Source organism: Lagopus leucura, unplaced genomic scaffold, assembly GCF_019238085.1.
Source record: "Lagopus leucura isolate 7727_CA_CO unplaced genomic scaffold, USGS_WTPT01 Super-Scaffold_100004, whole genome shotgun sequence".
NCBI lineage: Eukaryota > Metazoa > Chordata > Aves > Galliformes > Phasianidae > Lagopus > Lagopus leucura.
The window spans coordinates 26,548,672-26,983,285 of NW_024962264.1; the positions used below are offsets into that span (position 1 = coordinate 26,548,672).

Below are 434,614 nucleotides of genomic sequence, written 5' to 3' on the forward strand. Positions count from 1 at the left end.
TTTTTTTGTTTCTGCCCCCCCCCTCCCGCCCCTCCCCCCTTTTTTTTTTTTTTTTTCCTTTTCCTTTTTTTTCCCCCCCCCCCCCCCCCCCCCCCCCATTTCCTTCGTTCTTTACGTTCTGTTTCTTTTTTTCTTTCCCTTTTTCCTTCTGCTCCTCTTCTCCTTTTTGCTTTATCTTTCCATTTCTCGGTTTCTCTTTCCTTTTTTTTACCCTCCTTTTTTTTCTATTTTCTTTTGCCTTTTTTCTTTTCCTTCTTTTTCTCTTTTCCTTTTTCTTTTTTTTTCTCTTTTTCTTTATTTCTTTTTTTGTTTTTCATTTTCCTATTTTTTTCTTTTTCCGATTTTTTTTTCTTTTTCCGTCTTTGTTTGTTTGTTTGTTGTTTCCTTTTCTCTCTCTCCCTCTCTCTCTCTTTTCTGCCTTCTACTTTCCGCGTTCCCCGTTCATCCCCTTTCTCGTTTCTCCTCCTCCCGTCCCAACCTCTCCCTGCTCCGATCGAAGCCGCGGCGCTGCCCCGGGTCCGGCCCTTCCTACCGCCGCCGTCCCCGGGCAGCCCCGGCCAGGAGGGAACAGCCTCGGCCCGGCCCGACCCGTTCGGGTCTGCGGGGCCGCGGGGCCGGGAGGCGAAGGGAGAGGCGGGCGGGAGCGGCGCGGCCGGGAGCGACCCGCGGGGCTTTGCTGCCGCGTTTGGCACTTAGTACGGGGACGCGGGAAGAAAAGGAACAGAGCGGCACCTCCGTGCCACGGCCCGTTAGAACGGGGTCCCCGGGTGCCGCCCGCGGTTCGCTTCGTTTTGCGGTCTGTTTACGGGCGCACGCCGAGCGCGGCTCTTCGGGAACCGCCGCGGCTGCCGGGAGCGGAGAGCTCGGGGCCCGGGGGAACCTCAGAGGAGCGGCCGCTTTGTTCGGCGCGCGCAGCGCTCCGCCGTCACCGCCTGCTCTTCGCCAGCGGCCTCCTGAGAGTGCCGGGCGGCATTCGGGCACTGTGCGGGCACCGGGTGGTTCGTGGTCCTCCTCGTGCCGGGGAAAGGGCCGAGCCGGGATCTGCCAGTGCTTTGCCGTGTGCTAATTCCAACAAGTCTTCAAGGTCTGATTACTGAAACGGAGCACAGAGCGTACAAACGCCGTCGAGATTTTATTTTTTTTAATTTTTACTTTCGCCCGTAATTCACGTTGCAAATTTGCCCTTTATGACAAAATAGTGATGATACCGCAGGGCTGCCTGCAGCGGGGCCAACGCTGAGGGATTGTGCGTGGCCTCTCCCTCTCCTTCTGCTTCCTCCCAAATGCGGAGCGGCCAAGAAGCAGAGCGAGCTCATTAAAAGTAGTTAATAGGTTAATAGGCACCCGGACTTATATTTCTCTAATGCAGAACGCCGCTGCTTCAGTGATGTGGCTGTGAGGCGTTACAGGGAGCCAAGAGAATGAATCAGACGTTTAATGGAGATGTGGAAACGGAAATCTCTGCTAGGGCTACAAAAATGAGAGCCAACAATACACTAAAATATAATAAAATTAGAATTAAAATTCTGCACACGAAGTGCCAACGTGTCTCCACTCTCGCTGGGCACAAACTGAAGCAAAGCCCCAACGAATGGCCGGAGCCGGGACTTCAGCTGCGGTCCCCCTGCTCCATGTCCCCATCCCCCGGCTCCGGGGGGCTCAGCCGGGACAGTGCCCTACGCGGGGCTTTGGGGAGCCCCTTCCTTAGCGACTCTCCCCCCCCCCCCGTCCCCCGTCCCCCGTCCCCCCCGGCCCGGACGGCGCTCGGGAGCTGCAGCAGAAATCCTTTTCCCTTCTGTTGGTCCGGACTGACCCCTACTGGGGGAGAGCCGCGGAGCAGAGCGGGAAGGCCCCACACTGAGAGGGGAGCAAAGACTTTCTATAGCTTTTGTACGTTTATTGTGAGAAACTGTTACGGACTAACAAAAAAAAAAAAAAAATCGGAAACAAACAAACAGACGAACCAGCGTGGCTCCACTTTGGTTTCACGCGGACAGCAAAAATGTGTGGAAATGTGACTGGCAGTGCTGTTGCGCTTCTGTAGTCTCTTTGGCTCGATGGGAAAAACGCACGCACGGCGGGGGCACCTCGGGGCATCGGGCCCTGTGGAAATGGGACCGCAGAGCTTTGCTCAGAAGCTGCTGGCACACGGTGCTCCCGGGGCGTCGGGGAACCGGAGATCGTTACATCGATGGTGCAAATGGGGACGGGAGGGAGGAAGTGGCGGCAGCTCTCGTTATGTGCATGTTTTTATGGCTTTTAGAAAACCACATTGCAGCATTTTCCGTCGCGTCCGAGGCTGACAGGGCTGCATTGATTAAAACATCCGATTTAGGTCATAAAGAAAATTCACTCGCAGCAGCACAGTCCGTAACGCCACGCTTTCTTAAGACGTCTCGCTGCCGTCGCTGCGGCGCGGAGCGCAACACGGAGCCCTCCGCTCCCTGCGCGTCCCCGACGCCGAGCGCGCCCGGTGCCGCCAGGGGCTGCTGTGCTGCCGGGAAGGGCGCAGCGCTCCGCTGGTACCGAGCGCTCCGCGGGTACCGAGCGCTCCGCGGGTGCCGATCCCGCCGCGGCTCTGGGAGGCGGTCACGGCCCTCGGCCTCGCACCGGAGGCACCGCCCGGCCCCCCGAGCGCAGGGCTTCACGCAGCGTGGCTGTAGCTTTTGCCTTCCGTGCTTCCTGCCGGCTGCCCGCCGCTTACAGCGCGTACCCCTGGTGAGGCTCTGTCTGTCCCGTGAGATGAGACTGCTGGATGGCAGAAGTGAGTTATATTCCAGAAACGGCCAAAAATCAGGCTGCACATAGCCTGGGTGGAAAGGCATAGCCTGTCACTCAGTGTTCCACGCAGACGTTTGCGGTAAAACACCGGCTCTGCATGGTTATACAGCCTGCAGTGCATGGGAATGTATGTGGGAAGGATGTGTTGCAAATGCATGGCGTGTTCAGGCAGCTGCAACAAGTTCCAGAGTGAACTTTGGAGGAAAACAGCAGTGGTTTGCCAAGCAGCCATCATGTCTGAAACATCTTTTGGGAAAAGAAATGACATCCTGGGAATCGTGGCATGGAAGGAAGATCTGTGCGCTGCTCCGCACCTGGACCAAGGAGTGGCAGGTGGGACGCAGCTTCCTGCAGCCACGTCTTCCTGGTGATTACCTATATTCCTCACTCTTCTGTACTTAGTTTGGAGGCATCACAGCCACTTTGCTTCCCTGGATTTTTGATTGTTGGTTTGGGTTTTTTTTTGTGTGTGTGGTTTGGCATACAGCTGTCCCTACTTCATAAAGTTTGAGCGTGCAAGCTCCAAGCACGTAATTCTCAGGCACAAATACTACGGACTGTGACGTTTCACTGCCAGACTAGCGAATGCAAACAGCTTACTTGGCATGTTAGCTCAACACAGAACAATTCAGCGCTGTCAGTGGACTTAAATTAGTAAAATATGGATGCTTATATTCCATTCAGGATGCCTTGGCAAAGCACTGCTGTCTGTCAGCACATGTTAACACCAACAAGACAAGAGTTAGAGTTCATATTATATCCATTTAGAGGGAGAAAAGAGACTCCATTCTGTTTTGCTTTGTGCTGTTTGAGAGGAGGACTCACCTGGGAGCACTCAGGTTGTGCGACACCGAGCTCCTGGCCTGGAATCCAGCTGTGTGCACTCCCCAGGCAGCACCAAGTGCAGGCGCTGCACTTCCCCATGCGGTCCCAGTGCTGCTCGGTGCAGTCCCTGTGGTGCGGGAGCACCTGTGCTCAAGGGCTCCTGCCATGCTCTATGCAGCTCAAACTCTGGGGGTGTTGTGTGACTGCTCTCTGCTTTCCTCTCTATATTTCTCTGTAAGGAAAAGATTGCAAATTGATTACATGCAACATTTTACAGTGCTGTTTATAATTGCTACAACCTGTGGGACACAGTGCTGTTGCTGACGTCGTGTGACATTGCCATTGATGCTGAGCAGTGGGTACCGACATTTTCCACGTCTCCACTGTTCTGTGTATAAGTAGGAATCAATTTCAACAAGACAAAAACTGTGAACAATTTCTGCTTCCAAGAGTTCCAGCAGTTGGGCTCCCCTGTGTGAAGGAGGTGTAAATCTCAAAGCAACATTCCAGGCCTGGTCGGTTCTGTTCCTCAGCCTCACAGCTGCCAGGGGCCGGTTCCTTCAGGCTGCTCTTGCTGTGGAAGGAAGGGGGCTGATCTGCTCCGCTGCCCTCTGCAGAAGGGGCTCGGTGGTAGTCACCAGAGGCTGCAGCAGCCCCTCGCAGACTGCCTTCCCAGCAGGGCTCTGCACGCAGCTCATGCACGCGTTTTCACACAGGGATTATGTAACTCTGGCAGTGTAGGGACTTCATTGTGTGTCTGCCTGCAGAGCGCTCCCCCTTCTGTACACAGAGCATAGAGACAGCGCGGAGCCGCTTGCTGCTCGGCGCAGCGTGGCTGTGGTGCGCTCTGCACCTTACCCGATACACGGGCTGAGCGTGGGGACACGCCGGGTGCCACTGTTGTGAAAGCACTGGGCCCAAGCACCCGGCTTTGGTTTGTTCGCCAGCAGCTTTTGGTCACTGAATGGATGTGAGAGGCAAAGGCCCGGCAGCAGGAACTTCTGAGGACTCTAGTTGAGAATTCTTCATTGATACTTCACTTGTACATGAGATCCACGATAATATTGGTATATCAGAAGGGCTGTTGGCAGGTATGCTGATGTCTCTATGTGTGAAGAATGTGGCAGTTCCTACCACACATTGTGAAAACACTCCAGAGAAGTAATGTTACATTCCAGGCAAAGCGGCTCATTGCCCCACAGGATCCTGAGCAGCAGAGAGGAGGATTCCTACCCGACCAGTCCAACCAGCTGAGACTCAGGGCACTGCAAGCTGAGGGTGTGTACTGGGCTTCCAGGAGCAGCCAGACTGTTCTGCTGCCAGCCCCGACCATTCAACTGCCAGTCCCACTGCTCTGCCTGCAGCCCTGGCCCTCGCTCATCTTGTGTCATCTCTGTGCCTTGCTGTCACAGCTCAGAGACAAGAAAAAAGGAAGACTAGACTCATGTGCCCATCTAATCCTTCTGGCACCTGGTTCTTGTTTTTAATTCTCTCTCTTTACGGTCCTGCCCATAGGATTGTTCACGCTGTCACCCCACTGTCACCAGTTGCTCAGGTGCTCCCTCTCTTCCTTATCCCCAAATGCAGTGACTCATGCTCTTGCACTCACTTGCTCTCCATTCATTAATAACTTTGGCTTTCTATCTGCTGGTTAGCCTTTGCTGTTATCATTGCATTAGTCCATTTGCTAAAGAAATATTTTCTCCTCTGAGTTTTTCTAGGTGAATCTTTTCCCTTTCACAGTTTAGGAGGTGGCTGCTCATCTTGGATGGGATGTAAGCATTTGCTTTATGGGTCTGGTCTTGTTCAACATCTTCATCAATGACCTGGATGAAGGGATAGAGTGCACCCTCAGCAAGTTTGCTGATGATACAAAGCTGGAAGGAGTGGTTGACACATCAGAAGGCTGTGCTGCCATTCAGAGAGACCTGAACAGGCTGAGAGTTGAGCAGAGAGGAACACGATGAGGTTCAGTAGGGGCATGTCCTGCACCTGGTGAGGAATACCTGCACACATCGGTGCCAACAGATGGGGGGCTGACCTGCTAGAGAGGAGCTCTGTGGAGAAGGACCTGGGTGTCCTGGTGGACAGCAGGTTGGCCATGAGCCAGCAGTGTGCCCTTGTGGCCAAGAAGGGCAGTGGGATCCTGGGGTGTGTTGCAGAGTGCAGCCAGCAGGGTGAGGGAGGTGATCCTCCTCCTCTGCTCTACCATGGTGAGGCCACATCTGGAGCCCTGTGCCCAGTTCTGGGCTCCCCAGCTCAAGAAGGACGGGGAACTTCTGGACAGAGTCCAGTGGAGGGCGACAGAGATGATCGGGGCCTGGAGAACCTCTTGCATGGGGAAAGGCTGAGGGAGCTGGGGCTGTACAGCCTGCAGAAGGGAGGCTGAGAGCAGATCGGATCAGTGCTTATCAATATCTAATGGGTGGGAATCATGCGGGTGGGGCCAGGCTCTGTTCTGTGCTGTGCAGCAACAGGACAAGGGCAGCGGGCACAGATTGGAACGCAGGAATTCCATACGGACATGAGGAAGAAGTTTCCTGTGAGGGTGACAGAGCACTGAACAGCTGCCCAGTGCGGTCATGGAGTCTGCCTCTCTGGAGATACTCAGAACCCACCTGGAGGCTTTCCTGTGCGACCTGCTGCAGAGATCTGCTCCAGCAGGGGATTGGGCTGGGGATCTGCGGAGGTCCCTTCCAACCCCTGTGATTCTGTGATTTTGTGCAGGCAGCAAAGCATCACTTGTGTCTGCCGAACGTGGGAAGATCCTTTCTGTGGCTTTACTGCTAGGCCAGCTTTGCCGGGAGGTGTGCAGCAAGGCTGTGCCGGCAGGGCCACGGGGAGCAAGCGGGCTGCTCTGTGCTTCCGTGTGCGCCTCGAGACAGCGAGTCCCAGCGCGGGGAGCAGCGGGGTCCTCACGCTGGAGAGGAGGAGCACTGATGGAGAAACACATTTACAGCCGTGTTTATGAGGCGTCGGCAACCAGGCAACCTTTGTCCGAGGGCGGGAGCCACACCTCAGCGCGCTGCCCGCCCTGTGCTCGGGACCGGCCTCCCGCAGGAGCGGCCCTTCTCTGAGGCAACAGAGCCATTACCGAAAGACGCCCTCGCGTCAGCCCGACCCGCAGGCCGGGAGCGCGGCTCCACGGGCAGTGCAGGTGCCTTGGGGGCGGGCGGCGCCGGCCCCGCTCCGCCCAGCGACAGAGAGGAGGGCCGGCCCGGCGGCGGGCGCACCTGGACACCGCGGCGGCGGGGACGCGGCCGGCTCCGCGCCCCCTGACGGGGCTGCCAGCGCCGCGCCCGGCCACAGCGCGCTCCCGCCGCCATGTCGGCCCGGCGGCGGCGACGAGCGGCCGCCGATGAGGAGGAGGAGAAGAAGGAGGTGGAGGAGGAGGATGGCAGCGACAGAGTGAGGAGCGGTGGGGCCGTGGGGCTGGGCAGGCCGCGGGCGGGCGCCGGGAGGCTGCGGGGGGCGGCGTGGCGGCTCCGGTCACCGCGGGGAAAGGAGGGCTGTGGGCGGAGGGCCGCCCGGAGCCGCGCGCTGCCGGAGCTGCGGGGCTGTGCGGAGTGAGAAAGCGAAAGTCTGCCGGCAGCCCTCGTCCTGCACTTTGGTTGGGAGGGCACGGAGCCACCGAGCTCTGCAGTGAGCCGGAGTGTGCCGCGTTCAGGGCCCCGTTCTGTACGGCAGCGCTTAGGCCACAGCTGCGTGTCTCTCCCTACGTGAGAACTTATTTTAGCTATGACTTTTCATAGCGGTCTGCTCAAAATACTGCTTTCCTACAGAAGCATTTGGCTTTGCTCAGCTCTGGACGCGGACACCTGCCCCCAACCCCCGTCCCACCTCAGCTCCCCCAGCCACAAAAGGGCTTGTCAGGCTGCTGGGAAGCCCAGGATCTAGAGATGAGTTTTCTATCAGCCACAGTTGGGTCCTGATTTAGTGGTGGGCACAGTGGTTGTGCACGCCATAGGGGATCTGATGGGGAGTATGAGGCCGTTGGGATTCACAGGTGCCACCACACTCTGTGTCCCCATAGATGGGAACGTGCGTGCTCTGCCTCTTGCCTCGCCTTTGCAACATGCAAACAGCACATTCTCCTTCAGATGTTTGCACATTGCCTGTTCTGCCTTGGGGGCTGCACACTTGGAAACTTGTTCCCTCCTCCATGACTGCTCCAGATGGCTGTGAAGCAATGGGTTTCCGCTGCTCCCCACTGCGCAGCTGGGAAACATCACCCTCTTCCACACTTAAAATGAGAATGTGGATGTATGGAAACTGCTGGCTTCTGATGCAACTGCTGCTGACCCAATTCATTCAGTTTCCAGATGGGTAAAAGGGACATGCTTTAAAGCACCGTGCATGTCAATGCAGAGGAATGCTCTGAGTTTGCTCAAGACCTGCAAGAACTCTTGAGTATATCTGAAGGCTTTTATCTGTTAGACCCTTCATTAGCATTTTCAGTATGTTTGCTGATACTTACAATGCTCGCTAAGTCCAGAAATGCTCATTTCCTAGTGAATTTAAGTCAAGCTGTTTGGTTGGTTGTTTTTTTTTTTTTTTTTTTCCCCTTTTCTGCTCTTCTTCTTAGTAATGCACAGAAACAATCAGTATCTGTTTCTACTTCCTTGTTTTCGAATAGAAGGTAACTTCGGTTTAGAACAAATGCCGTATGCCCTTTGTATAGCTTGTTCCTGAGCACTGCATAGTTTAGTGTCCCCAGCTGCCTGCAACCTTATCAAGCTGATGACTGCAAAATTCCTGTCAGAGTGCCTTTGCCCCATGGGCCTCTGCAATTTCACAAGTTTTTTCTTTCCTCACATTGTCCTGTGATGTGCAGGAGTGATCTTTAAGTCTTCCCTGTCCCATCTGTTGCTGTGTGCCTTGTGTGCTTTTCCCATAAATGTCTTAAATGTTTCCATGAATACTCCACTGCCCTCCATAGCAAGTGGAATGATTTAGCGTTAAAATACTCAGTATGAAAAAGTCAGTTACAGTTTTGCAGATTGCTATTCACACTACTCTCAAAATTCCAACTGTTGCATTTGTTACCATGAAGGTTGTGATGCTGCTTTCAAATGCTTGAAAGACATCAGTGTATCCTGAAGGTAGGGAGATGGTTACTTCTCGTGGTGTCACACAGAGTTCAGGAAGCGGTGTTTTGTTGCCGTGTAGCCACCAAACGAGTGACTGTGTGCCCAGGCTAAGTGTTAATTATTTCTAAGTAAAACAGACCTGGAATCATTGACTGGTGTTTCTTCAGTAACAGCACAAAAGGTGTTTCTGTTCAGTGAAACAGCCCTTCTGGGAGTCAGCTGCTGGAGAAATGACTTGGGCTCAGACTCTCACCTGCAAGGCTGGCCCCAAATTTTGTCCAGAGTCATGGTGTGTGTCCTGAACCCGGAGACATTTGAGGTCAGGCTGGATGGGGCTCAGAGCAACTGCTGAAGCAGCAGGTGTCCTTGCTTGATGCAGTGAACTTGGACTAGATGACCTTTAAAGGCCCCGTCCAACTCAAATGATTCAGTGATTCTTTAAATGTTCTAAACTCACTTGGAGTTAAATGAAATCCTAATGACAGTGTCGGTTAGTGTGCAATGTCAGACTCTGTCACAAATCACTTCTTCCAGTTTGCTTAGTAATGTTGGAATAACCGGAAAATAGACCTGGTTAGTTTGACGGGTAACAAGAGGGCTAACTATTTTCAAAACTCACATCTTGAAAGTGTGTGAGTTGGGATGTGGAGGTTTCAGTTGGTGATTTGGTGTGTGCAGTTTTCATGGAATTGTGGTTTTGCTTATGTTGGGCTTCAACAGCTTGGAAAAAAAAGGTTTTACTATTCAAGATCTTCTGATGCTTTGATGGCTTGGCTTCAGAGGAAGGTATCGAAGTACATTGATTTAAATACGCCACAAGGTGTTCTCACTGAACTATTAGCTTCAGTGTAACACTTGTGGGAGAGGCTGTAGAAAGATCAGTGCTGGAGAAGAAAACTGAACAATTACACTGGTAAAATGGCAATCAATTATTTGCTTTGTATGTGTGTATATATATGTGAAAATAGAAGTACATATATATACATATAAGTTGTTGGAAAATGTCTGTCTTCCTTTTCTCTTAACATAGGTGATGCTCCGTTCTCTGAGGAAAGCATATTTACAGTGTCTACCTGAGTTTCTTACTGTGTTATGGAAATAGTCCAGTACTAACAGAACATTGCAAGTGCCTTAGTAATGGGTAATTCCTGTGCATGTTTCACTCGGCGTCTGTTAATTGTAGTGCAGAAATGTCTTACATGGGATGGCAATTAAGATGAGTATGGCCTTTTAGAAGGTGAGAGGTTGACAGGTCTGTTCTTATTTTTATGCGTGACACATGGATGTATTTTGGTGGCTGCTGGAAAGCAGAAAGCAAGCAGAATTCCATATGGAAGCTTGATTTTTGTGCAGGTGTCACAATACCTCCTGCTAGGTAGGCACAGCGTCCTTCCTTGAGTTCCTCCTACGGAACGGTATTTGTAATATTGCTCAGTTTAGCTTGAGGATGGAAGTCTTGTCACTTTTTAGGAAAGCCAACGTTAAAACAAACCAAACCTCTACAACTACATACACCTTTCTCTTGGATTAGTTCACAAATGCTGAAAACTGATGAACATTGCAGCTTCAGACAGAAACATCTGTTGGGCACTGAGCTCCTAGGAGCGGCTGAATAACAGTTTGTGTTTGCCTTCTTCCTGTTCTTATCAGGCCTACATCATTCAGCCCTGTTGGACTTAGCCTTAATGAGCTGGTTAGATGGGTTCTCTTGCAGGAACATGAGCCTTCAGATGAGGAGAGGCAAGGCAACAGCCTCCTTGTAGTGTCTGTCTGTCACAGGCACTTGGGGCCTGAACCAATGAGATGAGTGCGTGTGAAAGGCTCTGTCACCTGCTGTGTGAGAACTGTGGGGAGACGTGGCAATACCTCATATCAAACATTTAACTTGGAGCTGAGGTTAAAAGGTGTCATTTTGGACACTACAACTTCTGGTGTTTTCACTTTACGTTTGAAAAACTTGTCAATCAGAGCCCACAGCCTCAAGCTGTAGCTTTTCACGCGTTGCCCCTCGCACATCCTCACTGTTGCTGTGTGTTCAGCTTGGTTAGGTCCCAGACCAGGAGAACAGGAGAAGGAAGGGCTGCTGGGTTTTATATTCGTTCTAAAACTGTTCTGCAAAGTCAAACTGAAATAGCAAGACTCCTGATCTGATCTTTTTTTTTTGAGGGCTTTTGTAGTGATCACACCACTGGTTACTGCAGTGATGATTGTTGTTATTCCTAGCTCTTAACTGGAATGTTTATAGTCAATTATGTAACTAAGAAAAAAAATTAACAAGAAAAGTATGTCCCCAAGTGATTGGGTTCTTAAAGCATTTCATGCTGGAGATGACAATTAACTGACTGTTAGTGAGCAACTTCCTCTTTGGCTTCGGACTTGGCAAATTAAATACTTTACTCAGGAAATGTTTTGTGGCCATTATAGCATGAAATGGAAGATGAAGTAAGTGCTCAAGGTCATTGCTGAGATAAGGTTCAAAGGGAAATAGAAGATAGTTCATGGTTTATTCCCCACAAGTTGTTCTAGCAATTTAAAGCTAAAAAATGGCAGAATATGTGCAGCTTGAAGACTGCACCAGCCCACCTTCTGATAGCAGCAGCAGCATCAAACTGCTGAAGATGCATTGGATAAGCACAGGAGGACTCCATGGTGTTCACATGCTCTGAAAAATGCCACAGATTTCAGATGCTGGAAATATCAAATTGAAAACATTGCTTCAAGTTAGGTGCATGAGTAAAGATTGTGTTAAAATATCAGAGGTGTAAAAATAGGCATGATTTTATTTCTTGCTGTTTAAGCAGCAGTTGAGCATGGAACCACTTAGAGCTGTGCTGAAAGCCCTGAAATGGAACAAAAATCTTGGAGGTATTTTTAGTTCTCAGTACGTAAAGGAGAGAACTTCTCTGCTGTGCACAAACAAGGATTAATATTAAATACTCTAAGTCGTTGTCTTAGGGCCAGGATTACTGCCCTTCATCTGCAGTGCAGTGCTATCTTCTAGCACTGTGCAAACAGCTTTTTGTACTTGGATGCAGACTGTAAGAGGTGGAACAGTGGTTTGGAGAAAGGCTTGTGATTATTTTTTATTTTTTTACCTTTTTCTTGTGCGTTATGATACCTATAGTTGATTTCCTAATCTGTAGTAATACAAAACTGGAAAAAGCCATCTCTGAATAACAAGGCTTGCATGCCCATTAATTTGTTTGTTTGCTTGCTTTTCAGGCCTTCAACAAACTTCCTGAGATCTAGATCACGCTTCAAATATTTACTCTTCTAATGCCTATTAATTATAGTCAGTGTCTGCCTGATGATTACTCAGCCATGGGATCAGAGGGGAGGGCCCAGCCTCCCTGCTCACCTCCTGCAGGCCAGCGCTGGGAGCCCAAACAGCCCCAAACCAGGCCTCCATGCTTCCCCATTTCAGCCCGGTTTGGTTTGTGTTTCTGAATGCGGGCTCCATCAGCAGCTTCAGGCAGTGAGGTTTGGCACGCCTTACCTTCTCCACTTGTGTTGTTGACACAGGTTGTTGGTTACTGAGGCTGAGATTATGGTTATTGAGGCTTTGATTATGTTCAAGCACAGCTTCCTGTAGGCCAAGAGGTTACGGGGAAAAGGCTACAGACTATAGAGGAACCGAGCAATGCCTGGGACTGTAGACCTTAGCTCCACAGTGGTTTTTTGGAGGCAAGGGGAAATGTACTCTGCTGGCTTCTAAAATAGCAAAAATATTCAGAAGAAGGGAGCAGCTGCGCCAGGGCCAAGCGCGGCCTTCCACCTGCGCAGAGTTAGGGGTTTGTAACAAAAGAATGAAGTAAATCAGCTCCTTGGGTATTGACTGCTGCTGAGGAAAAAGAAATCTCAATGATCTGCTCTCACTGTTGGTGACAGTTTGCACGTTAGATTGCATATGTTGCTTTTGGATAAGGTGAAAGATCGGTCTATCTCATATCTTCTGAGTAGTCAGTGAACAATGATGATCCAGGTGCTTTGCTGGGGTTGTACCAAGAGGTTATTCTGAATAATACTGTCACTGATCCCTTCATAATTTGTTCTTGGGTGTCATGTATTTTCAAGCTGGAGGGTTCAAGTCCCCTCATAGGTGCGTGTGAGACTGTGAAAGCAATCTCTCATTGTGGAGAGGTTGGTCTGGTGCTCCATTTTCTTTCTTATTTGTGTGACGCCACCAGAAGACCCTTTGCTGCCTTAGATTAGCTTGAAATTAAGGTGAGGAAGTTTGTTAGAGACTAAGGGATTTTTGTTAAACCTCTGTTTTATTCACCTTTAGTTCTTTTGGAAACAAATATCCGTGTGCTTTTGTAGGTGGGTAGAGAGAGTGCCCAGAATATGAAGTTCCCTGAGAGTAGCAGGTCGTGTCACAACACTAGAGTACTGCCCTTCTCATAAACGTGTATTAATGCACACTTGCTTTCTACAGCATCAACCACTTGACTAGCACATCATTGCTTTCTCGGTTTAGGGAACTGATAATTCCTACGTCACTTTCCAAGATGTGTTTGTGACTGAATACTGTGTTGTGGCATAATTAATATTCCTGTATGTCGAATTGAGGTGATTGAGCTATATATTTTTTTTCCTCTGGTCATAGGAAGTGGATTTGGATGAAGGACTCGTTGATTTGGATCTCAGAAATGATTCGGATACCCCCGATGTTCCACCACCAACAGACAGCACTCCAGAAATCCTCAAAAGGGCTTTGTCGGGCTTGTCTGCCAGGTATTGTAAAACAAACGAGCTCTCTAATTGGAGAGCTGCCAACTAAAATTATTGCAGACTGTATTGTAGTTTTAATTTTCACTTGGTACATACAAAAATTCAAGGATAATTTTTTATTTGTTGTCACAATTGATATTTATGCTTCAGAAGCCCATTTAATGTAATGTTGTTTCACAGCAGCTGAAGGTTGCCCACAGTTCACTGAAACTTTTGCAGTTGTTCTGTCTAAGCGTTGCAATAAAATATGTGAGAGAGCAGTGTTTGGGTTTGATCTCTGGAGTCAGAATTTCTAGGGGTTATAAACGCTTATTTCCTACATTCAAGCTTTATGAGGGGGCCGTTTGTGTTTAAGTGAAAGTGTTGATTCTCTGGATGAACTTCTGTAAGTTTTTTGGGCAGCATTTTCACTTCTGATAAGTAGGCCATGAAGAACAAGCTGTTTCTCCGTAACTCATACTGAAGGGGAACTTAAAGCCTTATTGTAATGAATTCCTCTCCAACTTTGTTCTGACAATTTCGGCAGTTCCACTTAGTGGCTTTAGCTGCCATTAGCTGGCAGATGAACATCAAATGAAGGTAGTTCAACTCTACATTAAATGCAAAATATGAAGCAAAACTGAGTGCCTCTTGAAGCAAGTGTGTCTACTGGGGCAGCAGTGACACGTAAAACTGGTATTAAAGGAGGACACTGCGAAGACCTTTTCTTCAAGATCTAGTGGGCTTTCTTTTGTGCTTAGCAGTAAGTTGTGATTTCTTGGTTGATTGTACATGTATGGGCAAGACTTTTGAAGGGAGCAAGGCAGAGGAGAAGAACTTACTGAAAAGGAAGTACGGTACACACTATTAATAATTAAAAACATTTCCATGGCAGAGAGGAGCATGCAGTGAGTTTATTCCCAGATATTTATTTATTTATTTATTTTTGTCTGTCTGTCTTCAGAGACCTGTATGCTGCTTTCCTGGCAGCCTTTCTTTTTACATGTAAGTCTTTGTACGGCTGCTTTCCCCATGTCTCCTGCTGTGAAAAGCTCCCAGAGGATCCTGATGTATTTTCACAGCCGCCTTCAAGGAGGGGCTGATCCATAACATCTGAAATAAGAGGGAGGAGAGGCTATGAGGAAAGAGGGAAGATTGCTACCTTTGCTTTCTTTTACCATGTGTTCTGTTGAGCTGGCAGCTAGTAAACTAGATTCCGTGTTTCTTGCTGTGTGTTCTATTAAGCAAGATGTATCTGGGCTTCCTGCTGCTTCTCATCAACTCAAGTATTCGCACAGTGTAGGAGTGGCCTTTGTTTTCATTTGTAACTGGTTGCTTTTTATACTGTTTCTCTTTACAGATGGAAAAATTGGTGGATTCGTGGGATTCTAACGCTAGCTATGATTTCTGTGTTTTTTCTGATCATATACATGGGATCTTTCATGCTGATGCTTCTGGTGAGTTTCTTTAAATACTCTGTATTGTGCAAGAGTTACTTAATCTCTTCGTCCAGCATAAGGAATAGCTGGAAGCAAAGTGCAGACATTACAGAAAGCAATTTCTCTTCTGTAAATGTAGGTGTCTTTGAACTACTGAAAAGGTTCTTAATTGGGTGCTTTTGGATGAAGACCTCCTCGGTAACTTTATTTGGGAAGAAATTAAACAAGTCAAATGGATTTTTGCCTTGAAGCTAATGAAATCAATCTATTTCCTTGTCTGATTCCCATTACCTTCTCATACCCTCCTTTGATTTTGTTTGAAATACACAAAGGGAGCTTCATTTTTCAGGCTGAGAAAAGCAGGCAGTTCAAGTCAGCTGGCAGTGCCTGGCGCTGGAGGACTTTCCTCAGTCACGCTCCATTAATTCCCTGCTTCTCTCCAGAGCTGCCTTGGCAGAGTGGAGCTAGGTGCCTGTCTGTGACACAGAGACAAAATGCATTTTTAGGTCACAAAGCAAACAAACGTAGTGGATTAGCATCCACTGCATGCTGCTTCTTTCCATTGCTTTTATTTCTGGTGTTCTTAGTGAATGAGGGTTTAATTATTTTTTTCAGTTGTGGCAAACAACAAAAAGAAACATGTTTCCTAAAATTCTGGAGTTTAGTACTTCTGGTTAGCTGCTTTGATTTCTCCCTCAGAATTGTCAAATTGTCAAAACCTTTATTTTTTCCATGTCTACTCCAAAACACCTCTTGAGATGCTGGAATGCTGTTTCACCAGTGTTATGGTCTGTATTACAGTCCCTACATCTGAATGAGTCTGGTTTGTATTTCCTGTCTTTAGAAGAATGACACAACAAGCTTGTGATTTCAGTGGCAGATGATTTTACTGAGTGTATGAAGAAACAACAAAAAAGCTCTGTTAAGTTGTAGCTTGTTGGAGAGACATTTCTTGCTATGTCAGTAGTCTATAACACTTTCAGAATAACTGGAGCAAAAAGAAACTGCTGGCTTTGCATTATTATTTGCTATATTCATGGTATGCTGCAAAGTTTCAGGCATGGCTAAGCTAACAGGATATTAACTAAAAAGCAATTGGGGTTAGTATAGAATTAATAGAGAATTCTTCCTCTGTACTGTAAAGCAAAAAAGACAGTTGCCTAATACAGTTAACTGTGTCTAAATTTGATATTTGTTACAGTGTTCAAAAAGTGAAGTAATAAAAAGTTTTGCTTGTGTATGATTTAGTTTCACTGCAGTCACATAGCTTAAATTTTCTCAGGAGTTGTCATGCTAAAACCAAATCTTAGTACTGGCCTGGAGGATGCCTGGAGAGCTGTAGGAAGGGTAATCCAGATAAGTTTGGAGGACAAGTCCTCAAACTGCTCCCAAAAACTGGGGGAATGTATATTGTGTTTGTTTGCTGTTGAGGCAGAAACTTCCACACCTTCACCCCCAAATGTCCTTTTCCTCTTAAGGACCAACCTTTAAATACTACGGGCAATCGTGACGTTAGAGTTTATGATGAAGGCAAAGCAGAATTGAGGGCATGAGCAGGGCAGGTGTCAGAATTAACTCGCTGAGGTGATGTAATACTGTTCAAACTGTTTTGAACAAGGTGAAGTGCATTCATGAGTGCAGGTGCTCAGAGAAATCCTGCAAAGCCTACGGTGATGGCATGCACAGTCAATGTGGGTAGGTTCCTCCTCCAGTGTCTGCACAAGATTACTTCTTAGCACTGTTTGAAAGCACTGGATATCAGGGCGAGATGGTCTGCTTGGTGACTAAAAGTTAAGCAAACCTGGCTGAGTCCCTCAGGGCCCGTGGCCTGCAGAGTGCGCCTCCAGACGTGCATAGGCAAGCACAGCCATGGTGAGATCGTGAAACAGCAGCAAGGCTGTGTGGGGTGTGATACTTATACCTGCACTGGGTGACCTGTGCTTCTAATCAGCACCGATAATTATCAGTGTAGACTTACCTGTAATGAAGTACTTGCAAATGGAAGGCTTGCTATGTTGCGTTGCACGACTTTTTTTTTTTTCTTTTTTTTTTTTTTCTTTCTACCTTGAACGTATCTCTTGAATTTAAATAAAACTTAACCAAAAGAGCTTTCTCTTTATGGAAATGCTTTTGACTTGCTGCTATCCAAGTATTTTAATGAGGAGCAGTCAGGAATTCTCGCTTATTTCTTGAGGGGATTCTTGCAGCTAGCCCAGAGTGCCTTTTTTTGACAAGCTCAGTGTGTCTTTTTTACAAACCTAATGGCTGTGAGTTAAGGGGGCAGGGACAGTTAAGCAGAGCTTGACTTTCTCCTTGTTCTTGTTTGGAAGCTGTCTCCTTTCTGCATGGAATTTAAATTTGGAGTAATTTTTTCCCACCTTAATGTAGGCTGCAGTGCTCCACACAGCCTTTAAGAAACAAGCAGTGGTCAATGTACATTGTTCCTTCTTCTTCTTAATTTTAGGTCTTGGGGATCCAAGTGAAATGTTTCCACGAAATCATTACTATAGGTTACAGAGTGTATCACTCGTATGATTTACCGTGGTTCAGATCCCTCAGCTGGTAAGTAGCAAGCAAGATGGTCAATAAGTAGAGATGGGAAATTTAAGTCTTAGCACTGTTTGTATCCTGGCATGATGGAAGGATAGCTTTGTAAGTCATGTGCAGATGTAAAACCTGGCATCTGTCTCTACTACATGACTCTGTAATTGCCTTCCTTTTGTGAACTTGAACAAATAAGTTGGCTTTTTACTACTTTTTTTCCTGTTATAAATATGTATGCATGTACACATTTGTGTGCATGCATATATGCTTGAAGTCACAATTAAGCATTTGGAAGCTGCCTGAAAATGTGCATAGCCAAAGAATCACCTGACCTATATTATCTGAAAAGCTTTGACTTTTGCAAGTAATTCTGTGCACTTTTAAAGGATTCTTTTCACAAGCAAGTAACTGAAATCATGATGTACAAGTTCTAAATCCTTTCCTGTTTTGAGTTTAATCGCAGGACTGGGTAGATAGAAGTGGTAGGGGATATTTTGAAAGCCACAGGACAGGATTAATGTTTCTGACAAATCCGGGGTATTTGTGTCAATGTCCTGCTTCTTAGAGGGTGTACAGCGTACCACTTGGTCTACTTTGGCAGCTAACTACAGTCTACCTATGTATGCTAAGTTCAAAATCAGCATTTCAGTGCCACCCAAAGTCTTGCCACTGAGACTGCATATTGAGACCTATCAGCTGGGTGGGAGGGTACTGCTAGTGATTGGAACGTGAGCTGTGAGGCATAGTTTGAGGGGCAAAGCCTTGCAAAGTGGACTTTAGGATTGGCTTGGAGGAGAAGACAAGTACTGATCTCCATAAACATCCAGATATCCAGCCCATCTTGAATTATGAGTTTTTGGCTTTTCTGACTCCATTAAAAAGCTGAAGAACATGCTGCTCGAGAAACGTGCATCTTTTAGTGGTTTTGAATTTGATATTTTTTCTTTTTTTTATTTGCATGTTAGCTGGTTTGGCTGACATGAAGCTTTTTTTTCTTTTGAAAAATCCTTCAGAAGGAGATGTGTGAAGGTGACATCTCACTTCATTCAGACTTTGTGTTTGGATGTACTTCCAGTTTATTTTGGAAGAAGTTGTGGTTGGAGCTGTGTCACTGATTTGTGAATGGACTTTAACTCCATAAGATTGTTGTTAGGTGAAGGAAGCTAGAAGTGAAAGACACAGGAGAAGATGCAGCTGTAACTCTTTCACACAAGAATCTTCAGTCCAGATGGCAAAAGTAAAGTTCTGATCAGATCCTCAAACACATCGACAGAGGTTTGAACTCAGAGGTTTTGTTCTGCAAGTATCTTATTATTTTCTGTGGCAGATATCATGAGCTTTTCATGTTAGAATTGAGTACAAGTATGTACCCAGTTGTATTACTGAGTATAGAAGGTATCTGATACTTATTCTGTACTGTGAGAATATCTGAAAAGGGCTTTTGTAGGTGTGAATTATTCAGTACAGTACGTGAAATGATTTTTGTGACATTTATTTTTGTAATCGGATTTCATTATAAGAAATAAATTGCAAAATTTGCTTGTTGGAGAAGGCTTCAAACCAGAGGTATAGTGAAAATCTGAATTTATTCTTGCATTTGTATTCCATCATGAGCTCTTGCCACTTAGTTGTTTTTCTTATTGTGTATGTTTGGGAGCGATGTTAACTGAATGACACAACCCTGTATTACCGTGTTAAAATAATAGCTACCTTTATTTGTTTTAGGTATTTCTTGCTGTGTGTCAATTACTTTTTTTATGGGGAGACTGTGGCTGATTACTTTGGTACGTTTGTTCAGAGAAGAGAACAGCTTCAGTTCTTAATTCGTTACCACAGGTTCATCTCTTTTGCACTCTACTTGGCAGGTAAGTGTGGGGAATGATAGAAATTAAAGATCTTTGTGCTGCATTTCTTCCTGTGTCAATTTGTGTATGTTTTCATGGTGGGTTTTGTTTTTTTTTTTTTTGTTTGTTTGTTTTTGTTGTTCTATTTTGTTCTTGCTTTTTTTTTTTTTTTTTAAAGCTTTCTGCTGTTATCCTCTCTATTAATTTTTCTGGTGCTGTTTAAGGAGATTCCCAATTCTATTCTCATCATGAAAATGAGTGTAATTTTTGCATTTACTCAGGGAGTAACCTAAGAAAAAGCAGATTATCTTAGGAAAGCTGAGCTTATGGTGCTCATTAGGAATCATCTTGGACTGGTTTTATGATGATTGATGATCCTGAATATGTGCAGGGTGTTTTGGCAGTCTGTGAAATAGCTTATATTCACCATTTCTGTGATGGGTTAATGCTGTATTGTGTAAGTGTTCTGCCAGGTCAGCAGCCAGGAGCTTGGTACTATATTTTCAAGCTATTTTTCCAAAGACCTGAGAGTTTGTTTTATCTGCAAGATGCACTTTTGCTTGCCTCATGGATAAATTTTCCTCCCAGTCCAGCTTTGTGAGATATGGCTTTGTAAACCACTGAATACAGTCTGCTCTGCTTTCAGGAATGCAACATTAATATTACTATTATTTACTATATTAATATTATCATTAGCTTAGAAAGTAATCAATTGAAGACTCGGGTTGTTCTAAGGAGCAGGAGACTGCCATGCTGAAGTATTCATAACATAGATGAAGAAACCTGCTGTTAATAAAGAGCTTTGTCTACTGTTACTGTTTTTTAAGCCAGATGAAAGTTTTTCTCCATGCTTAGATTTCCATGATGGGACCTTGGAAGGAACAAAACAGAAGCTTCTTACTAAGGATAGCTAAGTCTGCTCTAATGAGAATAATTCTGTGCCTGTGGTTACTGAGCAGAAGCAAATACTCTGACCAGAGGAACTGGGAAGAGCTTCAAGGGAAGAGAATGACTGGCATATCATGGTTCAGTGTCATTGAATATACAGTGGTACAAACTACACTTACTTTATTTTACAGGCTTCTGCATGTTTGTTCTGAGTTTAGTGAAGAAACACTATCGTCTGCAGTTTTACATGGTGTGTATTACCCACTTTGCTGTGGTCAGTCATGTTATGAATGTCACAAGAAAGAATCATGTCATTATGTTCATAAAGTAGCTTGGGAGTGCTTCAGCTGGCAGCTACGTGATACAGAGTAATGTCAGTCTGAGTGTTTACACCATGGGGCTGCCTCTGTCAGAAAGTGCAGTCTCTCAGTGAATCCAAGCTGTGATTAATGAGGCCCTGCACATACCCAGGGTGATGCATCTCTTAGTGACAGATGGGTAAAGGAGAGGCTCCTGGTGAGAGGCACGTGCCTTTCGTGCAGGCCAAAAACCAGACACGTTCAGCACAAAGCTGGACATGACTCTGGTGACCACAGGCCCCGCTGCAATGCTAGGAGGGAGCCTGACCTGAACACCTGTGTGGGGAATTGGTTTTGTGCCAGCAGCACAAAACCAGCACTTAGCAGCACTTCTTCTGTTGTATAAACATGTGCTTCTGTCTCTCATCTTTGGTCTTCTAGTACAGTGTGTGGTGGATAGTCAAGAGCATTAACTTACAGTTTTCTCGTGTAATTTTTGTAATGTGCCTTTTTTATATCTAAATTGAAGGTGTAACATCGCATCTATTAAAAAAGATAGAAATGACCAGAAAACAGTAAAACAGTAAGGCAGCACAGCCTTTTTATTAAAAAACAAACCAACAAACAGAACAGTTTTTGAATGTCTTGTGCAACCTGAAGATTTCTTAAGGACCTGTTTCTGCTGTTATCTCCTGTTTCTGCAGGTGCCTTAGATGGCACTTTAGCCTTGCAGATTGCTCATTTTGGACTAGGAATTGCATGATATTTAAAATCAATAAATAAAAGATTTACCATGTTTGTGGGATAAGTTGCTTGATGGAGGGGAAACGCAGCTTTTCTGGGAGAGGTGGTCTTTGGTAATTAGCAAAGCACAGGTCTTTGATTTGGCACAAGGTAAATACACTGCTTTCCCTTCTGGAAAAAGGAGGGGCAGAGGAATGTGCTTGGTCATTCGACATTGTGATTTTCAGAAGGCACTAAGGTGTGACTATGTAAGAATTTCAGAAGAACAGAAGGAGCAGCATATCCTCTGGATGGGAGAACACTGTTTGGATAGACAAGAACAGCCATCTGGTTTGAGTTGATATTACAGCACCTTTGTATGAATCACTGAAGTTTTGCTTCAGAGTTCCTTTACTAACCAGCGAATAATATGTTCAGAAAGTTTAGGTCAGTTCTTGCACTCCCTTTCAACTTTCTTCAGTTTTCTTAACTATAAGTAGTTGTGGACTGCTATAGGAAAATACATGTGATAAGAAAACTTAAGGAAGTACCACGTTGTACGTGTCAAATAGTCCAGACATGGAGTGCTTAAATCCAGAGTTCCATGGAAAAATGACCAGGTCTTGATCTAAGAGTTTTTGGAAAGTGGGATGTAGAAGCATTACCTGTAGACTGTTTGGAAGCCACCTGATGGGTAGAGTATTGGTGAACTTGACGGTTTAAATGTTCATGCCCATAAAAATTAACACTTCCTTTTCTCTCATCCTGAGAAATCTCATGTTTCCTGAGAGAGTTGGTGTTAAGTCATGATGTCCACATCTGTGTGACATGACTCTTTCATGAGTTCTTCATTGCCATTTTATTGTTACAGTTCTAACTTGTCTGTTACATGTATATACACAGAATATCACATTGCTTACCTTTCTTCACTGCTTTCGTGCTGAAAGTTCACGTATGTCTCACTAAATTGGATGTTCAACTGCACATTAAAAATTCTGGGTGATGGAAGAGGATGAGGAAAGCTTTTAAAGTTTCAGTCCTTTCTTCAGAAAGCCGGCTAACTTGTGATATACTGTATGCATGCACTCTGCATTATCGCTAGAGCTGGTGTACGTGAGAGCCCCTAAGGGCTCTTCTAGCTGACATGCCAGTATTGATGATGTACTGATCCGTGTTCTCACTAACTGTTGTGTTGTTGCATTGTTAACAGTTCGCATGGACTCATGTCACTTTGCTGATCACTGTAACTCAATCTCATCTAGTCATCCAAAATCTCTTTGAAGGCATGATCTGGTAAGGGGACAGCAATAAACTAATTTGTAACTCTATTGCATTGAAAGGCCGGCTCTGCTATGTAGTGGGTGTGGCTAGGGAATAACTACAGTGGAAGTAGCACAAGATAAGAGCACCTGTGCTTAGTTGGACGGGGAGTTGGAGGAAGTGGGAGCAATGAGGTGAAGGTACAGGACAGTGGGCAGAGAGCTCTCCAGCCAGATGGCAGCCACAAGGATGGTGGTTTCAAGTAACCACTTCGTTTGTCTGCCAGGTTTGGGATTAATTGCAAATGTTGTGAATATGGCATTTTGCTGAGTGCAGGAACACAGCTGCTCAGGAGCTTTAGGTACCTCAATGCTACTGAGGTTGGACCACTTAATTTGGAAGACCAAATCTGGCTTTAGGAGTCCCACTTGAGACCTTTCCAAAAGGTTTGAAGGCCATAAAATCCTCAGAGATAAGAAACAACATTGTGGGAATTTTTACAAGGTAACTAAAAATGTTCTCACCTATTTTTAGCAGGCAAAACAAAATAGTTCTGGCAAGTGATGTAGCATGGATCAGTAGTCTGAAACCACACGTCTTGTCTGTATGGAGGTTCAGGTGAAACGACAGTAAAGACTCCCTTTTCTTACTGACTGATGGCAGTCTCCAAGAGCAAGGTGTCTATTAGAAGAAAAACGCTTCTCCCTTCCTGCCTTTAGTTTGTATGCTAAAGTTCAAATCAATTTGTTTGAAATTCTCTATGAGTTTAAATCTTGAATGTTGTCCAGTCATCCCAAGTCTTGTTTCCAGCTACATATTCAATTCTGATGATGCAGTTAAATTTGATGACTTCAAAACTTCTCCCCCCAAAAGAAGTAATGCTTTCCCACCCCACACCTCTGCAGGTGGTAAATTACAAGTTGAGAAAGAAAGCAGCAGTGCATGGCAAGCAGTGTGTTCTTCCAAGAACTTAATACTGCATGTTCTCCTTTTCCTTTCCTGATGGAAGGACAATGGGAGATTATTGCAGAGAGGACATGTTCACAGCTAGAAAGAAGAAACAAAGCCTTTGACAGAGTTTGTTTAACTGAATTCTTTTCATAGTGATTTAGTTCATGTGAAAAGCTGAACCAAGTTTCCTTGTTAGCTACCTACCGATTTGGCACATAATTATAACATCCAACTTCTAGTTTATTAATACATCTCTGCCTTGAAATGGGGGGAAATGCAAGTTAACAGGATCGAGTAGCAAATTCAGATGCTATCTGCATGCAGAGAACACTTTAAAAAGCTAACACAGGCTGCTGCAAACTGATGAGAAGAAAAAAAAAAGCTGGCTTTCTTTTTTAAAATTTAAGTATCATTGAACTTATAAGGACTTTGCTTGCTTTGATGTTAACAATAATATTAACGTGTTTCTTTCTGTTGATTTCTTCTTAACGGTGGTATCAGTCAGCAGGTCTGATAGAAAAACCCAGCCTGTTGTCATTTTAAGCTCGTGTGCTAAAATTAAATTTTAACTTGAATTAGCATGGATCTCTAACAGTCTTGATTAGCTGAACATTAACATCAGTATGGCTAACTGTGTTACTTAGGGAGGAACAAGGTGAAGACATTTTGAAGCATAACAGTTTCTAAGTATTTCAGAACATTTCCCAACAAAAATGCTGCTGTGTGAATTATAAATTATTTGTACTGAAGCTCAGGCAGTTTTCCCCTTTCTCTATGTGAATCTTTCGGTGCATCTTTCTCTAGGTTTCTGGTGCCAATTTCGAGTGTTATCTGCAATGATATTGCTGCTTACATTTTTGGATTCTTTTTTGGCAGAACTCCATTAATTAAGGTATGTATGTAAGTATTCTTTGAGTTTTGACAGTTTACAACATTTTTGATACTTGCTAAAAAATAATATTTATAGAATAAACACTTTCATCTGTTCTGCAGGTTACCTATTTGCTAAAAGCCACATTATTTATCTGATTTCTAGAGATTTGTAAGTGGCAACTGAAATTATGGTGAATGTAGTATTAACATCATAGTATAATACAGTTGCAGCCTATTTCATTGTTAGCGTATTTCATCCTTTTTCTTTCAGTTTCCCATGCAGGTTAAACTGCGTGCTTCCTTCACAGTGTTTAGTGACTAACTTAGCTGGTGACATTCAGTATTCCATGTGTACATGTGCTCACAAGCAGGTGTTGATGTTTGCAAGTGAGGTACTAAAATGGAGGTGGGGATGAAAGAAGGTTTAGTGATGCAATTGTTGCAGCTAACTCTGTCTTGCACCTAGCTGTCTCCCAAAAAGACCTGGGAAGGGTTCATTGGAGGTGGCTTCTCCACAGTTCTATTTGGATTTGTTGTAAGTAACCACAGGACTTTCCTTCTATAGATTCCGCCTTTAATGTTCTGTTTTCAGGGGAAATAAAATTACTGACAAATTAGGTCATCTCAAACTGCAGAAAGTCTAAGAGTTGGGGATTTGTGGTTGATTATCTTTTTAGCTACAGAATTCTGCTTAATCATAACTGGTTTTAAAAGTTAAGGACAAGGTTTGTACTTCAACTGAATTACTTAACTGACTGTTTTGCCATTACTGTTACAGACTATATCCGGAGTTCTTTTATCTAATAATTACATCTCTATTTTAAAATTTGAGTTTATTGAAAGCATTGCTTTTGCTTTGTGAAGAAGTAGCTTTGTATTGTATGCTTCATGTTGTTATTTTTCCTGACTGAAATGCCTCTGGGTTTGGATGGGTACTTTATTCTGATGGTATGTCTAGGATAAAAGAGCAACATAACTGATTTTACATGTAATTTATCACCAAGGTCAGAATTTGTAGGTACCAGACCTTGTAGAAGTAGTAGTTCAAGTTTTAATAGAAAAGTAAATTGGAAAGAAATAATGAGTTGTAGCTGTATGGGGATATTATAATGCAGAAATACACTGCATATGCTTCTGAGAGACAGAAAAATAAACTGGGAAATTATCATGAAGGGTATTGAAATTCCACATCTGCCTGCCTTGGTGAGGCATTCTCCACCCTAAAACGAGGGCTCCGTTGTGGTCTCTTTATTACCAAAAATTTTCATATCCTGAGCTTGCGATAACAAAGTCATTTATTAGAGTAGGTTTTTGACTGTAACAACTAATGCATATTTCAAGAGTTCTTGTTCTGCTTTCCAGTTTTCCTATTTCTTGGCTCAACATCAATACTTTGTCTGCCCAGTGGAATATAACAGTGAAACCAACAGATTTGTGACAGAGTGTGAACCTTCAGAGCTTTTCCAGCTGAAGAAATACTCTGTGCCACTATTGCTTCAGGCTGTGTTGGGATGGGTAAGGAAAAAATAAGGCTTTAATTAAGATAGAAACTACAAAGCCGAGCTTTAAAGTTTTCCTAAACCTTTTAGAAGGATGTTCCAGCACAGGTAGGTCTTCAGGGTTAGAAACTGAATTGTTACTCTCAGCTTCTCTTACTCACATGAGGAGGTGGTCACTCAAGCAGAAGTGTTGCTGAAGGAAATGTCTATGTCCTTATTGCCTGTATTTGTGCAGGAAGTGGATGGTACTGCTCACTGTGCTGTATGTCATGTTCAACCACTGCTGAAAAGCTGATACAGTCTTAAGCTGTTACAGTCTGTGGAAAATAGGCCGAGGCTTGTTACAGCCAGAGTTAGCAGTAAGGGTGAATACTTTTGTTAGTAGAAAAGCAGTCCATTTTTGAGTTAGTGTGCAGCTGCATCTAGACTAGAACTTGCACTGTTTCTGTGAAGTGGATCTTGTGTAATTAAGGCCATTCCTTCTATTGTACACGGAGAAAAACAGACTAAGTTACAATTTCACCCAATGGAGTCATTGCAGCATGTCCTCATATGCAGCCTGTGCCTCCTGTCAGGAGGAGTGCTGTGTCTTTAGCTGGCAGGAAGTAGGTCGTTGCTCCTCCTGCCATATCAGTTTTGCTGCCTTCATCACAGGAAAAGATTAAGTAAAACTAGAGTCTGTATGCATTTCATATATATATATATATATGAATTCTGTGTAAATACGTGAATAACTACATGCACACACACCCCACAGCCAACCCTGCATGGACAGAGGTGTGCATGCACATGTGTATACAGACACACAGATACATCCACCCACACACAGCCAGATGCATACCCACATGCATACGAGTGTGCACATAAGTACATCCACATCCCCCAAACATCTCTACCCACCCCCCTCACCTCCATGTGCAGATCCACACCGTGCATGTATGTGTGTACACATACACCCATGCACGTGTGTGCCCTTATTTATATACATTTGTAAACATGTACACATGTGCAAAATATATGCAGAGAGAGACCTAACCCCCACACATCTACACTCTTGTGTATGTAACATACCCATAGCTGCACACAGAACTCACATGTATACTTACCGTGCATGGATATATGCATCCACATGTATAAGTGCGTGTGTGGGTATGTACACCCATGCACATTCATGTACCTGCATGCATATACACCCTCACACATACACGAGCATACATACGTATGCATATGTGCATGCAGACACACTTTTAGACACATGTATATGTAGACACGTATACATCCCACTCCATGTGTATGTATGCATACACCCATATGTCCCATGCACATACAGATGTGTGTATATACATCCATGCTTACAGACACACATGTATGCTTGCACAGCTACATATACACAAGTGTGCACACATGTAGATGTGCAGATATACATTGCATAGCCAATTCTGACACAGGGATGTATATATATGCATACATACACTGTGCATGTGTGCATGCACACATTTGTGTACACTCTAATGTGTACGTATGTTCACTTCTGCATACATACACAAACATGCAGACACTTATCTGTATGCAGACTGTGTGTACATGCCCACAGACATGTATATGTGCACATGTGGTACAAACATTGATATGCATGCCTACTCAAGTGCAGACATGCATGCTTATGCACATATATTCACATGCACATATGTGCCTGTATGTATACATTTACACACGAGTGCACTCAGGCACACTTATGTAGGTAGATGCACACAGATGCATACACATATGGACAGGCCCACATGTGTGCACGCGAATGTTAACATGCATGTAAACATGTGTATTCATATACAGGCACATGTACATCCATGCATACACGTGTGCCCCTGTGCATATATACATCCCTGTGCATATACACATGCAAATATACATGTGTAGACAGGTGTGCATGCATATATACACAGGCACATATACACACAGACTTATGTGTATATGCACTCACACATACACGTGCGTGCACTTAGGCACATATACACACACACCCCACACGGGCACACACATATGCCCTAATCTTCCCGGTGAGACACAAAGGAGGTGCCTGTGACAAATGTATGATACAAGTGGGTTCTGCATCACCTTCTGCTCTATTCATTGCCTCAACACTGAGAACAAGCAGACAGTGCTAAGAAAGATGGTGTGGTTTAAGTGCTTTTACGTGAGCATAGCATTTAATGAGAAAAGCTCACAATTGTAACAAAAAGGTGTAAGTGGAAATTGTTGCTGATGTTTGCAAAAAACTGAGGATTATAAATAATAGCCGCAGCTGGTAGTTCAAAACAAAACAAAAAGAAGACTGCATCTAGAAGCAGATCCAGTATTTTCCTGAATGAACACACCATTGCTTCAGAGGCTGTGAAGTTGACAGCAAATTTAAAAATTATTTTTAAGTAGTTAATTAGTGTGTAAGCTGGGCTAAGTCTTGTGTTGTCCTGCTGCGTTATGACTTTTGTTAAAGGACAGGGTGATGGGAACAGCCAGCTCTGTCATGGTCCAGTTGAGACGTGTCCACCCCAAAAAGAGGTGGTGGTTGCACACACACCTCAGGAGTAGTATTGAAAAACTCTGTGTCCATTGAGGAGATAATTACTTAGAGTAGTATTTATAGAAAATGACCATCGGTTTAGGAAACAGTTGGTGTTGGCCACGATGCAGATCAGAAATGTAAGGTACCGGAGTTTCAATTGCAGGTGGAGTGTGTTGAGAATTGCCAGGGAAGGTGTGCTCTGCATGCAGCAGCACTGCTAGGCTGGAGCTTGTGCCATTGACTTGGGTGAGCTCAAAGATGCAAAATAAAACTTATCATCATTAATGTATTATTTGGCAATAGGTACGTGTTCTCCTTCCTGACAATCAAGTCTCTCTTATCCCTAAGAAATGTAATGGGCCAGAAGAAATGTTAAGTCTTTGAACAAGATGAGGGGGATGTTATATGGTCAAATGTAAAATCAGATATTAATGGAGTAAACCTTTCATATCCCAGTGCTGCACTGTGTATGTGTAGGGGACGGCATGGCAGACTTGTGTAGAAATTCCTGTCTGTCTCATGGGAGCACTTCAGAGCAGCAACTGTGACAGTGAACTGCGTGACAGCAGCCAGTTTCTGGGGACACTGAGTCACCTAATCTGCAGAAATCCTATTGGCTCTGTGGAAAGCTCCATTCTCTACAGGATACAGAGCTGGAAAAGCAGGGCAGGGGAAACTTTATTTCTTCTGATTGTTTGGCTGAAAAGTATTACTCTCTATTGGGAAAACTGAAGCTTTGTGGAAATGTGCCCAATTTTAAAATATTTAAGCTGACACATGCCTAGAATCAAAGGTACTGAAATATCCTGTTAATTATTTTTCTTGTAGGAAACGGTGAATATGTACCCATTCCAGATGCACAGCATTGCACTGTCAACGTTTGCCTCACTAATTGGGCCATTTGGAGGATTCTTTGCCAGTGGATTTAAACGAGCGTTCAAAATCAAGGTGTGTCATCATTCCCATATGCTGTCTTTGTTCTGATTGTCTTCTGTATGAGATTGGTTGCTTTGAGGTTTTTTTTCATGTGTGGATTCCATTACCTAATCTTTTTCAGACGATGTATGAGCTGTGCTTCAGTAGCAGTACCAGCTCTTTGTTTTATTGGATATATATGTGTGTTATTCCTAAATTATTACTATTATTTTTTTGCATTTTGGTTGATACTATTCCTAGCTGTGCTTCTAAGGTGAGCAAGATGCAAGATAATTATATTCCACACCACTCAGTAGATACTTATCAATCTGCAGATACCTGACCACTGCTCATGGTGGTTTGCCCCAATCTTTACAGCATTAAAGCTGTACTTTACAGACCCAGCCTGTGCTGCATGCAGATGCTGACACTTCTGTTCAGCAAGGCACGAGTGACTGACTGCCTATGGCAGTGCAGCACTGCATTGTAGCAAGAGCGTGTGCTGACACACGATGCGATGTGTTGGCCTCTTTATCGCAAGTGTGGCTGGAATTCAGTGACACTGGACTGTGGGAGGAGAGTAGCCACACATTTTCTTCTGACCTCCTTATGTCTTGGCAGGACTACTGTAATTCTTAACCTGTTCCTTCAGCCTGCTAGTTGTGGCACGTGCTTTGCACCAAAGCATATAAGTAAACCTCTCTGGTCTGAACTCCCGCCCATGCGCTTGTGCTTATTCCCTTTCCTCACACTGGTCCAACCACTTATCTGATGGCTGGCTACTTACAGCCTAGTGCACTGTTATGCCTGTGTCTGCTCTGTAAGACAAACATGGGTAACACAGAAGGTGGCATATTTGTTTGCATCTGAGTCTTTTTTTTCTTTTCCATTCCTTTTTTTTTTTTAAAGGGATTGTTTGATGACAGGGCTTTGTGATGCTGCTGAATGTACTAATGTTGCATGTACATGCTATGGCTTTTAGTTACTCTTCTGAGAAGCCAGTGATAAAACTGGTAGGTGAATGAGCATATGACTTGTTAAGTCGCTGGGAGTCAGCAGAAAGGGATTTCAGTTTTTGCTTTTCCCTTGGTGTAAGTGCATCAGTGTCAGCTAGCAGTAGTTGCTAAGGCAAGAAAAGTGTTGAAGAGGAGAATGAGATCCTTCGGGGCAAGAAACTGCAGCCATTGGTTCAAGAAGCTTTCTTTTCTTTCTACAAAAAGCAGTGAAGTACATGCATACACAGAGATGTACTTGGTGGTGGTGGATGTGCACTTGACCTGCCTTCTAGTATGTGACTCTGGGGAAGTTGCTACATCTCTTTCTTTTTCACTTTTTCTTACCTCTTGCCTCATTGTTTTGGCTAGAAAGTTCTGTAGCAAAAAGGCACTTGCTAAGTTTTGTCTCAGTGCATTGAAACCATAGCTTAATAGCATAAAATGTTGCTGTCAGGTGAGCCTTGGTGTGTTTCATCTGAATCGCTTACCGTAATGCTTTTTCCTTCTGTCCTTCACACCCTGAAGGATTTTGCAGACACAATCCCTGGGCACGGTGGTATAATGGATCGCTTTGATTGTCAGTACTTGATGGCTACTTTTGTTCATGTCTACATCACCAGTTTCATAAGGTATGGGTTTTTTGAAATTCAAGGTACTCAAATACGAGTAGGAGCTGTGCCACATGTACCACAGTGTTTTGGTCTGAGCTGTGCTCTGCATAATTAGCGCAGTGAAGGTTGTTTCTATGTTTGTTGTATGCAATGACTTCAAATACAGAGTCATGAAGAGCGCAGAGATCGCATAAGATTTGTGCAACATTAAAGCTATGCCCAGGGTATCAGCGGTAACCCACGTAACGTCAAATATGAGGCTTTTTGCTGCAGCCTCATAGAAGGCTTCACAAAGAGCCTGCATGTTGTGACTGTGGTTCTTCCCGTGAGCTTAAGTATTCTCAGTGGCAGGACTTGAAGCTTTCTGTTGGAGAGTAAAACGCTGCCATTAAAGAGAGTAGAGGACTTCTTAAAAATGCTGCTTGTCATCCCACACCAACTTTCACAAAGGTGAGATCATGGGAATGGAAATGCTATTGCAGGCAGTCATTTTAGTTCCGGGGTGGGGGAAATCGAGGTAAGGAACATGAGATGGCCAAACTGATACACGCCCTTCGTTTTGTAAATGCATTTGAGTAAATAATAATGAGAAAATGAAGAAGTTACAGATTTTTTGCTTCATATTGAGTTAATTGTACAGGTACACAGTAAGTGACTGACTGGATTCCTGTTATTTAGGGATGCACAGTTTAATTTAAGAATTTATTATTATTATTATTATTTTACTCTGACAACTTTCCATTTAGTTGGTATTTACACAGCTTATCCAGCAACTGGTATTAAAATGAAAAAGATCTTTTGATGAAGACTGTGATTATGGTAATTATGAACAAATCTGTGAATCTTTTTTGTTATAACCTTTCTTAATATTCCCATTTGATAGTAAATACAGGCACCATTTTTTCTTCCTGTTTACATTCAGCAAATGAGAGTGCTGGCCCAGTGATGCTTGCCCATGCACCCTGTGGCAAAGGTTAGACTGGGTGAAATCCATACTTTGGTGCTGCCAGACAAAAGGGAGGCACTGTTTCTGCAGCAGAGCAGGGTGAGAATGGAAAGCTATCTGAAAGCTTCTTTAGAACCGCTGTTCATCAAAAAAACTTATTTCATTGACAGGGGCCCAAATCCCAGCAAAGTACTGAAGCAGCTGTTGGTCCTTCAGCCCGAGCAACAACTCAATGTGTACAGAACCCTGAAATCTCATCTTGTCGAAAAAGGGATCCTGCAGCCATCTCTGCGAGGATAGTTTGCCAAAACAGAGGAATGGTGAGAAAAAGACATGCAGACGTTGTCTGTGGAAAAGCACTGTAAGTGTGCACAAAGGTAATGGCTGAAGGAAGGCTACATCATGATCTGGACGAGGTGAATGTTTCTTTCCTTAAAGGAATGCGAATGCTGTGACTTTCCAGTAGGATACAGGAGAAGAGTTATTCCTAAAATAATTAAAATGCTTACAGAGTAACAGTACTGTGCTATGTATTTTATTTCCCGCAGTGAATGGTAGCAGGCCTTCTTCAGCACTCAGCCTGACAACGTTTGTATTTTAAAAAGTCCTTTTTAAGATGTCTTGGATTAGAACAGTAAGCCTGAACTCCCCATGAGTTATACGTCCAGCAAACTTTAGTGAAATTTCTCAGTTCACTGGTGGCTTTTAATGAGTTCTCCATTACTGTATGTCATAGCAATACTTTTTTGGTGTAAAGTGGTTACTGTAGTAAAAATACAGAAGAGGCAGGCAGCTGCTCATTTAACCAGCAGGGCGATGAAGACAGAGTTGGCCAGAAAATCCATGTTTGCTTGGTCAAAGCAGTGCTGGTGGACTGCTGTCAGACCTCCTATATTTACTGAGTCACTGTGAAGGTGAACCTTTGCTGTGTTTTTAACTAATCAGCTTTCTTATGAAACTACTTCATCCTTTCAAGAGGGAGATATCTGTACTGGAGCATACTGAGCTGACTGCGCTGTGGAGCTGCTGTTTTTTAAAATTAATGTTATGCACTGTAAAGAAGCACATACGTCTGGGAGCAGTAATTACCTGAAGGTGGGATTCTCCAACCCTGTAACCAGATTGGAAAGAATTCGGAGTTTAAGAACTTGGTTTCCCCAGGATGATCAGTGTCTGAAGACATTATTTCAAGCCTTATTCCTTGTGCCTACTTACTACTGTGTAGAAGGGGATTTTTTTCTCCCTTTTAAAAGCACCTTGAGGTCATGTTATATTCGTGTCTTACTGAGTGAAGGCAGAAACTTTTATCTCGTGAATGTGCGTGATGCAAGACGATGCATGGCTCTGCTGTTGCGTGGTACTGTTTTACTAAGAGGATCTTCAAGCAAGCCTGGGCAACAACATAGGGATTCAGATGAATTTCTGAAGGAAGCAATTGCAGTGTAGGATTAATGGGACACAGGAGAAAAGCTGATGCTCTGCATTTCTCAGTCCTGGCCGCTTTTGAACTTCTTAATGCAAATTAAATTAAAAATTAAATTAAAAGAAAAACTTTTTGAGATGATAAAAATGGTTCATTTACAGACAGAAAGCACAAATGCCAATTCTAACTAAATTCAATATAGTTTTTCCAACCGATTGTGAATAAGTTTCTCCTGCAGTGAGCATACTGACACACGTGTGTGTGTGTTTGTGTATATGTACGTGTATAGATGTATGTGTATATATATAGCATCAGTAGATGTATGTATGTATGTATATACACACACATGCATATAAAAGTTTTAGAAGGGTGCTACCTGAGAACAAAACTATGGCAAAGACTCTAGGGTGGATGATGGGCTATATCCATAACATTGAGACTGGTTCTTTTGGATACAGTGCAGCTCTTTTTGCTTTGTTTTGCACTTGTGCCACGACACCTTGTGCACTGTGATACTGGAGAAGCATTGCTGTGTGTGGCTCTGAGATGGAAATCCGGCCCTAAAGTAATCCCTATTGATGTCAGGTAGCTGGAAGAATTAAATTCTTTGTGATACTCCCTACAGTTTGAACGCTGCAGGACTATGTGGCATAGCTAGAGGTTGGAAGATGGCATGGCCAGAGAATATATGGCTTAGAGAAAGGAGTTTGAGAGAGAAGGGAAATAGGGGTGTGTGCATCAGGGAAGATGACCCCAGTAGCATACCTCAAAAACGAATATGTCAGTGAGGCTTTGGTTGTGTACAGGGCTTTTGGGTTTGCTTATGGAAAAACACAGCTTTCCTGGAGCCAGCATATCTTCATCCTGTGTTTAAAAATTAAAAAATATATATACAGAATACACATGGAAAGGTAATTGTTGCTTCTGAAACTTGAACTTTCTAGTGTAGTTTTATAGCATGTACAATAAGGAAGTTAAGCTTATTTTAGCACTTAATGCAACAGAGCATTTGAAATCTGTTGTCATCTGTTTGCACAGTAGAAGTTATGACACTGCAATTCTGCTGTTCAAAGTTAAAATGAAGAAGGGATCACTTCTGAACTCACTAATCGCTCTTTCTAGAAAGAATAATGGCATTCTGCTGGCTTAGGCTTTGTAAATACAGCTTGGCAGGGCCTGTCACTGTCAAGTGACAATGACGTTTGCTCACTATGAAATGCATTTATCCCAGTTGTCACTTCAGCTCGTTCAAGCACTACAATGTGATCAACAGGACAGGGTAACTTTTGCACCAGTGATTCTTTTCACTTGCACTTTTGTTAAAAGTTGCTGTAATTACTTATTGAGCAAAAAAAAAAAAAGTTATCTGTAAATACTGTAAATGTTTTGAACATATATTATCTGTTATAGTTCAATCTTTCATTGGGGCAGGCATTGTAAAAATAAAAATGGGATGTAAATCCTCTTCTGTTTTATGTTTATCTTCATTTTATTATGACCAATGCATGAACATTGCTTAATTAAAATATATTCTTCTTCCTTGGAAGTTGCGTTCTCAAGAGAGACAGCAGCAATTAATTTCCCATTTTGCCTTCAAGACTCCAGACCATTCAAGATTGTAACCACAGGCTCACAGTGATGGCTGAGCTGCTCAGTACAGGATTTGGAATACCCTGAGTTGGAAGGGACCATGAGGATTGCTGGTCCAGCTCCTGGAACAGAGGAATTGAATTTGCATCCCCTGCCTGAGGCACTGTGTATGTTCTACCAAAGCACTTGCAGTGTGTTCTGCACCTCTGGTACAAAGGCCATGTTGCTGGATGGGCATTTAAGGTTGTGCTATGCTAATGCTGAGAGAATTGCTTGCAGGGATAGTGACATAGCAGTAAAGCATTCAGACAGCACAAATTGTCCTTTATTTTTTTTGTGCAGTTCTGTCAGGAGGAGTTAGTTGTTTCGTTATTTGTTTTCATTTCAACATAAGTTGCCCTACATAACAATAAGCCTCACTGAGTGGAGTCTCTTTGTCGAGTTGCACTAAAAAGTGTGTAAAGCTAAGGTACAACTGTCCTTTCTCTTGCACATAGCTTCTCAGTTATAAAACGGACATTCACACGTGTGTTGTGGCCATTTCAAACTGTACAGACTCAAATGCAGCCCTGTATGGGATGGGATCACAGAAGCAGGCTGTGATGTTGTTGATACCTACGGACTCATACTGCTGAAAACTACAGAATTGCACCCTGTCACCCAGATTGCACTGTGAGTGCTGACCACCAGTGCTGGTTGTGGAAATTTAGCAAAACAGCTTGATCTCTAAAGCAGCAGGTGAGAAGGACTCCTGTTATCAGAACAGAAGAATTTAGGACTTTGACAAGCACCAACACACCCCTTGCAAGGATGGATGACAGGGCAACATATTCTCACTGGGAGGTAAAGCTATAAAACTACTGTTAGGACTCTGCTCTTTGATCACAGGAAATTAAACACTTGGGCTATCTGGCAAGAGTTGTGCACACCTTCAAAGAAAACACAGTGAGAGGTCCTATTGCTCAATCGTGGCTGTTACTGATTCCCTACCTGTGGCCAGTCTATAGGGGTTGTGTGCACTTGAAGGGTGTGTGTGGTACTGTGCACTTCCACCTTGTTTCTGCTGTAAAAAACTGTTGCCCAGCAAATATAGAGCAGCCTGAGGCGGAAGGGGATATTGGGATCTTTGAGTCTAAAATGGACGAGAGACAGCATCCTGAGAAGCAATGACTATATTGTGCTGTCCAGCCTCACAGAAACATGTTTCAGAGCCTCATGTCATAAAGTCAGAAGGAATTTCTGTTAAAAAAACAACACTTCATTGTGCTTTCTATTGAGTATTCAACATCCTCCCTTCAGAAGCAGTGTGTTATCACCTTGCTGCTCGTTCAGCTGATACTGTTACTTTCATTCCCAGAACTGATACAGAACATTTGCAGCATAGCAAAGTGAGCCCAAAACAGATTTCTATTTTATGTTCGAAGTCTTGAACCCAGATGCCTGAGCATCAGTAGGTGGGGAAAAAAAGCTCAAAACCATGGAGTGGGGTGTGTGCTTTTGTGTCACTGGGTCTTCTCTCCTCCTGTGAAACACTGTGTACAGTTTTTCCCTAACCTCTTGTTTTCTTTTTTTTTTTTTTTTTCCCCTACCCAGGAGCACCTGGCAGCTGATGCACAGCAATCACATTCAGGAAATCAGAGCAGATAAGATGGGTCTGCACAGGGTTACCTCCCACAACAGCTCTGCAGGCAGTGGGGCCTGTCATACCCAGCCCAGCAGCTTTGCAGGGTGCGGCATCTCCTCTGAGCTGTTCCAGAAGCGCTGCTCCTGCAGGGTGTGCTCTGCTCCCAGGAAGAAGCAACTCACAGTGCAAATGCAGTGATAGGCAGAGTGGAGCTTCTGCGTGGTAAAAGTGCCCCTCCTCAGTGGGCTCTTAGTTTCATCAAGGAAAGTCCCTTGCTGAAATGCTGAATATTCAGGTGTCTTCAGGGACCTTGGGATCACCTCGCCATCAGGTATTTTTGGAAATATAGGGGAGAACTGGGTGCCTGGGGAAGCAGGGTTGGCTATGGCAACTGCAGAAAGATGCTTTCACCTGAGAGGTGCCTGTATTTGTGAACTCCTTCTTTGAGGACAGAACACAGTGGCATCTGTTACTCTGATTTCAGTGGTACCCCTGCTGATAAGAGAGAAACCTCACGATCAATCCACAAGCCATGGCTTTCCCCTCCAAAGGTGCAGTTCTTGGTCTTGCCAAGAACTTTGGATTTTGGATTATCCTTAGGCCACCCTCCTTCACCTTTTTGCTTATCTGAGCGAAAGCAATTTGGAAGGTGCTTTAAGGATATGACTTCCCTAACTTGCAGCAGGGGGTTGCTCACTCAGACTTTCATGTGAGCTGGAATAGGTTTAACCAAAAATACTGTGTAACTCTCCAAGCCTCTGATGCATCTTGGTGGCTCTTCAGAGGGCTTCTGTTACTCTAATAGCTGATGGTTGTACAGCTCTTCTTAAGGGTGATCAACCCTTCTCTCTTTTGCAGAGATGCATCTCTGAAGCAGTTCTGAGCAAGCTCAGTTTGACAACAAATGACAGCTGTGAGGCAGTTTAGGGAAGAGGAGGGAGATGGAGGAAGCTTTCCTTCAGCCTGCATCTATTCTGACCTCTTCTAAAGCCAAATATACCCTAAAAGGCAGGTAGTAAATTTGACCTTCCCCTGTTCTGCTGTAAACTAATACATGATTGTCATTATGCAGCTGGTGCAACTTGAAGTTACCAAAAGAACTCCTTACAAACAGTTCCTATCCCAATACAAACAGAACTCGTTACTTTAAGAGAAGCTGGGAATCTGAAGTGGGAGCTGTCAAGCCCAAGGATGGAGCTGACTGGGATGTGTGCCCCTGCTACTCTCACACCAGTTCTGGTCTCATAGATCATGGTAGATACCTCTGCTGGTGTGGCACAGGCAGTATTGTGCTGTTAGTGCTGGCGCGTTTGACTCTACTTTACACTGGGGACAATGCCCTCCTTTGGCTAGGAATGAAAGTGTAATTGGGCTTTTATGTTCTTTTAAATACCTGGTGTATGTCTAATCACCTGGTTAGGATGAATGTAATGGCACCCCCTCATGGATTTCAAGCAGAGATAGACAAAAAAAGAGTGTGTAGTACTGTGCTGCCTGTGGGAGTTGTTGTGCAGAGACTAAGTACAGCTGCCCAACAGAACTGCCACTAATGCTGATAGAATTGCCTCGTGCAGCTGGATTGAAAACTGTAAATCTCTGGGGTAAAGCTGCAAATGCTTTTGTATTGATGGTCTGTGGAAACTCATAACATAAAAGAGCAGAGCATTTGTCAACCTCAGATGAGGTACCGTTATGTACCGCATGGTTGCTTTTGGATTACTATAGAAAAAAGGCATGTCTTTAACACGGGCATGATGTTGTTAACAGTGGCACAATGGTACTGGCTTGGTTTTGGAGCTGCAGCACCCGTGTACTGCTGGCATGTGGAAAAAGTCCCAGCTGCCTGATCATTTGAATACTCCTTAGCTACAAAGTTTGAAAACTTGCCTGTAACAGAGATTGAACTCAGAATAATTTTACCCATTCTTCACCTCCTCTGTCCTCTCCAGATCTGAAAGGCTCGCTTACAAGCTAACAAAAGAAATACTGGCCTAGAAATGCAAGGGTTTTCCTTACTTGCCTCACTAATGCATTATCTGTCTGTAACCATGCTGTAGCCAGAAGTTACTTCCCATTTGTACACTTACTCCTGTGTCTGAAAACTTCCCCAGGCAGGAGATTATGCTCTGCTGTGGTTTAATGCCCTGGTATGGCTGCTTTATGCAGACCTACTTTGCTGTGGTTTCCACTGAGACACTGAAGAAAACAAACTGCCCCCTCTTGCTGATGTTGCACAATGTTTGAGGACTTGAGGTCACTGAGAACATGAGTGTAACAAACCAGGGGATAGCTGCAGTGATTTGTTTTTTCTTCACTTGCCAGAAAAAGGTGCCTGGAGCGCAAGAGGCCTAAGGCCTTCCTGGAGAATGCTCTAAAGAATAGAAGCGCTGTAACTGAGTGATATTTCAACCATCTGCTCCTTCCACACTGACACACGGGCAGGCCAGTTCCATGTGAGTGCAGTGATAGGTGAGCCTTGATGGAAGATGCAAAAAGTTTTAATTTTCTCGTTCGTTGTCAGACAGTGATCTTCACATCACTACACCAAAAGAAATAATTTTAACATAATTAACTTGAGCTAACGCTGAAACTCCTGGGAGCAGCATGGTGTTAACTGTTCAGAGATTTTTAACTTGCTTTTTATCACGGATATAATAACACTGTTTGAATTAAGACTTCTTAATTAAATGTGACCTGGGTGGCACTGTGTTCTTAATTAAACATGACCTAGGTGACTGTACAGTTATTAACACCATGTTCGTTTGCGCTGTGGCTCTGATACGCTCTTAGACTCTTCACCCATCATTTCACTGGAAGCCAACACAGCAGCTTATATTTAAATGCTCTGCAACTTTTCTATTGCTTGAATTTGTTCATTTTTTTAATGCATTATAAATCAAGAATATCAATAGTGACTTTTGTTCTGGATCTAACAACTGGTAGAAGTTTTTATTCTTAAATACTTTTTTTCAGACAGATTGTAAAGATTGTGCTTTTTTCGCATTGAATTTAAAAACCAATGCCAATGGAAAAATCCTTGTAGTGAGACTTCTGAGAGACAAGATAGAGACATGTGCACTTGCCAGATCTTTGCAGAAACCTCTTTAGAAAACACTGCTTTTCCTACTGTAAGACCTATGGAAGAAAGAAATTAGTCCCAGGAAGGAAAGGAGCAAATCTGGGCTGCAGGCCTGGCATTTCTCTGCTATGCTGGTCAAGATTCAGCCTGGACTTTGAAGCGACTCCATGGTGGGGCATAAGGTCCACAGAGTCTGTTGGCAGAAAAATGCCTGATCACTTGGTGTTGAACCAACCAATGCCTTCTGAGGAAGCCACCTAACGTTCTGTCCAAGAGATCAGTGTGCATTCACAGACCAAAAAAAGGAAACGTGAGAGAAAGATGATATGTTGCCAGAATTAGTCATTGCTACACCAAGTATGCATTGGATGCAGGACTTGCCTCGGTTCAACAACCTGAAATGCAAGTTCCCTATTCCAATTTCACATGCTTTTAATGATAGTGTGTTAATGTCTCCTTCAGTTTTGGGCATGACCTTTCTGAAGTGTCTGTTTCTGTTTCTCACCTGTTCATTGAGCCAAAAAACAGCTGTTTGTGAATTTTAGGAGGGGCTGCAAGGGACAGAGCAGATGAAAGATTTTCTGTATTAATTGATATGACCCTGAATGAATGCAGTTGAGTGATCTGCACTATTTTGTACTGCTCATATTTACCAGTTGCTGTGCCTGGTTCAAGGAACAAGCCTACAACCCTACCATGGTGAAGCTGGCCAGCCTACTTTAACCCACTCAGACACACCCATCTAAACAAAACACTCCCTCTCCAAAAACCTCATGCTCCTCTCTGCACCAAGCCCTCTCGCTGCAATCCTTCCCTGTGCAATCTATCTCAACAAATCCCTTTTGCTGCCTTTGAGGTTTCTTGCTCCAAATCAGTACTTCTGTGCGTGAAAGATCCCCAAACTGGAGTGGTAGGGCAGCAGCAGGACAACCCCCCAACCTATGTCACCTGCTGCAGATTGCTCTCCAGGTGTGGTGCATTAGATCCTGCTGTTGCCATCCACTTGGGCAGGCTGCTCTGAAAGCGCCTGGGGGTTACAAGCTGAGGTCAAAGAGGTGAAATGGGCTGGGAGAAGGCAGTTCTGACAGTAAGTTAAAGCCTAAGTGGGTTGGGCCTGCATTTACCCTTCAGGATGATGAGGAGAGGGTGCTGAGGTGCTGCCAGGGCAGAATGGGGTATTTTGGTGTGCAGAGGGCCATGTTGGCACCATCCTGAAAACAGTGAGAAAGCCCTGCTCTGAGGCTGCTTTACAAATGGCTGCTGGTGGCTGTAAGACATTTGGGAACCATGTGAAAACTGCAGATGGTGGAAATATGGCATGTGGGAACACTGTCAATTGCTCAGTCAGCCTTTAGGAACAAAGATATAAAACTTCTACAGTTAGAGATCCTCCCTTGGTGTCTTGGGAAAGAGTTTGTCATCAGTGCACACCAGAGCTAAGCTCTTTAAAAAAATATCATTGTTATTTCTGGAAGGGGAGGTTGGGTCACCTTCCAGTGTTAGGGAAATCTGGTCACAGGTTTGTGCACCAGAGAAAAGAAGTGGCACGGTGTTGGCAGGTCACATAGTCCAGTTCTATCCATCAGGTACAACAATACCATGAAGTATGATTTTGACACAGGATTCTCTCCTTGAATTTATATTCTGTTTTACTACTGGAAAATGAGCCATGACTGTTAATTAAGGACTGTTTCCAGTTTAGGGTTGCACTGTTTATAAATGTTCAGATCCTCCATGTTTAATTCGGTATTGTCATTCTACCACAGATTTGGTCTTTACTATGAGTTATGATGTTCATGATGTGCTGCTATGTTTTAGCCCTGGTGTTAGTTTAAATGTCTTTCAGTTTTCCTTTGTGCTGGTTCTTTTAACAGAACCTGGAGCAAGGGCCATCTTTATGAGAATCTTATACTTCAACCTGTAATCAGGTATAGTTGAGAAGGAGCTGTGATGCCAAGTGCTGCTGCTTTCCTCTAGCAAATGGAGATGGTCATTGTTACATATTTGAAGTAGCGTATGTTCATGTACAGATGCAGTGTTGCTGACAGATCATTATCAGTCAGCATAAATAAATAAGAAGTTAAATGGTACAAGGAAAGCACAGTGCAAATTGTCATCAAATCTGTTCCCCGGCTCTGCAGTGGAGGTTGTGTGGGTATGCTGAGTGACGATTGTAGGCTGCTAGCTACATTGCTCTGGAAAGTGATTTGGGGTCACAGTGAAATCACACTGAATTGTTGAAGTTGGGCCCAGAGGATAACACACACAGCCATTCAAAAAGCACCAAGAAACTTCTGGTTACAGATGGCAGGAACGATGTTTTGTTATGCTTGAGATAATGCAAACATACCTGTGGCTGTTACTTACATCTATGACAATTTCACATTTCTAGACACTCACTGGATGCTGCCCATACTTTAACTGTTATTTTTCTACTTTTCTTAATATGCAAACTCCTTAAGAGTGTTCTAGGAAAGGTGTGGATACTGTACCTTTAATTTACCTTCTGACAAGCCTTGGATGCTCCCCCCTTGCCTCTCATGGATTCCTCACAGGCAGCCCATAGTCATCTAGCAATCTACAGTGTAAAATTATCACCATCTACTTCTCCAATAGCCAAAGGCCGAGGTAATATGAATACTTTGGCCTACTCACCCAAAGTGCTCTCTTTTTTTTTTTCCTACTTGGAGACTGAGGGTTTGTAGAAAATAATTTTCTATTTGAAAGGAAGTGCTCCTTCAATTCTGCAGCTTGAAGGGAGATTGACAACTTAGCTTGCGGTTAACAAAGTAGCCACAGGCACTGACAAGATTTGTCATTGTTTCTGAAAACTATCCTTATATGACATGGCTAATAATATTAGAAAAGCTTCAAGTTATGTCGTTTGTTCATGGGCAGGGGACTGTCAAAGACATTACAACTTCTCCACAGGAAGCCATGCATGCGTCTAAAAGCTCCAGACTTGCACTGTGTATCCACAAGCAATTCTGGTGATGTTGAAGAGGAAGCAACTCCAAGTTCTTGCAGTGCAACATCAGTAGTAAAAGGATTGAGTTCCACAGTAACTTAGTTTTATAAGATCAAGTGTATATAGCATGGCAGTAAACTAAGGCTAGGAATTAAGTTGAAGAAGGATCTTAGCATGTAAACCACACGCTTTTGGAACAGCTTTTAGAGTGACACAACCTTCTCATAACTCTTCAAGTTACTGTATAAAAAATTATATATATTTATGAAGAGTTTAAATAATTAAGCTGCCCCAAATGGTAGACAGGGGTGTGTACGTGCCTGGCCAGTGGTTTTCAGTCATGATCTGCAGTTATGCATAATTAAATCTGTGATGGCAAAATATCTGTTTGCTTATACCTGTAGCTCCTGTGAAGAGAAGGTGAGTTCTGAGTTTGTACCCTGATTGATCAGGTGCTATAGGTGTAGGGGGAGAGTACATATTATGGCAGGTGCTGTAAGAAAGGCCCTTTTAGTTATAGCTTCAGAAATCCCGTTTCTTAGGTTGTAAACATGTTCCTTTTCCTGAATGCTATGCAGAAGTGCACAAGAAATGGTTTGGAGGAGTTTGGTGTGCTATAGGTTACTTGGTGAACTTGAAGGCATTCCAGGAGTAATAGAGAATTTCTCTATTCTCTGGAAAATAGAGAGCAGTGTGGGAGCTTGCTTTTTGGAGGAGTGTGTGGCATGCCTGAGGTTTTGTAACTGCTGTGTTCCAAAAATGGTGCTTTTATAAATAAATAACATACCCTGTTTCACATGGTTTTCTTTCAGTGGGAAGCTGCCCTGCAGTCCTCAGGATTTTCCTATCCCTGCTCAAGGGAGGAACAAATGTAAGTTCACAGAAAGAGCATCTTTATTTCCTCTGTGTCTAGAATTGAGAAGTATATGGGTTTTTTTATTCTTTGATCAGTCACTTCAGTCTCCCTAAGCAGCCGTCATGGCTTTCTGTGAAAGCCTGTGAAAATAAAAATGTAGCAGACAGAAATAACATTCCCTCGTTCTAAGTGTGGAGTGTCTCAGTGCATATTTGGCACATCCTCGGAGGCTGTATCAACAACAAGGAGAAACAAGCTGCTGTAAAGAGCAAATCAGAGAAAGAAATAGCACTTGGTGTCTTGTTCTGTATCTGCTAGGATTTCTGACATGAGTCACAGAATTGTTAAGGTTGGAAGAGACCACTTAAGATCATCTAGTCCAACCACCAACCCATCCCCACCATGACCACAAACCATCCCTCAGTGCTGCACCTGCTCTTTTCTGAGATATATTCCAAGGGCTCAGAAGTTACAACAGTTTCACTTCTGAGCAGACCGCCACACAGCACACCTTTCAGGCTGTGTGCTTTGGTGTGTGGCTTCACAAGAGCCTTCCATAAGCTGTGCGGAGCAGTGACGCCTTTAACCAACACAAAGACAGCCTGAACTCTGTGGGACGGAACCAGCAGCATTTAGATGGCTGCAAGTGATGCACGACAAACATTTCCTTCCCTGAGGCACCAGATGGCAGCATTTTTCCTCTCTCAAAGTGTGATCTCCTCTTGGATTCTGGGACCACCACATAGGGCTGTGTGGCTGTGGAGGCCACAAAGGCCTCAGCTGAACTAGACTTTCTCTGTTATCGCCTGCTTTGTGGGAACCCATCAGTCACACAACCCTACGCCCTCCTTTTTCCCCTCACTCTTATGTCCTTGCTCATAAATGCAGAGCTGCTTGACCATTGCTTTTTGTTACAGAAAAAAAAAAAAATAATCATCCATGTCAGCTGCAGCAAGCTCTGTTTCCAGGTCACTCACCTTTGGCCTGCAGCACTATGGGACAAATGTGTTTGCACAGGTTGTACAACTTTGCAGCTTCGTTGGACAGCAGAAGAAAGGGGTTGGCCCCAGGGGCTGAGGGAGGAGCAGCTCTGGCTTGCTTTTTTTTTTTGTTTGTTTTTGTCTGTGTTACTCTGTGGGGCTGTGGTTAGTTCCTCTGTCACTGCTTTACAGATGCTATGAGCTCACCAGTGGACAATTTGTGGGTTCTTTAACTTCTGACGAGCAGCCAGAAGTTGTTTTTCTAAAGAGTGTGTAACAAGGGATTTTCTAATTTTTCAGCTTTCAGCCAAATTCAGTCAGAGTGCCATAGGACAGGGAAGTGGTGGTGGAGCCTTCTCTACTCCACCCTTCTTACTTACTACCAAAAAATTGTCTATAAACAGGCAAGAGGGAGGGAAGAGCGTTCCTCAAAGTGAGCCATAAGAATCCTGTACAATGATAATGCTAAACTAGGAGTTTTGGAAAACAGTGCTATTTTATTTGGTTAAAAATATTCTAATAAAAAAAAAAAAAAAGCCCTCTGTGTTTTTTTCACTTTCTCATGCCAGTTTCTTTCCAGTTTTGGATTTGTCTGCCCATTGGTTTCAGCTAATTCATGCGAACAAGACGGACTCAGCTTTACTGCCCAAGATAGGCAAAATACGTGCAAAAGAAATATACTGTAAATTCACCCGAAAGCTGAGTAGAATTTCATCACTTCAAGTCAATTGTACAGGTATCATCTTCCTTTTAAATAAAGAAGAAAAATATTTTAAAATATATATCTCCACAGCTTATAATGATCAATGCGATTCTTTATGTGTACTTGCTGTGAAAAAAAAAACCAACCATTTTTTTTGTCTACTTATAGCTCTGTAGTTACTAACTAGCACCTTCTGTGAGAAACAGTTGCCTGTGATGATCTTTGCAAGAAAGAGAGATGCTGGGATGGTTAAAAAAAAAAAAAAAAAAGCATCTGATATCTATCAGTATGGATTATTACAGCTTGCCATTATTTATTTTGGAACTGTGACAACTGACCAAAACATAGGGACTATGAATAGGAATGCAAAGAGCAATTAAGTGCACGAAAGAAAGGGAAAATAAAAAAAGCAATATAATTTGGCACGCAGCAAATGTGAGATCTGGTGTACAGCTGTCTGTGCAATTCTCACTGCTCTCTTGGAGGGTTTCTGTGATTTCCCACTAAGGTATCTCTGCTGATAGAGACTTAGAAACAGCTCCATCTCTGTAAGCTTTGATTCTTAGTACAGCTGGTAAGATAGATGTGTTAATCCTTTACATATGAAAGATGCAAGTATCCTCCTACACATACATTACAGAGAGAAGTTTTGTTTGTTTTATGATAGGTAACTGCTATGTACTGTTCGCTGTAAGTGGAATTACTGTTGAAACAAGCTGATTAAATCTGAAATCCCTCTTGCTGCAGTCCAGAATGAAAATATACCCAAGGGGGGGCAAATTCTGCCTGGTAGTACATAGAGCTGGAGGAGAAGGTACTCCTAAAAAGTAAAAAAAAATCTGGTTTGCAGGGAAACATGCATATACAATTCCTATGGAATGAGATGTGGTTCTTGGTGGCTTTGTAGCGCCAACAGCCGCTCTACCAACTTTCATCTTGGCTTTCCCTCAAGGGGGGAGAATTGGTTCAGCCAATTGGTGCAGACACAGGGATGTTTTCCTTGTGTGTATCCGTTATTCCGTGATGTATACAATATATGGGGAGTGTTGTCAAAAGGAAGACACTGCAAACAAATCGGTAGTGTCGTATTCTGATCCTCCTCATTTTCTATTCAGTAGCATTTCTCATCAGTCAACCCTATTTCTCCCAGAAGACAGCGACTGTTATTACTGTTTGCATACAATGTGGGATGAGGAGGCCGGGAAGAATAGTTGTGCTGAGAGAAACTGGTTGGGAAAGAGGTTAAAAAGCCCAAAAAGTGGTGAAAGTAGGCAAAAGTAGACAAGGCATTATACATATGACATAAAGTCCCCTTTTTTGCAGGTACAGAATGCTGGGTGTTTAAGAGCTGGTACTGATTGTACTACAGTTGTTGTACGAGGGCTGTAACTGGTATACCATGCATAATTTCTCTCGTGGTGCTTATTGTTCATTGGTTATCCTGCACAGAAACAATACAGGCACTGTAACGGACCCATGGGCTGCATTCCAACACAAGTCATTAGCTCAGGCAGGTCTCCTGAATTGGTCTAAATTTTGCTCCTGTTGATGCAGTGAGTGTAGTGATATACTTTTAATGAGTAAAGGTGGGATTACGTTGTGTAAGCAAGAAGTTTATTAGCTTATCTTTGCTTTTATTTTTCTTTATATTTCTTTGTTTGGGTGGTATTTTCACCTTCCGTTAGCACATGTTTCATCTCCTTAAGAATCACAGAATAGAATTGTAGAACCATAGAATGGTTTAGGTTGGAGGTAGGTAACCTACCCCAACCCCCTGCCGTGGTCTGGTTGCCCCCCACATCAGGCTGCCCAGGGCCCCATCCAGCTTGACCTTGAGTGCCTCCAGGGATGGAATGGATGGGGCATCCACAGCTTCTCTGGGCAGCCTGCACCAAGGCCTTACAGCTCTCAGGAGTTGAATTAGAGTTGGGCCCATCTCAGACATCCATGAGTCCTAGATAGAAATACCCTCTACATAAACAAGAATGGGGTGAAAAGTTGTATCGCAGCGATTGCAAATCATAGATTCATAGCATCCGTAAGGTTGGAACCGAGCTCTGAGGTCATGTAGTCCAGCTGCTGACCTATGACATTATTAAAAATAATAGATAGACCTGTATTTTTTATATTAATGTCCAGCATTGGAAGATGGGGTAAATCGCATGGACTCCCTTTGTCCTCAGGTGCCCAGCTTCGCTTAATAAGATGTGATACCAAAGGCAAGAGGCAATTTTATTGTGATCATTTACCCATGAAACACACAGGCCCTTCATGCTGTACGTGTTAGTTCTCGTTGCATTTACCCCTGCAGCCATTCTCCAAACTGCTCAGTTCCTTCAGTGAGGGCTTTGGAAAGAGATCTTGTAAATGAAAAAGCAAACTGCTGGAAGGCAAACTGTTGTTAACAGCTGATGTCTTGAAGGAAATGAGTTTGCACTTGATGGAAAAAGGCAGAAGGGCTAATGGACACAAGCATGGATGTACCTTTGTACCCTTTCCATAAGGTGTGGGTGGGTGAAGGTTGCCCCATGGTGGCAGTGACCCTGTACTTGCTGTGTCTAGCTGATGTTTACGTGGGTAATGTGTCTCACTGGCACAAAGGAATCCTTTAGCTGTAGGGGATGCATTAGGAAACTATTTCTACATTCCAGCATCAGAACCGTGTGGATGACAGCACAAATAATGGAATCATCAAAGCTGGAAAAGACCGCTGAGATCACCAAGTCCAATCCCATCCCCATCCCCACCACGACCACAGACCTTGGTGCTACATCTGCACAGTTTGTGAACACCTCCACGATCAGTGGCTGCACTACCTCCCTGGGCAGCCCGTGCCAACGCCTCACCACTGTATCAAAGACACGTTTCCCAACGCTCGACCTGAACCTCCCCTGCCGCAATTCGATGCCATTCGCTGACGCGCCGTGCCTTTCGTGCACCACAGCAGGGACGCTCGGTGGGCTTCCACTCAGCGCCCAAAGGCAGCGGGAAAGCCTCAGGCCCCGCGAGGATCCCTTCCGGCCGTCCCGTGCTGGCAGCGCTCCGTTCTCCTCAGTACGGCACTTTGAGCTGCGGCGGGTGCGTGCCGGGGGATCTTTGTCCGAGGGAAGGGAGGCACAGAACCTTCCGCGCGACTCCGAGGGAAAGCCAAACTACTAAAACCCAACATAACCGTAAATAATTTTTATTAATTGTTTTTAATAAACCACCACAGACGGACCAGAGGCGAGCGCGCAGTGCCCGCGCTCCCTGAGGGCCCGCTCCCTCCTCCCGCCATTCCCCACCCGCTCTCCTCAGGTGGCCGCGTCGGGCCGGGCCGGGCCGCGGGAGCCAGCCGGGAGGAGGAGGAGGAGGAGCGGAGGGAGGAGGCAGCCGGGCGGGGAGGGGGCACTCTGCGCCGCGGAGGAGGAGGACTAAGATGGCCACCAGCCGCCAAGGGGAGCGGCCCCGCTCCCCCCGCCCCGCCTCGCGCGGCCCCCCCGGTGCGGCCCGGCCTTGATGGGGCCGGAACGACCCCGCGGCCAGGACGCTGCAGCGGCGGCGGCGCCTCCCGCCGGAGCCCTCCCGGGCCTCAGCGGGGGAGCCGCCCTCCCGGCCCGGCCCACACCGCCCCGTCGCGGCCACCCGCTCGCCTGACCGCCGCGCCCGCGGAGCGAAGAGAAGCGGAGAGGGGCCGCCCGCCGCCCTCTCCCCGGCCCCGGCGGCCCCACGAGAGCTCGCCGCCTACCCGGTGAGTGCCCACCGCCCTCTGCCGGGCCCCGCCGCTTTGTCGCCCCGCCGCGGGCCCTGCCGTGCCGGAGGGGTGCCGTGCGGGCTTGGAGCGGGGGCGGCCCGGCAGGTGCCTTTGGCGGTCCGTTACGGCCGTCACGTTCTCTATTTTGTATGGGTTTCCTTTTCGCCGCGCGGGCCCCGCTGGAGCCCGGCCTGGCGGAGCCCTGAGGGAGCCCGGCGGCCTTTGTTGTTCCCGGGGAGGCGAGGGCCGGGCCGGGCGGCCTTCCCGCAGGCACCTGACGTGGGGGGCGGCCGGGTTCCGTCGTCGTCTCCCTCACGGGGTAGTTTATTTCTCGTCCGTGGTCTCCGACCCAGCCGCAGTGCTCACCTTGAGGGATGAGGGCCGTGGCTCCCAGCTGGAGCTGGAGATGCCGGTGTGGAGAGAGAGGGAGGCAGGCGGCGGTGCAGAATTTTCTGCCTATTTTCTGCTGGGGTTTCGTGAATGGCCTACCTGGTTTTTTGTGTGTTTTACAAGAGTAACTGCCAGAAGGATTCCTCTGAGGACCAGTGAGCCCTGGGCTTATTTTTCTGGCTGGGTTTTGGTTAGTTGTCACCGTAGGTCTATGTATACAAAAGCATTATATTTCACCATGGAATATGGTAGGTTTCCTGTTAGGAAAGGTAGATGTTGCGCGTTGTATTAGTAGCACAATTAGCTGGTGCGTTAGCTCAGCCTGAGCCATGTGGCTGCTCTCTGCCCATGTGTGCCTTGGGTGCAGGTGAGTGACACCTCCCTCGGGACCATTCCACACAGAGGTGGCCTCAGAGGGCTTTTGTCGTGTTGGGTTTCAGCATCACAGACTCCCCCAAACCTGGGCTGCAGGGAGCTGTCCTGATAGCATCATGACACGTTTTAGTGCATCTGTGGCACGTTTTAGTGCCATGGCAAATGTAACTCAAGCAGCGGCACGGTGGGGTTGGCTGTGTGCACAGTGTGTATGAGCTGGCATTTGTGCGGTATTTCATGTGTCCTACAGCATGCCAATACACTTGTAGTGTTCACAAGCATGGAGCGCATTATTGCTTTGTGAGTTGGTCAACCACTATGAGATAAGCACCTCTTTCCCGATATCGTTAGGCTATAGACAGGCATGTTTATAAAGCAAAATACTTTGTAGAGTTCCCAGCTTTGATACTGGAAATGTGAAGCCCTGTTAACATTGCATCTGCACAGTGACCCTGGTAATGAAGTGTTGTCAGTCCAGCTTCAGATACAAGTTTGGGTCACAGATGGTATTTCTGTGCCGTTTGCTATGGATCTGTGTAGTTCAGCTGGAGCCAGCTCTGCAATACTGAATGCTGGGGACAGCAAAATATTTTGAGTAGAAGAATGCCTGAAATATCTGTGGTGTTAGAACAGACTCTTAGTGAACGGTGTTCTTCAGTTTGGTATGTATTTGCTGGGAAATAGACCTGTTTGTTTTTCCAATTTGCCCAACAGCTTGGAGTACGGGTGTTGTATGGCTGGAGTTATACTGCAGTTCTCAGCGAGCTGGTCATCTATTCAATTCAGAGTGAAGCAAGTTAGGCACAGTGCTGCTGTGATATTTAATAACTTCAGTGCCCATTTAGAAATGCATTGCAGCATTTCCATCTCAAGGTTTATGTGAGTTAGTCCTTCTAGTACATTGTTTTCTCATTTGCAGTTCTGTGCCCTGAGATCAGCTACCTCATAGTAGCTGAGGGCAAACTTGCCTTCAGAACAGTAATTGGAAGATGCTAAGTAAAAAGAAAACTATTTCTTGTTATTTTCAAGTTGGAAATAACAACTGTAATCAGAAACCTGTGTTGTTTCATCTTGTAACCTGGATCAGCTGAGAAGGTACCTCAGCAGTCTCCCTACATAGCTCTGGGTCACTGGAGCGTGACTGTCAGCAGTAGTGTATGTATGTGGCACCAAGTCTTTGGGATGTGCAGACATTTCTTGCTGTTAGAAGACTTCAGCAATGTATTTCACACCTGCAAGCCTTACTTCATCTATTTCACAGTTTTATTCCAGTGCTCAGTTGGATTTCTTAAAGTGTGGAAGACTTCTGGGCTGAGTACTGTGTGGAGATAATGGAGAGTATGGATGGATGTTGGTTTCCTGTTGGAAATACTCAAGGCTGTCATGAGATTGTTTAAAAACTGCAGAGTTTGAGCAGTGTTTTGCCTCCCAAATGCTGCTGTTGGATGCTTTGTACTGTTGGGTCGTGGGCATTCACCTCAGTTTCTGAAAGTCTGCTGAGCAGAACTGTGCAAAGGAAAGCACATGGTTGGTCCCTCATTGTTAAAGTGCTGCAGGGCAAACCTGCAGATGCCGACTGGCCATTCTGTTCGTGTTTGTAAGGGATTTGAAGTTCCTATTGCAAAATACTGGAAATATTGGCTCAGCAGTGGCCGCTGACTTGCAGGACTTCCTGCTCTAAGGAAGTCTTATATCATCTGTCCAAAATAAATAGATTTTGGGGGAGGAGGAGCTGGACTACGGTACATTTTAATGTGAGAAACCACATATCTTGCTTCTAATTTACCCCCCAGTGCATCATAATTGTGGAAGTCTCTTTCTGAAAAATCTTACTATAATAAAACCTGCATTTTGAAGTGGTAAATTGAATCTGTCATTGGGCCATAATACATGTATGCGTATGGGGAAATAAAACAGTTGATTTTTGCATGGTTTTGTATTGGAGCTTTTAGTTCACCGTGGTTTTCTTTTGTTGCTGTTGGTAGGTGCGTTGCTAACTGCAATTGAAATGTCCAGCTCACAATAAATACTTGCGTTGGTACTTTCTTTGAATTGCTGGCAATGCCGATTTATTTTCAGAAAACGCTTGCTTTGTTTTGTAGGCATCCTGAAGGAACTGCAACAGGATGTCTCTTTAACTCAGTATTTTGTTTTCAAGTTTTCATCTTGGGATAAGCAGGCTCACTCATGTACCTGCTGTTGCCTTCTGCTGGAGGCTTCATCTCCTGATGCCAGGCCTCTCTCACTTGCCCTGGCTGGGTGGCAGGATGTAGTTAGGAGGCTCCTATGCGCGCTGGGGTTGGCCGGTTGTCCCTCAGGCAGTGCTGTTGTTTTCTCTGTTCCTGTCTCTCTCGCACAGTTTCTCATTTCTCTTCTGCGCAGAAATGCCTGATTGATGTGGCTCCTAAAATGATGCTGGAGTTTTGGGACTCCTGAATAATGGCAGGGGACTCTTTTGTCTTGTACGTAGATATGTTTTTTCACCCTTCTCATTGAGCAAAATTGAGGCTGTGGTGGTAGGACTGACCGTGTTGAAACTGGGAGAAATATTGTTTGCCATTTAGGTGGAATTAGGTTTGCTATTTAGGTGAGAACCACCACCCCATAGGTTCTATTTCATTTAAGGGAAAATGGTGTTGGTTGGTTTGTTCTTTCTGGTTTTCTGTTGGTGTCCTGTACGGGATTCAGCCTATCTGCAGCATGTAGCTGCTAGTGCCCTTGTATCGCAGAATGGTAACAGATTTGCAGCATTGTCTGTAGCATGTCTAACAAGTATCTTCTGAAGTGTCCAAAGCAACTGAGCGCTGTTGTGCTAGGGAAGAGTGAGCTACGTGAAGTGGACAAGGTCATACTGAGAGGTATGAAAGCACATGGCTTTACATTTTTGGGTGGCCATTAAGGGATATAAGAGAGAGATGATGTGGATGCATCTCAATTATAACAATGAGACGTGCATTAAGAGAATGTTTAATCTTAGACTTCTGCAAACACTGTTATTATTTACATGTGATGCATTGTGTTACAATGCATTTATTACAAGGAAGGAGCATTGAGCAGGTTGGCCAACTCGCTGTGTGGGCCATAATAAATTTGAGAAGAAGTCAAAGAAGTGGATTTTCCAGATATTCTTACTTCATCTCTTTTTTATGTACTCCAGAGGAATTGCATATTACTCTAAAGTATGTAAGGGTTAAACTCAGACTTCTTCAGGGTAGGTAGGTATATGGCAGTTACACACCTATCTTAGCAAAGTCAGATGCTTTATAGCTTGGTTTTGCCCCCTGTATCTCCCCGACACATTATTCTAATATCTTGGTAGCTGGTGAAAGAAGTTGTTCCCTTTCTTGAACCATCCATTTCCTTCCTAATGGCCATGCACGTGTGTCTGAGGCTCTGTGGTGAGCTGTTTCAGAGTACAGGGTGAATTTCAGTGCTTACCTCAAAGGAGCAAATTAGCAAATACATAAGCATAGAACTTTGAGCACTGCCAGTAACCAGGAGTTCCATAAAGTCTAGCAGTGAAATACAGCCCTGTGTTTTCTTTTGGTGTTCTCTGCGGTCTCCTGCTTTTGAAGCAGTGTGACTGCAGTCAGAAGGTGGATGGGAGCTCTTGAGCAAAGTGTACTCCTGGTTTTGGCTTCCAGTGCTGAATTTTATAGGGGTATCATGGTGCATTACAGAGCACAGCTTGGTTCTTAGTCCTGAGTAGCTCAACCCGTGTTGTCTTACCATTGCTTCAGTATCACTCTGCCAGGTGGAGTGTGCTTTTTGTTCTTATGTTTCCATATGTGCTTGTTATTTTTAAATGAAGATATATTAAAGATCTCATAGTAGTTGGAAGCAATGTGACTTGATATTTGTGAAGTAGCAGCTGATGGTGTGTTTCTTCAATGAGCACACTGAGCTTGAGTACTGTTTTGAGAATTAGATGTCACTTGCTGCCCCCAGCTCTGACTGAGAACCAAAACATAAACTGAACTACATTAGCAAGGGAGGGAGTGCATGCACCGTGGGCTTTCTGAAGTTTGATTTTGGCTGTGTGGTACTGTGAGCATATCCCTTACTTGTATAATTGTATAATTTGATATTGTGGGAATAGAGAGAGAAATTCAGGGCTGAGAAAATCCCTGGGGTGCCCAGAAAGCATGTGGTATTTAAAAAGGAAAAAATGCATATCAGGGGACTGCTTGTGCTTTTCAGTGAAAAAGATGACAAAATATCACCTTTGCTTGCAAATAGAACTCTTAAATGAGAGGTTTCTAGTGCTTGGATGATGGAAAATCCCAGAAGGAAGAGGGGTACAGGGCTACCTGAGGGAGGGTAAAGGTAGTCAAGAAGATGAATCAGATGGAAGTGTGCTTGTTGTGATCAGCGGCAGTCCCTGCCTGAGGTGCATCAGACTGCGTGCTGTTGTGAGGCTGCAGTGGTTTGCAGTAGGTGTGTTGCTGGTGGGCGCTCCGTTGGCCTTTGGCTCCATGTCACAGAGGCCTCTGTGGCAATGGGAATGTATGCTGTGCCTGGACCCAGCGTGCAGAGAACTGGGGAGGACGGGTGTTGTGTGGAATTACTGCGTGGTGCTCAGAAATTATCTGCCTCCCCCCACCATGTCTGTTTTAATGGCAGAAGCTTTTGAAGCTTTGTGAGTGGCAGAGGATGAGCTTTAGTGGTCTGATCCGGGAACAGGAAAGAATGCTTTCGTTGCAGGCGGACAATAATATAACAGCTGTCTGCTGCTCTCATGCCAAGCCTCACCTCCATACCATTCAGAATGCCATTTGTGGTCCTCGGCCTCCTCTCTGCAATTGCTCTCTTGCCCAGATCGACTACCTACTAATGGCATTTTGTGGAGGTCCTCGTAGCTTCACTTGAGAGCCGGCGCTGAGATGGAGGCCTGGCTTTCTATTTGCATGAGTGCTCGCAGAACAGAATGTACTGCATGGAAGGATGACAAACAAAGCAAATGGAAGTGTGTTTCTTAATGTAAAACTTGGATGTTCTTGGGCTTGCCAGCCTAAGAGTTCTATTGTCAGCATGCTGACCCTCAGTTGTGGTGGGCTGAAAGCTATTGCATAAATATATTTTACAGGTGTGGAGTAAATTCATTTCCTTTTTGGCTTCTGAGCCTTGTGCATGCAGTTTGTGTTTGGTAAAACACGCAGACTGCGTTTTCAACACAAGCTGAGAGTTGAAACAGATTTGAAATATCCACGTGGCAAAATGCTAGGAGTTGGGTGTCACAACTATAAGGAGATTGAGAAGGATATGATCAGAGCTGGCAATAGCCTTGTTATTGCCGATTTCCTCTCTGACAAAGTAAATTCATTGTATGTGTGAGTTTCATTAGGTTTACAGAAGAACGGAAGCATCTCTGAACAGCCAGAAGTAAGCAGTAAACAGGATATGAAATAGCATAGGAGTAGGGTAGGTACTGCACCACCATCGGCACACTGATGCTTGAGTCTGGGGCCATGCAGCAGTGAGGTACAGCAGAAATGTAACAATGAAATCTCCATGGATACAATTGAAAAGGATACCCATTTCCTTGTTAATTAGGTTTGTTCTGAGCATTTAGCATAAGTAGTTAGGATCACAGAATCACAGAATTGTAGGGGTTGGAAGGGACCTCCAGAGATCATCGAGTCCAACCCCCCTGCCAAAGCAGGTTCCCTACACCAGGTCGCACAGGTAGGCATCCAGGCAGGTCTTGAACATCTCCAGAGAAGGAGACTCCACCACCTCCCTGGGCAGCCTGTTCCAGTGCTCCGTCACCTCACTGTAAAGAAGTTCTTGCGCATGTTTGTGCAGAACTTCCTATGCTGCAGTTCCCAGCCGTTTCCCCTTGTCCTGTCTCCACTCACCACTGAAAAGAGTCCGGCCTCGCCATTCTGCCCCCCACACCTTAGATATTTATAGACCTGGATCAGGTCCCCTCTCAGTCTCCTTTTCTCAAGGCTGAACAGACCCAGTTCACTCAGCCTTTCCTCACAGGGGAGATGCTCCAGGCCCTTCACCATCTTCGTGGCCCTCCGCTGGACTCTTTCCAAGAGATCCCTGTCTTTTTTGTACTGGGGAGCCCAGAACTGGACGCAGTACTCCAGATGAGGTCTTACCAGGGCAGAGTAGAGGGGGAGGATCAGTGAGGGAAATAGTGAGGAAAGAGGGAGGATAGTGAGGAAAGTTGAATTCAGATTTTGAGTGGGTCCTGAGGTGATGAGGGAGTTCCTCCTTGAGCTTCTCAGTACCCTGGAGTTGGAAGGTGCAGCAGCACATCCAGCTGACCATAGCAGTTTTTGGAGACAGAAGTACTTCACTTTGATTCTTGTTGGGAACATGATCATAGATCCAGCAGTGTTGGAAAAATGAGGGGAAAGAATGGATTCCTTGCTGCCTCTGGAAATTCTTTGCAGTTTCTCTGGTGGTAGTTGGCATAGCCCAATGACCAGTTATATATGTAAAGCTATCATTATATATATAACACTATAATCTGGTTATATTTCAGTAAAACACGTACATATGTGCTTCAGATGCACACGTGGATCTGAACAATTTATGTTTATTTTAATAAAGGGAAGCAGAGGAAGTGTTTATTTACAAATCGTGTCCTCGGAAGAATGTTTTCCACCAAACTATGCGCGTCTTTAAATACGTATATATATTTTTAGATGAGATGTGGAATGCATTCCTTCCATATAGTTGCTGTTGCTCTGAAGCACAGAGTGTAGCAAGGTGAGGCCTGAGCTTCCTTTGGCACAGGCAGAATACGTTTGGAAGACAGACTTCCCTCATCCTTCCTGCTCATGCTCTTTGACATCATTGTTTAGAAAAGAGGAGGAGCGGGGCTGTTCTCACAGCCTGTTTATAGAGGGCTGTCTGCAAAAGCTTTAACTGGAAAGATACGAGGAGCACAACATGCGAGACGAGGCTTATCTCAATTGCTTCAAAGAATGAGGTGATAATATTGTTAGAAGCCGTTGCTCTTGAGCAGAGTTCAGGCCTGTGCTGTAGTGTTATGTTGAGGGTTGTGGTGGAGAAGAAGAGACCCTGATGAGCTGTGCTCGTTTTGCCTTTGGTAGTGGTCCTTCTCTGAACTCTGCTTTGGAGTGGGAAGGTGGGGAAGTGCCTACGCCTCACGCACTTCAGAGTCATTGTCTGCTGGAATACATTTTGGTTTTGGTTCACTTCCCAGTAGCTCCACGGTAATGATAATGAAGACAGTGAGCTGCTTTGTTATGTGATGGATGTTGGAAATAGTGGATATTGTAACGCAGCTGTGTGTCACAGTGGGGCCTGTACCTGATCCAAAGCTCTCCTTTGTGTGTTGGGAATGAGTGGCTCTGGGCTGCCTCTGTGCCTTCCCAGCAGGGACTAATAGAAGCTCTCTGAAAGTCGGCACATTTGAAGGGCTTCTGCCTTTGTCCAGGGGACAGTCGGTTGCTTTTGTGAACTTAAGCAAATTAGCTGTAAGCAGTGTATGTCCTTTGACCCTTTGACTTTGCTTATGGTATATGTTCGAGGGGATGAGCCCGTAGTTAATCAGTAAGGGGTGAAGGGGAAAGGAGCTCTGTTGGAAATACTCCAACTCAACTGGAAGTTGGGTATTAACTTGAAAAATGAAACCAAGAACGTTGGCTTTGCAAGGCATTCGGTAGAGTCCTGATTTTAAAAAGCCTCTGAATAATCCATGTTTATAGAAGAACTGTATTGCTCAGGATTTATGGATGGTTTTGATACTTGAGAAGGGAAAATAAAAAGCACGGTATGTGCACAGTGATGTTTTCATGTTAATGTATGGAAATACTTCAGCAGCTTCTGTAGACAAATAGCTTGTGCACATGAATGGAAGGTAGAGGCTAGATAAAAACCTTAATTCTTTCTGTTATTTTCTCAATACTGCAAGTATTGCTACCATTTACATACACTGGACAAAAGGGATTTGTCTGCAGATACCTTGAAGAATCTTGTAAGAGTGTTTTGCCAAGACTTCTTGTCCTTTTTCTTTCTCTCTTGTGTTAGTGACTATTTACATGGCTGTGGCCAGTTTGCCAGTTAACAAGTAAAATCCAGCAATAAAAAGTAAAACTAGCAGAATAAATCTCTTTCCTACCCTCCCCCCTGCCCCCAGTTTCTTTGGTAATGACAGTGAAGTATTTTTGTAGGAGCTGAGCAGAAAAGCAGTCTGGCAAACATGTTGTAGGACTTTATTCTTTTGAAGTCCGTCAGTTGACTACAGCACCAAGTGCTGGGTTAAAAAGTAAGCCTGCTGTTCCCCTCCAACTCTCATCAGCTGCTGTTAGAGTAAAGCTTACATGCACTGAACTGTGTCCAGAGAGAAGAATGGCATTTGCTTGCTTTAGTGTTCAGAAATACTCGTCTCCAGGCTTTGTGCATGGAGGAAATAATACGGCATTGGCTACCAGCGCTCTGACGGCAGCCACCAGCGAGAGGTTTGGAGGGTGGAGGAAGAAGAGCTTTCATGGCTGGTGCATGCAATTGCTTGTCCGCAGGGAAGGCTGCTGCCTAAGCAACCCATCTCCCCAGCCCGCGAGGATTTATAGTCATGTTTTTAAAGCTGTTGATCGGAGGTATGGCAGCGTTTGTTGCACCTGCTGGAAGAATAATGCTTTTCTTTAATTACAGCAAACTCTGCAAGGGTGGTACTGAGTTTTGTTATGCGTTTCTTCTGATTTATCTTTCCTAATTTCCATTTTCACTGTCTCCCTCTGCTATTTATGAACTGACAGTCAGAAGCAAGATGCATCTCTGTGTGATTTTGTGCGCTACCTTAATGCTGTTTCTTTCTTCTTCAGGGATATCCTGGTTGTCTCCTCTTCCCTTTCTTTTATTTCTATGCTTAAGTATTCTGACATCAGTGAACTTCTCACTCTATTCTATCCTGCTTTATTATGAGTGTTGCTGTGATGTGATTCCAAGAACATAACTGTATTTTGAGCAGCGCTGGGAAGAAGATGGCTACAAATGCACTGTGGGCTGGAGGCTTGTGCTGAAAATGCAGTGCCATCTCCAAACATGTTCCTCTTGGTAGTTTACTTTCTGCTATTTGTTGTGCAAGGTCTCAGTCTGTATCTTGAAGTGCTTGGTGTACATCTTGAAGAATAAGTAGCCCAGTGTAAGTTACAGCCTTTTCAATAAAAGGTGTGGAAGAGGGAGAGGGGTGAAACAGAGGACCAAAAGCATCTAAGTTTCACAAATGGGTCTGCAAATTCGACATCTTGTCACTCTCTGCAGTGTCCCTTCCTTGCTGAAAACAACTGCCTTGTGAAGGATCTGGCACTTGAATGGATCTTGGATGATTTTAGTAGTTCTTACAGAAATGTAAGTGGCTGTTTTTCCACGTAAACATTAAAATATCACTGCACTGCTCCTGACATTTTTTGGTGGAATGGAAACGTCTTCTTTAGACATGCTGTGTGAGTGCCTCTGTGCTGGGAGAGCCCCTCGTGGCTGGTGATCTGTCTCATTGGCTCGCTGTCGCGCTCCTGAGTCTGACTGATGAAGTGAAAGAAGGTTTGCTTCCCTTCCTGGGCATGATGTGATACCATTGCCTGCTCATTCCGGAGACCTGTGCTGTATGGATAGCTGTTTGCATACAAAGAAGGCCACCCAATTACTTCTGAACTCTCTCTTGACCTTCAGTAATGAACTTGCCTCTCAGTGTTTAAAAAAAAAAAAAAAACCAAGAAAAGAAACTGAGACCACTCATTAAAGTGGTTGATAGTCATTATTTGTATTCAAAGTGCCTTCTTCAGCTTTACATCCTGCAAGAATGTCAGTGTGGTATGTGGAGTAACTACTTGTCTGCTTAGGACCTCCCCCTTTGAGTGCTGTTTGCAACCCGACCGCCTTCTTCCCATGCATTTGGCTGTATGGAAATGGATGATGTTAGAAGGTTGCCCCGTTCCTGAAGAGATCCAAAGAGCTTGTTCCGTTAGAAGCCAGATGTGTTATCTGTCTTGTGTGTTCACCCAGGTAGGCTAGTGGAACGCATGAATGGCTGGCTTCTGTTAGTTATTGTTTGTACTGGCTTATTGACCTGGTGTTCTCTTAATGTGATTAAAGGAAAGTTGCTGAGCTGATGATACCAGCATAATGATGCTGAGCAGGATGCGCTTGCCTGGGTGGGCAGTGGCTGTACCTGCGTTAAGAGAGTGTGTTCATCTCAAGCCAAACAATTAAATGAAGTGGATGAGATAGTAAGTAGAAATATCTTTTAGAAAGGAGTCTGTAAAATCTGAACTACAGTAGCTTGAATACGACATCACTGTTCAGACACCTACAGCTTGGTCTTGAGTTTCTTTTTGGTTTCTACTCTGCTGGCTGCATTGTCAGTGAGGAATACTGTGCTGGAGAGAAGCAGTGTGTGCTGAAGTGGCTTTTGGGAGGCTGATTCCCTTCTGAGCCTCTGCAGATCCTGTGCTGGCAGACTTGCAAGCTGAGGAAAGTGGTGTTGCGGTTCCATGAAATTCACTTTCTCTCACTGTCTTTCAGTCAGGAAAGAGCAGTAGCTGGCTTGCTTGGGCTTGCACTGAGCTTTTGGGCCCTTCTCTTTCATCAGAGGAAAATGTTTTGGGATTTGGGAAAGGAGTATTTGCTTTCTGCCTTTGATGATGTTTGGTCTTCTGCCATCCAGAGCTGTTATTCCTACTTCAATTTCCTTCATCTCAAAGGTCACTGATGTCCTGCCCCTTGTTTGCAGCCCCTCTTTGTCACATCTGGTCGCACTGTTGAGTAATTGCTCTCTCTGGTAGAGGAGGAGGTGCTGTCTGAACATACGCCCTACTTACAGCAACATGGTTAGAAGTTTTTCAGCTGCTTCCGTGTGGTATGTGGGTGCGTCTGGACAGGCAGGGTGAAGGGTTCTGCCAGCTTGCCACTATTAAGGGAATCCCGTCTCTGCTCCACAGTTGGTGTTTCTCTTGCAGTGCCAGCTCCTTACATCTGCCGTGGGCTCCTGGGAGCATTTTAAATGAAACAAATGTATTATTTTGCCTTCCTTTTTTTTTAGTTTTGTTTTGGTCTGCTGTTCTGCTCTTGCAAACAGCTTTGCTTGTGATGGAGAAAGCAAGCAAAGGAGAGAGTGTGTTTGTGTGCTTGGATGCAGCTTTCCCAGAATGCTCATTTGTCCCTTATGCTGTTCTTTTGATCATAATCTCAATTATCTGCCCTTCAAAGAAAACTCTTTTAAAAACTTCAGTGGATTTTCAAGAGACTGTGACACAGTCTACTGGTCTTCAGTTTTAAAACACATACTCTGGACTAACACCAAAATGGAAAAAGATTGCTACAGAGAATTCCTTCAGTGCCCTCCTAGAAGTGCTGTGGAGCAGGCAAGGAGCTCCAGCACAGGGATGATGGACTGTGGCCCTGCCAAACACTTCTTCCCCTTCTACCCTTCACCCTTTATTTTAATGTTTAAATATGGAAATCTTACTCATTATCCCTAGACATCAAAGGGAAAATACAGCAAGCAATTAGATGTTATTTGTTTGTTTTCTGAATTGCTTCAGCTGATTTGAGCTTATTTAACTCTGGGTTAGCATTGACATTCCAAACCATGTATATATTTGTTTTGTAAGACTTAACTCTTTTGCTGTTACTTATCTTTCTGGGTATTCAAGGGCAGGTGAATTGTCATCAGTGCAGCAGTGGCAGAATTGGAGAATCTGGAGCCATTCCCTTTGGCCCACAGGACTGGCAGTTGCTAAGTTAAGGAAGTTCCATTTTATACAGGATGCAGAAGACTTGGTTTTATTTCTGTGCGTTACTTCCCTAAATCATCTAGATATGGGGATGAGATGAGAATGAAAGTTTTACGCTTATTTATTTTGCTGTGCAGAGAAGCAGTAGCTGAAACTTGACGCGTTTAGGTAACAGCATGCTCATATTTGTGTTCTTGTTAGATCAACACAGCAAGTTGGGATTTCCTACAGCGTGCCGCTGACAAAAGCCATCAGTGGTTTAAGGGGGAAAGCCAACAATTTTTCTTATTGCTATTACTGATCTGTGCTATTGCTTTTTGTTTGTTTGCTTGTTTGAGAGGGTGGTATTCCGAAAGTTTTAGGATTATAATTTTGGGATTATAGAACAGAAATAGTCGGGATCAAGTGTGTGCGTTTGAGCTTCTAGTGAATTAAGAGAATTGATTTTTAGGAGCTTTATGTCCGCAGATGTGTAGTCTGACTCCTCCTCCTTGTCTGCTGGATGGATCTCCACTTATCTTTCTGGATGCCAAGCTTGCCATCTCTGTTTTCTTTCTGCATCATTTATAATTACTTTGCTTACAATTTATCTGCTTTTTCAGTTTCTTCTTCTGGTCTGCTCCTTTCTTTCCATCTCCCTTTGCAGAAAGAGGTATTTTTAATTTAGCTGGGAAGATTTATTGGGACACAGGCTCTTCTGACGTGGAGCACTTGGCTGACTGTAATTGGAAGAGATATTTAGGATACCCAGACAGCCTTGAAAAGAAGTAATTGCCTTCCAAGCATCCTTGATTCCCGTTACCTTAGACTCTGGTTTCATGATCATACTTCTAGAGAGCTGTTTAATTGGAAAATATCGGCTACAGAGCAACCCTTGACACCTAAATAGTGAGTCTTTAAAGCTGGTGATCTTTCAGATGTACACACTTATCAGCACATTGCATCTTCTTATGTAAACCACTTTCCTGTGGGTTAGGAAGTGGGTAACATAGCGGCATCAGAAGCTTAGCGCTGAGATTTCTGACTTGCTTGTTCTTTAATGTTCGGGTATCTGTCCTGTAACTAAATATACACACAGTGCCAGCTTTGGAATGATGGAGTCCTGGAGCAGGGCTGCTCCTGGCTTCCTGGGGATAGTGTCCTGCAGTGATAGGTGTGGGCTGGAGTTGCTTTTGTCTTTGAATGAATGAAGCGGGAGTCCTTGAAAGTGAGAAACGTTATCACTGTTTATCAAAGAGCTGTGAAGGGGTCTCTAACCAAGAGTCTGAGTTGCTGCGGAAGCATTAGGGAAGGTAAGTGGCTTATTTAATTCTGAGCTGCGACATTAGGTATGAAGCTGTGCTGCCTTGTAGCATGTTCACAATAAGGAATTTTGAGGGTTGGATTGTTGCTCTCTGCAGCAACCCATTATACCAAAGAAAGCAAAGTTTTAAATGAACTGCAGATGGTTGTGGTGGTTGCTGATGAATTGCCGCTGACGTGGTCACTGCCTCTGAAGTTGTAGCTAGCCAAGACACAGCTGTAGTGACTGCAATAGACTGTTGTGGCAGAGAGGTGGTATGTTTTTGCTGTGATGTCCATTGCATGCAGGTAGGAGATGTTCTGGGATCAGATTTTAAAGAAATGGAATTATTTTGGTAGTCATGCTTGACTTCAACTTGCAAGCTGTTGGGTTTCAGAAGGAGCTGCTAAGCCACCTCCTGGAAGGGGCAGTGACCGTCTTTTCCACTTCACGTTTTGGGTTGCTGCGGAAAGTCAGGCATGAGGTGTGAGAGCATCGCAGAGAACTCCTGTGGCTGGGAAGGAGCCCCTTCTGCTGTGAGCAGTGCGTGGGCTGGCAGGAGAGGGAAGGGAGCCCTTCCCTGAGCACTGAGCTGAAGCAAAACGATGGCAGTTGAGCCAAACATACTGTCATAGTACAGCACAGTGACTCACCTCAAGTGAACAATTTTAAGTTGACACGTGTTTGGAACTGCAGGAGAGGAAGATTTACAAGCATGACTTGTAGGAGCCAGCTGTATATTTAAAGAGACCGTAGCTTAGCTTCCATTTGCACTTGCTGAAATGATGAGGTGGATGTTGTGGGGAGGTGGAGATGATGTGGCTGCAATTGGGGTGTTCTCAGCATGGTCTCAGTGCAGTGAGTATTTCAGCAGTCCTTTCTTCTTTAATGTCAGTTGTGCTGTGTTCATGTCTCCTCTTGTAAGGTGAACTCAAGTAACATCTGTGTCATTTCCCTGAGGCCCCTTCGGAATTCAAGAGTTCAGTGGAGAAGAGCAGGCCTTCATGTAGTTTCCCATCTCTGAATATCTTGTGTGTGCAAAGGCATTGGGACTAGAAACTTCTCTGTTTCCCTTTGCTAGAGATGGGTCTGTTTTCATCTGTTTATTTATTCAGAAGCCGACAGTCCGAAGTGGCTTGTGGGCAACGTGTTAAGCGTCTCGTTTTCTTCTCCAGTTCATCTGTGATGCCACTGGAACAGATCATGGTATTCCCACCCCAAGGGGAACCACAGATTCCTGCCACTGCTGCTGGTAGTCGTCCTTGCTGAGCAAAGGCTGCTTTTTGGGGTTGTAGCAATGAGCAGGCAAGCAAATGGTTGTGCTGTACTTGTGCTTTCAGAGAATTCTGCAATATTCAGAGCACTAATAGGACTTAAAATAGCCAGGACGACCATCTTGGCATCACTGCTGTGGGTTTTCGTTTTTTCTGAAGTGCCTTGGGGTCTCTGGATGGCTTTCAATGTCTGTCAGCAATGGCATCTATTTTCATATCCAAAGAAATTCAAGAATATTGCTGCATCATGTGTTTGCTGACTCTGCAATGCAGCAGCATTGGGCCGTGAGCCCAAATCACAGTGGGAAGATGTAAACCTCCTGACCCAGAGGTTAGAAGAACCAAAGGGATGAGACTGAGAGACAATAGGAGAAATGCAGATTTTTGCAAGAGGAGGTAAAACTTCCATTCTTGTGGTCCAAGAACTGAATGAGAGGACTGTAATTAGGCTAGAGTTATCTGTATTGATTCAGAGCTGGCAAGCTGCAAGTCAACTGCTCTTCAGTCAGCATGCAGTGTGTTCTTGGTCTGTCACACTTGAGTCAAACCTCCCTTTCCTGCTCTGTGCCATAGCACAGCACACAGGTCCATGCGATGCACAGCTCAGGGAAAAGCTTCTCTGCCCATCTTAAGCAGTGTGAAGTTCTTCTGTGGTTCTTTCATCTCCGTTTCTGTTAGAAATAAGTTGTGTCTTCTGCAGTAGGTATCTGCAAAATAGCCAACTACAGGCATTAGTACTTGAGGTTTCTTGGTCTCCAATGTTCCAGAAGCCTCAGAATTCATGAAGTTCTGCAGCGACAGCAGAGCTCTTGATTCCGGCAGCTTGGCCTTATGTGCAGCTTCCTGCAGCATGGATGTGTCGTGCAAGAGCAGGGCTGGAAAGACCAGGTGGTAAATTCCTGTGGCTTGGCAGTGGTAACAGGACATGTTTTTAGGGAAAGCAAGATGTTTTTAGTGAGGAGTAAGGTAGGAATTAATGTTTTGTGTTCAAGTAAGCTAAAAAGTAGCATTGGAAACTAGAGGCTCCTGTCTGTAGTAGCATTTAACATGTGGCAGTTCACTTACTTGCACTGTGGGCTGAAAGGATGTTTTTTGTTGCTGATTTGTTTCCCTGATGAGGATAGGGGCGGACATTGTATAAGCTCTCAGGCAGCAGTGATTATGCAACTGACGCTGTTGTTGTGGAGCCCAAGTCCTTCCCAGTCCCTGGGCACCAGCTGCTGCTGTGCTGCTTGGTGTTTTTTAAATCATCTTCTCCCCCTTGCACCCAACCCCTCCAGCCTGTTTCTCTTGCAAACTTATTTTCTTTCTCATGCTGTTCTTTCCTACTCTCCCCAGCGTCTGTCAGTCAGTGTCCCATTTGTTGTTTTTTTCCTTCAGTTCAGTGTGCTGCAAAATAAAGCTGCCCTTGTATATCATTGGAAATGCAAAATGGATAGAGAAAGGTTAGTTTTTCATGAGAATTGCTTTGTACTTTTTAGATGTCATTAGAAAGAAAACAAAAACAAAGCCAGGCATTTGCTTAGATCCGAGTGAAATTTTGCTGCAAACGGCCTTTGCCTAAGCTGAGGTCAAAAGTTATGATTTCCTGTTGTCATGATATTAGAATAAAGTAAATATCTGGTGTTTTTTCATCCTTCAGAAGATGGGCCTGGGATACATTTCTTTCTACTCCTCTTCCCACCCTTCCCCTCCATGTGCACATACACTTTGGATCCCCAAATAACATACAGTTCTCCCATCTATAAAACGAGTCAGTTGTAAATCTTTTCCAGCCGAGTGATCGCGCTGCAATAATAAAGGCAATAGAATAATCATGTACAATAATACAATGAGTGCTTTGCAAAACTACTGTAAGTCTTGCCCTATTTGTGCTTCATTTTCAGGTGGCAGTTTGATGTTGTGCTGTCACTGAGGTGGTGTGTAGTTTCAGTGACTCCAGGTGGGTCATTCTGATCTGTTCAGGCTTTCAGATATGTGTGTGGCACAGGACGGTGGGACGGGAGCCCTTGGGAACCTGTCCTGCAGGTTTTTGCTTACAGATAAACTGAGCATACTCTGTGTGGTCCCAGTAGATGAGAAGTGGTGGATCTGTCATAGCATGTTGGTTGCTGAATATCTTGTGTTTCTATAGCAAATGTGATCTATATCAGTCATAAATAGGCTCTAGCAATTAATGTCCAACGCCAGGAAGCAATTTGGGTATCAAATGTTTAAAATCTGTATTGAGTCAGTAAGTGTTATGCTAAAAAAGCAATGCAAAAAGATACATTTTCTTGCTTAGTGTCTGTCTGCACTGGGGACTGGACATTTGGGTAGAGATCTGTGTGAGTGCTGTCTATCGTAGCAAACTCTCCCCTTGGTGCGAGCTGGTTTTGTTGGAGTTTGGAAGCATGCTTCAGTCTGCTTTAGAGATACCGTATATGCAGAAGGTGTTCTCTTTGCGGCTGAAAGAGTGGATGTGTGACATGTATTCCAGTCTCTTCTGTTCGTACCCCTACTCCCCAGATTTTTCATGGGAGGAACATTCATTTTTGGTTTCTAAATTTTGGTTTCTCAAGTACAGCCTCGCACTGCTGTGCATATTCAATCAATTTCTGGTGGTCACACTTGTCACTGGGTTAATGCATTGCTTCTGTAGCTGTTGAAGACCATTGGAGCTCAGACCTCGTCCCTATAGTTCTAGCAACTGCATAAGTGCAGTTGTGTTTTTTGTTTATTTAACGGAAGGGATTTGGAAATCAATTTCTGACTGACTAGCTAGCACCTACAGACCTGCCACAAAGCGCTTTGGATAATGTGTTGTCACCCTGAACAGAGCATATTTGTGGCAAATGTCTTTGCATGGTATTTCCAGCTCACCAAAACAAATGCCTGAAGCACAGTGCAATGGAAGCTGGTACACAAGAGTTTGTTTGGTTTTGAGATGTGCGTCAGATCCATTTTTATCTCAGAATCTGCTTAGTTGAGGATCTTGCCTCAGAGCTTCACCAAAATCCAAACTAATGGCTATTCTTTAAGAACTTGAAGGTGAGCATCTTGCTAGGAGTCTCTCTCTGCCTTGTTCACTGCAAGAGAGAAGATTATTTGAATCAGGATGTTCTTAAGAGGTTTTGTTTTGCCTCCTGATGCCTGTCTTGACATGTGGTCCTTGGGGTTGGTTTGTTTGGTGATAGGAAGTAATACCCCCCCAAGAAAGTTTTAATTGCTTCCTAGCAGTTTTGATAATTAAAGCAAAATATACATAACTTCTGGAGTGCAACTCTTAGGTCGTGGCGGCACATTAATTGGGATCTAATAAAGAATAATAACTTTAAAGGCTCTTTTTCTTTAGTAGGTTTCAAAGTAGTCAGCAGTTGAGCTAGAAACCTCCGAAATTTAGCAATTTAGGAGGAAGTGGTTTCTTGGCCGCTTTAGAAAGTGGTTGTTTTTTTTCTTTCTTTAAATCTGGTGGTTTCTTTTCCAAGCTGCTGTTGTCTACATCTCAGTTTTCCTTCTCGATTCAGTGCACTCTTGAGATGATTACTGGAGGTTTTATTTTCTGTCACAGGCAATGGAAAGGGACATTTCTACACGAGTTTCAAGTTGCAGATAGGGGTTAGCTTGCGGAGGTGTGAGCGTGGTGCTGCATACGAGGAGCAGGTTACTTTACAGTCAGTACAGCTCTTGGAGGCGTCACAGACTGAGCTGTGAATTCTCCTCTGTGGATTGCTGCTGGAGTTTCATATATGACCACGTACAAAAAACATACCCATAAAATGCCCATCTTCTTAAAGACTATTTCAAACCTCCTGTCCATTGCACCTTCACTCTGTAAATCTACCCTGTGTTTACATTAAATCTAACCTGTATTACCATTAAGTAGACATGAAAATAATTTCTATCAGAGTGGTATTTGTTCACACTGTTTAAAACTGCTTTCTGTTTCATATTTGATCAGGAACAAAACCAAAGATCACCTAGTTTCAACCCCCCTGCTATGTGCAGGGTCGCCAACCAGGCTGCCCAGAGCCACGTGCAGCCTGTCCTTGAATGCCTCCAGGGATGGGGCATCCACAACATCCTTGGGCAACCTGTCCCAGTGTGTCACCACTCTCTGTGTGAAAAACTTCCTCCTACATACAAGCTCAATTACTTCTGTGGTGTTTCTTGAGTTCTGATGAAATCTACCTCATTTTGCAAATGTGGTTATTCTGTTAATTTGTGGTGTTCGGCAGTTAGTTTCTGTATCATGAGCTGAAAGAGTCTTGATGGTGCTCTGAAAAGCCCAATTCCTTCAAAACAGCCCCGCCTGGGCTAGTTTTAATGGCATGGGCAGCAGGCCAAGTGTGCCATTTCTGTATGGCATCTGTTGGAGGCTGCAGGCATTGCACCATGATTAGCCTGTGTCTGAATGGCACTAATCCATCCAACCTAACCCAGAGCTCCTGCTGCTGCCAGTTGTGCACTGGCATTCTGTTTCTGTTGTACTTTCTTTCCCCTGAAAAAAATATCAGAACACAAATAAGCGAGAGTTTAAATAGCTTTAACAGGCAGGATTTATATCTTGACAGCTTTTATCTTTTTTCTTCACGTTCAGTTATTTCTTAGGCAATAGAATTATAATGAAATGTTAGATTTTAGGTCCTTTTTTTTCCCCTTTATGGATGTATTTTTTTTATTGCTTTGGTTTTGCCAAAAATCACTTCAGCCATTACTGTGAGTTTTAAAAATTATTATTTTTGAGTTTTAACTTTACAATAGGAGAAACGACTGTGACCAACTTGGATTCCATTTGGTGGACTTGTAGGACTTTTGTATGCTTATGTTTCAGAGGAGTAGTAGAGAATGAAATTGTAGAAGAGCAGTGCTGAGGCTGTCATAAAGGAGGAACAGATCCTTCAAAATACATCTTGAGGAAGTTGAGTAAGAGCATGCTGAGGGGAAGGAGGGTTCAGGCTGTACCATGGGTCAGCTGCTGCGTCCTTCTCCCTGTGAGTCACCCCCCCATCTTCCATCAGCAAATGGGAAGAAAAAAAAAAAAGATGAAAAGGGAAAAAAAAGGCAGAGAGGATCCTCCATGCCTCCCCACAGTGAGCGCAGCACAACTGCAGATCCACACTTGGAATTTGCACATTTGCAAACCCATTAACTACAAACTCTTGGAAATGATTGCTGATTAAGGTGTGATCCTGTGCCTGTGGTAACAGGGAGAACTGGATGACCGTGGAAAGTAAGTTAAAATTTTGATCTGTCAGCGTTCCTCTCTTAACGTTTCTCTTTGTGACTGAGCACATGGACCACTCTAGTAGTGAGGTTACTGCGTGTGTGAAGAGAGATCACAACTCCACGTTGGAGAATGATGTTTCCTTGGTTTAGATCATTCCATCTTGTTAACTTTTTTTCCCATGTCTGTCAAAATGTGCCCATTCTGTAATGATTTGGGTCTGAAGCTTACTTCCCGCTGGATCTTTGTTGTGGCCTTGTGCTTTGAGGCAAGGCTCTCATTCACTCATGTTCTTTACACAGTGCATGTCTGAACTCTCAGCAGAATGGGTTTCCTTGGTGCAGGATACTTGCTTTGACAGAAATGGAACTTTGGGAACTAAATGTTAACTGCATCCTTCTCTTTTGTGCTTTTTAGGACTTCTAGGCAATGTATGAAGCTACACAGTGAAGTAGAGAATAAAAATGGGTGTTATTTTCTGATCTGAATGTGATCCACACTAATTACGGTCAGAAATGTGCCTAGTGAGATGGCTTTGGCCAGGAATCTCTCTCATCTGCTATCTCCGAGGAGAGGAGAAAGCGGTGAATGAAATGATGAACAGAGGAGTTGTCAGGGGAGACGTGGAGGAAAGTTGGGTTGAACTTTGAATGTGAATTTAGCAGCATGAGGTCTGCTGTGTGGAGGCTCTTTTAGAGAAGCACAAAATTAAAATTTAGTTACAGTTCTTGAGCGAATGAGAGCCCATCATCTGAACATTCCTTTGAACTGTTGCTGTTGCAAAATGAAGCCTTTCTCAGAAGCTTGGGCTGCTGAGTTAAAACTGAAGAGTGCTACTTTGAGAAAAATGAGGAAGGATCGCACCAGCAGAAGTGCTGTGCATAACTTTTGGAGCGACTGTGTGCATATCCTTCTTGTATTTATTTTAGAGCCAGGCGTGTGGTCCTTTGTGTTCTCTTTGGTTAAAGGAGAAATAAATTTCCTCAGTCTGAGTGCCAGTGCTGAGCAGCGTGGGCTGTGGGATTCCTCTTTTCAGGTTTGAGATCTGTGAATGGGACAGTGGTCTTTGACTTTGGGTGCTCCTCTCTGATTTTGCACTGCAGGCCCACGTGGCTATTGGGACGTTTAGTTCTGTTTAGTTCGTAGGTGGGTGCTGGGAAACTGAAACCTCTGGTAGCTGCACCATTGAAGATGTGTGATGTAGCCTATGATGAAACAAAGAAGCGAGGCTTTATTTTTAGGATTTATATATACCATCACCCTCAACTTGCTCAGTTGCTGCCATTTCCACTCTGAGTAGTGAACAGCATTGAACAGTATACAGCAAAAAGAGGTACAGCCTTCCCTGAACAGTGACACGTTATTTAGAGGGAAAGCCATCTCTTGCAGTACATGCCCTTAAAGCCTAAGGCTGCTGACCAGGAAGGCTGTTGTTCAGACCAGAAATAGTGAGCTCACAGTCCGGAAATCAAAGCTGCCCTGCAAGCAATTCCTTCCCGGCCCCAGAGAAGCCCAGAAGTGGTGTGAGCAGTGTGCTGAGCCCAGAGCAGGAGCACTGATGGGAGCTGCGTGTGGCCTGGCCGGCCCTTCGTCCAAACTGCTCCTTCCTTAGCACTAATTCCTTGCATGACTGTCCTCAGGAAGAACGCTACTCCTTTACAAGCAGTTGTAGCCTCTGTTGTTTCAAGTTATGCCTATTGTCTCATTTTCCCACTGTGCATTGGTTGTTGTGAAGAGCCTGGCTTCATCTTTGTTCTGCCGATAGCCTGTGGCTTTTTAATATAGGTCAGCCTTCAGTCCCTGTTAGGAGATTGTATTTTTGTGATTAATTAAAGAGTAAATAACTAATATGAGCTTCAAATTAGCAGCTAATTTATACCGTTATATCGATTACATTATGTAATACAGCACCACTGAGTTGGGCTGTATTGAGCAAAGTGGCACGTTGACACTAATTAAGAGGGAAAAATCTTTACTTATTTTTGTGTGTATTATTTGGAACAACTTAAACGCTTCTTACTGAAACAGAGAAATAGCATCCTGCTGTGACCCCAAGATGTTATAAAATAGCACCTAAAATTGTTTTGCAACTCTTCAAAATATCATCAAAGCTGCCTGAGTTTCTGTCCTCAGGGAGATAGCTGACCTCCAGGTTTCAGAAATTTAGGTAATCAGGGCTTGTCTCTGTGTCCAAAGGGTTTATATATGTATTTATTTCTGTGGAGAGCTAAAGGATTAGCAGGGCATTAACTTTCTGAAATGAACAGAATCCCTCTCTATTTTACTGGATTCTGATTTGATGAAGCTGAATGTTATGTTTGTTCAGGAAGATTTTTTTTTTTAAATTCTTTCATACACGATATTAAGGGTTGTTTAAGTAACAGAGTTGTTGTTTGAATGTGTATTTGATTGGTCTAATTTATGTCTTCTCTGGGTATTTGATCAACTTCAAGTATGTACATCACTGCTAACCTTGATTTCAGAAGGGATGACCACTGTAGAAAGCTTGCCTGTCCAACCTCTTGGGTGCACCTCTTGCACAGAGATGAGGGGCACTTGGCAAGGTAAATAACACAACAAAAATTTCCACCTCCACTGTGATAGCAGCCAAGCAGCTCATTTCTCAGAGAAGCAGTGCGATTTCCTTGGAGATGCTTGGAGTTCAGCGTGGCTCCAAGCAACCTGAGCTGAGCTGACCCTGTGCCGAGCCAAGGTTGGAGCATTTCACCTTCGTGGATGACTTCCAACTTGTGTTGTTCTGTTCTTAAATACAAAGAATAGCCAGCATTTCCATGATAGGAGTCAGTACTGTAATAAGACCTAATTACTGAATTTGAAAACCTCTACTTAAAAGCTTAATGCTCGCTTTCAAGCAGTGTAATTAATTTAAGTTTAATGCTGCAAGTGATGTTCAAGTCAATTTAATGTATCTATATGGAGAGCATCTTGAGGTGAGTTTCTTAATCCTGACAGGTTCTGATTTCTCTGTTCAAAAAGCACATTTTTTGCTCATAAGAGCAGAAGGCAGCCTGAGTGATAGTGGATTAATGTCTCCTTGGCAGGGAGTTTTGTAAATTAGGGATTGAATGCAGTACGTGAGAATATTCTGAAGACAACTTGAAATGAATTTTCCTAATTTATTTAAATGTACAAGTTTTTGATGGTTCATTTTGAGAGGGAATTAGCATTTATTTCCATTTGGAGCATCAGCTTATAGAAATGTAGATATTATCAAAGCTTGCAAATTTAATTAGGAAGTAATTAAAGAGCAAAATAACATTGAGCGAGCGCTAAAATTTTCTTATTCCTTTTTCCAGTGTAGTTTTGGCCTTGGCTTAATGTAAGTGCTCAACTGGTGGAGCATTTCTTCTTCCTTGCAGTGGCATAGAGATCAGGGGTTGCATTACATCTTTGTGACTCTTTCAGTGACTGCATCAACACTGAGGCAAGACCTAGGCTGTCCCATGGAACTTGCCCAAACTGAATGAGACCTGCTTTGTTTCCTTGACTTCCATGTTCCTTTTTAAAAGTCTGAGTTGATAGTGTTTAACTTTCATTGCTCGTGAAGCCTAATGTGCCAAAGCGTGGAAGTTGTGTGTTGTTGTTTTGCCTCTGCATATGGGCTGCTTCTGGGGGAGACATGAATGCAGCTCTGTAAGGTTATGGCTCCTTTTGTTTTACCTCATCAATGCCTTGCGTTTATCTTCTCCATGCTTTACAGTGTCGAGATGAATCTGGCTGAAGTAAAACCCATGCAAGATTGGGATCTTTCTGGAATACGTGAGAATTGCTTGAAAGGCATAGGAGGACGTGGGGCCTATCTGGTGAATGCAGCATCATTTGAGGAGGGTTTGGCTGTTTTGTGTTTGGTTTTTTTTTTGTCACTCATGAGTGAGTTCAGTGACAGGGAGCAATGCTTAGCAGTTGTATCTGGGAAGCTGGCTGTAATACTTGGCCATTATGACCCCTTTTGTTGTCATCCTCCCTTCTGCAGTTGAATTTGGAAGTGTTTTGAGGTTGCCTCTGGATTTGGAATAGCTTGCTTCCCATCTCCCTACCCCCCTTCCCCAAATACTGTTGTAGGGAATACCAGCTGAGGCATTTGCGTTATCTTTAGTTCAGTTATAACTGGCATCAGGCAGTGTATTTGCAACTGTGTATGAAAAGCAGAGGCTTAACATGGCTACAGTGCTTATCAGTGCTTATGTATACGTTTGGAGCTCAGAGAGAGCACAGAATTGTCGCACAGTCATATGGCAGTGATGTCTGAGATTGAGACCAGAGCATGCAAGATCCCCTCCTCTGTGCTGGTAACGTTGTGTTTCAGGCAGTGGTGGCGTTTGGCTGTGGGGTGTGTGGGATGTTCCTTGCCCTATCTGGTACAATCCTTCTTGTGTTCCCTGCTTTCTGAGCTGCGTTACTCCAGCTCTTGGTAAGAGGGACAACACTGAGTTACGGATTGCCACGTTCTGTGCTAAGTTGAAGGTGGATGAGGTAATATTTGGTAAGAAATGTTTAAGAGACTATGATGATAAATGTCAGTAGGCTCCTCTGTCGTTTTTGGTGTTTTCTGCTGTAAACCTCTGGGCTCTGTCTATGAGAAGGTGAACTGTGTGCTGGGATGCATTTTCCTCCTTCATCTTCCCGGTTCATGAGGTCAGTGGAGCCTGTTTGGCAGTATGACTGGAATGCAAACCACGAGAATTCAGACACTGGCTCCTACTGGCAGCATGTGGTCCTGACCTCCTGAGCCTGGCCTGTCCGAATAGTGTGCTGTACATTCATGTCCCTTGTACTGCCCATGGTCTGGGACATGTGTTCTAGGTGTGCGTTTCTGCTGGAACAGGCAGAAGTTGGACCTGCATTGCATATAATGCTGCAATGCCTTTGCTTTCAGTTAGAAGCAGTGTTTTAATCCCCATTATGTGGGCTACCAGCACTCGAGTGCTGTATTTAATTTCCAGCAGCTCAGGCTTCAGTATCAGGACGAGAGGGAATGGCCTCAAGTTGCACTAGGGGAGATTCAGGTTGGATGTTAGGAAATGCTTCTTCTCTAGAGAGTGGTCAGGTGATGGAATGGGCTGCCCAGAGAGGTGGTGGAATCACCGACCGGGAGGTGTTCAGGAAACGTTCACTGAGGGACACGGTTTAGTGGGGAATATCAGTGATAGGTGGATGGTTGGACTGGGTGATCTTGGAGGTCTTTTCCAACTTCAGAGATTCCACGATTCTATGATCAATGCTTTGCTTTTCTTGCACTGACAAGTCTTACTACAGAAAACCAAAACATTCCTCTGGCATAACACGCACATGGCTTTTTGTAACTTGGCAGAACGTGCCAGTGGGTAGTGAAAAGGCTGCTGAGGTCTGAATAGGTTTCTGTTGAACACCTGTGGTACGTAACAAAATACGTGATGCTTTTTTAGGGCTCTCATTTTTATATGGTGATGGCACCAATACAGTATGTTACAACTTGGTAAGCCTCCTTTGTCTGCCAAGTGGTAAAGTGAGGGGAATGTAGCTGAACTGGATAGTGCTTGTGCTTCTTTTATGGATTTCAGACGTGAGGGGAAAAATGAGTGGATTTTATGGCAGTTCTTTTTCTTTTTGCTTCTTCCTTAGAACAGAGTGATTTGAGATCCAGCATTTTTTGTGGAGTGTCTGGTGAGGGAAGCAGCAGTTGTGTTGATTTTTGGACTTTCATAAGCGAGTGTCTAGAAAGTAGGGAGATATTGATCCTCTGCAAAATTAGAACTGAAATCTGTGCTTGGGAGGTCACTGCAGTGCTGCCAATGTTCTGTGTCAAAGCAAGCAAAGTACTGAAATGGACAGGGAGGAAGAAGTAGTGACAGCTCATAGGCACTATCCAAGCCAGAAATCACTTCTGCATCGTTGGACATGAATTTATACTTATCACTACCAGTTCTAAAGAAAAATGTTTGGAAATGCCATAGTCAAAGTTCAATTGGCCTTTGTTTCTGTTGTTTTTAAAGTAACAAAAAGTGCTTTAAATTTAATACGTACTGACCAATGCATTGTGTGGTTTAAATAACACCAGAAGAAAAATCGTATTCATCTGCTGGAAAAGCATTTTTGATAGGAGAAGGAATAACTGTACATAATCATTCAAACTGTGCAAGTAAGCTCCTCAAGGAGTGCCTGTCAGCCTGAACTCTTCTGAAAATTACTGTGAAGTATCAGTTAGGGTTTTATCGGTCCTGTTCAAGCAGACCACCCCAATTCTATGCTTTGGGAAAGTGATTGGAAATGATACGTTATCACTCCTTGAACTCAGAGGTCACACTACAGTGCAGCAGGAGCTTTATGCAGGGCTTGCATGGGAGCAGAGGTGTTTTAGACACTGAAGCTTTTTTTTCCTGAACGACACCTGATTTCTGGAAAATAGAAGATGTGCTCACTGCCAGAGGTCAGTGGTGAGCCATGGAAATAAAGTCAGGAGATACGATGTTGGATTCTCCATGGTGCTGGCACCTGCTCTGCTGAACCGTGCCCTGCATGTGCACGCATAGGTGAGGATGTGCTCTGGTGGGTGAGGGATCACAGAGGTAGTGTTGTGTTCAGCAGACAGAAACCTGGTGACATCCTGTAATAGTGTTGCACGCCATTTCCTTTTTCAGAACATAATTCCTACTTACACATTTCCAAAATGGTTATGAGAAGACTTCTATTGCTGAATGGCCAGTTGGAGTCTTTGTGTGCTCCTCTTCAGTATTGGGTGTCAGAGCCCTGTGGGACATTTGAGGTTGCCAAGGAGAGAGCTGTCAGCAGCAAGTGAGATGCCACGTCTCTGCTCCTCGTATACCTGGAACAGTGCAGCCCTATTCAGTATTGCCTTGCTTCTCTGCTTGGCACTCAGTCAGTGGCTGAGGCTGCCTCAGAAGGTCCATATGTAGAATGGCTGCAGAATCCCTTAGGTGCCTGCTGTTAGACTAGGGGAACTCTGTTGTGCCCACAAGGGGCGGGCGTAGATGGATAGGGCTGTTTGCTGTGTGCCCAAATGATCCTTTAAGATGGATGAATGTGAGTCTGGATTGTTGGGAGAACACAGATCCTTGCCTCAACGATGAAGAGGAAGGGTTTTGTTTTCTGCACTTGCTGTACCATTGCATTTCCCAGACATGTTGATCCTTTACAGAGGAGACATGGGAGGAACCAAGGAAGCAGGCCAGGCCATGCTGTGGCGATTGGTCAGAAGTGGTTCTGCTTTCTCAGAATGTGTGGCGCTGTTTTTGTCCATGTCTGGCATGCTGGGAAGACAGTGCTGCTGTCTGTCCCTGCTCTCTGTGTGCTCGGATATGTGTGGGCCACCTCACTTCCCTGGAGGGGGAATGTGGAGAGGCCGATAGAGCCTGAGCTGTGCCGGCTGCTCACAGAGCATTGCTGTTGTGGCCAGGATGCTGGAAACTGAGCTGTAGTGTTGTTTGATTTAGTTACGCTTCTGATGATGTCAAACTTCTGGCATACTCAAAATTCATATTTTTCTGAGCTGCCTTCTTCTTTTTCTCTGCTTGTTGTTGTGGAATAAATAGGGCGTGCCATTGGCTTTGCAGCCACTGTTGGTGATTCTGCCGATGACAACAGAGAGCATTTGAGTTTGTCTGATGCTAAAGATTAGTTGACATAAAGTGGGAGTGGTTTATTTTTGGCACTGAGAGCTGTTCAGCTCCTGTGGGATATGTTCATACAGCTCCTTCTGTCCCATGTGCCTTTTGGTTTTGGGACTGTGGTCCCATTCTGTGACCAAGTATTTCTTAGGTCAGCGTGGCCCTGATGCACTTCTAATACAGAAGTAGGGCAGTATAAGGGATCAAGACTTTAGGAGACAAGGTGCTTCATGCATGCTGTGGAAAGTGTTCATAGAACAGGCAGCTTGGTGTGTGCAGACCCAAATAGGTGCTCCCACAGGATTCTGTTTCTTATTTCACGCTGAGTAAGTAATGCTTGTGGAAGGGGGGTCAGAAGCTGTCTATGTGGTTTCACTTCCTAACAGCGATTTGTTGTTTTATGTTTTATGCCGGAGGAACTGCTGATGCTGCACTCTGATTTCTGCTCAAGCAAGCTCACAGAGTTTGGGTGCTTGCAGTACAACAACTGGTCAGTTGAGCTTTGGCAATATAGGCAGTGCTAATTAAGCCTGGTCTAAATGCAGTTTGTTCTAATCTGCAGCCCATACGTAAGATTTCCATTGACTGTATTTAAAAATAAAAAATAATAGATCCTAACCAAAGAACTTGTTCATGATATGCAAAGGTGTGGCTGTTACTGCTGAGCTCATGAACTTGCCAACAAGTTGAGTTCTATTTTCAATGCTTGCGGTGAGGTTGGATCAAAACACTGTATAGTTATTAAGCACCACATCCTTTTGAGCCAAGAGCTGTGTGAATGCTGCCTCTCTGGCAAAGTCTTCTGAAGGCATAGTGATCATATACTGCTGTTTTTCACTTCTGTGTTGTTTTTTTTTTTTCCTCCTAAAATCTTTGTTATTTTTACTGTACAAAATAAAATTCACTAAGTGTATGTTTGTGTTGCTACGAGGTTTTCCTTGTTGATGTGGGATATGTCTGTATATGGCATAGGTACCTACACTGACGGTGCTGAACATGGCAGGTTGGGAATCAGAGCTGAAATCATGGCTCTCACAGGTATCCTAGGAGCAACAGCTCTTTGCAGCATAGCAAAGCTCTGCTATTATTGGCATGTTTGTGTTCTAACCTCTGTTCTTTCCTTACCTTCCCCAGTGAATGGACAGCATTGCTATTGAAGAGGAACCTCAGAAAGGAATGGGCTCTGTTTTCCTGAGGCTGTTAGCCCCGATCCCAGGAATGCTATAGAGGTCAGTGCTGTGAGTACCAGAGAGTGTCTGCAGAAACAACCTTTTGGTTTGTAACTGCCACACTCCTCCCCAGGTCCTGTGTGAGGCACTTGGTTTGCTGTCTTAGAAACAGGGTTAGCATGGGCACCATTGGAACGCTGTCAATTTAAAATTGCTTTGCTCAAACCAAACTTAGTTTTTTATGTATTTGTGTAAAGGCAAATGGAAATACATCTGCAAAGTACATGTGTGTAATTGGGAGGAGCTGACAGGAAGAGCAGGAGAGATCTCGCCATCCTTACACAGTGAATTCCCAGTGCTGGTGCCCAGAATGCAACGTGTGCTGACCTGGCCCACTGCAAACCTTGCACTGCTAAAGGTTGCCTTCACCTCTGCAAATGGATTTCAAGTGTTTTGGGAGTGTGTGGCATCCGTCATCTCTGCTGCTCTGTGCAGTGTCTGTGAATGGAGTTGGCACAGGAAAGTACGACCTGGGTGGGCTCAGTTTGTTCTTCTGATCAAGCCTTCCTGAAGTACTGCTTACGGAGCCCCAGTGCATTGTTGGATTTGGCTTCCAAATGCTTCCCACTGATGGCCTTTGGGTATCAGCACTATGACAGTGTGGGGTGATGCAGGAGATGCAGGGTGGTGTAGACTTTGGCTGTGCAACATTCATCAATTTCTACGTGCTTTGAGTAAGCAGATGCAAACAGGGGCTGTGGCTATTACTGCAAATTCTAGAATAGTTTATGACATAAAGGAGAATATCAGCCTTAGAGCTGAATCCAAGTCATGTGTGGTGCTGGCTGGAAGAAGATGGTGCAGATGTTTTCAGGTGGTACAATAGGGAGTGCCTTTGTTCTGGACGCTCTGTTGGCAGTGAAAGGTTGAGGTGTACTGCTTTCTGTTGGTGGTCATAAGACAAAACAAGCAACTCCAGTCAAAATGTTTGTGTGGGGTATAATCCCAACCAGTGCTTGTTCTTACACTCAGCAAACAGCTGTACTCCTTCCCAGTGCAGTATTTCTTGTGCACCATTTCTCCCAGTATTTAAAAAAAAAATTTTAGATGAGCTTAAACATCTCAATGTTGAAATAGGATAAATAAGTACTGTTATTCAGATCCACAGTAAGGAAGCTTTACCTTCTGTGAATAATGAATTGTCCTTCTCATATATCTTGAGACCTAATTCAGGTTATCTTCCTGTATTTCCACAATAATAAAAATAGACTATATTTGGAGTGAAAAAAAAATGAAATTTGAAAGAATGCCTCAGATATATATTCACTTCTCAGTGATGCTGTTGCATAGAGCCCCTGCTCACCTGTTTTCTGACAGAAATACAATGGGACTTGTTTCCAGTATAATTCCAAGAGTAGTACATACAGCACACACCATTAAGTTGGACTTCTTGGACAATGCTAGTATAGCCAATTCTTGAAGTACAGTTGTGTGGCTGAAGTAGTGCAAACTGCCATCCTCAGTGTGTGCTTAGGCTAAATGAAGTCACAGGATATTGCTGATTTAATAGAAGAACTGGCAGAACTAGCAAAAGTCAACAGCAGTGGTGGGTGGAATGACAACGTCTTCTGTGTATTGTATATGGAGTTATCAGTATTGTGTGAGTCACTAAAAGAAATTTCAAGATCATCTATGAAGGAGTTTAGTAACACTAAAATAGAGCTTCCTTCCCTCCCCCACCACTGCTCAGGCAGCAAAGTTTTGTCTCAGGTGCAGTATTCCATATTTCATTTAGATCAATTATCCTGCTGTCATAACGTGAGAAGAACTCCCAATCTGAACAGTTTGGGAAAGAGTTTGGGGTTCCTCCAGGAACTGTGCTGTTTCATAGGATCATACAAGTTGGAAAAGACCACTAAGGTAATCTACTCCAACCCCAACCCATCCCCACCATGCCCACTGACCACATCCTCCCTCAGTGCCACATCTCCACAGTTCCTAAGAGCACCTCCGGGGGCAGTGACGGCGTCACCTCCCTGGGCAGCCTGTGCCAATGCCTCACTGCTCTTTTTGAGAAGAAGTATCTCCTAATATCCAACCTGAACCTCCCCTAGTGCAGCTTAAGCCTGTTACCTCTTATCCTGTCCTATTTATTTCATCTTATATTGCATGTATCTTCCTGACCTGAAGTCTGTAACCTGTTATATCTTGAGGATAGCATGGTAAAAGACCACAGCCACTTTTGTATCATTTCTCTTGAAATGTGAAAGGTCAGTGCAGATTTCCAGCTTAGGCTGGCTACAGTTGCTGGGATGTATGTTAGAAAAGCTTAGATGTTTTTTTAGTGGCTTCTTGATTCGTTTTTTGGGGTTTTTTTTTGGTGTATTTTTTATACCACAGTATTCGTAGCCGGTTTTATGCCACTGTATTCAATCTTTTTTTTTTTTTTTAATTTTTTTTTTTAACCTGAGATTAAAATACAGTTTTACCGATACATTCCAGAAGGGTATTTCATCTTGGTTTAGGCCGAAGATGTAGTTATTCTTGTTAAATTTCTCCTACCAGCAGTTGGTTAATTATCTTCAGTATTAGAAACTTCATTCTAGTTTGTAATGAGGTGTTCCTCCCCTCTCTTTTTTTTTTTTTTTTTTTTTTTTTTTCCCAGCTGCTCTCTGATGACTTTGTCTCTGGATTTAATGGTTCCTCAGTAACTGGTATTTCCCTCTGTTATTCCAGTCACAGCACCTTTGGTATAATCACTTCTCCTTTTCATAATTGACCCTTCATGATGACCTCTTTTTTTGGTAATTTAACTAGATCAACTTCTTGACATTTCTTGCTGTAAGGCATTTTCTATCCTTGAATAATTTTTATCGCTTTTACTGACCTTCTTCAGTTTTTCAACAGTCTTTAAGCACTGAGAAGTGGACGCTGTAATTCCATTGACTCTTTCATTTTTGGTCTCCATAAATTCACCTGTAGAAATCATTTTCTGTTCCCCTTCACTCCTTCCCATACCTGAAGGTGAGCAGGGCAACGGTCCCTTTTGCAGTAGCGTACAACAGGCTACATCTGAGTGATTTATCTACTCTGAGCCACTCAATTCCCTTCTGAGATCCTTGTTCAGACTTCAGTCTCAGGTACAGAAGAGATTGGCCCACGTTGCTTTGCAGAATAGTGCAGGGCTGCGCACAGGTGCTAACTGGTATCAGTGAGAACTGTTACAGTGAGCTACTTGTGCTCCAGGAGGGAGATGGTGAGAGGAGCTTTCCTGTGCATTGGACAGCTATGGTGTGAGGTCAGCAATAAGTCTGTAGGAAGGCAGTGTCTGCTTGCCCTACGGAAGTCAAGGGGAAAAAAAAAAACCTACGTGTGCCTTTGTATTGATGAAGTCGATGTCCAAGGTGTTTAGGCCTTGTTTGGGTACAGTGTAACGTATAGAACTGGTACTAATTGTATTCTAGAATTATTTTGAGAATGCTTTGCAACATGTCAATTGTATTTCTCTAACTGCTCTGAGATGAGCATTGAAGAATCACAAAACCATCTCAGAAACTGCACCGAAGTGTTTTGCTGTGCAGCTGTGATTGGTGCTGGAGGGTGTTGGGTGTTGCCCTGTTGCAAGCTGTTTGCTTCAAACCCTGCAGGCACGTGCTCATCAATTCCTGGCACGTACAGTTACCTAACAGTGCTAACTGTGGCATGGAACTTTGCTGCAAGAGGGGCTGCTGTGCATTTACAAGCTGCTATGGGATGGCTCCTGACTTTCTTGGACTCAATGGTTTGTGTTTGTTTCTGCACAGGACGCAGGGGAGCTCCAGAAGCCAGTCAGGATGAATATGGTGAAGAGGATCATGGGCCGGCCCCGGCAGGAGGAGTGCAGCCCCCAGGACAATGCGCTGGGGCTGATGCACCTGCGGCGCCTCTTCACAGAGCTCTGCCACCCTCCCCGGCATATGACCCAGAAAGAACAGGAGGAAAAACTGTACATGATGCTGCCGGTATTTAACAGGGTAAGCCAGAGAGTCTGTGAGAGACTTTTGCTTTATTGTAACCAGCTGCTCTTATTGTGTTTCCTCAGGACCTCTGGTTCTAGCAGAATGGAACTTGCTCTTTCGTTGGCATCCTGTGTTTTTTTTCCATCTTTTCCTCATGTATTGTTGTGTAAGTGGATGAACCCATCGTTGGAGATTTTCTTCTGTCAGGACTGTTTCTGAGATGCAGCCCATGGTGGGATGTAGATTCAGACAGCTTTCCTGCACACCTTACTGTCTTTGTAGGCACCTTTATCTTCTGGGAAACAGTACCTTATGAGATGTTCTCCAGGGTGAAGTTGTCTGCTGCTGCAGTCTTTATTCTCTTTTAGAGGTGATTCTAACTTAAGCTTAGTTGTGGCAAATTTGTAGCCATTTGTTTGTGTGTCAGCACTGTTCCTGAGCCTAAATCACGCTTCTCCCTTCTTGACCCTCACTGTATTAATGCATATTTAGAGAAAACAGTCATGCTCTCTCTTGTCAGGTATGATTTTGCAACACTGTGTAAGCTGAATGTTTTTTATTTTCTCTTATGTGATAAATTCTCTATTCCCATTGCCCTCGCAGCCTTTTTCCAATGTGAATCTGTTTTACTCTTCTTGGGCAAGTTGGATTTCAGCGAGGATCCAATAGCTGCATGTGCAGTGACATTCCTGTTTTACTGCCTCCTGTGCTCAGGCACTGAGATGGCTTGGAGCAGGGCTGTGACTGCTGCCACTGGCACTGATAGGAGCTAAATCCTCTCCATGCCTTGTATGCCTTTTAGTTCCTTTGCCGCTTCATTGAGCCTAATAACTTCGATAGTAGCTTTAGGCTCTTGATTGAGCAGTACAGAGATACAGAGATCTACATTTATCTTTTTCCTGCTGTGACCTGAGCTCTTATTACTGAATCTCTTCTTGAATGAAGGATTTCTGGTTGTGTGTGCTGCTGTGGAGAAGTAGAATCATTGATTAAGCTATACAAGGGAAAAACTTGATTGGAAAACCAATTCTTTTTCTAGATAGATGTTTTGCTGAACATATGGCTTTTGATGGTGTTACACATTGGACTGCTTGCATGTTGTGTAGAAAAAGCAATCCTTGTCTAGATGTAGTGGTAATAGGATTTTCAGGCTTCAGTAGATAAGCCCCCCCAAGTGTCGTTCTGTTGCCCCGGGTCTTATTCCCAGTGCTGCAGGTAACCTGTTGTGTGAGTCTTGGAGAAAAAAATTCGGCTCACCCACTTCCTCCTTAATTTATCTGCCTGGATTGTATGCCCTCTAGCCATGAACTTTCTTAATTTTTTGTTTTGTTTTGCTTTTTTTTTTTTTTTTTTTTTACAAATGTGCACAGTGGAATCGGCTTGAGCCTGTGAATAACATTTTGTTGCAGTTACACCTGGAATTCTCCCTCTGGTGGTTTCAGGTGGCTGATACTTCTGAGAGGGGAGGATATCCCCCGTACTCACTTCAGCACTGCATTGTAATCTGCAGGCAAAGAAACTGTTTGTTCCTGGGCCCTGGTAGTGCTTAGTTGTAGCACTGTACTTACAGAACCCCCCAGTTGGTGATACAGCTGAGTTTGCAGGAATATGGTACAGCAATCAGTGTCCTGCTTATGTAGAGAAGTCTTTAATTAGGCTTGATAAAAAGGAAGTTTAAAATTTCTCTTAATTACTCCACTTTCTTCCAACTCTCCTGCCTTTCCACCTCATAGATCTTTGTCCCTTCTTAATCCTGCTACATCTCAATTTTAGTTGTCCCATGTCTTTGCATCATTTGTTCTCACTCACCTATTCTTGTTCAACTTATGTTGAACAAGTGTCCTGAAAAAAAAAAAAACAAAAAACAACAAACCACTAACTGTAAATTTCTTTCTAGTCACAATCAGCTCTTGCCTACCTGTTCTCAGACACCAAATCTAAAGATTTCAAGATGGTATGCATGTCTTCTGCTGTTTCCGTTTGTAGGAAGGCATTTTGGCTAGTCTTTTCCCTGTTTTTTCAGGTTTTCCTTCCCTAAATCATGCATGTCTCTCCTCCACTGTACGTCACTGAACTTTGGTAGGATCTTAGTTTTCTAAATCCTGAAGAACCTTTAGTTTCCTTTCCTTGGTGAACTTTATACTGAAGTTATCCTTCTAGCCTCAAATGGAGGCCTTTGTCAGATGTGGTCCCTTTGTTTTCCAACCTCTGTAAATTCAGAACCTTTGTGTGGTGCAGTGTTGAAAGCACGTAGTATTTGTGCTCTTTTTCTTCCTAATTGTGTAGGCACTGATAACCATTATGAGTTGTCAACAAACTGTTAGTGTAGCACAAACAAAACTGATTTCACTCAAATCTCATCTACTGCAGGTTTTTTTCCCCTTGCCTTTTGCACAAATTCATTCTTGTCGTCTTGTGTGCAAGAGGTTGAAGAATTGCAATGTCATCTGTTTATTTTGACTTCTGTAGTTTCTCTTTTCTAGGCTGCTGGTTAATGCTGCCTTCTTTTGAGGATTACTCCTAAAGTCTGCAGGTGGCTTTCTTGGCTTATCTAACCTTGTGTTTTTTGGAGTATCAGCTGCGTATGTTGGGAAAATCCCACTAGCTTAGCAAGACAGACAAAGGCAAAGTCAGAAGCTGATTGAAATAAAAAAAAATAATAGAAGGGGTGAAATATTTCTTTTAATTACAAGCCTTACACAGAATGTTCAGTGGAAGAACTGGTAAATGTTGATTCTGAGATGGCTTGATGGACGCTAAATTTGGAGGTGGCTTTCCTGTGAGACCTGCTTCTGTTGAAAGGAAACATCAAAACATTTTTAAAGAATCTTGTTTCTGAAAGATAATAGCTGCAAACATTTCATGGTATCAGTTAATAGCTTGGTTGAATCAGATCCCGAATCCTTCAGTTACTTTGTATAAGGTAGATTGGGTACTTCTAGTACTGCTGCCATAAGCCAAGCACACAATGGTGATTTCTACTGGATGCAGTGATCTAAGGTGAGGCGTTAGCCTGCATCACGTGGGCCTGCATGTGGCCAGCATCAGCCAGCTAATGGATCAGGTGCTTATTTGCTTAACCACCTAGGACTGATTGATTTGGCAGAGATAACTGAAGTGTTGTGTGGAATGAGGTTTGATCTGATTATTTTGAGGATTATTAATCAGTACATCCAGAGGCGCAAGAGCAGCCTTCTGTTTATGTGGATGTGGATGTCTGAAGCTTGCTGCAGCCTAAACTGTCTTACTTTTGCTAATGAATGGGTGCTTGGAACATTTGTTTTCTCATTGTTCAGGGAGGCTTGTGAAATATCGAATCATGACTTAACAAAAAGCTAAATCAGTACATAATCATGAAATTTTTGTCCTCTGGAAAAGTTTTCAAAAGCCTCCTTTCAGAGATCTGCATCCATATGAGCTCAGTTCTCAGAAACGGTGTGGTGCAGCACCTTGTGCTGCTATGTGCTACTAAAGCTCCTGAGGTATATGAAAGAAGTGAATGGATGGATGGAGAGGCTAATATATTGAATAAGTGATGTTTGAATACAATAAATTGCTTAAATTTTCTGGGAAGAAGCGCACCTTTTGTATTAAAGACGACTCGCTGTTAAAATGCTTTGTGTCCTGTTCCATGTATGTTACTGCCTTTAGTCAAGGAGTATGCCAACATGCTTATTTTAGTGCAACCTCGGTTGTGAGGCAAAACATTCCAACCTAGATCTCCTCAGTCAGCCTTGTGTTGCAGCTGTGAACACTCTGCCTTTCCTATCATCTGCTGGCAATTAGCCATCTTAAGTCAGACAGTGTGCCCATCCATTTTCTTCTTTCCTTGGTCTGAGCTTTAAGTGGTAAGCGATAGTAAGGTACTCTGCCAGTGTGTGTTCTAGTCCGACTGGTCTTGAGTAGGTCATGGCAGGGAACATGGGTGCGTTGGGGCCCTCCTCACCTTTTGTAGCCTTTCAGTTTTGTGAAAGATGCTGGAATGCTCCCTGCTTTGCAATCCCAGTTTGCAGGTGTTTCTTAGTTGACCTCAAAAGTCACCTCCAGTGACTGGACTTCTGGCTGCTTTCTTCATTGGTAATGGCAGCTGAAATTTCCTATGTGACAAACACCTAAGTTTCTGGTGAAAACTATTTTTATAGTGCGGAAATAGTGTTCAATTTTAATTTTGTATTTCTGGCTCTGTTTCAGCATGTCTTTGAAATGCAAGTAGGCAGGAGAAATATTTTTGGCTGTTCTCTAACATGCCAGAGCTATTGACACTGAGTGAAGGGGTAAGAAGTAAAACTTTACACACAGAATTGAATCACAGAATTGCAGCAGTTGGAAGAGAGAGATCATCAAATCCAACCTCCTGCTAATGCACTGGGAGGGGGAGGATTGGAGAAAATAACCTTAAGAAAGGTCATTTAATCTTCTAGCTTATTAGACTTTTTTTGAGTAACTTGTCAGTTGCAGAGCTACTCAGTGCCACAATTGCCTTGCATCCCTGTTCACTGTGGTTTTGTGGGTGTCATTGGAGGAAGCCAGACTTCTGAGTGACCTCAGATATGTCAACAGCTCACCTGCAGCAGTAGCACCGATAAAGGAGAAGGGGAGAAAAGGCTGAAGAGCGTTTGAGTCCAGATGTGCTGTTAATGATTTCATTCCCTTGTTGAGAAGTGAATATGACAGATTGATCTAAAATGTTACTTAAAAAAAAAAAAAAGAAAAAAAAAGCTTTTAAAAAAAATGTTATCCAAATACCCTGGCTTGTTAGCGATGCTCTTACAGGATATGCAATTAGCCATGAGAGGGGGAAAAAAAGAGTCTACAGAGAAGTACCAAGATGCTCAGATATTCAGAAAGCTATTGCATTTTTTCAGCACTGACACAAGTGATAGTACCAGAATGTGGAAGGGATGTTTCTTTCAATAATTAATATCTAATACTATATATATATATATATATATACACCAGTATATATATATATATATCAGTATCTATCAATACTTAATCATGAAGAGTAAGTTAGTAGAATTAAGCAACAATTAATTTTTAAAAATTGTTGATGACTACTGATGTTATGTGTTACGCAGGACAAGGGAAATGGTTTTAAGTTGAGGGAGGGAAGATTTAGGTTGGATGTCAGAGAGAAATTCTTTAGGGAGAATGGTGAAGTGCTGGAACAGGCTGCTCAGAGAGGTTGTGGATGCTCCGTCCCTGGAGGTGTTCAAGGCCAGGTTGATGGGGCCCTGGTCTAGTATTAAATGTGGAGGTTGGTGGCCCTGCATGTGGCAGGGGGGTTGAAGATTCATGATCCTTGAGCTCCCTTCCAACCCCAGCCATTCTGTGAGTCTATGTTAAGGAGGATCTCAAGAAAGGAGAATGAGGTGTTGGGAACTGTGGGACCTGTGGGGCTTGCTGGGATAGTCACTTCTAGTTTGTGTCTTCTGGAATATTTCATGCTTATCATTCTGTACTTGGAGTTCACCCCATGGGATGTGTTCGTCCAGTAAACAGTTGCTCTTAAAACGGAAGTTCTGTGGGAGCGCTTAGTGTGCAATCTGGTCTTTCCCACTCTGGGAGTTTTTTGTTGTGCAAGAAAATTCATGGTTCTCTTTTTCCCCCTTTATTTGTCAGATCTTTCTTCCCTATGATGACGTAATTTCATGTATACTTATATCTTACAATGTGCATTGTGAAAAAACAGTATAAGGATGAATAATGCAGCAGACAAAAAGGTGATCTCAATAGCGGTACCTCCTGTTTGCAATGAAGAAGTGGCAGTTTATAATGATCCATATAAGGAGGGCGATTTTTAAAATCTATTTATTTTTCTTTTATTTTAGGTGTTTGGAAATGCTCCTCCAAGTACAATGACAGAAAAATTTTCTGATCTCTTACAATTCACTACTCAAGTGTCACGATTGATGGTGACTGAAATTCGACGGAGAGCATCAAATAAATCCACAGGTACTGCACGGGGCACAAAGTTGAGCTTTTGTACATGATGAAAGTGTGGGCATTGAAGTCTTAACAGGGAGAACATGTTCTGTTTCTTAGGGCTGAGAGAATGAGGCAAACTGAGTCCTCCTGCCTAGAGTATAAAGACAATTAAGTTCCACAAACTTGATAACTTGTTGAAGATGGGAGTACACTGAGATGCCTCATCTAGTAGGAGGACACAAAAGATCATGGAGATGGCTGCTGTAGCTTGCTCAGTGTGTTTGTTGGTGGTGTTTTGTCCCTCAGATATGTTTGTGTTTAAATTGTACCTTTAAATTATCTGTTGGCCTGAAAGCTAATAGGAAGATGTGGAATTATGGTGAGCAGAACATTAGGACCAGCATCCCCAGCACTGAGAAGATATGTCTTGGCCCATCTTTAAGGTCTGTTGAATGCCTGAGGGAGACTTCGTTCTATGCTGAACCATTGGTGTGTCAGACCCTGACTTCTTTCTGGAAGTTGCATTTTGGAAGATGATGTGCTGGGAAGGCGTGTTGCCTTAACCTTCCCCTTTGACTTCCTTGTCTGAGCATTGTTTCCTGGCAAGAGGGGAGTTTTTCTGAGCAATATCAAGTTTTTTGCCTTCCAGATGGTTTTAAGTTCTCTCCTGGCTTCTCAGTTTGGATTTGGTGGCAAATGAGGAAATAGCGAGCTAAAAAAGGCTCTGCAAAGTATTACACGTGATGTCAGCAGTCACAGATTGTGCCAATTGTAATTTCTTTCCATTTTAAGTAGAGTGAATACCAGGAAAGTATCCTGGATGGAAAAACAGCTACGGCAGATAGAACCTGTACTCTGCGGGGAGAGCAGGAGCACAGTGTCCATGTGTGTACAAGAGACATGAATGTCCAGCCAGCAGAAGGGTGGTGTTGGCTTGAATGTTCTTTTTGTTGGGGAGCACCTGTCACTCCTCCCTGCTGGATCTTACTAAGAACAGCCATCTATTTACTCAGTTCTTTACCCGTTATCTCTGCCTTGGCTGCTCCAAGATGGCCCGGTTTCTATCCTTGCAGCCCCAGAGTAGATTTTTTTTTTGTTGAACTTCGGGGCTTTTCTTCTTTTGTTCTTTTCTTTGCTAGGAAACTTAATTACAGTGACTTAAAAACACAAGTTAGTACTCTTGTAAGCTTTAATATGATGAATAGCAATAGTTTTATTAGGAGGAAAACAGTACTGTATTTTTTTGGTACAGTTAAGACCGCCATAACTTCTGTTGACATAACTTTTTTAGATTGAGTGTGGGAAGCCCTTGTAGCTAGCTCCATGCACTGCAATTACTTTGTGATTCTTGGCCAGGCCACAGAGTTGCATTTTGCTCTCTGTCAATGTCCAGTTAACAAACTGTTAAAATTCATGGGTTTTGTGCTGCTGTGCTGAACTATTTAGAGCTAGGTGAATGTTCCCTGTAACATTGAAAAGAGCTAGGCTTTTTAAAAGTACTTTCTTTTTCAGAGACAAAATAATTATGCTTAAATATTGTAAAGGTCCTTTTTCTACCAAACAAAATAACACAGTGTATCCTAATAGCTATTAGTAGGTAGAGTACGCTTTTAGAGTAAGAGCTCTGTGTGGGAAATATCTCTGAGAGTATCCAAATGCAGGTTCTTCATAGCATGAAGTGCTCAGTTTAAATGGACAAAATTGCTGAGCTTGTTTTTAGAAACAAAATTTCCTCACAAAGATTATTAAAAGTGAACTTCCCTTTTAGTTAACAAAAGGGAAAGAATTTTCAAAGAACTTGCTTTTTCTCTTTAAAGATGTAAATGCAGTTGGCAGTGTTTTCTAGTTGGAACTGTGGGATGATAAATGTTACCTGTTTTTTTTCTGTCTTGTGATGGAGCACAATGCAGTTTTTTCATCGGATCTTTTAATATTTAAGTAGTAGCTGTGTGCATAATGCCTGCCATCACAGACACGTCTCAGTTATTCTTGGCAAACTGCAGTTGTTTTCTCGGAACAGCATTTCATGATTCAGTAGTAACTATGCCAGCATTCTATCTTACGTAGTCTCTTAACACTGCCATTGTAGTGTTGAACTACAGTTTCAGCTCTACTGTTTCTCCAGTATGAATGTAGCCATGGAGTAATAAAGATGAAGACATTAGAACTGTTAGATTTTCTTCCACACTGAGGTCTGTCCTGTGGAGCAGTCGTAGTTTGCAGGTGACTGCAGTCACCATCTCTATGAGGACTGATGTCTGGTTTCCCTTGCCTCAACTTATTTTATTTGGGAAGGTGTTGGGTTACGGTTAAGACAGCTACCTCTGAATTCTTGAGCTGTCAGATTTTCAACAAATGCATCCCATTTCATGTCAGAATTGATTGAAAGATCATGATAGTGCTGTACTAAAATGGATGTCTAATCTCCTCTGTTTCTTGCATAGCCTGTTCTGAAATAAACCTTTTGGGAGCATCTGGCTCTGAGTTGGAAAAGATAGATTGCTGAAACGAGGTGCAGAGACAGTTGGAATGTGGATAAAATGAATGTGGTTGCTAACAGTCAGTTTGGCTACAGATGATGGGGAGCAAGTAGCACTTCATCTTCTGTATTTTGCAAAACACGTACCTTGGAGGCAAGCTCTTCCTGTTATATCACCACTGCTGCAAGATAAAATAAATATATAGCCTGGGTATTTCAACAACATGCCCTCATACGTTTGGCCCATCATTATAATTTGTGCCAGGGGCAAAAATGGCAGCAAAAATGAGTTCAGGCATCAGGTCTTACGTGTATGTTGAAGGATTGCAGCTGGGTCAGTGCAGGACAGGGTGCTCCCCCAGGCCTACTGTGCTGAGCTGGCTGCTGTGCAATGGGATGGGAGAGCTGCTCCTTGGGGCACAGCTGCCACGAGCCAAAGACCTTTTGGGTCATCTTTCCACTGAGTGCTGTACCTTCTGCCCAAGTCCCAGAGTGAGAAAACAAAAAGATTCATCATAGGGCTGGAATATTTTAACCCCTTTTAAGGTGAATTTCAAGCGTTGTTGTTTTATTTTTTTTCTTTTTGTTTAAATTATTCAGTGTAGGTGCTACTCTGCGTACATCACTGTTTTAGGTAGCTTTTAAATTCTCTTCTGTTGTGTCTCACCTTATTAATTTTATGCAGTGTATCATTGCATATTTGCAACGCTCTCTGTGAATCTGTCACAGTATTTACAAGTTCATACTAAATTCTCTATAGACTGTTAAGCTAATCCCTCCTTCCCTTCAGAAACAGCTTTTTCATTTATTATTTACACCCTATTGTTTTTGGTTGTTTTCCCCCCTTTTTTAATCAAACTTTGACCAGTAAAAGAAAAATATTTTAATTTCTGCATTTCTGTAATTTACAAGTTTAAAGACAACCATTATCTTACTTTAAAACCATGTTGGGAGACCAAATTGGTAACATTCCTCATTATAATGTTTAGCTGTAGCAGAAAACCACGTCAATGGTTTATATTCAGCCTTTGACAATATCTGCCTTTATTTTTCCCTTTTAAATTCTATTGATCTGCAAACTCTGCCTGTATTTTGCATTTTTACTACAGTTGACATCTGCCATTGTCAGCAGAACTGAGTGTTCAGTTTAAATTGCTAAGCGCTAAATGATATTTTGTGTTGTCCAAGTGCATCTTGTTTTTGTTAGGTGTTGTAGATGGCAGTTTACGAATGCGTATCTTTACGTACTCTTAATCAAGTGCGTACCTTCAGGCTCCTTCCACGTTGAGGTCTGAAGTTTTTCTGATAGTGCTGTTTGTAGCATCTGCACCTCTTGGAAGCACTGGGGCTGTATCGTGCTAACAGAGGAGTTAGGGGCTACACAGAGATATGCTGGTTAGCTGTTTGTCTGTTGAGCACAGAGTGGTAGGCTGGGGGTGAGCTGACCTGCTGTGAGTACACAATCACGTTTTCTTCCTTGTGCTTTTCCCCTTGACCTGTAGGTGACTTAGCTTTACTTGGCAATTGTATTTTGGGTTTACAGAAGCAGCTCCAAAGGGGAAGCAGAGCCCTATCTGTTAGCCATGAGGAATCAGTCTTGGTCAGGGACGGCTGCATCTTATTTCTTTCTGTTAACCTTTTAATTAATCTTAGATGCTATTTGTCAGATCTTCTGTGAGGTAAGTGATGTGTGACATCCTGGAAAGCTCATTCTTTTATCAGCTGGGCTGGTGAAGTGCTGGCACCGTTGAATTGTTTATCTTTTGCTGAGCAAACCTCTCATTCTTCAACGGGGCAAAAGGATCATCCTCTTCATATCTCCTGCTTGTGATGACAACACTGCACTATTCCTGATGGAATAAGGGTTTCTTGCCTCTTTAGTTTAAGGTGGTGCTTCTCTTACTTGTTGGCCCACTGAAACTATATGCTTCCTTGGGCATCTGAGTGTATTTCCAGGTATTCTCCTTGTAGAGCAGTGGGGGCTTGCTTAGAAGAGGGGTCCATGAAAAGCCTTACTGCCAACACACACTCTGGTGTGCATATGGACACTTTCCTTACCTACCCACCTAGTCTTTTGCCACTAGTACTATACTGAAGATAGCAGTACAATATGAAATAGCACAGTGATATTGGTCTGTTTACTAGAATATGTACGTAAATGCTGAAGTAACTCTTACTGCTGTTGCTATAGACAGGAACGTTTCCTTTAATGAAACGTTGCTTTTGTTAGCAATCTGAATAGAGCTTATCCTGTAGGTTTCTATTTGCTGCTCTTCTGAAGTCAGAGACACAAAGCATCCCTGCTGCCTCTTCTGTATGAAATTTCTTTGGTCATTGTATTCCATTTGGTTGTTGTATACCAAGCCTCCTTCCTGTATTTAGCAGCTCAGTGTTGAAAAATCTGACTACTGTACTCACTGTGGTTATAGCTGTGATCATAGTTATCTACTCATGCCTATAGAATGGTCAAGGTATTTATGTATGGATGTTACCTTATAGTTCTTCATCTCTTTGCTTCCTTGCTGTTCTTGCACGTCCAAATTCTAGATGTTGTGGCTTCTTGTGCAGAAGTTAAAAGCCTGAGGGTGTTGGGTCAGGCACAGAGAGCGTGGTATCAAAAGGATTTCTTGAGCACTGCAAAACAAGGAAAAATTACAAGCAATAAAGTAGGGCTACTGCTGACGATAGAAGTGAATCCTGGATAGTGTGCTGTCAAACCTGCTCAGAGCAGATGACAAAAGAACGTATTCCTGCACTTTAAATCCTGTCTGTGTTTTAGGTACTGCTCAATTAAGACTGACAGTTTTGAAGCAACTATTTATAGTGCTTGACTGCTCTGCTGTTTAGAATGCCAGCAGTGTGGCAGCTTTCTCAGAAGCACATACCTAACCTCTCAGTCTCTCACTTTCAAAGATACCAAGAGAGCCTGTGTTCCACAGGTGGCTTTTGAAAGCCGTGTCCAAAGGAGGCTGTTGGTACCCTGTTTGTTCTGTACTGCTCTGTTTATGGTCAATTTTTAGGACCAATTATTTCAGAAAACAAACTGCCCACCCAGAATTGGTAAGTTGACAAGTAAGTGGCTGTTTGCTGCATGTCTACCGTTTGGAACCTGCAATACCAAAGTGAGGGGAAATGCTGTCTGATTTTATTTTGGTCAGTCCCATTCAGGGATTTGGTGAATGCCTCCCCTTACTTCAGTCCCAGACTTGGAAAACCCGATGGTTTGTTCAGAAAAATTGTAGGGCAAAATAAGGCTGCAAAAACAAAATCTTTGGAAAAAAAACAGCCTTTACAAAACCAAAACAAGTGTTAATTTTTACCTGCAGTCTTTCTTTCTGTCTATTTTTCTTTAGGATTATGACTTCAAAAGTTGGTTGTTGGTTTTGTTTGTTTTTTTTTTTTCCTGGACATAAGTGAAAACCACATTTTCTTTGCAAGGCCTCTTAGGCCTTGAAAATTTCCAAGGCTGGAGCCAGCACAATCTTGCAGGGCCTGTCCCAGTGTCTGGCTGCCCGCAGAGCGGGAAGGTCTCCTTACACACAGTCTGGTCTCTTTTGTTTCAGTTTAAGCCACATGTCTCTTGCCTTGGGTCTCTGTGAAAAGCCAGGCTCCGACTCTTTGTAGCATCCCTGCTGTCAGCACTGGGGTGCTCTCCTTGTGCTGAGTGGGTCGTGGTTTTTCAGCCTCTCCTCACAGGGCAGTGCTCTGTTGTCTTGGTTGTCCTCTGCTGAGCTCCTTTTCATCATCATCTTTCCTGTACTGGGGTGGGACCAAAGCTGGGCGTAATGCTCAAGGTATTCTCCAGCAAGTTTCAAGTAGAGGGGTGCATTTACCTTAGAAGAAGCTCATGTACAGGTATACTGTGGGGAATCTGACAGAAGATGGAGCAGACAAAACAAGATTGAAGATGGATTCAACTGTAGACTTCTTTCTTGTTTTGTAATTTCATTGTAATTCCTCTCTTCATCAATATTACTTCTTTTTCAGTTCTAGCTGACATTGAAAGCATTGAAGATGATTGATGTGCAGTATTAACGCAAAACGATTTTAGGTTTTCCTTAAGTATTATGGGCACTTCCCATTATTGGCGTGACAGATGTCTTAACACGCATATATGTAGACAGCAATGAATTAGGACTTCATTTTTAGTTCATTTATATTCTTGTTTGTGTTGTATTTTGCTCATATTTATTAAGGATGACTTATTTCCCAGGCTGAATATTTAACTTATGCTCTCGTTGGTATAGAATCACTTCTGATTTCAAAAGTGGTCCCTTCCTCATGCTAAGTAACCATAAGTTGTTAGCATTTTCATCTTACAAAAAAAACCCAAACAAACAGTAGAATGGTGCTGAGGTAATTGTTGGTCTTTTTTACCTTTATTTTCCTGTTTTTATTCCTTCTGGCTTTTTGCATCTCTTTTCCTTTAGTCCTGTCTGTTTATTGTCCATACTGTTGTTTCAGTGCAGTTCCTCACCCTCTCCCCCCAGCCCCAGGCCATGAATATCAGCTTTTCCTACAGAAATTCCTAAGTGATAGGGAATTAATACACCTGAAAAAGAGTAAGTTGTGTTTGGTAAACCTAAAATGCTTAAAGAACAGTTGCTGCTTGCAACTGCACAACCTGACTTCTGGTTGAAAACACGATACTTAAAATATACTTTTTACAGCCTAGATTAGTGTCAGAGCCAAGTGCATGTGGAAGGCAAGAATGTGTATTGGGAGAGAATAGGCCTGAACCTAGTCCTTTTCTTGCCTTTTTCAATTATTACTTTTTTTTCCTGCAAGCATTACTTTAGAGCTGGATTCTTGCTTAGCGCACAGACTGTTGAGAGGAAGTTTTCCATGCTGCAGACTTTAAAACTAAATTTATATTTCTCTTCCCTTCTTTTCACCCGGTCCCCCTTACAGAGGCTGCAAGTCGTGCCATCGTCCAGTTTCTGGAAATCAATCAAAGTGAAGAAGCAAGTAGAGGTTGGATGTTGCTCACTACAATTAATTTACTAGCTTCGTCAGGACAGGTTAGTCTTAAACAGCAATGCTTAATGAAAGTTGGGGGCTTGGAGACGCGCAAGAATCACAATAACGAACTGTGAGAACACACTGAATGATGCTCTGGGCTACTTTCTGCTTTCTGTGTTAAGGTCTCTTTTTGCTGAGGTGCCACAGAATTTCTGCTTCAGCTCCTGGTGGTTTCAACTGCCTAAAAATCGTTCTTTTGGAACTTGAAGTTAGAATTATTGCAGGCAATTGTTATTGTTCCCCAAAGGCTTCTTGAACGTGCTGCTGCGTAGCCTCCATAGAGATTCATGTCACATGCACTGCCTAAATCACTCAGTCTCAATACCTGCCCCCCAGTTTATGTAGGATGCATTACTAGAAGGGGAAGCCAAAAGCAATGATGAACAAATGGTATCACAAACATTACTGCTTCTGCCTTTGGTTCCGCTGCTTGCTCACATTAGAGAACCAATCTGTGGCAACGTACAGGCTGCTGTGTGTTTTGCCCTTTCTGCTCTAATTTGCCATTAGAACTCAGCATGTCGTCTGCCATACATTTAGTATGTCACCAGCCTCCGCCCAATTTGGCTTTCCTTACCAATAATGCTTTCTTGTTTTCTTTTGCTTTGCTCCCTATTCCTACTTCTAATTTCTTGCCATCCAAATGCAAGAATTGACTAATTGTGTGCTCATTTGTGCTGTTAAATAGATGGTTAATGAGGGCTTGGCTGAACTGTTGTAATCGACTTGCAAGCTCCTGTTGGCAGAGGCTGTTGGTTTTGGTTTCTGTAGTGCAGGGACTGCTTCTGACTGTGGCTGTTAGGTGCTACTGTAGTGTAAATAAATTAGGATGCTGTTTTTAAGGTTACTACTTAGGTAGGAGTTTGCAAATAGATGGTAAGTCTGTACTGCCATCTGGACAGCTCGGAAGGGTTAGAAGGAAGAACCAGTGTCTGCGTCAACTGTATTACAGGAGCATAACATTTTGAGTATAATAATCTGCTCAGCTGTGGTTTTGCTCTATTTTCTTTCTCCCCAGAAAACCGTGGACTGCATGACTACAATGTCAGTGCCTTCCACACTCGTTAAATGTCTGTATCTGTTTTTTGACCTTCCACATGTGCCTGAGGTAGTTGGAGGAGCACAGAATGAGCTACCTCTCGCAGAGCGCCGAGCGCTACTACAGAAAGTCTTTGTACAGGTAAGAAAGGTAAAATAGGTCATAGATCTTACAAAAAGAGGGGAAATGCTTTTTGAGAATTCTCCAGAAACTGTTCTCACTTGATTCTTTGCAAACTGCAGTCTTAGAGTTTCTGGAAGCACAGATGAGTTTTAAGTCTTGTCCTGTTTGTCCTGTGATTTCTGTCCTCAGCAAGTGTTTCTTCAAAAAAAATCACTGCACCTCTTCCACACAGCTATCTAAAGGGAGCAAAGCATTTGCTGTTGTTCTGCTTTAATCTGATGTTTGGTATCTTTGGCCATTGTTGATTGAAATAGACACAGTAAAAAATATGAGTATTGTTAATAATCTGTGAGTTAATTTCACATATCCTGATTTCCTTTTACTTACAGAAGTAAACAATGCATTTGGAAGTAATTTAAATATGAGGGTAAACCATCTTAGCTTGCATTTACTGTTAGAGTTATCCCTCATGTTTTTCCAGATGCTTTTCTCCAGATTTGCCAGGGAGACCAGGGAACCTGCTCCTGCTTTCCAAGTTCCAAATGGAGTTTTTGTGAAGGAATTCCCATATGTTCTCGTGGCTAAACTGTTAGAACAAGCAGACTCAATGGTCATACTGTCAGTTCCCATGTACACATTGGAATGAACTACATAACCACACACACAAAACTGTAGGAGCCTGTTGGTAATCATCGCCTTCAGTGATATGAAGGCAGTGCTGAGATTTGTAAGTGTAAATTTGTACAGCGTTTTGATGCCTGTGCTACAAAAATAAAGATCAGACTTATTCTCACAATTACTAGCTACACTGTCTGCCCGGTGACAGTCACTATATTGGAATGTAGCCATTTTCTTCTTTTGGCTTTTTTTGTCTTAGTACAGCACTTTTTCTTCCGAAGCAGAAATCATGATGTGCTGTGAGCTACCTTTCAGAAGTTGCATTGCTGTATTTCAGTTAGCAGAGTTAAAAAACGGTGGAAGTTACCCAGATGTTTCCCTAATATGCTACTTCTCTGCTCTTTTCTATCCCTCATCAAGGGCCATCAAGTAGCGCTCTGAAATGAGTTAGCTGGAGTGGGTGAGGCTTCAGGTAGCCCCCATGCTCTGCTTTTTGTTTTAATTTCTGTGTCTCCTTGGGGTGCAGGTAGCTTTCTAAAATCTTCCTTATGTTTTCTGGGAAAGAGGCTCAGCTTCCTGCAGAAGACAGAAAGTGAACAACAAATGTCCTTAGAAAATGCACAAAAGAGAACACATAATGTACTGACAGGCTGCACTGCTGCATATTATGTGTGTGTGTATGTATATATATATATATATATATATATATATATATATATATATATATAATCTGCCTTTGCTCAGGGGCATGATTTAGTGGAGGGTTGCTAGTTAGGGTAGTAAGGTTAGGTCATGGTTGGACTTGATGATCTTTAAGAACTTTTCTAACCTGAGCAATTCTATGATTCTGTGATTCTGTATTGTCTTGTTTAAGGTAATGTGGTAATTCGGATCCAGGATACAGGCTTTCAGATAGGAAAGGCTACAGCAACACTACAGCCCTATCAAGCTTCCTGGGCTGTTTTTGTTGATTGAGAAGGTACAGATGTTGCTCTGCCAGCAGCTTTTCAGTGAACTTCCCTGCATTAGGAAGGAACGTAATGATTTGCCTCTCAGAGCCTTTAGACCACTGCAGGATTCAAACTTGTGAATCAGTGAACGACTGATTATAGAAGTAAGGAATATACTGGTACCCAAAACAAGCATGCTGTTTTACCTGAGAGATTTATTTAAGTTCTGCTGCTGGTGTTTTGCTAATAATCTTCACCTGAATTGAGTCCTGAAGTAGCCACGTGTTAAATAGCCTTGTCTTTGTTTTTCTATTTTAAATTAATAAGCTAAGGGAGAAAAGCACATAGCTTCTTCTAACGTGCACACTACATGGAAGGAAGTTTTAACTTTTCCTAAGTCTAGGCAGAAATGGCAATACCAATAGCAAGATAATAATGCTGGACGTTTACTGACTTCCTGTTTCAGATCTTAGTAAAACTGTGCAGTTTTGTGTCTCCTGCGGAAGAACTGGCTCAAAAGGATGATTTGCAGCTTTTATTCAGTGCAATAACGTCATGGTGCCCTCCCTATAATCTGCCTTGGAGGAAGAGTGCAGGGGAAGTACTGATGACCATATCGCGTCACGGCCTTAGTGTCAATGTAGTGAAATACATTCACGGTATGTGTCTTTCTCCAGTATTAGTTATTTATTTATCTTTGATTGCTTTACTAATAGTGAAATAGGCATGAAAACTGTAGATTGAAGAAAACTTGTGGGCTTTTTGTTCGGACCTAGGTCTTGATGTACATGTGACATTCATTCCAGGGTGTTTGTTTTTCAATTCATTTTGTTTCACACAATCTAAAACAAAATAGCAGTGTTTTCCTATTGCTTTGCTGCAGAGCCTCTGATAACTAGGAAGACAGATTCTGTCTCACTGTTGCTACTGTTTGGGTAACTTCAGTAACTGCTTCTATTGAAAAATGCTCATTGTGCAGATGAATAGGTTTGTCATTTTTGTTGCTAGAATTAATTCTTAAGGGAATTTTGTTGCTTGCTGCCCAGTGTTTGAATTAGCAGCAGCCACGTTGCCTAGGTGCTGCTCTAGCTGGCAACTCAAGTGTAGGGACATCTGAGGAAACTGCAGGAAGAGGAACCAGCTCAGAGTGTTCTGCTGACGCATTTTGTGCTATTAGAAGCCTAGAAAAGCATCTGCCCTGTAGTAAATACTGGTGCATTATGAAAATCAGGGAGAGCTAATTTGGATATGCTGAAAGAATGTTCTTTGTCTGACATTTCACTTCTGCGGGAAGTGCTGGGTCAGACTGATATAGCCACCAGTAATTTGCTGTTTACTCTGTTATGCAGGGCATCAAGGGGCTGTTATACTCTGAACACAGAGAAAACTGAGTAACAGAGAGACACTGGGAAATGCTTGAGGGAGTCTGGTGCGAATGTGGAGCCCCAAGTACTTATTAAGGGTGTGTTGGAACAGCTAGCTTGTATCCAGCCAGCCCTGCCAGTTCCCCAAGCTCAAAAACATTATCCACCTAGCCCAGGGCTCTCCAGCCTTTGCTTGGCTGTCGCCCACACCTCTTACAGGGGCACAGTTCTCAGTTCCTGTGCCACTAGTGTGACAGCCACCAACAGAACGAAGCAGCCAGAACCATTCAGTTTTACCTCCTGGTCTTATTTTGAGGGAAATAGTGTCCTGTTTTTGGTATGGAAACTAGTATATACAGGGGGAGATGGTGAGAAATTTTGGAAGCTAAACCTACCAAATACTTTACCCTCAATGCATCTATAAAGGAATTGCTCAGTGTTTGCTTCAGAAGGGCTGCTGCCACACTAGTTAGTGGCTAAGGACTTGTGAGAGCAAAGTGAAATGACAACTGGTGTCAGAGATGATAGTATGCATGGGGAGAGCCTTGAGAACAAATTCCTGAATGAAAATAGTGGTGTGGCATTAATTTAAAGTATGAGTGTTGAGTTATTTAATGTTTGAGATATGAAATTTGGTAAAACGTATTTACGACATTGTATTTAGGGCTTTCAAGACAGTGGCACCATCTAAGTGCATATTTATTTTTTTTTTCAGTTGAAACACTTGTTTCAGTGAGCCAACATTCTTACCACAAATTATAGTAGTCTGTGGTTACTGTTTCCCCACGCTGTGGCAAGCAAATTTTTACAAGGTGCTGCAAAACCTTTTTGGCAGTTTATGAAAGATGTCACCCTGTCTCTGCATACTTCACAGTAAATGTTAATCTGTTTTTTCTTGCACTAGCAGCATCTTTTCAATTCCAGTGAGAAAATAGTGAGTGGACAGCATCTCTTAGAAGCACAAATCAGACATCAGTTAAATGTTTTCAGATTAGATTTTAAAGCTGATAATTACTTTGCATGCAACTGTAGCAAGCTTCTGATGGATTTATGATGATACATTAAAGTGAACCTGACTTAAGAGATAATGTGTCAGGAGACTAATATTAGAGAAAAGTTAAGGCTTTTCTTCACACACAAAGAAACATCTGCTTGCTTATTGGGTTTTGATATGAACTTTTGGGAAGCTCTCTAATCTGTCTAGCTAGAAATACTTGCACTTTCGTGTAAATACTGGAAAGTTTGAGTAGGGAGTCACTGAAGAGGCTTATCTTTGAAACCTGAAATCTGAGTACAGATTTGGGAAAGGGTTTTGGAATGTGCCAGTGGAACATGAGAGAGATGTAGAATGAGACAAGCTGTCTGCTTTGCCTCAGGATTCTTAGACCTGCATGTAATGCCAGCCAAGGTATTCCTGACCAGGGGAGCCATGCAGTGAATGTTCTGTGTCAGGTTTTACCTAACACCATAGTATACGTATTATAGTTCAGGGCTTTCTATAACTGTTTTTAAATACAGAATAGGATCTTTTAGAATTATTAAAACAGTTCATATTTTTTTCTTGTTTGACTGATTTTCCCAGGTGAACTTTTCAAATAAAAGTTGGTATTTATCTGCTCAGTCGTCGTCTTCAAGAGGTAAAGATTATCCAAGGGAGGACAGGGCTGGCAGAAAAAGGATAGGAATTGAATCTGAAACTACTCATCTCTAGGAATTCTGTCAGGCTAAATGTTGCATGATAAGAGATAATGAAGTAACCATTACCTTTTTGCTATGTTTCATTTAAAAACTGTTTTCATTTCAGTGATTAATGTCAGTAAAATCCTACATTTCTTACAATTCTTTGCAGAAAAAGAATGTTTGTCCACGTGTGTTCAGAACATGCAGCAGTCTGATGACCTTTCTCCCCTTGAAATCGTTGAGATGTTTGCTGGGCTTTCTTGTTTTCTCAAAGATTCCAGTGATGTATCACAAACACTACTGGATGATTTTAGGATATGGCAAGGATACAACTTCCTCTGTGATCTCCTCCTCAGGTATGTAAAAAGAATGCAGACAGATGGCTGTGAGCTCTTTAAAAAAAAAAAAAAAAGATTTCCTATTAAAGAATAGTTCAATGGATTTAAATGGAAAATAATGGTTGTAAGTTGCTATGAAATGAAGACTGTAGGACCAGAACATCAAGTTACATGCTTCTCTCCTGCTATGAAACTACGTTGTTTAGGTTATTATTCCTTGGTGCTGTTTTGTTTTGTTTTGTTTTGTTTTTTTACTAAATCATCTTTTATGATAAAAGAAGCGAGTACTGTACTGTTGGTGCTGATGTTTGTTATTCAAACACGAGCTGCTAACGCAGAAATGGAATCTGTATGTACATGTTATCATGTGTATGGGAGTCAGAGATGGTGGGAAACAGCACTGTAATAGCCATTAATGAGAAAAGTTAATGTGAAGAGCTAACTCTGTTTTTTGTTTTGGATTCTGAGTTGTTAGTTTTTGTACCCAAATATTAGAACTTAATTTCCTATACTGTGCTACGTTTTTATGTTTGTTTGTTTGTTTTTTAAAGAATATCAGACTTTATTGTGGCATAAGAAATCCTTAGTGACAGTTAGAATCATGCATAAATTGCCATCTGTGCCGAAATTGCTACAATACATGTTATGTTATTGTTCTTTCAGTATAAATTGTGGTTCTGAGTATGAATTAAATTATTTGAATGAATGCTTTGTTAGATATCAAAAACTTGTTGTTTTCTAGAAACTGTCAGTTGGAGGTTAGGCAGAATTTGAGGAATGTGCTGTCATGAGCAATTTCATTTTCAAGCATAAAAGCGATCTGTACATCAAGTGTTTTAAACTGAGTTTCTCCTGAGCTTGCTCATTTTCTCAGCCAAAGAGTGGAGATTCCCTGGCAGGTGTATGAGAAGAGGCAGAGGAGTGTGTGTTTGTGTGTCTGAAAAAGGAGAGCACAGTCACACAGCGCACCAGTTTGTCATTTGACACGACAGAGTTAAAATACAGCAATGTGTTATCCTTACTTCTTTGTGAACTGTCTCCAGAAAAACTGCTGAAGACCTTGCAAGAAATTCTTGGAAGAAGGTCTTCCAGTATGCGGTACTGTCATGAGGATGACTGTCATGTAGGAGTATGAAATGTGGGCACTGGGAGTCCAGTCACAAAGAAGGAAGGCTTTGGAGCTGATAAGGCAAAATAGGACGTGAAAATATTGACTTAATAAGATATTTCCAGAAGACACTGTCTGTGAAGAACAAAGGGCAGGGTGTGTGGAGGATTCTCATAATAGTGATGGATGGGCTAAGTCCTTCTGTAATGGTGGTGTGAATGAGGTTCAGCCATTGTTCTCACTGTGGAGAAGATGCAGGATGCAGAATGAGTTTATCAGCATGAAGCAAAATACTGCTTACACTGCATAAGCAAATAAGGGATTGTGGTTCCTGTCTTTCTCCTCAGGTCTGTACAGACTTAGAATGCAATGAAACATTTGATGACTTTCAAGTGCCTTCCCAGCTACAAGACAATTGCATAGCAATTCAGTTGTTCAGTTGGTTTCCTGCTGATTTATGCAGACAGAGGTGATGTTGGGAGCAAGCTGGCCTGTTGGTGCTGCTGGTTCCAACTACCCCTTTGCTGCCTTCCTCTGCCCTGTCACTGCAGCCCCATGGTCTTTAACTGGGCAATTTTCATGGGATTAAGAGAAAGCTGTTTGCTCATGCTGTCTTCCTTAGTTTTGTCCTCCTGAAACAGTAATATGTGAATAACAAGATTTGAATGTGTAAGCAGTTGATTGGAACTGAGAAGAATAATCTGGGTTTTAATGGTTTGTGTTTTTTTTTCTTCTTTTTTTTTTTTTTTTAATTTTCTCTGACTGAATTACTATCAGTAAGTGGTGACTAGAATTAGATGTGACAATTTCTACCCTCTAGGATTTCTGTATAAGAGTCTGTAGTTCTAAAAAAGATACTTGACTGTGCACTTCTAGGTATTCTGTTTCTAGTAAGACTATTTCTTTAACACAAATTATCAGCTATAAGTGTGCCACAGTAGATTAAGTGCAGGTTTATTTACTGACAGACTATCTAGGTATTTGCCTATCAGCTTCCTATTCATAAGAGGATTTGTCATGGAATGGTTTGGGTTGGAAGGGACCTTAAAACCCCTCCAGTTACAGTGCCCCTGCTGTGGATTAGTTGCCATCCACCAGCTCCCTTCAAGTACTGGAAAGCCACAGTGAGGTTTCTCCCCAGAGCCTTTTCTCCTCCGGGCTGAACAAGCCCATCTCTATCAAGCTGTCTCTATAGGAGAGGTGCTCCAGCCCTCTGATCATTTTTGTGACCTTCCTCTGGACCCATTTCAACAGCTCTGCATTATTCCTGTAGTGGGGGCCCCAGGCTTGAATACAGTACTCCAGGTGGGACCTCACTAGAGCAGAGCAGAGAGAGAAAATCCATCTCCTCACCTCTCTTGCCCTGCTGCCACTCCTCTTTTTATGCAGGATACAACTGGCCTTCTGGGTAATTTAGAAATAAATGTTAATATCTGTGCAGCTTTCTAGCAGGCTGTTGAGTTCACGGCAAGATTTATGAAGTGAATTTCTAAGTGAAATAAATGTATGCTGTCATAAATCCGTTAATGTTTGACTGACTGAATGGTTAGAAATGTGAATGGAGAACGTGTGAAGTAGCGTACAGGGTACTTGAGGTTATTCTCTAAGTTAACAGGGAAAAATGAAAGAAGTCATTGATGACGGTGATTTGAGTTGAAATGGACTTGTGCTAACACAGTCTTCTGTCATTTTTGTATCCTTTAGATTAGAACAGGCAAAAGAGGCTGAATCAAAGGATGCTTTGAAGGACCTGGTTAATTTGATTACTTCCTTAACAACATATGGTGTAAATGAATTGAAACCAGCTGGTGTTACCACCGGGGTACCTTTCCTACTACCTGGATTTGCAGTGCCACAGCCTGCAGGCAAAGGTGAGAGTTTTTTCCCTCTTTCACTCTGTTTTAAAATGTAAACAATAAAATGCAGAGAAGCTGTGTACTATGCAAACTGCTTGCTATTGAGTATAAATTCTTTTACTAAAATTGCTTATTGAAACCCTTGGTTACATTGTCCTAGAGGTCCTTTTTCTTTGGGTTTAATACTTAAAAAAAAGTGAATGTACACTTTTGTGGCTTTTTTTTTTGTTTTTTGGGGGTTTTTTTGAGAACTATAGGGCAAATGAAACATCTGCACGAAGCTCATGACATCTGTTTGGATGTTTTAAGGGATTATCAATATGGGAAGATGCACGGATTTGATTTACAGTGTTTTAATCTGACCTCACAAAAGTTACAACTTACTGAAGGGTTATGTGCTGCTTTGGTGGTGGTTTTGTTTTGTTTTGTTTTGTTTTAATTGTGGAGATTTGCTTTCTGTTACACTTGCTAAAACTGACAAAAGCTTTTTTGTGAGCTGTTGTTTCATTGCCAGTGAGTATTCAGAGTGGTGGGAGTGGTGAAACCTGTTGTGTGCTTGCAGCCACAGTGAATTATGATATGGATCTAAGGCTGAGAAAGTTTGCAGGGGAAATATTTTTATAAAAACAGAATTTTGATTCTACACACTAAAAATACAGTTTGAATTTGTATGTAAGGAAAGGACTGTGGAGTTTAGCAGGTGACTGTGGAGCTGGCTTGCTTATTGGACTTCTCTCTGGTTTTAGTAACATTAGAGATATTTGCGAAGGTTTGTGATATGATAGGGTGATCTTTATAGCTTGGTATGCTTATGGATTTACTCAGACTATTTCTCTTGTATATCTACTCTCTTTGGACAATCACTTTTCTGGCGTTGAGAAAGTTCATTATTTGTGGAATCTGTTTTCCCTTTGCGCTAAACAGGAAAAGATGATATAAGCAGAGTTAAGTTTGTTCATGTTCGGGTAATAACACTGATTTTTTTTGCCTGAGCTAATCAGCATTGATGATATGGTAACATAAGAACCCATCGTCTCTTACGTTCTCAAAAAAAAACCCCACCTCATATTTCATTTTATCATGTTTGTCATGACATCTGTCTGTTCCTTTTATTTCTCAGTTCTGTTGATGAGTTATCTGTGGAGAACGTATTCACACATTGCCTTAATTGCTTTTATTTAAATCTTTTTAGGTTTTGAACTCTGTAGAGCTGCTGAAGATTTGGTTTCTTCAGGGGTCCTTGTAACAATCAAAGATAATGCATTAGTCTGCTTGATTGCCTGAAACAACTGTTTATACTCAATTAGAACATAACCAGTTGTGTCTGTCACTGCCTATGTTTCTTTCATGTTTATTGAACTCCATCCACTTTCCAACATTTTTCATTTTAAAGAAAGCATGCAGAACACCTTTTAGAAATGAATGAATATGACTTGCAATTTACTGTGAATATTCTTCCAATAAGTGAAACTTGCATGTAACTTTTCAAGGAAGTTTCTTGTTCCTTTCTGGAGGAATACAGCAGGGAAAGTTGTAAGGTTAGACACTGAGATAATTTAATTTTCTTCTAAATTGGACAGCTGAGTTTGTAAAAGATGGAGACAGTAGTATTCCATAGAGCATACACAAGAAATCGAGATTCTTCTTTTACAAAAGGTTTGGAAATCATGTTAATGGTTTACTTTTAGCTTGTTTGAAGGTAAGGTTTTATTGTTAGATTATCCCGATTTTCTTTTACACTTGTATTTTTTTTCCAAAGGATATTTATTATGAGGTGGTTCTTACACAGTGGGATTGGACCACTATGAGTTGTACCATCCTTATAAAAGTTACTACATTGAGCTTTGAGGAGACTTTCTAGTAGGGTAATGTTTACACTGTCCATTGAAAGTTATTGATGCCACAGGAACACATGTAAGTGAAGTGGTCTTTGGCTAAATGTATGAGATCTGATTGAAATTTATGGCACTTAAAAGAAGTTTGGTGTAGCTTTTAGAGATGGAAAGTCTCTGTGGCAGTAGTACTAGCACAGATTCTTCCATTTGTTCTAATTCCCTGATTATTGATAGTAATAGACCTTGCCAAAGCTTTCTTATTCACAGGCTGATTCCCAAAAGCCACCCCAGTGCCATCATCTGATACTGATATGACTATTGGTGTAAAATTCTAATGCAGAACTGAGCAAGAGCATGCTCTCTGTTGAAGTCTTCTGCAGCCCTCTGGAGTTTCTCTGTACTTAGCTCTCTTTTATGACACAGAATTTCAAAGAGTGAACAGAATGTGATAACTCAGAGGCCATGCGTGCTGTTCAGCTTTGAACTCAACTGATAAGGCTTTGTCATTGCTTATTGGTCTGTTAAGTGAAGGTGATCAGGTGCACGTTCTTCTGAACTTAGCCAACCTAAAACTTGTGAAGGATGTAGTGGTCTTCTGTATTACAGAATGCAGAACACTTTACTGCTTCCGTAATGTGTTTTCTTGCACACCAGATAGATGATACGCAGGCTTTATTTTTTTTCTCCAGAACTGTATCTCCTTGCAAATTTTAAAAATAGGTCACCTTACTTCCCTATTTGGAAGAAACTGTCATTCACTTAGCTGCATGTGTAAACACTTGCTTTCAAAGACAAAGACGTCATCTGAAAGAGTAGTAAATCATAGGATTTGCAATATAATCGGTATGCAAAGGCTTCTTCGAAGAGCCCATTTTAATTAAAAAAGTAACATGACTTAGTAGAATGCATGGAATGTTATTAGTAAGTGTGCTCATTGAGACAATCAAGAACTTTCACTTTTTTCTTCCTATCCCACTTTGTTTTCTAATTTAGGTCACAGCGTGAGGAACATTCAAGCGTTTTCCGTCCTTCAGAATGCATTCTTGAAAGCAAAAACTAGCTATCTAGCACAAATTATCCTTGATGCCATCACAAATATTTATATGGCGGACAATGCCAATTACTTCGTTTTGGAATCGCAGCACACGTTGTCTCAGTTTGCAGAGAAAATTTCTAAACTTCCAGAAGTGCAGACCAAATACTTTGAGATGCTGGAATTTGTTGTCTTCAGCTTGAATTACATACCCTGTAAAGAACTGATCAGTGTGAGCATCCTTTTAAAATCCAGCACTTCTTATCACTGTAGCATCATTGCCATGAAGACGCTCCTGAAATTCACCCGTCACGACTACATCTTTAAGGATGTCTTCAGGGAGGTGGGGCTTTTGGAGGTGATGGTAAATCTTCTTCATAAATATGCAGCCCTTCTGAAAGATCCCACTCAGGCTTTGAATGATCAAGGTAGCGTGTGGTCTTCCATTTTACTAATGCATGTATTTTTGGCTGGGAATGCTGGAGGATAATGGATATGAGGAAAACAAAGAAAGATGGAATGCGTATCTTAAGGGCAGAGTTCTGGCAGGTATTTCTGTGTCATCCCATAAACACACTGGGGTTCCCTCTCCCTTTCTGTCCTTCACAAGGCAATCTCAGAATATCAAAGTAATTTACTTTTTCAAAGACTTTCAGTGTATTGTTTTTAATGTTATTTTCTGTATATCAAAAGAAAGAGTGAAGAAACAATAGGTAGCCTGCCAATTTCTCCCCCACTTCACCCTAGTTCTCTTGACTGGCCCCCTGGGAGTGCTAATAAAACTCTTCATGGGGTTATGTATTTAAGTTTACTGACTTCTTTTTAAAAGACATTAGGCCTATATTCTAATAAGAATATTACAAAAAGAAATTATATCTGTTTTCATGTCCAAAATTGGAAATCTCAGAGTTAAGCCACTAATTGCTTGGCAAGTACAAACCATATTTGCATGCTTCTTAATATATTTTTTACTCCAACAGCAACAGAGTTAGCATGTGTCTGTAGCACTTCTATATATAATTGTTGACTGATTTACCTGGGTTTATAGTATGAAGCTTTGCTGGTGAATCAGTTGATTATATGTAAAAGCCTACATTGCCAGAAACTTATGTTGGAAAGTAATTTCTCAAGTGCTTCTCTATAAATGAATGAAGATGACATCTGATTAGAGGGCTGCCTTTTGGATGTTGCCCTCATGTTCCACCTTGCAGCTTATTAATCATTCTTTTTTTCTGGAGTGTTATCCTGTGCTTAAAATACCACGTGCAGTGTAGGTTCATCTGTTACACCTGTCGAATCATCAACACATTTGTTTTACTTAGGTAGATGTAGTTTTGTGCTTTTGTGTGGAATTTCTCTTTGTGAGTATTCAGAGAACAAAGCAGATCCTGTTGGTCTTCATCAATGATGTGGCATTGTGACTTGAAGAAACAATATTTGGAGATATGAAACAACACATACAGCTGCGTTGTCAGGAACTGAGCTCACAGAGCTCAAAAGCTTCTGTTAAAATTCTTGGTTTTATAAATGGCGTTTTCACACATTTCATAATTTAGCTTTCCTGTGGATGCTCATGCAGAATAAATCTTACTAGCTGTGAAATTGGCTTTGAAAACAAACTAATGTTTGTTTTCTCTGGGGAGATGAAGAAATGGAAAGCGCTGCTGGAAAAAATCAAGAAGCATCTTAGCAAAGAGTGATGTTTTTAAAATTTTATTTTTATTTTTTTACAATGTCTCTACTTCTGCAATTATTTTTAGGGGATTCAAGAAACAGTTCACTTGAGGACCAAAAGCAGTTGGCTTTGTTGGTTATGGAGACCCTGACGGTTCTTCTACAAGGCTCAAACACAAATGCAGGTAAGTAGAAAGACCATTGGCGAAGCACTTTAAAAACAAAGCACTTATAAAAATGCAATTGTGATATTTGCCTAAAGACAAAGTAGTCCTGATTTTCTATCTTCAGGCAATTAAACACAGTGAAATATCCTTTTTCTTTCTTGCCAAGTTTTCTTCCATAAGAGAAAATCAGTAGCATGACCTGGAGTACATAAAGTAAAGGAATTTAGTTTTGGGTTTTTGGCTTGTTTTTAGTTGATATGCTTGGCAATTTTTTGCTTAAAAAGAACCACATGCATCCATTTCTCCTCAAACATTACTGCGGTCATCTGTAGTAGGGCTTGTAGCACTAGTTTCCTTAAACAAATGTAAGCACATAATTGCACACTTAATTTTGACAATGTTGTGCCTACTGAAATTTGATTTAGAACTGTGTGCCATCTGTAGTGTAAGATGTTTCCTTTTTTTGAAGGTATATTCCTAATCAGTACCTACAAGTAGGCCTAAGTTACGAGTATCTATTTTTCTGAATGAGGCAGATGATGCTGTACGTTATTTCTTTATCTTACGAAGAGCAACATCAAAAAAGATGTTTCTTCACATTAGTACAAATTGTTTCTGAGAACTTAAAATAAAGCAACTGAAAAAGTGATAGGTGTTCTTACAGCCTTTTGCTTTGCTTTATGAGAGGAAGAAGACGAGGGGAGGACACCACCTTAGAGAAACAAAGTTTCTGGCCACAGAGGCCTTTTTCTCCCATTTCTTCTTTATTTTTCTCTATTCTGACTGCTGCTTACTCCCTTCTGGTTTGGTTCCTGTTTTCAGTTCAATGTGAGAGGTTAGAATCTGTGACAAATGTCTAAGAATGGAATCCTACAACTGTCCAGCTCAACTGGCTGCTCATTGTTTAAGCATAGCTCCTGGCCTAATGGCAGAAAGCTTTTAACTTCTGTATTTTCTGTTGTCGATTAAGCAAAATGTTTTCTCTAAATACAATTCAATGTTCAATAACTTTTGGACAAATTGGAGTACTTTGCTGAACAAACTTCTGTTTAAAAAAAAAATTTGCTGTTTTAAAATTTTTCTTCTGCAGTGGTCTTCCTTATATAGATGAGTTCATTCATATTTCTGTGTAGTTTTTCTCCATAAAAGCAAATCTGAAAGCAGTATAATTGGCCCTAAAAGAGAATTGAAATGTGTATATCTGTTTCAGGGGTAAGGTGATATTTACAAAAGTGAGTTGCTTCTAAATGAAATATAATTGAAAAAAGGTAATCGACAGGGAATGAGTCTGACTGTGGAGTACATCTTCAAGTTTATGCCTTTCACATTTTGCAAGATTATACTACCTCGAGCTTTCTAAAACAATTTTGTCCTTTTGCCTTTGGCAATTAATGTACTTTCTATCTGCCCCTCTGCTTTATTTCTTAGATTCAACAAGGTGGTCATGGAAATCAGAGTGGCTTGCTGAAAAAATGTCCATTGAGTTGATGGCTGTCTCTTTATTAACTCAAGGGAATAGTGGACCAAAAAAGTGTTCTTAAGTGCATCAGAGCTGGTTAAAGTGATAGCTTTCTGCTGTAATCCACAGATGGGAGTAATTTTAAGGGATTGACAAGAGCCATCATATGGATGAGTCTACTGCCACTAGGTATAAGGTCACTGGAGGATTCTGCAGCTCTAGTTAGGAGTTTAGGGCTTCCCTCCAGGTTAAGGAAGATATAATGGGGAGAAGTGTTCTCTTTTAAGAAAAAGCAAGGGAAAATTGACTGTATCTCTTCTCCTTTCCTACAGAAGAGTGGAGAAGGTAACTTGTTCTCATCTGAAACCCATGCTCTTTTCCAGCAATAAAATGAAAAAACAAGTTCATGTGCTTATGTACTAATAGCATGCAAAAACATATCACAACTTGGAAAACTGATTTCTTTATATCACTTGCAAGTTCTGCTAGAGGCTGAATCAGAACATAGAGTTTGTTATTTGTGACCTACAGGAAAAAAGAAGTTTCATTTGTTTTTTGCTTCGTTTTTTAATTTTTCTTGTTTTATGGGAGTGTACTCATTCATACTCATTCATACTCATTCAAAAGAGCTTTTGACTAATGCAATTCTGGTAGATAGTGTTTCTTTGCCTCATGGGTAAAAATGCTTTAGTACGTTAATTCTGTGTTGTCATTCAAATCCTTCAGAGGAGTTTAAATCTTGCCTGAGTAGGGCAAAAATGTCTGTTATCAGTGAAAGCAAGTGGAAGACAACTTCTCTTCCTGCTGGAGGCTGAGAACTGGGTGCCAACATGTCTCATTCACTAGCAGCAAGGAATTACAGCACTGCTGATTCTGAAAGACTGTAACTAAAGTTATAGTTGGGATTAACAGCTGAGATTCAGGGTAGAGAAGTAACTGCATCTTAGTGCACTCTGGAGGAAAGAAAGATACTAATTAGGTATTTTCTGAATGAGTTATCAAAATTGAACAAACGTAGTGGTACTTTAGAAAGGGTATGAGGTTATGTAGTCTGGCTCTGTGTGCTGAACCTATGTATAGGTCATTCTGAGTGGATGTTCTGTGTAGCTACTGAAAAGCGCCAGGTTTCTGTATAGCTTTCCTCCCTTTATGGTCTTAATGACTTCTGTTTTTCCTCATATACAGTGTGTTCTCTGCTGTGAGTTAAGCTACATTCTTCTTGTCATCTGTCCCATTGCCAGCACTCTTGGAAGTCAACAGCAGATAGCTATTATTTTTAAAACAACTATGTGTATGCTGGATGACTTCTATCTTTGCCTCGTGTCTTAGGTGCATCATTGCTAGTGCATCATTGTTAGGGTCCTATGGTATTAATTTGCATTTTTTTTCCCCATGTACTATTTAAACATAGTTGCCTCATGGTAAATTTCTAATCCCCTGAAACCTCCACTGTTGTCTATGCCATTTCACGGCTATGCTGCTTTTTTTATTTTAACAGCTGGCTCTTGAATTTTGTCCACAACACTGGATTTTTACATCTGCCAACTCAACTTTATCCACATACTTACTAAATATGCTCATTCTTATATTAGTAAAGGCATTATTCACAACACTTAAGCTGGGTGGCATGTCCTTTGTCAAGTCAGAAGGGCACAGTCGAGAAGACATTACTCTGAATTGCAATTTCAATTAGTTCTGTATTTATCTATTGTTGCAGAGATGAATCTTGGCGAAAGAAAGCTTGTGTATTACCTCGCAGTTCTTGTGGAGAGAGCAGATCCATGCTCATAGCTGGCTGCTCTTCTCCAGCAGCTCAGTTATGTTTTTGTCAATGAAACAAATTACTCTAAAGTAATAAATGCAGTTCTTAATGAAAACATCTGATAGTCTTCATTAAAGGTGCAGCTTTTGTTACATCTTTTAGTTTAGTAGACTCTTTCACCTGTATCACAAGAAGAATAACATTCGTTGAAGTAGCTGAATTATTAAGGAGGCTTTTAGAACTGCCTCCTTATATTCAACACCTTTGATGGAAAACATTTGAAGAGGAGTTCTGTTTTGTTTGTTGTGAGAGGCAAATACTAGTACAAGTCATTAAGCATCCATGCACCTAAAACCCTGTCATCCAATCTTCAGAAGTGAATCAAAATGTCTTTGGTGTTTTCTTTGTTGTTATTTGTTACTGATTATATATTATTTTTCTTTATTACCCGTGCTGCTACCCTTACAACCTTCCCATCCCTACCCCCAATCTGAATAGGTATTTTCAGAGAGTTTGGTGGTGCAAGATGTGTGCACAACATTGTGAAGTATCCACAGTGCCGACAGCATGCTCTGATGATCATCCAGCAGTTGGTGTTGTCACCTAGCGGGGAAGATGACATGGGCACTTTGCTGGGACTGATGCACTCTGCTCCACCTACAGAACTGCAGCTGAAAACAGACATCTTAAGGGTAAATGAAGTACTGCTTAGGACTCCCTCTTAAGACATTCATCTATAGGTTTCTTTTTTTTTTTTTTTTTTTTTTAAAGAATACTCTGAGTAAGGGATTTCATGTACGTTGTCCATATACAGGAGCTGAAATTGGTATATTTGATGCTCTTTTTTCTTTTTTTTCTGTCCATCCACGACAGGTTTCAGAATCACAGAGATGAAAACTAGTGAGTGATTTTGCTTTTAGTACCATCAGCCTTAGGGATGAGATTATACAGCTATGATAACCTTTCCTGCAGGGTATTATTCAGGTAAATGTTTTGGGAGTACATAGGGAAAAAATCAAGCGTGTAACACACAAGTGTATTTTCAGCACTGGCTTGTGTTGTCTTGGGACACACTTGCTTTAATATAACACAGTATGTTAGTTCTGAAAGTTGAATGTGTCACTGTAAATGTGAATGGTAGTATCCACAGAATAGAAGTCTATATAAGGGGAACAAAAACAACAAACAAACCCAAACAACAACAAAAAAAAAACGCAAAAAAAAAAACCCAACAAAAATTGCTTCCTTAAGCAAAACTAGAAATATTGCAAAAGAAGCCTGGCAGTGGAGGAAGAAGACTGTTAACTGTTATTTCTTACAAGCTTTTTGGCTGCTAATCTAAACCCACAATTTCTTTTCAGAATAGCTAATATTTTGAAAATAGACATAATACTGTTACGTTAGGCTAGAAAAGCTAGGCAAGTAGTATTGGGTAAACATGAGTGTTACTCGAGAGAATTGGCAGACATTTAGGTTCATCCTTGTTAGAAGGATCTGTAGTATTCCTCTGACAGATGAGCAGCCATATGTTATTCTAAAAGAGAAAGAGGAAAGCTAATAACAAAATGATTCATTTAGCATATTTTGTCTGTCAGCGTCTTCTAGTTTTAAGTGTATCTAATTCATGACACTCAAAGGCAGAGAAAAGTTACCACAATAGGTAGTACTATGGTAAGTCAAGGTTCTTGTCCTCTTTGACCTCTTGTATTTGCCTCCATTTGTGCTGTTTTGGTGGTGCAATTGACAGTCGAGATTGTTGCAGTGGTACGTCCCATAAATTTGATCCAGGTTTGGCAGGAAATGAGATATTGCCCTTGAAAGAGTAAAACACTCTGTTTCACTGTCCATCCTCGGAGTGCGTCAAAACAGTGTGATTATGAAGAAATGACTACTCAGTGATGGAAGATTTACTTTATTTTTGTGCTCTATTTTTTTCTGGAACAGTGACAGTTTTCTGCTGCCTGTCACACTAGATATGGAGATTTTTTTTTCCCCCTCTATTCTGTTTATTCATGAGTGGGTCAAAGTTCCTGTGACAGCTGCTTTTTTTAGGTAGTGTGGGAGTTGCATCATCACTGAGTCCCCATTTTCACAGAAGTTTGGATGTTATTCTGTGATATTGAGATCCACATTGTTTCCACTGTTTGTGCTGTATTTTTGTATTTCTTTTCATCAGTAATATTTTCTGCATAATTGTTTCTCTCTCAGGTTTGTTTTGGGGCAATTTTTTTAAAGCCATGTTTCATTCAGCTCAAATATTTATGGGTTTCTATGGGAAAGATTAAATCTATTACTTTTCTTACTATGTACTTACTATTGCTATTCAGGTTTGAATGCTGACAGTGCTTTGTCCAGAAGCTTATGCACTGTGGATTACTGCAGCCTATATTAATGTGCTTTGAGATTTTAAGTATTTTGATTTCTCATAGCTACCTACAGTTGTTTGCCTGCTCTTTTTCCAAATTGTCTGTGAAGTATGATGGCACAGTAGATTCTTCTCTAGCAGCTGTATTCTCTGCCTTATCACTAAGAGAATTATGTGATAATTTAGGGCTCTGTTCTAGACTCGTTCAAATCTTTTCTCTTGGCCACTTCATTCCTCAACGTATAATTTCTAAGTTAGGGATGATGGTTTATCTCCTTCCCTTTGTCTTTTTATTTTGTAAGTTCTTGAGGATGTGGTCTTTCAAAATACAGAGATCTTTGGAGACTTGATGCGTTACCCAGTTCTGACAAAAGACAATAGTTTTGCTTGCATATCAAACAGAAATGCTCCTATTTATTTTTTTTTCCAAGGAATCAGTAATGCTGTTCCATTTTTTCTTCATTTTGATTGTTTGTTTTGTCGGTAGGCCCTCCTGTCAGTGCTGAGAGAAAGCCATCGTACCAGAACTGTTTTTAGAAAAGTTGGTGGATTTGTGTATGTCACATCTTTGCTCGTTGCTATGGAAAGATCTTTGTGCTCACCACCGAAGAATGGCTGGGAGAAAGTAAACCAGAATCAAGTGTTTGAACTGCTTCACACGGTGTTCTGCACACTGACTGCGGCAATGCGCTATGAGCCAGCCAACTCTCATTTCTTCAAAACAGAGATCCAGTATGAAAAACTGGCAGATGCTGTTCGATTGCTTGGCTGCTTCTCAGACTCAAGAAAAATAAGTCCATTGAATGTCTTTCCTTCAAATACACAATTATTTCAAAGACTGTTGGAGGATGACCTAATCGCTCTGGATTCTGTGTCACCTACGCTAAGACATTGCAGCAAACTTTTTATATACCTCTACAAGGTAGCAACAGATTCTTTTGACAGGTATGAACTCTGTTCTTTTTTCCCTGGTGTTTCTCAAAGTAATTTCAGATGTACTCATGGCAAGCTTTTGTATATCTGTTTAAATCTATTTCTTTGTTTCTTCATTTATTGAGAGAAGTGGTTACGGTTGGACTAGATGATCTTACAGGTCATTTCCAACCTTGTGATTCTATGTGAAGTAAGATGTCTCCGACTCAACAAATATTGACATAGCTTACTGGTATCGTCAGGTGCATGAGACACTCCCTCTGATGTTGAACATTCTTGTCACAGCAGTAATTAAAACTGAGGTATTGCTAGTGATTGTATTGATGAGTTTAAGCAGCTTGCTGGTAGATAGACAGACCTCCTGATTGCTTTATCTTACGGAATGACCAGAACTTTATGCATTTATTAAGTCAAATGAGAAATTGGCTTTTCAGTGTTACACCTTAACTTCTTTCCATGGAAACATGGGATTTTAAAATAAGTCAGTGGAGAATATGACAAATTTATTTTATTTTAGACAGACAGGCATGTCCTTCAAGTTCTATCTAACCTGTCAGTAATAGTAATTATCTGGACGATGTCAGAGTTAAACAGGTAGAATTTAAATGACACCTGATAGGAGGAATGAAAAATAACGTGTCTTTTGAGATTGTTCGATGACAGTAAAGCATATTGAAATACGTATTTAAGATTTGCTTTATCTGAAGGTAGTTCTCATGTATCGTTCGAGGTCCAAGAGCATCAGATAAAGCAGAGGGTCTGTATAAATGGGTCTTGAAGCCTGTGTACCCCAGGTACTTAATGTATATAGCCCTGTTATTCAAAGATGGGCCATCTGATTTACAGACAAAGTAAGAGTCTGGTTTTTCCAAGTGTTACAGGTGTGATCTTATGTGTTGAGATATTAATAGAGTTGGAGGTAGGTCAGGTTCTTGAAGTAGGCGACTGGTGAAGCACCGGACTTCATGGTTTGCGAAAGATTTTCCTCCAAAGCAGCAAATAATCTCTTCTGGGTTTTTAAAACAGCAAACAAACAGATACCTCACGAACCAAGTACAGAAATTAATTTCTTAATCTCATTTTAAAAGATTATTAAAATATCCTGGTTGTGAGAGCAAAATGTGTGTTAAGAAAGTGCTGCGCATGCTGTAGAAAGTTATAGCACTAACTAGTGATGAGGGATCAGTGGGGTAAGTAAATTCCTTAATGCTGCAGCATGAGCTACCTCAAGTTTCTTTTTTCGTTATCGTTTTCAGTGACAGCTTTTTCCGTTCCTGAATTTTCTGACCATCAGTCCTTGTGAAGTTTATGTTGATTTTGTCTTAACCACATTGATCACATTTAACTTACCTCAGGCTTTACTTTTCCTTCTCAATTTCTGCTGTCTAATATTGAAAGGTGCTCTGTTTTGCCAATGTGATCATATTGATAAACTCTATCAAGTAATGAATGAGTACTACAGGCACGTCCACACGTTTACCTGATGAGTGCCACTCAGCAACGTTCTTTGTCATCTGTGTTCTGAAGAATGAGTCCAAGTAAAGACTTCACTGGTGATGGCTGTGTAAAACTAACAAGCTTTCGACCTCCGGTTTCTTCTCTAACCTCTCTGTCCTACCCCTGTCTGTTTTGTCTGTAGTCGTGCAGAACAGATCCCTCCTTGCCTGACAAATGAGACCTCTCTCCCCTCTCCCTGGGGTACGCCAGCTTTGTCGAGGAAAAGGTACCGATCCTTTTAAGAGAAATTCATCTTGTTTCTGGTTTCTCACTGTTGTTTCTTCATTCTCATTTTTCTCTCAGGTGCTACTGTTTGTGAGGTGTTCATTTTTGCTTGTATGCTTACTGGATGAAATAAATGTCAGGGTGTATTTCATAAAGAGTTGTATGTAGTTCTGCTAATGTATGAGAGCAAAAATTCTCCAGAGTCTCAAATTACTTTGAGTTATGTTAATGGTTGCAAATCAAAAGGTCTAGAGTAGCATGTGATCTAAGAAACGTAAAAACAATCAGGAGCAGTTCAGAGAAATTCAGACTCTGCTAGTCTGTGATGTAATGCAGCAGGATTTGTTTTTCCTCAATTGTTTTACTCAATTAATTTTTCAGGAAGAGGTACTTTTAGTCAGAAGGTCAGTGGCTTGTTAGAGTGCTCATTTGTAACAGTTAGACTTGGTCAGAGTGGCTTCTTACATTGCCTGCTTCTTCCTTTCCCTCCTTAGGGGGACAATGTGAATAATGTATAAGCATGAGTAAATTAATTTTTTGCAGAGTGTGCACTGACTTGCTGATGTATAACATTTGATCGATAGTTTGGCAGGATTTTATTAGACCTATGGTCTTTTCCCTGCCTAGGGGAAGTGTTTTTGAACGGATTCTTTGTTGCTTTTATGTAAATACTTCCATATGGGAAACTGCATGGGGAAGTTAAGGTGTTTTCAAGAGGCGTGCAAAGCACTGCTTACTAATGTTTGCTTTTAGGTTATGGCCTTTTGCTATGTTGTTGACAGAAAAGCCAACTGCCTGCTCTCCACTGTTTCCCCTGATCAGTTTGTTGCGTGCAGTGTCAAAGGGCAGGCAGATTGAGGCAAGGGCCATCTGCTTGTTAGTTCATCATTCTGAGTATTGACTGGGAGTTTAATTAGGCTTTTCCTGTATTACTGTATTACAGCTTTGAAGTTGACTTAATAAGGTGGACACGATTGTGCTGATTAGGACACTTAGAAGTAAAATTTGTGCTTAAAATAGGATGGAAGTTTTCTCTTAGAGTGCTTTGAAGAGAGGAATTTCATTAGACTGAAAAGCATTGCTAAGTGCAATCAGATTTCTAAATTGTGTCTTCTAAAACTGACGTGGAGGTTATCAGGATTATGTTGCAAGGAGATGGCAGTTCTCCTCTTCAGGTGTTGGGAGGAAGACTTTTGCAAGAAAAGAAATGCATATATTTAAATTTCTGTCTTAAGAAAGAGAGAAGGTTAAGAGACTTTTTCTGTACTATACTGTTTCAAGTTGTTCTGCTAACCTTAATTATATTTAATTTCCAAAGAAACAAGCAAGACTGCTTCTATCTACCAAGTATTTCAAGCATTAAGTCTGCTGGAGAAAGTTTGTGTGGAAATTTGGTGGTTAAAGAGTTGGTAAAAAAATATTTGGGAAAATTGATTTGGACAGATTTTTTTTCTTAGATTCATTGTACTATTCTGTGTGAGGTTTAAGTATTAGCTACAGGAATTAAGCATCAGAAATTTCATCTTTTAAAAAAGAATGTTGTATGTAAAAAGTGCCCTAGGATTCTTTCAGATGCCAAATTTCTGTTGAGCTGACTCTAATATTTCTGATGGGCATGCTTTTGTTGAAGCTCTCTTTATACAGCCTGTTTTCTGTCCAGTACAGAAAGATTGTGCTGTGTTTTATAATGTCCTGTCTTTGGCTAAAATAAGTAGTGCCTCCAGCTTTCACTACAAATGATCTTGCTTTTTGTTGGTGGTTTGTATGTTCAAGATGCAACCGCTGAAATATTTAGGACAGAACTGTACTTGCAGCCATTGTCACCTTCACTGTGTGTCCTGTTCCAGCAGGGAAAAAAGGCTTCCTGATGAAAAGTGTCTAATGGCTGAGACAGTGAAAGTCTGTGAGCGTTATTTCTGTTGAAGGCACATCTTCCTCACTGGGAGCAGGAGGGGCAAAATGATTGCCTTGACTGATGAAATAGAAGGGGAGATCCTGCACAGAAAGCTCTCACTTTCTGTAAAATGGCAAGCAGCACTAGATTCTCAATAAAACTTTTATCTAGGAGTACGTTTTCTTTCTTCTCACAAGTAGGTGTATACCTTAAACACTTTGTATGTATGTACATACAGACACTAAAGATTCACTTAAAATGAGATTGCTTCAATAGTCACTGTAAGATTGAGAGCATATGGGCTGCTGGCAAGGGTGCGCACCAAGACAAACGTTGTTCCTGCCGGTTGGTTGGAAGTTGCCCACAGTTGTTTGATAGCAAATTGCATAAGTATTTGTTAAAGAAACTGGGGAGAAATGGGTTCTCTGGAACAAATACAGCTTTCAACAGGAGTACTGGTTGCCTGTGCATGCTGCTGCTGCAACTAGGATGAGAACAGGGATGAGAAAGACAACTTTTGTGTTCTTTAAGTTGTGCATCACCTGGGGAACAGATTCCCCAGTGTTAAAGTGCCCTCAAGAAATGTAGACCCTTCTGGGTTGTCTGTAGGGAAAATGCATCGATTGGCTTGAGAAAAGTGCTTGGTATTTTGACCTGAGGAAGGGAAAGGAGTACTGGAAACATTCATGTACAGTTGGACTTTACAGCAGCTGTTAAAAAAACAACAAAACAAAAAACCCAAACAAGCAAAAAAAACCCCTCCAAAACTCAACAAGGATTGTAACAGCTGGGGGCTGTAATGGTGTGTTGTTTTTTTCCCTGCAGGCATGCATATCATTCTGTTTCAACACCTCCTGTTTGCCCTCAGAAAAACATACCTGACATGAAACTGCAAGTGGGATCTACATCCATGCAAAGCTCTGACGCGGTTGTTATTCACCCTGGTGCTATGCTTGCGATGCTGGATCTTCTGGCCTCTGTTGGATCAACTACGCACCCAGAGGTGGGCAACACATCCCTGCTGTCTTCCGCTTTGGGAGTGACTGGGTGTACTCTTACTTCCTGCCAGGAAACTCATGCTTCACAGAACTATCAAGTTAAATAGTTATGTAGGAAAGGTCTGATAGAAATCATTTTGCGTTAGCTTGACTTCATTTGTTTCTCTCAAACGCCTACCTTTTATTTTCAAAAAAGAAGGTGATGCAGGTGTTCACTGTCCCTGCAAGGTGCACACACAACTTAGTACAGTACTTTTTGTGTGTTGATTGCCAAGGGTGGTTTCCCTTTGATTATTTTGCATAAGGGTTTTCTCAGTTTGTCTCTTCTGAAGTTACAGGTTGTTTTTCTTTCATTTCAGCATGCGCTGGACCTCCAGCTGGCAGTGGCCAACATCCTGCAGTCCCTTGTGCATACGGAGAGGAACCAGCAGGTCATGTGTGAAGCTGGGCTCCACGCACGCCTTCTCCAGAGGTGCAGTGCTGCTCTGGCTGATGAGGACCATTCGCTGCATCCCCCGCTCCAGAGGATGTTTGAAAGGCTGGCCTCCCAGGCACTGCAGCCCATGGTGCTCAGGTCAGAACAACACCATTGAGTCCTGCAGAGCCAGGCCCTTGTGCCTGTGCTGAGGCTGGCTGACTGTAAATAGCCTGGATTGTTAGAGAGCATAAATGGCCTTGTGTGGCAGTGGATGGCACAGAATCCTGCTTTATTTCTCCTTAAATAGCCTGTCTTGCTTCTGCTAATCAGCATGTAGCCCTGGAGCTGTGAGGATTCAGGGGGAAGGAGTATGATGGAAGGAAATGTGTTTTTTCCCCACAGAGATTGCACTAAAGTTGCTTACTTCCTTCCTTCCTGTAAGTACTGAGAGGTTATCCATAGTGCAGTCCCTGGCTAGGCTGTCAGCAAGAGGAAACGCTAAGATTGTAAAAGTGATGGTGCTACAGAAGGGAGTCAATTGCTAGATGTTTCTTTGTAGCTTTAAATACCCCAGACTGGAAAAGCTTCAGGGCAGCTGTTTGATTTGTCCCTTCAGCGTATGTGAAGGAAACACTGGGATGTGATGAAAGAAACGTCTGGAGAAATGGAGCCTTTATAGAAAGAGTGGGGCTGATTGCCCTCTTCTTCAACTTTGGTAGCATTGCCTGGCCTTGTTCTGGACCAATTCTGCAGTAACTCATTCTGAGAACAGATAGAAAGGATAAATAAAGGAAGTGACTTTCTGTTGAGAATTTACTAAATTTTTGTGAAGCATAACTTCAAAAAGTTCAGCTTCCTGTACGTTAGTGCATGAATATTTGCGTATATTTCTGTGCTGATGCTAGAAAAGGAAGGTTGAAAAGTTTATTGTGTGCATGTTTGGAACCATTTGTTGATACCCACACAGCTGTGTCATGCTTTTGAGTTTCTTGCTGGATCTCACCTATGTGAGGAATTTGATGTTATAATCCTCTTAGGGTAGGTAAGTGGCTGAGATACAAGCAGGACAGTTTGCTGCTTCCCTTTGATGGCATCTGGAATTACTGGAAATCACTGCAGTGTGCACACTTGTCATCACAGGGACTTGAGCATCCCCAAGCCATAGATATTGATAACGTAGCTGTAGCTACAGATACAGTCGATATCTATAAGCACAGATGTTAGTAGCTCTGAAGCTGTCCTATTATAACTGAACAGATGGATGAAACAATGCAGAGATGGCTTTCTCATGTGAGCCTGTGGTTTCTAGGTGAGCACAGTTTTTTGAGTATGCAGCATGGATACCGATCCTCTCCCCCAAGAATGTAGTGGCCTTATTGCCAAGAAGTTGTCTGCTTTATTAAAGCCTTTTTGATTAGTTGAAATAACATTGACTTTTGATAGTGTGTCTTTAAAGTTTGAAGTTTCAAATCAATCACGTGTAATCATTCTGTATTTTGTTCAGTATTTTTGTTAAAAATATACTTAAGTTGCTTAGAGATGAGAAGGCTCCAGGGAGACCTCGTTTGTGGCCTTCCAGTACTTGAGGAGAGCATACAAACAGGAGGGGTATGACTGTTTACGTGGGTGGTTACTGATAGGACAAGGGGGAATGGATTTAAACCGAGACAGGCAAGGTTTAGTTATGTATTAGGAAGAAGTTTTTTGCTCAGGGGGTGGTGACACACTGGAGCAGGCTGCCCAGTGAGGTTGTGGATACCCCATCCCTGGAGGCATTCAAGGCCAGGTTGGATGTGGCTTTGAGCAGACTCTGCACCTTCCTGAAATTGGGGTTGAAACAGATGATTTTGTGGTCCTTTTCAACCCAAGCCTTTCTATGTATCTATGAAGTAATTGACTTTAATGGTATTGTGTTTGGTGCCATTCTGGGATAAAAACTTGAATATGATCCTCAAATTCTTTTTTGTCATCTTTCCTAGGGAATTTTTACGCTTGGGAAATCCTCTGAATTGCGGAGCTTGGGACAAAAAGCTGTTGAAGCAGTACCGCGTGCACAAACCCAGCTCGTTGAGTTTTGAACCAGAAATGAGAAGTAAGTGCTGAGGTACCAGAAGTTTGTGTAAAGATCACTTTACTTCATATCCTTCGACTGCATATTTATGTAAATATTTGTACATAAACATGCAGAAAGAAATAACTTTGCCCCAGCATTGTATGAATGTGGAATCATCAGGACAATTTAACTGGAAAAAAGAGGGAACACGGTATTTAATTACATCGTCATGAAATAATCATTTCTAAACTTACAAATAGTAGCAATTAAATACAAAACATCTTTATTGTCTGGGTGATGGAGCCCTGGTACAGGTTGCTCAGAGTCTCTTGAAAGTCTTGAAAACCACACGGACGTCAGCCTGGGTACCCTTGCTGTGAATGTCCCTTGCTAGAGCAAATGACCTTCAGAGGGATGTTCCAACCTTAACCATTCTGTGATTCTTTAATACTAGCTCGCTTTCAGGTTTTTAGTGGATGCTAAGGTTGTAGCTGATTAACAGTAAAAGGAAAAATATTATTCTCATATATGAGGGCTGCTCTGAAAGTAATGCCTTCTATTTTATTATGTTAGCCCATAATGTCAGAGGCAGATGTTGGTGTAATGGCAGTAGAGGTTGAACCTTCCTGCCAATATTGTTACATTTTGTTGCCATGAGACAGATGGCAGCAGCAGAGGGGCAATCTGATCAAATGGCATCTGACATAGAAGGGTGTATGAAGCAAAGGTGTGGAACTGAATTCCTCTGTACGGTAGAAATTGTACCTGTTGACATTCATCTGTGCTTGTGGAACATTTGTGGACATTAACACGGTGGAAGTTGGACTGTGTGGGCAACACTTTCCTAGCAACAATGCCACCATAGCAGCAGTGAAACGGTAAGCTACCTTTACTGCTGCAGGTGTGATGAGTGCAGCATACAGGTTCTTGTTTGTCACTAGCAAAAGTGTGTGGCTAATGGTAATAACTGTGTTAAAAAATTGTGTTCTGTACCTGAGAATTTGCTTTATCACTTAGAGTTATTGTGCTCCTTATATCTGCTGTATTTTCTGTGGAAGTAAATAAGAGGTGTTACTATCAGAGCAACCTACATATTTCAAGGTTCACATCATGTTGTTACATCTGTGTAGTCTCTCCCATGGATTCAGGAAGATGGCAGATGAAATTGCTGTACCTAAGTCAGAATGCTTACTTGATATTGTTAGGTTGTAGATATACATACATACAGGCTCTGTGAAAACATTCATTATTGCTTTGTGTTCTATCTGTCTGAGAGAATGCCTCATACAGCAATAGCCCATCAGCTATAATTTTCACACTAGAACACTTGCATATGTTTTCCAGCTATTTAATAAATCAGCCTGGTAAACTGTGCTGAATGTCTGTAATGGTTGTTTGAATTTAATATCGGAGGATTTCTCCAGCTGATCTGAGCCTTTCTTCCACACGTGCCCCTCTCTCTCTCGTATTATTCAACAGTTGTAGAGCCTAGGAACAGCCAAACATGTAGTACAGGGAAGTCTCAGTGGGTGGTAGTAGAAACCTGTTGTTGGTGAGTTTCCAAAGCCTGTGATATTTATTTCTGGATGTTGATTCGGTCATCAAACAGGGCGTTGTAAAGCATTGTTCACATCTTAATGCTTGAGTTATTTAAAAGGAACTAAAAAGTATCCTGGATGGTGTTAAGTTACAAGCGTTAAATACCTTCTCTCCAGTGTCTACAAAACTCTCATCTTTCATTTTTATTTCAGAGATACGAGATTAAGTAATTGCATTCTATTCTATTTGTGTTATGTCATCAGACTATGTGCACTGGGAAAGAGTAACCATTTCTCTTGGCCAGCATTGAGTTCTTTTATTTATGTATGTTTAATAGGGTATAATTAAAGGATGGGGTAAGAATAAACAGTGAAAACTGAAAAGATGAATTTGAGAAATTACTAAACTAAGAAAGAGAAGGTAAAACTACCTTGTGGGTATGCTGCAGGTTGCTACATTCAATCTCTGAGCAAATCTGAGCTTCTCTGCTTATTTTGAGTTCTGAGGCTTTTAGTTTAGAGCATCTTACTAGCATCTTATTTATTGCTAATCTGAGCATTTATTGCATCTGAATAAGATCGAGCAGTTTCTTTCCTGTCTGCTAAGCCATATAATAGGAATGTTCCTGAGTTATGTGAAAGGAGCATTTGCTGGTGTGAGATAATGAGATGGGTTGTTCACTCAGTTTCTGATAGCACTGCCAAATCTCTGTGCTATCTTGCGAAGATGTTAGTCAATTTGCCTCAGCTGAATTATATAAGCTGAATGCTTATATAATTTGGCTGGATGTTAGACAACAGTGGTTAGGCTTTGGAACAGGTGGCCCAGGGAGGTGGTGGAGTCACTGTTTCTGGAGGTGTTCAAGAACTGTGGAGATACGTCACTGAGGGATGTGGTTAGTGGGCACGGTAGAGATGGGTTGGGATTGGACTGGATGATCCTAGAGGTCTTTTCCAACCTCAATGATTCTATGATTCTAATGAGAGAGCAGTGCTTTCCAACTCTTGATCTTCTAATAGAGAGGCTGAATTTGTGGGCAGTCGTTGGTCATTCAGCTGTTGCTCTGGAAAGACCCAATAAAAAGCCCGAAAATGCCTTCTTTTTGCAATACTGTATTTTGTATTGATTTCTTAATGCAGATAGCATGGTTACCTCAATGGAAGGTCTGGGTTCAGACAGCGTCTTCAGTTTGCATGAAGATAGCCACTACCGGATCAGTCGGAGCCTCCTCAAACCAGCTGAAGGAAGCACAGTCCCCCTGACGCGAGTCAAGTGCTTGGTGTCCATGACAACACCCCATGATATCAGGCTTCACGGCTCATCAGTCACTCCTGCCTTCATCGAATTTGACACATCTCTTGAAGGGTTTGGGTAAGGTACCATAGTGCTCTCAAACAGCGTAGGGCACAATGCTTTCTGTGTTCTGTTACTTTCTTCTTTCAAAGGAATTATTGAAATTTCCAATGGACTATTTGCAGCCTGGAAATGAATGGATGAATCCTTTAAAGAAAAGAAAGTAATGCTTTATGCCGCAGATGTCCATTCTGTCATTGACTTGAAGCTAATGCTTGCCATGTGTAAAAGCGCAAGCCCACATGTATCACAGTGTTAATAGTACTCTGTTGGATCTGGATTTCATGGGCCTTCTATAACAAAGGGATGCTGTCATATTCCTGCAGAAAAACAGCTGTTGCTAGAATTCCTTGTGACTTTTGAACCACCCAAATACTCTGAAACCTGCTTAAAGTTGCTGAAGAACTTGAAAGTGAGGAAATAGGCAAGGCAGAAACATAAGTAAAGTAGGAAACTGTGTGTAGTCCAAATAACTGGAAAAGGTTGATAATTAACTGGAGATGGAGCCTAAATACAGCAATTAATTCCTTCAGTTTTTTGGAACATAGTGCCATCATCTCCTGCTTTTTTTTTTTCTTAACTAACATTTAATACTGCTAAGTAAAGATCATCTACTGTGATCTAGTGTGGCTGTTTGGAGGATTAAAATGTGACGCCCTTCTCAGCATGTATTTAATACCAATATTTGCCACAATGGAAAAATTAATGGAAATTAATGGAAAAAATGGAAAAGAAAAAAATGAAAATACTTGTTTTGTACTGTGTTAAGGGTTAAATATCTAAAATTGCTGTCATAATGCAGGCCAGGAGTATAAAAAAGGTATCCCTTAACTGCCTGTAGACCATAGATGGACTGAAAATGGGCTGAAATGCCCAAAGAGCACAGTGTTGGAAGGTATGTTTAAATCAGTTGATTATGGGAAGCCTTAACTGATAAGTGGTTGTTCAGAATTGCCTAGAAGCTTGGTTAAAAGCTCCAATATGTTGACTAGAAAAAAGATTTTATTTGAAAGATTTTCAGTGACACAAACAAGTAACACTGACAACTGCTGTGAAGCTGAAAGATGTGAGAAATATTCATGAGATCTGTAGCTCTTCAACTTCCTTAGTTAAGTCTGGTTTCAAAGTAATTTAGGGAAAAGATAAAAATGATCTGTATGCCAGGACTTTTCCACAATTTTATGAAGGCAAAAGCAGTACAACCTAACAAGAATTGTTTCGTTTGTCATTTTCTTTCCAAACAAAATATTTACATTTACTGTGCTTAGGTCTTTTTCTTGACATTGTGGCATTGGAGAGAGACACTTTCATATGAGCACTGAAGTTCTAGTTTGTTTGGGATGACTGGTGGGAGAGTGCAGCCCAGCCTGTGTTTCAGATCTCCCATTGCTTTGTGTTCCTTTTAGAGCTTTGTGAAGCAGAGATGTATCTGTTTGACATCTAACCTTTATATCTAGGTTAGTTAGGGACTCATTTGTCTTAGAAAACAAATGTTGCTCAAAGCCCTCTTCTGTGTCCCCCCTGAAGAGGAAAACATTTTCTGCTAAGAACAAATGAAAATAGGCTAGCAAAATGAGTTGCCATTGTGATTAGTCCAGGAGATTGGAGGCGCTGCTAACACAGTCAGAAGTAAACCACATAACAGGCCCTTGTAATTTCATTGGGTCACCTATAGGACTGCCATACAATTAAAAGATGTAAACGTATTTTGGTCTGTTTCGAAGTGCCCATGGTGGTTCATGAACACAGTGGATTTAATAGTCAGTTTGTGGACACCTGCAATGCTTCTAACACCATTAACAATAGGGGATTTCCCTGCAAATAACATTTTCAGAATGAAGGAAGAAGTAAATAATAAGCACTGTAACCAAGGGGAAGATAGCTGTGACTACATAAATTGAGGGTAAATAGCAAGAAAGTGGTGACTTTTTGTCTTAATAATAGAGGCGAAGTGTCTTGCCCATCAGTGTACACTGGCAGCTGAAATCCTATGGGATTCCCTTTACCATGGGTAGGCCGAGCAGCAAAGTTGTCTGAGTTCTTAAAATGTTGTGGTACCTGGAACTGTGCTCCTGATTCCTGTTCCCATTGTGTTCATAGCATCTTGTAAAGACCATCTGTATCCAGTTCTGTGAGATATGACCTCACTGCCAGGTGTGCATACTTAGAAAAAGAACACCATACCAGGTGTTTACCAGATCCTTGGAATGTTTAGCTAATAAGTTTGTCAGAGAGTGCAGAGTATCTCAAAGGGTGTGAAGAGAGGTATGGTCATCCTTAAGGGAACAGATTATGCTGTGGAGCAACATGAGCATAAGTCTCTGTGTCTTTGCACCAAAAATGTAGAGTACCAAAGGTCTCTGTGCTAAAGATAGTTTAACCTCTCAAGGAGAAATCTTAATTTCCACCTTTCAGAAATACATGCATTAATAGAGAGTGATGATACACTTGTGATGTATTTTTCTAGGTTGTATGTACTGTATATTGAACTCTGATTATCCTGGATTTCATATACTCTAGTGTGATGCTGATTTTCTGTTTAACAGCTGTCTGTTCTTGCCAAGTTTGGCTCCCCACAATGCACCCACCAATAATGCTGTCACGACAGGACTTATTGATGGTGCAGTTGTCAGTGGAATTGGAACTGGTAAGTACCTGGGTATTATTGTTAACAGTATTTTTTACCTGATGATGTTCAGGTATGGAGTAATGTTATGGTGTTGGATATTGCACGTTCACTATTGAGAACTTTGTGTCTTTTATGTTGCTGTTACTTTTTGCTCCTAAGGCAATGAAAAGCTATACAAAATGCAAATGTGCAATTGCTTCAAAATACAAGGCTTTCAAGAGAACATAAAATTATGTGTTAAAAACAAATGTAGGTATCAGTGTTAAGTGGCCAGAGGATAGGAACCATGGGATGGATTGTAGGGCCATCCTTGTTGCTTACTTCAGCTGAATTGTTCCCTGAATGTATTACTGATGTAGTTACCAAATATAGTTTTAAAAGTCCCATCGAAATTGCTTTCCATCCCATGTATTTGCTCACTGCAAGCTATTCAGCCTACAGTGACCTGATATGCTGTGGGGCTAACTGAACGTGGTCTGTTGATCAAAATAAGTCTTAAGTATTAATTAAAAAAAGAAAAAAAAAGAAAGAAAAGAAAAAGCACAAGTTTTGCTGCAGTAAGATGAGATTAGTGTCAGCAATTGAACTCTGTGAGCTTTTTGTTGTTCTGTGGGAGAACCTGTGGGTAGCAGGGAGGGGGGGAAGCGTTGAGTGTATCTGGCAGAGAGATCTTTGGCAAGGAACACTGGATGGATCTAACTCAGTCATACCTGTGGAAAATGTATCTTAGTGATATTAACTCCCTCTTAGATCCCCTCTTTTGTCTGGGGAACTGAAGCTCGAGCATTCTGAACAAGCGCATCTTTAAAGTTAATTTTTGTCTCTAGGGTAAGAATAGAGTGCAATTGTTGCTTTGCCTGATTATGAAAGAAGTCCCTCTGAGCTAGCTTGATGTGACTTTTCTGCAGGCTTCTGTCGGAAGTGGGAATAGCAGCATCAAAGTTCACAAAGGCATAACTAGTATCAGCTGAAGAACTGAGCATTTGGGGAAAAAAAATGGGATAGGAACATGTAAATGTACTAAGTAGATGCTATTCCAACTATATAATGAGTTTTCCTTTTTGTTCTTAGGTGAACGATTTTTCCCACCACCATCCGGTTTAAGCTACTCAACTTGGTTTTGCATTGAACATTTTAGTACTCCTCCTAATAACCATCCTGTCAGACTTCTTACGGTAGTGCGGCGCGCAAACTCCTCGGAGCAGCACTATGTGTGCCTTGCCATCGTCCTCTCAGCAAAAGACCGGTCACTAATTGTTTCAACTAAAGAAGAATTACTTCAAAATTATGGTAAGAGTTGTGTTGTCTGATAATCCTGACAACGTTATGATTGTCTGGATCTAGACTAGACAAATGTCTTATATGTAGGAATTGCATGTGACTGAACTTGGAGCTTCACCAGCTTTGCTGTCTGGCTAGTTGAAGGCAGTCAGTCATTTCCTTTATGTTTTAATGATGAGATCAGTTTGCAGAAAGAGTTTGTTGGTGCATTTGGCATCTGAGATCAAGAGAGGAATTACAGTAAGTGCTATAAAAAACAAAGTAAAGCTGATGAGGCTGCTGAATTTGCTTGGGAGAGCTGTCACTGTGGTTGGAAGCCTCAGGTTCAGCCATTTCCTGTCTCCTGCTTTATCCTTCTTTAAAGCTTCCAAGACAACTGTTCAGTTCAGGCCAATGATTGAAGATGAGCAGAGGGCAGAGGAGCAGCCTTCTGTGCATTTCAGGCTTAGTACTTTACCAAACCAGCACAGTCTGGTGTCTTCTGTCTTCTGTCCCATTCTGTTCTATTTTGAATAAGAAGCACTAATATTTTTTTTTCTTCACAATCGTAATTATTTCCAAAAACATAAGCAGACCATCATAGAATATTCTTTACCTTCATGATAAATAAACATTTGCATAGTTTCCTATTTTCTCAAAGTAGAAGCTCAAAGAAAAAGATGTTAAAACCTAACTTGAGAGCTGGAGACTCGTTGTACAGGGCTAGAACTAAAGCTCTTAAATTAGAAAGATAGTAGCAGCTTTTTATAACCTGGAAAGCTGAATTCTTATAGTCAAGGAATGGTTGGAAGGGACTTTAAAGCCCATCTGTGTCCAACCCCCTGCTGTGGGCAGGGTTGCCATCCGCCAGATCAGGCTGCCCAAGGCCCATCCAGTCTGGCCTTGAACACCTCCAGGGATGGGGCATCCACAACCTCTATGGGCAACCTCTTCTGGTGCCTCTGAGTAAAGAATTACCACCTAACATTTAATCTAAATATCTCCTCTTTGAGCTTAAAACAGTTCCCCATTGTCCTGTCGCTATCTGCCTGTGTAAAATGTCTACCTCCCTCTTGTTTTTAGTCTCTCTTTTAATTACTGGAAGGCCTGGCACCTCCTTAGAACCTTCTCTTCTCCAGACTGAAAAAGCCTGAGCTTATGTTCATAGTAATTGCTTTAGCCTGCATTTGAGCAGTAAATTATACATTTTTAGTTTGTAAGCTCTTATCTAACTCTTTAGAAGATATTGGGTTTGAAGAGGCTTTGACAGAGAGGATTTGGTTGTCTCTGCCTACAAAGATTCCTTTTTAAGTGAATGGGATACTTTCCTTTGGTGATCTGCTGCCTTATGATGGCTTATAGTAGTTGATGGTGTGCAGTCAAGTCCTGAGCAGGTCTGAAGAACAGAGATAGCTGGCCTGCCAGTGTGTGGGATTGATCATTTGTTGTGAGAATAAATTGAGTGCTTTAGGGATTCTTTTTGTGGTTGAGAGATGCACTTTGAGGTGTTTGGCTGGAGAAAAAGAAGTTGAGGAAAGATTACTTTTGTATCTGGAAGTTAGTTCTAAGAACTCTGCTTTTATCCTTTTCCTTGTGCTGTTTCTAAAAACAGTAGTGTTCTCTCTGCATACGCTGATATTGAAGTGAGAGGATTAGTTTCTTTTCCTTCAACGCTGGAAGAATGACGAGAGATCTGAAACACTCCTGCTTTCAGTTGAAATGCTCTCTAGTGTAGAATTTTCAAACTTTGTCTTTTTTTCTTTTTTGGGCTTTCAAGTAGAGAGTGGGAGATTTTGGTGATTCAGATGGAGAAACTAATGGACCTGAGTACTGCAAACTGTTCATGCTTTCTAGTGTGAAATCAAAGGATGCGTTTTAGAAAAAGTAAAATTATCAATAATAAAAAATTATGTAGAACTGAAGGCAGAATATTTATTGAGAACTGAAGGCAGCAGCACACGTTGAAGACAGATACCTAAGAAAGGGAGAAGGCTTGTGTGGAGTAAAGAGTAAGAAAAAATGGTTGTGAGAAAGAGCCCTTTGGAAACGAAGATTGGAGCAGGAGGAGAGAGATGCTCCAGGCCTCAGAGTACAGGTTCCCTTATGTCCTCTGAGGAGGACCATGCTGCAGCACAGTCACACTGTAGACCTTAGAAAAGGGAGGAAGTATGAGAGGTGTGGATATCTTTCTAAGGTGTGTGTTAGATTAAAAAGTAGCTTTGAAGTTTTAGAGAGAAACCTGAGAAAGTTAGTAATGGGAAGAGAGAAGGAGAGAAGTGAAATGTAATTTTCAACATTCTAAAATTATCCTGAGAATTTTCTTAGGGGATTTTTAGGGCCAGAAGAACATATACACATTATTGATAGCAACAAAACTTCTCATTGGCTTATATGCAAGTGCTTGTAGAAGTTCAGTCTGTTCAACTGTGAAATGTGCTTTGAGTACTTCAAAAATTAATTAATTCATTTAGTTCTTGTACTTGGAATTTTGAAAGAAATATTTAAAACATTTTGATCTTGTTAATTGTATTACTTAACCAAAAATACAACTAACATTGTATGAGTTACTCTATGTTTTCTGAAATTCTGGCTTTAACGTGTCACTATAGATCTTTGCGTTTTCTGATGACATAAAAACCAAGCTAATAACGTTATTCCTGTTGCCCTCTAATTGGTACTTTCCTTTTAGTTGATGATTTTAGTGAAGAGTCATCGTTTTATGAAATTCTTCCTTGTTGTGCCCGTTTTCGCTGCGGTGAGCTCATTGCAGAAGGCCAGTGGCATCACCTGGTTCTGGTCATGAGTAAAGGCATGCTGAAGAATAGTACAGCAGCACTGTACCTTGATGGACAGCTTGTTAACACTGTTAAGGTAAAATCTTGAAATAATCACTTTTATTGGGTGGAGTGATTTCTTCCTCTCTGTTTATGTATATGCATAAAAAATAAGAGGAGCCTTTGCCTTCTCTCCAAAGAGGAGATCTTTGCTCTGTGTGTAGCTTCCAGCCTCAGTTCTGTTAAGGGGAAGATAATGAGTGTTTTCTTATGGACGAGCAATAGCAGTACTGAAGAGAAGCAGGCGTGGTGCACTGCGTGTAAGGCAAGTGTGACTAAATTAGAAGAACTACAAAATGATGAAGATGACTTATTCCAGGACCATTTAGTAGAATCTGATTTTTGAACATTGCCAATATTACAGAAAAAGCCAGATTTTCACATTTGTCCAGGTTTCTCTTTTTCCAGCCATCTTGCCACCCCAAGAAGTAGCCCTTGTCAAGTGTTTGCTAAACGTTACCAGTTGACCGTGGATGACATACATGTAGTTGTCAGTGTTTTCTTAACAGCTAGAACAAACTAGTAGACCAAATCCAGAGAACATGGAAGAATGCTTGGGACCCTGTCCTCACCTATAACTGATAATGAAAGATAATGAAAGAGTATTTGGCACCTGGCAGGCATGGTTGTTAAAGAGGGAGTAAGCTAATTGCACTGTGAGGTACAAATCAGTTAGCTTAGTGTACTGCTATAGGTAGAAGGATATTCTAGCTTTTAAATTTTGTGTTTACTGCTTCTGCAAAGAGCATTGTATTTTCTTATGCTGGTTGCCTTGATGTGCTGATTATATTTGACCATACATGACTACATTCAATAGCTGGTCTTAGAATTTTTACACTGTAGGAGGAAAATGCCTGCAAGATTGTTACTACTGTTATATATGTGCCAGCATGATATCCATACGTTTGTTTACTGTTGTCTGACAAACTTATCAATTTGAGTTGATTATGCATCCACTTCAGCATAAAATGGTGTGAGTATCAGAGGCTTATTTTAATAAATTGAAGAAGGACACAAGATTATGAGGTAGTCTTACTGATTTTGGAAAAAAAAAAAAAAAAAAGCCAGTGACAGTCATGAAGCACTATGTTTTTAGAGGCAAGATACAACCTCACTCTTTTGCATTTTTAACTACAGAACTCAATGTGTTTTCATCCTGTATTTCTCTGAACACCCTGGTCATTTGAAAACCACTAGACTTCTGATCTTTGCATTTACCTTCTGGGTAATGCTTTTCACTTTCACCATATAGTGTCAGAATACGGCATGTTACATATGTATCAATTGCTGTGTCCCTCATTTTGCAGAATGCTTCCCTAAATTTCTAAAGTATCCATTTTCTTTTCACGGTACCTGGATGTTCTCAGTAACTTCACTGTACCTTTCTCCCTTACAGCTTCACTATATTCATAGCAGTCCCAGTGGCTCTGGTTCTGCCAATCCTCCTGTAGTCAGCACTGTCTATGCCTATATCGGCACACCACCTGCGCAGCGCCAGCTCTCATCCTTGGTGTGGCGCTTGGGCCCTACGCACTTCTTGGAGGAAGTTCTGCCTGCCCCAGGAGTTAGCACCATTTATGAGCTGGGACCAAATTATGTTGGAAGCTTTCAAGCAGTATATGTACCGTGTAAGTAATTCAAATGGTAGTCAGTAAGATGTCTGAGTTAGTTGAATCCAGTGGCAGAAAATGTGTGAAAAAGAAAATAGGCAGTAGCAAAGAGGAGAAGCTGTTCATAGGAATATCCTTCTTTGAAGGCACTGTAAACACAAGTGTCAGCTATTGTGTTGATAGCTTTTAAACATACCTATCTTGAAATGGAATTGTTATAAACATTAATAGATCAACCAAGGGGCAGCAGGGGGAGGTCAGACAGGAGGGATTGTGATGCAGCAGATAGTCTGAAAACATGTACAGGGAAAAAAACCTGAGTAATTCTATTACAATTTTTAAGTTCCAAGAATTGAATTTTTTTCTGCCTTTATGCTAAGTCCGTATTCACCTGGAATCCTACAGTGGTTTAAGAAAGAGAGTTCATTTCTTAACATGTTGGCTTTGTCCAGCATGGCAACATATTTCTCCTACATAAGCTTTTCTCCATTCATTGTGCTGTAGAACAGAGGATGTGTTTCTGTTTGGGGCAAAGCTGTTTGCAATACATGCACTGTGCCAAACTCTGAAGAGTCTGATATAGGGTACGTTATGGAGCTCCTTACTGAAGGCTTTTATCTTGGCCTCTCTACCCAAAAAGATTGCTTTTCCTTAATGCAATGGTTACTTGTGAGACTCCTGGAGAAGGGATGAGTTCTTGCAATCTTCTACTGTTGTTCTTTCAGAGGAAATTCTATCTGACCTGCCATTTAACTGTGCCATGCTTACATCAGAAGTTCTGTCTCTCATTTTGGTAATCAGGGTTGCCGTCTTCTGAGAATTTGTCCTGCGTTTAAGCGAGAAAGATCTGATACTCTTCAGGCCTTGGGAGGAGCTCTCAAATAGCAATTTGTTCAGTAGAATAGATTCCTTTCTTTGTGGGAGTGGAGGAATGTTCTCAGGGCATCTGTGTGAGCAGACAATTTCACAAGTAATTTCATTTATGCGGAAACTGAGACATCTGAAATTCTCTCAAGTGAGACTCAATAGAGATGTGATTCTTATTGAAAAATTATGTTGATGCCAAGCTTGTCATTTATTTCAGTGTTAGGTAAACAAAATACACGATTTTTCAATTACATCAAATATTTCATTGTTGCTAGATTCACCTTTTGACTTGGATTGATGATGTACAAGAAAATTTCTGCAAAGCTTTCAGGTGCTATGTTCTGCACAATTCCTCTGAGTGCTGTAGACAGCTGTCACTCCTGTTTGCAGTGCCTTCCAAGAAGCCTCCAATATGGGAGCAAAGGTTAAAAAAAAGTGAAAGGTTGGAATAGATCTTCTCTTCAGTGCCTGAGCCTTTTGCTTCTTAATTAGTCGTGCATCTCTTGTACCATGTTCTAAAGTAGTTATCTTAGCAAAATGTTGTTTAAAGCCTGTTGCCACACATAAAGATGGATCAAACACATTTTTCTTTAAATTGAAATGAAAGTGAACAGCTCTTAGGCTGGGTACAAACTGAGAACAGGAGTAATGTTACTTTTCAGAAATTGAGAATAAGAAGAACTGCATCTTTTATTACAGGTCCAGGCCATGGGCTACCTGTTGTCATTAAGTAGATGTTGAAAGAAAATGTTTGTTATATTTTGTCCTTTGTTAAATAGCAGATTTTTATGCCATCAGTAGACTTATAGGCCATCAATCTAGTTTTGACTGTGTTGTGAAAAATATGTAAAAGCAATATCAAATCTCATGTGTCTGTAGAAGCTCTCTTCCAATGCATATCCTCTAGTGTGATTTCAATATTTTACTGTTAATACCGAAGAGAAAACCAATGCTTTTTTCATTCTGTTTTTAGGCAAAGATTCCAAGTGTGAAGGAAATAACCCATGTCCAGTATCATTAGTACCAGAAGAGAAGGTCTCCTTCGGTCTCTATGCACTCTCAGTTTCTTCTTTTACAGTGGCAAAAATAAGAAAGGTTTACAACAAACTGGATAGTAAAGCAATTGCCAAGCAGGTACATTGGAAGATGAGTTTATTTGTATGACTTTTCAAGATAGTTTGTTCATAGGAACTGGGAACAATAAGTTATCAGAAGAGTTGCCTGTAATTACTTCAGTCTTTTAAAAAAAAGGGAGGGGGGGGGGCGGGGAACTATAGATTTTATTCCTGTTCTTGAAATTACCAATAGCTATGTAGGTTGCCTTCATGTGGAGGTATTTTTCCTTTTTAATGTAGATAGTAGTTGTAATCATGTAGAAAAACAATTATGATATAGTTGAGAAATACTTAGGCTGTTGCAGATGAACAACTCTGGTAGCATAGTTATCTGACTGTGCATTTGAACATCTGAATACTGGTTTATGTTTTTTACTTTAAGAAAATTCCTTATACAGAGAACCATATATTGGGATCTTGTTTTTAAGTTAGATTAATCGCCCCTAAATTCTGGAGACTACAGTAGTGGATGTCCTAATGACTGTGGTGTAGTTTAATTTTGTTTTGTATTACTCTATCACAGGAGAAAAATATACAGGTTATGTTCAGACTCTTGTAGAAAGGGTTAAAACCTTCTGAGCCTCTTTTTTTTTTTCCCTTCCCTCATTTTCTAAAGCTTGCAATTTCTTCTCATGAAAATGCCACACCTGTGAAGCTGCTACATAACTCAGCAGGGCACTTGAATGGACCTGCACGCTCCATTGGAGCAGCTTTGATAGGATATTTGGGTGAGTTGAGTAATTGGGAATTATGATGTTTAAATATCATTAATGAATTGTTGATAAGAACTTAGTGCCAGAATATGAATCACATATTGATCAGTGTGATGTTTATGGTGCATGATTAAATTTATTTTACATTTTTATATTGTATTGACATCTTTTTTGTTTTAGTGGTATGGAATGCTTTTTTCACATTCACATGGTAATACTTATTTGTGTTTAGTTCATTAACTATTTTCCAATCCAAAACTTCCATCACTTCCTCTTCTGAGGTGTCAAAATACTCCTGGTGATATTCTTTTAGTAAATCAAGCAGTGCTAAATTGCAGATTACTTACATGATTTCCCAGTGGTTTCCTATAAGACTTGATTTTAATTAATTTATTTTCACTGCCTTTGCTCAGGAGTAAGAACATTTGTCCCCAAGCCTGTTGCCACTACTCTGCAGTACATTGGTGGAGCTGCTGCTATTCTAGGACTTGTGGCCATGGCATCAGATGTAGAGGGACTGTATGCAGCTGTGAAGGCTTTAGTCTGTGTGGTAAAAAGCAATCCACTAGCCAGCAAAGAAATGGAAAGAATCAGAGGTTACCAGGTATGTAAGAAATACCTTAAAACAGACTGGATGTTTTCAATTTCAGTGTCTCTGCTAGCAATTCCCATGGGAATTCCTTGTTGTGTTGCAGTGGCCTTAGTCTGTGCTCTTGGGTTTACCAAGCTCTTGGCTGTTTAACAGGGACTGGTTAGTTGGATAGCTTCTAAAGGGCAAAGTAGAAAATTTTTCTAAGCAGATCTGCTAATTGAATTGTTCTGCTGAAACATCTTCCTTAATAAAGCAAGGAAGAGCACAACTTATGTCACTTAACCCTGTTAACATAAGCCTGTTGCTGCAAACATAAATGGCACTTAATGCTGTTAACATGAGCCCATTGCTACAGACATAGCAGCTTCTATATCAGTGGTCTACCAGCAAGAGATGACTTGAACATGATGGGAACCAAAAAAGCAGGCTCCTAGAATTATTATTTTGAGATGATTGCATAGACTTCATAATTGGTGATATTGGTCATTTTCAAGCTCAAAACTTTTTAATTCTCCGCTGGGATAGAATAAGCAGAATCACTTACGCAAAAGAATCATTTGACTTTAAAAAGCAAACAAACAAACAAAAGCTATATATTTATCTTCATGTGACCAATTAATTTTCTGATTCTGATGAAGATTATTTTATTGAAACTGAAAATGTGCCACTGGTTTGGGCTGCATATTTACAAACTCTTTAATGCCAGAGATCAGTATAGTTATTTTGAAACATTTGATTCCATTTAGCCTGATGTAGACTGTGACTGACTTACTACTTACTACCCTCTACCATTTAGAACAGAAGTTGAAGGGCATGCTAGGTACACTCTTGTTTGTTTTTTTCTTTCGGTTTTTGTTTTTAATCAACAGTAATGCCTTTTTCAAGCTTGTTCATCAAAACTCTCAAGTACTAGAGGTACTTTATGCGCCTTCTTAAAAGGCATGAAGGCTTTGTTATTCTTAGATGGCATGCCTGCATTGTCATAGGGTTCCTTATCTGTTTATTCATTCTAGTTGCTGGCGATGCTGTTAAAGAAGAAACGATCCCTTCTGAACAGTCACATACTCCATCTGACTTTTTCCTTGGTGGGAACTGTTGACAGCGGGCATGAGACCTCCATTATTCCAAATTCCACTGCCTTCCAGGATCTGCTCTGTGATTTTGAGGTATGTAAAGCTATGTGAAAAGTGATGATGATACTGGTTAACGAGTGGTTCGCCGAACTGATGGCGTGCTTTTAGTACTGAACAGCACAGATTAGGTTAGTCTCCTCCAAACATACTGTTTATGTACCATACAATAGTATGGTAAAATAACTCAGGTGCAAAATTATTGGCAGCTTTTTGCACTTGAATCACTCTTGAAACAATTCACAGGCACCAAGGGTGGTTTATGCTTTTTGTTGTACTAGAAGATTACAGAATCATAGAATCACAGAACATCCCAAGCTTGGAATGGACCCATAAGGATCACTGAGCCCAACTCCTGTATGTTTGTAGTTTTCTATTCTACAGTAATTTTATTTTAGTCTGTATTCTACTGCAGTAAATATATTCAGGCATGAAATATGCAATGAAAGTAATAGTAGGAGGTAGGTTTTCAACAATGGACGTTGGAATCACTTCATCATGTCTTCTACAAATATAATAGTAAAGTAGTTAAAGTAGTTAAAATTCTGCTTGCACAACCTATGAAGTATTCAAGTTCTCTTGTTTTAAAGTGAGGACAATAGACAAGTTCAGAATGAAATGCAAATGTAATAGACATGATTTGTGGTAGAGGCTGATTGACGATGTTAGGCATTGCATAGAACTCTTTGCCATTTGTTCCTTTTGTATTATCTGTATCTGATGCAGTGATCTGAGAGAAACTGTTGTGATTCTCACCTAATTCAAAAAAATAAAACAAAAACCATGGAATTACTCAGTTTACTGATTTAGATATGCATTTCAGCATTTAAATGCACTCCTGGAATCTTTATTTAAGAGTTCTGTCTGGGAAATACTCCTGTTGCCTTCATGTTAACAGAACTGGACTTTAATGTAAGCAGAAAATACTGTTGCCAAGATCAGTAATACACTGTAATGACAGAATGAAAAACAAGAAGTGAAAATCACTGAAATTTCTTCTTTGTTTTTTTTTTTTTTGGATGAGGATGTTAAAACTAGAAATAAGTTTATGCTGTTTAAATAATAATTCTTTTTGTATTTTTTTTTTAACAAACCATTTGAATTACAGCAATGATTCCTTTGTGCTCACAAAATTAAAAATAAGCCTAATAGAGCTTACTGCATCTACCTCAGATAATATTTGTGGTAGACTCTTAAGCTGGATGAACTGGTTAGCAGAGAGAAGGCTGTTAATCACAGCCCAACTCCTTTTACACAGAGCAAGATCTTTGTGTAGTCGTGAATTCTGCTGAATATTCTTGGCTTATTTTGTTTTGATTTTTTTTTTATGTTAAAAGGAACCAGCTGAGAAATTTCATCAATTTTGTAGTCATTCAGAAACTATTATTGGAATTATCCAATTTCATACTTCTAAGTTCAGTGTCACGTTTTTTCACATAAGGCCAAGAACAACAGCAGGAAGAGTAAGCATGTAGTATTAATTTAAAAAAAAAAAAAAAGAAAAAAAGAAAAAAAGCACATAGTAAGTCTGTGAGTCACTCTGAAGAAAATTTCAAGAACTCTGAAGAGGTCACTTTTCCTGACTTGTGATTTTTTTTTATTCCTATTTTTTTTTTATTTCTGTATTTAGAAATCAGTGATCTTATTATTTCATGAAAATCTGATCAATTTGGTGTTCTTGTGCTAAGCAGAATAAGGGAAAGACGGTTCTGATCATTTCAAATAAGATTTGAAGAAAAGGAAATTATGTTTTATTCAATAGGAGATCAGTTGTATGATCTGAAGCTGTAACGTTGGCTTTATATATATTTTCTTACTTTTGAATAATTGGGATTTTTATTTATTTATTTATTTATTTTTTTGCTAGGAGATCGAAATCATTTAAAATACTATGCAGAAAATGCTGGGTAAAGACTGGGTAAAGAGGAAGGCAAAACAAAAGAAAGGGAAGGCCCATGAGTTCAGTGCAGACAGAAGATAAGAAGTCAGTTGCACAAACAGACAGTCTTCACTTTACTCAAATAAACACAGCAGTACCGTCCAACATTTCACATTAGCATTGTAAACCACTGTAAGCTTTGGGTCTGTTTACTGTCTGTTTAAGGAAAAAAATTGCAGATAGCGTTTAAATTTTTTTGTCTGTAACTCTGAATTTCAAGCATGATACATTTACAGAGACTGTCTTTGGTACCAATGCGTGTTACTTTAATCTGCACTAGAGTATTTAACATTTAAATGAATTTGAGGAGAAAATGATTGAGAACCTTGCAGTCAGCTTGTGAGTGTAGTGGCCAGGTAGAAGTTTTTGTCTCTTCAAGACTTTCATAACCTGTGGTATATTAAGCTTGATTGTCAGTTTAGAGTCTTCAGTTGGATGCGAGTACAAACCTTAACCATTGTTTGTTCTGTATTTCAGGTCTGGCTTCATGCACCCTATGAACTTCACCTGTCATTATTTGAACACTTCATCGAACTTCTCACAGAGTCCAGGTATGAGCTGATGCTGGCCTACTAATGAAGCTTGCAAGATTAGATAATGTGTAGAGGATGCTCCGATTTTAATTTGACACTTCCTTTCCTTCCTTCTTTCAGTGAAGCTGCAAAGAATGCGAAGTTAATGAGGGAATTCCAACTTATCCCAAGGCTGCTCTTGACTCTTCGAGATATGTCTCTCTCCCAGCCTACTATTGCTGCAATTAGCAATGTGCTGAGCTTCTTGCTTCAAGGCTTCCCCAGCAGTTATGACTTACTCAGGTAGCCCATGCCCATGTTCAGTCTGGCTTAGGTGTTTTCCTTATGCTGCTGATGTTGATCAAAATACAGTTAAACCATTGTGGAGTAACAAATGTAGAAAGTTCCTGCACTGAATTTTGTCCTTCAAGAAGTGACGGAGGGCATAGGCATAATCCTTTTTTTTAACTTGATTTAAATACTAAATTCAGTTTATATTTAAAGAGGTGTGTCTGAATGATAGAACTTGCTCGGCATTTTGCAGGGAAGTGACAATGGTGCCTATTCTTGCTTCATTTTTCATGTGAAATGCTGAGCACTTTTAAATTCAACTGACTGTTACTCAAGGTTGAGCATGAGGATGCTTCTGGTTAAAATCCAGCTTTGATGACTCTCTCACAACAGGTTAATTTCAAGATTTTTTCTGATTATCACTACAGAAAAATATTTAAGGTTGTTAGGTATAATGATAGTAATTATGTATAATTGTATTATTTTGCATAATTAAGACTGGTGAAAGTTGCATTAATAGTTGCAACTCATCCATTCAAGACTGGGTGAAATGTTTTTAAATTAGTTGAACTCCTTAACTGAGTTTTTTCATCTCCTATTTGATTATTATGGAAATTGATAAAGTATTACCAGACTTGGATTTTTTTTTTTCTTATGAGCAGTTTTATTTTCAGCTTCTTATGTCAAGTACAGTCAAAGGTATCAGAAATGTCAGAAAGCAATTCAAGAATAGACAGCGTAGGTGTAATTCTTAAATTCTTGTGGAATTCCAGTGCAAATTGGAGTGTTCCAGCATCACATTTTCTGTTTCCTGGAAGTAAAGATAAACATATCCAACAGCTTAGAATAAATAGCTGTGGACCTTTCAAGGTTAATTCCAGGGTGAAGAGGAATATTCTATCTCCTTTCTTAGAGCAGTTCATCATCATCTTGTTCTTGAAAACTGTGACCTTGTGTTGTATCACCTCAATCTGTAGACATAAATGTTATGCTATATGAACGGTTTTTTGATGTAATACTAGCTCAGCTGTAATTGTTGGTGAATGTTTTGTTCTCTTTTCTTTAACTTGTGAAATTCCTTTTACCAGAACTCAGAGGTATCTTCACACTTTTTCTTGAATGTTCAAGTTTTCTGAGTCCTGTAGCTCCAAACTTGTCTGCCAAGATTCCAGTTAGTAATATACATGACTTTGGTTTTTGGCTAGCAACTTCAGATTTAGGCTGTTTTATCAACCTCTAAATATGAGAAAGTTTTTGTAGATTGCCCTTTCACTAGTGTTCTGATTTTATGTTAGGTGTAAATTATTGATAGGTGAGGATTCATATGTCATATCAATGCATGATGTTCTTTTTGTGTATATCAAGGTTTGGACAGTTCATCTCTTCCACTTTACCTACGTTTGCAGTCTGTGAGAAGTTTGTAGTCATGGAAATAAATAATGAAGAAAAGCTTGACAGTGGTAAGTTATTGCATGACTTAGAAATAGTAGAAGAGTAACAGTTTCTCTTTTGTAGTTAAATACTTATAATGTACAGCAGTATCATTTTGTTATAATGTGGCTGACAGCTGTGAAACTTCGCTTCTTAGTATTGCACGCAAAGCAGTGCGTAAAACAACACACTCTAATTTTGTTTTTCTTCACTTAATGTTGCACTTTGTCCTTCTGTTTCTCCAACATTCTTCTTAAATTGTGTATCTCTGTTTTATTATGTGAATGGGAGAGGGAAGTGCAATGTACATCTGCCTTCCAGCTTTTTTTATTAAAAAAAAAAATATATATATATATGCACACATATATATTTAGCCTTCGATAATACTTATGTTTAATTGTTTTGAGAACATTTCTACCCCTTTTCTTAAAGAAAAGATACTTACACTGTCATAGTTTTGCTCGGAGTCCCCTGGGAGAAATGACCTTGGCAAATGGTGGATTTGAACCAGTATCTGAAGGGGATGCCCAAAGATTCTGTTGTTTCTGTATCCCTTGAGAATACAGTGGTAGTCAGGAACAAGTAGCAGGGATGGATTTCTACTTCCCAGTGAGCTTTATTTGTCTGTTTTTCCCAAAGATCAATGTTAGGTAGTCTGCAAATTTATCACTGCGTGTCACATCTCTCCTTACTGAATGCTTTCTCTCTTTGCAGTCTCAAAGATGAAGACATTTCAGCTTTTATCAGTAAAAAACAATGACTTGGCTATAGGAGAGAGATCCCTATCTGTGTTTCCACTGTGGGCTGGCCCAGGTTATCCAGAGCTTATGTTGCTTTTTCCCTGCCTGGAGCGGTGGAGAAACATGGGGTAGAATGGCTCTGGGACAGGAGTGAAGGGGGAAGTGTGAGGTGGAGGGCATCAGATTTCATATTTTTAGGATACTGGTCTTCCACAGTTAAGCTGTACTGTGGCCTCAAAGATGCTTTGATTTCTTGTCTGTGGCTTATACACAAAACTAGGGCACAGAATGTGTCCAGAATGTCTTGTTCTTGGCGTGTCTCCCCTCGAGTATTCCTTTTTGTAATACTGTGAAAAGTGTTCCTCCTTTGACATAGTAAGGTACAATAAGAAGGATTCAACAAATAGCAGTAAAGTTGATCTTGAGCTGTTTGTACATTTTGTGGTAAGCTTGTTTTTCAACTGAAGAGGAGTTCAGAGATCTGACTTGAAAGAAAAGGAGATTAATCATTCTTTCCGTGTCTTACATTTTGAGGGAATGTAATGAGGGAAACTATTCTTTTTTTAACTTTTATTATTTTTTTATGTTTTATCCCACAGGAACATAATGTTTATCCAACTGTTCTGAGTTTTTAATAATTTCTTTTTTTCTTTTTTTCTTTTTTTTTTTTTAATTTTTGCATGTCAGGTACCAGTTAGCTAATGAAGTTTAGATAATTGTCTGAAAAGATGCAGTATCCTTCTATCCATCCTTCGAAGCTCAAAAAATGCTTTGTGAAAAGATAATGGAAGCACCAAGCATTACTTAGCAGTGTGTACCACATCAAGTGTAGCAGGCTGTTTGTGCTTTAGTACAGCTTTCTCTTGATCCCAGTAGGAACAGATTGAGTTTACTTGTGTATGGAGGTTATGGGAAGTCTTTAAAATGTCCATGTTCCAGAAGTCTAATTTTGCTTAATTTGGTTTGTACTTACTTTCTAGGAACTGAGGATGATTTTGGAGGGCTTGTTTCAGCTAATCTTATTCTACTGCGGAACAGACTTTTAGATATCCTCCTGAAACTTCTGTATACTTCCAAAGAAAAGACAGCTGTTAATTTGCAGTAAGTACCAAGGTCTTAATAGAGCAAGAATAATATTTTCTAATTTGAAGGGATAGAATTATACAGACCCCCACTCCATTCATTGCTTAAATGGTATAATTTTATAGGAACTACTGAATGATTTACACAGCTGTTGCTGAATAAACTGTGCGTAGGCTGGAAGAAACAGAGTTCATGATTCTTGAGTTTTATGTTCCCAGTTGTGCTACGATAATAATAGTAGTAAACAGATGGAATTTACATGTCAGTATTTTCTTAAAATATACCCAAACAACTATTTTCTTAGTAAAACAAAGTATTATTTTATAAAACCAAAACAGTTTATTAAAAAGTATACCTGTGAAAACTTCATGTCTCTGTATAGCTCAGCAAGTTGAAATTAGAAAGAACGGTTGGTTGACAAATGTTTTCAGGTCAGCATTCCAGAAACAGCAATTGAAGAAATCCTATCCCAGTCAGAATTGTCTGAGTTAGCTATATTCTGTCGTGCCTTTTACCTAAACAAAAACTGACGTTGCTCTCTGGATTCTCTTTAGTGAGAGTTGCAGAGTAACATTCCTTGTTCAGAGGTAGGCTAACTTAAGTATGCAGGAAATGCTTGGGTAGATCTGAATTTTCTTCAGTCTTGAAGTTTGCTGTGTAGTGGAGGATGCTGACTTATGCTGTCTAGTAGGATGCTTTAATGTGTGATCCTTTTCTCTTTTGTTAGGGCTTGTGAAGAACTGGTGAAGACCCTGGGGTTTGATTGGATTATGATGTTCATGGAAGAACATCTGCATTCCACCACGGTCACAGCTGCCATGCGAATTCTTGTGGTCCTACTGAGTAATCAGTCCATCCTTATTAAATTCAAGGAAGGTCTCAGTGGTGGAGGCTGGCTTGATCAGACGGATTCTGTCTTGACCAATAAGATTGGTACTGTGCTAGGTATGGTATGAAAACTCTCTTATGGGTGCACCCTTCTTATTACTGTTTGCTCTGCTTTGGTCAGATGCCGTTGCCCTTTATTTTTCTGAGATACAGTAGATTTCCTAAGCAAAAGGGAGCAGTTCTACACAGTTGACATTGCACAGATGTTGTTATAGTTCAGTATTGCATGAAGCCTGAACTGCAATCAGTTTTTTATCACTGTCAAGGTATGGCTAATTATGTCCTGTGGGTAAGCTCATCTGAGCTAAATGGAAAGGCATCACACAAGATGCTACGCTCAAGCAGTTCAGAAAAAAATATTGTACTAGTTACAGCATCATGCAGCGTTAAACCTGTGCTGTTTTTTTAATTGAGTTCTATGCAAATTGGAGTTACCAGTTTGGATTTGTGCTACCTGGGAAATTTCTGTGTGTACAACTTCATCTCAGCCCTTCTTTTCCTCTGCTTAGTTTGCTGTAATACCTTCTTTGGGCACATGTATGCCACCTGGCTGCTACTAAAGGTTATTTTGGGGGGTTCTTAAAGCCTTGTTTACCCAGTCTTACCAGAGTTTTCCATTATCCTGCAGGACCTAGAATGGACAGTATAAGGTGCCAGTGCTACATTCTAAGCTATCTCTAAGCTGTCGGAAACAAAGTTAGTTTCTGGTAAATGGGCAGTGCAGGTGTTCTTTTGCCCTTCTGATTCCCTGAAATTTATTACAGTTTGTAGCTGGTTTGCCCCAGCTCCACTGACAGAAGTCTGTATGGGCTGTTCTAAAGGGGTGCAACATGAGACAGGAGGGCTCCCAGAGCTCATTTCTGTGTGAATGTGTCTTTTTTATATCATCTTCATTTGACACCAATATTTAAAAAGGGAGAAAAATAAAAGCATAGGCTGCATCACGGCTTGCTGAAGGCATTTAGTTATTTGCTGTGAAGTTTAATTATGGAGATTCTAGTTTAAATCTGAACAGAAGGTGCAACTTGTCATAAACACCCACTTGCCACAACAGTACAGGACCACCAAGAAAGCAGTATTTAATGTTTTTTTTTGTTGTTGTTGTTGTTGTTGTTGTTTTTTTTGAGTACTTCAGTATTCCTTTTCTTTTTCATCCCTTAACTACTGGATTTTAAGTAGCTATGCATTTACTATAGAGTTTCTCAAGAAAAACAAGACATGGCACCTGATATTAAAGTCAGTATTATTTTAGCGGCTTGGTAAGTTGCCACAAAGAATAACTTCTCCCCTTTTCTGTTACCACCGTGACAGTGGCTCTCTTTGGAGAGAAGTAATGTATGTTATACAAGTTTGTGCATGTTTTTAACTTTATTTCCTCTTTTATATTTTTTGTAGGCTGTTTTTTTTTTTTTTTTTTTTTTTTTTTGTAACCTTGATCAGGATATAGCCTGTTTTCAGTGTTCTGTTTTAGACCCTTGTTCAAATGTAGTAAAATGAAGTGGCAATCTTCCCATGAGCTGGGGCTGGCCTTGGATCAGGGCAGTTGTAATTACTGTTAATACAGCTTAGTTATCGTTTCTAAGGTGGTTGTGCAACTAATGACTACTCTGTGTTAAAGCAGTAAATACTCTGTTTCTTCACTAAAGACTTCTCCAAACTGGTTTATTGTATGAAAATAGATGTTAAAATTTGAACTGTTCTTAATTTTGGAGGAGGACTTTTCCTGTAATGTATACTTGAGTATTCTACAGTGAAATATTAAGTCCACATTGTTGTACTTTTCCCTTTGAATTCTGCCAGAGTGCCTTGTGCAACCTCATTCTTCACACAGATCATCTGTCTGGGAATTCAGTCTCTTTATGGTGGCTTCCCATAATGTATCTCATGGTATTATGATCATTCTTTGCATCAGGAGTGAACTAGGAAACCTTTGGCAATTGGTCTTTAAAAAAACATATTACATATGCAAAGATTTGTTGTGAACATACTGCAGCATCTGTTGTTTGGCTGACTCAGATCTGTACTCTGTGTAATAATTTCTTCATGTTTGCATGGACGTGCCTTAAAATTTGAAACCCATTGACAGTTTAGGCTGTGGACTGTTTCTGATTCAGGGTTTTTTAAAATGTCCGGTAATTTCTTCAGTCACATAATCTTTCTAAAATAGAAGTGTATTTACAGTCATATTGGAAGAGCATATGTGGAGTTGTCTTTTTTTTTTTTTTTTTTTTTTTCATATTTTGGTATGTATCATTTGAATTGATGCCAAGCTACACTGTAGCCAAAGAGGTATTTTAAAAATTGCTTCTAATCAAATGACAGTAACCTATACAACTGCCTTAATTTTCATACTCAGTAGTATTTAAAATACATTACAGGACATTGACTCCAAGATTTCTGCTGCAACCTGCTGAGATTGATTTTTGTTTAATCTTGCTGATAGAATTTATGCAGGTTTGTGGCAAGGGTTTAATTAGTTGGATTCCTCATTTATATCTTTATGGATCTGAGTGTGTATGTATATATTCAAGTGTTTGTTTTTATAGCATGGAATTTCTGGGGAGGTACCCTCCTGAGTTCAACACTTCAGTGTGGGTGAGCTTCGCAGGCATTTCCCTGTTATCATTGTTGGCTTTTGTGTTTTCCTTTCTCTCAGGGTTCAATGTTGGCAGGAGTGCTGGTGGAAGATCAACAGTCCGGGAGATTAACCGTGATGCATGTCACTTCCCAGGCTTCCCTGTCCTGCAGTCCCTTCTCCCCAAGCACACAAATGTACCTGCTCTCTATTTCCTCCTCATGGCCCTTTTCTTGCAGCAGCCGGTCACTGAGCTGCCCGAAAACCTGCAGGTCAGTGCGCCCATCGCCAGCGGCCGATGTAAGCAGGGCTCACAGGTAGGGATTACCTAGTAAGATGTAAGTGTTTCTCTGTCTGTCGTCAAAGAAAATAATGGATTAACACCCCAATCCCCTGCAGCTGATACAAAAGACAGCGCATCCTGTTTTATGCTGTGTTGGGAGTGGGAGGATGAGATGCGGTGGGAGCGTGTGGAAGACAGGTTGCTGTAGCAGAGCTGCAGCTGTTTTCTGTTTTGGATGATCTGGGGTCGAATTGACATGGAATGGGGTATGACTTTTTTTGAAGAGTAGGAGTGATTGTGGTAAGGAGAGGTCACAAGGTGGCAAACAAAACAAGACAGTTATTTAAAAACAAGATTATATTTTCAGGGAAACATCACAGTTCTTAAGGGAAAAATGTATTATCATTCTCAGCAGGTTGATTTTTAACCTGTTTTAATTGCATGTAAACGAATAGGAAGCCTTAGTGTAGTCTTTTGTGGAGAAGAGCCTGCTGTTGACAAGGTATACATTTAGAACAGATACCAGGAGTGCCAACATGCACTTCTCAATGGGAAATTGAAGGTAAAAATTACAGATCAGAAGGTATTCTGCCCATGTTTTCTCAAGAGGAATACTTGATGGCACATGTAGCACTATAGTGTTGCAGAGTTTGAAGCTCATCTTCTGCTTACAGTGTTGAAATACAGTGATGCTAAACTGAAATGCAGCTATCTGAAATGTCTGGCAGTGGAGCTCTTAATGCTAGGTTGGGCAGTTTGTCATTTTTCTATTTATTTTTAAATGCTTTTTTAAAATTCATTACTGGAAAATACATCTTGGTATATTTGCTCTGTTCATGTTTTGTTTCTTCTGTGGGACACTTAGTTTTGCTGCTAGATATCCTGAAGTAAAATGAGTGAATGTGCATCATTTGTGCTGGCATGTCTCGTTTCAGAAGATGTTAATGTATAGAGAAGGAGGGAGCTGCAATTATGTTGCTCTGTGATTGGAAAGAATTTTCTTCAGTGTCTCATGACGTGATCTCCCTACGAATTTCTGGGGGATTTATCTTTTTATATTCTGTAACCTTTATTATTTAGATATTGTCAAATGAATGTCATATATATAATAAAAAGTAGTATCGAATTGCACTGCAGAAAGGGTTTATTTTATGTCTTCTTTTACCTCTTCTAGTTTGACTTAGATTCTATCTGGACATTCATATTTGGAGTTCCTGCCTCTTGTGGCACTGTTACCTCTTCAGTACATAGTGTTTGCACAGAAGCTGCCTTCTTGCTGTTGGGAATGCTGAGGAGCATGCTGAATTCAGTAAGCATAAGTCTTTCACATTTATTTGAGCATACAAAATTGCTTGAGTCCACCATATGGTCAAAAAACAAATTGGAAAGGTGAAGTTTTAGTGTCATGACAAACCAGCCAGCATTTAAGCTCATAATGCTTGCATAAAATCCATCACTGTCATTGGGTTATTCTGTTTTGTTTTGTTTCTTGTTACCTGTAGCAATATTAGTGGCTGTAAAATCAGCATTGCTTTTTCACAAAAAGGCTAAGCTTTGCATTTTGCTGCAAATAAAGCAAAACCAGGAAGCAGAAGGATAAAATGCCCTTGGCAGAGATAACGAATTTTTTTTCCTGCTTAGCATCATGGCAGTATGTTTGAGACTCTCCAGTCCATCTGTTCAGAGCTCTGATAGTTGCTGATTTTGTGTGTAAAGCTTCCATATGCAGAGAAGTCCCCTGACTATTAATAGCCACATACTAGAGGAAGTGAACTTATTGCCAGAAAAATGTGTTCTTTTCATTTCTGAATCTAATGTCAATAGTAGCGAAAGTTGGTTTCTTAGTGGGAAACTTTTGTTTGAAACTGGGACCTAAAGCATTTATTTGCTGAAAAGGATCTTGTGAAATACATGTAAAGCAGGTGTAATGACCAAGCAGGGGACATGTTTGTAATATGCACTGGGAAGTGTTGGCTGCATGTTTCACATGTGTTGGCTTGTCCAGATATGACCAGCACACATATCCAGAAAACATGGCCTGGCGACCTGCTAGAGCACACATTCCTGTTATGAGTTGGTGTGTTAGGCTTGTGTGTTCATATGCTTGGTCACATGTTGGGGTCAGGTGTTCACCATTCTGTGCCCTGCTCAGCAGCCAAGTGTTTTGTCACATGTGGTGCCTCATTCCTCACAGTTTAGTGAGGTTCTCAGGCACCTGTTCTGTCTCATATTTGATCAGACATTGATTCATGTGTCTGGACACTGTGTCTTCAGTCATGTCCTCTGGACCCCTGTTTGGTTGTCTGTTCTGACACATGCTCTAACACATCTGACATGGTCTAGATCTGTTTTCTGACAGTCGTGTTTGGTCACACATTTCTGCTCTATTTAAACAAGTCTTTGACCACTTTTGATGCATTTCACACCATCTCTGGCCACACTATTCCTCCTTCCACTGCTCTTCTCTGAAGGGAGTATTCCGCAAATAGCTTCATCTGCATTAACGTACTGTTTGTTTTTCAACCCAGCCCTGGCAGTCTGAGGAGGAAGGCTCCTGGCTTCGAGAATATCCCGTCACCTTGATGCAATTCTTTCGCTATTTGTATCACAATGTGCCAGACCTTGTTTCCTTGTGGATGAGCCCAGAGTTCCTGTGTGCGCTGGCAGCAACCGTATTTCCTTTCAACATACGACCTTACTCTGAGATGGTAGGAAATTCAGTGAGTTGGATTTTCTGTTCTTTTTCCCACAAATGCACTTTTTGAGGTTTTATCGATTAGAAATCTCATGAAGATAAAGCTCTGCTTGCCGTGCAGAAATTGATGGTTTTAAAGACTGGACTGGAAAATTTGTGTCTACATTTTGAAAATGAGAGGGATGTATGCTGAACCAAAAGGCAGGTACTGAAGCTTCATTTCTGGGGTAATAACATACACTACTTATTTGTTTTCTAGTGGGCTGGTTCTCTCACATACAAGAATCAAGTTAACTCAGATTTACAATAGGAAAAAGGCTGACTCAGCTTCTCTTTCTCCTTTCCATTCTGGAGGATGTGCTAGAATCTTAAACTGCTTCTTCCCCCCACTTTTTCTGTGGCTAAACCACAAAACAATATTCTAGTCTTACCTGGAACTGCTGAGCTCTAGCTAGGATAGTGTGTGAATCCAGCTTTTATTGCATAGCTACCTGAAGCAGAAAATATTACAAGGTATTAATTTATGTATTCACTGAGCTAGTTGTTATTTATAAATTGTGTTATTGTTAGCTGACATTCAAAAGTAATTGCACTACGTACATGGAAGGGTAATTAGGTTACATGTTGGCAAATGCAATAACTAGAATATGGCAAAATATTTACATGTATATGTTGCTGAACCTAATAATGATATACAGATTATTTATTTTTCCTTTAACTTGAAGTAGGTACTAGGAGTTCTGGTAATGCTGACTTGGCATTCACCTGTATAGAACAGCTTTGCATCTCTCATTTTTAAGTACTTTCAGTGCAAAGTGCCTTTAATTCTTTAGTTACTAACTTTTTCAAAACCTTTAGGCCTTTTTTTTCTTTTTTTTTTTTCAGTGAGAATATACATTTTTGCAAAGTATTTAGAAGTTAGCCAAGGAATTCTTGTTCATGGATATTTTTTTCATATGAATTGTGGCCTCTAGCTCAGCTAATTCATGCCTTTTTTTTCTCCATGGCAATCAGAATCTAGAATTTGGATCCTTGCCTGTTGGACCTGATCCTGAACACAATAATCTTGGAGGGAAAAAAAAAAAAAAAAAAGAGTTGTTAGGAAACTAGATTTGAAGTGTATAGCCTTGAAATGGCAAGTGGAGGATAGAGGAGTGGAATGACTGCTGTTAATTTGCTCAGCTCAGGAGCTTTGACGTGCTGCTTTTCACAGGTCACTGATCTTGATGATGAGGTTGGCTCCCCAGCTGAAGAGTTCAAAGCCTTTGCAGCTGATTCTGGCATGAACAGGAGCCAGTCAGAATACTGCAATGTTGGCACCAAGACATACCTAACGAATCATCCTGCCAAGAAGTTTGTGTTTGACTTCATGCGTGTGCTGATAATTGACAATTTGTGTCTCACACCAGCCAGCAAACAGACTCCACTGGTGGATCTTCTGCTAGAGGTAAAGTTAATTTTGACTTACTGTAATGTTTTTTTTTCCCTCAGTGTTTCTCTTTACCTTTGTCTGGCATTCAGTAGAATCTTGAAGATTGCCATTAAATAAGAGATGCAGCAAAAGAATATTACTGTCTCAAAAATTGTTTAACACCTTGGAAAACCTAAGAAAGCAAGAATTAGAGAATTCTTACAGCCTCTCCCTTTCAATGTCTTCTTGGTTTTATTTCCTTACCCTAGCATTTACATATGTTAGAGACACACTTAAATGCCTCAGCAAAAAATCCTCGTGCTATTTATGGAATCTTTTCTTGCTATGTTCACTTCTCCCCTACTATCAGTTTTGTTTGTGGACTCCTTAGCTTTAATTTGGCCAGTCAAATGGCTCTGTTAGCTTCCACACATGTAACTGAGCACACTGTGTCAAGGTTTTGTTCCTATTTTGTGCTCTCCTTAGACCTCATTTTGTCATCTGAGCCAGTAACTCCTTTTATCTGGTGATGCAGGAATTGGCTTGCAGCAGTAGATACTTAGCAGTGCAGCATGAGTTGCATAGCTTTTCTTTAATTCTATTCTTACAGAGTATGATTAATTTGTTATACATCTGTTAGCCTGTGACCACTGTATTGCTATTGCTCAAGATATAAAATCCTTACAAATCCCTCAAGAAATATTAAGTACTATATTTTATTCATATTAGATAAAAGGGAAAAAAAGTGGCAGGACATCTGGTGCCATATGCTATAAAAATTCAGAGTAACTGTGTTATCTTCTTTCAGAATTCTCTGTTCAGGTTTGTGACAGCTGTGCAAAGCAGCCTTCTGTTAATGGTTAGGCAGGCAATGAGGAGTTTAACTGCTCTGATGTATCCATGTCATCTTCACACAGTGTATTTTGAAACATTTAGTTCCCATTGATTCACATTCTCCCTCAGTCCCTAACTACTTGTTACCCTCATCCTGTGCTGCTGCGTCCCTGATTGCTTCAGCAGTTGCTGGAATTTTGGGTTGTGCTTACGTGATCCCCTAACACATTTCCTGAAATAGCTGGTCATCTCTTTGCTGTTACAAAGCAAAAAATAAATTGTCAAGTGGTGCAGCTTTACATAAATATCAGGAAGAGTACTTGAGGTCATGTCAATCCGTTCTGATTACTTTGCTGCTGTTTTAATCTGTTACAACTTGTCCGTGTTTGTTCCTAGTCCCTCATAAAGAGAGAGTGCAGGATATGCACACACTGCTAAGCTTCTAGAGTGCAAAATGAAGCAGGCTCAATTAAAAAGCACTAAAAAACAGTGGAATTCTGAGTGAAGCATTTAGTAGATATGATGATATGTTCTGGAGCACCGTGAGGTGATGGTATTTTTTCCTTTGAGTCATAGAATCCTAGAATGGCCTGGGTTAAAAAGGACCACAATGGTCATCTAGTTTCCACCCCCTGCTATGTGCAGGGTCACCAGTCACTAGACCAGGCTGCCCAGAGCCACATCCAACCAGGCCTTGAGTGCCTCCAGCCTCCTTGAGCAACCTGTTCCATTGTGTCACCGCCCTCTGTGTGAAAAACTTCCTCCTAATATCTAACCTAAGCCTCCCCTGTCTCAGTTTAAAACCATTCCCCCTTGTCCTATCACTGTCCACCTCGTAAACAGCCATTCCCCCTCCTGTTTATACGCTCCCTTCAAGTACTGGAAGGCCACAATGAGGTCTCCCTGGAGCCTTCTCTTCTCCAGGCTAAACAAGCCCAGTTCCCTCAACCTTTCCTCGTAGGAGAGCTGTTCCAGCCCTCTGATCACCTTAATGGCTGTCCTCTGGACCTGCTCCATGAGCTTCATGAAGTGCAAAGGAAATAAACATTTGGTGCATCCATCTATTCTGTGACTATATCAAGGCTGATGTTGTGGTACGCAAAAGCCCACATAGAAGTGATGGTGAATTTAGACGTTTGATCTGTCTTTGTGTTCAGAATGGAGTCACTATGTGAACGGAGGAGATCCCAGCTGAACCATATGTTTGGTTACAAATTGGTGCGTGTTTTAGGAGTGTGCTCTTTTCCATTTCCTATTATGGAAGAAATAGAAGATGCATTGGCGTATTGGCAGAAGATGTGTTTAATGGATTTAAATTGGAGCACTGCTCACTCCGTAAAATTGCATACAGTTGTTGTGTATTTGATGTCCATTCCTAAGTTTTTAGATAAAGCTTATGAGATAGGGAAAGCAAAAATTCACCTAGAACACCCTTTCTCCCTTTTGGTTCCCTCAGAGATATTCATTATGTTTTCATTGCATTTCTTGAATCAGGCTTCCCCTGAAAGATCGACACGAACGCAACAGAAGGAGTTTCAGACCTATGTTTTGGATAGCGTGATGGACCACTTACTTGCAGCCGATGTTTTACTAGGTAATATAACTATGTTTAATTCTCAAGCTGAGTCAATTAAGGGAAAGTTCACAATTTTTTAAAAATTATTATTTTTTATTAATGTTCTCATCTGTTACAAATTGAATGCCTTCATCTCCCTTTTAGAATCATAGAAAAATCCTGAGTTCGATATTCTTCTTCTGCCCTTTTCTTTCCTTTGATGTGTAAATGGTATTGCTGAACTTTTACATTCTCTTGATCTTGATTGTGCTAAAGCTGTAAAACTGAAGTTATACAAAGAAGCTATGGAGAATGAATCTTTTGGGTATGTAAGCCAGCCAAATTGCAGTCCTGTCAAAACGATATAAACCAAGTCCTTGCTATCCCAGCATCATCTATCTTGTTCTTCTTGCCTTGGCAGATATTCTGGAACTTTTGTTAGCTTATTATTATTATTTTTATTTTTTAATATATTTTTTTCCTCCTATTATAGCAGCACCCCCAGAAATCCTGCTAGGGATTGAATCATCCCCCCAAAAAATGCAAAGGAAGAGTTTGCAAAGCTTGTAACGTGTGTCTGTAGGTTGGACTGTCCTAGCAGAGCGTGTGTATAGAAAATCAAGTCTGTAGGAATATCACTGGTCAAGTGTGCAGCTGGATTTCAAGGACTTGCCAGGAGCTACTGATCTGCTCTGCTTTAATCCCAGATGTCATGGGACAGCGTACTTTTTTTTTATTAGATAAACTTGTAAAGCCTTTCCCTTTCTTTTGCTACAGCAAGTTTTTCTTTATCTGAGTGTGGTATATCAAATAATTCCAGAATCATTTACATGATGCTCTGAGTCAGGTTATCCAAAGAGTCTTCTGCCCTTCTAGGCACTTTATGTAGACCAGGAGCAAAACTTTGGTTTCCTAGATGTTCTTTCTTCAGAGTTATGGCCAACTTCTTCCACGTGAGATGCGATCAGTTGCTGTGTGTGCAGTTGGGGCAACAAATTAATAAATGTAAGCGAATTGCCAGCAAAATTGGCACTTGCTGATGGTTTTTTGGGAGTATTTGTACTGTGTTTTTCACTGTAGCTGGGCAGACATATGCAACTGATTCCCATCAACTCCCAGCTTTCTTTAGCAAAGTGCAGTGAGGGAGCAGTGATGCCAGCTGGTATCACTTATTATCTCATGTTTTTTTAAGTTACTTTTATTTCTAAAAAAGCAAATGATTTTTAAAAAGCTATAGGCATTTCTGCACACATGCAAATCAAATGAAAGGGAGCACCGTGCTTTAATGTGGTGCCTCAGAATCACAGGAGTATCATTTCTTCTGGACTCTGGAATATATGTATGCCTTTGGGTATATTCGTTTGTCTCTGAATTAGATTATTTATGAGAAACCGTGTCAGGAGATTCTGGACGTGTGTCCTGCTGAGATCATTGAATCAGCTTAGGCTGTAGCAATCTTTTACAAGGAATTTCTATTTCTGTCCCAGACAGAGAACCTACATAAGCATTTGTTTTTGAAACCTGTATTCTCTGAAAGATTTTTTTTCAATAAGTGTCGTGGTCTTGATGTTGAAATAAACTAAGCAACTTGGCAGAAGAATTCACATCTTGTTAGTTGTTCAGGTATACTTTCAGTTATGTATTTTTTTGTGCCAGTGTGGTATGTGAGATTATTTGCTGGAATATATTAGGTAGCTCAGGGTCATTGCACCATTTGTTCTGTGGAATTGGAATGCATCATTTTGTGAAAGTGGTGATCCAAGTGAATATTCTCAAATTGGAGATTGAGTGTACCCACATATGAAGTATGGTTGTCCTGGTTTTATTGGTATTCCGTATCATGACCTTATGCAGCATCGGTGGTGGGTGATGGAATCAACCGATCTGCAACAGCAGACTATCTTGAATAGAGTCTTGGGTGGTGTTTTAGTCTACTGTCAGACATTGATACAGAAAGGAAACTTAGGGAATGGAGTGTTACTGGTTAACATACCTCTCCCACCTGTAAGAATGGACCACCAGCAATATCCATAGTGATTTTTGTATTTCACCCTGTTGTTTTTGTTGTTTTTGGGTTTTTTTTGGCACCATCTGGTCTGTTCCAGTAAGCATGCTGGGTTGTAATTCCATATCAGTTCTTTTCATTTTAGATAGCTGTGGTAGGACATGTAGGAAGTGTAATGCTGGATGCTGGATTTTCTAGGATTGCTGTGGGAGTTTAGTGTATGCCCTGCATTACCATTTTGGCTATCTCACTGTCTATTTCAAACAACCACTTGTGTGTTCAGTGTAGGTAAGCCACTAACTTTTAGCTTTTGTTTGACTTATCCGAGTCTCTGCTTCTCCTTTACAGAAGTCCAGAAAGCACAAACGCAAGCTAATGTCAATGTATCCATTCATATTTATTCTTTTTTAATGAAGAAAGCTTTATTGTGCTGTTGCCTAGGTGAAGATGCGTCTCTGCCCATAACAAGTGGAGGAAGCTACCAAGTCCTGGTGAACAACGTGTTTTATTTTACACAGCGTGTGGTAGATAAGCTTTGGCAGGGCATGTTCAACAAAGAATCCAAACTTCTTGTGGAATTCATAATCCAGCTAATTGCACAGGTAACAGTGTTCTCTTATTAGCTCACTTGAAAAGCCATTTTCACAATTGAAATTAAAATCCACGGAGTGACAATTCTGAGCAGACTGAATACTGTTTGGATGAGGCCTGTTGCAGGGTAATTGTGCAGCCTGGATAGATAAGACTCAAAGAAGTTTTTAATTGTTTACATGCTACTGGACTGTCTCCAGTCAGCACAGAAGTGTGTTTTTTCTTTCATTTTTCTCTGAGCTTTTCTAGTGCATCTTGTTAGTGTGCAGTACATTATTATGGAGCAATTGAGTTAAAACTACTTTCAGATGAAATTGTGTTTTTGAAATTCTCAGAAAGCTTCCTAAATTTACCTTGGAAAATATTTTGAAAGTCTCTTCCTCTTCTTTTCTTGGAAACTGTTGATTACTAATGCTTTTGGAAATCAGAGAAAATAACAGTAGTCTGATACTTGTAGGTGTTGAAATCTTAAATGTATTATCACATATTGACATCATGTTGGCTCTTGAGATCACTGGAACTGATGCTACTGATATTGGAGCAGCAGCATGAATCAATGCGTGGGAAGATTATCTACCTGTGAATTGAATTAAGTGCTCCCATCTGATGATATGTTTTTTGTTTTATTTCTTGTTTTAACATCAGTCAAAAAGAAGATCTCAGGGACTATCGCTGGATGCTATTTATCACTGCCTGAACAGAACTATCTTATATCAGTTCTCAAGAGCACACAAAACTGTTCCTCAGCAAGTGGCTCTCCTTGATTCTTTGAGGGTCCTCACTGTGAACAGAAACTTAATTTTGGGACCTGGAAATCACGATCAAGAGTTCATCAGCTGTCTAGCTCACTGCTTGATTAACCTGCACGTGGGAAGGTAAGCATCTCAGATAGAAATTCATTTGCCTTGGGAACAAGTAAGCAAAATGTTGATGACAATTTGTAACCTTAAAGCCAGTGAAATGCAGGGAAAATGAAGTAATTCATTTAAATGAAATGATATTTGAAGAGCTCAGGAATAGTCTTTTTCTTACAGAGGTATTTTAAAATAATAGATATCTAACTGTTCTGTTATTATGCTTTGACACTATTATGTGTTTTCAAGGCAGAAAGAAATGCTGGTGCTAAGTATTTGTCAGAGGGATCTGTCACTAGATTTACTGTCTAAAAAGTCATTTAATATGTATTTTTTGTCTTATTAATTTGGATGTTTGAATAAGTCTACTCAGGAATAAAACTAGGTGGATGTGACATGAGCTGATAACACCCGTTGTCGTCTTTACTCCAAATGCCTGACTGGCATTTCCATTTTTCTTTCCAAAAAGTTGTGGGACTTGAGTTTTATCCAAAGTCATTTGGGAAGTATCATCATCATAAACTCTAATGTTCTCCATTGATGGCCTTGGCCACACTGTGTTTCTTTAATAATTACTGCTTCCTTTAGTAATATCACTGTTCATATCATATCCTCTTTCAAAAACGTTCAGTTCTCCTTGTGACTGTATATCCTGAGAACTCAGGTGGACTCAGTGTGTTCCCGTAGCAGCACATATCTTTGCGCTTCAATCATTGGAAATCAAAGGTTTTAGTTTGTATTTTTTTCTGGTTGTTAATTCACTGTGTATTTGTAGCAATGTTGATGGGTTTGGATTGGAAGCAGAAGCCAGGATGACAACATGGCACATTATGATCCCTTCAGATATAGAACCAGACGGAGTCTACAATCAAGATGTCAGTGAAGGTAATCTCAAGTGATCAAGCCACGGATGTCTGCTAATGCTGCTTCTTTATTGTCATCAGTAGTCTTTTACTCCCGTTACTCTTTGGACAGGAGAGTGTGTATGTTTAAGAACAACAAAGAAAAACCTTGAAAACACTTTGAACACCAAGGCAGACATAATCGGGATGAGAACTATTTGGTAAAAATAGCAAGTGGTCCTCATTTTTTTGCTGGATGTGCACTAGTATTAGAGATGCCACTTTATATGCGCTAAATTGAGTGCAGTGTAAATGTCTCATTTCAAGTATGCACCGTGCTTCTCCATCAGCTGAATTTTACAAGAGCACGGCTAAGACGTAACTGATATAAGGTGTAAAATTTCATTAGGGTCATTCTCTCATGGGGGAATTTATGAACTGTCTGTGAAGAAAAAGGATTGTGGTTTTGATCTTTTTATATGTTAATATTTATGCATGTGTATTAATACAGACAAAAAAAAGTAATTTGTATATATATGAAACTTTGTGCATACAAATGTGTAATCTGTAAACTTTTTAATCTTATTTTGTTAATGTATGCATGAGTGTAGGAGAGAAATCACAAATAATTGGAGCTGAGGATTCATATTCACAGAGGAAAACTGTCAAAATCGATCTCTAGATACTATCTAACAGTATATGAATGACAAATAAGTCTAGTAAAAGGCATTTCAGAAATCAAGAAAGAAGGGAAAAACCTTGAGTGAAATTGCTTAGTTTATTCAATCTACTGTACAAGTACCAGTTCAGTAAGCACTGTAGGGAACTTGCTATTTGTGGTCTTGTACTGCTGCAGGTCGCCAGCTTCTTTTAAAAGCCATAAACAGAGTGTGGACAGAGCTGATTCACAGTAAAAAACAGATTTTAGAAGAAGTTTTTAAAGTGACGCTGCCTGTCAATGACCGTGGCCAAGTGGATATAATTGTTGCAAGACCTTTAATTGAGGAAGCAAGTTTAAAGTGTTGGCAAAATCATTTGGGTAAGTGCAGCTGAAGATCTATTCTGAGTGCTAGCTTTCCCCATAGTGAACCACATGCATTGGATGATTTGATATGGGCCTACTTTTTTGTGTTGGCAAATACTTATTATTAGTAAAGTTCAGTATCTCTGATTCAGAAACAGCACTGGGTATAAGAAAAACTTGAACAAGGTCCATACATGGGACCTATATTCAATGCTTTTGCAGATCCTAATGGCTGCTTGTTTTACTGTGCAAGCATATACCAAAGAGTACCTTATGGATTGCGGTGGTGGTGGGCTGGTTCACTTGTTTGCCTTACCATGAACACTGCTTGTGATGATCTGTTGGACCTTCCTCAGCATTGGATTTCTACAGATACTGTCTCCCTTCCTTGGAATATCCATTTGGTCTTTAACGAATGTAATTCAGCAAAACTGAAACTAGTTGGTATTTGGAGGGAGGAGTAGGTAACAGCTTACAGCTCATAGACCTTGATTTTGATAAGTGATGAAAGGAGTCACAGATCTGTTAATCAAGTTAATCCATTAATCCTTTTAAGTGCAAAAAATACCAACGTTTCACTTGAGAATCTCTTCTTTTAGAAAAACAGCAGCAATGCTACAGCAACAACAATAGCAACAACAAATCAACTTCTCCCTTTAAAAATAATAAAACAACACACTACTCAGACAAGCACACAAAGTTTTTGAGAGCAGTGGGGACTTTTACTCTATTTAGTGAAATACCAGTGACAACGACGAAAAAACCCCAACACGTAAAATCCTTGTTTTTCAGCCCACGAGAAGAAGTGCATCAGTAGAGGGGAGGCCTTGGTTCCAAGCACGCAGTCCAAGCTTTCACGAGTCAGCAGTGGGTTTGGCCTCTCTAAACTAACAGGTTCTAGGAGAAACCGGAAGGAGAGTGGACTCAACAAACACAATCTCTCTACGCAGGTAATTTTGCTTCATAAAATGCAGTCTCAAATCCAGCATTATATGTTTGTAGTATATGGTAAATACTGCAATATAAAGAGTCTTTTAGGGTGTAAGGTGATAAATTGTGCTTGGCTTTCCTGTTGCTGATTAGTGAGACTGTCCTTTCTTGCTTTTGTGTGGCTTAATCCAGCAGGTGTATCTACCTACCTGGAACAGCAAGTTGAGAGTTAAGCTCTCTGCTCAACTGCTCTGGTTAACTGGGTCTTAAATTCAGTTTATTGCAGCATTTTGTAATGGATGTCAAGGTTGTTGCTTGTCTAAAAAGCGAAGAAGACTAGTGGAGAAAACTGTACTCTCACTAGGACACAACCTGATGAAGCATTGTAAAGAGTTCGTATAAAGTATTTGGGACATAGAAAACAAAGGAAAGAGGGTTATGAAAGTTTTGGAGGATTGAGTTCGTATTGTAATAAGCACATGAAATAGTGAGAAGACATCAAATCATGGGAGGCAGATGTGTTCCTGCCATAAGGAAATGTGTAACATCTATTGACTTCATCAGGAGTTGTGCCCTGTGTGAATGGAAAAGAAGCTCGCCAGTTCACTTGCTCATCTGGGAGCTATAGACTGGCTTTGATTTAATAAGGAATGCTCAGCGTTCTCAGTCCTTTTCCTGGTAAACAGGCACACACATTAAAGTGAAAATGAAGAAATCCCCATGCTCAGCAGAGAACATCTGTTACCAGACATGCCATTACAGGGAACAGTGTGAAAGCAGGTGTTTTTCAGTACAGTATGGCAGATGCTGTTAGAGTTTCCATCAAATTTGGTCAGCATCTACAAAATATTACTAGAAAATGGAGAATAGTAGTAATATTTCTCATCTATTGCCTCTTTTAGCTATTTGGGAATGTTCTGTACCATCAGTCACGTACTTTCAATTCTTAGCAAGTGTTTGCCCTCTTCTCTTAAATGATATCCCTGTACATGAGTTTGTTGCTGTAAAAACAAAGAAAACCACGAAAACACTCATAGAAAGCAAAACCATAAAACAGCCTTGAAAATACAGTTGCATGCAGTAGTTTAAAATTAGTCCAAATCATTTTTTAAGCAGATAGTTTTTGTGAGCAAGTAATGGTTATTCATTTATAACTTTTCCATAACTTGCTTGTGTGAAGTCTAAATCTGTCCATCTCCTTATCTTTCTATTAGGAAATTTCCCAATGGATGTTTACTCACATAGCAGTGGTTCGAGACCTGGTTGATATGCAGTATAAAGAATATCAGGAGGTATGATTCAGAGAATTACTTGAAACTGGTATTTTTGACACATTAGGTTGGACAGCTCCTCTTTCTCAGTATGTGGTTTATGAAGTATTAGAAGGTTGATGGTGACACACTTCAATGTATAGACACAGTTATTTTAAGGATGCTTTCTTAATGCAGTCAAATAAATGAGGAAAATTAATTTTGATTTGATTGCAGTAGTGCTACCTAAGTTAAATCTTAAAGGTTTTGTACACTGTTTTAGAAAGCCATCATGTTTCTATCCTATTTCTTTTTTTCTAAGTACTTAAGATTCTTGGAAAAAGAAGACATAGAAAAGCTTTGTATGCAAAGATAACTTTCATAGTAGCATAAAAAAAAAATTGATACCTTTTTCTACTCATGTGGTAATAGATCGTAGCTATTCTGTGCCTCCTAGAAACAAATCATTGTATCCTGGATTTTATTCCAAGCGTCCCTAAAGTCTTTTGGTTCAATGTAGCTTATTCTGCAGGGATAAGTTATTAAAGCAAAATTCCACCAGATGAGCTTTGCTTCATTTAATTTCTCTCTTCTCTCTTGTGTTGTAGGAAAACCATCCAAAATTCCTAAAATCCCTTTTCAAAATCAATGTATTAATGTTGCATGTGCTCATATTTGCCATTTACAAATACGTTCAGTTACAGATTAAAATCAAAAGCAGTTTGTTTATCCTCTTTTTCCTCTTCTGCTTAGAGGATTACAGTATGAACCTTGATTCTGTGGTGGCTGAGACTGGAGATCTCATTAGAGTGTATTACTCTAATGAGTATTTCTTTAACGCTCTTACAAATTTCAGTTACAAGACTTTTTGTAGTATAAGGAAAACATCTGCTCATATCGGATACGGGCTTAAAGACGTAGCTTTTAATGCTTTATATAAACATGTTTGTATCCAGCGTCAGCAGAACGCATTAAAATATGTGACAGAAGAATGGTCTCAAATTGAATATGAGTTACTACGAGAGCGAGGTTTGTGGGGTCCGCCCATTGGTTCCCATCTTGACAAGTGGATGCTGGAGATGACTGAGGGGCCCTGCCGAATGAGGAAGAAAATGGTGCGAAATGACATGTTTTACACTCAGTATCCCTACATGCCTGAAGCTGAGCAGGAAACAAACTTGTTGGTAAGTAATTCAAGATTTGTTGAGAGAAATTTTATGCCGTGTTACGAACTTTTTTTTTAAGTGGATCTTAAGATGCATATTTTACTCTATTGGTTTATCAGCATACCTGTAAGTCCTAAATGATTGGTAAGATCTGGTTGTTCTTTCACAGTATGTTTAGGGAATGGACTAGACCTCTCACACCTCAAAATGGAGTGAAATTGAGACCTCTGCCTGTTCCAAAATATGATGTGGTGTGCTCATGCTAGTGAGCAGCAGAGGCATCTTCACTAGCAACAAGAAGCCATAAAATGCCATACTTACGGATGGGAGATTTGTTTCAATTCTTGGCCTAGTGCTAAAGAACGCTTAAACGTATCCAAAGAAAATTGCAAAAACCAAGCAGGCTATGGGCATTGGTTTGGGTGTGCTTTCACTGAAAATCTGTGACCATGAACATGGACCACTTAGCCAGAAATGCACATAACCTTTGAAAGCTTGGCAATTAGTTCCTGTTTGCTTTTAAAGAATGGAGCACGCAGGATATTTTTTTCTCAAATCAAGAAATCAAGTGTTAAGGTACTTAAGATGTGTGAACAAAAAACATTGTATAGCCAACATTACACTATTAGTGTATTTGTCTACTTCCAATCTGACTCAAACTAGCTCTAGTGATGGTTAAGTTCGCACACAATGGAGAACATCATGCCTTCTCAAAAGTGTTCTTTTTCTGATGCATATACTTAATGCCCTGTTTTCAGTCTGACCTCTCAAGTAGACTTCCTGAGACAGCTGATGATACCGTTCCTCAAAAGGTAAAGAAACAAATACACTGACTGAAAGAATGTCAAATAAATACAACTTCTTTTGTTTCTCCTGCATGTTGGGCAATCTTAACAAGGCTTCTACATTTGGCTTTCAACTTGCTCTTTCAGTATGTATTTCCAGGCCTAAAGATGTTGTTTTCAGTATTCACATTAAAGGACTTCACTGTGCTCTCCTCAGCCTTCACCTAAATACAACTTTCTGTAGCTCTTCCCTTCTTTGCTGCACACTAACAGGCTGTGTTGGGCTGTGCTGTCACTGTTCTCACTGTGTACAGAGTTGTGGCTTGGGGTCTGAACTAATGGTCTATAAAAAATGTTTAGTAATGGGCAATAGGATTGGTGGGAAGCACCTGCTAGGAAAATGAATGTTTATTTTGAAGAGGGTCTGCTGAGCAGGTTTTTCTTTCCCCTTTTTGATCATGGGCTGAAAGATCCATTTTTTGTTGGCACCGCAGTCAATTTTCTTTCCTTCAAGTCTTAATTTTTATTAATGATGTTTATGCTTTGTTTCAAAATATTAATTCCAGCTTAAAAACAACAGAATTGTTTAGAACTGGCTGTTCTGCGGGCTTTTCCATGTTACATACTTGTCTATTAAGAGACATTCACAGCCTTGCCCATCACTAAGTATAGCGTGCAATGTGTACTCACTTCTTTTAAAATACGTTCAGCAATAAACTAACACAAATAAATGAAATCTGTTATTGTGTAGAATATGAAGTAAAATTGTTGCTGTTTCCCTTTCCTTATGTTAATAGGGCTAGTTTGGATTTTTCATTCTAGTGTACACATCAGTTGTTACCACTGAAGTGTTAAAGGAGCAAAAGCTTAGTTGAGCATAAGTCTGCAAATTAAATCGCAGTACCTTGCATCTTTGAGTTTTGAGGCAGCCAGTTTGACCTGAAGTAATGAATCTCCGTGTTGCCAATCTTAATCACTTAGTTGTTCCAAGCACATACTTGTAATACAGCTAATTTATTTTTAAGGGTCCTTTAGTTTTCCACTGCATAATTGTCCAGATAAACAACAACAAAAAAAGAAAATCATGTTTTATGTATTTCCAGATACTGCTGCAGAAGTGAACAAGTTAAAATCATAGTTGAAATGGCAATTGATATTCTGCAATAGCACATAATTTAAAGCACTGAGTGTACTTATATTTTGTAATAATGCCATTATAATTTCAGAAATAATGGGAAATTATGCTACAAAGTTAAAACTTTTATCTGTGAAGAACTGAATGTGTTCAGACTGAGCATTCTAGAGGTGTTGGGTTAAACAGTTCCTGTAGAAGAAAACTTTCAACTGAAGTATAAAATCAATGGCTTTTCTCCCATCCAGTTTCAACAGTTTGTTATAATTTGAGAGAAGTTCTTGGCTCTGTAATAGCTCTTATCCCTGCTTGCCTCTGCAGTGATGTTTCTGACAATGTCCTCATTTAGATGCTACTTTGATTTTCTAGTATTACCTCTGTAATTAAAGAACCTAAGAATTAACATGCTAAACAAAAGACCAACACCATGCCACTACCATAATGAAATGCAACATAATCCATTGTGGTTACTGATGATTCTTGATGAATTCTAAGTGGATCCTTTTTATGCCAGTTTCATGTGGACCTTCAAAATATGTATTAATGAAAGAAAAAACTGAAGTAGTTAATTTTTGATCCTTAAATTCAAGTTCCCATCTCTTTCAGTCGATACCAGCTTCACTTATTTTAATCTTTTGTTGAGTTTATTCAGACCACTGTCTAGTTTTGCAGCTGGCTGTCTAACGAATGAGCTGCACGCGCTGCAGGGAGCGCTGAGAGGGTAGAAAATATCCATTTGATCTATCAGGCTTCAGCAAAACCATCCAGCCTGTCTTTTGTGACATCTGTTGTTTGTTACCTGATAGCCATGCTCTGTACTTCCTGTGCTGTAGGTTTAGCAGCAGGTTTTTCCACAAACCCCATTGTTAATTCAGTGGCTGAATAGCTCTCCTTAGGTTGGGTCCAGGGTGGAGTCCCTGTTCTCACATTTTGGTGTACCGCTGCACATGCACAGAGCACATTGTAGGCATGCTCCATGCTGCACACCATGTCCCTGAAATGTGTGAGAAGACTTGACTGACCAAATGATTGTGTTCAATTATTTCTAAGAAACCTGCTCGCTACCGAAGGGCTATAAGTTATGACAGTAAGGAGTACTACATGCGCCTGGCATCTGGAAACCCTGCCATCTTCCAGGACACCATAGAGGAAAACACAGTGGGTGAAACCACTCAGCAGGAGCCAGAACATGGGGAGGACACAATTGCGAGAGTCAAAGGTTAGATCACTTCTTCTATCCTGCTCCAGTTTCTTTAAATTTGTCTGCCTTTACATATTCCATTACATTTGCACTGAGATAAACATGTTGGGCTCTGTTTTCTGCCACAGCAGAAATTTTAAACTTGAAAAGTTTTTTCACAATGATCATTTAATTTTTATTTTTTAAAATTTTATCTTCATTCTCCTTTTCAAGGCCTAGTGAAGCCTCCCCTGAAACGGTCTCGGTCTGCTCCTGATGGAGGAGATGATGAGAACCAGGAACAGTCACAAGATCAAATTGTTGAGGGCAGTTCGATTGATGAAGAAGAGAAGACTGACAATACAACTTTGCTTCGACTTCTTGAAGAAGGAGAGAAGGTACTGTGTACTGCAAACAGTGTTTACTGTATTGGAATTTCTGCATTGCATGTAGAGAGCAGAAATAAACATCCTTATATGCCTTTCCTGATTTACAGCTGCATCTGCTTAATATTCCATCAGGTGCTTCTTGTAATATCTTTGATAAGAAATGTGTGCTTCAATTCAAACACTGTACTGGAAACTTTTTTTTTTTTTTTTTAACCTCCTACCTGCTAAGGAAAACCAAACCTGTCCTAGAACTGAGTCATAGAATCATAGAATCGTCAAGGTTTGAAAAGATCTCCAGTATCATCCAGTCCACCTGTCCACCGACACCTCCCCACTTAACCATGTCCTTTGGTACAATATCCAAACATTTCTTGAACACCTCTCTGTGCAGCTCATTCAGCACCTGGCTACCCTTTGAGAGATAAGTTTTTCCTAACATCCAAACTGAATCTCCCCTGTTGCAACTTGAGGCCACTCTCTCTAGTCCTGTCACTAGCTATGTGGGAGAAGAGACCGACTCCCATCTAACCACAGCCCCCTCTCAAGTAGTAGTAGAGAGCTATAATGTCTTGACTGAGCTTCCTCTTCCCCAGATGAAACAGTCCCTGTTCCCTCAGCCGCTCCTCATAACACATGTCCTACAGCTGTCCTCTGCTTACCTGGTTGGCATAATGAGCTGAAAGAGGAAATGCGTGTTGAAAATATAAATACTCTACAAACTGATCAATTGTTCTTATCATTAGAATGAAAGTTATGGACAGTGAATATTTTATCCCTAAGAACAGCATTGAAAGGCTGCTCTGGTTATTTCATCATTCCGTCTTGTCTGAAGTATGTCAGTAGATTTGTGATCAGTCAAGTTGGTTACAGCTTGTAGAATATGCCCAAGTAGCCATACATGTATGAGTAAGTTAGTAAACTTACCAATCTATATCACAGAGAGGAAACTTCCTTTAAACTACCTTCTCAGTTGCTGATTGCCAAGGTTATGTTTTTCTCAATGAGTAGGAAAAATAGCAAAATTTTTACTGCATCTGTGCATAACAAAGCAGTGTCTGGGATTGGTTCTAACAGAGCAATGGTCTGAGTCTCAGCTCGTTGACCTACTTTTGCTAAGTGCCTGTTTTTCATTTCAGATTCAGCACATGTACCGCTGTGCTCGGGTTCAGGGCCTTGACACCAGTGAAGGGCTGCTCCTGTTTGGCAAAGAGCATTTCTACGTAATCGATGGATTCACCATGACGGCCACCAGAGAAATACGCGACATTGAGACATTGCCTCCAAAGTGAGTGAATGAATAAAGAGTTTAATCAGTCTTTAGTAGGCAAACAGCAGATATTTAATGAAATTTTTTCAGGGGGCAACTACAAAATAATGTCAGAATTGCTGACAATCTCAGGAGCAGTTGCCTCTTGCGTTCACAAAATACTAAGCTGGTTTATTGTGAAAAAAGTTCTTTCTATGCCTGCGCTCTCATATGAATGGAAAGAATGATTCTTACAATGCATCTCTTTTAATCACTTTCCTGTTTATGCTCGTTTACAGGATGCACGAGCCAATCATACCAAGGGGCGCAAGGCAAGGTCCAAGTCAACTCAAAAGAACGTGCAGCATTTTTGCATATGAAGATATTAAGGAAGTACATAAAAGGAGATATCTTTTGCAGGTAACTTGGGCGCAGATCATAATTTGGCAAGTGAAAGCTATTCATCGTGATGAAATACAAGTCTAAATATCTGATCTTGAACTTTTTGGTCTACTGTGACTTAGTTAAATGGGTGAATTAGTGGATTTTAGTGTTCTGAAAATAGAGCAGCTGGCCACACTAGACAAAGCGTGCGTTGTAATAATTTTGTGTCATGTGTAGCTCAGCATAGCCAAACTGGTTTATTTCTGACCTTTGAAAGTGACAAGCAGATGTGTTAGTGGTGACCTGTTTGTCTTGTTTGTTTTCAGCCAATTGCAATTGAAGTTTTCTCAGGAGACGGACGAAACTATCTTCTGGCCTTCCAAAAAGGGGTCAGAAATAAAGTTTATCAGAGGTATTGTAAAGTAACTTAAGTTAGGATATTTAATGTGATTATTTGCAAGTGTCTGTCTTGAGTCATATTTGAGCCTACAATGATTGGCTAACAAGATTGCAAGTGATTGGTGTGAGACAGTTCATAACTCTGTAGCAAATACAGCATGGCACCAAAGAGCCACTAGGAAGCGCTAATACCTGTATGCTGAACTTGCTGCATGTGGTCTGTATGAGAGCTGTGACAGTGTGTGGATGTAGGGAGAGAAGGGATGTTCTGGTTTTGTTAAAGATGTTACACAGCTGCTCAGAACAAAATAATTGTACCAGACGTGTTCATTTCTAAGAAGAAGAGATGCCTACATCAGACACTAATGGTAATCTTCTACCTATCGGTGCAGGTTTTTGGCTGTGGTGCCATCTCTAACTGACAGTTCGGAGTCAGTGTCTGGACAGAGGCCAAACACCAGCGTAGAACAAGGGTAAGCTTTGCCGTTCCTCATAACTTCTTTATCTCCTTGGTTTCAAATCAGTGATGCTTACCTTAACGTCCAGATGTACTCGGGAGTTCCTGTATAAACCTCTGTTTATAACTGGGTAATGCCAAATAAATACTAATTTTATGCTCCAACTTCTTTAAATGTTCTTGCATCATTGACAATTTTGGTATGTATTCCTACAAATAAATACATGTTTTACATAAATTCATATTTACATATAAATACATAGATTAAAGTTATTGGTACATTTTGAAAGAATTGAAGTTGCAAAACTATTTGGCTTCTCTGGGTTGTTAGATATTTTCCTCAGTAGCAACCTGTCAGGTATGTTTGAATGTGCACTGAATTGCATGCATAAAGGGCATTATTTCAACTGTCTGTGCTCAGAAATAAAATGTGCACTGCTAAAACCAAAAGGAATGAAATCCATTTTGCCTGATTGTAAAAATTTGTAAGTTTTAATCTTGGCATTTTGAATTGTCCTATGAAGATGCAACTCAAATTCTATTGATAAGTCAGAAAATGTACTTTCTTCTCCTATCTAGGTCTGGCTTGCTTAGTACTTTAGTGGGAGAAAAATCTGTTACTCAAAGATGGGAAGTAAGTGCTATCATTTTTTTTTTTTTTTTTTTTGCACATTTTGTAATGATAAATACTTAGTACACCTGAGTTACATCCTATGAACAAATACTGCTTTAGAAAAAGTATCTCAGTACTGTAACTGGTTATATTTCGTGTTCAAATTATATTTAATTTTGGGTATATTTCATCATGAAATACTAAATGATTCTATCGTTAAAAGTATAAATAGAGTTTGGACATTGTAATACTGATGTAAGTTTCCTATGTTTGTAGAAAGCTAACGCAAGCACCTGAGAAGTTTGACAGCCCAGTTGATTGTTGTGAAGTGGGGTTTTTACAGCTCTGTTATGTCTTCCTTCAGAGAGGAGAAATCAGTAATTTCCAGTACCTGATGCACTTAAACACCCTGGCGGGCCGATCCTACAATGATCTCATGCAGTACCCTGTCTTTCCCTGGGTCCTCGCAGACTATGATTCAGAGGTAAATAAAATGTCCTATCAGTCTAATAGTAATTTGATTGAGAGGTAAATAAAATATACAATCAGTTTAATAGTCATTTTTTTATGTGTTTGAGTTGTGAGTATTACAGTTGGCTTGCACTACCTCCATAAAATTGAGGTGTATCTTTATTGCCTTTTTTTATTTTCATGTTTTGTAATGTCCAGCCCATGTGGTCAGTGGGTAGGATAGTGCAGGTGCTTGACAGTCTTGTGCAGGAAGGCCCTTGCCCATCCTGATTTTATGGGTGCTAATGGACAGGTGAAGGCCCACATGTTCACTTTGTACTGAGGCAGTTGCACCTCCTTTGTGTCAGCGTGCAAGAGTGCAGCAGTAAGTTTTTGCATTAGCTTTCTGAAGTATATCTTGAAGGATGTTGTGTCTACAGGGAAAGCATGTGTTTTTAAAATTGAATTTATGTTTGTTTTATTTTTAATATTGTTATTATTATTTAATATTTATTTTTAAAGGAGTTGGATCTTACAAATCCCAAGACATTCAGAAACCTGGCAAAGCCCATGGGAGCTCAAACAGAAGACAGACTGGCCCAGTACAAGAAACGATACAAAGACTGGGAAGATCCTAATGGTAAGAAGTGGTACATGCTGCAGGACAAGGAGACAGGCAGGAGCCTGCCACAGTTCAGGAGGATGTTGTGAATTTTAATTACATGACTCAAGACTTCTGGATATGGATATGCAGAGCCCTACTGTTGGTCTTTGAGGACCTATGAACAAATATTAAATTAGAAGCGAAGCAGTATTGTTATACTGTTGATTTTTAAATCTGACCAGCATGTGTTTATATATTAAAATGAAGACAAAACAGTTGTTTTTCAAAACAATTTAACGGTGTCTAAAGGCTAGAAATGGACAGAGTACAGAAGTAATACACATCCAGTCTCTTTAACGAGTACAGTTTGAGCACTGCTGAAAGGCAGTAAGTTGTACAGAGGAATGTGAATACCTCTGCAGTAGCAGCAGTTCAGCTTTTTCGTTTCTGAGTTTGATGTATGATTTCCTGCTCAGGAAGTACCATTTCCTTGCTACTATCCAAAAGAAATAGAGGCACTAGGAAATTCTTAAGTTCATAATGCTTCAAAGTGAACACAATCAAGTTATATATTCTCTGTTTTAGATGCTATTTTAGCTGTACGAGATCTGTAGCCAGAAATTCAGGGAATTGTTTCTTCATAAGCCTTATTTCCAGAGTAATCAAGAATAATGAAGTAAACAACGTTCTATCAGCAGAAATCACCATAGCTGTGTTGGAATGCTTCAAGCATTTTAAATTAAAAAAAAAAAAAAAAAAAAAAGACTAACCTGGTCCTGCTGGGCAGAAGCCCATTAAATTACAGGTACTGCATTGCAGCTTTAACTGAAATAGCCACAAGAAAACATATAGTTTTTGATGACTCGGGAATGAAAGTTACAAGTGCCAATTTTAAATGTGTCCATGATCACAGAGTAGATACAAGGCAGCACTAGTTAATACTGTCACCAGTAATTGCTTCACCTAACTGCTTTATTTCTTCTATGTGCATGATGTTTAATTTTCTGCAGGCGAAACTCCAGCTTATCATTATGGGACCCACTATTCATCTGCCATGATAGTGGCTTCCTATCTTGTCCGGATGGAGCCTTTTACGCAGATTTTCTTACGACTACAGGTAAAAAGAACAAGACCTCACTTCCTGTATCGCTTTCCTGCTGTGCATTTGAGGTCTACGTGAAAAAATGAGATTTATCTCCTTTGTTTTCATAAGACATGTTAGAAAAAAAAAATTCAGTTGAGCGATTGCAGGTTGGATTGGTCCAGAAATCTTTGAGGTTACTTAATAGAGGATGCAATGGAATTCACATTTCTTCATGAAGTTAGAATGTTTTGAATAAATGTATGAACAAAATAACACAAGGCAAAAGCCAAAGATGATTTTGCTGTGAAAAAAATTACATTTTTAATCAGGCTTTGTTAGTCTGCTGTTGAAAGAGTTGTATGCCAGTTCCTTAACATCTTCGCACAAAATTAAAAGGTTTTTTTTTTTTAAACCAGTACTTCTATCCCGGGAGTTTGGTACTGAGTGTTAAAGTAAACCAAAATTTGCAGAGCCTGGATTTTTTGGCAGATTGAGGAGGAGCTGGGATCTTAACAGTGGTCCTACATGGAAGTCATTAAGCAAAGAAAAATGTATTTTCTCTGGGATGATCCCCAGACTGAAATTTGAAGTAGGATTGAGTGTGTTTCTTAACATTCTGAAGATATCTCTATCTTGATACCTTGTGTATGTGTGTTCTGGTTCTCCTTCTCTCAGCCAAGGTACTCTGGTGGGCTGATCTGTTGGTTCTCCCTTTGTCCTGCAGGGCGGTCACTTTGACCTGGCAGATCGAATGTTTCACAGTGTGCGAGAGGCCTGGTACTCAGCATCAAAGCACAACATGGCAGACGTCAAAGAGCTCATCCCAGAATTTTTCTACCTCCCTGAGTTTTTGCTCAATTCCAACAATTTTGATCTCGGTAAGCAAAGCAGCTGGTAGCGTTGCTACCACTGTGAGTGTGTTGCAGGCAGTCTGACATGAGAAAAGCTCATCAAGTGGGAAGAATATGATGCACTTGACTGCATGAGGAAAGGATAGATGGTTCCATGTTTGTATACTATTTTTAAAAGTTTGAGTGATACAGAGCTCATTGATTCATCAGTAAGAATATAGCAGGAGTTACTATTTACTTTTGTGATGCTTTCTTTTCTTTCAGTTTTATCTACTTCATTTTCTCAAACAGCAAGTGTTCATTTTAAAAGTTAATAGTTTGTTCTGACAACTGCTAAGAAAGACATTTAACTACTCAAAAAGTTTTCAGCTTAAGATGGGGTGGTTTTGTTTGCTGGTTGATTTGGTGATTTTTTTAAAAATTTTTTATTTATTTTCAGTTGAACCACTTTGAAACACTCAGATCGTCACATTTTACCTGCAGTTCTCTGGTTTCCATTTTTCTATATGTAGCATGTTACTTCATTATGTTATATATTATCTTCCTTAGTGTTTTCAGACTTTACAAAATCTGTTTGACGGTTTTCACTTTTAGGACTTCTTGTTTAACTGTTTCTAAAAGGTTTGTTGAAATGTGGCTCTTAGTTTTTACAGCAATAACTATTTAAGAGTCTAATTTCACATATATTTTCTATAGGAGTTAAGTGCTCTTTGGAATGTATGTCATACATTACTGAGACATTAAGCTCTTCTCAGCTCTGTGCTGTGAGTCTAATAGCCATAAGAAAGATTGAGTGGTACATTTAAGCAGCTTCAGATCTGTTGTTCAGAAGGTATTGTGAGAGATTGGAAGTGCAACCTTACAAAAGCAATAACAAATGGGGAAAAAAGACGTGCAGAACATCTTCCAAATGTATTTCACATAAGAGGGTATGGCCATGACTGTAAAAGTATTGGTCTTGTTTGTTTAGTTCAACTTCCGATAAATTTAGGTTGTGATCATCAGGCAAAAGAAATTTTTCAACCAATATTTAGAACAGCACTAGGAATTGTTTTTTGTTCTGAATTGCTAAGGTGGGATACTTCAATTTGTGTTATTTCATACTTATCCTGCTCCCATTCTATTTCCTTGCTCCCAGATAGAGAGGAAAACATTCAAAGCCTAATGAGATTATGCAAGAAATGTAGGACACTGCTTGTACTACTTGTATGCTTGTATAAACTTGGAAGCTTGCTGGTGTTCCTCTGAGCTAGTAAGAAGTGTGGATCGTCTCTCAGCAACAGATTGCAACACAAGAATATAACTTGGAAGTCTTAACAAATAGGTTAAATAGGTTTTCAGTCGTCTAAACGTGCCAGCATTAAGTATTCAGAGAGAGAAGTGAGCTCTCTGGAGCCCAGATGACTGTGTGTGGCCAGACTGTGCCCAGGTCATCGACCAGAGTCCTTTGGTGTGTAGCTTTTGGCACACAGCTGTTAGTTCATCAGTGTCAGTACATGAATATTTAGCTGTACTGTCATATAGTTATTCTCGTGTGTGAAACAATCTTTCAGTTGTTTGACACAATCTGTTTCTATTTCAAAGAAAACAAATTTGTAGTCAAAAGCTGTTTCACCAAGGCTTGTCAGTGCAATTTGCTGATAAACCATCGAGTACCAGGATTTATTTTCTTTCAAAATACACCCAGCTGACATGTCTGCTGCAATATACATGCTAAGCAGATTTTTCTTCTTTAAAATTCAAACAGTTGCATTTATTCCTTTTTACATCACGAATAACACAGAGGTCAAGAAAAGATGAGAAACGTGCCTTGGTGCAATGATGGCTTTAGCTGCCAGCTCCACAGCTGCTTGAGTATCTGCTGTTTCAGTGCAAGCTGTATTAAAGAACTCTGAAACAGTATTGTCATCTTCAAAAACCCTAATAAGGAATATTTGAGCAATTCCTATTTTTCTACTCTTGCAAGATACCATATATGAACAACTACATAGGAAATCTTCAGGTTTTATTGCCTGACCTTTAAAAATAAGGCATTACTTAAATGAAAAGTCCGAAAAATGTTTTCTTATAAAAGAAGGACGTTAGATTTTGTTGTTGCTGACTTTAAAAACCATTGCTGTTGCTATGTGTTTTCAATGCATATCTCTGATTTTTTTAATTTGTTTTATAGGTTGCAAACAAAATGGCACTAAACTTGGAGATGTAATACTCCCTCCATGGGCAAAAGGAGACCCTCGTGAATTTATCAGAGTTCACCGGGAGGTAATCTGAGTTTTAATGGCAGTAGAAAACTTCAGTTGTGCCATTATGCTGCATATTAAACATGACTTGATTCATGCAGTCACAGCTGCTATCTGGTCCGTGAGTTCTGAGCTCATGGCTATTTGTCACAAATAGCTGCAGACTTGGCATTTCCTTCTCTTCCTTTTTGTCTAAAGAGTAAGTTGAGGCAGGAGTTGTTTAAATGAAAAAGATTAACAAAACATACTGAGAATACATCAGTGTATTCTGCTTTTTTCTTTATGGCACGTGTAGTAGACTCAACTGGTGACTGACGTGGCTAATTTCAGTGCATGTCCTTTGGATTTCAGGCTCTGGAATGTGACTTTGTGAGTGCACATCTGCATGAGTGGATTGACTTGATCTTTGGCTATAAACAACAAGGTCCTGCTGCAGTAGAAGCTGTAAATGTCTTTCACCATCTCTTCTATGAGGGGCAAGTGGATATATATAACATCAATGATCCGTTAAAAGAGACAGCTACTATAGGATTCATTAACAACTTTGGACAGATACCAAAGCAGGTACACCATCTGCAGAATTTCTATTTGCCAGATGGCACGTGGGCTGAAATGTATTGAAACAGAGGAGGAAAGTGTTTGAGGAGTTAAACTTCTTGAGAATGTTTGTTCGTATTCTTCTAGTAATGTGCAATGATCTGTTTCTGCAACGCAGAAAGAATTTGCTCACAAGAAGGGAAATGTCTTTTTTCTGTTTTGCACTCATAAAATAAAGGTTAAAAAAATTATGACATCATTGTTCAACTTAGAAAAAAAATAAGTATTGAAAAAATAAATATGTTGCTGCTAAAAATGTAACACTTGACGTGACTGAGGGCAACAGTGAAAGTGCCATTTTCCTGTGATAAGTTAATTTCTATAATAACTCTTAAAAAAAAAATAAAAATAAAAAATGATGTGCCTGTCTCACATCGTTAGACCAGCTGTGTGGTGGTGTGGGGTGGTGCAGGGAGGGCTGAGGCAAACAGTCCTGCTGTTGCCCTTCATACCCATTGACTTTGTGTGAGCGGTAGAAATGTGTGCATCCTCACAGCCCAACTACATCAGGTTTATGTATGTTCCCTGTACCTTGAATATGCTAATAGGTTAAAAAAAATAATAACTTTCAGCCTTGAAATTGCAGCTCTTCTTGTAGTGCTTTTACAACTTTGTTGTCAAAGAAGGTGAAATTTTACAAAATATGGGTAAAGATTTATATTCATAAGTTAGGTACTGTAAATACTTAACACTTGCCATCAAAAGGTTTATAATTAATTTACCATCTGATAAACCTTTGTGTGGAGGCTCCAAAAAATGGTTTGCTTATATATCGCAGTTGAATTCTGTATTATTTGCTGAAGTCGTGCTGAAGTCAAAAAGTTTGCTGTAATTTATTAGTGGATGCCCAACTGTGAATCCGTGAATGCAGAGAACAGTTAAGTAGTGCTTGCTGACTGCTGATCTGCAGCATTTTTAGAATATGAATGAAACACTGCTAATCTTTAGCTTGTGCTCCTGTAAACCTGTAATTTCTTGATGACTTTCAGCTCTTCAAAAAGCCCCACCCTCCAAAGCGTGTTAGAAGCCGACTGAATGGGGAGGCTGCAGGAACCTCTGTGCCCCCAGGTTCTACAAGTGACAAGATTTTTTTCCATCATTTGGACAACCTGCGGCCGTCTCTCACACCAGTAAAAGGTAAAACCACAGTATTTGGGGCATTTTTTCCAATTTCTCAATGCAAAAAATGCTGAGAAGGTTGGCAGGAAGGGATACTGGTAGCTGTGCTGAGGCCAAAGGAGTAGGTTCTGACATTGTTTATCTCTGACATTAGAGTGATTAAAAGTTAACTGTCAGCAAAGTAGGTAACTGCCATATGGTATTTTCTTTCTTAATTGATTAAATGAATTGAAGAGAAAAGAATGTACCGTTCCACAAAACGTAACAGGGCTATACTCAAGGATAGGAAACAAAAAAGTGTTATCAGTATTTGCAGAACTTGATTAAAAACAGCAAATAGATCACTGGTTAAGAATGCAACCTGTGGAAATGTTTGACCATGACATTGGTATCGATACCAAAAAATTACTTTTAATAGTGTTGAAAATGGCACAATCACTTTTAATGCTGAAGCATCAAAGAGATGATGTCTGTGACTTGTTTGGCTTGAAGGACATCTCCTGCAGCATTGTACATGGGACCAGAGTAATTGTTTAAACAATGCAAATATTTGTTTTTTGTGGAGCATCTGGTATTTAATAGGATTGGACAGCATCAGTCTTTTTTCTTCACTAAAAGATAACTATCTTCTTTTTTAGAACTCAAGGAGCCTGTGGGGCAGATTGTGTGTACCGATAAAGGCATTCTGGCTGTTGAACAGAATAAGGTTCTCATCCCTCCTACATGGAATAAAACTTTTGCCTGGGGCTATGCAGACCTCAGCTGTAGACTGGGTACCTACGAGTCGGACAAGGTTTGTCTTCTGAAATTCATTTCAGTGCTGAGTGTACCAAAAGAAATCACTATTTAATAGTGAAAGGAATCTAAAGATGAAAACTTAGTTTGCATGTGAATTGGTAACGTTTTTTGTGCTGTGTGTTTTCTTTCTCCCAATCCAATTTTCTTCATCAGAACATGAGCAGAATAACATAGGCCAATTCATAATAATTTTTAACAAGACTGCGAAGAAAAAAAAAGAACAAATCAATTAAATCATGTAATTAAATTTCACTTCCTGTGTTCCCTCAGGAGGCATCTTATGGCAGAGCCTGGAATTATTTACATTTGAGAAAAACATGTCAGCAAAATCTTGGTTACTTAATGGTTCAGTTTGCAGGATGGCACTTGAGCTTTTATATTTTTCACACCTAACTCTAATGTTGCAAGTAATCCTTCTCTGTTTTCTTTATTTCCAGGCAGTAATTGTTTATGAATGTTTGTCAGAGTGGGGTCAGATACTGTGTGCCATTTGTCCCAATCCCAAGCTGGTTATCACTGGGGGAACAAGCACAGCGGTGTGTGTGTGGGAAATGGGCATCTCCAAAGAAAAAGCTAAAGCCCTCACATTGAAACAGGTAAAATACAACAAAGATGTCGATTAGGGAAATGATGTTCCAAGATCAAAGGAAGTTTGTTAGCTTTGAAACTGTGAGCTGAGTAGACTTGGAAATCTGAGCAGTCCCAGTAGAGATCTACACTGAAAATAGGTAAAATGTATCATAAAAATTTCATCATTTTGAGGATTGTTGACTATGTGAAACTTGTTTTAAAGATGGAAAATAAAATAGCAATGTTTTTAAAAAATAAATTTTAATATTTTTTTATTAAAAAAAAAAATCTAAAAAAGTATGCAGATGTGTTTTCTGTGGAGTAAGCTGTATTACTGTAGAGATCTCTATAAAATGCCCCCATCTGAAGACTGACAAGGAGGGCAGCAAAAGAAGCTGTCTCTACTGTTCATTTTCCTTTTTCTACTTTTTATACTTCTTTATTTTCTTGTAGAATTATTTAAATTGTGTTTCTGGGCAAACTTTGCTTTTTCTGGCAGTAACATGTTTGTGGAGTGCAATAATACTCCTTCAGGACACCTTTACATTGCTTTTGTATTGTGAATTCAAAACATCAATCTTGAATGCAATGAAGAAAGGACCTGTGTTTTTAAGTCAGTTGCAGCTAAGCGCAGAGGAAGTCTTATGTGTGTATTTCATAAAAAAGGCCAAGAAGCAAGACAAAAACATATAAACAAAAAGCAATAAACCACACCAACAAAACACCACCAACCCACCACAAACAAACAAAATGTCTTCTTCTAAGTAGCCAGATTGTAAGTGTCACTTTTCCTGTTAGCATCTTAACAGTAGGACTTTTTTTTTTCCAGTGGAAAACTTCAACTAAAACTTAGCTGAACAAATTTAGAGAATTATTAATTAACTTTTCACCACTGGTCTGCAACATGGACTGTCTGAAGCTGTATTTCAGAATTGTTTTGCTAACAGTTACTGCAAGATAAGGCACTGTATCTTGAATTTCAGGGTGACACATTTAAGTTGCTCTGCTTTTGCCAATGAGGACAGAGTAAGTGCAAGGCCAGTTGCTGTAGCTTATCTGATGACTTTGTAACTTGGTAAATAGGAGAAATCCAGCTGTATTCCAGATTTCTATCCAATTGTTACTTCAGGCCTAAGATGTAGAAAAGAGGTCTTCTCAAAGCAGACGTTTGAAATTTTCTCCTCCTTGCTGTGAACTTTGTCTTTTTGGTTGTAATTTTTCTTTTCTTTGGCTTTTCTCAAACACCAACAGGTTTTTAAATAGGAGCCAGTTCTTATTTAAAAAGAACTTTTGTTTTCAGAAAATGACTTCTATCAATTTCAGTTATGGAATCAGTCACCAGCTAAATACTTCCAGTCCAGCTGGGCCTTCTGATAAAGTGTTTGAGTTCACATTGACTGAATCTCTTTAGGTTTAATACAACAACTTTTGTGTTCTCTCTTGATTGTAGCATATTCCTTCTGTCTTCTTTTGGCAGGCATTATTGGGTCATACTGACACTGTCACGTGCTTAACAGCATCACTGGCTTATCACATCATCGTGAGTGGCTCACGGGATCGCACCTGCATCATCTGGGATTTGAATAAGCTCTCATTTCTTACACAGCTTCGAGGTCACAGGGCTCCAGTTTCAGCACTCTGTATAAATGAATTAACGGTAAGAAGCAAACATCCATGTGTAGTGGGAGTGTTAGCAAGAATCTGTAATTGTTAAACTGAAGAAAAACAAATTAGGCTCTTCCATTGGTTTGGAGAAGCTTGCGTAATTCACGTTAAAACTTATTACCTGGTATAGGAAATAAATTGTAATGAGAAGAAGAGGGTAGTGAGAGGCACGGTTTGTTAGCTGCTCATCCAGTTGTTGTAGTGTTGCTGGTGTTTTAAACCACAGCTACTACTTCCCCTCTGCACTAGATGAAAGGACTGTTTCTTGCCCTTTTCCCAATTATGAAGGGATCATATGAACTTTAATGTAGCACATGTCAGTAAAAAAGATGGGAGGTTTGAGCTGAGTCATAAAAGAGGGAAGGGAAGGTACTTAAAATATGCTGTGGGATTGGTGAAAAATAAAGGAATTGATCTACTTATTCTATAAACTCAGCAGACAGGTTGTTACTAAGACTGTTTTTCTGTGTACAGTCCAAAAAAAAAAAAAAGTATGTAATTCTACAGTTTTATTTAGGGTCTCAGCCTGAACAGGAATTACTTAGGAATTACTTCAAAGTTGCTGCTGCAATCATAGAATGGTTTAGGTTGGGAGGGACCTTTAAGATCATCTAGTTCTAACCCTCCTCCTATAGGCAAGAACACCTTCCTTCAGATCAGGCTGCTCAGCGCCCTATTCTGCCTGGCCTTGAATGCTTCCAGAGAGGAGGCATCCACAGCCTTGGTGGGCAACCTGTTCCAGTGTCTCACCGCCCTCACAGTAAAGAATATTTCTTCCTAGTATCTAGTCTAAATTTACTGTTTTCCAGTTTAAAACCATTTCCCTTCATCCTCTTGGTACCTGCCCTTATAAAAAATCACTCCCCAGCTTTCCTGTAGGCTCCCTTCAGGTAGTAGAAGGCTGCTATAAGGACCCCCCAGAGCCTTCTGTTTTCTAGGCTGGAGCCCCAGCTTTCTCAGCCTGTCCTCGCATGGCAAGTGCTCCAGCCCTCTGATCATCTTTGTGGCCCTCCTCTGGACCTGCTTCAACAGCTCCACATCCTTCTTGTCCATTCTTGGGGGCCCTAGAATTGGATGCAGTACTCCAGGTGATCTCTCACGAGAGCAGAGTAGAAGGGCAGAAACACCTCCCTTGACCTGCTGGTTACGCTTCTCTTCATGCAACCCAGGATACAGTTGGCCTTCTGGTCTGCAAGTGCACATATTGAATCTTTCATCAGTTGATGCTCCCATATCCTTCTTCTCAGGGCTGCTCTCAAGGTTCTCCACTCAACCTTTATCTGTGCTTGGGATAACACTGACCTATGCAAATGAACCTGGCTTATGTTTTTGCTGAAACAGAATCTGAGATTTGTTTTCACATACGGAGTTGTTACTTGTATTTTCAGGGGGATATTGTGTCATGTGCTGGCACTTACATTCATGTATGGAGTATTAATGGCAGCCCCACTGCAAGTGTGAACACTTTCACTGGTCGAAGCCAGCAAATCATGTGTTGTTTTGTGTCAGAGATGAACGAGTGGGATACCCAGAATGTCATTGTGACAGGACATTCAGATGGAGTTGTACGGGTACGTACTTGGAACCACTGCTTAGAAAAATAAGTTTAAGCCTTTGTAATAGATAAGTAAATTCTGTCCAACACAGCATCCTGGCTGGTACTGAAAGCAGTCCTGCTGTTCTGGGGTACATCATTATATACATTGTATTTCAGCCACTTGTTGCTCACTGGCTTCTGTGCCTGGAGTTTGTAGCTTTTGTTCTCTGCTTTTATTCTGCACACTTTTAGGTAATTCGTTTTGCTGCCTGGAAAGAAAAGAGGAAAAAGAAGGAAAAATAGAAACAGCATCTCTGTTCACTGCCAGTCCAAACCTGGCTTTCATTATTTTGTCATGTGTGTGCCTGCATCTGTCTTAACCAGAGTCTGCTGGTCAGATTGCAGTACAGAGTGGATTTTTTATTTGAACAGCTGAAGCGTTAAATAATAGCACAAGGCTTGTTCAGCTGTCATTCAGGCATTTATGTAGTTGACCTCTTATGACCCTTGGGGGGAAAAAAAGGCAGCGACCTGCCTGTTGTACTGCTGGTGTGATTATACAGTTCTAATAATGCCTCTGAACTCTAGCAGTAGCTAGGAAGAAAGTTAAGAGTTCCATACATGCCAGTTTGCTTGTCCCCTGTCCCTCCAGTTCTGGCGGATGGAGTTTTTGCAAGTACCAGAAACACCAGCTCCAGAGCCTGCAGAGGTGCTGGAAATGCAAGAGGATTGCCAAGAAGCACAAATAGGTACGTCTCCTACCCACAGCTTGGTATTTGCCTTTTATCTGATTTCCCCTTCACATAGATTAAGTCCTGCGGTTGTGCAGGGCAGAAAATGATAGAAGTGTTTTCTCTCAGTGGAAAATAGACATCCATTGGACATAATGAAGTGTCTGAGTTCTCATTCACTACTTCATACTGTCATTTCATACTGCTGTGAGCAAGGAAAACCATGGCCATCCTTCCTTTTATTCTGAGTAAATTCCTTCCTGTGGTTGCTTCTGCTATCAGTGAACCTAATGGATGCTACCATTGTCCAAAAGCTACGTCTTTCTCTATTTTGAAATAAAATTATAGCCTAAGAGCAGAGTTAACAACCTGATGTTCCATCAGTGGAATTTTACACAAGCGGTGCTGCCCATGCCATAGTGTTTTCTGTGGTCTGAAGAATATGGTCCGTGCTTGATGGGCATTTGCTTTACTCATCTTCCTTTGTTCATCTTCATGTTGAAGATATGATCTAGACTTGGATGTGGATCCTATGATACTCATAGGATGCTTTTAATTGCACAGCTTAGCTATTCTGTAACAGAATATGAATGTGTATTGAACTACTGTGTTTTCACATCACGTTAAGCCTGTTAATAATATCTGCCTCATGTGTTTTAGTTGTCCTGAGTCTCATCACTGTTGACTGGTTACTATTTTCCTGAGTGACAGGAGGAATTTTTATTTTTTTTAATTTTTCTTGAACGCTTTTGAAAGCTGTACTCACTGTGTCTTTCCCAGTCTACCTCAGAACAACTATTGTAGGAACTACCTCTGTTGCCAAAGAGATGAAAAATGTGATGATTCCTGCTGGTGTTTACTGTGGTGGGAGCTGGATCTCTGCAAAGGCTCTGAGATTCCCACGTGTAATTTCCCTTTAGTCATGCCATGGTGGCACCTGTTGGGTTGTAGGCAGTGTAGCAGCAAGAAAGGAAGAAAGCTTAGCCTATAAGCAGTCCTGCTAACGGTGTTCTCTTTTCTGTTGCATGAATTCAGGACAGGAAGCCCATGAAGAAGACAGCAGTGACTCTGACGCAGATGATCCATGCATTGGTCAGGATGTGAAACTGCAGGAGAGCCAAAGTCAGCCAGGCAGCACCAGCCACAGACCGAGGTCAGCCTCAAACAGAGTGGCAGCAGCGTGGTCAGCAGACAGTGGCTCAGATGACTCCAGGCGTTGGTCAGACCAGCTTAGCTTGGATGAGAAAGATGGCTTTATCTTTGTGAATTATTCTGAAGGACAAGCAAAAATACATCCCCACGCTCAGGTTAACCACCTGCACCCCAGCTATGCTGAAGCACGGCACTACAGCAAGCTTAAACCAGGTAAAAGAAGAGGAGTACACTTCCTTGGTTGGATAAATTTGCTGTTAGCACTGACCCAAAAAGCAATATCTCTGCAGTTTTGAGCAGTGATGGCTGATACATTCAAAAGTCATTGGTGAGAAGTTTCTGTGTTGAGGTTGTATGTTGTTTGAGTTTTTCCTGAGAAATAGTGTTCGATTTACCTTGTCTGGCTGCTAATCTGCTCTCGCTGTTGCTTAAATGGGGTGGGGGGGGAGAATAGGGAGAGCAAAAGGGCAAAAGCACAAAAACTCAAAGGTCAAGCTAAGGATAGTCTACTAAGCAAACTAAAGAGGAAGAAAAAAAGCCATAAACAAGTGATGGAAAGGCTCTCACCACCTCCTGCAAGCAGACTGATGTGCAGCCAGTTTTGGAGTGAACAGCTTCCTTACCAAAAAGTGCCATTCCCTCAGTTTGGTTACTGACTATGATGCTGTATATGACGTGGAATATCCTTAGGCCAGTTGAGATCAGCAGTCCAGCATGTGTTACTTCTGAGCTTCTTGTACACCTTCAGCCTACTTGCTGGTAGGTGAGGAAGAGTGGGGAAAAAAGAGAAAACCTTGATGCTGTGAAAGTAGTGTTCAGCAGTACCTCAAACACTGCTATGTCCTCAACACTGTTTTAGTCACATAACCAAAACACAGCACGATAGGGGATGCTGTAAAGAAAATTAACCACAGTTGGAAATCTCAATCTTGGCTACAGACAAAATTAATAATAATACTGATGAAACACTCTCAGTCCTGCTGGTCTTCGGTGCCAGCTCCACTCTGAATGTCACTGTTCTCTACAGCTGTCAGCTGCATTTGGTGAAATGCGATACTCTGCCTTGTATTGCATTTTCTCCTTCCTTGGATGTGCAGTGGAGCAGTTAGGAGTGTATTTTCCCTGAGTGGGAAGTGAGCCTCCGGGGAGATAAAGATGTTTCCTTTCTACAAATTGATGCACGTGGATATTTTGGGGAGGGAGGAAGATATAGAAATGAGAACGAGCAGATTTGTCTTTTTCCTTTTCTCCTTCCTGCTCTCTTCTAGGATACCGGTGGGAGCGTCAGTTGGTGTTCAGGAGCAAACTAACTATGCACACGGCATTTGATCGCAAAGATAACGCACATCCAGCAGAAATCACCGCCCTCGGCATCTCCAAGTGAGTAGCTCACAGGTGATCACTCAGTGCATTTTTTCAGTGTTGTCAAAGGATGCAGATACTGTTCTTTGCATAATGCTGTTTTGCGTTTGTTTGTTTTTGTTGAGAGCACTGGTTAATTCTTGGTCATTAAAGCATCATTATATATTCTGACATCTAAAATCAGCTATCGCTGTCCTTACTGAGCCGTAATAGTCATGGAAATGCTTTTGCTTTTTTCCTCCAGGGATCACAGCAGAATTCTCATTGGGGATGGCCGTGGCCGAGTGTTCAGCTGGTCTGTGAGTGATCAGCCAGGCCGGTCAGCAGCTGACCACTGGGTGAAGGATGAAGGAGGGGACAGCTGCTCAGGCTGTGCAGTCCGGTTCTCGCTCACGGAGAGGCGTCACCACTGCAGGAACTGTGGGCAGCTCTTCTGCCAGAAGTAAGCTAGCACCAGCCTCCTTTAGATTCTTTCCCATATAGAATTTTAGGCTATTGCATATCACTGAACTCTACAAACACACTGTGCTTTCCACTCTCTTATCAAAACTGATTAAAAAAAAAAAACAAAAACACAACAAAAAACAAAAAGAAACCAAACATTAGTGCTGTCAAAATTTCCTCGGAAGAGTTAGAAAAAGCAAACGTGCTCCTTTATATAAACAGTGAAGCTGTCAGCTTAATGTAGGTGTCAACTGAGAATGAAATCAGGTAATGAATCCTAGACAAATCAAGTTAGCAAAGGAGAAAAAAAATATTTCTTTTTCAGCAGATAGTTCATCTTATCAATCTACAAACACAACACGGTGTCAAAATTTGTTCGGATGGCGTTGAGGTGTTTGAAGTCGCAATGATAATTAACACACCTGGGAAGAATATGATGAGGCTGGGAGAGGACACGTGTTCACAGTGGCGTTCTTCTTTGCAGGTGCAGTCGGTTTCAGTCTGAAATCAAGCGTCTGAAGATTTCATCACCAGTCAGAGTCTGCCAGAACTGTTTCTACAACTTGCAGCATGAGCGGGGCTTAGAGGAAGGGCCCAGGAATTGACCAGGTGGTGGTAAATGGAGACCCTGTACAGTCCTGCTGTCACCCTGAGAACTAATGTGAGCATAGTGCTGTGATCAGAAGGGAGTAGAATATTGTCTGTTTACACTTAAGTTTATACTGCATTTTAAGCACTGAAAGTATAAGGGATCATTGAATTGATTTGTGTTGATGGAAGGTGTGTGATGAGGTGAATGGCACGTTGGAAGAGCCAGGCCCAAGAAGACATGGTTAATAACCACAGATACAGTAGAACTGTCAACCTCTAACTCTGTTGACATGGCTACGAAGAAAATCCTCACTTAACCTAAACACCAGTTCTTGTCTTGTTTTTGTAGAGCTAGTCATCTGTACTGGGGTGGGGGGTGGGAGGGAAGGGAAGGCTTTTTAGAAGATAGTTGTAAATCTGCCTTCTTCGCAAGCAACTGTGTATATTGTAAATAGGTATAATGGCCTTTTTATCTAAATATGAACCTAACTGCCTGTTACATGGGACTTCAGATTAACCACTATACTTTGTGTGGCATCTTTCTCATCTATCAACTTAAATATGAATGTTTAGATAACAACAACAAAAAAAAAAAACAAAAAACAACCAGAAAACTCAAAGGCATTATGTGTTATTTCTGTTAAAAATCCAGTCTGTGCACGTTCGTTCTTCAGTTGCCCACAGTATCTTCATTTAAATAAGGCTATTCATGGAACTACATGGATTTTTTTTCAAAAGAAAACTTTTTTTGAGAATAGGACTTGGAGTATTTTATTCTAGCTGTAAGATAACCAGGAACTAAATTGTAAACTTTGGTTGCATTTTATACCAAAACTATTTACTGCCTCAGTGTTGTTCATATTTAACAAGGCCTGTTTTATACATATGTCAGAGCTGCAGTTTTGTTAATTAGTGTTCATTAGCAGCTGATTCATGCAGTGCAAGAACCAGCTTTTACCTTCTTTAAGTCAGTAGTGATTGGCTTGCGTACAGGTACAGAATGAATTTTCCTGTGCATAGAATTTTACCACTGTTGTCCCGTAGCTTATTTGGAAAAAAAAAAAAAATTAAAAAAAATAAAAATGTTTGGAATAACGTAGTCGTTCAGGAACGGGTTAGTGCTTGTTCTGCCAGAGATGCTTTTAAGAGCTGTCTCCGTGTGTCAGCAAGTGGCATGACCCTGAGGACAGTGGTAGATTTCCATGACCATTTTTAAGTTTAAAAAAAATGAATTCAATTGCAGTATTTTTTTACTACTCTGTCACTTCTTTTGCACTACATGTGGGATGACGTAGAGACATGGACATCTACTGGGATTGGAACACACTCACCACACAGGCCTGTGGACTGCTTTCCGAAGGAGGTTTTAACAGTGGGTTTGTTTGTTTTAAATGTGTGTGTATATATTTTGTAAATGTGTGACAAACTGATCTAGATCTAGGTAAGTTCACATTGGGTTCTTCAAAACAATAGTACGGATGTGACCCAAAGCAACAGAAGACAGGCAGCCCCACTTTTGCTCTGCAGAACATCAGTGTGTGTATTTGGCTGCAGACGGAGAGGTTACCCTGCACTGGCAGGCACTGGGCAGACTCCATCCCCAGGAAGAAGATGATTTAAGCTGTTGTTGGAATTGCAGTGTGGGAAGTGGGTCCCTGTACCTTGGAGACACAATTGTCTTCTCTTGGTTGGACCTTCTAGATCCATTTGTTGATCCTAACCACTTACTCTCTACCCTGGTATCACATGTTTATGCACTGAAGGTTAAATATGTATTTTGACATGATTGTTTATAAAGTATGTGCTGGTCTGTAAAATGAGAAATTCCTGTTCTGGTATGTGTACTAGATCCCCAAATGAGCAGAAAGGCTTTTCTAGAGCCCTTGCACACTGTTGAGTAAATGCAGGTTTGCTTAGGTTAGCTGACCCAAATAGATCCCTTCGGATCCAAACTGTGATAAGTAGCTGCGTTGCATGGCTCCCTTGGCAGATTTATTGTTGAAAATAGAAGGGGGGAAGCCCTCAGTAAATGTGCATGGAGTGCTGGAATATTTATATTCAGATGTTCTCTAACGTTGCCTTGACCCTTCCCAAAATGATGCGAAGCCAGCATAGTTCAGAAGATGGGCTGGTGGCCTACATGTTTACTGTTTGAAGAGAAGGCTCTTTTAACAACTGTTAAATGCTTTTAAGTCCTCAGAGATTCTCCCCTCTTGCCTCTAGTTTTCCAAACGAAACCGAATTTAAGGAAGAATTCTGTTCCGTGAATTGATTCCGATCAAACCCTAATCAAAACAGGGCTTCTGGCAGAAACTGGTATAATCTGAACATTAAAAGTAAGATCAGGCTTATATGACTAATGTGGGCTTATGAAGACTGTGCACCATCAGTGATGATGTAGTTGGCCGTTGTATGGCTATGCAGGCACATGGCACCATTGTCAATCTGTGCTTTTTACCTTTGGCAGCCTACTAAAATCAGGATCACTATTCCTTTCCAAGTCTATAGCGTAGAGGTCGGACCACATTTGCGTTTTGCAAACCAATAACCACAGCCTTCTGACTTAATCCCTCAGTTGCACTGTTCTAAAACCACATTTGTGCTGGTAGGAGGTGGAGGGGAAGTACCCTGCCTGCTCGTATTTCCTCTGGCAGCTGGTGCTGTGGGCAACTGCTTCGTTCACTTGGGAGTGGTTTTCTCATTGAAGCTTCTAATGCAAAGACTTGCTTTGTTTTCCATGTAAAAATGGGTTGCGCAAAAATATGCTCATGTACACTAACATCAGTAGACTGTATTCTCTGCAAGTACCTCACATGTCTTCTCCTGCCTTGTTCTTTGTAGTATACTTATTCATGTACTCTTAACATTCGTATGTAGTGTGCAAATGTAATGTCATGCTTACGAGAGGGGGCTGGCTGCCTCCAGCCCACAGTCATCGGTTCAATAGCAGAACACTTTAGATAAGTTATTTTGCACTTTCTTATGTATAAAATTGGTAGATACTTATATTTGCTTTGTATCATTTAAAGACTCCTTTTGTTTCGGTAAATGAACTGTGTATAAAATATTTATGCAGTTGAAACTGTTTTTAGACAGTATTTTTAATTTCAGCAAGTTTGGTTACTTGTTGCATGACTATTAACACAGCTGACTTTTTGTGTCAGTGCAATGTATATTTTTTTGTCCTGTTATTAACTTGTAAGCCCTAGTTAAATGGCCATTTATTTGTACAGCATCGGGAGTAAATTGAAGATAACTGGCTAAGACTGGAGTGTGGAATTTTGTACTATATTGCAGAATCCAATATCTGTTTTTTGGTGGTTACGTAAAAGGCCTGACGATTTACTATCTAGTGTGCAATCTGTGATATCTGAATGTTCATTGTATATTTGTCTCCAATGCAAAAAGTTAGAGTAACACAGTTACAATACATGATTAAATGCAATAGTTCAGGTACTTAAGTATTTTTTTCATTTCAAATAAATACCTGCTATTTACCACCAAAAAGCTGTTTTGCATTTGTTGGAAATAAGCAACATTTGCAGCTGAATAAACATTTTTAAAATGGGAGTAGTAGTTGATGAGTACCATGTTTTTTTATCCTCCAGACAAGTAAACTTGTTGTTTGATATCGTTTTGCTTTCTGAACCCAAGTACAGTCATCTGCAGTGATGCAATGTAAAATTGTGAATCTTTTTTTTTTTTTTTTTTAAGAGTGTCATTGTAGAGAGTGGGAAGCCAGCAGTGTTGACAGTTTTTTAGAAGAATAAGCTGTACTGATAAAGAGAAGGCAGACAGTAAAGAATAATCTAAGTCACGTTCCATAAGGACATTTCAAGAGGAGGAAGTACTGAAAACTTAAAGCATCTTTTCCAAGGAGAGAGGACAACTGCTAGAGCAGGACTTGACCTTATCTGGTGAGACACAGCTTAAGATCCCCAAATGTTGAAATATTTTACTAATGCTTAGAATCATAGAATGATTACAGTTGGAAAATACCTCTAAGAGATAATCATGTCCAACCTCAAACCCATCACCACCATGCCCCCTTCAACGCCTTTGTATAATTTTTTCTAATTTGGTAGTGCTGAAGAAGGTGGGATTTTGTTGTGATGGTTACTTGCATGGCAATGCTGGTTGCTAACTGCAGCTGGACCTGCCATGTTCCTTAGATGATTAACACCAGAACTCACTGCATTCTTAGTGCTTGTCAGAAAGTGATTTCTTTAGCTGTAAGATAAAAGTACCTTCAAGCAATGTTATTAACCATCTGTGCTTACTGCATTCAGCATAAACTCATTTCATAACAGCTTTGTGTGGCGGTAGGGGAGTTTTTAGAGTGTATTAAGTGTTCTTTGCAGTTGTAGCTAGCCCACCTACTCTGGTGCCATAGAACAGGTCACAAAGGAGCTTCAGCAGAGAGCACCTTGAGCCAGTAGAGTGCTCTGGAGTCAGGGTGCTAGGTCTGGCGTTGTCAAGTAGAAATGCCCTCTTATCTGCGGCTCCAGGCTGGTTTGTGCAGCAGAACCACTTGCTGTATGGTAATTCAGCATTTTCTTCTCATTGGCAAAAATGTGCTGGCCTTCTTCATGGATCTGTACCACATTGAAGTTAGCGGACCTGTGCTCAATTTCAAGTAGTGTTCTGAATGATGTGAAGAACCTGTAGTTTTAGTGCCATGAGTAATTTTTATAACTTTTTTCTATCTCTCCGATACATGCTCCCACTGATTCAGTCTTTATAGCTAGTGACTGTGCCTTATTTCAGGAGTAGCCTCCATTCTGTTTCTTGCTGTAGGAGATTAATTCTTTTGAAAGTTTGCCAATGGCAGCATGATAACTTGGTCAAACCTGCTCATAGGTAAAGCTTTGGTGCTGAAAAACTTCGGCTTGGAGACGACTGGCTACATGTTTCCTCCTGCTTCTCTCAGTAATGCAGCAGAACAAACAGTGATGGAGTGGACAGGTAACACACTGAAGAGGTAATTCCTATGCAGCCACAAAGCTATCCGAGTTGTAGTCTCCTTTGTGTGAATTATCACCATTTGCACTAGCTGCAGAATATGATGTTAAAATTTAAAAAAAAAAAAAAAAAAAAAAAAAAAGACAGGTTTGAGAAAGGTTCAGTGCATTATAGTGGATATTTTTTGCATGTTGCCTTTCCGGATGTGGGAAATAATATTGTGCTATATATTTTGTAAACTTTCTTAGTATAAAATTATATTGATAAGATCCATCAGATCAGCATTCCCTTGTGATGCGCCTGCAGTCAGCTGGAAGCAGTTTCTCGAAGTATTGCTAGTTCATTTCCACACTGAATTTGTTTAATTTCCTTTGGAACTGCAGCTCTTTCTGGTGAACAGGCTGCCGGCTAGCCAGGTTGTGCCATGCCAATGGGATGCAGATGGGTGTTACTGCTAGGGGTAGAGACATGGCTGTGCTAGGGGTACAGTGTGTGGCTGTGCATTGCTGGATGCCCTGTAGAAGTCTCAAGAGGATGACTGTTGGTCTGGTCTGTCAGCAGGGGCTCTTTGTGGCTGCCCAGCTTCACACAGGATGTGGCATTAATGGAAGGAAATCATGTGGCTCTGCATGATGGATTCCTCAGCTTTTTTCAAGGAAGAGGAAAGTGAAAGATGTTCAGAGTGGGTTGAGGCTTCCCATGGACAACACTTGCTGTTCTGAGAGCTGAAAGCTCTGCTTTCCTCTGGTAAAACACCAAGGTTCTGTTGAGACTGAGTCTCCAAGGGAGGGAAAGCATGTGCAGGTTGCATTTAAATTCACCTCCTCCTCAGCTTTGGTACAGCTGATGCCTCGCAATCTGCTGAGGGATCCCTCTCTTCTGATTGCAGAGTCTCCTTTCTCTTACCCAGTGAGTGCCTCCAAATGGGTAGCTGGAGGGTAGGACCTTGATGTGCTTGGTTCTGTAGCAACAAGTTCACCAGGAAATACAGTAGTAAAAACACTGCTTTCCATGCAGTGTTTGTGAAATACATTCTGGGATTGCTCTTTTTAGCTAATGGGCACAGAGAGAGCTGTGCATTGAAAAAGCAAACTAAGTTTCAGCGTGAGCCAGGTTGTGGCCACGGGCAGTTGTTACTTAAGCAAGCTTTCCAGAGCTTCCCAGACCTGTCAGAAACCACATGTTGTCAACTTTTAATAACTTCTGGATTGGCTGCTGCCTTGCAGATTCTGGGAACTGGAGACTTTGACAGATTTTATTTCCTGAAGAACAAAAGCCCAAAGGCTTACTGTAGACACTCTGCAGTCATGGGGTCTGCTAGTTATAAGTGATTTACTCATAATGTCCAAGGAGGAGTGATGTCTTTGATCTTCCCTGGAACTGGCTCACATCCCTAAGCAACACAGGTCTGTATCTTCACTAGTAGCTCATACTGGCACTTGTTTGTTCAAATAAGCAGGAAAGGGTTGGAATCATAGAAACATTAGGAGCAGGAATGGAGAGCAATTTTACGGAGGAGATGGTCTTAGTAGAAATTTGTATTGGTGCTGAATTGCAAACTTATCTAATATATTTACAGATAACTTGTGGGGTGTATGTGTTTAAAAAAAAAAAAGAAACAATATCCAGCACTGGGGAGTCTCTGTCAGATGTTCAGTTTAGGGGAGGGCTGCAGAGGTCTTAAAGCTTCTCCGAGTGCCCTGTGCCAGAGCATGCATTGGCTTCTATAATGCCTGGCTGCTCTCTGCTTGTCCTGGAGACATATGGCAGAGAACTGCCATGCTGCTGCCAGCGCTCAGCCTCTCCCCTCCTGCCAGTGTGAATTAACCAGCAGGTCACAGGGGCACTCATTATGGGACAAATGTTCTGATTACAGAGTAACCTTTGCAGAGTAACCTGGTAGCTATTTCCCAACTGCTGCCAAATGGTGAGGAAAGGGCAGCAGCTTAAAGCTTAAATGCTGCCTGAGCTCTGAAAATTCACCTACAGAAGCAGCAGGACCCTTACCACTGTGTATTCAGTACATGTGGGTATCTTAAAACTGATAAGGTCCTAAACGAGATGAGAAATGGAATGGCAATAAAGGATAATGAAAAAGGACTTGCATTAGTCCTAAATGGGAGGGAAGTGTAAGGACTTTGTTCAAGTCTCCTTCAAAGAAAGTGAAGGTGAAATGTGAGATGTATGATCAAGGTAGATTTGAGTTCAGCTGTAGGAAAAGTAAAAATCAAAAATAAGTTGTCGCATTTCCCACAGTGTTGCTTCTGCAGCAAAACTAAAACTCTCGGCCAGTCTTTGCTTCCCCACCTTTTTTTTTTTTTTTTTTTTTTTTTGCTTTTGAGTAACTGAAAAGTTCTGAATTAATAGAATAATAGAATCACTAAGGTTGGAAAAGATTAGTAAGATCATCAAGTCCAACCATCAACCCATCCCCACCATGACCGAATTGATGTAGAAGTCAAAACATCTTCTTGTGTTGACTGTGTCGCAGAGTGAAATTGCTCTCCTTGAAAGCTACTTCAAGTGCTTTCCTGGTTCACAAAATTATATTTCAAGGCAAACTTGTATTTAGAGAGATGGCATTTTGATTTCTTGGTATTGTAATATATGAAAATATACGAGTCTGAAATATCAAGTTAGAACACATGGCCCTGATGAAGCAAAGCTGTAGTGAAGGCTGACAGAGCACAGAGATGGCTACTTCGTACCACTTACTGCTGGTGAATGCCTTTGTGTCGTATCATATCATACCACAGAACTATAGAATGGTTGTGATGGAAGGGACCTTAAAGCCCGCTCAGTCCCAACCCCCTGCTGTGGGCTGGTTGCCCCCCACCAGGTCAGGCTGCCCAGTGCCCCATCAAATATGGCCTTGAGTGCTTCCAGGGATGGGGCATCCACTGTTACTCTGGGCAGCCCGTGCCTCAGCACTAATTGAAAGGCAGAGCCTTGGTGAATGTGTTTATGGCAGAGGCAGAGGCCTGAGGCTCACAGGGCAGTCATGGCAGAGCCTGAGAAACAAAGTTTTGGTGGTTGGCAGTGTGCTTGGAAAAGAAAAATACATTCAGAGTGAAAAGCCGATTATTTATTTAGAGGTCTTTATTTAAGCATTTCAGTACAGCCTTATCTGTCCCACTGTAGATTTGAGTCACAAATTTGAAGACAAACGAATGTTTAAAAAGAAAGAAAAAAACTTCAGTAAAATGAAGTAGTAGATTAATTATGGTCACTGATTACACCAAAAATAAACATTAAACATCAGGAATTATAGACTGTCCTAAGGCAAAGTATGCAGTGAATGTACACAATTGCACTTCAGTCTGTAAAAGTTATGACACACTCCGCTGCCCAAGCACTTAACATGCTGGGCAAAGGGGAATCCCCATTAGTACCTCTGCATTAAGAGCAGGAGAACAGCAGCTTCAGAACTAGGAAACTGCAGGGGAGTGCTCTGCCATATGCTCAGCTTATTGGGTAAGTGACCAATGGACCTAGAAGTTCCTACGTGATTCTATTCCACATAAATTAATATTAAACCAGAGTAACTGGTATCTGTTTTGTGCTACTGCTTTAGCTAGAAATTCTGTGCCTTTGAAAACAGCACATTGTGTGTTGAGACAGAAATGCTGATCCAGTATCTGATTCCTCCATCAGCAGAAATCTTGCAGTGAGCCCCAGATCTTCAGAATTTTCATTTCCCCAAATTGGTAAAAAGTGGTAATAATGCCAATTTCTCACTCCGCCCTTACTCTCAACCACAAACTCTGCTCCACAATTCTTCACCAACCCCGAGCTTTTCAAACCAAAAGGGGTTTTGGTTTGAAAGTAGCCACTAGTCAGAGGATGCCGCATTAAAGCTGTTCCAGCCCCTTCCTCCTGCAGCACCTCTACCATGAGAAACAGCACTGGTCCAGAAGGAGTGTCCAGGTAAGGAAATACTTTTAATAAGCTGTTTCCATTTGCCTTGGCATGGCTTTACTCCTTCGACTTCATACTTCACACAGGGAATGCTGGTGCCATACACCTACACTCATGGCTCACTCTGCCAGTGTCAGTGCCAAAACAGCCCCATGACTGAAATGCAATTCCTGTGACTTGTCCTAATGCTTCTTCATTAAGAAGTATCAAATGATGGAAAAACCAATCACACAGGAAAGTGCAGGTTTTTCCTGGTGACTTGGAGAAAAACAAGGCTTGGTACAGATAAATCTAAAGGGAGATTACTACATATGCAAGAAAAGGCGAGGCTGTTGTTCGGGAAGAGAAAGATTTTGGTAACAGAGGGTCTGCACCAAACGATGTTTCTGATGTACTCAAAGTCTGGCAGTGCACAGCATGAAGGCAGAAATTCATACAAACCAGTGAAAGCGACACTTAGCAATAGAAAGAGGAATGGGCAGACTAATGGGCCACTTGGCAAAGCAATCTGCCTTCATTAGTAGCTTGTTTACTTCAGAAACAGATGCAGAAAACTGTAGGGAACAGCCAGGGAATAAGAAATGTGTCTTTGTAGTCTCCCGTCTTATTGCTTTTTAGAAAAACCAGCTCGTATCTGTTAGATGAATGTGCTAATTTATTTGTGACATTTATTAGTAGCCATACAAAGTACCTGCAGGTTTTCACCTACTGGTAAGCTTTCACCAGAACACATTGAAGTTGGTTCTGCAGGCAGACTGCTCTCATGCCGATCTCTTTCTTCCCATCCCATTTCAGTCTATAGTCCAGTGTCAGTAGATGCACGCCCCTTTGCTGCAGCACATAATTCTGAAATGAGCCCTGCTTTGAGCAGTAGGCTGGATGGATGACATCACCATGTCCTTTCCAACCACAGCTTTTCTGTGATTGTTTAAAAGCAGTAATAGGAACTGCCAATGTATCTTTACCTAACTGCCTTCTATTTTGCAAAGCTTTGTCTTATCCCTTCCTTTCTAAAATATATGTGCATCTATAGGTGGATCCTTCCTCTGAGAGGACAGTCAGTCTGCTGGAGGAAATAGAAGCACTCAACCGCTTCCATTCTCTATGAAATTAGGCTACCATAGCATCATAGAATGGCTCAGATTGGAAAGGGGCCTCAAAGATTACCAAGTTCTAACCTCCCTGTCACAGGCAGGGTTACCACGTGTGAGATCAAGTTGCCCAGGGCTCCATCCAACTTGGCCTTGAACTGGATAGGGATAACACAAAAAATATGCTCCCAAACTCCCTCGAGTATAAAGATGACTTCTTTTTACATACTGATCAGTGCTCAGAAGATACTCCATCAGCCCAGGCCATTCCTCAGAGCACCTGCAGGTGCTATTCATTACCACCCTGCATTTGATACCACGTATTCAGGTTGGCGAGTACCCAGCACAGCTCAAAAAAATCAACGTATACTTGTTATAAACACCTCAGGGGAGGCCTGATATCTTGTCTGGCTAGCTGGATGGATGGCCAAACAGGAATGAGCAGCATTTGGCACCAAGCAGTGTTGATGAGACATGTCCAAATCCTGGCTCTGCTGCTCATGTTTGTCTGACACTTGAAACCAAAGCTGACTGTAGCCCTTCTTTGGCCCAGAATAAGGCTGTGGTGTGGTTAACCCTTAGCTAGGACCACTTGCTATTTCAGCAGGAGTCAGCTGTGCAGTGCAAACAGGTCATAATGGCATTGCTGGAACAGCTCACTGAGTCTCTGTCAGGTGCTGCCTCTCTGCAAGTGCTCAGGAGAGGATGCTTTCTGCTGCTTTTGCTACAAACAGGTTGTGCAGGGTGCAAATTGCAGGTTATCAATTAAAAGTGCCTTTTGCCTCCAGTAAGCAAGGCAGAGACCAAGACTGAAAACTTTGATCTCAAGTGAAGATAGAATTGGGGAAATCTGGAGAAGAAAGAAGGTATTATAACTGTAAACCAGTGATGGATGTGCTCATTGGCAACAGCGCCAAACACAATAGAGATTTACAAATATTGAGTCACAACCTCTTTATACTCATAAACTGAATATGCACATTATGTGCACCATATAAATACACCAAGTGATGGGACACAACCAAGGTACTGTCTATACTTAGAGCATTAATGCTGTCAGTACAATGCTGTGACCTGCAGGGTGTTCCCAAGCCTGTAGCCAGAAGAACACATGGAAATGACTGTGCTGTAACCATGGGCCTGGAAGGGGCTAGAAAAAGATGTAGATGACACACTGGAAAATGAGAATCGGACTTTTGTTCTTGTCAGTTGGCTTTTTTCTTCTTTTTAAATAATTGTGCTGTTGGAAACATGGAACAAAATCTACATGGGAAAAGCCTGACTTTTCTCTGCCCATATTTCCTCACAATGGAGCAATTTGGAGGCTACATGAGATGCACGACTGATTTTGAGTGAGGGAGAACTGGGGCCGAAAGAGGTATGTGGAAAGCTGGACCTGCTGTTGATGTGTCACCAGCAGTTTGTATCACAGCAACACCGAGCTGGCTCAGGGCTCTGGCCTTTTGTGCCCCATTGGACACAGACTCCCACCAGAAAGAGAAATGAAATCTTTAAAGCTACTATTGGTGACCAACTATTTGATGCCTGGTGGAAACAAAAATTGCCATATGTTACTAAAATATTCTCTTCTTTCTCTAGCTTTCTGGCTTTGGGCATTTTACAGCTGTCTTTATGCCAGCAGGAGACTGTAGCTAGCTGAAAAAAAAGGCAGAGGGCAGGAAAATCCTTGCATATGAAGAAATAAACTCTACTGTCTCATACATCCAAAGAATCTTGAACTGAAAGCTCTTTGAAACAGTTTCCTTTTCTTAGGAAAAAAACAAACAAAAAAAAAAAACAAATATTCAAATTGATTATGGTCTCTGAAATTATAAAGTGGGCTGCTTTTTTTTCCCTCCTCCTACGTGCTCTTTTCAGGCACCGTTATGCTGAAGGAAGCATGGTGCCAGAGGCTGCATGGTGCCAGAGGCTGCATGGTCCACTGCGACTGTAGGGGCTTTGGGCCCAATGGGTTCCCATCTGTTCAACAGCACGTGGCTCCTGCTTGCTCTGTCTCTTTGGAGCTGAAGGATCACAGGTAATACCAGAGAGACCCTAAAGCCCAGCAAAGTGCTCTATTGGGATGCCATTCGGCTACATGGAATGCCCCTGGCACCAGAACATAACCACAGGCTAATTACTTCTGATATTTCCCCCTTGTATTTCACCTGTTTCTTGTGAAACATGGGGGAGCTGTGGATGGCTACATGACAGAGGAAAACAACAGACTCCCTTTTTGTCTTTCTAAGAACACTGCGTTTGTTCCCCTGTGCATTAACGTACAAAGAAGATGGTGCGTGGCTCAGTCTCGGACTTTCACAGCTGCCAGGTAACTGAGTACTAGGTAACAAGAGTTGGGATGAAACTGATGTGTCATAACTCAAGCCCAGAGACTTAACCGTGCAAATGAAATGATGTGCAGAACTGCTGGGCCTAGAAACCCAATGCTGATCTGAATAAATAAACACAGTAAAATGTGATCAGCTGTAAGCAGCAATTACGCACCAAAGGAGCAGTTGCATCTTCCATAACTGGCAACAGAAAAGATGGACAAGACACTGAGTCAACCTATGAACAGATGGATGTGTTCTCTTATAGCACGTTGTATCCGTGTTATTGCAGGAAAAGATAGCTGTGTCAGGTCTTCACGCCCATCTCCCACTGGAGGCAAAACTGCGGCTGAAGGAAAAGTTGATCTCGCCATTTTTATACTTCCCCCACGCTCCAAATGGCACTATGACAACCGTGCTGTTATCCTCAGTGCCATACTGCATTGCCTGAAGGAAGAAACAATTTGTCAGCGTCACAGTCTTGCTCAGAAAGAGAAATAGCTCTCTGACTCCACATGGGACAGCATGCTCTGAGACTTCATTGCTTCTTCCCAGCTCCAACACTGCAGGCTCTTGCACACCTCAGAGCTTTCCATGGATATACCACTATCCAAAACCTCCAATATGAAACTGGTGGTTTCTGTCTACGCTGATTACAGCAGGTCTGCGGACCAAGAACTAAGCACATTAATTGAAATGATGTCCCTGTGTCCTTGCAAGGATCTGGCACTTTGATGCTTCAAGTAACCCTAGCATTACCTGCTCAGTAACAACGTGGGCAGCTTCAGTGGGATCGTGGCACTGGTTGATGAAGTCGCAGATCTCTTGACTGTTCACCATGAAGTTAATACCATCTGTAGTAAGGACTAGGAAGCCGTCATCTGCATGGTGCAACTGCAATAAAGGTATGAAGTATGCACAACAGTGAAGAGAGTGCTGCCAGGTAAAACTGCTGCCTTGATTTCTTTTTTTTTTTTACCCTTTGTTGCAAAGTATTTTTCTCTGGGAGTGCTGCCTGTTCTCTTGCTTTTTGTATGAGAACTATCCTCATCCATTAGGGGAAAATGTCAAAACATGTGAGTTGAGAGGAGGTACTTTTTTTTTTTCTCTTTATGAAAACATGAATGCAGTTGTGCTGAATACCTTATGAGTGGTTGATCTGTTTCCTGGACAATTGCAAAGCTATGGTAAGATGCATGCAACAGCCCTTTCCTTCCCCCTTCCTCTCAAATATGTAACCCGCCACAAATTCTGCTATCCTTGGTGACCCAGCTCTTCCAAATCCCACCTAGTTCTCAGTGGTTGCTTTGTAACAATATTAACATTGAAAGTAGGTTATACTGTGATAACAGGGATTCAGAAGTTAACCTTCTTGACTTTCCTGTCAGGACTTGATTCTCTTCTATCTTATTAGTGTCAATCTGAGATAACTTACGTAGAGCTGGTTGTGGGTTATTTCACCACAAGTGAAAACCAAAGCTTGGTCGTGTGGTTTCACCTGAGCAAACTGTGTGGGTACCACCACCTGCTTCAGATAGCTTTGTTGCCCCCTTAATCCAATTGCCGTCCTGTAAACCAGGCTTTCTTTTACCTGAACCCTTTTTGTTTCTGGCTGGGCTATCACACCACTGTTTTTAAGATCCAAATCTCCTATGCTCCGTGTCATTGCAAGTCTACCATTCACATGAGGTTGTCCCAAACTGTTCCAGGCAACGAAGCCACCGCACTTCCTAATCCTGTCCGGAGGCACAAGAGAGAAAGCGAAGATGAGTTACAGATTCAGACCATTCCCCCTGTCTGTAGCTGCAGTTTCTACCACTATCTGCTGATGTGAGATGGAGTACCATGGACCTGAGCTGAGAGGCTATGTTTGAAGGGTTCCACAGAAGGGATAGAATTTAGAGGGCTGAGTGCTGCCCTGGGAACTACAGCACATTTCTTCACATCTTGGATATCTCTTGGAACTCTTGGATGAGTCTTTGAACCATGTGGTTACAGCTCAATACCCAGTCCTAGCTCTGCTGGTTTTACTGCAATGACGGTTTATGTTCATGTAGGACTTTATAAATCCCCAGTTCTTGAAATGAAAATAAATGACTTAACTGGGGTTCTGCCACTTTTTCTAGCTTGGACTGTTATGTTCAGCTCTAGCCTTTTTCCCAGGACCAACCTGGCAGCAGGATAGCCTGACAGAGGCTGTTCCCCAGAAAGCCACAATACGAGCCAACAGGTACCTTTCCTTCTCCTCCTTCCTTTCTGGTGTATGGTCAATGGTGAGTTTCATGGCCTTTCCTTTTCGACACAGCAGGGCACGGCTGTCACCCACGCTTGCCACTACCAGCTCAATACCATCCCGCAGCAGGGCCACCGTTGCAGTGGTCCCAGAGTTCATCAGAGTTGCTACAAATGTCATATCAGAGAGAGAGGTTTTAACACTGCCTCAAAGCACAGGACCATTTATAACAGAACAACAGTGTCGACTGGTTAAGACAAAGACAACTTGTGCTCTACATTACTAGTAAGTAATTGTTTTTAAGTTTAAACTAAAGCTACAGATAAGGATTTAAAAAAAAAAAAAGCAAACAAACATGCATACAGGACTTGGGATGGGGAGACAGAGAGGGAAAAAAGTGGAGAGTGTCAGTGTTTCTGTGCAACAGCATGGCTCCATGCAAGAGGGCGAGTGGAGTTAAAGCAGGATGAGACACAGTGGCTTCTTTTCAGGTTGTAGCAAATAGCTTTTCAGTCCCACTAGTTCCTCTGAAGGTACAGGTTCTTGTCTTTATCCCTATGCACAGTGAGCTCATTGATAGCCCACCAGAATGCTGATGGTTCTCCCCTCCTGTGAGGCAGTGAAGTGGGTGGCTGAGTAATTGCAATTGGAGCTGCATGTAGTTCAGCAGAAGAAAACCTCCAGATCACTTCTTGGCCGCAGTCTGTGGGGTTCTCCTGTTGCTGTTGTTATTAATAATCTCCCTCTCATCCCCATTGGCTTGTCAAGAGACAAAGGGCTCTGTCAGCAAGTGCTGCCCTTTTTGAGAAGAGGACTCTGCTCTCTTACAGCCCTGCAGATTTGTTGGAGGTTGCAGCACTAAGGCAAAGCTGGATTCCGCCTTGCCTTGCATTGCAATGCAAAATGAGTGCAAGTCACCTGGCAGCTGTGCTTGCTTCTGGGTGATCTGCCCTTGTATGCTGGTGGGATCATTTGACATTTGCTGCCTAGAGGGCAAGCTGAAGCCCTAGCTGCTGGCTTGCTCCTCTTGCAGGGCACGGGAATGGTCTAAGCTGTCTGTTTTATGGACCTGGTTGCACTGACTACTGCAAGCAAACTTGCTTAGGGGAAATAAAACCCGTGCTTAAAAAGAGGAAAAACGAGTCTGTCTGCCTGTTTCAGAGAAGTTGTGCAGATTTATCCGCAGTGAAAGAAATGCCAGAAGAACTGCCTAGCCCTCATTTTTTGCTTGCTTACTGTTTAAAGGGAAGAACCTACTTTTGTAGGTAGCATCTCCTCCTGCAAAACATGCTGCACTGGTTAGGGAGAGCAATCTCTCTGCTGGAAAGCACTAGCTCCTGCTAACTTGAGCTTTTATAGTAAAAAGCCAAGTTGGGAACAAGTCTTGCCCAGAACTCACAGCCCATGCAAGTGCCTCTGAAAGGCCCTCTGGAGGCTTCTTGCACACTGAGGTGTTCCAGTAACAGGTTTTAAAAGCTAGCTTCCAGACAGAGGTTTGGGTCTTAGCATTGAGAATCCCTAGCTATATTGCTATTTTCACACGAGTAACAATTGAAGATCTTCCCACCACCACTTCTACAGAGCTCTGCACTACACGTGCTCCTGCCTTTGGCTCTGTGGCACTGACCTGGGATGGTGGAAGGAACTGGGGTGGGCAGCACAACGCCCTGATGGGTGCATGGAGCCTTGCTGTCAGATGAAAGCAGTGCGTTGATGAAACAAAAAAAAATACCTCACAAAGCCATCTAAACTAAGCTTGTGTTATTATTAAAACAGGTATTATTACTGCTGCGGTGACTTGGTTAACTGACTTAACTAACAAGTCCACAGTGAATGTTCACCATGGTGACACAGGATGCACCTTGGTCTATGTTACAGCTGTGATACAGACTACAAGATTCAAAACCACGTAGATGCCAGTAGTCTGTTGAGCATTCAGGTAAGCACTGACATCTTGTTTCTACTTTAAAGCAAGAACTATGGAAGTACAGGCTCGTTTTAAAGTATTTTATAAAATAAGATAATAACAGGTAGTGGTGTGATCAGAAATTTTAGTAAATTCAGTAAAATACCTGTTTTAGCCAACAGCTAAAAGAAGTAAAATGAACTTAAAACTGCCTTTTTTACTTTGTAGAAAATATATTTTACTTAAACATTAAAATTAATGCCACTAGTTTCCCATCTCATCACTTGTTTTGGAACTATGCTGACAAACACATAAGGTTTCAGAATAGGTTGATCTGAGGTCTGTAATTTATGACTGAGCGCAAACATTTGGTCATTCTGGTGAGCGTACATCTTCACAGTGCCAAACCAGAAAGCCAACAGGCCTGCTATCAGGAAGCAGAGGATGGTACTGAAGACCCATCAAAGATACAACAAAGAGCTGTGGTAATGGCTATACCAACTTCTGTCTTATAAATGTTTGCTTCTTAAATTGCACTCTGAGGAAAACAAATGCCGCTCATGCTTTCTTCTCTGAAACTGAATCACCATTCACATAGGGGTGAAAGAACATGGATCTGGTCAGACTGAAGGGATTATGTGACTTCTCTTACAGTTCCAAAACACAGCAGTGATGATGGGATAACATTTCTAATGCTTTACTATGACTGCTGCTAGGATATTTAATAACACAAAAATATATTGCATCAGCATGTGTACTCAATTTTAAAAGAGTTTATCTTGTTTACCTAACAATATCACTACAAAACTAAGATCTTTCAATAGGTTCTTAACACTCACTGGACACTTCTTACTGCAAGTCATCTCAACTAATGTGACAAAGAGGATGTGGGAACCTTCCAGTAGTCCAGGCTAGGAACCGCCGGACTCCTTCACCTGGGACAAAATTAAGCAGATCTCTCTTTCCACTGAAGCCCAGCATATAGTGTCCAGGGCCTCCAGTTCTAGAGCTGCTGACCAGGTACAGTGTCTGCCACAAATAACACGTACACAGAGGCAAATAGGAAATTGACCCAGGGACTTTGTTCAAACAAAATAAACCTGCAACACTGGAGATGAAAGGACAAGGGCTGCAAAACAGGGCACGTAGTCATTTTGGGTTTGCCCACAGGGTCTTCTACAGAGGAAGGGCCTGGATGAGCTGTGTAATGTTCCATTTGGCCATAGTAGAGACTGCATCTTCGGCCACAGATTTGTTTTGCGGGGCTGATGGCAAGTGTCCAGTTAAAAAGTCATCCAAATAAATGTACTGATGCCAGATATGACTGTCTCATATGACAGCGGTCACCTTACAGAAAATGTTCAAAACATAATGTGGCCCATTTTCCCAAGGTAGTTTATATATGTAAATATATATATATAAATGAAATAAAAATTGAGAGTTCAAACCTGTGCCAACTAAAATGAGGCCATTTTAATGAAGACACTGAATGACCCCTTCTGATCCATGGGCAAACATGCAATAACACCCCCATTATACCGTAATTAGTATCATCTAACTTGATTTGGTAATAATTGAGACCTCTGGATAAAAAAGTGGTCTTTGTGACATTGATGGCATTGTGAAATACGTAAGTAACCATTTCTGCAGCTCTCCCTTTTCCTCAGTGTTGCAGGTTAGCATATTCAAAGAAGAAGTAATCACATGTTCAAACAGTAACTTAAAAAAAATCTGAATACTACTTTGTAAATATAATTATTTTAAAAATACTTCTGCTGTTTGCTCAGCACATTAAATTTCCAGGAGGTCCCTTCAATCGTAGACACATCAGGTAACACCTGGCTGTGTTTTAACAAGATGGCTATTCCAGAAGTGAGTGGTCAACGTGATTAGAGCTAGATGCACTGAACATGGAGGCTGATGGAAACATTGCCTGCCTGTTATTTTCCCTCAGTGGTGGATGGTGCCTGCGGTGAACAGAAGCAACAGCATTTACACTTCAAGACCACCCTAGGCCAGGGCAGGGTTTGTTTTCCATTTCTCCAGAGCAATGTCCTGTTTACCTCGAGCATGATAAGTTGTTTAGATCCATCCTTACTCAAGAAAGCTATTCAGCTTTTACATTTAGATTTTCACTGCTGGTCCAATGTAACAGAAAACTGTCCATCTCTGTTAGCGTTTGTTCCCTGGATAATAATGTATTTGTTGATTGGGAACTTCCTTTACTGTGTCCTGTATGTTAATTTGGCAGTGATTCGACAGTGATTGGGTACATCTGAATGTGTGGAAGTGAATGAAAATGAGTTTCTGAAGAGATATCGAACACCATGCTTCAAGACTCAGGCATGTCTCTGACCTCTTAATGATTAGAAATTATTTCTGTGGCAGATGGCTTCAGAAAGAAAGTTTCTTATGCCTTTGTCTGAAACTGTCAGAGGGGATACAGGAACAACCTGCAGGTCAATACAGCAGTCCAACAGCACTAGTGAACGCACACACCAAGCATGTAGCAGTACTGGAACACATGCATAGACCTTTACTGTTATTGAGAACTCAAACGAGGAATTATTCTACTTGTTTTTCAAATCTAATTTCAAATATTTTTCAATTGTAAATCTTCAGTGTCCTGGAAGACAAAGCTATGTTCTCCAACAATTCATGTTCTAGTCCTGTTAAATTTTTGCCATATGTTTTTTTTTTCCCTCTAAATATCATCATAAGCATTGTGTTAGCCAAAATTTCATGGATTTTTGTTACAGGGATTTGTTACAGGGACTCCTGTATCTATGTCCTGGCAATTATGTTTCTTCAAACACCCAGGCATTCATTTTCAAAGCTGGTTGTGTGTTAGTAAAGATCTGGACACACCCTGACCATCCACCCTGTCTTTTAAAGAATACAGAGAAAGGAGCCCTGGCAGGGCTGTCTGTGGGAACAAAACTAAGTAAGTTATTTTTCTGCACTTCATCAGCTGCGGCAGGGATTCAAAAGGAGGTTGGCCTTGAGCATCCAGTGTATGACAGATAACCTGTGTTACACCACTGACCACCATCTCTGAGAAACTTTGACCATCACATCTAGAACAGCCACAATTATTCAGAATATTTGCTGGCAAACTGAATCAATTTGGAATTAGTCTTTTAACAAGGATACATGCAAAACATTGAATTTTACATAACTTTCAAAAGAGCAGCAATGACAAAAATATCCACACCAAACAGTCAATCAAGCATTTAATTTTTAATTTTTTTTTTAATCAGCAGATACGCAAAAAGCTTGCTTTGTTCAGAAAACTGCACTTGTCTGCGCACTCTGTTACTCCACTCTTTGCCTTTTAGCTTTATTTTCAGCTGGGCAACCAGACAAGAGCACTGGGCACTTTTAGATCCCACTGGCTCCTGTGGGAAGAATATGCAGGCATTCAGCCTCCCTAAGAAACACTGAGTACTTTGTAGGACATGGCCCCTGTAAATGTTCAATGATTGCTTTTCCCTTCTATTTTGTTTGTCCTCAAGCTTTTTTAATGCAGGAGGCTTGTTCAGTATCTTGATGTTACATAAATTTGCTGGCATTTGCATTACGTTTCAGTGAGCAGCCCCGATTAATCAGTTAAATGGTATGATAAAATCCTACAAGGAATTCCAAAATGCCCAGCTTGCTGTACAGCTTGTTTGTTAAATATGTTTCTTGTTCAGTTCATTATGTCTCAAGTACAGAATGCTATAATCAGAAACCACATTCAGAGTAACAGAACAGTATACCCAGTATGGTTCCCAAACATCCTTCTCAAGGAAATGCTCTGAAATTTGAACATGAGCAAAATAAAGAGCTGTCTTAACAACAAATAGACTGGGCAGGGTGCAAATAAAACAAATCACAGAAAATAAGAGGTCGTGATCTAGGGAAGCACATAAGCCTTCAGGTGCTTGTTGGTTTGTTGTTTTTTTTTTTAAATCTGGGCTTACAAGGAGACTCTTGGATCCAAAGCTCATCTGCTCTAGTGATATCCCTATCATTAGCTCAGTTAAAACTGACTTCACAGGTCAAAAATGACTTTGGATTTTTTACCCCATTATTATTCTTTTTAAACAATAGGACTGGTTTTCCATACCTAGAAATAAAATAGGTTATAATGGAAAAATGAGCTTTACAGATTAAATTCCTCCTTTTTAAAGGCTGTGTTTCAGAACTTGAGTCATTGTCTTTTCTGATACATTAGCTCTTACCATGTAAGAGGAAAGCTGTACATCCCTCACAGTGCTGCAACAGTCAGGCAACTCGTCCAGACAGGAAATACTTGAGCCTAGGTAGGTTTGGTTAGCACTTTAAGAGCAGGAAACCACTCCATTACTAGACTGTTTTCACTGATTGTTTAAAGGAAGTGGAAGTAGCCCCAAGGACACAGTGCGACTTCATTCCCTAAACGTCCTGTTGCATCGCCAGTATCTGTAGCAGCACTGGGACAGGTTGTTTGGGTTTGGTTTTCTTTGTATTTATTTAAACACTAGGTGAACTAACTCCTCTATCTCCTTCCCAAATTACACCCTATAAGCTCCAGCTGCTGTGACTGGAATTTCAGATGTGCATAGTCTCTCTCTATATATACACAAGAATTTGGTGAACAGCCAGGACTAAGGAAATCTAAAGGGGCTGGTGCCAGCTTTACCACAGCGAATCTTGTTTTCCTCTTGGCTGTTGTTTCCCCTTTCATGCTCAGCTGCTCTGGAGATTCTCTCTGTGCAGAAGTGGTACCGTTTGTATTACTTCTGGCTTATATTCCTCCTCAGCTGCAGCAGCCAAGTAAGAAAGGGGAACTTTGGACAGTGTTCCTTTCCACTCAAAGGAATAGCAACTTTTCAGAAAGAAAAGTTGGTTGGACTAGATGATCTTGTAGGTCATTTCCAACCTTATGATTCTATGATTCTATGAAAACAAAACAAAACAGAAAACAACCCAAAGAAGACAGTGTTTCTCACACAGGAAGATTTTGTTCCTTGCCAATTTAAATCGCTCCTTGCTAACTTGACAAACACCTTTCTTGACAGAATGATGTTAAGATAAATTCAGTGCGGATTATGCTGAAGCCCAGATTAATAACTCCACCAGTAAATTTGACCTAGACTTTTTAACAGCTTTTTCGTTTTTAGGGAAGTAAAGCACAATTGTTTAGTTTGCGGTAAGTGATTAGAGCAAAAACCTATATTAAGTAAAACAGTTTTCAGGCTGTTTTTGGAGTCTTAGTACAAAAATACTGAGAAATAACCAATCCCTTTTTCCCCACACACATAAGGGTAGAATATTTTTTTACCTACCATCAGCAGACAGCTGAGCATGCCTTTCGTATGCTTTGTTTATTTCTAGAAAAGCATCGTTCAAAACTTTTTCTAAGTTCTCTTCCTGAACAGCAAATTCCCTGGGTACAAATAATGAAAAAAAAATTAGACTTCTTACCAACAAGTGTTCACATTAATCAATCTCTTTCATAGACTTATTTCCTCCCTGCATGCATTGACTAATGCTAGATTACAGTAAAAAGGTAATACTGCTTTATTAATGACTTCCACTGAAAGCTTAATACTCTGATTTTGTGAACAGATAAAGTGCTTCTTCTAACACTCAGGCAAGTACTGGAGAGCTAGGGAGGAGTGTCAGCAAACTCCCAAATCTGTGTTCACATAACCCCCATCTGACAACAGGCAATTCACATGCTCTGTATTCCCTGCTCTCTCCTGCAATCACATTTTCTTTTCTTGTCTTTCCAGGCTTGCTCCCCAGGCAGGGAACATACAGAGAAGTACATCACGCCACATCTGTTGTAATGGGAATTATTCCTTTGCTGTGTTCCTGCTGACCCTGTTGGAATAGACGGCTATACAACCTGGGACGATTAGCAGCAACATATGGTGCACAGATTCCCTTTTTGTTGTAAGGAGGGAGGCTCTACTGTAAGTCATTAACCGCGCGTTCACTTGACACACACTTACTTGATATATCTTTCCATGTTCTTAGCGCAGAAGTCTGCTGCCGCCGCCCCGCCATGTCCATCGTATACTGCAAAGTACAGGACATCCTCAGTCAGCTGAGCGTAATCAAAGCGGTCTTCATTTTCCTTCCGCTTCCCAATATGACTGGCACAGCCCACTTTGCTCAGGCTGACTTTTGGAATCGGCTTTCCATACTTTATGCTAGGTGGGAGGAGAATAGGTTCATCAATGCGATTGTCCCAGATGCCAAAGGTGTCCCACGTGGCGGGCCGCCCGCTCCCGTCCGGATCAAAGCGGGATGCCCGGCGTTCGGAGGTGGAAATGTAGCACTCGACTGTCAGACGCTTGTCGTCTTGCAAGAGGCGGGATGTCAGCAGGGCTCTCCTTCGTACTTGAGAACCTCCGTTTCTTACCAAATGGATTAAAGCAGCTGTTGACATAACTTGTCTTCGCAGAGATTTGTAGGGATAAAAGAGATGCAGCAGCTGGAATGTCTTCAAGAACAAAGAGAAAACTGATCAAGAATCAGCACAGGAAGGGGGACTATCAGTTACATCATTCAGGAAACAATTTCACAGTGGGAGCCCGCTAATCGTGCATAGCACAGCACTGCCTAGAAGAGGCTACAGAGCCTCTGCATGACTCATCGAGAAACAATCCTGCACAGACCAGCCCACAGTTACAGTTCTGATGAGGAGTGCTGCAGATAAATTGAGGCAAGGCAGCTCCACTGGCCACCTCCATCGTGATACCCCTATTTTCAGAGGTTGCAATGGAGCTAATGAGAGTAATAATGACTTTGTTCTATCTCATCAAAACTAAGAAAATGTTGAAATATGAGGTAAGGTCGTTGAATGAGTTTATCATGCATACAGCTCAAGCAATTGCTAAAGCATATGTGCTGTGAATCGTGGAGAGTGGGAAAAAATGTACTTGCTTTGATTTTAAAGAGCTGAATTCCTGCACAGGAGACATGATATTCAGTTCTGTCCCATTTCATCAGAACCTGAATAAGACTTCTCAAAGCAGAACTGGAAAGGGAATTATTATATATATATATTTTATATATATTTTATAATATATTTTATATTTTATATTTTATAAATATAAAATAAAAATAATATATAAATATATATATTATTTTATAATATAATATATTATATAATATATATATAATATATTATATAATATATATATAATATATATAATAATATATATATATTATTATATATATACATATATATATATATATTTTTTTTTTTTAAGGCAAAGAGCAACCATTAAGTCTATCTGTAGGTATGCACAATTGCTCACTTTAACTTCACAAAACACTGTCCATGCAGCTTTTAGCTATTCTCCCTGGTGTTCTTCACTACCCAACCCTGAAATCCTTGAGCTATCCCTGGAAGCAAGATCTTCCGTTGACTTTTCAGATGCCTCTTCCAGCTTGGATGTATTAAACACACAAGCTGGCTCAGCACAGATACAATTCACTGACACTGATCCAACTAGCAAGCTGAAAAATGTAGAGCAATTTGCTTAGTTATTTGCAGAGTAACAGCCTAAATGATGAAACTTGAAACAGCTGGGGTGCATTTGGTAGTAAGCCCATGTTGTTGCACCAGACAGATTTGACCTAGACCTTCAGATCGCTGTAACTAACCATGGTAAGAGTTAAGTGAGGGATTGCTCTTGTTATTGCTAAATGTTTGCTTGTACTGGAGAATTGCCAAGAGCAAAACTGTAAGTGAAAAGTATTCAATACCATAATAAAGAGATTAAGAATACATAAGATGGCAGAAGGCAGATGGTCTGACATAATCCAGCAGCAAAGAGTGAGCAATATGCATACCCTAGAGATACGTAATTCTGGACTGGAGTGCCTTGCCATTGTGTTTTCCGGATTCAAATCATAACTGCATCTGTATTTTGAAATATGGCTTTACTCTAATTTCTTTAAATCACAGACAAAAACTGGGCGCTTGCAAAAACATTCATAAAGGTAACTTGGTGAGCATTTGTTTAATTAGAAAGCGGCTGTGATGTGAACATTTTGTAGGCATACAGTAAGCTTGCACAGCTCAAAGCACGTTGTTTTGGATGCTCTTGGTTTATCTTTAATGTAGTATCTTAGGTGAGGAAAGATTTGTTTATTTAGCATTTACAGACGAACAGTCCACTCAGTCAATGCCAAACACGCTGGGAATCAATATTGTTGCACTGGATGAATTTGGCCTAGACACCATGTGAATGAACTGGCACGTTTCCACTATGAGTGATTTTCCATTTTACTCCTGGACGTCTGCAACATCTCACCCTTATTACACTATACTCGCAGGTAGTTAATAGCTGATTTTCTTCCTTGAGATTTTTTTTTTGTTTGTTTCCTGTTGCCCTTGACTCGCAGCAACAGCACGTTCATTTCCTCCTGCCAAGCACAGCTCAACAAAACTGAAAGCCTGCCAATTCGCAAAACCTGCACTTCTGTCAGCTCGAGAGATGAGGAAGAAACACCAGCTATATTTAGAGCTCCCAGAATCCGTAGTGTGAATCAGAAGATACATCCAGAGCTAATTAACAGGTTTGTTTCCATCAGATATACCTCCTAAAAGCCCTTTTCCACCTTACTGGTGGTCGTGGTGGGGATGGGCTAAAAACTGGACTAGATGGTCTTAACGGTCTTTTCCATCCATAATGATTCTATGATTCTTGAACCCCAACGGTGCTTGGGCTCTTCAGCTGTCTCTGCAAGGAGGAACATGAAACCACGCGGTGGCTGCAGTGATGTAAATAGTTGTGCTTTCGGCTGGGGACAGCTTGTCCAAACCGATATGCCTGCAGACACTGAGAAAGGCCAATGTGGGAAAAAAACAGGCTGTGGGTGCTGCAGCCAAAAGGAGCCGGCTGCGGGGGGAAACCTGCTGCGGGGGGCTCCGTCTGATCCTGTCAGCCTCCGAGTATTTAACCTAAAGGAATGGTTTGTATACATAGACGAGGAAACGCAGCGCTTAGCGTTAATGATTAAGCCGTAGACCAAGCTGTAGGGTGGACCCTCTTTTCAGCGAGGCTGCCTTATGGGAGATGAAAACGTTCCATACCGAGAGGAGAAAAGAGCAGAAGCCTATTCGTGCCCCGGAGGACGCGCGGCTGCCGCCCCGCAGCGCGCAAGGCACGCTGAGCATCCAGCACAGCGCTATGGCCGCAGGACGATACCACGCCCGCCCGCCGCACCCGTTAGAGCTGCGGCCAGCGGTAGGGAAGGAGAAACGACGACCGAACCCTACTCTCTCCTCCCGCTGCGCCGAGAAGAGGCCTTACCTTCTCCTCTGTGTTCTCCTGCCGTACCCGGGAAGCCGGAGGCGAGCGGCGGAATCTCCCCAGAACCCTCCGGCCACTGCTCCCGCCCGCCACGCCTCTCCTCTCCGCGGGGCCGCCGGGCCAATGCGGCGCTGGGGGCCGTCCCGGCGCGGCCCGGCCCTTCGCGGGCCCCAATGGCGGCGGAGATGGCAGCCGAGCCCCCCCCGCCGCCCTCACCCCGCCCTGAGGGGAGCGGCCCGGGTGCGGGGCGGGAGGAGGGCGACTGTGGGATGCCGCGATGCCGTTCCCGCTGGCTTCTGCTCGTGGTTGACGCGGGTATCGGATCCTGGCACTCCGAGAAACACGGAACGTCGGGTGTTTTCCATTTCCATCCGACAGTCTCGCAGTGGAGCCAGTATTTAGACAAAACCTGCCTAGGTGTCTGGCTGTCGGGTTCTTGAACAACCAGCCTTCAGCACATTCAGGGGCCTTCTTAATCTTTCAGTTAATATTTATTCATAGAATCAAAGGATAGTTGGGCAGAAGGGCTCTTAAAGCCAGCCAGCCCCAACCCCCGCTGTGGGCTGCTTGCCCCCACCAGGTCAGCCTGCCCAGCGCCCCATCTTCTGCTCATCCAGAAACTTTAAATGGCTTTGATTATTCAAGTAGTTTATTTGGAAACATAAGTGGATTTTTGCTGTGTGCTTTGTTCTCTCACTGAAGGATCTTAGATATAGAACAAAGCGAGCTAGGACAGAACGTTCCTAGTGGCTCACGCTGTGCTGCGAGCACTCTCCATTTATAGCACGTGAGTGACGCAATCTGAATTTGCCCTTGAACTGGAATCATTGTGAAGCATTGCACATTACAAGTTGCAATACTTGAAAACATTCACTGCTGTGCTGCATGTGGCTCAGCTGTGCAGCGCCAGGCATGCGAGTAGAAATAATGCTCTGGTTGATCACAGTGCCCTGCGGGCCCAAAGATAGGAGTGAGGAGCAGGAAGGCTGCTGCCAGGCCTTCTTGCTGACACACCTCTTGCTCCTGGCAGAGCATAGGAGCCCTGATGGGTGGAGGAGCTGGCACCACTCACTGCTGGCTGTGTGCTCTCTGCAGCTGTGAGGAACAGGGTTTCCCCTTTCTTGTGCACCCACACGCTTCAGCCCAAAGGGTGGGGAAATGATTGTGGCTTTTTAGAATAATCAAGTACAGTTCTTATTCCTCTCTTGTTCTTTTCTATGTTACTTTGGGTACCACCTCCTACAAAATGTTAAGGATCAGCAGGAATATAGAACACGAACAGTGCTATCGCTGGAAAGTCATTTGCAGGCTCATAAACGTAAAGAAGCACCACTTCAGCACTCCTCCAAAGCTTTACAACTATTTACTTATTCCAGTTTGGACTGCTTTTCCTGTTTGCTAGGGGCACCTGAGATTTAAGACTCAGCAAAGAACCCGTCCTTTGCTCTGCCCTGGCTCACCAGATGCCTGGCTTTATGCATGAGGTGCACAATGCCAAGTCCTATCAATAGATGACTAAACAAAATGAAATCAGGGTGTTGCTTTGAGAATCTGGCAGCTTCTCTGTGCCTGATCTAAAACTGAGTAGCTATTCAATAAAGAAGGAATGCTAAAGCCCATGTCTCCCAGACTCTGTGCTGTTGATCTGAAATGGCTCATGTGTTGAATTTCAGAGCTGGGCTGCAGTGGTCTTGTGTGGCTTGGAAAACAGAGTAGTGAAGTGAGGCAGTCTGTGGCAAGCATCCTTATGGACTTTAGAGCATTCTGATAGTGCATGTCCATAGGTGAGCCTGCTATCAGGATAGGTAGGAGCAGCTTCTTGCTAGCCTATACTTTACTTTTTGTAAATCTCAAGATAAAGACTTAACTAGCACCTGCATGGAATAAGAGTGTGCTTTTTGACAGTAGTTACTGTTTGCCCTCACTATTCATGCTTTTAAGAAGACCTGTGCAGATACCAGTATGTTACCTGGTCATTATTGTGCCTACTAGCAAATTTTATTTCCTACTGATACTGTTTCATCTTTGCTTAGTTATTGTTAATACAAACAAAGCCTGCTGTTATGGGAAGGCTACTGCTTCATCTTAAGAGCAAATAGGAAGAAAGGATGTAACAGGCATGGAGCATTATAAACCCATGCCTCTCCTCTGAGAGAAAACCTGAGACAGTATTAAAGTTAGAATATGTCCTTAATAAAGAAATAAATACACAATTAAAAAAAAAAAATTACTGAATTCAAATGCAAAATTAGGTCTTATATCATAATTTGTAACAGATTTAATTAAATTCCACTCCCATCTGCTTACAGAATTTGATCTAAAGCACAGTGAAACTTCTATGAACCTTCATGTCAGTCCATCATAGATGAGACTTGGTCTACAGGAAGATGGAACACTTTTGTGCACCGGATGAAAGCTTCAGCAATGTGTAATCTTTGTTAATTAGAAAGTGTTTCTGTGTGATCTTTGCCGACTGTGCCATTAACATTCTGTGAGCCCACTGAAGTAACTTAGAATCTGGGGTGCAGAGTTGTTGCTGTGATTCTGCCTTTGTAGACTGTGTGCTGCTAATATCTTCTGCTATTTGTGATTGTTTTAAAACTCAGATCAATCAGTGCATTAACTAAATGCTAATTCCTGGGGACAGCGTGAATGGTAGGGATGAGAAGCTGGATGCATAAAGAGGAACAGTGCTGAGAACAATCAGGACTGAGTCTGCCAATGAGGTACAGGTAATTTAAGGAGGACTGCTCTTCTTTTTATTGAAGATGTGTGTTTTGCCAGTTCAGTTGCAATGATAAATTCTTTTTCTAAGTTATCAGACATATGCTGTATAACTTAAATTTCCTATGGTGAGGCAGAGCAGACCTGTGGCTGAGTCCTTGTTATGCTTCTTAGTCATGGCTTTATCTCTATTTTTTGTCTGTGAAGTGGGGGCTGATGGGAGCAGCCATAAAGTTGATCTTGTCTTAATGGGAAAAATACAGAAAAAGTCTGAAAAAAACACCATCAGAAGATACCCTGTCTGGTAACAGGGGAGCCTGGCTTAGCAATCAGGAGAATCCTTGATATGTGCAACTGGTATCTTTGAAATGCAGCAGGATACCTAAAAATTCCAGGTAGTGATGTCCTATGAAACCTGTAATACAGAAAGGACTTGCTTTCTACCCAGAATGAGACCTCTCTCTGAGGCCTCCCTGTGCACAGAATTTTTAGATATTTCCAAAACAAGACAGGACCCCTGTTGGGAATGCATGGTTGACTCCCAGCTTAGTGACACAGGTCACCTTTGAAATTAGTTTGTTGTTGATTGGCCCCACTCTTGGGACTGGCTTGGTGAATGCTATACCACTATTCCCTTGGCATACAGGCACGTACATATCTAGGTAGTCATATTTGTTGCTTTACTAATGGTAATTTTCAGTATAATATAGAAAGCTATATGCATTGTTACTGTGTAAATACATTTGCCTTCTAGGAGTATCTTGTAGTAACTTGTTATAGGCTGTGTGTTTAACTGTAAGCGTACTTGCTTTACTTATAGCAATTTGTAGTAATCTGTAACAAAAGAATTCAAGAATAAGAGCTCCACAGTATTATGTATTACAGACTGCTGTTAGCTCACCATGCAGCCTTATGGAAACATGAAGGAGTTTTCCTTGCTGCTGTTTTTCAAGAACAGAATAAATGCCTCTGAGGTATTATGGTATATAATTAACGAATATTAAGATGTTATAATTACAAAATAAGAGAGTTTGGCAAATCAGCTAATGATAACAAAAAGAGAATAGACAGAAAGCTTACCCCTATCCTGGGCTCACTTACAGAACTCCAGCAGAGCAGACCTCCAGAAGAGATCCTTCCCCACTGGTAGCCAGCTCTTAAATAGGTCTAGGAGGGGTGCAGCCTCTGGCAGCACAGCTGAATTGCCTTCACCTGTGCTCCTCTGGCTGACTCATTGCTCGCCTCAAGTGATCAATCAGAGGTTCAGGCCGTGACTCAGCAGTTCCCATACATACGGTAGTTGTAGTACCAAGTAAGAATGTTTGCTCGTAGGCAAATAAACCCCCCAAATTGTACTGAAGCTAGATATACTTGCTAATGGCTAGGATATCTTCTACAGAAATGTTTTGTCATTTTCAGAAATGAATATTCAACCTCAGGTCCAAATTCCCTACTGATGCAAGCACAGCTCTGCTGAAATCATCAGAACTCCACCCCCTTATCTCAGCAGTAAATTAATCCCGTTTCTGCCTTTTCACTTAATTTCTTCAGCACAAGTAAACTAAACATACTATAAGCCTTTGAAGGAAAAAAGCTGTTTAGTTTTTGTAACAACAAATAACTCAGAGAGCAAAGACAAGCTTCTCTTAGCTTTGTCCAAGGGCTGGTGGGAGTGCCACAGTTACACTGTGACATGTCATGCTGTGCTCACTCAGCTGGTGTCTATTTACCTGTGCAGGATTAAAGACCTACAGTGATACCATTTAAATATATTCAAGGTGAAGTGGCTTGTAATTCAAAAGCCAACTGTGAGGAGAGCTGGGCACATGACAGCAAAATACTGATGGAAACAAAGGCGAAGAATGTCTCATTGGTTTTTGGCTCTCCTATGCCGACAGATGACAGAGCTTGCCCGACTCTGCCTACACCCAACGGGCACGCTCATCGCAAGGACGTCAGCACATCCATTCTGCAGCCTGCCGCGTTTAAAATCTGGGCAGCCCTTGCTTGGATGCAACCCTGGTTGAACACCACGATGCGAGAGATGATGAAACCTCGTCAAACAGAAGTCCTCCCTCGTGGCTCCGCACAAGCCCCCGCAGCCTCGGTTTTCTACCCGCGGCGGGCCCTGAGCGCCCAGCTGCACTCTCCCTTCTCCTGCACGTTCTGAGAGCGCCGCGGCCCGGAAGCGGAAGGAAAAGCAGTGGCGGCGCACAGGGTGGAGCGCCGCGCCGCGCGGGATGCTGGGAGCGGTAGGCCTGGGGCAAGCCGGGTGCCAGTACGCCACGTTGGGCGGCAGGGCGTGTAGGGGAGTGCTATTTCTCAGGGTACGGCCGACACTTCTAGAGGCAGGCTGCAAAGCACAGCCTTTCCTACAGCCGCGGCAACTGTTAGAGCGGGGACGAGCGCGTTTATACGCATTTGTTGAGGTTTTCCGAGGGGCGGTCCGGTCGGAGCCTCGTGGGGCCCGCTCTTGCCGCCCGCTGGCTGAAAGGCGGTACTGCAGCTGCTGGAGGCGCGCGTGGCTCTACCAGAGTGTCCTGGGGCCCCCGGGCGTCGGCATGGTGCGCTGCACCTCAGCTCTGGGGCTGCCGCCTCTTCAGTGTGCTCCTGTTGGTTCTGCAAAGCTTCCCTTCCGTGTCGGAGCAGAACCAGCTCCAGCTGGAAAGGCTTATTTTGTCAATAGAGCAAGAGAGAGAAATAGGGCTAAATCGCGTGGAAGGGATGTAGACTTTCCACCGTTGGAGGGTTGTTCAGATTTGTGTCACAAACAGCCTAAGCAGATCTTTCTCTTCCTAACAGGAAAGGGGTGTGCTCTTTGGCATATCTTTGAGTGAAGTGAGATTCTCCATAACATCTAAGCTGTGGATCTCACTGCTGCAGGAGCCTGCAGGTAAATGAAAACTGAAGAGGGAGACAAAAAATGTGACTAACACAAGATCATATTGCAAAACCTATTTATATATGTAAAATAGTTGGGTGAGTTCATTTTTGGGTGTTTTGTATAAGAAAAAAAAAAAAAGCCTACCAGATGCTAAAAAGATCATGAAACTCATATGCATGATGGGAAGATTGAGGAATTGTGTGAAGCAGAGTAAAGCCAATGCAAAGTGGATGTAAACCCAATTGAGATATGAGTGGGTAATCTCAAGTTAGTAGACTTTGTAACACTTAGTGCTAACAAGAAAGGATGCTTCAAAGAAAAGTATTTGAGCAAAATGAAATATAAGTTAAAGCCTGAGGTCATGGAGAGCTCTCGCAAAGTTCCCAGAGTCCTCCAGCTCCTTCCAGAGCTTCAGGGCTTGAGCTCTGTGTCAGTCCAGTGTTTCTTTTCTAGGCACTGTACCAGGGACATTCCCAGCACTGTTAGTCGTACAGAGGGCAAAACAAACCCTCTCTTATACCCCAGCTCTTTCTTTTCTTCCTACCTGCTCAGTTTTGCTCCATCCACACACGAAATACAATTGAGTTACTCTGACAAAAAATAAGTTTTTAATTATTATTATTTTTTTAATGACCAGACATTTTGTTCAGGTCTTGCCTGCAGCTTTGCTAAGGTATTTACTAAGAGGCTATACCCAAGAGGTGATGACTTTACTGAAGTTGCATTCACATGTGTTTCAAAAGTCAGCAGTTTGAAGTGTTTTTGAGCCAGTTTTCAGAACCACCTTGACTATGGGGTTATGAATGAGCTTGAAATGTGGGTGATGAGATGCAAGGGCAAATAACTTTGCTCTTGAACACAATGTAGAGAACCAAATTGTATTGCTCAAAAAGTACTGTGTTCTTCTAGATGACCCACTGAGTGCCTATAAAAGTTGCTTGTTCAAACCTTCTCTTTGGTAGGAATAGTAATGTTGGGATCTAAGTTTTCCTGGAGGTGTGCTTTACTTTCTTACCTACAGGGTCCAGCTGCGTATTTCAAGCAGCATAAATATACACAGCTGGCATTTTTTGGCTCAATTTCTGGCACAACTGGAATTACTTTATTATACAAGCTTTTGCCTACAGTGCTAGTGTTATGTATTCATTAGATGCTGTTTAATTTAGAACCCATGTCCCTCTGAAAAACAATTCTCCTAAAATGGCTTTCTATTTTTTTAAAGTCTTCCCTTTAATTCATATTAATGAGACAGAGCCCTTTGGGTTGTATATTAATATTCATATGATGAACCTCGTAGCTAAAGAAGATTAAATTTAGATCTGTTAATAAAGAAGTATAGCAACTAATATAAAATCTTCAAAGATGTCATTATCCTCCCTGAGAGTGAGTACTGCTGTACATATGTTGATGCTGAGCAAGAGAACAATATCAAATGAGTAAGCACTGTCATTTAGACCATTGTATCCACAGGAGAGGTTTGAGCATGTGCATAGAGATTCTCCTTTTAGGAAGATGTCTGGTTTACAAGGTGCTTTGGTTGTTTTGTGGCATTGTCAAAGAAAGGAGGATTTGGCTGTAAGTACCATTAAGTCCATGTGTGTAGATGAGATTATTCTACTGGATAAAACACTGAGCATTTCAGCAGCTGGAGGCTATTTAAAATGATTGATCAAATGGTTACCTTTTAACCACATTTGTATTTCTGTTTTTTGCCATATAATACTTTCTTTGGGTCGAATCAGATATCCAAAAACAAATAGTGGGTGCTTCCATCCCCTTAATTACTTACATTATGAAAATTCTCTATAATAAGATGACATGGTATTTTGCATGGCAGATCCAGTCTCAGCCAGGGAACATGCTTTTGCGCCAATTCTATCTTCATTAAATTAGTGACTTCAGGTTTTACAGCCAAGACACATTTAGATTGCTGACACAAGTTTAAAGCTCTCCAGCAGCTTTTTATATTATATAAAATAATGATAGTCCCCACAGCAGCCTTGGCAGCCCTGGTTTGAAGGGGACTCTGCTGCCACTGTCTTAGCTGAGGGCTGTGGTCAGGTGATACGAGGCAGGCATTTGGGCTTTGTGCTGGAGCAGGCTGGGGGCATTCACCCTCATTCCTGGTGCTGCAGTGGTGAGGGGTCTGTTGTAGCTAGATCCAAAATAAGCTATTTGTCCTTCTGAACATTTGTACACTGCTATAACTGATGTTTTTATTGTCATTACTGGTATATCTTTGCTTTCTTTACAGAGTACATGTACTATAGTACTCCGTAGCAGAGGAGCATTACTACTGTACAGTACCAAACATGCTGTAGGGAGTTTGTTTGTGCTTGGATGATGACAGTGCATGGAGAGAGAGACTCAATGTTTTAAGTGCTTTCCCACTGTGTAGTGCTGTAGTACTGAGTTTTCTCAGTACTTAGTATGACAGCATACATTCTTAGAGATGGCTAAACTCCTCCTGAGAAAACTTTGCCATAAAAATCAGAAGGAGGTAAGCAGCAAAGCAGGCTAAATTCAACATTACAACATGACAAAGTTGTAAGCTTATCAATTTGGGATGATAAGTCAGAAAGCTGAGGCAATCTTTGCAGGCTTTTGTATTATTCCTAGGGGAACACCAAAGTCAGACAAGACATAATTACTGTATTAAAATATCCTCCAAAAGACCAAAGTGACATTTAAAGTCACTCAAGTTGCTCTTATATTTTGTCTTTCTGCTATTTCCCCTGACTCGTTAACAAATGATTAAATTAATGAAAGGTCATGATTGTAATTTCTGTTTCCATATATGCATATGGAATCTTTGGCTTACCCATAAAGCAGCTAATAAGTACCACTATCATTAACAGCAGAGAATATATATCCCCATACAGGAAACATTTTGGGAGAAGTTGAGAGGCCACATTCAGTCATTCGCCCCCTTTAATCCATCATTGCCTTCCCACTGCCTTGGCAGTCTGCCTGCTGCTCACTTCTTTCATTTTTTGAGCTCCCAGATCAAAAAGTGTTTGTCATGGGCATGCTTGGACTTTATATCACAATCCAACCATTTTTCTTCATTCTTCCTCCATTGTATCTGCCTCTGAGAGGAAACACTGATGTAGTAGTAGTTTCATTGATACTTTGTAGCTTTTAGTGGCTAATTCATATTTGTTCAGTGTCTTTCAGTTACTGTCGCTGCTTTCTACTCACTTTTTGTTCCTGCATCAATGTACAGGGCTTCCATAAGAGGGCATGCAATAACCTGTCTCAGTCACTTGAATTCGTCTCATAAGATTCTACAAGATGGTGCAAAATCTTCTGTTAGGTGATTATTCTGCAGGAAATATCTTTCGTTCCATTTCCATGGGAATATATTACATTATATATTGCCCTGATGAATTAAACCTTCTTAAGCTTCTCCCTGAAATCCATCACACTTTGCTTCTTTGTTGGTCTCTAGACAGCTTTTTCATCTGATACACCGAAGGCAGATAAGGGGAGACATAGTTTAGTAATATCAAAATATCTTTCTATCTCTTCTGTTTCTTTCCTCTGCTTCCCTTTCTGCCTGTGTGGAATGTGGTGAACTGAAAATGCTTTCTCAATACCAAACATCTTGCAACAGAATGAGGTTTTTGAAGTTGCTCAGCTTTGCAAAGGGATGGAGAGCTGTAGCTCAGCAGCCATCAACACCATATGTTCTCTTAGCTTTGTGGTGTGAGCTCTTCTGCAAAGGGTACTTTCCTCCAGCAAGATGAGGAACACTATCAAGTTCAGAGCAGGATGGACCAGAATTGCCGAGGGAATAAGGGTTGAATGCAGCTATAAAGGATGCCATTCATCCGCAGAATGCCACTAGGTGGCAGCTTGGCTTGCTGCTGTTGTTCTGCTAGATAATAGCCTGTTTGTGTAATACACAAACTGTATACCCTCAGAAACTGGGAAGCTGCTTAAAAAAATGCATGCTCTCCACCTAGAGCAACAACACAGCAAATCTCTATGTGTATACCTGTATCCAAAAGCAAACCTCTCTTATTTTGTAGTGCTGTGAAGCTCATGCTTATTATCCAGAAAACAGATTATACTGGCTAGATAATGTACTATTTATTGCCGCACCAAGATTTGAGTTATTATCTGACTATTGCTCAAAATTTCTCCTGGCTATATTTTCCTAAGCGAGGAAACACAAGCTCTGTACTTTATAGAGAGAATGTTTGCAAAATAAGATGTCTACAAAGGCAGTAGGGAGTTTAGAAGAACTGATAAAGGAATAGTCAGAAGCCCAGGTCTGTGTGGAAGTGGATTTTCTGAATGGTTTGTGCTTTCAGTATTAGTAGTCCCTCATTCAACTTCTGATGTTAGCAGAGCAGTGCAAGAGGAAATTATTTGAACATATTCTACCTAGAAATAAAAATGAGGAGCACTGATATGGAGTCATCTAAAGGTACAGAGGCACTTGTGTTGCCTTATTATAAGATACATTATTACTCAAACAGACAGAATATTGGTGGGTTTTCATGTGTTACCTTTGTAAAGGTGGAGTTCATGTCACTTGAAGGATGGGCTGGAGAGCCGAGATGACCCCTGGAAACAAAAACTAGATCATAAAAGGCACTTACCTACACCTAGAGCAGGTCTTAGGAGGAACTGAGATGGCAAAGTTCAACTTCATCATTTTAACCAAGGAATGTTCAAGGAAAATATCTAATCCTATTGGAAAAAAAAATCTTTTTTTCTTGTCAAAACCCTTGATTTTGCTCTCTTCCAACACAAAACAAAGCTAGTATTTTTAGCTAACAAACTGGTGTGTTCATCCTGATGGGCAACTGAACTCCACCACACCTCTCTTTCACTCCCCCCTCCTCAAAGGAAGAGGGGGAGAAAATATTATAGAAATGGGCTCATGGATTGAAATGAGGACAGGAAAATTATCCACTGTCCTGGGCCAAACAGATGCGATGTCGGGAGAGTAACGTTATGTATTGCCTATTGCTAACAGAGTAGAGTTGTGAGAAACTAAAAGCAAACTAGAACACCTTCTTCTCACCCACCCTCTTCTACCTCCTCTCCCCAGAAAGTGCCACAGGGGAACAGGGAATGGAGGCTGTGGTCAATCCATAACGCTTCATCTCTGCTGCTCTTTCACAGTAGCTCTCTGCCTGTGCTCCACTGTGGTCTTCTCCTGGGCTGCAGGGGACTTCTGCTCTGTGTCTAGAGCATCTCCTGCCCTTGTGCTGCAGTTTTTTCCCGTAAATCTGCTCTCCTGCAGCTTTGCTCATGGCTCAAGTCTGGCAGCGGTGGGTCCTTTATGGAGCAGCTGAACATAGGGCAGTGCTGGGCTCTGCTCACAGAGGCCACGCTGCTGCCCCCTGCCACCAAAACCTCTCCACATAAACCTAATAGAGGAACAAAGTGCTGTAATATCACGATAGTATCTCCTACTTTGAGAATTCTCTGGGGTCTAGGCTACCACCATGGGTTACATTACGCAGTATGCAACAGATTTTCAGGTTGTTGCTACTCTGTAAATGGAGAGAATAAAACTTAATTTCTTAAGCACAAGTTGTCTTTGTTTAACTCCAGCCCACTCCTCCACTTGCCAACTCCTAAGGATACTTATCAATTTCCACAGCCTCCAGACAGGAAACTTAATCAGGTTTGATATTTTGATTCCTTTGTGTCTTTCCCTGCCTTCTCTCTCCTTCTCTCTCATGCTCATCAGCAGCAGATCTCTGCTGTGTGGGAGCAGTGGGCTGACTTCCCAGTGGTCTGATGTAAGTTGTTTGGCAGGCTCTGGTGTTCGCAGGCTCCTTTAGCTTTGATAGTTCTCTGTGGTAGCTCTGCAGGTTTCCTTTGCACTGAACGTTATCCACCTTCCCTGCACTTGTCAGGGGTGTCTCCAAAGTCTCACTCACTTCCTATGGCAGTGAGCTGTTCTAACAAATCACTGACTCTATCATGAGGAGCACCAGTGCTCTGAAATCTTCCCCTGCCTTTGTATTTCAGTGGGCAAGTTAGGCCACAGTAGCTGAAAGTACAGTCTGAAAATTTTGATTCAGACACTCCAATGAATGAAGCAGGGCTTTCCTTCATTTGGCTGTGGAGACAATTACCTTGTGTAGTACTTATTGTTAACACCTCTCTGCCCTTTGCTACCCCAGGTGAAATTGCTCTCTGAATAATCTCTCCTGTCTTTCTAGTTATTTCTCTTCAAACAAATCAGATCTCTGATGCTGCTTTTCTTTGACTTTCATAAGGAGTTGGCTGAAGAAACGCTCAAGAGAAATGAGGAGAGAGAGGATGTGCTGTGTTTTCTGCTAATCACCTGTTCAGTCAAAAATCTTCATCTGCTAAGTGCCATGTATTTCAGTGAAAAATGTGGAAAGTACATTTTAAAATGGATTAGTTTTTGTTGTTTCAACAAAGTGATTGGCATCTTCTTACTTCTGACTTCACAGAGCACTTTGCTTATTGTGGGTTTCTGTTTCCACACTCCGCCTCCCCACCAATTCACAACTGCTCATGCACACATAAAATAGCCTATTAATTTTAGTATTGACATTCACACTGATGTTGTTAGGATTCTGCCAGACTTGGTTAAAAACCCATACCTGCCTCCTACTGCTATAGAGAAGTTTAGCAACAAATATGGCAAAATTAGCACATTTTTTTTTAGCAAGCATATTTGTGCACAACTGTGTTCAGGTAATGGAAAAGGGATCCTGAAAAATGAGAAAAGTTGATTTGGTAATCCCATAATTCAGCAGTGGTTTGTACTGGAGATGAGGGATTATTTATATCTGGATGAGAAAGGCATGGGGTTTTTGGCATTCAGAGAATCAGCGAGGCACCACCTCACTGTTATTTAGAAACAGTTTTTTATGGTCTGTGTTACATTTTTGTTCTGCGTAACTTGGGGCTTCACCATGAGTCTGTCTTTGTGGGGCATCTTGAAATCTTTCTGTTTTCAACAAGTCCATACAAGAACAACTGTTTTGTGCTGAAAATGACCTTGCAGTTGTCATCATTTATCCTCCCAGGGTGATGTTCTCCTTCTCTTGCCACCCTTTCTCTATTGTTCTAAGTTCTCTGTACTTTACATCAGAGACACAAAGGCCTCTTGGAGGAAAGGATGTGGAGAAAACACTGTTGTTTTTCTTGGCTTTGTATTTGGAAATGGCTGAATGACATCAGCCTAAATGAGTCACCTTCCTCCCTCGAATAAGCAGTCTCAGAAAGGCCCTGAAAACTATCCTGCCAAATACTCCAGATTTGGTAAAGATGTAAATGCTTTAAGATGGGTTTGTAATGGGAAGTTTCAAATGTCATTCTGTAATAAATGCAGTATGTATAATTGTAACATCATACAGATCTTTACAGAGGAGACTGCAATGATGCTTGGAGAGATGTGCTGTCTTCCTGTTCCTTCATGAGGAACATCTCATCTTGCTGAGGGCAATAACTGCTTTTGGTGGAAGGTGAAGCACAATGTCTTTCCTCAGCATGTTGGGCACAAATTTATGAAGAAAGACTTCATCTGCCAGGCTGATTTTCTTTTTCTTTAACTGTTCATAGAATTTTCTACTTGGATAAAAAATGGTGTATGTTGAGTGGAGCCAGAAGAAGAGATCAGGATCAGGAAAAGCCAAGGTTCACACATCAAAAGGAGTGGATGGGAATGTAGCAGATCTGAACATTTGTTTTTCTTCCTAATTTTGTGGGCACTTTAGTGTGAGTTTTCAGTCTGCGATTTAACCATAGAAGACCGAGGCTGCTTGTGCCTTAAATTTTTCCCTGCAGCCCTCTAACCAAGACCCACACATTGAAATCTTTTTTTTTTTTCATTGTAGCTTTGATTAGTCATGCCAATTTATCAAAGAAAGCAGCTTTTCAGAGAATGTATTTTAAAAATATAGATTAGATGTTCTTTTCCTAGATATTTCTTCTGTTAAAGCCGAGGATTCAATTCCATGTGCTATTGACTTTGTTTAGCATAGTTATTGTGCAGAGAGGGCTGGATAAAGGCATAAAAAATACTAAAAAAAACACCCAACTATCAGATAAACAATGATGACAACCAATAAGAATAATGACAAATTGCCAGCTCTTGCATTTTTAGCATTAACCATTGTAATCTGATTGGAAACCTTGAGGTAGTGGATACTTTTCTTGAAGTCCTGGTTACTGGAGTTATTTGAGGAGGGTCTCAGAAGTTAGATACTGGATTTTTTCAAATATACACCTGTAATAGTTAGGACTGCAGAAGGTACGATTTGCAAAGTGGTAGTCATTACTTTGGAGGAGCATGTTACTTTCTTTTTTTAATTTCTGTCATTTTAAAAAATTTTATACATTCAAAACAGGTTTATCTTCATAGAGGTCTTGATGGTACTGAGGCTTGCTTCATAAGGAGATACTCACAAATATTTAGTGGCACCAGGTAGAGAAAACATCTCAAATCCTTAGGTCCCTAATTCTTTTAACTGTTGGAAACTTTCAGCCCTTAGATGTTGAAATCAAGGTAACTATGGATAAGGTAGCTTGGAAGTAGGACTTTTATGTGGTGTGAGTCTTGCTTCTGCTTACTGAATTCTACTTTGAAGACAGCCTTTTACCTTGGTAACTAAGGTGATCAAGGTATGTATATTGAGCCAGAGGTTGAATGGCTCACCAAAATTCATATTTTGCTTCAAAGGCACACATTATTTATCCACTTTTCCAAATAAACTGCATGGAAAAATGTAAATGAAGCATAAAGCTCTTATGAATTGAGCCCTAAGCATTTTTCTTTTTAGCATATAAACTACTAGTCAGGATGTGATAGGAATGCATTGAACACTTTTTCAAACTGTAATTATGTTTCCCCAGTGAAACTCAAATACTCGATACGGTCCTGCTGCAGCTATACTAGACAGGTAATAATTGGAAAATGTAACTCAGAAGTTTTATCTCTTACATAGTAAAAGGTAAGGTTACATGCTGCATACGGAAGAGATTATGTTAAGTACAAAAAACTGTGCTATGTTAATTTTACATTTGTAGCCTGCTCCAGAGCTGTATTTTAAGCTGCTGTTCTGCTTTTTTTTCTTTCTTTGAAACTGTATGTGGTTTGGGTCCCTGCAACTGCTGAGGAGAGAAATGGGGACAAAGGAGAGACGCTGCCCAAGTGTCCTCTATGAGGAACGTAGTTCATAAAGCTTCTGTCTCCAACTGTACTGGTGTTATTTTGCACTTGGTGTCATGATGTTCCTAACAATTATGGTGCTGAAATTTAGCTAGTTCATTTTGTGCTACAACCAGGAAGAACTGTAGGCTATCTCTTCTAAACTCCAGGAGCCAAACTAAACAGGAAGGGGCCTTTTCTTTTTTTGTTGTTGTTGTTGTTATGGTGGGGCTTCGATGAGAATTGTTTGTAAGCTTTTTGCTGTACTTGGATGCTGCCATTTGGACTTCAAGTACAAATCAGTCCACAAACTTAAGCCTGGCTAAAGTAAGTTTAATTTTAATTGATGAATTTAGTGGGAAATCTTGACTTTTTGGTGAACATAAGGTCGTAATTTATTTGAGGTGCTTATTTCATTTGGTCTGCAATTGTTGGCAAATATCTGGTTAGTTGCATGTGTGCAAATATGAGAATGCTATTAGACATGAACCATTGACCAAGTCTAAGACTAAGGTTGAATCTTGCTGCACTTAGGTTCTTAAAGGAGTTTAGAAAGCAAGAGAGTCCATGCCAAGTCTTGTGACTCAACAGGAAGGTTTTCCTTACCCTTCATACCTCCAGACTCTTCCACGCTAGCCAGAAGAGTCTGACCTTGCCCAGAATGGCTAGATAAGGCAGAGGTTATTGTGATGTTAGCAGGCTTCTGTTGTGCATTGTCTCCTTCCTTGCCCCATACTCACAGCATATGCTACCTTGGCATTATTGAAAAGCAGGTGTGGCAACTCTGGGTAGGTCACTATTTTTGTGTGAGTAAAGCCTGGATCTGACTGAAACACAAGCTGGTGCCACTAGGTGGGTCACCATCTCAATGTGAGTAAATGATGTGTCTGATACCCTGGTGGGTATGCATATCCTCAAGATTAGCATTCCCTGAAACTTAACCCTGTGGTGTATGTGTGTGTCTGTGTGTGTGAAACTGGATATAGATGGGGATTGGACAGTCTAAAGTAAATAAGGCTCTCCTTAAGGGAAGCCTGGCCCAATTTATTTACAATTACTCCCATAAAACTTGCAAGCTTTTAGAAAACTGAAATTGCAAGATCCATTATGAACCCACTACAAAAATAAAATAAAACCAAAATAAATTAACACTTTCAATTTTGATTTAAAAAATGAAAGAAAGAGAAAAAACAAACCCAAGTTATTAAAGACTCAGTTGCAGGACCCTTTAGGTGTTGATACAGTGAGGCTTCTAAACAGTGCACTGACTCTTAAACTCAGGGCCTAACAGTCCCCCCCCCCCCCCAAAAAAAAAATAAAGAAGTTAAAAGTTTTGAAGGAGAAATTAAGTTATCAACAAACCAATCCACCTCAGCATTTATGTCTTTCTGTTACACATACTGCTGAACTAATAGAACTGGATATTGTGAATGACCTTACTCATTTAGGTTATTTTTTCTTGTTGATCCCTGTATCTTCTGGGTTACTTGAGTGAACAGGAGGAGGACATTGACTCTACCACTAGCCTTAAGCGTAGACCTTATCTAAACTGTCCTATTGCAGGAAAAAGTAACCTGATAGGGATTTCTTATTCTGCTTTATGTGCCTATGACTTCCCAGACATTATATAGTGTTCTGAAGTTATAAATGCTGTGGGCATTGCAGGACAAACCGTCCCATATCCTGTTACAACTCTCCTAAGTGTTTCAATTGGTCTTATATCTGATTGTCACACTTTTTTCTCAAGTCCTACTGCTTGGTCCTTCAGATGAAATGTTAATGATATGCCAGAGACATGGCAGGATGAATTTATTTCTTTCTTTCATCTCTGGGAGTTTCACCCTTCATTGACACTGATCCCTCTCTAGATTTTTAACTGTCTCTCTCAATCTGCATCATGTTCTCTTTCAGAATTTTCATTATTGTAGCACAACACACTTGGACCTGAGAAGGACTTCTGTCTCTGCAGCATTTGGCCAATTAACACTCAGATTCTTTATGGCGCTCTGGGTGTCTTCCTGGCAGCACTTCACTGTTTTACCCTAGCTTGCTCTTCTGTCACACTCCTTGGAACACACTAGCAAAGAGGGGATGATTGCTGCAATGACAGTGAGATCTTCCAAAATTTTCTATGACACACATCACTTCTGCATAACCATTTCCATTTGCCTGACCTGTAACATTGGCCATCATATATAAAGCAGCCCCACAGCAGATCCCAAAGCCTGGGGACCTTTTACTAATCTGCAGACAGATTTCATCCCAGTGCCTATGTACTTGTAATTGTTGACATGTTTGCAGAATGGGCTGAAGCTTATTCCTGCTTCAGAACTTCAGAAGAGACTTGGTATGCTGATTTGGCATTCCTCTTACATTAGGTAGTGCATGAGGCACTCATTTAACAAGACAAGTGATTGAAGATATTTGCAAAGCTTTAAATGTTAAGCAGCACCTGCATTGTGCATTGTGCCTACCATCCTCAATCCAGGAGTGCAGTAGGAAGAATACAGTCTGGACTAACAAGGAATTGTGCTAAGATGTGAAGAAACAGCACTGGAATGGACAGATGCAGTGCTGCTAGCATTGTATTATGTAGCACAGCAAATGGGAAACATCAGCTTTCTCTTCATCATATCCCTGTGAGGTGGCCTATGCTGTATGTCTTCCTCACTCACCACCAGAAGCACTGCATAAATGTGAATTTTTATTTAAAAAAGGAGTCATGTCTGACTCAGTAGTCATTCCTGCCTACTGTACTTAATTTCAGACTCCGCTATCATAGTCTGGTTTCCTATCATCATCCAAGAAAATACCAGATCTTGCTGTGCAAAACATGTTGTAAACCTTCTCAGCTGTCAAGGATGCTGGATGCTCTGTAAAGGAGAAAGAGCAAGGAGCCATAGGTGATGACTGGCAGGGAAGGGACCTCACCAGCCAGGGATCAGCCTACAGTGACCAAGCAAAGTTAGCAGGCCTACATCACAGAATCATAGAATCATGGAATGGCTTGGGCTGGGAGAGACCTCAAAGAATCATGAAGCTCCAACCCCCCTGTCGCAGGTAGGGCCACCAACCTCCATATCTAATAGTAGACCAGGCTGCCCAGGGCCCCATCCAACCTGGCCTTGAACACCTCCACGGACTGGGCATCCACAACCTCTCTGGGCAGCCTGTTCCAGCACCTCATCACTCTCTTGTAAAGAACATCCCTGATATCCAACCTCAATCTTCCCTCCTTCAACTTACAACCATTTCCCCTTGTCCTGCCATTTTCTACCCTGCCGGTATCATCTGAGCATCCAGTCTGCTGTACAACTCTGAGATAATAAGCAAGTTAGAATGCAAGTCTGTGAGTTAGGACTGGGGCCAGTGATAAGGTCAGACACAGTCCAGAGATCTTCAGACAAGCCTGCAGTGATGGGTCAAGTCCAGAAGTGCACCTGTTGTTCAGAGGCTGGATCAGTGGTGTCCATGTCTCTCCTGGGCTCAGCTGCAACATGTCTGAAGATGTGCCCTCCAACAGTGCTGCTCAAAGGAGTGTTCAGGCCTGTGGGGTTTGTAGGATTATGGACAGGAGGTGGATGGTGGCCCAGGAGGCTAATCAAGGCTTTTGGTGTCCCCCTCCCAGGTCCTAACATCAGATTGTCCATTAGGGCTCCTGCTGGCATCACCTCTTTGCAATTACAGCTGTGCCTTTCTGATGTCTGAAATACCTGACTTCATATGTTGGTGTTTAGTACCAAGATAAAGGCAGTATCCAAGAGTGAACTGAATGGGGAGTTGCCAGCAGCCTTCACTGGTAGCCTTCCCCTTCTCTGCTCGTCCTGTCTTGGCCCCATGCAACAAGTTAACACAGACAAAACCTCAAATGTGGATGAACAAATCAATATGTCTTAAAAAATGTTGCAAAGTTTGTATTTTCTTTAAAGTAGAATGAATTCCCTGATCGGACTCCCTTTACTTGAAGCTGAAGTGCTGTAGCTCAGGGAATAAGCTTTGTAATGCAGAAATGTACAGTCACACCTCAATACATATTGCTCACGAATTCTGTAAGTGAAACTTTACAAGTTATGACACTAAAGCTTCTATGTTAAAATGCACGTACTCTTTTGGAAGCAGAATAATGGCAGTACAGTCTTCTTAGGGTATTTGAAACAAAAACATGAAGTGTCTTTGAGACTTGAATTTTCAAACTTAACCAAACTGATAATGTTATTGTATTTGTTTATTTATTTTACTGGCACTGAACTACTTCTTTCTTAGAGTGGGAGGAGGATTGAGAAATTTCAGCTTGACAGTTGAAAGGTCTGGGTGAAATCCACACTGAAAATATGGCTAGAGGGGAGCTGGAAGACTGCTAATTACTTGACATCACCACCAGAGGATAATTTTGCTTTGCCGATTTATTCAATCTGAGGCAAAAACAGATGTAACAATGACAATAAAAATAGCAGCTTCTCTCCTTGACTGTAATATCAGTAGGAATTATGTTGATTTTTCTGCACGGGTGTACCTGGAAGGTTTGGTCTTTCCCCAGAGCTGCTGCAGAGGGCACTCTTTACCTTAAATTCACTTATTGCCCAAGAAAAGCACAGAACTTTAGTAATGCAGACTTAAAAGTCTGTTTGCCACTGAAGTGCAAATGTCATTTTATCACTTCACTGGTCACAAAACCCTCTCTGGCCTTTCTAAGAAAAAATATATCCCAGTGTTCCTTCTTTCCAACATATGCTCCAGAAGGAGCCAGATGTTTATTATGTTTAGTAAGATTGGCTGGAAGATTGAGATTGCTGTAGACAAAATATTTCAGAGAAAGAATTAGGTTGCATTTTAGCTGGAAAGTTGTGATAGGGTATGTCATAAAGAGGTTTTCTTGCTTATTTGTTTCCCTACCATTCAGGGCTGAGTGCTTAAGCCAGCCTTCATTCTGGCTGCGTATGGTAATAGCTTCAGCTCTATCTTATTAATAGGTGATGCCAGGAAGGGAGGACAAGGCAGAAATAAGTTGCCTGGTGCAGTGAACTTTTTTATCTGTTCTAAAGGTGCCCTGGGATAGAGGCGGTGCTCAGTTACCTGGATAGAGAAGAGAGATGAGTGTCCATAGGATGGCACTAAAACACAGTGTGTTTCTTAAATGTATGTGTTGAGCTTAAAAACGGGATCATGTGGCTGTGACACACAAGCCTGCATTCAGCTCCTGGACTGTGTGTAAGCCCACAAATAAATTCTTTATCCTGTCAGGGCTTTGCTTTTTTGTCTGTGATGTGTATGTGTGTGTGCGTGCACAGGAAGGACATCTCACTGATCATTCAAGAGTCAGTGAGGATAAATGTTGCTGATGGAGTGCAGTGGCTGGGTCTGCGTCAGGGGAGGATGTACACTGCAGCACACGGTACACCCAAACCATTTTTGCTCTCATAGGAAGTCTAACTAAACCTGTTTCCCTCTGGGAGAATTGCAAGAGTTTTATTTCTAAGGCAGTAGCAAAGGGGCAAATTCCTACTGTCTGCTTTTGACTTTGGCAAGAACGAATAAGCATGGGAGAAAGGGCATGCTATCGACTTGACAAACCTGAGTCCTGTCCACACACTCTAGCAGGAAAGTGCCTGACAAATGTGTTCTTTATTTCTTCCTCACCCCAATGTTGTGCAGCTGTTCTATTCCTCCAAGCCCAATGGCATGGTGGGAAAGAAAACAGCTCTCCTGGGGAAGGAATAAGAAACACTCTGGGGCAGGGACTGTTATTTTTCTGCATGTGTACTCACGGAGTGCTGTCCCTAGCCCATGGGGCCCAGGTGCTTACTATAACAAAGTCTGTTCAATAAACCTGCCAAAAGGCTGGAAGGAGCAGACAGAGGTATCAGGGCCATATGGGTGGTCAAGGGGACACTTAAGGGCTTGAGAGCATTACCATCCATGCTAATGTCCCTAAAACTAGGCTCTGTCTCCCGCAATCCTTTTCCCACCATCGGTGCCTTCTATCCTAACAGCTAGGAAGGCCTGCTTGGCCACTGTGTACATAGCAGTGAGCAGTCCTTGTCCCTGCCTCAGCTGGATGGAGAACACTGCCTAAATAAGAGAATACATAGGAAGAACCAGGCAAAACAAACACAGAAGTGGGATTCTGGTAAACTTTGTGGTAGAAAAAGTGAGACAAATAGAATAGTGGGACAAGGAGGAAGAAGGATGGCTGTTCTTTGGGAAACAAGAAGTTTGATGTATAGGATTCACTGCCATACCTGGAACAGCCCTGAAATAGTGAATAGTGCTCAGCCCTTTTGTGCTTAATCCTGCTCAAGACGCCAGAATTTAGGCAGCAAGGTTGCCAGTCAGGAAACTGAAGTGTTTGAATCTGTATGGTTTTCAGGGACATCAGTGTGCCATCAAAGTGGGGCTTTTGTGCTCATGCAGGTACATGCAGGGAAAGATCCGTTACCTCATCCAGAGATTGAGTCTGGCAGCCCTACCATGCCCAGGGACTGTCCCAGTGAGCTGCTCCTGAATTCATCCTAAAACTAGGAGATTCACCAGGAGAAGCTGAATATCTGTTTGAGACTTTGCATCAGGGCAAAACATCTAGCTGTTTTCAAAGACATTAAGGGGTGATTTTACAACTAAGCTGGTTGTTCATGAGCTGTTTGCTTTGATAATAGGCTATTCATAGGGCGTTTCCTAACTTGTTTTATCTACTGCCTGATTTGATAATAGTGTTTTAGAATAAGAAAATTAATGACTAGTGGCTAATACACACTCAAAGGATGATTTCTCTGGAGAGTATCTTATGAAAGAATCTACAGACTTTGTTGTTTTGCTATTCCTTGCATTTTGTCTGTGTCATGCATCTGTGCTTCCCACGTAAAGGTCTTTGGAGACAACAAAGTCATGAATTCCTTGGTATTATTTGAAAACAAGAATGCAGGGATGTGGTAGGAAAGACAGATCTTCGCTTGCAGGAAGCTGCAGAATCTGCAGGGAATGTTGATATCAGATGAGATGCAACTGACTTAGTGTGGCAAGAGTGTGCTGAACAGCAAGCTGTCTGGACTGATTGGCAGGGCTTTGAACTAGATTAGACAGGGGAAGGGGATGTACTTCTGAGCGAGAGAAAAGGAGCCAATGAGCACTGACATTTTGGGAAGCAGCAGGGAAAAATCTCTGATTTATCCCAGAGGAATTAGGGAGTATCCTCTAGAAGGGTAACATGACTCCTAGCCCAGCTGAAGTGCCTCTACACCAATGGGTAATAAGCAGGATGAGTTGGAAACCATAATGCAATTAGAAAACTTTGATTTAATTGCTATCATGGAAATGCATTGGAGTACATCAAACAACTGGAAACTGCAACTGAGGGCTACAGGCTTTTTAGAAGAGAGAACCTCCAGGGAGAGCTCACTGTGGGTTTTCAGTGCTTAAAGAGGGCTCACTGAAAAAGTGCAGACCAGCTTTTTACAAAGTCTAATAGTGACAGGACAAGGCTTAAAACTAAAAGAAGGGAGATTTAGGTTAGGAGGAAATTCTTTACTGAGAGCAATGAGGTCCTGGCACTGCTGCCCAGGGAGGCTGTAGATGCCCCATCTTTAGAGACACTCACTACCAGGTTGGATGTGGCCCTGGGCAGGCTGATCTGGTGGGGATGCAACCAGTCCATGGCAGGGATTTGGGGCTGAGTGCACTTTAGGGTCCTTTCCAATCCTATCTGTGTTTCTGTGATACTGCTAGAATTCTGTGATACTCTAGAATGCTGATCTCCAATCAGTGATCAAAGGGTAAAAGAACTGTGTTTGTTCTGTCAGAGATTTTGGAATCTATCTCCAAATTTTTCAGATAGAGTTTAAGAATAGAAAACATCAGCAAGAAAAACCTATTATCAGAAGTATGGCAATTTTGAAACATTATTTCTTTCTTAAGGGATCTTTACAAAACATTTAAAGAAGTTTTTAGTAGTCTGTTTATCAAAGCAAATACATTAGAGGATCAGAACATTGCTGCTGTCTATTAAAATCTATTAATGATAAACAACATGAAATTAAAGCATTTTTCATGAGATATATCTTTCTGAGGGATGTACTGGAGGTACTATGCATCTGAGAGATGCTGCTCCACAAGCAGGAAGCGTTTGGCAATTAGTGGATGAAACCTGGAAGGCAGTGCTACACTTTGCTCGCTGCAGCACCATTGAGAAATGTCTGCCAAGTCAATATGTTGCCAGAGTTGGGAAGCTTTGAAAACCAAGTTCTACAGCAGGCAGGAGGTTATCAGTTTGAAAGTTCTTCCTCTTCATTGGTGTTTCATTTTTGGCAGAGTCTGGTGTGCCGGTCTTGCTCTGGCAGGAGTTGGTGCTGCCTTTTCTTTCTCGTAGGTGTGTTTGGGGACTGGGATCTGCCCTACAAAGCTCTGTGTAGAGCTTTTACACTACACTTGAAAGCAAAAACCAAAGATTTTGGAAGTTGACTATTTTCAGCTGAGGGCATGAGCATTATGTTTCAGTTTTCACTCTTGGCTTGTGTTATCCTTTCGTATTCATGAATGTAAGACCTGGTGGTATGTTGCTGAATAGTCAGATCTTTATTGCCAGTGTTCGATGCGTGCTAGTGGCAGTTCAGCTCATGAAAGGAATGCATCAGTGACAGGCCATGTTTCCCACTCTATACCTGTTACCCCCTAAGAATTTGATTCTGTCAAACATTCTGTATATATGAAGAAACTCTCCTGACTTAGAAATGCTTAACAAATACCATTAGACAATGTACACACAACTTTACTGACTGCCAAAGACAGGCCTCCAATCAATTGATGGTTTGACTCTTGATATTACAAAATAGGATTTGGGGAATGAAGCTCAGAGAGATGTTTGAATTAATTGAATAATTCATTTTAGCATTAACATGATGAAAGAATAGATCTCCTGTTGGGAATTAATGTATAATGCATACATGGAACTTTCTGTATGCCTTTTATCATTCAGAGCAACTGTAGGCAAGATGGTAATGTGGAAACAATTAAAATTTAAACAAAGGAAATTTTTGTAAAGATTTTTTTTGAAGGAGAAGTAAAATTGCAAATATTTCATAGGATTTACGATAGACAGGGTTTTTTTTTTTTCATTTTTTTTTCATATTGATGCAGAATTCAGAACATATACGTAACCAATCTGTCTTCCCATGGGAGAATAAAAAACTGTGTTTCTTATACATAAGAGAATAAAATTCCAACCAGCAAGTGAAGAAGACATGTACTGGATTTTTTTATTTACATAAATTACATCGCTTATAAGACTCCTCTAATATAACTTGACATAGGTGTAATGTTGGTTCAAATTGAGTGGAAGGGTGGGAGTGAATAGCTTGCTATAAGCCAGCTTTGTGTTATCATCTTCTTCCAATTCTCGACCTTGGGTCTCCAGGAAGAAATGTGTCCACTCCATAAGAGCTGACTTCTGGAAAGCAGTAATGGAGTCCCATGCAAGCTCTTCAGCCTGACTCAGGCCATCTTTTCTGAGGGCAGTGACTCATCAGCATTGGTGGCACCTGCCAGTCTCTGGTTGGAAGTTTTCTTCACGTAACAACCAAATGAAAATGTCAGCAGTGAATCTAGGTGCCAAAACTTGGCTTTCCCTGTTCCTTGCGCGATGAGGACTAGACTCTGCTTATCTTAGAAAGGAAATCCAAAAATGGACCTTAGATCTGTGAGTTATTCTTGTTGTTAATAGAAAAGCACCAGTGCAATTTTTCTTTCTAGAGCAAACTAGTCCACAGGGCACATATGTGTAAGATTGGTTCTGTTACAGAAAAATGACTGTAATGTGAATTCAGTTAGTTAATAATGACATATTTTGATAGTGTTTTTAGTGTTTTCTGACATTTCTTGTTTGTGATTGGAACTGAGGAAGAGAGAGACTTTCCAGCCTGTAAAAATGTCTTTCCTGAATATAAAGCACATGCAAATAATGCAGAAAAATTGAGATGTAATGATTTGTGTTCTTTCACTCCCTATTCCTATCCACCAAACAGTCCTAAAAACTTTCAGTCTGGGAATAGTGATGCATTTTGATGCTTTTTAACAAAATACTTCTAGACTTCTGTGCAGAGTTATTTAAAGTGATTTTCCTGAACCATTTGACAGAACTCCATTTGACATCCCAAGATCAGTCTAATTATTAATAAAAGGAGAGCTCCAAATGCAGAAATAGAGATCTGGGGCAGCATCTGCAAAATGCTCAGTTTTGAAAACCAGGCGAGTAAATTTTAGTCTGCCCTCATAGGTCACAACATTCTGGATGTGAATTTGGCCCTGACTAGTTCTAGCTTGCCAATCCCTTTAACTGTTGCAATTGTTGTAAACTCAAGGATTGTTAAATTAGACAGCAGCTCTGTGTACCTAAAACAAGCAGTGTCCAGGGCTATTAAGATGCAATCTTGCTGCAAAACGTTTGAGGCACCTGCCTCAGAAAACCCTGTGAAAACTCCTTCTAGGTTTGCTTCCGCAAATGTTTATTAATGCCAGCTTTAATTTATGCTCCAAAGTCCCATATTGTTCAGCGTTCAGAGAAAGCAAGCCCTTTGCAATGAAATATTAGACATGCTTCCAGACTGCAGCTCCAGGAGCTGTAGTTGCATGCTGGAGAACAGATGTTCTCCTTACTCAGTCTTTGGACTATTTGCATTGTGGTGTTTGTAATTCATGGTCTAATGATGTAATGTGTTTTGAAATTATGCTATAAAAAGAGGCCTTCCCCACACAGAATTCAGCACCAAGCCAGGAGCTGTGGTGGCACCATTTTATTACCCAGAGCTAATTCCTGGTACTTGCTTTTGTACAGTGCCTGACTTGGGCCCTAAACAGTATTTTTCAGTTGGAGAAAAACCCCTCATGCACACATATATTATGAATGTTTACACTAAAAATGCATGTATATGCATGGCTTGTACTACTGGAATCTTTTGCTCTATTTCTTGATGCTAAAATAGTCACTGGTGAATTAGATAATGTACCTATTTGGGGGTTGAGTTTTATTGAGAGAACAATGATCTGATTGTGATTGTTGAGTGAAGGGCTGAATTCAGGGTCTTTTGGAGAACAGGTCAGAGCAACTTATTGTAAACTGCTTCTTTTTGGAAACTCCTCTGGCTTGGACTAGATGCTTAATCTCAGCAGCTGCTGAATTTTTTTCACAAGAATATAAAGGCAACAGAACACTGCAAATTCCCCATGAAGCTAATTCTCTTAAATTCCTCTGTTACTGTTTGCTAGAGAAGGCAGTATTTCTCTGCACTGAAGGACTGCTGTAACTTGGATATCATTATAAAGGAGGTTCCTGAAATGAAATGAAATAAAAGCAGCAGCAAGAGCACAAATCACTATTCTGTTTCAGTCTGTCTCTCTGGATTAGACTTTGCAGAGTAATAAACCTAGCGGGCTATGTCTTGATCATGGTGGGTGTTTATTAGGACGATGATTGCATCAACAAAACATGAAAAATTAAGTTCAGACTTGCTTTGGTGTGGTGTGCTGTACATATATATGGTCAGCTGATCTGGTAAAATGAAATGCAAATCTCCAAATACATGGTTACTAGAGAAAGTGTTGCAGCATTACTTTCTTGCAAGGGCTCAGAAAATGATAGATGGATTGAATGAAGAGTTTTGCTTCTGGAGGTATGCAGAAATATACGGTGAGTTCAGTGTCTCTGCTATAGACTATTATCACTGCTTCTCTTCTCAGGCTGGAATAAGAAGCTGAAGAACAAGCTGCCTGTTGAGGAGGAGATTATACACTTCACTTGTAAGAGAGAAGCATCAACTTAATATTGCTATTAAGTTGTGATTTAACAAAGCTTACATGACTTAACAAAATTTGTGATGACAAGGTCACCTGGTTATGCACTGAATAGAGAACAGAGTCACACAACTGTTAGGGAGATCCTCCCATTGAGTCATGATGTTCAGAATAAACCCCTTGTCCTGTGGTTTATGTCTAAGGGATTGTATGCGCAGTCAATCCCTTATATCACTCAACACCATATAGCAAGTTATCAAGCTATTTGCAGATAAGAAGTCTCCCAGTCTTGCAAGAAGTAAAATTTCAAGAAGCTAGCTATTAGTCCCATACCAGTTATCTGTAGCAGGTAAGGAATCTCTTGATCTCAGGGAATAACGTGGAGAGGAAAACCTTGCTCAGAGGACAGATCCCAGCTGCAGCCTAGTGCAATGCAAGCTCCACAGGCTCTGGGCTGTCTGCTCTTTATGGAGTAAGACGATTGATTACTGATCATATTTGCATACTAGCCACATTGGGTTGGTGCTATCTCCTCTGAATCTACCTTGAGCCTGGTTCAGCTATCACAACCAGACCTGAGCATCACAGCCGCCACTGCTGGTTATCACCTTGGCAGGGTTAGGGGTCAAATGTCAGTTTTGGGGTGAGCCAGAGGGAGTATGCTGCCATGCTGCTGTTTCAGTTTGTAGCATACTGTAGACAGCAACTAGAATCACAAAGTCATACAATTATGGAGCCATTTGGGTTGGAAAGGAGCTGTAAAGATCACGCAGTTTAAAACCCACTGCCATTGTCAAAGACATCTTCTACTAGATCAGCTTTTTCAAAGCCCCAGTCAACATACTCTTGAACACTTGAGCATGTAGAAGAAATGGGAGTTTACAGGTCCACCCCACAAGCTCATTCTCCTTGTGGAGAAGGCAGGGAGAGGTGTCCTTTTAGCAACAGTTACTAGAAGCTGGGGGAATTCAGAAGACCTGTTTTTTTCCAAAGTCAGTCACACCATGGTGGCATGGTGACATTTCCTCACTAGCCTGAAGCACACAATTTTAGAAGTCAGTGAACTTTATCTGTATGTTCTGGCTAATCTTATTTGGATAAATAGATTAGCTATATCATATTTTTTGAGGTACTAAACTGTGCTAAAATTTCAATAGGTAATTATCACCTTATCAAGCCTGCTATTTTACTAGAATTTTTTTGTAAACATTGTGGCTGTTGCACTATAGTAAAATAGATTTTATTGAGTTACCTATAATGACAAGTTGCTGACACACTGCACCTTTCACTTCTGGACATTTTGTGATGTGACTTTGGAACCAGTGTTTCAAAGAGAGTGCAAGATGTCTCTGATTGCCTTCTCTGAACAAGCTATGAATTACTTCACTGCCTCAAACACCTTGGAAATATTTCCCTTTTCTTATCACTCTGGAACTCTGAATAGAAGTCATGCAGTTAACAGGAAGGGGAGAGAACTCAATATCTTATAGGAATTAACCTGGCCAGCAAAACTTGTGCAAGATTTAAATGCTAAAAGAGGGAAGTCATATTTTTATCACTGTGCAGAAGAGAAGGCAGTGGTGGTGGAGTTAGTTTTTATTGAGTCTTTCTGATGAAAGATTTTAATAATACCTGGTAAAATTACAGTATTAACTACTGCACTGTAGCATTTGAAACACTAAGGCAAGCTTTACTTTTCCACTAGTTTTTCTGCACATTGCTAGGTGGCCTCTGCTTACCACTGCTGATTAGTTGCTTCAAACATGTTTGAAACTGCATTGAAAAAAAAGATAAAAACAGAAAAAAAAAAAAAAAAAAAAAAGGGTAAAATTAGCAAAAAAAAGCAGTGTCTGGTTGACATTTTTGTGTGTGAAGTATTGCACAGGTGTCAGGGTTATTTCCCCAGAAAGGACAGGACAGTTGCTTATTTGTAATTAGGTTTCATTTGAAAAGTTTGAAAGAAGGAGAAAAAAAAAAATCCCTTAGTCAAGTTGTCCTTTCTGGTAACCTGTTGGCTTCAATGGAGTTTGATATGATTAAGCAGAGATGTGCCAGCTTCCTTCTTTCTATGCTTTCACACTGCTCAGCGGAGCATGTTTGCCAGGAGCGTGATTCGTAGTGTAGCCTTTAGATAGGCACAGATGGAAACGAGCAGGTTTCCCCCTCCCCCCCAACTGATTTCAAGTTCCAGCCATTCAGCAAGGTCTTTGGGACTCAGCTGCATTTGGTTTAAGGTAGAGCCACACTGAGGCATTAAACATGCTTACAGGTGTGTTATTTCACAGCTCGTGGTGGGTGCAATAGGCTAGGATGCTAGTTTTATTGGGAACGCTCCAGTTACAGAGCCTCTTGATGGTCAGAAGACACATACAGTTGTCTGGCTTTAGAAAAACCTAGGTAACAGAGGTGACATAGTGAGCAGGTAAACAGGTGGTGGGAACAGATCACAGAGAATCATGCTGAGGTTTCACTTTAGGGTATGTTTTAACGTTGTGGTCAGGATCTGGGTCACTTACTTGGCCAGGCCTGAGCATGGTTATGGCTAAACTGGAAACAGATAAATGTACAATGTACCTCTAGTAGGAACTGAACCTAGTTAATGGCTTAGCAATTAAAACTGATTTAATTGAGCCTCTGGGTCCATGAGCAGCTGTGTGGGTGGATGCACAGGTGAAGATGATTGGGACCATTAAGGGCACCTGTTAGTGCCCTAAGTTTCAGCTTTAGTTAGCATGCAAACTGTGAACTGCGAGTAGATAAAAGGTTGTTTCTGTTCTGACCACTTCTTGTGTAATTAAGATAATTTCGTAGTCTCTTCTGCTCACTTTGCTCAACTTGAACAGTGAAAACTTCTGAAATCTGTTTTGTAGGAATTAAGGTAAGTGAAAATATTTTTTATTTGACTCTATCAGAACTGCTAAGGAGAAGCTTTTGGCTGTATGGGTGGAATGGTCAGATCCTTAAAGATGAGAAAGAGAACAGTGCCTGAGAAGGAGTTCTGTGTAGCAGGCAATGTAAAACTTTCACGTACGAATTCTTTGTGTATCTATAGGTAAAATATTTTACATTTTCCTAATGGGTTCTAGGTTTTCATTATGTGTAGAAATAGTGTTTTGAAGCATTTAATCCTTTTTCTTAACATCTAAAGATTGAATTAACTAATGCAACAAATTGCTGTTTTGAAAAAAGCTAAAAGCTCCTTGTGTGCTGTATCACAGTGACCTTGTGCTATTGCTCTTGCAAGGGCAATCTGAAGCTGCTTTTTCCTTGTGCACCAACCTCCTGTGGATATTGAAGAGTAAGAAATGTGAGCTTCCCTGTTCTGGAAGTTGAGCTAGAAATACTGCGGCATCAGGGTTTCTTGAGAGGTTTCCAGCATGTCTTGTTTTGGACTAGCTGGACATATGGTAGGAACAGACTTTCGTGTGGTGTTTGAGTTGTGTTTTTCCACTGATATTCACTGATAAAACTAGCAAGGGCAGAGGGATGTGAAAATAATTAAGGCAACAGATAAGAATAATTTGCTTTTTCAGAGCTCAAAAGTTTGCTTTGGGCTCAGCAGAAGCTTTGAAGAAATTTCAAACTAGAATTACAGCTTTAGCTGCTGGCATATTTTTTTTTTTTTAAGGTGTTGAGTACGGGTTTTAATGTCTGTCTCTGTTATTATATTAGCATTTGCTAACCTTTGTGAATAGATTCTGATTGAGTAAATAGTGAAAGAGGACTTTATGATGCTGGGAAAGTTGGTTTCAGAGTCTGAAGAGAGTGGTATTGACCAGAGACAGGAAATAAAGAAACAGAACACAGTGAGAAGATAGAGCCACTTGAGCCTTTGGCCTTCTGAACATATAAGCTTGTTTAACTTATCCATTACTTCTGTTTTGAGGGCTCGTGTCCTACTTCCCACTTTCATTTGGTACTGGGTCTTTTCTGTCTACTGTTCTCAGTAGGAAAGTGTGGGCACAATACTGATTTCCTAAGTCTAGACCAGTGTTTCTGGTTAGGGACATTAGTTACTGCCATCCTGGTTTGCAACCATTTACGCAAGACAAAGGCATTGCAGATTGAAATCTTAATCTTGCAAGCCTTTGCATGTGATATGTGTTGAAAAACTTGCATTTGAAATGAATTAACTCACCCCTCAATATAAATCTTTCCATTCCTATTGCCTTCAGCCCTTCCTATCCTAGAATCACCAGCAGTAACCAGCTTTTCATGGGCTGATGTAAACAGAGAACTGCAGAGTGTCTCTGGTCTCTAGCTTTCCACATGAGTAGTGGCACAATTAATCACTTAATAAGTTTTACAGTTAAAATTCAGTTATCAGCTGCCTTTGGGGATCCTATATTAGATGCCAAGTGCTTGTGAGAGTCTGGGTCAAGTGAGGAGTTCCTGGTGCTTAGAAGAGGCATAAAAGAAAGCAGCCAAACTTCACAGCTGGGCTGTTCTTACTGACTTAAAGGTTTGTTTGAAGGTACCAGAAAATTGCTTTAAAAAAACCCCAAACAAACATGTTTTCAAAGAAAGCAATCATATACTCCAGTTCCTTCTGCAGAAGAAAAAATTATGCACCCTCTGGGTTTCTGTTTGTTTTTCTTAGCAAACCTTGAAGCTACATTAACTTTAAACAAGTACGTGCTGCTCCCCTTCACAATTCTCTTCTTTGAAGCTATTTGAGTTAATGTTTGTTGGGGGACCTGAGGAGGAAAGAGACAGAGCTGGGTCTTAGACATTCTCTTCACATCAGAAAGGTGTATGCTTTTATACCTGTGTTCCAGGGAGAAAATTACATATTGCTATGCTATAGAGCCTGGATCTCTCATTTATTTACAGCGACATACCTATAAACTTAGCTTTAATTCTCTGGGGAGATTTTGGTGTTCTGATTATGCATTTGATTCCCTGCATTAATCTTGGGAGCAGGTGAAACCATCACCCACTGAGGGCTTTTTGTATTCATTTAGTGTTTGGGAGCTGGAATGCTTCTCTTCCAGGACAGCTCATATATTGGAGAACAGGGAGGAAGGGTGCAATGGATAAGAAAGGATGGAATATTTCTTGCTGGGGGAATTTCTCACATATCTGAGAGGAAGATGCCAGGTCAGACAAACCATACAGGTTTTCTTCAACTGTTTTTTATTTGTTTTTCATTATTAATTGATAATTATAGCTAAGCCTTGTCCAAGGATATAGGTGAGAAACCAGGAACCTAGTGGGAAGTTCTGTTAATGTTAATTTTAATAATATAAAAGCTAGTTAGGGCTGACTGGCAAGGGGTGAGTACCTCCCCAAAAGCTGTATCTGGCCTAAGTAGACAAATGGGAGCTGGGTACAGCCCAGCCATAGTCGAGGAAACCCATTCCAGGTATATGGACAAGAGCAGCCTTCAAGCCTGATTGCCCAGGCTGTGATGGAGGTGCTCAACACTGAAGGGGCAGCACAGCTGGCTCTCAGCTCCTGCTGCATGGCTTGAAGTGGTGAAGTTGTTAGGACTTCTGTACTGTTACTTCAGATCAGGTGTGATTCCAGCAAAATCAGAGTTTGAGCAAGGCCAAACCAGCCTTATTTTTGTGCACAATATCTGCAAGGTCTTCTGAGCTTTGGATCTGCACTTTCAGATCATGACAAGATCCTTGCTTGCAGGGAGGACTAGGTTGCACAAGGCAGTATGATGACCCACCTGACATTCAGAGGCCTTTTGTAACAGTAGTCAGGGAGAGGGGTAGCCCAAGTTTCAACCCCTTGCTCCAAGCGTTATGTGGTTTTTGTCATCTTCTGGGCTGATACTTTATATGTCATGCTTTGCCTATAGTGTAGTTTCTCTTTTCTACCTGAACGTGCAGTTAGGAGACACTGAGGAGATGTCATGCATATCTGCTTTGACCATTGCAGACCTTAAGGCACTTGGAGAGCTCTGCTCTCTAAGAGCTTGTGGTGAAGCAGAACTTGAAGGGCTTATTGCCTCCTGCCTTTTCTTGGCTGTAAAGTTAAGCTTGTAAAGTGATCTCAGCCTTAAGGGATGCTCTCTGCCATACTTCCAAGTCCCTTGCACTTGGTGTGCCCAAGAAGTGGAAGAGGAAGAGCATAGCTTGAGAACTCTGCTCTAGAAGAATTCTGATGTTTTAAGCATCAGACATCTGCGTATTTCTGTTTGCCTTACATTGGGCTAAATATTGCATCCGTTGGTTCATTAGGAACCTTTCTGTAGATTTGGCTATACATTGGATTAGTTGATGGTTTCTGGATTAAGCAATACTTTAAGCATGTGCTTTGCACTTGAGTTATTTTCACAGGATGAATGCACTTGGAAAGAGCCTTTTTAGGAAAGGATTTTAGCATTTGGGTATGCTGTTTGCTGGCTGAGATCTGGGGCATTAACTGTATTGCTCCTTGTGAATAAATAAGCTCATTTAGATCTGCCCCTGAGGATTCTATCCAGTCTCCTATTGCCATCTGTTTTAATAGAGGCTGGGAATTTAAATATCTATGTGGATCAGTTTGTAATTCCTGCGTGTGTCAGTATCCCTCTGTTGCTCTGTAGTGTCAGTGACCATTGTATAACCCATGTACTCTCATGTTGAGCAAACATTGCAGACATTTAAGACATAGAGGAGAGAGTGACATACAGAAGATAAAACATGGATTCCGATAATTGTAATTTTGATTCCAATGGCAATCCTAATGTTGACTAATCATCATAGATTGTTTACCTACCATTTACTGACATGTAGTATAAAATAATAGGGGGACTTTTGCTACTGCAGTATTTCTTTCCCTTCATTTCTGCTAAGCTACTGTTTTTTGGGGGAAAGGACTGTCTCTACCTACATGTCTGATTCACAGTAATAGGTCACTAAGTTCCAGTTCAGAGAAGTAATGTAACAGAACTGAAATCAGCCATGTGAGTCAGAGTATATTATTAACACTTCTTTGGTTTGAGGGGCTGTGCAGCCAATGCATTAGGCACTGGAGAGAGATAATGGGAAATGCACTGGCATTTTCAAAACAATGCAGTAAGCACTTAGAACTTGCCTAAGCCATTAGAGGACTGTGGTTGATCTTAAGTGAAACTTTTTCAAACATCTGTTCCACGTGTAAGGAAATTTAGATTTAAAATTGTTATATTCTGTTGTACTCATAATGGCACTTAGGGCATATAGCTTGGATTTCCAGAGGTATTTAGATGTTTAAAAAATGTAAGCAAGTGTCTTGAGACTACCTCAAAACTGTTGAAAATCCCACTGGGAATCTCTTGCCTATAGGAGTAGACATAGGTTTGAAAAGGTAATGCTGACGACTTGCATGCAACAGTATTGCTGTTTCTCCTGTGCTCTTAGCCCTTACCCTCTCTCTGGGTTATGAGTATTTTGCAGCATCAGGCAAGAAACGATTTTTAAGTGAAGGAATATTACTAGTCAAATGCTATCATTGTGAGGGAGATTGTTTTACCTCTGCTGCTTTTCCAAGTAGCAGTGAGTGAGATAGGAGAAGCCTCTTAATAATTTGTGATTCTTATTGCATGAAGCAGCAGTTCTTTAGGAGGTTGTTTTCCAAACCAGTGGTCATCCTTTGGGCTGAGTTTTTTTTTTTTTTAACTCTCAAGTGCCCATCTGAATGGGAAACTGCGTGTTACCATGGGAAGTTCATATGAAATTTGCACTACAGAAGCTGTGGCTTAAAGGGTGGTTGAGAAGCATATTGTATGCATCTGGTACGTTTTCTTTACCCTGACATCAGACGCTATAAATAAGATTTGTTTAGGGCAGTGTGTCTCAGTCTTGTTGAACTGAAAAGCAATGCAAGCTCTCTGAAAAAGGTTCTGTGTGCTCTTAAAAATCAGTTTTTCTTTGCAAGCAAATGTATATTGGGTCACATCGTGAGTATGTACTTAGTTCTTTCATTTCTCTACTTTTTATTTGCTCGTGTGCACTTCTAAAACTTTTGGCTGTTGTTTCATGTGCTGTTTTACATCAAGCTGTTTTAGCATGTGAGATTTAGGGCTGGGTTCAACCATGCATTTAATTTCCAGAAAGCCCTGAGTGATTCAAGCTGATTGCTGCCTACAAGTACTGACCATTATAGGTGTCCTATGATGAAATTCCCATAAAAGGGAACTTAAGGCTTAACTGCACTCTTTTCCTGAAGGTCAATCATAGTATCTAAAGAGCCAGGAGACTAGTTGATGAGGCTGCTCAGTTGAGCACTACTGTATCTGGTGCAAGCAGTGCATCAGGCACTTCTCATCAGGGCTGTACTGAGATGCCCTGCATTGGAATGAGGAAGCTACAATTGAGTTTCATAAAAACTGATTTTCTTTTGCTGTCACACAGGAATGTTGTATCAATGCTTACTGTCCAAATTGGCTGATTTTGTTGTTTTTTCCTCCTCCTGTGAATACTGTCACTCTTTCACTTATACTTCAATGTCACTTCACTTCAGATTTTGAAACCTGAAAGAGTCATTTTATATTAACTTCTGACAAGAAATGACAGGTTTCCTGTTGATTTCAAGCACTGGGATTTTGTCTATTTTTTTTATGTAGGCTATAGAGACAGAATTTAATAGCATCTTGTAATGTCCTAGAGTAAAACAAAGCAAAATATTTGTGTCAGATTTTATTGAGAGGGAGGTTTGAGAAGCTGGTTAATTAGTTGAGACTAATTCAGCAGCGAGGCTGATGTTTGGATGCAGGTGCCTGTGTGCCATAAGCTCTCTCCTAACCTCAAGGCCTCTCAGACTCTCTCTGCCTGAGTGCAGATCTTTCCTTGTCTTGGGCTGATGAGCAGTTGAAGGTAAAGGTATTTTGGATAGGGATGAGCATGGGATGAGGGGAGTGCTGCTTGGTGCCTTGGGAAGGTGAGAGATCTTTGCGGAGTCCATTCTCTTGTGCTTATATTAGGGAGAGTGGTTGACAATGGATGTGAGTTTTTATTATGAACTTGTGGTATCTCTTACTATATGGTAATTAATTAAAAAGTTATTGGTTCCATCAGTGTATTTTTTACTCACTTAGCATTTTCCTTGAAAAGCACTCTTCCCTCAAGGTTTGATTTTGTACTGCTCTTGCTGCTTTGAGTTGGAGTTAGTAACAGCATCAGACAGCTGCAGCCTCACAATTGTGAAGAGCTTGACAAAAATGACTATTTGGAAATAATTAGAGGTGAATGTGAAAAGACATAAAGATGTAAATGTGACTTGTACAAACATAAATTTGCAGGTACTTTGCTAAATTGTAACCCTATGTCATGTTCAGTAGGCTTATGGCAAAATAAACCATGGGACATGGGTTTGCATGGTACAAGTTCCACACACTAACCTAAAAAGCTTGTCTGTTCCTGGCAATGGGCTGGAAGATGATCTGTATTGGCTTTCCTTTTGTTCTGAAGCCCTGTCTACAGATGAGTGAGCCTCTCACTGAAGACTTCATTTTTACCTGGAATGCAACACTTGTTCTTGTAATAAGGGCAGGTAACATCCAGATTTTAAAACTGTGTGGAGCAAGGAGTGCTTTCCAAATCACTGTGCTTAGTTCAATTTTGGATACAGTTGGAAGGTTATGCTGGCAACATTACTAGAATTACAAACACGGCTCTAATGAGGTTATGATAATATGTGGCTAAATAGCAGCTAAAATGTGCTTAGCTTATTTAACAGAGCTGTGATTTTGTTACATTAAGGGCTTAGGTTTTTCTTTAAAAAATGATTTTGTTTCTGGTATAAAATGAGAGGGGGAAAAAAGGCAGAGAAAAGAGTTGCTCTGTTGGGATTCATAGAAATTTGATAATAACATGAAATTATTAAGTGTTTGCAGGCAGGTACGTCTGCCTACTCCATGACTAACCAGCTCAAGATGGAATAAGTCCCTCTGGCTGGCGATGCTTATCTTTCTGATCCAGTCTTATTAGCAGAAGGGAGACTCCATGGATTTTTAGTGGTTCTTTGAAAAACATGATTAGGTGCCTGTTGAAGGTGGCTTCAACTTTCTTGGCCAAAGCTATATCACTGAAAAGACTGTACTCTCAGAGGTGAAAAGATGCCCAACTGCCATTAGGATTTTACTAGCTATTCTGCTGTTATTTCCGTTGTTAGAGGGACTGTTCACACTGAAGCAATGAAGTTACCCTCTCTGGGAGGGGTCATTTCACATGGAAGTTCCTGCGCATTATAACATATGTGATCTGGAAAATCAAAAGAAGTTCTTGTGCTGAAAATACGTAAAGGTGAAATTTGGGGCAGTGTATTCAGGAATTTTAAAAGTTCCTTAGAATTTTAAAGTAATTAATTTTTGATTCATGTAGCTATTCTGCAGCTCAACACATTTAAAATCATTTATTAAGCAAATGTGAGTAACATATTCAGGAAAAAGATAAACAAGTGCTGTTAGCGATTTTACATTTTAAGTGGAAAGTTGAAAAGCAAAATGATTTTCAATCTAAAAGAAATTAATATTATCTAAGTAAATGTAAAAGTAAGGGGTGAATTTGCTTAAGATTTGATGTTAAAGGACAGATTAATGATGAAAATCCTTAATTGATTGTATGGAATTGAGTGGAAAATTACTAATGTGTCCTTTCATTAATCTTTAATGCTTAATTTATTACTTTAAATATAAAAATGTAATCAGGAGACTGTAAATAAGCTATATTGCAACCTTTTGAGTTGAAATTTGTGTTCCTGCGGTTTAGAACAGCACTTTGCTGAAGAGGGATCTGTACTGACCCCCCCAAAGTTAATTTATTCAGCAGATCATGCATCAGATGTGCTGAAGTCAGGTTGGCTACGGCCTATCCTGACACTGAATTACAGTGGCAGTGCAGCCTCTGCCTGCAGTATTAGTGCTGTGCCCACAAGATCTGAGTGTTGCCTCAATCTGTGAAGTGCCCATGCCAGCAGCTGTAGGGCAAGCACTAAGGCTGCTGCTGTCATAACCATGATGGATGACAACACTGTCTTGAATATCAAGCTGCTACTTCTTGGCCCTGAATGGGGACGTAATTGTGCCGAAGTGATGGTTTTCAGACTGCTATTCTTGCCCAGCACAGCTGCTGAACAGAAAAACCAAAGTAACTAATGCTAGATTCATAGGGAATGAAGGCATCTCTAGAAAATGAAGTCCTGAGTGGCGCATGCTGACCAGAAAATGCAGTGTGGGTAAGGCTTTGTTTTAGCATCAGCACTTTGGTTAGTGCTAGCAAGGTGTACTGTAGATAAGACATTTTATCTACATTTGAGAGGTGAGGATATAGGAAGATCTGCTTTGGGCCTCCCAGGGTCAGGCTTGGATTTTAATCAACATGTGCAATAATATTACTCAAAATCTCTAAGTATTTTTGGAGAAGATATTTTAAGTGGCTGGCAATAGTCTGGAGAACAACAGATGCTAACAGTGGTAGGACACAAATAATACTATTTGTGACAGCTCATTGATTTCTTTGTCAAATCCTCAATAGAAGAATGAGAAATGAAGCTATCTCAGTAGCATTTGGGAATGCAGTGAAGCTTTTTTTTTTTTTTTAAAAAAAAAAAAAGCAAAAGGAAGGAAAAGCTCTTGATCAGAAAAAATAGATAACCTTTTAAAGTGTAATTATGGGTTAATCCAGCTTAATTTAGAAGGAGGAAGAAGCATAAAGAGGCCAAAACTTGGGAGCAGGAGACAAATATTTAGGAATTCACATCTTGGGGAAAGGGAGAACAGTTCAGGGAAGAGCATCACTGTCTGTCTTGAGACATACAAGGAATAAGCAAGCACTGAGGTTACAGACTAATTGGTGAGTTCACAGATGAAACATCAGGAAGTACAGGGACTGCCAAGAGTCATTCTGGGTTAGACCTTGAGAAAAGATTGATGCCAGCAGTCTAAGCTTCACCCTTTTTTAAATGAAGGAGGCAGGAGATAAATTTCAGGTTGCCTGATATTCTGCCTCAGAATATTTTTTAATAAAGATGTTGAACTAAAGCAAATATTTTAAATGATAATGAATCGGCACAAAGTAAATGTTCGTGCTCGAGGAGGGGATGAGACTTTGGGATTTCAGTGTACATTGACTTGAAGATAAAGGGTGAGCTGATTTGCTCTGTAAAAACCCTGAGCATCTGGCTCATGAAACTGCCAACGCAGAATCAGAGTTTTATTTTTAACAAATTTCTCTATTTGCCTAGAGAATAGCTGAAGAGATATTTAAACTTAAGCAGAAGGAGGCTGAAGTGTTCTCAGGAGAGCCACAGACCTCTGAGTGTGACCTTAGTTAAGATTTAAGAACATATTTTGGGGGAAAACGTAATGAGAGACCTGGAAATGCAAGTTAGGGAAATAAAAACAAGGATAACTAGAATCCATGGTGAGCAAAGATCCATTATAACATTGCAGTGGGTGACACTAGATGGATGTCAGGCAGAATTGAGTTTGGACTTAGGCCCAGAAGACATCTTGCTGTATGTGTGGACACTGCATTCAAATTTTGGGGTGGCGGATTTCAAGAATAAATGCTCAATTCCGACCACTGTGTATGCAAATGGATTTTGTGGTTCTCAGCTCCTGCAGTACTTCTGCGGATGAGACTTCACAGCTGCTGTTAAAGAGGGGAAAGAGCAGGGCTGGTTGAAAGCCAAGACCCTTGCAGACTTTATTCCCTTTTAAAGCAAACTGAAGATTTTTTTGTTCTTTTTGTTTGGTTTAAGGATCCCTAGTAGGAGAGAAAGATGACTGGGAGGTGGCAGCATTTAGAGAAGTGAGAATGTTTTCATTAGGTTGTTCTTAAATGATACTGAGCTTGGGAGCGCAAGGTGATAAGTGTCCTGTATTCTTCAGCTTTTACAGACTGAAGAAGCACTAGGACCTCACTTCCCTCTGTAGCAATCCTCTTGTGAATTTCTGATGAAATATGATTCTAAAGGCAGCAGATTTTTTTTTTTCTTAAAATGTTTTCCTTAAAATTTCAAATTTTTTTTTTTTTTTTTTTTTTTTTACACCCTTGACATTCCTCAAGACTTGGATTTTGATATACTGAGTCATGAAACAGGCTTTGGCTTCAGCTCTGCCCCCACTAGGCATTGCTTGCAACTTCTGCAGGTGATTCTGGAGTTCAAGCCAGTAGGTTTTCTGTTAATTGAATGATCCTGTTCTGCTAGAACAGTCAAGGATTTGTAAGATTCTCTGTGATCAGCCCCTAAATGCATCTAACTGCTCGTATATCTCTAGCAAGGCTGGTCGTAGATAAACTTTGGCTAGAAGCTGAAAGGAAGTTCTTGAACTTCTGAGGACCAGGAACAGATGTCAGTTTTCCCGTGGGGGATATTAAGTCTTAGTTATTCAAGCAATGACATGATTTCCTTTTGCTATATCCAAGTCTTCTTATGTGATGTTCAACTCCCAGAATTTTTCCCAACGAGTAGATAACCACATGATTGATGATGTTATTCTAGAATCACAGTAACAGAATCAATATTTTTCTTGCATCCTTCAGAAAGCAGTGTTAGAAAGTAGAGTGCCTGAGGGGACCATTACCATGTGCATTCCTGGTGGCATGTGGTGGCAATATGAATTGTGATAAACTCACATCAGATTGAAGCCATCTCTGGAGACCCACCACTTTCTTCAGAAAGAGAGTGGGAATGTTTCTTCAGGAACTTCTTGATACGGATCCAAACCAGTGCCTTTGACAAAAGAAGAAACTATAGACTCTTCCCATAATAGTGTATACCACCATGTCATTGATTACTTCTCTGTTACCTCCAGCAGCTTCCCCAACTAGATGTTAATTGTTTTTTACTTGTCATAATCCTTCATTATCCATGCTGATCTAGTTAACGAAGAAAACCAAAAGCTGAATTTCTTGTATGTGCCTCTGATTCCTGAAACTGAGATATTAGATTAGGTGCACATCTGTCTTCCTCATGTCTACTCTGTAATGATAAAAGTTAGGTGTCTTTCATCTGACTACAGGTGGGTGATGCAAGCTCTGGCTATAGATTGAACTCTCATTTTTTGATCCTTCTCTGTCTTGGTCCTGAGCCAACAAAATCAAATGTGAGAATGAGATTCAACTTTGATACAGTAGTTCACATTCGAAGCTAGAATTGCTAGAGTTGTATACTGGCAATCACTTTTGATTAGAATTATTATTGTAGCATTGGGAGATGATCTGTGCAGATGCCAGGTAGCATGACTATAATCTTGATGTTCCTCCTGCTCTCTTATGTGTCTTTGCTGCACGTGGGTTTCTGAATGCAGCCTGGTTCACCAATAGAAAAGCAGCTGTCAGGTGGTGCAGAATAGTGTTTTTGCAGCATATGGTCTGCAGCAGCACCTTTTAGATCTTGCTCAGCAGTCCCAAATTGTAGAGCAAACAAGTCACACAGAGCCAGCAGTCTGGACTGGGGACGTTTAAGGTTACTGCACTATGTTACAGATGGACACCATTAAAAAGTCAATTGGAGTGTTGCTTTGCTGCCAATGTTGCAGTCAGGGTGGGAGTTTTCTACTCTTGACAGCATCACTGTCCTTGCCAGCTGAAGGCTGTGCCCTTTCATGGCAGCTTGCGGTGGTTGCTTGTGGCAATTCTGGAGCTACTGGACTCTAGAGTAGATCTGGCCAGAGGTCCAAGGAAGAGAAAGATCTGAAATAGACAAAGGAGTAAGGTCTCTTGTGAACTACATGTTCAATCATTGCTATGTATTCTTCAACTGAAAATTCTACATTCTGATAATGAGTTTCAAATGTGGCTTTTCAGAGTTGGAGATAGGAGTACTTTTTGTTCCTCTCGCCTCTCTTTTTCTTCTGTTTTTTGTAATAGACATATTTTTGCTACTATCAGACTATGATGATGTTTTAATCTATGGCCCTTTCCCAGTTGATTGCTAAAATTCCTGGTTGACTTTTAAAATGCAGAGTTTGTGTTCCTGTGACAAGCACAGTTTGAAATCTCTGTATAATAAAAGCCCAGCTCAAAGTTCTGCAAATAAATGCAAATCTGTATGAAAAAAGTAGGTACTCAGGACTATTTGATTTGTATTATCTGTATTTTCTCTTTAAATTAAAATAACACTGTGGAGATGATATTGAAAACAACTTTTGCCCACTGTAAAATATGTGAGGACTTATTTTCTTCTGTATCAGGAGTTTACTGTTAGGTGAGAATAGGCACTGTATGCATTCACTGAGAATGAAGTAAATTAATAATGGCAATTAGAATTAATGCTTCTGGTGAGAAAATGAAGCAGCTCACATCATGGTGTCTTGATTCAGCAGCTGTAAGGAGCAGCTGTATCTACCCAATTGAATGACGTTTTTGTGGAGTGTGGTGTCATGGTGCTCTGAGCATTGGTTCGTGTCTGAAGAGGGTACAAACTCTCAGATTTCCTTCCTTAGTTGGGGCTCTTCTATTGCTGTAACTTTTATGTCAAATATTAATGCTCATGGTTGCCTTAGTATTAAGCATTCGTTTAGATTTTACTCTTAATCAGCTGCCTATTGACGTGATTTAAAAGGAACTCCATTTCTTGGAACTTCAACTCATCCGTTAAATTTGCTTGAAAAGGAGGCATGAAATCTGGAGTGTCAGGCAGACTGCTTCAAAACAGAATCTGCTCTGAAAATTAGACTAAGAAATAAAGAAGCACACACGCTACTTAAAAATGTCACAATAATGTATGTGTGAGGTAACCTTTGGGGATTTCTAGTCTAATCTCTCTGTTTCAAGCCAACAACTACTTTCAAAAGTTGAAGTCATTTCCAGTGAAGTGCTGCAGAACTCCAAGAATGGAGGTGCCACCACTTTCCTGTGTCTCTGTTCCAAGGCCACGCCACTCTGTGTATTGTTTTTTTTCCTTCTTCCCAGAGGATATTCTAGCATCTTCATCTTTCCTTTATTTCTCTGCTTCCCTTGCCTCTTACATGTCCCTGTTCAGTGCTGCCACACGTTTGCTTTTTGGGCTGGGCCCAGTGGCCCTTTGTGTGAATGACAGTAAGCTGCACATGCTGGCTGGCTGAGTGGCAGCTACCTGCTAACCAGCCAACTGTAGCTTTGAGTGAGAAGAGGTTGAATCCATTCTGCTTTTCCATTAGTACTTTTTAACCTCTCTCCATCACCCAGATACTGATTTTTTTTTTCTTTTTTTCTAACCAGCTGTAGAGTATTTGTTACTTCCAAGCCTCTGTCAGTGCTGAAAGGCCAAAGTGGGAAAGAACTGAGAGTCTGGTGGGGAAAAAAGGACAGTTGGGCAGACATGCACAATGGAAATCAAGCTAAAAGTTAGGTCACATTGTCATTCTACTACTTATGGCAATGCAGTTTCTGCTAGCAGTGAAAGGGCAGGAGGTTGGTTGTCTTGCTGGTTGTTCTCTGGATAGGTGTATCACAAGAGTATGGTCTTGACCCTTCGTGTCAGCACTGTGCAGGGAGCAGGGATTCCAGCAAATGAGTGTGACATGCTTTGCAAATTAGGAAGGGAAGCCCAGCAACTGAGAGCGTTGTAGTGGCTTTGATCATCAACACCAACTCCTCTTGGTGAGTTCCTCAGCAAAACCATCTGACAGGAGGCTACCAGCCAAGGCTGGTTGTCATGGGAGTGCTCCAACTGACAGCTGGAGTCATTCTGCTCTGCTAATTGTGATTTTAAACCATACTGATAAGCTTGACAGATGGTATCTGGCTCCAGAAGGCCCCAATCCACTGCTGGCTTAGATCAGATTCAAAGAAGATCTGGTGTTTGATGATGCCAAGAATGGCAGAAGCTCAGTCCTCCAGGAGTAATCTAGGTTGTTTTTTTTTCTGAGAGGCCAGAAAGAGTGGCAGCTGGCACCATGCATTAGCAGAAGATACTGTTGGCTTGTGTGCCTAGACACAGCTTACTTACATCACATGGTGCCAGGGCTTGGTACCCTCTAAAGTGCCTTTGACAAGCTGCAGATGTGAAAAGGGGCAGCCAACAATGATTAGGTGATTAATTTGACTTCCTGGCCACTAGTCCAAGCAGTCTTGGGCTGAATAAGCATCGTGTGGTTTCCAGAGTAGTTTCATTATCCAATCTTTATAATGTAGTTAACTGCCTTCTCTGTGTTTAGTCTGCTGTGGTTGGCCTGTTCTGGAGTTATGTTAGTAGACAAAGGAGTTGGTGGGTGTTTGTTTGTTTGTTTTGAATGGAACTGTAGCATTTTTGAGGGGGAGAATGGTGTTTGGCTTGGAACAGTGCTTCTGTAGTGTGCCTGGCACAACTGTCATGCTCCTACCACTTCTGGAGGAAGAATTCATGTTTGTTACCTCTGTTTGTTCTTCACTCCAGTTTCTATCTCCTGATTGCTGTTGTGGACCTGAGCATGGCACTCCTCTGTGCTTGGGGAAAGATGGACAGTTTTCTGAGGCACATGACTGCATACTCTTTTAATAATGCAAAGGGACATCCTACTAGTGCAGAGCCATCTGCTGCCCTTCTGCTGCAGCTATCTCAGCTGGAAACCTGTCTAAGAGCATGACATTGCTTTGAGTATTATCTAAATGTTGCCCAGATTGCTACTGGTGGCTGCACATCTCTGCAGTCTACCCTTCCCTGGTTAGAAAGCCTTGTTAAGAAGCCAAAATGCACAAATCTCCTGTGCCATTGTATGCAATGCCTGTTTGCATGGCTTAACCCATATTAGGGTTCTTCGTAGGGCTATGTCCTTAGCTAGATTTCTGTAGCTTATGGTACTAGTTGAGGTGGCTCTTAGTCTGCTGCTGCTAATGGCCTCCTACCAGCGCACTTTTAACATAATTGAACAGTATCAGATTGTGACTGCGTGGATCTTTGATGCACAGTGAGAATTAAGCTGCTTGTTGGCTTTTGATTTGTTAGCTTTCATTGTAGTTATTGCCTTACAGATAGATAATTTTGTGCTAAGCTTTTATTGACTGTAGACCCTACAGAAAGGAGTCTGAAGGGTTTCCGGCCTTTATTTGCTGATCTTAGGCTAACAACACTATTAGATTTGGTAGACTAAGAGCGTCTTGTAATATAGAAATTAAAAGCTCATGGAATATAAATAAAAATAATAAAAAGCTGTGTTCCAGTTTCACTTTCCTTCCTGTAGGAATGCTATCTGTTTTATCCGAAAGTGTGCATGGATCAGAGTGCTACTGTGATCTCTGTCACCTTTAAGAAGGCACTGTGCAAAAAAAAAAAACAGGGTACAACACTGCCAACCTCCACCCAGTAGGTTTTCCACGCTGTCCTGGCTGTGATGCTTCTTGAAAAAATTTTGGAATCATTTCCCAGGAACTTTTCTTATGTTTAAAAAAAAACAAAAAACAAAAACAAACAAACAAAAAAAAGATTGTTAGAATTCTTATGTCTCTTTGTTCTCCAGTCCAATGTGCAGTCACCTAACTCCATGTGCCATTAGCAGTGGACCAATAAGGACCCTTCCCAAGGTCCCTTAGAGCCCAGAGAAGGATACTGGGAAGAACTTGATAAGAGCAGAGTCTTATGACATTTGTGACCTATTCAGTAAATGGTTGTGCGCTCTTTGTCATCTGCAGGTGATACCACACACTGCTCTATGGAACACGTTGTACTGTGGTAGATACTTCACTAAGCTGGAACTAAGAAGTACCATAAAACTATATGGGAGAGGGAACATTGTCATAGGAGGTCTTGTATTAAGGTCAATCATTAGAGCAGGGAGGGAGCTTAACACATCAGACCCCGCTGGGGGGTCTCGCAGTTTCGCAGTTGCTGACAACAGAATAAATCATATGTGTAAGAGTAGCCCACTAAAACAGCTTTTGTGCAGGAAACTAGAAACCTGGGAGATGTGCTAATGGTATCTGATGCATGCAACATTGACTGTAATAGATCAAGGTGAGAGGAGGGCACTGATCAGCGAGGATTAGTGATTGGCTAGAAGGCACTAAGCAGTGTTGTGCTTGCCAGTGATGTTTTTCCTTTTTCTGTGGTTCAGATGCATACTGAAGCTGGCTATTTAGTTTAATGTTCTGTGTTGAATTCGATGTTTCTCATCTTGCATGATATTTCAGTAGTGGTGTGTAGGCTAATAGCATCTAGAATCCCAGCCAGAACAGTGATCTTATGCAAACAGTCTCTGCCTTGAGCCAATGCTCATCTAGTTAGACAGGGCTGGAGAAGCAAATGGCAGTAGAGCACATCTGAAGCATCACGAACAGCAAAGGAATTCTACACAGGCTACTTATACTTTTTCTTGCTAAAAGCATAAGAACAAACTTATCTCTGGTAACATGTTGGACAAGGGATTCATTTGGCCCTTGTTGCACCAAGATGTCCTTGTGGAAAACAAAGAGGAGAATATCATCAATAGGCATGTGTCAGTGTGTTGCAATGTCATCAAGCACTTAAAATTCTTCCACTGAGAAAAATTCCCAAACTGGCCCTGAAACACTGGGCAGTTGGAGAGCTCTCAATGATTATGCTTTGCAACCTTCCCCTTTGAAATGTCTTTCTTTCTTTGCAATGAAAGAGAAAATTCTCAAGCTGTACTCTGGGGGCTGATACCCATGCAAACTCTACAGGGGGATTAATGTCTCCAGCTTCAGCCAATTTGAAGCATCCTGTGTAGGTCCTCTTCCCCAGGAGGGGCACAGATACTGGTTCTTCCAGGGTGGAATTAATTCCCTTAATTTATATGCTGCTTGTAATGTGGGACATTGTTCTCTGGATTGTCCTCCTTCTCAAGATTATCTCTGCACTCAGCGGGACAAATGTTTTTCCTGCATGCAGTTCATCTCACTGGTCTGAGGCAGTCAGCTGAGAACAGGATAAACTCTTCCAAACATGTCCTGCCCTAAAGACTGTGACAACAGAAATAAAACTGTGGGAATTAGCAAATCTAGAGTTCTGTACTTGAGAATTGCCCTCCTGTAAGCCTTCTCATTTTTGAAAGTAAAGTTTACTGAACTACCGGTCTTTCATAATTGATCTATAGCAGGACTTTTAAAATTACTTTTAGTAACAGTATCTCCAAGTTTTTGGGTAAAGAAACTACTGCTGTTAAATAATCTAGTTATTTTTTTCCAATGAAAAGATGCTCTCGGCTCTTCAATGATGCAATTCTGCAAAGACAAACACCTCCTTGACTTCATTTTTGAGTACAGTCTCATTAAAATCTCATTACTTGTGGGCCTTAGAGTTTCGAGAATCAGGCCATTAAAGGTGCTTGCATGTTGCTAATTAGTAGTAGCAGCCAATAATACCTTCTTAATCTAAAGCCTTGTCAGGGCTTACAAGAAAATGAAAAATCAATTATATGAAAACCATGTATAACTAATGAAGAAGTCCTTGTTCTTTCTTGTGTAAATATCACTCAGTCTGGAGGGACTACTTACAATACTGTCTGTTGCTTAATTCATCAGCATTAAAACTAAGAAAAGACTTTTTGTTTTATATTGCATTCTGCTCTCAGCCATCCAGGCACACTTTGCAGCTTGCTTCTCTAACAGGGACTCAAATAACTCATGTTCTTAAAGCAGCAGCAGAATTCCCTTGCATTTTCTGTCTCTCTAGGATTCATCAATGACAAAAAGTGCTGCTGCTTATCAACAACTGCAAAACTAAACTTTTGGGTTTTCTTTACTCACACTTCAGATATTGCCAGAAAAACGGTGGCAATACAATTATTATCTTCCTTAAGTGCCTTCAATGTTCTTCTAGTTGTTGATGCACCCCTGTTTGTTGGCACTGCCTGCCCTCTCAGAGCCAGGTTGGGCAGAGATACCAGCTGCCTCCCTGTGTTCCCACTAAGCAGACAGGGAGCAGGGCTTGTCAGCAGGGAGTAAGACCAGACGTAATTCAAAGCTTTGCAGCAGTCTAGGCAAGAATCAGCACTGTTACAGTGACTACTGGAGTGTTTCCTTCTTGTCCCTGTTTATGCATCTCCCAGGGATGCAAAAGACATGAAGATGCTCCCAGCTTTCTTCTGCGGCAGTGCAGGGCTGTATCTATTATAAACTAATTTAAGTTGGAAAAGACCTTCAAGATCACCAAGTCCAGTCATCAACCTGATCCACTGAGTCCCACTACCAAACCGTATCCCTTAGCGCCATGTAAGTGCATCTCTTATGAATGCAGATTCTATCACTGATCTGGGCAGTCTGTTCCAATGCTTGACCACCTATTCTGTGAAGGAATTCTTCCTGCCATCCAATCTGGACCTCACTTAGCCCAACTTGGGATCATTTCTTCATGTCACTTACTACTTGAGGAAAAGAGACGGACACCTTTTTGTTGGAAGGAGGCTGTGATTAACTTCTGGGACAGCCAACCTCATTTCTTTGTGCACAGAGAAGCTGTATGACACTTAAGTGCTTACACTGGCACAAATCAAACCCTTCATCTGTCAATGATGCAGCTATTGTCCACAGTGCTTTCCTATGGAGACCATGTAAACAGTGCTTCCAGTTGATCCTCTCTAACAACAATCTCAATTCTAGACAGTCCATTTCTAGATTGAGTCCAGCTTCCTAGACCTCAGAGGAAATGGCTTTCGGACTTCCCTCCAGCATATGTAACACAGTGTACTGGCTTGACCTAGTAAGTCATTTGTATGTTTGAAGTTTCCTACTCTTACTGCCTGTCTTCCTCCTTATCACCAAAGATTCATACTGTGTATCTTTACAATCTCTCCTGTCTCCCCTAGCAAATGGAGAAAAGCATTTCAACTAAACTAAGATGGTTCTGTCCTTCTCTGATGCAGTGACAGCCCTGCCACAGAAGTTGTAAGTTGTTATAGGGAGACGAGGATGCTAAGGATTGCCAAGACCAACTCTGGCAGAAGCCACAAATTCATTACAAGTTGGCTATATATGTCACTCAAGTCTATGGAGACAGGCAGGTTCTTTCTAGGGTACTGTGCCATAACAAAGACTGGCCATAGGGCTGTGCTATAATTAGAGCTCTGCAGTAATTTGTATGCCTTAAGAACGAGTGTAATTTGTTTTCCCACAATTTCTAGCAATTAGCATAACTTATTGTTACATACGTTTTTTTACTCTTTACTATAGTTTTCTTATTTTCTGGAATTCCTAGTTACTTAGCCTTCAATATTTAGAAAGGGATTATAAAAAGGAGAGGAATCAACTTTTTACTCAGGTAGATTGTTATAGGACAAGGGGAATGGTTTTAAGCTCAAGGAGGGAAGGTTTAGATTGGATTTCAGCAGGAAGCTCTTCACAGGGAGTGCTGAGGTGCTGGCACAGGCTGCCTGGGGAGGCTGTGGATGCTTCATCCCTGGAGATGTTCAAGGCCAGTTTGGACGGGGCCCCGGGCAACTTGGTCTAGTGCCTCATCTGGAGGTTGGACTTGGACTTGATGATCCTTGGGTTTCCTTCCAACCCAAGCCATTGTATGATTCTGTGATGATTCTAGACTCTTAAATCATCTGGATTTTGTGCAGATTGGGTCAAATTCTTAATGAATTCTTAATAATCAGCATGGGGTAGAATAATAAGGTACACTCTGTACAGAAAACAGCGTAAGTCACTCAGTTCTCATGAGGAAGCAATTGCAGTGGAGGTGTCCATGATGACAGAGAGACCATGGAAGTTGTCATCCGGCAACAGCTCTAATTTAAGTCCCAGAACCTGCTGCTGCTTGATTTTTATAGACAACATTTTCTGTTGTTATGCTTCCTTACACCATAACAGGTACCACTGTATCCTCTCAACCTAGCACCTGAGTTCTGATAATGCTGATGGACTTAATCACAAAGCCAGTTGGAATCATGGCTGTTAATGGGTGTCCTGCATCCTGGTGCTGGAAAAGAGAACCATCAGCCTGCTTACATGTTATGGCTCCTTGCCTTCTAATATAGCATTAGTTATGCTAACCACATTACTGGGGATTGAGAGTAGAGGATATTGGACGCATCTTGACATGTGACAGAGAGGTGGGAGCAGCAATGAGCAGGCCCTTCTATCTGTTAGAGCCATGGAAGCTCACACTGCCATCGCATTGACAAATTGATATCGCATTGGTGCGAGGGGGTTAAAACTGAGAAAATAGGCAGCCTTCAAAAAATGAAAGCAGAGCGTCAGCAGCTCTCACAAGGAGAAACGTTTTGGGAAATAAACAAAAAGCAATTAAGAAAAGCAAATTGACATATTCGCCTAGATTCACAAGAAGGAAGGGAGAGATATTACTGTGTGTTTGGACACTTTTTACAACAGCTCGTCTGTTCCCCATTTTTTCTTTTATTTTTTTTTAAAGCAGAACAGCAGTGGTGTAATCAGTTGGTCAATATTTAGGAGAAAGAGCCAGAGGGAAGAGAGGCAATCACTGGAGATTGTTCTATATTTTTTGTATTTATGCCGTGTTTTAGGGCTCCTGCTTAATGTTTTACAGCCCGGGAAGATGATGTGTCCCCTCTAGCTTCCTGTCCTTTATATGTGCTTTAGGTGCAGCCTAAAAGCAGAATATAAACATATACTGCAGCTAGTTACCTAACCTTGCTCTCTCTACCCCAGTGGTGCATCACTGTTAATAGGACACACTGTTAATTGGACACTGCCTTCATAGAGTAACTCTCAAGTTGCTTGTAAAGGCTGTCTGCTTCCTCACCTCTGGATGTAAGATGATATATTGTGCTTAATGTGAAAGATACTGAAGTGTCGCTTCTCCAGCTCTCATCAGATAGCTTAATACTCAGTGAGTCACACTGTTAACTCAGCAAGCTCAGAGAAATGAAGATGCCAGGAAGAATTACTTTACATCATTAAAGGACTTAAGTGACATTAGCTTCCCCACCGATAAAGCTGAGATCAAGTTTCCATGCCAAGTCCAGTTTTGTTCCCTGCTTCTAATTATGTCTGCATTTTTAGCTAGGAGTTGGTCTTAGTTTGAGCCTCTATACAGCAAATGCCAAAAGACACTTGGATCTCCAAAGTGTTCCTTAGCCACACCTTGCAGAGAAGGGGCAAAGTTGGCTGAAAGAGTCAGATCACAGAAATTGAAAGGCTACCTAGGAATTATTATAATTGTACATAATGAGTTGCAATTTTCATACTTGAGTTTCTTGAGATTTGTCTGCAAAAGTCTTAATGTTGACAGTTCTCATTTTGAGCTGCTTACTTTCTTTTGTAAGTCAAGAAAAGTTTTCAAGTCAGTTTTGATGAAAATAGTGGAGATGGGGTTTACTGGATGGGAAGTGGTCAGCAGAAAACAGTGTGTGGGGATAGTTAGACGGTGTCCAAACCAAGTTTTGGGTTGATTAGTGGAGCAGCATACAAAGATGAACAAATGTCCTAGGTACAGAAGACTAACCAGCATCTCAACTCATCTCTGCAGCAATGCAGAGGGAGTGCTCTGTGTTGAAGGGCATTGAATACTAAGTACCGTGAGACCAGAGATGTGCTCTGAGTTAAGTTCTAGCACACGAAGATGATTAACACACAAGCTAACTCAAGCAGCTATTATTTGCATGTACAAGTATACTATGCCTTACTTTCTCAGGGCTTTACCTATTATGTATGCTGTAGCCCTTGATCTTTGAATTTTTGATGGCAGTGGAAGTAGAACTGATTAACAGCCTCATTATTTGTATCTGTTAGGAGTTTATGTAGTGGAAACATCTTAGCCTTGATTTCATAGCCTAATTTTGCTCTTAGTGTTTAAAGCTGTTGTTTAAGATTTTGTTAATACACTAAAGTGGAATGGGTTGCTCAGGGAGAAGTGATGAGTCCCTGTCAGTGGAGGTAATTAAAAGACGTGAACTAACAGATGTGGCTTCATGATAGGACTTAGTAGGTCAGGTTGATTTTAGACTTGGTGAACTTAAAGGCATTTTCCAAGCTAAACGATTCCATGATTCTAATACAAACATTTATTTCCAGGAAGTAAATGTAGACGGCGCTAGCATACTCAGCATGTTGTGTCTGAGGAAGTTAACTGCTGAGATTACTGAAAGAAAAAGCCTGGGCGTCTACCATTTTTAATGTCTGTGGAGATGTTGCACCCAGAGAAGGATTTATTTCAAGTTAGTTGCTGTGTCCAGTCATAAATCTCACTCAGCTGTAATGTCACTGAGTCTTGTATCAAACCAGGTTGTGATATTAAACTAAGTACCCAGACAGAGGAGACAAGATGGTGCCATCCTTTTCATTGTGCAGAACGCTCGTCTGGATCCACATAAGCATGTGTCATAAATACTATCCTGACAATGCAGTCTGGGTCTCTGTAGTGTGATAATGAGCACAATTTGGAAGAGCTGCTTTATGAGGTGCAACTATGTGCTGAAAGCCACGGAGAAAAAACAGATGGATAATTTTTTTTTGGTGTGAAACTGTCTTAGTGATGCCTTACCCACCTCATTCTTTGCTTGACTTTGTTTCAAATTGTGTTTGCAAGTGATAAGACATTTCTGAAGTGATTGTCTGTATTTGCATGAATTCTGGGACTTTTAAACAGACAAAAACAAATCAGAAGTTTGAAGGGACAAGTGTCTGAAGACTTGTACCTTGAAGGGGCAGGACAAGGAGATATTGTGTATACCATATATGCCCAACTTGCTAGTTTTGTTTTTGTTGCCCCTTTTTAAAAGTAAAAATATATATATTAAAAAAAAAAAACAATAACATAAAAACAATTAAAAGAGCTTTTGTTACTTATATACTTTACTATATAATTTCTACATGACCCATGACAGTTTCTTTTCACTCAGTGTGGCTTGAACAAGCCAGAAGGTTGGACACCCACGTTACAAAGCATGCAGAAAATGGACTGCTGGAAAGGCAACATGTTTATGTATCTGTACAATGTCATATCCAACAAAACATGCAGGCAAGAAAGATCATCAGTTCAGATAAAAATATCCACTTCTTGCCTGTGTGCAAGTCTGTACCTGCTTAGCTGACAGCCTCAGCATTTATCAACTTATGGAAGTTGATGTCATTTTTTTAGGCCTTGAATATTGGTTTCGAAGTGACCTGCTGCCCAAAGTGCTTATCAAAAGTATCTGTCCCATCTTCCTCTGTGGGCAGAGCTCACAAAGACCTATTCCTATGTAGATATCATGGGCTATGCATGATAGGGGCTTTGAAAACAATAGCATGAAGTATCCTCCCTGAAGCTGGAGGAGGTAGTTACCCCTGGCAGGCTGACAAAGAGAGTTCTGATGCTTCTCCTTGTGTTTCTTGGTGTGGGGGAGAAGTTGTTTTCCCTGACGTGTCTCTGCTTGCTCCCTTTGCTGGTCTCAGCATCCCAGTTAAGCACACATCTAAAATGCCAAAACCTGCCATTCAGAAAAGCATTTGACCTCTTGCTGATAGCTGTGCACAGGACAGCATGTATGACAGTCAGATTGCTGTGTTTTTCATTGTGGTTTGTTTTTTTTTTTTTTTTTGTTAACCTTAATATACTATATTTTTATGGTGTAGATCTATGACAAGTGTATTTTCCCACTATTACCTTGGATCACATCAAAGGCAATCTAGGGTTTAGGTCCCACAAGTGTAATGTTGTATAGAACTTGCTAATGGGAAACTTGATCAGCAAATGCTCCAATTACTTGAAGTACTCGTTCAGGTTTCTAGCATATGCTTAATCTAATAGGAAGGTGTTTTGGCACTGAAGTTACTCTTCAGTGGCTTCATGTACCCAGTGGGGCTAATTGCAGAGAAAGATGACATTCAAAGCCATTGAGCCAGATGGGCCATGTCTACAAAGATGCTTGGTTGTGAGGACAGGAGCAGATTCCTTGCTGTGTTTATAAAGATTCTGTTGCAGCTTGAGCTTGGCAAGTTCTCCCTTGCTGATGTCTGTGCTGTTTTGTGGGGCTGTCCAAACCTTAGGATTTATCTGACATTGCATTACAGAAAGCGGGATATTTGGAGAAATCCTGCAGCCTTCAAGGATTGCAAGGGCAAATAGGCTACAAAGGGACTGTAACATAATAAAAATAGCAGGAGCCAGCAAGACATCAGCAGGCTGAAGAGTAGGTGAGTGTCTCAGGCTTTAACAAACCTTCAAGACCTTCCTCCACAGAGGCTTGTGCTGGCTGTCCATTCTAGTCAACTAGATGGCTGGCAGCCCTAGTCCTCCTCTCTGCTTCTTGTCTCACTTCCTTTCTCATTTCCTCTTTTAATCTGGTGCAGAGAGCTAAGATGGTGCTAGCTGGGGTTTTCCAGCAGCCTGTGCACACGTGACAGTACCTTCTTTTTCACTAGAAATCAGTGTCACAATAATTAGTGAGAAATCAAATGTGTGGTAACTAACCTGTCAGCAGGGAACCTGCTGGAAGAGGCCTACCTGTACAAAGCAAGAGAACACAGTGAAGTTCAAGTCAAATGAAAGAAAACTCAAAAAACAAACAAACAAACAAAAAAGAACAAAAAAAAAAAACCAAGAATGACCTCTCTTGTTATATTGCAAGCAAACAAGAGTGTATTCCCTGTAAAGACTACTTCAGTTTTTTTAAAGCATTTTTTAATAAGCATTAAAGTCTGAACAACATTTTGAGAGTGGTACGGCTTTCAAATGAAATCAAAGAAGAAATTTCAGCTCCCAGTGGAAATATAAATATGCACAGAATGAAAATCTAAAATTCCCACCATCAGTTCGTTTACTATAATCTTGCAATGTTTCCGTCAGTAGATCATAGAATGATAGAATCCTTGGAATTGGAAGGGACCTTTAAAGAAAGACATCTAGTCCAACTCCCCTGCATGAACTTTGACATGCACAGCTACAACAGGTCGATCCACCCTTGATCGACCCTTGCCTTGAAAGTCTCAAGGGCTGAAGCATCAACCACATCTCTGGGCAAGCTGTTCCAGTGCCTCACCACTCTCACTGTAATTACATATAGAGAAACTGAAGATGCCATGGAATTATCCATGGAAGGCTGGAGTTATGAAAGATTAATCTAGCCTTGATATTATTCCTTAATTTTCTTTCTTTCAGTAAATTAAGATATTTTTACATGTCAAATTACTTTTCAAAGTTCAGTTACTACTGACTGAACAGTCTGGATAATAAAAGGTAAATGGAAAAAAAAAAAAAGAGCTTTAATCATTCTGTGCAGTATTCTTCTTTCAAACCTGAAGCATAATTTTCCTAATGAGATGAAAGGAGTCTTTCTACAACTGACTACAGAGAAAGGCAAACAATAAAAATCCAGCAGGCAAAGGCTGAAACAAACATCCTTCAGCCTAGGGGTGAAGTTTGCATGAATAGTGAGATTTCTTCTAAACAGTTTTCTTCCTCTCCAGTCTCTCTGGCTCCTAAATTCTTTCTGTATCCTCCTCACGTGGGGATGACCACACTACCCTGGAGTGTTGGTTTCCTGGTTAGGACAGTTTGCAGCCTCTATGAGGTAAATAGTAAGATGCCTGGTCTGAGTGGTATGAATAAGCACTTGTATGTTGCTCAGACTTTCATCCATAGTTTTGGACAGAAACTATGAGATCTTACGCTTCTGGCAGGGCCTAGGCCATAGATTTTTCCCTCTGCCTTGAAGCAGTGATTCAGGAAAGTACTCTGCCTAGATTTGAAGACAGAAGAGCAGCAGGATCTACCAAATCTTATGGAACGTGAATTTCAGTGAAGTGAGTGACTGTGATAAAAATCCAGTGTATGATGTGAACTCCTAGGGGCACAGATGTTGTATGGCTTGGTTGTGCAGGTGTAGCTAGAGGATTTAACAGGAAAGGTATCACATTCTGATGATGTTTTCCTCTAGCAATCTATGGCTATGAAGCCTGGCCCTTTGCTGTAGGGCTGCATGGTAGTGGAGGGTGAGCAGGGCCAATGCTCAGCAGACCCCAAAGGGTTATTCATTTGCTACGTGACTAGGTGCATCTTCCAGGCTCTTCAAGCCCACCTATTTTCAAAGTCCTTATTGCCCTGCGCTTGTCATGTTTCTAAGCAAACATCATGCAATAGTCAGGCCTGCTGCCCTTCTTCTAGTGAATCATAGCGCTCATTTCTCTGTGATCTGGAAGAGGGCAAATGAGGTTGGCCCAGAAAAAATGTGTTAAATGGTAAGCCCAAAGCTCAGGCTCTTTTATCTGTCGTTGGTACAGCTCCTGCTCCTAAACTGGTTGCTTGTCATTTCTAATTAGGAATGAGCTGGTAGGCATATTCTAAGATCCATATGTTCACAGGTCAATTATCAGAGTGCTTCATGAACATTTTGGCAAGTGATCTGTCCTAACGAAACTGGGGTTGACAGCATTGGTTACTGTGGGTAACTGCAGAAAGTTTGTGAGTATCTATGTCACTCTGCAGTCTCCAGCTGCAGCCAGCAGTGAAATATTTACCTCAATCCTGCAAAAAATGTCAAAAGGTACCTTTGAGTCTAGTCTACTCTTCCTTGATTTTTTTCCCAGAACCCATCAATTTTTTTCAGTTATTATTTATTTTTTTCTCCAATCCTTATATGATCACTGAACAAAGAACATCACATTTGGATGTGAATTGGACCTCAAAAATTAAAGACCATACCTAAAAGACAGACTTCAGAAACAAGTTAGGAGTCCCCCAGTAAGCCATCTCTGCCTGTATTCACTCATACATTTTTCATTTTCTCATGGTTTTTAAACCTTAAATTTTTGTTAAATCACAAAGCTCTTCCAGGAGAGGCTTTAAAATGGTAGAAAAACTTAGGGTGGTAGTATAACAGTTGACAGTTCTGCTCCCTCTGATCTTTATTCTCTTTATTCTCTTTGACACTTCCTTTGCTGCAATGCATGTCCTTCTGTGATGTGATGGAGAGGGATGAGGTTTTCTTCTGGACTGGATCTCTGCCTTCTTCCAGCCAATTTCGGTCATTTAAAAGGCAAGCAATTTACTTAGCTCAGGGTGGGTTTACCTTTTTTGTTGCCAGCCACAGCCTGGTCCCCCTCTTGATTTAGGCCCTGTTACACTCTCAGTGAGTCACTGCACAGACAGATGATGGATATAGCTGCAAAACCCCTTCCTTTCCACTCTATAAATCATGTTATATTGTGTACACTTCCAAAATAGCAGCACACCAAACCAAGAGCAGCCAAGCTGTTTGGAGCATCAGATGTGTCAGCCTTGCATGCTGAGCTGATCTGTGGGGCTTTGCAAAGCTGCTTTAACTTAAAGCCAGACAACCTGCTGATGGTGCAAAGGGTCTGAATGTAGGATCTTTGTGTGTACTAAAAATGCTCTCTGTCCTCCAAAAATGAAAATGTCTTTTCTATCCCAGCCTAAGCAAGCCTGGTTTCTCCACCCTCCCGTCCACCTTCTATGCCTAAAATGTCAATAACAATTTCTGTGCAGTGCATTTGTAAGGAAAGGCAGAGTTTACAGCCATAGGTATAGGTGAAGGCCAGCAGTTCTTTGCAGGTAGCTTTAATCCTTAAGAGATGATCTGTACCTAAATCATTAGTGCTTAAATGAGGAATTTTCTCCTGGCCTTATTTGAAATGCTGCAGCAAGATGTGAATTAATACCTGAGTCAAGTCTCCGAAGAAGAATTTTTGTATGTGTAATTGTGTATGTGTGTATATACGTGTGTGTGTGTATATATGTGTATGTATTTGTTAGTTTATGCCCACCTACTTTATCCATGCTGTTGAAATAGCTCAGTTTTCTTAGTGATAAGACTAGAGAGTAGATTTCATTGTTTTCTTCTCTTCAGTATTTGGGGCAGGTTGGGGGCAGCAGTTGTTATGATAACTACCTCCTGTCTTTGTACTGCTCAAAAGTTTTCATGCTTCAGGTGCTGTCCTGATGTGCACTGGTCTGATTTTTGGGTGTTCCTTGGGTGTGAGTTAGAAGTTGAACTCAATGATCCTTTGAGTCTCTAACTTGGGATGTTCTATGATCTACTCTTTTCTCTAGATCTTACTTTTCCATTCCTGCAGCCAGTTTGACTAAAATAGTATCTAGCAGTGACAGCAGATAGGTAGAGGAGATTTAACAAACGTGTTTAAATCAAGAAGTACATTGTTAAAGTTGTTCTCTCATATTAGAAGAGAATAAATGGGTCACTGAATGAAGTTAATGGCTAATGCATTTAAAACAAATTAGAGGAGGTACTTCTCCATGTGGTGTGACGTCAGCCTATGGAATTCATTACCACAGCAGGTCAGGAAGTCAGACATTACCACCAGATTGAAAAATGTGCTGGATAATTTTATGACCTATAACAACATTTGTAGCTATGGCTGTGGGAGTAGTGAGTGACAGTGTTCTCAATATGCACTGATGGTAGCAAGAGCAGATATGCAGAGCACTTACCTCTCAGTTCTGTTGAATGAAAATGCTGCTTCTTTCTGTTGTCATCCTGAGCGGTGCAGTGCAGGAATATCTTAGAGCCATTAAGGTTGGAAAAGAGTGCTAAGATCACCACGTCCAACCACAGCCCATCCCCACCATGACTGCTAACCACGTCCCTCAGTGCCACATCTCCGTGATTCTTGAATACTTCCAGGTGTGGTGACTCCAGGCAGCCTGTTCTAAGTGCTTCATCACACTTCTTCAGAAGAAATTTTCTTTTAATATCCAGCCTGAAAGATCGACCCATGCTGCTGCTTGCTTTGGGTCTAGCAGGCTGCTTTTGCTCTTGTTTGCTTGGGGGAGTAAAGACTGAGGAAAAGCTAAAGCTGAGCCTGAAGCAGCAAAGTTTGGACCACCCAAAGAATGTGTGTGTATGCATCTTCACACTTGTTATGTAAGGACAGATGTGCTGACTGGAAGTGATGGCACAGCTCAGACCTGGGACAAGGGTAGAATTCTGCTGGAATCCTGAACCAGCTGCTGCTAAGAACAAACCAAGAAATCTTGCAGTGGTCAGGTATGTTCCCACTGGCAGAATTTCTTACTGTTCATCACTGAAAGTAAATAACCTCCTTTTCTGTTTCCTAAAGGGCAAATATAATGTCCTCGAGAGGCATCTAGAACCATGCCTGTTATGCAGGCAGTAATGTACTGGTATGTCAAGTGGAGAGGAGATTTCTTCATATATTCCTCTCCCATGTTCAGTTTTTTCTTTTTTTTTTTTTTCTTTTTCTTTTTTTCAGTTTCTCTTTGACCCACATTGCTCTGTTCTCAGGTTTCTGCTTGGTGTGTAAGTCAAGTGACAAGTTTGGGAGAAGGAAAACAAAAATGCTGCTGTCATCCAGGGACATAATCTCAGTGTGCAAAAATAGCTTCATAAACTACTGTATTTTGTGGGTTCAGTTCAGCTCTCCAGCTTTTCAGCATAGACATCTAGGGAATTTAGTAATGTATCTTCTTACCGGAGTGGGCTTGCTTTTTGTTTTCTGTGTCAGTGGGGCTGTAGAGAGACGTACCTTACATACAGTACAGCCACAGTGACAGCTACTTATCAAAGCTGAAATCTAGAGCTGTGTGCCTCTCTTAATCCGAGGTAAAGCAGCCCAGATGGAGCCCAGCAGCTGAGAATCCATAATGTAGTCAAAACAACTGAAGTAATTGGAAGATATTTAAAATATTTGGATATCTCAAATGCATAGGGATTGAAATGTCTTTCAAATCACAATTACAAGCCAATGCGTCTGTTTTTCAGTGTTCCTGGAGGTCATGATTTTCTTTCTTTTATGCTTTCTTAATATTAGAGCACTGAAGTTTTTCTTCAACAGGATGAGCTCTGCCGGGCTTATGGAGTCAGGCAAATATTTTAACTCAATCAGATTTCTGGACGGCTAGAGAATGCTTTTAATCTCTGGAATCCCACAGCTTGTGCAAATGCATATACAGCCACATCTTGCACAAACTGTTCAGTGGGAAAGGATGGAATGTCAATAAATCAGGGCAAAGCAGCTGCTTCTGTCATGGGAAATTAGGAATTTGAGGAATACTTGTTAGGGCAACTTTGTTACAATGCTAATATCTGCTCTATCACACAATAATTTCTATGTCGTTGTACGTGGAGTCAGTTCGCATCTGCATGATACCGCAACCTCATCAAAATACCTCCATGTTCTTATGAGTACCTAGAATCCAAAGAAATGTTTCTGTGATCTCTCACCTATATTTTCTCTGAAAGAGTCCTGTTTAGTACCTTCAGATAGAATTCATTCTTCTTGTTTACTTACAAGTGACCCCGATGCACTGGAAATAATTCCTCAGCTCAGTTCACCCACTTACTCCTCCCCCCATGCTTGACAGTCTATTCCCTGTCCTTCCACAATTCTTTGTGGAGTTACTGTTGGGTGACAGATAAGCTGGGATCTCAGTGCTAGTATTCTGCATGGCCTTTCTTGGTAATAGATAATAGATAAGGACCTCATGCTGATCCATAGGATCAGACCACAAAAATGCTCCCCTGACACCTTTGGAGTTGTTTCTAGACTAATGCATAATAATGACTGGGATCTGAATACTGTTATGCTACTTGAGTATAACAGTAATGAGGCAGAACTGTTGTCTCAAATGGAAGAAGGACAATTAGTGGAAGAGGTTCTGCAGCATTAACAATTGTGTCTTAGGTCAGAGCTGCGTACACTAAGCTTCATCAAGTCAAACAGAAAACTCAGAGTGCAGAAACCAACAGACAATAGATGCATTCTGCAAAAGAATGTGCTACAGGGTAGAAGGTGTGACCTGTGGGACTACATTCACTCCTAGCATTTAACATTTCTGCTTCAGGGAAGGAGTATCATGACCTTTACCTCTCCCAAGCCTTCCAAGCCCTGCTCTTTACTGTGAACTTCAAAACATTTCCATTTGGAAACTTAATATTTTTGCTGTATTTGGTTTTGTTTTCTGTCTTCCTTATTTACTTTTTAATTTATTTTTTTTTTTTTGCTTTTTTTTTTTTTTTTTTTTTCCCTGGAGTTGCTGGGCTCTTATTAGTCCAAACTGTCCACCCTTGGGAAAGCTTGAGACAGATGCTGTTTTGTTTTGTTTTCCTGCAACGGAAGCTGTTTTCAGTGTGTTAAATGCATAATAACTCCAATCACTTTCATCACCCGTTCCTTAGCATAATTTGTATGAGTTCATTTTGTAAGCAGTGAGTTACAGAGCTCTAATACTTGCATTGCTATTAGTTGTACCATCAACAAACGTTCCTGTATTTTAATGATCCCTGTATCTAGCTTGCTCTCATAGGAGTAGTGCTTACAAAGTGTCTTGAAACATTAGAATTGAAGAGCCAAATCAGAGTCAAGTTTAACAAAATCTACTTAACAGGTGAGAAATGTGTAAGAATCTGGTAATCTGGTTTCCAAATTTTTTATTTATAACTAAAAATTAGGTCCAAGTATGACACTTAATCTCTTTCACAGTTTTTCTTACTCTGAAGAATGATAATTCTGAAGGTTCAGTGTCCAGGTCTGGAGTTCCCAGTACAAGAAAGAGAGCTGTTGGAGAAGGTTCAGAGGAGACCACAAAGATGATCAGGGGACTGGAGCACCTTCCCTACAAAGACAAGCTAAGGGAGCTGGGCTTGTTCAGCCGTTAGAAAAGATGGCTGCAGGGTGACCTCATTGCAGCCTTTCAGTACATAAGGGAGCTTATAAACAGGAGGGGAATCAACTCTTTGAGAGGGTAGATAACTGCAGGACAAGGGGAAATGGTTTGAAGTTGAAGGAGGGAAGATTTAGGTTGGATGTCATGTTTACTATGAGAGCAGTGAGGTACTGGAACAGGCTGCCCAGAGAGGCTGTGGATGCCCCGTCCTTGGAGGTGTTCAAGGCCAGGTTGGATGGGGCCCTGAGCAGCTGGTCTAGAACTAAATGTGGAGGTTGGTGGCCCTGCCTGTGGCGGGGGGTTGAAGATTCACGATCCTCGAGGTCCCTTCCAACACTGGCCATTCTGTGATTCTTAGCAATGACATGAATTTTGAAAATTTTTTTAAGGCATGTGGCTTGAAGGATTTCTTCTGTTATTTCTATTGACTGCTTATGCTTTGGGACAGAAAATACTTCAATTTCTAAATTCTGAATTCTGTTTACCTAAGCTTTCAGCCACTCTTCAGGTTCCTTACTCTGTCAACTTTTTCCTGTTTCAGCAAGTTTGTACCTCTCCTTGCTAATGGGATTTATTTAAGTTCATGCAAATTGCTACTTAAGCTTAACCTTTAAAAATTCCTAAGCGTAATAACTGGCAATGACATTAATGTCTTTAAAAAAAAGTTACAAAAATCCCCACCTTCTTTTGCAGTTGTTATTTGCATTATTCCCTGAAGCATGTATAATAAGGTGTTAAAAGCTGGTAAGGTTGTCAACCAAGATTCACTCATCTGACATTTTTGTCACCTCAAATTACTTTGTTGTTTGTGCTCTAGCTCAAATTTCAACATGTTGCTGGTTAATTTCCCAGTCACTCAGATGATATCATAATGAATTTATCAACATTTTAAATAGTGCAGTGTCATGACATCAGAAAGGAGTTACAGCTATGCTCACACTTGATTGTTTTTATTAAATGTGACATACAAAAACACAGATGCAATTTCAAACCTTTTCCCCCTTCCGTAGTGAAGACATAAATAAAACTCCTTTTCAGGCACACTGATAATGTAGGCACTTGAAAGCATTGTAATGTTTATGATGTACAAGTGTATCATAAAATCAACGATAAATCAGGCAAAATGAAAGACCTATCGAGTGAAATTTATCAGTAATACGCACCAACTCATTCAAAATCCATTACATTTGCAAACCTGAAATGCTTTGGGAATAAAAGGGGTGAACTCGAGGCCCAGGAAAATGTTCTGTAACCAATGTCTGTGCCATGTTGTCTGTAGACACAAGGGTACAAAAGCATTTAAAAACTTTAGCTATTTGCTACAACTAACTTCTAACTGAAGAGAGTTTTCATCTCTCTGAACAAGAGTTTTCATCTGTTTGCTATCAGAGAGAAGCATCATTTGAATGGACAGGACTCTGAGAAACAGGGCCATGGCTACTGTGCGTGTGAAATTTTGGTCATTGGTTTGGTGCTTTTTTTTTTTTTTTTTTTTTTTAACTTCTTCAATGATTCCCAGCATGCAAACATAGCCTGTGTCCTATAAATCCAAATTTCACCTTCCTGTAACTTTATTCATGACTGTAGCAAGAGAGTTAACAATTGGTCATTTGCCAAATGACCATCCCATTGCAGAAAACTGTCCTCTTATGTGATTCTTGACAACTTGTAACCACCTGGAGATCATCCTGAAGCACCAACTCATGCACAACACGTGAGCATTCAACAGATCCAGTAGATAACAGTCTTCTGGATCCAGGAGAAAACAGTCTTCTCAGTCTTAACCCACTCTTAAAAGGGAGACATAATGTTTTGCAAGTCAGGATGTTTTGGATTCTCTCACTTGTTCATGGTTCATGATTTGTAGCTGCTGGGGTCATGCTCCCAACTGTGGCAAGGAGGAGACTTTGTGTTCTGGATGAATAAGTCACTGCTGAATCTTTTACATAGATGTGTGTGTGTATGTATATTTAGGCACAGGAAACTTTTTCTGTTTGTATTTGTTAAGATGGTTGTTAAGATAATGAGTTCTCCAGTCTCAATATGCAAATACCACTTAAAACTCAGAAATTTTCTTCTTTCATGGTCGTTAGTTTTCTGAAACAAAAAATTCATTTTGTATTTGGCTCCTGGAAGAGCTTTATGACTTTCAGTGCGTGAGAATAAGGATAAATATCTTTGCTACTTAGAGGATTGTTACTGACTCCTTGGGTTCCTGTTGCTTTTCGGACCAACTCTAGTTTTTGAAAGCTTCTATTGTTAGGAAAGTTCATGTCTTGCATGGTTGTTTACATTACGCCACAATAAGTTTACAGTTTCAGCAGTCATTATCAGTGCCAAAACCTTTCTCCAGCATGAAGGAGTAGCATCAAAACAGACTTTGGCAAACCTAGTGCCCCATGGGGAGTTGTTCCTCTGCAGAGGACAGAAAGTAGGTCATCATAGTACATCCTGTTGAAATAGCCAGGAGTAGCATTTACAATGGGCTCAAGCTTTGACAGAGGTAATGGGACTTAATACCAGAGATCTATGAGAGCAATCCTACTCTACTGGTTATGCTTGAGCAAAACCTACCCCATGGCCTTTTCTACTGAATTTTCTGTTCCAGAGAAGGGAGAGGGAGGAGGGTTGCTGTATGCTTAGGAGGAGCTACTGATCAGCAGATTTTATGAGCACGTATTTCACGTTCTTTATTTCTTCCCTTGACCCATTCTAACAGCTGAAATATTTATGTGCATCTCACCATGCACAAGAAATGAGACTAGTGGACCATGCAGATTTGTTTCGGAGTGAGTAGTAGAGGGATGGAAGAAGAAAGGTGTGGTGTGAGTAAATTATTAAGTCAAATGAAAAACCAGTGACATCTTTTATCAGATGCCATTAGTGTGTACCTCAGAGTGTCGGGGAAAAAAAGACATCTAGAACATTTGGTGTATTCTGGTGAATGATAAAACATGCTTTCTCTGGAAGTGCTGAGACGAAGGAATCACTAGTTAAATAAAATCAAGCATGAGGCATGGATTAGAGCTCAAATCAAGATTATTCACATTGCTGAGCCCATTAAGAGCCCTGCTCTTAATAACTAAGCCTGTTTGGTTTTTGAGATTATGTATAGAAATTTGATGAAGCCAAAGAAATTAAATGTACTCCTAAAATGATACTAACGATCTGTGCAGTCTTTCTGAGGTGTGCTCTGGATCAGCACAAAAGACATGTGGCTGAGTTTCACCTACTTTCTTCCTCCATGGCATCTTCATTTCCACCTTTAAGCTTCCTTTGGTTCTGCCAAATGCTCATCTTGGCTCAGGAGCCTTCTTGAGATTTGTAGGAGGCCAAAGATTCCTGAATTATTTTGCTATCAGAACATGTTTTATCAGGAACATTGCTTAGAGGGGATGCACTGTCTGCAACATATTCCTGCTTCTGGGACTCTCCAGCCTGGAGAAGAGAGGCTCCCAGGAGACCTTATAGCAGCTTTCCAGTACCTGAAGGGAGCCTACAGAAAAACTAGGGACGGACTGTTTATAAGGGCAGGTAGCAACAGGATGAGGGTAAATGGTTTTAAACTGGAAGAGAATAGATTTAAATTTGATATTAGGAATATCTATTAGGAATTAGATATTCTTTACTGTGAGGGTGATGAGACACTGGAACAGGTTGCCCAGTGAGGCTGTGGATGCTCCCTCCCCGGAAGCATTCAAGACCAGGCTGGATGGGGCTTTAAGCAACCTGGTCTAGAGGGAGGTGTCCCTGCCTATAGCAGGGGGTTGGAACTAGATGGTCTTAAAGGCCCCTTTCAATCCAAACCATTCTACGATTCTGGATAACTTTCTGAAATTGACAGAAAGACAAGACTACAGGAAGAAAAGAGCATGTCAACTAGAAGTGCTTCTCTTCAAAGGCCTCAAAGGCGTTTCACAGAAGCTCACAGCAGCACTACACATCTCGATAAATTCAGATTACTTTTCATTCTGTGTGCTTATGACTCAGACAGTGGTTTGGTCACACTAGATCTGTGTATGATACGTAAGGTCGGTGCCTTCACAGCACCTTAAAATATGAGAAGAGTAAAAGTGGCTTATCAGAGAGGATAGATGAATGCTTGAGCACCCCAAATTCATCCTCAAAGGAAGATGTTTTCTCAGACACTAGATAAAGTTGCAGCTGTTTAAACAGTTACCATGTACCAGCTTGGTTGTAGTACAACTGTGCATGCGTGCAGGCAAATATAAAGTAAAGCTAAGTGTATGTTAAGATAAACTTAGATTTGCTAGTGATTAAAGAGGATTACTTTAAATTGTTTCACGTGATGGGAGCTGAGTGTGCACATGAACAGTTGTGCTCAGATGGTACTTGGTAACTCCTAAACAGGCTAACATAATATCCTTGTCTGTGACACCAGAATAAAAGTACATCATTAGAATTAAAATCTCTTGAATTGATAATTGATAAGGGAAAACGTTTCCCAAGACAAAAAAAAAAAAAAATGAACTTGATGGATTTACTGCTGCAAGTTATCCTTGTAGTAATAAGAAGCTTAACAGGATCCAACAAAGGATTAGACATTTATTTGAATAGTACAACAGTCTGAAGTTATTCTAATGTCAAACAAAATGCTAAGTGAGATAGCTATTTTTTTTTAAACATGCAAAAACTAGAAAGGATGCTTTAGCAGAATAGTTCCCTGCAGATAATCTCCTATTTTGGAAGATTTCTGCCTGTTGGAAACCAGCATTAATTAAAGCTTAAACATCTCATGGTAATTCCTGTAGACTGATATATGTTCTGCTCCAAACAGGGCATCTGAGTCATGCACAGTTTGTGTCTTTACTCCTCTAATTTTCTTCTTCAGAACAGAAGTTACTTTAAATATCCACCTGGGCAGATAGGCACATGTCCATGCAGGGGCTATTCTTGTACTGGAAATAATCCTGTCTAGGAAGTCTCTTTTTGACTTTTATTAGTTCTGTATTGGGAAGGTAAAGACTCATGTAAAGGGAAGTGTGTTGCTGTGCAGGATCCCCTATGTCAGTAGCTCTTCTGGTTTATTCTTGATGCTCCTGCTTAACTACTAAGCATCTAGGTCCAAATGCTACCGGGATCTGTCACAGGGTGCCCTCTGCAGCACTTGAAAGAGGCCCCCTCAGCCAGTCTGTGGGAATGGCACATGTGCTGTCTATACCTCAGAGAGGACAGCTGGAGTGACGGAACATTTTCAAGGCAGAATCTTGTGAGGATTTGGTTAACTCCCAGATGTTAGTGAACATGTACAAACTGTGCTTTTGTCCAAAGCAAGGGAAAACAATTGCTTAACCAGACAGACGTCCTCATTCTTTTTTTGAAAACTGACCTCAGTTACTTAGAAATGGATGTTATTCTCATCCTTCCCTTATATGCTGGGAGGCACTTGATGTGGAAAACACATCTGTGGGATATAACATCTAGACGCAAAAGAAAATATACATCTAAAATAGAAGGGCATCTGACCAACTGCATTTCATATCTTGCAGTCTGTTCTGCTCCAGTCAGCATGTTTGTACGTGTTTCACATTAACAGGTAAAATGGGTCTAGCTCTACAGGGCCTGCTAAAGCTGAGAGCTGAGTTTGTCACAAGTGGAAGTTTTCTCCACTCAGCATGGAAGCATTCAGTAGCTGAACCTTATCTTCAGCAAAACCTCCACAGTAGGTAAAATTATTTGCCCTCTTTATGTGGGGGCATCAATTAAGACAATAGGCTTTGCTGCCAAACATATGATCCAAATTTTGTCAATTGTTGACAATAATAAAATCATTCTCTCTAGCATAAACTGGTCGTAATCCTGTGTTCTTTGTCAAGTCTGAGCAGGTTATCAGTTGCAGTGTGAATACTCTCTTTCTTAATTGCCTGGTGTATTCCCAAATCCAAAGCAGCAAAGCAAAGACAAAGCAAGATTCGTAATGTAATGTGGACTTGCAAGCAAGAGTTCTTGGGAAATTGTTGCTTCACCACTCAAAAATGCAACACTAATTAAAAGCTTATTGGGGTAGTTTCTAATGAGAGTCTGAAATATTATTTTAATTTAGAAACCCAAGTAATCTTTTACTTCCTGGTATTTGAGTATAATTTCGTTATATAACAAAAAATGTTTGAGTTACCAACTAGGCCAGAAATGTGTATAGTATTGGAAATTGTTTTTAGTAAATGGATGTTTGAATTTAACAGACTGAGATCTACTGGTTACCCTTTATTTGCGGCTAAGACGTGGATGAGTATAGCTTTCTCTGTAGTGAGGGTCTGTGACCAAAAGTCAATGAAATCTGTTGACAGGTTGAATCATTAGTTTTCTTGGCATGAATTCATCATCTTGGAGAACACAATAAAAAAGCTGTTCTCAGTTAAATGATATAGAACAAATGCAAAGAGATATGTGTGATTTCTGAAGGAGAAAATTTGATGTGAAAAGTCTCATAACTTTACAAAATATGAGTCCTAGACAGCCATTTCAGATGACACTGTGATATTCTCCTCCTGCTGAAAAATGACTAGCACTGGAGTGTTTGCTGTTCCCCAGAGTAATGAAAATGGTTCAGGAATCTCACACACACACACACTCTGCTGTCCAACTAAATGTCATAACACACATGGTGATGCAGAAAGTTGTATTTAATCAAAAAAATCTGTTTTCATGTGGCTACAAATAATTTTAAAAGAAACAACAATACAGCCAAAATCCTAAATGAAGTGTTTCCAAAATGCTCCCTTTCCTTTTTTTTTCTTTCCAGCTGATTTTCCCTTTTTTTTTTTTTCTTTCAGTGAGCACCAGCAAAGATTGCTCAGTGCTGTGCAATTCTAACACTTAACACACCTTTATCCAAAGCCAGAAGATGATCAAACTGGTAAAGCTCCTTTAGCAACAGACCATCTTCTCAGCTCATTAGCTTTATGTACAGAATGTAACTCAGATTTTCAGACTTTGGCTTCTAGAAACTTTTTTCTACCGTTTTTCACTGTTTGACAGCTCTTGGCTTAATAGTCTGAACTTAGAGTTTGTAAACCTGAGCTATTTTCTTTTGACTCTATTTTTCTTCCCAATGTAATACAGGATGGTTATTTTACAACATATAAATGTGAATCTGTCCATAATGTTTGTAGAAAACAAAATAGCTGTTAATTTATGGGAATATTCCACTAGCTCCATTGCATGCATTCTCTGAAAAAAACAGGAAGTATTTGGACCTTGCCTATAAGTTGTTCAAACAGGGCTTTAATTCACTCAAATGGTAAACATATCAATGTAAGAGACGGGGAACCTGGCAATAGAAGACAATAGAGATGGTGAGTGTGTGAGGGACTGATTAAAAATAATAATAATAAAAACACAGGAGGAGGAAATTACAGTGAAGAGAAAGTTGGGAAGGCTTGTTGTGAAATACTGGAATTTCTAGGTGAACAAACAGTCCTAATAAACTGAGACAGAAGAAGAAGGTGGCGTTATAGAAGAGACATGTCAGCACAGCAAAAGATCTAGGAGCTCAATTTATGATAATATTCAACTACACAAGCCAAAGAACAGGAGGCTCTGTATTGGAAAATAAAAACATGTCAGCCAAACCTGAAATCATATGTTTTTCTATTGAAAAAGAAAAATAACAAGTGTTCGTCAAAGAAGTAGCGTTGTAAAGAAATTCAATGACCTACTTAAAAGAACCCATTTTTTCTTGCTCAAACAAGGAAGTTCAAAAGTGTAGTTTATGAGATCGTACATTTCAGAGTCCCAACTACAGCATGTGGAATAGAGGCTTATGTACATAGCCAGAATAGCAGAAGTAAATAAAATAGACTGAGGAAGGATGGAGTGGGGGGAGAGGATGTCTGTGTGAAGTGGTGCCTGGACAAAGGTCTGAATGGGACATACATCACTGTGCAGCATCCTCTTGCTTTTTCCCACATGCTTGCAAGGAACTGTCAGGACTGAATTAGGTTTCCTGCTCTCTTGCTGGGAAATGTTTTTCTTGGCTCCTAGAAGCCACTTGTCAGATCTGTCTTGCTCAAACTGCGTAAATTCGTTTGTGAAGCTTTTATGTTATTATTTTTAAAGACTGGCCAGAGCTGCTTTCCCTTTTTTCTTCACATTATACCACTAGCTTTTCTGGGTTATACTAGTTAATTCCTGGTACCAGGCTGCTCTACTTGCTTCTAGGATATCCTTGCTTTTGAAAACACAGTCGCACAGCTTTACATTACAGTAGGAGAAATACTAATGACTTCATGCACTTTTTCAGATGGATGAGGTTCAGATTGCTAGGAGCTTTGCCAGGGATCTATGCATGGTATATAGACATGACAAGAAACTTAGGTTAGACAGTGGTATTGTGTTGATACTGCACAACTTCACTTCATAACAGGTTATGTTTAGGGGACCTGACCTGGACCAGCAGGAATATTGTGAAGTTGAACAGGGAGAAATACAGAGCCCTGCACCTGTGAGGGAGCCAGCCCCTGAGCCGAGACTGACCAGAGATTGCCTGGGCAGAATCTCTGCAGAAACTAAGTAGAGGTCCCAGAAAACAACAGAGAAAACTCTGATAGGTCAGAAAGAAATAATTCTTTCCCAGGAAAGTAACAGAACTCTCTGAAGTTCAGAATGATGGTAGCACCTTCGCCAACTGCAATTGTTAACCCTTATCTACATGTGAGCAACTCAATCTAGTTATAACAGTAGACATCGAGAGAGTCGAATAGTGATTTCCAGGGCTCCCTACCCACCTAAATCTGCCTGGGCTGTGCTTGCATGGCTTTTTTTTTTTTTTCTTCTCCCCATCTTTTTGACTTTTTGATTGCTGCTTTCTCTTCCTGATAATGTGCCTGACTCTCTTCAGATGGAAGACAGTCAGCCTCAAGCATGTAGAGATGCATCTCTCTCCTAATCCTCAAAAAGAGTTTTAACTTGGCTTTTCACTCACCTCTGCACAAGGGAGGGTGACATATATTCTTCTTACTGCCTCAGTCCAGTTTTTTCCTGTGATCACAACTAGAAAAGTCAGCTGAAAATGAGCAAGAAGCTCAAGATTGTCTTGCACGTATCAAGACTTTCAGTTATTTTTCAGTGATGATATTTGTAAGCAACTAAGATGTGGATACCTATGCTGTGCTGGTAACTCTGCTGATGACTGAGAAAACTCTTGCCAAAGCAGAACTTTTTGTAGCTTTATGTGGCAATTACATCTAAGGCCTTTAATGCAAGCTATTAAAGCCAATCTTACTTTCAAAATATTTCAGAGAATAGTATACTTTCTATTTTTGAATCTGGCATTTTAGATGGTACGTATGTAGACACTGAGTAAGAATTTTGAAAAAATGTCAGTGTGGTATGCTGTCATAGTGCTGTGAATATGAAGTTATATATCCTTCTTTTTGTTCTCATGAAGGATTGGAATACATGCTCAGCAAATTTACTGATAACACTAAACTGCAAGGTGCCGCAGACTTCCTGGAGCGATGAGACGCCTTACGAAGGGATCTAGATAGATTTGAGCATTGGGCAATTACTAACAGCATGAAATTCAACTAAGGAAAATTCCAGATTCTGCACCTAGGATGGAGTAATGCTAGACATAAGGGGATAGAACTGGAAACAAGTGGCTGGAAAGCAGCTCTGAAGGGAGGGACACTTCGTGTGTTCAGCTCATAGCACAGGAGACTGAGGGGAGGCACCATGGCAGCTTACAGCTCCTCACAGGGAGCGAAGAGGCAGCATGGATCTGTCACTGTCACCAGACAGCAGAGGACCTGAGGGGACAGCATGGAACTGTGTCAGGGATGGGTCTGGGTGGGTGTTAGCAAAAGGTTCTTCACCAGAGAGTGGTGAGCGTGGAACAGGCTCCCCAGTGCTATGAACAGTGTACCAAACTGCTGGAGTTCAAGGAGCATTTGGGCTAAGCTCTCAGACATAGGATTTGGATTTTGGGTGGTCCTTTGTGGAGCCAAGAGTTGGATTTGATGATCCTTATGAGTCCCTCCCAATTCAGGATATTCTATGTTCATTTGATTCTGTAAAGATTAATGTAATCCTTCTCTACCTGAAAATAAACCACCTACTCTGACTTTTGAGAAGAGTTCTCTCCCAATGGACTTTGTTATTCCCTGTATGGTTGGCAATACTGCTATTGAATTTCATTCTGTGGAAGAGCACTTTGTTTATGACAATTAGTGTCTGAATGCTGCAGAAGATGTACTGCCAGAAAACTTTGCAGATTTCTTTCCAAAAGGTGACATTAACACAAGGGATATTATTCACTTCAACAGCAGCAAGATTTATAAACCTCTCCAGAGCTGTGTTCCTCAGTGCTACAAATTACAATAAAATGCATGGCAAACAATCAAGAAAGCAGACAATCACAGCAATATCAGCTGCACTTATGATCACGCACACATTTTTAAATGGCTGCTTCAGAGCATGATAGGGTATTGTTCAGCTATTTCTAGAAGAGCCACCGAAAGTATTTATCGGTAAGGCAGTGAGCCATCTGTCCCACTCTTTAAGCCAGAAAAGCAATTGTACAATATTTGGATCCCTACAGTGTGTGATATCTCTGGAATCTCTATCAGGAGATCTCTATTTTGATCCCTTTAATCATTTCATCTGTATCTTGGATTGGAGAAGTCAGGCTGATTCCTGGGGGGTGGTTCTGCTTATCCTGTGAAATGAGATGTTTAAGAAATAGTTTGTCAGTCTGAAGTCTTTAAATATGTAATGGCCTGTCCGCTGGGCCGTGGTATGAGAGATGAAGACTTGGGTCAAACAAGAAGAACAAGTAAATGTTTTTTTCTTTCTGGTATGTTTCTGATGTGTTGTTCTAGTGCTGCTCCACTTCAGCATCTCAGGCCGTATGTTTAGGAGTCCAGATACAGTTAATAACCCCAAGTGTAGGTTTTCACTTTTTAGAACAGCCTTAAATATGTTGTTGACATGCCACAGAGTAATTTCTCCAGCAAGTGTTGGAGCAGATGTCCCTACTAGGGTAGAGGCTTCAAAACAGACTGCATCATATGACAGATTCAGCCCTCCAAGTCCTGGACTGCAGGAATGCCTTGGATCTCTTTCTGATGCCAGGGGAGACGGCCCTTTGTTCTGCAGGATATGTGCTGTTTTGGAGGAGCTGTAGCACCAGCTGTAGGAGTTATGGGGAACAGTGATCAGGCTACAGTATATTACAGAGGATGAAAGGGGCAAGATCTTTTCTTACAGCTTAAAGGCTCTGAGACCCCAACCTCAAGAGAGAATAGAGGGAGCAGATGCTGCTCCTTAAGGCAAACGTAGTCTGTAGAGAAGGATGGAAGCTGGCACCAAGCAGAAGGACTCTTCTTAGGCATTAATTTTAAGGTATTTACCTCCGTTGCTGTTCCTTGCTGGTGAGACAGAACAAGCAGACAGAATTAGGTGCTAAATGTTGAAGATCAAAGGTGATTTTTTTTTTTTTTTTTTTTAAACCACCTTCCTAATTGAAACTTGAACAAGGACTTTGAATTTTGGAAGTGCTTATTTGCATGTTAGACTTAAATATAGTTATGAGTGTAAGTTCTACTTTTGACAGTTTGGGTCTACAGAACTTCCAGGTTTCTTTCTGCTAAAGGTCAATCAAGTCCTCTTAAGGATTATAATGAGTCAGGATGCGGAAGGTAAATTCATCTTTCCATCAGTAAGGATCAGCACAGAAAACTGAGGGCCTTATATCCTCCCAATTCATGAATTTTAACAGCTTGAAAAGCTTTTTCCCAGCTAGATTCTGTTGCCTAATGTCCTTTTCCCAGAGTAAACAACGCAATCAAAGTCCCTGACATATACATTTTTCTCCCACCTTAAATAAATAACAATGCTTACATTTTTATTGTTGTGTCTCCATTCATTTGACTTTCCTAATGGATGGAAAGTGAGCACCTGCTTGTGGTATGATACATTGTCTGCTAAGATTCTTTAGTGAAATGATTGTGATAAATCACCTTTGTCAGTGATTTCTGAATGAGACAAATCCCAAACTAATCTGCTATCTGCAATCCAAATATAATGGACTCATGGATCATAAACCTTCTGCAGGGAAATATGCTTCCATTCTGTATTAGTCAATAGACAGAAATGTTATTCATACTTCCTTGTACAGGGGCTGTGATGGCAGCTATAATTAGAAGGTGAGTGAGAAAAAGGGGTAGGATATGAAAGAAGCCGTGTATAGCTGGATTCAAATTGATTTTGGGAACATAACTGTTATTTACATGTGGCAGAAAGCATTATGCATATTATAGGTGCTATGCAAGTTCTTCACAACAGCATAATGTGTTTGGAGTGTACTGTGGAAACGATCGGAGGTGGAAATACCAGTCCGAGCAAACTGTGATACATCAGGCCTATGTGGATCTTACCTAGAAGTACTGTCACAAGGTAGTGAGGTCAGGATGAGTGAAGAGTTTTAGCCAGTCAGGGACCAGACAAACTAAACCTCATCACTCTTCAGATAGCCTCTGAACTGCAAATAAACTGCTCATCTCTGCGTTTAAGTTCTAAGTCATAAACATCACGTGGGACACATCAAATGGCTGGGGCATTCCATGGAGGAAAGAGCTGTGGCTGTTTTCTCTGGGAGATGGTTTTGTTCCGCATTTTTCTATACAAATGTGTGTGTATGTACATATATATATATATATATATATTTTTTTTTCCTTTTCTTCCCCAAACTCAATCCCGTGTCCAAGACCATGACAGGACTATTACATCTGTGATATATTTCATACCTTCAAGCACTTACAGATGGCTTATGTTAATTTTTCTTTCACAAATTGTACTTATAGGGAGTCAAAGTAGTCAAATGTCTGCAGTGTAGCTAAAGTGGCAAGTAGGGTCTGTGGTGAAAACAAAAGCAAGGCTGCACCATTTGTATTTTCTGTGTGGGTATCAGGAAGGACGAGGGCTGTTAAAAGCTTCTGAAGGGGTCTTGGGAATGGGTAGTATGAGCTTATACTCCAGTGCCTAGAGAAAAAAAGAAAACAGACAATGGAATATTGTCAGGAAGGTTCAGCGTCTGCTGCCATACCACCAACATTGACCTCTGATGTCGTGGGCCACCTTAATAACGTAGGAGGCACTGCTTTTGGAGCAGCCCTTCAGAGCACTCCTATGAAGAGCAGTGTCAGTTGCAGAGTGCCAAATTAGATCACAGTTGGTTATATTCATTGTGGTGTGGCTTCTTTTCCAGTGACAGAAAGGTATTAAAGAGCTGAAAAAGAAAAAAAATATTTTAACTTGATTAAAGGGAATAAACATGGAGGTTTTGGAACAGCAGATGTTGAAACTAGCACAGTGGGATGTTTTATCTCTTGTTTATCTCTCTGACTTCCTGAATAAGTGCAGCAACTTCTTGTTTGTCTTTTTGTTAAACTGGAAGATATACAAGCACAGTTTGAGTTCTGGAGTCTGCTTTTCTTCTTGTTCTTGTAAGCATTACATTCAGCAGCAGATATTCTGCAGTAATACACAAGTAGCATCTTACCTTTCTTAAGCTTTGCATATAATTTAATGGGTAGAAACGTAGTTAACGTATCACAAGAGTTTTTTCACTCCTAAGCATCTATTGAGATGCACAAATACTAATGCAAGAACAATGAAGAGAGATGCTAAGTCATGTAGCTGCATCAAGTTCAGTTCACACTCATTTTTGGTAAAGATATTGGTTGTGTTTTTGGTGCTTCTCCTTTGAAACCTGAATGATTAAAGTGAACATAGAATTATGTATCAGTCTTCCCTTCCACTTGTTCAAGTAACACCTCATATAAAAGCCAGGGCAAATTTTGTTCAGTATCTCCACTTCTGTGATGAGAGAGCCAGTGTGAGCTTTCTCCATATTACTCATTTTCCTTTCTTGTTGCTCCACAACTTTGCATCTCTAAGAAACAACATCTTGATGCAGCTTTTTCTTCCCAATGTTGGGAAATACTTGGGAGCAAGGAGACACAGAATGATGCTTCTGTAGAGGTTGTCCCTCTCCTGTGCAGATCTCTTCACTGTTTCAACATATGCTTCTGCTAAATTACTGTGAGCAAAAGTGTAAAGCTAGATGCATCTAAAGCCAGAATTGCTACAAGTATTTCATGTGGCAGAGCTGACACAGCTGTGTTATTGAAATGAGTTAAGAACTTGAATATCTTTCTGGTGTAGAAATAAAACACAAACGCTTGAAAAATAGGCACGTTTCAGCTATGCCATCCAGTGATCGTATTTTAGGGAATTGTTCTTAATAACAGTTTTGATGCAGTTCATAACACCTTGGTTTTAGAAATTAGGTTACCAGTTCTTTCCTTCTACAACCGAAATAAAATTCAGTTTGGAAGGATTTTCTTAAAATGATTGTTAATCAGCATATTTCATCAGTCCTTCCACATCTATTCTCAGAAGAAAAATATTTTCCTTTCTAACAGCTTAAACGGAGGTAGACATCCCCATAAGCATCTGAAAAAGGAAAAAAAAAAAAAAGGGGGGGGGGGGTGTTATATTTTTACAGAAATAATCTATTTAACCTTCTATGGTATTTTGCCCTTTCAATGAAGCTCACAATTTCCTGAGAAGTCAATATTTTATTAGAAGAAGCAGTTCAGTCATTAAAGTGACTGTTAACTGAATCAAAATATGAAAGCAGGTGTTTGACCGCAGTGCATGTCATGAAATGAACCCCATTTTTATTTTTCAGTTTCCCGTGGCATACATTTAGATGTGTTAGAGACGTGACAACGTAATTAGTCCTGAGTTCTTTGTTGTAATTTCTGTCATGTGGAAAGTCCATGTGAGCCAAACTACTAATACTGGTTCTTCTTTTATGTGCTTTGCTTCTTCTTGTTTTTTTCTCATAGCTAGTGAAATTTGAAGTTGTATTTGGTCAGTACTTTGCCAAAGTCCTAAAATTTCTAATACCAAATAAAGAAAAAGAAGTGATCCAGGAATCAAATTTGAAACAAGTATTCTTGTTCATATTTTCTGTAAATATGCAGACTATCAGAAGGCAATGCTAGTGTTATAATCAGCAGTGTAAATAATTAAATTATTTAGATTCCTGTATACTTCTAGAATATGTGAATATTCCCCAAAGTAGTTTTATTACCATCTTGAAAATAATCAAGTAGGTAATAACTGCTTCCCCTTTTAATTGTATTATCATCCAACTTCAGGGACATCTAAATAATTCCAGAATTTGTGGTGTCACTAGCTATGAACTATAGCTGTGTCAGGTCAAGTTTTAGGAACAATTTCTTCTCAGAAAGAGTGGTGAGGCATTGGCACAGGCTGCCGAGGGAGGTGATGGAGTCACTGTTCCTGGAGGCAGTCAGGAAAAGTGGAGATGTGGCACTGAGAAGCATGGTTATAGGGCATGATGGGCATGGATTGGTGATTTCCAACCTCAGTGATTCTGTGATTCTCTGATTCTACAGACAGTTTTCATCCATATTCCTACTACTTTACAGATGTGGGCAGTGCACGTGCTTGCTATCCTGCCAATCTTTATAATCTATCTTTATAATTATGGATCTTGGATGACTGTATTAATCCAGTGTTACAATTATATGAATTATAATATTACTGTGCAATTTTTGTGGCTGTCACTTTAATACTGCTACACAGCAAAAAAAAAAAAAAAAAAAAAAAAAAAAAGCTGCAAAGCTGTTATGATTTCTGTGGTGCTGTCATTGTTTTCTCCCTTAGTAGGCAGGGGTGGTCTTTTTGTACCTCTATAGCATTGTTTGGCTGTGTACCACAAAAAGTGTGACCTGTGAAATTTTAATCTTCTGTGTAAACTGCAATAATCTTTACAGGAATACCTGCTAGTTTTATTCATTTATGTAAATTAATTCCTTCATTTGTTCTAAAAGTGTAAAGTACATTTTAGAAGACATACCTGGTCTCACTGATGGGTTTGTCTCTGCGACACTGACTGCTTTAATTGCAGCGATTCTGAAGGATGTGTAACTCAATCAAATGACCACATACAATGAAGATTCCCATGTCAGGTCACTTGCAGAGAAGTCAGTTAGTAAACAGGAAGAGCTTTCCAATTTCACCTTATATTGGAATTGCACCGATGAATGCTATTCATATCTGTGCTTCAAAGGAGCTGGAGACAGCTAACAAGTTACCCTACCTTATTGCGTACAGTGGATGGTCACGTACAAGGAGGCAGAGAACCTGAAAATTATGAAAAATGGACAGCAATATTACTTCTGTATTACGGTACCAGCCCAGCTAGATCAGTACCTTCTGTCTAATTAAATCAGCGTTCTCTGGTATATAGGGGAATAAATCTTGAGTGTGACCTGTTCGAAATGGAACTGCAGTCTCTGTACTGTGGAATTATTTTAATCTATCTTTATGCCTTTAAACTGATAAGAAAAGGTAGGGAGCCTATCAGGTGCTCTTTCCACTTTAATGACCACAGAGTTTATTTAAGCAAGGAAACATGAAATAGGAATCTTTATCAGCTGTTATTACAAGTGTTCTAGTCATTATGTATGAAGAGTGGAACTAGATGTATTTTAATTATGGTGTGAAGGATCAGACCAAGCAGGAGAGCTCACTTCTGACACAGAGCAGTGCATAGCCGCCATCTGAAGTTTGAACCAGCTGGACTGGGACAGATTAAAGGTCAGTCCAATCGGGGCTGAGTAGACACTGCTAAAAACAAGATGGTACAGGTAGTTCTGTCCTACTGCTAGCAGTCAGGCACTTAAGGACTTTCTAAGACAGGGATTCATGTAGATGTTAAATGTGCCAACAGAGAAGGAAGCAGTGGCAGACTTAGTAAAACAGAATGCTGATTTCCTCATTCATTGTTCACCGCTCGTCTTCAATGGCAAGTCAGAAATACATGGGAACAGACGGCCAGTCAGTGCTTTTAGCTCTGTTCTTTGCCAAAGCGAGCTGCCGCGTCACTTGAGAGCATTGGTACTACCAGCAGCCTTATAAGGATTTCCCAGCATACAGCTGCATCCTGTCTACCAGATAATGACTATGTGCTAACCAGGAAACCAACTTTATTAACAGAGGTTTAAGATTTTTAAGCTTCTTAGAAGGACTGTTTTCTTATATGATAACAATGACTTAGTTCATTGCAAAAATGATGAGGAGAAAGATTGAGATACTTTTCCAATTATGCTCTTCTAATGTGGTTTAGACTTCATATGAAGTATCTAAGTTTCACTGTCTTTCATCTGTTGGCCATTTATATGTCCTCTAAGAAACTATAAATTATTATAGTCATATTACTAATGGGAACCTATCCAAAAGCAATGATTTAGAAGTAATCAACCTTCAAAATATACACACCAGGACCAAGCCTAATGGAGACCCTGTGCATGTGGATGGAGGCTCTAGGTGTGGCTGGCCATGAACATTCAGGGACATCAGTGCCGTCTGAGCCCAGACACTTGTGGTTGCGCTGCCCAGAAAACACTTCAGAGGAGAATTCATTCATATTCAAGGACAAGAATTTATTTTAGTGAAACTTGTAAGCAAAACCCATTAGTGCTATAGTGTCATCTATAACCTGCAGGTAACACATAATCAATGCATGCTATTGTAATATGTTACATCAGAACGTGAGTGTTGCTATATATTAGGTCTATTTTCTGTAAATGCTTTTATCAAGGTTGTATTTACAAAGAAGAAAGGTAAATTCTCAAATGCTATGTAAGACAATCATTCTGCAGTCTACCTCCCCCAGTTCCATTAATGGTCCTTTTTAAAATAAACATGTCATTGCATCAATAGTTTTCCCTATGGGTGAAACAATTACTGGCAATTAATATTGTCTAATTTACGAGTTTTCAGTTTTCATGAAGCCATAAAGCCTTCTTTGTGCTGTGTTTCAGTGAGGGTGTGAGTTTAGTTGTTGGGCTTTTTTTTTTTTTTTTTGTGTGTTGTGGCAGTTGAAAGAGAACATACTATATATACATATGATGTGCTCCTGCAGCAGTATATAATGGAAAAGTTTGTAGGGTTTGAAGGCTGTTTCCACAGCTAAAAGAAAATAAATAGAATTCTTTATGTTCTTACTAATATTGTCTGACAGATGGTGAAATTGTGCCAACATTATGTTTTCAGGTGACTAAAGCCACTAGAAACATTGATTAATGTCCCCTGACTGCCCAACTAAGCCAGCAGTGGTAACTGTTAAGTAGATAACAGCCAAGGATGAGCAGAGCCCAGAATATCAGCCCCAAATAATTGCTGTTAGTTGAAATCCTGACATATTTTATGAGATGCAGAAAGCCCTCCTCAGAGGGCCAAGCAGAAGGGCAAAATGGAAGGTTGGCAGAAGTCTGCTCCATCAACTTCGTGTTGTTATTCCCCTGTTGGCCAGGACAAAACCCTTTTCCAGCTGGGAAATGTTGCACTGATGAACAGAGTTGTAGCAGGCTATTTCAAAGTGCTTAACAAGGCCAGTGTGCATGGCTATTTCTGAAAATCCATCTGGTGGACGATGTTCTTGGTAATATAATGCAACATGCCTCCAAGGTTTGATAACATGTGAATTAATAAGGTAATCCAATTTTAGATAATCTTAAGTTTATCTTGATAATAAGTGGGGTTGTGCCACTCTATGCATGTGTCAGTTAAACTGGTTAGGTGTATCCTTATTTGTTCAAAGGCATCGCAGCACTTCAGGTACACTGATGACCATGCTGTTATGTAAAAGGACTTGGCTGTCTACTGCTCAACATGGCAGGAGTTTGATGGGGGAAGCAGGCATCCTCAAAACTGTGGGATTCCTTTCTCTCCCTTCCTTTGTCCCTTCTTGTCTCCCGACAGAGCACCACTGAGCAAGTTTTCAGCTGCTCCAGGGAGTGGTAAGTGCTGCCAGAAGTGCTCAAAGTTCTCCTATGCTTCCCTTTCACTTTTTGATCCCTTTTTCATTTGCTTCTCTCACAAAATGTTTGTCTTTGCCTTGGAATCATGCAAGGTCAGAACCAGACTCACTTGCAGTAAAACACATGCAGTCTACACACCCAGACAGTTTTTACTGTACTAAACCTCTGTGTCTTTGTGATCTGGAATATATGCAGTAAGCTTTGAGATTAGCTAACAGCTACACCATTACATTGGGAGTGTTAGAGAAGCACTTGGGCCTGAAGATTAACTAGTACTAAATGGCCTTATCTGTGCTAGTAAAGTATCATTTCCTGAACAGAGAGAGGTTGCAGGTTGACTTCACTACCTGGGCCACAGACCATGTCCACATGGGAGACTGCTCACTGACATGCGTTGAAGGACTTCCAGGCTAATGACAGAGCAGTAGGATAAATTCAGAGCATTTCTGGTAGCAGCAGCACTTGTTAAGGAATTAATTACACAGAAAGAAGAAAAGCAGTTTCTGAAGGTGCTACTGTAATAACTAGCGCCGTCTCTGGGTGGGAAAAGGCTCCTTCCTTCTAGACTGTGCTCTTGGAGGGTTTATGTAAAGCTGACATGTTCTTATGAATCCAGGAATTAAAGCCTTAGGGTTATACGGCACCAAGGCAGGTTCTGGGGCAGATCCATGTTGAACTGCCTGGGGAGACTGACTGGACCTACCAACCATGAAAAGGCCAATATTGTCCTATTGGGCATGACAGTGGAATGGGTTTTGTCTGGAAAGCAAAATACAGCTTTTGAAGATGCAAAAGCACAAATGGGTGACATGTAATCTTCTCTTTGCCAATACTTTATGAAAGGCCAATACATGATTAATTCCCATTTTAGAGTGTGTGATGGACAGATGAGTGATATATTGTTAACTCTGGTTTTTAGCACAGTGGCAGATGGTGATGGAACTGGCTATAGGCCATAGTCATACTTAGCCAAGTGAGCTATAGGTGCTAAATAATTGATTAACCTTCTATTAGAAGATCTGTTAATTACTTATGAACCCTTTCTAATTGGCATGTGGAATAGCCCCAGTTTCAGAGGGGCAAGTGCAATTTAAATGGGCCATCCTCATCTTCCTGTCACAAGATAGAAATTCAGTGAAGGGGAAGTACAAAGTTTGAACACCTGTGAATAAAGTAAGGAAAATTGCATGCCACTTCTATCAGGAAGTGCATAGGAGCAGCCTTGTGCTCAGGTCTCTTGAAAATAGACTTGATTTTGAATGTTGGTCTCCAAGATGAAGAAACTCCAGTGTTGGTAACTACATAAGAGTCATGACTGGAATGCAGCAGGGAGGAATTCTAGGAGTGTATAAGTGTGTTGGGGTGTATATACATCTGCCAGTATGGTCAGCCCCTGTAAGAGAAACATTGCTAGGCCCTACCAAACATAGTGTTATCAAAGCCTCTCCGCTGATTTGCAAAGAGCAAAACAAATGTTAACACTTGCATTGTTTTATCTTCCTGGCAAGCACCCAGACAAAGTGCACCTCCCTCCTCCCTGCTGTGTTTTCATTCATTGCACTGGCCTTGATAGCATCCCTTGGGAAAATTAATTCCCGCTTCCCAGTCACGCTTACTCCTTTCGTGTGAATGCATTTCTTTCACTTACAGAGGTGAATAGTTTGCCTCTCTTCATAATACAAGGTCAAGGATATGAATTAAGTCTAGGGAATGACAGAGCAGGGAGCTGCTAACTTCTCATACCATTGTGCTTCTCAAATGTTCAGCAAGTAGCTGGGTTTTTGTTTGTTTGTTTTGTTTTCTTTTTGTTTTTTAGTGGTCTTTTTAAGATGCCTTCATTGGGTAGAGAACAGTGTTATTCACAGCTGATTACACATCTGACTGATAGCCAAAAGCCAATGCACTGGATTAAATTTCCATCCCAGTCTGACGTGAAATCCACTTCTCTGGACTGATAAGAGCCAGGGAGTAACCACGGGAACTCAAATATTTTCTGTCCCATGAATTCATCTCTGGGCTTCATTAAACTGCCTTTACTGGCTGTGGAGGTCCCTGGAAAGTACCCTCACCTTCTGGTATGGTATCTCAAGAGTGCTGCATCTAGTAAATCTGTGTATTTCATAGACAGAAATGATTTTAGAAGTTATGGCATTACCTGTCATTTCTCTTTCTGGAACTCTGCAACACAAAAAGCCGGAAGGATCTGGTTCTGGGCACTGCTGTCTTTCTGTGCTTAATGGAGGCTTATCCAAGCATGATGGATTTGCAGATTTAATATATTCTATGTTTTGAAGATCTGTTTCAAATCTTACCTTGCAGTAAATATTTGGAATCACTCTAGATTATTAGTAACATAGCTAAGTGGCTCTATGATCACACAGAGCTCTCATTCAGGTGTCTAGTACCTCGCTCCCAGTGAATAGCGCTGAGATTTAGGAATGAATATACCATTTGTTTTAATAGGAAAGGTGTCTGCTTTTTTCTAATTCTTGCTGTGAGCAAGTTGGAAATGTAACCCAGAATGGAAACTACTTAAGCTAAAAGCCTATGTACAAGGACTGCAATTTATTGTAGTGTGACAATAAATAGTACTAATTTTTGGATCTGAAAATCTTTATCTCCTCTACATCAATATTAGATCTGCAATTTTAAGGCTTGAAAGCAGAGCCCTTTGCTTTCCTGGAAGGGCATCCCTTGTGCTATGCATGTTTGCTTCATGAACAGCAATTCTAACTTCAGAACTAGATTTCTGAATTTCTCTGTGTTAACAGTATTGAATTAGAGTGGCTCAAATACATTCAGTATTTAAACACAGAAGAAAAAAATGCAAGTTTGACATTGTCATTGTCTTGATGGAGTTCATCGGCAATAAAGACTGCTATGCCAGAACCGTGTCTGCCAGCATCCTACAGTTAGTAGCACTGTGGTCAAACCCGTTGTCTTCCCTCATACAGGAACACAATTGGTGATATTTTCAAAGATCTCAGCTCAAGGACTAATATTTCAAAGGTTACTGAGAAGTTTTGTGGCAAGGTGAGGCTCTTAGAAAATGCCAGTTCAGAGAGCTTGAAATAACTGATGTAAACATTCTCAAGTTTTAAATATTAAGTTAGTGTTGAGATGGGCTTATGCCCTATATAACTAGTCTGCTATCAGAAGAATAACACATGCAAAAATAATAGTACAAGATAATGAAAGCCAAGTGATAATAAACTTAAATTATAATTTGAACATTCCTAGTCAAATTCTTAATAAACAATTTTAATTTTTATGTAAAAAACTTCATCAGAAATGTCCTGTTTTTCAATCAGCACTACTGAAAATGATGTTTAGAAAGAAGCAAGAATGTTCTTGCTCCAGAAAACATCCAATATTGTCTGAACATGGCTTATGCTTCTGAATGCTAAGTTGCTCCTAGAAGTTTTTAATCAACAATTTTGGAGACTGAGCTTAAATAGCAACAGTACAAAGGAAAGTTTTTTATGTGGATGATTTGAGTTCTGTGTTCTCTCCACCACATATTTTGTTTCAATCATAGTTACCTTTTTGAAGTCTTTCACATTCGTTTTCTTCATTGTTCTTCCTTGGAGTTGCAAAATATTGTCAATTCAAAAAATTTCTTCATGGGTTGTTAAGACAGCTTGTAAGAATGGGGAACCATTGCTGTGGTGCAATGCTGCAAGGACTGTATTCCCATATTTTAAGGAGGATAAGCTGTATTTGCTGTGCCTTTGTCAATCAGACAGTGAGCTGAATTAAATACTCTCAAAGCAAGAGAAAAGGCATGGAGAGAGAACAAGACCAGCAGGAATTCTCTTAAATAATTTATAACATGAAAGAGATATCTTTTTTTAAGGAAAGGGACTCCAGTCATTTGATGATAGATTCAGTTTTCTTTGACATTTTTTTTTATCATGGCCTTCAAAGTAAAGTGTCTTTGAAGTGTGTCTTTGCTGTGACATGAAAACACAAGTTGGCTTAAGCCAATAAGCTTGTTGAGGTGAGTGTACTGAGATGCAGGTGGAAATCAGGGGACTTCAAGCATAATGAAGGGTTAGGAAATAAGGCCTGCTGCTGTATCCATAACTGTTATTTTCTACTGAGATAAGTATACTGATCCTATATCTTCTGAATTGCTCATTCTTTAGCATCCCAAAGGGGGTGTTGCCATGGTGTGAAGAGCAGTAGATAGTCAAGAAGGGAAAGGATTTAAATTTAAGAGTACAAGTCTAAGTTTGAAACAGCTGATATTGAGGATCAAAATTCTCCTTCTGGCACCCATGGACAGGACACTGGATTTGCTGAAAGTGAATTGTGGGTGCAGTCTGATGCAATGGAATCATGTGACTGCCTTTATTTAAAAAGAAAATAATGTCAACTTCCCCTACTGGGAAGCTGCAAATCGTATTTACAGCAAACCGTTTGCAAAAGCAAATATTTATGAAGTAAGAGATTATGCATGTATTCACACAGATAAGTGTTTGATGATAGTGCTAGACAGATTTCTTTTGTAGATAGTAATCAAACTCTTTTCAAAGTAACTTCATTTTTTTTCTCACTTAATTCCCATCTTGAGATCCATCTTAAGGTTTGAGAATGGGCTGATCGCTGCTGAAAGAACACTTACATGTTTAAGCCAAATAATGAGCTTGGCCTGTTATCTGGAGCATGCCGTCAGCTTTCATGGCATTGCAAGTTTGACAGCTTGATTTTGTGACTGCTTTTATAGAAACTTCAGCTCTCCCAGGGAAAGCTGCAAGATCAAAGTTTGGTTCCTGCTGTCACATAGCTTCTAAATCCTGGGAAGTTTTTTCAGTGTAAAAATAGGGTAAATTAGATCAGAGACAGGCCTCAAGTGTTTCCTTGGACTCACAGTAGTTAAGAGGAACTAGGAAAATGCAGCTTGATTATTCTTCGGGAAGGAAGCAAGCTTTCAGTCAGTATTAGGGGAGGTAAGAGTCAGATCTGTTTACCAGGTGATGATGTAGTCACAGGACAGTAAGTAAATAGTCTGCAAGCTGGGACTCAAGCTGAGTAAAAGTTTTCATAAAGAAAAGCTCTCTTTGGAAATTTGGTCCATTACAAAGAGCATGTAGAAAATTCAACTTCTGAAGCTGCCCAGGAAATTGCTTAATTTCTCTTTGAATAAATACCACATAGGTTTTTAAAGACCAGAACAGCTCTTTAGCTTTCATTCTTCAGAACAGAGGATTTTGGAAGAAAAAAATTATCTGGTTTTGAGAGTGGAAACATTGCCTGAACGTGGAAATTCTGAAGATTAAGGCAACATGTTAGTCAGATGCCTTTAAGGTGCTGAAATTTCAGTTGATCTTTTTCTTCCCAATCATCTACTAATAACTGTCATATTAAAACTGCAATTGGCATGAGAAAAAATCTTTTGCAGTATTTTCAGAGTAATTCATAGGAGACAGAGAACAGAAAGGGAGACAGCTCTTAATACCTATGGATGTCTATTTAATTGCCTCTCTGAAACTCTATAGGTGTATTTAGTAGTAGTTACTCAGATCTAACCCTGCAAGAAGGTTGCTTTCATATGGACAGCTTTCAGCAACTCCAGGGTTCCCAGTTTATCTTGAGGGACACCAGCCCAGAGGAGATTCTGAGTGTTTTTGCTCTTTAAACCTCTATCATTACTGTTGATTTTCTCTTTTGAAGTATCTTCCACTGGTTTAAGTCTCAGAATTTCCTTATTGGTTAATAGCCACATTTCATGGATCAGAACACCAGAAGAGACCACTAAACTGTGCATAATACATGTTTAAAGTTGTATCCAAGGCACTGCAGTTCTACATTCCAGATGATGGCAGTTTTCACCAACTCATCTCAGTGGAGAACACTATCAATAATTTCTCTCTATATCAAGGAATAACTTTCGCAATGCCAACTTTACTGTGCCAGGACTTTACTGTGTTCCCATTGGTCCCAAACCAATTTTGGTTTTTCAAGAACTCCCTATGAATGTTATTTTCAGGTTGACTAGATTATTTCTTTCAGCTTTTTCCATCCCTGTTTTCTACAAATCTGTGAAAACTGTCATACAGCTGCATACATTTCAGTGTGTAGACAGATCTTGAAATATTTACTACCCAGCTTTGAATACTGCCCTGCTGATCTAAAGCTGAAACCGGTAAGGAAATAAACCTCTCTAACAGTGTAAGAAAATGTAGGAATTCTGTTTAAGAATTGCTTTTGGCTTCTTTATAGTTGAAAGGGGAATCTGGTTTTAATTTTTGAAAATCTATGGACTTTCAAATGATTATAAACAGTAAAGCAGTCGTAACTTCTATAAAGTGCAAGTGATATGCCTTTCTGTAATCTCAACGTTTCGAAAGCCCAGCTGTACAGAACTAGCGTGCAATTATCGTTAGTGAAAACAGGAAAGCTCAGATGAGATCAGGCCCTAGACAGCATGAAGTCTACCTGAAGTTTGTAACTTCAAAACTGCCTTTCACTTCTGTTGACAGATAGTGTAACCAGGTTTTCTGTAAAACAGGCTTGTACTCAGCAAAGCAGAAGCCACAGATGCAATAAAACTGTGGTGGGGAAAAAAAAACCCACACGCAAACATAAAACAACTTTTCCCATATTTTGGTAATTAGAACATTTTGCAAATAGCCTTTTCAGTTCTTTCTTTGGAATTGTTGGGTGAGGAAAGATCTGTGGGATGAAAATTAGCTGAAAATTCCTGGTCATTGGAGGAAAGTGGAGTCTAAGCAACAGGTGAATGAAGCTTTTAAATGTGAGTAACAGATGTTACAGTGCCTATTTGTAACCTGATAGTTTAATTATGTGAACAGTAAATACATCCATAAGATAGCCCAGAAAAACTGAGATTTCTTCTGCAAGAATCCACCTCAGACAAAAGTGACAAGGTATCTTCTATTCTACTGAAAAGTGCACAAGTGCCCAGAATCAATCTTGTAGTCTTCCTCTTGGTCATACTGAAGCAGACATAAAAATCCAGACTGAAAAACACACATGTGCACGGTCTGCATGGGTAGTTGCTCCCAAGGTCCTATTGCAATATGCAAGTCCCAAGGTTAGGTGAACATGCAGACAGTATCCTTAGCAGCACACATGTTCTAGGGAACCTTTTTCTTTCTTCAACCTTTTCAGGCCTAAGATAAAGTGAATAACTCATGAAACTCATAATCTATGGAGATAAGTTATTGTTGTTGCCGAAATAAGTTATTGTTGTTGTCAATACAGCAGATTCATGTAGAAATGATCTTTCAGCATTTCACATAACTGGATGCAATAGTCCAGGGCGTTAACATATAAAGAGGGGAAAGCCAAGGATTCTCAGAAGAGAATACAAGTTATTAACTTCCAATCCATCAACAGTGGTTTCAAAAAATCTGAGAGACTGTTTAAAATCTGGCAGTTTTAAAGATCTTATGGGACCTTATGGGATAAATCATTTAAAGAAGTTCCACTTGAGGAAGTGGCTCTTAAAACTTTACTTACCATGAAGTAATTACTTAAATGTATATCATCTCTTGCCTTTGCATGTTATTATGGCTAATGATCAGGGGGAGAATGGCTGACAATGTATACCCACTGTTCTTTTTCTTTTTCTTTTCTTTTTTTTTTTTTTTTTTTTTAAAGAATATTTCCACCAGGAAAGACAAGTATTTTTCCTTTAAAAAATGATTTGGTAACAATGGGATAAATATCACCTACTGCTTTCCACCTACCTCTTGTCCCTTTGTTTTTCTTTAACTTGTAGTGCATTTTGTTTCTGCATTTTTGAGGAAAAATGAAAGTGTTTTAACTCCTCCATGTTCATCTGTTCTGTTAGACAAGTATAAATGATTTCTTCTGCCTTTTAATCTATAATCTTTTTCCTTTAATGTCAACTTGGATTAATTATTTTTAGTCAGGTATATTCCTCTGTGAACACAAGGATAGAGAAGATGATATGCAAAACATTCATTAGGATTAGTCAATGAATCTCTTGCTCATATAGCAAAAGTATAGTCTCCTTCTTTCTAACTCATGGAGAAGCACACAAGCACGTTCTTTTACAGTGCAATTATCAATAATGAAAATAAATAACAAGGTCCTGGAAAAAAAGCAATCTGTCTATATGGTCTTCACATTCAGAGCTTGTCCAAAAACTTGAAGCCAATTGACTGTAGTTGCAGTGTTGGTTTTTAATTAGTGGGCTTTTTGTACATTCCGGAAAGGCACTGTGTGAACTTAGAGCAGCAAGACATCCCTTGTCTCTCCAAAAATCCATTTAGCATGAACCTCCATTTGTCATCTGTCTCATCAGTGCAATCTGGAAATATTCTGAACAGCTCCTCTTACTCAGGCTTCTCTCCTGACTGATCGACTCTGCTTGCCCTCTGTAAAGGTAAATGTAGATTAAAGGAATAGCTGGAATCCAATCTTTACCTTCTTCAATATTTCAAGTAGATTTACTATCTTCCAACCCATTCATTTGTCACTTTAATAAGTACCTGAAAAGTTAATTCATTAACAGGAATAGCCTGAAAATTTCAGCTTCTTCATTTATTAGCCAGAGAGCAATTGTAATTCAGGTAGCAATAAAGGGTTGGTGAAGAAAGAGTAAATGCTTGAATGGCACAGTAAATGTTATTGAACTCATTTCATCTATGGGTTTTAAAATAATTAATCTTGCATTGTTAATAGCTGGAGATGGACTGATCAAGTTTTGTGTTCTTAGGACATTTCAGCATGAGGCTATTTATGGCTTCTCACTGTGGAAGGGCAATACAAGGTTAGAATAATAAAGATTGTGAGTGAAACTAAAATGAATACATTATTTTTGATGTATTGAAAAAAATATTACTTTTCTCCTTTCTATCTCTTTTTTTTTTCTTTTCTTTTTTTTAAGGAAAAAAAAAATAATATGAGTGGGAGAAAGAATCCCCTGTCTTCTTTGCTTAGAAAAAGCACACAGAGGAAACAGAAAACTGATGTTTATTTTTTCTGTGTTCCAAGCTGCAGAAATTAAAGGCATGTTGAATTCTATCACATGAGAAGGCATGGGAAGGGAAGAGAGGAGGAAAGAAAGCATATTTGGAGGAATAGTTTGAGTTCAAAAAGTTGTGTTCTTCTTCGCAGCTTGGACTGAGCATTCCTTTTTCCCAAATCCTTAGTAGCTGAAATCTAGAGCTGTGCAAGGGTAAGTGCTGGATCCTGCACATGGATCACAAAAACCCTGTGCAGTGCTACAGGCTTGGGGCAGGGTGGCTGGAAAGCTGTCTAGCAGAAAAGTGCTTGGGGTGTTGGCTGAACAAGAGCCAGCAGTGTGCCCAGTTAGCTGAGAAAGCCAATAGGTCTGGGCTTGTATCAAAAACAGTGTGAGAGGGAATTGACTGTCACCATATTCTCAGCACTGGTTAAGCTGCACCTCAAGTACTGTGTTCAGTTTTGGGCCCATCACTACAAGAAGGATGTTAGTCTTGAGTTATAAGAAAACTTGTGAAGGGACCACATTTCATAACCCAGGCAAGCATCTGACTTTCACCAAGGACTTCTTGGTGTCTGTTTTGAGGTAGGTATTTCCTGCTCACAGCATTTTTATGCCTCTATCCTTGCTGCTACTGAAGTGGCAGCACATTCTGTGGCTGGAGGTAATTAACCTCTGTCTTACTCAGTTTCCTCACCCACAAAACAAGGGAGAGCGTGTCCTGCCAAGAATGGTTTCAAACTTTGTCCAGCCTGCCATACCACCAATAAAATGTTGTGTACGGGGCATCAAGTGCACCCTATGATGGTGCAATTTGCTGACAATGAAATGAGAAATGAAGCTGTTTCTCTAGTCCTCTGCATTTTTTTTTATTATTATTATTATTTTTTTTTTTTACTGCAGTTGGGGACTAAAATTAGCACTTGGAAATGCTTCCTATTTATTTTATTCAGGGAGTCTATTATACTGAGCACGAGGAAATGCTAATGTTAGAGTTATGGGAGGATTTGCTCATTAAAAAAAAATATTCCTCAATGAATGAAATATCTGTTCATTAGCAAATACTTTTTTAGGTGCCAAATATGACCAAAAAAAACACTGTTGAGAAACGTTGCTTGTATAGAGAAGAAATAAAACTCCATCTGATTTATAATGAAACCAGTAATGATATCAGCCATCTGAGAACCAACAAATAATTGCATTTTGTGTACAGGTAAAATACATGTTTAGTTTGACTGAGCCTTAATTATTGTTTTTGTAGATGAATATATCATTGCAAAAGGCATTAGACTTTCAACCAGAATTTGGCACCAAGAGCAGGATTTTTCAGTTTTAAAAAAAAAAAAAAAGGGCTTTTTTTTCCCTATATTCCCAGAGTTATCTCTATTTTACCCCTCTAATTTATGTCACATCTCAAGAATTTCATCAATTCCTACTTTGGCATTACTTTAATAGGAAGCCCTGGGTTCATTGTGCCTAGATGGGGTACAGAAATATCCTAAAAACACGGAGTAAATTTTCAGTGATGTCCTCAGCTGAACAGGATCAGAAACTCCAGATAGAACACATTTTTGCCTCCCCCTCTCCCCTACATTTGTGGTTACACACACATGCACACGGCACTTACTTACACACAAACATTACTTTTTGGGCACACACGAAGTATGGGCTGCACACAGAAGGTGACAGATCCAGCATAAGGAAAAGTCACTAAAAATCATTAGAGTCACTTATGAAGTTTAGCAAATATCAGAAGCATCACCGTAAGTTGAAAGCAGTGACCAGTAGACATGTGAATTTGTAAGCAATACATACTCATAGGACAAATATTGCAGTTATTCAAACACCTGAATACATCTCCTGATCCAAATCTGTGTATGCACACATAAATGTTGGGCTTCCAAGACAACGGTGTGCATTAAAGTGAAGGATGTTGTAGTACTGTCAGGCTTTCTGATAGTAATGTCAGCTCTTACTGTCATATTCAGTTTTTTTTTTTCTACTGAGATCAGTTATTTGCATGAATGAATGAATCTCAGATTTTAGTTTAAAAAAAAAAAAAAGTATGTTGCTTTTCTTTGTGGATGCAGAAAAAGGCTGAAATTGTTTATTCCAGATTTAACTAAGAGAAGCCCTAAGCTTATATTTATTTGTGTATGTTTTTCAACTGGCTTGTTTTTAAGCATGTCACATCTTAAGATCATAGTGTCATTGTATTTGGAAAAACAAAGGTAAACAGTGCTGAAGTACTTTGTAAAGGCATTTCTTCACCTTGTTTTGTCATGCTAGCATTTGTGCAGAAACCTTGTTCTGCAAAAGGCCACAAGTCTCTTGGTGAGCGCCCAAGTAGGCTATTAAATTGTACGAGCACTTGGCAGAAACAATTTGATTTCTGATAACTTCTTCAATGAGAAGCATGAAAACCTCATTGTGGTTATAGGTGATACTGAACGGATGCTCTCATATAGAAGAAAAGCTACTCTGCTTATATGCCACACAGAGGTGATCCCCGATTCAATCACAGAATTACAGAATTGCTCAGGTTGGAAAAGACCTTCAAGATCATCAAGTCCAACCACAACCTAACCATTCTACCCTAACAACTCTCCGCTAAATCATGTCCCTGGGCACCACATCCAAATAGTTTTTAAACACATCCAGGGATGGTGACTCAACCACCTTCCTGGTTGGGAGCCTATTCCAGTACTTAACGACCCTTTCTGTAAGGAAGTTTTTCCTGATATGCAACCTAAATTTTCCCCTGGTGCAACTTGAGGCCATTTCCCCTCATTCTCATCCTGTCACCTGTCAGCAGTGAGAAGAGACCGACCCCGCTCTGGCTGTAATCACCTTTCAGGTACTGGAAGAGAGCAATAAGGTCTCCCCTCAGCTTCCTCTCACCCAGACTAAACAGCCCCAGTTGCACCTCATAGAACACATTCTCCAAGCCCTTCATAAGCCTTGTTGCCCTTCTTTGGACCTGCTCCAGCACCAGTCAGCCAGTCATTTCAGGGTTGAATTGATTTCCCTCCTTGTGTTGTGAGTTGAATGAGAAAATCAGGAGAAAAAAGTTCAATCCACAGGCCTCTCTATACAACCAGGAGGCTAAAACAACACTTTTTTCCACAAGGGTAAGAAGAGCTGTGTTGTGAAAGAGCAGGGTTTCGTAGCTGTATGTTCGTCTTGGTCCAAAAGTTGCTCTACCCAAACAGGACTTGGTCAGTTCATAATTTCTACTGTCTGTGTCTCCTTCAGTAACAGCCTTCCCCTCCCCACACATCTCTCCTGATGAAAGGAGCTTACAAGAGGAGGGGAATCTACTTTTTACAGTTCTGATAGCGATAGGACAAGGGAAAGAGGCTTTAAACCATGAAGGGAGATACAGGTTAGATCTTAGGAAGAAATTTTTTAATCAGAGGGTGGTAAGGTGCTGGAACAGGCAGACAGGCTGTGGATGCCCCATCTCTGGAGGCATTCAAGGCCAGGTTGGTTGGCATCCTGGGCAGCCTGATCTAGACGTTGGCCAACCCTGCCTATTGGCAGAGGGGTTGGAGCTAGATGATTGTTAATGTCCCATCCAACCTGTGATTCAAGACCCAGAACCATGGGATCCGATGGGGCATATGCTATTTCTCTGTTTCCCACTTTCTTAAGGTATCAGGTAGTAGACGAGAGCAGCAAGCAAGCATTGGTGAGAAGGTTGCTTATCGCTCAGAGAATGTACAAATTTCAATGTCACATTAAATTAATATCTCACTTGATAATAGGGGAACAAGAGATGGTAAGTATGAATTTTGAATTGAATAATTGATTGATTTTCCAATCTTTAGTTAGCGAAACTAGTAGTTGTAAGTAACAGAATGTTCTGTGAAGTAATTACAATCTGTTATAGATACTTCAGGAAAAAAAAGAAACTGAAATGTATTTTGGATAATACAGTCGATATACGATGTTAAATAATCAATACTGTGTAAAAATTAAATTTCAATGTCATTACCATACTGCACATTGAATCAATAGCCTCTTATATAAATAATGGGATAGCTCATTGCTAAAATATACTATCTCTAATGCTTATTAAACTGTCAGAGTCAGGCTTAATAACATACGAAGGCTAGTTAAACATTCTATGTACTGTAAAATTCTCAGAGATTTAGTTTATGTGAGTTATCAGCAGGAATACAGTATCAGCAGAGTAATGTCTCCGAGGAAAATGACAAGCAGGACAGGAGTGGGTTTACCTTTCTCAGCTGAGTAGCTGCCTCTAGCACAGAGACGATGCTCACTGAGGTCAAAGTGAGACATGTCAGTCATAGATGGATTCCTTTTCTTCTGGAAATTGAGGGAAACAATAAAGACCAAGGATGTTATAACAGTTGTGATCTCTTAACAATTCTATGGTAATTATTTTCATTTCCTCCTTGTTGCATTAGTATTGGTTGGAAATGAATGGTATAAGGGACTTCTGCATTGCAAAAGCATATTTATTTTTTGAAAGTCAAAGTGTCAGGCACGAAAAGGTAAATGATAGCTACATGCTGGATTTTGAAAATCCATTTATTTTGAAACATTTCTTTTTCCCTACCTCCCTTTCGTCTTTTCCTGCTTGATGTTTTCTACTCTTTTTGCATTAAAAGGCTATAGAGTTCATCTGCTTCAGCTACTTATGCCTATAACTGAAGTCACGATACTGTATTTTCGACATCATAATTATTTCCACTGCAACCGACTGCAATTTTGTAAATTGACTTCAAGTAGCAATGTAAGCAGCAGGAGCAGATGAGTCCTTAAGAAACTATGATTCTGTCCTTGAAAATATGGAATGACGATGAACTGCAGAACAATTTGTAAGCAGAATTATTGGGGAAAAAAAGTTTCCTTTCTTTTCTATGCTGATAAACATTCAGGCTACCTCTCTGTGAGGTAAATGGACTCTTGGTTCTCGTTTAGTAGGATTGATCAGGATGCAGACCCCATAATTCGGCATTCATGCTCCCCTAAAACCTATAATAACCACTGTGAATGAATTGTGAAAACCTTTCATTCCATCAGACTTGACAATCTGAGAGGTACCTGGGCTGCACCTGTCCTTAAGCCACCAAAAAGCTTCCAACAGCAAGGCATTAATGACACTGCAAGATGCCTGAGAGGGACGTTTCAGCATTTTACTAGAGTATACATCTCAGCAATGAGATGTGTAAGGAAGGCAGGCTTTTCCGTGATAACTTGCCTTGGGTTGTGGTATAAAAAAGCAAGGTTGACTGACTTTAATAACCTTCAAAATGTAATATGCACTTAGAGATATTCTGTCTAGGCTGTGGAATTGCTCTTAGGAAATGCAACTTATAAATAAAAACAGAGAGAAGATTTACTTAGCATTCCAAAATTTAGATTGGTAAAAATGTACTCTCCTTTGTCTTAAGCTACAGTGGAACTGGGTTAATCAGTAGGAAAGCCAGTGATAATGGATTTTATCTTGGTGTTACAGGAAGATGAAAATCTGGCCTCAATTAAAATAGAGACATAAACCAGTTAATACTATTCTTTTGTGCATCATGAATTGCTTAGTTTGTTTAATAATAACACACTCAAAATACAGCTGGGAAAGTAAGCATTTCAGGTTTTTCAGGCCAGTTAGCAGTAGGCAAATGAACAATGGCTAGATGTAAAATCTAGTACATCAGTATGACACACATGCAAAGAACAGATGGTCTAAGCACCGGACCAAAGCATTTTCATTTCATAACTTGTGAGACAGTTTAAGCAACAGTTGCCTAGCTTGCAGGTTTCACCTACAGCTTCCTTCAGACATGGAAATTTAACAGAAATCACTTGTGAGCCTACCCAGGAATGCCAGAAGAATTAAACTCAGTCAGTCTGGCAGGCTGCAGAGGTGAGTTCTAAAGCAGTGCTTGGTCAATAACTAAATCCAGGAACAGTTGACCTAGAGAGCTGCTCACAACCTGTGCCTGGACACACACATTTCCTGTGCTGAACCTTCCTATTAGATTCAGACCAGACTTAGACCATGAGAGGTAAAGACCATGAGCATAAAGATATGCAAATTAGGAAATTTTGTGTCCCAGAGCCCACCAGGAAGGGTGAACATATAAAATCCATTAACATCAAGTGGAAAGGGTCTGCTTCTTTGCAATAAAGTCTATTAGAAAATTCCCAGGCAGAAAAAAAAAGTCTCTCTTACTTGCAGATGCTATAATCATATGTTTCCATGGAAACCTCCTTCTCTCCTGATATCTCCAGTGGCAGCTATGCATGGGAAGCATCACTGGCAAAAAACCATGCACAGCCTGATCTGGGATCTCAATGGAAGAAGGCTTGAGGTTTTTTTTTAATCTTTTTCTGTGGTGAATGGTGTTTGGCAGGGGGAAAGAGCAGCTTTGCATCCTGACACATCTCAGGTTGCTGACTGCTTTCTATACTGTTCTCACAGTGCATTACAGTCCTAATCTTGGTTCTTATCCCAGTTGGAACAAATGTAGTAGGTGACAGTGATAAGGGAGCAGTGAATGGGTAAATAAAATGATCATCTGCCCAAGGTACAGTTTCAGATTTTTTTTCTATCGTCTGATATTTTTATTATCTTTGAAAAGAACTTTTCTTTCCCATCTCACTCCCTTAATTCATCAGTTGGGCTTTGGGTCATTGTTGACATTCCAAAACAAAAAAAAAAAATTCAGAGGAAAGAAGCCTGACACACATAGGAATGAGAAGGGATTTTACTGTGCTTTGACCCTGGTAAAATCATGCATAATCAACAGAGTTGGGAAATTAAGTTTGATAAGCAGATGAATCAACTAAAACTGAAAATAAAGTGTCCTGTATTATTTGCAAAATTCACCCAGTAATAACATTCAGTAATAAATACATAACACCTAGGTAAATACCAACAAATCTAGCTGCATCTGAATGAGTACGAAGGAAAAATAAGTTGGTAGAGTGAGATCTAACACTTATACAGTTCACACTGCCTTTGCTGTGTGTAGAATTCAGGTAGAATAGATTCCTTCCAAGGTCATTTACAATGAAAGAAAGAAAATTGCTGATTGATTCTACTTTCTGTTTTCCAAACGAATAGACTAAATCATGCCTCAGATTTGTTTCAGATCACTTTTGGTTTAACAGTTCTTCACAGCTACAATTTCATTTTCTACATCTTTCTTGCTAAGGGAGAGATGCTATTGTCCAGGCTGTCAAGCATCGATATCTTTAGGCTTTCATTTAACATCATAAATTATCAGCATAATTTTCTTGGCTACAGTGAAAAGTTAATCTGACAGGAATTTTCTTGCTTTGTATTATTTTACCCTGAGCTCCCTTTCTGAATACGTATCTGTGATGGTGGAGAAAACAGCTTCTGCGTGAGATACAGGAAGCACACTTTGAATATTGAGGATTAAAGCTTCTATATAGGTTTTCTGTATAAGAAAGAGATCCAAATTTCAGGTATGGTTATAGCAGTCTATATTTTAAATTTGAGTTTGTACTTTTGCACGGAATACTAATTATGCACATCAAAATAAGCACAAATTGAGCCATAACCTTTCAATTTCAATATACCAGTAATATTCCAACTCAGCAAAGTACTACGATGTGTGTACTTAAGGCAAAAGACTTGTAGCATGAGAGTGGTCTGCTTTGCCCTTCATGAAATGATGTGGCTGAATTGCAGAGTAATGAACAACAGCAAGCGGTAAAATCTGGTATCTTGGCTGAGTGTCTTCCCTCCCTCCTTCCATGCAAGCTGTCACAAAAGATGGAAAATAGGATTAACTCGTGTGGCTAGAGAAGATGTCTGAGTTCAGTTTGTATCAGTCAAAATTCCTGTACTTTTCTCATATTCTTTTGATAACAGATGCTTTGGTTTCTACAGATGTACGATATCAGAAGACTTTTCTATAATGAAATATACCCCAAAACTGCTTGAAATGAGTGGTGGGCCTTGTGTTGGTGCCAGTGATCAGGGTGAGGGGATGCTGATTGGACTATTTTAAGGAATAGACTTTAGCCATTTAATGAAGTTTGGAGTTTTAGTAGTGAAAAAGCATTTGTTGTGAAGATGTGTTAGAACTCATGGATCTGTGAGCCAGATGCTGTAATGTCTTAATGGGCTCCAGAACAAGTTGCTGTCTGAGGAAAGCTTCTTATTTCCATCCAGGCACTCATTTCCATCCTCACTGATGGAATGAGATGCTTTTTGGTAGCAGGGACAGCTACTCTAGTTCAGACTTATTTGAGTCATTATGAGACACGTTGCTCTACACATTCAAACTTTTGCTTTTAAACTTTGTGTTCAGAAGTGGCAAAAGGTTGTGTTTCTTACCTACTCTGTGATTATTTTTTCATGTGAATTTCAGTTTTAACATAATTGATGCTCTGACCACTGGGGTATTTCTGGAGTTAGTTAAATGATTTTTTTTTCTGATGACTGTGGTGTTCAAGATCAAGGGATTAAGAGATCTCATCCTCTCAAATACTATGCTTATTCTAAAATTAGAGAGGAAAACAAGCTGTCCTGTAGTTATGAAATCTCAACCGGTTTTTTATCACAGAATGAATTAATCATCAGCCTAGCCTATTAAGAATAAGCTTCTGTATGAAGCTGCTTACAAAGTTGTTATGGTACTTCAGCAATCTTTGGTTCCTGTGTTTAGCAGGAACCTTTTAATGGTCTGACTGTAAAACTTATGTCAGCAAATATATGCGTTATGGCTTTAAACATTATTTTGGGGAAACAAGACTTTCTATTTAAGACTTTCCTATTTAATGGTCATTCTTTTCTCTGTGGCTACATAAAAACTGTTTTTGAGGCAACAGTTCTTTCCCTACTGCTTTCACATGGGATATTTCTACTGCCCAGCCCCTGGGGAAAGTTGTATGATGAGCTACATTAGCACTGTAGGATCTAACGCAACTTAGGTCCCCTCCTGACATAATTATAGAAAACGTGAGTTCTCCTAGCCTGAATGCAATGCAAAGACAACACAACATCCACTATCTAGGACGATCAGGACACAGAGTATATAACCCTGGAGAGAGTTCAGTAAGACACGTGGGAAGAGTGTGTTTACAAAAGGAGCAGAGGAGGGTTGTCGTACAGAAACAAGTACATTTTGGTAGGAAAAATGGTTCTCTGGCCTGCAAGGGTCAGGTTTTCTTGCCCTTTCCAATGTAGCAAAAACGTGTGCTATAGGCAGCATTCCTTGCCATACCGGTATAGCAGAAGTGAATGACAGCATGCATGAAAGATAATGACAACATATCCATTGAAATATTACTGTGACAGCCTACAGGAGATGCAACAGGGAGACAATTTGTCCGTTAATGTTACTGGTTACTTGTTTCTTCCCTCAGAGAAAAGTGAGTCATACAGCAAGGAAAACATAATCCATTTAATGAAGAAAGCCGATGCACATATCCCTAGGCGGCACAAGCTTTTCTGAGCGCAGAAATCCATAATGGTGGGCTCAGCAGTAGAGAGATGAAAGATCCATTGCCAACTCCCTGGTGCCCTTTCATATTTCTTATTTCTTGTACCACTCATCTGCAGCCCTGTTCTGGATGCAATTTAATTCTGTTTACTTTATTGAATGGCTTTGAAAAGCTAAACAGATAATGTCACCTTTGCAGCTTAGTGAGAAGTTATGCACAGAAAGTAAAACTTGAAATCTGCCTTGTCACTTGTATTGCAGTGTTTATTCCAGCCCTGCTACTCCTGTCTTTCTTTCCTACCACGAACTAGCTTGATTTTGCCGTGAGTGGAAAAACCTTCAAAAGCTCATGAAAAGCAAATGGTCTTTGCTTGATGACCTGACTGTAAAGAAAGTGCAGTGCACTCCGCAGAGCTCTTGCTTTCTGTGGGGGAGCACTGGGCAGGGTTCAACAGAGCAAAAAAAGAAAAACAGAAAATCCCAGTGTAAGACAAATCTTAAACCTACCTCAGCTTACTCTGCAGACTTCTTAAAGGCCAATGTAGTTCAGTTTAGAAGTTTTAGAACTTCACAAAGACAATTCTATTCGCTTTGTTCTAACAAGGAATGTCAGAAGAGTTTATTTGTGATTTCTAAAATACTTTTTCAGCTCTCTGTCAATCTTTGCCTAGTGAAGGAATCAATATATTACAAAATCCAGACAGTGGATTAAATTAAATCAATTCTCATCCGAAAATTGATGCTTAAAAACTTTTGTGATCTGTCTTCCAATTTCAGATAAACAGAAATTCTTGGCTCGGCAAGTCAAACTCGTATTCGCTAGATACTCTGTCCATGGCCAGGGATTCGAAGTGTTTCAGCACCATCGGTAAGTACAGCTGAAATATCTCTGCAGACGTTTTTTCAGATTTCTCACAGAAGGTACGTGGCTGTAAGGAACAGCCAAGAAACAATGAGGAAAAACTCTTTTTCTGTCTCTGCTGGACTCATGACAGCTGACGAGCTCTGGATCAAAAGAAGGAAAAAAATCCACAATTTTCCTTTTGCTTTTCATATTGAAATTGGAAACTGCTGTTCACCACAGAACTTTTTAGAGTTATTGCCAGAGTAACTTATGGTACTGTCTTAACAGTGTGGAGGACTTGCACCTATACATTCTGTCGTCTCATTACTTCATACATGTCTCCTTTCTACTCACAGTGTGGCTGGTGCTTTAGACCATGAGGTAGTTGCAGCCCTGATCTGGCAAAGATTAAGGGAGAGTTACACTGTTAGGACTTCTTCCTCTTCATTTATCAGAGGGCTGGAGCACCTCTCCATGAAGAAAGTTTTAACAAGCTGGAATTAGAGAATTCTAATTTTTCTTTTCTGGAGAAGAGACTCTTGTGAGGGAATGTAGTGCTGGGACAAGAGGGAATGACTTGAAACTAAAAGAGGGAAGATTTATGTTAGATGTTAAGAGGAAAGTCATTACTCAGAGTGTGGTGAGGCACTGGCATAGGTTCCCGAGAGAGGCTGTGGATGCCCCATTCCTGGAGGAGCTTGAGGCCAGGTTGGATGGGTCCCTGGGCAGCCTGAGCTTGTGGCAGTAAGTTGGGGCTGGGTGGGTTTTAAGGTCCCTTCCATCCTAAGCCATTCTGTTATTCTGTGGTTCTACATGTTGAATTTCACTGTGCATCACATGTGATCTTGGCACATGCAGGTTTGTCCTAGATTTCAAACATTCCTACTATATACTGGGCTGCTAGATATTTGATAAGTCCAGGCCAGTGCACTACAAAGATTGTAGGAGGATTAATATTAAAGCTGTGTAGTCTTCCATGGTAAATCTTTACTGTGCATTGTGCTTTGGTAGAGTCTGGAAGTGGCAACATTCATGCTTTGCACGCTTCTCTGTTGCACAAATAAATCCATCAGACACCTGGGGAGTCTGACTCTTTCTTTGTTTATTCACTCATGGGGAAATTGACAAGCAGATCAAACAAAGGGCTGTATGAACTTGTTCTGCTAATGCCGAGACAAGGTACTCAACTAACTATTGTGTTATGCCTTTTTCTTGTTTTTTTTTGAAAGTATTTGGGAAAGAAGAGGAAAAACAAGCTTGCCTACTGTATGAAAAGTCAGAGTTGTTGACAGATACAGGGACAGGCAAAATTGCAAAGGTGAAATTAATTTTGGCAAAAAAATTGAAGAGCTAGTCCAGGAAAAGATAAGGTGATTATTTTTTTTTTTCCCCAGTAATTTGTTGAAACAAAATAAACGCTTGAGAATTTGAAAAAATAAAATAGAATTTTAAAATATATGTATTATCTAAATAACCTTTTTTTAGTATTCTTCAATGTTTTCGCTTACTTCTATGTTCTGTAATTCATGTAGTTATTATCATTTTGACTTTTACAAATTATCAGATGTCACACAGCTTCAGATAGTTGAGTAAACTTTTGCAACTGTATGTCAGGTAGACACTGACATCCCCATGAAGAGACAGACAGACGGGGGCATAAAAATGTCAAAAGAAAGTTTGAACTGAAAAAGGGAATTTTGAGAAAGGGGACATCAATGAAGGAAGATCAGAGAGGGGTTTTTAAAAAGAGTAGAGAGAAAGAAGAGGAAAGCAGCTGCTGAGGCCCACATGGGGAAAGGCTGTTTGCAAAGGCTCACAGGTGAGGTGCTAGGCAGTAGCTGCTGTCTGTGGTTTGAGTAAGTGCTATTGGTCTGACACAAGAAAGGGAAGGAAGTGAATGTGGAAATGAATGTGAAGGAAGTGAACACTTCTCCAGTGCTGCCAGAATTTTGTATTAATATCCTATTTGACTGCTGCTGCTTGAGCATGCTGAACCCTGCTTTTGTATACCTGGCATAGTCCTGATCTCCAGGATGAAAATTGTATAAAATTGAGAGCCTGTTCACATTCAAAGAAATGAGGTCCTTAGTTTCCTAGGGTCTTTTGAAACTGGAACTTAAGTCAGCTACAGCCATCAGGCTTGATCTTTAGCATGTCAGTAGGTCTGCAACAGAGCTTTCTGTGCGATTCCTCCTTACCCCACATGCAGTATTCTTCTTTGTGTGGATGGCTTGGAGATGGTTTATTTAGCATTTTCCATATTGACTGAAATCCTGTTATGTTCTGCAAGAGCAAAAGCTTTTAAACATGCATAACTTCTTTATCAAAGAGGACCATTTCTGCAGAAGCTCTACATTAAGCACTCGTTTTGCCTGGAATTGTATCGGTGCTCTGCCATTTTATCCAAGCTGCATAGGAGATGAATACTTGCTAGTTCCATTTTAATGAAACAGAAGTAAGAGCTTAACATGACAGGCTGTTATTCCTGTAAGAATGTAGTGTTTTTAATGGACAGTTCATTGCAGTTACTATCATTCCTTCAGGTGGAAAGCAGGACTTATGTTTGCCAAGTTTTGCTGTAGTGGATGTCTGGTGTTGTCCACTATGACTCAATGAAACTCTGCATTCTTTTTTTTGCACATACTGGAAGGGAGAGCTGCATGAAACTGCTTGGTTCTCTGAATCCTAGCCCATTCTTGTGTGAGGTTTGGTAACATGATTTGCCTGAAAAGTTACCCTGAGTAAACATGCAAGACAGGTGAGCAACCTATTTTTGAAAGACATATTTTCAGTAGACTACATCAAAGCCATGGAGGGACGAAGGTGCTGCGCTGTTGAACCAGGCAGCTCTTGGGTGAACAGCACTTTTGCAAATCACTTTTATCATTGTATAGTGAAACAGTACACTCGGTTCTTCATTTACAGCATGTTTCTCTCTCTCCTTTGCTTTCAGCTCCACTTCAGGGCTATTTGAGCCTGACAGCTGGCTTTGTTTTGTTTTTGTTTTTTATTTCACTTTTTTTCCTCCCTGTGAAATTCTAACATACTAGTTTCAAAGAAAGACATCTGTTACCTTTAGCGTGGAGCAGTAGTGAAACAAACTGACTGCTATTCTGTGCCTTTGGAATAGTTTTTCTTTAGTTTATCTGCCACTTTTATGAGTCCGGATAAAAACTTTCCACATCACAGCTGCTCATGAGCTTTCTATTTCTTCTGCTGGGAGATTAATTGAAATAAAATAAACTTAAAATCTCAGCCTGACTGCAGAGTAATATATACCACAGAATTATGAGCTGCAGTGTCATGCAATGCCTGATGGCTTGCAATATCGTGTCTCATTGTGAAGATACTTAACTGGGAAGATGCTGAAATGTTGTCAGGGCTGCACAAAGTAACGTTATTAAAACATATTTGTTTTATAAAAGGAAGTTAACATACCACCAATGGCAAGATTTTCTTTCTTTAAACTGCAAGGGGAAAAAAAGGTGGAGAAAGAAATAGGAAAAAATTGTGATTTTTTTTTTTAAACTATCAAAGTTTCCTCAGGTTGAAATTTAAAATATCAGCCTACTGATCAGTTTTCCATGTGGAAACTTTTTATTTGAAACATTTTTTACTTAGATACGGAGAACTGGTAGCTGTTCTTCTGGGTTCAACTAACTGATTACCTGTTTGGGCTTGTGGCTCTGAAAGTAAATTATTTTGTGGTAAAAAATGTTGTTTGTACAGCACCTTGTGAATAGAAACTGTTCTCTATGCTTGGAATTCCTGAATGTGACAGCAAAATAAGAGTATAAATGTTAAGGTTGTTCATAGGAGATGTGTGGAGTGTAAAACCTATATTCCCAGTGGCATTCAAGGCCAGGTTGGATGGGATCCTAGGCAGCCTGATGTAGTGGTTGGCAACCCTGTTAATGGCAGGAGGGTGGAACTGGACGACCTTTAAGATCCCCTTCAACCTAAGCCATTCTGTGATTATTCCATTCTGACTCTGCTCTGTTCAGCCTTATTATCGTTTTTCAACCCATCTCCTACAGCCCCCCATCCTCACTGCAGTACAGGATTTACTATTTCTCTTCATCCTCCTTCCCCATTCTTTCAAGCTATGAATGAACTTCTGCCCCCTCCTCTGCTGCCCAGAGAAAGCCTGCAAGGAAAGTTAGTGCTTCCATGGCGTGGCTGAGGGTCTTTGTTTACAGCATGCTTCTGTCTTCAACACATTTAATCTCCCAAATCCTAGCTTGTGTATAATGGAATGGGGCATCTTTACGAGTTAGTCCGATCTCACGCAGTTCACATCTGAGTGATTAAAGCGGAGTATCTCAATTTGATTTAGCACTGTGAGCAAACACCAGTACAGAGAGGAGCAATCTATATTTTTCAATTGTTTTTTTGTGGTAAATGGAGAGGGAAGTGCTGCTCTGCCCTGCTATGAATGTCTTCCCTAGGTCTAAATCCTCTTCAGTCTTCTATTTACATGCAGGAAATCTTTTTGTTCTCCTTAGCTTATCCTTGGCCCTATTCACATTGGTAATTCTGCCTTCCAGCAAAAAATGTCTAGAAAAATTTACCTATCAACTTAACTCCTTCTTTTTGGAAGATCCTAGTATTTGAAGCTCAGAACCAGTATGAAATCACATCTGTATTGGTGGGTAAAAATCTAAACAGACAGGCAGAAGAAACTTTTTGAATTTTAGGTAGGAGAACTGTTCCTTTCTGCTGTGGAGTAAAAAGTTAGATTTTCAGGGAAGGAGTCAATTTTATCTTATTTTATTTTTACGTTTTAATTTTTTACTCCTGTTGGATAGAGAAGGAAATTAGTCTAACCTTGTTTTTCTAGTGATTAATTTTCTTTCATATTGAAATGACTTACAATAAGCAATTGTTATTTTCAGGTCAAATATTTGGATCTAAGGTTCTGGACTATTTAACTGTCAAGTTCTAATCTATTATGACTAGTACAGACAGCCTTGAACTTACATCAAGGTATAAATAAGCAAACATTTCATTAAGGATGAGACAGTTTATGACAATACCTATTCTCCCAAAATGGAACCACCTGAGCTTTTCTAATACCTGGTGACATCCATTAGCAGTTCTCTCTGAAATTGAAAACATTTTCCATCTGTTCATACGCACTCATTACAAAGAATTTAAGAGCCTATGGGATCACAAAGGCACACATTTGCAAATTACTAAATATCAAAATGAGTTATTGAAGAAGCAGGAATGACTTTGTAATAAGTAGCTAAGTCTTCAACTTTTTCTTTCCTCAGTCACTGAGGACATCCCATTAGTTGAAACCTGTCTGGCCTGTGCCTCTTTTGATTGTGATGTTTTGTAACTGATGCCTTGCATCCTCAAGAAGGCCTGAGCCTGCTCTGCAAGCCTGCTGGGTCATGCTTCTCTAACGCTGAGCAGAGATCAGCAACGCTCTTTGGCAGGAGACATCACTGAGGCTAAGTGATTGAGAGAACTTCAATGATGGAGAAGCATTTATAAAGATAATGAGATCAGCAAGTTATATGTTAATAAGAATTTTATAACTCCCTAAAATTCACGAATGATGGGGCTTGGCCTCTTCCATGCCTGAAATGATCTCTAACTGGGAAGCCTGCATTGGCTCTTCCTACAGAAAACACATTGGGTATGGACGTTTCTCATGATTTCTTCCTGTGCTCTCCTGCTAGCTGATGAGAGGTTGATGAAAACCTGCCAAGGCTTCTAACTGCTTATAAAATCACTTATTTCAATTTGGAAGAGTCTCATAGCATTAACAAACTGTAGTGCCATAGTAGTGCTATTTGCCCTGTTACTGGAAGTGTTCAAGGCCAGGTTGGATGAGGCCCTGAGCAACATGATCTGGTGCTTGATCTGCAGGCTGGCAAACCTGCTTGCAGCAGAGAAGCTGTAACTAGACGATCTTTGAGGTCTCTTCCAAACCAAGTCATTCTATGATTCTACGATTATGGTTTACTACTTGGGTAAGCATTTCCATAAGGTCTTGTACCCCAGTTTTTTATATACTGTGCATCCTCTGATCTGTTCACCCATCATGTGCTGCTCGGTGATCTCTGAGATGAGGAATGGCAGATACATAGCAATCCTGGGAACTGAACAGGAAAACTTGACCCCCTCAATGCAGCATGTAGCTGGGTTATCAGGGGCGCAGGTTTTCTTTCATTACTTTCTCAAAATTCTCACTGAGGTCTTCTTTGTTGCAGCAGAGAAAAAAGCGTAGGAAGTTAAGGGGAATTGTTTGGCCTGCTACTTCTTTCCAGCTAAAACAGTATACACTACTGTCACTAAGTTATGAGAAGCCACACAGTCTCAGTTTGAAAAGACTAATTAGCAAGTTGCTTATTCTTCTTGGTTCACTGGTTTGTTTCTCTGAAGCCTTAAAGCACATTTTCTTGGAAGCTTCCATTGCATGTGTTCAGAAACTATCTATCCAGGGAAAGCAGTGACAGCATGAGTCATAGCACAGATCAGGTGCCATGCAGCAGCACCAAGTGATCAGAAAGTCACTGCAGCTTTCTTCCACATCCAATTTTATACATCCTTTCATCATCCTCTTTCATACATTCTTTGGAGTATTTTCCCTTGTTCCTCTTGCTGTTAAGAAGGTGTCCTTCTTTTGGCTGGGATGGAGTTAGTTTTCTTCCTAGTAGCTGATATCATAGAATCATAGACCATGTTTTGGATTTAGGATGAGAATGATGAGAATGCATTGTTTTACTTTGTGCAGACCAATGCTTATGCTTAGTCAACGATCTTTGTAAGAATGAGATTCTCCAACATCTGGGCAAGACAAGAAAGATTTTATTTTGTACTAGAAAATGGGAAATTACCCTGGAGGTACTGTATTTGGTGGGAGTTGCTTAGGGAGAGAATAAGTTCAACATGATGAGAGTATAACAGATTTTCTATTTAGGGGCTAATAATGTCAGAGTGTTAAAGTAACAGGAAAAAAAAGAGAAGGCAATGGCTATTTGAATTAAAAGAGAGATGGCCACTAAGGGACCGTGAGAGAAAGTATAATCCTTCTGTTTTGCCTTATGACTCTTGTGTCAAGCTATTTCCCTCAAGCTTTTTTCCTTCAAAAGAGTCATTGGCAAAATGTAGATTGGACTGCTTAGATTTATCCAGCTGCTAGAAACTGATTTTAAAGAGGCTTCTTGTCCCTACTAATGAGCTCAGAGACTGATTTTCATTCTGAAAGAATGTGCTAACAACATGAAAACTGGGTTCTTCCTGAAGGATCTGTGGGTGTTGATTAGTTATCAGGCACCCTTAAAATCAGAAATAAATACTGTTGCAAAGCAGCAGGGTGTTTGGTGTAGCTATTTATCATTTTATAAATGGACACCTTGTTGCAGTTTGTTGAGGGGGTAGAGAGAACTGTTCCATAATGTCTGAGGCAGCCTTGAGAGAGAGGAAGACAAAGCTGTGCCCTGTGCTGATTTTGCAAGAACTTGCATTATGGTCATGCTAACAAATGGGTGGCTCACGCACAAAGTGCCTACTCAAGCACATTTGATGTTGTTCCCATCAGGCACGTAGCAGCAGGGATGATGGTATAAGGCAGCTCACCTTTCTCATCCTACAAAGTTGGTGCTGCTGAGCAGAGCACCTGCATATTTCAAATGCTCCTGGAAGGGAACGTCAGCCCCTACCTTGACCTACACTTGTACCAAGTAATACACATCCCTTGCAGAACTCATGCATAGCTCTTGGATCATATTCCTTTCCACTGATCCAACCTCAAAAATCCCAGTGTGATTGGTCACTTTTACTGACGGAAGGGACGATGCAGCTGTGCTGTTAATGGAAAATATGTCATTATTTTTGTCCTGCTCAGAGGCAGAGTTTGGATTCTTGCTCATACCTTCCTGCTCTGGGCCTCTAGGCCCTTTGTTTTTGTCTCCCATTCTGGTCCTCTCCTTGTCTTCCACAGCGGTCTGTCTGAACTTACATTTGCTTGATCAGACATGGGGTAATAGCAGTACTTTTCCAGAGGCTGGGGCCTTTCTTCTTTGGTGTAAATTCCAAATTCAATGGAAATTCAACTCACTTGACTTTTTGACTAAAGCATCTCCTCTATCGCAATCAGCATAGTTTAATCTTCTTCAAAAGTGGTATGTTACATTAACGTCAGATGAAGAAAGAGCCAAAAGAATCTTTGAGAGATCCTAGCCTGTTTCCCTACATTTCCCAGCATGCTTCTGTAGGAACCTTCACCAACGTGAAGGATCAGGAGCAGCAGAGCATGGCATGGAGCTTCTGCAAGTGGAGATATGTTGTTGTCCTTGGCTTGAGCTTCATGGTTGCAGTGCTTGAATCAGTGGAGCAAAAAGGAAATGTGGTAGAACCCTGATGGTTGTGGCTATGTGGCTGGGTGGATGAAGATGATGATCTCTGGGGAAGCTGAGAAGCCCAAGAAAACAACAATGGAAAGGAGGAGAAGGTGGAAGATATACGGTTTGTTACAAATGCTGGCAACCCTCCCCTAGTCCATCTGACTAGCTAGGCCTCCTATATTTAAAGAATGAGAATAAAGATCATGTGACAGAATTTTCTTAAACTTTAGCAGGGATGGGAAGAAGCGTTGCTTACAACTGGTCCTTTCAGCAAATCAATCCTGGCAGTTCCACACCAAATTCATGACTGGCTATGAAATGAGCAACCACTTACTCATGCATACAACTGATATAACTGAAACTGAGCCATCAAGTATAGGTCAGTCATATCTACTGCCACAGCAGCCAGAAAACTTTCTCTTTGCCAGCATCACAGGTGAGTTATAAAACTGATGCTGACAAAGGAGAAAAAAAATACTCAAATTACTTGCTAGATAATCACTACCTACAACAGCTTGATTCATTTCACAGCAGGACAAACCTCTCCTTTCTATAGATTCACTGCCTGGCTGAATGAGGAGTCAGTCCTCTTTGGTCCGTGTCATTTTTTATCATGGTTGATGTCATAAAACCATTGAATTATTCAGTTCAGAAGGGACTTGCAGGAGTAATATCAGCTGTACTTCAGCCTCCCTGGTCATTATGGACTGTGTGCAGTTAAAAGTCTGGAACAAATATGGTAGAATTTTGGCCTGAAGATTCAGGCAAGTCAACCCAAATTCTGATTGGAAGTTTTAAATTTTGCTGTACTTTCTTTTGCTTTCTAATCCTGTCTTACATAGTCCATGACATCTTCTTTTCTGGGCTACTTGGTTCACAAGCTGAGTGGGTAATGAGTCACACAGCTGTATGTTGAGTTTCCTTTTGAAGTCTGTAACCTGGTGAGTTACCACTGTGCCAAAAGAGAAATTTTGCCCCATTTATCAACCTTAGGCAAGGCAGACTGATGAGAGTAATGCAAATTATCGTGGCCTAAGTATTTCTTAGAAGACAAGATGAGCAAGGTAAGGTCTGACCTTGGCAGCAGACAGTATACTTGTATTACAGGTAGGGAACTGAATCTCCCAAGGAGAGACAGGTGAGAATGTAAGGAGAAAAGCGGGTGTCCTTTTTTGTACAGAGTTTGAAGTGTGAACTGTGGGCATGTGAGATCAAGGCATTGATCCATTTTTTTTCAAGACCCATGAAGTCCCGGTGATGTTAACAATATTGCTAGCTGCTGCTGTTGTGCCAGGAAAATGGAGAGAACATGTGCTGCGTGTAGGTCCTGGGAATGGTCAGAGGAAATGGAGAGTTTGAAAATACCTAGTATGAATATTTCTAACTGATCCTGTCTTTTGTGTGGTAAAGCCTCAGGTTTTACAGCTATTTGCTACTGTTGACATTTCTTCTTTAAAAACTTCCACATTCGGTAATCCAAACCTGGGCAAATCTGGTTTCCTTGAATTTTCAGGGAAATTGTTTATTTTACAAGATTTTGTGTTTAAAGGGAAAAAAAGAAAAAACTGTCCGCTACTTGTGGGCAAATGATGTTTTGAATTCGGTGCAACCACCCAAGTCAAGTTGATTCAGGATTATACTTTTGCTCAGCAATTACCACGTTTAAAGTAAATGTCATCTCTGTCTGCATGTTTAATAAGGTCTTAACCTTTTTAGTAGGTTTGCCATTGAATTGTTTCCTTGCATAGAAATATTGGAAGTGTGCATTACTTTTCCTTAGAAATACCTCTGCAGTTTTCCTGTGCTTCCTACCAGCTGTAAAAATAGATAACACCTGAGCTGTCTGTTACATTAGCAAAAACTATGCTTATCTGTGATGAAGCAAAATTTTGTTATGCTGCATGAAGAACAGGCCTCCTTTTACCTAAAATAGACTTGTTTTACAGGCAATGGAAAAAGCCTTGACAGAATCAGAAAGATTTGGTTGGGAAGGATGGAGGACTGTAGTTCATAGAGCTTAACTGGGCTTTGTCCCAGCAAGTGCTGAAGATATCAAAGTCTTTTTTGTTGTTTCGTTGTCAGGTGGTATTCATTATGTGATTACCATCCTACAGCTGAATCACAAACAAGCAAATGCTCAGCAGGGCAACCATTAATGAAAAGTGAAAGCAGTCTGAATGAACCCTATTTGTTGAACCTCCAAATGGTTGGATGTATGAACCTTCAAATGAAGTCAAAGGTTTGAAATTCTACTCACAGTTCACCAAAGCTTTTGCCACTTCCTTTGTGACCAGTATTGAAACTGTCCCTTCGTTGTCATGAAAGTAAAAGTACAGGGAGGACAGACAGAGCAAGAAAGAGGGCTCTTAGTCTATCAGTAGAGAGAGAACCTCACTGATACTACTAAATTCATTGGATAGCCATGAGACTAACTTCAGAGCTAGAAAACTACTTTGCAGTGAAAGATATAAGGTATTTATCTTAATATATTTTATTTTTATATATTTTTTTAAAAATGAGTTAGGATGATTATTTATGAGTTAGTTGGTTATATAATATTACAGTCCTAGCAGGAAACACAGTTGAGTGTCATGACAGCATGGTGCTAGGATACAAAACACACAAGAAGGCATTTTCAGGCTTATAAAGAACATTGAAGTATGCCATTTTGGTTGACTTTAATTCCTTGTTTTCTCTCACACTCCCCAAACCTTGGCACCCGGCAACACCCACTGCAGAAAGGGAATCAGCAGTCATGAATCCCACCTGCATCATATGCAGAGCATTTTCACATACATGCAGAAAAAACATTCCTCTTTATCTAGTGAGGATGTATCAAGCTGTAGCCCAATATGTGGTATGAATTTATAATTCATTTCTGCCACGGTGTTTCTGAAATCCTAAGATTAGCTGATCAGTTTTGTTTACATGGTATATTAAAATAAAAGCAAAAAGTTGGCTGAGCTTATATCGATACGTAATTATGTCTTTGCTTGGAAATGTTTGTTAAAGATGTACATTTTTCCTTTCCAAATGTCAGTTTCTCTTGAGCAATACATTCTGCTGTTGTAATGGCATATTAAAAATTTATATACACTGTAAGCAAGTCCAAGAACTTAGTTGATTGCATGTATTTCTTTATCTAGCATTTGTCTTTGCCCAGCAAATTTGGCTTCTGTCTAAGAGACCAAATGAACTGCAAGTGTATAATTGATTACATTGAGCCTAACATAACCTTAAAAATCGAGATATGAACTCTTTATTTGAGTTGTCAAGGAAATTGGACTTTTCAAAGTCTAAAGTCCTAAAATTAGTCTTTGTTCAATGTATACTGAAGCTGTGTGGCTTAAATGATGTCTGCATATGCTTAAAATTCACTGTGTTAGGTTGTTTTTGATGAGTGAATTTTGCGTAGTTATACTTAGCTGTCTAGTGAGTAAGGCTTTTCCTTATTTCCTACTTAGGGCACCTGAATTCATTCCCCGTCTAGTGCTTTTTCAATAAAAAACAAGGCGATGATTTTGCCATTCCATGCTTTTAATGTCATATTACTCTTAGCAAACATGGCAATTCATATGCTAGAGAAAAAAGAAAAGACCTTATGCTGTTCTGCAGATTTGGGGCCCATTTCTTAATTGCCCTTCTTATTACACAGTCAAAGTTCATTTACCACAACTGCAAAGTAATTTCATTGATGAACAGTGTCTGCCAATTCCTTTTTTCCATAGTACTACCAATAACACAATTTATTTTATCTGTTTGAGTTTCAGCTACAATTTTTATTGAGTTATATATGAAAATATTACTGATTTTAGGTTGTTACTTGCACCGTACAATGAAACGTTGCCAAGAGCCATATTAAATCCACTGAGTTAATAAAGACAAGCACTAGTTCACTTTTTAGCTTACAGATTAGGAGTGCTGAAAATGAAAGCTCATAGTCATAATGATTTCATAGTAATTTCTAATTCAACTGTCAACAGAGAAAGTGAAGAGTAAAACATTTGGTTTGTAGCTGGAATTAGTTAGCCAATGGCAGAAAGAGATTCATTCGTCACTTTACCTGCAGAAAGTTGTTACATAAGACCAGTATATGAACAAATCTGTACAGAGTCTAGCTCAGGTGTTGAGACTTAACTTGCTGGGAAATAATTGATAATGCTAGGAAGAAGGAAACTGGAAGTCCAAACTTGGACTTTGCCTTCACTGTCCCAACACTTCTCTAGTAGGTCTCAGTCCATCGTTTCCTTTCCTTCTAGTGCCAGTCCATTTTCCCAACCATTCTCAATACAGTTCTCCTTACGTTTCTCACCAGTCTATTGACCCAGAGTCATTCAGAGTGCAGGAGAGATGGCATACCAAGTGCAAGTTCTAGGATACTGCCTTGCATTCTCTAAAACCTGATGCCATGCCTAGTTGGATCCTTAGAAAGCACTATAGGGAGATAGGACTTTGTATTGCTCTTACTTTCCTTCTTGGACCTGCTTTTGGCTACTAGTGGAAAAAAGGATAGTATGGAAGATAGACCTTGAGGACATATGAAGCATATGTCTATGCTTCTGTTCTTAAGTCTTGTGCCTAGCCACTCTTTCCTAGATCAATAAGTAACAACCATCCCAGTGAATGTCCTACTTTGTCCCAGGGACTTTGGTATATGTAGCAAGTTTGCTCCCTATATGCGTGGAGGATTCTGTCTTCCTTTTGTCTTTGAAAACTGAGAAATCTCTGTTCTATATGTTTGTCCTGCAGCTGGTCCACCCTCCAAAGTTACACAGCATCAGACTGACCAAGAAATGGGGACTAAACTGCACTTAATACATCTGCTATCCAATTGTACACAGGATTAATCAAAATGCCCCTGGCTTCTGTGGGTATTTCTTCCTTGCAAAAACAGAGTCAGTATGAAAAAAGACATATTATGATTTTCATGGATAATTAGAAAATTTCATTTGAATTATGAAAAGCCACAAGCAAGCTGATGTTTTAATGAAACACTGTTTTGAAAGGGAAGAAAGGCAGGCTGAGATATTTTTGTTAGTCTAATATTTTCATTATGGTTTAACATTTTGCTACATGGAGTTAATTTCATTCACTTTAAATTAGTTGTTATCCAATAGGATTCGTATATAGAGAAATGATATGCTAGAGTTTTTTCTACTAAAAAGCATGGAATATGTGCAGAGAAACTCAGGTATCATTGTGGTGTTCAGCAGATGTGTGAGATATTGAGGACTGGAGTCTTTTGACTACAAAATGAAATGATGAGCAGGAGCAATCCTACTGATCTCCACAACATTAGCACTAAGATTAGCAAGAGCACAAACAATGGGATTCATGAGATATTAATAAAAGCAATTCAGTATGTGCATAGATTAACTGTATTACCTTTTTAAAAATTGCCAGGAGCAGAGTAACATTCATAAGACAGATTCAATTAACAACTGTGATTGTGATTAAAAGATTGTGTTTTGAGGTAAGGGGGAAGCATTCTGATTTATTTGGAGCATGCTGTGGCCAGCTCCATCTGAAAGTGATGGAAAATAAATTGCAAATAATTTCTTTTAGATAGACAAGCACTATAAAACTATAGGTGCACATTACAGTTCTTACAAAGCCATTTGTTCAGAACACTGTTTAGTCATACAGGCAAACATGGAGCTGCTCTTAAGCAAGACAAATGGATCCAAGTTGAAGGAGGGAAGATTTAGGTTGGATGTTAGGGGGAAGTTCTTTACTAGGAGAGTGGTTAAGCCCTGGAACGGGCTGCCCAGGGAGGTTGTGGATGCCCCGTCCTTGGACATGTTTAAGGCCAGGTTGGACGGGGTCCTGGGCAACCTGATCTGAATGTGTATGTTTGGTGACCCTGCTAGGCAGGGGGGTTGGAACTACATGATCCTTGGGGTCCCTTCCAACCCGGGTGATTCTGTGATTCTGTGATCTGTGAAGACAAGTTCCAGCCTAGATAAATAGAGGTGGTTATGTCCTAAGAAATAGAACAGTTATCAAACAGGAGTTGCTACTGCTGCTACCAGCAAGCCAATAGACATGCTGTACTAGAGAGGCAGTTACCTGTTCCTCTGTATCTCAATATGTGCTGTAATATTGGCACATAACATTGTCATCTCCTCTAGAACATAGGTAGTGGGACTTCTTATTCTTATTCTTATTCTTTATTCTTATTCTTTATTCTTATTCTTTATTCTTATTCTTATTTAATACCACTCTGAAGTAGCTCATGGTATGTACCACCATTCTGCCTAGATGGTTGGAGGCAGAGAACTAACTTGTCTTTCTGCAGTACTAGTGGTTTGGTTACTCTGGCCCTGGATTAGCTAGCTGTTGCATTCTAACCCAGTTTGGACAAGACTAGTACAATTTGGAGTGAGGTGTTTTAAGATATTCCACAGTTATCTTTCAGAATTGCCCATGTTGCTTTTTATAGTCAGTTCTTATTAAAGTTTTCAATAGCAGAACTATGTTACATTCAGAAAAAATGCCTTTGATAATGAGCTGTGTTCAGTGCAGTACATTAGGTGATAGTGTTGAGGAGGAGAAAAAAGAAAACAAGCTATTTATGCTTCTGACAAAGTTGTAGTCCTTTTAATTTGTGGACTTCACCAACCTTCTGAAAACAGTTAAAATCAGTTGTTTGTGTCATGCTGAGAATCTGCAGCCAATATATGTTTTTAACAGCATTAGGAACAGTGTTTAAATTATACTGTCTTTGACTTAGGCTAACTTGTAGTGGTAAGTAACTGGCTTGGGAATAATGAAATGAGGCATGTTTCAAGTATTTCACTAAAACCAACGCAAGAGAGTAAAAGATATGCAATAAGCAGAGGAGAGGTGAACCTACAGATAAATGTTTCATCCTTTTACAAAGGAGAAACCATAAATTAAATAAGACATTTTAATGTTGAAGCACAGGTTTAATTTCTGAAAAAAATACATTGATTTCAATGGTGGGATTCAACCTTTGGTTTCCACTCTATTGTCACCATGTCTAGAACTTGCTAAAATCCTTGTCTGGTTTTCCAGTCTTGGTTAAAATAGGTGAATTTAAATGACATCTCCCATTCAAATCACATTTTCCAAATAAACTGCAAAGCAAATTCCTGTAATTGCAGTCTCTTTATTCCCCACTCTGTGAATCTTCAGGAACTTCTAATTATGGATAACTTAATTTTTTCACGCTAGCTTTGAATCTCTTAGGATTGGAAATGCTACTGACAGAAGCATTCTGAACAGAATGCTGTAGAACTCAGTGCTGGGGGACACACATACACAAGCAGCAGACTGAACTCAGTATGTTGTGGATGCCAAATTTGCAAATGAAGTGAGGAAAGCAGTTGAACAAATACTTCAAAGAAATCTGTTGGGGTTATTTGAGATACTGCTGCTCACTCAGGAATTCCCTGAGCTGTACATCACTAGCAGCTGGGAATTTGTGACTAGGGAAGTACTACTACGTAATTTGCCATAGTATTTTTCCACCAACCATTCACACCAGTACACTACTGGAGGCATAATTTGAATCTAGGTGATTCAGTGTGGTCATATAAATGGAATCTAATCAGCTATGGGGTTGAGATACACATTGTATGAGTACACAGAATGGCTAGCTGTATTGTTTATGTTATTCTTCTGCTTGCATGTCAAAGCTAAGCAGACTTATTCTAATGGGTTCTAATGGAACATTCACCCAGAATAGATCCCAAATCCAGCAAGTCTGGAAAAGGTGGGATTGAAGCCAGGGCAGTAATTCGACCTTGACTGTATTCTTTACTCTGTTTCTACCACCAAAATAATTCACTCCCAAGCCTTGTACATCAGCCCTAGACCAACTGGCATGTAAGAACTCCGACTGGGCCCAAGAGGGTCACTTGGATGAACAATGATGTATTAAAATGCATTGCTTCCAGCAGCTACAATAGAATAAGAAGCAAGTTTCTGTGCTACGCACTGATGTTATTAAAATCACATTTGTAATGAAAAATAAGTATGGGAAAAGGGGAGACAGGGCAAAAAGAGTAGCATGAGATAAATAGATTATTTTTAAGTCACCTTTATCTATAATTTTAGATCTTTTGCTTTTTAAAAAATATTTCCCTTGCCTTGGACAAGGAGAAGATTAAATAACATAGATTGGAGAACCAATATCAATTTGTCATTTTGCATGCTCTCCTCTAGTATCAGTAACTAATTGTCATACTCATGCGAGGGCATACTGTAGGGACAACTGAAAGCACATTAGAGCACGTAATGTCTGTTGCATTGTTTGGAAATGACTCCTAGCAGGCTCCTTCCACTCCATATGCCGTGTTTATCTGTTTGAAAATAGTTTCCATGGGGATGAGCTGATATTAGCATTGAATCTTTTTTTTTGTGTGCGTGTGTGTATGGAGTCAAATTTTTTAACACACTGCTTGTGACAAATGAAGAAAAAAAGGGAAACTGATGCTTCTGAAAATTTCCAGCTGCTTGAATTGCTTACAAGAAAAGCCAAGTTATGTCCACACAGTATCTTATCTTCTACTTCTCTTTGATGATTAGGAAGCTTGGGCTAAATTGAGTATTTGTGTATTTGACCATAGGCTGGTTTGCATATGTCCATCTGAGCAATATTCTTAAACAGGACTGAAGCGAAAGAAAGGCAGGAAATACACTGTGTATTTGTAATACAGGCTGTAATGCAGCCTTCACACTGCTCTGAATTAAGTGAAATTTTGAAGAGGACAGACAACATCTCCTCCCACCAGTGTGGGTAGGAATTACTGAATGTTTTTCTGAGTCAGATTAGTTTGCTAGATACTTTAATATAGCTTTAGTATCCTGGTTTTCAGTGAATTTAAGCTGTAATTTTCTTGAAATTAAAAGCTCATGTAAGGATGATGTTTTTTGAGAATAATGACATTTTCAGGAGAAGGTGCATGTTTTAAAGGATGTCAAAATCACATGTAAGAAGGGCGTATGCTTTTGAATATGCATATATATGTAGAAATTCAGTGCCTGCACCTGAAGTAGTTCCCTTCAGCTCATTTTTCAGTCAGTGGAGTGCAAGTCAATACAACCAGTGGAGCCAAGGTATGGATTCCTCCCTTCTTATGAGAGAAGCTGTTTGGAGAAGTCACAATTTATTACTTGCTCCCTTGAAAACTAGCTCAGATATAAGATCCCACACTGAACTCCTGGAAACAAGAGACAGTTCCTGCCACAGCTGTTTGTATGTTTCAGTGTTTTTTGTGTCAGTAGAGCATCCTAAACCAAAGCCTCTGACACTGTTATTATTCAACTGTTATTATTCATATTCAGGAAGCGTGGGCACCAGAGATCACTGCAAAACCAAACTCCCCAGTGAATTTCTCTTCTTTTATGCAGTTCACCAAAGGGAAATGGAAGAAGAAAAGGATTTGATCTGTTTTGTTCACAATTGAGGCCATAAGTTCAGAGGGAGGGAAAATGTGACTTATCTGATTATTTAAAATTGCTTAAAGGGGTCGTTGCTTCCTCTACATGGAATAAATTCCTCACCATGTGCTTTTTCTGTGAATGGTCTCTTTTTTTCTAAAACTGCACTGGGCTTCTTCTGCATCTCTCTTCTCTTCCATAAAGTGATAATATAGTTGCATAAACAGAATAAATGAGTCCTCTTTATGTACTTCATGGGAAGGCAGCCACTTGGTAGGTAAGCTAATCTGCATCAAAAGGCTTACGTCTGTATTGCTATTGCTTCCTGCCACCTGGATGTGTTAAACCTGTGTTAAATGTACAGTCTATTAATAATGCATTTTGTGAGTGTTACCTGCCATTTTACATCTCCTCCTTCAGCTTAGGAACAGAAACACCTCTACTAACAGTTACAAATCAATCTCTTCAGCTTGTTCAGCCCTTTATTATTAGTTGCTTGACCTTACTACATCTCCTAACACCATTTCCATCTATTCCTCTCTTCCTATCACTTAGATATGTCTATTTAGCCTGTGGTGCATCTTATCTTGTTTGAGTCATAAATCTTTCCCTTTGAGTCTGAAATGGAAGGTATCTTGGTGTTCCATCTTATAGCTGTGACAGTGCTGTTAAAGAATGGACTGTAGTAAATTTTCTGCCTGAGTTTTTTGGGTGGAAAATATATCTATTTTTCCTATATCCATCCAAATATCCATTGTTAGAAAGGGACAGCATATGAATATTTGATTTATAGTCAATCCATCCATAGCACTGAAGTTGAAATTCTGCTCCTGGAGTACTTTATGTCATAGAGGATCTAACTCATTTGAATGCTGTAGCGCAGTGTACAAAAGCATGGTAAGATGAAAACAAGCTATTCGGAACTTTCAATTGTAATTTCATCTGAATGTATGCTCAGCTATCTTCCCGTTAATGCTAATTGTTTTGTTGCATGCATACATCAGGCAGTAAATTCACATCCTTACGGCTTTTGACTTGAGAGTAGCCTTGGCTTGAAGCAAGCCTTTAAAGTACATGAGAAGACTGAAAATATTTTAAAAGGGATATGAGACTGCTGGTGTATTCAGCTTATGTGCTGTCTCACCATTTTAGGTCTGACTTAGCCTTCTACCCCACTGCCACCTCTTTGCTTATCTCTTCCTTTCTTAAGAGTATCCAGGACATTGAAATTAAAGCTACATTATTTCTACCTTAAAGACAAGTTGGAATGAAATACGCACTCTTCTTTGTAACTAATTTTGAATGTACAAAGTTAGTATCATATATTTTAGCATAAACTAAGCTGAGAGTTAGTAAGAGATCTACAATCTGATTGATACCTATTCAGCGTTGTCAAAAAAAGTTAGCAGGACTTCTGCCAGATTTTATAATTTCTTTCTGGTAAATTCTGTAATTTATTATAATGGAATAAGTACTTTCAATATTTTGTGTTTAAATATATTTCTTTTTTTCTGATGTGATGACCAATACAATGAAAATGTAGCTATGCCTTATGTATGAGTGACACTTTTTCCTGCACAATCACTGGTCATAATGTCTATGATGAAAACATTGATGGAAATAGCAATACAAATATCTGAATGCCAGTGCCATCACAGAAAAATGAACGGGTGTTCAGGGACAAAGTTGAAACTGCTGACCTCTCTCACTTTTTCATCTGTGTTCAGGCTTATCCAAAGCATAATGAAATAATGGAATAAACTTCCTTTGATTTAAATGGTTTTCACACAAGGCTGTTAATATCCATGTTAGATAATGTCAAGGTTTAGAACTATCAGAATAACAAAACAAAGTGTGCACCTACAGCTTCTATAATATTCTTCCTCTGTGGGTTGCTGTGCATGTTGCAATACTAATTTTCAGCATCCTGCTGGGAAAATTACTATTATCCTCGTCTCTCCAGTGTGGAATAAACCAAAGCATGTTGAGAGCTAGCTTGGGATAGTCAGGGTTCTGCTATGGAATGGGATAAAACTGAAGCATGACAGAGGCTGGTTGGATAGCAGTATGCAGAAAAAAAAGCAATAAAAATATTCAGAGGATGCAAAGCTGTCACCTGTAGTTTATTGTGCATTGAACTTGCATGCTGGAGATATGAACAACAGATAAAAATACAACCTTGTCCTTCATTTTGACAAATGAGAACAGTGTGGAAGTTCAGCAATAAGAGAATGTGTCCTCAAATGTTTGTATAATCAATCCATTTACCTAATCCAGGATTAATTGAAAGGAAACAACTATGAAATTAATAACAGCTATATATGACCTTTCTAATCAGCTTTGTTCTGTTATTTGGACAACAATTTGTTAGCTAGGCCAGTAAAGTATTCCTAAGAAGTCCTATTTTACAGTGAGCAGAGTACAATTTGGACTGATACTGTGCTGCTCAAATATCTATCTTTATAATTCTTTTTATCTTCTGTAATATTCGTACAGACAACCTAAAATCAGGCTCCTAAATCCACACTGTTACCTTAGTAAGTGATCTGATTATCAAACTTCTTTGTGTAATGCTAGAGATATCCCCTGCTACTGATGAGTTATCTTTGCAGGAAATTTGAATATGCTGAGTATGATGGAGGAAGGAGCAGCAGAAGAGGGGAGACCAAGGACATAGAATTACAAATGTGGCTGTTTAATGGGTTTGTTTCATCATGGCAACGCAAGAGCGTTTTTAAATTTAAAGCTGTGTTTTAGTTTCTGTTGCAAGTCCAATGTTCTTTTTTGTTTTTACTAGATAAAATGTTGATAACATTGAGAATTAGATTTTAATCAAGAAAAGCTTACTCCTGGGCACTAAATCTTGACTAATGCACCAATCCAAGTAAACATCGAAGCATGTAATTTTATCACTGCTTGACAGTGTACATAAAGTCATGCTTACTGAAAAGTCCCATTGGCTGTTTAATTAAGCATGTATATAGGTGCTCTGCATGTATATACGATGCAGAAGAATGCAGTATGTGTATTCAGTAGTAAGTAAAATGAAGCCAAGTATGAAAAACAGTAAAATTACCAGTTATTCCTTCCCATTTGCCTTTCAAGTGGCAAAAGTGGCACAAAGTTCTGCAAGCATGGTATGATTTATCCAGAAGGAGCTCATTTTGTATTGACTCCTCTTGGGTCCAAGATGCTGTACAAGCACCAAGCAAGAATAATCTTGCCCCAAGCTGTCTGCAATCAATTTCTCTTTGACACTGCAGTGCCTGCCACCGTGCATGTCTCAAAGCAGCTGAATATACGAATGAGATGCCCACATGTTGGGTGCAGAGTGTCCTGCCCCTCTAGTGAAGGTGGGAGTAAGTTCACACAGCTCATTTTAAGCTGTCCTATATTTCTCTAATGTAAGGAGACTCCTTTGATACAGATAGTCCTTGCATGCAGCTGTTTGCAAAATGGGGGTTTATTGCAAATACCCTGACAGCTTCATTTTAATCCTGATGAAATCAAGGAGGGTCTTTCTTTGACCCCTTAGGTTCATTTTTTAAGGCTTTTGTCGGCCAGAGGCCGCAGTGGAGCCAAAATTATGGTGCTTATCCTAAATGCTTTTCAAAGCACTGCTGCATGTATGTTTGCTGGTTGAAAGAAATGTTTTTTTAATATAACAAGCAGAGAAGTATTCTCCAAAAAAGCAGAGCTAAGAATAAAAAAAGAGTACTGTGTATGTTCATTAGCACACATGAGAAAGTGTCCTAGAGGCTTGTCTTTGTTGCACTTCAGTATTTTTGTTAATGATACATGGTTTTGCAACAGAAGCTGAATTTAAATGCTAGGCTGTATTCTTAGCATTGCTAAAAACCCAAACATGAAGCTGAACTCACATACATTGTCTTACAAAGCTGATTAAAAAAATTAACGTGAAATTGCTAAGTACTGCCCAAATTAACACAAATCAGGGTTCATTACATGGCATTAGGAGCCAATTTATTGCAATCATTTTGCCTGCTGTTAGAGAAAACCATATGCCAACTTCAGAAATAACAAGCATTCTAAATCAGGGTCATCGCTGTCATATTTGCATATGAAATTCATTAATTGATCTCCTGTGCATATTGAAATTAAATCCACACGTTTTTTTGCTGCTGAATATTCACTCAGAAATTTTTTGTGTGAAGGGCAGTGCTGGCTAGAGAGAGATGTGATGCTTTAGAAAAATACTTATTCCAAACTGTGCTAAATTACGAAGTAATTTCACTTGCTCTGCTTGACTAACTGAGGCTTTAGCCATCTTTTGGTTCATAAAGGAGGAGATATGTGGTCATGCAAGACAGAGAGGTCAGAAACTATGTTATTAGCCATGTCTTATTTTGGTGGTCTTCCAAGACACGTGCTACAAAGGAGACTGCAGCTGTGAGAGCTAATGGGAAATCAGGGCAGTTTTTAGAAAAGTTGGCCCTTCCATAAAAGTGTGCTCCTTCATGGAAAAAAAGAAAAGAAGTGTTATTATTCAGGTACAGAGAGGAAGAGTGACAGCACCGTGCCCTTCAACTGCAGCTCCCAGTGCAAATTTAAACGGTTTGGTAATCAGTAGTAATTATTTTGATATTTCAGTTTTTTTCTAGAACTCCTGTATTTTCTGTGAATAAATAATACAAAGTCCTTGTTTCATTTAAGGAAGAAATTTTCGTGGGATAAAAACAGAAATGCCATTCCTGTTCCTCAAGTGATTTTAATTGATTCTGGACAAAGGCAGTGGGAAACCTGGTTTGAGAGCAGCAGTTCCTTCTCAGCCATGGCAAGGCTATGGGAGAGAATAAGGGTGTGAAAAAATCTTCACAGTTAGATCATGGAGGTGATGTTAGCTGACTTTCTGGCTCAGAGTCTGTCAGTGTATGGAAGGAAGAGATGAAAGTTGTTGAGAAGAACAAGGAAGTGATTAAATTAGCCAAGTTCAAGACTGGAATTGGGGACTATGGGAAACCTGATATGGGCAGAGATGATGAAAAAGTGTCTGAAAGAACCAGGGAAAGGGAGGTATGAAGAGAGGATGAAAGCAAGTGGAAAGGACCTGAGAAGGATAAAGAAGGGCAGCTGCCCTGTATTGTTTTCCTTGTAGTTGATGCTGGTCATTTGAACACAAACAATGTCTTCCCCTCTCCCCTTTATCCCTTGAAATGAAAGGGGTTCTCCTCCAGCTGGTATCTGGAACAGTCCATATGGACTTTTGGGTTGGTTGACATTCCTCCTGTCAAGTTCATGGACTGTTCTTATCTGCGCGTCCATTTGCCACATGGACAAGTGTGATTCCTACAGGGCAGCAAGAATGGTTTAAAAATGTAGAACAAATCTATATTGCTTTACTCTGTCCTGTTGCTGTGAGAGCAGATCTTCTGAAGCACATTCTCTGGGATATATAGCTCCAATATAAGCCAACCCTGGCCTGCGCCAACAAGTCACGTCTTTCTACACATTCTTCACCAAGTGAAATACTTTTGTGTAGTGTCTGTGAATTTTCAGTGGCTGTCACCCTTAGCAAGAAAGCCAGAAACAAAAGAGGAATGAAGACTTTGAACAAACAAAATCATTGCACCAGCATGACTGAGGTGGTCCAGAAAGTCACAGTTTTTTTTTCAATTAGTGTGCAAATGATTGCTGTCCTAAGAACAGGACTAACGGCTGTTGTGCTTACCTGGACAGAAGGTAACTTTTCTATAATAGTGTGAGTTGTTAAAATCTTTGGAGATGATATTATCAGAAGCAGCAACAGTACCGCAGCATTTATTATCCACCTACCCTGTTCTTGTCAGTGCAGAGAACATCAACACTCTCTGTGCAGGAAACTGGATGGGTAGAATTTGAGAACTGGGAGATATTAACCTTCAGAAATTGTGCTGATAGCAAATACACTTGAGCAAGTGCACAAGGAAAATGAGCCAGTCCTTGCTACCATATCATTCTCTACTTCTTACCAGTGAATTTATCTAGTAATCTCCACAGTGACACCAAACTCAGTACTGCACAGCCACCAAACATCCCAAGCAGCAGGTGGTGTTTTAGAGATGGTAGAGACTAATGCATTGTTATTCCTGTCAGTAGCCTAAGAGCAGCGTGCAAATAGTCCCCTTAGTTCAGCTGGAATCTAGGTCTGAGCTACTTCTTTCTTTTTCCATCCCTTCTCATGCCTACAGGGGTAGTATGACTACCAGTAAGGCGATGATGCTGTTCCCTGCTGTTTCCAGCTGTGTCCCAAAGGTGCTGGCAGGCAGGACTCTTGTAGAACATTTTCACTTCCAGACAAAGAAAAAGCTAATAAACTCAACATGCTTTTCATCTGCCTTAATTCTTGCTTAGACCGTATTACAATCCATCTTTGATATATGTATGTTGTTCATATAGCTACTAAAGATCAAGGCATGTTTTAAATAAGTCAATATCTGTTCTCATGTTTTGATAGTCTGAGGCTACTATTGCTAGAGCACTAGATAATTCCAGGATGCAGAGGCAGTCTTTGTTATGGAGAGGGGGGAAAAAAAAAAAGTAAAAGCCAAAAATACAGGAGTTGTGAGACATTCTCAGAGCAAATGTCATTGCACTTTAGAGGCATGTTGCTCTCCTAGGAGCATCAGCAGGCTGTTTGGGAAGGGATGCTCTGGTATATCTAAAAGAAGCTGTATTAGCTCTGATAGCAAAGCTAGCAGTGGACATTGTGGACTTACTATGCTGAGTTTTAAAAGGTGAATAACAAATCTTGGAGAGAAGCTGATTTTAATACTTACTGGCAAATTATATAACCCAGAAGGGGATTTGTTTTTCCTTGCTTTTACCCGCTAGATGAATGTGATGGAGTAGTCATTTTGCACCCTTTTTCATGTTCTCTCCTGGTGCTTTCACCATTATTTTCTGTCCCTTGCTTAGCGTATGGAATACAGAACTGAGTACTTACTACACCAGTATAAGCTCTGTGCTTCTTGTATCCAACCCTGGACTTAGGCCAGGAAAAAGCCTCAGAGCTTGGGTTCCTCCTTCTGTAGGTTGTTTTCTTCTATTCAGTTTCAGACAATAGCAGGTGTAATCTGCCTGGAATAGTTATTAAGATAAAGCATGAACTCTTCAGTGTATTCCCCTTTCTTGTTTCCCCAGCAGCTGTGTATGACCTTGCCTAACAGTATTTCTGAATGCTTGGTGCACAGAGAGTGCAAAATCGAGGGCTGGTGCTGGGATGTGCATACTTTCTGCATCTAGGGAAACTGATGTTTCTTTAGAAGGCCAGAGAATTGATATAACAGTGAGTAGATGGGCTCAGACCAGAAGTCTAGTGTAGTGTCTTACATCCAACAACAGTCATAAGTAGATGCCTGAGGGTAGGGTAAGGAATGGGGAATGTTTATCTTCTCTTTCTCTCAGGGAATTTGGAAAAAGAAATAATCCCCAAGCTTTTATCCTGCCATTAATGCTTTGGAAAACTGTTTAATGTCATGTTAGTGACACGATTTGGAAAAATCCCTCACAATCCTTCAAAATTCTGAACCTATCATCTGAATAATTTGCAGTTTCTCTTCACTTCACATAAATACTGTTATCTCTGTCCTATTAACAATTAAGACAATAAATAAGGCTCAGGGGTAGAGCCTTCTGAGGTCTGTCTAATCCAAGAGCAAAGGACTAAAAGACTTGTACCCTCAAAGTGATTTCAATCTCAAAGTGATTTTTCAATGATTTCTACGCCTGCCTGATAATATTTATATGTAGAGCATATTTCTTTAGCTTGCTTATGAGAATGTCATATGGGACAGAACTAAAAGCTCTACAGAAGTCTAAATAATTCGTCTCTTCTACCTTCCTCCTTATTCATGAGGCTGGTTACCTTGTCAAAGAAGAAATTTACTTTACACCATTTTAAAGGCAAAGAAGCAGCAATACCTAGTAAAATCTCTTGTTATCCTATTTATAAATTTAGAATACACACACGATTAGATAGGTGTGCATCCTATCAACCATATTCAGTTCCCTGATGTTTTTTAGCACATATAAAGGAATGTGTTTTTTATAAAGCACAAATTTCTGTCTTGAGTTTTGCTTGATGTTTTGATTTGTAGTTATTATTACAATATTTGTAGTTATTTCAGCAAATGCAGTGAGCCTTTTTTATTATTTCAGAGATTTTTTCTGTTTGCATGTACCTGTCAAACATTTTATGTGGCTTCACAAAGTATGTCTTATAAAATTGCATTATTTTAACAAATAATATTAATCTAGAGTTGGAACTTACCCTAAGGTGAGGAATAAAATGAAGTCATTGCTGTTTAACACAGCATACAGTGCAATGCCCTTCACCAAATTAATACTAAATCAGTCTTTGATGTCTTCTTATGCTGTATGGAGTACTAAAAAGACATGTTTGCTTTTAACTGAGAAACACTTCCTGCAGTTCAATATTTAATGCTATGTGTGATTCTGGAATGCACACAAAAAACAATTTCTTTATTCTTTTAGCAGTAAATATATATAATATATATCTAGAAATCACTTTGGGGCACAAGCGGTTACATACCAACAAGGGAATGAAAGCAATTTTTTTGATTTGTGTATCTCCTTAGTCTTTGTAGAATAAGGCCAAAATTTGATCAATTTTAAAATGCTTTGAAAAATAGTGTACTGAGCAAGACAGCTGTTATGTTTCATAGCTTATTCCACTGGCAAGCATTTTAGGAGGGGTCTGTAATGAGTCAGGGCACAGTTTACCAGCTCTGCATGGGTCCTTGGGGAGATAATGGAGATATGAACTTTCAGCAGTTCTGTTCAACACTGTATGGTTGACCATGGTTGTCCATTTCATAGAAACTCCAACCAGGGGAGTGAGAAGAGCACTTCTCCAACTCTTAGCAGTAGCATCTGCCTTCAGAACAGTTTTGCCTAAGTGTTGTTTGCTATGCCCTCAAACATGAGTTTGAAGCTGAATGAGATCAGGGTTCAAAGTCATGAAGACTTCCATTCAATACCGTGGAACCTCTTCTTCAACGACAAGTGTCTTTGTGTGTAAATAACTCTTGAGTCTTGATGCAGCATGTATAGATCATCAAGACAGTAAGAAAAACACTGTAGTAAAGGGCAAGAATAAATCAGCACTTTCTTGCTAAGTCATACTTCTATGGAGATCCAGGGAAAAGCTATTTTATATACGCTCGTAATGCTTTTATTGTGTGAGATGAATAAGCAAATCGCTACTCACTAGGAGATGAGGAGACTGACTCCCTAGGGCTTTCATTCTACCAGTGATGAGGAATGGCTGAAACGACAGAGGTGGTGTCTTTTCCTTGGACCTTAAAGTGTCTAGTTTACACAATGTGTTGTAAGAAGAGACTGTATCTCTGTCAGTTGTGCTTTAAAGCTGGAGTATGAAGTTTAACTGAATACCTGTATTTTCTTCTTTAAACACTTGTAACAACAAGAAGCAGGGTGTTGTATGAAGAATGCTGATAGATTTATTGTTGAGTGCATTTTGCTTAAAGTTATTTAAGATATTCCAAATACAATGTACGGTATTATGTGTGTTGCATCTTTGCACCTTTGAGGTGACTGAGAAATAGTATTGCCTATTTGCCAATATTTTGCAGAGCTCTGAAAAAAACCAACGATGGATCTTAAAAAACAAACAAGCATTTAATAACAAAGAGTTATGCTAGGATATGTTGAGAGCATAATAAACATGCATGGGATGAGAGTTATCTATGCTTGGAAGTCTTGCAAATTACTAGGTTTATTCCCTTCAGTTATTCTAGAAAATAGTTTTGATATTTGCAGTTCATGCTCTTTAGCCTGTACATTGCCAACTTTACCTTCCAGAAGTGGCAAATCACCCAGTAAATGATCAGCTGGAAAATGCCAAAGCAGACTGTGATGAGGGTAGAACAGGGATTTTAAAAGAGTAGAGCATAAACAACTGGAAAGCCTTCCTAGTGGAACTGTTCACTCTGTTGTTGAGATGTTTGTTGCCCTCCGAACAAATTATTCTGATAATCTGGTTGGTAATAGAGAGCCTGAATTCCACACATAAGTGGTGCCAGCATTTTTAGCCAATCAGCATTGGAAAAATCAGCTACTCCTGAACAGATTTTGCTGTGCTGTGGAGGCAGTTAGAGATGGCAGCAGAGCTGAGCAAGCCTAAGGAGCTCTTGGCTAAGATTCAGTGCATATTGTGTCTTCTTGTAGTTGAGATCACACCATGGAAGATCGGGTCTGTTGATGTCCCTCTGGATGACAGTGTGGCCCCGTGGTGTCTGGAGTTCGCCGTGATATAAAACAACCCTTTCTAGTGCTGCACCTATACTCTGATTGTGCTTGCAAGCCCTCTGGACCTGAAGCAGAGAGGGAATATGTCCTTGCTGCAGAAAGTCATTTTCCATCTGCTACACTGCTTAGAAGACAAGGCACCTGAACCTTCCAGACTGAGATACAGCAAGTGACAACTTTCAGTTGTGAGTGATTCATTTGATCTGATCTCCTGACTCTGAAATAGAAAGTAAAGGATGAAATTACTGGGAGTCACAAAGTTCAATTTCAGGTCATTATATCCTAACATAGTGACTGCTACATGTGTGAACATCAACCTTGTTTTACCTTGCTTTCCTTCTGCCATCTTGCAACACAGCTCCCACTTGAAGGCTCACGGGAATTATTGGTGAGATATGGCTGTTCCTAAAATACGGAACAGATATTGAAAAGCTACAACGAAGGCTAATCTCAAGCATCTGTGCTTGGCAAGGAAAAAAATATTTTGGAGTAAGTAAGCAGTAGGTATCTGTAGAAATCACACTTACAATCATTTGCCACCTTACCTGCCGTAGTAGAGTATGGGACTTGATGTTTTATTTATGGGCAGACAGGGCCAGGTACAGTCAGGGCAATGAATCCTGCATCAGTGCATTGCAGTGGCTGTGCTGTAGCTGCTCAGCCCTCATCCTGGAGTCCTGAAGCTTACAGCTGTCTTGCTGCACTGACCTGTGTGAGACAGCTGCTGTAGTTTGTTAAGACTCACTGATCTTCTGTTTGAGTGTAAGAGAGTGGGCCCCTTCCCATAAAAGACAAGGGAGAACTGGCTTCAACAGTCATGGAGAAGGCTGAGGTACTCAACAGGTTCTTTGGCAGGCTTCCTATGCCTCGTATATCTTTGAAACTCTAGGTGGGGGTCAGGGGAGCAAAATCCCTCCCTGTATACATGTACAGCATGTATTGTCCTCCACAGACTTGTACAGTCATGATGAATGTCTCTAAAGCATGACACTTCTATTTAAAGCTGTTAAATGAAGCCTAGGAGATTTTCTTCTTCTAGCCTGTGTAAGTTATAAGCATTTCAGAGGCAGAGCTGCATCTTTCTGCACACACTAGTCAAAGAGTTCCAGGTTCAGCTGGAGTTATTTGAGGGTCCTCATCTTGCTGCTTAAGTGAACCTCTAGAACTTTGTAAGGCTAGTTTTTTAATTGCTAATAGTGTTTTGAGCATTTTTTTTTAATCTATGCATATATATAAAAAAATCATTTACATAAAAGAATGAAAGTTGAGTAGGGAAGGAGAGATTTGCATGATTGATGGAAAAAATGAATTTCTTCTAGCTGCCCAGCAGTATAGTAATTGGTATCTGAGATATAGCTGTAAGTGCCACATAATAGCTGTCAGTGTCATGTGTAGGCAGATGGTCTCAATGTTTTGGAGTGGAAATAACACTAAATTTTAACAAGTGACAAAAGGATTGGCATGGTGTGAACAGAGCACCACAATGCTTGGCTGAAAACCAGAGCAGCACTGTTGTGCTGTCCTAACTACAAGATGTCCATGACTGTTTCCTGCATCTGGAAAGATGCTGATGCCTCTTAAAAGAAAACTGAGCGATGAAACCAGTAGCAGAGAGATCTATGAAATGCATGTATCTTTTTGCCACAGTCTTTGAGCTGCCTGGGGTTGTTGGGTTTTTGTTGTTGGTTTTTGTTTGTTTATTTGGTTGCTTGTTAGTTTTTCTATTTTTGTTTTAATGTTGTAGAGCCACTTTGGAGAAAAAGATTTTGTTTTGAAGAGTGATGGTGCTTTTTAGGGTTTTCTCAAGGTATCAAAAGAAGAAAAATAAATCTTATTAATTAATTCAGTAGCTCCTCTAGGACCTTTGAGTTGGATATTAGGAAGAATTTATTCTCAGAAAGAACAGTGAGAAACAACTGCCCAGGGAAGTGGTGGACTCGCCATCCCTGGAGGTGTTTTAAGGAAGGGATAGATGTAGTAATTAGGGATGTTGTTTAGTGGAAAGTATTGGTGGTAGGTGGATGATTGAACATGATGATCTTTTCCAGTCTTAATGATTCCAGGATTCTATATAGCTACCTCAGAGAGTGCCTCTCTTTGCCTTGAGCTGGAAAAGTTGTTAGGCCAGCAGTATGACTGGGGTTACTGCATCCACACTGTTCCCTTTCAGATTCTGCCCCCTCCTGTTACTCTCCTTCAAGAGAAATGTATTGGAGGAAGGGTGGATGTTGTTTTGGTACTTAGTGTGTTAGCTAATGACAGCTTTCTGTCTACATGCTGCTGGAGCTGGGTGTCTGGAACGTCAGATGTGTTGGGTGCCTCTTTAGGTTCTTTGTATCACTGAGTTTCCATGCTGGTGCACTGTCAGTGCTGTGTTGCACTCTAATACCTATTGCTACCAGAGGTCCTGCATACCACGCATGTTTTCTTTCAGTGCAAGAGGATAAAAGGCTTCAAGCCTTCAGTCCCTGTGGTTTGAGGTCTGAACTTATTCCTTTTTACTTCAGTATGTGGCAGTCATTGGAAGAACCTGTTTGTGAAGCCTTAAAGTCCATGTGTTATATGGAGAGGAGTCCATTTCAGCAATAACTGGGAAGTCCAATGTACAGGTAGAAAAGCACCACTGAGGCATTCTTGTGCTGTACTGTACAAGTGGTTCAGATCTGAGTCTTTACAGGCAGTAGTGTAAATCTACCACAGCTATCGAGATTGCTTATGCTTTGCCTCATTGTATATGAGAATATAGCACAGCTGCCAGCTTCTTATGGTCTACTGAAATAAATGACGTGGCAGGAGGGGGAGGTATTTTTTAATAGAAAGAGCTCAAAAGTGAGAGTAAAAGGAGACAAATTTCCCTCCAGAGGCAGGTAGTAATGGGAATCATGGAATCACTTCTGATGCTGAGTGAGGTTCCTTACATCTAATTTAGAACCCACCTAATTATATCAGCTCAGTCTCTTGTACAGATAAAACTTTTTCCAATGAAAATATTCCTTTTGGCCTGAGTGAAAAACTGCTCCATTCCACATGCTCCCATGAGTGGGGAAAGACAAGACAAAGGGGGGAGAGTAGAACAAATAAAATGTTGCTGCTTTTGTGTGAGTAGATCAAAGCTCTGATTGTGTCCTTAAGTGAGTGACTCAGGAAAAGAATTAGATTCAGACTACCTCAGACAGCTTGGTTAGATGTGGCTCTCAGTCACAAGTGATCGCTCCCTTCAGTCTTGCTCCCAAGGCTGTTTATTTAGCTATTTAGCTTTCATCTGGTATTGATCTTGTCCTTAATCCAGGTTGTGAGCTCCCAGGAGGAGCAGTCTATCCTTGTTTCTCACACCTATGGGTGTGAGAAGATGCACTTATATTAAATGCTTAGATCCTGCTTTTCCCTTGATGAGATCATGAAACCTTTCTTGCAGACGTGCACAGTTTAGAGATGTATTTTATTGTAGTTTTTGACAGCCTACCAAACAACGTGGTAATTCTTCGGTTGGGATTCCATTCCATGATACAGAGGTTAGATTAAACCAGAGCTTTCTGTTAATTTTATCTTAATTCCTTCTGCACAATTCCTATTTTTAAGCTTTGAGGGGCACCCTAGTTTGGTAAGACCTGACCAAACATTATGTACAAAACAAAATAACATGTCTGGATGCCTTAATCCTTAGATAAATTTGTTTGCTTGTAATACCAAACATTTATTTAACACTTATTTAGGGTTAATAGATTTTTTTTAATAGATAATAATTTATAACACAAACAAAGTAGAAGTAATAAGGAGGCCTTAAATAATAAAGTAGATCTGTGAAATTGCTTTGTTAACATTCCTACAACATGAATAAACAAAACTGATATGAATAATTTGGAATCAGAGTGGGTCTGCTTTTATGGAATCTGAATTATGAGCCCAACAGAAAGAAATATGCCCTTCCTCTTTTTAAATGTATTTTGAAAGCAATTTGGAAAGCAAATTGCTTAAGATGCTGATTTGTATTCGTGTTTCCTATTGCCAAAACAGTTTTGAACAAACATATTTAGACTACCACCCATTTTTCCAGGAGGACTCAAGTAGGCAGTCATGAAGGAAAGGCTATAACCTGCATTCAGTTTCACTGTTCTTTCTACTAGTTGTGCGTATGTTTGAACTGAGCAGTGCTGGGCTTTCTGCTCCCAAACCTCCAGCACATAATGCAAAGTTACAGTAGGTCTCATGCCAGTCCCAGACTAAAAAGAAGTATATGCTGTGCAGGTTTCTGTATGTTTTGCTTTACAGAGCTGCAGTGCAGTCTCTGTATCTCACTCAGGACAGGTGCATTTCTAGTGCTTGCTCATGTCATTAAGCATTAAGATAAGTATGGATTGGCAAAAACGCTCTGGAGAGTTAGCATGGTGGTGTTGTGGTGACCATGAAGACCAAAGAATGTGAGCAAGATTAAGTTTGATGCATAGGCATCATTCTCCACAGTAGCAAACAGAACCATCAAATTTATAAGCCAAATAAAAGCTGAGAATTGTTAAACTCAGGATAGTATGTGAGAGAAGACCAAAGAAAAGTTGGTGGCAATACCACAATTAATCAACTCTCTCCAACATATCCCTGAGACCTTATCAAACATTTCACCTAGCCTGGCTGTACATCCTTAAAGAATGAATTTGGGTGCTAACTCCACTCAGTGTGCATTGCTCGGTAGCCAGCTTGTGTGTGTACTGCACAAAAGTAGAACGTGACTAATAATTTTAGATGGTGTAGAAAAGGAAACTGAGAGATTGGTTGTCAGAGCTCCCGGACAAGACAAATCTTCCATCCTTCCAAACATGAGTCTTGGTTATCTTTGTTTAACCTGAAGCAAATTTTATTGAGAGACAAAAGCTGTGTAAAAGAACACGTCAGCAGATAATTAACATCTCATTTGTACGTTTTTCATACTTCACTTGTTAAAGTGACAGGGACTTGGCACGTCCATGATCTAACATTTCAAAATATGGAAACCACTCAGTGGTTTGACTAGTGAGTGATATTAGGGGAACGTTGTAAAACACATCAATTAAACTAAATTACATTTCACAAAGTCTGTTTCAGTACTTCCAATTTGATTCTGAATAAGAATCTGTTTTTCCATTAGAAGCAGCTGAAAAAAAATTGGCAAATAGATTGTTTGCTAGGTGCATTTTGTATGAAATTTAATTAAAGATGACAGCACCCAAGTAATAGTAGCTCACAATTCACAATATTAAAGAATAACCAGTTTGTGTTCTGCCTTTGTTCTGTTTATCTTCTGTAACAAAAATGCTGTATTTCCTTTCCATGCAAGAATGCTGTGACTGTGATCTGATAAAATATGCTCTTCCACACCCTTTTGAAAATGAGAGAAGGAGGAGCTCTCAGCAGGACAAGGGAGGCCATTGATTCTGAAATTCATTCCTTCTTTTCTGTCCAAACGTTGGCATATGAAATTTGAATGACTGAAAGCAGCTTGACAGAATCAGAGCAAACACCCTTCTAGCTTAGCAACCAGCCTATGACTGTGGCCAAGACAATTTGTGTTTATCCCTGTCTTTCTACAACAGAGCATGTGGGCAGTGCCAGACGGAATGGATATTTAAAGAAATGTAGAAAATCTTTCCAGCTAAACAGTATTATACTTTTGTTTGTCTACTTGAGGATGAGGACCAGATGATTAGAGAGAAGGTTTCTTTATAGATCATTTATTTATAGATCATATATCACTGATGAGTGGTGGTTGGCTAGTTTTGTTCACATCATTTCCAGAAGCATGTTTTGTTGTTAGAAGAAGAGTTTAGGATAACTAGGTGTAGTTTCAGAGATTCTGATGGCACTGGGTTAATGCATACATTTTAGTGCCTGGAGTGTTGGTGGAATTTGCTTTTGTTACATTGATATGGTTTGGCTTAGCTGTACTTGTTCTATGAGAATGTTTCTTCTAGGGAGGAGTTTGGTGAGATTAGGGATAATTGAAAGTTATCAGGAAAATTTTTTAAGGAATTTTTTCCAAGGTTGTATTTTCTTTCAACACATTCTGTGATTATTTAATGACTTTCTCTGAAATCTCCATTGCAGGCAAGTTACATCTATGCCATACAACGTTAACTGATTTCTTTTTGCTTTGTAAAGCCTGTATTCATGAGAATCTTCCATCATTCAGACTTTTCCTTAGAAGCAGTGTTCTTGATGAGTTTGTGATTATATTTAAGTTGGTGAGTTGGATGTCAAGATGGATTTCCTCAGAGTATATACAATAATATCAAAGAGTTTGGCTGTAGAATCATACAACGATGTAGGTTGGAAGGGATGTTTAAAGATCATCTAGTCAAATCCCACTGCTGTGGCCTAGCACATCTTTCACTAGATCTCTTTGCCCAAAGCCCTTGACCAACCTGGCCTTGAACACCTGTGGAGTTTAGGCTTTTAGAGAGTACAGATTAGTGCAACCGGAGCTCTAGCTGATTGTGGATGCCCTACCATGGAGACATTCAATTGCCAGATTGGATGGGGCCCTGGGAAGCCTGATCTAGTGGGTAGCCAGGGATTGGGACTAAATGATCGTTAAGGTCCCTTCCAGCCTAAGTCATTATGTGATACCATGATATATAAACTCAAATGCTGAGTTGTTGAGTGGTATCTTTGTGGTATGCATTGCTATCAAGATAACATGAAACGTGAAAATTTAGTATTTTCATGTTTGAAGAGTCTCTGTTAATCAACTGATGTTCTTCTTGAGTATCTTTTATTTGAGTTTGCTTTTTAAATTTATTTATTTATTTATTTGTTTTTGTTTTTGTATAGTGCTTAATTGTATTCTCCTTTTATTTTGTTATAGTTGTTGGAATAAGAGATCAGTTCTGTGCTGAGTTAGTCTCTTTGGCAGGAGAGTAAGTGAAGTAAACATCCTTAGGTTTTCCACCATCTTCCTGCATGGCATAACTGAATGTGTATGGTGGCCATAGGACAAAGTGAAAGATTACTGATGTTTTTCATAAAAAAGCATAGGACACAGATGTTTTGCACCTGCTGCAACGGTTTTACTTTCTGCCAGTCCATGTGCTAGGGTCAGAAGTAGATTAAAGACCATTGCTTTGGAATTCCACTTTTCAGAGAACAATGCTGATGCTCTATAGTGTCGTTCTGCAGTGATTTTATGCACTTGTATCAGAGTATTACCCTCTGCCTTTTACCCATGTGACCGTGATCATGTTTGACCCCTTTCTTCCATGAAGTTCTCCAAAAGTAGTCAGATCACTCTCTGTGTCTCCTCTTCTCACTCTTTTCTGTACCCAGGCAACTCTTCCCAGACCTTCATTCATATAAGCCCTAATTTTGATGGTGCTAGCTTAACTTCTTGGCATGAAAACACTGCCAAATCACATCACAGTCCTGATGACCTTGCCAAGTGTGCTGACTTGGACAGATCAGGCAAGACTAACTTTCCCGTCCCTTCTCACTTTTTTCTGCCTTTTTGGCTTCGTGCTGACTACTGCTCAAGGATCTGGACAGATGTGTAGACTTTCTTGAGAGAGGTTTCTCATCACTGAGAGAAAAAGTCTACCTTCTGGAGCATGGAATTATGCTGTTTGTTCTTTATTGCTCTAGGTTGCCGTGTTGGTCTTAAATAGAAAGCCACGATCTGAAATTAGTAATCTAATTCAAATTTACAGTTAATACAACTTCCCTCTGGGCTTGTTTATTTTAATCAATATGAGCAGTAGTTCTCTCTTGGTGTCTGCTTAGAAAACCATCTTGCAGTTATTGCTTTCTCTGCAGAGACCTGACCCTGTGGATTGCCTAAATGGGACAGATGGAGCTTGTCTCAGGCTGTATTTCATCAGCCTTGTCCTTGGCAGGCCTCCCATAGACATCAGAGCAGATAGTCTGATGCTCTGTGTTTTTGTAAAAGAAAAAATGAAGGAATATTGAATTTCACGAAAACGACATTGACGTGTTTACACATGGAAAATAGGCTGTCAGATTTAGTAATAAGGAGGTGTCTCTGATGTAAGAAACCTTTTGCCTGCCAGGCTCTGAGAGGCATCAGAAGCTTGCAGGATGGAAAAACAACTTAAAGTGATAAGGCTTGCACTGAAGGAAGGGGAAATGTGAAATAATCACTGGCTCTGACTGAGAGAGTCAGATCCAGATCTTTAATTTTAGACTTACTATGTGTCTGATGCAGAGTCGTGATCTCCAACATGGGTATTAGCATGGAGGTCTAGAAATGTTTAGTAGGTCCCCCACTGTGATTGATCTCTGTTTTCCAGCTGAAAGCAGCTCTCACAGTTGTGGAAGTAGTAGTAACATGTAGTCAGACAGTAATGCAAGAAACCTACAAGGGTGAAAATGTCCTGTCTTCATACATCAGACGGTGTAACATAAAACTCCTAAGCTTGTCTGTTATCTAGTCTGTCAGTTTGGTTGTGCCCTTCAGAAGAAAGAATGTATATAGGTCACTCTGAAAGTAATGCCTCCTATTTATTTCTGCAGAAACTACAACTGATTCAAAGAGCACAGTAACACTGGTTGATAGAGTGAATTCTCAGCTACAAAGCACTTTTTTTCAACAGTCACCACCATTAGCTATGCATTTCTGCCAGTGATGAACAAGAGCCTGTATGCCATGCTTGTATCAATCTGATGAAGGGCAAACTCAATATATTAAATGAAATGATATGTCAGGTAGAGCTGATCTCAAACCTATTCCAATGTCATTGACTATGGGGACAATTTTTAAGGATTGTGACATGTCTCCTATTATAAGAAGTGCTTGCAGTTTTGAGCTTAGATGATTCCTTGTCTTAGAAAAAATTATCTTATTCAAAGCAAAATGGATCCAGTGCAACTTTCCAGCTTTGGTAATACTGGAGATCAGACTGGAGAGTGGATCCTTCTGGCTGATTTCTGAATTCATGACTATTGGAAAACATCCTAGTTCAAGTGTTGCTAGGGAGACTGTTAATGGCTACCTCATTTACCTGGAAACTTATCTCCTTTGCATAGCAGATATATATGGCAGTAGTATTGGGTAGAAGTTTCCCTATTTTGCTGTTCCTGTCAATGTAATAAATACAACTATTGCCATGATCAAGATAGTGGACTTGTTATTCTAAGGACAATTAGATAAAAGATAAAGAAAGGAGGAATTCTATCAGTAAAAGTGCCTTCCCTATTTTTTTTACGCCAAATTGAATGTCAAAGGAAGACTTAGTGGAGGTAAAGAGCATGACATTTAGAAGCAAATTTTAGATAGCTGCTTATTTTTTGGTTGCAGAGATGCAGGGTGAAATGCACATAAATGTGCTCCAGAAGCAGGGACTTCCTTAGAAAGGTTATAACTGCACTTCACACTTGTGCAACTATAGAGCCTTTACTAGCCTATTTGGCTAATAAGGAACTCAGTTATTAAACTTGCTTCCCTATGGCATCAGAAAGTCACATTCACCTCTAAAACATTAAGAGCAAGATTTATAATTTATAATGTCTATAACTTAGAGCTCTGTCTTATACCTTGGCACCTTCTACAGCAATCTGACCAGTATTTTGTTTGTCTTCCTGTGCCTAAAGAAGGAGCAACATTCCAAGAGATTTTATTTCTCTTGTTTTTTTATTCTTCTCCTTTCTAGGAAAAGCTTTCAAGACCTCACAACTTTCAAGACCTCACATACCAGGCTTTTCTTCGTCCTTTGATTCTTACAGTTCTTACAGTTCTCTTTTTCCCTTTATTTAAGATACTTTCTTTTTTTTCTCAGCTCCCTCTTTATGTCTCTGCCTCTACACAGAAGAGCTCATGGGTTTCAGCTTCACCCATAATTAGCTTTTTCTTTACAAAAGAGAAGCAATCATGCATCCAACAATATTAATATTTAGGAGTGACTGTACAATAATCATACACATGCATCCTTCCACAGGGCTCTCTTTTATTAGAGATAAAATCTTTACTGTATTTAAGTGTCCATCTTGGGAATTATAAAGTGTTTTACATTTGGATACGTATCTCTGTATCTCATTTTTAAACCGATATTCTAGGTTTTTCCATCTATGACATTGCATTGATTTTTTTGATCTTTGTATCCTAGTATGACATCCAAAATCAGGTTTGTTTCTTCAGAATGGTGTAGAATTGACTTACTCAGTGACATCAGAGATCACAAAAGGGACAATCCGAATTTCTTGCTATTTATAGTGTCTGTTCTTTTTTCAGGCCTTGTACTGATGAGCAAAGTGTAGACTGTCCAAAAAGGCATTTGAAGGCAGGAGTGAAAATTATATAATGAATCATAGAATGGTTTGGGTTGGAAGGAACCTTGAAGACCATCCAGTTCCAACCCCCTTGCTGTGAGCAGGATTGCAACCACTAGTGTAGATAATTTCTTCCTTATGCCTAAAATATATCTACTCTCTTTCCATTTAAAGCAATCACCCCTTGTCCTGTCACTACCTGCCATTGTAAAACTCTTTTTCCATGTGTCTTGTAAGCTCCCTCTAAGTACTGGAAGGCTGCAATCATGTCTTTCCAGTTTGTTCACTCCTTCAGGCTAAACAGTCCCACCTCTCAGTCTTTCTTTGTAAGGAGAGGTGTTCCAGCCCACTGAGCATCTTAGTGGCCTGCTTATGGACTCCCTTCAACAGGTACATGTCCTTCTTGTGCTGGGGGCCCTAAAGCTGAATGCAGTACTCATGATGATGTCTCATAGGAGCAGAGAGCAGAGGAAGGTAATCACTTCCGTTGACCTGCAGGCCATGTTTCTTCTGATGGTTGGCTTTCTGGGCTGCAAGCACGCATTGCTGACTCATGTTGAATATTTCATCCACAAGTACCTCTAAGACCTTCTCTGTAAGGCTGCTCTCAATCTGCTCTCCACCCAGCTTGTACCTGTGCTTGGGATTGCTCCAACTGAGGTAGAGGACCGTGAATTTGGCTTATTGAACTTTCTGAGGTTCACAGGGTGCCACTTCTGAAGTTTGTTGAGGATGCTCTGGATGGCATCTCTTTTTTCTTTCATGTCAATTGCACCACTCAATTTTGTGTTACCTGCAAACTTGCTGAGGATATACTTAATCCCACTGCCCGTGTCTCTGACAAAGATGTTAAACAGAACTACCAAACTCTAAGAAATGCCTCTTGTCACTCATCTCCATCTTGACTGCAACTTTTTGAGTGTGACCATCCAGCCAATTACTCGTGCACCATGAAGTCCATCTCTGAAATCTGTGTATCTCTAATTTATTTGTTTCTACAGCCACTGATGTCATCTATTTGGACTTCATTAAGACACAGTTCCCCATAACATTCTTCTCTCCAGATTGGAAAATATGGATTTGATCAGTGGACAGGTTGCAAGACCGTACCCAGAGGGTGGTGGTCAGTGGCTCAGTGTCTAGATGGAGATCTGTGATAAGTAGTTTCCCTCAGGAGTCTGTACTGAGATCAGTGCCCTTTAACATCTTCACTAGTTACATTCACATGGGGATTAAGTGCACTCTCAGCAAGTTTGTGGATGACACCAAGCTGTGGGATGCAGTTGGCATGCCTGAGGAATGGAATGCCATCCAGAGAGACCTGGACAGGCTCGAACAGTGGATCCAAGTGAACCTCATGAAGTTCACTAAATTCAAGTGCGAAGTCTTGCGCCTGGGTTACAGCAACCCCTGCTGTCATCTCAAGCTGGAGGATGTAAAGACAGAGCACAGCTCTGCCAAAAAGGACTTGGGAGTACTGGTAGATGGCAAGTTGGGCATGAGCCAGTAGTGTGTCTTCGCAGCCCAGAAAGCCAATTGATCCTGGGCTGCATCAAGAGAAATGCCATCAGGGTGAGAGGGAGGTGATTCTGCCCCTCTAGTCTATGCTGGTGAGGCCTTACCTGGAGTACTGTGTTTAGATATGGAGTCCTCACTACAGGAGAGACACGGACCTGTTAGAGAACATCCAGAAGGGGGACACAAAAATGATCCAAGGAGTGAAACACCTCTCCTACAGGGACAGTCTGAGAGAGCTGGGGCTGTTCAGCCTAGAGATGAGAAGACTCCAGGGAGACCTGATAGTGGTCTTTCAGTATCTAAAGGGGGGACTATAAGAAGGAAGGGCAGACTCTTTAGCAAAGTCTGTTGTGGTAGGACAAAGGAGAATGGTTTCAAACCAAAAGAGGGAAGATTTAGATTGGATGTAAGGAAAACATTTTTTACAGTAGGGGTGATGAGGTACTTGCACAAGTTGCCCAGGGAGGTGGTGGAAGTCCTATCCCTGAGGACACTCAAGGTCAGGCTGGCTGGGGCTCTGAGCAGTCTGATTGAGCTGTATGTGTCCCTGTTCACTGCAGCGGAGTTGGACTAGATCATCTCTAAAGGTCCCTTCCAACTCAAAAGATTCTATTGTTCTATATTGAATTTAGAGAAAAGGCTATCATGTCCGAACTGGGAACCTTAAAAATTCCCATTAAGTACCTAATTGGCTCCTAAAGTACATCCCTGCTTATCCTTTCACATATTTTTCTGAATTTCTGTAATATGATTTCTGCATATGATATGTGAGAGTAGTTACAATGATGCTAGTGATAAAATCTGAATATCTTTAATTTCAAATGTCTCTGTGAGACTGTGGCTTTTATGTTTGTATTATTAAAAGAATGCAGGGAAATAATCAGGAAAGATTAAATTATTAATTAAGTTTTTATTAGGAAATGCCAAGTTGAATTGTAAAATCTGGATCTCTTGCTCGAGTGCTGCAGGCTGTGGGAAATGTTGCCAATTGAGCCCTGAGAATGATGTGTGTGAATACAGATATCAATCAGTACAGACTGCTATGTGCACTTACCTTACAGTGAGGAAGTATTAAAATAAATTTATCTGAGGAATGGACAGTTTGGTATCCTTTTTCTGCTTTAGAAACAAAATCTCAAAAGTTGTCTGAGGGAACTGTGGATTCATTGCTTGCCTTTTTCTCTGCAGAGAAATTCATGGCTTTAATTGGACCCAAGGAATTAGGAGGTAAAGTAGATTTGACTCCTCTATAATACTCATCTATCATTTAATGAATTTGGTAGTTGTGAACTATACTCTGTACATATTTAGTTAATTTTTAAAAAGTTCACCAGATATTTTATTGTTTTGGTTTGTTTTTTTTTTGCCCTGGTACACCATACCTTTCCAGGATGCACAAGTTACCTTTTCCTGTCACCAGTTCAATCACCTTCTGAACCAAAAGGTGCACTGGGATCAATCAGCGTAATGATGATGGGTGGACCAGTCCTTCATCAGTTTATCTTCACCTACTTTCAGATGCATTTATTTTTCTCACTTTCTCTGGATCTTGTGACAATGAATTCAGCGGATTGATGGCAGATGGGGTGGGAAATAGACTTCCTTAATCTTTATTACTACACTTTTTGTTGGGTACTTCCTAGATTTTAAGCTTTGCTTCTAAACAAAACATAGCAGTGCTGACACAAGCATCCTGAAAGTGTTAGGAAACTCACCTTTCATACCTAACCCTCCTTGTCCCATAGAAATCTATATAGCCTGCTTTCTAAACAGTAGCCCTAGTTGCCAAGATAATTTGACTGTTCCTTCTACTGTTCCCTTATCTTTTTCTTTTTTTCCCCTTCCATTTCCAAACAATAGAATTTCTTTATGGGCCTGAAGAAAATGCTAGAGATATGTTCACATTTTATTTCTTTATAAAGAGATGAAAAATGATGTGCTTTCTGGAACAATAGCATCAAGAGCACACTTACTATTAGTGACTTCTTCCTGCTAGCTGGCATTGTTCCTCCAGACTTCATCTTTGTTTTTCCTAAAAACTATCCTCATAACACACCTCCAGCAACTTAGTTACAAATAATCTTAAAAGGACAAGGATTATAAATTCTGTACTATTATACACATATGTACTTTACTATTTCCTTTAACCAATTTTCTGCCAGTGAATGTCAGAAAACCTACACAAATACACTTTCTATACAATTTTAAAGCACAAACCTGAAGGTCAAAGTAATTTTATTACCATAAAAAGAAAACTGAAATAAAGAGACAAGGCTTTTACTTTATTTTCAGAAATAAGATTAAATGACAAACAAGTAATCCTGCAATGTATCACTGCCTTGAATGTGCAGTATTTTCTAGCTGTATGATAAAATAAAAGCGAAAAATGGCACTGTTTTTGCAATGACTTTAAGCCATGGCCATCAGAAATTAAAAATACAAAAAAACTGAAAATCTTCTATTGTGCTAAGGCGTGATGATTCATATAAAAACCCCATTGTTTTTTGTCATCCAAGACCAATTCATTTTCTGAAGCTAGCACACAGTGTGTCTGTGAAGGAGATTCAGTCAATGCCATTATAAAGTTATCCAAGTCCATGACTCATTCTATAATTCTGCTCTCAATACACAAAGGATATTTCATATCTTTAAAAAATAATAGCAGAGAAGCAAACATGACAAGACTTGCTGTATTTCCCCATGATCTGTTACTGCATACCCTTTGCTCACCTCAGAGTCCACTGCAAAATCTACTGCTATTTTACAAGGTCTGTTAAACATGAATCTTGAATAGAGCTGTACAAAATTCTTGTTATAAAACCTGTTCACCTAATCAGAAGTTAAGGTTTCTGTGCAACTGTAAGATGATGGCCTTTTGTATGGATTACTGATGTAGGAACTTTCTACTCTGATACAGCAGATAGCATGAATAGACAGGCAGTGGACACACTCAGCAGCTGTCTGTCCCATCTAAAACCAACACTTATATTAGCGAAGTTTCAGACTATCAATAGTGGAGATATCAAACTGCAATCGGATTTTTGGTGTGGGCAAAAATCCACGCAGTGTTGACTTGACTCCTGACGAGATAGCTTGTTTAATTTGGATATCCAGGTCACAGCCTCCTTCTTCAGCAGTACTCCAGCCCACACATGCACCTGGAAGAACTTAATATTATTAATTATATACTCCTGGCTAATATTAATTCAAATTCAGAGCTAAATGGATAGTCTTTTCATTTGTCAAGTTTATATTCCCTGATTGTTAATTAATCATCTGGCAAGGGCAAGTTCTTAGGTCCAAGAGTTAAGCAAGTCTGTTTTCTAGCAAAGTTTCCCATACAACTTTGCTTCCTCCAACCCCTTTTGAGCAGAACACTCCCAACAAAAATGATGTACAGAAGTCGTGTGGGACTAGGACTATCTAATTTTAAATTCCTGAGGCTCAACCATCTTAAGGCTAGGATAGCAAGTTTCCTTCTAGCAATAATTGAGCAGTGTCTGTTCACAACAATTGGCAACAATTTGCTGTTCTTCTATTTGTCATACTTTTTCTACCTAATGAACCTGTGGTCCATCCACACAGACTTATTGACTGCAATGAGGCTTGTGATGGGGATTCTTTTAAGTTTTGCTGAGATTCAAAGAGGGGAAATATAAGTAAAGTGAGTTTAGGATGTAACAGTATAAGAACTACACTACCAGCTAGAAAGATTATTATGACCTCATTTGTTAGAAAAGGAAGAAAGTTTATGGTGTTATTACTAAGCTGGAGGGTCTAAGCTGCCTCATAGAATAGGCTTGGTTTTTGCATAGTGTTAAGTGAAACATTAGTATCGCTGTGGTTGTCATGTGAATGCTGTGAGTTTAAGACCAATGAATGTGCAGACTTTGTAAAGCAGAAAATCACTAAAATTTTAAAAATTCTTGAGAAATTACAGTGCGAAACATTAAAGTAGGAAAAAAACATTCTTTTTAATGTAGTAGGTATTTGGGCTTGTCTTTCAACACAGTGTGGCCTCATCTATCAGTCTATTAACACAATTCATAAAAATAGAAGAAGGAAAGCTTTGTTTATAGTAATAACAAGATATAGGATTAGTCTTTGGAGTGCTACTGGAAGTAGCTGGAAACTTTGTGTCAAAATGTTAGACTTGCTGGTCATGTATGAATCTGGCAAATATAACAAGACTTAACTAACTCTTTAATCCTCCAGTGATCAATTCTTTGGTTCCAAGCCAACTCTTTGGTATACTCTTTGGTTCTAAGCCTTTCATCAAATGTATTTGTACACTATTCAGCACTGTAGTGGAACATGATCAGCTCACGTCTGTCCCCATTAGAAGGCATCAAAACTTTGACAAGCCTTCAGGATCAGTTGTGAAATATCAGGTATATTTCAATGATATCCACTTCTTAGTGCTATTAAGACTCTAGCCTTGCTGCAGATTTGCTCACTCTGCCCTTCCCAGTATTCTTGGTACACAACAAAAGGAAAATATCCATCTTCAGAGTTGGTGTTGTTATATAAAATGTCAGAATAAGTGATTAGTCCTGGCATATGACGTGCATCATTAAAGAATAATATGCACCCTGTTAGAGGTTTAAGCACTTTTTCGACAAAACCTGCAAAATGATGATGGAAATTGCTTTAGGTCTTGGAAAGATTAGCTTTTTTTTAAGAATCCAGAGCCTCTTCTCTGCAAACCTGCTGAGAGGAGATTAAGCAGTGGCTGTACAACATCTAGTTAAAATACAACATCAGATAAAACCTTTGTCCTGTAGAAACTGCAAGAGTGTTATTAATTTACTGATACACCACCCTTATTAACAAAACCCACGTTTCTTCAGAGAGACCTTCTTGTGAGCTTGCTGGCATCATTCTTCTTTGAAGCAATCCTCAGAGCATTTTGCTGCTCTCTGGGCACTGTGAGTGATGGATTGAGCCTCACACAAAGGGCAGAGATTATTAATCTGGTACTGTAAATGAAAATTTGGCAGGGAAAGCTGTGTTGGTATAGTTACTGTGTAGAAGAGGGATCTTATCTGAGATCAGGGAGCACAAGAGGTTCTTCAAGACTAATTATCAAGGACCAAAAGATTCTGGGTAAAAAGTCTTGTGCTTACCTTTTCCATCTTTCATAATCTGACTGCGAGTCAGGCACTTTATTCCATAAATATGACAGCCTGAATGAACTTCTTCTGATCTCTCCTTGCTAAGTAATTGGTTTCACAGTGGTGATCTTCCCTTGAGCAGGGATGTCTCTCAAGGATACTCCAGACACTGAAGTGAATACTCCTTACCAACTACAGAGCTTTGGTAAGTGACTGATATCGCACATAAGTTGCCCAGAACATCTTGGAAAACCCTAAACTGCTCATGAATTTCAGACCACAGGGACATAATTTCTGTGGGAAGTGGATCTCAGTCTCTTGTTCTTCCCATATTTGCAGGGTGCTGTAACAAAGCTATCCTCCCATGGTGCAAGTAGTGTCTTTAGAGCCAGTCGATTTGAAGGTAAAGCCTCTGTGAAAGAAACTGCCATGATGAAATAGTGGAGTGATTCCCTTGGTGTAAGTTGTGAACTGGGTTGAGTTGCCCTCACTAGACCATTGAAGGTCATTTCCTTTACAGCTGAGGCTGTGGTTGTGTAAAGTAAGCTGGCCCTGCTGTAGATCTTCAAAAAGCTTTTCCATAGTGTCTTCATCCAGACTTTTCAGGCTAGAACATGAATTAGATGAATACGTGCTTGCACTTACTCACTGCTTTATTTTTATTTGCTTTGTAAAGGACATCCTATTGAGCACATTTAAGGTCAGCAGTATGAGATGGAAAAAGGAAACTTGACATTTATAGATGTGAGCATTAGACACTACGGGTGAAGTTAGTGATAGCATGGTACCAATTAGGATTCATTTCAGTTTGCTAAAACAAAGAGTTTATGAGTAAAGAGTCACCTGCTGCCTCCCAAGTCATGTTGAGAGGCTGGAGAAATGAAAACTTACTCTAAACGTATTTCCTATGATGTCTTTTATCTCAGAAATGGAGGTGAAAAATAACTTCGCTCCTTGCGCTATTGAAGCTGGTTATTTCATCTACTGGAGTTCCCTTGGCAGGGTTGGAAAGCTGTCCTGCAGTGGCTGATGAAAGCAATCCCATGGGGTGAAAATATCCAGATGCCACTTAGATCTGCAACACAGGTTTCAGTGTGCTTCCCAACAACAAATAAGCATTCAATTAAAGGCTGAAGCAAAGTGCACCACCTCTGCTGTCTTTTTATAGCTGTATAGTGTATATCTAAGCAATGAACAACTCCAGCCTAACAGCAGAACTGCTCTGCAAAGCAGTGGTGTCAGTTTCGCTCAGTAAGCACAAACAGTGTTTCTGCTTAGTACTGCAGAGCCATAATCTGGCTACAGGAAGCAAATACATGCTTGAGGATTTTTTATTTTCCTGACTTCTCCGAAGTAAGTCATCCTTACTTTTTCACTAACAGTCTCCTTACCTGGAAGTTGGATTTGTTGCAGCCAGATCTTGTAATCTGTCCCTCGAGGTTCAAACCAGCAGAGTAGCGCAAGGGAGATGGATATACATAATATTCCAGTCATCAGACTCAGAACTTATCTGCTTTCAGTGGAAACTCTCTAACAGCTTTATGTACATCTGGCTCTTTTTAAGTTGTCAATCTTCTGTTCATCTCTCCCCCAAGAGAACTACTTGGGAAGTATTTTTTTTCTCATAAAAATTCTGAGGAAACATCTATTAAGGATTTATGCTAATGTTAAATAACAGAGGAAAGATCAGATTTTCCTTGCTCAAGTTTATACCTTGAAAGGCTGCAAAGAGATTAACTTCTAACTAGGAAATTATCCTTTCTTCGAAAAAGGAAGTTCTCTGTCAAAGAATACTTTGTATTCTGCTGAGACTTGGGATTCTCCCTCAGGTACCACTTTTGTCCCCTGGCACTGAAGTGCAGCTTTCAGTGAGTAGGTCATTATGATATAGTAGTGGCAGGGAAAAAAGCTATCCTCTAGTTAATGCCTGATGCTAGGATTTAAATATGGTGCTGTCTGTGTCTTGCTTCGGGGAGATCTCTTGTGTGCCTGTCTGTGACGTGTTTAGGCAAGAGAAAATAAGGTAGACCATGCCAATGAAATCAAGGTCCACAGTCTCTTGGTTATCTGAATATATGTTGGATATTCAAATGTGCAAAAGTATGCAGTGTTAAATAACATAATGGGAGCACTGGCTCTTCTACAAAAAGAAGATGGGCATGAAGAGGTCTTCCTAAATTCTTCACCTCTCAGCTTATTTTTGTCCTAGTTGGACTAAAATGTTATGGGAGTTATCACTTAACTAAGGTAGTAAAGTACTCTATTGATGGATGTAGAGTTATGCCAGTGCCAAGCTGCATTAAATGTTCTGTGATATCAGCTTGCATCTTCAAAATATGGGAAGCGAAAAGTGCTCAGTGATGTTTAATTAATTAGCTTAAAAAAAAAATTGCTTCAGAGGAGAGGCATTTGAGAACAGTAACCTACCAAGCATTTCTAAGAGAGAGCCTGGTGAGACCTGCCCATAGACTGTGATGTTTTTGGCATGGTGCCTAATGCTTGGGTTTCGTCCAAATGTTCACTTCCCCGCTGCTGAAATCAAGGCTGAAGTTTTTTGTTATTTTTTTAAAGGAGTACACATTCATTCTCAACCTATCCTAATGATAATTCCATTCTAAGTCTCAATGGTTTGGAGACAGACCTCTTTATGGGGCTTCCCTTCTGTAGTCTGTACAGCAATCTGCCAGTGGAGAGGCATGTGGATAGAAGATCTCCAGATAAAGAATAGCAGCTCATGCAGGAATTTGCAGCTTAACAAGGGTTAGTGGCCTTTTGAGATAGCTAGCTCTTCATATTAATACCAGCAGTTATGATAACTGGATACAAATTAGGGTGTATAAAGTGGCTGAAATGAGCTATTGGCAGATAGAGACTCTCTCTGTCCATCTCCACAGGTTTGGCAATGGTGCATCTTTTTTTCTTCCTGGGATTTATTCAGTTTGGAGGATTTGAGGGTGATCTACCTCTGTGTGGTAGGCAAACTAATTCAGGAAAACAGTGCAAAACTGTAAAGCCTGTTCTTCATCAGGTAGATTGAAAGAGAGAGGAATGCAGGGCTGGATCCTCTCCAGAGTCAGATACTTCTCAGACTGTTTGGTACATCTGTAAATTGTATAGTATGTGTATGTCTGTTTTATGTAATTTTCCAGAGAGGGAAAAAATAATTTGACCCTGTGAAGAAGCTAAAATGATATTTATCAGCTACAATAAACAACCTTTCCCCAACAGCAACTTTTTAATAGTAGTAAAATGATGCAAAAGAACAGAAATGTTTGAAACTCACTTTAAAGTTAAATTTCAGAAAAAAACCCAGTCAAATATGAAAATCCACTTCAACAGCAATGTATCTTCAAGCTTATGCTTCACTAGAAATAAAGCCTCAGATTTCTGTGAGGCAAATGAGTTGTTTTTACTAAATTACGCCTTAATTTTTCTACCTTAATGACTCTTCTTGTAGTTAAGCCTCAACAGTTAATGGGCAGTAGGCTAAATGCTTCCTGTTTTACTTACCAGACTAAATAAATGCAGTGCAATGAAGAGGTGACATATCAGGTTTACATGAAGAAGTAAGACTGAAAGGCAATCTGAGCAGAAGATGTAAGTGGAAAGCTGACTGTATTACAGTCTTCCCCCTTGTTTTGTTCTTCAGGATTGTTAAGATTTACCCACTGGTACTTGTACATATGGCTAACATCTGATATCTGTGGGCTGAGGAGTCACACGGAAATTATAAGTGCTTTCTTCTCACTGCTGTGTAGGTATACTGGAGAGTCAACTCCTGCTCCAAAACCCTAAAAGTTCAGATAGATGGAAGAGGAAACTGATGAGAGGTATCACCAAGGGAGGTATTGACTTTATGAGCTTAGAGAAGATCCTGCTCTTCTCAGCGCTCCTGCAGTGTGATGCCTGAACCTTGTACACGAACATTGCATTTGAAGCCAATGGGACTGTTTTCCCTAAGAAAAAGAGGCTGCACCCAAGCTGTAAGCAGCCAGTTTGTATGTAGAATGTACTTCCAATTAGTTCTTTCTCTCTGAGAGATGAAGACAGGGAGCAGTTCTGCAGGGGAGAACATTTACTGCTAACTGAGGTAGGTAGGCTTCTTGTCTTGGTCAAGTGTAGGGGTCTAAGTGTTGCTTGACTTGCATATCTTTTCTAAAATAGCTTTTTCAGACTAGAGAGGTAACATTACTTGGATTCCCTGTTAATAAGTAGCCCAAATGCTGGTGAGGTTCTTTGGAGTCAGCGGACTTTCTGTCATGATGGAAGCAGTCTGTAGAGCTGTCCAGGTCTAACTTAGGCATGACATGTAGGAGTGGAGCCTGCCAAGGCTTGAATACTCTCTGTTTTCTCGGAGTTAAGATTTTGACTCAGGATTGTGGCTTGCTAGAATGGATTCTGCAGTTCAGCCATAGCTTTTGTTTATCCTGTCATTAAGTCTTCATTTGATTTTCCCATGCTTCTGAAAGTATGTTTATTACATTTTAGATTAAAAAATAATAACGATAACAAAAGTTAATTGTGATAGCATTAGTTACATATTTGCAATCTTAGCCATGGACAATATTTAAGAGAAAATTATGCTTTTAAAAAATGTCTTAAAATGCTAGAAGAAAGAAAATTTTTAAAATCTTATCAATACAGCTGACCTTAAACACTGATGATTATCTCATCACTGTCCTTTTTTAGTTCTGTAATTGTGCAAATCAGTGGAGATGTCTGCTAGCACAGCAGTTTTGATGAGGGAAAAGGAAAATCAGCAGATCTCACTAAGCATCGAGGACCTTGGTGTCTCTCAGGCTACACATAATTGTTGACTGAAACATGCTTTTAAAGTGGTAATGACTGAAGTAGTTCTATATGGTCTCTTCAACATTACAGAGACAACAACCATGTTGCTTCTCAATATCCCTCAAGTCTTAGGCCATCTGTATTGCTTTTAAGTCATAAATAACAAGACATCTGTACAAATCTCATGTCTGTACTGTCTGTAAAGGCACTTAAAAAAAATACTTTAAGCATAGGTTTTGGAAGGAAAATCCAGCTTTCTTTTTACCCCAGGATGGACAAACTATCCTCAGTCTGAGCTATGCATGGGTATGAAGCTGTAATCAGCTTTGTGAAAAGTGCTTGTCAGCATCCTTATTGATGACTTCCCTCATCTTTCATTCTTTCTTTCCCCTTTTTACTGCCCTTTCTTCTGCCCTTCATTAAAACAAAATTGTAGCCATGCAGCTTAATTTTCCATTAGAGGGGAAATAAGACCTGATGTCTGGTTGTACCTTTATCGTGAATTATTTATTTATACCACATACATTGTGGTTGTTTTACTGAGCATCTGAACAAACCCAGCCCAGGTACCAACATTCACTTGTCCATGAAGCACTCTGTCTCTTTAGTGAATGCAGGCTGGAGAGATTAAGGGAAGAGTTTCTGCAGACAGTGAAATTTCCATCACATTTCATTTGAAGATTATTTTTTTCCTGACAGACAACTTACTGTCACCTCCTGCAGAGACCTCCTTTTCTTATTTTTTCAAAGACCACTTCCCTCCTTTCTTCATTTGTGTGCAAAGCAATTTCTCCTTCCCTGCATGTTGCCTTGCTTCCCCTCTATTAAGCAGATATCACATGAGTTGATTTATGGATTGTTTCTCCTATCTTGGATAGCAAAATGGAGAAACTACAAATTGATAAGTAGTCCTGCTGAAAATTCTGTGTTTTCTGAGGAGCTCACTGACTTCACTGTCAGATGCAACTGTACTTTGTGTACACACCATTTTACTAATATATCCAAGCCTGTAATTACTGATGACAGCACTAACACGTTATTGATCAAGTCATGGCCATTTTGAGATACTAATTAAAAATCATCCGAAGAGCTTGACATAGCCTGTTTTACATGCAATCTCTTTATTGTAAGATTGTAGAAGTATATTATTTTTAAAAATCAAAATGGAAAACAGGCATTCGCATGTCTGTGGAATTGAACAGCAAATGTGATGTGTACAGATTCTCTCTCAGGCAAGAAATCAGACAATAACTTTTAATGAAACTGTTCTGCAAACCTTGAAAGCAAATGTATGATTTATCTGAGCACCAGAGACTGGCAACACTACTCATCTTACCAAAGGTCTTGATCTCAAGAGATAAATTCTTTGATACATAATGTGCTTCTTTAGCAAGATGACCTATTTTCAGTACAGTTAAAATCATGTAGTCCTGGCACAGTGTATTTGTTTAACAGAAACTCTGTGATATTTAGTGTTCTCCTATTATTTCTAGATTCTAGACTCTTGAGGATAAAACAAGGATATTTGTTTCTCATCAGAGGAAAGATACAATTTCTAGAGAAAAAGATGTTGCAAAGTGCGACCTCCCATTCTGGAAGGATCTTGAAGTAATATGGAAAGAACCATAGCATTAAAGATGATCTATCTGGTTCTGCATTAATTATCCAGGGCAATAGCACCTCATCTCTCAGGTGGTGCTGTAAAGAGTAAAGAGCTGTATCTGGGGACAGACAAAAGCAAGCTGACTAAGACTCAGTGCAAACAACTTTGTCATGACAAAGATCAAATAAGGAAGCAAGTAGAAAAGCTGCAAGAACGTGATGCTTTTGGCTAGGTGTACATTTGCCAGCTGATACTACTTTGGTATGAGGGACATAGTGGGCATGATGGTGATGATTTGACCGTTGGACTAAGTGATCACAGCGATCTTTTACAACCTTAATGATTCTGCGATTCTCTCATTCTATGATTCTACAGTTCTCTCTCTGACTGCATAAGATTGAGTGATCCTGAAACCAGTTTGCTGACATGATCTCCCTGCTGATGCATGGAGCGCATACATTATCTGTGCTGAGCCCAGGTTTGAAGATAGTGAAGCCCCTTACTAGACCTATGAATGGCTGTTTATGTTCGCATTAACTTTCCAATAGATTTTTTTTTTCTGTAAACAGTATCTTTTTTTTTTTTCCTTTTTTCAAATATTGCTGATGATTTATTGCTTGCCAGTGAGGTCTGTGACAGCCAACAAAAAAGCTCAAGAGGCTAGAGAAAACACAAACATATGTAAAAATTGCTTCCTTGTCTAATACTACTGTGATGCTGTCATGTGTTTATGGGCCATCCTGACAGTTAACACTGGGAAGTGAGAAGTGTGAAGGGGGAGCAGTGAGAATTAACACCAATAAAAATAAAGTTATTCTAAGGGACAGGGTCCAGAGGATCGAGAAGGTGCCACATGCAAGGCTCTTATTATTATTTATATATGTTTTTATAAAAGCCAAACAGAAAAACAAACCACTCCCCACACTCTTTCATACAGATTCCCACACCGCCTGCACAGTATGCAGGCTAAACTGGCACAGTGTGATCAGTGTTACTGAGAAATGAAGTCTGGAGGTCAAAGAAAGTGTATGTCTATGTGCGGGTAAAATGGGGCAATGTGCCCAGGCAAGACTGTTGGTGCAGCTTTGAGATAAAGTGATGCTAATTCTAGTAGGCGATAGGTAACGGTTTCTGAAATTGAATTAGCCCTGGAATTCTTGATTGTTGAATTTCATCCAATGTCTGAAGGAACACTGTGAAGGAAGGTGCTTGAAGCACCAGCTCTAGTCCTTGGGCTATGTCCTCTGCAGGCACTCATTTCCAATATTGCAGACCATCAACCCTGGTAGAATGATGCAGGATGAATCAAATCCCCAAATACTGGAATTTACTGATGAATTTTCATTTCCCTATGTATGTATGCAATTTCTAATAAATCTTGTGTGTAATAAATCAGCTACTGATGATGCATCTGTGAGAAGAAAGGCATCACCTTTGATTTACAAATGACTGCTTTTCTTGGCCTGTGGTTTAGGTTATGATTTTGGATAGTATTGTTGCATATTCAGATGTGGAAAACATACTTGGCTTTGATTATCCAAGAAGCTGCTCAATATTTTCCCCAGAATTCATGATATAATGTGGCGATGTTGTTTTGGAATCTGCAGTAAAAACATAGGTCCCTATCATATAGTCTTATCAGCATACTGGGAATTGTGGAGTTTCTGTGTGGCTTTCAAGCATGCAAATTGATGAAGACAGCGTCCTTTTTTTCCCCACAGGTTTTCTTTTATCTACTGACCGCTGCTTACACAAGAGAACTAGAGTTTTATTCCTGGCTGTGCCAAAATTAGGTTTAATAGGGGAACACTGAAAAGCAGTAAGAAATGTACTTTTGTTTTATGAGAGTTCAAGTCACAGGCATTGAGGGAAAGGTGAAAGGAATTTAAAAGTAATTTTATCCCCTTAGAATGTGCAGTATATGATCTAAATCTTTTCCTATTCTAAATACATTAGATTATCTTGTCTCCACTGGAAAATGAAGGATCTAATATATGGCCTTGCTGTATTGCCTAAGTAACTGAGCTTCCTAAATCATACAGTATAATCTGCTTTATGCTGTGTTGACATGCAGTTGCAGTGACATGCTAGACCTATACTGCTTCTGTGTCTGGAGAGAAGATTGATGTAAGGCAGAGTTTCAGAAAAGCTACAGGTCTTTCAGTGCAAGATCCCAAATACACCCTAGGATATGGACCAAATACTACTCCAGCACACAGCACACATTGAAAGGTGAGGGAACATAGCTTCCTATCTGCTGGGCAGCTGAATTCTCTGCTGACTTCCAAGATGCAAGAGAGAAAAATTGCATTAAGCTTCTTCCAGTTCCCATTTTGCATGATTAAAATCATCAGGACTGTTTTTGAATAAATTTTAACAAGTTTATTTCACAAAATGTTCTAGCTCTCTGCAGAAAATGAATGGGACTCTGTTTCTTAAGAAGAAATCAAATGACCAGAAGTATCATCAGCAATTTTATAATAAAAATGTAGATGACATCAGCTTGGAAGTGGCACTGGGATTCATCATATGTGTGCCTTATGCATAACTATCCTTGTATGCCAGAATCTCCTACAATGCATCTTTTCCTCTCACCAAGAGTTTAGGTTATGGCACATCGTGGGAGACAAAATCTGGTCTTTGTAACATAAGTTCCTCTGAAGCTCATTGCAGCACTTCAGAAAAAATCTGTGAGGAAATTAGCTGAAACTATCAGTGTTCTCAACATTGTAGTTATCTGAGGGAAGCACAGTATTGAGAAGGATGGGGAACAAGGACTGCTGTGAGTTTCAGCCATCCTGCTCTTTCCAAATTCCAAAGTACCCAAATTGTGGACAAGCCAGAACTGATGTGGCCAGAGAAAAGAGCACATCACGTCCTAAAAATGATATCTTCCTGTCACTGTCATAATTGCCTGTGTCATTGAAATTGACATGGCTCTATTTAATCTCAATGGGTATTCCTACTCTTCATTTCTAAACTGCTGCTTCTGCCTTTTACATTAGAGCTAAAGGCATTTTGAACCTTGCACTTTGCACAGGAGTTATGAGACATTTTAAATTAGGGTGTACTGAGGGATACTTTACCTCTGGCTCTCACATATTTGATCTGAGATTTGTTCTGTAAGCAGCAACAGAGTGAGAAATTTGCAACTTAAAAGGATTGAGTTATATTTATGTTCTGATGTATCCTCAACTGTAATAGACTGAGAAACATTTTATCTCTAGCATTTGCACTTTGCTCTAAGACTTGCACCCTTTAAGGAGGACTGAAATTGCTCTTTTCTCTCAGTGATAAATGGCTTGAGTTTCTGAGATCCTAATTGAGTGCCACAGTGAGGAAACCTTAAAAATAAATAGTATGAGACTTTCTGAGGACTGAATAAGATGTTGACCTCTTTTCATTCAAAATGCACAAGCAGAAAGAATCATTTGGAAAGGGAAATGCAAAACAACCATTATTGTCAGCAATCTCCATCTTTCCAAAATCTATAGCTTGTTCATGCTGCCATAGTTGTTTTTGATAGGACGATAAATAGGATTAAATCAAAAGCAACTGAATGTCGTGATAATACTACTATTATAAATCAAGGTGTGCTGGTCAATATTTTAGGAGCTGTATGTTTCAGATTAGACTGTAAATATGCACAGAAAACATGGACCACAGAACGTGATAAATGACCCCCATAAAATGTTGATGTAATTCTACCACAGCAGTGAAAGGCTATAGAAAATGGTGAGGACTTTCTTCATGCTGAGGCTGCATTTGGTAGTGAATGTTTGTTATTTTTTTGAACTAGATAAAACAATCAACACTTAGAGAAGACAACATAGTGTTTAATGGGTGATGTAACTGAAGATATATCATGTAATTCAGTTGTCTGCATGCACCCTGAAGCTCTGAAGTAAATGCAGATAGTGCAACTTGCTTTTCCCCGTGGTGTTTCAGGAGTCTAAAGTAGCTTTGTGAGCATTTCAGGGCTTGAATGTTGCTACAGGGATACGTGTGTCTTACAACTGACACTTGTGATCACCTTTTGGTTTTGTTTTTAATCAACTTGCAATTAGAGCAAAAAAATATTTGGTGCCTGTTAACAGCAAGAAGTGGATCTTTTGCTTAAATTAAAGCTGTAGGCTTAAATCTGAAACCCTGCTCTAGCTGGCATATATTGGAATCACCATAAGTTCAACTTCAGTTGATTCCACTTGTGCCTTTTAGATCATTTTAGTTTTCTGTGTTCAAATAAATACCAGAAGCTGATGATAAGTAGCTGGTTTCTCCCTAATAATGCTGCAACTGTGGGATTAACTAGGTAACCTGGAACAGGTTGCCTAGGGACGTGGTGGATGCCCCATCCTTGGAGACTTTCAAGGTGAGGCTGGATAAGGCCCTGGGCATCCTGATCCAGCTGTGGTGTCCCTGTTTACTTCACAGGAGTTGGACTAGAGGGCCTTCAGAGGTCTCTTCCAACTCTTAAGAATTCTAGGATTCTAAATGGAAAAATAGATCAGATGAATAGAAATGGTGATAGGGCCTTCACTGTCACTTTTTTAAGAACTGTATCCAGAAGACAAGGAACTCTGCAAATGAGGAAGAAGCAGAAGTGAAAAGACCAAAGCAGAAGCACAGTGAGAATCTCCAGTAAGATTTGCTGCATGAGGACATTAAAACACCAGACACAGGAACCATATTGCAAAGATGATCAGGGCAAATTAAGGGGTATTCAGGTGTCTGTGGCTGTAAAGGGCTATCTAAGAACGTATATCATCTGACCAGGTATTCACTTGCTATTCAACAAATTCGTCTTATAATTAGTAAATCCACTTGTTTGGTTATTTTTCTGCTTCATATTCCTCTCATGTAAAATCATAGAGTTTTTTATGAAACTGCACGGTGATTTGAAAATTCATACAAGCTTTGTGCAGACAACTCCAGATAGCAAAATCAATTCTCCAGGAAATCATCAGGACCCCAAATGCCCTTGACTTGCTGGTCATAAGTATGGAAATGCCTACAAAACGTTTGTTTGAAGCGATATCAACGGTCTGGGTCAGCAAAGAACAAGCTGCTCTATGAAACAAGTGGTCAGTATTAGAAGTAGTGACTAGCGTTAAAGCAGTAAAGCTGACATCCATCCTATCCAATCTGCTCTTTCATTACGTGCAAACACTGTTGAGCCTTGTCTAGCATTTCCAGATTGCCGAAGGGTTTTGAGAATTCAATTCCCATTGGGAATAAGTAGGATCTGATTGATAGATCAGAGTGTGGGTCTAGGTTACAAGAAACTCTGTAAAGTAAAACAAAACATGAACCAAAATAGCTTGAGACCAAGAAAAATAAAGCAGGAAGTCAAATGGGCAACTTGCAGGAAATTAGAGACATACATACACAGATACCAGTTATAACGGGAGCAGGAAAATCTTTCTGCAAGGGGTTCTGTGGAGATGAAATGGCAAAGAAACAACATGTAAACAACAGAGTCTTCTGTGCTGGGGAGCAAAGTTCAGTGTGGCTCTTTCAGACAAAGACTTGTTTGGACTTTCTGAAGAGATTACATCAACAGGGACAGTTGTGAGACCTTGGAGGGTGCTGGAGGGGGCTTCCGGTTTTGGAGGACAGAAATGTAAATGGCTGCTTTAGACTTGATTCTAATTAACAGGGAAGAATTTAATGTGGATTTTAAAAGGATAGGTAACTAGGATGAAAATAATTATGGGGGATTGAATTTGCTACTTTAAGGAGAAGAAAATGCAAGATAATTAAAGTCGAGATCAAAGAATTGGTAAGGGCTTAGAAAAATCAGTTCATTCTGAAGAAGAGAACAGCAAACTGTTTAGAGTGGAGAAGTGGGTTCAAAGATGAGTGTGGCCGCAAGAACAGACTTTCATGGCCTGAAAATGAGCAGAGAATTGAGCAGGAAGCAAATAGAAGAATGCACTCTGGATGACGAGAAGAAAATATAAGTATGAGGGGAGTAGTGGCAGAAAACCTTGTCGCACAAAATAGTTTCTATTAGCAAGAAAAGTGGAAAAAATGAGAAAAAAGCTTAAACAGGGAATTGGAAAATGTTTTCAAGAACTGCTCATTATCAGGGATGGACTGAGAATCTCTCATTTTGCTTCAAAGAAGGGTTGGACTTGGAAGGTTCTTGTAAGTCCCCTTGCAGCTCACCTTTCTCTGATTTATGTGGCAAGGCAAATCAGAATCTTTGCTACTGAATGACAAAGCAGCAGTAATTATACCACCATTCTTTTTACAAACGAATATAATTTCACCTTTGTCTTTAAAGACATTTTAAAAGGTCACAGACATTATATTTGATTCTGAAGATAGCAACATCTTGACTAAATAGCACATTTCTGAAAGCATATATCAGTGTGCTCAGTAAAGACTGAAATTATTGAGGGAGGGCAGGACTCATATTTTTGAACAAAAAACACTGATCAAGTTAGATATAGACGTGAATTAATGCCTGTTGCTGCTTTCCAGGAGACGTATGGCAATGGAGTGCCATTCCCTTGCCTTCCAAATATGCTTCAAAACACGTGGGATGAATGGTGCCCCACTTGAATTCACAGTGAGGGAAACGGCCTATCCCAAATCTTGAGTTTCACCTACTGTGGTCACTGGGTTATGTTACTGTGCCTCGCACGTTACTCTGCTTCTACATGCATTGCTGCAACACTTGATCTTTTCCCATGGAAAGGATCTCCCCTTTAAAAACTAAGTTTTCTCAGGGAACAAATAGCCTCTGGCTGGCTTTTTGCATGTTTTCAGTCAGCTATAACATAGTGAATTGTATCTGTATCAGCCCTCCTCCGTATGCCTTTTCTCTTTCTTTGGGGAAACATCCAGGTCTTCTTGAATGCTTCTGAGTCTAAATGCCAAAACATCTGCGTCTTATCCCATTATATAATGACCAAGATTTATTCACTATTTAGTCATTAGAATAGAATTAATTAAGAGATTGTAGGCTTGATTTGGATCTTTTTTCCCCATTTTCATAAATGCCCTGATGTAGCCTCCAGTTCATGATCTCATTTTGCAGACTCAAGTTTAATACGTAATTCTCTAGTTTTAATTCTGGTCTACATAATATTCCTTTGACAAACTTTGAACAATCCACAGTATTCCACAAGTGGTACCTAGAAATGAATGGAAGCATTGATTCTGCTGCAAATCTACCTCCCATCCTTGCCTTAGTTTCTATTCACCCTTCCAGTTTCCTACAATGAGCCCTGCAGCAGCAAGTTTGCTCCGTTACAGCTTCGCTATCAAGTTGGGGTGATTTTCTTAGCATTTTTCTTTTTTTCTTCATTTTGTATCCTGCAGGGGTGATGCACTCTTTCCTCACATACTTTCCTGACAGGAAAGTTTATTCTTCTTAATCCAATAGGAGGATATTATCTTCTTTATCTGTCATAGGAGGAAATAAAATTGTTATTCTTGCCTTAGTAATTTGATTTCCTACCTTGATAAGGTCACTCTCTTGGTGGATGAAGGGAAGGCAAGAGGACATAATCTTTCTGGATTTTAGTAATGCCTTTGATACTATCATTCACTCCAGCATCCTTTTGGACAAACTGTCCGACTGAGAAACAAACAGGCTCGTGCTATGCTGGGACGTGAACTGGCTTGACAGTAGAACTCAAAGGATTGTAGTGAATGAGGCTACAGCTGGCTGGTGGATCGTTAGTAACGGTGTTCCTCAAAGCTCAATTCTGGGGGCTATCCTATCCTAATAGTTTAGGAAGAATCTCACCCGAGATGAGAGAGAAAAGGGTAACATTTTGTCTTTTTTCTAAGAGGTTCAATTATTATGTCCCTTGCTCAGAATCTTTTATCCTTGGGCTATTTCCCAGTCTCTCCAAAAATGCTTAGTAAATGTGTTGGGTCTGTAAATCAGGAAGAATTGATCTTGGGACTCCAGCATCGAGGAGAAGGAAGAAAATATCTTACAGCATCTGTGCTTGCACGGATTGGAAACTGAATTTGAGGGAGGCAGCCATACAGGTTTACAGAAGTGCCTTTTAAACAATAAAACCTTGACTTGCAGAGATAGACAGTCTTGGAGGTTCCTTTATATACAGACTCCAAATTGCCTACTTAATAAGGCACTGAAAGTTGAATTTTGAATTAGGTAGTTAGGGACTTAATATAAATCACACTTAAAGCTAGACTTAGTTCCTCAAGGGCCAGTCTGGAAATGTGGCCCATCAGTGCAAAGCCTTCCATGTATTTCAGTTTGGGAGCTAAAGTGCTTTGGATGTGTGAAGTCATTCTGCAGCAATAAAAAAATCAACAACTGTGAGAACATCCCAGCCAAATGTGCTTAGGCTGTGGGCTGATTTATATAAACAAGAAGCTTAAAATAGCTACGATCATCGTATCAGCTTAATTATCTGAGATATGTAGTTATTTAAACGTTCATGTGCATGTTCACACACGCAGATGTATCATACACAAATACATTCATATTTTACTCAGCCTTTTAGAAGATATTTACAGATACTGGAAATTAAATGGGATGGCGTATAAATGCATTACACGTCAAGGGCGGTAATTAGTTGCATAATCTTTGATGCCACAGTGGGGCAATCTAAGAATGTCCTGAGCTCTTGAGCGGGTTTCTCCTCACTGAATCTAAATTGTTTTTTTTTTCATTACAACAGACTTTTCTCCCAAATTCATCCTGTCTGTTGAGTTTTACTGAATTTTTAAAGAATGAAAAGATTAAAGTGTGTTTTACTGTTAAGGTAATTGGAATAAAAATAAAGGCAAACAATACCTTATATGAAAAGTACTTTAACTTAGAGTCTAATTAGAAGATTTACAAGGAAATTCTCAGAAAACTGAGTCTGTCCCCAGAGTGTAAGTTCTGTAAAGCTGAAGGAGTAGCAAGTACCAACTCTTTCTGTTGTATATCCAAGTGCTATTTGATCTAGAATTATTGCTTCACCAAAATAGTTATCTTGGAACTCTGATGCTAAGATCTGTCAAAAATAGGCATTAAACCCTTTTTTGCTGCTGTCTGTTGTACAGTAAAATACATCATTTGAGTTTGGCTTTTGAAGTAAGTTGTGTCTACAAAACTGTATCCATATTGTTTTTCCCTGCAGAAGCTTTGCAAATATACATACTGTAACTACCAAATTCTTTAGGCCAGGCAGCTATAAATGACATTTTGTCTGCTGCCTTTTCAGTGTGGCTTACTCCTGGGAGATGCATTTGAAACCTGATCAAACTTCGCTAGTTATCCATCATATTTTTTACCATTTTCATTGATGCTGGAAGCTTTAGTTAACCCATGGCAACACAGCTACTCATCTCAGCTTCTCTTGAGCTTTTAAACTGTGTTTGTTGGTCACTCATGGGCTAACGGAACCTCTAGTTGTGCTCTCAAAAACGGAATTCACTCAAAACAGACTTGTCAAGCCTGTTCCATAGGAATGTGATATTTGCTCTTCATTGCTCATTGAGCGAAGTTCATTTTACTGTAGCTGGGCTTTCACTCAAAGGTTAATAGTGCTGAAGAGGACCTATTGATTATAGCCTTCGGTGAGCTTTTGACCCAAAGTTCTAAATTTTTGTCACATATTAACAACCTGTATCATAACTAACACTTATACGACCTCTTCCCAGTAGGTTCTAGAATTGCATAAGCAGCAAATGAGAGTCAGAGGACAAGGCAAAAAGAGACACCATGACTTTTTTTGAGTCACAGAAGTTGCAAACAGCAGCTGCCAATCATGGTGACAGGCAGCTGCGATCACAAAACAATTCATGGTAGCTACATGTGTCAGTCTCTTCCATCTCATTATGGATTTTAATGTTTAATTAGTTTAGCAATTAATTATTCACTAGAGATGAATGAAATTCTGAATTTCTATCCTCTGAGAAATTCTAGTAATTCAACACGGATTTGTTTGCCAAATTGAGATGAATCATATCACTAAATTTCAGATTTCTCAAGTTGGAGAGCCATACTGGTATGTCTAAATCTATGTCTAATGGTTGAATACAGGGTAGACTCACTCTTGAAAGCTTAGGATTTAGTAATGCTAATGTGATGAACGGATGCCACCTTGGTGATTCAGCACCTGGTTCTCAATAATGCTAATGGCCTTGTCACTCTGTCAGTGAAGGGTATCTCCAAACCCTGGTGCAAAACCCCTGGAGAGGGGAGAAAGAGAGAAGGGGACAGAGGGACACACTAACAGGCTGCTTACTTATTGTGCATTTCACCTTCTTTCTGGTTATGCTAACCATATTGCCAGGGATCAGGAGCAGAGTCACACTTGCTAAGTCCCATTAAGACAGGAATTCAATTGCCTGCTGTGCATAACTCTGAGTATACTGAACTGAGAAAAAGCTGCAAATATTCCCAGGAGTTGTGGACCCAACAACACCTGCCTTACTGCATATTGTCTTAACTAAGGCCTATCTGATTTTTCTGCTGCTGATACATGGTTGAGTTCACACTACTTTTCTTTCTGGGAAACATGTTTTCCTCTGTCTTGTCACCTGTTTTCTGCAGAACTCAATATAGACTTTATATTCTACTTCTCCATTAAATCTGGTTGACTTTTGCTAACTGATTGCAAGGTTACAAGTAAAGGGAAACTGACAGGAAGTTACAGAAACCCTGTATCCTAGGGGAAAAAAAAAAAAAAGATACATGGAAAACCAGTTAAAAGAAGCCATCCTGGTAGCTATTGACTCTTGCTGTGCAGTCTTTAATAAATAACGCAATGCAGTGGGGAAATGTAGTAAAAGCTACCTTCAGTGTTAGGTTGTCATGTAACAGTCAAGCCCACATGCAGTGCCACATGAGTCTGATAAGACCAGTTATTAGAAGCGGCAGTATTGAGATAAAGCAACCAATAAATACTTCGATTTCAACTGGTTACATGGGTCCAGGGTCTTACTTATGTACACAAATGTAACATACAGTGAATTGCTGGATTAATTTCTTTGCAAGAATCTTTCCTGTTTGCATTGGGGTAGTAATGAGGAATGTTTGTTTTACACTGACTGAGTAGAAATAGGGATTTTTGCATATTAACAGATATATATTTGGGATTTTGTGATAAATTTGTGATTTAGTGATGTACCATATCAAGATATTGTATAAAGTTAGAGACTTATTTGGAAATTATAACATCTTCATCCTGGCTATCTGGGGCTTTGAATGTTAGTGCCCCTGTGCATTGCCCCTTGATCTTCAGAAGGGTGATTCCCATGGCTGAGATATGCAGGGCTTGCAGCTCCAAATGGATCCATCCCACCATAGCTGGCATTGCTCTGGAAAGTCAGCTATTTCCAAAAAGAAACAGACAGCACCACACATTCTTTCCTACCTCATTCCTAGTGCTAGACTTTGGCAGCCCTTTTCACATTTGTTAAAGTTCATTTGAGTGAATAAACCTCAAAAGCATGAAAATTCAGAAAAATTTCAGCTACCTTTGACAATCTGCCAAGGCCCACAGTCCTTAAGCCTCCTAAAGGTAATACTGCTGAGAAGTGCAAGTTATAGGATAACGAGGAAAGTAAAAACAAGTGGGTCAGAGAACAAGCTTGCCTGAATTATCTTCACAGCTGCTAGCAAGCTCCTACTAAAGCCAGCAAATCTTCTGTTTCTGGCTGAGGTATCTAGCTAGAGGTACACACAGGTATTCTCCTAGCAAACAATCAGCATTGCCTTTGAATTTCCACTGAAATTCACTTTCTTCCTCTTCAGATGTTCTCTTCTGCTACCGAGAAGACTTAGTACTTTTTGAGAGAGGGGAAGATTAAATTACCTTAAGAAACAAGACTGATAGACTGGAGGGGTGGAAAAAAAAATTCTGTTCTCCAGGGTGGTTAAATTCTACTTTCAGGAAATGCCTCCTGTTAAACCTGCAAGCTGTACTAGGATGGGTCTGTAAACTATAAAAGGTCCACTTGTACTTGTAGCACGTGTATTTATTGCTTGAGGCAATCCTGTATTGAGAGTACAATTGAATAACAGGAAGGGCTGACAGTGTAAGTATTCCTGCTTTCTCTCCTTATTCCAAAGCAATAGGAGACACCCCTGAGGTATATGATGAATCGTTTCATTAAAGCACTGAAAAAGATTAGCTGCTTTTCATCTAGTACTACTCATTTCAGTTATGGAAGTGATGTCCTTAATTATCTGTACTTTGTAGGACGTTTACCCATGGAGCTGGTTTGGGGCTGTCTTTTCTGGGTGAAAACCTTCTGGAGCCAGATCTTAGTGCGAGCTTGCATGCAGTGAAATTTGCTCAGCCTTACCTAGCAAAGCCAATGTGCCAGACCTTCAAATTAAGGCTACCTGCAGTAGTGCTGAGTGTTTTTTTTAGTGCCTCAAAGCCTTGGGTTCATAGAATCATAGAACAGCTTGGGTTGGAAGGGTCTTCAAGGATCACGAAGTTGCAACCATGAAGTTGTAAACCCCTAGATCAAGTACTAGGTCACATTGCTCAGGGCCCCATCCAGCCTGGCCTGAAACACCTCCAGGGATGGGGCAGAACAATGGCAAACTGCAGAGTTATATATACCTGCTTAAATCTTGCTCAGAGAAAGATAGGTTGAGGTTCACCAGTTGTATGTGGAGCAGTGTCAGAACAGCATTCTGAACTGAAAATCTCAATCTGCTTTAATGTTCTTGTTTCTGTTAAATGAACATAGGGTTGATCAGAGCGCAGTATGTCTGTATGGTCACAGTTTGCTCCAGAACTGCAAGGATAAACACAGGAACAAACAAGGAGACAAATATTTCTACATCTATTTTCTTGTAGATATACACTCTTTTGTAGCAGGTGCATACTTAATTTTGCAAAAAGACCAAACTGAGAAGGGCCATACTCTGCTAGATACTGTCTGGTTTGATGTTCTGTGCTGAGGATCCTAGACTCTAGCATTAGGAGCTGGACAAGAGCAAAAATGGATTTAGCAGGTTAGGCAAGCAGTTTAGCAGAAGATCAAGAAGCACGCTACAGATTTTCTACTTCACAACTCAATTCCTTTCTATTTGTACCATTCCACCATCCCCTTCGCTGAACCATGAAGTCAGGAGAAAGCAAAGACTTGAACCTTGTGAAACTTTCCCATTTTAAATTGGGTTTGTCTCTTGAGAACATGTGCAGAACCAGTTCCTAGAAAGCCTCCACAAACACTGCTGAAGGATGGGATGGCCAGGACAGTACATAAGGTCAGCTTTCTTTGCCCCTTTGGTTGAGCTGTACCTAAAAAATGCCAGCTGTGCTGAATTAAATCAGCTGACTCACTTGCAGTTCACAGTGAATAAAAGGAGTGTATAATCAATAGATATCAAGATGTTATAATCACAGTATAATCAAGAGAGTTAGGCAAAGTAGACAATGATAACAAAAAGAGAATAAGGGGAAGAGCTTACCCTTTGGCTGAGCTCACCACAAAACACCAAGAGAGGCAATCTCCAGAAGAGATCCTTCCCCTCTGGTAGCCAGCTCTTAAATAGGTCTAGGAGAGTTGCAGCCTGGCTCCACCCCTTCTGGCAGCACAGGTGAATTGCCTTCAGCTGTGCTCCTCTGGCTGACTCATGGCTCGCCTCAGGTGATCGGTCAGAGGTTCAGGCCGTGACTCAGCAGTTCCCATACAAGGAGTAACTGAGCCATTTAGGCTCTAGTGCTTCTGATGTTCTGAAAGACCAAAGTCTGCTGATCCCCTTTTCCTGCTGGAGGAGCATTTAGATAACTGTTCAGTCTACAACATGTTTGGTAAACAAACTCGATGGATTGGGTGGCAGATTTAATTTAAGTAGAGGCATAGAGAGGTGTGCAATTATTAGTCAATTACACATCCATTAATAGGCTACTGCATTGAGCTATTAATCATTTGTGAAATTAATTCTTTCCCTTCTTTTTCTTTAAAGGGCAGATACAACTTCTAAAGAGAGGAATGCTTCAGGATATGCCTGTTGTCATTAGGGGTAAGTTTTGAACTCCCACGTACGGATGCATTTATCATGTTTATCCTCTAACCTTTTAGTCTTGTTGGAAGTATGGGGTGTCCATTGGCAGTACTGTTTTCTGTTATAGTTTACGTAGTTTTGATAATTATTGTCAGATGGATCTCTGTATTCTGAAGTTCCTGGAAAATGGAATAAGGCTAGTAACTTTTCTTGTTTTGTAGTCACATTATTATCTTATTATTCCTTTATTTCAGGCTTTTTTTATCTTCCCCGCTTCCCCCACCCCAGAAATATTAACGTAATTCAGAAGGTTAAAAACAAACCAACAAAAAAAGCTTTGAGAGAAAACTTCATTTGAGGACTTTTGTCAGTAATATTTATCTTATTCTCTTACCAGCAATAAGTTTTAATGGTAAAAAAAATTGCAAGTTCTAGATAGAGTGATATGGAGGGGACATTTAGATGACTGCCAGCAATTCCTTAAGCTCCCGCTGCTGGTAAAATCGTTTTTCAAGAGTCTTTCAGGCTTTCCTTGCCCCTTCACGTATCGTGCACAGCGACTGATCTCAGTATGGAGAGTAAATATCATCAGTGTCGAGGGGAAATGGAGATGTGTCACACATGTTTTTCTGTGGGGTGAATCCCAAGATTTTGGGGTTTCATATCTCAAAGAGACTTCCCTAGTTTCTCAGGTGAAAGGAAACAAACATTGTTTAAACTGTACTTGGCAATCTGTGATGAACAGCATTCAGAGGAGCAGAGGGCATGTTTTGGCTCTGCTCTCCACTGCATGCTACATCTTCACAAGAACAGGTCTGGAAGAGGTTATCTTTCTGAGTCCGGTCACCTGCTCACATCTGCTAGCCAAACTGATAGACCTAAACTTGAATCCCAGTAATGCTTCATGCTACCATTACATCCCCTGAGCTGCAGACCTGAACTAGAAAAGGCATAATGGTAAGTACATAAATGTATTTCAAAACCACAAGGGGAATGTTGCTAGGAGTTGTATATTGATAATTATTCTTAAAGCACGGGCAGAAATGGATGTTCATAGGAAAAATTAGAGGCATATCTTATTATTAAATGGTAAGCTATATGACATCCTTAAAAGGTCGAGGCCTTTCTGTTAAACAACATGTCCCATGTTTAAAATGGGCACCTAAGTACTGCTTCTGCTTGGGCAAATGTGAACTATTGATGCTGACAACTGCTAACAGAAATTAAGGTCAGAGCTTTGAAACACATTTGTGAAAAATCAGTGACCCCAATCCATAATGACTCTGCTATCTCAACCAGATCCAATTAGTGAGCTAAAAAAGTCAGAACTGGAAATTAACGAACTGCTGATTTGCATTCAACTTGCTGTTAGCCGGAACCCCCACACTCTATTCTACAAAGCTGTTCTCCAGCCTCTCCTTCCTCAGTCTTACACATAGCCAGGGTTGCCCACTCTCTGATGCAGAATCCAGCACTTGCTCTTGTTAAACTTCACGCAGTTTGTGATTGCACAGCCCTCCTAATTTGTGAAGATCTCTCTGTAAGGCCTCTTTACCCTCAAGGGAGCCAACAGCTCCTCTTAATTTAGTACAGTGTGCAAATTTACTCAGTGTGCATTCAAATCCTGCATCTAAATCATTCATAAAAACATTGAAAAGAACTGGCCCTGAAAAGTACCTTGTCACAGTCTGTTAGACACATCTACTGAGCTTAGTCCTTCACTCCTAGGTACCACAGGTTGTCTGTGAAACAAAAGTAATTGCCTCTTTGTGAGGGAAGGTGAGAAGGCATGAGATACAATTAATTATGATATATTCGGTATTTGATGAGTCTTTGAGTGCAATTGCCAAAAAAGGGCAGAGCTTTTTTATTAGTTATGGTTATGGCGCCCTTTGGCTCATTGACTAATTGTTTCCAGAATTTCCTATTCTCATCAAGTTGTCAGCCAGGACTTCCAGAAATGGCCTTTTACTACAGTTTGAATCATAGGAAGGCTGTCAGGCTATGAGAACTGGTACTTCCTGCACACGTGGCTATTCAAAGGATCAATCCATAGGCCACACATAGAAAAAGCAGCAGCACTTGCTTTTTGTGGGATAAAATACTGCTCTGAGTAACGTATTAGAAGATACATAAGGGAGACCATTTGGATTAGGGAGCTCTTGACATCAGATTTTTATATTAATCTGTCCTTGTGTAACTGATAGAGGCATACAGTTACAATAAAACATGCCAGAAAAGAGAATTAAATCAAAATGAACAGACAAGAAAGTGACAGAGTATTTGAAGATGATTAGGAGAGGAGGGATTCTGTGCCTCCAAGCTGTCTGCTGTTGCTTTGCCACTGCAAGAAGTGTTGAAAGCAGTGATAGTTCTATCCAGTCCTCTCCCTTTCCATTCATGTCCCCATTTGCACTGGGTGCTTGGCTGCCTTCACATGTCACAGGTACTTCTGAGAGGGTAGGTTAAGGAAGGTGAACTTGGAACATGTTAGAACTCTTTAATTCAAAACTAACAAAATCTGAGAGACATCTGGACTTTAGTTTCTAAAAATCATTATTCTCAAGAAAGCCCAGAATTCACGCGGACAGAAGACTCCTTCTGACGCATTTCAGAAAAATTCTGATGTGTGTCTGTGCTCACCATTAACCAAACACCAAATGAGGTATGGTGTTAATTTTGCCCCATGCCAGACTGGCAAGAGCTATTTTGAGTACTGTTAGTTAAAAGACCTTTCCTTTTTTTCTGTTTTTTTTTTTTTTTTTTTTTTTACCTGCCTTCCTCTATAATCAGGCATGTAATGCATTTTGCCATGGAGATGTGGCCTATTAAACCTTATCCACAGCTCCCTTTGTGTCTCTGTAGCTCTCTCCTAATAGCACCTAGTGGTTTTTAAGCCTTTGGATAGAAAGAAGTGCATGACAGGCTGCATGAAGAATAGTTTAAAGCAATAGAGGAAAGAGGAAGAGTTGTAGTGGATGACCAGATCCATTCAGTGCCTACTGTCCAATTCCTTTCATACCGCTTCAACAGTTCTTGAAGAGTTTTTGCAGAAAAACTGCAAAAAAAAAAAATTGGTTCTGGCAAGAGGCAAATCTGTCTGCAGAGGAAAAATCTACGTCAAGAGGATTTTCACATTTATTTTCTGTTATTGGCTCATTGCACTGGGCCTGAACTCTGTGTGAGGAGGGCAGACTCGCAGCATAGTTGTTCATGAGGTAGGACTGTAGCATTTCTGCTCTTCAGAATCTCTTCTCCATCCTGGTGATACTTAGTTGGTGATTAAGCATGAAATGGCATTTGGTTCCAGTGTGATTTGTTACCCTGTCATGCTGTTATCTCTAATAACTTCCAACAGTTACATACTGCACTCAGGAAGGCTAAGAGCTAGGAATCAGGATGGTCGTTGCATGCAGGATGGCCAACAGCTTCTTGTTTGCACTGAAACTTCTGTATGGATCTTGATCAGCTAAGCATCTGGTTCTGCAGGCTCTTTTTTTCTCTGAGGAAAGTAGCTGGTAAGCTTAGATTAACCTTTTTGGTTTTACATGCTGTATCAGAACAGAGCTGGCCTCTGCTCTAGCCTTCAAGATATGCTGAGAAGTTATCATTTTCTAGCTATTCATGTTAGAAATGCGCAAGCAGCCCATTTCATTTGCCAGCATCCAATTCATTTAATTTGAATTGTCATTTCATGTTAGCTACATAACTACACGTCCCCAGAGTGGGTGCAGTGCCTTCATAGTTATTCAGGTAAGAAATACCTTGCAATCTTACCCACTGGGTGTTGCAATCAATTTTATCAGACATGTATGTAGCCTGACAGGTGCCTTGATTGCACCTTGAACAGAACGCAGTCCCCTCACCCTGCCTCCCATCCCTTTGTTTCTGTCATTCATTTCTTTAAGCAATTTCACAGTTTTACTGGAACAAGAAAACTGGAGACGAGGACTGATTTCTGCTTTGACATGCAAGTGAATACTTTCCTGTCTTATACCGCACAGTAGGTTTCAAGGAAAGTGAATCTCTTCCTCTTTCCTGAGTAGTTCCTCCCCTAGCTGTTAGATGTTGCTATCATAATGGAGTCATCCAAGACTTAGAGGAACAAAAGACATCAATTTATTGAGAGCTTTCTTAACAAGAACTATTACTCTAGTTGGAAGTAAAATTGGCTAATTTGCTAATTATGATTAATAAGCTTTACAGGTAAGACAGTCTTGGGCAGTGGCTATTACGAAGTGTAAAATAAGTGACAGCTTCTGGCTTTGGGATTTCCTCTGTTCCTTTGTTCCTCTCCTCTGTTTTCCAGGCCATGCTAATTTCAATTGACAGATAAAAGGAAGCAGGGAGACACCAGCTTGTATCTTACCTTCACAGGATAAATTGGTGTAATCTCCCAATTTCCTGTATCAAGCTGGAATCACTTGCTCACAGGCCAAGTGTTCAGCTAATAAACACTCCTGGGCCCTCGCATTCGAAGGCAATCAACTCCAAAGAAATGCTTTCAAATGTCCACAAAGCAGTACTGATTGCCTCACGTTGACATGAGACACTCCTTACCAGTCTCAGTTCCCCAAATATGTAATTGTGCTCACTCTTTGGTCTACTCTGTTACTTCCCAAGACCATGAGCCTCTGAAGATGCATCAGACCATGTAGACTTCCCTGGCCACTGTTACAAGCTGCCATGCAGGAACTGCAAGTGGTCTAAAAAGTTCAGTTTTTATATAAGACTGTGTCCCAATTATCAATGTTCTATTTAGGGTAATATAAGACAAAAAGAACCATCGTGAATGATTCATTCAGATAATAGTCCAACGTAGTGTAGTATCTCTATTGATACCGAGTCTGCTTCCTCATCTCTATAGGCTCTTCTTTTGTTTCTCAGTTTCAGGACCATGATTTTTAGCCGCTTCTGCCATCTCTGTTTAACATTTCTCATACCAAGAGTGACAGCTTCATCTTGGAGATGAGGCAGCATGTGGTCAGGTTACCAGTGAAATAATAATGAATCTTTAGTATTCTGAAGTATTCAAAAGCACAAAAACTAGCAGAACTTTTAACTACCATCAGTTTGACAGGTAAGCAAACTCAAATTTTTGAGTTTTTGAGCTATTCTACAGGCAACTAGGAGAAATCTCTGAATTAGTTGCCCTTATCCTTAAGGCAGATTTCAACTTCCATGACATAAATGGCATACACTGCTGCAAGTGTGGAACATGCTGAAGATAACTTTATGTTACAAGAACTCAGTGAGCCAACTGGGATAAGCGACTCCTGGATCTGTTGCTTGAGAGTAGAGAAGGCCTTGTTGGAAGGGTGATGCTAGATCATAGCAGTGGTTACGACATTCTTATTTTCAAAATTCTTGCTGTAATGAGAAAAAATGGTCATCAGAATTGCTACCTTTTATTTTAAGAGAGCAAACTTTAAGCTACTTGGGGAGCTAGTTAGCAGCATCCCCTGAGAATCTGCTCTAGAGGATTTAGTAGGGCTATGAGAACTGGTCACTTTAAAACCCACCTTTTAAAAGCCCAGGAGCAGGTGTTCCCATTGTGTTCCAAGTCAAGTAAGTGGGGCAGAAGACCAGCTTGTCTGAGCAGGGAACTGCTGGAATGTGGGCAGGAAGAAGAAATACGATCTCTGGAAATGTGGTCAGATTCACATTTTCAGATTCACAGATTACAGAACTATGGTTCACATCTTTAGGGAGAACACAAGGAAAACGAAAGCTCAACTTGAACTGACACTGCCCAGAGTGGAGCCAGACAACAAAAGAAGGCTATTTTAAGTATGTCAACAGCAAGAGCAAGTTAGTGGATTTTACAGCAGGACCCCTCTCAATTACATGCCAAAGGTCTTGGGAGTCTGGGGAGGTCCCCATTGGCAAGAAATCAGACAGTGTTTTCCTCATTTACAGAAAGAGCACAAGAGAAGACACTGGAATTACAGACCTGATAGCCTGGGAATCATTTTTAAAGCTGACTTTCATCCTTGCTAGTGTTCAGTGTGTTCAAACACTGATTACCCCATTAAAAGCAAGAGATACTTATGTTTCCTTCATTGCAAAAACTTCTGGAGTTGTTGCTTCCTCCAGAGAGAAACCATCTACATAGGAAAATGATTCTGCTCTTTTATTCTGTCACAGAATGCATAATCAGTGCTGAAATTCATGTAACCGCTGCAGAATACATAGATACAGACCTGAACAATATGATCATACTGAGACAGTATTTGAGGTTTTTATCTTCCATCGGTGCTTAATTTCCTTTGATTATGACCTGTCAATTCTCCTCAAGTGATTAAATTACTCGCTCTTCTTTTTATAGATCTTTTCATACTTGTGAAACTAAAAGAGTTCTCTGAACTGTAAAGCAGATATCTGCTCTACATGAGCCCTGGCAGGGAGATGTTTTGCTGCCAATTTGCACTCTGCTTGGTTAGAACTTTGCATCTCTCATTTAGCAGGTTGGGAGGTAAGCATTTTGGTTTTAAACAAAGAATAAACAAAAAGATGAATTTGCTCCAACTGCAGGAAAAAAGTGTCTTCCAGCAGAAGGCCCCTGGGAACTGAAAAAAAGATGACGTGTGCTTTGCATGGTGTGACAGCAGGAGCGGGGCGTTTGGCTGCAAAGAGAGGAGCATATGGCAGAAGAAGCGAAGGTAGTTGCTGAATGTCCCATTCTCAGGTCACTGTTCGTGGGCATTTACAGGAGGAAAGCAGTGATTAAGAGATGGATGAAACCTATTCAGAAGCACTTTTAAAAAGTCAATGGCAATAGTTCATTGCTTATAATGGAGAAAAGAGCCAGAACTGCTTCCCAGTGCAGCTAGAAGCCAGTATCTCATGCTAATACAGAAATCAGAAAGGAAAGATAAGGGAAAAGAGGGAGTGGAAGGAAGTGGAAGAATGAAAAAGACAGATGTTTTTAATGTCCCTTTTTTTAGTTGTTGTTTTGGTTTGTGTTTTTTTGTTGTTGTTTGTTTTTGTTTTGTTTTTCTCCCATGGAATGTGTGATACAATTAATCTCACTCCAAGGGAGCACTCCCAACTGCTGAGCAGGGAGATAGAAGCTGCAGCTCCAGGAAGTAAGCTCTGCTAACCCATTTCCCAGAGCAGAGGTGCTGGCAGGACATGACTCAAACCCAGCAACTAAGAATTAGCCAGTGTTAATTAATACAAATCTGAAAGGGGTCTTTGAATGAGTAAATTTGTCAATATGAGGCAGGGCCAGATTTCAGCTGCAAATCACATACTGGGTTGAAAGCAAGCAAACAGCCTTGCTGAAATGTGAGCCTGTAGGAGGGAGCGGAGGAGGTGTTTGGTGTGCTGCTGAGCAACAGTTGCCTAAATTATTTGTATTTATTTTACTTGTTTATTTCTGTCTTCTTTATTTTTATTCCCCTGCTTGAAATAATCCACAGTCTGGTAAAGTACCCTGGGGCCCATTTAACAACTGTAATGCCATTTGTAAGATGGGTTGGCTCTTTTATTTTTTACTTTTTATTATTTTTAACAGTTTCTTATCATTCTTGGCTCTAGAAATAAGTCATGCTGAATTTAGGCTGAGTCAGGGAATTACTTAATTGCCTCTCTTCAACAAAATGGTGCTTAGGGAACCTTACATCCCTTACTGTTGCCGCTTTTCCAGAAGGATTGCCTTCGTTGCTTATCTGTCTGCTCTGCATGGAAATGAGGGGAGATGATTTGCAGAGTCAAAGCTGTTATAAAAATAAGATTGGATTCGTCTGCATACCATTTCATTGGAAACTGTATATAAGCTACTGCAAATTTTAATGAGGGTGCTCTCTCCCTCTCATTTCTCGAAGGGAGGAGAGTTCTCATGGTCATGAGTGATCTCAAATATTGTACGTCTGCCCTGGCCCTGTTTTTACCTCCAAGTAACTTTTGTGACACTGTCTAACTAGCCATGCCCACGAAAAACATACTTGGACAATTAAGACATTTTATAATACAGAATGTAGCCTTTAATTAAGTGTTAATATTTGTCCCTTATTTTTTGCACTTATTTTCCACCTCTCTCCCTGTTCTATTTCTTGCTCATGGAAAGCACAGTCACTAGTGGATCTAACACAGATATTTGCGGGCTTCAGGTTCAATGAGAAATCAAACTTGTGTGGATTATTTTATTCGTAGCCTAACACATTTGAAGTATTAATGTTCGTAGTTACAGTTTTAGACTTGTTGCTCACTTTTGTAAGTTAAGATTTGCCAATTTACCACACCTTGCGTGTTGCAATACTTAGTGCATTTTGTGACTTGTACCAGCTCATCCTAGTTCACTAAAATCTGAGCAATGAACCCTCTTCAGTTTCTCTAAAGTTTAGACCTTGTGGGAGCAAACATGCATCTTGAAGTGCAAGTGCGATAATACAGGTTCCTAATTAAGATTTATAAGTTAATATTAATGCTTTCTGTTTGGAAAATCTATACTAATGGAGACATGTTGGTATGTGATGTATATATAAAATCAGATTTTAATTTCTGTGTCTGAATGGTATACAAGCTTCTAAGTCTGAAAATTTCAGTGTTTTGTTAAATGAAGATGAGGGGAAGCCACTCCTCCAGTCACACCAACCCATCATTCTCCCTGCAAAGATACTGGTGCCCAGGGACTGGGGTCTCTGCCCACGCTAATGAACACAGTTGTCACTTTCCCCTCTGCACCAGTAGTAAAGTTGAACATGTGTCCCAGACATACATATAGGGCACTGACATGGCTGGTCTTACAGCCACAGTGCTGTTATCAACATCACCTGTCACATCCCACTGTGTGATACTGCACAGGGTTATTGGAAAAGATTATTGCAGTGTCATCATATGACATTCCAGAATGCACTTCTACCTCCAGGTTTGTGAAGTCTGAATGGTTTGAATACCATTTTCCTTCACACCATTACATTATTATTTGTTGCTCTATATCTATGAGTGGGCTGCCGCATAGAAAAAGGGCTACTTACCATCAAAGGCAGACTTGATGTAATGATGAGTCTTAAAGGAGAGATTTAATTTTCTCTGCCTCAGTGGCTTTTTGGTCTTTCTTGCACTATCATTATCTTATAGAAATTTCTTTCTAATTAAAGACAGTGGACTTTTTTTTTTTTTTTGTATTTCATGTAGCTTTTGCCTCGGGAAATGTGAGCTGAAGAAAGCTTTATCCTTTATTACAGGGAACTTCAAAATACAGAAAAATCAAATTGCTAGCTTAATTACTAGTACAACTTACATTTGAATAGTCATCTTATGCAGATACAAGACATGATTATTTCCTCACAATGCCTCATCTCTGTGTAGCAATGCATAGTGTTTTGCATCTCAGTGTAGCATTTGGGAGCTTTTATTTTTCTCCTTTTTTCTTCTAAAATAGCTGAGCTTTTTCTTTGAAAATAGTTTCCATTTCAAGGAGTGTGGACAAGGGAAACGTCCATATGCAATGAGGAACCAAATCTGGGAGAGGAATTGCTGTGCAAGCTCACTCGTCTTAGAGTAATTCAAATTACTGCACAAAAGGCACATTCACTTTTGCAGAGAGAAGGTGGATCACCAATTCTAAGAACATTTATTATAAATTAATGTTTCCAAACAGCAGGGGAGAAGTCAGAGGGTTGGGGAGCGGGGAGTGAGGTTTTGAAACAGAGCCAAAGCCTCCTGTGGGCACATTAGGGACTAGAATCACACTGTCCGTTCTCTTGATCTTGCCATTTACTATGTGTTGGCTGATTAAAGTTTGTTTTACAGAACAAACCCATCCCAGCAACAGCACCAGCCATTGGAAAGGAAACTTTGCTGTGAAAATCAGAAGGAACACATGGAACAGCAGGGTGCAGGGCAGGAAGTGGAAAGGCAATTTTGCCTTTTCTGCGGTACTGTGGTCGTTGGCAACTGGAGATGTACCCAATCACTGAGCAGTAAGGTAGGCACATCCTTTGGGATATATGGCACTGTTCAACAAGTTGCTTTGAAGAATTATGGAGCAAAGTTGATAGAATTTAGAAGCTCATATCTCACTGAGAACTGACAATACTGTCTTGTCCTGAATCTTTTAGAAAACTGACTCCTTGGTTTTATTAAAGTAGAGTTAATCTCTTTGCAGGGGATTGTTGTTAATTCTGTAGGCACATATCATCTACCTTTGGGGTGCTAAGGAGGAATTGTTCAGAATTCACTGAATCACGAGGTAATCTATAGCATTTCTCTGTGTATAATCAATGAATATACGGATGTTGTAATTAAAAAATATACAAGGAAATTAGGCTAAACAGGTTATCATGCTAAAGAACAATGGATGGAAAGCTTACCAATGTCCTGGGCTCACTGAGAAGACTCCAAGAGGAGTGATCTCCAAAAGAGATCCTTTCCCAGTGGTAGTCAGCTCTTAATTGGGGTCTAGGAGAGGTGGAGCCAGGCTCCACCCCTTCTGGCCAACTCACTGCTCTTCTCAGGTGGTCAATCAGCGGTTCAGGCTGTGATTCAGCAGTTCCCATACACTCTGTATACTTTCCTATCTGATGCTGGTTGCTAATAAATGATGTCATAACAAGTATGTTGTTGCATTATGAGCTCCCAAACCAGTCCATTCAGCTCTGCTCTGTGAGATGCTGTCTGATTTGGGTGACAAATACCGGAGAGAGAACCAGTATGCTTCTTAAAGGATTTATGATCCTAGGAATTTGATGCCTTGGTATTTTGATGCTACTTTTAAAGCAAGAACATATTCATTACTTCTAATCCATTTTCTCTTTTTTTTTTTTTTTTTTTTTTTTTTTTTCCCTACCAAAAAAAGTGTGAAAGAATTGGAAAAGGTTCAGAGAAAAGCAGCAAATTGGCATAGGGTAGCTTTTGTCTGACAGATGATCACATGAGCACAGTTGTTCAGTCAGGAAACAACTGAGGGAGAAAAACAAATGTTGTCTCTAAAATTACAGGTGGCCCAGAAGGGGACCTACTGAACACAGTCTTTTCCAGAATGCTGCACAAAGCAAATAGGAAAAAGACATCAAATTGCTGGAAATATGGCTCCCAAGTATTAGCTGGCTAAGCTATGGAATTCTTTTGAAAGATGTCCTCAGTACTAAAAATTGATGTGGGCTCGAGATGTTGGAAATTCAGTTAGTTCTTGAAGAAGCAATTCACTGATGATTGCTTACTAATACATGGAAACCCACCTCTGAGTTAGGCATCAGTAAGTTATTTCCCTACTACTGTAAGGTAGAGTGCTGTTTTCTGCCTGCATAAGCAGTGTATTTTTTATTTGCTCTTTACACACAAGAGTGTACATTCAAGAGAAGGCGTGTAAAGGCATTATATGGTTTTAATATGTAGAGACATATTATCCACTGAAATCATACAGTTTTATTCTACAGATACAATATGATGTAAAAAGAATTATGTAGCTTTTTTAAACATAGACTTTATCCTGTTGTACCCATGAAAAGAGGGTGGTTGACTTGTGACCAGCAGGTATCGGCTACCTCCTGCTACCAGAGTTTTATAATCCCTGCTATCCATCTGCACTAGAAGAGAACATTATATCCTGGAATCTCTTTCTTTCTTTCTTTTCATTGCCAAATCTTCAAACCTGCAAATCTGCAGCTAGCAAAACTACCCCACTGCCATGTATCAACAGCAGATACTGCTAAGAAGATGTACCTTCTTTTACACTGCTGATGGCAAGCATGTGCAGTCTATGATATGGCCAAAGGCTTTCCAGTATTGAAAGTGATATTTCAGTCTTTTTTATCCTTCTAAATTAGACAGAAAATTCTATGTATTCCATCGTTCTATAAAAGGAAAGTTCCAAATAATCAGAATCACAAAATGGTAAAAGAAAAGAAAAATCAATATATCTTGTTTTCTCGTAGAATTTTTTTGTCATAGGTTTGAAAAATACATTACAGATCAGTATTTTTTCACACTAAAAAGTGAGGCCTTCTCCTAGAATATGTGTAAATGTAACCATATTTCCAAAGGTAGAAAAATGTATCCATTTGGAAATGGATTTTTCCACTGAAACTGAGTCAACATTTGTTTTATAATTTTGTCTTTTTATTATTCATGACCTCAAAAGAGTGTATATGACATTTAGCAGGTACATCTCCACTGATAAGCGTTTGCATTATTAGACTCTTTCACAGGTTTTTTGCACATTTTGATTGAGACCTTTGAAACATCCCTATACACTGAAGTGATTTGGAAGTGTTTTCATCTCAGCACTAAGCATCTGTGGAAGTGCCCGTTAATTGGTTTGGGTTTTAGTTTGATGGCCTTTCCGGATATTCCTCAGAAATGAAATGGGCAATGTCAGATCTTTAGCCATAATGAGTTTCTAGAGAGTGTTCTTCGCTTCCTACCTTTTCTTCGCTGTTATGCTCCTTCTCTCTTGATTTTTAAAGATATTTGCGGGCTGAACTTTTAAGTCAGACTACCTGTTTATCTTTCTCTATCCCCTGTTTTTTGTTTTGTTGTTGTTGCTGTTGTTTATTTTCTGGCATGCTTTGTTCTATTTCAGGCTTAGCTGCAGCTCTTTTTTAGTTTTTAGACAAATTTTTGTGAGCACTGAAGTATATTTTCTTCTAGTTTCTACTGTAAGAATTTCTCTACATTCTTTAACCGTCATTGAACAGCAGCTGTTTGTTTTACTTCATTTCAAAAATTCTTTTCTGAATATTGATTTTACATTGTCTTCAGGAATGACCATCCTACTGACATGCGGAGTCAAACTCTGTAACCCAAATAAGATTACAAAGCAGGTATGGTTTAATCAGTGCTGCGCAGATACCGGGTGCAAGGAGGATCGTTCCTCCTAACTTGCACACTGTCTGGAAACATCGTCTGGAAACATCGTGCTACAGATATAGGCCAAACTAACACATAATCAATAGTTTTCCCAGAATTCAGATACATATTCATTACACCCCTGAGAGTTCATTAGCATGCAGACCCTTCCCTCTTGCGCGCGTGTAGTGGGTCGTGGGATGAAGTTTTCCTCGCAAAGACTTCTGATCTTTCTCGCTGTAAACTTCTGACCTTTCAGTGGGGCGTCCCCCCCAAACTGGTTTCTTCTTGCCCTGTGGACAACTACCACCTCCCTCCCAAACGTCCTCGGGCTGTTCTGAAACCCTTATCTTTATAGCCTTCATCTCCCTCACTATCCCAGACCCAGTGTCTGCCATCCCTTATTTTTCTAACAAGCTCTATGTTCTTGCTTCTATAAACTAACTATTCCCCTTCGTCCCCCTTATTCTCAGTCACTGTGAAGCCTTCTTGCCTTTTTACTTTCACTTATGGGGCCTTTCTCACCTTTTACTACAGGCTGTTTTCCTTCCAGAATTAGATTCAGTTGTTTTCTTGAAAAAGCACAGTGTGAAAGTTTTGAGTAGCCTCTGTAGTAAAACTGAATAGTATAATGATAATTTGGACCGATTCAAAGTTGCTTGTGATACCAGTCATGTTTTGACCCCAGTCCAGTATTCAACAACTTTCAGTTTACACAGTCTAGTGCCAGTGCTGCAATCTTCTCTCTTCCTTGTATGCAAATAGAGATTTTATGCATCTTTGCTGCAGCCTGTGGTGTCATTTTTTTAATTGCAACTTGGCCACACTTTTGTGGTCAGGTATTATGATTCTTATAGGTTCCAGAAGCACCTGTGTGATACAGTAGCTCTGTTAGGTTCTGTGACCATCCCTCTGATGTGAAGGTGGCTTACTTCTGCCCGTTGTCTCCACCCCACAAAGAAACAGTGCTCAGCATTTAATTAAGGGAGGTTATAATTATGGAGCACTTCATTTTATGCACATTCATATATATTTTTTTTTTAGAGTTGTTTTCATATAATGTCAAATATTTGTATTGAAAAGGATGAATTCAACGAATTCTGGGATGACTGAAGTCTCTGTATTCAGCTCTGAGTGATGAGTGAAGATTTATAAGAAATTCAGAATTCACTGTTATTCTGAAATGCCACGCAGAAATGATTTCCAGCTCTTCTAGAAGTAAGGCTAGGAAAGCAGAGGTCATGCAAATGAGTTGTGATTCCTGACATAATCATAATAGTGATAAGACAAGAGGTAATGGCCTCAAGTTGCTCCAGGGGAGGTTCTGGTTGGATGTTAGAAAAAATTTCTTCTCAGAAAGAGTAGTAAGATATTGGCATAGTTGATTTTGGTTTGGTTTTGTTTTTTTTCCCCAGCCTTTATGATTCTATGATCTAAGGAACCTTGTCATCTTGTATCAGAATCCAATACTGTCTGACAAGTTTCCCCCCAGAATTGAAGATGGGCTGTATGTGAGAGGGACCATGCCCAGGTGGACTCAGAGATCTATATGGGAAAAACATCTATGTGCTTGCAAAAATATACTGTAGTCTACAAACATGGCAAAATGTCAATCCCTTGGTATGTCTGGAAATCATAATTATAAACTCATGCTGTTTCCATGTCATATAAGGCTGGCCTAGAGGCACTTTGCACTTGACCAGATTGTGACAGCAGTGCTTTTAAAAGGCTGTTAAACCAGGGGAGCCTGAATGCTATTCAGATTTTGTGTTGTGATGATGCCTAAGCCTTTTTGACCAAGGAGAGAATCTACTAAGCCAAGAGTGAGATTGTTGCTTTTCTAAATAATTTTTGGTGTAACCTGCATGGTAAAAGATGTGCCTCCATATTCTACGGAGTATGGGGCAAAGTGCTTCAAGCAGAGACCCAGCAGAGTCCTGAAACCACTGTCTTTCCTCAGCTGCAACACTTCTTTTGACATCAGCCCAATTTCTTGGATGAAGACATGTCTTTGCAGATTGCTTTGAGATAAAAGTTTCTGTAGTATTTATCATCTCTAATGAAGCTAAAAGTGTTATCTGGGTATTGATACACAGCCACTCATATAATGTAACACAAATGGAATATAGGCTATTTCTCTTTTTATATATGCAGACTTTTCTAAAGTTTCTGTAAAACCTATAGAGGAGACTGTTCCCTTAAGTCACTGAAGATCTGTTTATTTTGGTCATATATGGTCATATTTTGGCCTTTTTTGGTTGTAATACTTAAGAGGTACTATACCATATGAGTATACCATACCATATACTATACCATATGGGAAATGTGGAGGTTGGTGGCTCTGCTTGCGGTGGGGGGATGGAGCTTGATGATCCTTGAGGTCCCTTCCAACCCAAGCCATTCTATGATTCTATGAAATGGGAAGAGGGGCTGCATACCTTGTTACTTTCCATTGTATTGTTTCATTACCTAGGTTGAAGAATCATTTTGAAAACAGAAAGGTAGATGATCCTTGGTTAAGTTTGTCTGAATTTCTTAGGGAGAGCAAAAGCTGACAGATAAAAAAGGTAAGACCAGTTTTAAATGCTGGTCTATCACACGTGATCCCTTGAGTTTAACAACACATATATGGTTGCTTTGGAACAGAGCAGTAAATCCCAAAGCTGACTTAAAGGGAAGGTCTCCTCTGGTGGAATTTTTGAGAGAACAACCATGCCAGGGAATGGTGTCTCTGTGTAATATCCAGATGTTAATTGGAGAGGTTTTCATTTATTCACAGATGTTAGCACCTCCTTGTCTTTTAGTTTATTGAACACTCGTATTCTTTTGTTCCCATTAACTCTATTTGTGTCAGTTCATGATATTTAGAAGACTAGCTTAATTTTCAGATTTCTTCTAAAAAGAAAAATACACACAGATAAGCATCTGAAGGCAAAAACTCTTTTCCATGCCATTTTCTGTGAAAAGTCACCTTTTAGAGAACTACATTTACAAGTATTTAAGTTGTGCTTACTAGACCTCCAGTAATCTAAGCTGGCAAATACACATGAAAGCAGGTTGAGCAGAAAATTTATGTTTAAGGAGTTTGTGAAATTGTTGTTGTGAAATAGTGTCTGCTGAAGACAGTCACGACTCTTGTATGTTGGGTTGTTGTTTTTTTTTAAATTGTGACCCCCTTGGAATAGAAGGACTTAAAGGCACAAGTGCGTCAAATGGGATCTCAGCATGGAATTTTAGTTTGCTTTGCTTCTCTTGAGAGAGTGGGTGTATTTCTGTGACGTGCTTTTGTTTGGATCAGCTGTAAGGGAGAGAATGAGTTAACACCTAGCGAAAAACAGCACTGTAATAGGCACGTTCCTTGGTGATCTTAGGAATAAGCACATCTTGTTAGTCTCCCTGGTACAGTGTGTACAAACTAGTATAGTTCCAGGGGGAGGTTCAGTACTTCCACTGAGGTTTTAGCAGCTCAGTTTTTTGACTTTGAATCACCTTGGCACAGTCCCTGGTGCATCTACTGCAAAATCAGCATTTATTGAACTGTTCCATCTCTAAGCAAAGGATTTCTGAATCCTATGCTGTATCTGTGGCATTTTTATTTAGGATTAAAGTGCAGCTTTAAAGTAGCTTAAATGTTGGTATAAAGATCCCCTGCATGGACCCCCATTTCTACAGTGGCTTGAGCTTCATAATGAAATGTGAATCGTGGGGTGGGATATGGATTGCAAAGTTAAGCTTCTGTAAGTCCATGCAAAAACACTTAAAAATAGCCAACAGGGTAATTCATTTTGTTAACCATGAAGATAATGTTCCTGATGAAGCTATCTGAAGGCTTAGCATGGTGTAAAAGTGAAACAAAACATATTAACGAGTGTCACTTGTCAGGAAAGATTCTAATAATGGAAACGGGAAAAAAAAAAGGCAATAACTACATCTGTAAAAAGAAACATTTCTTAAAATTGATCTGCTGGGCAACACTAAATTTCAAAAATTCAATAATTGTAAAGTTCATAGATCAATACTAAAGGAAACATAGTAATATTCTCATTTGAATTATTGACGTATGAGAAATTTCAAGTCTAAATTGGCTTTTGATTAAAGGAAAATCAGGGAAATATCCCATACAACTCCCTCAGATTGCAGCTGAAGCTGAAAATAGACATCTGTGTAGTTGGAAGTAGGTTTGCAGTAGGTTATCATTCTTGTTAAATGCTTCTTTGGTACGAGATAAGAGTGCTTTTTCCTGAGTTAAATTTCTGTTGGCTTTGAAAATATTAATTCTTTTCACTTTCAAGAACAAAAGGTGTCAGACTATGGATTGAGGAAGAGACCTACAAATGCAACTGATTCCAGACTTCCCCACTGTAGAAGAAATATGAACAAATAAGAGCTCAACAGCTGATTCCAAACCCTCAGTATGAAATGTTATGATTTGTGAACATAGAAAGATGGACTGAAGGGTCCTTTCAGTTCTTTAAAATCTGTGTATCCCTAATTTAATTCCCATATAGTCTAGTAGTTATGGAGTCTCCATAGAACAATGCATACTAGCTATACTAACATGGGCACTAGCTGTGATATTTAATGCTCTGTCCATTGCCCCCTTCTGACTTCACCCAACCCATTGTGTGAGGATTGTTGTTAATGGTGTAACATCTTACATCTGAAGTGTTTTTGCTGTCCATCTTCTCTGCTAATGACTTCAGCAAAGGAATGACTTCAAAGCTGGGAAGGACCTTCTTTCAAATCTTGAAAAGCAAAGCCATGCAGCCCAGCAGGTTTCTGTCTCTTCAAAGTGATTACTAAGGTGTCTAGCAGAGGACATGGAGAAATGCAATCTACAGCTTTAGCTGTAGCTGTGAAATTTGAAACTTAAAAACAGACAGTAATCTTCCAGTCAAAACTATTATAAAATAGGAAAACTTTCCACAAGGAAAGAGAAAGTAAAAGGCAATGGTTATATCATTGTTTCTGTAATGACATCTTATGAAAGAATGTATTTCTTCCCATTGCAAGCATAAAGGAATCTGTTCTGGGATTACCATCTTTGATTACCAGCCTTGGGCATAAGCTGAAGCCTGGATTTCTTTTTCAGGTGAACTTTGCTTCTTCAGCAAGTGTTTCTGACATGTCTGAGTCATGCTGCCAGTGGATCATGTTCTGAAATACTATGTAGTCTAGATCTACACAATGCAGACGTGTTGTGGTTCCTCTGGTTTAGGAGGCAGGCTACCTACTGGATTTACTGTCTTCTTGAGGTGCCTGATTCACTCCACTAATCATGGGGAGATCCCCATGACTACATGAAAGGCAAGATAGAGAAGATGGAAGATGTGGTACATGTGGTAGCTGATTGAAACCGTTAAGACGATGGACTATACAAAACATCATTCATCCCTATCTGTGGTTTCTTGAAACCTTTTTACAGACCCCTATTTCTTTCTATGCAAACTTGGTTTCAGTGGAGGTGAGTGCCTGTTCCTTTTCTTATTAAAAATGAAGTTGGGAGAAAGCAGCAGATGTCTTGACTTTGCCCAAAGACCAGTGGGAAGACATGCACAATCTCTTCAGGTGTCTTAAAACTGAGGCCAAGTGGGGTTTTTTTGTTGTGATTTCCTAACTGTTCTGGTTCATCCTCGTCCTTCCTCACATGAACTTTAAATCTTTTACTTTAGAGTTGAAAGTCTGGATAGCTAGATCTTGTCCATTTTCAGCAGCATCTACCAGCTCTCATTCTATTTGTCTTTGTGATTTTATAATCTGGTTTCTTCACCTCATACTGGAATTTAGATCCTTAAAGTGGTGGCTAATCAGTGGGTTAATTAATTCTGCATGCTCAGATGACAAGAACATTTTTTTCCACTAAATTTTTATGCAAGAAAGAGAATACACTAGTCTAAAGAAAGGCTAGGATAAAGAATATTTCTATCCTAACACTTTAGTCACATTCTACCCATGGACTGTGGTGACCTGAATCAGTGATACAGATTTCCCTCTCTCTGATGCCCTCTGGCATCTGGGTTTCTATCTTAGAAGTGTAAATAGGTTTAGAAATGGCACTTGGGGCAATACAGTATGGTTTTCCTTTCAATTCAGGTGAGTAGCATGAGAAAGAGAACTGGGGCTAGTAATTTCCTTCTTATAGTCACAGTCGTGATGGAAAAATTATAAAAACAAACACCTGTAATTCCTGAACTGTCAGCTAAAGAATCAAAAATCAGTAGATTTGGCATTGGCAACTCAGCAAATGTATGAACTAATCTTTAATACTTGTGAAAAGGAATCTCATGAGCTGTGAGAAACAGGAATAACATCATATCCGCACTGCTAATGGGCTGACAGATTCATTGTCCTCATTGCAAATGTTTGTAGATGTTAAATCCAAGAGTTGTTAACTGCCAGAGTTAACAACAGGAGGAGCGACTATGTCAAATAACCATCAAACTGACCAGTGTAATCCATTTTCCTTCTTGCAGAAAGATTGCAAGCTATAATGTAATGTACCTCCTGTTTAGTAGGCACTTCATGGACTATTGATTTTAGTTCTAAAAAGAGTTTGCATGCTGTTTCCATTTGTCACCTTTGGAGATCACCAGTACCAAAAAGGTAAATTGCTCCAACTATTTAGATCCATTATACTATTGAAAGAGCAAAGATGGTTTCTATAAAATAAATTCTTTAGCTTTGCTAATTCTTTTTCTTCCCACAGTGAAGGACCTTCCTTTTATCATGGAAGACGTTGTTAAAGCATCATCAGTTCTCATTTTCAAAGACTAGCTGTCTACATGGTGTGGAATGAAGGAATATGTTAAAACTATGAGCAACTGCAAATAAAACTACCACACAGTCACTAACTGAGTGAAAGGCCGGTACCTGCTATGGCAAATATGGACACATCTGTGGCATAAAAGATCTGATTTTTATTTGATTCCTCCAAGTCAAAATACCATTTCATATGAGATTTCATTTTTCATTCTGTCTGGATACAATGCAAGAGGGCCAGAGAAAGAACAGCAGTCTACAATCAATTCTTTCTTGTTAGAGCATTTCAAAGGCAGAATTCGATGAGCTGTACCTAGTGGGAGTATTGTAACAAACTGTGTGCACAACCACTGCACTTGAGCATTGGGTAAATGGTTTCCTGATTTATAGTTTCACTTTTCTTCTTAGTCATACATTATCAGTCTGAAAGAAGGTACGACAAAAGATGTTTGATTGCTCTCCAATTAATTAATGTGCATCCTTCAGTAAACGTTTAGTTAATCTGCCTGCTTGAAGGCAGAAGGAGGGAGATAGAATATTTCTGTTAATGCTTGCTGGTCTGTGCCTGCTATCCTGCAAAGAATAAGATCTTGTGGTAAAACATTTTTGAGCTACTGAATTAATATCTAACGGACAGATTATGACAGCACTTCTCTGTTTGAATAAACAGCTAGAACACTTCAATTTTTTTTTTTTTCCAGGGGCAGACCAATTTTCAGCATATCCCATTGATTTAATCAGTTCACTAGACTATATCAAAGGACATAACCAGGCAGGTCAGGAGATAGCTTGAAACTTAACTATGCTCTTCTTTATTTAATTCACTTCTATCACCTCCCCCAAGTTTCAGACTCTTCTTTCCTGCAGCTTACATGAATGCAAAAAAGCAGGAGAAAACACAGGACAAGACTGTTCCTCAGCCTATGTGAGGTATTGCTCCACTTCTCTTTTCTTCTAGTGCTTTGTTCTGTTATTTCTGATGTAACAGGTTTTGAAGCCTTGGATATTCATATCCTTATCACAGCAAAAGACAAGATCACAGCAAAAGATAAGTATGCTTGGGTCAAAGCACAAAGGCGCAAGGCAAAGCTGTAAGCAAACTAAAGCAGCAACTTAAGTGCTTGTAAATTACCTGCAGTGTGCTGTGCTTCATTAATTTTTGCTCTTTACATGCCTCTTCTCATGTCTGGCTTTGAAGCACTGGTGGAAAGTCACAGTGCTGTAATGAATAGGACACAGTGCTCTACTTCATGCACTGCGTGTGTGTCTTTCACAGGAGGGAGAATTTTGCAATCCCATCACTGCGATCACTGCAATGAAGAAACATAACTATGTTGGAATCTTGTGAAACGAGTAACAACACTGACAAGAAAAAAAAGAAGCTGATTTTTTTTTTTTTCTAGTACTTAAAATTTTTGGCAGACTAAAATCTCATTTTCTTTTGGTTTCTAAAACAACGCTGATGTTCTTCTGTCTTTTCCCTCTATTCAGGTAAGATTGCTGGTGATGTATTGGTGAGGACCGCTGACTTCTGGGATTTTGCCTGGAAGTCTAAAGTTCATATAGCTCCCTATTTTATGTGCATTTGTATTAGCCACTGCTGAAGTACTTATAATAGTAAATCCTATGTTATTGGCAATTAATTCAGTCTTCAACAATTAACTTAGAGTCTTCAGTACATTGACATTCTGCCTAGGGAAGGTTGTTTTTCCTAAGTAAACCAAAAAGTAAAGTCTCAGCATTCCACAAGCTGTGTACCCTGCTAGAACTGTTAAAATAGGCACCATAACAAAGTTGTTGTGAAAACTAGAAGCTTAGTGAGCACCTGATTTTTTTGTAAACAGTTTCTTCACCAAACAGGGAAGCTGACCTACTTTGCATGTGACCTTTTGGCAGGATAGCACCTTCCAGTGGAACCACACCAGCCACCAAAGAACCTTAGCAAGAACCTCATATTAACACAGTGCATATATAGCGTGCTTAATTCTACTATGAATAGCAATTCTGAGAATAGGTGGGCACTAAAACATCATTGTTTCATCAGTTCTTGTTTAGGCCTGAATGTGGCATAAATATGTCTGCTTCTGGATAGAGATATAGTAAAGAAGTTATGAACAAATTACACCTGTAGACAGAAAAATTCAAGTACATATCCCTAAGGACAAAGCCATAGAGGCCCAGGTCTCTGTGTTACAGGAATCACCTTCTGAATTTGAAATAGCTGAGGAAGTAGAAGACATGGTAATGCTATTGTTATGAGCTGGAGGAACCTCAGGATGATCAAGGTGGACCAAATGTGTGATTGTACAACTGTAGCTGAACTCCAGACCAGTCAAGAAAAAACACTCAAACTGTTTGTGCATGAAAGGCTGCATAGTGCCCTGGGAGTTCTGGCACGGAGACAGATTATTGAGAGCACTGGAACTACTAAAAAGAAAAAAGTCAACACATGGAATGATTCAAAATTTACATTTGAAGTAGTGCATGCCCGTAGAGTAATACAGAAGGAAAGAGGATTGCTATCCTACCAGGGATCACAAATAAAGTATGGACCCATTATTATAGAATTACTGGAAAGTGTACTGCCTCCTTAGAAAGTTGCCATAATGCATTGTAAAGCACATCAGTTCAATAACACTCCAGTGAATTACAGCAATTGACTTGCCAATAGAGCTGCTGAAGTAGCCATGGAAGGAACTCTTATTATTTATCGCGGACAAATATAAATAATTAGGAAAAGAAACCCCAGATTACCAAGCTAAAGATGAGAGACTGGCAACATTATGAAAAGTGGTTAAAGACGGCAAAGTGTGGTAGATAACTCCAGATAAATAGACAATTATCCCTCAATCTCTTATGAATAAACTGGCAGAAGATTATCACTGACACACTGGGGAATAGAGGCAACCACCAGAAGTATGAGACACCAAGTTTTAAGTGTGTGAATGGCAGGAATCATAGTGTTGTGAAAAGATGCGATCTGCGTTTGAAAAACAATCCCCATCCACCTAAACAACCTCCACTCAGAACAGCTAAGAAAGGAAAGCATCCAGGAGATTATCAGCAGATGGATTATTGTGGATTACTGCGGTGATGTGAGTATGGGTAACATACTGGTACTAGTAGATACTTTTTCTCAGGATGGCCAGACGCTTTTCCCTGTTACACCTACGGAGCTCCTGAAGTAGTAAAGGTTTTATTAAAAGAAATTACACCCAGATTTGGGGTACCTGCAAGGATATCTTTAGATACAGATCCACATTTCATCACAGAAATAGTGCAAAACCTAGCTAGAATTATGCTAAAATGCAATCACCATGCTCTGAGGAGATCTCAGTCTAGCGATAATGTAGAAAGAATGAATCAGAGTTTAAAAAGCCAAATAGGCAAAATATGCCAAGAATCAAAATTAAAATGGCCAAGTGCCTTACTTGCCTTACTAAGAATCAGGATGAGGTCCACTTCTAAAGAAAAGATCAGTCTGGTCTAGTACCAGATCTGGAGGTTGGTGGTCCTGCCTGTGTCAGGGGGTTGAAACTTGATGGCCCTTGGGGTCCCTTCCAACTCCAGCCATTCTATGGTTGGTCTTTGTGAGATTTCATATGGGAATCTATAGGTGAGGGAGGTGATATTCGCCTCCTTGAGGAACAAAAGGCTAAAGAATATGTGATATCTTTGAGAAGTGTTTTGTCTTTTCTCTGCAGGTACGTTGTACGTGCACGCTTACCGTTGGATGGACCTGTACACTGGTACCAACCTGGAGATTGGGTGTACCCGACAACATAGCTAGATGAAGAGAAGTGGAGAGGACCCTTCCAGATCTAATTCACCACCCACGCAGCAGTCAGACTCAATGGAGTCAGCCTATGTATTCATTACAGTAGAGTCAAGCCACCTGCAACATCAGGATAGACTGTCAAGAAAGAAGGACCATTGCATTTGCAATTAACTCAGGCTGTGTAAGACTAGGTTCTATGTTTCTTATAATGATAAGTAATGCATTTATTTAAAGTGAGGGAATTAATATGAAAGTGAAAATCTGGTTTTAACATTAATACAAGGGTTTGGTGGGATGTGCAATGTCACTAGCATCTGCATAGTGGTAATTATAAGAGGTAGAGGACTCTGTAGAAGATGTATTAAAAGGTATTTTGAAAGAAATATGTGAAAGTAATTAGAAGAACTAACTACTTCCCAAGGGGTCAATTGATACCTGGCAATTAATTAACCACAGGCCCCTTACAAGGACCCCATACTAACACAGAGCATGCATAATATTAGATTTTAATATAGCAATTCTTGAAATAGGCAGGCACTCCATGGAAAATGTATGAATATTCACACATGTTCAGTATATATAATCTGCATGCTTTTAGCTCCTGGCTATGCACGTTAGGTGGATCCCGTGCATCTGGTCATAGTAACAAATGCCTGCTTTTTAATGCTACATTAGCATTAATGAGTTTTATTCCTGATTTCAGTGACAGAACTGGTGTTATTAATTGCCTTCCCCTTCCCCCTTCCCTCCCCCCCCCAAACAAGTATGAGGGCAAGACATTACATGGATATATAAGGCATCTTTAGATATGCACTGAGACAACTCAGACACTAGGCAAAACTATCATCTCTGGATACTGTCTGTGTCTCCCATTTTATTTAAGTATCTTTCAGCTGCTGCCATGAACGCAGGATCTCTGTTTTCAGCTGGCAGGAGCTGACACAGCAGAAATAGCTGTCAAATATGATAGAGTTTCTCCCTTCTAATGCTCCTTCTTGCACCATTCTTAGAACAGTTTAGAGTACCAATAGAAGAAATGAAGACAAACAGGCATCAAAGATACTGGGCAAGGTCAGTCAGCACCGAGAAGAGCCATCCATCCTTCTATATCTGATGCAAAGTGCCACATCTTAGCTCTGTGTTCTTTTTCAAAAACTACTGGAATTTGAAGAGGTTTTAAAACACCAGTACATTATTTGAATAATTGTGCTTATATCCAGGGTAGGGTTCAAGGCATGTATGCCACCCAAAACAACTGGTCTGTCCCAGAGAAAGAGAAATAGTACACTTCTGAAACAGGGAAGAAAAGTCTGACTTCCACTAACTTCAGTCTTCTTTTGCAAGTGGAACTTCCCACTGAGAATCTAAACATGCATCAGATGTCTAGAAACAGTAAATCATTTAAGGTTTTAACCGGGAAAATAGTTCAGCAACCCTTAGGAACTATTACATTTTCACATTATTGCCATTAAAAAATCCACATCTTCTCAGTGTTTGTATAAGCAAAGTGGTTTGCCTCAGGTGAATGCAGCTCCGCTGAAGAATGTGGTACCCACTCTGTGCTGGTGCTCTCTGTTCCAAGGCATGCAACTCTGCCAATACTGCAGAAATTTGAGAATGCTTTTCTCTGAGGCAGTAGTGTTTAAAATTTCACCCCATCCATTAGATTGCTCCAGAATTAGCCTTGTAAGTACATCCGAGTTCTATGGCATAGTGTTGCAGTAAAAGCCAGTCTCTGAGATGAGGGACTCTGACAGTTTATTTATAGTTCAGAAGGTCAAACAGTTGCCTTAATTGGAAAACATCGCTCACCAGTCTCTGAGCATATTGATGTACTTTGCATTCGATGCCATTAGTTACTTGTGTGAGTTTCTAATATCACCTTTGTTAATAAGATACATTCTCCATAATGGGCTGCCTGCAGGTTCCAAGAGCCATTTATATGCTAAGTTTGACAAGTTTGATGATGCTAAACCCATGCTGAAAGCAATAGCTGTCAGAACTGTACCTGGGTGCGAGGCAGAAGTCTGTGACCTTCAAACTGTTTTGGGATGGGATGTGCTAAATCCCAGTTGTATGGTATGTGACCAGGCAAAGGTATTTCTTCAAATTTGTCTTGAATTCCTGCCAGAAAAGTTGTATATAAACCACACAGCAAAAGTTTGATGGACTTGGCTTGTATAGAAGGAAGGTGAAATAAAGTCCCAGAATCACAGAATTGCAGGGGTTGGAAGGGACCTCAAGAGATCATTGAATGCAGCCCCCTGCCAAAGCAGGTGCCCTGCAACAGGTCACACAGGTTGGTGTCCTTACAAGTCTTGAATATCTCCAGAGAAGGAGAAGTCAAAGTGCTCCCAACAAGCGCAAATTAAAGCATACAATAGCAAACACACTGAGTGATTTGACCTAAGGATCTCTCATCCATACAGCTGCAGACTAGAAAAAAAGAAATCCTCTCCTCAAAGCAAAGGAAACTATCTTATTAAGTCTAAAAATTCCCTCTTGGTTTTACTTCTGCTGTTCCCAACCTCTCCCTTGCCTACAGTTGTTGCTGAAAATGACCTTGTCAAATTTTACATGTAGCATGGCCCAGTAGACACATGATCTTAACCATAGGAAGAAGGCAGAATGTTAATATTCATTGTTTGAATTTATGTAGGAAAGGAGCAAGAAATAGGATTAAGATGGAGGTGGCTAATGCTAGGACTCCTCCAAGTTTGTCTGGAATTGAGCTCAGGATGACATACACAAATAGGAATCACCCCTCTGGTTTGATGTGAGGGGGTGGGATTAGTGAGGTTGCTGAAGTTTTATGGGTCCCTTAAGAGTTTAGGGGAGAATAAGGCTAATATTAGGGAGGGATTTATAAAGGCATGGGTTGAGACGTGAAGGAAAGCTAGCCGTGAGAGATCAAGTCCAATGAAGGCTATTACTAAGCTTAGCTGGCGGAAGGTGGAGAAAGGAATGATTTTTTTTTATGTTGTTTTGAGTGAGGGCACCTGCTGGCAGAGGGCTGAGAGTGCACCTAAACACGGGCATATGGCTAGGGCTGTTTTGTTAGTGGTTGGAAGGGGATGAGTATGAATAAGCAAGAAGATTCTGGTTACTACTATTGCAGTAGAATGGAAACTAGGATTTACACTTCTGTTGCTGCAAGGAGTCAAGGGTCAGCCAAATTGGGCTGACCTTCCTGTAGCAGCTAGAATTAAGCCCAGGAGGGGGAGAGTACGTGTTTGGTGGGGTAGATTGTTTGTTGAGTTTCTCAAGCATTTAGTGTGGAGACTAGTGATGCCATACTCAAGATTAAACCAATATCTCACATGAATCTAACTCCTCCCTACCATTTTGCCTATCCAAAACAAATTATGAATGAATACATGGCCATATCCTCATCCTTACATGAGGCCTACAACCCCTCCAAGACTCAAAGCCACATGGTGACTACTTGCCATTTGACAAACACGGTACTGCCCTCTACAACAAACCTAAAAGAGGAACTAACCATTGTAATTGTGCTGTTTCACTGATTTGCCTTCACAATTGTTCTAACTGGAATTTCAGCCCTGCTGAGTGCCACTTATGCTTTATATATATTACTAGTAACCCAATGAAGCACCCAACCAGCCCACATCACATCCATCCAAAACTCTTTCATTTATCATAAGCTTCATAAATCCCCCTAACCTTAAAAATAGACCTACACTCAGTACTTTTTTTTCCAATTCCGTAATTTGTAACTTGATCTATCCTGGAATTTGTAACATGATGCATAGCCTCAGAACCAAATATCAAATTCTTCACCTGTCTTCCTTACTTCCTAATTGCCATACTAATGCTAACCATTGCAAACAGCATATACCTTCTTTTGTAAGCTGAGAGAAATTATGTCATTCCTATTTATTGGCTAATGACAACAACAAGCCAAAGCTAACACAGCAGCATTACAAGTTGTAATCTACTACCAGATTGGAGATATATAAGGCAATGTAGTGTAACACAAAATAAAGATAAGCATGTGATTTTTTAACATTTGAATTCAGTACTGTGCAGTACGAAAGTATAAAGGATCTAAGTAGAGTAAATCAATTTAAGAAGGTAAGCGGTTTTAGTTAGTTTAAAACGGCAGGCTGCAGTATTTATTTGATAAAAAGTTATTTGAAGTATTTGACAGAAAGTCATAGAAATAAAAAAGCTAGGCATAACTGTTTTTAAAACAGCGTAACTATATATAATGGGAAGAAGGGAGACTGAGATCGTACTGTTAACGTTTTCATGAAAAAACAAAATGCCAAAATTAAACAAGCAAACTCTAGTGGAGGAAATAGAAACCCTATTTTCTGAAGACTGTGCAGTGAGACATAATGGTTGTATAACTTCTAAAAGTTATAATTTAGTGATGCAGGCTCAGAATAAGAGAATTCAATAGCAAAATGAGTCAACACTTAAACCTAAATTGTAATTTATAAGAGACTCTCTTCTCACACAAATCAAATTTGGAAGCAGAATAATGTCTTCTGATAGCGAGGCAGTATTGCTGAATGTGCTGGGTGGCAGTTTGCAATACACAGTCATTTGAAATTACATTTATAAAATAAATGTTCAATTCAGAACAATTTTTTGCCTATTTACTGACACATAATACAAAATTGTTGCTATACTATATATTTCTTCATATAAGGCATTGCAACATGCAGACAGTAATGAAAAATGGAGGCAACAGAAAGTTCTCTTGCAAATGAAAGCAAGAATGCAACTGTTCCTTCCTGCTTCCCACCAGGGAATGGTGGCTTCCAAAACACTGGAAAACAAGGCCGTTGGTGAGAAAGACTCAGAATTGACTCCATGTGTTTAAAAAAAAAAAAACAAAACACCACAAACCAAAGCCAAGAGTAGTCACTCCCTGGCATGTGCACCGCGCCCAATGCTTCTGGGAGGACAGTCACATGGGCCTACACATCACTGTCTCTCTCCTTCATTCTGCATCTGCTGGGACAGATACCACAAAGATGCTGCTATGTACTGAAGCTCTGCTCTTCCAGTGGATCTCAGCAGAACACATGCTGAAATTTCTCATAACTAATATACTCTCCTCACTGCTCAGAAGCCCTGCTCACAGAATCACATAACAGTTTGGACTGAAATGGACCATAAAGCCCGCTCAGGCCCAACACCCTGCCATGGCCTGGCTGCCCCCACCAGCTCAAGCTACCCAGGGCTCCATCCAACCTGCCCTTGAGCACCTCCAGGGATAAGGTGGGGCATCCAACATACACAGCTTCTCTGGACAGCAGTGCTAAGGCCTTACTGCCCTCTGAGTAAGGAATTGCCTCCTAACATCTAACCTGATTCACCAGTTATTCAGTTCAAAACTATCACTCCTTGTCCTATCATTATTGCTGCAGACTGGCTGAGTGTGCACTCAGCCCCACTGTCCATGTCAACAAGAGATGTTCAGTAGTGCTAGTCCCAACACAGACTCCTGTTACGTTCCTCCACCTAGACATCAAACCACTGACTGCAGATCTTTGAGCACTACCATCCAGCTGATTTGGTCTGCAGCTGCTAGTATTTTTTGTGTATCCCCAGTAAGTTCATGATCCATACCGAGACATTCAGATTTAGATTAAGCGTTGCAATGCAAAGCCAGGACATTAGTTAAACTGAATTTGTGTATGAAATTAAATAGCACTAAGGACACTGTTTTGAGTTATTAAGAACTTTTACTTTCAAAGTTACCTGAAGCTACCACATAATCTTCAGGAGCATGCACCACAGTGCTGCAGGAAGCATGAACCGTTTAGCTAAAGAATAACTTCAGAATAGCATAGCATACGCATAGCATAGTTCAGTTGGAAAAGACCTTGAGACATAGTCCAACTGTCTGATCTCATCAGGGCTAAACAAGAGTTAAAAATTAATGAAAGCATCATCCAAAAGCCTCTTGAACAGTGATACACATGGGACATCAACCACCTCTCTAAGAAGCCTATTCCAGTGTCTGATCGCACTCACAGCATTTTTCCTGATGTCCACTCCACCCCTCCCATGGCACAGCTTGCGCTGTTCCCATCCAGTTTCTAGGAGTAGAGCAACTCTCTCTCCATTCCCCTCCCCAGGGAGATGCAGAGAGGTCACCTCTTGGCCTCCCCTTCTCCAGACTGGACAGCCCAAGTGTCCTCAGTCTCTCCTCAGCACATGCCTTCCAACCCTGTTACCAGCTTTGTTGCTCTCCTTTGGATGCTTTTGAGAACCTTACCATCCTTTCCCAACTGTGCCTGTGTCTGTCATTGCTCTGTCCCAGGAGTAAAACTCAGCATATTTCCTTCATTGAACTTCATGCCATTGATAAATGCCCAGTGCTCCAATCTATCTAGATTGCTCTGCAAGACCTCTTGCCCCTCGAGGGAGTCAATAGGACCTTTCAGTTTAGCGTCATCAGTAAATTCACTGAGGATGCACTTAACTCCTACACCCAGATCGCTGACAACATTGAACAAACTGGCCCTAGACTTGCACTATCATCTTCCAGATAGACGTAGACCAATTCACTGTAAATTTCAGAACTCCACTGTTGATCCAGTTTACTCCCTAGCACAGCATACATCTGTTTGTCTCACCATTGGACAGTGTAATGCTATTATGTTTACAAAAGTACAGCAATAATTGTAGAGTGGCACAATCCTAAGCTGCAGCAAACGAGAACAAGCCCAAGTACAGCAGCTGTGGACACAAAAATGAAGGAAAACTGCTTACCTTTAGAAGGCCTCAGGTAGGCAGGGATCTCCAGAGAAATATCCTCATCTCCTCTGCCAACCCTTAAATGAGGAGTGGGAAGGGGTGGATCCTGACTACATTCCTTCTGGTCACTTAGCTGCAGTGCATGCACCTGAGCTCCTTTGGGTTGGCCCTGCCTTCCCACCAGGTGTTCAATCACTGCTTCAGGCCATGACTCAGCATTTCCACAACAGACAGGTTGTCCAGAAGGATGCCGTGAAGGACAGTATCAAAGGCCTTACTAAAATCCAGAAAGATTATGTCCGCTGTCTTCCATTCATCTGCAAAGCAGGTGACCTTATCGTAGAAGGAAATAAAATTACTAAGGCAGGACTTGCTCTTAATGAGCCCATGTCGACTATGCCTCATAATAGCTCTGTTCTTCAAACGTCTTTCAATACCCCCAGCACAATATTCTTTGTATTTTTTATAAAGACTGAGGTTAGCAAAACAGGTCTGTGGTTTCCTGAGTCTTCTGTATCTTTTGTAGTTGTTTATAGCGCTGGCTAGCTTCCAGTCAGCAGGGATGTTCCCAGACTACCAAGACCTTGGTAATTTGTTGAGAGGGGTCCAGCTATAACATTCATTAATTCCTTTACTCTGAAATGAATACCATCAAGCCTCATGGACTTAAGAACATTAAGCTGGTGCAGATGGTCCCTCACAATTGGGTGACCACAAGTATGTAAGTCTCTGCTCCCCTTGGCTGCAATTTAGCAAACTGATTCACCAGACCTCTCAAAATAGAAAGTTTCATGTTACCTTGTCCTCCAGGGGGCACTGCCTTCACTGTGACCTTTCAGTGAAACCCTGGTGCCTTCCCCCCTAAATTCTTACTTATGGGATGAGCTAAGCTGGGCCTTGAGTTAGGTCCATACTTTTCAGATGCCACTATGGAATAAAAGATAAGACAGGCACCTGAGTGTTTTGCTGGATCTTCCTAGACTCTACAGTTTGTTTCTTTCTGTTTCAAACAAGAGTGAAGTATGTGGAAGCTTCAGGAAATGGCTCCTGAAGTCAAGATCTACTTTCTCAGGCTTTACATTAAATGAATCAGTGAGTGGCAAACTGCTGAGACTACAGCTCAGGATTCTTAACTCTTTCAAGTGCTTTATCCATCTGTCTTCACCGCCTGCCACGGTTAATTTTTAACATCTGCAAAGCTGTAATGAAATCATTTACATGCTTACAACAAAATGTACTGTTTGCTGGATTCTGCCAGTGTTGCTTAAATTTTACTTATACAGCTAAACTGCAGAAAAAAGTGTCTCAGGCAATATAGAGAACAGGTGACACTTGATAGCCACAGTTATCATATTTGGATTCTTTTTTTATTGAGAACAACACTTCAAGGACAGATGGATTATTACCTTTCCACAAAAGTACCCACATTTCTGCTGAGTAACCTTCTTATCATCTCCTTTTATTACTGAATCTTAATGAGATAGTAATATAAAACATAATTAATTTTATCATCATTTTAAAATTAATGTGATAATCAAAGTAGAATTCCATCTGCAGAGCCCATTTTGGATCTTTGGTCTTCTAAAAATTCCCCAGAGTGCCCACCCCACTACCAAAGCTGATGATAAATTTGGGGATAACATTTCTGGGCAACAGAGTGAGAATGATACTCTTGTCAATAGGATGCCAAGCAGTTAGCAGGCAGTAAAAACTAACCAAGCTCTTATAACCAACAGTGGAGAATGATGGCTTTGCATTTAATGGACTGGATAGGAAGCCTAAGATCACAACTCAGTTTGTCTCTTAAGTGTACTCAGCACCTATACAACATATACACCCCTTACAGGCCTGTGATTGCACACAGTCAAGAAGCAATGGCTTATGAAAGTGACTGTAGCTAATGAATTTCACTTCACAGCCCAGGGGCACACACGTGGGCTGCTACTCACTCCTAGTGTTGAAGAGTGCTTTATTAAAATCCCATGACTTGATCATATGCAGCCCACATGCTCATGCCCCATTTCTGAGATCAGTAGCCTTGGAGAACCAGGTCTGCAGCCCCAAAATAAGAAATTATTTGATGACTCCTCAGAACTTAGCAGTTGAACCAGCTGCACTTGCACACATGAAGGAAGTGACTTTGTGAACCCCTGTCAGTGATGCCTGAAGTCATCTTTGCCTTTGTTTCCTAGCTATAGAATACAATCAGGAACATAGATCAGTGTAGGCTGTGAAGCCCTTTACCTGTTTCATCCTTTGAAGTTCCAGTCCTGCAGCACATACACACACACACACACACACACACACAACTTCATCACTGTGAGTGGAGCTGCACTGGGAATGAAGTTGGCAAGTTCATGCTTACAAGGTCATGGACTAATAAATATTTGGGATGAGATTTATTCCCCAGTCAAGGGCCCAAACGGCGCACAGGCAGCAGATCCTTTTTTCTCCATCATGAAAGCATGTAGTAATAATAATGAAAAGTTCTATCCTTTGTCATTTCACAGCACTGTCATATTTCACATCTGGTACCATGTTTGGCTTTTCTGTTAATTCATGATATCCATAGAAATGCAGACTTGGAAGACGGATTGGCCATTTTTATAATTATACAATTATACAGTGTTATACAATTGCTAATCAAGAGAAAGGAAAAGAGACCTGCTTTGCAGAGCTCTGGATTTCTAACATGCAATTGGCCCAACGGAACATGGACGTTTCAATCAATAGCACACTTATTTACATGGACTGATGTAATCCAGACAGGCAAAAAGAAGCATGAAAGACTAAGTAGCTAAGCACTGCTGCCCTGTTTTTATTTCAGTTCCTTTCCACAAGGCTGCACAGCACTATTATCAGGTGAGAGGCGCTGAGCGGCATCTCATGTATTATTTAAGAGAAACCACAGCTGTTTTAGAAGGTAAAAGGGTGCAATGTCAAGTGAGTATTATCCGTTATTTTCACTTGAGCTGAGAAATGTTTTAGCACCGTTTCCTCTCTACAGGGAAACCTGGCTAGTGGGTCACTTCTCACTCCTATCGCTGAGAGCTGCTTTAATGAGTGCTAGCTCCCCGCTGATTATTGATTCCATCTGGCTCAATGAACAGGAATAAGTAGTTCCTAATTTGTTGTGACATTGCATAGATGTGTTTATTTATTAAAGGAGAGAGCTCTGGCAGCATGCATCCCATTCAGCACCAGTACCACAAGCTTGGTATTGGCAGGAGAGAAGCAGATCTCCGCCACTGAGTGGCAGGCCACGCCAGGTAGCCAGCATGGTGAGATGCTTGCGGTTACTGCCTCTCAGCAATCGTCAGTCTCTAGCCTCCCTCTCTCACATCTGATCACATCTGTCACCAAAGACATTTCCCATGTCAAACTCTTTCGTCCCACTCACTGAGGTCCTTGTCCCTGGCACTATAGCTGCATTTGTGTGACTCAGTGCCCAGGAACACTCTGATGCTACTATGATCATATTACCCGACAGCCCGAACTAATTCAGGTATAGCCATACAGCCCTCCAGCGTGCTAGGAGACTACGTGGTCACTTTTAGGACCTAAAAGTCACTGCTATGTCACTACTTAGACGTCTTGACATTGAATGTCTTGACACTAATTTCAAGTTCACAGAAAAGCAAGATCAGTCTGAGACCAGTTCAAGGTTGCAAGGGGTAGTTTACCCCAGGTTAAAACAGATTTGTCTTCAGGAAACCCGTGTTCCACCTTAATGTGTATTACCTGTGGGAGGAAACTCCACACTATAGCTAACCTACTGATAAGGTGAGGTCTAAATTGTTCCTTTTTCCTTATCTGCATGCTTTATCCATGGACATTCAACTGTTCAGGCCAGGGAAAGTCTCTCACTCCTTGTTCAAGCCAAAACTTTTTCCTATGACAACATCTGGGGCCTTTAGGCATCTCTGTTACAGAAATAATAGCAACAAATTTCATCCAGAGGTAAAAGGCAAAGAATTATGTACGGTTTTCCTGAAAGCACTATGATATGCTGCAAAGACATTTTTTGCCCTACTGTAATGAAACAAAAAATGGTACAACACTGAATCCCAAATGTGCTCTTCTTTCAGTAATGTAATATTACAGAACTCTGGCGAGGCAACTGATGTTTCTTTCCTCTCATTTATTTTCTCTAAAGATAGTTACTCAGCTCTGTGAGTTGGAACTGAATGTTCTCTACTGATGATTAAATAACCCAATTAGTCCTAGGTTTTAATCACTAAATATTCTTGTTGGAGTATATTTGGAATACATTCTTATAATTCTATTGGCAATTTCACAGGCAACAAAGAAGAAAGTTGGAAGACAGGGTTTGCCTTCTGTCTATACCCAACAGTATTGTGCTTTCTGACAGCTGTAGGCCCTTCATTCCCAGAAATTACTCTACTTTGTCATTCTTACTCCAGGGAGGGAGAAGTTGTGTCAGAAATCTAAGCATGAAATAGGGCATGTCAATGGACAAAGCAATTCCAGGAGGGAATTCTGCACTGAATGAGTCATCACCTCTACAGTTCACAGCTTGTATGTGTGTATAAATAAGTGCACAATCCAGGAAAAAGGATGCCTCTTGTACCGCACTAAGAGCATGCATATTAAGATCTTCATCAGACCCTCTGCTCTCACACATGGGACTAGCCTACTCTCAGCTGCCTTGTTCAGAAAATCTTGTGAACAGAGTTTTGTTAGTGAGATTCTTGACATCGTCTACAACAGTATCTGATAGTACCAACTCTATTAGCCTAACTTTAACTGAATGCAAAGTATACCACATAAACAAGAAAGCACCTAGAAATGCTGGGAGTCAGACACACTTGTCTTCCTTTCTCATTACCAATCAATGCCCTTGTCACGTTGTTTGGGTCAGGAAGGACAAGCTCGCTCCTTTCCCTCATCCCTACCTATGGGATCTAAGAGAAGAAAGGAGAGCACAGCAGTGTTTACGCTTACCCCAGGCCACTCTGAGGCCCTGAGAGGGCAAAGTTTTCTCCCAGTCATCTAGGCCTGATGCTGAGACACATCACGCACACTGAGTTGTTACTCCAGGGCATGGAAACTAGCACATGAATGCAACTCCTGAGTTGCAGATGAACTTGTGCAAGTACTCAGTGAAGCAAAGCGATCTTACTTGCACATCCGATACGCACCAGAGAAAAATAATTCAGTCAAAGCAAAATCAACAGGGGGTTACAATAATTCTGGATTAAAATTTGTGATTTTTAAACAGACGTATCCGATGCAATGAGAACAAAAGGTAACACGCATTCATTAAGTCACATACAGAATCAAAAGTAATGTCTTTCAACTCAGTAATAAATCAGAACTGACAGTTAATAAAGTCAGTCTCACAGTGTTTCTCATTTGATCACGGTCACAGTGCTTCAGGAAAGCTGCTAGATGTTTTGTAGTCACTTGTGTGTTTAGATATCAGTGGCTGCATTTTCTCTTTTTTTAACTGCAGTCTAGCCTGTTTTGTTACTTTTTTCCAATGGTTTTTTTGACTGAAAAAAGGAACTGCCATCCAACATACTGAGATTTCAGAATTCTTTAAGTTGGGGTGAGAATAAGACATCTTAGAATCACCTGCAAACAAAACACTGAGAAATATTTTCTTCATACATTTTCTTTCTTATTTCATTTCAATGAAGTTGGAACTGGTAATCTATACTTGCATTATGTTACACAGTCAAAATAGAAAATAGGAAATAGATGCTTGGACCTTGTTGAAATTAAACATTGCATCTTTCTGTTAGAAAGACTTAACAATAATTATCCACTGAGAATTTGACCAAAAATGACATGTATCTGTCTGATATTTTCATTCTGTAGCATTGGCATTTTCCAGTTTCAATAAGTAACCTTTGGAAATTTTGAACTAGCCTTATCTAGCAAGTTAAGGTGTGTTGTCATTACTATGTGGGGCTCTGCCATTTGTTCACAGGAAGCAGTACCTGCAGAACTTATCTTTGAATTTAGAAGGCAGGATTGTGCATCACAGCATGAAGTATTCATGAAAGCAGAAGAGAAATAGGGGGGACAAAAACACAACACGCATATTCAGGCACAACATAACAGAAGCAGAGTGCAATGGAACGCAGAATAAACTGTTTATATGAAAATGTGTTGCCCTATCTATAAAAATGTTTACAACTTGTGAGGCCATCAGTAGATAACACAAGAAGTGTAGGAGCTTTTTGTCTAGAAACTTGCTTGCCTGTGATTTGGTGTGTGATACTCAATGCTGCGGGCAGATGTCTAGAGGATTTTAGAGTGTTAGGGACACAAATATATAGTAATTGTGGTTTCTCTATTGTAATACAATTGAACAAAATTGTCTAATATTTGGGAGAGCACTTCTGAGACATCTCTGGTACTTGCACAGAAGCCATTTGATTTCATGTTTATGGCTATACATATATATACATATCTGTGGCTCCTGGTGACTTTCTTGTTCAGACTGAACCACAACAGACTCCCTTTCTCTGTAACTACAGCGCTTGAAGCCTCATTTGAAACCTTACATCAAGTATAGAAAGATAATAAGACAGCTTCCACTAAACTGTTTTCCACTAAATCACCATGCAGGTCAACCACACAGACTGTGCTCCAGCACTGGAGATGGCTGTGGAAGGGATCTGCTTTCCTACCTCTCTCCAGCCAAGAAATAAGAGGGGCAGAGAAGCTGCATGGGGCCACAGGTTCCCCAGAGAGACTCTTAAAGTCTCATGAACTTCCTTCTTCCCTGTCCCCTTGTCAGAATTTCCTCTATTTCTACTACACTTAGTGGCATTAGGATCTTTGAGCTATTTAGCCATTGGCTATTTATATCCTTGTTATGAAAGATTCAAATAATGTTGCCAGTGTCACCTTTACAGCACTGTCCCCAAAGTCCTTCAGTGCCCTGACACAGGAGTACCGAAGCAGAGTCATGAAATAGTTAAACCCAAATTATGAGGTTATCTCCACTAACTTCAGGGTACAATCCTACACTTACAGGCTAAATAAGTTCCCACGCAATTCCTGTGCTACAAACTGAATCTTAACATTATCATTATTTATTATAACAGTTTAAAATGTACAGGAATTGTTAAAATTCTTTTTTTTTTCCCTCTGGAAAATGCACTGTAAAGAGATTTATGTATAAATAACAAAGCACTGCAAAGAGATTATGTATAAATCTAAATACAGGGAATAATATATTAAAATGTCAGTATGACTTTTCCTAAGATTGTGTAGCAGGAATCTTTTTCAAGGATACTCACTTCAAAGGGCTGTAGGAGTTTGACTCACACTTCTCTTTTTCTAGTTTTATGCCATTCATATCAAAATACACTATAAATGCAATAAAACTTTGCAGCTAAAGAAGTATAAACACATTTGAGGAGCATTTGTATATATTAATGACTTGCGTATATAGTGCCACATTTATTGCATTCAGGATCAAAATATTCTCCTGCTCTTTTTTTTTTTTTTTTTTTTTTTTTTTTTTTTTTTTTTTTTTTTTTCCAAAATGCATCCTACATTGCTCTTCATTCAGCCCTTGTTCAGGAGAAGCATCCCTGACCAAAGCACTCATGACCACAGTTCCAACATCTGCAACTTTGCACAGATAGGTAAAGGTTCATTCTTTTTTGGAGTACCCACTCATTTGTCACAATGCTTATCTCACTACTGTCAGCACACGTGCAATATCCATGCTACACACAGAGGATAAATGAGCATAAGAGTCCAGAAGTTTGCTAGATAACAACAGGAGAGGGGAAACTGGGAATGCATGGTTATCAGATGGTGAGAATTGCTGATGATTGAAATGGGGACTCTTCCCTACCAGAACTGTAGACCATCTTGGAGGAGGTGTTGCCCTCCCACTAATATGTAACGTGGTGGGAGACCAAAGTTTGGAAGTTGGTGAGTAAAGCAGCCATTGGGCAGCTAAACATGGTCACCTGCCCTCCTTCACCCGGAGCAGGATTATATTCCATAAAACCTTCTCTCAACTTGTGTTAAAATCCCTGGGCTGCAAGACTCTTATTCCCTATGAATTAGGGATATAAAAATCTGACCTCTAGTCATTTCTCCGTTACAGCATAGAAGTTTTCATACCATGTCTGTTTGAATAGATTCCACTGTATTGCATGATTGCAAGATTATACATAAATACCGTTCATACTCTTCTTCTCTTGCCTTTTTTTCCTCTTTCATCCCTGTACTGTTGTCTTTTGACTCTTTCTGTATTATCTGAACATGATGGCTCTTGCTTGTGTGATAATGCAAGTATTAAAAGATAGCAACAATGATAATAATGTTATCAGCATTGCTAGTTATTTAACATTACTGCAGTTTTCCAGATTTCAAACCTGCGAAAGATCCTGCCTACACATATAGAAGTACTGCTTGTATCCCTTTGACCAGAACTTAATTGTGCTTGTGTCTTGCATGGGTTTATCTTAACTAGCTATTTTCAAGGACAAGGTTACAATTACCTAGATCTTTAAAGCATTCTTAAAAATAATGCTGACTGAATAAGCTAGTGATAAGGTCAATTAGAGCTCAATTTGATTAGGTCAGACCACAGGCTGTCGTGCTTTCTACTGTATCACCACATACATGCTTGGTGAAAGTGCACTTAAGAGCTGTAACTCCAGTTTTATGTCTCTTAGGGGCTTCCTTTGCAAACTCCAACATCACCTCAAGTTCATGGAAATGCGGTTCTGTTTTTTAGGAATCTTCACTAGCAAGATCAAAGGACGGACTTAAAGATAAAGAGGTCAGAAAAGAGAACATGGGACAAACTTGAGAAAACCATTCAGAGAGAAAGCAACACTGAAAGTTCCACGAGACCCTTAATACCTGAGCTGGTAGCATCTTCTTATATTAACCCCTCTTATGTTCCAATGTTGGAAGAGTCAAAAATCAGGGAGGTAATTCCCTGGTAGTGGGTCAGGTTGTTGTAGTGATCTTACTTTCTCCCCTGAAAAGGTAAGTTCTGCTTTTGCCTTACTCTTCTGAAAGTCATTTTTTGAATGACAGTATCCTGTTGAAACATGTTTTCTCTTTGTCTTGCCTGGAGATATGACACATGCCCTTAGGTACTGTAGTTAGGTTGGAGCAGTTCTTCATACTCAACACGCTGTCCAATAGAGCATACCTGCCAGCTAATTATTCAGTGGGCATAACATACACATAACATTCCTCCATCTGGAAAAGAACTTCATTTTAACTATAATGGCATCAAAGTGACTTAAAAAACTTCTCAGTTGAAGTCTGGCCTCCAGAAGCAGCTTTCTTCCCATCTGAAGATGAACAGAAGACTCTCGGCTGTCCCACAGGGATGTATAGTTAGTGGCAGTCCCTTGCCAGGTAAAAGAGATGTACTCTGCAGAATTACCTTCAAACTGAGACACTTCTGCTGTTTTCAAAGTGCAAATCCAAATATGAAGATGTCAAGAAACTGACCAGGAAGGAAGCCAGAAAAACATCTGAAAGGAGACTAAAGAAGACAGTCTGCAAGACCATTGTTTCCCTTAGTACAGCCTACTAGTGGAATTCCAAAAGAGAAAAAGAAGATAAAAGATGCTTCCTTCACTCAGTAGAGGCCAAAGAAGTGACTGTAGAATGCCTATGGGAAGTTAGCTATCACCCTTTCATCTGAGCTGCAGGAGTAACTTTGTAACTGCTGACAGAAACAAAAATATGTTAATGCAAAAACATGTTCTACCAGTGACTCATGTTTTGGCTTCCTTTAGTACATACTTATCACTTGTTTGTGTTTAGGGTCAATAGATCATTGGTAACTGGTATTTTTTATAGTTCTGTCAAAGCAATCTCCTGAATATCACACAGACTAAAACCTAAAGGTCACTGAGCACATGCCTGAAAAAGATGCTGCCCAAAATGCTTAAATGATACCAGAAACAAGCCAGAATCCAAAAAAAAAAAAAAAAAAAAAAAAAGATAGTTATGAAATTGTATCTTGTCCTGCCTTCTCTGCCTACAAACATCCCCTCTTCAGTTTCTGAATCATTTGACTTGTATTATGTAATTTAAAAACAATTGAGTATACAGAGAAATAGAAAGTTCAGTTTTTTACCATGGATCTGAAATTTGGGATTACCAGCACTCTCAGTGATTTTTGAGTTCTCAAAATAGGGGAAGAGAGGAAAATATTGGCAGGGGGAGCAGTTGCAAGTAAAGGTTAGAAAACTTCTTCGAAGCTTATCCATATTTCATCCATGGATCAACATCCCTTTGAACACAGAATCTATCAGGACTGCCAGATTTGCAAGGGTTTCATGAGGGCACTGCTTTTACCAAAAGAACAAAAGGCATCATTCAGATCAATACAGGCACCATGGCACATACATGAATATCGTATCTGTATACATACAGGCAGCTCAGTAACCACTTGCAGAAACACTTTCCTAACAAGGGAGGCTTGAATTTTAGAACCACAGAATCATTAAGGTTGGAAAAGACTTTTAAGATCGTGTAATTCAAGTATCAACCCATCCCCACCATGCCTACTACCCAGGTCCTCAGTGCTGTATCTCCATGTTTCTCGAACACCTCCAGGGATAGTGACTCCTCCACCTCCCTGGGCAGCCTGTGCCAATGCCTCACCACTCTTTCTGAGAGGAAATTTTTCCTAATATCTAACCTGACCCTCTCCTAGGTGCAGCTCAAGGCTTTTTTGTCCTGTAGCTGTTACCCAGGAGAAGAAGACAACATCCACCTCACTATAGCCTCCTTTCAGGCAGTTGTAGAGAGATATAAGGTCTCCCACAAGCCTCCTGTTCTTGATAGTATACAATCTGTATCAGCAATCTGTCACACACATGGAGAAAAATGATGCCACAGTGGCATCACATCATCACATATGAGGTTTTTATGTTTTCTCTTTTGTGCGGACACAATGGAAGCATCCTTACAACTTTTAAGGAACTTCATTTTCCTTCTTCCCATGTTCAGGTGAGCAAGGAAAGTACATTATTAGGGAGGACAGTACTCTGCCTCCTAACTCAGGAGCCACAGGGAAATTTGCTTTCCTGGATCATCTCTGATCTTTCATCACAATCACAAAATGAGAAGACAATATGCTCATGCCTTCTATGCAGTCACAGTAATGACATCCTAAACAGGTGAAAGGTGACTGAAAAAAGAGGGAAAGAGCTCTGCCTGGCAAAAATTTGCTTTTTTCCTGCTACAAATACAAGTAGAGATACAAAGAGTATCTGCAAAGAGCATCTACAAAAAGCATGAGCAGCACCAGGTCAATGCTGGAATTTGTTCTCCTTGGAAAAAATATTTGATGATACATTAGCAAATGACTAGCACTCATTAGACTTAGTTTTTCCCCACGCACTTTCCACTGCCTGTCAGCACAACTGAGTCAGACTACACAATGTTCCTGTTCCTGGGGGCCAAAGGATTGCTCCAAAATCTTATGCAGAAGGAGCCTTGCCACAGAAGACTTCCTTCATCTCTTACTTCAGTCAATCTAATCTTGATATTCAGTTTTGGCACAACCTGGTTTTACTCCAGAGAAGCCAAAGTAAGCAATTTCTTATCTCTAAGAACTAGCTTCTCCTCCACTCCACAGACTTAAGTTAGAGTTGAGATTATGTTTAAATTTTACGGTCACATCACATGCCCTTAGTTTGCTGATCAATGATTAACTCAGCAATAGGTCCTGAACATAGCTGGACTGTGTTAAAAGCATGCACCTCCTTTTGTCTTCTCAAAATTAAATCCAGCACTTGCCAGTATTTGGAATGAGGATTCAACTAACTGACATTAGTTCTCAGCTCTTGGGACTATTGTGTCATCAGTATGGAGCGAGTGCCTTCTGCAGAACTGAGTATGTACAGCAAAGGCTTTCCAGCACTGAAGAAATAGCCTCTTATTTGCTGGACCTTCTGCTGGCCTTTGTTCCCAGTTCTCATCACTCACAGTGACTGAACACTGGGGTCGTAAGTGCAGACAAGATCTATACCTGTCATACCAAAAGTCAACTACTCAAGGTAAACCTGACATGAGTAGTGCCATCCAATATAAAGATCATAAGAAGTCAAGAGAAAGGAAAGTTACTTCATTTTTTTCTATTCTTTCCAGTACAGCATAGAACATTTTCTTGTCCTCTCTGGTTTAGATTCCCAAAATACAAAGCATGACAGCTTTTGGGAACCAATACTTAGCTTTACCTGAATGTCCAGCCACTCTGGACTGCTTTCCACTGGCTCATATTCAGACACCGTAACTGCAGTGGTCTGAAAAAGAGGGAAAGAGCTCTGCCTGGCAAAAATTTGCTTTTTTCCTGCTACAAATACAAGTAGAGATACAAAGAGTATCTGCAAAGAGCACCTACAAAAAGCATGAGCAGCACCAGGACAATGCTGGAATTTGTTCTCTTTGGAAAAAATATTTGATGATACATTAGCAAATGACTAGCACTTATTAGACTTAGTTTTTCCCCATGCACTTTCCACTGCCTGCACAACTGCGTCAGATTACACAGTGTAGTGTAGTCTACACAGACCTTATGTCTTTGGTTCACTCCTTTTGGCAGTCTCCTTTGAAGGGGCAGAAATCCAGCTGCTCAAGTCTGTTCTCACACCTGCAAGCCCCAAGCAATGTACAACAGGTCAACTCATATCAGTCACTCACACTATGCTCTGCCCGTGCCCCTTACAAAACAAAACCAACCAAAAAAAACAGTCCTTCATGACCATGAAATTTCAAACATATATAAATGGCTAACAATTTTTACTTTAGTCCTATACAAACCATAGCAGTAGTACCTATTTAATTTGGAATCTTGTGAGAGGTAAAGAAAGCAGAAAGCCCTGAAGAGCAAAAGTGAACCTCAATTTCACATTGTCTTCTATTACCCTCTAAATGATATCATTATTTTTTTCATGAACCTCATGTTTGGCCCTGATGAAATAAACCTTATGAAACTTGTCTGGTCCCAATAGTTTCTGTGAGACTATTCATGGTCAAAGCTACACATGAATACAGGACTCTCTGCCACCTTTTCTTTAGCATTGTTTATCAAGTTAACCCAGAAGATACTAAATTTCAGGAGAGTCATTATATAAACAGCTACTTAGATATTTCACCAAACAAGTATGAGTCTCCAGACCATGAAACACTGTAAATCACAGAGCTGAAATAAACAGACTTTACACTTTCTAAATAACAAGAAAAGTGAAGAAAACGTGGCTAGAATAAAACAACAGAAGCCAAACCCTATATTCAAACAGCACTGAGCAGCCACTGAAATCATTCGGTATTTTTTTATGAGTCTAACAAGGCCAAATTCACCTTGGAGAGCAGACAATGTGTTTACTATGCTGTCTAGACACAGCAGAAAACATAGCATCATAACCAGTAACCAGAAAATGACTGTTTCCTGCAATAAACACGCTGCAAAATAAATAAATAAATAAATGAAAATCATCTCCTGTATATTGCAGTGCACATCAAGGGTAGAAATGCAGTTCCTTTAATCATCCTGTGCACCTTCAGGAGCTGCTTACAGCTCGTTTGCTTGTTTTAACTTCGTTTTAATGTTCCATTGGATGCATGGTTTCTTTTGTTTGGTTGGTTCAAATGGGAAAGATTTTGAAAAGAAGGAAAGATTGATGTCACTGTGGTAGGATGAAAGTATGCCAATAAACAGACAGCAGATGAACACCGGTTGATTTCTGAGCTTCAGAGAACTTTTCTGAGGAGCTTTCAACTGATAAAAATTCAGGAAGTCTATTATATAAGGTATTTTTCTCCAGAAACATTTCTTTCAACTGAGTATTCCCAGCACAGACATCAGGCTCACAGCTCTCACATTTGAAACTCCAGTAGCATCTGCATGATTGGGACCTTCTGTACTTTTTGCCCCAAAATTAGTACCAAGTCTAGTGATGAATTCGGGCAGAACTCACTGAGCTGTTCCAGCACTTAAAAGCCAGCAGGAAAAGACTCAGCAATTGAAACAAACATCAAAAGATGTTATTTGGACATATTCACTCAGAAAATATGAACTTTGGAAATGCCAAAACATTCTTCAAATGATGTTTGCTGACGGAACAGTTTGTGTGGTCATTTTTTTCTGTACTTTAAAATTTAACAAACTCAGATGGAGAAAAGGCTAAACAAAAGGGATTTGGGAACTCTGAAGAATCGCTTCAAAGGACCTTGAGCTGAGTAGAAAATGCTGGTCGCTTCCAGCTGAGAGATCAAGGATTTGGGGGGCATGAAGAAAGAACATAAGACAGAGGAAATGTTCACATGGAGTGAAAAACACAGCACCACCACTATAAACTTTTAGAAATCTCGTATGATAGAACAGTTCCTTTCCTCTTCTCCTGCAACCAGGGGTTTTCTGTGGCCAGTAGGAAAACCACAAACAACACTCTGCATCCCTGTAAGCTTCCAGTATGTTCCTTCAGGAAGAGAGCCCTCTTCTCTTTCAGGGTCTCTTGAGGCACCAACTTCATCACACCTGTTTCTTACAAATGCCATTGAGATCCTGCTTGGCCTCAGTTCTGCATTGGGGCAGCCTTTCTGCATACAGAACATCTCACTGTACGGAGACTGAATAGTGGAGTTAAAAAAGCAGTGTCAGTCCCTTGACCTTTACTGAGGTTCCTGTGGTCAAAATTAGCTCCCTCTCACCCCCATGAAATGGCCCTGTGAATAAATTGTTATATAAACAAATATATGTGCATTTGTTTTTCATAGATATATTCATGCATTTATTTGTTCTAGTGCAAAATGTATTAGAGAAACAGCATTGCTAGATACAGGCAAGCAAAACCAGATTGATGGTGTTTGTTTTAATCGTGACAGTAGGTGAACAATTAGAAAAAAAAAAAAAAAGGGATGGGATACAGGATTGTGTGAAGCCTGCCCAAAGGATCAAACTAGAAGGTACTGTACAGGACCACTGAAGGGCATCTCCGAGCTCCACAGGGCTCTGCCACCCTTGGGCAATGTTGCATGGAGGTTGGTGGTAACTTCCTGGGCTTCTCCAAGTAGATGCTGAGGTCTGAAACTACTTCAAACTCCCTGATTTTAGTGAATCCCAGAGAAGGGCATATATATGGATTTGTTTTTTTCCCTTGGTGGTGCATCTTGGCTTCCTTGCAGCCATAGACATCAATGTTGGAGGAAGGCCATGCAGATGAGTAGCCTAAGTCTACTTTCACTGTCAGAAAGTCAAGTAAAAAAGGATCTCTTTATGACAGTGTTGATCTCCCCAGCGACCTTTTACTGAGCGCCTGTCCTTTCTTGAGACTAGAGAATTAGTTTCCCTTCTATTCTTGGTTTGAAGTGATAAGCTTGTTCCTTTGCCCTGGGACTGGACAATGGACAAAATCAATTCTCATTTAAGAAGCTACAGCCGTTTGCCTTTTCCTTTTCCTGCTGCCTTTATTGATCCCCTGAGCTCTCAGAAACACTATCAATTCTGCTGAAGCCCAGCTTTATTTGAAAAGGAACTTTGACGATGGCTACAGTTCCTGAGAAAAGTGTCCTCTGTAGATTCCTTGCTCTTCTGAGAGCCAAACGAAGGCCATTTATCCCATCTGTGAGAGACTTTTGAGTTTGGATCCTTATGCCATGATTCTACTGAGTTCTTGTCACTGTGACTCTCATCGCTCTGAACCAACAAAAGAAAAAGGAAATATACTCTGGAGAAGAAAGAGAAACATGACAGCTTTTTCCCAGATGGCATTTTCAGCCTCTGGTTCTATGACTATCAATTGCTTTGAGATAGTCAGCATGTCTGTAGCAACCCTTCCAGATGCTGCATCCACCCAGTCCCATAATACGTTCTGGATTAACACAAGGAATTGGAGCATTAGCTCATACTGAAACCCCCACTGCAAATGACATCTAAAACACTTTTCAGTACGGTCCTTACATTAATGTAAAAGACTATACAGGGTAGGAGAGAGAACATAAAGCCCTCATGATTGCACATGTACATCTTAGCAGATATCAGAGGTTTCTTGATGTTGTTGTTGCTGTTATTCTTTACCTGGTAACTTACTGTTCCAGCAGAAACAATGTTAGTCCACTAATAGACTTATAGATTAGACGTTATGTCTAAATTAAACTGGGGCTGAAATCAGGATGATATAGTTGAGCTCTTTCCAGCATAGATTAAGCTAGTGTGAATAGAATGGAAGAAAAAAGTGCCTACATAGATGCTATCAACCAGGCAGGAAGAAGTGCCTGCCTGCTCAGCAGGACTATTCCTCTTACGTCTGCAGCTGCTTATTGCACATGCACTGCCTGCAACCACACAGAGGGGTAGAAGAGCTGCATCATTTGGAGATGTAATGCAAACATTGGTAGGACAGGTTTCTTGCGCCAGAGAATACTATGTAGCTTCAAGCATGCAATACTAATGTACTTGGAAAGAAAGCACCATGTGAAAGCACCATACAGCCTTCATTCTCCTGCCACAGCCATGTCTGCATGTCTCCCCTCCAGAAAGGAAAAGATGATGGATCAACTGAGCCGTAGATGTGCTAACACTGCTGTTGTATCTACTTGAAAAACTAAGATAACAGAACAAAAGAATCATTAAGGTTGAAACAGACCTGTCAGATCATCCAATCCTCACTATGTCCGTTAACCATGTCCCTTAGTGCTCCATCCTCATGTTTCCTGAACACCTCCATGGATGGTGATTCTACTACCTCTCTGAGCAGCCTGTTTCAGTGCATCACCACTCTTCATGAGAAAAAAAAAATGTTGCTAATACCTAGCCAGAACCTCCTCCATTCAACTTGAAGCCAATCCCTTGTCCTGTCATTGTTACCTGGGAGAAGAGGCCAACCTCCACCTTGATACAGCCCATTTTTTAGGGAGTTGCAGAAAGCAATGAGGTCTGTCCTGAGCCCCCTCTTCTCCAGATTAAACAATCCCAGTTCCCTCAGCTGTTCCTCATAAGACCTATGCTCCAAAAAAACCCCAACACTTCTAGTATGTCCTTATATCCACTGTTATCTGTACTCTTGAGTCTTTCCTTCTACTTGCCCTTTATTGCATGCCATTGGGGATATTTCAGGAGGATGCGTTAGAACTTTCAGCATCAGCTCATGAAACATACGAGTCATGTATCGGGATGCAGTTGTGGATACAGAGCTTATCCAGACAGGTCTAAACTCTCAATACTGATCTCCCATCCTGTTTTTAGAACTGACAATTTTCCTCCATCTGATCTGCATTATGTATCATCTTAAAACCAGTTTCTTTACACACACAAAATAAGCTACATTCTTCATTTTCCCAGGTGATGTTGTCAGGAAAAAAAATAAAAGCACCAGGGAAATTACATCATGTGCCTGAAGTGCATGCCATCATTCTGAATTTATTTATAAACCAATCTATAAAATATCACCCATTGCATAAATCTCCAGACATGCTTCTATCTTTAAGAACAGGGCCATGCAGTGAGAATTCCAGGCAGATTTTCTCCAGGATTCATGGATGAAAACTACGAAACTGCCAATGAACAAGAAACTAACATCAAAGGTTCAACAAATTCCGGCTAAATATCGATGCAATAAGAAATACTGTATGTAGATAATCACCTTGAAGGATCTGTCTGCCCTCCCTGTAGCTGTTCTAATCTGGCTTTCTTAGACCTTACTTGCAAAAGTTCATGTTATGAATTTGCTAGTTTATGATGGCTGTTTCCAGGTGTTGCATGTACAAGCTCAGTGAAGTTGTTTTGAATCAAGAAAAAATAAGGGCTGGTAGCAAGCAGTCCAAGGCTACTATAAAATCCAGACTTCTGCTGCTAAATGCAAGACAGTACTAAAATTGTAGAAGCTGTCACTGTCTGAACATAAGGTTAATCTTCCAAACCATTCCTAACAGCATGATAGCTTCTTATTTGAAAGTGGGCACTAAGTTTTTATAAAATAATCATTAGTATGTCTGGAATAAGAAAATACAAATGGTGACCTTGATTCCCTGCCCAAGTGTACTAGGTTCACTAAGCGGATATTGGTAATTAGCTCTGATTTTTCCTATGTCTGAAGCACATTTATTATTTAATAAGTTTTGAAGTGCCTGAATGTGTTTCATTCTCAATGAAAAATTTATGCTATGGGGCAATCAACAGTTTCCTCTCTCCAGTCAATAAGACGGTATTTATATACATATGAAAATAATATTAAGCCATGGGGAAGCATGAGGGACAGTAGTGTGCATGAGAGGATGTCTCATTTTCTCTTAATTGAAATGTGCAAAGCAACTGCTGAGTTGAAGAAGTTAGCAATGGAATCTAAGGAATGTGCTAAGAAACTTGGAGACCATATTGGGAAAGAGTTTTTGAAGACTTCCATTTTGTGTTTAGATCCAATGCATATGTAGAGCCACAGATATAAGTTTAAAGGCACTAGGAGCTAACAGTGTTAAAGAAAGTATTCAGCTCAGCAATTAGCAAATAGAGATAAGTTTTCTGCTAATTAAAAATAAAATATCCTTGCACTTCCTTCTGCCTACCATAATTCAAACAAACTCTGCAGCTAAACATAAATGTTTTTTGGCAGCAGGAAGCTTAAACTTCTCATTTGCCTATCAAGGTCTGTGTAGTTTCATGCTCCAGCTGAAACGTTTTGGGAAGTGATTAGCTATTCATATTCTTTACACTCAGGAGAATGCCCTGGCACAGGTCTAGGGGAGTTGAAAGAGCCAGAGGGAAATGCTGCGTTCTCCTTGGGAGTGCATTCCAGCTCACAAGGCCTGCAAGGATCCACTGAGATGGGTGCCCTCTGCCATGGTAGATGAGCCACTGGCCAACAAGCCACTCTTAGAAGAGCCCCAATAACTCCTTTTGCAAGAGCAGGTGAGAGGTGAGGTGTACGCAGCCAGCGCTGAGTCAGGTAGCTCATGGTCTTTCCAAAATGCAGTGTGAGTGGGCCAGATGTCTACTCTGGGTTAAGAGTAAGTGGACAAATAAAGGGTAGTGGAATCCTTTGATGCTATGAAGTGCAAAACCACTTGGCTTAGAAATTCCTTGGCAGGAAGAGCATACCCAGGAAATATAACTAATACCACCATATAACCTTTTTTTTTTTTCCCCATGCACACTTGCTTAGTGATAGCTATAGATAGCATGCTGAGGCCAGAAGAGCGAACACAGTATGACCATTACCATGTCCTAACATTCAGCCTACACATGCAGAAGTAAACTCAAATCAAGATACTACCATAAAATTGTATTCTGGTTACAAAATGCTGAAGACTTCAAGCAGTGAATGGATGGGTCATACACCCAAAACCATATTAAGCAAACCAAGTTTAGTAACTACCCTGAAGTTCCTCCCCGGAAGAAGTACCTTTTCTGAAAGTCCTCATCTCTACAAACAATGTAGTGAATGTACATTTTGTCTAATTTTGACAAATTCACAGTTTGTTATACAGCTCTGATTCTAGAACTTCAGATTATGTTTCCATCCATACTGTAAGCAGTGAAAAAGTTCTGAGTCAATTTCACATTGAGTTTCATTAGCATGTAACTATTACCAGCAAAACCCAATCAGTAAAAATGAAAATGCAAATAGAGGACTCGCTTGGAGCTAAGATTGTTTCTCTTGAAACATTCAATATTATTTCTTCAGTAGTTGGGGCAAACAACTGTCTTAACAAGACAAGCTATTTTGAAAAGACCTTTAGGGAAAGATTTCCAAGTTCAAAAGACATAAAATCAGTGCTAAGCATAACAGGTGAAGAAAGGATTCCAACTTCACATATGGCAAAGAGAGAAGCAATCTGCAGAAAGCCTGTGCTTAGAGCTACCACTCCAATGTGTGGGTGAGCAAGATGAAGAAAGAGGTATTTTTATGTCCATCACTGCAGTTGCACAAAGAAAAGAGAATAAACAATGTTTTAGTTTACTTGTGTTTAGAAACAGAATGCACGCTCTTTCTGTTGGGAGAAAACAAACCAGTTACTTGGGCTTCAGATTAACTCTAGAAATCCTGGCCACAGGAATGGCAAATTTTCCCTGCTTTCTACCCTGCTAGCCAGCTTTCTAGCAGTACTGTCAATGTGAGGTGAATTGGGACTCCACTTCCAAAAAACATATGTAATTTACCCAAGAAAAGTAGAGCTGTAAAATTTTCTTATTTTGCAAAGCACATAGTCTAACAATTTAATTTAATTAGGTCAGGAGAGAATAGGCAGTGGCAGCCAAGCAGATCTAGCAAGATCTTTCCTAGTCAAACAGCAATCCCTAGGAGAATTGAAATATCATCACCAAATGTTACATCCCTAATTATAATATCAGCTTACTATAAAAATCAACAATGTTGTAATTATGCTTTCAGTAGAGCAGTAAGTATGTTCTGGTGGAAAACATACTGCTTTGTTATGTGGAAATTCATTTTTTTGGCAGTGATAGGTTTACTCACTGTAAAATACAACTTAGTTCTGAAAATGTTAATTTCATTAAATTTTAGTGAATTGAAGTAGGACCCCATGAGGAACTACTGCAAACTTCCTGTTAATTGTTTGACTGGCGCCCAGGCAGGAAACAGAAATGAAGTAATTAGTGCTGACATCAATGTCATTGAAATATATTATTTAATGCATTTTGAAGAGCTTAACTGCCTTTTCTTAAAAATAAAATGCAATCTCCAAACCTGCATTGCTTGCCAAGTAGCTGGGTTTTTTTTTTTTTTTTTCAGAAAAGTGTTAAAGTTCCTATTTTTTCAATTCTATGTCCATCACTAGCAAAATGGCAAACTACATATGAGGTCATTTGCGGGCAATCACTGCTTTCTATGAACCCGAAGAATGAAAGAACAATACTGCATAGAGAGTGGTGATCTGCTAGAAGGGATATGCAGCAAACTGGAGGTATGGAGTACCCAGCCTCTCTCACCTACACACACACACAGACTCGGCAAGAACTTATTTTCCTGGAAGTTGATGAGTGTGCAGAAGAAACTGGTATGGGAACTAAAAATTGTTTCTATTGAAAAGGTAAGAACATATAAGTACAAGAAACACTTAAAGAGAGACCTTTTTTGGTAAAGTATGACAGAAGTCTGCAAGTCTATCTCCCAAATAAAAAACCAACCATATCCAAAGCCAACCATATCCAAAGCTCACTTAGGGCTCTTGCAGGTGATCAGCCCTAGGTCACCTTTTCTAGGTCTCAGTGATTCAGGTCACAGGTGAAGATTAATTGAACCTTTTTATTTACTGTATGTGTTTTTTAAAATCTTATTGTGGGGAGAAAACTTTGGATAGTCATGGGTAAAATAAAAGTCAGAAAACAATCTTACATGTTCCTGAAAGTACATGAAGCCAGAACTTAAATACCTCAGTCCAGTGTTTTCCATTCAAAGAATTCTTGGTATAGCTCCCTCTGCAAAAAATACAGAACAACATTTAAGTCATTGGTGATGAAGACAGATGAATTTATCCCAAACCATACTGGGCACTCCTCAGTCCAGTTAGCTGCACTACGACAGAACTGGCACAACCATTGCCATTTTTCATTTATTCATTCAGTGGAGTCAATGCCTAAACTCAATTTTCTGAGATCGTATTCACTTTGTCAGCCTTATCAGAAAGGCTTTTGACTGGCTGCTTTTCTATGCATGGCTGTCATACCAGACCGCTGCTCTAGTTAACTACCAACAGAAGAATCAATTACTGACAGAAGATACCATTGCTATCCATTCTCGCTTGTCTTTAGGAACACTTCCCATCCCCCCCCCCCCCCCCCCCACACACTTTAAAATAGGTGACTATTCCACAGTCTTTCAATACGAATGGTCAGCAGACAGCTTTAGTGCTGAACATGCTTTAATCATGCAAGACTTTTCTTGTGGTCCTCTGGAATTTCTATCACATTAATCTCAGCAGGTGGTGAGAACATGGTATCCTGACTGCATTGCATAACATCTAGCACTGATGACACAATTGATGACATTGATGCTTCCTGACTGCCAGATAAAGAGACAAATGTCCTGTTTAACACTGTCTCACTGGAAACACAGGTTGGACAAGCCTTCCAGACTTGCTTTTGTTCACAACTGTTATTGCAGTGTTTTTAAAGACTTCGCTTATCCTATGGACAAACTGCATCTTTATAAATGTTTTGTAACAAATTATCATTCCAGAATTGCTTCTTGTGAAGGATGGTGAACAATTTGAAAGAGTGCAGGATCTTTGTGAGCTCCTGCGTGACTGTCTGGCAGCAGGACTGCCTGTCCACTAGGAATTTGATTAAAGTAAGACTCATCAATTTAAACAGCCAATTCCCCTGTTGCCCATGCTAAAGACAAAAGGGGATCCAATTTAATTAATCACAGCCTGAAGGAGCATAATTAATTATAAAGTTTTACCAGTATCAACTTCCTGATCATAAGAGAGCTTGGAACACTGATGTCTAACCAAGAGAACAGCTCTGTGAATCTGATTGTTTCCCTTGTTCTTTAAGTGATGGTTAGAGGAAGGAGGAAGGAAGAAGAAAGTTAAACCAGTGTATTTGATTAGCATAGTAGACAAATCTGCCAAAACAAACAACAACAACAAAAAAAGCAGCAGTAGAGAATGTTCTTTGAAATTCCTTCTGGTTTCACATGTAAATGCATCTTTCCTTCTAACCTGATTTTGTTATACAATTTATGGCAGTGACACCAATTACAGAAATGAAGAGCTGCAAAGGACTTCAAGAGGTCACTTAGACTGTCCTCTTCAATCTAGGACAGAATTAATTCCACCCGGATGGACAGACATTTTTAAAACATATTTTAGAAGCTCATGTCGCCAGATATTCTACCACTTTCCTGCATTTCCTACCAGTTTCGAAAGAATGTTTTCCTAATACCTAACCTTATTTTCTGAGCTGTAAATTAAGCCAATTATTGTTTACCCTGCCTTTGAGGAAGAACAACTGATTAGGAAGTCACATTTTTACTGAGAAGCAAATTCCAACCTCCAAAATCAGTTGATACCCCAAGCCAAAGCGCCATCATTTTCCTCAAAGTAAAACTGTCTTACCTCAAATTAGGATGATCAAATAGATTTGAAGAACATCTAATCACTTGTCTAATTAATCTTTCATATAATCAGCTAAACAAAGAATCTTAATGTAATCATTCAAAGAGGATCTTTTAGCCCTACCAGAATGGAACAAGAGGACTGAAATGTTTCCTCTTTCATGCTAGTGATAATTTACATGCCTATGACTTGTTCGGCTTTCAAATAAATTTAAATGAAAGCTTTTTAACCAAATCCTTAGTAAGTTCCAGACAGTAGCTTGCCTATTATTTTGTTTGTTCAGAAGGACAGTCACTTTGGTTGACATTTTCTCTTAAAAGAGAAGCCCTCCTGTTATTTGCAGTATGAATGTGTTAAAATATTACATGGAAATCATTACAGAATAAAATTTTCATTAAACTATACCGAAGTTCTTTTACCAACATCACAAATCACTGAAATAGTTTTGAGATAAATTTAAACACATGAAACGGGTAGAGAGGAAATTGTTGGGGCACCAGAGATCTGTCAGTAATCCTCTCAAAATCATAGGTATTGCATTCTTTGCTAAGCTACTTGAATTAAACATTAGGAGGGACTGGAACTGGAGTGGGTGGAAAAGCAGATCTGCTTTCTTCCTTTGAACTGTGAGCTGAACACCCTTTACCTGTTATGGGTATGCCCATTATTGCACATAGTGGAGTATTACTAGTGAGAGATGGGCACAGTCTTTCTCCAGGAATGCATACAGACATTGTGAAAACCATCTACAAATTAGGAAAAGGAAAACCAAAACTTTTTTTTTTTTAAATTCAGTTTAGCCAACTGATGAAAACAGTTTGCAGTGTATGAACACGTAAGAATACCTATGTTTAGGCTGAGGAAGACTGTTAAGCAAAACAGACCTGGCTGGCCTGAAAGGGTCAAACAGGGAACATGCAGCCCCTCCTGAAAGGGAAGGGCTGTCATGTGAAACTGGCAAGCATAAGTTACAGCTTCTTCGTTCCGTGACCAAGAGCAGAACATGTTCTGTGAATAGAACGCCTTTTGATCATAATACACAAAAGAGTTAATTAAATAATGATGTATTGCTGTCAGCTGCATGAATGTTATCTGATTTAGGTATTGTATACTCACATAGCAAAAAGATATAAAATGCTTGTAACAACAATAAACCTTGCTTATGTGCCACCAGAGCCTAAGCCCGTCTGTCCCAGGCGTCTTGAGCTGGTCTCCGTCATTAGGCCGTGATTTCTATGATAAAACTGAGAGTCATGTGCAGTGGAATGCAGTAGACCTCAGAACTTACAAACCTAACCCTTTGCTGGGACTTCCACAACACATGACTAAGTCATGCTTGTTGCTTATTTCTACCAAACAAGACACTTGATACAAAGGGAGACAAAAATAATGCCCTGCTGGCATTGCTGCTGCTTGATGAAGCTGCATCTCTGAATCCTGATCTGAGGCTGACTTACTGTCTCTAGAACTGCAACATCTCACTAGAGGAACAATGATGGATAGAGTAACCAGAGTAGTATCTCCAGTAGCTGAGGAAACTAGATGGCTTCTTCTGTTCAAATTACAGAGTCTTCACAAAGCCATTAAATGAAATACATATTCCAGCCTGACAACTTCTTGGTTCAAAAGTAACCATCACATCAGTAACAGTTTCTGACAAATCAAGCACACAAATTTCCACTGACTTCCAGTGAAGTCTCCCTCTGTAAAGCACTGCATCCTTCTACACCACTGTTAGCTGAGATGAGGCACAGCATCGCCACATCACAGTCTGACCAGGAAAACAAAAATTATCTCTTGTGCTAAAATTCAGAGATTTTTGACTACATCACACACTCAGTGAGCTGTCATGTACTGGCTGGTGGTAGTACAAGGGAACACACAATGATAAGTGTTAATGTATAGGAAGTGTCAATATTCCTAGGTAACAAAGATTGTTATCTTCGTCTCTAGCAAAGGATGTTATAATAATTTAAAAACAAAAACAAAAAAAACAAAAAAAAAAACAAAAAAAAAAAACAACAACAACAGCCAGGGCTTCTAAAACTCTTTGACCAAATTTCAGCATCCTCTTAAGATTTCCAGAGTTCAAGTGGCTTCAATTACATTCAGTTTTCAGTAGTAGCTTGCAGTTTTCCTGTGCTAATGGTAACATGTATGCTTACTGGGATTTGCCATTCAGTATTAGTTTTAAAAAAAAAAAAAAAAAAAAGGAACAAGAGCCCAACTTAACGACAGCCAAAATATATACTTGAAGAGAACTTCTAAACCAGCCAAGAGGCAGCTAAGCACCTAACTTCACTCATTTCCAGTGGCAGAAATCATCAAATTCTCAAAAGTGCCTTAAAAACCTTTGGCTGGTTTTAATCTGTGATTCTTAGTCTCTTAACCTAAGCTATTACTCAAAACAGCCAGAAAAAACGTTGCTTAACCCAAGTTCTGTCTTTGCTCTAGACAAATTTCCTTTCTTTTATTGGAGTTCAAACCACGTGTGATGATTTAGACTATACTAAGTCCATCTGTACACTCATTTTTCACTCGTGTTAAGGGGCTCATTTCTCCTTCCAGGGAAATACTAAATTATGTGTGAAATGAAATACCAAACTATTGTATGTATGAAGAAAACGAGTCCCTCCTGGCCTTGTGTTCCCTTCTTGCACTATATTCACTGTAATGTTTACTGAGCACATACATAACTTCCAGAGCTAGACAATTTCACGCCCTATTTAGAATTCTCCCTATTAAATAAAATGATTGGGAATTTACCTTCCTTGCACAGAAGTCTTTTACCAAGCTGATATATTCTTTATATTGCATCTGTGAAAAAAAAAAAAAAAAAGGTGAGAAAAATTATAAAATTTTCCTTTTCACTTTGATTCTATTTTTGATCTTTTTTTTAGTCATCATTCTCTTCTCACACTAACAGGGGACATTGATTTTCATTTTACCTGCCTGAATTCTGTCTGCTCATGCACATTCTATCAGGATAGAAAACACCTGACATTTTCTTAAGGATGAGAGTAATGGAGTCCCAACATCACATGTCCTTTCTCTTAAGAGAAATCATTTTCTGACCTGCTATCTCATAAGATGCATTTTAACTGAAACACGTTTATCTTAAGAAATTGGTCTCTCAGTCCTGAAACTCAGAAATACCCTTAAACTCAAGTGCAAATGAACATGCACATAAATTCATGTCTGAATATATTTTTTTATATGCACATACTAAGTCAATGTTGAGATTTTTAAAACAGTTGTGGCATGTATAGCCACAAGTATACAAATATCTTTCTAAGCCCCAAGGGTAACAGAACATATGCGTTCCCAGAAAACTGAAAGACAAATGATTTTTAATAAGGAAGAAAAAAAAAAAATAACAGCAAAACCTGAAAAACAAAGGAGTAATTTATTCCCAGACTTCACAAGTCAAAACTTTATAAGTAGGAAATGGATTTCGATAACAATGTAATGATGTTTAAGTTCTGAAATGTCATTGACTTAAAGTATTAAGAGTGGAAGCCATACAAATGTTTAGGACTGCTAACTGTTCTTCTTAAAAACGCTGGACAATTCATACATATTTTTCCAGTGGAGAACAGTCACCATTCAAACAAGACACCATGTGAATAGCTAAATTGAAAGGCAAAAGAACATCACAGTGATTTCTTTGACAAATAAATATCCACTGACTACAGAAGAGCGCTTGTCTAAAGCATTTTCTCCACCCACAAAAAAAAAAAATATATATATAGATATAGATATATATAGATATTGTACAGTCAATTCATATACAGATGGTATAGCGTATCCAGGAGTCTAGCTGATGCAATTATTATACTAGAGTAGGAAATAAAAGGACACTCACCCTACCCTGGGCTCTCATAGTAAACTCCAGCAGTACGGATCTCCAGAAGAGAGCCTTCCCTGCTGGCAGTCAGCTCTTAAATAGGTCTAGGAGAGGTGCAGCCAGGCTCCACCCCTTCCAGCAGCACAGGTGAATTGCCTTCACCTGTGCTCCTGTGGCTGACTCATGGCTCACCTCAGGTGATCAATCAGAGGTTCAGGCCATGATTCAGCAACCCCATACAGATGTCCATTTATTTATATCTAACCTACAAATTTTGCTCTAAGAATTTTAATGGTTGGACTTTCAGAACTTTAAACTGCTTAACTTTTTGATCCTCTATCTTAACAGCTGAATTGTCTTCAGTAGTTTTACATTAAAAAAAAAACAAAACTAATGTTCTGTGACCTCGCTGGCAATGTTGATTAACTGAACATTGTAAATACTGCTCATTTCTTTTCTCTGCATGTGCAACGTTCCGTGAAAACAACCATGTGAAAGACAGGGAATAACCAGAAGTTAGCTTGTAAAAATTAATCATAGAATATCCCAAGTTGGAAGAGACCTATAAGGATCATCAAGTCCAACCCCTGGCTCAACACAGAAGAGTTTCAATTTCTTATTCAAACCATGATTTCTTATTCAAAATCATGAAACAGAAGAATGTTCTGTAACCCACAGTTCTCTTCCTCCAGCTTTTTAACTCGATGTATTCTTTTCCCACATCTTTTTTATATGCCTACAATGTTAATTATAACAGACACACTATTTCAATAATTTGTCCTTAAGCCATTTCACACCTAATTTAATGAACATGAGATATGTTACTTAATCTAAATGTGTCTGTATGCTACCAAAGATCTCTGAGTATTATAAGAGAAAATTATTTATACTACTACAGTGGAGAAAATAAACAGCCTAGTGACATCTGATATACTGTACCGAATAAGATATGCTTAGCTGATATAACCCATTAAGCCAAACTTCCACCAATCACATTTCCGAGTTTTTCCTGAATAGTAAGATTAGTGACTTGCTTGCCTCTTCCAGCACACTCTCGTAAAGTGGCTTTGGGCAACCATCCAGATTCCTCCCCTAATTCCCATTTATCAAGCTTCCACACCCGGTTGCAGGAGTTGTCAACAAGCTGATATTCTAGTATTTCTTTTTTTATCATTAGCAAAAGCTGAACTCTTTACCTCTTTCTCTCTGCATAGCATTACAACATCCTGCGTTCTTCACTGTCCTTATCTTTCTCTTACAAGTCTTTCTGATTCAGTACCCGCCTCCTGACACAATACCTGCAGGCAGTGGACACCAAGGAATCTGCTTCTGTGTCACTTGGATATATTTGATTTCTGCTTGTAATTCTATCTACTAATTATCTGCTGACATTCAAATCTACAGCACCTTGGATAACTTTTAAGCAATAGCAGGGAAATATTTCAAAAGACTTTTTTTGGGGAAAGGAATTAAAGAAGGAAGAGAGGATGTCTTCTGTTTTCTCCATTGGTCTATAGCTTACATTTTCACTGAGCATGTATTCCAAAGTCAAAATCATCAGCTCTTGAGAACTGTGGAGTTTAGCAAGGGAGTTTGCATCTGGGATTTTCTTATTGTCTCACATACTGAAGTCTGACATGTCTAGATTTCTGGGGCAGATATAGCTAGGCTGCTTTATGCCTGAGCTATGAATCTCTTGCATGGGGATGAAAGGTCACCAAACCACGACTGCGAAAGGTTACAGGTAGCATGCTTGACATATACAAGGAATATGCTATGCTGACTCCAATGAGCAAAGGGTCTTGTTATTTTGAGGCTGATATGCACAATCATATGCATGACATATGAATCATATGATGACAACAAAAAAAAGTTATTTTGAGGCTGATATTCTGGTGTGCTGTAAGATTGTAACACAGCTTGTGAATTTCTTATCAAGGCTGGGATCATCATTACCAGGCGTCATTTTATCCAAGGCCAAAGGCCTGTGTTTCTAAATTGGTATAGTTATGCTGCAGTGATAGGTTATATATATATATATATATATATATAT

The 434,614-nt window shown here is 40.5% G+C and overlaps 2 protein-coding genes and 3 long non-coding RNA genes across 10 annotated transcripts; 4 read left to right on the top strand and 1 right to left on the bottom strand.

The window, feature by feature from the left end:
• The first annotated feature begins 6,930 nt into the window (after positions 1–6,930).
• Positions 6,931–32,272, top strand: CDS1 (CDP-diacylglycerol synthase 1). The gene is made up of 13 exons (XM_042872110.1): positions 6,931–7,014; positions 13,303–13,430; positions 14,767–14,863; positions 17,310–17,407; positions 19,115–19,254; positions 20,313–20,371; positions 22,354–22,436; positions 24,159–24,246; positions 24,694–24,762; positions 25,590–25,742; positions 29,118–29,237; positions 30,725–30,828; positions 31,927–32,272. Exons 1-13 carry the CDS (start codon positions 6,931–6,933, stop codon positions 32,054–32,056), a joined length of 1,353 nt encoding a protein of 450 aa, XP_042728044.1. The 3' UTR covers positions 32,057–32,272.
• A 2,548-nt stretch (positions 32,273–34,820) lies between these two features.
• On the top strand, positions 34,821–43,311 carry LOC122180522. 2 transcript variants are annotated; one of them, XR_006179125.1, is made up of 3 exons: positions 34,821–36,724; positions 37,252–38,846; positions 43,253–43,311. It is a non-coding gene; the product is annotated as an uncharacterized LOC122180522 (long non-coding RNA). The 2 variants fall into 2 exon arrangements; XR_006179126.1 differs by lacking the exon at positions 34,821–36,724 and having other exon boundaries at positions 37,111–38,846.
• A 5,330-nt stretch (positions 43,312–48,641) lies between these two features.
• Positions 48,642–189,051, top strand: WDFY3 (WD repeat and FYVE domain containing 3). 5 transcript variants are annotated; one of them, XM_042870783.1, is made up of 67 exons: positions 48,642–48,709; positions 77,716–77,810; positions 81,554–81,763; positions 87,580–87,703; positions 95,067–95,176; positions 96,196–96,357; positions 98,374–98,566; positions 101,121–101,307; positions 104,102–104,268; positions 107,082–107,549; positions 108,882–108,980; positions 112,682–112,875; positions 115,036–115,493; positions 117,121–117,204; positions 119,923–120,100; positions 120,455–120,669; positions 122,493–122,605; positions 125,245–125,476; positions 128,005–128,105; positions 129,159–129,377; positions 132,037–132,218; positions 133,578–133,809; positions 135,632–135,792; positions 136,390–136,501; positions 136,900–137,090; positions 138,092–138,244; positions 140,625–140,698; positions 140,801–140,962; positions 142,316–142,410; positions 144,102–144,222; positions 144,932–145,149; positions 147,749–147,984; positions 149,125–149,259; positions 150,479–150,670; positions 151,859–152,092; positions 154,385–154,484; positions 156,892–157,052; positions 157,687–157,916; positions 158,671–158,780; positions 159,594–159,776; positions 160,554–160,711; positions 161,906–161,983; positions 162,898–163,125; positions 163,866–163,919; positions 166,075–166,243; positions 166,439–166,602; positions 167,730–167,878; positions 168,139–168,259; positions 168,550–168,635; positions 169,015–169,095; positions 169,659–169,713; positions 170,057–170,176; positions 170,665–170,782; positions 171,757–171,863; positions 172,555–172,708; positions 174,852–174,943; positions 175,273–175,485; positions 176,508–176,655; positions 177,276–177,430; positions 177,873–178,031; positions 179,483–179,662; positions 181,059–181,241; positions 181,860–181,956; positions 182,974–183,303; positions 184,359–184,470; positions 184,697–184,894; positions 185,381–189,051. In XM_042870783.1, exons 3-67 carry the CDS (start codon positions 81,584–81,586, stop codon positions 185,499–185,501), a joined length of 10,596 nt encoding a protein of 3,531 aa, XP_042726717.1. In that variant the 5' UTR covers positions 48,642–48,709; positions 77,716–77,810; positions 81,554–81,583; the 3' UTR covers positions 185,502–189,051. The 5 variants fall into 5 exon arrangements, with proteins under 5 accessions (XP_042726717.1, XP_042726718.1, XP_042726719.1 ...); XM_042870784.1 differs by having other exon boundaries at positions 150,479–150,658; XM_042870785.1 differs by having other exon boundaries at positions 147,749–147,939.
• A 4,262-nt stretch (positions 189,052–193,313) lies between these two features.
• On the top strand, positions 193,314–403,537 carry LOC122180003. Its single transcript, XR_006178893.1, has 14 exons — positions 193,314–198,693; positions 199,498–200,306; positions 201,798–201,960; positions 202,752–202,947; positions 207,690–207,830; positions 207,942–208,752; positions 210,070–210,492; positions 310,243–310,333; positions 375,554–375,610; positions 382,127–382,254; positions 385,352–385,526; positions 395,094–396,637; positions 397,043–398,241; positions 398,851–403,537. It is a non-coding gene; the product is annotated as an uncharacterized LOC122180003 (long non-coding RNA).
• Positions 403,538–421,163: 17,626 nt separating this feature from the next.
• Positions 421,164–432,617, bottom strand: LOC122179568. The gene is made up of 4 exons (XR_006178746.1): positions 432,580–432,617; positions 431,481–431,531; positions 427,026–427,071; positions 421,164–421,335 (listed from the first exon to the last, which is right to left on the bottom strand). It is a non-coding gene; the product is annotated as an uncharacterized LOC122179568 (long non-coding RNA).
• Between the last annotated feature and the right edge of the window lie 1,997 nt (positions 432,618–434,614).

What these genes read in the sequence shown, in the direction of transcription:
- CDS1 (XM_042872110.1), top strand. Translation starts at nt 6,931, where the DNA reads ATGTCGGCCCGGCGGCGGCGACGAGCGGCCGCCGATGAGGAGGAGGAG. An exon ending in AGGAGGATGGCAGCGACAGA is followed by an intron (nt 7,015 to 13,302) that starts GTGAGGAGCGGT and finishes CTCTGGTCATAG; the next exon opens with GAAGTGGATTTGGATGAAGG. An exon ending in TGGTTCAGATCCCTCAGCTG is followed by an intron (nt 17,408 to 19,114) that starts GTAAGTAGCAAG and finishes TATTTGTTTTAG; the next exon opens with GTATTTCTTGCTGTGTGTCA.
- WDFY3 (XM_042870783.1), top strand. Translation starts at nt 81,584, where the DNA reads ATGAATATGGTGAAGAGGATCATGGGCCGGCCCCGGCAGGAGGAGTGC. An exon ending in GATCAACTACGCACCCAGAG is followed by an intron (nt 120,101 to 120,454) that starts GTGGGCAACACA and finishes CTTTCATTTCAG; the next exon opens with CATGCGCTGGACCTCCAGCT. An exon ending in AAGACAGCTGTTAATTTGCA is followed by an intron (nt 144,223 to 144,931) that starts GTAAGTACCAAG and finishes CTCTTTTGTTAG; the next exon opens with GGCTTGTGAAGAACTGGTGA.